This window comes from Gopherus flavomarginatus, chromosome 1, assembly GCF_025201925.1.
Source record: "Gopherus flavomarginatus isolate rGopFla2 chromosome 1, rGopFla2.mat.asm, whole genome shotgun sequence".
In the NCBI taxonomy this organism is placed as follows: domain Eukaryota; kingdom Metazoa; phylum Chordata; order Testudines; family Testudinidae; genus Gopherus; species Gopherus flavomarginatus.
The window spans coordinates 64,209,292-64,703,761 of record NC_066617.1 but is presented as its reverse complement, the minus strand read 5'-3'; the positions used below and the strand labels follow the sequence as shown (position 1 = coordinate 64,703,761).

Here is a 494,470-nt window from a genome sequence, read left to right as displayed (position 1 = left end):
CTCTTGAGGTTCCACCCAGCTCTCAGTGTTTTCAGCTGAGCTCTCAGTGGGGAAACCTCGCTGCTAGTGCAGACTGGGCCGTCTCTTCCACAGAAACACTGTCCCACAGCAGATTTAAGTACTTAGACCTGATTATCAGTGATTTCAACCTTAGTGATCACTTAACAAAACAAAAGACCATCTATGGAGCCTAATCAGCTCTGTCTTTAAACAGCAGAGGGTGGCAGGTCAAATAGTACCATCAAGCAAAACACCTGTCCCCACCCTCTCTCTTGATGCCTTCAATCAGCACAGGTATGTACAGTTCTACTACACTTTATTCATACAATAAGATTAACAACATTTCATTACCCCCCACATTAAAGTGGTTTGTAACCCAACTCCAGCCAAAATCTATCACTTGGGCAACGCAACTCTGTTTGCTGGATACCTAGGTAGATTAGGTGTAAATGTAAATACAATCTGGTCCTGAAGCCTTTTCCCCCAGCCCCCAGCTCATCACTAGCAGTAAGGGAGAGCTCATCTAGACTTTGCTTACAAATCATAAATTGAAATTATTAAATTGGCCAACATCACCGACATGAATGCACTGACATTGTCATAAAAAATAACAGCTGTATAAGAAAGCTAGTCTATGTTAATACTTTTCAAATCTATTGTACTTTTTCAGATAAACGTATTATATCATATAGTTTATATGCTATTAAAGTGTGTATTAATGTTTCAATTTCAATTCATATGTCCAAACAATCACTATATTGGCAACACTGCATGTAACTAGTTCACAAAACTGGAGGGAGTGTTGGAGAAATTCAGGGAGTGTGTAGGGAAATCTTGATCCACGGCTACCTTGGATAGCTTCCACAACTCCCCAAAGCCACCAGAATTGTAAAGAGCCCGGGAGGGCAAGACAATATCTTTTATTGGACCCATGTCTGTTGGTGAGAAAGACTAGCTTTTGGGCTACACAGAGCTCTTCTTCAGCTCTGGGAAAGTTACTCTAAGAGTCACGCTAAGGTCTGATCACCCAGGCCTGTGTGGCTTGAAAGCTTGTCTCTCTCACCAACAGAAGCTGGTCCAATAAAAGATATAACCTCGCCCACCTTGTCTATCTAATAGCCTGAGACTCAGATGGCTACAACAACACTGTGTACAACAAAGGAATTTTAAAGTTGGAAGAGATTTTCAATGGGACATGACAGTTGTGCTTCGGAGATGTATTGAAACAGGTAGCTGTTTCCCTGCTTGGTGTGCAAGTCAGATTGGCTCCAAAGCATGGGTGGCAGGTATCATAGGTCGTGGAGTCTGTGCCTCCCCAGACAGCCTGGGTGGCCCTGCCCATATTCCACCCCAGAAGGCCCTCTCCTGCAGTTCCCAGTGCTCTGTCCTGGCCCAGGTGGGGCTGGCAGGGCTACCATGGGGACTCGGGGCAGTTGGCGCTGGGACTGCACTGCCTGCCCAGAACTCGGCATGTGCCACCTGACACACTGTGGCCATGCTGCCTGGCTGCCTGGTGCTTGGGGAGTGCTCTGGGCTCCTGTGAAGGAGGGGAAGGGGGAGGATTGGGCCTCAGGCAGAAGGGGAGGGGCTGGGGGCTAGCCTCCTCTAATGGCTGTGTCACTGGCCACTCATGCTCCAAAGACGTGGATTTCCTAACGTGCTTCATAAATTAATTGCTGTGTTTTGAAGAAAAGAGATACATTAATTAGGCAGGACATGTGTTAGTTAATCATAGAATAGAATATCAGGGTTGGAAGGGACCTCAGGAGGTTACTCTAGTCCAACCCCCTGCTCAGAGCAGGACCAATCCCCAGACAGATTTTTGCCCTGGATCCCTAAATGGCCCCCTTAAGGATGGAGCTCACAACGCTGGGTTTAGCAGGCCAATGCTCAAACCACTGAGCTATCCTTCCCCCCTGTGAAAAGAATATGTTAAAAATTAGATTTTTAATTTTTTTTAGCTGTGGCTGCTCAAGGCATGTGAAATCTGAACACACTGTAAAAGCTAGGTTTTGGTAAATATAATTTGTGATTTTAGCTAAAAACGGGCTGGTACTCCATAAAGATCCTTAGTAAAGTGGAAAGTGATAATAGTAACCTCTAGGGAGTGGTCTGGTATAGACAGATAAGCTAGAGAAAGAAATAGGTTGTTGGACATACACACAGTATATATATTTAATGACCGATTTTATATATAAAATCGGTCATTAAATCAATATCTAATTTACATGCAGCATATGGAATTACATAAAGGTGTATTTTAGTACTGTATATAGTAGGCATATGGTCTTTGCTCTTGTATTATAAGCCTCACTTATAATTAAGTATTGTTGTTTAGCAGTGTAGAATCTATTAAAGACTTGTTCAAACCAGGAGAATGCAGATAATTGAATATACAAGAACATGCTGGTGTTGAGGAGAGAACTGCAAAAAATTCAAAGGAAAAACAGCAATGAACGTACAGAAAGGAAATATACATTTTTTTGGCCAACATATCAGAAGCCTAATGAAATTGAGATAAGAATAAGAAAGATATCGGAACTGTCTTGGTGGCTGCTATAGCCCTCCAAAATAACTAGAGTATGTTTTGGTGATCAGCTGTTTTTTAAATTATCTATTTAGTGGAATAAATTGGGAAAAGGTGGGGGAGCAACTGTTTCAACAAGATTGTCTTTGTACATAGGTTGTTGCTCAAGGCTATTCTGGAACTAATATAAATCACCAATTCAGCTGAAGTTGAGGAGCATGAGAGCAAGTAATTGTAGTGATGCTGCACAAAAGGGTTTTTTTGACTTCTTGTAATGGGATCAAGTTGACTTACACTAAGGAGAGCAATCTCCACGTTCCTACCTAGTGCAGTGTTGAACAGTTAGTCATGGTAGTGTTGAGGCAATTGATCTGCTAATGAGTGGATTTGGAACTGTCTCAGCTGAAAATTTACAGAAACTGAAAATGAAACTGTTTAATCTTTTGCTCCTAATACTAGAGAGAAGTTGGCTTTCTACAAGCCTGTTCTTCAACAGAGTTACTGAGGTAACTTTATTTAATACTTGTAATATAATGTTTTACATAAAGATGTCAATACTTAGTCCTTACAGAGTACTCTGTATCTTCAAAATGCTTTATGAATATGAAGTAATAACCATGTAAAGTAATAAACCTCAGGAATTTAAATCTAAGTAATTCTCTGCCATGAGAAAAATGATGTGATTGTATTATAGATTTAAGAAATAAGAAGGGATAATAGTGAAGGAAAAAATTCTGTAAAAGCAGCAAAGAGTCCTGTGGTACCTTATAGACTAACAGGCGTATTGGAGCATGAGCTTTTGTGGGTGAATACCTTTGTCGTTTGCTGCTTTTACAGATCCAGACTAACACGGCTACCCCCCTGATACTTGAAAAAGTTCTGATGAATCAAAAGAGCCTTCCTCCTGACGACTCACTAGCTAATAGATGTACAAGCTTACAAATAGGTGTAAAGCCCTTCCCAGCAGTCACCACTGGCTCTTCTCTCAGGTACTTGCATAAGTGGCAGACTCAGAGGGCCATGGCCCCAACTTCTTTTTGGCCTGCCTCAGCCCAACTTGAGTTCAGGTGGTCCAGTGGCACCAGGGCCAGGAAAGGGGTTGGCTGGGGCAGGTCATCATGAGGGAGACCTTCACCTGCACGCTGTGGTGAGAGCCAATGGGCGAGAGCAGGGTTAGCTCTATGGGATAGGAGCCACTGCAAACTGAGTGCTCTTCAATTGACAATCCCTAATGGCCTCCCATCCCTCAGAGACAGGACCTCAGTCTTCCTGCCAGCATGGTCCCCACACTTTAAATGGTGCTCTGCAGTCCTTGGGAGTTGGATGCCTGAATCCAGGAAGCCCTGCATGATCCTGTGTTACCACAGAGAAATGAGTCAGACTACTAGGTGAGGAGAGGAATAAAGTTTCCATGGTCTTGGATGGTGAAAATGGTAGGATTTGCAAGGAACATTTTTGGGGGGATGTCACACAGGGAGAGCACAGAAAAGAATATAGTCAGCCTTCTACTTAGCATTTGTGCTTGGGGAACCCCTCTCCATACTGGCTGGGCTGAGGTACAATGCTAAATAAAAGTACTTAATGTTACTCAGAGCAAATGTAAAGTACTTTGTTGTAATGCAGTTTGCTGGTTTTCTTATGTAAAGTACTTCAGTGAGCTCTGTGAGTGCTTGAATTAACTAATTTTAATTTAAAAAAAAAGAGAAAAAGAAAAACCCTTTCAGAGGCCAGGGGATCTTAATTATACTTTTTTTTTTTTTAATGTGAGCTGTCTGATTCTATAAAAAATTAGAATGCAGAGACTGCTAGTCAAGAGTACCAGTTTTAAAAACTGATGTCAATGCGCCTGGGTACTCAGGTCTGTCTTGCCACCTAAATGAGCAGATCTCTGTGATAAATGGCTCCTTACACCAAGAATCATAGCAATATTCAGGTTACTTTTGCTCCCAAAGGATCAGTCACCCCAGGTCAATTGTGCTTTGGGTCTCACTCCAATAATAATGCTTGCAGCCAATCCTATACTAAACTATATGCAGATTTATTAAGTAGGAAAAGGAAATTAGAGACTTGTATATAAGGTTAAAGCAAGAAAACAGACATGAATGAGTTACAGTCTTAGGTTAGAAACAGAAAGGAGCATAAACTTTGGCAAGTCGAATGTAAAAGGATAATTAGGCAGGCCAAAAAAGAATGTGAAGAGCAACTAGCAAAAGACACAAAAGCTAATAGCAATTTTTTAAAAAAAGAATCTCAGACGCAGGAACCCAGTTTGACTGAGATGTTAAAGGAGCATTCCTGGAAGCTGAGCCATTGCAGAGAAGCTAAATGACGTCTTTGCATCAGACTTCACTGCAGAGGATGTCAGGGAGATCCCAACACTTGAGCCACTCTTTTTAGGTGACAAATCTGAGGAGCTGTCACAGATTGAGGTGTCCATAGAAAAATTTTTGGAAGAAATTGATAAATTAAACAGTAATAAGTCACTAGTACCAGATTGTATTCACCCAAGGGTTCTGAGGGAACTTGAATATGAAATTGCAGAACAACTAACTGTAGTGTGTAAGCTAGCAGTCTCAAATTCAAATGACTGGAACATAGCTAATGTAATGCTGATTTTTAAAAAAGGCTCAAGAGGCAATCGTGGCAATTAGAGGCTGGTAAGCTTAACTTCAGTACCAGGCAAAGTGGTTGAAACTGTAGTAAAGAATAGAATTATCAGAAACGTAGATGAACATGATATATCGGGGAAGACTCAGTATGGTTTTGTAAAGGGAAATCATGCCTCGCCAGAATATTACAATTCTTTGAGGGAGTCAACAAGCACATGGGCAAGGGTGATCCAGTGGATATAGTGTGCTTGGACTCTCGTGAAGCCACTGATTGTAAGCCAGGTTTTCTAATCCTTTAATCATTCTTATGGCTCTTCTCTGAACCATCTCCAATTTTTCAATATTCTTTCTGAGTTGTAGACACCAGAGCTGAACACAGTATTCCAGCAGAGGTAAACTAACCTCTGGACTCCTATTCGAGAGTTCCCTGTTTATTCATCCAAAGATCGCATTTGTTCTTTTGGCCACAGCACTGCACAAAGTGCTCAGATTTAGCTGATTATTCACCATGACCACCAAATCTTTTTCAGAGTCACTGCTTCCCAGAATAAAGTGCCCCCATTCTATAAATATGGCCTACATTCTTTGTTCCTGGATGCATACATTTAGCTATGTTAAAACAGTCATTGTTTGCTTGTGTCCACTTTACCAAGCTAGCCAGATCACTCAGTAGTAGTGACCTGTCCTCTTCATTATTTAGCACTCTTCCCATTTTTGTGTCATATGCAGACTTTATCAGTCATGATTTTATATTTTCTGCCAGGTCATTCACAAAAACATTAAATAGTATAGGACCAAGAACTGATACCTGGGGGACCCCAGTAGAAACACACTCACTTGATGATTTTCCCTTTACAGTTACATTTTGAGACCTATCAGTTAGCCAGCTTTTAATCCATTTAATGGCAGGGCTCCTGTGTCGAAATTGTGGTGGAAGCCTAATATTGGGGGATCTGCATTATTGTGAATTAAGTGGGGCCTTAGTGATAAGACTACATCTTTTTTTTTAGATACATAACAGGGGAAGGATAGGTACAGTGACAATCTGCAGATACTATTTCAAATAACAATAGGCTCAGACTGGCTGAATAATTGAGATATTGATGTATGACAGGAATTAAACAAAAGCTTATTTTATATTGTATATTCACAGAATCGTTAACTTGTTATCAGTTTGTATCATTTGTACATTAGAGAGTGATGGAAGAGTTGTTTAAGGCAGTGGTGGTATTTTCTTTTATTCCATTGAAGGAGTTAGACAATATGGGCCTATTTTCAGAAATGTTAAGTACCCATCACTTCAGCTGGCATCAGTGGGAGTGGCAGGTGTTCAGAACCTCCGAAAATCAGACCCTGTGGAAAGTGTGTGTGTCTGTGGGCTTGATCTTTCAGTTCTTATTTAGGCATATCTCCAGTTTACTTAAATGGCATTACCTGTAGAAATGGAGATATCTATATTTTTTATAGATGATGATTAAGTCTTGTTTCACCTCATGTCTTCTCTTATTAGATCAGATTCCTGAGGACTGATAAGCAGCAAATGCTGATGTCAAAATGGCCTATTTGTAAGGCTGTGAGTTTGTCATGGAGGCCACAGATTCTGAGACTTTCCGGGACCTCTGTGATTTCTGCAGTGGCTACCCTGGTGCTTAAGGGCCATAATTATATGACAGGTGTGGATGGGGGTTCCACGGTGTTACTTTTTGGTACAGAGTGCCACAGCTGCATGCTGGGACTTGCTTTCCAGATGAGAAGATTCAAATGGAGGATGTGCATATGCCCATAGTGATCCTGGGAAACCCCACCTACCCCTTGCTCCCATGGCTCAGGAAGCCTTACACGGGGAACTTAGACAGCATCAAGAAGTACTTGAACAACAGGCTCAGCAGGTGCTGAATGACTATTGAACGTGCCTTTGGCTGATTAAAAGGTCACTGGCACTGTCTTTTTTGGCAAGTTAGAACTCAATGAAGAAAATATTCCAATGGTCATTGCAGCCTTCTGTACTCTGCATAACATTTGTGAAGCAAAGGAGGAAAAGCTTCCCTGGGGTGGAATGCTGAGGTAGATCAGCTGACTGCTGATTTTGAGCAGCCAGATACTAAGACAGTTAGAGGGGCTCAGCAGGAAGTATTCAAATTAAGGAGGCTTTGAAGGAGTATTTTGACAGCGATTCCCAGTAATGTGTCTTTATGTGATTCATTCGGTCAGGCAATGTTTGCTTGCCACCTTGAGTGACCCCTGTAGTGCTTGCTTCCTGAGAGTTAACTGTACTGACCAAATATTCCTGGGTTTGAATGTTAGTACCAACTAACATGTGTATGATACGGTTACCTCAAGGGGAATAAGGCAAGGCTTCAAAGGAAAACTTTAGAAATGGTAGGGGAGAAATAGGAAAGGAAAGCCACTTTTCTCAGAAGATGCAAACTCCTGTATCTATCACCAGTGGATTTAGCCTCCCTCCTTTTGTGGTATAAATAAAATAAAGAGGAGACAAGGTGATCTGGTGCAAACAAAGGTATGTGTATTCAAGGTAAAGGTACAGAAAACTGGGAGGAATAGGGGAAAATGCAAACTTAATTAATATAATGAAACAGTGACTGGATTTGGGAGCTTAAAGCTCAGACCCATAAACCCTTCCTTGGAAGCTAAACAACAATAAATGATACCCCAACACAGAAACCTTTTTCCTACTGTTTAGGTGCAGTGGATACCACATACAGGTGTGATGCCCAGGACCTTCCACTCTCCGGCTGATTTAGAGCCTTTGAGAAGGAGCACTGGGGAGTCCAGATGACTGTTGGATTTCGTCGCTCGCAAGGAGGCCCTCTGGGATGATGGACACCAGGAATGCAGGATGGCAGGAATGGTGATGATAGGCCTCCTTTTCCTCAATATCACAGCGGGACCGATAGTATTCTTCACTCTTCAGCTCTGGAGCACTGTGAAGACCCAACCGTGTACGTACTGTCGCTAGGGTGGACAGCCCTGCACAGGCACTGAACAAGTGCTTATATCACTTTTGTGGCAGGAAAAGTTCTGAGGAGATGAAATGCTGAGGGCTGGTTTTGGTGGGAAAAACATGGTTTTGACTGGTTTGCGCCTGTGTCTTAATGGTAAACAAGTCCACTCTCAGAGATGGAGTCCAAGGGTCAATAGCTCATATACTCCATATTGGATCTTATTTTAAAGCCAGTGATTTATTTAACATTACTTCATAAACACCTTATTAAACAACTAATTGAACATATTAAACAGTTTATACTTCTTACACCTAACAATACAAGTAAAGATTCATTTCATTTCAAAGACTAAAGTTTTATAATGAGACAAACCACATAATTTTTTTTCAAACAGGGGACATGGTAATGAGGAACAGTTTCTCAGTTATGGCTCTTACAGTTGTGTGTAACTCCAGCTTTCACTGTGAAACCAGAACCTAGAGATAGAGAGCACAGGGTACCGTGAGGAACATAAGAGGAATGTCGTGTGGGAGTTTGGGGAGGGCATGGCTGTATTGGCTGCAGAGGGAGCTGTGCATGGATGTGTTCAGAGTGCAATACAATGAGGCACTTCAACAACTCTGTTTGGCCCTCTAGAAGTCTTATCATCCACTCCTGCCCCTGTGTCCTTTCCAAGATATCCAGCCTCAATTTTTCATAATTGTGTCCCTCCATGTTCTTGTTTCACTATGTGCTGTATCCGTTGACTGCAGCACTTCATGAAACATATCCTTATTCCTCCTGGTTCGCTGCTTTATAGACTCATAGACTTTAAGGTCAGAAGGGACCATTATGATCATCTAGTCTGACCTCCTGCACAACACAGGCCACAGAATCTCACCAACCCACTCCTATAACAAACCCCTAACCTATGTCTGAGTTACTGAAGTCCTCAAATCGTGGTTTAAAGACTTCAAGGTGCAGAGAATCCTCCAGCAAGTGACCCGTGCCCCATGCTGCAGAGTAAGGCGAAAAACCTCCAAGGCCTCTGACAATCTGCCCTGGAGGAAAATTCCTTCCCAACCCCAAATATGGCGATCAGTTAAACCCTGAGCATGTGGGCAAGACTCACCAGCCAGCACCCAGGAAAGAATTCTGTGTAGTAACTCAGATCCCACCCCATCTAACATCCCATCACAGACCATTGGGCATATTTATCTGCTAATCATCAAAGATCAATTAATTGCCAAAATTAAGCTATCCCATCCCCTCCATAAATGTATCAAGCTTAGTCTTGAAGCCAGATATGTCTTTTGCCCCTACTACTCCCCTTGGAAGGCAGTTCCAGAACTTCACTACTCTAATGGTGAGAAACCTGCATCTAATTTCATCTTACTGAGACACTTTACTTGTTTCTAAGTAGTAGTCAGGATACTCCCACTTCATAGCTTGGCCCTCCAGCCAGGTCACTATAATTTAGTAATTGGAGATAAACCTATCTCCTAGCACTGGAAGGGACCTTGAAAGGTCATCAAGTCCAGCCCCCTGTCTTCACTAGCAGGACCAAGTACTGATTTTTGCCTCAAATGGCCCCCTCAAGGATTGAGCTCACAATTCTGAGTTTAGCAGGCCAATGCTCAAACCACTGAGCTATCCCATCCACACTTTTTTCACAACTGCTCTCAGGTGGGCCCTTTCTTTCAGGAACAGAATCTCAGGGCTTTTGCTCCTCTCTGGGTTTACTCCTATCCATCTCTTTGTGCCCAGAGAGTGAGTACAGACTCACTCCCTATAACCTCTTTTTGAGCTCACTGCTTGGCTTTATATCAGCCCTGCCTGCTTCAGCTCAGCTGGGCTTCATCCTCTATCACAGGTTGCTATTGAGCCTCACTCTCCCTCAAGTATAGTTTATCAGGTTATTTAACCCTTCTTGAGCCACATTAAACCTGTGCATTGAATACCCCATCACACACTGCTTTGAGATGTACTCACAAAAATGCTATGTAAGAGTTAGGTATTATTAGCATGACCTCCAACTCATAACTGAGAATTAGGGATTAATGTCTGACAGTTAATACCATCATAATCCCCAAATCATATATTTAGAATTTGAGGGTGTTCAAATACGTATTATTTGAAATCTCCTATATTATCATTTTCTTTATGTGAAAGGTGTTTTGAAAGAATTTTGAAGTAAGGTTATATGTCAAAGAACTATTGTGAAAGAGTTTGAAACACTACCTGAAGTCAAAGGAGCCAATTTCAGTTCACAGACACATGGGGGCAGCAGTATCTCAAATATTGTAAAGTAGGCTCTAGCCTACAAAAAAGTCTGACAGTAAAGGATTAACTCACAGTTGTCTAAGCAAACAAATGAAAGCAAAGAGTGAAAAAAAATCTGTGCCAAAATATGGTTGTCACATATGCTGTTGCTCACAGAAATTCTACCCCAACATAAGTTTACAACCCGTCAGCACAGGTTTTCAACTTTCACCTTAAGTTTCCATGCTCAATGTAGTTTAATAGCCCTTTAGTGCTTTGTATTATTTCACACACAAAACTAAATGTAAAGAGACAAAACTTCCTGTTTTAGAATTTATTTGCATATTTATGACCTAAATAAGAGAGATCATTATCACATATTTGCCAAAGAAAGTCAATGTGCTCTGCACTGTACAAGACTTAAATCAAGACACTCCCTTGCTAGAGAGCTGAGAACCTAGAAGCTGGGCACAGAAAAAAAAGCAGCTCTGGCAAACCCAAAGGGAGGAGTTACTTGATCTGATAATTCCTGCTTATTAGACATATGGGCCAGATGGAAGACATGGCTCTTTAGGAGGGACTATTTGACTGAAGAGAATATGAGGTCCAAGCTTATAGGGATTAGGAGGAGTTTGGGAGCAACAACAAGAGGAAAAGGCTGAGGTAATGTCTTCTGCTGTAAAGGTGCTGTCTGCTTTTCTTCACTCAGATTTGCAGCTTGGGCCTTTTGGTAAGATTCTTCTTTACCTCTGTACTTGTAAATAAAGTTATGACCTTCTTTCAGATATGGACCTCTTTGCCCCATTAACTATTCCTTTTATCACATCCAGATTGTATATTGCCAATTGGGGATGCACCTGAAGACATAAGAACATAAGAATGGCTATACTGGGTCAGACCAATGGTCAGTCTAGTCCAGTATCTTGTCTTCTGAAAGTGGCCAATATCAGATGCTTCCAAGGGAATGAATAGAACAGGGCAATCATCAAGTGATCCATCCTCTGTCATCCAGTCCCAGCATCTGGTAGTGAGAAGCTTACAGATACCCAAAGCATGGCACTGTGTCCATTGCTAGTAGCCTTTGATGTACCTATCCTCCATGAACTTATGTAATTCTTTTTTGAACTCTATTATAGTTTTGGCCTTTAGAACATCCCATAGCAATGAGTTCCACATGTTGGCTGGGCGTTGTGCGAAGAAATACTTCCTTTTGTTTTAAACTTGCTGCCTATTAATTTCATTGGGTGACACCCCACCATCCTTGGTGACACCCCTCATCCTGGTTTTATAACACTTCCTTATTCACTTTCTCCACACCATTCTTATGTTCTTATGTTATGTTATTCACAATTTTATAGACCTCTATCATAACCCCCCCAGTCTCTTTTCTAAAAGGATCAGTCCCAGTCTTCATAATCTCTTCTCATATGGAAGCTGTTCCATACCCCCTAATCATTTTTGTTGCCCTTCTCTCTGTTTTTCCCAATTATAACTTTTTTTGAGAAGGAGCAACCAGAACTGTAAGCTGTATTCAAGGTGTGAACATACCGTGGATTTATACAGGGGCATTATGATATTATCTGTCTTAATATCTATCCCTTTCCTACTGGTTCTCTAACATTGTTAGCTTTTTTTGACTGCTGCCTCACATTGAGTGGATGTTTTCAGAGAACTATCCATGATGACTCTAATATCTCTATCTTTAGTGGTAACAGCTAATTTAGACCCTTCATTTTGTATGTATAGTTGGGATTATGTTTTCCAACATGCATTACTTTGCATTTATGAACACTGAAATTCATCTGCCATTTTGTTGCTCAGTCACCCAGTTTTGTGCAGTTCCTTTGTATCTCCTCAGTCTGCTTTGGATTTAACTATCTTGAGTAATTTTATATTATCTACACACTTTGCCACCTCACTGTTTACCCCTTTTCCCAGATAATTTATGAATATGTTGGACAGCATTGGTCCCAGTATAGACCCCTAGGGGACACTGCTATTTACCTCGCTCCATTGTGAAAACTGACCATTTATTCCTACCCTTCATTTCCCGTCTTTTAACTAAGAAACCTTCCCTCTCATCCCATCACTGCTTGCTTTGCTAAAGAGACTTTGATGAGGGACCTGCCAAAGGCTTTCGGAAAGTCCAAGTACACTATATCCTCTGAATCACCCCTGTCCACCTGGTTGTTGACCCCCTCAAAGAATTCTAGTAGATTGGTGAGGCATGATTTCTCTTTTCTCTTCCCCATCAAATTATGTTCATCGATGTGTCAGATAATTCTGTTCTTCACTATAGTTTCAACCAGTTTGCCTGATACTGAAGTGAGGCTTATGGACTTGTAATTGCCAGGATCACCTCTGGAGCCTTTTAAAAATATTGCCACCACATTAGATCACTCGCACTTCCCCTGGTGCTAAATGTGGTTGCCTGCTACTTGAGTGATGTTTTTCCCAGCACATACATTGTGCCTGTACTTCAAAGGCCACACTGAATTCTAGGTAGTTTCTGCATGTACTTAACAGTGTTGGTTTTGATCTAGAAATTCTCTTTGGTTCTGGGTTCCCTGTAAATTAGAGAGCACTACATTCATGTGGTTACACATAGAGTATAGATAGAATGAGTTACTCAAATTTATTATACGGATACAAGGAAAAATATTTTGTCTGCTTGTTGATGCTTCTCTCTTGATAAAGTGAGTCCAAATTTGTTGGCCTTTAGAGTATTTTGGAAAAATCTATTTTTACAGTGTTTTCTTTTGAGGGATGATAGTGGCTGCATGAGGGAGGTTTGTTTTAGTGTTTAAGGGAATTCTAAATGTTGACATTACTCAATTTGAATTTTGTTAAGACTGTATTGCAGATGCATCTAGAGTCTTGGATAGGTACATTTAAATAAAAAACCCTTGAAATTTGTCTGTCTCCATTAAGTAAACATAATTAGGATGCATCAGATGAGGTATTTCCAGTAGAGAGAGGGAACTGTTAGTACCATAGTATAAGGCACTAGTGAGACCTCATCTGAAAAACTGTGTGAAATTCTGGTCTCCCATGTTTAAGAAAGATGAATTCAAACCAGAACAGGTGTAGAGAAAGGTTACTAGGATGATCTGAGAAATAGAAAACTTACCATATGAAAGGAGACTCAAGGAGCTTGACTTGTTTAGTTTAACGAAAAGGCGGCTTAGGAGAGAGATGATTGCGCTCCATAAATAGATCAGAGGGATAAATACCAGGGAGGGAGAGGAATTATTTAAGGTAAGTGCTAATGTTGACACTAGAACAAATGGATATAAAACTGTCCATCAATAAGTTTAGGCTTGAAATTAGACAATGATTTCTAACAATCAGAGGAGTGTAGTTCTGGAATAGCCTTCCAAGGAGAGTAATGGAGGCAAAAACAATCTAACTCACATCGAGACTGAGCTTGATAAGTTTATAGAGAGGATGATATGATGAGACTGCCTACAATGGCCTGTAGCCAATCTGCAACAGCTAGCAGCAAATATCTATAACAGCTGGTGATGGGATACTAGATTGGGAGTGGTCTGAGTTACTAGAGAGAATTCTTTCCCAGGTATTTGTCTGGTAGGTGTTGCTCACATGCTTTTGGTCTACCTGATCATCATATTTGTGGTCAGGAAGGAATTTTGCCCCAGGTCAGGTTGGCAGAGACCCTAGGGTTGCCTTCCTCTGAAGTACTGGGGCCTGGATAACTGGATATCTGGATGTACTAGATTTAAACTAGTATAAATGGTGGATTCTCTATAACTTGAAATCTTTAAATCATGATTTGAGGACTTCAGTAACTCAGCCAGAAATTAGGGGTCTATTACAGGAATGGGTGGTTGCGGTTCTGTGCTGGAGGTCAGACTAGATGATCATGAGGGTCAGTGGCTTCCTGTGAGAAAGTGATCAAATGTCATAGTGGACCAGGACAGGAAGGAATTAATTATTTGTCCTAAAAACAAGAGCTGAAACTGTCCTGCCCTAACACCACCGGCCAATAATATCAAGATTGGAGGGAAATAATCTTTAAACAGTGCTACTCTGACAAAGATCTTGGATTCCAGGCAGAGAAGACCTAATAGAGACGAGGTGAGTAACCCTAAGCTAATAACTCTAGAAGCAGCCAACCATGGGAGAAGGGTTAAAACAGCAACATAACTAAATCCAGTCTAACAAACAATATAAGTCAAACTCCAGGAAGAGGGTGACTGTGGTTTAGAGCAGGCAAGAAGTCAATACTTCTCATACCTGCTTTCATTAAGTCTGAATTTAGCTTGTAATGGTAATTGCATGCAATTTCCATGTACATCAATAGAAGTTCTGCCACAGAGTGAGGGCTGTATATGACCCATAATATTGACTGAGTAGATTGGTAATTACTGCTTGTTAGCAGCTATTGGAATGGCTCTGAATCCATGTGAGGAGGATGCTTTTTAAAATGTGAAACTGCTAAAATTTCATTAAGGCATGTCAATCATGTCAACGCCTGTTTAGATACATTTTTAGGTTTCAGATCATTGATTTAATACCATAAAAGTGGCTCCAAAGAAGTCATTATTGTAGATTGATTTGAGTCCATATAGGAACCATTCATATTGTATTTCAAATTCTGATTAATTTTTAAGTCTCTTGTTGTATTTTATGATGCCATATAATCCACGGTAAGGAAGGATAAGCAAGTATTGCAGTGCAACAAACAACTTGTCATCACTTGAGTTGCATTTCAGACTGAGGCTGTCAATCTGCATTCAGTTACCATGTTGATGGCATTGGTTGTGCTGAAGCATTTAACAAGCAAGACCCTGTGAAAGTTGCTCTCTTCCTCCTCAGACAATTTGTGATACAAAGAGATTAATTTAAAATGAGTATTTAAATAATGTACAGCTAATTAAACCAAGCTAACTACACTTACATATTTAAGGGCTAGACCAATCAAAGTTTAAAATGTGATGGGATAATAAGGCAAATTGGACAGTAATTTAACATAGTAAATATGCACAATCGAAATGAGCTACAACAGGCTGGAGTAAGAAAACAGCACTGAGGGCCTGATCCATTGCCCATTAATGCCCATGACTTCAGAGATTGGACCAATCTGTCCCCTCTTCCATTGCTTCACAGTGCTAGCAGTGCAGTTCTACTGTGCCAGGGGGATGTTGGAGACCAGTACAGGAGGTGCATGCCCTGCAGCCTGCTGCATGCAAGCCCCTGCATGGTAGGGGAAGGGATTAAGAAGAGGTGGAATATACGAAGGCAAACTAGGATTGGGCTGGAGTATCCAGTGTTGCAAGAATCTTCTTCTCTCTCCCCCACTTGTTGATTGCGTAAGTGCCTTGTAGCGGTTATTACAGGCATTGGGCTGAAAAATAATCTTTGTGGAGTGGCTTCATGGGTCTTGTGCCGCCTGTCGAGGAGGAGTGATCTTTCCATGTCCTGTTCACCAGCTCTTGAGCTGGAGTCTGGGGTCTAGATTGGGCCAAAAGTTGCTAGCATTGAAGGAGGCTAGTAAACGTGAGTTCTGTAAATGAAATAAGTCTGTGTACAAAACCTAGAGGGAGTCTACATACTAGTAGCTTGTGCAACATTTGGAACTGCTTGGCATCAGACAATGTTGTGGTGTATTCTGTATGAACTGTTGTTGGTCTACTCTGGAATGCTTCCTCTGTATTATGTAGCATTGTGCACCCTGACAGTGCTGTATAAGTAATTGTGTTTTACACTAATTCACTAAAATAGAAGCTCAAGAAAGGGAGGTCAAACTAAGTCTAAGTGGCCAACCAGGCATGTTCATAATAGACTTGCAAAATGAAAGAAACAAAAATAGTTAATGTGAACATTTAAATGCCAGTGCAAATTCAGGTCTAACTCAGGAAGTCTAACAGAGCTACTGTAAAGTAGGTTGTTAATTGTTAATCTGAGTCTGTACCAGATATTTTTTTAATTCAGTTGATCCAGCAACTTCTTAGTATACTTCAGATTCCAAATTAGATCACTCTAAGATATTTCATCTTAAACTTTGCAGGGTTCTAGATCAATGAATGCTTCTGGTTTTAGCTAAGCAAGTCTGACTAAGCAGGAACCAACCCCTGAGTAGGAGATGGAAAATTTTAATTCTTCTTTTTTGTAAGAGTTCACAGTGCATTATAGTATTGTAAATTCTATATTGTGTCCAATGGCATTTAGTGGCTGAATAGTCTAATTACAACATTGGCCTGAATTTTATAAAGGTGCTGAACACCCCCAATTCCCTTGGCTTCACTGACAGTTGTGGGTGCTTGACCCCTTTGAAATTCAGTTCACTGCTAGGAGCAGCTGTCATGCTGCGAAGTTTAGTGTATGAGTGAAACAATAACAAAGATTTACACAGCTACTGTGCTATGCTAGCAGTAGCAAAAATTCTCCACTGTCGATTGCTGAGTCCCACAATTCTTAATCTTCATCTTCCTAATATAGTTGACAGTTAAGAAATTAATTGATATGCCCATTTCATATATTCTTTAAGGAGCTTTCCTGTTCAAATCCAGCAGCTGTGGAACATCTTCCCTTTCAGTTTCCACAGACTCAGAACATGGATATTGGGGGCTCTAACTTCACTTTTCTAGGAGCTTGTCTTGAATTTTCTGTCCAGTTCTCTTTCAGTAGTGCTTTTTGCTTCTTTGAAGCAAAGTCTGTAGAATTTCCCTTTGTAAGCCAGGAGGCCTGTTCTTTACAATAATATTTCCACATTATCTATGTGCTATTTCCTGTTTCCAATATGAACAAAAGCTAATGAATGCTGTTTTTGCAGTGTGTGACTAGCGCTATTAAAATGTAGGGGCCAAAATCCCCCATAATAAAAAACTCATCCACAACCTATGACAATCCCAAATCAGTGACCCAATTCAGGTGCCAACAGAAATGGCAATCATACAAAAAAGAGAGTTTAGCTTAATTGCCACAGTTCACAATCCAAGCAGATGACCAGAGGCACAAAGGTTCAGTTTTTGCTTGTATTTGAAATATGGAACAAAATCTTGCAATGTTGCAAAATAGCTATCAGCCTTGCGGTCAGTACAAGAAAAGCTCACTGAGCTGCTGTAATGCAGGAGTATCTAAAGAGATTTCTCTCTGCATGAAGTGGAGGGGGCTGAAAGAGCAGGGTCCAAAGCCCTAGGAAGTGAGTTGGAGTCCTTCCACTGATTACAGTGGGCTTTAGATCAGGCCTTTAATGCACAGTACTGGCCTATGGCCACTCATGCTCAGGGTGATTTTCCTATCTAGGCTCAGCAGTCCCCTTTAAAATATTTTTGTACACAAAGTTTAGGCCCTTTTTTGGCTTTCAATTTATTTTCCCCACTCTTTTGGGAAAGAGGACAAATGGTTAATTTAATTTTTGCTTGAAATTTAAGTTTCTACTTGAAGCCAGTGTTTAATCCCATTATAATGTCACAAAAAAAGGTTTGCAATGGAAATATATGCAGAGCAGTAGCAGTGGCGATATTGCTTATATATTTTAGACAAAATTATATTTTATAGGAGGACTCTCTCTTCCTCATACTATTTCATCTATAATTTGCTTTATCAATACTGCAACAGCCATTCTCCTGCATGGATGTTTTTTATGGCTCTAATAACCACCATTAAACCTAAATAACAGTCCAACTAAGTAACTAGCAAATGTTGCCCTAGTCATTTTTCAGAATTGTGTCTGATTTCTGATAAAGGAAATATTGAAAATGGATTTTAAAGAGATAGTGTAGTTTTATTTGCACAATAGTTTAATTAAGAAGTGTATAATGGTGGAGTGAGGGGGACGAGAAATTTTTTTAAACAAGATTGGTACTTACATTTCCTCACCCACTCCCCTTTATCTGCCACATGACGTTGTCTCTGTATGCATTGTGGCTGAGCACAGTGATGTCTGATCAGAGATCGTGGTTATTTGATGGAAGAAATTCAAGTTTATTTTTTGAAGTTGTTCAGTCATCATTTCAGAAGTGGGTTTTATCTTGCATGGACTTATTGAGAAGGCTCAGAGGGCTTTTAATTGTGGTATATAGCCAACATATTTAACAGAGCTTGTATTCAAACTTACTGGGCTGAAAGTGCTAAAAGAGAAGGACTGAGCTCTGAGCTGAGAGACTATCGCCTGAGCTGTGAATAAGTTCAGGATTATTCAGTCCAGCACTTGAGCTCAGATTGCCTCCTTGCAGGGAAAGAGGAAGAGGGCCAGCAAGGCAGGAAAACTCAATGGTTCCCCTCAGAGTTCCCTGCCAAGCATTTTATGAAGGGGGAAGGGTTTGGGAGGCTACAGTATTCATTTGGGAGTGAGATTTCCCAACCCCAGAGATGCTAGGATTTGAGTGGGGTGCTTTTTTCCTATGCACTTATTCAGAAGAGAGACTCCTGCCTATGATTAGCAGTGGCCACATGTGTAATTTCACAGCAAGAGGCAGCTAGTTAGATTTTTCTAACTAGAGTCCCAAATTTATGGATTTGACATCTGCACTTATTAGCATTATGTGATACATGCGTGTAACGTCAAAGCTACTTTGTCCATTGTTATGAGACTTTGTGTTGCAATTATAATAGGCATTTTTAAATCTTGATGGTTACAAATGTTTATCTTCAGCAGGGCAAATCTGATTTGTGATGGTCTATTACCTTTTCTTTAAGGTTGGCTGAGTTTATTTTACCAGTTGAGTCTTTATCAATCTCTTAAAATCTTCAGCTGAGCATTTAAAGCTGATCACTTTTTTCCCCACTCTCAGGATGGTTTGACATTAGGACAGCATATGCTCACATTCTCTTCTCAGCTCTGGGACGACTATACAGTAGAACCTCAGAGTTATGAGCACCAGAGTTACGAACTGACTGGTCAACCACATACCTCATTTGGAACTAGAAATACACAGTTAGGCAGCAGTAGAGACAATAAAAACCAAACCGCAAATATAGTACAGTACTGTGTTAAATGTACACTACTAAACAAAATAAAGGGAAAGTTTAAAAAAGATTTGACAACATAAAACTTTTTGTGCTTGTTTCATTTAATTTAATTTAAAAGCAACATTTTCCTTCTGCATAGTGAAGTTTCAAAGCTGTATTAAGTCAATGTTCAGTTGTAAGTTTTTGAAAAAACAACCATAATGTTTTGTTCTGAGTTTATCATTATTGTTCTTCTGAAGTAGTTAGAGGTTGTTATAAACATTACTATATAGCTTACATTTGATGGTATATTGAACACAGTAGTTAGCCCTTTATGAATGTATGAGTCTAGTTCAGAAATAGGTTTTGTTTTTATTCTCTGAATTAAAGAGTAGAGGATTAAGAGTCAGAAAAAGATTTTAAAACAGAGTGGTATATAAATCACAACTACTATTTGTATTTTAGTGCACCACAGTGCTCTTATTTACTGGTCTAGCAATATGAGTGGTATTACTTGGAGGATTGTGTTGTAGCTATAGAACAATAGAAATATCTTTATACAAAAAAATAATCAACCTGTATTCCACGGGGACTCTCTTGCTGCAAACCACTCATCATACAAACACTTTAATTTGTCTCCCATCCTAATGGGCCTGAATTACCCAGTTAATAAATTTTGACACTTAAAAAAAATCTCCCAACAACTAGAATTTGTGATGCCTGTTTCTAAAGTGACACTTTACAGATTACAATATAGTACATCATGAAATAATAAATGGCACCATGAATCCTTAACGTGAAGTCTCATTTTTCTTGTTGATGAGTTCTCAAATAGTCTTTCAGGTTTTTGGAAAATGATCTTCAGAAATAACTAAAGAGGATTCTTTCCATGAGATCATCCTGATCTTTAGTTTTCTGCTTAGACTGTTTAAGATCTTGCTCTCACAAGATCTTATAGTCATTTAATTATACAGCTAATATTTCAATGCTAAAAGTAATTTAAAGCATCTACTTTCATATAATATTAAATAATCTCATTTGACAAGAATTTAAAGTTCTAAAATTTGCATTTTAACTGCTCACACCTAAGTTTTCCGAAGTAAGTTTAAAACTGTAAATCAGAAAGATTGATATTTTTGTAATAAATGTTGGCTAATATCTTTATCTTAAAAAGGAAAAAAAGTAATTCTGATTCTGAAGTGCTTCTTGGTAAGCACAACAGTGATGTGATATGGCTTGGTACACAGGAAAATAGGAATTGCCAAATTGTATCAGACCAGGAGAAATACATGCAAGTGCAGTACATTAATAAAATTAAAAAAAAAATCAGATGCCAATCCATCTTTAGATTACGTGTGTATGAACACTTCTCCTAGCAGCAGCATTTTAAATGCAAATATTAATGGTTTCAATTGCGATGTGTATTAGAATGTTAAAATGGTGCACAAACTTCTTGCTATGATAATCCTGCCTACTCCGATGTTCTAGACTGGTGGTCTTTACTTGGTCAAAACTTGTAGTGATTTCAGCTGGAATTCTGATGGAGGACTATAGTAAATTTCTGTTTTTCCATCTGGAGTACAGACTTACAGATCAGCTTTCAGGTCTTATCAGTTACCTCCTTTTAAATATTTTGTTTTTGTTTCTTGCACTGACTCCCACAGATGTTGGTAGAGGAATACTTTATAAAGAAAAGCTGTTATGGGTTACATCTTTTTTCTAGGTGTAGCTAAAGGCTCTTTTTAGCATGTGTATAATATTTATCAATCTTCCAATAAGAAAAATGTTTTGCTTTATCTTGCTGTAATTTACAGCTCTGCTGTGGCAATCCCATGAGTAGAGGCATAATGTACACTGTTGTTGTTTCAAAATGATGTTCACTATGACTAAGCCAAAGTGCTCCAGACTTTTTGTTCTTACACAGCATCTCCATATCCTCATGGTACAATTCCTTTCAAGGAACAAGCAGTTCCTTTGTGAGTAATTCTTTAAAAGGATTTGGAAGAATGTAAAGTCATCACCCCCTAGAAATATATTAAAGGCCTGTGCTCAGTCAGGACTACAATAATTCAAGTTTTCCCCTAATGTTCATGTTGTATTGCAAGGAGATAGGTGATCACTTCTTTGAGAGGCTGAACCAGACTACTGCTGTTTTTACTCCTACAGGCAACATTAGTACAGCTTATTTATTTATTTTCAGAAAAAAGTAGTATAAGAATTTCTGTGTGTTTATCATATGCAACCCAGTTCTATTTACATGGCTATTACAAATGTATTTCTCTCTCCCTCTTCCCTTATCTCATGGCTATTACAAATGTATTCCTCTCTCCCTCTTCCTCATCGGCCAAACTGGACAGTCACTACGGAAAAGGATAAATGGACACAAATCAGATATTAGGAATGGCAATATACAAAAACCTGTAGGAGAACACTTCAACCTCCCTGGCCACACTATAGCAGACCTTAAGGTGGCCATCCTGCAGCAAAAAAAACCTCAGGACCAGACTTCAAAGAGAAACTGCTGAGCTTCAGTTCATCTGCAAATTTGACACCATCAGCTCAGGATTAAACAAAGACTGTGAATGGCTTGCCGATTACAGAACCAGTTTCTCCTCCCTTGGTTTTCACACCTCAACTGCTAGAACAGGGCCTCATCCTCCCTGATTAAACTACCTCATTATCTCTAGCTTGCCTGCATATATATACCTGCCCCTGGAAATTTCCACTACATGCATCTGACAAAGTGGGTATTCACCCACGAAAGCTCATGCTCCAAAACGTCTGTTAGTCTATAAGGTGCCACAGGATTCTTTGCTGCTTTTACAGATCCAGACTAACACGGCTACCCCTCTGATACCCTCTTCCCTTAGACACTTATCTGGAGAGAGGTGTGAGACATTCAGCCAATTCACTGTCTCCTAAGCATTTGCCATTGAAAAGTAAAGTTATCTGCCTCTCTCCTCTCTTGCTGTCTCAAATCACAGTGTTTGAATTCTTTAGGCTTCTTTATTCAGAGGCAGATCAGAATGGCATCTCCTGGTCATCCTAAATTCTAAAGACTTTAGTGTTGATTCTAAGAATTAAAGTTTGAGAGAATATATAAAGGCCCCTCAGAACTATAGCTAATGGAAGAGAAAGACATCTACTACAGGTGAGACCACTGGACATTTCCATTCCTAAAAAAAATATTGGATTGGCCAAGTGCATTATGGTTTGTTTTTTTTCTTCATCGGAAAGATTAGCTCTGTGCTGATGCTGAAGGAAGGATGCCAAACTACATCTCTAATAGTAGGCAATTCCATTGTTCTTATGAGTGTAGACTTGGATGATATAAATATTCTATCTACTAATCTAATTTCTTTTTTCTTGTCTGGGGATAGGGAACAAATGTATGTAATATTAAATCTAGCAGAATCTAAGAGTGTATACAAATCTAGTTGCTTGGCAGTTGCAAAAATAGCAACTGTCATATCCAGATCTGAGAGTAGTCTATCATTTCTCTGACTGGCTCAGGTGAAACTTGGATATAAAGGTAAGAGGTGAATAATAGTTACTAGGAGGATGTTGCACCAATCCTAGGTGCACCAGAGTGATCTTAGAATAACATTGTGCATTGTCAAAACTCATTTTATCATAATGAATGGGCAGATGGAGCAAGGCAGATGGAGGAAGCAAGGAGAAGAAACAATTTCCTCTTGAGATTTAAGACAGTAACCCACAAAAGCTGAAAAAAAACTAAGTTAACAGGAAAAAAAAGTAAAGCTTCTACAAGTCATCCTTGCATATAAATATCCCATATAGGCTATTGTACCTCCAAGGAGGTGATCTTGAGTTCCAGGAACAGAGTACTCTGCATACCTTAACATCGCGTAGCAAGTACTACGTGTTTCAGATTTATGGAATGTCTGAGGAAGCCAAGACTAATCTTAACCCTTCTTAAGGAGACATGGGCCTGCAACTATACTGGAGGTGTGCACATTGGAGAAAAAAAAAAGTTTAATCCACTTTCCTCTTTCCATTTGGCATGGCAGAGTGATTGTATGAGTGCTAAGTAATGCATTTTTTAAAAAGGACTGCGTGTTGAGAAATCTCCACTCTAAGGTAGAGATCATTCATATTTTCGTTTAAACTGCATCCACACATAACCCATGTAGTAGGTAGTACTGGGTTCAAAAAATGAGGGAATCTCTGGTTTGCAGTCGTATTCTTTGTCTGCTAGACAAGGCTGATCATCTCTCATGCTCCTGCAGACTCCACCATATTCCAGCAGCCACAGAAGCTGCTTAAATGAGACCACTTGCTTGGACGAGGAGGAAAGGGGAAGTGGGAGACAGATTTTAGTAAAGCTTTTGACCCAGCCCCACATGACATTCTCATAAACAAAGTAGGGAAATGTGGTCTAGATGAAATTACTATAAGGTGGATACACAAGTGATTGTAAGACAATACTCAAAAAGTAGTTATTTGTGATTCATTGTCAAACGGAGAGTCTGATATTAGTCAATATTTTAATTAATGACTTGGATAATGGAGGGGAGAGTGGATTCTTATAAAATTTGCAGATGATGCCAAGCTGGGAGGGATTGCAAGCACTTTGGAGGACAGGATTAGAATTTAAAAATGACCTTGAGAAGTTGGTCTGAAATCAACAAGATGAAGTTTAATAAAGACATGTGGAAAGTACTACACTTAAGGAAAAACCCCAAATGGGGAATAACTGGCTAGGTGGTAGTAGTGCTGAAAATGATCTGGGGGTTATAGTGGAGCACAAATTGAATATGAGTCAACAATCTGATGGTGTTGCAAAAAAGGTTGTGATATACTGTACATCATTTGTATATGGTTGTGACATTTTGTACAAGGCAGGCTGTGTAAGGTATCATAAAAGCCATGATTTGCTGAAACCCATTGTTCTGCCAAAATATGTAGATCGTATGCAGAGTTGAGATTTTGCTATGTGTTACACGGAAATATGTTGAGAGTCTGGGAGATGTCCACAGCTGGCATATCGTGACAAAGGAGAAACTAATATCTCTAAGATTTATATCAGGACTAGCCAGCCACATGTGGATGGCCCATTAAGGAAAATCCACTCTCCCAACAGACACTTCCCAAATAACAGACTGAGGAGGCCCAGTGTCTCTGCAGGGCACGTAGCATGTGAGAATTCTGACTCCATGTTTGAGACAGTATCCTTCCCTGTACATGGATTGGGAGGGGGTATAAATTAGAGACTCTGACATTAGCTCCTGACCTCTCCCACCTATCCTAAAGGCAGCAAGAACGCTGGGAAGATAAATACTTTGAAATGGTGAGATTGGTCCCAGATTGAGAAAGGAATTCAGCCTGTGTATTAAGGACAATAACCTGCCTGCAACATCCATTTGGGTGAGAAAAGCTGTTTAATTCAAATCTTGCTTAGTTTGATAAAGTTAAGGAATAAAAAGTAAAAATTGCTGTCTCAATTCTAATGTAATCATCTCTGTCTTTTATGCCTATCACTTATAATCTTTCTGTAGTTAATAAGAATAAAACATTAAAATAAGTTTACCAGTGAGTCTGTCTGAAGTGCTTAGGGAATCTGTCAGATTATGAAGGCTGGCACATGTCCACTATCTTTTGATGAAGGGTTGAACTAATTAATGAGCTTGCATTGTTCAAGAAATGGTCTTGAGCAGTGTAACATGGCATATTTCTGGGGTGCAAAGCTGAGGGAGTGGGAAGGGGTGAAGAGGGAGATTTGCTGGTGTTTTCCTGTGTATGGTTCGTGAGGGCTTAGAAAGCATTCATGCAATTTAGCTGGTGTGGCCATGCCTGTTGTTGCCTGAGTGATCGCAGCCTCTGGAGGGGATGGCTGCTAGTCACTAGCACAGCATTTGAGAGACAAGTTAAGGAGGTGCAGTGCTTCCACAGTTCCAGGTTTTACCTGGGGATATGTCACAGTGTTATATTAAACAAGAGTGTTCTGTGTAAGGCCCAGGAGGTAGTTGTCCCTCTCTACCTGGCACTGGTGAGGCCTCAGCTAGAAAACTGTGTCCAATTCTCTTAAGGTTAAAAAAACTGGGCCTATGAGAAAAGATGACTTGTGGGAGGGGAGACCTGATAAGTCTTCAAATATGTTATGCTAGGGCTATTTACAGAAGATGTGATCAAGTGTTCTCCATATACATTCAAGGTAGGACAAAAAGTAATAGTTTTCATCCGCAGCAAGGGAGATTTAGAAAGAGTTTCCTGATATTGAACCTAACTGTTAGGAGTTAAGCTCTGGAACAGGCTTCCAGAGGTTGTGGAATCCCCATAATTGGAGGTTTAAGAACAGGTTGGACAAACATCTGTCAGGATGATCTAGGTTAACTTGGTCCTGCCTCAGTGCAGGCAGCTGGATTTGATGACTGAGGTCCCTTTCAGCCCTACATTTCTATGATTCTGTAGTGGAAATGCCTGAGCTGTTTGTTCTCAAGTGCAGCATCTAGCAGCATGAGTCTTGGAACTCTGCCTGCAGCCACCTGGAGCCCTGGGATTTTGCAGACACAAACTTAGCCTAGTGATGGACCAAGACATTTGAGTTGTACACGCACATTGCCATGCAGGATGACAACAATGGGAAAGTAAAACTGTTATTTCACCTTATTGGGGATGTCTGTCCAAGTCAGTCAATCTTGGAAGGAGGCCATTCCCTCTTGCTCTCAGGCCCCTGGCAAGAAAAGGGTTACTGGGGGATTAGCAGTCTATGAGATCCTGGCCCTCTAAGCAGGCCCAGGCAGCAAGTAGTCCAGGCCTCTGTCAGGACAGAGCGCCATATATTCTAGGGGCTCAGGCCCTCTGCTTCTGAGTGTGTGTGTGTGAGGGGGTGTAGATGGCAGTTCCTCCCTGTCAGTCTCAGGAGGCCGTGCCCCCTTGCTACACAGAAACAAGGCTGAGAGGTCTGCACCACCATCTCACAGCAGTCCTAGGAGCCCTGGTGGCCTCTTGTTCCCCAAAGCAGAATGAAACTTGAGTGACAGGTTTTTCTGCTACTAATCCAAAGTATGCGTTTGTGGGCAGGAGGAGGTGTGGGGGAATATAGTCCCCTGTATTACTGCTTTATGCACACTGGCAGCTACATGCAGTTTTAACAGACTCCCTAATTTAGGACAGAATAGCCTGTGGCCCTTGGCTTCACTTCCTGCTCTGGCAAGGTTATCTCACCCTACACGTAGGCTGTGCAGCAGAAGCCTCAGGAGAAAGGATGAAAGCTGCAGAACCCACAGCACCCCTCCAGAAGTAAATGCAGTAAAACAATAGCAAAGGAGAGCAGGGTTCTATACCCAAGTGAGAATAATTTACTGTGGGAGACAGTATGAGAAGTTTGCTGTACTAGGACAGCACTGCAAAGAATATGGCATGTTGAACCATTTTAGCAGTGTGTGCAAGAGCAGGTGGTCTCAAAAATTCAGAGACTTGTACAACATGGGGATGACATGACTCTTAAGTCTAAGAGAATATCAGGGTCAGACTGTTGGGACAGAAAAGCAACAAAGGACAGTACCAGACTCTGTGCTTGCAACAATGTCAATAGGGAAATGCCTTGTGAGCTTTCAGCTGGATGTGGTGGCTCCCACAATGTGACTCCTTAGTGTGAAATTTGAGGTCAAAGCTAATAATGTACAAGGAGAGCATAATGAAGTCCAGTGGTTACTATGAGGTCACATTTTCCTGTCTGAAAAACAGAGGGTACCAACTGAAGTTTGTAGTGGTGGAGGCAAGCACTGTCAACCCCTCTTGGGGAATACAGGCTACAGCCATAAAAGCTATGGATCTGGTCAGGAGACAACATCTGAATTTTATAGCTGTAGTGCAAGAAGCAAAAGGGGAAATCTCATGGACAATAGATGCCATTTTAAAAATAGATGGTGATGTTTCTAAAGGATGCCTTGAATGAAAGGTGTGACTGAAAGTAGACCCCACAGTATAACCTGTGTGCTTACCAAAGGAAAATTCTAGGGGCCCTACCTAATCCAGTATCCAAAGTACTCAAAAGTCTGCAGATCAGGGATCATACCATCTGTAGAGGCCAGTACAGCCTGGATTAGCACCATGGTGGTGGTAGTAAAGAAGTCATTAGGCAAATTATGCACCTGCCACTGAACCAAGTATTGAAAAGATGTCACTATCCAATTCTCACAATTGATGACATCTAGCTTGAAATCTGAAAATCCAGAACCTTAATGGTCTGTGATGTGAGGAATGGGTTTTGGTGCACAAGAGTTATTGCACTTCATAATGGTGATAAATTTTCTGTCCAAGTTCTGTCCACACCTGGCAGAAGTGGAACCCCTATGTTAACATCCTGTCTTGTGAGTTGAGTGGGACTGGGCAGATTCCCAATAGCAAGCATTTGGCATGGTGAAACAAATTATAATGTATACCCCTGTCCTGAAGTCTTAAGAGCAAGGAAAGCCAGTGACTCTCCAGGGCAGGAGTTCTCAAAGCTAGGGGTCAGGATCCTTCAGGAGGTTATATGGTTATTACATGGGGGGGGGGGAGAGTCACAAGCTGTCAGCCTCCACCCCAAACCCCACTTTTCCTCCAGCATTTATAATGGTATTAAATATATTTAAAAGTGTTTTGAATGTATGGGGGGGGGTGCACTCAGAGGCTTGCTGTGTGAAAGGGGTCACTAGTACAAAAGTTTGAGAACCACTGCTCCGGGGTGATCCCTCAGAGAAAGGTGCTCCTGAGCAAAGGCTATGCCAGTCTTATGCCAGCAGAGACTACACGGGGTTACCCACATAGAAAAAAGGGCTTCTTGCTGTGATATTTGGAGTGGAGCAATTCCATCAGTACACCCATGGCCACCCAATAGTAGTGTAATCAGACCACAACCCCCTAGAAACAATCATAGCAAAGTCCCTTCTTAGTGCTCCAAAGCAACTGCAGTGCATGTTAATGCACCTTCAGTGCTGCCTAACAGATCAGATCTTGTCCAGGATGATTACTGATGTTAGTTAACAGCCTGTGCATGGCATAAATACTCAGCATCAGCAAGTTGGGGAGAAAAGGGATCCATTAACATGCTGCACTGTCTCCCAGTGTCCATGGCAAAGCTGACGGAAATCAAAGAGGCGATGGAAAAAGACACCCAACTACAGGCAGTCAAGAGAGCAATACTAGCAGAGTGTCCAGAAGACAAAAGCCATGTACCAGTAAGAGCATAACGATATTTTCATATTAAATATGAGCTGAGCGTGCAGGATGGAATCCTATTTTTAAGGCAGAGAACTGTTGTTCCCACCTTGTTACACAGGATGTCATGCAAAAAATTGCATGCTTCACACCAGGGCATTGACAGCTGTCTTAGACTGGCTCAAGAATGTGTTTATTGCCTGGGAATGAATACACAACTCACATGCCATAATAGAGGGGTGTGACACCTGCCAGTTGTGTTAAAACTGTCAACAGAAAGACTATGTTACTACATGAGCTGCTCATTCAACCACAGGAAAAGGTGGTAACAGATGTATTACAGACTACTATTCAGGCTTTTTTGAGGGGAGGCAGGGAGAGGGAAGAGGGCAATGCACTGCCTGATACAAGTAGTAAGTCAGTTATTGGCAAACTGAAGGCCAACTTCACAAAATATGATATTCTGGACACTGTGTTCAACAATGGAGCCCAATTTGTCTCAGAAGAATTTAAAGATTTCTTTGCAAAAGGGACTTTGACTACAACACTTCCTCTACAGCATACCCATGGAATAAATTAATAAAAAATTAATGGAAATATACCTATCTCCTAGAACTGGAAGGGTCATTGAGTCCAGTCCCCTGCCTTCGCTAACAGGACCAAGTACTGATTTTACCCCAGATCCCTAAGTGATTGAACTCATAACCCTGGGTTTAGCAGGCCAATGCTCAAACCATTGAACTATCCCTCCCCCAGTCAGCTGTGAAAACAGCTAAGAGATTGTTAAACAAGGCTTTTTCCTTCTGGTGCAGCCTCCTTGTTAGCATTGTTAGCATTGGGCACCCAGGAATACCTCATCACTGTGATGCCAGAACAGTTCAGCAAAGGATCAAAATCCAGCTATAGGTGAGGAGAGATCTGTTGCAGCCAGAAAGATGGAGACACCACCAAGAGGAGATGACCAATAATCAGAGAAAGCAGGCACTAGAGTATGACTGGTCAATCAAGGACCTACCAGCCCTGGAGATAGGAATTCCTGTGAGGATCCATCCATTAGAGAGAAACCAGAAAGAGTAGACCAAAACAGTCATGAATGGAGCAATGGTACTCCCACTGCAGTTGCCTGTTGGAGTCCAAACTATCTGAAAACTATAATCAGCTTAGTCTGTGGAAAAGGAGAGACTCTAACTTGGGCCTGGTCTACACTGTGAGTTTATCTCGAATTTAGCAGCGTTAAACCGAATTAACTCTGCACCTGTCCACACAACGAAGCCCTTTATTTTGATATAAAGGGCTCTTAATATCAATATCTGTACTCCACCCCAACGAGGGGAGTAGCACTGAAATCGGTGTTGCCATTTCGAATTAGGGTTAGTGCAGCTTCAATTTGATGGTATTGGCCTCCGGGCGGTATCCCACAGTGCACCATTGTGACCTCTCTGGACAGCAATCTGAACTCGGATGCACTGGCCAGGTAACAGGAAAAGCCCTGTGAACTTTTGAATTTCATTTCCTGTTTGCCCAGAGTGGAGCGCTGATCAGCACAGGTGACCATGCAGTCCCAGAATCAAAAAAGAGCTCCAGCATGGACCATGTGGGAGATACTGAATCTGTATGGGGAGATGAATCTGTTCTATCAGAACTCCGTTCCAAAAGACGAAATATCAAAACGTTTGAAAAAATCTCCAAGGCTTTGATGGACAGAGGCCACAACAGCGACTCAACACATTGCTGCGTGAAACTTAAGGAGCTGAGACAAGCGTAACAAAAAGCCAAAGAATCAAATGGACGCTCACGGAGGGAAGGATGACTGACGACTGTAGCTATCCTATAGTTCCCGCACTCTTCGAAAACCATTTGAATTCTTGGCTGAGCACTCAAAGCCTGAAGGGTCAAAAACGTTGTCACGGGAGGTTCAGGGTATATATCATCAGTCCCCCGTTTCCCCCCCCCCCCCCCGTGAAAGCAAAGGGAAAAAAATTGTTTCTCACCTTTTTTCAGTGTCAGCATATGTCTACTGGATGCTGCTGGCAGACGCAGTGCTGCAGCGCTACACAGCAGCATCCTCTTCCCTTCCTTTGCCTTGCAGACGGCAGATGGTACAGTAGGACTGGTATCCGTCATCGTTGTCCCATGAGTGCTCCTGGCTCGCCTTGGTGAGGTCGGCCAGGAGCGCCTGGGCAAAATTGGGAATGACTCCAGGTCATTCTCTTCTTTAAACTTTGTCTAATGGAGATTCACTCCTGCCTGGAATATCATGGCAGCTGGAGGCTCCTCCCTTCCCCTCCTCTTTGATCTCTGCTTGTAGGGGCAATAAAGTCAGTGTTGTTTCTTATTCATGCATTCTTTATTACTTCATCACACAAATGGGGGGATAACTGCCACGGTAGCCCAGGAGGGGTGGGAGAGGAGGGAAGGAACGGGTGGGGTTTTTGCAGGGGCACCCTCTAGAATGGCATGCAGCTCATCATTTCTGCAGGATGTCTGGGGCTCTGACCTGGAGCAGCCATTTGCCTCTCTGGTTCTTTAGTAGGCTTGCCTGATATTCTAGGCAGGACTGACTCTCCATTAGACAAAATGTAAAGAAGAGAATGAACTGGGGAGTCATTCCCATTTTTGTCCATGCGCCTCCAAACCGAGGCTGGCCAGGAGCACCCATAACAGCAGCAGACAGTACAGTATGACTGGTAACCGTCTTTGCTAACTTGCAAAAGGCAAGGGGATGGTGCTGTGTAGCACTGCAGTACCGCATCCGTCAGCAGCATCCAGTAGACATACAGTGACAGTGAAAAAAGGCTGAACGGGCTCTATGGTTGCTGTGCTACGACATCTGCCCGGGCAATCCAAGGAAAAGGGTGCGAAATGATTGTCTGCCGTTGCTTTCACGGAGGGAGGATTGACTGACGACATTTACCCAGAATCATGCACAACACTGTTTTTGCCCCATCATGCATTGGGATCTCAACCCAGAATTCCAATGGGTGGGGGAGACTGCGGGAATTATGGGATAGCTATGGGATAGCTACTCACAGTGCAACGCTCCAGAAATCGAGGCTAGCCTTGGTACATGGAGGCACACTGTTGAATTAATGTGCTTAGTGTGACCGCGTGCACTCGACTTTATACAATCTGTTTCCAAAAATCGATTTCTGTAAAATCGGAATAATCCCATAGAGTAGACATATCTTTGGCTATGCACTAGCAACCTCTGGCCACAAGGACATTGTGTAGGAATCTGAGCATTAATTATATGTTTTAAACATTTAAATGTTTGTAAAATAGGGAAGATGTATCATGATCAGCAGAACTGGAGTCAGAGGGCCAATGTTTCCTGGAGCGACTGTTATTAGGGACTCACCAGGAAAACCAGCAACGTGAAGCGTTAGGTGGAAGCATCTCAGTGCCATGGACAAAGCAGTGCCTGGGGTTTAATACAATTCCATTTGTTCAGCTTAACCTGCATCCAGCTTCACTTTACTGATTTAAAAAATGACAGTATAGTATTTAAACTCAAGTATCAGAGAGGTAGCTGTGTTAGTCTGGATCTGTAAAAAGTAACAGAGTCCTGTGGCACCGCATAGACTAACAGATGTATTGGAGCATAAGCTTTCGAGGGTGAATACCCACTTCGTCAGACGCATGTGGTGGAAATTTCCAAAGGCAGGTATAAATATGCATATCTGTCTGTACTTGTGCAAGTTTCTTCATGAGGTTGATGGATTTCCACTCCATACAACTAAATGAGTGCCTTGCATAGTGTCAAGTATCAGAGGGGTAGCCGTTTTAGGCCTGGTCTACACTACGCGTTTAAACCGATTTTAGCAGCGTTAAACCGATTTAACACTGTACCCGTCCACACTATGAGGCCCTTTATATCGATATAAAGGGCTCTTTAAATTGGTTTCTGTACTCCTCCCCAACGAGAGAAGTAGCGCTAAAATCAGTATTACCATATCGGATTAGAGTTAGTGTGGCCACAAATCGACGGTATTGGCCTCTGGGCAGTATCCCACAGTGCACCACTGTGAGCACTCTGGACAGCAATCTCAGCTCGGATGCAGTGGCCAGGTAAACAGGAAAAGCCCCGCAAAATTTTGATTTTTATTTCCTGTTTGCCCAGCGTGGAGCTCTGATTAGCACGGGTGGCATGCAGTCCCAAATCCAAAAAGAGCTCCAGCATGAACCATACGGGAGATACTGGATCTGATCGCTGTATGGGGAAACAAATCTGTTCTATCAAAGCTCCGTTACAGAAGACGAAATGCCAAAGCATTTGAAAAAAAAATCTACAGGCTACACAGTGCTGTGTGACAAGCGTAACGGGAAGCCAGAGACTCAAATGGACGCTCATGGAGGGAGGGAGGGGGTACTGAGGACTCCAACTATCCCACAGTGCCCAGCAGTCTCCGAAAAGTATTTGCATTCTTGGCTGAGCTCCCAAGGCTTGTAGGTTCAAACACATTGTCCAGCGTGGTTCAGGGAATAGCTCATCAATTTATTCCCCCCTCCACGTGAAAGAAAAGGGAAAGAAATCGTTTCTTGACTTCTTTCAATGTCACCCTATGTCTACTGAATGCTGCTGGTAGACGCGATGCTGCGGCAGTAAAGAGCAGTACCCGCTCCTCTTCCCTCCCCGGTGGCAGACGGTGCAGTAGGACTGGTAGCCGTCCTTGTTATCAACCCGTGAGTTCTCCTAGCTGGCTTCAGGTGAGGCTGGCTGGGGGTGCCTGAGTGAAAATAGGAATGATTCTCGGTCATTCCCAGTAGATGGTACAGAACGGCTGGTAACCGTCCTCATCATAGCAACTGGGGGCTGAGCTCCATCAGCCCCCTCCCTTTCCTGTGTAAAGAAAAGATTCTGTCCTGCCTGGACTGTCATAGCAGCAGCATGCTGGGCTTCTCTCCCCTGCACCAGTCCTGCCTGGACTGTCATAGCACCGGGAGGCTGCCTCCCCCTCATTTTATCTCACTAACAAGTCACTGTTTATTATTCCTGCATTCTTTATAACTTCATGACACAAATGGGGGGGGGGAGACACTTCCACAGTAGCCCAGGAAGGTTGGGGGAGGAGGGAAGCAACAGGTGGGGTTGTTGCAGGGGAACCCCCCGTGAATGGCATGTAGCTCATCATTTCTGTGGGATCTGGCACGGAGCAGCTGTGCTCTCTGATACACTGGTTCTCTAGTACACTTGCCTCATATTCTAGGCAGGACTGACTCTATTTTTAGAAACCATAAAGGAGGGATTGACTCGGGGAGTCATTCCCAGTTTTGCCTTTGCACCCCCGGCCGATCTCAGCCAGGGGAATCCATGATAGCAGCAGACAGTACAGAAGGACAGATAACCGTCATCTCATTGCCAATTTACACCGGCAGCAGACGGTACAGAATGACTGATAACTGTCTCTGCTATCATGCAAAAGCAAATGAATGCTGCTGTGTAGCGCTGGAGTATCGCCTCTGTCCTCGGCATCCAGTACACATAAGGTGACTGTAAAAAAAAAACACTGAACGGGCTCCATGGTTGCCTTGCTATGGCGTCTGCCAGGGCAATCCAGGGAAAAAGGGAAATGATTGTCTGCCGTTGCTTTCCCGGAGGAAGGAATGACTGATGACATTTACCTAGAACCAACCGCGACAATGATTTTTGCCCCATCAGGCACTGGGCTCTCAACCCAGAATTCTAAGGGCAGGGGAGACTGCGGGAACTATGGGATAGCTACGGAATAGCTACCCACAGTGCAACGCTCTAGAAATCGACGCTAGCCTCGGACCATGGACGCACACCGCCGAATGAATGTGCTTAGTGTGGCCGCGTGCACTTGACTTAATACAATCTGTTTTATAAAACCGGTTTATGTAAAATCGGAATAATCCTGTAGTGTAGACATACCCTTAGTCTGGATCTGTAAAAAGTGACAAAGAGTCCTGGGACACCTTATAAACTAACATATTTATACCTGCCTCTGGAAATTTCCACTACATGCATCTGACGAAGTGGGTATTCACCCACAAAAACTTATCCTCCAATACTTCTGTTAGTCTATAAGGTGCCACAGGATTCTTTGTCGCTATTTAAACTCAGGAATTGGCCTGTTTCATTTTTAAAGATAAACTTTGCAAGAAAAAGGGCTGAGATTTTAAGATCAATTTTCTCTCTCCCTTTTTTTGTGCGTGGACATTTTGAGCTCCTCAAAATCATGCTGAGGAATGAGGACCACAGCTATGTTCTTCCTGTGTTTCACAGGCCAGCCCTGGTATCACCTGAAGTCTAAAGTCTAAGCTAATGGAGATGAGATGTTGTTATTGGAATTCACTCACTACACAAGCATGGGGCAGGGCAGTAGTTTCACACTTATTAGCATCAAGAATTATCTTCTGGGGCTTATGCACCCTGTTTGTTGTTTCTTCTTTATACTTGTCAATGCCAAAAGTTTCCACAGCTGGGGTGCTTCTTGACTTTTACTGTTGCTTTCTCCTCTCTTGCTTACCCATTTCTCATGTCTCCTCTTCCCTAGAATATGCAGAATGTAGGTACATTTGTGTGATGTTCAATAAATCTGTTATAGGGGCTTTGCCACAACAAGTGATGTATGGTTTCTGTGCCTTAATTTAATACATTGTAATCTATTTTTCAGCAGTACCAATGCAACACACTAGTACCATCCAGTTAAAATCCATCAGCAAGTAATACCAGGTACAAATTATGATAAAAATAGCAGAGAAGACGGCAGTGGCAGAGAAAACTTATCAAATTAAACTTTCAGTAAAGCTCATAAAAAGCTCTGTCAGGTTTCTGAAAAAAAAGCCAGTCTGATTGCTTTTGACTATAACACCATATCATGTACTACTCAGATCATACAATATATCATGCAGTTTTTTCCTATCTTCGACACTCACATAGTATGTTGTACTATTCTATGTATGCTAGATAGTCTATTAAAGTCATTGGTTTATAAATTACACAGTAAATGGTTCTTTATTACTTAATCTATGGTATGTGGCATGATATTAGAAAGTTTCTGGCACATATAGACCACTTAATTTTTCAGCCTAGTACCTAGCTAACTCATCCCATGAATGGCTCAGGCGCTGGTCCATTGCAGCCAGTGTTCACTACAGGCCACTATACAACTGAATTTTATACTTACTTAGTAAAATATAGCCACTCAATACCTGGTATCATTAAAAGCTCAAGGAGGGAAGAGAAGTTTATATTGAACTCTGACAAGGAAATAGTGGACCATTACAACCATGAAACAAATATACAAGAATGAAAAAAAAATTAAGGTGTCCCACTGAAGGGATTCACTCACTGCTCGAGCACCTCCTTGTGGTTGGGCATGGCAGCTCTCTCCCAATCTGGGGCTTTCTGCTAACCTTCACTGTGGTAGTTCTTCTCTCATAGCTCAGCCCTCCAGCTAGGTCATGATTTAGTCCACTCCTTCCAGAGTAAAAATCCAACAAAATAAAAGGTCAGTATCCTTATATCTGGTCTACAGCCTCAACTCTGGGCCTTATGGTCCTCATGTGCCTTTCTCAGGGCTCTCCGTTGTCCTTGTCCCCTTTCGTGACCTTATACCATCGTAACAGGGGCTGGTAGAGGAATCTGGGCTCACTCACTAAAAATGGTTACAGCCCAAGGACCTTCAGACCAACAGCTAAGGTCTGCAGAGTCCAACTCCTTGCTGTTGCTTACTTAGGCTTCCACCTACTGCAGCCTTTCACACGCCTTGTCCCTGGGAACCTCTTTAGATTTTCCTTTCTCTCAGGTTGGGACTCTCAGAGCCCTCCCCCTGGAATCTCCTCACAGAAATTCAAACTAATATCTAAATACTGTCCTTTTATGAGAGCTTACCACTGAAACCTGTTCTACTATCAGTGGCTGCTCTACTCTTCCCCTGAGTATTTGCCACCCTTCTCTAGCCAGGCAAGGATATAAGGGCTTACTGTCCCACTAGGTTTCCTCCTAGCTACCACTCTATTCCCAAAGAGTCACCACAGACTCTTTCACTACACCCACTTCTACTGCAAACTTCCTCTCACTATATTAATCAGTCTGCTCTGCTCGGCTTCACAATCAGTTAAGCCTGGTTCTCCCTCCAGCTGCTGCCTGGTCTGTTGATTGGCCTCTCAGGCCACATTAACCCACTTAGGGCCTGCGTGGGCTAACCACCCACATATCCAGGCTTGGTAGACTTTGATTTTTATTCTTTCATAATTTAGATGGATAATATCTGTGATGGGGTTCCCAGGGTGCAACCTGGACTGTGGAGCTGCTGATGTCCTCCAAACCCACCAACCAGGGCTGCCTCTCACACTGTGATGCTGATGTCAAGCTACAAACCTCAGATTGGCACTGTACTTTCACAGACATCCACTGGCAGAGACACATCCAACTGAGTTACATGAATGATCTCCTAGTTACTCATGAACCAACAATAGAGACATCCAACTGAGTTACATGAATGATCTCCTAGTTACTCATGAACCAACAATAGAGAGGCTCCAGCCAATTCCCTCCAGCTCCCCAGCCTACACCCCAGAACAATACCATCTTGCACTGCTCAGAAGCCTGACCAGTGTAAGTTCATTACTTAATTTGCCATTTCTTATAGGAAAGTGGACATGCATTAGCCTTTGTAACCTCAGTTGAAATTTCCCAAGCACTTTAGATAAACTCACTGCTAAGGATAAATATTAAAATAAATTTATTAAGTACAAAAAGATAGATTTTAAGTGATTATAAGGGGTAGGTATAAAGGGATACCAGAGATAGTTACCGTATGAAATAAAAATAGAAACACGCAATCTAAATTCTAAACTTTTAGTCTAAGCAAGAGTTGAATCAAAAAGCTTTTCTAACCCTGATAGATGGTGTAATGAATAAGCGAGGATAGCTCCCTTTGATAGACACCCAGCCAGCCAGCCAGTAAGCTATAAAATCCCTCTTGGTAGCTGTTCTTTACTTGCTTTACCTGTAAAGGGTTAAAAAGTCCCCCAAGTAAAGAAAAAAAGTGGGCACCTGACCAAAAAAGCCAATGGGAAGGTAGAAATTTTTTAAATTGAGAAAGAAACTTTCCCTTTGTTGCTCTCTAGGCTGAAGAGACGGGGCAGCAGGAATACTGTGTAAAGTTTGAACCAGATATAAAAATCATCAGATCATATCTAGAACTACCTTTAACAACCCAAAGGTGTAAGTGCAGTAACTCCTCACTTAACGTTGTAGTTATGTTCCTGAAAAATGCGAGTTTAAGCGAAATGATAGTAAGCGAATCTAATTTTCCCATAAGAATTAATGTAAATGAGGGGGTTAGGTTCCAGGGAAATTTTTTTCACCGAACAAAAGACTATATATATATTATATACACACACACAGTATAAGTTTTAAACAAACAGTTTAATACTGGTACACAGTGATGATGATTGTGAAGCTTGGTTGAGGTGGAGGAGTCAGAGGGTGGGATATTTCCCAGGGAGTGCCTTACTACTAAATGATGAACTAGCGATTGGATGAGCCCTCAAGGGATAACTCTCACACTCTACAAGGCAGCAGTAATGGAGGGAGGGGAGACAGCATGGCAGGCAGAGACAGAGACACACACCATGTGTGTGTGAGCGAGAGAGATGTGCATTCCCCCCTTACTCTTAAGCACACTGCCTTGTTAATTAGATCAGCTTGCTGAGAGCAGCGAGCTCCCTCCATCCTGAGCCCTGTTGTGTTTCCCCCCTGCTCTATGAAAGATGGGGTAAGTGGGGTGCAGGAGCAGGGGGGGACACCCTAACAGACCCCCTCTTCTCCCCTCCCCCCCGCACAGCAAGCAGGAGTTTTGGGGAGCAGCTCCAAGGCAGAGGGCAGGAACAGCACATGGCAGTGGGGGGAGAGACAGCTGAACTGCTGGCAATTGGTAGCCTGCTGGATGGCTGCCACATAGGGAACTTAGGGGAGCGGGGAACTGATGGAGGGCTGTTGGTTCACCCTGATTCCAAACCTCTTTATTTGCTTGTAACCTTTGAGCTGAATCCCCAAGAAAGCTATTTTGGGTGCTTGATTTTGGAATTGCTCTTTTAAAATTTAGCAAAAGCCTAAGTTCCAGATGTATTTTCTTTCTTTTTGTTTTTAGTAAAATTTACCTTTTTTAAGAATAGGATTGGATTTTTGGTGTCTTAAGAGGTTTGTGCATGTTGTTTGATTAGCTGGTAGCCACAGCTAATTTCCTTTGTTTTCTTTCTCAGCTCTTCCCTGGAGGAGATGAAAGGGCTTGAGGGTACTCCACAGGGAGGAATTCCCAAGTGCTCCTTGCTCGGTTCAAAGGGGTTTTTTTTTGCATTTGGGTGTGGCAGCATTTCCCAAGTCAAGGGCAGAGAAAAGCTGTAACCTTGGGAGTTTAATACAAGCCTGGAGTGACAAGCATTAATTTTTAAAGTCCTTGCAGGCCCCACTTCTGCACACGGAGTGACAGAGTGGGGATTCAACCTTGACAGATGGTACAAGCAGGTTACAGTTCTCAACGCACAGACTGGACCCTTTTCCAGCCTGGGACCAAATTCCCCAGTTTCAAAGTCTTTGTCTTCCAGATGCCCTCCAGGTGTTGAGATGGGGGAGGGAGAGAGGCCAAATGATGATGTCACTACCTCTCCTGAAGATCTTTGCTGTGATGTGTTAGTCTGTCCCCATGGCACATGTGCCTTCGCCGAGAAGTCTCTGGGATACTGGTTTGGGTGTTGATGAGCCATTAATCCTGTCTGGCTATTGATGGATGCTCCTTTGTTGTAACTGAAAGCTGTTTGTGGGTGTTTCAACCTTACAACATATTTCAGTAATACAACATCAATACTACGTCACTTCACGTATAATGATAACACACACAATCCAACAGGATATTAATGTTCATTGGATCTAGACTTTTAAACTGATACCTCACAAGGTATACTTTGTACAAAACACATTATAATTATAAAACAGCGGTGAATATGGGGGTTGTAGGGTGCTGCGTTGAGGTACAGAGTATCACAGTATCAATGTTTATTTTTAAGCATTTTTTATTTTTATCAATTTAAATTTTCACAGTTATAGGAAATTATGGGGAGGTCAGATGATAGAGAAGGTCAGAAAATTATTTAATGACAATACACATTGAGATAAAAGGGTTAAAGCTTACAACCATTAAAATACAAATTGTCATCATCACATGTCAAAATATACAAGTAATTATCACTTCAGAACTCATTAGAGTTTGATTTATGTAGCATTTTTCTTATGATGCCTATTTGCATATTTTGATTATTATCGATGGAAATTTTTTTTTGTTGGTTTGTGTGTGTACAATGAAATTAATCTTTAGTAGCACTTACTGATAAACATCTAATTCTTCCAGCCCCACACATAGATAAGGTTGTGGGTGTGGAAAAAACGATATGGCATTTGAGACATAATATGTGCTCACATAATTAAGGATTGTACCTTAATGTATCACAAGAGGGAAGCTTGCGCAATAACTTATAATTTGTAATTTCCTGTTGCTTTCTGAGCTGTAACATTTTCAAAACATAGGATTTTTGATATTTTGAATTAAAGAATTATCAGTGTTCCTATTTCTTACCAAACGTAAGTGAAACAGTTTAACTTCTGTGAAAACAATATCAACAATATTGTCTCCTTGACAAATAGATGCAGAGGACTTGGGTATCCTCTTTTTTAGGGTATGTCTATACTATTGAGACTATATTAGCATAACTCAATGGTGTTGATGCAGCCTGCACCAGCAGAATGGGTTTGTCTGTCAGTGTAGGGACACCACCTACCCAAACGAATGAAAGCCCTCTTCCATCAACATAGCAGCATTTACACTGGGGGTTGTGTAAGCATAACTACATCAGTCAGGGCTGTGTTTTTTCACACTTTTTAGTGTAGACCAGGCCTCAGTCCTGGACGGTGTCCTTTCTTCAGCTTCAACACCTGTGTGTGTTGCCATTGTACTTTGTGATCCATGTCACTTCAGAGCCTTGAATGCTTTAAGATCAGTGGTTGGAAATGGAAGAAAAGAGAAGAGAAGAAAAGCACATAACAGTTCTTTGAACTGCATGTTATATAACAGAAGCACTGTTGATTCTGTTATTTCTTTTCAGTGTCATGTGGAAGTTTTGGAAAAATCAGTGACGATTCCACCAGGCCCACCGAGAGAAATTTGGGAGCCCTGTACTTCATGTTCACCAGAGGCCTAGCCCCTCCCATTTCACTTTATTTACACAGATTAACAGACTTTTTTGGAGGAGGGGGGCCCTGAGCTCAGAGTTCCAGCATAAATATTTCCCTTTCCCCCTCTCTAGTCAGCACTGGATTCTACTATTCTAATTAAAAATTGTATTTCCTTTAGAATCCAATAACCATCGTGATTTTAAAAATTTCCTATGAGAGATTTGTTAAAGAGCTCCAGAAAAACTTTGCTCCATTGCCTTTTCACTTTCCTTCAGTTTTTAATGACCCTTTGTATTGATTAGCAACATGTTACTGAGCAAGAATTTGAATTGTCTGGAGGCTTTTAGTGAGCCATAAACCTAGCGGACCAGACTTTTGGCTACAGCTGAGCAGCACATGGCAGAATTATGTGGGTGCGTGTACAGGCATCATCATAAAGCTCACTTTTGTACTTTCTTAATGCTAGGGGTGCTGCATGTAGAATGGGTTCCCAGGCATAAATTATAGCAATGAAACAGTAACTGAGGATTGGTGCCAGTTGAAGGGAAGAGAGTGTTGTAGGAGCCTATAGCACCTGGTTGATCCTCCTGGGGCTGGGTATACTGCCATGTGTCCCAGCATATTCTGATATTTGAAGCTCAATTGTTTCTCTTTGTGAGGGACACTTTGTGAGGGACACTAAAAACTCAAGCATATAATCCTAATCTTTATAATCGCATGACATCAGGATTAATTGATTAGTATGTCATAAGCCCTCTTTAAAGGTGAACAAGTTAATATACAATGTATAGACTATTTCAACACTTTTGGATCAGGTTTGGACAATTTTAATTTTCATCTTGGTCATGGCACAGGCATATGTGCACAGAATGCAAAACTAAGGTCCCTGTCTCCCAAATGGTTCCATATGTCTGGACCTATATGTTCATGTAGAAATGCTCTGAAGTCAGGGGGGCTCTGTGTGGGCAGAGGAGGGGTCTGTCTGCCTGGAACAGCTTGCAGGAGCAGCACCTTATTGGGTGCAAAACTATTGCATAGGTGGTGGAACTAGGAGTGCTGGGGTTGCTGCTGCACCCCCTGAGTGAAGTTGTTTCCATTATATACAGGGTTTACAGTTTGATTCAGTGGCTGTCAGCACCCCCACTATAAAAATGGTTCCAGCACCCTTGTTAATAGGCTCATCAAATTTTAAGAGGCAAAATTTAATTAAGTCTACCAGGACCCAATAAGGGGCAGTTTTCCCTTTCATTCTGTTTAGCAACTAGGCTTGAGCAAGGAAGAGACTGAGAATGTTCATGGTTGTGCTACTACCACAGTTTGAGAAGACTTCTCTTATTTGTATCCCTCCCATGCCGTGCTCTTTAGAGGGACACTTCAACTTGAAATGTAGGAAGTTTAAAAAAAAAAAGAGTTAAATTAGTTTCAAATACTGCCCTCACTCCGAGTACTCCTGCCAACTTTTGTTTCCTTTTTTTTTTTTAAATTACACTGTTATATTTTTATTTAAATATTTTTCTTTCTTTTATTACTGTATGAAAGAACCCCACAAAAGGGGAAGGAATGACTTTATTCTCATCCTCCCTTCTCTTCTATTGTTTGTAGCTGTAGTTTGTCTTCCGTCAGATTGTGCTATAACCACTTCAGGGAAAGGACCCTGTCTTCCTATATGTCTCCACAGTTCCTACAGCAACTGGACACTAATCATGATTGGGGCCTATTTCATTTTATGGCCTTGCAAACCCACCACATTTGAGGCATTCAGATTGTATAATGATAGATACTGTATAAGAACTGAGACATGCCCTTGTAACCACGTCTTGGTTATTTTAATTCCTTGCTAGTAACATTTTCAGTGCTGCTTCCGCATTACTTTTAGTTTGTTTGGAATGCAGCAGCACATTTGCTCACTAGTTCAATTATCTTTTTGTGGCATCAGATGTATTCAAATTAATGAAGTAAAACCGCACTGTTTTAAAATCCAACAATCCTTTAATGCCTCCAGAGCCCTCACACAGCACAGCAGTGTCTGTTTTTGCTAGAATTGGTACACAAACAAGCATACTTTTTTACTTTCACTTTCCAGGCCAGCCTATTTCTTACTCCCCTGCAGTGCTGAATTAGTGAGGGTGGAGCAGTCATCATGAAGCTATCTGCAATCTTTTTTTTTTTTACTCTATTGATTTTTATGCCTCTGTATTATTTGAAAAAGTCACCAATGTTCTACTAATGTGGATTAAAAAAATCTGCTCTGCTGTTTTTCTCTGTTTACTTTCTTTCCCATACAGTTCACTGACTACCATCATACAGGGTTTGGTGTCAGTAAAGGGACTTGCAGAAGTTGTTTCTTGGACAATTTAATCTTATTATTGGTATGGGTGATTTTTTTAAACCTATCAATAATTGAATGATGAAATAGATCATGGACTCTTAATTCTGCACTGATTGACACGTATGTAAAACCTTTTGCAACCAGTAAAATAAATAGACATCCACACATCTAATTGAATTGTCTAGTTTATTAATACCTCTATCACGTTGGAGAGCTGTTTGTTAACTGGATAGGCAAAGCATAAAGAATATATGCCTTAAACTACCTCTCCTCTATTAAGCAAAAGTAATGACATAGGACGAGATTCTGCCACCTTTACTGGGGGTGAGGTGCAGGTGCTACTCAACAAAAGGTGGCAAGTTTGTCCCATAATAATTTCATTTGTAAACACAGCATGTGCTGTACAAGAATAAACCCATTCCAAAGCAAAGAAAGCACTATTAAGAATATCCTCCTAAATGCGCCTCTGTTCAGAGCTGATAAAAAGAGGGGTGAGAAGATGAAATGCATAAAAGGCCAATAACAAGCAGAATAATACATCGGAAGGGAGGCAGGGGTGTCTAAGAGTGGCCTCATGTTTTCAAAAGCCTTTCCCAAGAGCATGTTTTGAATTATGTGAACCAAGATCCTTGGGCTAAAGGATCAAATCACTAATGGCAAAAAATAAAATAAAATAAAAATGCAGCAACTAAGGGATCATTGCGCTGCTAAGGCCACAAAGAGAAATAAGGTAAGAATAAAAGTAAGACTGTGGTCCCATAGATAAGTGCCACACGCAGTAAACTGGAGTTGATTGTAACCTTACTAAATGACCTCTTGGAATGTCCATTCAAAAGCTACTCCCAGGAGCCCAATGTTTTGGTGTCCTTGGGATCAAAGATCCCTCCTTGTGTAGATTTCAAATCGGAGTTGCTGTTGTCAGTATATGTCTCTGAATCTCTTCTTCCTCTGGAGGGAGACACAGGCCAGCTTTTGGCTTTGGGTTGCCTCTGTCCCTCTTTCTGCTGCAGCCACCCGGCACGTTGCTTTTTCCTCGCAGCAGCGATACAGCTGCTTCTTCAGTGGCTGCTGGGGGTCGGGAGAGGCAGCCCAGCCCGATCCTATTCAATACCATTTTACTCTAAAGCTCACCCAGGAGCCCCAGCTTTTCCTGGCTATGAATGGGCTCTCTCCCGGTCTGAAGGGATTTCATTCATTCATGAATTGGTCACAATAAAGAAAGGAGGGGAAATCTCCCGAAAGAGATTGGTTTTAAAGGGGAAACCAGCTCCACGCTCATTTTTCTCCCCAGCTCTTGACGTTCTAGGGAGTTGCAAAACTGGGTCCGAGTGGATTTTTCGTTTCCTCTACTCATTTGTGTCTCTATTTATTTGTGTTAACCTGGCTGCTTTCCCCTGTCTTCGGAAGGGAAAGAAGGGAAAGAAACGACACATCTGCTTGGTGCTTGGACCCGCACCCTTTTCTCCCGGGTGGTGAGTGTGCGCGGGTGCTGGAGAAGAGAGAGAAGATCTAAGGCAGACATACAATTCAGCCCACGATGCGCATGGGGCTAGTTAGTGTCTCCGAAACTCTGACCGTAGGACTCCTGGAAGGGCTACCGGCAATACAGCGGCAGCAGCACCGTCACATTATCTATTAACCGGACTTTAGTTCGCAGCTTGGACACATCGGGGACTGCAAGAAGGATCGAGGAGCTGGGGCAGCAGTGGGAGGCAAGGACTATCTGCCGTCTCATCAGGACGTGCCTGGCTTGAATTTATTTAAAGCCCCACCAGCTGCCTCAGCTTGCCTAGAACAATCCCACCACAGCCAGCAATCTGGAGAAGTACGTGAGGGCTGATTTTTTCCCTGCAGGTGAATCTCTTACTCTCCAATTACCTTTCCCAAGAGGGAGAAGGAGCGAGGCGAGAGGGGGCAAAGTCTTGCTGTGTATTAAAAGCAGACCAATCAGAGGTGGAATAACACAGGGGGACTGCTGCAGGACGCGGTTAATTTTTCCTCCTTCTCTGCTTGCAAGGCTGAATCGGGACCTTCACTGATCTAGCAAAGGGGCGAAAGCTGCGCTGTCCTTTTTTAGCATATAAAACTTACATCTCTCCTTTATAAACAATCCTTTTAAATTGTGCACAAGAAACACCCTCCCCCCTCCAAAGCGCCCCCCCTCCCGCACCTGGTTGCCGGATCCCTGTTTTATTTCAAGATACAATCCTAGAGGAGGGGGGGAAAACCCTCAAACAGCAAATTTAAAACACCGCCCCGCCTCGAACAAATCAATGCCAGTGGATGCCGGAGAAGGATTGGGATTTTGTAAGCGATGCAAGGGCTATAAGGCTGGAGTTTCCCCCCGGAACCTGAAGGAGGATCGCTAGGCGTTTCCAAAAGGAAGCGGGGCTGCAGGTACGTGAGAAGGTGCTAGCTCTCTCCAGATGTGACAGGGCTCAGGCAGCTGTGGCTCCTGCTCCCGGCTCTCAGGCTCCCTAGCCAGCCCCCACCCACCCACCAGTTTTGTTGTTGTGTGAGTTTCGGGTGAGTGTAAAGGGAGATTTCTCCCCCCCCCCAGCTAAATCCTGGCGAGCTCCCGGCCCTTCACGTTTTGTCTTGTCGGGACCCTTGGTGAAGAGAGATGCGGGAAGTATCCAGTCAGTAATCTCCGATCAGAGCCGGGCGAGGAAAGAGGTAGAGGGGAGAAGTTCTAGTGAATACATGAGGGGTGGGGAAGAGACGAGAGTGAGGAAGGGTATTTATGTGAGTCAATTATTCCAAGCCCTCCTCTCCGTACAGAAAAGTTCAAGAAAAGCCTGTTTTGATTAAAGAACTGTTTTTAATTTCACTCCACTTTCCAGTTCAGTTCTGGTTTGTAAACTTACTGGACACCTGATAAATCGCCCAGCGGTGCACTAATATGGATCAATGAGATGTGTCAGGTCACTTCTTTGAATTCTCCACATTCTGTCCATTTTTGATTATTTAATTCTCCACATTTCTGCAAAACGGTGGACGTTTTAGTAAGATATCGGGTTCTCTAGGTAACTATTTTCATAACGAGCACGGCTGATAACTTCCAGAACCCCATCTATTGGGAGATTTATTTTGTTTGGAGACCGATCACTCTATTGGATGGCTTAAGGGAGCGGTTAAAGAATGAATCGTTTGAGGAATAGTTTAAAAATGGTCTATATAACGCATGGTTTATGACTTCAGTTCTTTCTCTATAAACGTTCCCCAAATCGTGGTATCTAACCTGGGTCATTTCTTGCCCATATGTTTTGCTCGTTTCTTCCCATTTCAATAAACTAGTTTAACGGCTCAATAGCGTTTTATCTGTATTCTATTTCATAGTGGGAAGAGTTTCCCCTCCCAGCCCCTCCACTCCATTGTACTTGTGCAAGACAAAGTTTTTTAAAAAAATATCTGCTTTATTTCCTGTAAAGCTAGCTGTGGGATTAGATGCACAGGCTGTATATGCAAAGCACAAAGAGCAGCATCTTTCAGTGCCCTGCTAGGAGCAGAGTTGCCATGCTTTTCTCTTTTTTTAGTCCTCATCCTTACCAGGAGGTTAAACAACAACTACGTGAAGAACTTTGAATTACTATATATGTGTAGTTACAATGGTCTCTCTCCACTCTTTGCTTGGCGAGTATTAATTTGTTTTTAAAAACAAACATATAACCCTCCACAATAATACATTTTGTCTTTGTAATTAAGAAATCTTGCTTTGACTCCTGAAAAACTGTTAATTTAAATAATAAACAAATGCAGCCTCATAAAACATCCAGGGTGTTAGTCTTCTGACAGCACTGTATAAATTTAAATGACTATTGACTACATGATGATTGTTATCTGGTTGCTCTTTCTTTCCACCTGCTTTTAGACATTAACATTCAGACTGGTACCAATTTAACATCTTAAAGCTACTTTATTAGGTGATACATTACTATTTTTAATTTGCTTGTAAGATTCCTTTATGGAGCATAACATAAAAACCTAAACAAACTAAATAGTCTTATCCCACCCAGAAATATGGCTTTAGGTAAACTTGAGAAACATGACCTACTTCTAAGATAATTGTTAAAAGGGGCGCAAAGGATTTATTTATTATACTTGTTATGTCGTAGTAACATTCCAGTCACTTTACACTGTGAATACACCTATGTATCTAATCTTAATAATTTCATAATTGTTACTTTACCACTGTTACTTGAATTCAGCTAAAACTCAGTTTTAGATATTACTTACACAGCTTTGATATTGTATTGGTGATGTTCACCTGAACATCAATTTTTTTTTCAGTTTATTACTGCCCTGATTTCCCAAGCTACAATACTGTTCTTACTGTAAATATAAACTATTTCAGTATCATGATTTTAGTGAAGAGGGGACTACAATGATCACTCATTTTGTATTAGATCAGTCTTGCTATTCACAGCATATTTATACTGAGTACCATATATTATCTGAGCAGGAGGCTTTTGAAAGAATGAATTTAGATATGCTGTCTAGTTGTTAGGTGATTTTGAAATAAAATCTTGATTCCTGTTATACTGTTTTAATCAGCGAATGAGGGCTAATCTAGCACCTTGTCATGTATTTGACATATAGTGTAACGTTTTTGCACGTCTCAAGAGCACCAAGGGATTTCACTTTACACCTAGGGATAAAGTCATGCAGTTGATATTGCTGGCGGGGAACCATAAGCAGAATTAGTGGAGTTGAGAATTGTAATGAGTATGTAGACAGATACTACTAGAGAGATTCAGTTACAATGGCAGATTGAAGATTCATTGTGCCTCATTTAGATTTATGTTCAAGCAATGTGGTGGCCTGTCTGCTTTAAGATTGCACAGCAGCATTTAGTAGCCATCAACTTTCATAACTTAATCAGTGGAGCTGATAGAATGACTCTGTTTTCAAGAATGAATACATAGGTTTTCCTTTTATCTATTAAGTGAAAGAGACTTCTGCTAAAGGAGCTCTTTGCTAACTGTCGGTGTACTTTCTGATAGACACAAAATACCTAGGCATTTTTCAAATATGAGTGTCACCACATTTATATGTAATATTTAATGGTGTAATCCTATTTTTCTTCTGGAATGTATTATTGCCTACTAGTAACTGTGTAAAGCATAATAGTCAACTAGAAGACGATTATGTAGCACTAATTATGTGTTAGCTTTGACTATGGGTAATTGACAAATGTCTAGTATTTTACTATCTCATGCACTCATCAGTGACTGTGGAAACTTTGAATAATTTACTATTCATATATAAAATGTGACCATTGTTTTGAAATTTTATTTTGAATGATAGTTCTATCAATGAGCAAACAGTTGTATGCCTCCCTTTTAAGTTGTGCTGTATTTTATTAGAAGTGCCTCATTAAGTCATATTATTTTGCAGCTGCTTGTCAGATAAGAACTGGGAACTTTATTCAGCACACTGTGTGTGTGTGTGTGTGTGTGTGTGTGTTTGCTTGCTTGCTTAATACTAAAAGTTGAAGAAGCGGGGGAGGGAAACCTTCCAAGATCACCATAATATGAACATCAAGCATACTCTTTTCTTGTGATCTATGGATGGCATTTAAAAATGCAATTCATCAGTGTATTTATTTAATCAAATATCATCAAAACAAAGAAAATAAATTAAAGCAAACTGACTGCATGCCACTGTGAAGGGCAAAGAAACTGAGGACTGCGAAAACCAATTAATTAATGTTGGTTCTTATATTTACAATCTATATTTAGTCATCATGTTTAAATGAAAGGCAGTACTGACATGTCCATTGTCTCATCGCCATTGATTTTGTAATGTTGTGTAATTCTGCTGGAAATGGCATTTCATTTGAAAATACAGGTACCCCACTCCATTTTCCCTTTGAAATAGGGTTCTTAAAGAATGGAAATAAATGTTGTTGTGCTCTGATTGAGGGCCCGTTTGTTATAGTCATCAGCTTCTTCTGGATATTAAAAAACACAACCCTATTCTTTGCATTTTCAAATAATGGGGCAGATTGTCAGCCAGTGTAAATTGTCATAGCTCCATTGGAAGCTAAGACAATTTATACCAATTGAGGATCTGTCCCATTATCTCTAGCTATAGAACATCATTAAATTTTCACTTTATTTCTGAGGATATCTTAGGTAACAAATGTAAATACAAACAGTTCAATTTTGGTTTTCTTAGTAGAGATGTAAGGAGACCTGTTTGTTGTTGTTGCTTACTGGCTGTACAATATGGAGTTCAATTTTTGGAGAGTTTAAACATTAAACTAACCTATGTGTAATACATTTTAAGCATAAACCTCTATATTCAAACTACAAACATCATTTAAAAAGAGAGGACTGCCCATGGAGCTGTGCCAGTTTACTCCAGCAGAGTATCTGGCCCAAGTATTTTGTTTTGCAAATCACAGAAATATGTTTGTATTTAAAAAACCAAGTTAGGTTTGCAAAACCCAGCTACATCCAATATGCAGACATAATGTCAGCTGGTAGCCACTTTGCAAATAAGACCGTAATTACTTGGGAATATGGTGAATGGTGACATCACCAATAACAATCATTTCATTTGGCTTGTAGCCATTTTCCTTGTGTTAGATAACGCACAGTAAAGCTGGGATTTCTATGCTCTAATTCTGCACCTGGCCATCTTTTTATCACTATGTACAGTCAGTTGTCTGTCAAAGGAAAACAACAAAATAATCATGTCAGCCGAAAGCACTCTTCCATAACAGCAACGCTTTCTCACTTCCACAGATATACAATTCAATTCATTTTTATATAGCTCCCTTCCTGAAATGTATTTCAGAAAACACTTTGGAGAGAGAAAATAATAATGTGATCATGCTTCACAGTAGTAATTATGGTGGGACACTGTACACTTAGATAAAATGGAGGCAAGTAGCCAAACACGCTTTCTTAGCTTTTTCTTCTTTTCTGGTACATCAGAATAGTTCTCTGCAGAATGCTTTGCAACTGTAGCTGGTGATGAATGTAAGATTTGTCATGCGGTTTATGGAAAATGTTTTCTATGGACTTGATCCTGCAGACCTTTATTCATGCTAGCAGACTGCTCACATGAGTAAGCAGTTGCAAGAACAGATCTTTTCTCTTAAGCAGTATGGAACCAGTCACCTATATAAATGCATGTGTGAGAACTGGGAAGAGGGTTAGTTAACCTCCTGTTATAAGGTTATCAAACCTCATATTGGCTATGTTAATAGTGTCTCTGGTAGCTGCAGTTGACATGTTATTTTTGACCCTCATAATATGAATCACGAATATGAGTCTGTTAACACCACTGTGCCATTGTTTATAGTCTTTTGTCTTATGAGAATCTTATTTAACAATGCTGAGGAAGGGACACACTATGAACTACAATGTGTGATAATACTGACAGCTTTTTGGAAAGGTGGACAATGAGTAAGTCTGTGCGTTTGTCAAGGAAGTCATGGATTTTGTGACTTTCTGGGACCTCCATGACTTCTGCAGAGGCAGGTGTAGCTTGCCTGGGACCACCTGAGCAGTTTGGGCAGCTCTCAGGCCAGCTGCACTGGTTGCTGCTGGGGCAGTCTTGGGCCATCGCACTTCCCCTCTGCCCCTGGCCCCCCAGCAGCAGCAGGAGTTTGTGTGTGGGAGGGGGCTCAGGGCTGGGGGTTGGGTGTAGGCAGGGGTGAGGGCTCGGGGCAGGCTCCCTGGATGCAGCAACATCCCTCAGTTCCTAGGCAGAGGTGTGGCCAGGCAGCTCTGTGCACTGTCTCCTCCTGCAGGCACCACCCCCGCAGCTCCCATTGGCTGTGGTTCCCGGCCAATGGGAGCTGTGGAGCTGGCACTCGGGCGGAGGCAGTGTGCAGGAAAGCCTGGCCACGCCTCTGCCTAGGAGCTAAGGGAGGGGGATGTCACTGCTTCTGGGGAGGCGTAGAGCCATGTAGGAAGCCTGCCAGCCCCACCAACTGCAGCCCCCACACCGAGCATCAATGCAGGTCCTGGGCTGTGCGCTGCCGCCCGCCCCCCAGCACCAGCATGGGTCCTGGACCATGTGGCACCCCCTGGGCCACCCTGCCACCCCCAAGACTTAGACAAGGGTATATAGTAAAAGTCACGGACAGGTCATAGGCCATGAATTTTTGTCTACTGCCTGTGACTTGTCCATGACTTTTACTAAAAATACCCTTGACTAAAATGTAGCCTTAGTGATGAGAATCTCCACCTATTTGCATTAATGACAGGGATGGCCATAGCAAATTGCTGAACTCCGCAAATTAGCAAGTGAACATACACAACAGAAAAAGAGTACTGGACATTTATATGAACAGCAAGAATTTCCATAGTTATAATAGTACATATTAAGATGTATGTTTTGTAAGAGAGTAATTCATGCTTTGAGGCATGAACCAATGTCTAACTTAGAGGAGTTTAGGAGGAAACTTTGCCTGGGGCAAATAATCCCATAACGACCTACTGCAGGGTTTCTTGCACCTTCTTCTGCAGCAGCTGGTCATGGCCATGGTTGGAGACAGATCATGGTCTGATCCAGCATGGCAATTTCTTTGTTACCAAAATGCAAGGAGAATGCATCACAGCTATGCTGTGTTCATTGACTTAGTAAAACTGAATAGCAATGGTCTAATATGTGATAAAAACTACATAGTACATTTATTTATGTCTTAGTAATATGCAGTCTCATAACAGCAAGTTTTGGGGAATCCAGGAGTAGTTTGTTCAAACTATGTTCTGTGGTTACCATCACAGCTGGGGCTTTTTAGGAATGTACCTCCGTGCAACCTAAGATCTCAGTTTGGCCCTTTGAGTTCTAAGCTGGACCATACTTCATAGCAAGATATTGTATTGTTACATGTAATAGTGTAAAATACAAGGGAATGGTGTCTTGATGGCTCAGAGGATAGATAATGTGATTCATTTAGGTCACTACCTGAAATTTGGACCAGGGCCAGTAATTACTGAAAGCGAATACAATTTGGAAGTTTTCTGGTGGCTTATGTGAGATGAACTGGTGGTCTCAGTCCAGTTCCTATTGATCTAATGTCCAGATCATAAAAAACACAAAAGCAATAGACAAAAATGGCATGCTTGCTGTTGATGTCCACAGAGAGGCCAAAGATTGAGGCCTTATCAACCAAAGCACTTAAACATGTGTTTTCCAAGTGAATAGTTCCCTTTTTGACTTCAGTGGGACTGCTTGCATTCTTAAAGTTAGGCATGCACTTAAATACTTTGCTGAATTGGGGCCTGGACATGTATGCAGACTACTCTTGCTGCTTAGTGATCAGGGTTGAGGCACATTCATAAACAGATGGTTAAGAGTTAATGCCTCTTTTTCCTGTAAAGGGTTAAAAAGTTCACTTAGCCTAGCTAACACCTGACTAGAGGAATCAATGAGGGAACAAGATGTTTCAAAAGGAAGGAGGGAAGTTTTTCCTCTGTTTAGAGTTTCAGTTTCAGCCGGAGTGAAAAAGATCAAGGAACCAGCCTCTTATCAGAGTAGTAAATTTTAGAAAGGAATAAATAGATTTATGTTTATTTCTTTGTAACCTGTCTTATGCAATTAGAGGTAGAATCAAATTGGGTATTTGGGTATTTTTTTTGTGTAACTAAATTTGTGCCCAGGGGAACATCCTCTGTGTTTTGAATCTGTTGTCCGTGAGAGTAGCTAGTATGCTAATCTCTCACAGAGGGTTTTCTTTTACCTTTCTTTTCTTTAATTAAAAGCCTTTTTCTTAATACCTGATATGATTTTTTTTCCCCTTGTTTTTTAGATCCAAGGGATTGGATCTGGATCCACCAGGAGTTGGTGGGAGAAAGGAGAGGGGATGGTTAATTTCTCCTTGTTTTAAGATCCAAGGGATTGGATCTGGACTCACCAGGGAATTGGTGAAGGAGTCTCTCAAGGCTACCCAGGGAGGGGAAGTTCTGGGGGGAAAGGGAGTGATCCAGACACTGAAAATTCTGGATGGTGGCAGCGATACCAGATCTAAGCTAGTAATTAAGCTTAGAAGTGTCCGTGCAGGTCCCCACATCTGTACCCTAAAGTTCAGAGTGGGGAAGGAACTTTGACAGCAGACTACTCTTGCTGCTTAGTGATCAGGTTGAGGCACATTGGTGGGATGTTATTCATAGATTCCAAGGCCAGAAGGGACCATTGCGATAATCTAGCCTTACCTCCAGATTTTAAAGACAGAGGGCCAATATCAATCTTTGTGAGGGGCTGTCCAGGATTTGAACCAGGGATCTTTCTTACCCTAAGAAAAAAATCATACCCTTAGACCAGCGGTTCTCAAACTTCATTGTACTGCAACTCCTTCTGACAACAAAAATTACTACACAACCCCAGGAGGGGGGACAGAAGTCTGAGCCCGTCTGACCCCACCACTCCAATCGGCAAAGCTTGAAGCCCAAGGGTTTCAGCCCCAGGCAGGGGGCCTGTAACCTGAGCCCTGTTGCCCAGGGCTGAAGCCAAAGCCTGAGCCCCGCTTTGGGTGGTGGGACTCGGGCTTCAGCTCTGGTCCAGGACCCCAGCAAGTCTGATACCAGCATGGGCAATCTCATTAAAACAGGGCCATGGCCCATTTTGGGATTCCAACCCACAGTTTAAGAACCTTTGCCTTAGACCAACAAGCCGTTGAGAATCTTGCACTGTTATCCAAACTTGGTGGATTAATGCACAACTTAAATTCTCCATAATCCATCAATGGCAAATATTACATACACTTACATTTAAAACAAAGATAGAAATTAAATCTAAGCAGGCTGTAATAGCAGATAGCTAATATAACCTTATAAAACTACCCAGGCATTTTAGTAGTACAAACTACAAATATAGTTGTCTTATTGTTCAAAAGTGATGTGACTTGTGTAGAAATAGAATAAAATGTCACTATCTGAGATGGTATACAAGATATTGATATTCTCACAAAAAATGAGGTCATATTTAGAATTTAGGAAAAAAATTGGTTACCATATTCCAACAAGAAAATATCAACATGACTGTATTCTGGTACTTGTTTTGAGACCCATTTAACTATGTATTGTAACATATAAGAGCCCAGCTGTGTATAAGTTAAGGCTGTTAGTTTTATCTTGTGGTCTGGTGATAGTAACAAATAAGTAAAGATATGGTCTTTTGTTTTATGATGTTACAAGAACCCAAGGAAAGACATATTGTTTATATGCACTAATGCAATATACAGTATATTCAATCTGGTTATTATAGGTAGAGCTGGTAGTGCTATTGATGGTTAAAGTTAAACAACATCTCCCATTTTTAAGATCCTGTTTTTGTGTAGATAAACTAGAATCCTAGGCTCTCTCTTCCCTCTGGATTTAGATAATATACCACCTTGTCAATGCTACAGTTATCTGGTCCTTGATGATTAAGAGGTGGCATGGTGGCCAGGGGAAGGACTATAAATTGGTTGTATGGGAGACAGAGAAATGATCTCCAAATGAGCATCTCCAAAATGAGCATCTCCAAAAGAATGCAGGGCTCTACACCCATTGGCTGATTTTTGACTGTGGTGGACCCCAAACTGGGGAAGTTTTTGTTATGTGCAGATATATACACACTCATGGCAACTTGCTTTTTATTTTCTGGTTTATAAAGCTTATCTTTCGATGGAAATACTCTTTCTGACGGTACCTGTGTTTTGATTCTGCCGAGTCATTTCACAGCTCAGACACCAGCCAACAAAAGGAAGGAATACAAAAGATTTCTGAAAATTCCACTTTTAGACAGTTGGCTCTCCATCTTTAAATCTGAACCTGGTCACTACTGCACATATTTCCCTTCATGCTCTTATATCCCTGTAATAGTTAGGTACAATTGCATAAGGAAAAACAAACAAGAAGGAAGCTGAAGCTTTACCTTTGCCATTCTTAGCTTCTTTCTGTTTGAGCATATGTGGTCTAATATTTTGGAGTTTATTCCCAGTATAATTAGAGACAATTTGGCTTTCTCAAGCATTTTGCTAGTATACATTTTAAAGCTCTTATAAGGTTTGTGTCTACTGTAAATACATATTTGAAATCCACTGAATACACTTTTAGGCTCTGATTTTTAAAAAGCGTATTATTTACATTACCTTTAGTGCAATAATGTCCCATTGGTTAATAGATATTTTGGTCTGCAGAGTAATCTTGAAACTGTCTATTTACCTGATAAATGGTAAAAGTTCTGGGGGAAAAAAAAAACTTTGTAAAGAAAGTGCTGACACAGCTATAACTAGAATGGCATGAATGTATGGTATGTCTTAAAAAAAATCCGGTCGGCCATGGTGAGGATATCTAAAACTTATCATACTAACACACACTTTCCTCTTTTCTCTATCACACCATCCAACCACCCATTATCTAATCTCTTCTGCTCTCCTTGCCCTTCCTTTCCTCCTCACTGTTGCATAAACTCACCTCATCTGCAATAGTGTCATATGATCTTTCTGAATGTCAAGTAAATACAGTCTGCAGTCAGCAATACCAGATTGCTTTCCTGCCAAAAAAGTCTCTTTTTTTCCCCCCATGACCCATTAGCTCAGAGCAAGCTGCAAATGATTCTCATTCCCAAATTTTCAATATATTTTTCTATTTAATGAGTGATGAAACATTATGCTCTTTTAATGCATTACTGAATAACTGCATTCTTCCTGATAATTATAACTTTAGAATAAAACAGTTAATTTGAAACGTACAACAGTAGTAGCATTATTTAGTTATCCTTTCTCCATATCCATCCTCTGGGGATTATCTAATTTGAATTTATTTGTATGCTGAAACTCTGAAGACCGTTGTCAGTACAACAGTCACAAGTTGTCATCAGTACTAAATAAAAGACTATTCCAGATGCTATTTTAACATCACCCAAAATGAAAATGTCTGTCTAAATTATTTTGGCCTTGAAAAAGTTAAAAGAATCTTCTTTTTTTTTTTTAGAGGAGAATATTTTTAATAACTTAAGATAAACACCATTACAAGTAAATGTATACAAAATAAACTGTGCAGATGCTACCATTTGTGTCAGTGTATAATTCTCATTTATTATTTCTCTGTTCATCATTTTAATAGAACAATTCCTCAAATTAAATAGATATCCAATTAAAAACTTAAGAAAATGTGTGGATGACTCAGTAGGGATAAGTGAATAAAACCATCACAGCTGATAGTTTTACTTTATATTACCTCTATGTATCTGTTCAATCAAAAAGATTCTATCAGTTAGGTCCAGATTGTGTAGCTCCATTATTGTGATAATTTATACCTATAACTCCATATAATTAAAATGCTGTGAATATATATGCATTCTGCAAACAGCATGATTTATAGTGAGTGCACCCATGACCCCACTAATTCTCATCTCTTTCTTGGTCTTTTGGTTTCTCCCATTGTTCTTGCCCCTCACAGCCTATTAGTAACATAAAACACTGGAATAGGGCACCTTTGTTCATGGCCCTTGATCAAGACTGAAGCGGGGGAATTGTAGGTTCCAGAGATTCTTTGCCCTTCAGTGCCTCTCCTTAGGGGGCATTGGGTTCTCTTTTCTTTGTGGACATCTGCAGTGAAGTTACACACACAATAGTAAGCTTAATAAAAACAAGATTTATATAAAACCCCAGAAATAATGGAATTAAAATAAAAATTATGTGATAAATGAAGACACCCAACCAGCCAGTTAGCTATAAAATCCCTCTTGTTAGCTGTTTTCTCCTTGCTTTACCTGTGAAGGGTTAACAAGCCCACAGGTAAAAGAAAAGGAGTGGGCACCTGACCAAAAGCGCCAATGGGCGGTCATGAACTTTTTAAAATGGGAAAGAAATTTACCCTTTGTCTGTTGTTCTCTGGAGAAGCAGGGGCAGAGCAGCAATGCTATAAGCAGGAATGCTGTGTAAGTTTTGCACCAGGTATGAAAAATTATCCTTCATACCTAGAAGGAATCATTTGGACAGGGAACGTTTAGATAGACGCGATCTGGTTTATTCTTTATTTTGGCTTCTGGATCTCTTCTGTGCTAACCTCAGATGCTTTTGTTTGCTTGTAATCTTTAAGCTGAACCCCCAAGAAAGCTATTTTGTGTGCTTAACTTTTGGAATTGTTCTTTTAAAATCTAGCAAAAGCCTAAGTTCCAGATGTATTTTATTTTTTTGTTTTTAATTAAAAAAAAAAAAAAGTAAATTTTAAGAACAGAATTGGATTTTTGGTATCCTAAGAGGTTTGTGCATGTTGTTTAATTAGCTGGTGGCCACCAGCTAATTAAACTTTCTTTTCTTTCTCAGCTCTTTCACAGAGGGGGGTGAACGGACTTGCGGGTACCCCACAGGGAGGAATTCCCAAGTGCTCCTTTCTGGGTTCAAAGGGTTTTGTGGTGTTTTTTTAATTTGGGTGGTGGCAGCGTTTACCAAGCAAAGGTCAGAGAAAAGCTATAACCTTGGGATAGCTCAGTGGTTTGAGCATTGGCCTGCTAAATCCAGGGTTGTGAGCCCAATCCTGGGGCCATTTAGAGATCTGGGGTGTGCAACAAAACCAAACAAGCAAACAAAAAACACTGTCAGGGACAGTACTTTGTCCTGCTAGTGAAGGCAGAGGACTGGACTTGATGACCTTTCAAGGTCCCTTCCAGTTCTGAGATAGGTATATCTCCATATATTAAGCCTGGAGTGGCAAGTATTTAATTTTTAGAATCCTTGCAAGCCCCCACTTTCTGCACTTGGAATGACAGAGTAGGGATTCAGCCTTGACAAATAGTTTGCATAACATTTACACATCTTATATATTAAACTAAATAAAGCATTTTCAGCTTAGTTACAGAGAGGAAAAAGAGAAAACTGAACAACTTGCATCTCCTGAAAGCAATCCCCCATCACACTGCCAGTCCCCTTTTCTGTCTAGATACCAGCTTTCCACTGTGTCTGGTGATCAATCTCACTGCTGTACTTGGACCTATTTATCAAGCTCTTGCCTCTGGATTAGCGGGCATGTCAGACATGAGTGCCTAGTCCAGCCCAACTGCCCTCCACCCCCACCCCCACCCACTTTCCAAACCAGTTTCTTCAAGATATCTACTCACACAATATAGTATGGGGACTGGCTGCATTCTCTAGGAGATTGGCCATTGAGGACACAAAGGCCATTAATTATAATTAATGGCACTCTGTCAAATGCTTAACTTCCAAACTCAGATCCCATTTCAGAGACTAGATTATCTGGTTCTGTTTGTGGTCAGGCCTCTTGTTAAACTTCTCCAAGCAAATATTTCTTTTGCCTCTCTCTCTCTCTAAAAATTATGGGCATATTCCCCAGACCCTCTGTCAAAGTAAATAACAGGAAGAATATTATTTTATTTTGTGCATGAATGAAGGTGGGATGATAAGTACACTACATAAAACAACAAAAGGAATTGGTACTTCATATAATGTATTCTGCCAGTATCCTGGTATTGCCAAAACCATTTGCTCAAATATCATGAATCACTTTTTTTTTTTAACTCAACTTTTTAAAAGACAATTTGTATGGTTTGGTTCTGTGTTGACTTGTGAACCCCTTTGCCCATCGCTAGTGTGTGCACATGTGATATTAGTGTTGCCAAATATGAGTGAGGTGATGTTTGTCCTGCTGCAGGAGCACTGGCTGGCTGGCTGACTGGTACTGAGCCTCTAACTTCTCCACAACATTCAAATTAATTCAGTGTCTCCCCCACCATCACATCTGCCCGTTTCCCAGTCCAGCAATTGACGTAGAGGCTGGGAGTGCCTCATCAGTTCTGACCCTGCATCTGCCTGTCCTCCCAGCCTCACCTCTGCTCCTACTGCTGGTGCAGCTTCAGGGGTTCTTCACCTCCATCTCCCTGAGAGCCCAGGGCTACGAGGGCCAGATACATACCCTGATCATGGGAGCCCTGGGCTCATGGGACCCCCACAATGAGCCAGTACTGAGTGTGCGGAGTCGGTCAATACTATGCCCAGCTAATGAGATAGCTTATGGTGTCTGACACCATCAAGCCGTCCAGAGACATTTATACGGAACACATCACAGGACACCATCAATACCACCCTGAGTAATCAAGACCACCGATCAGGGAAATAACCCACTTCCTTCTCTGATGAACCAAGGGATGCACCCCACCCATGTACTTATTATCTACACTGATACTGACTTGGACTCTTAATACATTCCATGAGTGGCATACCTGAGCCCATTTATCCACTGATGCTTTAAAACCTCCCACACCCCAAACTGGGTCTATGCTGGTTATGTGATATGTATGTATCTCTTCATCCTTGTAAGTGATACCTGTAATCCCTTATAACTCAGGTCTGACCCTAGATGTACCTTCCCTCTTAACTTGTGTATATTTAATTTTAAACATTAACTTAAATAAAATTTTCTTGGGTCCATGCCTTTGTGAGAGGACTGCCCCAATCGCCCTACTAGAGGCATCGGCTTCCACAGTGAAAGTTTGTGTCATGTTTGGGTGGGCCAGTACTGGAGTGGTGGTGAAGGCAAGGTTCAGCTGCTCGAATGCCTGCTGGGCCTCAGGTGACCAAGAGAACTGGGTGTTTTTCCAGGGTAGGGCAGTGAGGGGCTTAGCTTGTTTTGAAAAATTCAGAATGAACTCTGGTAAAAGTTTGTGAAGCCTAAACAATGTTGTAGGTCATGCACATTGCAGGGTGCTGCTCCGTCGCAGACAGCCTGATCCATCTTGTGGATCCCTCTTGTTTAGTTCTGGGGACAGGATGAAGCCCAGGAACTTGGTTGAGGTCTGAGAAAGTGCACACTTCTCAAGTTTAGTGTAGAGACTGTGCTGATGTAGTCTCTCCAGGACTGTGCAGATGTGAGTGGTGTGTTGGTCCTGATTATCTGAGAAGATCAATATATTAACTAAGTATACCACCACAAACTGTTCCAGGAAGTGTCGTAGCATATCATTAATGAAGTGCTGGAATGTCACAACTAAATATTAAGTGCAGAATTCTGATGAGAGAGTGACCTTTTCTCACCAGTGAATGATGAGATCATGAAAGGTCAGCCAGGAGATGGCAAAGATCAGGGGAAAATGCTTGGAATGGATCATGCTGAATTGTATTATGTCTCTGTTTTTCTGAATAATGGCCTCTAGGGTGACAGCTTCCTTCAGAATGGGACCTGAAGACAGTTGGTAGCTCTCGGTAGTTTCAATTGTCTCTTGCATGGCCTTACATAGCAGGAGAATCTGTAGGGCCCGAGCTGCAGCTGCATCAGTAAAATTGTCCTCTGCTTCCAAATCAATGAGAATCTGTTTGTTGGAAGGGAGTCTGTCAGGGTGGGAATCCCCCAGGATAAACACCTGCAAATGGAAAAGTCCTGTGGGGCTCAGGGTACATCTCAGTAAGGACTAGGGTACAGGAAAGTTCTCTTCTCACAAGGCTCAGGCTGGTTCCCCGAATATGCTTGGACTGGCTTGTTTCCCCAAGCTCCTCAGAGTTTGTACTAGGCAGGCCAAGATATCATGGAAACACAAGTAGTGTTGATGGTGGTGGTCTTTTTCTTTGGGTGTGAGTTGCTGACAAGCCAGATCAGCTTGTGGGTTCAGAAGGTGAAACAGAAGATGAGATCATAGTATGTGGGTCAGGGGCTGCAGAAAACCTCTTTCTCCTCCCTTTGTTGTCTCAGCTGATTGTTTGTTTATGTGGATGTAAAGATCCACAAGGGTGTCTAGCCCCATAGGCATCTTTGCACTTGACAGTTCATCTTTGACTTCTTCCTGCAAGCTCCATGAGAACTGGTACAGCTGTTCTGCTTCATTCCACACTATGTCTGCTGTGAGATGTTGGAAGTTGGCTGCACAGGAGGCCACTGTGCTTTGCCCCAGCCAGAGGCAGTCCTTGGCTGTTTGAGCTCGGTATAGGTCGTTGAAGATGGTTGACATTGGTTGGAGAAAGGTATCTCGGTCGACAGCACTGGGCTATAGCCTTCAGCAGGGGTGAGGCCCAATCTAATGTATCTCTTTTCAGGAAGCTGATTACCAAGGTCATCTTGGCCTGGTCAGAGGCATAGGTTTGGAGACACCAGAAACAGAAGGCAGCTTTTGGTTCATGAAACTCTGGAACTGCTGGCAGTTCCCATCAAACAGTTTGGGCAAGGGTATCAGAGGCCCCTGTTTGGGGTAAGGTGCTGCAGGCTGTGTTCGCAGTGTAGTATTCTCAACACTGAACTTCCTCACTTGCTCCTGCAGCCTCTGGTTGTCCAGGGTCAGCTGCGCAACTTGGGCTTATAGCATTTGATTATTTGTTTGGAGGCAGAAACCCATTTGGGTGAGTCTGATGCTTCTGGGTCTATCCTTCTCACACTCGTCTTGGTTCCATAAGATTATTGTGGTCTGAACAAGCTGTCATGGTTGGAGATGTGGTAGTTGGAGCCAGAATCCACAGTCATGAGACAGGAGTTAAGAGTCGGCTGGATCAGGCTACCCGTGAGTCAGAAGTAGGAGACAACTGGAGGTCAGGAGCCACGATTCAGATGCAAGAAGTTAAATCCGGTTGGGATGCCAGGAAATCCAGGAGCGGTAGGTGGAAGCACACAGTCTAGATCTCAGTTGTTCAGATAACTTCTTGTTCCTGCTGTTGGCTTAAATAGGGCCAGTGGGCCAGCTGCTTTGGGACTCCACCAATCAGACCTCAGGAGTGAAGCTTCACACTGGAGCTGAGCTTCATGGGCCTCGGATAAGCTGTTGTTAGCAGACTGCCAGATGGGGGCTTGGAATGTGGTAGCTCCCATGAACCCTGCAGGCCTGGGTTTGAGACTAATGTGTCATGACAATAATGATAATGCGCTTATTCCAGGTTACCAGAAAAATGGTGTAGTTGTATTGTAATTTTCTAAACGGCTGTGTGGTTTTCTTTGTATAACTGTCACAGCCTGATTTGCACCCTAGATCTCTGTTGAGTCCCTCTTAGGCTCTTGGGAGAGAGACCCCAGCTTCTCCTGTCTGACCCTCCTTAGCTTGTCTTCAGTCAGGTCAACACATGGATCTTCATCTCCAATGAAGGCTAGTAGTCCTTAATTTTAGATCTTGCAGTCTGCTTGTCTTTTGGTTACTTCCGTGGGGTCACCTGGTGCAGTGTTGTTGTTGTCTCCCCTTCCTTTTCTATCCTTTCTCCTTTTATAGCAAGCCTCATTTCCTCTATTGGTTGCTGCTTGGGTGCCTGTCTCCATGAGTGGCAGGTGTGGCAGTTTTGTAGGGGTGTAGTCAAGGGGTTTGCTTGTCAATCGGAGAGGTTCCTCTGCACCCTCTGTCTGAGCTCAATATGGGTGTGTAGATCCTATTACAACACCCTTCAGGTGACAGGCTTCACTTCCTTCATCTCTCTCAAGGGTGGAACCCCACAATTCAACCTGTCTTGGAGTGGATCTATGGACTACAACCCCCTATTTCCTGGCTGAGTTAACATGACAGGCCAAATTGTATTTGACATCTGTAAAAAATTTCCTTCTGGGCGCTTGTGATCAGCAGCTCATTAAAGTGACTCAAACCTGCTTTTTCAAAACAAACTTGCTGTTCATTCACCCAAAGGTACATACCCATCAGAGAAAAGGGTTAAAACAAATGTCTATACGCATCTGGTCTTACCTAAACATTATCCTTTCCTTGCAAGTTTAGGAAGGTTCTACTTCATTTAGATACCCCCGTGGCCGGGAGAGACAGACTGTCATCCTGATGTCTTCACATCCTTGGGTGTGTCTCTGATAGCATCTAACCTTGAGCAGCTGCTGACAACTCACCCCCTCCCTCTTTCTTTTTAGAGTTTTTAGCTGTTTACTATCTTTTTGATCTCCTAGGTTCTGGCCCTGGAAAATAGCTGTGTAACTCTTTTGGCTGGCACATGAAAAGAGCACCTTCTCAATGTCCCAGCCACTCTTACATAAGAACAGCTATACTGGGTCAGGTCTAGCCACTGTCTAGCCCAGTATCCTGTCTTCTAACAGTGGCCACTGTCAGGTGCTTCAAGGGGAATAAACAGAACAGGGCAATTATTGAGTGATCCATCCCCTGTTGTTCAGTCCCAGCATCTGGCAGTCAGAGGCTTAGTTATCTTGGCTAATAGCCATTGATGGATCTATACTCTATGAATTTATTTAATTCTTTTTGAACCCAGTTATAGTTTTGGTCTTCACAACATCCCCTGACAATGAGTTCCACAGGTTTACTGTGGATTGTATGAAGAAGTACTTCTTTTTGTTGGTTTTAAACCTGCTGCCTATTAATTCCATTCAGTGACCTCTGGTCCTGGTGAGATCTTCCCTTAGCTCCCTTGAAGTTGTTTACCTTGAGATGTTTTATCTCTGGCTATTGTTTCATATCTTGCCTGCAGTTCTTAATGCCTCTTATTACATTAGCACAATACATTGACACATTCCAATAACCCCAATATGTTCTGACTACCTTAATAGCTAGGTCACATTTTTCATAAAATTATTACAGATCAAACCCATATTCTCCACCATAGCATACAAAGGAATATATGTAATTTTATAATACTTGATATACTGAAGCTGGAGAGCATCTCTTATAATAAGCTCATATCATTGTGATGGTGCAATATAAGAACTCAGAAAGATAGGTGTTTCTCTGTTTTACAAAACTGTTAAACAGTAACTTGATTTGTTAATTAGATTAGGCCTTTTAATAATTGCTCTCTGACAGGTTGAGTCAGGTGTTTTAGAGGCATTCAGGGCTTAGATTGTAAGCTTTTAGGGGCAGGGACTGGCTGTTTTTTCTAGTTTTGTACAGTGTCTACAGCAATGGGGTCCTGGTCCAGAACTAGGGCTCCTAGCTGTTGTTTTTTTATTGTTCATATTAACATAAATTCTTGTTCTGATTTGTGCCTGGTTTCCTGTCAAATTAAAGGAATTCTGGAACTTGTATGCTAGAGCCCATGGAGTGTTAGTTCTGAGAGCAAGGCCAGCAGGGAAAGGAAGCAGCATTTTTTTTTCTGCATTGGGGAAGAGCTATATTGAGCAATAGCTGTTGGTGGGGCTCTCCAGTGACAATAGTCTGGGGCAAAGACCTATGGTGGGGTTCCCCAGTGAGAGGGAGCCAGGAAAGGAGCCTAGGAGCTGCTGTGCTATGAAGCCTTTGAAAGGGCTGGGGTCTAGGAGATAAGTAGGTCTAGGACATATATCTGAGGGAAGAGTGCCTGAACTTGGGGGTGAAGAGCTGTTTCATAGTTTCGTGCTGAAGCCCATGGTAGGTGGAGGGACTAGATTATAGAACACCACCTACCAAAGAATGCAGAGTCCAGCGTGTGCAATATATAACAGTATTTTTATTGTCCTAGATCACCAGTGCAGCTGAAACTAAGGCTATCACAAGTAAGAAATTGGTAAAGGGACATGCTTACTCTCTCACTGGAGCAGAAGAGGTAAGCTCATACATAATGGCTAAACCTATTAGGTTTCCTGTGTCATCAGATATCCATTGTCTAAACATTGGTTAGCTGGTCTTAGTTTTTTTGTCAAAGGGGGAGTTATTTACTTACTCTTATGGAGTCATGCATGTTGAGGAAGAGATTTTTTGGTTTGGCACCCATGTCTTTGGTTCTAGTTTCTGTTCTTTTCAAGTGTGATGAAGCTGTTTCATTTACAGTTCAAAAAGAGTCTATCTTCATCTGCTCTAGAAACTTCTAAGCATCCACAGGAGAAGGTCATGTGTGGCCTCTCACCAAATTCTCTCTGATACCCTGTATTCCAGGCCTAAATTTTCCATTCTTAACTATTATAAATACTTTCTCATCTTCTTTGATTATGATCTTTTTATTCTTTAGTGCTAGAATGATGAAAAATCAAGGACATTATTTCACTTAAAAGTATAACCTTTGTAGAACTAGGGCAGTTTTTATCATTGGTATATAATGGTTTCAGCATATTGTTTTATCCAATGTACAGTAATGACACACATATCTACTCTACAAGTAGAGGTGGGAGAGCATTTTAGATCTGTCAGCTTTCAACAGATGTGCTCCTGGAACAAGGGTCATTTACATTGAAAATGAAAGAATCTGCCACTATAATGAATTTTAAAGTCATCCAATCTTAGCACCTTTATAATTCATAACCCAGATCTTTGCTTTTCTATCTTCCCATGTTTAGGAACACTTATCCTGACATTTTTTATTCCGATCTACTTTTCACAGTCTTCCTTTATCAGTTACATTTCCTAATGCCCTTCTTGTGGTTGTAGGGCTAGCTGTACTCCTGTCCCTTTCCTTGGTCTCTCTAAGTGATACCCTCTCAGGTGACAGCCTTGTGCTTTTTATCCTTTCTGTGGTGGAATCACATGATTCTCTCACTCTTAGGGTATGTCTACACTATGGGATTATTCCGATTTTACAGAAACCAGTTTTTTAAAACAGATTGTATAAAGTCGAGTGCACATGGCCACACTAAGCACATTAATTAGGCGGTGTGCATCCATGTACCGAGGCTAGTGTCGATTTTCCGGAGCGTTGCACTGTGGGTAGCTATCCTATAGTTCCCGTAGTCTCCCCTGCCCCTTGGAATTCTGAGTTGAGATCCCAGTGCCTGATGGGGCAAAAAACCATTGTCGCGGGTGGTTCTGGGTACAGCCTCACCCCTCCCTTCGTGAAAGCAGCAGACAACCATTTCGTGCCTTTTTTCCTGGGTGAACTGTGCAAACGCCATAGCACAGCAAGCATGGACCCTGCTCAGCTCAAGACAGCAATCATGGACATTGTAAACAGCTCGCGCATTATCGTGCAGTCTATGCTGAACCAGGACCTGCAGAACCAGGTAAGGAGGAGGTGACTACGGCAGTGCGGTGATGAGGACATGGACACAGAATTCTCTCAAACCGTGGCCCCTGCGCTTTGGAGATCCTGATGGTAATGGGGCAGGTTGTAGCCATTGAACGCCGATTTTGGGCCCGGGAAACAAGCACAGACTGGTGGGACTGCATAGTGTTGCAGGTTTGGGACGATTTGCAGTGGCTGCGAAACTTTCACATGCGTAAGGGCACTTTCATGGAACTTTGTGACTTGCTTTTCCCTGCCCTGAAACACCACAATACCAAGATGAGAGCAGCCTTCACAGTTGAGAAGCGAGTTGCAATAGCCCTCTGGAAGCTTGCAACGCCAGACAGCTACCGGTCAGTCGGGAATCAATTTGGAGTGGGCAGATCTACTGTGGGGGCTGCTGTGATGCAAGTAGCCAAAGCAATCATTAAGCTGCTGCTACGAAAGGTAGTGACTCTGGGAAATGTGCAGATCATAGTGGATGGCTTTGCTGCAATGGGATTCCCTAACTGTGGTGGGGTGATAGATGGAACCCATATCCCTATCTTGGCACCGGAGCACCAGGGCACCCAGTACATAAACTGCAAGGGGTACTTTTCAATGGTGCTGCAAGCACTGGTGGATCACAAGAGACGTTTCACCAACATCCACGTGGGATGGCCCGGAAGGGTTCATGACGCTCATATCTTCAGGAACACTACTCTGTTTAAATGGCTCCAGCAAGGGAATTACTTCCCAGACCAGAAAATAACAGTTGGGGATATTAAAATGCCTGTAATTATCCTGGGGGACCCAGCCTACCCCTTGATGCCATGGTTCATGAAGCCATATACAGGCAGCCTGGACAGTAGTCAGGAGTTGTTCAACTACAGGCTGAGCAAGTGCAGGATGGTGGTAGAATGTGCATTTGGCCGTTTAAAGGCGCACTGCCGCACATTACTGACTCGCTCAGACCTCAGCCAAACCAATGTCCCCTTTGTTATTGCTGCTTGCTGTGTGCTCCACAATCTCTGTGAGAGTAAGGGGGAGACCTTTTATGGCTGGGAGGGAGGCTGAGGCAAATCACCTGGCCGCTGATTACACGCAGCCAGACACCAGGGCGATTAGAAGAGCACACCAGGAAACTGTGCGCATCAGAGAAGCTTTGAAAACCAGTTTCATCACAGGCCATGGTATGGTCTGACCAGTGTTTGTTTCCCCTTGATGAACCCCCCCCCCCTTGATTGACTCATTCCCTGTGAGCAACCCACCCTCCCGCTTTGATTACAGCTTGCTTAAGGAAATAAAGTCACTATCATTTAAAAATCATGTATTCTTTATTAAAAAGTCATTATAAAAAGAGGGAGAGAACTGACAAGGTAGCCTGAGTGTGGTTTGGGAGGAGGATAGGAGGGAAGGAAAAGGCCTCTCTAAAATTTCAAAGTAATGACAGCCTTTTGGTTGGGCTGTCCATGGGGGTGGAGTAGGTGGGTGCACGGAGCCTCTCCCCACGCGTTCTTACATGTCTGGGAGAGGAGGATATGGAACATGGTGAGGGTGGTTACACAGGGGCTGCAGCGGCACTTTGTGACCCAGCTGCTCTTCCTGAAGCTCCGCCAGATGCCGGAGCATGTCAGTTTGATCATGCAGCAGCCCCAGAGTTGCATCCTGCCACCGCTGATCTTCCTGCCTACACCTCTGATCTTCCTGCCGCCACCTCTCATCTCGAGTGTCCCTCCTGTCTTCACGTTCGTCCCTCCTATCCTCACGTTGGTCCCTCCTGTCCTCACATTCACTGGCATCTTTCCTGTACTGGGATAGAGTGACCTTCCACTCATTCAGATGAGCTCTTTCATTGTGGGTCACTTCCATGATTTCTGAGAACATTTCATCTCGCGTCTTTTTTTTTTCTGCTGCCTTATCTGAGAGAGCCTTCGGGATGGAGTAGGGAGGCTTGAGAAACTTGCAGCTGCATGAGGGAGGGGAAAAAAGGGAGAGAAGTATTTAAAAAGATACATTGTTCTGTAAAATGCTTATACTCTTTCACGGTGAACACTATTCACCTTACTTAGCACATGTGATTTCACTACAAGGTCACGTTTTGCACCTTAATATTGAGTGCCTGCGGCTCTGGTGTTAGATATCTCACAGACGCAGGTCCAGGCATCAGAATTCAGCTTGCATGCAGCCATGGTAAGCCATTGTCTTTCGGCTTCTGCAGCCTTCATATACACAGTGCCCTCCTTTCCCAAATACCAAGCAAATCCCGTTCAGTGCTGCTGCTTTCATGTTAACATGCAGCAGCAGAAACAAGCCCCCCCCCCCATCCAATTCTCTGGGATGATCGCTTTACCCCTCCCCCCACCGTGTGGCTGGTATCATGGAAGATCACTACTAGCAAAATGTGAAAAAGCTCAGCGCCAATTCCCCCGCCTCTGCTTGGCTACCTGCAAGGAAGGATTTCTTTTAAGCAACAGGCAAACAGCCCAGTAGGAATGGCCGTCTCTGTCCCCTTAATTAAATTCCTGAATTTCAACTAGGTTACCATGAACGATATCACTCTCCTGAGGATAACAGAGAGATAAAGAACGGATGTTGCTTGAATGCCAGCAAACACCGGGACCATACGCAGCTAGGCTTTGTCATACAATGATACCAGATTACTTGCTACATGCAAAGGCTTTTGGAGTACCTCCAGGAGAGCTTCATGGAGATGTCCTTGGAGGATTTCTGCTCCATCCCCAGATATGTTGACAGACTTTTCCAATAACTGTACTGGCCACGAATGCGTCCCAAGTCCTCAGGGCAAATTAATCATTAAATGCTTGCTTTTAAACCATGCTTTATATTTACAAAGGTCTACTCACCAGAGGTCCCTTCCATGGCTTCATTGTGTGGGATAGTGGCTTGGGAGGGCTGGGAGGGTAATTCTGTCGGGGTGAGAAAAAGCTCCTGGCTGTTGGGGAGAACGGAGTGCTGTGTGCTCTCTGCAAGCTCGTCCTCCTCTTCCTCCTCCTCCTCCTCCTCCTCCATCTTCCCCATCTGCAGAATCCTCAGCCATGGCTGAGATTACCACCCCCACCGTGGAATCTACAGACAGGGGTGGGGTACTGGTGGCAGACCCCCCTAGAATTGCATGCAGCTCAGCATAGAAGCGGCATGTTTTCGGCCCTGCCCCGACCTTCCGTTTGCCTCTTTGGTTTTCTGATAAGCTTGTCTGAGCAACTTGACTTTCACACAGCACTGTACGGAGTCCCTGGTGTGGCCTCTCTGCATCATGCCCTTGGAAATTTTTTCAAATGTTTTTTCATTTCATCTTTTGAAACGGAGTTCTGTTAGCACGGAATCCTCTCCCCATATAGCGATCAGATCCAGTACCTCCCGTGTGGTCCATGCTGGAGCTCTTTTTTGATTCTCAGGAGACTGCATTGTTACCTGTGCTGATAAGCTCTGTGTGGTCACCTGTGCTGGTGAGCTCTCCATGCTGGCCAAACAGGAAATGAAATTCAAAAAGTTTGCAGGGCTTTTCCTGTCTACCTGGCCAGTGCATCCAAGTTCAGATGGCTTTCCAGAGCGGTCACAATGGTGCACTGTGGGATACCGCCTGGAGGCCAGTACCATCGATTTGCGGCCACGCTAACCCTAATCCAACATGGCAATACCGATTTCAGCACTACTCCTCTCGTCGGGGAGGAGTACAGAAACCGGTTTCAAGAGCCCTTTATATCAATATAAAGGGCCTTGTTGTGTGGACGAGTGCAGGGTTAAATCGGTTTAACGCTGCTAAATTCAGTTTAAATGCATAGTGTAGACCAGGCTTTAGAATGGGCCCTCGGCTACAGTTCCCTGTATGTCCACTTTGCTTACAAATCTAACTGGGTTTGGTACCTGTGGTTCTTCCCTTCAGAGGCTGAATAGAGTGACCAGTGGTGAACAGAGTGACTGCCTTAAACCCAAGTATTGTTTTAATATCAATAGTAGGAACAAAGCATAATATACGGGGAGGGAAAACAAAGGATTTTAAAGCAACAAAGTGTCTACACACGTCTGCCTTACTGATAGGCCTACCACCCCCCTGAGTTTAGTCTATGAAGGCCTGACTTCTTCAGACATTCTAGTGCAGGAGTCAGCAACCTTTCAGATGTGGTGTGCCGAGTCTTCATTTATTCACTCTAATTTAAGGTTTCATGTGCCAGTAATGTGTGTTAACATTTTTAGAAGATCTCTTTCTATAAGTCTATAATATATAACTAAACTAAACTATTGTATGAAAAGTAAATAAGGTTTTTAAAGTGTTTAAAAAACTTCATTTAAAATTAAATTAAAATGCAGAGCCCCCCTAGACCAGTGGCTAGGACCTGGGCAGTGTGAGTGCTACTGAAAATCAGCTTGTGTGCTGCCTTCGGCACCTCTGCCATAGGTTGCCTACCTCCGTTCAAGTGTAACCCCTTTGGGGTTTAGAGAGCATGGCCCCTTTAAATCTTTTTCCTATGGGGGACGGGGAGAGTGAGGGGGGAAAAAAGGAGGGAAAGTCCAGGGGGCGGATCTGGAGCTCTAGGGGAGAGGGGGAGCAGCCCACAGGCCTGGAGAAAGGAAGCAAGAGAGAACATTCCTTAAGCCTGGGAAGGACAGGGATGATTGGGGACAGCCCAGGACAGGAGCCCGGAGCAGCACTGTGCCAGGGGAGAATTGCCCGAGAAGGACAGGCCGGAGCTGGACCCAGTATCATGGCTGCCCAGAGCTGCGTGGGGCTGTGAGTACTGGGGCTTGTGACTCTGCATTGGGGACAAAGAGGGAGACTGCTAGCTAGTTAAGTGGGGAGGTGGTTGCTCTGTGTGGCTTTGCACAGAGCGTCAGAAGAGGGCACCAGAGGGGTTTGTTGAGGAGAGTTCACTGGCACCGAAGACAACCAGCAGCCCCCAAGACTCACAACTGGACTGGAACTTTGCTCAGGCTTCCTGAACTGTGTGTGCAGACACATTGCTCAGTGTCTGCCCTTCCAGACTGTGCTACCACTGGGCCCGTGGGGCCTTGGCTTTGAGGTAACCCTGTTCTACTGCTCCACCTATATTTCCCCTTGTTGTTTTTCTCCTCTCATCCCTCTGTCAATAAATATCTCACTTTGTTATATCCATTGTAGTTTTCCTGTGGGTGGGTGTGTTCACTCTACAGGGTTTGGAACAAGTGCCCTGGGGGTGGAAGGGATTTCTCCTGCTGCATTCCTGTGCTCACCTTCTCTTGGCAAGAGCTGTGAGCAGAGCAGACTCCATCTTGGCCACAAGGGTGCTAAAGTTACACTGGCAGGTGCTTGTGTCAGTCTGAATTGTTTCCCAATAAGCACTCAGAGAAAATATGAAAGGGACAGACATTCAACTAGCTCTTCAACTGTGGCATATTGGTGACAGCGAGCCCTCCAACCATGACAGCCCTATTGTTAAAGTAGGATCATATACACTAATGGTTAACTCTGTCTTCATTTTGTCTCTTAGGCTTCTACCTTATAAAGCTTTGAAACTTAGTGCCAGATTGTTCCTCTTCGATTTCGGTCCCTATGGGAATGAAAGAAGCACAAAAATTGCTCATATGGCCTAAATCTGTCAGCGAAAAGGGAGTTGAGCATCAGCACGATCATTCCAGACTCCTTGGATGTCTCGCCATGTGAATTCTGGATGGTAAAAGCTCTGTGGGTCTGGACGATCTGATGCTGGTTGAAAAGCCTTATGAGGAGTCGTATTTAACCTTTTCAAAATAGCAAACTTTGTAGATATAGTTCACCACTTTACTGGTCTTCACAATTGTGCAAGCTGGAAACCAGACTGGCTCAGTCCTGTTTTATCATGATCTCCTCTAACGTAAGAGTTTAATATTTTAGTTAGTGGAATGGTCTGAAATGATTTGGTTTTGCAGTGACTGGGACTATCCATGTTTTTTAAAAGCTACTTGTGGTGGTGGTTTCTTTATATTGTTTCTTCCATAGTTCAAAATTATGGTGCTACAGTTGTATTTATGCAAGTCTTTTAACCCAGAAACCTTTCAGTTTTGCGACACAAAAATAAATTAAATTTCCCAACATTTCGTGAAGAGTAATAGGGCTGCATCACCAAATAAAATACCTGAAATACCATAAAGAATCTGAATCCAAACAATAAATTTAAACATCCCCTTCCCTCTGCTCTCAAAACGCAAGCAACAAAATGATGAAAAGTAAACATGCCTCTAGTTGTGATCCAATATAATTACCTCTGAGGGGATTCTGCGCCAAAAAAAGAAAAATTCTGCACACAATATTTTAAAATTCTGCAAATTTTATTTGTAAGTAAATAAATGTGGAGGCTCCTGCATGGCAGTGGGGCCAAAGGCCACTAGTTGTGTGGAGGTGGGAGATCACACTGCAGGCCTCCCTCCACCACCCAGGGGATAGGGACTCAGGTGGTGAGGCTGCACCTAACCTGGACACGGTGCAAGAGCTGGGCCTGCCCCAGAAATACCCCAGGGTCCTGCCCCTTTGCGCCAGGTGTGGGCAGGCAGGCTCAGCCCAGTAGGATCTAAGTGCAGAGGGGCTTAATATGGGGGGGGATCCAGATGATAAGAGAGTTTTCTCTGGGGGACAATCTTGGTGTGGTGCCTCAGTGGGGGATCTGGATGCCCAGGGGTTTGTTGGGGGTGGTTCTGGGTGCAGGGGCAATGCATCCTGGTGAAAGTGGTTGGGGCTCCAGGGGGAGGGGTCTGGGAGTGGGAGGATGGTGCTTGGATTGGAGGCGGTTCGGTGTGGGTGGCCATTGTTCGGGGGTCCAGGTGCTAAGGTGGTGGGGCTCAGTCAGGTGGGAATCTAGGGGCTGGGGGCTCAGTGGGATGATCCAGCTGCAGAGGAGGTGGGGCTCATCAGGGTGGGGGTTCGATGGGCCTGCTTAATGGGGGATCCTCAGTTGCAGCTTCAACTAAGGAGACACTGCATGGTGGGCTCCCACTTGCCCCCTGCTTCCCCTATCCACTTCTCTCCCTACTGTCCCTTGCTCCTATCTGCCTCCCCGCACTCCCACATCACCCCCTGCCCTATCCCACCACGAGCACCTGCTGTTATACCAAAAACAAAATGGCTTCAAGCACACAGAAGGGGAGCTCGACCATCCCTAGGACCCAGGAGGTGGTGTCCAACCACAGAGTCAGTGAGTAGCATCTTCCTTCAGCCAGGCAGCTCTGAGCTCACAGAAATGATGGGGAGCAGTGGCATGTGACCACGGGTGCCCCCCATGCCTCACCTCTGCTTGGGGAGGCAATGCCCCTCACAAACTACACCTGTGTTCATCCCTTGCCCCCCGCCTCCTGATTCAGTTTCTCTTTGCTTCCCCATCACTTTCTGCAGGGAAACAAAGAAATTTGCAGGGGACGTAAGTGTAGTTTGACTGCGTATGCCCATGCACTAGGTTTGCCAACTTTGTACAAAACTGAACACTCTTGCCGCTGCTCCACCCCTCCTGTGAGGCCCTGCCCCACCTCCCACCCACTCCATCTCCCCCCCCTCCCCTGCCACCCATTGCTCACTCTCCTTCCACTCACTCATTTTCACCAGGCTGGCTCAGAGGAGTGGGGTGTGGGAGGGGGTGAGGACTCTGGCTGAGGGTACAGGCTCCAGGTTTGGGCCAGAGAGGAGGGTTTGGGGTGCTGCTGGGGGCTCTGGGCTGGGGGAATGATGCAAAGGGGTTTGGCGTATGGGAGGGGGCTCTGGTCTGAAGTGGTTTCCAGCCAATGGGAGCTGCAGAGCTGGCGCTTGGGGCGGGGAGCTGGCTGTGCAGCTCCCATTGGCTGGGAACCACCTCAGCCCAGACAGAGGACATGCAACATGCAGGGGTCCTGCCTTAGCCCCACTGTGCCAGCGATCGGACTTTTAACGGCCTGGTCAGTGGTGCTGACCAGAGCCGTCAGTGTCACTTTTCAGCCGGGTGTTCCAGCTGGCAACCCTAATATGCACACACACGTGAACACTGAGCCAGTTCCCTTGGCTCACAGGCTCTCCCCCCCTGCCTGGAGTGGTACTTGGGTTGCCCGTGCGTGTGGGGATGGGCCGGCATAACAGGGGAGCTGCTGCTGTTGGTCGCTCCAGCACCTGCAATGTCTCTGCTCTGGTGATGCTGTGACCTCCGGCTGAGGTGATGCCACATACCAGGCTCCTGCTTCTCCTCCACCTATTCCTGTATCCCCTTCTCTTCCCCGTCTCCTGCCTCCTTTCTCTCCCCACTGTCCTCTGCCTCCTCCCATCCCCTTTTCTTCCACCTGCCTCCTCCCCAACCCTCTGCCCTTCCTACCCCCTTTCTCCTCTGCCTCTTTCCTGCAACCCCTTCCTTACGTGCCCTCCTCCCCGCACCCCCCTCCTTACCTGCCCTCCTCCCCCACTCACCGTTTACAGAAACAGTTGGGCACTGGGACCCAGGAGGTGGCATCCAGCACCAGAGGCAGTGACCCAGAGCGCAGGAGAACAGGTGCTCTGTCCTGCCTTCTCCAATTCCCTTGAGCCAAAATGTGCATGGGGAAAGGCGCATCATTGGAAGGACAGAGTACCCCATGGCAGACTGAGCCGCGCAAGACCTGCAGGACAGCTTGGTGCCTGAAGAAGTTGAGGGGTGGGGTGGGAAGTGGCACATGACCTCGCATAACCCCCCCCACCTCCCCTCTTTTTTTGGGGGGGGAATTCCCCCCTTCACGCTCCTAAACAACACCCATGGCGGGGGGACTTTATCTGCACATGCAGTGGCACAGAATTCCCCCAGGAGTAATGCAAATTTACGTTTAAAGAGTGAGTTTCCCAATTTAATATAAATAGAAACTCCTTTTGAGATCTAAATGATTTGTAAAGGAAAAGAGCCTGAGTTTATGTCCTACCTTGGCTTCCTTGTGATTAAAGAGAGACTCCTTTTTGAAATAAAAAGTTCTGCTTGTTATTTGATACTGACAATTCAATTTTAGCTTACCTTGGAAGACATTAGTCCACTGGAGGACTGTTAGGATTATAACATCATGGAGCGGAAACCTGATTAATTCAGATGGGAGGCAGTTTTCACTGAAAACTTATTTACAATTCTTTGTTTTGCTTACCTATGTAACTCAAAAACCTTATAAACAGACGAGTTGGTTGAAAAGATCTTTGCTCCAGCTTCAAAGCCTGCAAGTAAGAGCTGAAAAAATTCACAACAGAATTCTTAGTCCTTCAGCAAAACTAGGTTAGGCAGACTTGACATTCCTGATATTTGTTAGGTAAAAATAATCAGACAAAAACTGGTTCCTACCCAGATCTCCTCCACAACAATTCAGGCCTTCTTTATGCATCACAAAGAAGGAAGGAAAGGACATGAACCTAATTTGATCTTCCTTTTTCAGGTTACTGTTCAGTGCTGAGAGCATCACTTAGAAAGCAGTCAATTTCTGCCTGTTCGTCTATTGGGACCAAGGATAAAGAGAAAGTAAGAGACCTGGGCCTGGTCTACATTAGAGGGAGGTGTGAGTCGATGTAAGATACGCAACTTCAGCTACGGTATTCCCATAGCTGAAGTTGCATATCTTATTCTGACTTACCTCCCATCCTCACCGCACGGGATTGACGTCCGCGGCTCCTCATGTCGACTCCGTTACCACCACTCTCTCCGGTGGAGTTCCGGAGTCGACAGGAGCGCATGCGGGGATCGATATATCGCATCTCATCTAGATGCGATATATCGATCCCCCAAAAATTGATCGTTACCCGCCGATACGGCTGGTAGTCTGGACATACCGCAAGGGAGAGTTTTCATGTAGAAAAACAGGTTCTGATTGAGTATAAAGTCGCATTTATGGAGTTTCATGACATGAAAGAAACTTTCGAGTTTAAAAGTAGTATATTTACTATTTGTATTACAATAGCGTGCAGAGGCCAAGATCCGAATCTGGACCCTATTGTGTCGGGCACTGTAACAAAATAAAATAAAGAGTTTGCAATCATTTTTTTTGGTATGGCCAGATGAGATTTACCCTATCCCTACGTTTAGTTTAAAATAAGCCCTTATCTGAGTGTTCACTGTAGTACCAAGGAAAGCTCCACTATAAAACGAGCCAGAGTGCACTTTGAAGTATCAGAAGCCTACAAGAGATTCCTTCAATTCTAAGCCTGCATCACTGAAATCTGCCATTAGATCTAGAGTAGTAAATCACGGTGTCTTCACAGCTAGGGCTATGATTCACTCATGTGCCTTGACTTATAAAGAGAGTGAAATGCTTTATTTGTAATACATACCAGAATTTGATCAGCAGGAACAATCAGAATGTCAAAAATTTTCTAAACTGCTGTTTGGTGGTGGTTTTGATTTGCCCCTAAGTCACTTGACCAAGATTCACTAATTTTATATAATGACTAGTCTAGACTATTATTAAGGATACAGGGCCTCTCCTGTTCCCACTGAAGTTAGTCACAAAACTATCATGTCAGTGGGGCAGGATAGAGCCAACATGCAGAACTAGTCTTTTTAAAACATTTGAAAACCAAACACAAGTATCTCAACCTTTCTCTCCTATTTATATACAGCTGCTTTTGCACAGTTTGAGATATGAAATTCTTTCCTTTTAAAAATACTTACCTTGAAAATAAGAGTTTTAGTTTTTTCCCATCCATTTATCTTGAAGTGTTCTTGGGGGGCAAGAAGATTGTGGTTTCCTGAAGCATTTAGTTTTAGGACTCTGTGCTAGCAGGACATCACAAAGTGACTAGTTGTATGCTCAGTGCCTAGTGAGTATTGAACAATGCTTTTTTCCCCCTCACTTTCTGATTAATCTCAAGACACATGAAAACATTAATTATGGTTGGAAGAATTCCAACTACTACTTTGTGAGTGATGGTTTTATTAACTTTCTTACAACAAATGACAAGAGAAGTAGTCTTTGAGAATGGATTTTCTCATGCCACAGCCATACAGACAGAAAGCTCTTTATGGCAGGTAGAATTGTAAGCTTCTGCACAAATCTGAGGATTATTCCTTGCTCAGTGAATAAGCATCATCTTTCTTCTGTGGTTAGCTGCATCCTTTTATAACTAAAATAAAAGATGGACAGTAGAGGCGGGAGAGATTCCAGAAGACTGGAAAAGGGAAAATATAGTGCCCATCTATAAAAAGGAAAATAAAAACAACCCAGGAAACTACAGACCAGTTAGTGTAACTTACTTCTGTGCCAGGGAAGATAATGGAGCAAGTAATTAAGGAAATCATCTGCAAACACTTGGAAGGTGGTAAGGTGATAGGGAATAGCCAGCATGGATTTGTAAAGAACAAATCGTGCCAAACCAATCTGATAGCTTTCTTTGATAGGATAACGAGCCTTGTGGAGAAAGGAGAAGGAGTGGATGTGGTATACCTGGACTTTAGTAAGGCATTTGATACTGTCTCGCATGATATTCTTATCGATAAACTAGGCAAATACAATTTAGATGGGGCTACTATAAGGTGGGTGCATAACTGGCTGGATAACCGTGCTCAGAGAGTAGTTATTAATGGTTCCCAATCCTGCTGGAAAGGTGGGGTTCTGCAGGGGTCTGTTTTGGGACCGGCTTTGTTCAATATCTTCATCAACGACTTAGATATTGGCATAGAAAGTATGCTTATTAAGTTTGCAGACGATACCAAACTGGGAGGGATTGCAACTGCTTTGGAGGACAGGGTCATAATTCAAAATGATCTGGACAAATTGGAGAAATAGTCTGAGGTAAACAGGATGAAGTTTAACAGACAAATGCAAAGTGCTCCACTTAGGAAGGAAAAATCAGTTTCACACATACAAAATGGGAAGAGACTGTCTAGGAAGGAGTATGGCAGAAAGAGATCTAGGGGTTCTAGTGGACCACAAGCTAAATATGAGTCAATACTGTGATGCTGTTGCAAAAAAAGCAAACGTGATTCTGGGATGCATTAACACGTGTGTTGTGAGCAAGACATGAGAAGTCATTCTTTCGCTCTGCTCTGGTTAGGCCTCAACTGGAGTATTGTGTCCAGTTCTGGGCACCGCCTTTCAGGAGAAATTGGAGAGGGTCCAGAGAAGAGCAACAAGAATGATTAAAAGTCTTGAGAACATGACCTATGAAGGAAGGCTGAAAGAATTTAAAGGTTTGTTTAGTTTGGAAAAGAGAAGACTGAGAGGGGACATGATAGCAGTTTTCAGGAATCTAAAAGGATGTCATCAGGAGGAGGGAGAAAACTTGTTCACCTGAGCCTGTAAGGATAGAACAAGAAGCAATGGGCTTAAACTGCAGCAAGGGAAGTTTAGAATGGACATTAGGAAAAAGTTCCTAATTGTCAGGGTGGTTAAACACTGGAATAAATTGCCTGGGGAGGTTATGGAATCTCCATCTCTGGAGATATTTAAGAGTCGGTTAAATAAATGTCTATCAGGGATGGTCTAGACAGTATTTGGTCCTGCCAAGAGGGCAGGGGACTGGACTCGATGACCTCTCGAGGTCCCTTCCAGTCCTATAATCTATGAATCTATGGTTAGCACAAATTTTGCTTTTTAAATACCTGTAAAATGTGAAAGTATTTAAAATTACCAGTACTTTGTGTGAATATCCCAAAACTTTATTTTAACCATTAGTGGAGGTTTCATAACTAAGGACCGGAGCTGCCTTTAAATACTATAATAGGTCGATATGTTTAGACATGAGGGTGATGGATGCTGTAAAAAACACTTAAGCCCTATCTGTGCTGGAAATATTATCCATGTGTACAACTGAACTGGTGTGAACACTATTAAGGTGAAAGCATAGGAAAGGAACTCTGAACCCTATTTCATAAAAACCATGGTTAAACTCTGCCTAGCCAGTATTTCTGTCCAAGCCAAGGGCACATAGGCAACTATGGCCTGAGTGTTGTAGAAAGCTGTGGCAATAACTTAAAAAAAAACAATAGCAACACTTATGGGCAGTTGTAGGTGAGCCCGCCACCTACTTAGGGCCACGTTCTGAGGCACTCAGTAAAAACAGGGCAAAAATCTGCTGTGCAGCGGTTGCACGTGGTGGAAGATGACTACTCCTTTTTTGGTCCACCTGATAGCCCATTCCACAGGTTCCTGCAGTAAGTGCAACTGAATGGTGCTAATGGGTTGTAGTTCACATTTGTGTGCACACATGTGGCTCCCTGAACCAAAGTGTGCACCGACACAGTCCCCAGAACAAAATGTTCCTACACACTTTTTGAATAAATAGATTATGGCTGTTTGTCGGGCTGGTGTTAACCAGGACATGGGTTACATTTGCAGTGTATACATGTTGTGGGACCTTTCCCAGCAATTGCCAGACTTTGCTCCTAACTTGGATTTAAAATAATTTTGTAAGCTTTAATCTCATCTTTTGACAGTTTTTATTTAAAGGCGAGAGAAGGTGGGTGAGGCAATATCTTTTATTGGACCAACTTTTGTTGGTAAGAGAGACAAGCTTACACCGAGCTCCTCTTCAAGTCTCACCTGAAGCTTGAAAGCTTCTCTCTTTCTAATATCCTGGGACTGACATGGCTACATCAACACTGCTTATTTTAAAGGAATTATTTTGGTAATGCATCAAAGTTTAGCACTATAAGATAACCTTCCTCACCTGACCCTCCATTAAAAAAACAAGAACAAAAACAAACAAACAAAAACAACAAAACACATTGTTTTGGGTGAATGTGTGAATATGGGGCATTTTTAAGAAAGGAATTTTTTTTGTAGTACTTGGCCATTTGGTGCTTTTGGCACAAGAGAACAGTGATCTCATTAGGTCTCAGGTTAACCAGGGTCAGACATGCTTAATAACTGAATAAGAGACATCATTTAGGGAAAAAAACAGGATGCTTCAGGAAGGTGAGTTGGAAATTCATTAGGCAGCATTCTTCCCTCTGAGTCAGCTTTAAACCAGTGCTCCAACCTGGGGCTAAAATGCATGGGGTACTTTGGTGCTGGAGATTTTACTTTTTAGGTGGCGTGCACAAGAATGTTTTTGACCATTTCTAGTCATTTTCATTAATATTAATGGATTGATTTATGGTGCCTTCAACTGAAGGATCTCAAATTGTTTCTCAAACACATAAATAAGCCACATGCTATTCCTGTGAAGTAAATAAGTATTTTCTATTTCACAGACAGGGAAACAGTAAGGTTTAGTCCATACAGACCCCCTTAGAGATTCCATGGCACTTTCCACAAGAGTGGAAGCAGTATCTGCACCAATTACCTACATATCCTCTAATTTAGTTAGCCTAGTGTCAATCTCAGCCTGCTAAATCAAGGTATAAGGTTGTGGTTAAATTGGGGTTAGCTAATACCTCAACTAGAATAACATAGCCTCAACCTCTTTTCCTAATCTAGACAAACCTGTAATGGCAGGTGTGTTCTGTGCTAAGGGCCTAATCCAAACCCCACTGAAGTCAAGGACTCTTTCCATTGGCTTTAAATGAGTCTGTTGGCTGCACTATGGTAGCAAAGTTAAACTGGTTACTTTTGCTCATTTCCCTTGCATGAGCTAGGCAAGTGGGATTTCACCCCAATATACATCAGTTGGTTTACAATTGTGCCAAGTACTTTGAGGCTATTTAAATAATGAATGAAGAATAACATTATGGTCTGTATGATCTATATTTTCAGGAATAACTTGCAAATATTTATGCACAACAGTATATGTGAGCAATTATCAAAACTGCTTGTGCAAATTGAAAATGAGTACAAATGGGTATTTAGACTATGAAATACCCATGCTTCCACATATGCTTGATTTGAGCATGCAGCTGGGTGATTGCATTTACAAGATGTAGCTATGTAACTACATGCATTTTTTTTTTCATCCAGACCTCAGCCCTTACTTTTAGAATAAAATCTGTCCCCAAATAATTAATTTTGGAATGCTAATAAAAGGCCTAACTATAAGCCTGTGTCTTCCCCCAGCCCCACCTTTCCCACTCCATATACCTCTGCATAAAGTTGTTTATAATGTAAGTGTGTTTAAGTATTTAGGAACAAGTACAAGATTTCAAGTTCTGGAGAGAGTTGTTGAAAAACTAAGTGAAACTTTGGCTGCACTTCAAAAATTTCAAGTCCACAAAATCTTAAATCAATTAGGTTAGTTTGTAAAGAGACTTCTAAAAGAATATATTGTACATTAGGATCCATGGCCTCAGCACAGATGTTCTCTGAAAGAATACTTGTGAAAAACAAAGCAAATACTAGATGTCATGTTCTTCTCTCTTTAATTGCCTGGAATATAAGACTATTCATAAACAATTTCATATTTGTCTGTGTTTTCAAAAAATAAATTAGATTTCAGCTTTGATTACAGATGTTTGTGTTTGAATTGAGGTTTTTGTACTGTCCGTGAGAAGGAGTTCAAATGTGGCTTTTTCCATTTTTCTGGATACTTGTGGAATTTTTAATATACCTGTCAAAAGAAAAGTGACATGCTAATATAACTCATGTTTATTAGGTTATTGGTGATTAGCATTTTTTGCTTTGCCTGTTGAATAATATGGCCTTGGAGGATCTAGTTTGTTGTTAGAAGAGAAAAAACTTTACTTTTATTTTGAAAACAAATTGGGATATTTACCATATTTAGATAACGGCCTCTATCTAAAATCATCTGTTCTGGGAGGCAGATTTCCAAAATGGAAAAAAAGACAGTTGTGGGGGTTGTTTGGGTTTTTTTTTATTACTTATGTTTCAATAACCATTTTTTGAGAGCATATTTAAATAAGATTTATGTCTAGAATGTCTTGATCTTCTTAAATGTTCATACATCATTCTGTGAGCTGTCATTGGCAGTTCGAGGATGTAAACTCCGGCTGCAGACTCTTCTCACATTTGTCTCAAAAGATAAGAAGTGAAAAACAGAACAAGCAGGACAGTTCAGGTCATTTTAACCATCCTGTTGAGAACTGTTAATATTTGTGAAAGTTAATGAGATAATGTGTAGTTAGATAAGAAACAGATTGCAAAAGGCAATCTCAGTCTGTCCTTTTTTTTCCTGAGAATTTTTTAAATTCAAGTGGATAAAAAGTATTAATTAAACTTGTAAATGGATGGTGCCAGTATATCAACCTTCCTGGGCCAGTTTGAATATCAGTTGATGTGTTCTGGCAGTCCAGAGAGGCAGGTTGTTTTGACTCTGGTATTTGCTTCCTTTGTTGATCTAATGGAGCTCAAATTTGGGGGATGGTATAGAGCCCAGCAATTATAAATAGCTTTTCCCTATGGGGCTGATGATGGTTAGCTCTGCTTATAGTTGAGTTGGTTGTTGAATCTCTTGACTAAAAACAATTAACTTTGAATAGTTTGAACATATGATCCCAGAGACTTCCATGAAAGATGCATCTTAAATAAACTTAGTGCAGCTGTCAGAACTTGTAATGTCCTCCAACCCTGAATCTTACAAGTGCTGCAGATCTACTTCACATTACTTAGACTTCAAGACTTCTCATAGGCCCACCTTTTCAAAGTTCCATAATTAAAATACAACTCCCTTCAAATCAGAAAGAGAAAAAATCTACTACTTCTGCTCTGGGCAGAGATCCCACATGAGAAATTAAAGGCATAAATGAATACTTCAACAGAATGTTAAGGTTAATGGAAGGTTGTAAAAAATCAGGCTTATCACAAAAAAAGTCTTACAAGCTTAACAATTGTAGATGTGTTGCTGTACTTGAGGAAGAATGGATTGTGAATGTTTTCCGCAATATTAGTAAGTGCTTAATGGAAGTCAAGTATCGGGGGGGGGGGGGGTAGCCATGTTAATCTGTATCCACAAAAACAACAAGGAGTCTGGTGGCACCTTTTTTTACCCATGAAAGTTATGCTCAAATAAATCTGTTAGTCGTTAAGGTGCCACTGGACTCTCTGTTTTAATGGGAGTTGTGGCTGATTTTTAAAATGCATTATACCTCCATCCTCATTTAGACTATACTGTCTACAATTTAGGATGTACAGTAGATCTAAACCTAAATACAAGGTCACAGTTTAGCAATCTGATGAATCAATATTTAACCTAACACTAGGTAGTCAAACTATTTAAATGTATGTTTTGAATTTTCAAAAGTGACAAGGGAATTGAGCTGCATAATTCCTGTTGAAATTAATGAGAGTTGTGTGGCTTTATAGGAGTGACTGACACCTGACTGGGCTGAGGGTGGTCTAGCCTAATGGCTGGAGTGGGCAGCAGGCCTTGTGGCCTGGGTCAGAGCCATATTCAATCCTTGGGAACCAATCGGAAGGCAGAAATTGGGTACCAGACAAAGGGTTGAGCTGGAGTTCACAGTCAGGAGCTAGAGCCAAGGGTCAAAAATGGAGATCAGCAACTGGAGTGAGCATGGGCAGGACAGAGGCAAAGCTGGGTGCAAGGCAAGAGCATCAGGAACAAGGTAACATAGGAGCAGGCACAGTGGTGGGCATGAGTGTTGAGAAGCCTAGGTTGCATAGCTAATCAAGTAGCCTACTGCAGGCCAATTGCACTGATGAGGTTGCCTGGAGACTAGTTCTGATGCAGGCCCTGATTTCTGACAATGGCAAGAGAGTATATGTCCTTAAGCACTTCACTATGGGATCATTGGAATGGAAGCATTTTCCCCCTCTCTTTTCATCCTCAGGGTGCTAGTTTCTTGCTGTGGTAATGTTTTAGTAGGGATTTTTCTTCAGCTTTCTTCTGACTCTAGGGGAACACCCTCTGTTATGTGTTGTTGGTCTGTTCTGTCATCACATTTCTACCGAGGATCTCTTATAGGTGTTATCATGGGCATGTTGCTCGCCTATAGCGTTTTGTTATGTTCTGAAATATCCTTTAACGAGTCATCACATTTGCTTTTTCTTTCTTGCCACCAGTAGACAATCAAAGCACGAGAGAAAAATTCCACAGTGCACATTCAATGTGTTGTTTGCCTCTCCTCTCCTCTGTCCCTTTGGCATAGCCCTCCAAAAAAGGGAGCATCAATAGAAAAATGGGTTAGTTAACCATATGAGCTAATGTCATAAATATTTGGGGAACATAATTTTGCATATTATAACATTTTTCCTTTAAGCACTATAAAATGTATCTGTCTTTTTCCTGATCTACTGGGATTTGTGATATTCTGAGGAAAAGGTTCTCTTTCAAAATAAAGAAATGATTAAAGGAAAAATTTGAAAAGCATTCTGTCTCTCACTAACAATGTGCTGTAGGAAGCTAATTCTTAATGGAAAAAGTGACTCAGCAGAGGCTGAGTCATGAGTTTAAAGCCAGAAGGGACCACCAGATTATCTAGTCTGACCTCTTGTGCACTACAGGCCACTAATCATCACCCAGCACCTGCACACTAAATCCAACAACCAAAATTAGACCAAAGTATTACAGCCCACAGGAGACCAAACTGTTGTATGCCACAGGAAGAGAAGAGGAGGGATTGCTGTGCAACTGTTCCCAAGGCCACTGCAATGGCAGGGCACTGATTTGAGATGTCCTCAGATGATCCTGGCAAATCACCTGTGCCCCGTGCAGCAGAGAAAGAAGGAAAGACCCCAGTCTGACATGGGAGAAAATTACTTCCTGACTCCAAATATGCAGAGTGTAAGTCCAGTACTTTCAGGATAGTGTTAGCATAAAGAAACTAATTGATTTCAATATGTTACAATATCCATTTGGGATTTTTTGCATGTGGTTTTAGAACTCTCCTTTTTCTGAAAAATGGCTTCTCAGCCACTTTTTATTCTTACTCCTGTTCTTCTTTGAGTGCTTGCTCATATCGATTCTAATTAGGTGTGCGTGTGCTGCATGCATGTTCATCAGAAGATTTTTACCCTAGCAACACTCTGTGGGTCGGCTGGGTTACCCCCTGGAGTGGTGCCGTTATGGCGCTGGATATATACCCCTGCCGACCCAACGGCCCTTCAGTTCCTTCTTACCGCCTGTGTCGGTCATTGGAACAGTGGAGCGCGGCTTAGCTGATCTCCACTTCCTTAGCTACTCGTAGTTCTTTACTGATAGTTGTGTATATAGTTCAAGTTTTACAGTTTTAGTTAGTTTTAGTCGTTTGTATATATAGTTAGTGTATATAGTTGTGAGGGGATCGGGGATTAGCTCCTTCCCTCCACCCAGTACCGGGGCTAATGCCCGGGTCACCGGAATTCAAATTGTGCTCGGCTTGCCAAAAGCCAATGCCAACGGGAGATCCCCATGACTCCCTAAGTGCCTTAGGGAATCCCATCTTCCCGACAAGTGCCGTATCTGGAAGGCCTTTAAGCCAAGGACAAAGAAGGAGCGGGACTTTCATCTAAAACAGCTCCTGATAGAGGCAGCTCTTAGTCCAGCGCCCTTGGCACTGAGCGCTGAACAATCCACATCAAGGAAAAGCGCTCTTTCGGCTCCGGACCACCCCGGTACCGCAAACGCCCCCCGGCACCAACCGTCGCCGGCACCGATCTCGGCTCGGCATCGCTCCCTGTCCCCGCGGCCCAGGAAGCAACCGCAGGCTCCCGCTGCTTCTGTGCCATCTGCACCACAGTCAGAGCACCTGCCTAAGATGGATCGCCCGGCACTGACACCTGCTGCGGCACTGCTAGCAACGGAACCATCTATTCCGGTCCCGCAAGGGCTGTCGAGTCCAGTGCCTGAAAGCTCCCCGGCTCGCGCTGTGGTCGAGCTCACTATTCTGTCTACCCCGGAGACCTTTTCCACGGCGAGGGATTTGATCGAGATGATGGAGATCACACTGCCTCAGCCCCTGGCACCGGTCATTCAGTCTATTGGCAAGCCTGCCCTGCTGAGGCCACCCTGCGTCGGCACCTCTGACAGGCACTGATCAAGATCTCAGTCCCGCCGGCGTTCTCGGTTCCGATGCCACTTGCAGTCCCGGCACCGCTCTCCATCACGGTACTGGTCGCACCCGCTGCGCTACTTAGCTTCCCGTTTGCCTGCCCGGTGCTCCTGGTACCAATCTGGCTCCTGGCACCGCGCATCTAGGAGCCATTCTAGGCGAAAAGCTTTGAGATCCTGGTCGACGTCCCTGCACCGGTACGGTTGTAGGTCCCGGTCTCATTCATGGTACCATTACAGCTCCCGGTACCGCTCCCCGGTGCCGTCCCAAGAAAGACCAGCTCGAGATGTGGCTCCTTCTTAGGGTCCCTCAGCACCTCCTTGGCTGTCGAGACACATCTTGGTGTCATCTCATGCTGGCAGCGCTTCCTATGCACAGGACCGTGACTCGGACATGCCCAGCCGCGTGTTCCAGGAGAGCCAAGGCCTCGAGCAAGGCCCCCATCAGTGGTCTTTCTGGACACCTTAGGCATACCACCAAGCCCAAGGTGCTCCCCCAGATGCACCATGGTCTGTGCCATCGGAACACCGGGTGCCAGAGGCGACCGTAAGCCTCCCCCCCCCATGGGTACGGATGAGGTTTCCGTCCCCCCGGCAGACACACAGGCCCCACTGATCCCTCACAGAACCCTCTTGTCCCTGGCCTCTCCTCTTCGTCCTCACCAGATGAGGCTGTGGCGGGGACATCCTCCTCTGGCCCTCCCCCAATTGATCTGAGGGATCATCAAGACCTTCTGAGATGAGTGGCTCAGAACATGAATCCTCAGGTGGAGGAGGTCCCTGAAATAGAGGACTCAGTGGTGGACATCTTATCAGCTGACACCCCTACAAGAGTGGCCCTACCTTTTATTCGCACTATACAGGCGAATGCTGATACCATCTGGCAATCCCCAGCCTCTATCCCCCCCCCCCAGCCAGGGGAGTAGAGCAGAAGTACATGATACCCTCTGAAGGGTACGAATATCTGTACGTGCACCCTCCTCCCTGCTCCCTAGTAGTACAATCAGTCAATGAGAGGGAGTGCCATGGCCAGCAAGCTCCTGCTCCCAAGTCCAAGGAGGCTAGGCGCATGGACTTGTTGGGCTGCAAAGTATACTTTGCTGGGGGCTTCCAACTTAGAGTGGCAAACCAGCAAGCCCTACTCAGTCGCTACAATTACAACACCTGGGCGTCTATGGGGAAATTCACGGAGCTAGTCCCCCAAGACTCCCGCTAGGAGTTTGCGGCCCTCTTGGAAGAAGGAGGCAAGAACCTCTCTCCAAGCCTTATTGGACACAGCCGACTTGGCTTCAGGAGTGGCGATGAGGAGAATATCCTGGCTTCAGGTGTCAGGCCTTCCACCTGAATTACAGCAAACTATACAAGACTTGCCCTTTGAAGGCCAAGGGCTATTTTCTGAAAAGACTGACCCTAGGCTGCAAAGTCTAAAGGACAACAGAATAATCATGCGCTTGCTGGGAATACATGCTCCGGTGACCCAGCGCAGGTCCTTCCGTCTTCTGCATCACCGCACTTACCCACCACCTAGGTCATGACAGGACTTCGTCAGAAGACGTGGCCGGGGGAATCACAAAAGGCAGTCTGGGCCCCAAGGGGGTCAAAATCAGGCCCCCCCAAACCACCGGTGGGGCCCAAACCAAACTTTTGAAGAGACGCTTGAGGACAGAGCACCAGTTGTTTCCCAGGATCCTTTTCCATCCTTCTACAACCGCTTCTCCCATTTCCTCCCTGCGTGGTCCCAGCTAACATTGGATCGTTGGGTCCTATGCATGATGGAATTGGGATACAACCTTCAGTTTGTTTCGCCCCCACCTTCCCACCCCCCCTCTTTGTCCCTCTTCAGGGACCCCTCTCACGAACAATTCCTCTTACAAGAGGTATGGACGCTTCTAACCATGGGAGCTATAGAGGTACTTGAGGGGCAAGGGGTTTTATTTCCACTACTTCCTAATCCCCAAGGCAAAGGGAGGTCTAAGACCAATCCTAGACCTGCGAGGACTCAACAAGTTCATGATAAAGTTGAAGTTCCGCATGGTATCCCTGGGGACCGTTATCCTGACATTGGATCCTGGAGATTGGTATGCCGCCCTCGATATGAAGGACGCATATTTCCAGATCGCAGTTTACCCACCACACAGACGGTACCTCCGTTTTGTGGTCAACCATCAACATTTTCAATTTACGGTCCTTCCATTTGGCCTTTCTACGGCCCCACGAGTATTTACAAAATGCATGGCTGTAGTCGCCGCCTCCCTCCGTCGTTGTCAAGTGCACGTCTTTCCGTATCTCGACGATTGGCTCATTCGAGGGACCTCCGAGACACAAGTGAGTTGTCATGTGGGCATCGTCAAAGATCTCTTCAGGGGACTAGGCCTGATTGAGCAATATAGAGAAGTCCACTCTGGTTCCCACACAGAGAATAAACTTCACTGGGGCAATCCTGGACTCCAATCTCGCCAGAGCCTGCCTACCACAGCCTCTGTTTCAGGCGATGGTAACAATTATTCAAGGCCTCCAAAACTTCCCGACAACCTCGGCTCACACTTGTCTCGGCCTCCTAGGCCACATGGCTGCCTGCATCTTTGTGACCAAACACGCCAGACTATGCCTCCGTCCACTTCAAACTTGGCTCACCTCGGCATACCGTCCGGGCCAAGATAGCCTGGACACGATCCTCACGATTCCCACAAGCATCCTAGGCTCCCTGGCCTGGTGACTGACTCCCACCCTGGTCTGTGCAGGGATGCCATTCCACCCACCTCAACCTTTGATGGCCCTAACCACAGACGCGTCATCTCTGGGTTGAGGTGCCCACCTCGAGAATCTCTGTACTCGAGGCTTTTGGTCTGTTCAAGAACTAACCTTACACATCAATGTGCGGGAGCTGAGGGCGGTTCGCCTTGCGTGTCAGGTGTTTCGAGAGCGTCTCCAAGGCCGTTGTGTCTCAGTGTTCACGGACAACACAATGACCATGTTTTACATAAACAAGCAGGGTGGAGCACGCTTCTCCCTCCTTTGTCAGGAAGCCATTCAGCTCTGGGACTTTTGCATAGCCCACTCGATTGATCTGGTAGCATCCTTTCTCCCAGGAGTTCAGAACATTCTGGCGGATCACAGCAGATTCTTCCTGTCTCACGAGTGGTTGATTTTGTTCAGACGTCATCCATTCTGTTTTCCGGAAGTGGGGCTTTCCCAACATAGACCTCTTCGCCTCTCACGAGAATCAGAAGTGCCACATGTTCTGTTCCTTCCAGGGTCGCTCCCCGGGCTCCCTCTCAGACGCATTCCTGATACCGTGGATGAACCATCTACTCTACGCCTTTCCACCATTCCCGCTGGTCCACAGGGTCCTGCTCAAGCTCTGCAGAGACAGTGCCCACCTGATCATGATTTCTCCAGCGTGGCCGAGGCAGCACTGGTACACCATGTTGTTCGACCTGTCAGCGGCCAACCCAATTCCCCTACCACTCTGGCCGGATTTCATAACTCAGGACTACGGCAGACTTCACCACTCAGACCTACAGTCTCTTCACCTTGCAGCATGGTTGCTGCACGGTTAAGCCAGTCCAAGTTACGTTGCTCTGCCTCGGCACAACACATACTCTTGGGTAGTAGGAAACCTTCCACTAGGTTGACACATCTGGCCAAGTGGAAACATTTTTCCTGCTGGTGCGCTCAGCATAATGCTGTTCTCACACAGGTACCAGTTCCTACTGTCTTGGATTACCTATGGTCCCTGAAACAACACGGCCTACCGGTTTCATCAATAAAGGTGCATTTGGCGGCCATCTCTGCCATTCACCCAGGGGAGAGTGGCCGTTCGGTCTTCTCTCACCCCATGGTTTCGAGATTCCTCAAGGGCTTGGAACGTTTGTACCCGCAGGTCCGACATCTTGCCCTGACCTGGGACCTCCAATCTAGTTCTAGCCAAGCTTATGGGTGCTCCCTTCGAGTTGCTAGCCACCTGCTCGCTGCTGTACCTGTCCTGGAAGACAGCATTCCTTGTTGCCATTACATCAGCAAGACGAGTCTCTGAACTTCGGGCCCTCACTGTGGATTCCCCCGTATACAGTATTTCACAAGGGCAAGGTACAGCTGCGACCACACCCAGCCTTCCTCCCTAAAGTGGTATTGGCCTTCCATGTCAATCAAGACCTCTTCCTTCCGGTCATCTTCCCGAAGCCACACTCATCGTGCCGGGAACAGCAGTTGCATTCCCTAGACGTCCATAGGGCTCTCACCTTTTATATTGAATGAACAAAGCCCTTTCAAAAGACGCCCCAACTCTTCATTGCGGTGACAGATCGAATGAAGGGCCTACCTATCTCCTCCCAGAGGATTTCATCTTGGGTGACGTCGTGCGTCCGTACCTGCTCACCGCCCATTCTACCAGGGCTCAAGCTTCATCTGCCGCCTTCCTGGCCCATGTACCCATCCAGGAGATACGTCATGCAGCTACCTGGTCCTCGGTCCACACCTTTTGCATCACATTACGCATTGGTACAACAGTCCAGAGATGATGCGGCATTTGGATCAGCAGTTCTACATTCTGCGACATCTCACTCCAACCCCACCGCCTAGGTAAGGTTTGGGAGTCACCTAATTGGAATCGATAGGAGCAAGCACTCGAAGAAGAAAAGACGGTTACTCACCTTTGTAACTGTTGTTCTTCGAGATGTGTTGCTCATATCCATTCCAAACCCGCCCTCCTTCCCCTCTGTCGGAGTAGCCGGCAAGAAGGAACTGAAGGGCCGTTGGGTTGGCAGGGGTATATATCCGGCGCCACTCCAGGAGGTGACCCAGCTGACCCACTGAGTGTTGCTAGGGTAAAAATCTTCTGATGAACGTGCACGCGGCGCGCGCGCACACCTAATTGGAATGGATATGAGCAACACATCTCGAAGAACAACAGTTACAAAGGTGAGTAACCGTCTTTTTTGGAGCTGCTCCTCTCTGACTTGTTGTAATGCAACACAGTATTTCATAGAGTTCAAGGATGCTATTTTGAGTAATTGCAAAGGCTGCCCTAATTTATCCTGTTTTAAAAAACCTGATGTTCTGCACCTTGTATAAATTGCATGTAAATCTCTCTTGCTTTTTCAAATACGGATGCAACCATTTGATAAAATGGCACCTGAATGTTCTTTGTCTACTGTTTAAAAACAAACTCATTTGGAGTTGTAAAATTTTAATTGCTTAAAGCCATCCTCTTCTGGGAGCTGCTTAGTATGTGGCCAGCAGAGTGTAGGGCCAGCAGCAGCAGCAGAGGGAGGGGAAGAGAAGCTCTCCAAAAAAGATGGAAATCTGGTGTTTCAGGGTGGAAGGGGAAAGGAGCAGAGAATGCTCTTGGGGAACTTTGTTCTTTACTCCCTCCACTTACCCTGCAGAGTTGTAAGTAGTAGCCTCCTGCAGCCACAGCTATCTCCACAGTGGCCCATTAAACTCCAGTTGGAGTCACTTCCCTTCCACCTTCCCTGCTCTCAGACAGACAGCTTGTACGGAAAGGTTCCTTTCTAGTGACCAGCAGGAGGCCAGGCAGCCATACAGAGTGAGCGGTAGAAAGTTCAGGGACCAGTTTCATTGCGCATAGCACTCTCTTCTTCAGGAGCATCTCTAGTTCCTGCCTCCTGGTTTGGGTGCACCATAGATGCCCCATGTCATCTTAGGACTGTTGCTGTTGTGAGCTGCTGCTGAGAGTTGTCTGCAGGTAGCCACTGCTGGCGCCCCTGTCTCATATCTAAGGACTGGTCTACACTAGGGAGTGGGATAGATCTAAGATACGCAACTTCAGCTATGTGAATAGTGTAGCTGCAGTCTAAGTATCTTAGATCGATTTACCTCTCGTCCTCACGGCACGGGATTGACGTCCGCGGCTCCCCCTGTCGACTCCACTACCGCTGTTAGCGCTGATAGAATTCCGGAGTTGATGGGAGCACTTTCGGGGATCGCTATATCTCGTCTAGATGAGACGCGATATATCGATCCCTGAGAAATCGATCGCTACCCACCGATACAGCGGGTAGTCTAGTTGTACCCTTTATGAGCTAGGTATTGTTATTTTCCTAACATACAGTAATAAGCAACTGCCACTAAGGGACAAGGCTGCTTCCTAAGGAAAGGGTAAGTCAGGTGTGAATAGTTTCTATTCACCTCAGTGGTTGATTAGCTCAGAAACCTACTAATAATTTAAATGTCAATGCTTTTATCTATTTTCCCCACTGATTCTTTCAGCTGAAAGTAGCTTGAGCAGGTTTTTTTTGTGTATGTCTTTTTGTTACGTTTTGCTGGATAACCTGCCATTTTAGAGGAATGGATATCTACAAATGTATATTGTCAGATTTTGAGAAAAGGAGAATATTTTCTCTCACACTTTTTCTCGTTTTTACTTCCTAAAAGAAAATAAACTTAATCTACGTGGAATTCAGTAACTTAACATTAAATTCTGTTTTATAATTTGGTCAACTGTCCAGTTCATTGATGTGCTACATTGCCTCAACTCATTGACTGGTGTCATGGTATAAACCCCCACTCTGAACCCTAGTGTCCAAAAGATGGGGTACCAGCATGAATACCTCTAAGCTCAATTACCAGCTTAGTACTGTAGTGCTGCCACCAACCAGGAATTCCAGTGCCTGGTACACTCTGGTCCCCACAAAACCTTGCCCGGGGACCCCCAAGACTCAGTCCCTCTGGATCTTAACACAAGGAAAGTAAACCCTTTTCCTCACCGTTGCCTCTCCCAGGCTTCCCCTCCCTGGGTTACCCTGGAAGATCACTGTGATTCAAACTCCTTGAATCTTAGAAACAGAGAGGAAAATTCACCTTCCCCCTCCTTCTTTCTCCCCCTCCCAGACTCTCCCTGAGAGAGAAAGTAATCCTAACACAGAGAGGAAAATTAACCTTTCTCTCCCCCTTCCCTCCTTTCTCTCCACCAATTCCCTGGTGGATCCAGACCCAGTCCCCTGGGGTCTCACCAGAATAAAAAAACCAATCAGGTTCTTAAACAAGAAAAGCTTTTAATTAAAGAGAGAAAAACAGTAAAAATTATCTTTGTAAATTTAAGATGGAATATGTTACAGGGTCTTTCAGCTATAGACACTGGGAATACCCTCCCAGCCTAAGTATACAAATACAAAGTAAAATCCTCCCAGCCAAATACACATTTGAACTCCTTCCAGCCAAATACACATTTGCAAATAAAGAAAACAAACATAAGCCTAACTTGCCTTATCTACCTAGTACTCACTATTCTGGACATATAAGAGACTGTATCAAAGAGATTGGAGAGAAACTTGGTTGCATGTCTGGTCACTCTCAGAACCCAGAGAGAACAACAACCAAAAACTAACAGCACACACAAAACTTCCCTCCCTCAAGATTTGAAAGTATCCTGTCCCCTGATTGGTCCTCTGGTCAGGTGACAGCCAGGCTTACTGATTTTTTTAACCCTTTACAGGCAAAAGAGATATGAAGTACTTCTGTTCTATTAACTCTTACTTATCTGTTTATGACAACTGAATTCATAGATTGTAAGGCCAGAAGTGACCATTACGATCACCTAATCTGATCTCTCGCATAACACAGCCCATAGAATTTCACCAAATGATTCCTGAATTAGGCCCACACATAAGAACAGCCATGGGTCAGATCAAAGGTCCATCTAGCCCAATATCCTGTCTTCCGACAGTGGCCAATGCCAGGTTCCCTAGAGGGAATGAACAGAACAGTTAATCATCAAGTGATCCATTCCCTGTCTCCAGTTCCCAACTTCTGGCAAACAGAGGCTAGAGACACCATCCTTGCCCATCCTGGCTAATATCCATTGATGGACCTATTCTCCATGAATTTATCTAGTTCTTTTTTGAACCCTGTTATAGTCTTTGACTTTACAACATCCTCTGGCAAAGAGTTCCACAGGTTAATGGTGAGTTGTATGAGGAAAAACTTCCTTTTGTTTGTTTTTAAACTTGCTGCCTATTAATTTCATTTGGTGACCCCTAGTTCTTGTGCTATGAGAAGGAGTAAATACTACTCCCTTATTTACTTTGTCAACACCAGTCATGATTTTATAGACCTCTATCATATTCCGCCCCCCCATCCCCAGTCGTCTCTTTTCCAAGATGAAAAGTACCACATGTGGAAGCTGTTCCATAACCCTAATCATTTTTGTTGCCCTTTTCTGAACGTTTTCCAATTCCAATATATCTTTTTTGAGATGGGGCGACCACATCTGCATGCAGTATTCAAGATGTTGGCATACCATGGATTTATATAGAAGCGATATGATATTTTCTGTCTTATTATCTATCCCTTTCTTAATGATTCCCAGCATTCCATTTGCTTTTTTGACTGCCACTGCACTTTGAGTGGATGTTTTCAGAGAACTCTCCACAATGACTCCAAGATCTTTCTTGAGTGGTAACAGCTAATTTAGACCCCATCATTTTACAGGTATATTTGGAGTTTTTGTTTTCCAGTGTGCATAACTTTGTATTTCTCAACATTGAATTTCATCTGCCATTTTGTTGCCCAGTCACCCAGTTTTGAGATTCTTTTATAGCTCTTCACAGTCTGCTTGGGACTTAACTATCTTGAGTAGTTTTGTATTATCTGCAAATTTTGCCACCTCACTGTTTACCCCTTTTTTCCAGATCATTTATGAATATGTTGAACAGGACTAGTCCCACTACAGACCCCTGGGGGACACCACTATTAACCTCTCTCCATTCTGAAAACTGACCATTTATTCCTACCCTTTGTTTCCTGTCTTTTAACCAGTTACCAATCCATGAGAGGACCTTCCCTCTTATCCCATGACAGCTTACTTGTCTTAAGAGCCTTTGGTGAAGTAACTTGTCAGAGGCTTTCTGAAAATCTAAGTACACTATATCCACTGGATCCCCTTGTCCACATGCTTGTTTACCCCCTCAAAGAATTTTAGTAGATTGGTGAGGCATGATTTCCCTTTACAAAAAACATGTTGACTTTTCCCCCACAAATTACATTCATCTATGTGTCTGACAATTTTGTTCTCTACTGTCGTTTCAACCAGTTTGCCCGGTACTGAAGTCAGGCTTACTGGCCTGTAATTGCTGGGATCAACTCTGGAGCCCTTTTTAAAAATTGGTGTCACATTAGCTATCCTCCTGTCATTTGGTACAGAAGCTGATGTAAATGATATGTTACAGACCACAGTTAGTAGCTCTGCAATTTCATATTTGACTGCCTTCGGAACTCTTGGGTGAATACCATCTGGTCCTGGTGACTTATTGCTGTTTAGTTTATCAATTTGTTCCAAAACCTCCTCTAATGATACCTCAATCTGGGACGGTTCCTCAGATTTGTCACCTAAAAATGTGACTTCTAGTTACAGCATTATCTTTTAGAAAAGACATCCAATCTTTATTAAAAGAATTCAAGTGATGGAAAATCCATCATATGAATATGTAAGTTGTTTAAGTTGGCTGATTACCATCACTGTTAAAATATTGTGCCTTATTTCTAAATTGACTTATTGTAGCTTTAGCTTCATGTCACTGGATTTTAATATGCCTTTGTTTGATAGATTAAAAAACCATCTACTATCAGAAATCTTATCTCCGTGTAGATGCTGTGATGGGGCACCGCCAGATGCCTACAGTAAAGTACTGAGAAACAGGTATGTTAGCTCCAGGCTAAACAAATCCCTAGTACTCTGGTAACCAAATGGCAGTTGCTCCAGGTTAATCAGGCACCTGGGGCCAATTAAGATCTTTCTAGAAGGCAGCAGAGATAGCTACTTTAATTTGAACACCTGCAGCCAATCAAGGCAGGCTAATCAGGGCACCTGGGTTTAAAAAGGAGCTCACTCCAGTCAGGCAGGGAGGAGCCAGAGGAAAAGGAGCATGTGTGAGGAGCTGGGAGCAAGAAGGCAAGGAGCTGAGAGTGAGAGAGTGTACTACTGGAGGACTGAGGAGGACAAGCATTATCAGACACCAGGAGGAAGGTCCTGTGGTGAGGATAAAGAAGGTGTTTGGAGGAGGCCATGGGGAAGTAGCCCAGGGAGTTGTAGCTGTCATGCAGCTGGTACAGGAGGCACTATAGACAGCTGCGATCCATAGGGCCCTGGGCTGGAACCTGGAGTAGAGGGCGGGCCCGGGTTCCCCGCAAACCTCCCAACTCCTGATCAGACACCGGAGGAGCTGACCCAGACTGTGGGTTCCACAAGAGGGGAAGATCTCTGAGGTGAACAAATCCACCACTAAGCGCAGGACCCACTAAGGTAGAGGAGGAGCTTTGTCACAACTGGTGTCAGGGGTGGGACTCTTTGGTGTGCACAGCGCGGCGGGGAAGAAAAAAAAGAGGGTGATTTAAAAAAAAAAAAAAAGGAGAAGGTTTATTTTTTTTTTTCACCACAATGGATGACTTAGTGCGGGCACTGATACAAGCCACAGCAGCGCAGCATGAGGCTACCCGTGTCCAGGCAGCTGCCCAACAGGAGGCAGTGCGGCTGCAGCAAGAAACTAATCACCTGCTGATGGATCAGGTTTCTCAAGACCGAGCTATGTTTTGGGAACTGGTAAACCAGGTAAAGACCCTTACAGAGCTGAACCATGGCCATGATGGGATTCGGCTCATACGGGCCAGCCATTGGCTGCAGAAAATGACGTGGGAGGATGATGTAGAGGCATACCTTCTGGCCTTTGAGAGGACAGCCCTACGGGAGGCCTGGCCTAGAGATCAGTGGTCTGGCATCCTTGCCCCATTCCTGTGTGGGAAGGCCCAGAAGGCCTACCATGATCTGCCTGAAGAGGCTGCAGCAGACTACCCCCAGCTGAAAGCAGAGATTCTGGCCAGATCTGGGGTAACAACTGCAGTGTGGGCCCAGTGGTATCACGAGTGGAGGTATCAGGAAGACAAAACCCCGCGGTCCCAACTGTATTACCTCATCCATCTTGCACGAAAGTGGTTGCAAACAGAGTCCCGGAGTCCGGAAGAGATACTAGAGGTTCTGGTCATTGACCAGTATATGAGAGCACTTCCACCAGATCTCTGCAAATGGGTAGGCCAGAACGATCCGTCCACCTATGATGAGATGATCACGCTGGTAGAAACACGCATGACAGCCAGGAAATTGACCCGACTACCCAAGGAAAGCCCCTTTTGTAGCAAACACCCAACCCCAACCCTGGAAGGTGGGACAGCCAAACCCCTGGGGAGTCCTAGGTGGAGGAAGAGGGGGGCCAAAAACCAGCGGAGACCCCAGAAGGAAGGGATTGGCCTGAGTGGGGGAAACCCTGAGACTAAACCCCCTAACCCACATGATAGGGGAATGATTAGAAACAATTATAGATGTTATGCATGTGGGGAGTGGGGACACATAGCAGCACAGTGTCCCAGCACCGAGGAGCCTATGCAATAAAACTTGGGGGATTGGCAAGTCCCATGCTCCCTTATCCACCTTGTGGGCATCGCATTAGCCCTGCATAACTACACCAGGCTGGTGAAGATAAATGGAGTAGAGACTACAGCGCTTGTGGACTCGGGGAGTGCTATCACCCTTATATCGGGTAAGCTGGTAAAAAGTAGCCAGCTGCTACAAGCCAAACGCATAGCAGTGACATGCGTACATGGGGCCATGAGTCATTACCCCACCATCCCAGTGGAGATAGAGGTTCAGGGGAACCCCATTGAGGTGACAGTGGATGTAGTTCCTAAACTCCCATATCCTGTAGTCATTGGGAGGGACTATCCAGGGTTTGATAATTTACTCCCCCCAGAGAGGCTGGAGGGAGATTGGGACCCTGTTGGCAGCGACTCATCATTGGGGGAATGTCAACCCACAATGTTTTCAGAGTTTTCTCAGGATCTATTCTCAGCCCTCCAAAAGGCCCGGAAGACAAAAAAAGAAAGGAAGGCCGCGAAGGCCTTGGGAACCCGGATCCTGACCCAGGACCAGAAGACCGCGCTAGTAGGCAGATGGACACGAGCAGCCATCAGAGAAACTACCAACACGGATGGTGAGCCGAAGGCTGGCCCCAGCCATGATGGTGATGAGCCGTTGGAAGAAACAGAAGCTGACCCCTGGAAGCTCAGGCAGGTTAGTCCTGGGAGAAAGACTTTCGGGAGGGACCAGGCAGAGGACCCTAGATATGATAATGTCAGGAAAGAAGTGGCTGAGATAGATGGGACACCAGTGGAGGGGAAGGTCCGGGGTCCAGGACCCTACTTTATAGTGAAGAAAGATCTCCTGTACTGTGTAGTGCAAATGCAGGAGCAGGAGATACATCAACTTCTGGTGCCACAAAAACATCAAAAAGCCATATTGAGCCTCGCCCACAGTCACCTGTTTGGAGGACACCTGGGATAGAGAAAACCCAGGCCAGGATCCTGCGGAGGTTCTTCTGGCCAGGAGTACATGAAGATGTCAAGTGATACTGCACCTCTTGTCCAGAGTGTCAGCTACATAGCCCTCGCCCACACTTACGGGCCCCTTCGATACCTCTTCCAATAATAGAGGTACCATTTGAACACATAGCCATGTGTCTGATTGGGCCCCTAGAGAAGACAGCTCGGGGCCACCAACGTGTTCTGGTTGTACTAGACTATGCAACCCGGTACCCAGAAGCCGTTCCCCTACGCAACACAGCCTCCAAGGCAATAGCTAAGGAGCTACTACAGATCTTTTCCTGGGTTAGGCTACCCAAGGAGATACTGACTGATCAAGGGACACCTTTCGTGTCCAAGTTGATGGAAGATCTCTCTTCATTGCTCCATGTACAAGCCCTACGGACCTCTGTATACCACCCACAAACAGACGGCCTTGTGGAAAGTTTCAATAGGACCCTCAAGGCCATGATCGGGAAAGTGGTGAGCTGGGATGGGAAAGACTGGGATACCCTATTGCCTTATCTCATGTTTGCCATCCGGGAAGTAACACAAGCCTCCACAGGTTTCTCTCCATTTGGACTACTATATGGGCGCCATCCCTGGGGCATATTGGATATAGCTAGAGAAGCCTGGGAAGAGGAGCCAAATCCCAGAAGGAACATAGTCGAGCATGTACTACAGATGAGGGATCGGATAGCTCGAATTACACCCATTGTATAGGTACACTTGGAGAAAGCACAGGAGACCCAATGAACCCATTATAACCACCAAGCAAAGCTTCGACGGTTCCAACCAGGGGATCGAGTAATGGTCCTGGTGCCCACAGCAGAAAGCAAGCTGTTGGCCCAGTGGCAGGGACCCTACGAAGTGATTGAAGCCGTGGGAGAGGTAAACTATAAGGTGTGGCAACCAGGTCGCAGGAAACCTGAGCAAATTTACCACATCAATCTTCTAAAACCTTGGCATGATCGAGAGGCATGCTTTGTCACCCAGGAGACCCTTCCCCAGAAGGATAACTTACACGAGCAAATCTGACTTGACGCCAAATCAAAAGGTTGAGGCAACCGACATGATTAATCGCAATCAAGATGTGTTCTCTACAAAACCGGGGCAGATGACTGAGACCTATCACCATATCCGCACGATCCCCGGAGCCAAGGTAACACTGAGACCCTACCTAATCCCAGCAGCCAAAAGAGAGGAAATCAAGGCTGAAGTAAAGAAAATTGTTAGAATTAGGCGTTATTGAAGAATCCTACAGTCAGTGGTGCAGTCCAATAGTTCTAGTGCCTAAAACTGATGGTACCATGAGATTCTGTAATGACTTTTGCCGACTGAATGAAGTATCCCAATTCAATGCGTACCCCATACCACGCATCGATGAACTGGTTGACCAACTGGATAGTGCCCGATTCTTGACTACACTGGATCTGACAAAAGGGTATTGGCAGATTCCCCTGACCAAAGAAGCTAAAGAAAAGACAGCGTTCTCCACCCTGGATGGGCTATTCCAGTACACAGTCCTCCCTTTTGGGCTACATGGGGCCCCAGCTACATTCCAGCGCCTCATGGATAAGCTGCTGCGCCCCCATACTAGTTATGCAGCCGCATACCTAGATGATATCATCATTCATACTCCAGACTGGGGAACCCACTTGGAGAAAGTTGAGGCCGTACTACACACCTTAAGGCGGGCTGGCCTCACCGCTAATCCCGCTAAATGTGCCATAGGACTAGCAGAGGCAAAGTACCTGGGATATATTGTAGGACGGGTTATAGTGAAGCCCCAAACTAATAAGATAGAGGCGATTCAAAACTGGCCCTGGCCGACCCGAAAGAAGCAGGTCCGTGCGTTCCTGGGTGTGGTAGGCTACTACCGACATTCTATTCCCCACTTCTCCAGTAGGGCAAGTCCTCTAACGGACCTGGTGAAGGCCTGAGGTCCAGACATGATGAAGTGGACTGACGCAGCAGAGAGGGCATCCATAGACCTTCGGACAGCTTTCTGTAATGACCCCATCCTCATAGCCCCGGACTTTATCAAGGAATTTATTTTGCAAACAGATGCTTCCGAGGTGGGGTTGGGGGCGGTTCTGTCACAATTGATTGGAGAAGAAGAACAACCGATCCTCTACCTAAGCAGAAAGCTGTTCCCAAGAGAACAGAAGTATGCAGTAGTCGAGAGAGAATGCCTTGCTGTCAAATGGGCCATGGAGACACTGCGTTATTACCTCTTAGGCCGGCGATTTACTCTTGTGACAGACCATGCACCCCTTCAGTGGATGCAGAGAAATAAGGAAAAGAATGCAAGGGTCACCAGGTGGTTCTTATCCCTCCAACCATTCCAGTTCCGCATACGGCACAGGGCTGGATGCCACCACAGCAACGCTGATGGTCTTTCACGAGCACACTGCCTGGCGTCCCAAGTTGCCCAACCCTATGGTGTTGAGCTGGGGGGGGATATGTGATGGGGCACAGCCAGATGGCTACAGTAAAGTACTGAGAAACAGGTATGTTAGCTCCAGGCTAAACAAATCCCTAGTACCCTGGTAACCAAATGGCAGTTGCTCCAGGTTAATCAAGGCACTTGGGGCCAATTAAGATCTTTTTAGAAGGCAGCAGAGATAGCTACTTTAATTAGAACACCTGCAGCCAATCAAGGCAGGCTAATCAGGGCACCTGGGTTTATGAAGGAGCTCACTCCAGTCAGGCAGGGAGGAGCCAGAGGAGAAGGAGTGTGTGTGAGGAGCTGGGAGCAAGAAGGCAAGGAGCTGAGAGTGAGAGTGTGTGCTACTGGAGGATTGAGGAGGACAAGCGTTATCAGACACCAGGAGGAAGGTCCTGTGGTGAGGATAAAGAAGGTGTTTGGAGGAGGCCATGGGGAAGTAGCCCAGGGAGTTGTAGCTGTCATGCAGCTGGTACAGGAGGCACTATAGACAGCTGCATTCCATAGGGCCTGGCTGGAACCCGGAGTAGAGGGCGGACCCGGGTTCCCCGCAAACCTCCCAACTCCTGATCAGACACTGGAGGATCTGACCCAGACTGTGGGTTCCACAAGAGGGGAAGATCACTGAGGTGAACAAATCTGCCAATAAGCACAGGCCCCACTAAGGCAGAGGAGGAACTTTGTCACAATGCTTATAGACTATGATGAAGTCACCTCTTAATCTTCTCTTGGATAAACTAAATATATTGTGTTACTTTAGTCTTCGACCATAAGACAAGTTTTCCAGACCTTGAATAGTTCTTGTAGCTCTTTTCTGAACCCTTTCCAATTTGTCAACATTCTTTTTGAAGTGGGGACACCAGAACTGGATATACCATTCTAATAACGGTCTTACCACAGTGACATTAGCCAGGGCATAATCTGGACTGATGAACAACTGTCCCCTCAGTTCTCCAGCCTGGGGTGCCTTTTACGTTTCTTCACTGTGAAAGCAACCACTCCTGGTCTGCTCATGCACAGCCTCCAGCATATAAGTCACTCCCAGCTATACTGTGTGCTATAGCCAGCCACTCATGAATTACACCTGCAGGGCAACACCAGCGAACTCCCAGTCCCAGATTTACCCCCAGAAATGTGCATCTGATGCTGCCCAGCACCCTCCTGGCTAAGACAAATGAGACTTTATATGAGCTTATTAATAGAAAATGATGTGAACAAATCTTGTTATCCCAAATGGAGCTTCTTAAGCACTTCAATCCAAACACACTGGTTTAATTAAAACACCAAAACAAATTTATTCATTACAGAAGGATAGATTAAGTGACAACTAATGAAACATACAAATCAGAATTGCTTACAAAGAAATAAAAGGTAAAACACAACTAACACCTAACTTAACAAGCTAAGTGAATACAAAGCAAAGGTCTCTCTCATCACATATTCCAGCAGTCTTACTGGCTGAACCTCTTTCAGTCAGGATCTCTCCCTCAGTCTAGTGCTGCTTCCTTTGTTCTTCAGGTGTTGACGATGCTGTGGATAGAGAGCAAGAGAGAGGAGAGGGTAGATGCCCCAAGTCGTCTCTTATCGCCCTTTCTCTTGAACATAAATCACCTCCAACTGATGTTCAGGAGATAGTCTGTGTAGCCAGAAACCTTAAGCTACTCCTTTGTCAAAGTGTGTGTGTGTGTGTGTGTGTGTGTGTGTGTATAATATATATATTTTACCCACATCTTCTCTCCTGCTGAAGAGTGGCCACTTAATCAGGTGATCATTTGATCTCGTTGACACTTGGCTGAGGTGTTGGCTAGCCTTTTGTCTCTGGGGAACTTGTTTGTGACTGTCCTCCAGAACATGTTGGAATATGTCTTGGTAATATTATATAGTGGAATCTTATATCTTTACATACAATGTTGCCACACATTTCACCAGGACAATAACAGTCAGCAAATCACGAGTTTTCAAATGATACCTTTCACAGCATGCTTTGTACAAAATTTAACAGAGCCTTGTAAAGGGGGTGAGCATACAGTACTACATACAGTACTAATAGTACCTTCCTACTTCTGCTTGATATCCTATTTATGCATCCAAGGATCACATTTGTTCTCTTACATAACACTGGGAGCTCCTATTCAGTTAGTTATCCACCTAATCCCGAAGTCCCTTTCAGAGTCCCTGCTTTCCAAAATACAGTTCCACATCCTATGTGACCTACATTCCTTGATCCTAGATGTATGACTTTTCATTTGGCTGTATTAAAATGCTATTGTTCAAATGGGCAAGCCCAATTTGTCAAACCTTCCAGATCATTTTGTAGAACTAACCCATCTTCATGGCTGGTGTGTGAACTGCTGGCTTGTGGAGGCCAGCTCCCAGTCCCCACCAAGCACCCTCAGCTGAGAGTGCCGGGTGGGAAGGTGGTGTGGCTCCAGTGCCAGACCAGTGCCACAGCCCGAGCTGGGGCCACAACACAGGGAGCTGCAGGAGGGAGACTGGGGATAGAGCATGGGCAGGGCCACATGGAGCTGTCTGGAGAGGCTCAGCCTCTCTCAGCCTATTATATCTGCCACCCATGCCTGTCATTATTATTTATCACTGCTTCAATTTTTGCAAATGTTACCAGCAATGGTTTTACATATTCTTTGCATAACATTAATAAAAATACTAAGTAGCACTGGTCCAAAAACATATCCCTATAAGACTCCATGTCACTGGCTACTAACCACTAAGGTGCCTCCTCCTGGTTGCCCTGGAATTAATTCTTTTCAAGTCTCATGCTGCCTTCTGCTGCTCCTCCATGCACCTTGCTGCTCGCGCTCTCTCTCTCTCTCTCTGCAACTTGGGATGTTCTATCTTTCTGAATTGGCCATGACCATAATCCTCCCCTTCCAGGGCATCAGTCTTTCCTTCCAAATGGCCTCAAGCAGTCTTCTCACTCATAGCCCAGATGCTGCCATTTCCCCTGTGTCTGGTAGGGGAACCTGGGCCCACTACTCCGGGTTAAAGCTCAGGGACTCTCTAATCAGCTGCCAAGCTCTGCACCATCCTAAACCTTGCTGCCATTTTGCTGAATCTTTTCCTACATGCTCTCCACCTAGGTTTCATTCCTTCCCTCACTACTGTCCAGAAAGTGGCTATAGGCTCCTCACTACAGTCCCTTTCTGTCACCAGATTCCTGGCTTTAGAGGTAGTCTTGCCTGTTCCTCCTTAGCTGGTTCCATAATTATTCAGGGGTTATTTAGGACACCTAATTCCCCTCAACTGTGGCCTATCCAGTTAATTGTCCCTTTCCCAGGCTCATTAATTCTTAAACTAGTGTGTGTTGAACACCCTTTCATACCCCACTAGCAAGTCCCTCATTGGAACATCATTCCCTATTTATAATTACTTTTTCAGGTCTACTAATTAACCAGTTTTAAATCTATATAATATGTGCTATATTGCTTTTGCATAGTGCTATTTTTTCATCAGAATGTTGTGTGGTATTAACTCAAATACCTTATAGAAGACTGAGTGTATTATGTCATCATAGTTACTTTTATCAACTAGATGTGCCAGTCTTATTTAAAAATAAAACAAAACAAAAAAAACTATAAGTTTATATGAAAAGGCCTATTTTCCATAAAACCATGTTAATTGTGCTACCGTCCTTTAACTTTTAATTGATTGCATACTATATCAATGTTTCCATGATTTTGCTAATGATCAATGTCAAATTGGCTGATTTACAATTACCCAGGTCTTCCTATTTACCCATTTTAAATTAACACAACATTAGTTTATTCCCAAACTTTCCCAGAGCTCCAAGACTTGTTAAATGTTAACATCAAGGGTTCAGCACCTTGGCCAATTCTTTTAAAACTATCCGGTGCAAGTTATGTGGTCCACCAATATTTAAAAATGCTTAACTTCAGTAGTTGTTTCAGATCCAATTTCTCAGCACCTCAAAATGTTGGGCCTCAAGTTATTACTAAAAAAGTAAATCATTTCAACATTTTTTTTTTAGTATGATTACTTTGAAAGTAGCTACTATTCTTGTTTGGTTAATCCTTGACTATTTTTAAATGACTTTAAATTGTATACAATCAGATCATAACTAATTTATGCACTACAGGTGCCCAGACTTTGCTCAGCTGAGAGCTCTAATGGTAAGCAGCTAAAAGCCTACCAGCTGCCCCTTTGGTGATTTAAGACACAAGACTGTTGTAATTGACCTTATCTTTAATACAAAAGTAGAGCCCACAGAGACTTCCACTCAGAGAATGTATTGCTTCCTGTTGATCCAGGCCACTTGTATCAAGAAAGTGCATCCTATATGAGGAACCTGTGTGTCTGTGTGTGTGTATTTTTTTTTCTGTGAGATGCTCCTTCATTTTAATGATGGCTATAGGCCGTTGTGTAGTATTTCACAAGGTGTTCTTGGCCAACCCTGTATTATACATTTCAATACACGAGGGAAAGTGCTTCTGTCCCTTAATCTGGCTACCTTAGACTGAAGACATTATGGTAGCTTCTGAAATTTCCCAATATATCAATATCCTCTGGCTTTGAACATAGGAACTGCTAATTATATATCTTTCTGCTTAGGGCACACTTATGGATATACCTGTTGTCATAGTGAATTACCATGATACTTAGTTTTTCATGTGCAATTTCCCCCCCCCCCCTAAATCTGGGTTGGAGGAAAAACACATTTTAGAAAAGGTTTCTACTCTGATACTTAAATTTGCTTAGTGACAGAATAAGATGCCTGTGCAGAGGGGAGAAAGCAGATATATTCCTTTCTGAAAATTATTAGAGTTGACGGAAGAATCACTGAAGAGACAAAAAATGTCATATCTTGTATTAATTTAGATTTATATCTATCTGACCCATCTATATCTGTATTTGCATTAAAAGATTCATAACAACTGTGAAATTTTTGTTTTAACTAATCTCACTTTAAAGTTTTCTGATCTTTTGTTCTTCTAAACTTGGGGGCTTCTTTGAGTTTCCCTGAAATAACCCTAGAATTTTTGAAGGATATAAATCTGCTAATTATAGAGGCTTGGATTCAAATATTCACTCTGTCTAGCTGCTACCTGGAGGTACTATCAAAGCCTGAAGAAATGTGTTTGTAGTTCAGTAAGCGGAGGGGGAGAATATCTGGAAAAATTACTTTTCTTTTTTTCCAATGGCAGCTTAAATATTCTCATCAGGATTCAGCAACACTGTTATGGTAATGAAAGAGAATCTCCTTTTCCTTGAAACATCTGGCATGTAGATAAAAGCAAACCAGGCCAGAGAAAACATTTTAAACTCTTTGGAGACTGTCTGCATTTTATTTATGCTCACTTTCTGACCTACATCACAAATAAAATTTAGGGTAACCAGATGTCCCGATTTTATAGGGACAGTCCCGATTTTTGGGTCTTTTTCTTATATAGGATCCTATTACACCCCCGAGCCCCTGTCCTGAATTTTCACATTTGCTGTCTGGTCACCCTATATAAAATCTATATGCTACCACGAACCAGCTGTTGACCAGTCAAAACACAGGATTTTTCGAATGGCATCTTTATGTTTGCTACTTGAGTATCTTCTGATGCACAGTGTATGTTCCATCACTAATTTATCTGATGATAGTTTCAAATGCGGGTGGCGCAGAAGTTGTTAATTAAAATTTTAATTACATTTTATTAATAAGGGGCCTGCATAACAAAACTTACTATACTTTTCCAGGTCGCTTTTTCTCCCTATCCTTGACTTTTCTGTTTTAGAAACTATGTTCACTACATAATCTCCCATTTCACAAGAGTGTGGAAAGCAATTAGGGATGCTTTTAAAATAGATGGGCTCACACGAGCCTTCCCCTGGGACAATTCCTGCATGCTAAAAGCAGTCTCTGATTCCTGGCAGCAGAAAGAATTGAAACTTCTAAAAGGCAGACACCCTGTAAGCACCATTAAGCCATTGAACCAAGTGAAGGTTGAATTTAGCCGCTGAAATAAACAGTTCTTCCAGGTATATCAGTAGTGCACGGGCTCCCACATGTCAGCAACTTAGAGCTGGCGTGGCTAATTCACTGAGGGAAGGGGCAGATTCCATGAAGGGTCAATTATCACTTAATTATGGTTCATGGGCCAGGATATAAAGGGCTGCATAGTCTGCACAGTTAAGAATGGATATCCCACCAATATCCACGAGGGGATTGCACAGAGATGGGGGAGAATAAAGCCTTTGTAACTAAAACTAGTAGGTCATGTGCTTTATAGCTTGTATAGGCTAAGTTTATGACACATAACAGGGACTCCATGCCTCCCTCCATTTCTCCCTCCGCCATCTTCCCTACTCTCCATGAACCTTCTTTCTTTCTGGGAGAAAAATCATTCAGGTTGTTAAACTCTAGTGGGAGACTGAGCAGAGATGAGATGGGGTATTGTTATGCTGGAAGGCATTAATGAGTGCCATCAACATCATGTTTGATCTGTAGACAATGGCAGAGATCCTTGAGGCTGTAGCTGTATTAACCAGTTGGCAGCGGTTTAATGTGTCCCCCTTTTACCCCTTTTCAATTTTCCAATCTGCCCCCAAATCAATGGGGTCTGGCAATTGATGCCTAGAACTTTTCCTGAAATTTTAGAATGACTCAGTTACCATATTACATACAGAGAGATTGGAGGGGGGAGTGAGGCAATATCTTTTATTGGACCAACTTCTGGGATTGACGTGGCTACAACAACACTGCACACGTTGCATACAGAATGACGCATAGAGAAATGCCATTGAGCTGAGCATGAGGCCTTCACTAGCTCAGGAAGTTAAATTTTTCCCTCCCTGTATCATTCACTGAGAAAATCTGCTCTCCATCAGACTATGTCTACTTTTGCTTTTTGTTTCTCTTCCTCTTCTCTGTCCTCACTGTCTCCTCTGTTCTTCGTTCTGCGTTTCCTTCTCTGTTTCAACTCTCCATTCTCATGCCTCCATGGCTTCACTCCCACTCCCTTTCTTGTTTGACCTACTAAAATGATCAGCAATGAAATAATTAATGTTGACATTAAACTATCATCACAAGACTTCAGGGTTGGCACCCCAATGAGATTAATAGGTGACAGACCTTTCACCTCTGAGTCATTGTTTCAGATTGCCTGCAGACTCAGGCAATCATAACAACAGCTGAATACTGTTCACATTTGGAAGGTTGTTCTGCAGCCATGAGGACTAGAATCTTAATTTTTAAAAATATGAATGCTGAGATTCTGCACCATCTGACTATATTATGTGGGTTACATACTTATATTCAGATCTCCCTGTGGGATGTATGTTTGCTAAACCTGCCTTATATGTTACTCCCATTGAAATTTAAATGGTATTTACATCATTAACAAAACTCAGCTCATCTGCCTACAAGCCATAACAAGATGATCTTTTCCACATCACTGAATCTGCTTCAGTGGTTGTAGGAAGAATATTCAAATTATAAAATTAACTCAGAAATCCCCATTTTTCATTCACTGTCATGGAGTACACTCTTCCCTAAGCCCATACTAACTCACTTTTACCCTGTGGGTGACTTGTATTTAACCCTCCTCATGCTTCCAAAATAAACTCCAGCATTCAGGGAGTCTCACATTTTGTGGGACTGCTATAACCTGGAGAGGGTTCGGGAAGCTGTAACCTTCTGTTCATGGTACATAGAGCAACCCAGCAAAAATCTAAAAATAAGTTTGCTATACCCATACCACAGCAATGCCAGGGACAACATGTAGTGGGAGATGGTTACAATATTATTTCTCTGTCTTGAATAGATGACAGAGATTTTTGAAGATGGGGAGGGTAATCCAAATAGTTTTCAAGATTTCTAGTGTGAAAAAACCTGTGGCCCCAATAAAATTTTTCAGAACCCAGAAAGGGTCACACTGTTGAAGCAAATTAGCTGATTTTATTCAAAGGGATCTTTCCAAATTCTTTTTTGGAAGCAGGCCCTCCCCCCATTTTATTAGGGTATGTCTACCCAGCAAAGAAAAACCCGTAGCTGGCACGGCTGTCTAGTTGCTGTGTAGCCATACAGTTAGACGATTAATTCAGTTTGCCACATTTGACCCATGTGATCTGGCATGTTTCAGGTTTTAGTCATTTTTTGCAATGTGGGGAAGGTTTTTTCCTTAATTGAGAGAACTGCTTTTCCCTACTGTAGAGGGGAAAAATACAGGTCAAACTGATGACAAGACAAAATTCTACATCATACCAATTTGTGTACTAAATGTTCGTACAGCCAGAGTTTTGACTTAATATGTCCTTCAGAAATATGCACTCTTTGTTAATGAGTTGTTTGTGATGTACTAATGTTCCCACAAAGCCTTCGTAAGTAGAGACAATTGTCCCTTTTCATTAATCCACAATCCTAACTTTGAATTCTTTCATTTTATGTCAAATAGCTTTTCAGCTCTGCATCATCACTGTAATCAGTATTAATTGTTTTGTTAAACAAGTTGTTGCTGTTTTCCATTTGTCAGCTTTCTGGCTTGCTGATTCACTCTAGCCTCTAGGCTCCAGTCTGAAATCATTAACACTCTCCTAAAGGGATTGCTATTTAAATGTAACAGTTTACCTTTTTTTATGTTCTATTCTCACTTTAAAAAAAAAACCCCCAAAAACAAAAAAAAAACCTGTGTGTGCAAGTGGAGTCATGCAAACGGCATTGTTTTGGGACACTGTTCACTTAGCTGTCTTCTTAAGACCGAAAGCACAGATGATGGGCAGGGGCGGCTCTAGCTTTTTTGCCACCCCAAGCAGCGAAGAGGCGAGGGAAAAAAAGCCGCAATTGGCAGCACTTCGGGGGCTGCTCTCCCATGCCGCCCCCTTCCATGGGCTGTCCCAAGCACCAGCTCCCTGTGCTGGTGCCTGGAGCTGGCCCTGGTGATGGGTGAAGCTTCTCCTTGGGAGGCTAACTCCTAGCCCTGCCTCTTCTGCCCACATTCTATCCCCGCTGCACCCCAGGCTTCCCCCACTTAACCCCCTTCCCACTCACTGTATGTGTCCTTCCTCTCCTCCCCACCCTGGCTTGGTTCCCCTGCTGCTGTCTGCGTCCCTCCCTAGCTCCTCTCAGGCCTTCTCCTCTCCTCGACCCTTCTCCTGAGCTGAGCACTCCCCCTGCCTCTAGTGGAACTTGTTCAAGTAAAAAAACAAAACAAAACAAAACTTGAGGGGTATTTGCTGCTCCCAGGTACCCCTAATTGCCACCGGCTTCTGCTTACCTGGGTGGAGTGCTGGAGAGCAGCAGCCAGGCAGTGGTGGTCAGAGAACTCTGAACTTTTAGATGTGCCATGCAGGTTCCTGGGTGTCTGAAGAGGCAGTATCTGCTACTCAGCTTCCTGGGTTCGTCAGTAATCTCCCTGGGGAGTCTAAGGGACCAGGGAAGCTGAGTAGCAGATACTGCCTCCTCAGCCGCCTGGGAACCTGCATGGCACATAATAAATAAGCAAAAACTTCTGATGGAAACCCACTCCCAGCAGGGAGGGGAAGAAGCGGAGCCACCATGGTCCAGGTATCTGGTGGTGGGTTGGCGGTGGTGCCGGGGGAGGCTTAGCGTCCCTGGGCCTATTATACCCATCGCCCATGCCAAAAACTATACAGTTTGTATTTCTTCTTCCCTCAGTTTGGATTGAAAATAATTGCCAGTATGTTTTCAAACAGTTTCTGGTACTAACTCGTGTATTGGAGCTGAAATGTTCCCAGTCAGGCTACTTTCTTTCCAGATGTAGGGCTGGCACCATAATTACCCATAATGCCCACACCATGGAAACTCTCCCAGTGCTGATTCTTCAACATGTTCTATCACAATATCCTCAGCTGATATTGTATGGCCCTAATAGAGCAACACACTTAAGCAAGTGCTTAACTTAAAGCCCGTGAGCAGTCTCTGGTTTAAATGTAGCTATTGTATTCACCTAAACATAGGCTTAAATGCCTTGCTATACTGGGGCCTATGTTTTCCAGTAGCTGTAGGGAAGGGTCTGTTCCCTACCCATGCTGCTTTTGTGCTGTTTTTAGAAGAGAAAAAGCATAACAGAAAGTGTTAAAATAAATGTGAAGTGTAAAGAATATATTTAGCCAATATACTAGATATACTTTTACATGATATTAAGTATTTGCTTCCTGGGATGGGACACAGAAGGAAAAGGAACTGTGATGGGTCAGAGAGGCCCCATGCCAGCAGAGATGGAGTTAAGGAGAGCCCATGGACCCAGCTAGCCCTATCCTGCTATACTTGAAGTCAGGGCCAAGACTGGATGGGGAATAAAAGGAGAGAGCAGTCCCACACAACACAAACAGCCATCATTTCCAGATTGTGAGAGCAATTGCCCTGAATGCTGGGATTCATATCTGAAGTGTGATGAGGGTGAAATACAAGTCACTCACAGGGTAAAAGTGAGTAGTGTGGTTTTACAGGAGGGTGCATTCACTACTAGTCAATGAGACAATTTGGGTTTCTGAGTTCAGGGCTGGCCGGCCAGAAAGGAGGATGGAATTCTGCCTCTCGAGCTTCACTTGCACAGTTGCAGAGAGACAGGCCTCTGAGCCAGAGCAACCACTGGGGAGAAACAGTTAGACCTCGAGGAATGAGTAAGACATGAATCAGAGACTGTTTGGGAACCAAGCCTGAAGGACAGGGCGGGAATGTCCCACTGAAGATGGGGGATGGTCTAGTATTGAGTTAGGTTTGCTTTTTGTTGTAGAATGTTTCTGGGCTGAGTCCCCACCAACCAGGGCCGGCTCCAGGGGGTTGTCCGCCCCAAGCAGCCAAAACGAAAAACAAACAAAACAAAACAAGCCGCGATCGCGGTCTGTGGCAATTCAGCTGGCGGTCCTTTGCTCCGAGCGGGAGTGAGGGACCCTCTGCTGAATTGCTGCAGAATACGTGAAAGTGCCGCCCCTCTCCGGAGTTGCCCCCCCAAGCACCTGCCTGATAAGCTGGTGCCTGGAGCCGGCCCTGCCCCCAACCCCAGAAGGGGATAAAACCAAAGGGACAATTAGCTGATTGGTGTAGCCTGCCTCATTGAACACAAGAGAGAGAGACTTCTCCCCTCAGGGTGACCTGCGTCCATGTCAGGGTGCCTGGAAGGTCCATAAGGGGGTGCCTGGAAGGTCCAGCTGTGCCACTACAGGGACATTGTAAAGATTTCTGGCCATGCAAAAAAACAAGCAACAGTGGTCACTCCCTCAACTGCATGCAGGTGGCCTCAGGAATAGAATAGAGCTGACTGAATAATTAAACAATAATTTGTGAGTATTTTATTTGAAAGACTTTGTGAAATTCACATGCACTTGCAAATTATGAATCCTGCTGTATAATCCTGGAGAATAATGGAAAGAATTTGAGTATATTAAAAAATATTCAATTCTGCAATATTTTAAGTATTATTTAAACAGCATTGCTCATGATCTGATGCCTAAAAACACAAGTCTCCTCCAGCTGAGCTAAAGGGAAGGCCTCAATGTTTTTACCCTGTTTTCAGGACAGGCATGAGAGGAACAGAAACATTTTACCCAGAAGAGGGCAGTAATGTCCAGATACTGTACACAAACCTTTCAGCCAATACGTTACATCTTCCTCTTGTGGCCCAGAATTGGGAAATCTGTATTTTTACTCCTGTGGTTGGGCAATTTATTTATTCTGTGGCTCATTTATAAGAAAGGACACCAACATTTTCAGTCATTCACTGCGTGGGTCTCAAAATTGTTCTATTGTGTGAGCCACCAAGAAGGGTTGTATGGATTGCTTGTGATCCATAGGCCATCGGAAAGCGCTGTTTACTTAGCTAGGAGGAGGGAAGCAAATCTCCGAAATATAGTAAATAAATACAGATTTAACGCTGCCTTTATTTATAATATGAAGAGTAATATTTTGTCTTTTTTCCATTATTATTTTTACAGTTTCACACTTGTGGACATTTTAAACAACATAGTATTTTCCTTTAGCTGTTGTGCTGGTCTTTGCTTGAAAATGTGTTTATATAGATTTCTTATTTTATTCACCTGCAGACCCAATGGAAGATTTGGGACCTGTGTTTTATTAGCCATATTTGTGTTTTTCACATTAGCTATATTTGTTTTTTTACTTTGCTAGTAGTAGTATTTATTTGTATTGTAGTGATGCATAGGAGCTCCAGCCATGGACTACTGTGGTAGGTGCTGTACAAACAGAACAAAAGAAATTCCCAAAGAGCTTACATCCTATACTTAGGTGCTATTTAATACTTGGAAATAAGTAGCGATCAGTCAACTAGTGCATGTGCTTCCTAAACCTATCCACTCCCCGAAAATAAATTGTTCTGAAACTAGTTTGAGCACACTCTTATGTTAGACAGCATCGATTGACTGAATAAGTGGAATGATATATTATACAGACTTGCCCTATACCCATATTATAGCCCAAGAACAAGATGGAGCTCTTTGTATTTAAAAGACAATGAAAAGTTTTTGATTTGTTACAGCAGCATTTTATTTTAAATAGATTAAGATATAGAATATTTAAGGCTAGTTAAAAATATCTGAAAATATAGGTACACTGTGTACCTCGTGTATCCGTACCTGCTGTACACTGGACACTTTCAGGTTAGATTTCTAATTTTACACTGTAACCTATTCACATACTCTGATGAAATTTAAACAAAATTTAAGGGCTGGATTCTGAGTTTGTGTAAGTTAGCAGGGCTCCACTTATGCCAGCAGAGAATCTGGCCTTGAAAGTACAGTACAGAACAGAATAAAATAATATTTGGGCAAGTGCCACGCTAGCTGATGATAGCTCCTTAAGTAAAAAAGTTGCATTACACAATATTACTGACTAACTTGCAACACTGAAATAACCTTCTCGTAAAATGGGACATCATGAATATTTCAAGAGAACATGAGGACTATTGGAATTGTAAAAAGTTGTCATGGTTTTTCCTACTTTATTTTCATCTTCCTGCATTTTCTTCTGCACATTTCTTTCCTTTGGTTAGAAGTCCCTTCTTGTTTCATCTTGAACTCAGTAATGTTTCTTGCTTCAGTCACTTTCACAACAGTCTTTACAAATCTTTGTAATAACTTAAGCCAAATTCTCCTTTGGGTTACCAACTGCTGCTATTAGCTGAGGCATTTTCTTACCAACAGTGTCCAGATCTCAGTGGATGGGAACTGGTTGAATGGCTTTGCTCTGAGTGTAGAGGGTCCACTACTCTGGATTTGCTTCCACTGTTGGTGCAACAAAACTTGAGTTTGTTAACCTTCAGGACATACAGCTTTGAGGGTAGATGCCTACGCAGAGTATGCTGCTGCTTATGACAGTGTGTGTGTCTGTGTTTCCAACTAGTCACTTTTGTAATAATGGTAAAACAAAACAAAAACAAGCTTGTTTTGCCTTTGAGCAAAAACTACAATGGTTGTGTTTTAAACAATAAATAAGTAAATTTAAATAAATAAAATAGCATAGTAGCTGGATCATACTTTGTGATTAACATAATATATTAATCAGGACACTTTGATACAAGAGAAACAAGGTGGTGAAGTAATATCTTTTACTGGACCAACTTCAGTTGGTGGAAGGGACAAGATTTTGAGCTTCAAAAGCTTGTCCCTTTCATCAACAGAAGTTGGTCTAATAAAAGGTATATCCTCCTCACCTTGTCTTTCTCAGATCCTGGGATCAACATGGCTACAACAACGTGGCAAAGAACTTTGATTCAAGTCAGTTCTAACCAAGGACACTGCAGGAATATTATTGTTTTAAATTGTTGGAAAAACTTTTTTTCCCCTTCAAATTCTTGAATAAGAGAGAAAGCTGTTAGTGTTGTGTACTGTGTTAAAATGATAATAACCCAAGGTCTAATGACAGTAAGAGTTCATTAAGCTGTCTGTAGTAGGAAAGTAAATTACTTTTATATTAAAAGAAACCGTGGCATACTGTATCTTAGATATAACCAACACACTTTCTTTACAGATATCACCTTAAGCTATATGCTGGTACTCATTAGCATTAGGCTTTAAGTGACCTGCAAGTACTCTGAGGGAGGGGATAAGGAGAAATCCAGCAATTTCCAAATGATGTGCTGAATGCCCTAAATAGTTAGGGAAGGAAAGATCTTTGTAATATAACTGAGGGGGGAGAAACCGCCTTATCTCCCTTCTTTTTCCTGGTTTTGCAGATAAAATTATTAAGAAGGATAGCAAAAACTGCAGAGAGATGCTATTTTAGGGGAGAGCAACCTTATATTTGCTTGATTGCTTGTAGACAGATCAGCTCCAGCTGTGTTCCATGATTAATGTTGTGTCACTAGCATAGTGCTTGCTGAGGTGTCTCAGGAGGCAGGAGCCAGTGTGCATGGGCCTGAAGAGGAGTGGCTGTGGACTGACTGCCCCTCTTTCCCAGAGTCTTCAGCACATCATTATAAAGTGGCTGGCAATTTTTCAAGTGTTTGCAGGTCACCATTGTGTGTTTTGCTATTCTCAGGCATTTGACAAAACTGATCCAAATAATCCCTCTTTTTACTAATCGGATTGACTTATGGGCCTTAAATAGTTTCATGTAAGTACTTGCTGCTTCCTGTTGGACTCATAATTAACATTTGTTTTGTACTTTTTTGGTTGCTTTCTTTGCTGTTCTCTGTGAAAATAAGGTGTATTTTCCCTCTATTGCCTGTGGACTGTATACTGTATTCCCAATGTGAGTTTAGCTAGCAGAGTATTATAGCAATAATATCAACAGCTTTGATTTATATTCCTCCAGCAATACTACCTAGCTTGTTTTTCTTTTTTCACTACAACAGGATACTTAGCTAAAGGCTTTAAAGGATTTTTCTATAGTAACTTCCAATCTCTTTTTATGCTATTCAATATTTTTATTTAGCTGATATGCTATCATTTCGCTCCTTGTTCCTGGACTTGTAATTGTACATTCATCTGCATTTGCTTTCGGCAAGACCAGGTTCTTAAATGTTCAAATCTTTTCCCCTGGGATTCTAGGTTTCCATATTATATGTTGTGTCTTCTAAGCTAATATCACCCATCATTTTTGAAATATCATCATCCAAGTCACTTAAAAAAACCCAGAATTTTTTAAAAAGCAGGGATCTAATGCGGATGCTTGCAGCATCTTGTTAGTAGTGTTTTCTTGATTAAAAGGGTGATGACACTGTTAAGCTGTCCAAAATGTGACTAATCTTAAAATTGTTATAGACTGGACAAGAATAAGTTCTGCATCTAAATGTCTCATTTTGTTTGTTAAAACATCCACCATTTTACAGGGAATTTATCCAACCTTTCCTGTGCCCCAAGGAGCATACACCCTTTTTGAACGTGTTAGGAGTAAGATATAGTTGAATCTCTTGTAGTCCCGTAGGGCCCAATTCAGCAAAGCATCTAAGTGTGTTTTTAAGTCTATCCCTTCTGAGCAAAGTACTTAAACATGTGTTTAGGGCCTGTTGAATTCAATGGAACTTAATGTATTGGGTTAAAGCTGAGGATGTGCTTAAGTACTTTCCTGAACTGGGACCTTAGGACCTGATCTAAAGCCCATTAAGTCAGTGGAAAGACTCAGTCTGTGTGTAAAACCCTTCCGTTAATTCTGTAGTGCTTTTGTACTTGCTTTGTGCAGAGGTAAATGACTACCCAAAGTGGAAAGCAGCAGGGGGAGCAGGTGTGTTGTTTTATTGCTGCAGATCTTGTTGCTAGGATGAAAGAAGCCATGTTAATTTCTAGCTACTTAGAAACGTGAACTGTTAAAAAAAAAAAAGTTTGCTAAATGGAACAAGCAAACCAAAGGCAAGAAACATTATCTTCAGTCTCTAAGAAGGTGTACGAAACACTTCAGAACAAAAATGTATATAAACTCTAAAAGGACTCCAGTTTAAAAATGTTTCCATCTGAATTCTTTTAAATGCCTTTTGATTTCTACCCTTTAGTCTATTTCCAGTTCAGTGGATGTCCTACCAGTGCAGTACCTGGTAGCTTACACCTTACATTCTTTTATGGAACTTTTATCATCTACTTTTTCAAAATGAAACTTAACACTGAGATTTTTTTTTACTGCCTCCTCTTTTGCCTGTCATGACAATGATCTATTTTAACCATCCTGCCAAGTCAATGAGGCATAATCATAGAGTCGTAGGACTGGAAGGGACCTTGAGAGGTCATCTTGTCCAGTACCTAGTATGCATGGCAGGACTAAGTATTATCTAGGCCATCCCTGATGGCTGTTTGTCTAACCTGCTCTTAAAAATCTCCCGTGATTGGAGTGATGCTGGATACTTGGCCTCCTGGAGGGAAAAAAAACATGCGTAAGGAGATCTGGAGAGGTGGAAATAAGGCTCTAATTGAAATTGGCCTTCATAAATTATTCCTTAGGGCAGGGGTAGGCAACCTATGGCAGGTGTGCCGAAGGCGGAACGGAAGCTGATTTTCAGTAGCACTCACACTGCCCGGGTTCTGGCCACCGGTCTAGGGGGGCTCTGCGTTTTAATTTAATTTTAAATGAAGCTTCTTAAACATTTTAAAAACCTTATTTATTTTACTTAGAATCATAGTTTAGTTATATATTATAGACTTATAGAAAGAGACTTTCTAAAAATGTTAAAATGTGTTACTGGCACGCAAAACCTTAAATTAGAGTGAATAAATGAAGACTCGGCACACCACTTCTGAAAGGTTGCCGACCCCTGGATTAGGGGATGGGGAGGTGTTTGCTTAGGGAGGCATGTCCAATTTGGCCAGATGTGCGGCATCCTTGTGCCACTGGTTCAGGCCCCTTCCCCATGACCCCCTTCCTTGGGATTATTCCATTGGAGTCACATTACCAGGCCCTCTCCTTGATTATAGCAGCCGTCACGACAACTTGGTGGTGGTGGGTGAAGCGGGAGGCTGGATTATCTTTGGTTTTCTTTGCACATAATCCCCCTTCTGGCCTGGTAGAAATTATGCAATCTGCCTGTTTTGCCCTTTCCTTCACTGTCCAGTTCAGTCTCCACCCCTTCTCCAGTGTGGCCCTTGGATAACATAGAAAGGTGTCTACAGGATGGGGACGTGGGTGGGGAAAACAGTGCTACAAATTGGGAGATCTAGCTCTTGACTGGTGCTGTGAGCTGGCTAGGTCAGCTCATGGTATGCTCTCAAATATATCTGTCCAATTAATTTAAATCTACTGAGTCTGAGTTGTGAATGTCCTCTGCCATAAAGATAGACCCCTCCCCCAAGAGAATTTGAGATTTGCCTCTATCATGACAGGGGTTGTATTTTTAAAATGAACACACTGGCTCTCAGTAACTGGGTCATGTGTCTTACTGAGAATTAAAATGCTAGTAGGATTAACCATGCTCCTGCTCATTGCTGCCACACTTCGTGCAGTGGCTCAGTCGTGGTGCTTTGAAGAGCCGTCTTTCTACTAGCATGTTGCTCTTTCAATGGAGATGTGTAGACAGTACAGCTCTGTATGCATGTTTTGTCCAACCTTTTCATGTACTTCACAGTTGGGTGAGAAAATAGTAACATTCTCTCTCCCCAGGCACATGCTCCTCATTTCCCATTGGATGCCATAAATGCTCCAAGTCCATGTGTGAACATGAAAAATGTGATAGCTCTGTCACTTCCCTTTGCTGCACCCCATGTCCCTGCTCTGCAATTTCTGCTCCCATGGAGCTGGCTGCATCATAGCAGCTGGTTCTGACCCAGCATTGAGTGCTGCAAGTAAGTGGTTTGCTCAGCTTTGCATAAACTATCAGTGGCCTTCAGGACCCCTGGAGAAGTCAGCTTGATAAGGAAATCCCAGGGAATGGAAAACAATTTATTTTAGGGAGCACCAAGCAGCAGAAAGTTTCAGAGCTAGTGAGGAAGTGAAGAACTGGAGGGGGAGAGCAAATGAGCCCTTTTCTCATAGCCCATGTTACAAATAAATTTTTATAGAGGTGAGATTTATTCTAGTATCAAGATGTACAGATCGAGGGAGGGAAGATGAACTGAATATAGCCTGTCTAAAAAAATTTATCTTGCAGTTCTTAGAGCTTCACGCTCAGAGGGGCTTTTTACCTTTAGGGGCTATTTTGTCTTTTCATCCTGTTTTTTCACTGTTAGCCCCTTTCATGATGTTTTTTGTCTGACTGATCCTCTGCATCCTTTTTATAAAAGGGGGAGAGGGAGGCAAATGATTAACAAGCAAAGGCCCTTTTTTGCCAATCTCAGAAACAAATGGGTCAGTTAGCCAAGGAAGTCACCTGTCCCATAATATTTATTGCCTTTATAAAAGATTTGTCCTGGCTGAGGGTTGTCTGTCTGATCTTGAAATCAGCTGAAGAAAAGACCCCCTGGTATGCAGATGTCTGGTGTACCTCCTAAGCATGCACTCATACATACCTTCTGACAGCCTTGCCATGAGGCCTATGTCAGTCCAATTGGGGAGAGTCTGGGACTCCCTGGAGAGTGAGGCAGGGCAGAATGTATAACATGGCATACTATTGCTGTCAAACAGTGATTGGACATATCATTCTTAATAATCACGTTCTGCCCTGCAGCTGTGACACCCAGGAGCCTCAATGGCCCAGCAATTGTAGAGGCTATTTCTTACTGAGTCCATTGGGCTTGTCTACACTGGCAATTAACAGCACTGCAACTTTCTCGCTCAGGGGTGTGAAAAAACACCCCCCTGAGTGCAGCAAGTTGCAGCACTGTAAAACACCAATGTAAACAGTGCCCCAGGGCTGGGAGCCACGCTGCTGGTGGAGATAGTTTTTGAGAGAGCTGCACCACGACCACACAAGGCATGTTAAAGTGCTGCCACGGCAGTGATTTAGCATTGCCAATGTAGACTAGCCCTAAGGAGTTGCCAGTAAGCTGGGGGATATTGAAAAGGAAAGAAATCTAACGGTAGTCTTTGTGGAATGCTACCTATAACTAGAAGTGTGGTTTAAGAATTTCTTCTAACTGTTTGAGTTGTCTGTGTGTAGATTCTTGCAAACAAGAGGTGATTATATATTACATTTAATTAAATAAATTGATGGTAAATTCCTCTGTGTCAACCAACCATTCCCATGTTTTCTGTAACCTTGAGTCAGGTTAGTTACTTTTAATAAATCAGAAATTGCTGAATATTTTAAACCTAATACAGGGTTATGGAACATTGAAGCAACTGCTCAGTACATGTTGAAGTTATCCAGTAATTTCTTTTCCTGTGTGTTTATCTCTGACTTTCTGCAGAATATAGCTTTAGCTCGCTTCCAGAAGGTAACACCTTAGGTAAATGAACAGCTTAATATGAAAGATAAAGAAGCTGAAATAAAAATAGAAAGACGTGGCATTGTAAGGAGATTCCATTAGGGGACTGCTTTATTTCTTTAATAAAAGAATTGTTTTAAAAAGAATTCAGTTTAGTTAAGTAGAATGGGGAAAATAAACTTAGTTAAAATCATCATTCTGTGAAATAATTACAAAGAGAAAATTAAGAGGCAACATCCTGAACTATTAAAGTCTAAAAGAAGAACGGTTAGGAAATTTGGCACTACAATGATCTTTTAGATTAGCAATAAACGCGGAAATTAAATTATCAGGCTTAATCATGAGTTGAGAAGAAAAAGCTACTTCTGTTTTAATGTGTTTTCCAAAATTTTCTAGAACTACCCACAGAAGACAGCAGTGGCAGATCCTCAGCTAGTGTGAATCAGTATGGCTCCATTTGAAGTCAAGGAAGCTACACCCATTGGTTTTCTTAAATTTTTATAATGATTAAAATCTTCATTCCTGGTGCTGAAGACAGAATAACTGTTTTTCTCCAGAAAACCAAATACAGCTAGCACTAATCATATTAACAAAAGCAAAGTCATTACAATGTTAAAAGCTTGATTCCATGCCTGGCCAGGAGCAGCACTGATGCTGGGGTTGTGCATATTGCTACCGACAACAATGCTAATTAGTTAAATTGCAGCGGAGCCAAGGGTGGGTGCACATACCTTGACTTCAGTGTATCTGTTCAGAACTCTGATCTTGCCACATAAGGAGGAACTGATTTTCAAATATTTTGTTTCAAAGAATGGTTAACAAGTTTTTACATCAATACACATACTGTATTAATAGCTTGGACTCTTAGGGTAGATCTACACTGCAATTAAAAACCCGCACAGGCTCATGGGGCTCAGACTAAGGGGCTTGTGATGGTCCTTGCTTGTGGGGAGCATTGCCTAGTGGTCAGGGCTTAGGCACTTCAACCTGCAAAGGGGGTTTTTGTAGGGGAGCCCAGCCCTCCCACTCCACCGGGCTCCAGCCCAAAGCCCTGAGAGGGTGACAAGAGTGTGACTGCCAGGAACACCATCAGGCTGCCCTCCAATCCCTCAGACACAGATGAGCACCTACAAGATCTCTATCAAGCTTTCTTAAAACCACGATACCCACCTGCTGAAGTGAAAAAACAGATTGACAGAGCTAGAAGAGTATCCAGAAGTCACCTACTACAGGACAGGCCCAACAAAGAAAATAACAGAATGCCAGTAGCTGTCAACTTCAGCCCCCAATTAAAACCTCCCCAGCGTATCAAAGATCTGCAACCTATCCTGAAAGATGATCCCTCATTCTCACAGATCTTGGAAGACAGACCAGTCCTCGCTTACAGACAGCCCCCCAACCTGAAGCAAATACTCACCAGCAACCAAGCACCACAGAACAAAAACACTAACCCAGGAACCTATCCTTTCAACAAAGCCCAATGCCAACTCTGTCAACATATCTATTCAAGTGACATCATCATACAACCTAATCACAACAGCCATGCCATTGGGGGCTAGTTCACCTGCACATCTACCAATGTTGTATATGCCATCATGTGCCAGCAATGCTTCTCTGCCATGTACATTGGCCAAACCAGACAGTCTCTATGCAAAAGAATAAATGGACACACATCTGACATCAGGAATCATAACATTCAAAAACCAGTAGGAGAACACTTCAACCTCTCTGGTGACTCAGTAACAGACTTAAAGGTGGCAATCTTGCAACAGAAAAACTTCAAAAACAGACTCCAATGAGAAACTGCTGAACTTGAATTAGTATGCAAACTAGATACCATCAATTTAGGCTTGAATAGAGACTGGGAATGGCTGAGCCATTACACACATTGAATCTGTTTCCCCATGTTAAGTATCCTCACACTTTCTTGTCATTATCACTACAAAAGTTTTTTTTCTCCTGCTGATAATTGCTCATCTTAATTAATTAGCCTCTTAGAGTTGGTAGGGCAACTCCCACCTTTTCATGTTCTCTGTGTGTGTGTGTGTGTGTGTGTGTATATATCTCCTTACTATATGTTCCATTCTATACATCTGATGAAGTGGACTGTAGCCCATGAAAGCTTATGCTCAAATAAATTTGTTTAGTTTCTAAGGTGCCACAAGTACTCCTGTTCTTCTTACTACCCCTCAGTTGTCCATAGTTGGCAGTCTGTACAGGAAAGTATGAATGGGGGTGGGGGTTCGCTGACTGCATGGTATCTCTTCATGGCCAGGCATGGCATGGTATCTCTCTCCCTCTTGGAGCAGTGGCTGCCTCCTCTTGTGCCTTGGCCCTCCAGCCAGGTTAGTTCCAATTTTCTCCCCTTCAGGGGTAGTTCATAAAAAAACCAAGGGGAATTAACACAAATAAAGTGAGTTGAGATGGGGGAGTGCCTCCTTCTGAGTGCACCTGAAGCAAGTCCTCCCTTCCCTCAGTGAGAACAGTTGTAAAGAGATCCTGCCTTCCCTCACTCTTCTCTCAGACATTGCAGGCCTGTCCCCACAGTGAGTTGTTCTGCTCCCTTTTAACTCCTCCGCCAGCCTGTGCATCTTTTGCAGGTGTGGTAGGTGGGGCTGGCTGAGCCCAAAGCAGCTATTTAACCCCTTGTTGCCCAGTGTGGGGTTTGCATACCGCATCACAGAGCTGTTTAATTGTGATGTAGACATTTAGGCTTGGGCTGCAGCCCGAGCTCTGGGATCCTTCCAACTTGCAGGATCCTAGGTCCGGGGCTCTAGCTTGAGCCTGAATGTCTACAATGCAATTAAAGAGCCTGTGAGCCTGAGACGGCTGGCATGGGCCAGCTATGGGTTTTTAATTGCAGTATAGAGAAACCCTGCCAAAAAAGGTATCCTTTGCTGTTCACCTTTTAAGTCTTTTAAGAAATCACTTGTCTCCACATTCTACCCTCAGTCATTGTCACTGAATACTTAAATGGGAAAGAGATTTCTGATAGCAGATGGCTCTTTTTAGTGGCTTGGGCCAGCCCCATATCCCCGCCTGGTGTTGCTGATTGCCCGAGCCCTGCTGGCATGGGCCTGATGCCTGAGCTACCTGGCGTTACCACTCACCCAAGCCTATGTCCTGGACGTCATGACTGTGTTTTGCAAAACTGGGCATTTTCCCTGTTTGCTCTTTCCTGAACATTCCTTCGTGCCCCCATAGGGCAAGAGCAAACGGGGCAAATCCCAGTTTTGCGCAAAAAAAAAAAAGTCATGATGTCCAGGACAGAGCTTAAAAAGGGGACTGTCCTGGCCAAAATGGGACATATAGTCAACCTAGCACTGACTGTTCCTTTTAACACAGAGAAATGTTGCTTTACTGGATAATTCTCTCCTAACACCCCAAATATTAGCTGTCTTCAGTAGAGCCCGTGCTACTTCCAGGTGTTATATTCTCCCCTTCTTACACCAATGGCTTGTCTCAGTTCCCGTCCCTCCACATTTAGCACAGGCATTGGCTACAGCAGACAAGGTACCTCACATGGTCTGTCTGCTCTAACAGTATGTCTACACTGCAAACAAAGAAACCAACCAACCAACCAACCCAAACAAACATGCACTGCAATGGATCTCAGAGACTGGGTTTGTAAGGCTCGCACTATGGTGGTAAAAATATCAATGTAGACAATCCCGCTTGGGCTCTGAAACCCAGAGAGCAGGTAGGTCTCAAAGTCCAGGTTCCATCCCGAGTGGGTACGTCTGCATTGCTATGTTTAGTGCTGTGGTGTGAGTTCCACTAGCCTGAGGCTGAAGATTTTGGCTCTGCAGACTGCCATGGGATTTTATTTTCGGTGTAGACATATGCTAAGTAGCTTGCAGTCTTCTCAACACAGAAAGAAAATATTGAAGTAAAAGTATAATTTTGTAATGAATTAATGTGCTGTAGGTTCATTGCTATTTTTGCAGAAATTATTGTTGCTTCATTAGCTTGCTTTACCCTCCCCTCCATTTTTGAATCCGTTATTATGAAGCTAAACTAGATTAGTGCCAGCTTTGTCAATTTACATTATTAATAATTAGTTAATTCTCTCAATGAATCTATGTTTAGCCCAATAGTATTCTTTTTAAGCTATCAGTTTTCATTTTAAACATTTTTAGCACTTGCTTTTCAATTATGTTGTCATAACAGAGTACAAAACCTTAAACACATTGCCACTTACTTAAAGGGGACTTGTGGAACAGGAATGATTTATGTTTGTGACGTGCGAGGTCTAACACAGGGCATGATGTTGCACACTATATGTGATGCAATGCACAGGCAAAACAAAGTGAGAGTATGGATGGAGTTTCAATCCTAACTCTGACATATTTTCCCAGTGCAGGATCAGAAACAATAATATTCAGCTTAGAAAGCAGACTTTATATTTCAGTATTACTTGTGGATTAGCAATGTGAATACAAAATGTTTTTCTGGTGAGGAATGTGAATGTGGTCAAATTTTCCCTGCTCCATTCTGAGCCCATCATTTTCAAGTCTGAAGTTACAGTGCTTAGTGGTGTTTCTTTCCTCAACATTTTCAGGTATCAGCCTGAATCATATGAGCAAACAAGTGAGTATTGTTAGGTTAAATTGTTTTTTGAGGCATAGGTGTTAATTAATAGAAGGATTATAAAAGGAAGATAAAACTCTTTAAGGTATATGTAAGGAGATGGAAAGTATATAGAGGTGGGGAAAGGAGCAACATAATACCCCCCCAAATGACTGGATTAATATGGATTGGTGGGTGGGAGATGTAGAACCGAGGAGATGGGACAGTTGCTGAGCAGGATGTCCCTCATAATTGTCTTCAATTGATTGCATGGAATTGTAGATGCTTAAACAGTGTAATAACTGAATGGTTGCAATTATTTAATTGCTCTTCATGTGTATATTGTGACTATGAGCAAAGGCGATGTGAAGTCCTCTCCAGAGCTGAGTGTGAGAGCCAGATTTCTGAGGTGTACTGGAACTTGCATAAAGAGATGTAGGAATAAATTGAATATTTTGAGGGAGTATATATATCGCTGTCCCATGAGTATATATTCTTACAGATCTTCATGTCACACCCCAGAGGCAATGGGAATATTTCATATGTAACCCTCCTTTCCTTTCTGGGTTACTTGGGAGCAGGCAACACTCACCTGTGTGCCTGGAAGTCTGGTGGTGTTGACATTAAAGAAGAGCCTGAGTATCCCAGTAGTGCTGTTGTATAGATGGGAATCCTCTATTCACTCCTCTGCTGCAGTCCGTTTACTCCTTAATGAATGGGGGAGGCAGCTTAGTGACAGATGATGTGGAAAAATTTGAAGTGCTCAATGCTTTTTTCGCCTCAGTCTTCACAGACAAGGTCAGCTCCCACACTACAGTCCTGGGCAACATGGTATGGGGAGGAGATGAGCAGCCCTTCGTGGTGAAAGAACAGGTTAAGGACTATTTAGAAAAGCTGGACATGCACAGGTCTATGGGTCCAGATTGAATGCATCCAAGGATGTTGAGGGAATTGGCTGATGTGACTGCAGAGCCATTGGCCATTATCTTTGAAAACTTATGGTGATCGGGGGAGGTCCCGGATGATTGGAAAAAGGCAAATATAGTTCCCATCTTTAAAAAAGGGAAGAAAGAGAACCTGGGGAACTACAGACTGGTCAGCCTCACTTCAGTCCCCAGCAAAATCATGGAGCAGGTCCTCAAGGAAACCATTTTGAAGCACTTAGAGGAGAGGAAGGTGATCAGGAACAGTCAGCATGGATTCACCAAGGGCAAGTCATGCCTGACCAACCTGATCGCCTTCTATGATGAGATAGTTGGCTCTGTGGATATGGGGAAAGCAATGGACGTGATATATGTGGACTTTAGCAAAGCTTTTGATATGGTCTCTCACGGTATTCTTGCCAGCAAGTTAAAAAAGTATGGATTGGATAAATGGACTATAAGGTGCATAGAAAGCTGGCTAGATTGTCAGGCTCAACAGGTAGTGATCAATGCCTCAATGTCTAGTTGGCAGTCAGTATCAAGTGGAGTACTTCAGGGGTTGGTTCTGGGACTGGTTTTGTTCAACATCTTTATTAATGATCTGGATGATGGGATGGCTTGCACCCTCAGCAAGTTCGCAGATGACACTAAGGTGCAGGGGGGGGAAGAGGTAAATATGTTGGAGGGTAGGGATAGGATCCAGAGTGACTTAAACAAATTGGAGGATTGGGCCAAAAGAAATCTGATGAGGTTCAACAAGGTGTGACAAAGCTCCTCCTCTACCTTGGTGGGTCTTGCGCTTATTGGCAGATTTGCTTGCTTCAGAGAGCTTCTCTTCTGGTGGAACCCACAGTCTGGGTCAACTCCTCCTGTGTCTGATCAGGAGTTGGGAGGTTTGAGGGAACCAGGGCCCGCCCTCTACTCCGGGTTCCAGCCCAGGGCCTGTGGACTGCAGCTGTCTATTGTGCCTCCTGTAACAGCTGCATGACAGCTACAACTCCCTGGGCTACTTCCCCATGGCCTCATCCAAACACTCTTTTTATCCTCACCACAGGACCTTCCTCCTGGTGTCTGATAACACTGGCCTACAATTTTTGAGAAGTCATCTGCTTCAGAAATAAAATGTGATATTTATTATGTATTTTGATGTGCTGAATTCAAATATGACAATTAAAACAACTGATTGGCTACTGTTTCTAAGATATTTAAGTTTTTACATTTTATGTCTGTATATTGTGTAGATAGTAGAGTTTTAATCATAAATTGTAAACCTAGGTCTTTTCATGTGTTTATGGTTGCTTTACATGATAATATTTCACCTGTCCTGTTTATGTAACACTTTAAAAATCAGCAAAAGGGTTATATAAATAAAATGTATTATGAAAGAAAAGGCAAAAAACTATTATGTACATAGTTTAGTCCTATTCAGTGTCTACTCGGCGCTTCTTGGCTTGTCTCTTGTATTCATTAAATGGAGCATCTCTTGTCACTGTCCAGCAATAGTCTGCAAGCATTGATGGGCTCCATTTGCCCTGATAGCCTGCCAGGAGATTCCACTGCTGTAGTCTGGAGCCCAACAGCTCTGCCTTACTCTTGGGTAGTTCCAAATCCCTGACAAGATCATTCAGTTCACCTTGTGTTAGGAGGTGTGGTTCAGAGGAGGATGGGAGAAAATGTGGGTCCTGTGACATTAATGGTTCAGGACCAGAAGTTTCATCCTCTTCCTCATCTGACTCAAGTGAGAATGATTCTGGTGCATCAGGAACCGGCAGTCCTTCTCCGTGGGGTACTGGGCATAAAGCTGATGGAATGTTTGGATAATGCACAGTCCACTTTTTCTTCTTTGACACACATTCCTCAACTGGAGTTACCATGCAGAAGTAACAATTGCTGGTATGATCTGTTGGCTCTCTCCAAATCATTGGCACTGCAAAAGGCATAGATTTCCTTTTCCTGTTCAACCACTGGCGAAGATTTGTTGCACAAGTCTTGCAGCATATGTGTGGGGCCCACCTCTTGTCCTGCTCTCCAATTTTGCAGCCAAAATAAAGATGATAGGCTTTCTTAACCATAGTGGTTATACTGCGCTTTTGTGATGCAAAAGTCACTTCACCACAAACATAGCAGAAGTTCTCTGCACTGTTCACACAAGTATGAGGCATCTCTGCTCACTTTGGCTAAACTGAAATGTGTCCCTTTGCAAAATTAAACACTGACAAATAAGAGAGCAAGACACTGTATGATTTCTAGAGCTGATATAGGGCAATTTGTTCAGCAGAGTGATGTAAGCTTAGTTATGATTGCATCATCCATGACTTCTAGGAATAACATGATGCAATTCATATCATGTATGATGCAATACCAGTGTCAGATTGCATCATTCATTGTTTTGCCTGAAAAGCAAGTACTGTCCAAACCCAGTCATAGATTTATTCATAGATCCAGTCAAAGATGTATTTTAGTCATTTCTGGTTTAAATTGAGATCCCTTCCCTTTATAATTCACTTATCCTCCGCCATTCCCAAGTCAAGGGTCGTATATACTGACCCAGTAGCATATCTTGAAAACTAGAGCCAATCAACAATTTTAAGCATCATTTTTGTTCTCAGTGACCCAGAATTAGTAAAGTTGGACTACATTTATTTCAGAAGCATTTTGGCTGTAGAGCAGTGTAACTCTTGTACTCCTCAGTCCCCCAGCAGCACAGCCTCTCACTCTCAGCTCCTTTTGCCTCTTGCTCCCAGCTCCTTACACGCACACCACAAACTGAAATGAGCTCCTTTTTAAACCCAGGAGCCTTGATTGGCTGCAGGTGTTCTAATCAGCCTGTCTGTCTTAATTGGTTCTAGCAGGTTCCTGATTACTCTAGTGCAGCCCCTGCTCTGGTCACTCAGGGAACAGAAAACTACTCATCCAATGACCAGTATATTTGCCCTCTACCAGACTCCTGTACCCCACTGGTCTGGGTCTGTCACAAAGGACAAGTGCAGAGTCCCGCGCTTAGGACAGAAGAATCCCATGCACTGCTACAGACTGGGGACCGACTGGCTAAGCAATAGTTCTGCAGAAAAGGACCTGGGGATTACAGTGGATGAGAAGCTGGATATGAGTCAGCAGTGTGCCCTTGTTGCCAAGAAGGCTAACAGTATATTGGGCTGCATTAGTAGGAGCATTGCCAGTAGATTGAGGGAAGTGATTATTCCCCTCTGTTCGGCACTGGTGAGGCCACATCTGGAGTATTGTGTCCAGTTATGGGCCCCCCAATACAGAAAGGATGTGTACAAATTGGAGAGAATCTAGTGGAGGGCAACAACAGTGGTCAGGGGTCTGGGGCACATGTAACGATGCAGCCTTTGGTGGGACACTTCTGAGAGTACCAATTCAGGACAAATTGCTCAGAGCAGGGCAGTTACAGCCCAGGGCTGGGGTTTTTCCACCTTTAAGGCATACCAAACCAGCCAGACAGAGAGGACTTTGGTTTTACCCCACTGGCTAACCATAAGTCATACAAGCAATTCCCTTAGACACTTCACTTTCCCAGTATCCCCACCAGTGCCATTTGTTATGGAGATGAATGGTTATGAAAACCAATATCCTAGTAACAGAAAAAGGTTCTCCTGATCCCAGAGGACCAAGCCCCAAACCCAGGTCAATATACAAATCAGATCTTACCCACAAATCACGCTGTTGCCAATCCTTTAGAATCTAAAATCTAAAGGTTTATTCATAAAAGGAAAAAGATATAGATGAGAGCTAGAATTGGTTAAATGGAATCAATTACGTACAGTAATTGCAAAGTTCTTGGTTCAGGCTTGTAGCAGTGATGGAATAAATGCAGGTTCAAATCAAGTCTCTGGAGTACATCCACAGCTGGGATGGGTCATTCAGTCCTTTGTTCAGAACTTCAGTTTGTAGCAAAGTACCTCCAGCAGCAAGAAACAGGATTGAAGACAAAATTGAGGAGATGCAGCCGTCTTTTATAGGCTTTCTCTTGTGGGTGGAAACCCTTGGTTCTCCTGTGCAAGATCACAGCAAGATGGAGTTTGGAGTCACATGATCCATGCATGATTCAGTTCTTTACAGGCCGATGCCATTGTTTACATGTTAGTTTGAACATTCCCAGGAAAGCTCAGATGTGGATTGGCGTCTTCCAAAGTCCATTGTCAGTTAATTGGTTCTTGATTGGGCACTTACTGAGAATAACTCCTTCTCCAGAAGCTGACCAAATGCTTCTCTGAGGCTACTTAGAATCAAAACTCATTAAGATACAAGTACATAGCCAATATTCATAATTTCAACTACAAAAATGATACACATATACAGCTGGCATAATCATCAAATCATAACCTTTCCATAGACACCTTACACGACAACCTTTGTACAATGTTTGCTGCAAATATATAACAGTGGGTTGCAACAATGATCTATGTGGTTACAGGTTATGTCAGTAACATCATAGCACATAACTTACAAGGAGAGGCTGAGGGAACTGGGCTTATTTAATCTGCAGAAGAGAAGGGGGGGGATTGATAGTAGCCTTCAACTACCTGAAGGGGGTTTCCAAAGAGGACGGAGCTCAGCTGTTCTCTGTAGTGGCAGATGACAGAACAAGGAGCAGTGGTCTCAAGTTGCAGTAGGGGAGGGCTAGGTTGGATATGAGAAAACACTGTTTCACTAGGAGGGGGTGAAGCACTGGAATGGGTTACTGAGGGAGGTGATGGAATCTCCATCCCTAGAGGTTTTTAAGACCTGACTTGACAAACCTCTGGCTGGGATGATTTAGTTGGTGTTGGTCCTGATTTGAGCAGGGGATTGGACTAGGTGTCCTCCTGAGATGTCTTCCAACCCTGATATTCTTTGATTCTATAGGAATTTAAAATTGGTGATGCCTCCACCTGGCTGGCCCCTGGGATTGGTGTGCCTTGGGAACCTCCAGGAATAAACCTATTCCTATAATAAATAAAAATAATCTCTGGCATGGGTGTATCTCAAAAATACCAATTATAAATAATACACATCCAATATACTTAAGTAAAGGTGTGTTACCCTGATTTTTTAAGTTAATTTAGAGCTATAACAGTCTAAGATTATATGTCACTAATTTTAATCCACAGGGGGAAGTTGAATAAAATCAATTCACAAATATAATATACAGTAATAAATGAAACTTATCTTACTAGCATTTACACTGCCACCATTTACCCCACCCCGGAGTGTACACTCCTTTGGATTTCAGAGTCCTAGACGCTTGTATGGGCACGCTTGGAGATCTGCAGCTGGAGACAGCACTCTGTTGGTTCTGTCTATCAGTCCAGCCAAGGCAACAAACTGCACAACCTCTCTGACGATTGGAGCTGGCTCCACCAAATGTCAGCAGCCCTGGGTCCTGGTTCAGTGGGAAGATCACTCTGCCTCTCCTCAGACTCAGTTTCTCTGCTGTGCCCCTTCCCTTGCAAGTATTTTCCCAAACAAGACTGGGGTTTACTCACAGCTCCTTCACTGCAGGTCCACCTCAGTCAGTTCTAGGCACAGCAAAGTGTCTGCTCTGACTCCAGTGAAGCCACCAACTGCCTCTGAGGCTCCCTGCTCGATCAAAGCCCCTGCAGGCTCTGAGCAGCAGCTTCTGGCTTCCTAGCAGCAAATACTGTATTGCAGAGACTACGAAAGTTAATGGTTTAGAAATGTCTTCATCCACAGGGCCACTGAGCTATCTGAGACGGTTCTATATAGGCAGGGAGAGCTCTAGCTTTTTTTGCCACCCCAAGCAGCAAAGAAAAGAAAAACAACCCCAAATGAGCAGCCACTGAAGTGGAAGAGATGGAGTGAAGGACCTGCCGCCAATTGCCACCCAAGACTAAAGTGGAGCGCTTGAGCTGCCGCCAAAGAGGAAGTGAGGCACTGACGGACCCGCTGCCGAATTGCCATTGAAGACAACAATGCTGCCCCTTTCTATTGGCCGCCCCAGGCACCTGCTTTCTTCGCTGGTGCCTGGAGCCGGCCCTGTATATAGTCCTTTGGGTGCCTGTTCAGGCTTCTTTTCTAGTCTACCTACATAATGTGTTTGCTTCATGTTATAAGGTTTGTTAGGATCTTCTCATTTCTCCTTTGCCAAATTTCATGTTCACAACACCACCCTTTTGATACTCATGGTAGACTCCGGAATCTCACCAAACTACGATGTTGAGTACTGTGCTTTGTGTGTGTTAGTCTGGTGAGGAGTGGCATCATAAATGTTCTCTGTATGTATCATGAGGGCCTCTTCTCCATGATTTGATTTGATGTGCTGTTGATGTTTTTTTTCAATCTAAGCATAGATGATTTCTGTGGATGTGAGTGTCTTGGATGCACAAACCTAATCTACAGACTTCCTTTCTGTACTATAGCCCCAAATCCTTGCTTGATGTGTCTGAGATCTCCCGTGCATGTTTTTTCATCACTGCTATGTAGTTACACTTGACGGAATTCAATTGTTATTTTTTTTATAATTTTGACCAAAATACGAATGTTTGTTTATTTTTAAGTATTTTTTCTTTTTAAAATTTCAAAATTGCAAGAAATTATTGTGGGTACACAGTAAATATTTAATGATGGTATACATTGAGATTCAAAAAGTAAAGTTTATAACCATTAAAACATACATTGTCAACATCATGTGTCAAAATATACAAAATAAATATCATTAAATCAAACTTGAACAGGTTCTCAAGCAGTATTTTTCTAACTTTGACTATATGCAAATTTTGATTATTGATAAAAAATTATTTGTCAATTTGTGTGTGTATTGTGAAATTGGTATTTACTAGTAAAGATCTAATCCTGCCATGTTACATGTATTTCTATTTCTAATATACATCTATTTCATAGGGTCATCCACTTTGATAATGATCCCCAAGTTTGCTATTCTCAAATATCTTCAGCCAGTTGGTCTCACAGTGCAATTGAGATTTTCAGTGGCGCCCGCTACAGGATTTACAATAAAAAGAACGAGGAGTACTTGTGGCACCTTAGAGACTAACAAATTTATTTGGGTATAAGCTTTCATGAGCTAAAACCCACTTCATTGGATGCATGCAGTGGAAAATACGGTAGGAAGATTACACACACACACACACTATGAAAAAATGGATGTTGCCATACAAACTTTAACAAGACTAATCAATTAAGGTGGGCTATTATAAAGGAGAAAAAAAAACTTTTGTACTGATAATCAGGATGGCCCATTTAAAACAGTTGACAAGAAGGTGTGAGTAACGGTGTGTGTGTGTGTGTGTGTGTGTGAAAATTAGCATGGGAAAATAGTTTTTAGTTTGTGTAATGATCCATCCACTCCCAGTCTTCTTTCAAGCCTAATTTAATGGTGTCCAATTTGCAAATTAATTCCAGTTCTGCAGTTTCTCATTGGAGTCTGTTTTTGAAGTAGCGTCCAATTTAATTTTAAATTTCCCAATGTTCTGTTTTAATCCAGGACATATATCTGTGTATTCTTAAATTAGGTCATCAGTTTTAGATAATCTGGTGTTAAAACTGGAAGTGAGATGTCTTTCTCTTAATTATTTGGGCCACAATTTAATTAGGTATTTGAAATTAGATTTATTAACTGGTAAATTTCAGGGGTCGTTCGTTCCTTCTTTCTTTCTCTTTCTCACGTTTGGTATCATATTTGCATTTCCCCTTAACTACCTAATGTACTCTAAATTCATATTTTCTCAATGATAATTGTCAGCTGTTTAGTAGTTGCTAGTTCCTTCCCTTAAAACACAATATATATTATCTGAACTAGCTGAGTTTTCCCAAGTATTCCTTTATAATGCTTTTTTACCAATAGCTATTTTTACAAATTCATTATTACTACTTAACTGCACAGACACTTTTTTGTTTTGGAGGCCATTTAAAAAAAACAAAACTGTTTAGTAACTTGGCCAGTTTAGAGTCCCTATTGATTCCATCCCTCTCCTTTTAAAAGGGCCTTTTTTCGCTCTAGTCTTTGTTCTTTTCCCCGATTATATTTATGAAATCACTCTGATTCCCCACTGGCTAGCATTAACTCATTCTCTTTTTTCCCCTGTGTTTCCATTCCCTTTGCAAACCTTTCAGGATTCTACATATTGTTTGGATAGTCCCCATCTCCATTTTCAGTATAGGTTCCTTTTTACTCTCAAACCTCTGATCAGTTTGGCCAATTTTTTTGGGCAAGTTATTGTTTAAAATTCTGTCCCTGTTGAAATTATTGGGAGTTTTATCATTGATTGCAATGGGTCTGGGATTTCATCTATAGTTATAGTATATTGGTCATAATTATGATGCGTTTTAGGATTCTCCAACCTTCTTCCTGCTTCCTGGATTTTAATTACTTCCTAATGAGCACACTATTCACTAAATTTTTTAATTCCAGGCAGGTTTTTTTTTCCAAAATATATCTTCTTGCCCAGTGTTTGTCAGTGCACCGGAGAGAGTGTTTTATGAGAAGAATATAAAGACTGTTAAAGGACAGTTGTGATAGATATCTAGGCCTCAGTCCTGCAAGTAGTCCTGTGTGGACAGACCCCTGTGGACTTCGATGGGGCTCTGTGCGAAATCAGGACTCCACCTGCATTCATCTTAGTGAACATAGCTATTACACCACATCTTTGAGCACAGAATGGGAACCAGTTTAAGGATACAGAACCTTACAAACCTAGTGGCCTTGTGATAAGGAATATGCAAGATTTTCCCCCAAGGAAGATATAGTTGCAATAATGATTAATAATATTTGCATAATCAAAATAAGACAAAATTAAATTTGTAACCAGCTGCTGTTTATCATTAGGTCTGAGACAACAGCATGTTCATCGCAGCACTCCAGCACTGCTACTTGAAGTATTTATTAGTACTTTTTCTGTCCTTTTAAAGATGATCTAGAATCCACTGTCAGCTTCAGACATTTAAGGTTTTGCAAAATCAAATGGATTAAAAGCTCTGTAGACCAGTTTAAAATAAAAAATGTGATTAAACCTAAAATATTAAATCTGCTTCATATTTATCTGATTTTCATGTATCACCTGGATGGTCCTGAAATTGTAAACTAATACAGTCAATTAAAAAAAAAAAGGCAATTTAGAGCTCTTGATCAGCTAAGAATTGCAGGCAAGTTGCTATTTTTGTTACCATGCCAACCATCCCTATTTATCACATCCACCTGTTTTGTCTTTTACAATTAGTAAGTTCTTGGGGACAGGGACTTTTATTCTCTATATGTTTGTACAGCACATAGCACAATGAGGCATTACTAATTGGCCTCCAGATGCTACTTCAGTATAAGTGTTAAATAATAACAGGTATTGAGCATACTGGGTACTCAGGAAGTAGAAGGGCAATGTCTATAATATTTTGAGCATCACAGTTTGTACGCAGGGGTAATTATGGTATGGACATGGGCAGCTGGTGAAGTTCCCCCTTGAGGGGGCTATCTCCCTGCTTGACTCTTTCATCCAAGGACCTAGCCCCACCCATGGCCCTGAGACTGGAAAAGCTCTGTGCCCCTGACATGAGAGAGCTCCTCCAGTCCTGGGGCTGTGGCGGGGACTGACTTGGGCAGTGGGGAGACTGAGATCTCAGTTGGGGCCACAGGGAGGGGGCTCAGAGCTCAGTCCAAGTCAGGACCACATTGGAGCTCTTGGCCTTGGCTGAAGTGCCATGCCTGGACCCCTTTCCCCCATTCTGCCCCTTCTGCCTGTGGCCCCTTGCCCCACCCCATTCTATCCCTTTCCCCTAGTCCTGCTCCACCCACACTCTGCCTTTTCCCCCCGAGGTCCCACCCATCACTTGCTCCTCCCCGAGACTGGAAAAGCTCTGTGCCCCGACCTCGGCTCCGGAGACGTGGTGAGGAGTAACAGCTCCTCCAGCTCTGGGGCACGGGGGAGTTTTTTTAGAGGGCTGCAATCTGCCACACCCCTGCCTCCCTGTCGTGTGCGATTTAGGGAGGCTTAGCTTCCCCTGGTCTCCATTATGCGTCAGTTATGGGTATGGATTAGGACTAGACATTAAGGGAGATATTCTGGATAATAGATAAGATAGACTGACTTCAAAATGTTTCAAGTTCTGGTCAGGATAAGCACCCAGATGTTTGGATGTTTAGCTAAAGCCAGTACAAATCACTTTAGACTGCAAAAGGGAGCTAGATCAGTAGTGGGCCACCTGTGGTCCATGGGCTGCATGTGACCCATCAGGGTAATCCACTGGCAGGCCCCAGACACTTCGTTTACATTTGCACAGCTGCCCACAGTGCCCAGTAGGTGTGATTTGCCATTCCTGGCCAATGGGAGCTGTGGCAAGCGGTGGCCAGGCCCGCACCGCTTCCTGCAGCTCCCATTGGCCAGGAATGGCAAATCACACCTACTGGGAACTGTGGGCAGCTGTGCAAATGTAAACGAAGTGTCTGGGGCCTGCCAGTGGATTACTCTGATGGGCCACACTGAACAAGATGTTTCTTGAAGAAAGGTTTCATGTGAGGTTTCCAGTAGTGGTGAAATAACCAGATAGCACCAAACCTATTTTTTAGTTTGAACTAACAATTTGATAACAAAGGTAAAGTGTTTGGCTTTGTTGTGGGCAGAGAAATAGTAGTTTCTTATTTTCACGGCTTACTTCTCCTTATTTAATTCAATTTTAGACATAACTAATATCTTTCTTTTTTTCCTCTTCACGGCATTCAGATTTTCACAGTCTAAAGCCAAACCTCAATCACTTTGCCTAACTACATTAGTTGACTTAAAAGCAACACTATTCTCAGATTTCAGCTTTCTCCTTGCAGTCTCTTCTTTTTTTGCTGGATAACACAAGCTGAATGCTCTGCTTCAGAGCCCTTCCACAGATGCAGCCACAATAATCTCATAAAAATTGTAAATACTGCTACTTCTGACACTCCAGTAAAACTGTTTCTCTTTCTGCTGGCTTTGGTGACTTAGTCTTTTCCTCCTATTTCCCTTTCCTCAATCCCCCTAAGCAAAATCACTTAGTTTGTGCCCGTTTGCAGGAGCTGGCTAGACTCAGGCAGAAGGAGTCCAAAGATGATATTACCATAATGACTGATGTGAGAACTGGGAGTGTGGCAGTTGCTGCTGCTGCTCTATGGAGATCAAAGATCAGTAAAGCTATAGAGGGAGTAATGCTGCCATTGATGTTACTTCTTCGGCACTGGATTTTGTGTGGACAGAGATTTTCGAAAAGAAGCTCCTTTTGGTGAATGTTAGAATAAGTTTTGAAACACTTATGTTGAACTAATGTTTTATCCCTCACACTCTCAGGACATTTGGCCTTCAGCAGGATGAGAGCAGCTAATTAAGAAGATAAGATTCAATGGGCGAATGTGTGTCAATGTATTAAGAACTTACATTTGATTTTCATCACTTCTCTTTGCCATGGTGCACAAGTTCCATTTTCACAAGTGAAAAGCAGTGTCTTCTACAAAAGCTGCTTTTATCTTTTGGCATAAAACATGCAAGTTTACAGAGAAAAAAATTAAAATTCACGTGTTCACTTTGAATGTGATGCTCTTTGCACTGCTCTGTTTAGCATAATTCCTCATCTAGCTTTTCTTTTAATGATGCTGAGAATTAAGGTGTTCATAAAACAAAAACTCAGTTTGTATAGCTCGGTTTGTATGTTTTAATAACAACACTATCAATTAACTTTTTAAGTTTTAAAGATATAATTACAAGAGGTCCTTGGATCACAACAAACTGTTTCTTTATGCCTGGAAATGAATTGCATTTTTTAGGGAAAAAATGTGAGGAGATAAGAAAGGATGTAGAGAAACTGTACTAGTTGCCGAATGGATTTGTCTCAGTTTCCATATGTAAGTATTCAAGACTGACTTTCCAAAAGATTACTCTGTATTCATATCTGAACTATAACTCGTACCTATTGGTGCTTCACTGTGAATGCTGCCAGATGTGCTTGTGTGCCTCCTAATGGCACAGCCTCTAATCCCAATTCGCATGGACTGACCAGTCAAAGGAAGCAGATTTTAGAGGAGTAGTGTTAATGATCTTGTGGTTGGGGTGGAGGCCCCAATTTCAGCATTCACTGCCCTATCTGATCCCAGGCCAGGCCTGAATGCGGAGAATAGTTAGAGCTTCCCTAATCATATTATTAGTTTTTCATAGGAAAAAAAGCATCAGTAAAAAGTTTCTCACTCCATAGCTGATGCATCAAAAATAGTGTATGATCGTAGAAAGCAATGATCTCAGGAAGCTGAAAAGTCTCCTCCTGCCACGTTTTTTTTTACCCATGGGAAGGGAAGGGAGGGGAGGCTGCTACTTCTATCTGGATCTGGTGTGGCAGCACAAAGGACCGGAAGACCCTAACTTACGCTCTGTGCACTGAACAGTAGCTAGTGCTGGCTTTGGGGAAGAACCTCTGAAGTTATGAAGATTTCCTTCAATTTCCTCTGCAATCTCCTCCTGGAAACTGCTGCTGCTGGTAGAGTAGGAAAGCCTTGGTTCTGGGGGAATATGAGTGGTCTGGAAATCCCTGGCTCTTTCCCAGCACACTGAGCAGGTGTTGATTGCTAGTGGTGTTTGCTTTGGAGAAGAAGCCCAGAGGACAAGATTTCCATGGTCCACCCCACAAGCTTATTCTGGATGTGGCTGCTGTTCCCCATATTAAATGAAGGAAGAGGCTAATGCATCCATTGGCCACATGTTCATAGATTAGTATCCACTTTCTTATAGATCAGTATATGGAATTAAAAAAAATTGCATTTTGTATGGCGCCTGCTGTGGTGGAAATTTACTCACCATGGTGGTGACTTCTGCTGGCTGCCTTGGGGATTAGGTTCACCTGTCAGTACGCCCTTTCCCGATGGAGCCTTACCCACTGTCAGATCTACTCTCTGACACACCTCATTCCAGGGACCATGGCATCCTCTTCATGACACGTCCCTCTGGCTGAGTCATCATCTGTGCTCCCCTCTTCCGGGGTTTAGTACAGCAGTCTGAATGTCCAGTCACTTCCTCAGTGATGAATGGGGTAAGACCCAGGACTGCCCACTCCTCCAGGGACCCTCTGAACCACAGTCACTTACTGCATTCCTTTGCCTTTACTACCTCTGCATTTCCCTGGGCCACTTCCCTGAAGCCACTGCACCCTACTCAGTCCCTGCAGCCACTCTGAAGCTCCTTCTCTACTCCCTTGGTCCCTGCCTGCATTGCTCTGTCCAAGGTGCTACAGAGTTTCAGCCTACTAGGGAGACAGTCTTCTCTCCTCGAGCTTCTGGCACCCATTCTCCCTGCTGTGCTCTGCGGCTTTTCATATATGGACCTGCTGGGCCTGGATTGGCTGCTTCTCACAGACTTTCTCCTACTGGACGCATCTTGTACAGGCTTTCTAGGGCTCTGTTAACCCCTCACATGCCGGTGTGGGGCCGAGATCCCATCACACCTTCCATCTGAGGATTTCAAAGTGCTTTACAAACTAATTGTTACAACACTCCTAAGATTGGAAAATATTATTATCCACATATTACAAAGAGAGAACCTGCATTATAGAGAGCAAAAGTGACTAGCCCAAAGTCATACGTGAACAGAACCTGGATAAACTGACTGCTAATCCTGTGCTTTAAACTCAGCACCATCTTTCCTGACGAGAAACCATCCATCTTCATCATCAGTATTAGCCATTGGAGGTTGAAAGCTGTCTGAATTTTTCAGCAGTGCAGTTTCTTTTGAGCAACTAATACTATCAGCTCTTTCATACTTTTGCTACATCTCCAAATCCATGTATAGTAATGAGCAGCCTTTTTGTTCGTAATGTCAGCACTCTGGGATATTTGCCATACTGACCAGTTTTTTTTATTTTGTACTTTCCCCCCCCTGTGAAGTGTGTGGCTCACTGCACTGGATTCTGCTTTGAGAAATGTATCTCAAGGAAATGAATTAGAAAACAATTTTGTGGAAAGAACTTTCTTGTAGTCAACCCATCTTCCTGCCCTGGATAAGTCAGCACATTACTACACATGTACAATTGTATGAGGCCATCTAGCCTCTTGTTTTTGTTATGCTCAAGAAATTTCTGCATTGCATAGAAGTGGAATGAAATCTTAAAAGAAAGCTGTCCTCATTTTGTTTGGTGCAGTGTTTTGAAGGTTTACATTGTGGGAAGTATGTCTTTCTATATATAAACTGAAAAAGAGGCTTTGAATGAAAAATGGCAATTCTAAAACTCTGGCTGGTGGTGACCACCTTCGTAAAATGATGTTTCATTAAGAGCTGTGTAGTAGCGAGTAAACACTAAACATTTTGTGGGAATATTAAGCAAAATGTAACTTGCATTTATCAAGTTAGCAACAAAGCAAAAAAAAAAGGGTGATGCCATCTGCCACTGAGCTCCCATGTTGCTGGAATCACAAACAAGAGCCCTTCCCAAAAATCTGGCTGTTTCCAACCTTTGCCATGCCTAGAAAATACCAGTCATGGTGAAAAACTTCGGGCAAAACACTGTCAGATCCACATGACTGACCTCACCTGATATTCTGGTCTCCCATAGGGAGCACCACATGTGCAGGAGAAGCAGCACTTCAGATGTGAGATCTGCTGTGTTGGCTCTGAGAGCAGAATTATTCTCCTTTATTTTGAAGTAAATTTCCCAGTTTGAACACAGAAGGACATCCATCACGTTAAAAGCAATACATTATGGCATTTGTCAATATTCTTTTTAGGTGTTTTCATGCCCTGTGTTCTTATTGCTTCTTCTGATCTTGTCATGCTTGTTAGTTTCTTGCTGTTCCCTGGCAAGAAATAGACAGTAGTCCATGCAAAACTGACAACAGGAAATGTGGACTTTTGGGATAGTACAAAATGTTAACAATCCTATAACTCTTACCTGTGTGTAAATCTATAACTTTGAGGTAGTTCTCTGTGTTGTATCCACATTTACAATGTGTTAAATATAAAATACCAGTGATTTGCCTAGATCAATTTTTATGATCCTCCTTTTCCATGTATATGGCATACACTGTATACAAGAACACTATTTATCATTTGCATGACGGTAGCATCTGGGAGCCCCAGTCATAGACCAGGACCCCATTGTGCTAGGTGTTGTACAAACACACAGAAGAAAAAGATGGTTCCTTGTACAGAGAGCTTATTATCTAATAGAGCTAAAGAAAAATGTGGTCTTTGGAGATTAAATGAAATATATCTGCATTGACTTACAAGATGCTGAATTTAAATTTCTTCATCTTTGGATCCAGGAATTCAGACTGCTGTATTGGACTCCTTATTGGTTTTGTCTATATTAGACATTTTTATCTCAAATAAATTGATTGGTAATTAACTTTGTGATAGTAAACTCATTTGTAAAGGCTAGTGTGGATACTCCCTAAATGTTTGTTCCAGGACACAAATGTTTTTGTTTTACCCAGGAGTAATAGGCGGAAGGGTGGGTGGGGTGACAGTAAAATTTATGATTTTTGGTAGCTTTTGTCTCAAATTTTGTGGTTTGTTTTTTTTTTAAATACCTTCCAATAAATTAAAGTGACCAGCTGTGACATGCAAAACTGGACAGGTTAACTAATAGTTAATTTGTTATCCAGCCTAACACACAGTTAAGTTGCTATTTTTTTATAATGACCTCCACATTTTTTCAGATAAGTATGAACTTGGTTACAACTATATTTGGAAAATGCCTGTAATTTTTTTACAATTTTGTAAATATTAGTGATTCTGGTCAGCTAGGACCAAATCCTGTAAGGTCCAGGACTCTCAACTCTTTTTTATTTATAAGTGCCTTTTGACGGGGAGTATAAATCCTGCACTAGAACTGAAGGCTTAAAGAGCAACTCTGGGCCCAGATGACCCCACCAAGCCACACCTGTAGACCACGTTCCAGATGGAGGTGGAGCTTAAAGGGAAGCCTGAGAGCTCAGAAGGGGCCTGACAAGGCAGTGATAAGGACATACCCCAGAAGCTCCTGAGTAGAAATGCTGCAGTATCCTCTGCTGGAAAAGAGGAGCCTACTGGCTGGGCCCAGGCAGCCCGAAAGTGGAGTAGTTAGTATCTTTTCCTGTTACCTTTTTGCTACAGACTGCAAAACATGGACAATAGAGTGGGTGGTAGGAAATGGACCAGGAAAGACAGCCTCAAGGCATTACTGTGTGTTAAACCTTCGGTAACCCTAACAGGGCCCTGGCTGGAGTCTGGTGGAATGGGAGATCCTGGGCTCCCCTACCAACCCTCTGCTGCACTAAGAAGGGACTGGCCCCCTAACCATTAAGTGATGCTTCCAACAAGTGCCAACCATCACAGGTCTAAACCTGGAAGGTTCTGAGCATCTGTTGTTGGGCCCTGAGTCACTTCTGCTGCTACTGAAGCCAATCTAAATAGGGCAGTTAAAATATAAGGACATAAGAATGATGTTATAGGTTTCACCCCCACTCTGCACTTTAGAGTACAGATATGAGGACCTGCATGTGAACTCCTAAACTGAATTACCAGCTTAGATCTGGTTCTGCTGCCACCACTCCCAAGAACTAATTCCCTTCCCTGGGTAGTCTTGAGAGACTTCTTCACCAATTTCCTGGTGAACACCAATCCAACACTTTGGATCTTAACACAAGGAGAATTTAACCATCCCCCTTCCTTTCCCCCACCAGTTCCTGGTGAGTCCAGATCCAATCCCCTTGGATCTTAACACAAGGAAAAATCAATCAGGTTCTTAAAAATAAGACTTTTAATTAAATAAAAGAAAAGTAAAAGAAAAAAACCTCTGGGAGAGATTAGCATACTAGCTACTCTCAGGGACAACAGATTCAAAACACAGAGGATGTTCCCCTGGGCAAAACTTAGTATACAAAAGAATTCTCAATTTGATTATTCCTCTAACTGCACAAAGACAAAGTCACAAAGGAAAATAAACATAAACCTATTTATTCTTTTCTAAAACTTACTACTTTGATAAGAGGCTGGTTCCTTGATTTTTTCCACTCCATCTGAAACTGAAAACTGACCTAAACAAAGGAAACTTCCCTCCTTCCTTTTGAAACATCTTGTCCCCCCATTGGTTCCTCTGGTCAGGTGTCAGCTAGGCTAGGTGAACTTCTTAACCCTTTACAGGTAAAAGATGCATTAACCCTTAACTATCTATTTATAACAAATGGCCATACTGGGTCAGACCAATGGGCATAGGTGCTGGAACTAGGGGTGCTGAGGTGGCTACCACATCCTCTGACGTGAAATAGTTTCCATTATTTACAGGGTTTACAGTTTGGCTAATTCACTCTCAGCACCCGCACTATAAAAATTGTTCCAGCACTCCTGCCAATGAGCCATGTAGCCCAGTATCCTGTCTTCCAACTGTGGCCAATATCAGATGCTTCCAAGGGAATGAACAGAACAGGGCAATTACTTAGTGACCCATTCTCTGTTGTTCTGTCCCAGCATCTGGCAGCCGGAGGCTAGGGACACCCAGAGCATGGGGTTGTATCGCTGAACATCTTGGCTAATAAACGTTGATGGACCTAGTCAGTCTTGATGTCAGTCCTGATGGTAGTCAAATGTGTTATATTAATTGAGGAAAGTGTCTTTACATTGCTGACTTTAATTAGAGGTCCAATTTAAACTGAAGTCTACCCTCCCCAAGTCCATTTTTGAATCGGTTGATTCAGTATGTTACCAAGTTTTCAGGTCATTTTGAAAGTTACTAAATGTATTTTTAATTATGTTTTCTTTTACCACCATTTGATTCATTTGGAAAAATTCAGTCCCCATTGTATGCTTTGTGGGCTAGAAACTGTATTACTGAAAATTTAAATCAATAATTTAATTGCATAGGCTTTCCCCTTCTCTTAGTTTTTTGGACTTTTCTGCATCATTTGACACAGCTGGTCACAGTGTGTTACACAGCCCTTAGATTTATTATATGACAAGTATTTTTAATTTGTTGTAAAGGCTTCTTTTTGTCGTCTTTGTACCATTGTCAGGCTGAGACCTATGATCAGCAGTAAAGAGAGGGAGATGCTGATTAACACTTTTGACATCTCCGGGGTTGATTACTATAATTCACTCTTACAGGGACTTTCAGCTCACACTGTTAGTAAACTGCTGCAGACAAAAAAGTTGCTGCAAGATTTTTCCTTACAATGAGATTATTTGAACACATTATGCCACTTTTTAAATTTCTGACTGGATTAGTGGTGAAAGTCAATATTCATTACAAAATATGGTTCTTGTTCTATCAGATCATTGTTAGTGTAGATTGTCCCAGTCGTCCCTCAAGATCCACTTGTTAGGTTGCCCTGATGAGGGCTGTTAATATTATGCATGTTGTCTGTGAAGGAAATTACTGACTGATATTCCCAAAGCTGACTCTGACTCTGATTCGTAATCAAGATTAAAATACTTCATGTTTACTGGTGTTTCTAATATTATTTGAATTGTAATATTCCATGAGACTGTGTGTGTGAGGGCTGATATATAAATGGACAGTATTGACCTGGATGTTTTCTGTGATCTCTTTCATTCTATGAACAGATAATAAACTCAGGAAGGTGATGGTCTGGACCATTATTTATAGACCTGGTTGAATTATTTTTTGAATTTAGAAACATTTCAAATTTTGAAAAAAATTCTCAGACCCTTCACTTTCTTTTTCTTTCTTTCTTTCTTTTCTTTGTTTTAAAAACCATCTCTAATTATGTACTGTTGCATGTATAAGAGAAATCCTGGCAGTGACTGGGCTGAAAACAATCATGTAATTGGTCAGTAATGCAGAGGCGTGGACCCAGTGTTAACCAGTTAGATTATATAAGTGAATGGGCACATCCGAACTGGCTACCTCAAGTTAGGTGAAATCTATTAAACATCTTGCAGAAGCAAATTCTGGACCTCAAGTCCCTCTAAAAGGACTTGAAAAGCTTTGTTTCAAAATAAAACCAGTACTGATACTTTCTATTGTAATAATTAGATGGAATTCTAGAATACTTGCATGTGAATGATTTAATAAATAAATGTATGTAGCAATACATATTCTTTTGAAAGGCCCACAAAATCTAACCTGCTGACATGATGAAGACAAAAAAACCTCTCAGAAAATAAATCAATCTCCCAAACAAATGAAAATGTAACTTTCTAAGTTGACACCTTCTCCTTGATCTCTTGGTCCAAAACTTATTGAAGTCAATGAAAAGTTTCCCTTTCACTTTGGATTGGGCACTGAGTACATTAGGTCTAATCTGTATCCATCTTTTTGACCTATGCTCCTCAGGGCAGAGACTATTTTAATTTATATGTTGTACAGAATTGAGCACCTTCTTGAGGTTTAATTAATAGTGGTATTTGGGGCAAGTCTTCCAGTCATTGGGCAAGACTCCCATTAACATAAGTGGGAATTTGGCCTGAACAAAGGCTGCAGAATTCGGCCCTGTCACGGGGTCCACTCACTGTAGTGGTGCCTCCTGCTGGCTGTCTTGAGGATTAGCTTTGCCAGTTGGTGCGCCCTCTTCAGGTGGGCCTCTCCCTTCATCCTCTCACCCTGCATACTTGCCTCACTCTAGGAACCACAGCATCCTCTTCATGACTTGGCCCTCTGGCCAGGTCACCACCTGTGTTTTCCCCTTCTGGGGTTACTCTAAAAGCCTTCTATGGAAACAGTTCCACGTAGTCTACTGTGCTGCTCTGATGGTGCCACTTCCCCAGTGATCTGTAGGGAAACTTGGGCCCACCTACTACTTTGGGTTCCAGTCCAGGGACCTTCAGCTCAGTAGTTCTGGAGTCTACCCTATCAGTCATTACTGCTCTTTCCCTGGACTGCTTCCTACTCTTCCTGGTTCCCCCCCTTCTCTGGGAGTACCACCTCCTTCTGCCCAGCTGAGCCTCCTTTAATCAACTCTCAGCTCCCTGGCTCTTCCTCCAGGTGCAACCATGGCAGTTAATTGGCCCACCTGGCCACCTTAACCCCTTCTAATCCTTTGTGGGGTGGACACACCATCACAGGCCCACTGACCTCTTGTTTTAATGAACATCAAGATTTATTATCCCTCATGAAAAATATAAATATTGGCCTCTGATCCACCTCAGTCACTAGCTGTCTTTTGGGTCAAAATATTTTGATATTCATCTCGAAGGATCAACTTTTGATAATGTTATTTAATAGCTTTTCTGAAGCTTCACAACATAGTAAGGATATAATGCATGAATTTCGATATCATCCTTTATGGAATATGCTCCGTTTTTCTCTTGGTGGCCATAGTTCAGAAGAGCAAGATTAAAAGTTCAAGGAATTGCATTGCAAAGTAAGAGGATATACAAAGAAAAACCCATGCTCATGTTTTCAGCAATCCTATGAAAATTGAATAAATTTTTAATCATTAAGTTAATAAATTGAATGAATGTTTAGATCATTCGGGTTCATATTCCAGCAAAATTCCTGGGTACAATTTTGGATGTTAAATATCTGGTACAATCCTCTGTATTTATTACAAAACAGTTCTTTGTATTCTTCATTTACACTATGATCATAAGGCAAGAAAGGATACCATGTTAGCTTAACTGACATATGCAGTGTATGCATAAAGCTGAAACCCCCCCAAAATGTAAAACACAAAAATTAGAGCATGACTGACTCAAAAGGAATTTAGAAGCACTTGCCTTATAAATTTGTAGTATGTTGTCTTACACTGGCTAGTAGTATTTGTTTTCTTCATTCAGTAGTTTTCAATCATTTTAAAATTTTTGTAGGCAAGGAAGTAAAAAGGACGGCTGTACCAGATTTACTGGCCACTTCCTTTGCTCAGGATGGGATCCAGTAGTGACAGAGGAGTTATAGTATTAGTAGAAACATTTCTGTCTAAATAGACAATATATCGAGCTATACAGTAAACTATTACCGTGATCATGTCTTCCCCAAGTGGCTCTTCAGCTCATGTGATACTGGTGTGCACATTTGGTGATGAAGGCCCTACATTCTGTCCCTACTGATGCATGTAGTATGTCTATACATGGAGCCACAGTTTCTTATAGAACTTAATCAGGCTGTGGGAGGAAGGAGCAGATGATTGTAGCTGTTAACTTTTCTTTTATTATTTCAGCTTAAAAAAATAGACTTCTGCAGTAGTAGTTTATAGCGGTGAGCTGGTGAGATGAGACTTTATTGTGATATTTTGTATCTTGCTACTGTGACTAGTGAAAAAGAAAACATGTCAAGAATTGTAATGACAATAGGATATGTTGGTAGCTTGTGAAGTAGTGAAATGAAATTCCTGTTAAATGTGCCCACCCAATACAAATGGTGTTAAGAAATCAGCTATCTATTGACAGAGGTGATGTTTGTAAGTTGGGGAACTATCTAGAAGAGTTACTGTAGCAGATTTTATCAGTTCTCTTAATTGTGCATCTGCTGTGTGCTACTTGAGTTCACAATTTGGGGGTCTGGTTAGACTGGTTGTTTTTGGTGGTAAAGTTGCAACTGTGTCCAGGACAGCGCGCGCTCTCTCTCTCTCTCTCACTTTTGTCTGGCCAGAAAATCTTGCTGCAGTCTTCTTGAAGCTTTGATATTAGATTATTATAATATACTCAACGTTGCGATCGGTATTAAATCCACTCAGAAGTTTAGAAAGATGTAGAATGAAGTAGCCTGCTTATTGAGCAGGGCATCTCCTTCAGAGCATATTATGCAAATACTCCATGATCTGTGTGGCTCTGTGGTTTCCAGGTTGAATTTGAGGTGTTGTTAGAAGGTCTGGGACATGTCTATCCGAAAGACTATTTTTATTCTTATAGGATACTCATGCCATTGTGAGCAGTGGAAGCGAACAAGCTGAAGCTCCCTCTATTAAAACTGGAGAAAGCTATTGGAAGGGCTTTTTTCATCAATGACCCCTCAATTTGTAAAATTCATTCCTCATAGTTGGTCTGAAATAGCCTGAATTTGCTGAGCTTTGGAGCACCCTGTAAAGCATATCTGTTGTACAGGCATTCAGGAAGTGTGAAGGAGGCATGGGACTATGAAGAATAATGGGGATTTATTTGGTTTGTTTCTGTGACTGGATGATTTGATTTTTGTCATGTGACTGGACTGACCTTTTGCATTTTCAGTTGATGTGCATATGCTTATCTTATTGGCAGTAAACTGAGTTTATATTAATCTTGTCTTCCTAATGCCACCTAAATATTACTACATCATGTAACCACACCTGTTAAGGATTCCTCACTCTAGACTCAGTTACTTATATTCCACAGAAACTGGGCGTCACTTCACTTTTATTGTTGAGAAGTATTTATATTAGAAATAAAGAGTCATGAAACTGAGGCTATAGGAAGTTACTTACTCTAAAGAAGGAATTCCTCAGCATGTTAAGTTTCCTGAACAAATGTATTTTTGTATCTCTGTGATGAGATATAAACCCCACACAGGATAGGAAGGGGTTAAAGAGCTGCTCAGGGCGCTAGTAACTCCACCCTGTTACACATGCATAGTTTGCATGGGCTGGAGGAGGAGCTTAAAAGAGCGGCAGAGTAGCTCAGTACCTGACACAATGAGGTGAGTCGACCTACACTCTGAGCTCCTGGGAGGAATTGTTGCAAGAGCTCTTGCTGCCTGAAATGTGGCCAAGCCAACGAAGAAGGGACATGTGAATCTCTGAAGGTTAGAGACTGTATCTTTGTGCTCAGATCTTTGAGATCTTTACTTTACCTGTTGGGAAGTGGTAGGAAGTGATCCAGGGAGACAGCTGCATAGCATTCTAAGGTGCAGGATATATCTGCTTATCACTGGGCTCTGCTGAAGACTGTGGGCCAATTACAGAAGCCCTAGTGTGTGGAATCTAGTTGAGGGAAGGTCCTGAAGATAGAAGTCTCCAGACCATGACCCCCTGACCTAAGTAGAAGCTTGGGGTCCTTTGCCTAACCCAGAAGGCTACGCTGTTGTTGGGATCTTTACATAAACCTGGAAAGGCTTGGACTCAAACGTGTGACCTGGACAGAGGCAAATCTTTGCAGTTCCTAGAAAGAGAAAAACCTGCCATGCTCCTGCCTGACCAATGGGCTGTACTGGCAGTGAATGTTCCTCTTCACAGGTCTTTATTTTGAATACTTGTTACATATTACAACCCACATTTGGGCCTTGGCTGAAAGTATGAATGTAACCAAGCACTACAGGTGGGACAATGGAATTGGGAAGCTTGGATTTATCTCAAGGATTTCCTGACAATATGAAAAGGTGAATAACCTGTCAGACAAAATAGGTGGTGCTGTTTTGGTTCAGACATGCTTTTTCAGTCCTTGGAAAAGAGTCCTCTAGAGAAGTTCATTACTAATTAATGAATTGCACTTGTTTTATGCACTGAGAATTCCAGAGCACAGCTCTCAAAAAATAGAAAGCACTCAGTAATGTAAACCTTATGTGGTTAGTTGGAGTAGCAAACCATTGTGTAACTTTTTGGAGCTGATGTACCAGGTAGCCAGTATATTGAAATGAAGAAAAATTAAGTGAATAGTAATATTCAAGGTTTCCTTCTGAGTGCACACAGACTGCAGACTTGGCATTTTGGCTCCACTAAGCTTTGATCTTCAATACATACCAGGGCATCTGAAGAGAGGAATGTGAGACCTTTTCTGTTATGTCTTCATCTAACCATGTTTAAAGTGTATTCTAGGAGATGTGGGAGGGACAGCATCCTCAGGAAACTTCTTGGAGAAAAGGAGTGGTGAGTGCTAAGCCTGTATATTGGACATGTTGTCATAGCAGCTTGTTCAGTTTTCTTTCTGGCTTTGACATTTAGTGAAAGTAAAACATTGATCTGTATATTCATTACTCAGTTTCTTTATCTTTAATAAACTACTCTGGAAACATAACCAATAGCCCTTTTTGGACTGGCTAGTGCTGCCCTGGTAAAGGTGAGTACTATTTTGGCAAAGTCAGCCTCACGGTTTGAACAATGTTGCTGGAGACAAATACCCAATATACAGCTCTGAGTATTTGGTGAGGTGTGTGTGACTTCTCAAAGATGATAATGAAAACATTAAGCATCTTTAGGTTCCCCTTTGAACACTAGACAAATTAAAAATGTTAGGGGAATGTAGGGCTCAGTATTGATAATAAATCTTTTAACCTCCACGTCACCAGCCTAAATCCAGGCTGGATCAGAAGTGACAAAAGCTGCACAATCTGAAAGGTGTTTGATGGACTCCCAGGTCCTAAAAGAAGCATCTAGCTCACCAAAACCACCATAGACTCATAGACTCATAGACTCTAGGACTGGAAGGGACCTCGAGAGGTCATCGAGTCCAGTCCTCTGCCCTCATGGCAGGACCAAATACTGTCTAGACCATCCCTAATAGACATTTATCTAACCTACTCTTAAATATCTCCAGAGATGGAGATTCCACAACTTCCCTAGGCAATCTATTCCAGTGTTTAACTACCCTGACAGTTAGGAACTTTTTCCTAATGTCCAACCTAAATCTCCCTTGCTGCAGTTTAAGCCCATTGCTTCTTGTTCTATCATTGGAGGCTAAGGTGAACAAGTTTTCTCCCTCCTCCTGATGACACCCTTTTAGATACCTGAAAACTGCTATCATGTCCCCTCTCAGTCTTCTCTTTTCCAAACTAAACAAACCCAATTCCTTCAGCCTTCCTTCATAGGTCATGTTCTTAAGACCTTTAATCAGTCTTGTTGCTCTTCTCTGGACCCTCTCCAATTTCTCCACATCTTTCTTGAAATGCTGTGCCCAGAACTGGACACAATACTCCAGTTGAGGCCTAACCAGCGCAGAGTAAAGCAGAAGAATGACTTCTCGTATCTTGTTTACAACACACCTGTTAATGCATCCCAGAATCACGTTTGCTTTTTTTGCAACAGTATCACACTGTTGACTCATATTAAGCTTGTGGTCCACTATGACCCCTAGATCTCTTTCTGCCATACTCCTTCCTAGACAGTCTTTCCCCATTCTGTATGTGTGAAACTGATTGTTCCTTCCTAAGTGGAGCACTTTGCATTTATCTTTATTGAACTTCATCCTGTTTACCTCAGACCATTTCTCCAATTTGTTCAGATCATTTTGAATTTTGACCCTGTCCTCGAAAGCAGTTGCAATCCCTCCCAGTTTGGTATGGTCCGCAAACTTAATAAGCGTACTTTCTATGCCAACATCTAAATCTTTGATGAAGATATTGAACAGAGCTGGTCCCAAAACAGACCCCTGCGGAACCCCGCTTGTTATACCTTTCCAGCAGGATTGGGAGCCATTAATAACTACTCTCTGAGTACGGTTATCCAGCCAGTTATGCACTCACCTTATAGTAGCCCCATCTAAATTGTACTTTCCTAGTTTATCTATAAGAATATCATGCGAGACCGTATCAAATGCCTTACTAAAGTCTAGGTATATCACATCCACCGCTTCTCCCTTATCCACAAGGCTTGTTATCCTATCAAAGAATGCTATCAGATTAGTTTGACACGATTTGTTCTTTACAAATCCATGCTGGCTATTCCCTATCACCTTACCACCTTCCAAGTGTTAGCAGATGATTTCTTTAATTACTTGCTCCATTATCTTCCCTGGCACAGAAGTTAAACTAACTGGTCTGTAGTTTCCTGGGTTGTTTTTATTTCCCTTTTTATAGATGGGCACTATATTTGCCCTTTTCCAGTCTTCTGGAATCTCCCTCATCTCCCATGATTTCCCAAAGATAATAGCTAGAGGCTCAGATACCTCCTCTATTAACTCCTTGAGTATTCCAGGATGCATTTCATCAGGCCCTGGTGACTTGCAGGCGTCTAACTTTTCCAAGTGATTTTTTACTTGCTCTTTTTTTATTTTATCTTCTAAACCTACCCTCTTCCCGTAAGCATTCACTATATTGGACATTCCTTCAGACGTCTCAGTGAAGACCGAAACAAAGAAGTCATTAAGCATTTCTGCCATTTCCAAGTCTCCTGTTACTGTTTCCCCCTCCTCACTGAGCAGTGGGCCTACCCTGTCCTTGGTTTTCCTCTTGCTTCTAATGTATTGATAAAAAGTCTTCTTGTTTCCCTTTATTCCCATAGCTGGTTTGAGCTCATTTTGTGCCTTTGCCTTTCTAATCTTGCCTCTGCATTCCTGTATTATTTGCCTATATTCATCCTTTGTAATCTGACCTAGTTTCCATTTTTTATATGACGCCTTTTTATTTTGTAGGTCACGCAAGATCTCGTGGTTAAGCCAAGGTGGTCTTTTGCCACATTTTCTATCTTTCCTAACCATCAGAATAGCTTGCTTTTGGGCCCTTAATAGCGTCCCTTTGAAAAACTGCCAACTCTTCTCAGTTGTTTTTCCCCTCAGTCTTGGTTCCCATGGGACCTTACCTATCAGCTCTCTGAGCTTACCAAAATCCGCCTTCCTGAAATCCATTGCCTCTATTTTGCTGTACTCCCTTCTACCCTTCCTTAGAATTGCAAACTCTATGATTTCATGATCACTTTCACCCAAGCTTCCTTCTACTTTCAAACTCTCAATGAGTTCCTCCCTATTTGTTAAAATCAAGTCTAGAACAGCTTCCCCCAGTAGCTTTTTCAACTTTCTGAAATAAAAAGTTGTCTGCAATGCAGTCCAGGAACTTATTGGATAGTCTGTGCCCCACGGTGTTATTTTCCCAACATATATCTGGATAGTTGAAGTCCTCCATCACCACCAAATCTTGGGCTTTGGATGATTTTGTTAGTTGTTTGAAAAAAGCCTCATCCACCTCTTCCACCTGATTTGGTGGCCTGTAGTAGACTCCCAGCACGACATCACCTGTGTTTTTTACCCCTTTTAGCCTAACCCAGAGACTCTCAACACTTCCATCTCCTATGTCCATCTCCACCTCAGCCCAAGTGTGTACATTTTTAATATATAAGGCAACACCTCCTCCCTTTTTCCCCTGTCTATCCTTCCTGAGCAAACTATACCCATCCACACCAACATTCCAGTCGTGTGTATTATCCTACCAAGTTTCAGTAATGCCAACAATGTCATAGTTGTATTTATTTATTAGCACTTCCTCTCATAGCCCCAGCAAAGAGGACAGGATTGAATTAGGGGTGGTCCCCTCTACTTTGGAGTCTGGAGCTCTGGAAGCCAAGGGTGAGGAGGTTTACCATTGTTGTTTCCCAAGCCATAACTTGTTTTGTATAGAGAGGACTTAATTGTGCAGGGCTTTCAAGTGACATTTAGGCTCCTAAATCAGTTAAGCATTGCAACTTTGTGCTCAGCAATGCCTAACTACCTTTAAAGATCTGGCCTAGGTTCATTTGAAAAAAATAAAAAGCATCAGATTAAATCTATGCTTATGTAATCACAATAGCCAATTAAGCTTTTTTTCCTCCATGCTGTGTGACTTCTTCTTTCCTAGTAAGAACTAAATTGAAATGACTGACAGACTTCCACACAGAAACAAGGACCAAACCTCATTCTGCAGTTCTTGCTTGTGGAAAATTACCGCTGAAGTCAATGAAACCTCAATGAGAGTTTGGCCTCAGGAATGACTGCAGGATCAGGCACACAAAAAGTGGTGCATGTGAATAACCCTTTTGGTATTTAATGAAGCAGAGATGTCAACCATTGCTTACTTAGGTTCACTGCACAAGCTACCAAATTTGTCTGTAGAATGTGCTGAAGGAAAAAATCTGGCATACCTTTGTGCCTCAGGTTTTAAAGCTTGTTCAGCCGATCACAGTGATTCTCAAACTGTAGGTCAGGAACCCCAAAGTGGGTCACAACCTCTTTTTAATGAGGTCACAAGGGCTGGCGTTAGATTTGCCGGAGTCTGGGGCTGAAGCCAAAGCCTGAGCCACACTGACTAGGGCCAAAGCCTGAGTCACACCACCCAGGGCTGAAGCCTAAGGGTGGCAGGGCTCAGATTACAGGCCTCCCACCTGGGGCTGAAGCCCTTGAGCTTCGGCTTTGGGGAGGCCAAAGCTCAGGCCTGCTCAGGTTTTGATCCTCCTTCCTAGGGTCATATAGTAATTTTTGTTTTCAGAAGCGGGTGGCAGTGCATTGAAGTTTAAGACACCCTGGCCTATCATTAGCAAATAGGCATATACAGATGCTCCCCAACTTACGCAAGTGTTCCATTCTGGAATGCATTGCGTAAGTCGAATTTTGCGTAAGTCGGGAACGTATACCCTACAATTATGTGCAAAAAAAAAAAAAAAGCTTATGGAACTTAAGAAACTTTTTCCATAAGTGTGGATTTCCATAAGTCGGGTTTGCGTAACCCGGGGAGAGTCTGTACAGTAATTCACCCTGGGACCATTACATATGTGTCTTTAAAAAATGAAATGAGTTGGGTGATATAATATCTTTTATTGGACTAACTTCTGTCAGTGAGAGAGATAAGCTTTTGAGCTACAAAGAACTCTTCTTCAGGTCTGGAAAAGATACCTGGAGTGCCACAGCTCAATACAAGGTGGAAAAGGTAGTTTGGCATAAGTAGCTAATGCATACTCTAATGGACCATTCAAGCTGAAGTGACTTATAAACGTCCCTGAAGTTATGGGATTAAAAAAGGGGTTTAGTGGGTCACAGATTGTTGTAATAAGCAATAAATCCAGTATCTTTCATAACTTTGCTAGACATTAAAAATTATGGCCTAAAGAATTTAAGCACCCAGGCACTCCCCTATCAGCATCAACTTCCAGGACACATCCATTAGCTTCAAGAATGGAACTCTACAGACAACTCTAAAAAAGAAACCCCTGGATCACCCACATCTACCTTCTCAGATTCAGGAATCACCCCAAACACACCAAGAAATCAGTTATCTACAGCCAGGCCCTCAGACACCACAGAATAGGCTCTGAGGAGAAAGTACAGGTTACACACCTTAATACACTTAAAACTGCCTTCACCAAACAAGGACACTCCAACAGAGAAGTAGATTGCATCATGGAATGGGCCACTCAACTACCTTAAAAGAACCCACTTCAGTACAGAAAAATCCTCCCCTACAACTGCACACTTCTAGTTGTCATCTCCACACTGGAAACCATATGGGGCATCACTAAACAGTTACAACCCATACTTGATGGGGACCACATCCAGAAATAAATGTTTTCCAGGCTCCTCTGCCCCGTGGCCTTCAAACAATCCTCACAACTCACGAAGCTCATCAGAAGCATCCCCACAGACCAGGACCCACCAAGTCAAAGTGCCACCAGACACTGCCAGAACAACAGATGCAAAACCTGCAGGCATATCTCCAGTGCTACAATGACCAATACCCCCCCACAACACACCTTTCAAGATCTATGGGTCCTACACATGCCCATCACAACATGTGATGTATCTCATTCAGTGCTCTAAATGCCCTAATAACAACTATGGGTGTTAACCAAGACAATTACTACACTCAAATGAACTCTCGGAGAAAAAATGATAAAACACAAAAGCACCCATGGGTGAACACTTTTCACAGAATGATCACTCTCAGTCCTCATTCTCAAAAGAAATCTGCACAACACCTTCAAAAGATGAGCCTCGGAACTTAAGTTCATAACTTTGTTGGACACTAAAAATCATGGTCTAAATAAAGAAACTGGATTTATGCCTCATTACAACACTCTGTAACCCCCTAACCCCATTCCTCTTTTTTTTTTGTCCTACAACTGCAGAGGTGTTAATGGGACACCTCACTACGCAAGGAGGAAGAGGAAGACCAAGGATAGGGCAGGCCCATTACTCAGTGAGGGGAGAAAAATAATAATAGAAAATGTGGAAATGGCAGAAGTGCTAAATGATTTTTGGTTTCAGTTTTCACCAGAAAGTTTTGTAGTGATTAGATGTCTAACATAGTGAATGCCAGTGAAAATGAGGTAGGATAAGAGGCTAAAATAGAGAAAGAACAAGTTAAAATTTACTTAGACAAGTTAGATGTCTTCAGGTCTCCAGGGCCTGATGAAATACATCCTAGAATACTCAAGGAACTGACTGAGGAGATATCTGAGCCAATAGCGATTATCTTTGAAAAGTCATGGAAGATGGGAGAAATTCCAGAGGACTAGAAGATGGGAAATCTAATGCTTGTCTATAAAAAGGGGGATAAGGACAACCTGGGGAATAAAGTTAACCCAGTCATCTTAATTACCGTACCTGGAAAGATAACGCAGCAAATAATCAAGCAATCAGTTTGGAAATACCTAGAAGATAATACGATGATAAATAACAGCGTGGATTTGTCAAGAACAAATTGTGTCAAATCAGTCTAATAGCTTTCTTTGACAAGGTAACAATCTTTGTGGATGGGGGGGAGTGGTAGATGCGGTATATCTTGACATTAGTAAGGCTTTTGAGATTGTCTTGCATAACTGTCTCATAAACAAACTAGGGAAATACAACCTAGTTGGAGCTACTATAAGGTGAGTGCATAACTGGGTGGCAAACTGTTACCAGAGAGTAGTTATCAGTGGGTCACAGTCAACCTGGAAGGGCACATCATGTAGGTCCTGCAGGGATCAGTCCTAGATATGGTTCTGTTCAATATCTTCATCAATGATTTAGATAATGGCATAGAGAGTACACTTATAAAGTTTGTGGATGATATCAAGTTAAGAGAGGTTGCAAGTGCTTTGGAGGATAGGATTAAAATTCAAAATAATCTGGACAAACTGGAGAAATGGTCTGAAGTAAATAGAATGAAATTTAGTAAAGACAAATGCAAAGTACTCCACAATCAATTGCACATGTACAAAATGGGAAATGACTGCCTAGGAAGGAGTACTGCAGAAAGGGATCTGAAGGTCATAGTTGGATCACAAGATAAATATGAATCAACAGTGTAATACTGTTGCAAAAAAAGCAAGCATCATTCTGGGCTATATTAGCAGGAGTATTGTATGCAAGACATGAGAAGTAATTCTTTCCCTCTACTCCATTCTGATTAGGCCTCAACTGGAGTATTGTGTCCAGTTCTGGGTGCCACATTTCAGGAAGGATGTGGACAAATTGGAGAAAGTCCAGAGAAGAACAACAAAAATGATTAAAGGTCTAGAAAGCATGACCTATGAGGAAAGATTGAAAAAATTGGGTTTGTTTAGTTTAGAGAAGAGAAAACTGAGAGGGGACTTGATAACAGTTTTCAAATACAGAAAAGGTTTTTCTAAGGAGAAGGGAGAAAAATTGCTCTGGTTAACCTATTAGAATAGAACAAAAAGCAATGGGCTTAATTTGCAGAAAGGGAGGTTTAGGCTGGACATTGGGAAAAACTTCGGTTAAGCACTGGAATAAATTGCCTAGGGAAGTTGTGGAATCTCCATCATTGGAGATTTTTAAGAGCAAGTTAGACAAACACCTGTCAAGGATGGTCAAGATAATAGGTGGTCCTGCCGTGAGAGCAGGAGATTGGACTAGATGACCTCTTGAGGTCACTTTCAGTTCTACAATACCATAATTCTATGATCCACCTTGAATGCTCCCTTAGAATAGGCATTAGCTACTTATGCTAAACAATCTATTCCACCTTGTATTTAGCTGTGACACTCCAAATACCTTTCCCAGACCTGAAGAAGAGCTCTGTGTAGTTTCAAAGCTTCTCTCTCTCACCAACAGAAGTTGGACCAATAAGAGCTATTACCTCACCCACTTGTCTGTCTGATATCATGGGACCAACATGATTTCTACAACATCTTTAAAAGAATAGTTGGTAGCAGTAGAGACAGTTTTTGGGTAGACCAACGTGTCACTTTTGCATTTCAGGCCAGATCCAAAACCTCTTGAAATCAATACAAGTCTTTCCATAATATTCAGTGGACTTTATATCAGACCCATTAGGTTCCTCTCTTGCTGCCATTGAAATCAGTTTTCTTCTTGACTTCAATGGGATTCGGAGCAGGCCGTTAATCCGTATCTATCCACTTTATTTTATTTCATAACAGTTTCAGCATGGCAAATGTTACAGTAAATAATGTACACTGTCATAGTGGATTTCCTTAAATATCTATTGCTTTGAAGCAGAGTCTAATGTATCAGAAATGCTGTGCTATCAAAAACATTTGGTGGAATAGAATCCACTAGAATGACTATCCTGAAAATATTTACTGATAGTTGGAATTTATGAAGCTGTCAGGTTTTATAATCCAAGAGAAAAAGGGTGTTCTTCCCCCCCCAACACTAATTGACTTTTTAAGTGAGTGTATTAATTTTAAAACAATTTATATGAATTAGGAACAAACATTGTACAAGAACAAAGCTGTGGATTGCTATTTAATTGTTCCACCTCACTAATGTGCTCATGTATCTCCTTGTACATTTGTGCTTTCCTTTCAGTGAGAGTTTAATTCTGCGTATAAAACTGAGATCCTTTATTTTTGTCATTAATCTTATAAATATGATGCTCAAGTGAAGCAATTTGTGATTTGTCACTATACCAGTCTTTTAAAAGTGGGACATGACCCACTCCATTTTAAAAGAATCAATCTCTTTTGCACAACCCACAGCAAATACTAGGTCACTTAAAGATTTTGTAGTCTCTTGTATAGTGCTAACTGCACTAGACCAGTAGGAGCATTGCAAAGCATTGAGACTAAGGAAAGAACAGTGTCTGCAATTGTGGCTGGGCCCTGTGCACTTGGTGGGGCACAGCAGGGTCACTTCAGTTTTCATTAGGGCTCTCTGAAGACACTTGTTGGTGGACACCTTCCTCGGGCACTGCCCCTCCAGTCTTATTATTCAGAATTAGTTGAACTTCTAAAACTCCTACTCCCAAGTCCTCAGTGCCTCACAGTCTCATCTGTTCATACATGCACAGTCTCAGGCATGTGTGTGCGCACACTTACACAGAGCCAAGCACCCAGCATTTTACTTTCTCCCCAACTTCTTCCAATGAGGAAAGAAGTATGACTGAGTGAGTGAATGAGTTTTCCCCCCACTTTCAGTTATTAACCTTTTTTCTCACCGGAAAAAAGAAAAGGGTGGGGGTAGTTTAGTAGTAAAATCAGAGATGGTGGGATTTTTTTAATTAGAAAATGAGAGGTTTTTGACAAAACATTTTTTTGCCAACAAAAAGTTGAATTTTCCCACAGAAAACAAACATTTTTTGTGAAAAATGAACACCCAGAATATTTGGAAATGCTGCCATGATGCCTTATGGGAGTTGTTGTTCAGGTATGTCATGTCCCAAACTCCCATGAGACACTGTGGCAGCATTTCCCAATCAAAATGTTTGGTTTTTAGTAAAATATATATTTAATTATTCCGCTTCCCTTCCCTCTCCCACTCCGAAAAGGATAAATTTTCTGGGTCATGGTTGTGGGGAACCCATTTTCTAATCTGCTCAGTTTCCCCCTTAAAAAACCTTTGCTCTCCACAGTTTTTTCAGAAAACATTACTTTCTTCTGAGGTCCCATTTTTTGTTTTTTTTTAAAAAGATCTCCAGTATAAAATCTTTGACTATCCTATGCCCACACTGTGCCCAAACACCTGTCTCAGCTGGCATAAATCTCCATGGCTCAACTGCCTTCACTAATTGAAGGGCTGGTCCATAATCATCCTCTCATCCATGCACTCAGTCTCACCCAGCCTCTCTGGCACTCATTGTTCACTCACTGGACAGATTTCTGTATCTACGGGCTGGGATTTTTTTCGTTATCTCATCACATGCTGCAACAGTGCATCATCATCATCAGAATCAGCAGAGAATCTTTCCTTGCTGTGTGTGGGTAGCTGAGTAGGTGGGTTCCCTCTAGTTAAAAAATAAAATAAAAAATAATCTATTGCAGGAGCTGGGGCTTTAAGATAAACACAGAATAGTGTGACATATGCAATTAAAAATCACTAAATAAAATTACAGTGCTGTGATGGCGACTCTGTTTATGGGTCAGTGTGTTGATCTGCTCACACTCCTGGTTAAAGTGTGTGAAGGTGAAGTAGAGAAGGAAAGTAGAGAAGGACTCTTTGCCATGCAGTGGGGCCCAATTTGAGGCCCCCTGGTACTGTAGATATGGCAGCCTTCCAGAACCCTTCCCTCTGGCAGTTGAAGGGAAGGATATTTGCATGCTGTCTCCCTCTGATGGAACTGTTCAAGAGCCAACCACAGCATGGTCCATTGTAATTAGCAGTTACTTCCTGTATATAATCCCAACACAATCTGTAGTTTGTATTTCTGTTTGATTTTCACCACCCCCCGGCCTTTCAAACAAGACTTTTACTGACCCTTAGCTGACATTTTGTGTTCAGTTTCTTAGTGGATGTAAAGTGCTCACCTTCATAAGCTTTTCTCCACTAAAATAAATAGGTTTGATACCTGAAAGCAATTTCATGAAAAACTTGTTATGAAAATAACTGGGAAATGTCTGCACTCTGACTTGTGCTTATATCTGCAACTGAATTCCCTAGAGGGAGAACTAGGCTGCTTGACTTGCTAATCTTCTGGGAACACTGTTAGGCAGATAAAGGTGAGAAATGGGGGATAAATTCCCTAAAGGAATTTGGTGTTCTGTAGGAACTTGTGAGAAACCTCTTTGGAATACATACATACAAGACCTCATACTGTCACAGCTGACATGATAAAACCAGCATTAAGTGCTCTCCAAAGAATGACAATGATTGAGGGTGTTCTCAGAGGAATAGCACTGTTTTCAATGAGCTCACCAGCAGCCACCCATCAAGGGTACATAAGTAGTGCATTACTGCAAGCCTAATTGTTATATTTGAATGAGAGTTTCTTTGAAGTATCCCCAGAATTCAGTGCTGCAGATTTAAAGTATGAATCTGCAGAATTGAACGTGTAGAGACAGATTTTTTCTCATTTCAATGCATATTCCTTAAGGAATTCTCCCTCTGGTTTTTTATTTTGATTTTTTTTTCCTATCCCCAAATCTTGCTCATAAGTCTGGCTGGGTAGGATAGGGCTGGGAAAACTGCAAGGGTTCATCTACACATGGAGTTAATCTGGATCAGCTATTCCTGAATAACGTCATGTGTGGACACTCTTGTTCCAGAATGGGAGTGCCTTATTTCTGTTTAGGTTAACACACGTATCTGAGCATCCCACAAGTTTTTAAAGGTATGCATCTGCAAAACGCTTCTGTGAGGGATTGTCCCATATTATAGATGGGGAAATTCTGAAAGAAAGAAACTAAGTGACTTTTCCAAACTCTCACAGAAAGCCTATGGCAGAGCAGGGAATTGAATAGAGAACTTATACATTCTAGTCTAGTGCCTTAACCCCTGGGCTAAGTAAGCTTCCTCTCTATTTGATATGGCTTTTTGTTCTGGATACAATGCAGAACATAATGGCCTAGGCGTTGCAAACCAGGACTGTAGTGCATTGGCATTACTTTGTGGGGAAGTTCACATAATACTGGACTCAGGCTATGTCTATCAACCCCTCATGTTCATTAGGCTTCAAATCTTCCTGTTTTTTTTTAAAACCAGTTAAACCAAGCACCAACTCTCCAAAATACAAATAAGAAAATGTTTCTTTTATTAACATACAAAAAAATACCTTTTCAAAATGTGTGTATGAAGGACACATTGTTTGAAAAGGGACCATTTTCAAGAAGGCAATGCAGTAGATAGAGATGATTAAAAGTGGCAATGCTCCTTCTTAGAGAATGAAGTTACAATACTGAGCAGTACTGAGAATTCTTTCAAAGGCTCAGGTTGGATTTATGTTAGGGATAGTGATTGCTAGGGGTCATGGCAAAGACACAATGTCCTTGAAAAGATAATTTCACTGAAAGGATGGAGAGAATGTGAAAAGGTGTGTGAAAGAGAGATAAGAATACATGCAGTAGTACTCAGCATTAAAACATTACAACTATTAAATATTTCACCTTCCAAGTATGAGCTTCAATTATTTAATAAATATTTAAAAGAAACATATTGCTCTTCATTCTTTCTGAAACAATCACCAAACAAAATAGTAACTGAATTATACACATCTGCAGTGACAGATGACAGAAGCAGTGCAGATGTAGTGAAGGCCCACTGCTATCACCAAGAGACCAAGTTAATTGATCTGTGGGCTGGTTATTTCAGCTCAGAGGGGGAACCACATCAGAATAATAACACTTATCATTTCTACAATGCTTTAAATTTTCAAAGTGTTCTACAAAACATTAACTAATCCTTCCAAACAATTCTGTTGTAACACCTTTGTGTGGTAAGTAGTGTAAGTAAGCCCCCTGTGCCCCCCCCCTTTCTGGGTACCCCAGTTTGTTTGCATCCCTCTGTTCAGGGCATTTAGGGGCCAACATGACACTGAGCAGTCATAATCATTGCTATTGAGAATTTACTGGACATGCAATATACAAATATTTTTTTTTTTTTTAAAGAGAACAGTTCCTTTAAATGGAGGATTCTGATAAGTGATAAATCCTTTTCTTTGTATGTAATGGAAAGTAAATAGTTTGTACTGGCTGCAGTTCCAAACAGCTAGGAGGCTAACAAGGGTAGGGGCGAGTGCCAAAGTTTGCTCTGATGTACTTTCATTGCCTGTGCAATTTGTTCAATCCCCGTATGTGATATTTAAAAGGGATTATGCTGTTGAAAAATAGCAGGCGCATGGACTAGTCTATAGCATGGATCTGCTACGCTGTCTGATTTGCATATCCCACAGACAGCAGAGTCTTTATGACCAATAGGTGCAGAGTCAGTGTTAAGCATGCCATATTCCACCCCTAGTATGATTCCAGTCACACATATATGTTCCCACTGTGCAATGTGAATGAAACAATGAAAGAGGAGGTTTGTCAAAATACCTGATATTTATACATGTTAGCGCCTACAGCAGAGGAAAGGAGTCAATGTTTATATGGCTCTGTAAAGTTTTCTGGCATTAAACTAAGAATGGGTGATTGGAATGGGGGCATAGTGGCAGTGGAGGAGGGGCAAAGATCAACAGTTCAGGTCTGTTGGATGTTGGCTAATTTTTGCCCTTAAAGAATTATGCTCTTTTAAGAACCCTCTATCCTTTTGGGGGTAGCTGCTCCTTGAACTGGTGGATGAGGCCTTCGATCTCTGTTTTCCTGTGGTTTGATTGTACCATTCCCTCTGAGGGTTGTCAAAGCATAAGCTCTCCTGCTGCTGAAAAGAATGCTCCTGCTACTCTTTTAAGGATAACAAGTATGTGAGAACTAGTTTATTTTGACAGTGTGAAGAAAAAAGGTTCACAAAAAAGAGAAAAGAGAAGAGAAAGTTATAAATGATTTAAAATGCACAGTATTTCATTTTCATTACTGTTTTTGAACTCAGTGAATGTAGCTCTCCAGAGAGGCACACATTCAAATACAGATGTCTCCAGAGATCTGCGCTCAGAACACGTGTGGCAGTCTGCAACTGAAGTTAACAAGTGCGAGTTTTAACTTGCTGGTTGCCACTCTTGCTTCTTTGTTTCCCCAATCAGATGTCCTCCTTAGCTCTGGCTTTCAGCAGGATGTTAGGACAGTTCTTTTCAAAAGAGCATCTAAAATCTGTAATCATATGACTACATAAATTTACGAAAATAGTGTGTGTGTGTGTGTGTGTGTGTGTAGAAGACTTAAAGGGGTTTACAGTTTAACCGATTGTGCTAGAAAATATTTTTCTGTCTGAGTGCTGGTTGCCAAGGTAACTCACAAGGTGCACATGCTAGAATTTTTCCTGAGGAGAAAAAGAAACCAGTTAAGGTTATCAGGATGACTCTGCTTTGCAAGTTCGAGGCTCATCTGGTGAGTAAACCTGAACCATTAATTTACAATTATATCCATCTTTCAAGACAGAGGCTAGGAATTTAGCTTGATTTTACGTAAATAATAACTTGTCTTTATCAGGTCAACACAATTTTAATTTGTGATTCTTGGATATATTTAAGCATTGTTTGTGTAATCACTTGTGGTGGTGTCTGCTTTGACTGGTTCAAATTTCCTTTTTTATTTTTGTACATAGCCCTTTACTAGTGCACAATGCATATGACACTTTACCTCGTAAATACGTTTGGGCTTTTGATGTGTTTTGACCAAAGTGTGGAGACTGATTTATTTTCAGATAACTAGGGCTGCCAACTTTCTAATGGCACAAAATGAACACTCTAGCCCCGCCCCTTCACAGAGGCCCTGCCCCCTTACCAGCCCCTTCTTTGAGGCCCTGCCCCTGTTCACTACATTCCCCCTCTCTTGGTGGGCTCTCTCGCACCTTCACTCACTTTCACTGGACTGGGGCAGGGGGTTGGAGTGTGGGAGGGCTGAGGGCTCTAACTGGGTGTGTGAGTTCTGGGGAGGCAGAAATGAGGGGTTCAGGGTGTGAGAGGGGGCTCCAAGCTGGGGCAGGGAGTTGAGGTGTGGGAGGGGGTGAGGGCTCGGAGCTGGGGTTGTGGGCTCTGGGCTGGGGGTTTTGGGGTACAGTAGGGGGCTCTGGGTTTGGGGAGGGCTCAGGGCTGGGGCAGGGGGTTGGGGATAAGTGTTGTGCCACGGACTTACCTCTGGCAGCTTCTGGTCAGCAGCACAGCGGGGGCACTAAGGCAGGCTTCCTGCCTGTCCTAGCACCGCGGACCACGCTGTGCCCCAGAAGCGGCCAGCAGTAGTCCGGCTCCTAGGCAGAGATGCACAGATGGCTCTGCGCACTGTTATCACCAAGCAAATGGGAGTGTGGAGTCCATGCTAGGGGCAGGGGCATCATGCAGAGCCCTGTGGCCCCCCCGCCTAGGAGCCAGACCTGCTACTGGCCTCTTCTAGCGCGCAGTGTGGTGCCAGGACGGGTAGGGACTAGCCTTCTTTAGCCCGGCATCACTGCCGGCCAGACTTTTAACGGCCTGGTTGGCGGTGCTGACTGGAGCTGCCAGGGTCCCTTTTCAACCGGGTGTTCTGGTCGAAAACCGAACGCCTGTTCACCCTATGGATAACACTAGTGATATTCAGAAAGGACGACTAGAGTCTAGGAGGGAGATGATTCTTATCCTTAGGAAATTTAAATACTTAAAGTTAAAAGTAAATTGGTAGCAGCAAGAGTCTAATCCATAAAATTGAAAAGACTCACAAAACTGAACTGTCTGGCCAGCTGGTCAGTTAGAATCAGAGTCACAGTATGTTTTACTTATTGTTTCCCTCCATGAATAGGCATATGATTTCTGGGTGTGTACTGCATAGTCAGAATCTTTACCATGTACTCAGGTTTAATTCCTAATCATAACATGATAGAATGTTGAGTTCTATTCTGTCTTGTGTACCCTATGTGAGGAGAACCCTTTGAATCTGCTGTCTTTAAAGAGTGGTTCAGAATTGCCCCACTACAGGGCATGATTTGGGCCAAGAGTCTATTCATGTTACTATATATAAAAGGCCTTAAGGTAATGAGCTGGCTGTAACAATGCATATAGTATATCTGCTCACAGTTTCATATACATCTTGAATGCTGAACAATAGAGGATATTCCTCTACAATGAAATTGAAATACAAAGGCCCAATGAAAAACGGACTAAATCCAAATGATCTGATTACTTGGTTTACTAAGAATCTTCTCTTTAATGGTTTTTAAAATTTTTTTTCATTGTTAAAAAATAATATGTAGAGATATTTTAATTAGAGGGTTATCCTGAGTACCCATGCTTCTCTGTATAGGTACATTTCATATGTAAAACGCAGATCTATACATGAAGAACCTACATATTTAATCTGTGTACTCTTTAGTAGAATAGAATTTGTGTTTTTTAAAAATAAAAATGTTATAAATATTTTGGCTAAAAAGTTAAGATTGAGCCTTTTGCCGGTCATAGGACCTTAAAACCTGTTTGGATAATATGTATGTGGGTGTTAACACTTTTATTACTCTCATATTTAATATGCTAATATAGAAAGTATTTTTTAAAATAAAGGGTCAGATTCGCAACTGGGATAAATTGGTGTAGGGCATGGAATTACACTGATTTATATAAGATGAGTATCTGGCCTATGTTTTCTTCTGTTGTTTGCCCATAACACATAAAAAGGCAATAATTAAATCAGAGATAAGGTGTACATGACATGAGATTTATTCTAATAACAAAGCATTAAGTGATAAAAGGCAGTACCATTCGTGTTTCTCTATGTTTAAGGGTGTTATTGCACACTGACCATCTAAATAAAATTCATTGCTGGGAACATATTAATCTAAAATGTAATATATCCTGCAGTGTTTGGCCCATGCCATAAGGAGGAAAATGATAGCCTGGAGACCTCACTGGTTGAAAGTTATATGCTTTAACAATTTTGATTTGGGTGTCAATGAACTCAATAAACTCTGTTGTTGAAACTGTTATGGTACCACCAACAATTTGTCTGTGTTTCTGGATATTAGATTTTGGAAAAAATAGTATAGGAACTTTCAAATGCCTGGGTTATGACTGACTCTGCTTTGAAGGAAAAAAAGACATTAACCTTGAGATTTTCAAAGTGTCTTTTCTCTGTCACATTTTGCTCCTACTCAAGCTTTCTGTAGTAAATATCAACTGTGGGTTAAATGCTTATGTGAACTTGGCAAGATTAACATATTTCAGCTGCTGTTTACAAAGTCAGAATAAACTGTGTTTTACCTGTTTAATGAAGTTGCTGGAATTCCTGATCTAAAGCTTTATTTAAGAAAAAAGATTATTTCCAGTGCTACTTAACATCAAGAATTTGTTAGCAACTCACCATCCACTATCAAAGTTCAGTTTATTAACTTTGCATATCATAATACTTACAATGATCAGTTCACTTACAGCTGTAAGAATCTGCCAGTATGGGAACTATGCCACTGACAAGCAAAACATTTTAACCTACATCCTGTAGAAAGACTCACTTCTGAGATTTTCACATAGTCACATGACTCCAGGAGCAGCAGCTTTATGAAACACACCAAATTTTGAGACTCATGGTTTAAAAAAATATAATTGTAAGAGCTGTCAATGCTGCATAGACCATGTGAGACCTGTGAAAGCACAAAACAACTGCAGCTTTTGTCAGGGCTTGTTTTCACTACAAAGTGTTTCAAAAAGCATCATGCATCCTACAAAGTGGGTATTCACCCACGAAAGCTCATGCTCCAAAACTTCTGTTAATCTATAAGGTGCCACAGGACTCTTTGCTGCTTTTACAGATCCAGACTAACACGGCTGCCCCTCTGATACTCAAAAAGTTTAACACTGCTTGAAGAATCAAATGAGTTCACATAATGCTTTCTGTGACCAATGTTAAACAGGACAAATTGTACTCAGTATTGTGTCATGCGACGGTATAATCATGGTACAGTCCTGAATAGGGTTTGTTTTGGACTATGGTGACCACAAGTTCATTGTCAGTTTTGAATCAGCTAACTTGATTCTTCACAACCTTGTTTAAATATAACTTTCTGTAGTGTAGGCAAGCTCTCAGAAGACCAAGAGGTACAAGATGGGACTCTGTATTTAAATGAATCCAAAACTTAAAGAGGGTTTGAGTTAGTTGGGGGATGGATGTTTTGGGCTGGGTGCTGGTTTGGGTGGTGTACAAGAATAAGCATGGAGCGAGAGTTGGGAATTCCTGTAATCCCAGTTCTCCAACTGATTTGCTGTGTGGCCTTGGGCAGAATCACTTAACCACTCTAGGCTGTAGTGTCCCAATCTGTGGGAAAATACTTCCTTGCAGGGTTATTGTGAGGATTAATTGATTAGTTACCATCTGTACAGCACCTTGAAGATAATAAGGCCAAACTAAACTCTCAGTTGTCTCTGTGTAAATCCAGAGTAACTTTATTTACTGTAAGGAAGGTACTCTGGATTTACACAGGTGTTACTGAGAATAGAATTTGGCTTATAAAGTGCTATATAAATTCTATTCATTGTTTTGTATTTTTTTTCCTGAAGTGGTTTGGTTACCTCTGCTCATATAGTTAGGGACATTAGCTTCATGGTTCAAAATAATGTCAGTTTCACCACTTGTAAATGGAATAACACTGGGTGGCCATGATGTGGATTGTTAGATAACAGCGTTACTTGTGTGCTTGAGGCACCCAGTGTATAACCCTGTCTCGTATTATTCCTTACACATTACTATGAATTGTCACATGTAATATCATCTTAATTTTAGTCTAGGTAATATATTTGTAGGGAAAAAGGAAACAAAAAGTCAGTGGTTTTGCTTAATCAGCTGGCAGTAAAATTCTGTCTTGGAGTAAATCAGAAGTTTTAAGAATGAGATTAAAATGCATCTCCAGTGGGGAACACGTGAGTTTGGCATTTGGAAACTGGCATGCAAAGGGGCAAGGGCTTATCAGCTGGGAATGTTCTGCATGTCCTGATGAAAGCTAAAATGCTGAAGTGCATGACTTGGTTTCTTTTTCTTTTTCTTTCACTGTATCTGAAATAAAGAAGATTAAAAAAATGCAATGTGAGTTAGTATGAGGGGAAAGATGTCATTAATTTTCTAAGTGGTATGCAGATAGTATTTTACAGTAATACTAATGGAATGGTGATTTGACCTGCCAACAAGCTATGTGATTTGCATACAATTTGCATATGTTTGCATATTAGTACATGTTAATCACTAGAATTATATAATGCTAGAGTGTTTGATTAAAAAAAAGCAACTGTAGTAGAACTTGTTAGCTTGCTCTCACAGTTCCTAACAGTGATTATCCTTTACAAAGTTTCTTATTTTTCTACCATTTTCTAAAATACTTAATATGAAGTTTTATTATTTTATTTATTTTTTTTGTTGGTAGCAAATGTTATAATGTTACAAAATAGTGTCAATAATAGTCCATTGTGTTTTTATAGTCATAACTTTATGGAAAATTTATCTGGTGAGATGAAATTATCCATGCTTTGTCTGTAGTCAAAGATGTGCATTTTAAAAAGGCTAAGCAAAATCCCTTTGAGTACAATTTGTACAATTTCCCTATTTTTATATATATATATATATAAAATACCACGGCCCCCACCCCCACAACACATTTTAAAAGTTGTAATTTGGCATGAAATTAAATGGCTGGATTTGAATAGTTGAGAATGAATTTTAAAAGTTTATTATTCATGTGTAGTAGAAAACGTTAGTAAACCTGCTGACTTGAGTTGGGAACTGGCATAACATAGAGTGCAGGACCTCCAAGATAAAGAATATGTCTGATGTGGGCGTTTGTGGCAGTGTGAAGTGCCATAACTTCCACCCAGACAGGGAAATCCATGGAAGTTGGGGGAGGCACCACAAGTGGTTGGTTAGTGCCTGGCAGGGAGGGAGATATGGCCAGGACACCTGAAGAAAACATGGATCAATCATGTTCCCTATGCACTTTCTCCTGGTAGGGTTCCCATGGAAAAAAATGTTTAAAAACCAGCCACCACCATTAGGTTAACCTGAAACCTAGAAAGGGCTTTTGATATTTAACTTGTGACTCCTGCAGAATTACCTTCCAGAGGTCCAATCTTGAATCAACAATGTTGATGAAATTTTTTTACCATTGACTTAAATGGCGGCAAGCTTCATGTCCCAGCAGTGCAGTTTCTTGCTCTGCCACATTTCCAGACAGTCATTTTCTTAGATATATTTAGTTAGGCACTGTCTTGAAAATCCATGTGCTGGATACTTCCTCCTACTCAAATGCTTGTCAAAAATATTACTTTGAATGCTTATCTTTTCCTAATTTTAAAGAAATCATGTGTAACACAGTGAGTTTGGATTCTAGAGACCCTGAGCTATGCCAGGTCAGCTTCAAAGGATTTCTATGCTGAAGATATTGTCTGTGAAGTATTTTATTTCTTTTCACTTAAAGGCTTACATACCTTTGTATTGATATAGCAGGTCGTAAGACATTAATGCCAGGGCTGTTACAATGTCAGTGAACTTTTTTCTGTATTTATTTATATATTCCAGAAGAGCCATTACAATTCTCAATAGAGCCATCTCAGAGAGTTTCAATGACACCAAAATTGTTATGTTGTTAATGAAGCATCTTCATGGCTAGGCTTTGCCATCATAACTCCAGAGGAGCCTTTTAGTTTCCATTGGAAGCAGTATGATTATTTTTCAAATGTTTAATTTTCTTTAAAAAATTGTTTTAACTATTAAAAAAACCTAAATGTAAAGACACATCTAAAAATACCATTAATCAGGCAATGTATCTGTGATGTTCTATCTTGGAAGGAGTTTGTTGTGTGACACTTGTTTTGTAGTGGGTGGTAGCAGGATTTTACTGCATGAAGTGATATGTATGGATGGCAGTTTTGGCTGGGCAGTACGGGAAAGCTTGTGCTACTGCTGCCCAGGCTTTAACTATTCTGTGACTAGCTACAAGATATCAGTACTTACAGTTGTCAATTTGATACCTTCCATGACCATTAATGATCACAAGAAGAATTCTGAAGAGTAAAAATAATGGTGATTCAGGCCCAATAGGTATCCCTGTATAGATGAAATATCCATTGGCAAATCTTAAGTGACAAAATGTTGCATGACAAAGTATTTCTCAACAAGATCTCACCAGGACCATAAATCCATGACACAGATCTGAGGCAAGATGACACATACCTGCATAACTACCAATTTGGCAAATGAAAAATATCTGTGTGTTATCCACGTGATAAATCTGTTTCTGTGTAACCTGAGAATCCTCAGTACAATTGGGAAATAAGAGAAGAGGATGGTGGAAATTCAAGATAAAATGATGACGTTAATCCTAAAATTCTCTATTTTCTGTGGTTAGTCTTGCTCCTTAATATTGTTTTAACCTTAGCAATTTTTTTAATGCGTGGTTCTCCTTAAGTCATATGTTCAGATGTGAAAAGATTAAGGAAAGCTGCCTGATCATCTGTTTGAAAGTGAAGGAGATCCTCAAACTCTAATGCTCCATGAGATACACAACATGAGGAGTGAGAAAACATAACGTACCACTGAATGTAGGTACTGTTATAGTGGCAAATGCTTCCAACTTGTAGCCCTCTACCCCCAGTAATAGTTTAAGATATTTTAAATTGACAGTAATTTGATAAATCATAGAACCATAAGGTTAGAAGGGACTGCAAACATATAGGATTTGCCAAGGTATAGGATTTGTTGTATCTAAACCATCCAGCCTCTCTTTAAAAACCTCCAGTGAAGGAGCTGCTGCTACTTCCCTAAGCAATTTGTTCCATTGCCGTACTGTTCTTACAGTTAGGAAATTTTTCCTGAGATTTAATCTAAGTCTTCTGTGCTCTACTTTGAACCCATTGCCTCTTGTCCTGCTGGTCTGTGGCGAGAGAGAACATTTTTTTCTCCATTTTTATGGCAGCTTTTCAAAGATTTGAAGACTGCTATCGTGTCTCCCTTTAATCTTCTCTTTTCCAAACTAAACATATCCAGTTTCTTCAGCCCTTTGCTCATATGGCTTGCATTCCGTCCCTTTGATCATCTTTGCTGTTTGCCTCTGGATCCTTTCCAGTTTCTCTACAACCTTTCTATAAAGTGATGACTAAAACTGAACACAGCTGAAGCCCAACCAGCGCTGAGTAGAGTGGTACTATCACCTCCCGTGACTTACATGCTATGCCTCTGTTAATGCAACCCAAAATGGCATTTGCTTTTTTTGCAACAGCATCGCATTGTTGACTCATAAATCTGAGGGTGCAGTGCGAGGTTGAGCAGTCCAGGGCCGCCCAGAGGATTCAGGGGGCCTGAGGCAAAGCAATTTCAGGGGCCCCTTCCATAAAAAATAGTTGCAATACTATACAATATTATATTCTCGTGGGGGCCCCTGCGGGGCTCGGCACAAATTGCCCCACTTGCAAATTGCCCCATGGGCGACCCTGGGAAAAATAAACCTTCTGCATCTCGGCACAAACCCAGTTTTGAGAAAACTTCCTTACAAGGTATCACTGGTTCTCAGCATCAGCTAGTGCTAAAAGGCACTAAAGCTCATTAAAAGGGTTGGACAAATATTTTCTGTCAAAACTTTTTCTGGATCGAAAACTAGGGGTTTTTAAAAAGCAGAAAAAAAATCACGGACAATGTCTGCTTTCCTTCAAAATTTGTTGTGGTTTTTTAATTGAAAAACTGAAATTAGTCTGCCAAAACCTGAACATGGTTTGGGGTTTCAGAAGTGTGTGGCCAAATATTTGTTGCTTGCTGTGTTTGATTGTTTAAAGAAACACTAAAAAAATCTGCTTAAAAAAAATCCAAAACTTTTGAAGCACCTTAGCTTGTGAACCAAACGCCTGAGCCCATCCATTCAATTTTTCCAGGTTTCTGATACTTTGCTGGCTTCCTTGACTCATATCTGTCTCCATAACTTTGGGTTCATTTAGGTTAGAACATAAGAACAGTCATACTTTGTCAAACCAAAGGTCCATCCAGCCCAGCATCCTGTCTACCAACAATGGCCAATGCCAAGTGCCCCAGAGGGAGTAAACCTAACGGGTAATGATCAAATGATCTCTCTCCTGCCATCCTTCTCCACCCTCTGATAAACAGAGACCAGGGACACCATTTCTTACCCACCCTGGCTAATAGCCATTAATGGACTTAATCATCATGCATTTATCTGTTTCCTAGAGACTGGCTCCATGGGGTCCCTCACAAACTGGAGACGGTTACTGTGGGTTTGTCTTTAGTACAGCTTATGTACATACTCCACGAACTGAGCATTTGAGTTTGTTCCAGAATCAGGAATGAGCCTATGTTGTGAAAACTGAAATGCTCAAAATAGCACATGCATGTGAATGGACACAGGGTGCTAAAATTAAATTAACCCGGGGTTCTCAAACTGGGGGTCAGGACCCCTCAGGGGGTCACGAGGTTATTACTGGGGGTCACTGTCAGCCTCCACCTCAAACCCCGCTTTGCACCCAGCATTTATAATTGTGTTCAATATATAAAAAAGTGTTTTTAATTTATGGGGGGGGTCACACTCAGAGGTTTGCTATGTGAAAGGAGTCATCAGTATCAAAGTTTGAGAACCACTGAATTAACCCCTCTGGAGCCTCAGGGAATGCAGGGGAGGGGAGGTGTCCCTTGGTAGGATTGGGAAGGATATTGCTCTTCTCATGCGATCCCTCCCCCAATGGCTAATTTTAAATGAAGCTACCCTCCCCTGACATGAATCTCCCTATGGCACTGAAATTAAATGTAGACTATAATTTGGCATTTGAGAAGTGAAAGGGATGGTAGCCCTAATGGAAAAGCTAACAGCTTGGCTCTTCTGCAAGCCTCAAACTGCTGAATGAGCTTTAGGGTAGGGAAGGCTGGGCCTCACAAACAGCCTGGCCCTGCCCCTTATCTGACCCCCACCCACTTCCTGCCCCCAGACTGCCTGCCCCACTCAGAATCCCCTACCCATCCTACTCATTGTCCTCTCACCGTGCCCCAGAGACCCCCCCTCAACCAGCACCCCGGGACCCTACCCCTGCTTCCTGTCCCCTGACTGCCCCGACCCCTATCCACCCCCACCCCTCTGCTGAGTCCTGACAGACCCCTGGAACGCCCACGATCCAACCACCCTGTTCCCTGTCCCCTGACTGCCCCCTCAACCTCTGCCCCCTCCCTGTACCTGACTGTCCCTGGGACTTCCTGCCCCTCAGTCAACCCCCCCAGCCCTGGCCCCTCCCCCCGGTTCCCCCCTCACCTGGAGCCTCAGCGCATCCAGGATCTTCCCTTGACAGCTGCAGCATGGCTCCGGTGGGGCCTGAGCCCCTCCCCAACCAGAGTCGCATGGTAAGGGGGTGGGGCTGTGAGCTCCATGCCGAGAGGAGGCAGCTGAGCTCAGCCTGGAGCTCTCAGCCCTGCCCCCTTACCACATGACCTGAGCGGGGCGGGGCTCAGGGGCCTCGCTGGAGCCACGCTGCACCGCTGTTCTGGGACGCTCCTGGATGCGCTGAGGCTCCGGGAGAGAGGGGATCTGGGGTCAGGCCTAGGAGGGAGCCTCAGCCTTTCTCGTGAAAGCTCCTGCGGAGCCCGGGGCCTGGGGCAAATTGCCCCACTTGTCCCCCCCCCCCCCGGGGCGGCCCTGGAGCAATCATATTACAAGAAAGAGCCAAACACTGGCAGGTTGGCAGTGTTCTCATTTATGACTTCCAAGTTGGCATACATAGAACTTTGGAAGAATTCTGACCCTGTTTTTGGTTACAAATAAGATAAGCAATAAGATGCACATAACGTTAGCAGTACAGAATAAGTTTTAAAGCTCACATTGTTTCCCTAATATCTACTCCACGCAATGTGTGTGTGAAACCAGCAAGCTCAAAATGTAATGAAATAGCCTCTTATTATTGTTTGAAGAAAAAATATTAGGTTGCCTAGGAAGTGGTATACAGGGGATGAGGAATCTACTACATTACCAGAGTTTTTCAGAATTTTCTATAGAAGTGTGTCAAGGTTTTTTCCCCCACTTTGAACTTTATAGTACAAATGTGGGGGACCTGCATGGACCCTTCTAAGCTTAATTCTTAGCTTAGATCTGGTAACGCTGCCACCAGCCAGAATATAGTGTCTGGCACACTTTCTGTTCCCCTAAAACCTTCCCTGGGGAACACAAATCCAAACCCCTTGGGTCTTAAAACAAGGAGAAATTAACTATCCCCCTCCTTTTTCCACCAGATTCTCCCCTCCCTGGGTTGCCTTGAGAGGCTTACACAGATCCAAACTCCTTGGATCTTAAAACAAGGAGGAATTAACCATCCCCCCTCCTTTCCCCTCACCAATCCCTGGTGAGTTCAGACTCAATTCCTTGGATTTTAAAACAAGAAAAAATCAATCAGGTTCTTAAAAAGAAAGCTTTTAATTAAAAAAAGAAAAGGTAAAAATTATCTCTGTAAAATCAGGATGGAAAATTCTTTACAGGGTATTCAGATTCATATAGACCAGAGGGACTCCCCCCTCAGCCTTAGATTCAATGTTACAGCAAACAGAGGTAAAAATCCTTCCAGCAAAAAGACACATTTACAAATTAAGAAAACAAACATAAGACTAATCCGCCTTGCCTGGCTATTACTTACAATCTTGAAACATGAAAGACTGATTCAGAAAGACTTGGAGAACCTGGAATGATGTCCCGTCCCCTCTCAGTCCCGAGAGTGAACAATGAACAACACAAAAAGCACAAACAAAGACTTCCCTCCACCAAGATTTGAAAATGTCTTGTCCCCTTTTGGTCCTCTGGTCTGGTGTCAACCAGGTTCACTAAGCTTCTTAACCATTTACAAGTAAAAGAGACATTAACCCTTAACTAACTGTTTATGACAAAGTGTAAAATATTCATGATGAGATACAAAATCATTTGAAATTGAAGATTTTTTTGCTTTTCTTTACAAATGCAAAAATGGGTCAAGTTTCATGGAAAATTTTGATATGGCATGTGATGTCTTAGTGCAAAAATAAGCCAGTTCTTTGGTGGAAATATACTTGTTTGCAAGAAAAGCTTGGGTGACAACGGACTCTTCTTTGAAAGATGTTTTTCCTGGAAAACATGTTGAAAATGCATAGTTCAAAAACAGCCATTTTGCCAAAATTGCAAATAGAGTTAAAATTGCAACATACAAAATGACACAAATCTTCACTTAGAATTCTTCAGAGTTAAAACTGGATTTTACACAGCCCTGATTAGCAGTAGTAATAATCTTTTTTCCCCAGTTCCAGCATTAATAGACCCAAAAGTTATTAACAAGGGTTCTTTAGATCATACATGCTAACTTCTTAAAAAATGCTGCATTTATTTTAACTAAACACAGGAGCCTCTTTTCTTAGGGCTGGTCTACACTATGGGGGAAAATTGATCTTAGATATGCAACTTCAGCTACTTGAATAATGTAGCTGAAGTTGAAGTATCTAAGATCGAATTACTCACCGTCCTCACGTCGTGGGATCGATGTCCGCGGCTCCCCCTGTCGATTCCGCAACTCCATTTGGGTTGGTGGAGTTACGGAATCGATATAAGCGCGTTTGGGGATCGATATATCGTGTCTAGATGAGACGCGATATATCGATCCCCGAGCAATCGATTGCTACCCACCGATACGGCAGGTAGAGAAGACGTACCCTTAGATGTTTCATTTGCTTTCAGTTAACTCTGTTTTATGGCACAAATCAGAAATAGGCTATATATGGTCACTTTGTGATTCCACAGTTAGCATGACAAGTGATTTGCTTTGTTTTTGTTAATGCAGTAGCTTTGCATCCTCAAATATTGTATCTCATTTTATTAAGGCACCTTCACTGCTGATATTCAAGAATAGTCTAGATAAGCTATCAATGGGAATGCAATAATGAGTAATCCTGCAAAATGTCATATTGTATGTTCCAATCTGTGGTTTGGCTGTATATGATTGTATGGAAGACGAGCAGGGGTGAAGAGAACTCTGCATTGTAAAGAACAAAATGGAGTGCTGAGATTACTACATAATTTACTATTTTCTGTGGCAATTAAAACACACTGTATTGTTAATTTTTTTTCCTGATTTTGGATAGTATCTGCTGCTAATAAGATGCTGGAAGTTGCTATGCAGCCAAATTCTGTCCTGTGATCCATATACACAACTCCCTCAGAAGCTAAAGGCTACTAAGGCTTGAAGTTAAATGTGAGCATAAGTGTTTGTATCAACGGAGCTTCTGTTACTAGATATTATAGTGATAAGTGTGTTACAAGTCTTCAACAGAAGGTACTGACCTCTGTATTTCCCTTCAAAGCAAAGCACAGACCTGAGAAGGGTGACATGCAGGCTGTTTAGACATGCCTCCTGCTAGTCTGTTTCAAAGTGCAAAAAGTGATAACTGCATATTTTTAAATGTGATGACCTGTGCATGCAGGGGGTACATGTACCACTCTCAATGCTTTTGTGTCTCTGAAGTACTCATATTATTACCTGCTAAAAATCACTAGTTTTTATTAAAAAGAAACATATTACTATTTTTTAAGGCAAAAATAAGCAGAGTCATGATGTGATTTGAGCTAATGTCAATCTTTCTCGGTTAAGACTATACAGTAGACATGGAAGGAGAATTAAGCAGAACAATGAACTTCCCTTCACTCTGCAATAGGCTAATGGATCCTGGCTTTTTCTCCACTTGGTCAGAGGTTTATTTGAAGTTCATGCTGCACAGATGGGAAATAGTTTGAAAGCACAGATGGAATGCATGGAACAGAAAGTTCATTGGCATATTTGCTGTGTTTGAGTGGGGGAGAAGAATAAAAGAACAGAAAGCTCAGGACAAAATATTGATATCCAACTGGTTATTATACAAAATATCACAGCCTCTTCTTCTGTAGGAGCTGAGGATAAACAACAAATATTTAAAAAGTTAATCCAGAACTGGCAGCTTCACTGCCATTATATTAGATCAGAAATGCTTTCAAATCTGATTTAAAATGCAAATATCATTTTAGTGCCATGATATTTTCTTAGTTTTGTTTTTACTTTTGTTTTTCTTATTTTTATTTTGGTTGGACTTTTGTTGTGGGGGGGCACAGTTGACATTAAAAAGGAAGAAGAAATGAAAAAGGGGTAGAGAAGGAGCACAGAGGGCAGATGGAAGTTTAAGCAGAGAGACTGAGGTGTGTGTGGGAGCAAACAACCAGTCAGCAGAGGGAAAGACTGTCCAGAGTGAAAACTAAAAAAAAACCCAGGCTGACAAGCTCATCAGACTCTGCAAGTCCCTGATGAAGCTTCTTGTCTCTGTTCCAGCTGGCTGAGTTACTGGCTGGCTCCTTCCAACAATTTCTTCCTCAGACTCTTGTGGTTGGTGGACAGGGTGTGGCTTCATGGGCCCTACTGCCCCTAGAGCTGGGGTGGGTAAACTGTGGCCTTCAAGCTGTTTTAAGCTGGCATGACGCAGCTCAGCCTGCTCCGGCTGGGGCGCTGGTTCGGGGGCTGGACCACGTGGCTTGGCCCTGCTCCGGCGCTCCAGCCAGGGCACAGGGTTGGGGGCCACACCATTCAGCTCCCGGAAGATGCAGAATGGCCCTGCTCTGGCTTCTATGTGCTCCAATGGGAGCTGCAGTGGTGGTGCCTGCGGATGGGTCAGCATGCAGAGTCACCTGGCCACGCCTCCGCATAGGAGCTGGAGAAGGGACATGACACTGCTTCCGGGAGCCGCTTGAGGTAAGCACCTCTCAGAGCCAGCATCCCCGAGCCTCTCCCCCTGTCCCAGCCCTGATCCCCTCCCGCTCTCCAAACCCCTCAATCCGAGCCTGGAACACCCTCTAGCACCTCAATCATCTTATCCCCAGCCCCACCCCAGAGCCCGCTCCCCCAGCTGAAACCTGCACCCCTTCCCTCACCCCTACCCCAGCCCTGATCCCCCTTCTGCTCTCTGAACCCTTTGGTCCCAGACCAGAGTGCCCTCTTACACCCCAAACTCCTCATCCTCAGTCCCACACCAGAGCCCGCACCCCCTTCTGCCCCAACCCCAATTTTGTGAGCATTCATGGCCCACCATATAATTTCTATTCCCTAGTGGGGCCTTCGGGCAAAAAAGTTTGCCCACCCCTGCCCTAGAGTGACAATCTGCAGGATTCTGGGCAGGGGTGTGAAAGGGGGAGGAGTGGCCTTCAGTGGGTCTCAGCTGCTGCCTCCCACTCTGAGGTACAGCATATCTGCTTTATCTTCATTTCTCTGCAGCTTTTATGTTTGGCTTTTATGCTACCCACTTATCACCCACATAAAATGTGTGCCTGAAGTGGCTTTAATGTCAGGTCACTGCTGTATAGTTCTTACCTCTCTGTGCTAAATATGACTCTGGCAGCTGTGGGTGAGGGTGTGCTTGTGTGTGTTTCCTATTCCCACACCTTCAAAACTTAGCCCAAGAGTAAGACCTCTTTTTTAATAACCACTTTACTTAGGACCCTTCTGATACAGGCATTGTTTTGAAGGATATGCCTGAAGGAACTGCACTACTTGTTTATTTCTTATCCTGTAATGGCAAAAGAAATATTCACTCAATACACAAAATCTGTTTTAAAAGTGTGTAGTCCTGTCTAAGAAAAATATATTGTGTTTGAGTGTTTACATATTTTACATTCTTCTTCTTTCTGTTCACTGATTTTTTCTGATGTTACAATTGTAAGTACATGGTAAATGTTGTTTAGCTAAATTTTAAAATAAGGAATAGAATCATAGTCATAGAAATGTAGAGCTGGAAGGGACCTCAAAGGTCATCAAATCCAGCCCCCTCCACTGAGGCAGGACCAAATGAACCTAGACCACCCCTGACAGACATTTGTCCAACTTGTTCTTAAAAACCTCCAATGATAGGGATTCCATAATCTCCCTTGGAAGCCTATTCCAGAGTTTAGCTACCTTTATAGTGTGATATAGCATGGCCAGAGGGTAGCAGGGAGCCTTATTCCCTGCAAGGGCAGGAAGGTTTGCTGTAGATTAACTAGAGCACCTGAAGCCAATCAGAGCACCAACAGTCAGTCATGTGATAAAAACCCCCTGCTTTAGTCTGACAGTTGGAGCAGGAAGGTTTGGCTGGAGCTGAGAGCAGTTTTGAAGAGAGACCAAAAGGAAAGTTTGGAGGAGTGCTGTGGAGGGCTGAGAAATCCAAAAAACCCTAGGTAAGGGGCACCTGGCTTATGTAGAAGGAGGGCAAGAAGCCCCTTCACAAGCTGAAGGGCAGGAGAGGGAAGTAGCCCTGGGGAAATAACTGCTAGTTCAAGTGGTTCACCACAAACCTCAGGGCCCCTGAGTTGGGACCTGGAGAAGAGGGTGGGCCCAGGTCCCTCCCTCTCCACTCCCCTCCTCAAGGATAATAGTGGGGTAATTAAAATACTGATTCTATCCCCAAAGAAGAGAGCGCATGAGACCCAGCATAACAGTACTGGCAATTTGCCACAATAGTTAGAAAGATTTTACTAATATCTAACTTAAATCTCCCTTGCTGCAGATTAAGACCATTACTTCTTCCCCTACCTTCAGTGCACATAGATAACAATTGATCACAGTCCTCTTTATAAAAGTCCTTAACATATTTGAAGACTGTTATCAGGTTCCCCTGTGTTTCTTTGCTCAAGACTAAATGTCCATTTTTTTTAACCTTTCCTCATCGGTCAGGTTTTCCAAGCCTTTTATAATTTTTGTTGCTCTCCTCTGGACACTCTCCAGTTTGTCCATATCTTTCCTAAAGGGTAGCACTCTGACACAATACTCTCAGCTGAAGTCTCACCAGTACCAAGTAGAATGGGACAATTACCCTCCTGTCTTGTATACAACACTTCTGCTAACAACTCTCCAAAATGGCATTACCTGTTTTTTTGCAACTGTATCACACTGAATAATTCTTGTAGAAATACTGAATTTCATATATATGTAATTCCAAGAACAGTATGTGACCCATTATCCAGAGAAAGGAAGGGATTCAGAGAGATATTAATTCCTTCAAGCACTGATTTAAAAGGTAAGACCCTACAATTATATAATCAGATGAGTTAAGGCTATAATTTTTGCTGTGCTCTGATTTATCTCCAGCTGTAAGACTTTGCCTCATAAGTAAAGTCAGCACAGTCCAGTATTTAAATACAAATTTATGTCTAAATGTTTTTAATTTTCTTCAAAGTTTTATATTTTTATGACCTAAATTTTATTTAAGAAAATTAAAAGAACTGGAGACACTTAAAGCTGCTTTGAGGTTTATTTGTTGAGTATAATTTAATTTTATATGGACATTTTCATAGCAAAGATAGATAATGAGCTTAGAATCCAAAATATTTAATTCTGAATTGTAATGTAAGAGTGGTCTAGTTAAAATGATTGATTTCCTTCATGAAAATATCTGCAGATCTCCACTGTAAGAGTCGTATGTGTTGCCTCATGAACAGGAGAAACATTCAAAATAGTAAAGTCAGTTAGGGCTTGTGTGCATGTTTCTTGGATCTTATGTTCTGGAAGTAATATAAAAGACACCCCCATCCATTTCTCAGTTTCTCTCTTATGTCAGCTGGACCAGTTGCTGGCTCCTGGCACAGGGTTAGCTAGAGTAAGTTTAATTTTGTTAAGATTGTAACATAGTTCTCTTGCGGTTTTAAAAAAAATGTGTAGGCCTTTCTCTGTGATGGGCGGAGACAGAGAAAATGGCAAATTTTAAAAAAATGTGCTTCTTGTTTTAAAATATCTCTATTTGAAGGGTTTGGGCAAAGACATAGTACCATGACTGGAAGGCTTTGTGTTACAAATAAAGATGGCAAAGGCTCCAAGATCTTCCTTTTGGAATGGTTCTTGATGGTAACTGAATCAGAGAAAAGCTCCCTTTGAGAGATGCACAGCATCTGAAGTCCCTTCCAGTTAAGGGTTCTTCTCAGGCCTGAAAGCACAAGATCCAAGAGTTTTGTAGCTGAGTTCTGTAGATTGGTTTTTGGACAGAAAATGATTGTGTTGCCTCAGTCCCCTGAATATGGGGACTCCGCTGTGGCTTTATCATGGGGTCTAAAATGAGAAAGAAGTACCAGAGGCTTTGAGGAGATGGCTAAGAAACCATTATCCTCCCTGGTTAGCATGTCATTGTCTCTGAGAGTTAATTCTGCTTGGTCAGGCCACTTCCTTAGATACTAGGGTATCTGAAGAGGAAAGAGCTTAGCTCTGAGGTACCTTAGGCACTTACAGCAGCATGTAGAGTGCAGACACTGCATACCTAACCAGCACAGGTATAAAGAGCAGTGTTGAGGGTGAGGCACAGCTTAGGCAAGAGGAGCAGAGTGCCCTACATGCCTGAACCCCAAGGTATGTACCATGCATGGATCTCTAAATGGCCACACAATGCCATCCACATCTGCAAAGCTATTTTTAGTAGTGTAGTGTTCCGCTGCTGGAGCCGTTCCCTGCCATACTAAAAGGCTCTGGCAGTGAGAACTGTGGATGCAGACTGCTTTTCACTGTGGCATGTAACTACATGTGTAGTGCCTGTGTTCTGCATGCCACTGTAAGTGTTGATATAGCCTTTGATTCCTTGCTCACCTTGGTGGGGCCTGCAGACACCTACATGACCCCTGTAGAGTGGATCATTGGTAGAACTGGATCTTTCCTCTGTTCTGAATCCTGACCAGAGGATCTGTAGGAAGAAGCCAAGCAGAAAGAGGGAGAAATTAGCTGATGCCAATTAGGATGATGCTATTTTCCTTATTCTAGTAAAATTCCTTGTACATTGCTGAAAGAAAGACTGTATGTGATTCTTTATTATTGTCACATGACAAGGAGTTGGCACTGACTTATTTTAAACCAGCATAAATTAGAAGAAAAATACATGCCAAAGTTCAACCCTCTGCAAGACTTACTGTTTGTTCTGTGCAAGGAATGGCCTGAGTCAGGAGCACCAGAAGCTCCTACAAATGGGGAGCCATCAGCACTCAAACCGTGGCCTCACCCCCCACTCTGCCCTCCCCCCTCAAGGCTCCACCCTCACTCTGCCTTTTCCCCTCCCAAGGTCCCACCTCAACCTTAAGGCAGATAATAAGTGATGGGGCCATGGCCCCCTGGCTCCCCCTGTTCCAGTACCCTGGCCTGAGTGGAAGGAACACCAGATTCCTAACCACAGAGAAGCTTAATGCAGAGAGTGGTGAAATACAGGTCAGCTCATTCATTTATCCAGTGGGAACAAAACTGAAAATATTTTCAAGTCATTTATGTTCACTCAGGAAAGAGATAAGAATAACTATCACTCTCAAGAAGTTTCAGTATATGCCAGCAGCTCTGATCTCATGGGGGCACTATACTAGTTACATAGAAAAGATTGGGGGCATGTACCACCATCACATGCGTCTGACGAAGTGGGTATTCACCCATGAAAGCTTATGCTCCAATACATCTGTTAGCCTTTAAGATGCCACAGGACTCTTTGTTGTATGTACCACATTATTCCAGATGGCTTGTGGAACTTAAGGCCAGACATACTCCAATGCAGAGAGAAAGTTTTGGTGAGCGTAAGGGTATTCAAGAAGTGCACAAGTTAACTGCATTGCCTTGATAATGTCAAACAAATGACGCAAGCCACTCATATAATTCATAAACAATAAAGGCTACACAAGCTGCCCTTTAAATGACAGAGATTGCTCGTGTGTTCGAAGACAATTAAGCCTATTGCACTACACCTAATGGGGCTGCAAGACCTAGGAGCTCTTAATGAGACTTACCATCAATGGGAAAATATGAGCTAGGGACAAAGTGTGAGAACATCCAAGGATCTCTATGGTCTATAGAACCAGGGAGGAGGAGGAGTAAAATAGGAGTAGAAAAGGTTGCCTATCAATAGCTGCTGTTCTCCTAATTTGTTTCCTCTATAGATGAACACTGTTGTCTTTTTTGCATCTATTCAGGAACTTTGATAACCATTCCTCAGTTCCTCTATACTACCAGGAAATTAAGGTATGGGGTCTTCTGTACCCTCCGTTCCAGGAAAGTGAATTTGAGGAGCATGCACAGGCACCTCCTAATAGCTTTGCTGTTAGAATGGTTCTGCAAAACAAGGCATAGAAGTCCTACAGTGCAAATCTAAAGAGACCATATATTTAGAGAACAGATACTGGCAAGAACCCCCCTTTAGTGGAAATTGACTAATCTCATTTCTCCCAGAATTTGTCATTAATAGTATTAGACAGAACCACCATGCTTTGGTGCTAATAAGGAAATATCTAAGTAATATCTTAGGGAGGGAACAGATTCACTGACTTGGTCACTACCAGTATAGTGCACATGGGTGCTCTTACTCCTCTTCATAATTGGAAGTTTGGCAAACGATGATCTCCATTTATAGCTGGCTCCTTCTTGCCAGCCAATCCACACACCCTTCTTTGTCTCCCCAGTAGTTCTTCTTCCTTGCAGAAGAGCAGCTCTGCATCAGCAATTTCTCCCATTCTTAGCTTTTCACTGCAGATTTCCCTTTCTCCAGTTTCTCTTACTTTTCTTTTGTAAAATGAGGATCAGTGGCAAAGGGGTTCCCCTGAAAGGAACAGAAGCAGTATATAAGGTGCAGGTCTCCAATGTGGGACTCTTTCTGTTCCCACTGTGACACTGCCACAGGCTGGGAAACTTTTGGAGACCCAGCAAAGTACCAGGCTGCTTATCCATCACTACCAGCCAGCGCAGCCTTAGAGATGCCAGTAGTCTAAGGCAAAACCTCCTCCAGTCCTGAACTTCCACCTTCTGATCTGTCTTTTGTCCAGGAAAGTACTGTTTGAAAGACTAGATGTTAATTCAGGTAAAGGGACAATGGGGAAAACTATTAATAGATGGTTGTGATGGGATCCCAGGGTGCAGCCTGGGACTGTGGAACTGCTGTGCCCCCTGAACTCTCTCCAGCCTGGGCTGTCTCTCACAGTGCCTTGCTAGTGGCAAGCAGCAAACCACTTGGGGTGCTGTGATCACTCAGCACAACAGCATATGGAGTCCCCACACCCAGCTAGATTGCATGAATGCTCCCAGAGCCACACATGAATCACACAGGGAAAGGCACCAAAGCCAAATCCCCTCAGCTCCCAGCACTGTACCTCAGGAATATACTGTCTTTCACAGCTCATGTTGAGCTGTGCAAACTTATTAATTGGTTCACCACTTCATCAGTGGAAAGTGGATATACACCCACCTTTGCAAAACCTGAGCAGATTTGCCAAACACGTCATACAAACTCACTGGTAAAGATAAACACATTTATTGACTACAAAAGATTGATTTTAAGTGATATTAAGAGTCAGGCAAAAAGTCAGAGTTAGTTACCAAAAGAGAGATAATTTAAGCATGCAGTCTAAACTCTCAACCCTATTAGACTGGGCAACATCTAGATTAAGCAGTTTTTCTCACCCCACTGGATATTGCAGTTCATAGTACACAGATTTCACCATTGAAATCTGGGCAAGTCCCCTCAGTTGGAGTCTTCAGCATGTCCTTGTTGCTTGCAGTGTAGGTGGGTGAAGGAGAAAGGCCCAGCATGTGGCCATAGTGTCTGGTTTTTATACCCTCAGTCCAGGTGCTTAGAAAACACAAAACACACATTGCTGAGTCTCCAGGCAAGGTTAAGCAATTCCCCCGGTGTGGCCTCATACAGGTGAGTCATTGCATTGGACAATGGTTATTGATGAGTTGATTGACACCTCTCCTGGGTGTAGGTTACTTTCCTTGCTGTTGCTTTTGTGGAGCTAATATCTGGCTGATTCCCCAACTTATAGCATGTTTTAGTGACAACCATACAACACAATTCTTATATCATAAATGCATATTTATACATATATGAATAGAGAAATGGCTTTCAACAGATCATAACCTTTCCCCAATACCTTACAGAGCATGCTTTATATGTAAGATCATGATTATATAAAAATGAGGACTATCGGGGTTCCAGGACATTCCCCTAAGGTATAGAATATCATAATGGTCTTGACACAGGTTCAATAGGAAGATAAAAATCTTCTTGAGGAGATACGGGGAACCCTTGGAAGTAGGTCAGGATGTGGTGTCGATTCCATAGAAGTTTAGCTTCATTTGTCTTATTACTTGTCTTCTGTTGCTGAAGAGCCCTAAAAATATTGGTCAGGAGAGTGTGAAAAGGTCGTTTGATTTCCATAAATTGTCATAGGAGGTCTTGGTTTGCCAAGCTCCTTTACCTGCCACTGGGCTGCACAATGACTGCTCATTCACAGAGAGTTGTTTAATAACATCCATGTGTCCATCAGAATTTGGAACAGCTCAGTCTATCAGCCTGGCTTATGGATGGAGCGAGAAAGCATCATCACAAATTCCTTGCTTTTTTTTCAACCCTCTAAAAGTCAGGCTGATAGACTGTGAAATTAAAGAACCTCAATAGTCTATTGCAAGGAGCAGACAGTTCACTGATGTGATCATTTAGAAATGCATAAGAAACACAGTTACTAGCAATTCTATATTTTTTACAGGAGGGATTTGATATCTCTTTCCTATAGTTCCCTGAAGGTCCATGATTCTCTTCTTTTAGCTTTAAAAAGGAAGGTTCCTCGGTTGGCTTGCACTCTGTCTTCTAAAACATTTTTCTTAGACTAGCTTGGAGATCCCCTGTACTTCATGGAGTCTCAATGTGCTTCTGAGTGCCTTATGTTCTTTTTGATCCGTTTTCTTTTCTCTCCTTTTTTCTCTTTGTCCTGGAAAGTAACCTTCCTCCTGCTTCTGCTAAAAGGCAGAGGGAGTTAGACACATTGTTCTGTCTCTCCCATGTTCTGATAATTCATCAGGATAAAGGATACTGCTCTTCTGTCCCAGTTTCATCCCTGAAGTCCTGCCCCCTTTTCTTTTTGAGTCAGGATGTAGTCTTTTCCCAGCTTCTCTCTTGATCCTAAGACAGAAAAAGAAAAGCATTGCATGGGCTTGAGGTGCCCTTAAACCTCCTTATTTGGAGCAACATAGTTTAAAAATCATAATCCTAATTAATTCTCTTTGGGGATAAGCAGCAAAGGCCCTGGCTTCTTATTTGTGATAGCTTAAATGAATAAAACTATGTATAACAGAAGCATACAAACTAGTTGGCCTTCCTTGCCCTGTTAATGTAAAAAGCCATTTCAACTACATGGACTTCAGCCTCTTGGGCTGAAAAAGGGAGAGGCTTCAGCTGAAGAACCACGCAAAACTTCCATTTGGGAGCTTTAAACACTGTTATTTCAGTGTGCTTTCCTCTGCTAACATACCCTCTGAGTAGTATGTCCCCCAAGCGGTATGTTCACGAGTTCCCCATACCTTCAGGGGCCTTTGCCCTTTCTTCCTATGTCTGTCAAAGGATACGTAAAATAAAGCACGCTGTATTTTCTTGCATCAAGCCATCTTTATTTATTTTGAGGTCTGCTTAGCCTGCTGCTCTTGCTTTTTCTCACCCACTAGTTTTCTTCTCTGAGGAACATTGTGGATTCCATTTGACCTATACTGGTGGCAGTCTGGGCACAGCTTTGGAACATTTTTTTTAACCTGGTTAACACCTTTCTGTACCCTCGTTTCTCCTGTATAAACACCTGCCCTTTAGTGAGTCAGATTATTGGAATAATTTATGTTGTGTTTGGTGGTTTTACTCATGCACAATTAAATTTCCATTCTGGAAGTCCTTGAAGTGCAGTGACAAAAGAGGGGGGCTGGTGAGGGTGACGAGGGATCCCAAACTGGAAATTGTCCTTTATTGCTGATCTTTGCATCAATAAGAGAATGAGGGCTGCCATTTGTCTAGTACTGGTGGAAATGGGACACGGAATTATCGAGTCAGAAATTCTCCTTTTAACTACTTGGAACGTTGAAACAAATTTCCTTTCTTGAAGAGAACAAGGAATTGGTAAAAGTATTACTCAAATATGTGCAGCCTATTAATAAGATCAGATGTCAGTGGAGTAATTATTTTAAAACAATTAACCCCCCCATTTTTCTTCATAAACAAAAAGCACAGAGAACTTTTCTCTGAAGGTCACATTCAATAAAATCTCTGCCTGTGTTTAGCACTGCGCAAGCCCTGAAAAATTGATTTTTCTGTCTGTTTCTAATATACGCAGCTAAGGCTTGTGCTGTCTTCTGTGGCAAGGAAATGGCTGGAGTTTTTACTCGACACTGTCAGACACACTGTACATACCCTAAACTGTCACAAAATGTCTTTATTTCTGGCCTTATTCTCAAAAGGGACAATAGATAGACAGATTTAGGATTTTTTTTAAATTTTACTTAGTAAATGGCTTTCCCACTAATTCTGTAATTACAATACTCTCAAATATGAATAAATTCTATAGAGAATTACTCATTTTTCATATGCATCAAAAATCAGAATTTCTGAAACATCAAATTGTAATACCAACTTATATATCTGTATAACTTAATTTATGTTATGTTATATTTCCATATATGATGATTGTAGATAGGATGGTCAGACAAACAGTGTTCAGAGTCAGACTCTTTTAGTCCAGCTCCAAAACATATCTGGTATGGGTCTGAAATTTTCTGGTTGTATGAAAATTGACATTTGCAAAGTGAAATCTAGAACTGCTTTGAGTTGGGGGTTGGACTAGATGGCCTTCTGAGGTCTCTTCCAACCCTAATCTTCTACGATTCTATGAACTCAGTTAACAAAACTGTAATTTTATAATAATAATAATTTATTTTATTACTGCTATTCATTATTTGTATTACAAGAGCACCAACAGATCTTAACCAAGCTGGGGCCCCATTAGGCTAAGGGCCGTACAGACATAGAGAACAAGATAGTTCTTGTCCAAAAGAGTTTACAATCTCAGTTTAAGACCGATCATATCAGATGGGTGAAACGGAGTGAGGAAGGCAACATGGAGTAATAATATGAGCATCTAAATAGCTTTATATGAGTAAAATACATAAATGTTGGGAGGCAGCATGGGCTAGTGGTTAGGGCATTGGGTGGGCATTCCTGTCTCTGCCATTCACTTGCCACATGACCTTGAACAACTCACTTCCTCTGCCTCTGTTTTTGCCTTCCCTCATTTTTTTTCTCTGTCTTGATTATTTAGCTCATGAGCTCCTTGGGAGAGGAACTGTCTCACTACGTGAATGTACAGTGCCTAACACAATGAGGCCCTGATCTCAGTTGAGCCCTGAAGGTGTGACTGTAATACAAATAATATCAATTGTCATTAATACCTACTGTCTGATCACAGGACATGAATAATGGCATATCAGTATGTGTACAATACTCACCAGCTTGATCTTCTTGAGGCACCTTGGGACAGCAAGAGAACACCGTGCTTTCCTTAAGATGGCCTAGAAGCTTCTCTCCTTTTATTTTTCTCTCTGTTGGTTGCTCTTAAACGATGTTTTTACAGATGCATTTGTGCAATAATCCACCTCATGAAAACTGAAAAGAATTAAAATACAAAATGCTGTGGTTGCTTGAGTGTATAATTTTCATTTTTGGAACCTGAAGAGGTGGGTGCCATGCAAAATGTAAAGAAAAAGATACATTCACTTTGAGGCATTCTTATGCTTTTGAATATAAGCAAATGTTTTATTGCTGTTGCATTGCTTGGTTGGCTGCTGGAATGAAGAGGATTCCTCCTGTGTTCTTCCACTTGTGATAGTTGTAAATGCTTAAAGGAAACCTAGACCATTAAATTATTAATGCTGTACACATAAATCAAACACAAGCTTTGCAATAATTTTTTCTTCCTATATTAAAAAAAAGAATTAATGAAATGTGGTGTTTTGAATTCAGCCAGATCTTTTTAAGGTATGTATCATTTTCAGTACATTTAGTTGCAAACGTAAGTATAGACGACAAACACTGTAATATTTTTTGTTTCATGTCTCTGTGATGGGGTGTATCCACTAGGCAAGCAGAGGTTAACTAGTCACTTTGGGTCCAAGAGGCCATGCCTCTCTCCTCTGTTGCGCATGCTCCAGGTGGAGGAAGCAGATAAAAGGAAGCTGGTCAACTCAGTCTGGGCTGGCTGAGCAGGATGATGGATATGTGCTGCTAGCTCCTGCTGAAGAATGGTCAGCCCTTCAGACTGCTGAGGTGGGTGTCCCCGACTACTCTATGGAGAACCCACCAGCTGTGGAGATTGACAGGGATGCCAAGCCACTGCCTGGAGAAGACAGGCCTGGGTGGATTTAAGTATAGGAAATGATCCAGGAAATGTATTGGGAGTTGATACTTGAATCCTGAACAGGGAGGTTGTTGGCTCCACAGGGCCCTGGTTGGAACACCATGGAGTAGGGTGGTACCGGGTTCCTATACTTTCTTCCCCGTGCTGGCAGGTGGGCATTTATTGGTGGAGACCCTAGCTATAGATTGTTTGCTCTGCCCTGCTCAGGGGACTGAAACCTGTTTGCTATTGTTTACCCCACCCAGGAGATGGGTGACTACAGACTGTTTGTTGACTCTGACCTGCCCAGAGGGCCGGAGTACCTGATTGCATTTGTCTGGCCCAGCTGGGAGCCTTGACAACTATGTGACAGGGTGTATAAACCCTGCACTGGGCAAGTGGGGCGCCCCTCTCCCTGTCCCACCCTGGAACGCACAGAACCTTGTGACAGTCTCTTTCCCCTTAATTCAATGTTGTAGGATGAAAAGACAGGTAGTATTGTGGTGTCACTGTATGGAATACAAGGAGGTAAAGAATTCTGAAACCTCTGCCTCTGAATTATATCAGCCTCACCCAAACTTCTCCCTCCAGGTTTCTTTGCTTCTTCACCTTGGGAAGCATGGAAGCTTTGCTTCAGGTCTCAGACTCCCTCCCTCATCCTATCTCTGTGTCTTGCAGGGATACCAAAGGAAAAAAGGAGATCAAGGACATAAATAAAAAGCCTAAGGACTGTACTTCAGGCCAGAGGGAGAATGTGGAAAGCAGAGATCCTAGATCCTCCAAATGTCTTTGTCTTTGTGCTGCATTTGCCCTCTCACAGTCAAGGGATCTCTGCAATGCTGTCTGTGGCGTACTGACCACAGCACTCCTCTGTTAGCTTCTGTGTCTGTGGTCTCTATTACTGCAGCTCCCTTATTTCTAGGAGGTTTCTCTCTGATGCCATTCAGTGCCTTCTAACTGCCTGCTGAACCAGCCTTAAAGAGAGAAGACTGTCCTAGCTCACTCCTGCACAAACAAGATATGCAATTTCACAGGAGAATGTCTGTCTGCCCTCCAGGTGGTCAATTCTTACAGGCAAGCATAGAGCATTTGTCAGCTAGCTGTTTTTATCTGTGGTATGTCCTCTGCTAGCTCTGGGAAAGTCCAGGTAATAAATTTTTGCAGTGTCAATGCAACTTGTATATTTCAGAGAACTTTGCAATAAGCTAGCCCTTAAACACAATGGTGAGGCAGCAAAGTCTTGTTCACTTTTGCCAGAGAAGGAGGCTGAGGTGCTGGGAGGTGATGTAACCCTAGAACCCGCTTTGTAAGGGAGAAATTTGGCCTGCAATTTTATTCTTGTGCTCAAGAATTCAGAAGGATTTCAGCATCTTTGTTTTGTGGTTATTAAACCCAGCATATTTGCAGTGGGGATTGCAGATGGAAACACCCAGTTCTTCTTAGGGTGCTGGCCCCATATATGCATTCCACATATAAGTATGCATGCATGCCATGTGCCTGAGTCTGGAAATTCTAACAAGCAATGTCCACTGGCCCGAGGATATAAGAGGCAGTGCGGGCCAGTGCCTCCCCAGATTCTTCTTACTGCTGTATGGAGTTGGAATCCCTGTGTCAGATTTCTCCCGCTTTTTCTCTTATATAGCCTGCGAATAGATATTGTTGTTAATTTCACATTAGTGTAGTTAGAGGTTTTTATAGTATAATTTGTTCTTTTCCCCCATAGTGGGGAGTCCCACCCATGGCCAAGAGACCTGGTGTTCAAGAACTGAATCTCTTGCCCTCACTCCTCTGTGAGTAATGAACACTGATGCTGTGTCTATTGTTAAAGTGACATGCAAGTCTCTGGAAAGTCCAGCATCTGTCACTCATTTCCTCCTTGAACATACACAGCTCATGAGCTTTAATTTAGGAAACCCCTTATGGAGATGACTGAGGTCTCACTGAGCCAGGGAGACTTCCCTATATATTGGCTCCAACAGACAAGCAGCTCTCCTCAGAGTATGAACTTGGGAGTGGAGCCTACAGCTGCTAAGAACAAGGACTTTTCATGCAAGGCTTCCCATGAGAGTAGGGTGCACTATTGTGGTCACAAGGATAGATGCCCATCTAGATGTGCTCATAAAAGATGAGATCCATCCCCAATGCTGTCCAGCTTGGAGGAGCCTTCGTGTGTGGATCCTAAGAGCTCAGGACCACTGAAAGCCCCCAGGCAGGAGGGTAAAGTATGAAATAAAAAGGATCCATTGGTCCCATCAGTGGCTCCAACTCCAAAGCACAAGGATCAACACCTGATGGCTCCATCCAAGAGTGCAGGACCTGACTCTTCAGCAGTACCAATCCCTGCTTAGAAGGTCTGCCTGATTGTTCCAATGTGCCCCAAGAGGTTGCAATCAGTCCTGATCACTGGCATACTCTGAGCAGGGGAATGTACAGCCACTTACACTTCTCTGGAGGATATCTTCCTTACCCTCAGCTGCCTCTCTTCTCTGACCTGGTCCTCTTGAGGGACTTTGCCAGATTGGAAGATGAAAGTTCTTTGGTGACACAGGAACCATCTTCTCTTTGACCTTCAAGGAGGAGGGTCCACCTGTTGATGCTGATGGCCCTACCAGTGGTGAGAAAGCAACTTTCAGGCTCAGATGAGATGTACGCTCCAGATGGTCCCTCACCTCTTCATAGAGAGTTGAGCTCTGACACACAGTTGAGGAGATCTGGATGCTTTTGTCCCTGTTATGGTTTTCCCAGGGACTGCTGGTACCCGATTCTGTGCGGTCCCCGTCAGCCAGTTGATTCCTTCTTTTGGCCTTACTGGGGCCCGTTGGACCCCTTTGGCAGATATGTCCATGAGTCTTACCAGACCTCTCCTACTCGGCATTTGTCGGATCCACTGGAGGATAAAAAGGAGGATGTTGATCTGAATACACAGTCACTGACCGAAATCTCATCATCTCTGGATGAAGCAGTTAAATCATGCAGGGCTTTTCTCTCACTCATACATTGTCTGTCATTACTTGGACATGGAGAGAATGTCAGCACAATCTTTTATATAAAGTAACGAGGTGGAACAAGACCCCTTCTTCTCTGCCTAGAAGCAGTCAGGCTTTGGAATTGGTGTGTTGGAAACCACGTTGCTATCCAAGCCACGTACCTTCCAGGTGTTCAAAATTCCCTAGCAGGCAACCTGAGTAGACACTTCTCTTCAGGCCATGAGTGGGAAATACAGAGCTCTGTCCTGAGTAAGACATTCACTGAGTGGGGAACGCCTCCGTGGGATCTCTCCTGTTCATTTGGGGCATGAAAACTTTCCCTGTACTGCTCCAGAGCAGCTGTGGGCCATGACTCTCAGGACAAAGTCTCATGAACATACCAAGTCAGATATGCTTTTCTGCCCATTTCACTGCTATCACATGTCTTGGAAAGATCCATCACAACAGAGCCAGAGTCATTCTCCTGGCACCCAACTGGCCCAGGTAGTTTTGGTTCTCAGAACTCCTTAGAATGTCATTCCAGCCTCTTGTCTGGATCTTTCCCTTCCCAGATCCCCTAATTTAGGAAGGAAGTAAAATAAGATGCCCCAATCCAGACCTTCTTTACCTCATGACCTGGTGTATTGATGGACAACAGACCTAGATGCTGTTGTTCAGCAGATGTCCAAGCTATTCTTAGTCAGAGTAGGAAAGATTAAACTAGGAGCTAAATGGAGACATTTCTCTACCTGGGCAAAGCATTATCAGTCATCTTCAGACTCTGCAGATATTTCAGTCATTTTAGATTCTCTCCTATCATTAAAAAAACTCAGATATTTCCATTAGTTTACTGTGGGTTCATCTCACAGCAACTAGTGCCTTCCTAGTGCCAGTACATGGGTGCTCCATGAATCTGTTTGGCAAGCGGAAATGAAGGGCCTAGTCAGGACCTTTCCGCCAGTGCTCAAGCCTACACGTCAGTGGGACCTCAATCTCGTCTTGTCAATACTCACCAGATCACCATTTGAACACTTGGCAATATGATCTATCTCACCTGTCCATGCAGCTGCATTTTTAGTTGTGACTTTGGCCGAAAAGGTGAGCAAGATGGGAACTCTCCTGGCAGACCCACTATAGACCATTTTTCACAAGGAAAAGATCTCCCTTTGCCTTCATCCTAAATTCCTCTGCAAGGTAAATTCTGAATTTCAAATCAATCAAATTTATTCATTTACCTGTTTTCTTCCTGAAACCCCTTACTTTTGTTGAAGAGAGAGGACTTCTTTCCCTCTGTGTCAGATGTGCACTGGCATTCTACCTGCAAAGGATCAAACCAATCAATCAGAAAATCACCAAGACTATTTCTTGCTGTAGCAGAAATCTCTACATGGATTTCTGGATGCATCATCACGAGCTACCAATTAGTGTGTATCCCTCCATGGGATGGGATAAAGGCACACTCCAGGAGAGCACAAACTGCTTCTACAGCATTCCTACATGAGGCATTTATATTGGAAATATGCAGAACAGCTAGTTGGAGTTCCATTCGCTTGTTCAGAAAACATTACACACTGATTCAGGCCCCTGCTGCAGATTCTTCTGGAGGTGAAACTTGCAGGAACTTGAACAAAACCCCACCTTCTACCTGAAGGGCTAGTGTCTATAGGACTGTGTGAACATTCTTGCAATGTGGTTTGGGAAAATGGAGCCTTGATGCTATTTGCCAGAGACTAGGGTTGGCTTATCTTAGTGGTAACAAGCTTCTTGGATCCTGTCAAGCTTAACCCTCCTTTTGTAGTGTTTCACATGAAGCCAATTCCACCCGAATGAGCCTACTGTTCTTCCTCTCTGTACAAACCCTGCATTCTTCTCCACCCCTTGACAAGATGCTGCATCTGTTGAATATTAAAATGGGAGATTGTTTCTTTTGTGAAGGGACACACCATCATTCTAGTAGAGAGGAACTAACGAGCTCTTCTGGGCTCAGCCAGCATTAATCAGATACATTTGTAAGGCTTGCTCTGCCTGGAGTGAGGGGGAAGTTAAAAGGGAGAGCCTGCCACAGGATGGGGTGGTAAACAGGAAGACTGCTGTACCTCAGACTGCTGACTGCAGAGACAGCAATCGGGTAAGAAGGAGACTGTTGCAGGCCTCACAGCCCTGAGACTTCATGGACCAGGTACAAAGTGGAGTGACACAAGAGAAAGGGCTGGAGACAGACTGTAAGTAAGAACACTAAACTAGCATCAAAGGGACAGCCCCAAAAGATTGCCTAAAAGACAGACCACCTTTGCCTTTCTCTTCGTTTTTGCTGATTCCCCTCTCTGTAAAGGGAAAGAGAGAAAATGATCTTTTTGTTTTTCTTTTGCTTGGAGATGCCCTGGTGTGCTACAAACAGGGAAGGACATTGCAAACAACTTGATTTGTCATCTGGTGGGCACTCAGGGGAGTTCCAACCTTTTCTCTTCTCAGGAGTTTGAAAGTCAAAGCAACTGTGTGTCTGTTATGAGCATTACACCAAGGGTACCTAATTTTACAGGCTGCTAAACTTTATCCTGAGCTTGTCAGATGCAATATACCTAGAGAAGTTTCTGCTTCATGGGCAATGAGTGCCAAGGAATATGTTTCCAATGTGTGAAAGAGAACAATCTGATCATGTATGAGGAACAAATATTTAATAATGGACTCTTCAAGCTAACAGAGAAGAGTATAATGTGATCCAAAGGCTGGAAACTGAAGTTAGATAAATTCAGACTAGATATAAGCTATACGTTTGTAACAGTGAGAATAATTAACCACTGAAACAATTTACCAAGGGTCATGGAAGATTCTCCATCACTGACCATTTTAAAATCAAGGTTGGAGGTTTTTCTGAAAGATATACTCTAGGAATTATTTAGGGGCAGTTCTATTGTCTGTGTTATAAAGGATGCCAGACTAGATGATCAAAGTGGTCCCTTCTGGCTTTGGACTCTGATTCTCCTCACTCCTTGTGTATGTCAATATCAATGTGTCTCTATGCTCTTCAAGATCTGCCCTTTGGCCATGAGGCTCCGATAGCAATACACCATGGTAGTTTCGCCTACTGGGGTTGCTGCTTACTATGTCTGCTTGTCTGCCTCATAATCCTTCGTTGTAGAATCTTAGAAGAGAGACATGAAAAGGGGAATTTATTTATTAGTAAGTCAGTCTGTTACAGTGTCTGCACCCATCCTACATGACCCCCTTTGCCCTGCAGGGTGTGACATTGGTGATTGTTTCTTAATTTATTTTGTACACTGTTTCTGATTCTCTGGCTCTGGAAGTTTCTCTAACTGAAAAGAGAGCCAGGGCATGGTGAGTTATGCTGGGGCTGTATATTGTATGTACTTTTGGGACTATGCTGAGGAATTTTGGACTGTGGTTGTGGGACTTTTATTATGACATATGTGAGGGGACGTTTGTAATAAATTAACCCCACCAGGCCTCTTTGCCCTCAGAAAGAGTCTGTGGACTATTTATGGGGAATCAAGAGGGAAACTGAGGTGAGGGGCCATTTGCAGGGCTGCCCGGAGGCAATGAGAGGATGTTTGGAAGGAGGAGACCATATGTTTACAACCCTGCCTCAACTCAATAAGCACTTCACAAGATCTATTGAGTTGTGTAGAAATGTTACAGCATCTTCTAGTAAAACAGTTATTAGCCTGTGTAGTGAGGCGGTGGGATGCCCACTGAGGGATGAGCCTCCCCTAGCACCAACGTGGGCAGAGCCAGTGGATCCTGCGCCCGCCCCCCAGAGGTCACGGCACAGGACAGGAAGTAGAAAAGCCCTACTGCAAAGCTCAGTTAAAAGCAAGCCGCTGGAAAGGCCAGATGCCTGTGGCCTAGCTCCGGGTTAGGGGACATGGGCAGGCTGCGGCCAACCTGACGACTGGCCTGGCCAGCCGAGCCTATCCCTCGCCAGCTACCCTGAGGAGCAGCCGAGCCTACCCTTCACTAGTTACCCAGAGGAACCAATGGTGCTGGGAACTGCTGGGGACGCCGGCCAAACCCAGGTACCTTACGAGGGGGAGTCCAGAAGTAGCCTGGGGGAAGCCGACCCTGGTCTGGCTGCAGCTCAGCCAGAACCCATGTCAGTGTTTTGTGGTCAAGATCCCCACTGATGCAGCAGCGAGTCTTCTGTCACTGCTAGGGCCCCGGGGTGGGACACAATGGAGTGGGTGGGCCTGTGTCCCCACTGCCACCCGACTCACAGGTGGCAGTCTCCTCCTCGCACCAGACACTGAGGTCTGAGCTCCTGACTGCGTGTTTGCTGCCCCGCCCTGACCTAGGGCCAGGGCTCCTATTGGACTATTGGCTCAGCCCCTGCCTAAGGGCCCTGAGCCCCTGATGGTTTGTTTACTGTACTTGGTAAGAACAATGTGTGGGTTTTAATAATGTGAGTATAATTATGTTTGCATTTTAAGATAGATTGTGTCCTTAACTTTATTTCTTTGCTTTTATTGTGTGGAGTTTTTGTAGGTGATGTAAATAAGAACATTATTGTCACTTAGCAACTTTACTCTTTAGTTCTAAATTACTGGTTTTGTTATATTGGAAAGGGGTCCTTTGAATAGTAAATGGGATTTTATAATCTATAATTTCTTATTTTGATCTTTGTGTGTGTACATATATATAGTATGTAATTATTGAGAGAGAGAGAGAATTACACTCATACATACATTTTAATCTTGCAAAATCAAGAATAAAGAAATACCAGAATTAAGGTTGCCTGTGCAACCTTAATTCAGCCTCTTTGTGTTTATGAATTATGATGGGATGAATTCTTCTGTTGATCTAGCTAACACAGGTGATGACTTTTTTGTTTTTGCTGGTGGATACTTTTGAAGAGGTGTATGCGTTTGAGGTGGGGAGGGCTCTGCCAGTTATACGGGGGGCGGGGAAGGAGAGGCCATTTTCAGCATATTTATACACTTATTTCATATTCTAGTTATTGAATGTGTCTATCATTGGTATCTTAACAATTTAATCATCATTATTAAAATAGTAATGACATTACAGTATATTAAAATCATTGCATTCATCTACAAGCTGTCTTCACTAATGCCCCAGTTTCAAAACATTACATCTCATGGTAGCTTTCTGGATGAACAGAGCAACACTGTGGCTCGTGGGTACTCAGTACCAGGTTTACAATGGTGCCATGGCACCAGACCCACGCGCAGAAGGGGCCCTGGCACCCGGACCATGGCTGTGCCCCCCCACTCCACATGCCCTCTGCCGTGAGGCCCTGCCTCAATCAGCCCCTTCTCCCTGAGGCCCCAGTTGCTGCTCACTCCTTCCCACTCCCACCCCTTTCCCCCCCTACTCACTCCTCTCAGACCCCTCTCCCACTGTGAGTGGCAGGCTGGGCCTCAGGGCAAAGAGGACGAGTGGAGGCAGGGCCTTGGGGTGGAGTACTGGCAGAGTGTGTATGGGGGTCCACAGTCTTGGTGCCAGGGCCTACAAAAGATCAATCCAGCCCCCTATTTTTTTTTTTTGGTGGGTACTTGAGCCCCAAAGCATCCATGGAGTGGATAGCCTACGCTAGGTACTGCCTCTCAGGGAGTTGGGTTAACTACAGCAATAGGAGAACCCTTCTCATTGCTGTAGTGAGGTTCTACACTGAAGCACTATGGTGGTGCACCTGCAGGATGCAGCCGTGCCGCTGTAGAAGTTTTAAGTGTTAACTTTAACCACCCTCATTTAATCTGTTATTTTAAGAGACCAAAATATTAAGTTCCTTCTAATTTAATAGTTATAACATTAAAAATAATATTTGTACTATTTGGATGTGATGGACAAGTTACAGAGATGCCAGCACCACTACTGGACTTTGGAAGTAAGTGGCCTGGATTTTTAAAAATTCAGCTTCCATTTATACACCTAAATGAAATAACCAGACTTTTAAGTGCTCCATATCCAGCTGCTCCAATTGTTCTCATTCATTCTGAGCGCTTTTGAAAATCTGGCCATTGCATTTATGGAACCTGGACTTTTTTACAATGTCCTTGACTAGAATTTATACTATGAAGAGGTAATCTGAATATATTGAGAATTCTCTGACTTGGATGGGAGGCATTGTTAGCATGTGATGATTACCATTTTACTGCCAAAACCCTGTTACAAATGTTCCTGTAAGTTTTTTTTGCTTATACAAATTGCATGTTCACAGCAGAAAAATCATAATGCTTCATATCTCCTCCTGGTAAGGCAAGCTTGGTGTCCTGTTCAAAAACAACTTGGAAATGGGCAAATGAGTGGTATTCGGGCATATACAAATTGTAAATATTTTTGGCAATAACTTCATTGTTATGGTTAATTTTAGGTGACATGGAGTGAATGAATACATCAGAAATGTGAGAGACAATTACTGATTAGCTTGCTGCTGTCAGTCTGGAGAACATGTGAACCATTTATTTCTGGAACTACTATATGCAGAATATTTGAGAAATGTGGACATGTTCTTCCTGTTGCTGAGGAATGTGAATGCTAATGATCTGGAGATATGCTAGCCCCTGCTGGCAAACTGTTCTCTCATCAGGATAATATTTTCATGCCAGAAGACTGAAAGTTATGAATGAAATAGTTTAGTCTTTGTTTGGAGACACTTTTTTTGTTCCAAACACACACTTTAAAACTGGAGTAAGAAATAAAGCTACTTTTGATTAGAAAATCTACATTTTTGACTGTAGCTAAATTTGTATACAAGAATGATTTTTAATCATAAATAACGAAGTTCGCAGAGACTGTTTCAGAACATTATTTCAGCTTACTGTTTGTTAAACAAACACATTTTGGATGTAGAGTACTTTAAAAGGATTCACCAAAAAACTTCACATGGAACTTGTCTGTGTAATTTAAAATTGGGGTAAAAAAATAATGTGCAGTTTAGAACTTGATGGAGTACTGAGAAAAACACATGATGTTTAGCTACTTCTGTTTACTATAGAAAGTGTTCAAAGTACTTGTGGGTACACTGGATACCTAGAGTTGGCGTGAAAACTCGTGTGATTCTTGTAAGTGCTGCACACTCTATCTAGTCTGGAGGTATCAGGATGTACAATATTTTTTAGGAAAATACTTTTGTAGGGAATGTCTTTTTAAAATGGTGCATCCAACTGGCTTAGAGAATGGGGAAAGTACTATTCACATGTTTGTGCATACACAGTACTTAAAAGAACATTGTTTGCAAATTAGAAAATGCCGGAATGAAAGTTGTTTATGCAACCTTAATTCAGCCACCTTGGGCATATGCTTTATGATAGCAATCAGACTATTTTTTTCCATAGGGTCCTGGCTCACTGAGTGCATAGAATGGATGGTACTCAGTTAAAGAGCAACTATTCAATATTTTGTTTTATCCTCATTGTTCAATGTGTGGCCTCAGGCCTTATTTAGTAGACACTAGTCAAACCTTGCTCTGAAGACAGAATTATTAATTTTCTCTTAGACTTTTCTATGGTGCTCAACACTATAGTATGTGAGTGCTTCACATACCTTAAATAATCTTTTCAATGCCGCTTTGAGGTGAGGGGGAGGTATTATTCCCATTTTACAGATAAGGAACTGAGGCACAACAGAGAGGTTAAGATCAAACCTTAATTTTGGGTGCTGAATTAAGATGCCCAGGGCTTGACTTTTCTGAGTACTTACCATTGTATAGCACTCTATATGTTCAAAGCACAATTTTCATTGGCTTAATTAGCACATGTGAAGTGCTGAGCACTTCACAAATAGACCCTGGAGTCTCAAACTTGGCAACCAGAAAATGAGGAACCTTTGGCCACCTGTGAAAAGTTTTGGTTTGACTATCATCAGATAGGAACTCGGTGGCAGAGGCAGGGATAAAATCTAATCCTGCACAGCAGCATTCATCTGCCTTCTCCATGGGTCTATCCTTTCTTTTCCTGATGTCCCATGCCTGCTCATTCACTACACAACTTCTGATTTCTGCAACAAATGAAGCAGGCTCCTACAGCCCAGTGGTTCTCAACCCTTTTTCCTTTGCAGAACCCTCAAATATTTTGAACAAAGGTGTGGAACCCTTTAGAAATCTTAGACATAGTCTGTGGACCTCGGGGTCCCTGGACCATAGGCTGAAAACCACTGTTCTGTGGTAATGACAACCTTTTGTGGACCCCTTAGACATAGTCTGCAGACCCTCAGTGGTTCACGGACCACCACTACAGACAATAGTGTCCTTCAGCATAAAGCCCTTATTCATTCCCAGATCAGTTCCAACCTATGCACTTAATGAAGCAGGGGTCTTATGGAAAAAATGTCAAAAACCTGACTTCACCTTTTGAAAATGCCAGTATACATCTGCTGTATATTTAGGTCTCTAAGTACCATTAAAAATCTAGCCCTAAGTTTTTTGAAAATCAAACTTTGGCTCCCAAGTCACACAGATGCTTTTCAAATTTTACCTATAATTTGCCCTGAAGATGAATATACTAGAAAAATCACCAGTATTGAGGTATAAAGGTCTTGGCTGCCTTCAGGAAGGTGCCTGACTACTTAACTTAAAATATGAGAGAAATTACAATAGAACTAGTCTTGTTTGTACTGAAATCTGTCTGACTTTAAGAAATAGAATTCAAATGTGCGTTGCCCTTGTAATGATTTGAGGAATCTGTCAATGTACAGTTTATGAATTCTGGATTATATCACGCAACTGCCGTATCATTGAATGTTTCAATGTATAGGCGAGTTGCATCATACGCACATTTAACTTACGTGAATTCAACTATACGTGCTCGACAAAAAAAAGAAAAACAAGATATCTGTAAATAGTGCCCAATGAGCATATGCCCTGGAGTGAGTGTGAGGTGGGAGACATGAATCTGCTGTTCCCTCAGTCGATCTCAGTTCCTGCATGCCTCTCATAGTGTGAGCATCTCGCTGCGCTGAGTGTGATTCTAGTGTTTTAAAGATACATGTTTTTTCTACAACATGGCCCTTAAACGCAAGCCAACTACTTCGCTGTTTCTTCGGTTGAGCACCAGATGATCTGTTCCAATGTTGGAGGAAAAAACTGGCTGTGTTAGACTTATTGAGAGACAGTATGTCGGTCTCCAACGTGGTGTGTAAATATGGCTGCAACGAATCTAGCATCCGTGCCATCAAGATTCGAGAGAAATTCGTCAAGCCATGGCATCAAGTGCTCCAATAACTGCTAAGGTGACAAACCAGGTGCATGATAAGACTTTAGTGAAGACTGAAAAGGCATTAAACTTATGGCTGGAAGACGTGTGCCTATTGATGGCAATACATTGCGAGAAAAGGCTCTTAGCCTCTGCACACTGTTCAAACCTCCTGTTGAAGAGGGACAGCCTTCTGATTAGAAGGAATTCAAAGCCAGCCAAGGTTGACTTAACAGTTTTAGGAACCACTTCAACCTCAGAAATGTGCAGACTACTGGTGAAGCTGCATCTGTCAATGAAGAGGCAGCAAAAGCTACCCCGGACAATTAAAGAAAATCATGGAAGAAAAGAGCTATCTTCCGGAACAAGTTTTTAATGCTGATGAGACCGGGCTCTTCTGGAAAAGTGCCTAATCGCACTTATTTTGAAATCAGAAAGACAAGCCCCTGCTTCAAAGCAGCTAAAGACTGCGTGACTGTGTTTTGTGGCAATACAGCTGGGCGTTTAATAAAGCTGGGCTTGCTTTATAGGGCTGCAAATCCCTGTGACCTAAAAGGCAAGAACAAAAATCTCCTGCCTGTGTTCTGGCAATCGGATAAAAAGGCTTGGGTGATGGCAGCATTATTTCTGGATTGCTTCCACAAGTGTTTCATTCCGGAGGTCAAGCGGTAGCTCAAAGAGAAAGGACTTGACTTTAAAGTGTTGCTGATCGTAGATAATGCTCTTGGCCACCCTGCGATGCTCCGGTTTGCACATAACACTGAAGTCGTCTTTCTTCCCTCCAGTACCACCTCCATCCTCCAACCTCTCGACCAAGGCATGATTAGCTGTTTCAAGGCCACGTATACGAGGCATACATTCTCACGGATACCTAGTGCTGTGGATGCTGATCCCAATCTTAATGTGATGGAGTGTTAGAAGTCCTTCAACATTGCCAATTGCATTCCTTATATTAAACAGGCAAGGGATGCAATCAAGCCTGAAACACTCAATGCATGTTTGCAAAACCTATGGAAAGAGTGTGTGTATGATTTTTAAGGGTTTCCCAACTATTGACAAATAAGTGAAACACATTGTTCAGGTGGCCAGGCGAGTGGGTGGTGATGGCTTCATCGACATCCTAGAGGAAGAAATTGAAGAATTAATTGAGAGCCATAGAGAAACATTGACTAACAAAGAGTTAGAGGAACTGATAAAATCATCTACAGAAGACGAAGATGACGACAACACACAGAAAGAGCCAGCAAGTTGGAATCTTAAATTTGCTGAAGTGTTCCAAGCAGCGAAACATTTGAGTGATTTTAATTTCTGAATATGATCCCTCTGTGGAACGAAGCCTCAAAATCACACGTAGTATTCCAGACGATTTGAGACCGTATCAAGAAATGTTTGAGCAGCTCAAGAGACAACAGCGACAGTTGCCGATCACCATGTTTTTCAAGGAAAAACAACCAGCAGCAGATGAGTCTACGCAATCAACTTCTCGAGCTGAGCCAGAGCCAACCACTTTGTCTATGACTCACTCTCCATCACCCAAGTTCTCCATCACCTCTGTTTCCTGGATTGACATCAAGCCTTGACAACCCCTGTAATTAAAAATTCAGTACTTTAAAATTATATTTTGCATATGTACTCTTTATTATATACTGTACATTACTGTATACATTATACATATTAGTGTACAGGGTTGTATATACAAAACCATGTACAGTATATTGTATTTTATAGGCAATTTAAGGGATTTTTCAAGGGTAATTTTGACTGTACGTGATTTTTGCCTTTTGACCCTAATCCGCACATAAGATGCGACTCCACTGTATGTGGAATCCACCATCTACTATTAGGGCCCTGTCACCCAGCTTCATGAGGAGGAACAACAGAGGATCATTAAATCTTGATGACTCCCATTCAAGTGAGAGTTCTTTGGAACAATGAGATGGTTGAAGCCTAGGGAAACCAACTCAGATTCCACCTCATCTAACATCCCATCACAGGCCATTGGGCATATTTACTGTCAATAGTCAAAGACCAATTAATTGCCAAAATTAGGCTAGCCCATCATATCTTCTCCATAAACTTATCAAGCTTAGTCTTGAAGCCAGATATGTATTTTGTCCCTACTGCTCCCCTTAGAAGGATGTTCCAGAACTTCACTCCTCTGATTGTTAGAAACCATCTAATTTCAAGTCTAAACTTCCTGATAGCCAGTTTATATCCAATTGTTGTTCTTAGATGGAAGAGCAAACTGCTTCCAGAGATAGAACCTTGGCACAGTGACTTGGCTGACCTGGCAGCTACAGAGTGGGTAATGTTTCAGCAATGAGGGACCTCAGACAAATCTGAAAAGATTTGGACTAACTTTTTAAAAAATCGTTGATTATTTCCTAGTAGACAGAAATTGAGAATTCGTTTTCCTTTCCCTTGCCTGCCCCCTTCCTTTTCCTCTTTCCTATTCCTTTATTACATTTTTTCCTGTTCTCCCCTTATTTAAATATTAAATCAGCAGCCTGGTGAGTATCCAGCAGAGGAAGCTTTGCCAGGGCTGCATGACAGACCCAAAGAGGTTTGTGAAATGAGCGCTCATGGAAGAAGACTTAAATGAAGAAAAAAATGTCATCGGCCTCATGATTATTGAGAATATCCTATGTCAGAATGGGAAGAGAATAAGATTTGAGCTGAAAGCAGTTTTTCAAAGAGGTCCAACTGATCATTGAAGATAAATGAGTTTCACCTAATTTTCAGTTAGTAGATTGTCTATGAACAAATTGTGTAAATTTTGAATAATGAATTTCACACTTCTTAAGTGAATAATTCTTGGTCTGCACATCATTCGTGAAGCATTCATTGTTGATATTTGAACATTTATATTAGCACTTTGCATTTGTGTTGGTTAGTTAAATAACTTGCATGGTATTGTTTGTTCTCTGCTTGAATGACACATTTAACCAACCAAGAGTATGAATTTCAAATAGTAACTTTCAGTGTATAATTAATGTTGAATTCATATGGTTGTTCATTGGTTATGTAATTCAAAAATTGCTTTTGACAAATCAAGAATTGCACATTGAATTCACGACTTGTGAATATCCATGCTAGTAAACATTGTTTTCTGCAATAATGGTAAAACATGAACACGCAGTGAGTATGGACACAATCAATTACATTCTTTTACAAATATAAACAAAATACTTGCTGAAAATTTTAGCTCTATTCATTCAACTCTACCTGCCATACATGGTTTTTGTTGAACTTTGTGTCTTGCATGCCCATTATTTAAAGCAGAGATTAATGACAATTGGTAGGTGCTGCCCTTGTGCAGCAGTTTCACATATAACTATGACAATATTGGCCTGGAATAACCCTATTTTGTCCAGCACTGAGTCTCTATTGAACGGTCTTCTCCATTGCTACAAATTGATAGGTTTTTTCTGAAGCTCAGAAACTTCCTTTGGATTAGTCAGATGAGAACACTAAAGCTCATTTTCAGTTATGATTTGAGCCCAGGTCCCAGTAGTGACAGGTTCATGCATTTAACCCACAGAGCCATCTAGCTTCTCACAAACAACTTTCCTGCAAGGAATATGAGCAAGGCACTTAATTTCATGCTTCAAAAAATACCCCAGGTTGAAACGAACATAATTCTGAAGTGTTAGCCAGCCAGGTAATGCTCATTAAGTATTTGCTGCATATATATAATCTTCTCGCACAAACCCCAATAGCAAGGGGGCTGTACCCCAAGAGAAGACACCCCTTTTGGGCCCCCATGGGGTCCACAACAGGGTTTTGCATTGTTGACTTCTCTGGCAGCAGGAAGGAAGGGGCTGGGGATGTGACCCTAGCAACCCTCCTCCTTCAACCAATGGGAGGAGAGGAGACAACAGTAGCTAATTATTGGCAGAAGACAGCCAGGCAGACTGCAAGCATTCTCTGACTCTGTGCAGAGCCTAGATGCCAGCGAAAGCAGGCCTCCCTTTGGATGGCACAGATTGGCCAGGAAGTGGAGGGGAGAGATGGTCTCCTGAGCTTGCCAGGACAGCATTTCCAGGCCCAGCAGCTTGCCTGTCTGTAACCTCAGCATGCAGAAAAGCCTCAGGAAGGAACAATCCACTCTTCCTGCCATCAGCATGCCAGCAATAAGAAGAGACAGCCCATCTCTCCTGGCACTGCCTGTAGCCTGCTTGCCCTGAAGGCAGCCTATGCCAGATTAGAGTTGTCAGGTGTCTGGTTTTCGATTGGAACACCTGGTCAGAAAGGGACCCTGGCAGCTCCGGTCAGCACTGCTGACCAGGCTGTGAAAAGTCTGATTTGGTGGCGCAGTGGGGTAAGGCAGGCTCCCTGCCTGCCTTAGCTCCACGCAGCTCCTGGAAGCAGTGGCATGTCCCCCCTCCAGCTTCTAGTTGTGGGGGCAGCCAGGGGGCTCCAGCCAATGGGAGCTGCAGGATGGTACCTGCAGATGGGGCAGCACACAGAGCCACCTGGCCATGCCTCTGTGTAGGAGCTGGAGAGGGGACATACTGCCGCTTCCAGGAGCCGTCTGAGGTAAGCGCCACCTGCAGCCTGCATTCTCCCTCCCATACCCCAACCCCCACCCGTAAGCCCCCTCCTGAACCACAAACCCCTCATCCCCAGACCCACACCAGAGCCTGCACCCGCAGCTGGAGCCCTCACCCCCCTGCACCCCTACCCCCAGCCTCAGCCTGGAGCCCCCTCCTGCACTCTGAACTCCTCATTTCTGGACCCATCCCAGAGCCCACCCTCACAGATGGAACCCTCGCCCCCTCCCTCATGCCAACCCCTTGCCCCAGCCCAGAGCCCCCTCCTGCACACCAGAGCCTGTACTCTCTCAGCTGGAGACCTCACCCTCTCCCACACCCCAATCCCCTGCCCCAGTCCAGTGAAAATGAGTGAGGGTGGGGGAGAGTGAGTTACCGAGGTAGGGAGGATGGAGTGAGTGGGGGACGGGGCCTCAGAGAGGGGAGAGGTAAAGGTGGGGCATAGTGTTGGAACGGGGGCGGGGCAAAGTTGTTCTATTTTCTGCAATCAGAAAGTTGGCAACCCTATACCAGATATGGGATTTTGGATCCAGAGACCTGACCTGCTTACAGGTGAACCTGCAGGTTACAAGCTTTAAAGGCTGTCAGTACCATTCCAGAACAGAAGGGAGGGGGACAGTTAATTTCTCTCCAGTGATCCCCAGAGAGGACCTGTTTGCCTGCATCAGTCTCCTGTCCACTCAGCCAGAAAAGAAACCTGAGTGAGATAGGTAGATAGGGTTTAATTTTGCACCTTTAAGGCAGGTTGCATCTGTGAAAGAGCTTTCATCTACCTGGATCATCAAGACCCGCACTGTATAGTAAAGTGAGTTTCTAACAGCATCTCCTTACAGGCCTGCCACATGTCTCCATGTAGACCACCTGGGTATCTGAGATGGGGGATAGAACTGATGGCAGACACTTTTGTTTAGGAACACTGGGGGAGTACCTAGTATGCTTGCTGGTATAAACGTTAGTAATTAAAAAGCTTGATATCTCCATCATTTTTAATCATTTAATGTTTTTACTGATTGTGTATTTCTCTCTAATCAAATGCTTTCATGAAGTTTATAGTTATTTATTTTTAATTTCTTAGCTTGTGTGAGTTTAAATTCAAGTGTGGTTAATCCCTTGTCTCACTGGAGGCACTGCCAAGTAGTTTTTTTATTTAGCATATTAGGAGGAGGTGTCAGGCACCTATCAGCAGCACCACAAAATGAGCCCAGGCAATAGTCTTTGGAACTGTCCAGAGACTTTGAGGAATCCCTCTTGTGTGTACATCATACAGGTACTAAGCCAGGGTTGATAGGGGGATTATGAATGTATTTAGTTATTTATTTCCTTCTTGCAAAAATTGTCCCTGTGATTTCAGACAGTATTGTAATATTAATGGTGAAAATCTACAACAGGAATGCTCTGATGTTTAGAAAGTACCTATTGCATTGTGGAAGTGATCCAAAACAAATAATAACGATATCAAATTCGCCTTTGTACAAAACCCAGTTTGAACATATTTTGTGGGAATCTAATTAGCATAGTTGATAACAGTAACTGTTTGTTGCACATTCTAAGTGAACCTGTATAATTTAATTTAGTGGACCATATCGATTATTAAGGAGAACTCTCCATTGATTTCTTTGTAAAAATCTGTTTAAAAATTGGTGTGATATGGCATGGTATTATTAGCACTAGGATAAAACTGAATCTCAGAGGTTTTTTTTTTTTTTTTTTTTTTTTTTTGTTTTTTTAAGACTGGAAAGTTTAACAGACTACATGCTCTTCTTGGTCTAGGGATGAAGTTTCTGTAGATAAATGTCAGGTTACAATACTTGCCCTGGAAATTAGAAACCTGACTTTTACTCTGTTAACTTTAGTGTTGATGTACTTTAGACCTTCAATGGTAGACATTCAACAATGAGAACTTCCTTTCCTTTCCATCTCCCCATGTATTTATTAAGCTAATTTATTAAAAAAAATTTTTAATAAGGAAGCTGTTTTCTCTTCCCCCTCCCCAGAAAGCAGAGCTTTAAATATATTATACGTTAGAGATGTGTGGGTGGATGGGTATTGATTTTCACCGCATATCCTGAAAATACTTCAACTATATAAACTAGATTAAATTTGACTTAATCCCATATTTTCTCAAATTATAATCCTGTTTAACTAACTGTTCTATCATTTTCATTGCTGTTTGTAGCAGTTGATATTTTTCTGATGATAAAATGCAAACATTCAGTAATAGACTTCATTCACCTGACAGTCTTTAGATAATCTAAACCTTTCTCTTCTAAACATGCATAACGTTCACTATAGGGCCATGAATGTCTCTTGGGCAAGAAATTAATATCTGACGTAATAAAAAATGCGTGTGAAGGGTATGCAGCTCTTTTGTTAACTAGGCAAATTTCACTGCAGTGTTTGTCTGCAGCACGAGTGTACTTACAAGTCAATTCTGCAGCTGAACTACAATCTTCTCTTCAGAGTGTAGATTTAAGGGATTATTTTCAGGCTTGCAGTATTTGTTGAACAGGAACTTTTAAAAATATTTTTCTAAGGCAAAATCTGAGGTTGTTACTCAGCTTTTGCTCAAACCTTAATTGGATGAACTCGAGTCTTCTCTGGGGAGTTTTCACTGAAAAAGATTGAAAAAAGGGCCTGATACAAAGCGCACTGAAGTCAATGGGCATCTTAACGATGGGGTCTGGATCAGTCTCAAAGTGAATAAAGATTAGAGGTTCTGGCTCCTAGTGAGGTTTATTAGAGTATTTGAACAATGTTTTGGAGAAAACAATACACTGTTTATGGGTTACTGGGATGGTGAAATCTGTAGTGATCAGTTTGAGAGACTTCTTTGCTATTATATGCTGTAAAGTATACTAAAGAACAAGGTATTCATTAAAGGCGTGAGATGCTATAGCCGCAGTATTATGTAAACCAATTTCTTCCTTATATAAAGCTTGTCTGCATTTCTGGGGTTTAGAAACTAATATGAACTGACTGAAATTAAAGTAATTCTGAGTTGTTTATAAATATAGAACATGGAGAGTATTTTGATATTCCTATTCACCCACAAGTAAAAGCCATTACCTTTTATGCCAGGGACCATGAGTCAGAGATGAGATGGGATAGTTTGTGAATATTAAATGATATTTATGAACCCTTTTTTGATCTTGGTACTTGGGCGTGTGAATCAGACCTTTTTCCTCTGAACATGTTACTCAGTGGAATCAGTGTAGTGGTTTTCAAGCTGATCTGTGGATCCCTGGAGGTCCACAGACCATGTCTAAGATTTCCAAAGGAATCCGCACTTCCATTTGAAATTTTTTTAGAGGTCTGCAAAGGAGAAAAGGTTGAAAACCACTGAATTAGTATAATATTGGCTATATATCTAGGAAAAAATGTCCAAAATATATTCAGTGGAGCTATGCCAATTCATACCGGATGAAATGTGGCTTAATATGTGACCCAAAAAACATACTGGCTAAGCTTAACTGATCTTTTGTCACAGTCTCTCTTCTTTCATGTAAAGGAACTTCACAGGTTTTAGTATTTTCAATATTCAGCAACTATGAGGCAGCCTTCATTAGGTAGCCTTAGCATGCATGCATGAGAATATGATACAGTGGAACCTCAGTTTTGAACACCTTCGGAATGGAGGTTTTTTGTAACACTGAAATGTTCGTAACTCTGAACAAAACATTATGGCTGTTCTTTCAAAAGTCTACCACTGAACATTGAATTAATACAGATCCGAAACCTTACTATGAAGAAGAAAAATGCTTCTTTCTCTTTATTTTCCCTTTAGTCCCGTTATTATTTTTAACACAGTACTGTACTTGGTGGTTTGGTTTTTTTTGGTCTCTGCTGCTGCTTGATTATGTACTTTCGGTTCCAAGTGATGTGTGTAGTTGACTGGTCAATTTGTAACTCTGAGGTTCTACAGCACAGTGTGGGATTCCTGCCTGATTGCTCTGCTCATGTTAATGTTCTGGCTCCTGATTAAAATTAAGCACATGCTAATACTTTGATATTAAGTTTTATAGGTGATTTTTAAAAAAAAAACCTTCCCCAGTTTCTTTCAGTTCTTGACAATTATTGTTTAAGCATGTAAGTGAGAATCTAGGGCAAAATCCTCAGCTGCTGTAAATCACCTGATGGAACTACACCAATTCACACTAGCAGAGGATCAGGATCATAATGTGAAAATTATCAGAATTTACCCAATGTAGTTAATCAAATTTTGTTACATACTTTAAATTTCACATATTGATATCTTCCATCTCATACAACAAGAGGCCTGAAAAATATTGGCAGTGAAAATGATAGAATCAGTTTTTTTAAAAACATCTGCAGTCATTTTTCTTTTGTGTGATTATAAAGCATTTGGATGGCCATCCGCACTAAAAGATATGAGATGTTCATATCAGTCACTTAACAAAATTCTGAATTAGTTAATGTGCAGTTCCACAAGAGCATATGGAATTCACAAATTTCAAAGTTCTTCTTTGAGTATTGCTCTCTATAGAACACGATTTGTGTTTTGTGTTTGAATGACAGCTTTCTGGAGTGGGGTGGCTGCGTGCCCAGAGCTTCCGCCCCAGGTTCTTGGGCATCTGAGTGAGGAGGATATGGAATTTGGAGAAGAGGGCAGGTGGTTATACAGTGGATGCAGGGGGGATCTGTGCTATTTTGGGATTTTGTGGATGCCGAAGAGAAGAAATGGATACAGGAGGTTCCATCTCTGTAGTTATTCACTGTAGGATACATGAGTGCTCTGTTCATGTGGGACTGGAAATTCTTCAATAGCAGTGTCTATTGGTTTGCTCTAGTGCCTCCATCCAAAGGCATAAAGGGTGACATGGACTGATGACCCTGTAGTTACTTTTCTACCACTTGCAATCTGGGATGGAACCTGCAGCTCCACCCATTAGCCTCAGCATAGCTTCTTGCCTCTGCTCATCATGCTCACTTAATGCTTTCCTGACCTCTGCCACTGAATGCCTCCATTCATTCAGCTATGCCCTATCAGTGCGGGAGGACTGCATGAGCCTGGAAAACATGTCACTGCGAGTGCATTCTTTTCACATTCTAATCTGTGATAACCTTAGGTACAGAGATGATAGAAACATTTGCACCTGTGGGGGGGGGGGATAAAAAGGAAGAGTAAAACTTAAGATACATTTCTGAGAACAAAAGGGAGATTCTTTCACAGTGAATCAAGCTATTCACAGCAGACAGCACATGTGCTTTAGTTACAAGGTCGCATTTTGGCTTTTATATTGAGCGCTGGGCAACATAATTCAGTTTCCAGGCAGCTATGGTAAGCGAATGGGTATGCGGGGTTGGTTTCTTATGCCTTCATAACATGTGGGAATGGTTTCAAACTGCAGCGTCTTCCTTTCCCATAGCAAGCAATGCCGTTTGGGTTTCACATTTAAAAGGAAGGGCTGTGATTTTTGGGTGGATGTGCAGCACACACCTCCTCCCACCCCTCTGTGTGGCTATTCTCTGGGATGATCCCTTCATCCCTTCCCCCACTGTGTGGCTGTTCTCCAGGATGATCTCCTTTAGCCAAATGGAAACAGTCCAGCATGAACAGAGTCCTTTTACTATTCCCTTACAAAATTTCCCCTATTTCAACCAGGTGACCATGGAATGATATCACTCTCCTGAGGCTAACACAGAAGGATATAGACTGAATGTTATTTGAATGCGACCAAAACCCAGGACCAGTCACTGCCATGCTTTGCGCTGCAATCATTCTAGACTACTTGCTACTGGCTTGGCATGGTAAAGTGTCCTACCATGGAGGACAAAATAAGGAAGCCCTCCCCATAAACCTTCTGCAAAGGCTTTCAGAGTACCTCCAGGAGAGCTTCATGGTGATGTCCCTGGAGGATTCCCGCTCCATCCCCGAAACATTAACAGACTTTTCCAGTAACTGTACTGGCCGCAAATGCATCCCAATTTTCAGGGAAATTAAACACATTGCTTTTAAACCCTGTACTGTAGTTATAAATATGCACTCACCAGAGGTGCCTTCTCTGCCTTGAAAATCCCACCTGGGAGGATATTGGCTCCGGGGTGATTAAAAAATCCTGGCTGCCGGGGAGAAGGGATTCACCACTTGCCTGCTGCACGTTCTCCTCCTCCTCCTCCTCTTCCTCAGCCACAAAATCCTCCTCCGCATGGAAGACAGACAAAGGCACTGGTCCTATTAGGTGACTAAAAACACTTGCCATTAACATATCATCTTTGCATCATGCTAAGAACAAGGCTATGTGGAAAACAATTTCTGGACTGACAGCAGCTGTGTTTGTCCTCTCTTGCTAGACTTATATTTGACCATTTTGACCATGTCAGCAAATGTTTTGATACCAGATTTCTTGATTGGGCTGAAGAAGCTACATGTTCCATCAGAGTCAAGTCCACCTCTTGTAAATCTCTCTGTTTGTTCTTCACTAACTTCTGCTATTTTCAGGAAAGACTCTTGTTCATCTGCCATTACATGCAATCTGGTAGATATGTTGATAAGCATTATTCTGGATCAAATGGGTTTGTCATATTGTTAATGACTTTGTTGGTAAGAGCAGTAACATGCTTTTCATCCCTCTTCTTCAGTGTGGAGGCAAGGATTTGTTTATAGACTTTGTCTTCACTACTTCTTGTTAGGCCATATCTTGCTCTCATAGCTTTTGCATATTCATAATATGAAGCTGTGTATTGTCACTCTAACACTAATACTGACCTGTGCATAAGTGTCACTATATTAAAAAGCTAGTTTCTGTAATATTTCAAAGGCTAGTACATTGCATGCATAGGCAATTACAAATTAAAATATCTACCAGACAGACTATATGGTACATTTTAAGTACAAAAGCTTACAATTGGAGAAGCATTACATTAGAAATTCACATACGTTTATATCTACCCATTATGCATACAAACTATGGACACACCATCTACTGTTACTCGTGCACAACTTTCAGTATGAAACTGATCTGGTTAGTAAATTGTGACCTTCCAGCATTTCTCAAAGTATGGAAGACATTTCTGCCAATCATTCAGACCACACATGTCCAGGTCATGTTAGACAGTATGACCACTATTTATTATATTAAAACATGGAGGGGAGAGATCCACTCCACCATGCAGAAAGATTTTCCCCCTCTGGAACTGTACATCAAGCATCTGATTACCCTCTTAGCCATATGCATCCCTTTGGTAGTGAATTCATTAGCAGACAGCCTCAGTAAGCATTTCCACACAGACCATGAGTACAAACTCTGTCCATCAATAGCACAGCACATCTTCTAGCAATGGGGTATCCCATATTGGTGGTAATTTTCAACTCAGCACAACAAAAAGTGCCTGGCTTACTGTTCCTGGCCTGCTCCTGAGAGGACTCCTTCCTGGTGCAGTGGTCAGAATCACTGATGTATGCCTTTCTTCTCCTCCCTCTTGTTCCTTGTATGCTCAGGAAGGTCAAATTTGACAGAGTGACAGTAATCCTTATAGCACCTGCAGTTCTGGTTCACCATCCTACTACAGTAGCCTCTTGCCTACGTATCCACCTGCAACCATTCCGGGGCCTACTGTCTCAGAACAAGGGAAGGTGAACCATCCCCATCCCATACGTCAGGCAAGCAAGACTTTTGGATGGATAATGAGCATAGAGAGAGACTTCCCTCAGGGAGTTGAAGCCACCCTCCAGAACAGCAGGAGATCCACTATATGGAAATGCTACTCCACTAAATGGAAACAATTGTCCCGTTTGGTGACTTTACCTATTGTGGCATCAGGTATCCCTTTCATACTGGAGTATCTTGTCTCTCTAATAATGTCTAGCTTTCAGTCAGCTACCTGTGGTACATTTAGCAACTATTTATGCTTTCCACATACCTCCTTCACCTGGTGGAAGGCTGATCTGTTTTTACTCATCCCACTACTACAGAATTCCAGAAGAGCATCATAAGCACATTCCCTGCAGTTTTGAAACCTGTCCCTGCCTCACGCTTTCTGCCCTTGTGTAATCACCTTTTGAACTTTTAGCCTGTTGTTCACTTCTGCACGTCTTTGAGTCACCTTTCTGACAGCTGTTACTTCTGTTAGAAGGATAGGGGGACGTCAGAGCCCTTACAGCAGACTTGCCTTACACCATTTTTCACGAGGCCAAAATTTCTATACACCTACACCCTAAGTTTATACCCCAGATGCCATCTGAGTTTTACCTTAACAAATCCATACACCTGCCAGTGTTTTTATCCTAAACCTCAGCAAAGCATGGAGGAGACTCCCTTCCCTAGATGTGTATGGGGCATCTTATTTCTGTACAGAACAGTACCCTTTCAGAAGTCTCCAAAGTTGTTTGTTACTATTGCCAAGAGAATGAATGGAGAGGCTATCTAGGTGGATATTTTCTTGTATCTGACTTGATGTTATGAAAGCCCCTCCTCCTCAAACTCTCTCAAGGCCCATTCTACCAGAGCTCAAGCAGTGGCAGTAGCTCCTATATAGGAAATTCCCCTCTGTGATTTGCAGAGCAGCTGCTTGGGGCTCCGCACACACAATTTCACCAGGTATTATGTTCTGATTCAAGCTTTGGCCATGAATGCCTCCTTTGTCTCAGTGACCCACCAGTCTGTGGCATAGCATACTTCCTCACACTCTTCTCCTCAATGAGCACTGCTTCGGAGTCACCCCTGGTGAATATACATAGAGATCAACATTCAAAGAAGAAAGGAAGGCTACTTACCTTACAGTAATTGGAGTTCTTTGCCATGAGTCATCCCTATGGGTATTCACAACCTACCCTCCTTGTGTTGTGCTTGGGTCAACCTGATTTGTGGTAGCGTTGAAATTGAGGAGTGGTTGGTCTGCGCCGCCCTTTATACCCTCAGATGGAAGCACAAGGAGGCACAGGGCTGTAGAATGGACGAATAGTTCCTGCTATTGAAGAATTTCTGGTCCCGTTTGTGCATCATCACATATGTGGATACCCATAGGGATCACACATCCTGAACTCCAGCTATTATAAGGTAGGTAACCTTCTTTTTCATAACTGCAAACTTTATCAGTTTCTTTTTTTGCTGATGTGCCTAAATTCTTGTTTTAAGAAATTATCACTTTCTAACCTGACCAAGAAAATGTCACTATGCATTAGAAATATTTCCACAGTCACATTTGACAGGAAGTGTGATAATGGAAGGCTAGTATTCACTAGCACACACTGATTTGAAATCCACTTATTTCCTCTTGGGCTTTTCTGCTGTCTTTTCATTTTAAATGTATTCTCCTGTCACAAGCTTAATTGATTATGTTCTAAATATTCTAAGGGGGTTATTTAACCTGTTAACTCCATCCTTCCCTGCTGCTACTGATATGTCTCTATGCTGTATTAAAATCTTTGGAAGAAAATAGAACTGTGTAGCCTCTGAACACATACTAAGCCAAATGGTGCTCTCATTTATGCTAGTCTCAATCCAGAGTAATACTGGAGGCACAATATCCTAGATTAACACTAATGTATAATCAGAATTTCATCACTGACTTCAGTGGAAAAAGTAACTTTTAATTATTTTTTATTTCTGTTAGCATTGTAGAGCCAGTATGGCCATGGGAGAGGTGAGCTAGAGCAGGGGGTTGGACTAGATGACCTCCTGAGATCTCTTCCAACTATAATCTTCTATGATTCTGGATCAGACATCATCGACAGAATTGCTAACTAAACTTCAGCTGCAGTATCTTTAACTTTTTGCTTGCCCGTCATCACAATTCATAACTTGGCCTTAAGATTTCACATGGAGTTTTCAGGGCTACCAGCTTGAAATGCTCTCTCATTATTTGTAAACTGACCACATTTGATAAAGAAATCCATTGAGAGACAATAAGCATCAGGAGTGTGTGCAAGAGGGGACAAGGAGGGGCACAGGGTCCCCCAATCAGTGAGGGCACAGAATTCCCCTGGGGCTGGGGCAGGGAGAGCGAGATCTTTTGGTCTTGTGGGTTTGGGGGGAAGCCAGCTCCACTGGCCCTGGGGCTGCAGTGGAGAGAGCCTTCTCCTCCAGCTGCAGGGGGCACAAAGTGTCCCTCCAAAAGCAGCCACATTTTTATTCCTGTGCACATCTCTGAGTAAGCATGGAAATGTCATTTCTCTTCCCAGATCTCTGAAGTTGTCTTTGATTCTGTTGTCTTCCTCTTTTCTAGTGTTTTCCATATGGACCACAGTAACTGAAAAAGTGTCCCAATAAGTCATTGGTTTTCTTTTTCTTAACTTGAAACTTCTGTTCTCTTGGAACCATTTGCAATAATGAGAATGTTAGGTTTCTGAAGAGAGCCAAATATATTAAGGACAGAAGTACTAAATACCGATTGCAAAAACAATACTGCTTAAAATTCAATTTAAAAACACTCTTTGCAGACTCAAAAACAGTTGTGTTTTTGTGAAACACTTTGTGAAGGAACACAAGTCTTCAAGCAAAATTAGCTTCATTTTCAATTGAAAATGTCTTTTGCATGAAAAATATGAAAATGGTGGGTTTTTAAAATGTTTTTTCATTGTAAGCATAGCCATTTGTTGGCTTGCTTTGTTAAAGCAAAACTTAGGGAGTAGGAGTGTCTTTCGTCTTTCTAGTGGAATGTCAAAAATGATGAGGCAAAATTCCATGAAATAAAAATGGTGATTTTTGCCCAATCTGTGCTAGTATACAGGTTTATAAAGATGGAGGATGGCATAGTCTTTGGTAGTGGGATTTTTGGATAATTTATGTAATCTTTAAGCTATAACGCTTTATGTAGCAAGTAATTCATATTATATTGGGGAATGAGCTACTTACAGCAGTGAGTGCTACAATATACTTCGTATCCTGGTGCAATGATGAATACAGCTCTCACCTTCCAAAGCTCATAGTAAGAACAGGTCCAGTCTGAACAAAGCTGAGATTTTTATAGCTGCCATTAATTTTAGTGTACTCCCTTTGCTGTTGGATAGCCAGTGCTGTCGTGGGTATCCAGACTTGCAGATACTCTTAATAGGCTGACTATTGAGAGAGACAACATTTGAAAATGTCGTCTTCTAATCTGCATTGTATGATTCGTATGGTCCTTATTACTCCCAACGGTCCTGGAGGTGGGAGACTTTGTGGTTTAGGAAACTAGGTAAGGGAATTTGAAGATTTGAACTTTAGTTTATGTGAAATGAGATAGTTAAGTTCTTAGTGGACAACAAAAATTACTGAACAACCCTGGGAAGTGGGGGGCTGAAGCCTGAGACCCACTGCCCTGAGGAGGAGGGGGCAAAGCTTGAGGGCTTCAGTCTTGGGCAGGGGGGCTGTAACCTGAGCCCCACTGCCCAGGACTGAATCCCTCTGGCTTCAACTTCCACCCTGGGCGGTGGGGCTTGGTCTTTGACTTCAGTTCCAGGCCCTAGTAATTCTAATGCCAGCCCCGGGGTCGCAACCTACGCTGGAGTCCAGACCCACAGTTTGAGAACTGCTGGTCTAGAAGACTGAAGGCTAATGTGCTATAGAATATATCTATCTAGATTTATTCCAGGGAGTCTCAAGCTGGTTGCAGTGTAAGAAGACAAAATGCAGGAGAGCCTAGGAATTAGGGAGGACTACTAGACTGTAGATACTTGGGAACTTCTAATCTTACACTTTGTGTATGCTTGTTATAGGGAAATAGTCTTTTTATACTACATGCTCTCGAAGGCTAGTGATCTCTTACAGATGACAGTTCTGGGGCAAAATACTCACCCGTGCTCAGCACAATGAGTCTTGAATATTCCGATCTTGTTCTTCATGATGAAATTCTATTGACATCAGTGGCATACTACATATGGAATGAGGACAGAATATGCAATAGTGATCCACACTACAGATTGGAGAGGAAAACATGCATGAAAAATGCATAATTGATCATATTTATTTGTTATATATGTTACTGATTTCTGAGTCACCTTATGTAGTAGCAGCTATGCTGTATATACATGTCTATATATTTTTCTATAGCCTGAGTTTCCAAAGAGTTGTAGTATAAATTGTAGGAAATAATCTATGCTAATGATTGATTGTTTGACATTAATTGCCTGTTCTCACATTTGAATATCTTTCTTGAATCTTTCTTTCTTGCTGCATGTTGCAAAATTGCCTAATTTTTTATGGAAGCCCACACAAACCTCATTTACAATAGCTAGTTTTGTTGAGATAATAAAATTAAAGACATTAAGTGATTACTGCGGCTGCAGGGAGTTGCATACTCCATCATGCCTGAAAGCTTTAGCTAGTGAGATCTTTGCCATTAGCACGATGGAGTGGCACTACAGTAAGCAAGTTTAAGACCATGTTTGGCTTTGTGAGATAGGAAAAGCAGAAGCTGTAGTTTTGTAGAAGTAGTGTTAGGGTATGTCTACATCTACAATTTTGCAGCGCTGGTTGTTACAGCTGTATTAGTACAGCTGTATAGGGCCAGCGCTGCAGAGTGGCCACACTTACAGCAACCAGCGCTGCAAGTGGTGTTAGATGTGGCCACACTGCAGCGCTGTTGGGAGTGGTGCATTGTGGGCGGCTATCCCACAGAGCACCTCGTCCCATATCGGCGTTGTGGCTTGTGGGAAGGGGAAGAAAGTGTGATTGTCTTGCCGCTTCCTGTTCCTGTTCCAACGCCCCGTGGTGCTTTGCTACACATTCGGAGCAGTGTGGCAGCATTGTGATTGTACAGCGCTTTTTCTGCGATTTTTTTTTTTTTTTTTTTTTTTTTTTTTTTTTAATAAATGGATCCTGAGCAGCTGACGACCTTATTGATGAATGTTGCCAGCACATCGCGCTTGGCAGTGGAGCTATTCCTTCAGCTGCAAAATGAGAGTGACAGTGATAGTGAGGAGTCAGACGATGATATTGAATCGCCTCACTGTGAAGACCGTACATTGCTTGTGGCAGTAACAGACGTGCTCAGCTCCGTGGACTGGCGCGTTTGGGCTCTGCAAACCAGCACTCAGTGGTGGGATCAAATCGTCCTGCAATCCTGGGATGATGAGCAGTGGCTGCAGAACTTTCGGATGAGAAAAGCCACTTTCATGGGACTGTGTGCTGAGCTCGCCCCTACCCTGCGGCGCAGGGACACGAGATTGAGAGCTGCCCTGCCTGTTGAGAAGCGGGTGGCTATTGCAATCTGGCAACTCCAGACTGCTTCAGATCGGTGGCGAACCAGTTTGGAGTGGGAAAGTCTACCGTTGGAATGGTGCTGATGCAAGTTTGCAGGGCCATTAATCGCACCCTGCTAAGAAGAACCGTGACCCTTGGGAACGTGCAGGACATTGTAGATGGCTTTGCAGAAATGGGGTTCCCTAACTGTGGAGGGGCAATAGATGGGACACACATTCCTATTCTGTCACCACCCCACCTGCCATCAGAGTACGTTAATCGCAAGGGGTATTTCTCCGTGGTTCTGCAAGCGCTTGTGGATCACCGTGGGCGTTTCACTGACATTTACTCAGGATGGCCTGGAAAGGTGCACGATGCACGCATATTTCGGAACAGTGCCCTGTTCAGGAGGCTGAGGGCCGGGACTTTTTTCCCAGACCGCAAGATCACAGTAGGGGATGTGGAAATGCCCACTGTGATCCTTGGAGACCCCGCTTACCCCTTAATGCCATGGCTCATGAAACCATATACAGGGAAGCTTGACAGGAGCAAGGACCGGTTCAGCTACAGGCTGAGCTGGTGCAGGATGACTGTGGAGTGTGCTTTTGGCCGTTTGAAAGCTCGCTGGCGCTGTCTTTATGGGAAGCTAGATTTGATGGAAAGCAGCATCACCGCAGTTATATCCGCATGCTGCACCCTCCATAATATTTGTGAAGGGAAGGGTGAAAGATTCATTGAGGAATGGACCTCCGAGGTTCGACGCCTGGAGGATGAGTTTGCTCAGCCAGAGAGCAGGGCTAATAGGGAGGCCCAGGAAAGGGCTTCAAGGATTAGGGATGCTTTAAGGGAGCAATTTGATGCTGAGAGCCAACAGTAATGTTTGATGAATTTGATGTGCTTTGCTTTACCTTGCTGTGTAATATTTCCCACTTCCAGCAACAATAAAACGTAGTGAAAGAAATAGAAAGAAAAAACTTTATTCAACAAACAGTACATAACAGGCAAGGGGGTAGGGGTGGTGGACTGTACATTTACAGGTTTTAATATGTCCTATTTTGATCAATATTCCCTGTCTGCTGCACTTCAGCATTACTATGCTGCAGAACAGTGGGGGTGGAGTGAACAGGGTAAGAATTATAGTTATCAGGGCTGGTAGGTGATCTTATAGGTGTTGGGGGCAGCTGGGGATAATATGGAACTGGCTGCTGGAGAAAGCTGTTTTGTGGAAAGACTGGGAAACAAGGAAGAGGTCTTTGGGAAGGCTGTGGGTTACCACGGTACATATTTGTCTGCATGGCTACAAGAGACTCGAAAGACTCAGTTTGGCGAGACAGGAGGCTTATCTGCTTTGTGGTTTTTTTGGCAGACAATTCCTTTCTCCTGCTTTCTGTTTGCCTCCATTCATGTACACTCTTTCTCCAGTCCTGTACACTGCTTCTCCATTCATACGTCTTCTCTCTCCATTCCTCTGTATTCCTACTTTCTCTGTTGTAGTGGCTCATAACAGACTTGATCAATTCCTCTTTTGATTTCCTAGGATTCCGTCTCAAGTTCTGCAACCTACGTGAGGCCGGTGATATGGCTGCAGTAGTCAAGGTCCCTAGAAAACAGAGAGAGAACCATGTAATACACAGAGGCATCATTGTTTATTATCACAGTTTGAAGGACTTTTGAGACTTTTAGTAGCATCCTTCTCACATAGCTTGCCTGCCCTGTCTGTGTTAAGTCATGGCGAGAAATGGGGTGAGTGGTTTTGCCCCGATTTCCCCTTGGGAGTGGGAATTGACCACTGGGTCACTGGGGTTTATCAGCAATGGGTACAGGGGGTAGCTGGTGTCCTGAAGAAGGGACAGTAGTGAACAGGAAGGTGGTGAGCTAGCTGCTTGGAGGGGGGGTTCTTTGGTCCGTGTTCACGCCGTCCTGACGGTGAGGGGGGGGGTGGAAACGCGGTGCTGGATGCCTGCTTGGATGGGGGTCGGGGAACACCAGAGCACACCGCGGGACTGGGTGCCTGCTTGGATGGGGGTCGGGGAACAGCAGAGCACAACGCGGGGCTGGGTGCCTGCTTGGATGGGGGTCGGGGAACATCAGAGCCCAACGCGGGGAAGGATACCTGCTTGGAGGGGGGTCGGGGAACACCAAAGCACACCGCAGGGCTGGGTGCCTGCTTGGATGGGGGTCGGGGAACACCAGAGCACACCGCGGGGCTGGGTGCCTGCTTGGATGGGGGTCAGGGAACACCAGAGCACAACGCGGGGAAGAATACCTGCTTGGAGGGGAGTCGGGGAACAGCAGAGCACACCGTGGGGCTGGGTGCCTGCTTGGATGGGGGTCGGGAACACCAGAGCACACCGCGGGGCTGGGTGCCTGCTTGGATGGGGGTCGGGGAACAGCAGACACAACGCGGGGAAGGATACCTGCTTGGAGGGGGGGTCGGGGAACACCAGAGCACACCGCGTGGCTGCCTACGTGCTGGGAGGCGGGGTGGGAAACACGAGAGCACACCGCGGGGCTGCCTACGTGCTGGGAGGGGGGGTGGGAAACACGGGAGCACACCGCGGGGCTGCCTACGTGCTGGGAAGGGAGTGGGGGGGAAAACAGAGCGCCATGGGCTGGGGAACCGTGGATCTGGCGCCCTGCACTCAATTACCCCTAAACTCTCAACAGGGTTTCCTACTGCCAGACATATCACTGCTGCATGTTACCTGGGAAGAGAGGGAGGGTCTTCTACAGGAATGTGGATACCGCCCTGGCCCCTATGCAGCTTGCCTGTGTGCAGCCATGGTCCCCCCCACCCCTCGCTGCACAGTGGATCGGACGAGTTAGCCTGACCGGGACAGGGACCACGGTAGCTCTCCCGATCAATTTGAGAAAGCAAATTGCAAACGCTCTTGCAGAAACATTTCAAGAGATTACCGAGGCAGATTACAGAGACGTGATAGATCAAATCAATGGGCTATTCCACGTTTAGGCATGCATGCAGGCAGCCATAACCAAAATCCTCCTCTCCCAAAACATAGAAATCTACTTACCCCGAGCACGATCCTCAGCTTCCTCCTCAACATCAGCTTCCAGCTGCTGCGACTGGCTAGCCTCCTCCGGGCTTGAGAAGAGATCCTGGCTGCATGTGTCCTGGGACTCCGGGGTGTCTCCCTCCACGCCAGTAGCCTCACTGTCTCCGTCCTCTACAATATCCCCCACTGCTCCCTGCTCTGAACTCTCCATCGTGCTCCTAGGATTCGCAGTGGGGTCACACCCAAGTATGGCATCCAGCTCCTTGTAAAAGCAGCTGGTTGTGGGGGCAGCTCCTGAGCGGCGATTTCCCTCACGGGCTTTGCAGTACGCACTCCTCAGCTCTTTAATTTTTACCCTGCACTGCAAGGCGTCCCATTCATGGCCCCTTCTCATCAAGGACTGCGATATCTGCCCATACGTATCATCATTTCTCCTTCTGGAGCGCAGCTGTGTTTGCACAGCCTCCTCTCCCCAAACACTAATGAGGTCCTGCAGCTCTGCATTGGTCCATTCTGGGGCTCGTTTGGTGCGTGGAGGCATGGTCGCTGAGTGATTGATAGATTAATTGCACTCCACACCTGGCTGAGCAAACAGGAAGGAGATTTTTAAATTTCCCGGGGCATTTAAAGGAGGGGTCAGGTGAGCACAGGGCAGTGGAGTTTGCTTGATTACCAGAAAGGCATCTTCAGGTATGCTGGGATACCTGCTTATGCCACGGAGGTCAACAAAAACGCTGGTGAGTGTCTACACCTGATGACCAGCGCTGGTGATCCAGCGCTGGTCCCTCTACACCCAAGGCTCGACCGGGTGTACGGCCAGTGCTGCAAACAGGGAATTGCAGTGCTGGTAAATGCCCTGCAGGTGTGTACACATCCTAAGTTGCAGCGCTGTAACCCCCTCACCAGCGCTGCAACTCTGTAGTGTAGACAAGCCCTTATTGATAAAGTATGTGAAAACAAATGGCCAGCAGGGTTGGCTTTTGTGATTGGTGTCGCTTCTGGTTTTGCTTTCTTTCCTGATTTTAGGGAATTTTCTGGGTGTATAAACACACCATGGATTTCCTTTGCATTGGGCCTCAAGTGTTGTACATTGGTTCTACTATTCTTTTGGTGATATGCTTTCATGGGAAGTGGGAATTCTCAAACCTTTTTAAACAAGTTATATTGCTTAAGAAGTGTCTCATCTGGAAGAGGCATTATATGGATTGACAGACATAAATGTTTACATGTCTTGATATCAGCCCCGCAAATCTTCCTAAAAGTGAAACTGACCTTAAAACAAACAAATGGGGAAGGTCTCATTTGTCAGATGATAGAGGAGACCATGTTTTCTCTAGTACACACTGCAGTGTAGAAGATAGAGGGGCCAGAGCTGGTATTGCTGAGGCTAGTGAAGTTGGGTTGCTGCACTAGCAAAGCCGACAGGGTGGGACAGCTGGGATTGGTGAACTGTAAGTGGATCATTTTAGGGCAGCCTTGTTGGCTAGCCCTCCATGTAGAGTTTATTGAGTAAGGGCTATTTACTTTCAGGCAGAGAAAATTACTTTGGCCAACAGTGTGTGCTGAGAGAGGTAGTTGGCTTCAGGATATAGATGGGATTGGTACCATTGCAGGATGTGGCATATATATTTGAGGTCTCTCTCTGATACAATGAGGGTTGAAGGAAGCTGAGCTCAGAAAGTAACATCAAGGAGTTTGCAGTGGGCAATTGATATAATGCGGGTTAGAAGTCCTCATGATTTATTTGAGCTTTTTCCAGTGATGCTTTAGCATTATATTGTAGAAGATAACAAACAGGAGTTCAAAGGCGGCACTTGTTAGGACTCCCTCATATTGGGTGTCCATTACTGTCACTGGAGCATTTGATGGCCTGCAGGCATTCACTGGTGAGCTTAGGGTGAGTTGTTTCAATCCTCAACCTTGTAGGAGATATCAGAGCCTCTGCAGCTGTGACAATCTCAGTGGATTATTCTGCACTAGAAGGTGATATGTGAAAATTAGAGTTATCTAGTTAAGTAATTGAAGGTGCCAGAGAGCAGAGGCTATTGTATCACTGTAGAAAATCTTTTGGGGAGGGGAGAAAGCTGTCCAGGGAGACTAGAGTAATGTAGTAGCCCATATCCCTAAGTGGAGAGTGTCCTTCTATCACGGTCCTCAAAACGGAGACCATTGCTAGCCAGTTTGGGTGTGAAGATGATGTGCAGAGTCAGTGTCAGGCTCCAAGGCAGCATGATCATTTGCATTTCTAGGAAATGAATGGCCAATGTACAAAAAACAACTGACCACCCTACAGTATTTTATTTGTGGGACAGAAATCAGACATTTGTATCATGGTGTCTGACTCTTTCCATGCTTATTGCTTTAAAACATTTTTACAAGATCAAATGCTTCTCAGTAATTCCTTTAATGGTTGTTGGTTATGGGAAATTAAAGACCAAAGAGTGGCTGTCTTTTAGAGTACAGATGACCCCCTACTTACTGCTGTCAGAGAACAAAAACAATACACCCAGAGTGGGCTCTGGTTTTGGCTTCTCAGAGAAGCAAAGTAAGAAAGCGGAGCAAGTAAATGACTGCCTTGGAGTAGGAGGGGCACCTAAAGCTGTGTCACAGAAGTTACCAACTTCAGTATTGTGAAGAATTTAAGCTGCTTTTATAGGGAAACATGACTGCAAATTTTTAGAATCCCCATGAAACCTCAGCTGCTGTCATGTAAAGTGCATGATGAACAACCCAGAGACTGAAAAACATGTTATTGTCTGAAGTATGAAACCTCATTGCTATGGCTGGATCTGCAGCCTTTCTGTTCTGATAACAGAAGAAGAACCCATCAGTGACAAATGGCTGTCTTGAAATTCAGAAAACCAATTAACAGGTAAGAATTTCTAGCTGAGTTTATTGTAATTTGTTTCTCTCCAGGAAAGGCAGCTTATTCCATCACCTGGACTGCACTTGCTGGGTGAGAATATACTTAATCGTATTCCCATCTAGTAACCTGCAGAAGACAGTTCTTCACTGCAGTCTCTAACCAAGATAATCTGCATTCTGAACTGTGTGTGTGTGTGTGTGTGAGGGGGAAGTATAATAGTGAGGTCGCACCATGAATTTGGTGGAATAATAGAGCCCCACACAAGAAATCAATGCACTTGTTCAGTGATGGGCTGACCAACAGCACTTACCCTTTTGTCCCATTCTGTGATACACCAATGGCATAAAAAGCAGCCAGCAATCTCAGCGTTTCCAAAATAAGCCACCTGTGCTCGTGACAGGTTTCAGAGTGGTACCATGTTAGTCTGTATCAGCAAAAACAACAAGGAGTCCTCGTGGCACCTTAGAGAATAGCAAATGTATTTGGGCATAAGCTTTTGTGGAAACCTCCCTACTGTATTTTCCACCCCATGCACCTGATGAAGTGGGTTTTATCCCATGAAAACTTATGCCCAAATAAATTTGTTAGTCTCTAAGGCACCACAAGGACTCCTCGTTATTTTTCCACCTGCACTAGTATTCCAAATTTCTTTTTAATACATGTAAAAGAACGGAACAAACATGCATTCAGATGCATTATGAATGAATGCTACTGGTATAGTGCATTTATACTTTTTTCAACTACTGTACTTACATTTCCTGTATTTTCATAAAAAAATCACATTCTGTAAATTTCATTATAGGTTATATTTTATAAAAGCTTTCAATTAATGAAGATAATTTGTCTAGTTCTCTATTTTGATGTAAGCCATCTTTCATCATATAAAAATAACAAAAATATTGTCATCTTAATAAAAACTCATTTTTTCTTCAGATTAAATATCCGTTTAAAGCCTGAATGGAATGGCTTCTTGCTTTGTCAGGAATATTCCTTTTATTTTTATTTAGTGATATCAATGTGTCTGGCACTTCATAGAGAGGAGTGTGTACATGCGTATGTAATTTTGTGGGGGTAATATGTGAGTGTGTACACGTGGCGTGTGTGCACGTAAACACACAGAGTGCCTAAAAGAACTTAGTTTTAGGGCCTGATCCTGAATGGTGTTCAGAACCCTCAATAAATACAGTGCAGAAGGTTCTCAGCAGGATTAGAATATAAAACAAAAACAACTAGAAGAGATTATGCACAACTGTTTGTTTTAATTTATGGTTCAATCCTGCAAGTTGCCAATCACCACTTGTGAGGCAATGAGCAAACGTAAAGAATGGGGAAAAAATAAAGGAGGGTAGGATTGCACAGATTCTCCGTATTTAAGAAAAATAGAGCACAGTGCATCCAATATTAGCTATAAAGCATATCCATAACTGATCTCTTTGGTAGATGGCCTTATCCTGAAGCATGGATAAATGATGTGGGTAGATGCTTGTCCTTAAATGAGGATCCCCTTGGGCAGGATAATAATCTTAGCTTCACATTGTGTCACTAAAAAGCAAAGAAAATAAGCTTTTGCATGTGCTTTTATGCATAGTGAAGTGCAGCTCTTCGTTTCAAAGAGATGTGATATACATTGTGCTCATCACATTCAGCTGTAGCTCTGTTTTAATTTATCTTTGGTTTGGGGAGGGTGAGTGATTTTAAAATATTTGATTTGTACATGTCTGTAAAACTTTACTGTGTTTTACATAACAAAGATTTTGTAACAACCAGCTAGCTCACCCCCACAATCCAGCTATCATAAACAAATATAAATATACCTTCACCTGTTGTTTCCATATATGTAAATTAATTGTATTCAAGTTGGCAGGGCCTGATGAATTTCACCCTAAAGCAATCTCAAACCATTAGCAATCATCTCTGAGGACTCCTGATGGACAGGTGAGGTTCCAGAAGAGTGGAGAAAGCTGCTACTTGCCTCTAAAAAGTGGAGCAAAGCAGATCTAGGGAATTAGACCTGTCAGCGTAACTTCAAGGCCTGGAAAGATATTGGAACAAATTATTAAACAATCAATTTTTGAGCACCTAGAAGATCATAGGGTGAAAAGTTATAGCCAACATGGATATATCAAGAACAAATAATGCCAGACCACTCTAATTTACTTCTTTGACAGGGATATTGGCTTAGTGGTAAACTTGACATGATTTGATTTTTTAGTAAAGCTTTTAACACAGACCTATATGTCATTCTCATAAGCAAAGTAGGGACTACAAACTTGCTCCCATCATATCATCTGGAGGAGATGATATGATGGGAGCAAGTTTGTCTGCATGGGATTGGAAGTTATACTGTGGGTACATAGCTAGTTGAAAGATCATACTGAAAAAGTGGTTATCAATGGTTCCCTGTCACACTTGGAGGACATATCTAGTGGCATCCCACAGCAGTCTATCCTGGGTCCAGTACTTAGTCAATATTTTTATCGATGACTTGGATAATGAAGTGGAGGGTATGCTTAGAAAACTTTCATATGGCACCAAGCTGACAGGGGGGTTGCAAGCACTTCAGAGGATAGGATTAGAATTCAAGAAGACCTTGGAAGACTGAAGAATTGGTCTCAAATCAACAAGATGAAATTCAGTAAAGACAAGTGCAAAGTTCTACATTTAAGAATGAAAAATGAAATGCACAGCTACAAAATGGAGAATAACTGGGTAGGCAACAGTACTGCCAAAAAGGACCTTGGATTTAGAGTGGATCACAAATTATATGAGTCAACAATGTGATGCACTTGCAAAAAAGACTCCAGTTACTACATCCCAAATATTAGTGTCTTATGTAAGACATGGCAGGTAATTGACATACTCAACTTGATAGTGGAGAGGCCTCAGTTGGAGTGCTGTGTCCAGTGTTAGATGCCATGCTTTAGGAAAGATGTGGAGAAATTGCAGAGGGTCCAGAGGAGAGCAACAAAAATGACAAAAGGTTTAGAAAACCTGACCCATGAGGAAAAGTTAAAAAATTAGGTATCTTTAGTCTTGAGAAAAGATGACTGGGGGTGAGAGGGAGATGTTAAGGTCTGTTACAGAGAGGACCGATCAATTGTTCTCCATGTGCACCGAAGGAGGGACAAGAAGTAATGGGCTTAATCTGCAGTGTGGGAGTTTAGGCTAAATATTAGAAAGCTTTTCTTAACTATGGGATAGTTCAGTATTGGAATAGGCTTCCAAGGGAGGTTGTGGATTCCTGGTCATTGGAAGTTTTTTTAAGAACAGGATAGAGAAACACCTGTTGGAGATGGCATAGATATACTCGGGCCTGCCTCAGCTTGCGGAGTTGGACTAGGTGTCTTCTAGCCCTACGTATCTAAGGGGTTTGTGTGTGTGCACGTGGGCGTGTAAAGACCAAGATACAAATATAAAATTTTTATTAAAGCTAATGTTAAAAAAATTACATAATACATAGGTTGAGAAAAGTATCCGTACATCTGAGTATAGTGCTTAGATTATCCAGAAATACAAAGTTTGTTTTTAAAAGTCATATGATACATAGTCATATGATACATAGAGTACATCAGCAATAACCCAGATTTAGGTGAATAGATTTAACAACACAGTTTAGATATTAGAATCCTAATACTCGGGTACATCATTCAGGAAAAGTTGTACAGAGATTTGGTTGTGGAAAGCAAAATATATCAATGAGTGGAGATTGTCCCTCAGTAATGGAGAATTAGGTTGCTTGTCCATTTAGAAAATACAATCCATGAGGAAAGTATTTCAGTTACTTTCCTGACTGCGCTTCTCATCGGCACTCCAGTTCATCACTCCTGGTATTGCCGATGTCTGGTGATGTGTTCTATGTAGATGTCCCTTGACCACCTGATGGCATCCGACACCATGAGTTGCCGCATCAGCCGAACGTAGTGTTGACCTATTCCGCATTCTCTCAGCACTCTCTCATTGCTGGGGTCCCAGGCACCCAAGGCTCCGACGATCAGTGGACATGTCTTAACCTGGTAACCCTTAGCTCTCAAGGTTTTAATAAACCAAAAACTCACCTATAATGTTCAGTATCCCAGAGGAACAAAAGGAAAAGGAGCAAAAATCAATAATTCTGAGGGCTCAATTGTGTCTAAGTCACTGCATGTGGTGAAAAGCTGCAAACCAGGGCTGCTCCTAGAGGCATTGCACTTTAGGCAAAAAGTCTTCAGGAGAGCGTATCTGTGCACAGCACACACAGCAATTGCTACACCTTTTAATGAGGTGCAGTACCACCTTCCTCTGCCCCACCAATGGCTATTGTACAAGCTGGTTGGAGCCATTGCCCACTCCTGCCTACTCATTATAGAATTTCTCGTGCCACTATCAGCACTGGAGTCCTCTGAGGCCTTCTGCTCTTGAACGCTGTACAGGGGAGAGGAAGCTCCATGCACCCCCTGTCCCACTTTATTCACTGGTGTAAGACAGGACACATTTTAACCTTGGTCAGAAGTCTAATGTAGAACTTTCAATTCTGAATGAAGTGTTTTGTACCTGAGTACTAACAACACTCTTCTCCATCTATTTAATATCACCTGACTACTATTACTATTTAGATCTGCATTTGGGTTTCAGGAGAATTAATGAATGGAGTCAAAAAGTGAAAAATGGTTCTTCTATTCTTTTGGTGATATGCTTTCATGGGAAGTGGGCATTCTCAAGCATTTTTAAACAAGTTATATTGCTTAAGAAGTATTTCTTCTGGAAAAGGCATTACATGGATTGACTTGCATCAATTTTTGTGTCTTGATACCAGCCCCTAAATCGTCCTAAAAGTGAAACTGACATTAAAACAAACAAATGTCAAATTTCTCCACTAAAAAATCTTCAGAGAGAATTCTTGTTTAAGTGATGTACATTATCTGAATGAATAATTGATAGGGCAAAGAGGATAAAAAGTAAAGCATATACTGTAGTAAATTCAGCCTTAAGACAGCATATTACTATTCACGCTAACTTCAAGAGAAAAACCCTTTCTGCTTTAGGATACACAGAGCTGAAAGTATTTTACTCTGAACATTTTCATGTTTTGGACTAAAACTAGAGAAAATTCATTAGAGGTTTTTAAGGTCAGGCTTGACAAAGCCCTGGCTGGGATGATGAAGTTGGGGGATTGGACCTGCTTTGAGCAGGGGGTTGAAGTAGATGACCTCCTGAGGTCCCTGCCAACCCTGATATTCTATGATTATAAAGAGAAAATAGTCGTAAATTGCACTATGTGGGCTAATAAGGGGAACTAATGATTATAACAACTTGTAGGTTAATTTGCTTTGTTCCATTGACCTAGTCTTTGGAGGTAAAGCAGATTAGCCTTTGATTAAGGGTGGGTGAACAATTCAGTACATAATTTGGAACTAATTTATGATAATTTATACTTTTCATGAATGTGTTCATTTCTTACATTTGTTCAGATCTTCTGAGTTGAACAATTTTCATTTTATAGATTGTTCAGACTGGTTGATGTGAATATTCCTGTTGGGTGACTGTTTGGCAAATTTGCATGGTATTGCTGGTTTCCTGATTGGGCAACCTAACTCATTAAGGGCTCAATCTTTCAAAGTGCTGAGGTGCCTGGACCTGATCCAGCAGAGCATTTAAGCATATGCTCAACTTCCAGCATATGAGCAGGCCCAGTGACTTCAGTGGAACTATTCACATGCTTAAAGTTTAGCTCAAAGAGCTTCCAGTGCAAATACTTTGGTGAATATCTACTCTCTCTAGGATTCATTATGGAGCTTCTGCTTTCACTGAACATTCTTACTGGAAAAACCTCCCTTACCTGAACCTTTGTGTGTAAGCAAATGAAAGTGGCTGCAAATACTGTTGAAGTGAGTTGGTAGGTTTCATTCACAAAAAAATGCTCATGAATCCTTCCTTTGCTATATTCACCCAACCCTGCTGCCGTTCAGTTTGATTCAAGCAAATATTTTCAAGAGGCTGTATTACAGAGCCTTTATGTCAGTATTCAGGGAGAAATAAAAGATGTCTAATGAACACAAGATTTTTAACTAAACATACGGGAGAAGATTAGCATTAAATTGGCACTAATTAACAGTCAGTAAAACTAAAACAAGATTATTTAATCCTATTATGGATTGTTTTTTATATCATAATGCAAGATTGGGAAAGGTGCAAGGAGGTACATTCGGAGTTAGCAAAGCAAGAAATAGATAAACAGAAGTCTTAACACTTAAATGATTTAGCTAAGTTACCATCTCTGTTTTCTTTTTTTGTTACGCTCCGCACCATCCTTGGAACTGATCAATCAAAAATCACTGGGGTGAGACTGAAACAAAGTTAAATAAGCATAAACATGTGATCTGTTTTTACAAATGTACAGAAGACTCTTCTGGGATATACTTCATTAAATGGAAAGAAGTACTGGTCAATTCATGCTATGAGGAATAGGTTGAAACAGTGGATTCGCAGCATTCACAGGCATATCTTGCCACTTAAGCTAGTCAAGTACCTTTTCAGTTAGGCTGTTTACTGCATTTTCCATGATTGTTGTTAATTTGTTTTACAGCAGAGTGTGTTACATGCTTGAAAGAAACACAGGAAAAAATCCTGGACCTTACCCCAACAGTGTATAATCTTCCTGCACATACAAACCCCAGTTCTTTGCAGTCTCTTGTATTTAGCCAGAGCTTGTCTTCAAGCCCACCATAGGGGGTTACAAATTGATTTCTTCACAACTGTCAAATGTGACTCACCTACTTACAGGTGTGGACTCCACTGGTATATGTTTGTAAGATCTACTCTTAAACAGTGTGCATCATGTCAGACATTATCAGTTAAACAGGATTCAAACTTTACTGAAGACACAGAGAACAAGAACAACCTCTGACTCCTGCACAAGCCGCAGCTGATTCCCGATTCCAGCAAACTCATTTTTGCCATCCAAGTAAAGTGGCCCTAGCGGTTCCAACGTCCTATGTTCATTACCATTTAAATACCTCTTAGGCAGAAAAATAAAATAGTTAAAGGGCATCACTTAAGTTCGTATCTTCCAGCACATAGCCCACATCTAGCCCTGGTCTACACTACAGGGTTAGGTCGAATTTAGCTGCATTAGGTCAATTTTATAATGAATGCATCTGCACGAGCAACCCGTTCCGTTGACCTAAAGGGCTCTTAAAATTGACTTTGTACTCCTCACCGGCAAGGGGAGTAGTGTTAAAATCAATCTTGCTAGGTTATATTTGGGGTAGCGTGGACACAAATTGACGTTATTAGCCTCCAGGAGCTATCCCCGAGTGCTCCAATGTGAGCACTCCAGACAGCACTTTCAGCTCCGATGCACTAGCCAGGTACACTGTTTGGTCAGCATGGCATGCTCAGCAGCACAGGTGAACTTGCAGTCCACCCAGAATTGCAAACAAGCTCGAGCATGGAGTGAACGGGAGACTTTGGATCTGATTGCTCTATGGGGAGAAGAATCTGTGCTGGCAGGACTCCGATCAAAAAGAAGAAATGCTAATATATATGCCAAAATCGCATGATGGACAGAGGCTACACCAGGGGCACACAGCAGTGCCGCATGAAAGTCAAGGATCTCAGGCAAGCCTACCAAAAGACAAAGGAGGCAAACGGTCACTCTGGGTCAGAGACCCATACATGTCGCTTCTATGATCAGCTGCATGGCATTCTAGGGGGGAACCCTATCATTACCCCGCCACTGTCTGTGGACACCTGCAAGGGGGAGTCTCACACAACAGAGAGGAGGATTTTGTGGATGAAGAAGAGGAGGAGGAGGAGAATGCGCAGCAGGTAAGTGGTGAATCCTTTCCCTCTGGCAGCCTGGAGCCAATACCCTCCCAAGGCAGGATCCCCGACCCTGAAGGTGGAGAAGGCACCTCTGGTAAGTGCACATTTGTAGCTACAGTATAGAATTTAAAAGCAATAGTGTTTTAATATTTGATTTGCCCTGCAGACTTGGGTTGCATTCGTGGCCAGTACAGCTACTGGAAAAGTCTGTTAACATGTCTGAGGATGGAGCGGTAATCCTCCAGGGACATCACCATGAAGCTCTCCTGGAGGTACTCTGAAAACCTTTGCAGAAGGTTTCTGGGGAGGCCTGCCTTATTTCGTTCTCCATGGTAGGACACTTTACTATGCCAAGCCAGTAGCAAGTAGTCTGGAATGATTGCAGCACAAAGCATGGCAGCGAATGGTCCTGGGTTTTGGTTGCATTTAAGCAACTGTCGGTCTATATTCTTCTTTGTTAGCCTCAGGAGAGTGATATCATTCATGGTCACCTGGTTGAAATAGGGGAATTTTTGTAAGGGAACAGTAAAAGAGCCCTGTTCATGTTGGGCTGTTTGCGCTAGGCTAAAAGGGATCATTCCTGAGAATAGCCATGTGTCAGGGGGAGGGGTGAAGGGATCATCCCAGATAATAGCCACGTGGAGGGAGATGTGTGCTGCACATCCACCTGAAAACTGCAGCCTCTCCTTTTAAATGTGAAACCCAATCAGCATTGCTTGCTATGGGAAAGGAAGGTGTTGTAGTTTGGAAACATTTCCACATGTTTAGGAGGACGTTAGAAGCCAAACCTGCTTACCCTTTGGCTTACCATGGCTGCCTGGAAACCGAATTATGTTGCCCAGCTGTGTGTGATGTGTCACCATACTGGCAGGCTCTCAATATAAAAGGCAAAATATGACCTTATACCTAAAGCACATGTGCTGTCTGCTGTGAATTGCTTGATTCACTGTGAAAGAATCTCCTTTTTTTTTTTCTCAGAAATATATCATCTTAAAGTTTACTCTCCCTTTTTATGGGAGGTGCAAATGTTTCTATGCTCCCTCTATCATCTCCATCCCTGAGGTTATCGCAGAATAGAAGGTGAAAAATACGCACTGTCGATGACATGTTTTCTGAGCTCATGCAGTCCTCCCACACTGATAGGATAGATAGCTGAATGCATGGAAGCATTCAGTGGCAGAGTCCAGGAAAGCATTAAGTGAGCAAGATGAGCAGAGGTGGGATGCAATGCTGAGGCTAATGAGAGAGCAAACGGACATGCTCAGGCATCTGGTGGAGCTGCAGGAAAGTCAACAAGTGCACAGACCGCTGCTGCATCCGCTGTACAACCACCTGCCCTCCTCCCCAAGTTCCATATCCTCCTCACCCAGATGCCCAAGAATGTGATGGGGAGGAAGGCTCCGGGCACCCAGCCACTCCACTCCAGAGGATGTCCCAAGCACTCCAGAGGAAGGCTGTCATTCAAACAGTTTTGATTTGTAGTGTGGCTACAATAAGCAATGTGGCCTTGTCCTCCACTCCTCCCCCACCCCACAAGGGCTACCCTATCTGTTATCTCCATTTTTTTTAAGTAATAAAGAAAGAATGCATGGTTTCAAAACAATAGTGACTTTATTTCCTTTGCCAGCTGTGATCGAAGGGGAGAGGGTGGTTGGCTTACAGACAATTAAAATCAACAAAGGGGGTGGGTTTGCATCAAGGAGAAAAACACACAACTATCACACCAAAGCCTGGCCAGTCATGAAACTGGTTTTCAAAGCTTCTCTGATGTGCAGCACACCTACCTGTGCTCTTCTAATCACTCTGGTGTCTGGCTGATCAAAATTGGCAACGAGGCAATTTGCTTCAACCTCCCACCCCACCATAAATGTCTCCCCCTTACTCTCACAGATATTATGGAGCACACAGCAAGCAGTAATAACAATGAGAATATTGGTAGCGCTGAGGTCTAACCTAGTCAGCAAACAGCGCCAGCATGCTTTTAAAAGTTCAAAGGCACATTCTACTACCATTCTGCACTTGTTCAGCCTATAGTTGAACTGCTCCTTACTACTGTCCAGGCTGTCTGCGTATAGCTTCATGAGCCATGGGAGCAAGGGTTAGGATGGGTCTCCAAGGATAACTATTGGCATTTCAAATATCCCCAACAGTAATTTTGTGGTCTGGGAACTAAGTCCCTTCTTGCAGCTGCTCAAACATCCCGGAGTTCCTAAAGATGCAAGCGTCATACACCTTTCCCGGCCATCCCACATTGATGTTGGTGAAACGTCCCTTGTGATCCATCAGTGCTTGCAGCACCATTGAGAAGTACCCCTTGCAGTTTACATACTGGTTGGCAAGGTGGTTTGGTGCTAAGAAAGGGATATGCATTCCGTCTATCACCCCACTACAATTAGAGAAACCCATTGCAGTAAAACCATCCACTATGACCTGCACATTTCCCAGAATCACTACCCTTGATAGCAGAATGTCAGTAATTGCATTGACCACTTGAATCACAGCAACCCCCACAGTAGATTTTCCCACTCCAAATTGATTCCCGACTGTCAGTAGCTGTCTGGCATTGCAAGCTTCCACAGGGCTATTGCCACTCGCTTCTCAACTGTCAGGGCAGCTCTCATCTTGATATTCCTGTGCTTCAGGGCGGGAGAAAGCAACTCACAAAGTTCAAGGAAAGTGGCCTTATGCATGTGAAAGTTTCGCAGCCACTGGAAATCATCCCATACCCGCAACACTATGCAGTCCCACCAGTCTGGGCTTGTTTGCCGGGCCCAGAATCAGTGTTCCGTTCTATCAGCCAGCCTCACTGCCACCATGATGTCCCAGTTGCCACATCTCGTGCTTTCAGGAATATCTGTCCTCCTCATGTCCATGTCCTCCTCATAATTGTCCTCATGCTGGCTTCTTAGCCAGGTTCTGCACATACTGCAGTATAATGTGCTAGGTGTTTACAATGCTTGCAACAGCAGTGATGAGGTGAGCAGGCTCCATGCTTGCTGTGCTATCCGTCTGCACAGGTAACCCAGGAAAGAAGGCACAAAATGATTGTCTGCAGTTGCTTTCACGGAGGGAGGGAGGGGAGACTGATGACATGTACCCAGAACCACCCACAACAATGTTTTTGCCCCATCAGGCATTGGGAACTTAACCCAGAATTCCAGTGGGCAGCAACTGAGTGATTGAGAGAATGAGTTGATGCTAGCCATGGTAGCAAGGATGCACTTTGCCGACTTAATTCGCTTAGTGGGGACATACACAATCGACTGTATAAAATTGGTTTCTAAAAATTGACTTCTATAAAATCTATCTAATTTCATAGTGTAGACATTACCCATAAGTGTTGTGGCTGATGTGCCTGAGACATGGAGCGCTGATTGTATCACTATTATTTCCATACATTTTTAATGTCTGGTTTCTGATTCTGTGGATGGACTCACTTATCAGTTTGATGTCCCTTGTGGGGCCAGTGTCTTAGTCCTGGACACCAAGCTCAAAGTGAATTCCAGCTCCTTTATCCTTATTTCTGTATACTGTGATGGTGTCATGACCTCTGCAGTGAGCTTGCAGTGTTAGTGAAGTAGGCTAATTCAGCCACACAATGGGTCCATTTGTTGGACTGGTAGTGGTGGTCAGATTAGACTTCCTGACCCAGATTATAACTGTCTCTGCTTAGGGCAGCTCGGAGATGGGAAGCAAAGGTGGTTTTAAGCTACACTCAATCTTGGGCTGACTAGCTGAGACATTCTGATCCTGGTGTGAAGGACTCTGGTGCAAAGCTTTGGATCTTTGACACATAGAGTCCAGATCCTTTTTCTTCCACATGACTTCTGTTCTGGGGTAAGGAAAGAGATGATGTAAGAGTTTTTATGGCAGCCCACGACCACCTGAGAATTTCCCTTTCCCTCTCAACATCCTCAGTTTTGATCTGTAGTGACACCACAAGGAAACTAGGAAACAGTATCATGTGACATGACTCAGGTGGCCACTTGTGAGATCAAGATGGGGCAGCAGCGCTGGATTTGTTCAAGTTATGTGATAGGCTTCAGTACAGGGATTATCTTGACTATGATGATTATATTATAGTGATGTCATGTTCTCGAAGGGGAAGCATTCCTCTGACCAATCTACCCCTAGGGGTTGATGTGCTAGTGAGTCATGTTAGAGGCTAATGAGGGCCATTGCTTGCAAGGCACAATCTAGCAACATACGCTTTATTATATGTTCTGGGCTTTCCAGGAAACATCAAGTATGGCTGTTTTGCCACCCTTTCAGAGCATACAGCCATACACAGAGCTGTGAAAGCTTCTCTTTCACCAATAAAAATTGGTCCAATCAAACATTACTTCACCCACCTTGTGTCTCTAGTATCGTGGAACCAAGCCAGCTACCACAGTGCAAACAACTTTTAACTACCGTAAATTCAAAGCATAAATATAAATTAAATTACCACTATACATATTATAAAGAGGACATAGTAACCTTCATTTGGTATAAACAGGAGCAACCAAAGTTCGACAGCAGGGCTTTTTAAATGTACTTTTTTAGATTTTCATTTAAGGAAACATTTTACTACGTAGCAACATTAAACAAAAAGAGGGAAAAATATAACCTAGACAACAGATCTATAGAATTGTTTGTATACATATAGCATATGTAAGACTCCAATACTTGACAGTTTTAAAATTGTATCAGGGAATGATCACTTGCTGAAAGAATAAGTGAACCAGTTACAGCACGAGCCCTGCCCCCATGTTTAACTTGTCTTGGAAAAGTTAATTTTAAAGCTTCGAAATAGACCGAACAACTATATATGCTGTCAACCCTGTCATTGCATTGAAATGCAATGTAATTCTTTCTATCAATGAAATGTAATTCTTTCAGTGGTGGCAAGTTCACAAACCCAGAGTATGAATGTCTAATATTCATTGTTGAATGACAGGTTTCAGCCTTCTTAGTCTGTATCCACAAAAAGAACAGGAGTACTTGTGACACCTTAGAGACTAACAAATTTATTTCAGCATAAGCTTTCGTGGGCTACAGCTCACTTCTTCAGATGCATAGAATGGAACATGTCTATATGGTCAGGTTTTTGACGACGGATCTTACAGAAAAGAGTTATTTTCCTGTGTGTTATTGAATTCACATGACCCAAGATAAATCAATATGGATTTGGGATAAGTTTGCTTTTATTGTGGATAATCAGAAATGCAGAACTGTTCTCTGTAACCTGAATGTATGTTCCTTCATCATGAATTTAATTCTAATCAAAGATCATCACAACTACAGAGAGTCCGGTCCTCAACAGCCTTGCATCATGTGCAGTCAGTCACACTTGTGACAAGTGGATGTAAAATGCTGCCACTCTGATTTTCTAATTTTTCATCTACTTGACACAGGGGTAATTGATGACAGAAGTTGCAAGGTAGTGGAGAATCAGGCCCAGAATCTTGCTTCAATACTTATAGTGTGGTGCAAATATTTTTAGTGACCCTGTTTGCTCTTCAGCACAATTTCATCCTAACCAATAACATCTGACAGCATGTCATAGATTCAGATTGGGCATCTGCTTAGGAATTTCACTCCAGCTAATAGAGTGTATATAAGACAATATTTTATTCCACCTTTCAGAAATATCGTGTAGATATTGTTTACTTATAGGGTAATGGCTGACTACTTACAGTAACAAGGCAGGGTAATTAAGCTGAAAGTACAATGTAATTACCCAGGCCTAGATCTCTCTTTCCTACAGAGAAAGAGATAGACGAGAGATTCTGGAAAACTTCAGAGTCCCAGTTGTGGAGTTTCCTACAAAGCAGCATCTTTACAATATTTGGGATGTTGTGTAGTTATCAAGGGACATGGCCTTTCAACTCTGTAGGTCCAGGAGGCCTCTGTGATGGGATATCTAGCTCCAGAGAGGCAAGAGAGACCATATATCCCTCCTTCTCAGCAGACATGCTTCAGTTGGAGTTAGGCTGTCGTTGAACTGTCTTTAAACTAAAAAAAACTCCAGCCAGTTATCCACTGGAAATATGTGCAGCCTAAACAGAATGCTGCTGTAGCTTATGGACAGTTTTAGGAGTAGGTTTGTTTAGCTAAATCTTGCGTTCTTTAAGGCACATCTGCTCCCAAAATTTTGGAGTCTTGACCTCATGGAGTCCCAGCCTATGTTTAAACTTGGAGTGCAATGCCCAGTTCAAGTAGACATACTTGGATTCGTTTCATCGAGCTAGTGCATTAAAAATAGTAATGGAGCCCCGATAATATGGGCAGTTGCAAGTGGACTAGCTGGCCCAAGTACATACCCATGGTGGCTGGGTGGTTTTGAGATTGCTAGCCCTCCGTTCCAAGTGCAGACGTAGTCCCGGTGGAAGGACATCTGCTATACAGATACTAGGGAAAGGAGGTGAGGGTGGTAGGATGATGGGAGATGCACTTGCAGAGGGAATGTTTCAGACAACAATTACTGCATGGGTTTTTTCTCTGTCCACAGTTGTCCAAATATTGCTCTATTTTGTGCAAGATTTACACTGAAATCTAGAGGTACTCCTAAGTAGGGAGATTTGTACCATGATTTGGTTGAGTGCAGGTTGCATGGTAATCATTTGTGCATGATACTAGATTGTTGTAATTCCTATGATTCTTTTTTATGCCCCCCGCGCCCATTATTTTCACTCCATGAATTTAGAGTTCAATTGGTCAACACAAACATACACATGCATGAGAGAAGATACTTAAAATCATTAAGGAGCCCCAAGTGCAATGAAGATTTCAACTGCATATCAGCATTGTGGGTCATATAAAAAGGACTGAAAACAGGACTGATTTCCGCCCAGCTGCTGTTTTGCATTGATTCTTTCTGAGTGAGAGGGGAAGTGAATGAATTGACTTTATGTTCTTGTAGAGTCAAGTTGAACCTATCCTAGATAAAAACTGATATTTTAAAGCTTAATGTTATCTGGTCTCCAAACTGCAAAAGACATTTTAATGTGTTTTTCTTCTTCTCAGAGGCCAAGTACAGTGTTTTACTCCTAGAAAGGAATGATTCAGTTTACAGGAGCCTGCTGACAATGACATCTCACTCTTTGAATTTAGCCAGGTTAGTTTCAGTGGTGTTTGTTAATTCAGTGAATAGTTTTAATTTTACTATATTGAATAGTAAAATGTGTGTTTAATATCTGTTTAACACTCTGTTGAATGTGTATGAAATGAAAAAAAAATCAACCCTCCAAAAATGACATAATGAACCTATGTCACTAAGTTAGGGGTTTATAGTCAGTGAACTGAAGATCACTTGTGGCTCTTAAGTCCTTAAATTCTGGTTCTCCAGAAGTTCTATGAGATGAAATTGTAATTTTTAAATGAAAGTGTTCGAAATAGGACTCTTGCACCAGAAGGATAATAGAGGTCACTACAGCCCAGTGAAATAAATAGGATTCAAGCACCTAAATACCTGACAGGATCTGGGCCAAACAGCCTTCCAGAGCTACTCTATACTCCCAGAAGAAGTGGCATTGAGTGAAACTGATTATGAAATGATAGATTTAATGATTCTAAGCAAAGGAAGGAGTAAGAACAGCAGAACAAGGAAAATGGATTTCAAAAAAGGAGACTAACAAACTCAGAAAACTGTAGGTAAGGTCGCATGGGGAAAAAAATCAAAGGGAAAAAGGAGTATAGGGGAGCTGGCAGTTTCTCAAGGAAACAATATTAAAGGCCCAACTGCAAGTCTTCTGATATGAAGGAAAGGTAGGAAGAATAGTAAGAGGCCAATATGGCTCCATTAGGAATCCTATAAAAAGTGGAAACATGGACAAATTTCTGAGGAGGAGTACAAAAGACTAATACAAGCATGTAGGAACAAAATCAGAAAGGCTGAGGCACAAAATGAGTTACACCGAGCAAGGGACATAAAAGGCAAGAAGAAGAGGTTCTTTAAATACTTTTAGGAGCAAGAGAAAGATGAAGAAAGTGTAGGCCCTCTACTTAGTGGGGAAGGAGAGTTAATAACTGATGGACATCAAGAAAGTCAAGGTGTTTAATGCCTATTTGCTTCAGTGTTCACTAAATAGGGTAATGGTGACCAGATACTCAACATAGTTAACAACAAGGAGGAAGGAGTCCAAGTCAAAATAGGGAAAGAACAGGTTAAAGAATATTTAGGTAAGTTAGAAATTTTCAAATCAGCAGTGCATGATGAAATTCATCCTAGGGTACTTAAGGACTTAGCTGAAGCAATCTTGGAACCATTAGCAATTATGTTTCAGAACTCTGGAGGATGGGTCAGGTCCCAGAGAAGTGGGAAAGGGCAAACATAGTATTCAAGGGGACCAAGAGGACCTGGGAAATTATGGACAACTCAGCCTAACTTCAATACTTGGAAAGATACTGGAACAAATTATTAAACAATCAATTTGTAAGCACCTAGAGGGTAATAGGGTTATAAGGAATAGTCAGCATGGATTTGTGAAGACTAGAACATCCAGACCAACCTAAATTTCTTCTTTGACAGGGTTATTGGTCTGGTGGATAGTGAGGAAGCAATAGATGTGATTTCTTAATTTTTAGGAAGGCTTTTGACACACTTCCTCATGACATTCTTATGAGCAAAGTAGGGAAATGTGATCAAGATGAAATTATTATAAGGTGGGTGTACAACTAATTGAAAGATCATACTCAAAGAGTAGTTATCAGTGTTATGCCCTATCAGTGTGAGAGCGAATCTAGTGGGGTTCGGTGGTGGTGCAAACATATGGAGGACAGAATTAGAATTCAAAACAACCTTGACAAATTGGAGAACTGGCCTAAATTCAACAAGATTAAATTAAATAAAGACAAGGGCAAAGTACTTCATTTAGGATTGAACAATCAAGTGCGAAAATACCAAATGGGGAATAACTGGATAGGCAGTAGTACTGCTGAAAAGAATCTGCAGGTTATAGTGGATCACAGATTGAATGAGTCAACGATGTGCTACAGATGTGAAAAAAGGGTACTATTATTCTGGGGATATTAACAGGAATGGTGTATGTAGGACATAGGAGATAACTGTACTGCTCTACTCAGCCCTGGTGAGGCCTCAGTTGGAGTACTTTGTCCAGTGTTAGCTGTCGCATTTTAGAAAAGATGTGGACAAATTGGAGGGAGTCCAGAGGAGAGCAACAAAAATAGGTTAGACTTTCTGACCTTTTATTCTAGGGAAAAGTTTGGAAAAAAGTGCATGGTTAGTTTTGAGAAAAGAAGGCTGGAGATTGGGGAAGACCTGACAAAGTCTTCAAATATATTAAGGGCTGTTCTAAAGAGGGTGATGATCAATTGCTCTCGATGAGCGCTGAAGATAAGACAAGTAGTAATGGGCTTAATCTGCAGCAAGGGAAATTTAGATTAGATATTAGGAAAAAACTTTCTAACTGTAAGGGTAGGGAAGCTTTGGAATAGGCTTCCAAGGGAGGCTGAGGAATAGGAGGTTTTAAAAAACTGGTTGGAAAACATCACTCAGGTGTCTACTTGGTTCTGCCACAGCACAGGGGGCTGGACTTGATAACTGCGAGGTCCCTTCCAGCCCTACATTTCTATGATTCCAAAAGAGTTCTGGCTGCTCCACTGAGGGAGTGCAGGAATAGAAGGTTGTCTAACTTTGCCTGAACCTTGGGAAATCATTGAAGTATTGACTGTGATCCCTTGACTTTTTCCAAATAATGCGTTTTGCCTGTCAGACAGAAAAGGTTGGGCAGCATGGCCCTACGGATTCCGTATTATGGGCCAGATTCTGTTCACATTTACACTAGAGTAAATCCCATGTAACTCAAGTGACATCTATGTAGTTGCATCAGATTTTTACCAGTGTAACTTAGATCAGAATTTGGCTTTATGAGCCTAATTTACTTTCAAATGTGTCCCCAAAACTGAGAGTTATAATTCAAACTGATGTCTGACACAATAGACCAAATTCTATTCTGAGTCACATCCCGAGCAACCCAATTGAAGTAACTTTTGTTGCATAGGATATCAGTCAGATTACAATTTATCTCTGTCCCTAGCTCAGGCAAGTGAAGGGAGGAAAAGCATTCCACATCTTGAATTTAGGTTGGTGTATCAGCCTAAACTTAATTCCTTTGTTTTTGTCAATAGAAGATGGATGTTTGATTTTTCTTAGTCCTATTATTGCTATTTCAGCCCCTAGATATTACAGCAATTGGTATTTCCTTATAACACATTGAAGGTATTGCTTTCCAATATTTAGTTTAAAACTGGAAGCAGATTTATAGCAGTGAATTCAAGTAGGCATTAAAACCAAGCAAACTTGTGGGTTTTACATTTAACTGTACTTTTTTTTTCAAAACCTTTTATTTTAAAATTTCCTTGCCAGCTGAAATTTTGTATGCCAAACAAGTCCAAAGAGAAATTGTAGGTGTTTATAATGGGAATAATAACAGATCTTTACCTAGTCTTTCTGTGCTACTTATATAGTAATGCTACATAAGTATAGATTAAGGGCTTGATTCTGCAAAGACTTAAGCACATGCTTAACTTTAGGCATTGTGAGTCATTCCACTGAATTCACTAGGAACTGGATATTCAGATTTCGTAGGCACATTTGAAAGTCCCAGCTACCATGCCTAGAATGTGGGGTAAAACATACCATTACTGCTCTGCGTGCTGACATTTCAAGGCATTCTGTCAGGTTGTAACTGGGCAGCCCTTCACCTAGCATGAGAATCATTATGTAGCCTGTTCTTGTGGTCTCCTAGCCACGGACACGCAGAAGCTGTGCATTTAATCTTCAGGGTGAAAGCATAACAGAACATACCACAGGTGTAAAGGAGAGGGAGACTTCCACATAGTTTCCTTTCCTCTCCCAGGCTCACCCTCTGAGTTCACTCTGAGCTTCCCCTGTATTACCTGTTCTTCCCACATACCCTCTCCATTACTGAACCAATTGTCATTTTAGCCAAGCAATTGCCACCCAAGTGTCAGCAATCCCCACAAGAAGCTGGCTAATTGACTTCAGTTAAGCCTGCAGTCTTCCCCCCTCCTGCAGCAACCTCAGTGACCAGGGTGCTACAGATAGCGCCCTGCCTCACGTGTTTTACTGCCCCCCTGTGGTAGGAATGAGTAGTGAAGATGTGGAATGATTCATACTACTTAGATGACAGTTTGGTTTTGCAAATAATGGGCTTGTAGTGTTCTTTGGCTAACAGGCAGGTGAAAGTATACATCATATCACGTGAACCTGAATTCATACCTGACAGTTTGAAGGTTGCAAACCTTTTCCTAGCAAATTAATTTTGATATCCAGTCCAGTTCCTGCTGGATGTTGGCGTATAAGACTTGCTTTAGCTGAGATAGCATTCTTCCACTGAAATGTAAATTATGGCCATAATCTGGCATTAATTGGTTCTTCCTACAGGTTTATGCACAGTGATTTACAATTACAGGAGCTAATGCATTCTGAAAACTTAATTGGCTGCATAGATGTTTAACTTTTTTTTTTTAAAGTATACAGCTGTCTGTTTGACAGCGTATTGCTACTGTAACTGCTAGTAAAACTAACTGGTAGTAACTGATGCCATTACCAGGCAGTTAATTTGCAAAAAGCCAAGAATTAACAATTTGCTATTTATGTGGCACGCTACTTTTTCTGCAAAAGGAAATCTGCATTGATGAATAATTTAAATCCCAGTTTCCCTGCAAGTCTATAATCACGTGCCCTATAGAGATTGGACTACATTCTACTGTGAGTATTGCTTAAAAGATTAGTAACTCCTTGGTGGCAATGCTGCTATAACAGTGTGAATTGCCCTTTTAATTTGTCTTCCCTTCTGACAGAGCATCTAATTATACTTTACAAAATCTATTTTAAATTATACTTTTTAAATCCTTAGTTGAAAGATATTTACATAAAAAAGGTAAAGATTAAATAAATTGTTTTAAGTCATATCAGCAAATCATTTTAATGAGCTCATCCTTTTTTCTGCATTTGAAACAGAATGTGTATTTTATTCCCACTATAGTTTAATTCCAATCAGTCAAACCAGCAATGACTAGATGCAATTTTTTACAATACATTTAGATGTGAAATGTGTGATAACCCCTGCTTTGTATTATAACATTATACAAGCGCTCTTATAACTAACTTGTTAGCTATCTCAGGATCGAAAAGCATTTATATAAAAAGTCTTATGTAAGACCAAAACTTATTCTTTTGCCAGTAGCACTGAGCAGAAAATTAGTATTTTGATTAATCAGATTAAGTCATGAAGGAGTAAAATGAACATATATTAAATGACAATGTTACATTTCTCTCACTCTCTCTTTGCCCTAGTGTCTCTCTCTGTCTCTTAACTACATTACTGAAATTTAGGAAACATAATAGCTGATCTACTTAATGGTGCATAACATAGTATGTTTTATTCATGTTCTCCCAGTCTGTGTATGACTGTGTAAGGGTTCATACTTTTATTACAGAAATGTGGAATATTTTCCAGATACTCAATAATCCTGATTAATATTAGCAAACTGTTAACTGCTTACTCAATGGCTGGTTGGATTTTATGTTACTGAGATAGTATTATTATTTATTACGATGGCAGTGGCACCCCTTGACCTCCATTCAAGGCTGTGCTAGGCACTGTACAAACGTTTAGGTAGACTAAGTTCTGGCTCCAAAGGGTTTGCAAGTGTGTGTAACAAGCAACGGGCAATTGATACAAGACTTCTACGGGATCAGAGTTAAATTTCTGTGAAAAAAAATAATTAATACTTACTGTTATATATGCACCAGATCCTTTGGAGCAAGCTGGGATCAGAGGGGTTGTGGCCACAGCACTTTGCCTCCAGCAATCCTTGTCAGTCAGAACATGGCCTAGTAGACCGTTACTGCTGGTGTAACTTAAGACAAATCCTGAGAGTGCTTTATTGGAAGTTGCAGCAGCTTCAAGTTTTGGTGAGGGCAGAGCCCCAAGATCAGGACAGATAGGTGACTTTGAGTTGTCATCCCCTTTCCACACAGGCTGTGCACTCTTTGCCAAGATCCAAGGATTCGTATTTTTGAAAGTAATGCTTACTATAAGAATATTACAATTAATGATGTTCAGACTGAGTCTGAGCTTCACCAGGCCTCAGGGAGAGCTGTAATTTTGGTTTGCATGTATCTCTAATCCCTATAGAAATATCATACTTTCTATTTCCCAAACAAGTACTGTCATTCTACATTAGGGCTTATTTTGAGAGCTTAAGCAGTGCTTGGGCTTTGGCCTGGCTTTCAGCAAAGTGCTTGAATCTGAGTCTGCATGAAAACATGAATAAAGTTGGTCAACATTTTTATTTAGATCTTTTTATTATGGTAGATGGCCTTACCCCAAATTGCAGGCATTGATGAAGTTTTGGCTTTTCAAAATATTCTGTTTTTTGTTAAATAAATAAATAAATAAATAAATAAAATAAAAATTTAAATTTCAAAATTTCAAATTTTTGAAATTGAGTTTATTTTTATATTTTTTTCTTCCTCCTTTTCCCCCCGCTCGTCCCCTAACCACTGGCCAATCAAGTCTCTCCCTCTCTCTGGGGAAAAAAAGTTTTCCAATGACGGTTCATGTGTTCTATACACAGTGGAACAGCTTCAACACCCCTCCCCCAATAACTCTGTAACCTGTGTTCAAATCCCTTCTTGACATCATCCTGGGGGGGAATTGAACCTAAATCTCCTCAACTGCAGATGAGTGCCCAAACGGTGGGCTATTAGGCATTCGGTGTGGAGCTCTCAATTCCTCCTGCTGAAGTTGTTCTGGTTTGTATCAATAATTGGTCACTGGAGTAAGGACTTGAATCTGCATCTTTCATATCCCAGGTGAGTGCCCTAACTATTGGGATAAAAGTTATTGAGAAGTCACCCGGTGCACCTTCTCTAGGTGTTTTGTGATTCTAGACTATCATTTCCTTTCCTTTTTGTTTACGTTTAAAATGCCCTGAAACAAAATGAAACATATTTTGTTCCGTCCAAAATGAAAGTTTTGTTCCTTTGCTGAAACGTTTGGGGTTTGTATTCAAGTTGAGTTGAACAGAATTTTTTTCAGTTAAAAATATTTGTGTGTGTGTGTGTGTGTGTGTGTAACTGCCAGCTAACTGAAAAATCATTAGGAATGTGAGTAGTCCCAATGGGGAAATCTGGGCTAGAGCACTCAGCACCTTGCAGATTTGGGACTTATTTCCATGTATAGGCACATTCCCGTATTCTGTTATGCATCTATACTGAACAGAGACCAGACCCCAGAAAGCTGTGAAAGTATACTGGAACGAGTCTCACTACTCTTTTTAAAAACAACTTTCACCATCTGCTTGGGGAGGCATTGTGACTTTTCTATGAACTTAGCAATTAAATGTGCTAAAATATAGTAGTAGCAGTATAAAATGGCTGTCACACCTATTCAAACCAAAAACTAAAACCCAACAAATAACAGAACCTCCAACAAAAGCTGCCATCTGCTTATTAATGAAAAAAAAAACTTAGTCCTAAAAACCTCATCAAAATAGATTTTCAGTATGGAAGTTTGAAGTAAGAGAGTCAACTTTTCAGTAAACTGATTGTATCTCAATTCATTAAATAGCTGTAAATAATCAGAATTTGATCTATTTTATTAACATGATTTTTTTTTCTTCCTCGACGCAGCAGGCCAATTGACTCTGGTTCGCAGGGTTGGTCCTATGAACTAAGAATAGCAGTGTAGACGTTCCTGCTCGGGCTGGAGCCTGGGCTCTGAGACCCACCCCCTCTCCAGGTTTCAGAATCTGGGTGCAGGAACATATACAGTGCTATTTTTAGCCCGGAAGCTTGCCCCTGAGTTCTTTCACCCAGGTTCCGAGACTTGGTGCTGTGAGGATTTTTTCTGCTGTGTATATGTCCCCATAAGAACTATAGGGCTGTGCCTGGGGACCTGGCTCCTGGAGTCTGTGATTAGTTTGAATCACCGCTTTCATTTTAAAAATAAAAGGTTTCTACCCTCACGGTGGTAAAGAAATGCTGAAAAATATGAACTGACCACTAACTATATGGTGACATCTGCCTGGCTCTTCAGACAGTCTGGGACAATAGCTGAGGGCTTGTTACACTACAAAATTAAGTCGATTTAATCTAATTTGACCTCGAGACCACGAATTAATGAATTTGATTGTGCATGGCCACACTATGCTTATTGTCTCATTGCAGTGTCCTTACTAGTAGGACCTGCTTCGATGCACAGAGCACTGCATTGTGGGTAGCTATCCCAGAGTGCAACTTGCCGCATTGTGTGTTGGGAAGTTTGTGCAATGCCTCATGGGACCAAAACAATGTGGCAGAGGAGAATGGAAACATTGAATCGGCATCCTATGATGCACTGTGCTCCCTCCCTCACATCAATGGCAAACAACCCAGTGGTTTACAGGCCTTAAAACTGCCACACATACGCCATAATCCTAGAAGCATGGAGCCTGCTCAGTTGTGCACTCTGAGCATCTCAAACACCTCTGACCTTCTCCTGCAGTATTTCCAGAGCTGAAGTAGGGCCTGCTGAGCGGAACATAGCTGCAATGAGCCCTGTTGCAAGCCATTGAATAAAACAATTCACAGTTGCTGCTGGCAGTCACAGAGCAGCTGCACTCTGAGTGCTGTTTCTGGTCCCGTGAAACAAGCACTGACTGGTGGGACCGCATCGTTTTGCAGGTATGGGATGACGAGCAGTGGCTGCAGAACTTTCGAATGCAGAAGGCCACCTTCCAGGAACTTTATGCAGAGCTTTCCCCTGCCTTGCGGTTCAGCAACACAAAAATGAGAGCTGCTCTGACAGTGGAGAAGCAAGTGACTATTGCTCTTCGGAAGCTTGCAACCAGACAGTTACCGGTCAGTGGGGAATCAATTTGGAGTAGGTAAATTAAGCGTGGGAGCTGCTGTACTCCAATGTACAGGGCCATTAATCAACTTCGGCTACAAAGGGTAGTGAGTCTGGGAAATGTGCGGAACATAGTGGATGGTTTTGCTGCGATGGGGTTCCCTAATTGCGGTGTGGAAATAGATAGCATGCATATCCCCATCTTAGCACCAGACCATGTTGCCAAAGAGAATATAAACCAAAAGGGATGCTTTTCAATGGTGGTGCAAGTGCTGGTGGATCACTGGGGGCGCTTCACCGACATCAGTGTGGGATGGTTGGGAAAGGTTCATGATGTTCAACATCTTTAGGAACTTGGGTCTGTTAAAAAAAGCTGCAATCTGAGACTTTCTTTCCAGACCACATAATTAACATTGATGACATTGAGATGCCTATAGTTACCCTGGGGGACCCAGCCTACCCCTTGCTCCAACGGCTAGTGAAGCCATACACTGGCCATCTGAACAGCAGTAAGGAATGGTTCAGCTATAGGCTCAGCAAGTGCAGAATGATGGCTGAATGTGCCTTTGGTTATCTGAAAGGGCACTGGAGAAATCTACTAACAAGGTTGGACCTTAGTGAGGAGAACATCCCCATGGTTATAGCTGCCTGCTGTGTGATCGATAATATCTGAGAAAAAGGAGGAAAGTTTTCTGCAGGGGTGGGCAGTTGAAACAGATCTCATGGCAGTCATTTTTGAGCAGCCAGACACTAGGGCAATAAGAAGAGCACCGCAAGAAGTGCTGCATATCCGCTAGGCTTTGAAAAAAACATTTCAATAATTAGTCACAGTAAAGTAAGCTGCTTGTCTGCACTGTGCTTTCCCAAACCTTCACCTGCCTTGTATCACTATCCTGTAAAGCCAACCCCCTGCCCAAGCCAACTGCTTCTACTCAATAGAGAACATTTATTTCTCAAACCCATTTACGTTATTTAACAAATATAAGTAAAGAGGATGAACAGAAAGAAATGGTAACCTTGGGGAAAAGGGATTGTAAAGTTGGAATGGCAGAAATATTTTCAACTGTGTAACATAACATTGCATTCCAGATCATCAAAGGTTTGTGAATGGGTGCCTTTTGTTCCTTGTAGCCCCCTTTCCCGAGTTAAGTGAAAGGGATAATGGACTTTTTTGCACATGCCTCATGGAACACTTCGGGGAGGGTGATTCTGCGTAAGGTGATGCTGGCTGGCTATCCACCAGGGTCTGCGGAGGGACTCTACTCTCCTGCTTCTGTTCCTGCAGTTCAACCAGATGCCTCAACATGTCTGATTGGTCCCTCATAAACCAAAGCATCTCATCCTGCACCTCATGTTCTTGCTCATTGGAAGCCTTCCTGCTCTCCATGTCCATGTCTAACTTCTCAGACAGTGAAATCCTCCATGCTCTCAGCTCTGTGTCAGTAGTCCCAGAGGCATTCATTATCTTGGTGACCATGTCCTCCTGTATTCTCTTTTTCCTCCTCCTAATCACCGAAAGTCTTCTTTCAGGTGTTGATGACACACTGAAGGACACATTTCCAGCTGTCTGTCAGGGGAAAAAATAAAGGAGCCATTATACATTAATAGAATGTTTCCATAGCAAGGCCGTTTTCATACCACTCCCCCCCCTTAACTCAAGGTGAAAGCCATAACATAATCAGAATCTGTGATCATTCACTGTGCCATTTTGCTGTTCCGGCCATGGGTGACTGCATTTTTAATGACATTTATGGCAGGCTCATGTCGGGAGCACAGGTAGCTAGTCAAACAATGTCCCTTCCCCATAGCACCACAGGAAGCTGTTGACGAACAGGGGAGGGGGGAAGGGAGGGTTTTAACTCCCAAATTGTAGTATCTCACATGTGGGGCCCCAGTCCCCTATCAGCCACTTAAACTACTTGCCGACCCATGCTGAGCACAGTAAAGGCACATTAGCCGCTATGGGGTTTGGCAATCTGGAAAGGGGTGGGGCGGGGTAGGTCTACATGCCCTTTTTTTCCATGTAAAAGCACTTTAATGAGAACATCCCCCATTTCCCCTAGATGACCCTATGTGATATCAGTCTCCTGAGAGTAACAGGTGGAAAGGAAGGAGATACTGCAAGCGTCCGGGTATAGACCTGGTCCTTATGCTTCTATGCTGTGTACTGCAATGATGCCAGTAGAATTAATTCAGGAGTTGCACAGGAAAGTGTCCTACCATGGTGGAAGAAATAAAACAGCCCTGCTCAGAAACCTTCTGCAAAAGATTGCAGAATACCTCCATGAAAGTTTCCTAGAGAGATCCATGGGCAATTGCTGGGCTATCCCAATCCACATAAACAGTCTTTTCTGGGGCCAACCATCTGTGTAGCTGGAGTGGCATCTTGTAAGCAGAGAACCACAGCACCTTGCTTTTTCTTCACAGCAAACATGCAATGCCACCGAATGTGTGTGCCTACTAAAGTTTAACTGGACTTTTATTGTAGCTACAGACTCACCAGAGGTGCTTTTCCCAGCATCACGGTCAGCCTCCGTGAAGTCCTGTGACCAACAGGGCACCAGGGTTAAAAATATTTCCTAGCTCTCGGTGAGAATGGATCCACTGCTTGCCTGTCTCCCATTCTCCGCCTCCTCCTCTTCCTCATTCACCATATCCTCCTCTCTGTTGTCTCTAGACTCACACCTATGAGGTGTCCATGTTGCTTGTGGGGATGCTGGTAGTGTCACCCTCCAAGAATCGCATGCAGCTCATTGTAGAACTGGCATGTGTGGGGTTCAGCACCAGAATGACTGTTCGCCTTCCTTGCATTCTGGTATGATTGACAAAGTTCTTTTATTTTCACATGGCCCTGCTATGTGTCCCTTGTGTAGCCCTTCTCCCCCATTCCACAAGCGATCTTTGCATAGATGTTAGGATTTCTTCTGCTGGATTGGAACTCAGCCTGCATAGACTCTTCTCCCCACACAGCAGTGAGATCCACCAAGTCCTGTGCAAACGAGGCTGGAGCGCGTTTGGGGCTTATAGTCTCCATGATCAGCTGTGCAAAAGCTGCCATGCTCCCAAAGCTGATCGATCAAAGGAAATGGGAAATCAAAAGTTCTGGGGACTTTAGTAGGGGAGGGGCTGTTTCCTGTGTACCTGGCTGTAGTGCAGCAGAGTTGAGAATTATCTCCAGAGTGGTCACAGATGGTGGGACACCACCCAGAGGCCAATTAAGTCAAAGTATACAATGCTGCATCCAGAGCTGGTGCAAGGTTTCGCGCCCTAGGCGAAACTGCCACCTTGCTCCCCACCCCCCCAGCCCTGCAGCAGCTCCCCGCCCCCTCCTGCCCTGAAGTGTGCCGCCCGCCCCCATGGCCTCTCCCCACCCCGTGGCCTGAGGAGCCCTGCAGTACCTCCCCACCCCAGCTCACCTCTGCTCCGCATCCTTTCCAAGCAGGACTGCGCAGTGGAACCCCTGGGCTGGCGGCTGCTGGCAATGGCGTGCTGACCCAGGGGACCTCCCTGGGTTGCCAGTGGTGTGCCAGGGCAACCCAGAGGATTCCGGGGGCCTGGGGTCTTCGGCGGCGGGGGGGCCTTCTGCTCTGGGACCTGCCGCCGAAGTGCCCTGGAGACCCGCCTCGGGGACCCCCCACCGCTGAATTGCCGCCGAAGCGGGACCAGCTGCCGAAGTGCAGCTGGGTCTTCAGCGGTAATTCTCTGGCGGAGGGCCCCTGCCACGGGTCTCCAGAGCACTTCGGCGACTGGTTCCAGAGCGGAAGGGCCCCCCGCCGCTGAATTTCTGCGGAAGACTGGGCTGCATGTCGGCAGCGGGTCCCGCTTTGGCGGTAATTCACCGGCGGAGGATCCTTCCGCCCCGGAGTGGAAGGACCCCCTGCCAGCGAGGACTGGGAGCAGAAGAAGCTCCAGGGGCCTGGGCCCCGCGAGAGTTTTCCGGGGCTCCCGGAGTGAGTGAAGGACCCCGCTCCAGGGGCCTCGAAAAACTCTCATGGGGGCCCCTGCAGGGTCTGGGGCAAATTGCCCCTCTTGCCCCCCTCTCTGGGCGGCCCTGCTGGTGCGCTGACCCAGAGGAAGCCCTGGGCTGCCGGCAACGGCGCCCTGGCCTGGGGGACCCCCTGGGCTGCCGTGGCGGTGCCCTGGCCCGGGGGACCCCCTGGGCTGCCGGCTGCCGCGTTGACGCCCTGACTCGGGGGACCCCTTGGGCTGCTGGCTGCCGCCGGCAGCTCAGACTCCCTCTCTGTCCCAGCTGTAGCGGCAGCTCAACCATTTAAAAAAAATGTGGGGGTGCTTTTTGGTGCCCCAAATCTCGGCGCCCTAGGCAACTGCGTAGTCCGCCTAAATAGTTGCACTGGCCCTGGCTGCATCTGAACTATCTCTCAGTCAGCTCATGAAAATCAAACTAAGTGCTATGCCTCTCACAGATGTGGATTACAGAGGTCGACATAAGAGGTGACTTAGGTCAATGTAAAGGACTCAGTAGTGTAGACACAAACATTAACAGGTTGACTTAAGGCGGCTTCCTTCGACCTGACTCTGTAGTGTAGACCAGGCCTGAGAGCTGTGAATCTCAATGAGGTGTTAACTTCTAGACCCACTACTTCAGGGTGCTCCTCCAACATCATCCCAACAAATGACTGTGTGTGACAGAAGGAGAAGACTGCAGGGAGCCTGGATCACCCCTCAAGCAGATACCCCAGCAACGAGAGTATAAGTAAGGTGGCTTTCCTTGCTGCTGTTCCTCATGGAAAGGAACAAATCCCATATGTTTCATGTACTATGTGCTGGGTAATAACATGAGAAGACTCCATGTTTCTAAACCTAAACTGGCTCTTTAGTAGGAGAACTGTTTAGAGATGTTGCATTTTCAGCCAGCATTACAGCCATGTGCACACAGACTGGTTTCCTCATGCCTCTGCCAAATTCTTCTCTCCTACAACCTGGGTTTTAACCTCCAAGTTTCATGCAGGTTGCTACACCACGCTGCTACTCCTGACTCTCAGGGAAGGGGCAAGGACTCTGCCGCCTTCACACACGCAATGAGGAAAAGTTGAGGGGGCCATAGTTATTGGGGGGGGAAATGTGTGCCTAGGCCCCCAGATTATCTTAAGCTAGTCCTGACCCTATGATTCCTATCTAGGGAATGGTTAGAGCCTGTCACGGTCCTAGGGTTGCTGATGGGCACCTCCTACCATCTTAGGGTGCATCCATCTGCCTGAAGGAGGAGTCTCCATGGTAAAAAATTGGGTTAAACAATCCCAACTGTGTTTGAGGTGGGTGGGGCTTTTGGCTGCCACCCCTGGTCCCTTTAACATAGTCCCAGAATCCCTAATTCTGAAAGGGGTAGAGAGATAGCAGTACCAACCACCTAATGGCTCACTGTAAGGCTTGCCAAATCTATTTTACCCAGCCAGTATACAAGAGTCTGTTGTCTCTTTGAAAGCGTGAGGGGGATTGGTCAATCTGCCCTCTCTCAGAGCTGCTCAGCACAGTCTTTTATCTGCTTTTAAGCATTTGTTCCTCCTGTATATGATTGGCAGATCCAGGGGGGTCAGGGCCAACTTTGCCAACAGCAACTCTTTAACCCCTTCATCACCACTGCAGGGTTTACGTGCTCTATTTCAGATCCTCAAAACCAATCCAGACAATCCAGAGAGGTGCTGAGCATTTGCAACTGTCATTAGAACATATATACAAATTTCTTCTGAATAATTTAACTGCTTTCTTGCTCTATTTTACAAGAGACAGTTTTACACAAGAGAGCGGTATGCTTGTATGTAAGACAGTGGTATGATTGCTCAGAGCTCCAGTATGAAACTGGAGAAAAGCCTGATGAGAGTCTTTGAGTTAAGTTTAGAGGCGAGAGCTACAAGGGTGATGTCATGGTGGGCGTGTACTATAGACCACTGGATCAGAAGGATGAGGTAGATGAGGCTTTCTTTGGACAACTAACTGAAATTTCCAGATCACAGGCTCTGGTTCTAATGGGAGACTTCAATCACCCTGACATCTGCTGGGAGTAGGGTGACCAGATGTCTGGATTTTATAGGGACAGTCCTGATATTTGGGGCTTTGTCTTTTGTAGGGGCCTGTTACCCCCCACCTCCTGTCCTGATTTTTTCACACTTGCTGTCTGGTCACCCTAGCTGGGAGAGCAATACAGCAATGCAAAGACAATCCAGGAAGTTTTTGGAGAGTGTTGGGGACAACTTTCTGGTGCTGAAGGAACTAACTAGGGGCCGTGCTCCTCTTGACCTGCTGCTTACAAACAGGAAAGAACTGGTAGGGGAAGTAGAAGCAGGAGGCAACCTAGGCAGCAGTGACCATGAGATGGTTGAGTTCAGGAGCCTGACAAAAGGAAGAAAGGAGAGTACCAAATACTCCAGGAGACCCTGGACTTCAGAAAAGCAGACTTTGACTCCCTTAGGGAACTGATGGGCAGGATCCCCTGGGAGGCTAATATGAGGGAGAAAGGAGTCCAAGAAAGCTGGCAGTATTTTAAAGAAGCCTTACTGAGGGATCAGGAACAAACCATCCCAATGTGCAGAAAGAATAGCAAATATGGTAGGTGACCAGCTTGACTTAACAATGAAATCTTTGGTGATCAAAAAGGAAGCTTAGAAGTGGAAATTTGGACATGACGAGGGAGGAGTATAAAAATATTGCTAGAGCATGCAGGGGTGTAATCAGGAAGGCCAAGGCATAATTGGAGTTGTAGCTAGCAAGAGATGTGAAGGGTAACAAGAAGGGTTTTTACAGGTATGTTAGCAACAAGAAGAAGGTCATGGAAAGTGTGGGACGCTTACTGAATGGGAGCGGCAACCTAGTGACACTTGATGTGGAAAAAGCTGAAGTACTCAATGCTTTTTTTGCTGTGGTCTTCACAGACAAGGTCAGTTCCCAGACTGCTGCACTGGGCAATGCAGTATGGGAAGGAGGTGAGCAGCACTCAGTGGTGAAAGAACAGGTTATGAACTATTTAGAAAAGCTGGACATGCACAAGTCCATGGGTCCAGATCTAATGCATCCAAAAGTGCTGAGGGAGTTGACTGATGTGATTGCAGAGCTGTTGGCCATTATCTCTGAAAATTCGTGGGGATTGGCGGAGGTCCAGGACATTTGTAAAAAGGCAAATATAGTGCCCATATTTAAAAAAGGGAAGAAAGAGAACCCAGGGAACTACAGACTGGTCAATATCACTTCAGTCCCCATCAAAATCATGGAGTAGGTCCTCAAGGAATCCATTTTGAAGCACTTAGAGGAGAGGAAGGTAATCAGGAACAGTCAATATGGATTCACCAGGGGCAAGTCATGCCTGACCAACCTGATTGCCTTCTATGATTAGATAACTGGCTCTGTGGATATGATATATCTTGACTTTAGTAAAGCTTTTGATATGGTCTCCCACAGTATTCTTGCCAGCAAGTTAAAGAAGTATGGATTGGATGAATGGACTATAAAGTGGATGGAAAGCTGGCTAGATCATCGGGCTCAATGGCTAGTGATCAACAGCTTGATGTCTAGTTGGCAGCTGGTCTCAAGTGGAGTGCCCCAGGGGTAGGTCCTGGGTCCAGTTTTGTTCAACATCTTTATTAATGATCTGGATGATAGGATTAATTGCACCCTCAGCAAGTTTGCAGTTGACACTAAGCTGTGGGAAGAGGTAGATACGCTGGAGGGTAGGGATAGGGAAGGAAGAATTCCCTGCACTGCTACAGGCTGGGAACCGACTGGCTTGGCTAAGCGGCAGTTCTGCAGAAAAGGACCTGGGGATTACAATGGACAAGAAGCTAGATCTGAGTTAGCAGTGTGCTCTTGTTGCCAAGAAGACCAATGGCATATTGGGCTGTATTAGTAGGAGCATTACCAGTAGATTGAGGGAAGTGATTATTCCCCTCTATTCAGCACTGGTGAGGCAACACCTGGAGTATTGCGTCCAGTTTTGGTCCCCCCACTACAGAAGGGATGTGGAAAAATTGGAGAGTGTCCAGCGGAGGGCAACTAAAATGATTAGGGGGCTGGTGCACATGACTTACGAGGAGAGGCTGGGGGAACTAGGCTTACTTAGTCTGCAAAAGAGAAGACTAAGGGTGGATTTGATAGCAGCCTTCAACTACCCAAAGGGGGGTTCCAAAGAGGATGGAGCTCGGCTGTTCAATGGTGGAAGATGACAGAACAAGAAGCAATGGTTTCAAGTTGCAATGTGGGAGGTCTAGTTTGGATATTAGGAAACACTATTTCACTAGGAGTGTGATGAAACATTAGAATGGGTTACCTAGGGAGGTGGTGGAATCTCCATCCTTAGAGGTTTTTAAGGCTGGCTTGACAAAGCCCTGGCTGCGATAATTTAGTTGGTGTTGGTCCTGCTTTGAGCAGGGGATTGGACTAGATGACTTCCTGAGGTCTCTTCCAACCCTAATATTAGACATGTACAGATCTAAATTTAAAAGAATAAAAAAAGTCCTAGTGTTGAAATAAAAGTTTAGTGGGATTTTTTTTTTGGCAGAGTAGACAACACTTATGTGCTGTTATGGAAAAAATAAGGAGAATGCAGTTATTTTGGAAGCAATAAAATATTCTGTTTCTATTTTCTATTACATTGGTTGTTATACAGTGTCCTAGCCTGGTTTACTGCCTGCAAAAACACTAACAACTGTTCTTTTCTGAAGTTTGTGCAGTTTTAGTCTGTTATGTTAAAATCAAACATAGCTTGCCAGCCAAAGGGTGTACAGTTAAAACTTAAATCTGAAGGATGCTAGAAACTTGCATGGTATGGTCATCAGGGATGGGCACCAGAACTCTGCTGGTTTGAACAGATGTTTTGAATCACAGGGAACCTGTAAGTACATGAAAATGCTCAGTCTTACTACGTTCCACTGGTTGCAGTAGTACCACCTCACTATTAGATATCTTTAGTCAAAGCAGAATCAAGGTTGTGGTAATTATCCATTGTGCTGCATATGGGAACTGTCATACTGTATGTAGTACTGGGGCTATATAAGTACCTGGTATGATGGGGCAAGGCCAGATGGCTACAGTAAAGTACTGAGGAACAGGTATGTTAGCCCCAGGCTAAACAAATCCCTAGTACCATGGTAACCAAATGGCAGTTGCTCCAGGTTAATCAAGGCACCTGGAGCCAATTAAGATCTTTCTAGAAGGCAGTGCAGCTGCAGCAAGAGACTAATCGCCTGCTGATGGACCAAGCTGCTCAAGACCGAGCTATGTTGCGGGAACTGGTAAACTAGGTAAAGTCCCTCACAGAGCTGAACCGTGGCCATGATGGGACGCGGCTCATATGGGCTAGCCATTGGCTGCAGAAAATGACATGGGAGGATGATGTAAAGGCATACCTTCTAGCCTTTGAGAGGACAGCCCTACTGGAGGCCTGGCCTCGAGATCAGTGGTCTGGCATTCTTATCCATTCCTGTGTGGGGAGGCCCAGAAGGCCTACCATGATCTGCCTGAAGAAGCTGCAGCAGACTACTCGCAGTTCAAGGCAGAGATCCTGGCCAGATCTGGGGTAATGACCACAGTGCAGGCCCAGCGGTATCATGAGTGGAGGTATCAGGAAGACAAAACCCCATAGTCCCAATTGTATGACCTCATCCATCTTGCGTGAAAGTGGTTGCAAACAGAGTCCCGGAGTCCGGAAGAGGTACTAGAGGTTCTAGTCTTCGACCAGTACATGAGGGCACTGCCACCAGATCTCTGCAAATGGGTAGGCCAGAACGATCCATCCACCTATGATGAGATGATCACGCTGGTAGAAAGACGCTGTCATGGAATTGACCCAACTACCCAAGGAAAGCCCCTTTCGTAGCAAACACCCAACCCCAACCCCTGGGGAGTCTTAGGTGGAGGAAGAGGGGGGCTGAAAACCAGCAGAGACTCCAGAAGAAAGGGATTGGCCTGAGTGGGGGGAACCGTGGGACTAAGCCCCCTAGTCCACATGATAGGAGAATAATTAGAAACAATTATAGATGTTATGCATGTGGGGAATGGGGACACATAGCAGCACAGTGTCCCAGCACCGAGAAGCCTATGCAATGCAACTTGGGGGGATTGGGAGGTCCCATGAGCCCTTATCCACCTTGCGGGCGTTGCATTAGCCCCGCATAACTACACCAGGCCGGTGAAGATAAATGGAGCAGCAACTACAGCACTTGTGGACTCGGGAAGTGCTATCACCCTTATATCAGGTAAGCTGGTAAAAAGTAGCCAGCTGCTGCAAGCCAAACGTGTAGCAGTGACGTGTGTGCATGGGGCCATGAGCCATTACCCCACCATCCCAGTGGAGAGAGAGGTTCAGGGGAACCCCATTAAGGTCACAGTGGGCGTAGTTCCTAAACCCCCATATCCTGTAGTCGTTGGGAGGGACTATCCAGGGTTTGATAAGTTACTCCCCCCGGAGAGGCTGGAGGGTGGTGGAGACCCTGTTGGTAGTGACTCATCATTGGGGGAATGTCAACCCCCAATGTTTTCTGAGTTTTCTCAGGATCTATTCTCAGCCCCCCAGAAGGCCCGGAAGACAAAAAAAAAAGAAAGGAAGGCTGCGAAGGCTTTGGGAACCCGGATCCTGACCCAGGGCCAGAAGACCGCGCTAGTAGGCAGATGGACACGAGCAGCCATCAGAGAAACCAGCAAAACGGAAGGTGAGCCGGAGGCTGGCCCGAGCCATGTTGGCGACGAGCCATTGGAAGAAGCAGCAGACGGCCTCTGGGAGCTCAGGCAGGTTAGTCCTGGGAGAGAGACTTTAGGATGGGACCAGGCAGAGGACCCTAGATATGATAACATCAGGAAAGAGGTGGCTGAGAAAGATGGGATACCAGTGGAGGGGAAGGTCTGGGGTCCAGGACCCTACTTTATAGTGAAGAAAGATCTCTTGTACCGTGTGGTGCAAATGCAGGAGCAGGAGATACATCAACTTCTGGTGCCACAAAAACATCAAAAAGCCATATTGAGCTTCGCCCACAGTCACCTGTTTGGAGGACACTTAGGGGTAGAGAAAACCCAGGCCAGGATCCTGCAGAGGTTCTTCTGGCCAGGAGTACATGAAGATGTCAGGCGATACTGCACCTCTTGTCCAGAGTGTCAGCTACATAGCCCTCGCCCACACTTACGGGCCCCTTTGATACCTCTTCCAATAATAAAGGTACCATTTGAATGCATAGCCATGGATCTGATTGGGCCCTTAGACAAGACAGCTCGGGGCCACCAACATGTGCTGGTTGTATTAGACTATGCAACCCGATACCCGGAAGCCATCCCCTTACGCAACACAGCTTCCAAGACAATAGCTAATGAGCTACTACAGATCTTTTCCCAGGTTGGGCTACCCAAGGAGATACTGACTGATCAAGGGACACCTTTCGTATCCAAGTTGATGAAATATCTCTGTTCATTGCTCCATGTACAAGCCCTACGGACCTCTGTATACCACCCACAAACAGACGGTCTTGTAGAAAGTTTCAGTAGGACCCTCAAGGCCATGATCAGGAATGTGGTGAGCTGGGATGGGAAAGACTGGGATACCCTATTGCCTTACCTCATGTTTGCCATCCGGGAAGTTCCACAAGCCTCTACAGGTTTCTCTCCATTTGAACTACTATATGGGCGCCACCCCCGAGGCATCTTGGATATAGCCTGAGTTACACCCATTGTAAGAGAAAGCACAAGAGACCCAACAGACTCATTATAACCACCAAGCAAAGTTTCGACGGTTCCAACCAGGGGATCGAGTAATGGTCCTGGTGCCCACAGCAGAAAGCAAGCTGTTGGCCCAGTGGCAGGGACCCTATGAAGTGATTGAAGCCATGGGAAAGGTAAACTATAAGGTGCGGCAGCCAGGCCGCAGGAAACCAGAGCAAATTTACCACATCAATCTTCTAAAACATTGGCATGATCGAGAGGCATGCTAAGTCACCCAGGAGACCCTTCCCCAGGAGGATAACTTACAGGAGCAAGTGAAGATATCCTGACTTGAAGCCAATCCAAAAACTCGAGGCAGCTGACATGATTAATTGCCACCGAGATGTGTTCTCTACAGAACTGGGGCGGACGACTGAGACCTATCACCATATCCACACAGTCCCTGGAGCCAAGGCAACACTGAGACCCTACCGAATCCCAGCAGCCAAAAGAGAAGAAATCAAGGCCGAAGTAAAGAAAATGTTAGAATTAGGTGTTGTGTTATTGAAGAATCCTACAGTCAGTGGTGCAGTCCAATCGTTCTAGTGCCCAAACCTGATGGTACCACGAGATTCTGTAATGACTTTCACCGACTGAATGAAGTATCCCAATTTGATGCATACCCCATACCACACATCGACGAACTGGTTGACCGACTGGGTAGTGCCCAATTCTTGACTACACTGGATCTGACAAAAGGGTATTGGCAGATTCCCCTGACCAAAGAAGCTAAAGAAAAGACAGTGTTCTCCACCCCAGATGGGCTATTCCAGTACACTGTCCTGCCTTTTGGGTTACATGGGGCCCCAGCCACATTCCAGCGCCTCATGGATAAGCTGCTGTGCCCCAATACTAGTTATGCAGCTGCATACCTAGATGATGTCATCATCCATACGCCAGACTGGGGAACCCACTTGGAGAAAGTTGAGGCAGTACTATGCACCTTAAGGCTGGTTGGCCTCACCGCTAATCCTGCTAAATGTGCCCTAGGACTAGCAGAGGCTAGGTACCTGGGATATATTGTAGGACGGGTTATAGTGAAGCCCCATACTAATAAGCGAGAGGTGATTCAAAACTGGCCCCAGCCAACCTGAAAGAAGCAGGTCCGTGCGTTCCTAGGCGTGGAAGGCTACTATCGACATTTTATTCCCCACTTCTCCAGTTGGGCAAGTCCTCTAATGGACCTGGTGAAGGCCTGAGGTCCAGACATGGTGAAGTGGACCGACGCAGCAGAGGGGGCATTTTTAGACCTTCGGACAGCCCTCTGTAATGACCCCGTACTCATAGCCCTTTACCAAGGAATTTATTTTACAGACAGATGCTTCTGAGGTGAGGTTGGGGGCAGTTCTGTCACAAATGATTGGAGAAGAAGAACACCCGATCCTCTACCTAAGCTACCTAAGCAGAAAGCTGCTCCCAAGAGAACAGAAGTATGCAGTAGTCGAGAGAAAATGCCTTGCTGTCAAATGGGCCATGGAGACACTGCGTTATTACCTCTCAGGTCGGCGATTTACTCTTGTGATGGACCATGCACCCCTTCAGTGGATGCAGAGAAATAAGGAAAAGAATGCAAGGATCACAAGGTGGTTCTTATCTCTCCAACCATTCCAGTTCCGCATACGGCACAGGGCTGGATGCCACCACGGCAACGCTGATGGTCTTTCACGAGCACACTGCCTGGTGTCCCAAGTTGCCCAACCCTATGGTGTTGAGCAGAGGGAGGGGATATGTGATGGAGCAAGGCCAGATGGCTACAGTAAAGTACTGAGGAACAGATATGTTAGCCCGAGGCTAAACAAATCCCTAGTACCATGGTAACCAAATGGCAGTTGTTCCAGGTTAATAAAGGCACCTGGGGCCAATTAAGATCTTTCTAGAAGGCAGTGGAGATAGCTACATTGATTAGAACACCTGCAGCCAATCAAGGCAGGCTAATCAGGGCACCTGGGTTTATGAAGGAGCTCACTCCAGTCAGGCGGGGAGGAGCCAGAGGAGAGGAAGCATGTGTGAGAAGCTGGGAGCAAGAGGCGCAACGAGTTGAGACTGAGAGGGTGTGCTGCTGGAGGATTGAGGAATTATCAGACAACAGGAGGAAGGTCCTATGGTGAGGATAAAGAAGGCGTTTGGAGGAGGCCATGGGGAAGTAGCCCAGGGAGTTGTAGCTGTCATGCAGCTGTTACAGGAGGCACTATAGACAGCTGCAATCCACAGGGCCCTGGGCTGGAACCCGGAGTAGAGGGTGGGCCCGGGTTTCCCCCAAACCTCTCATCTCCTGATCAGACACAGGAGGAGTTGACCCAGACTGTGGGTTCCACCAGAGGGGAAGATTACTGAGGTGAGCAAATCTGCCAATAAGCGCAGAACCTACCAAGGTGAAGGAGACACTTTGTCACTCTAGATAGATAAGTACATCTCAAAATTATTTTCATTGATTCTGATCACTTGATGTCTTCTCACCTTTCCATAATCATGTTTATAAAGAAGATTTATTTTAAAAAATTATTGTAGTTCGCTACTGCTGTGCACCTGAAAAATTCTGTTTGGGAACCTTACAAGGAGTTGAGTAACTTTTCATTTTTTTTTTTAAAGAAAGGTTTTTTATAAGTTACATACTTTGTATAATAACAGTGAGCAATTTTCAAGAATCAGAGTTGCAGACACATTGGATTGATTTTAAAATTCCTGTAGCACACAGTAAATCAGCTGTTTGGTAAAGCATTCATAATATCATAAATAGGTAGATGAATTATTTCCTTGATTCTTGGATTATAGTGGCATTTCAGTCTGGTGATTTTTTGATGAATTTATAACTTGGTGAGTTTTCTTTCTGATGGACTATAGGCAGTTGCTTTTTCATGAATTTCTATCAGTAGAAAAAGTGTATTTTTGGGAATGGCATTTTGAAACACTATTCATTCTCATCCTTGGATTTCTTGGCATGCATTATTAAACAGCTAGTTCGGGGTGCAATTTTTTTCACACACGATTTTTTTCTTCAAAAAATAAAGAAGTAAAGCCCAGTACTTTTGGTATTTGAAATTTGCTCTGCATTGATTGTTAATTTATTGTTAAGTCTCTGAAGTTTACCTTGGGAATGGATGGCCTCTTTCCTTTATTTATAAAGGTCACGTAGAATTTAGCAGAAATAAGGAAAATGCCCACAGAATTTAACAAATATTCTTTTAAAAAGTAAAAAATGAACTCATGTGACATTCTCATGGTTTTTAATCTACGGTATTGGCTCTGATGCTGTGTGATTATCATGCTTTAAGTCTTTTAGGAATTAAAATAAGTGGCCCATCATACAATCCCGGTGTACAACAAAGCAGCCCTGTAAATCAGCCTGTCAGCCTTCTTATTTCTTTGTACTGTACTTAAGGTCCTGTTGTTTAAGAGGTACAATCCTGCAGTGCTCCACCTCATGAAAACCTCTTATCTTTTAAATGAAGGACAGGACAGTTTTCTTTCTCTGGCTATGATCTTTTAGCCCTCCTCCCCAAACACAACAGCAGCTCTTGAGGTTCAGTGACGATTTAGCTCAGACGTGTTGCCTTGCAGATCTCTGTTAAAAACACTAATCCCCTTTTATGATCAGTGTGTTCTAGAGAAGTCAAATTACTCTGGAAGACTGTAGTACTATCTCTTTATATGTAAATACACAGCGTTTCGTTAATTCTCAGTTTACATTTGTAAGGATCTGCAAGTCTGAGTCTGCTGGCTCCTCGGCAGCTGTTGTGTCCACACCTCCACCCAATAGCTCTGAACTGGAGAACTGCAGCTGATGACCCCTAAGGTCTTGAGCATCACTGGGTGTTCCACTCATAAAGGACCTGAGGGTGGTGAATATCACTTCTCTTGATTGGCCCAGGCATGGAATTTAAGGTCTAGAGTAAACACCATAGGCTATCTGTGCAGCTGACTTGCTGCTGCAACACACCCTGATGTGCACTCCTGATACCTTGCCTTATGCCTGGTCCTGGTTTCTGGCTCCCTTCTCTGCTCTTGATATGTTGCTCTGCCTCTCTTCCATTCACTCTGCCTGGGCTGACCTACTTCGCTCTGACCCAGAGTGGCTCACTGACCTAGGCTCCAATTTGATCCTATGGCATGACACAAGTATGGACTGCTGCTTCTGGCCTTGACCCTCTTGACTGAACTCAGGCCTTGTTGTTGTGTCACCCCCCACTATGGTGACCAGATGTCCCGTTTTTAAAGGGACAGTCCTGTTTTGGGGGATTTTTTCTTATATAGGCACCTATTACCCCTCACTCCCATCCTGTTTTTTCACAGTCACCCTACCCTCCATCCCCCTCCAACCTAGGCTTGGGCCTTGATCCACACTTCATATCTAGGATCCTGCCAACATCCATTTTTCTTACTTCCTTCCAAATCAGCGTATTTTCTACAGTTTCTACTTGGGAGAGGGAGTGAGAACTCTCCTCTTCACCTTACTAATAGCCATAGATAGCAAAGAGTATAATAAGAAGGAGTTATGCTAATTTTTCCTTCTCTCACACTTGAATGTTACTATTTGTAAAATTATTGTTATGGTAGGCATCTTTAGACAGTGCTGTTACACAAGGCCTTACAAGTTAACTTTTTTAAAACATGCAAGCAAGGTAAAATCTTCTCAAAAATGCTATTTTGTTCTTTTTTGTCTGCGCTTGTGATGTTGATCGGGGAGCTGTTACAAATAGCAAGATAACTTGTTCTGTGTCTTACTCTCTCTAAGTACAGTCAATTCTTGGCACAAAGTGATTTCCTGTAGACAGGGTATTGGTGTTTAGGGTAAGATCTTGAAAGGAGGAGATTGACAGCATGCTGCTGTTTGCAACCATCTTTGTTCAAGGCCTGGAATAGTATTCTCAAGTGCAAACCAGAAGATTTGATGTGCCTTATCCTGAAGATCTATAAAGGTTGAGGTTGTATGGACCATAAGGTATGTATGCAACTCTTTGAGTATCATTATTGTTACCTTAAATATGCAAAGCTATAATTATTTATGCTCTTCTAACCTTAAATATAATTCATCTCTTGCCTATGGACCAGATATTCATCTTGCAGAAAGCACTAGTCTCTTTAGGTATTTAGATATCTATATTAAGGACGTCTCTATAGTTCAAGTGGGGGGTGTGAGTCCCAGCTTGAAGAGAGATACTCACCCTAGCTTTCATCAAACTAGTGCTCTAAAAGTAGTGTTGCTAGGGAGGCACAAACAGTGGTAGGGGCTAGCTGCTCAGAGTTACTTGTCCGACAGTGCTGTACAGTCTGTCAAAGGCAAGTACTAGAGGCAGCCAGCCCTTTGCTCTGTCACAGTGATACTGTTTTTAGAGTGCTAGTTCTATGAGAATTAGCGTGAATCACACACCCAACTCCAACTCCATACTGTCAGTAAAACCTGCCTCTGATCAGCATGACGAGTTCATTAGGGTCCCAGCTCAAATAATTTATTTCTTTGAATTTAATTTAAAAGAATTGTTGAAAGTTAAGGCTAGTTGGACTAGATCAGGAAAAAAAGAGGCAATTTTTGAAACCTCAGAGAAAATTCCAAACTTGAATACAGAGCTTCCAAGATTAAAATAAGTATCCCATTCCTCTCCCCAACCATCTAACTAACCTCTGACTCCTACCTTTGCTGAAATGTAAATATAAACATATACATCTAGGAACAAAGAATGCAGGCCATATTTACATGATGGGGGATTCTGTCCTGGGAATCATAGAAGGTTAGGATTGGAAGAGACCTAAGGAGGTTATTTAGTCCAACCTCCTGCTCAAAGCAGGACCAACCCCAACTAAATTATCCCAGCCAGGGCTTTGTCAAGCCAGGCCTTAAAAACCTCTAAGGATGGAGATTCCACCACCTCCCTAGGTAACTCATTCCAGTGCTTTACCACCCTTCTAGTGAAATAGTTTTTCCTAATATCCAACCTAGACCTTCCCCACTGCAACTTGAGACCACTGCTTCTTGTTCTGTCATCTTCCACCACTGAGAACAGCCTAGCTCCATCCTCTTTGGAACCCCCTTTCAGGTAGTTGAAGGCTGCTCTCAAATCCCCCCTCAGTCTTCTCTTCTGCAGACTAAATAAGCCCAGTTCCCTCAACTATGACTCTGAAAAAGCAGTGACCCTGAAAAAGATTTGGAGGTCATGATAGATAATCAGCTGAACATGAGATCCCAATGAGGTGTTGTGGCCAAAGGAGCTAATGTGATCCTGGGATGCATAAAGAGGGAATCTCGAGTAGGAATAGAGAGGTTTTTTTATCTTGATATTTGGCACTGGTGTAACCACTTCTCTAATACTCAGTCCAGTTCTGGTGCTCACATTTCAAGAAGAAAATTGATAAATCGGAGAAGGTTCAGAAAAGAGTCATGAGAATGATTAATGGATTAGAAAACTTGCCTTATAGTGATAGACTCAAAGAGCTCAATCTATTTAGCTTAACCAAGAGAATGTTACGGAGTGACTTGATTACAGTCTATAAGTGTCTATATGGAGAACAAATATTTAATAATCATCTCTTCAGTATAGCCGAGAAGGGTATAACATAATCCAATGGCTGGAAGTTGTAGCTAGACAAATTCAGACTAGATGATTACAATGGTCTCCTCTGAACCTGGAATCTGTTGCAGGTTAAAGTGAGAAACTGAGTCCCAAATCCAACCAATTTGGGCCTTGATAGTTGCTTTTAATAGTACCTCTAACAAGCCTATGAATCTATGAAAATCCCTCTGAGGACCTCTGCCATCAGGTAATGATGTTGAGCCAGATCCTATTTCTAAACCTGGTTAGTTCCTAGGCTTCCTGAAGTCCAGCAAGGGAACCATATGTACTCTGGGCTAACTGATCCAGCACAATCCTAGAAGATGTGATGTATGAAAACAGAAGAGGATTACATTCCATCTGAAAGAATGCCAGATAATCTTTCCACCAGCTCCCTCCCCACCCCCACCCCCAGGAAAAACACCAAAAATAAGTGGTCTGCCATGTGGGAGTTGGCAAAAAGGAAATGTTCAAAGCTAAGGAAGATCATTTGGGTACTCAGAGAGTCCTTCTATTAATTTAAATACAGTTTATCTCCACCCCAATATTTACTACTTATCCTTTTGAGGAATCTGACCAAATATATACTGATGCTCAGCTGTATTTACCTCAAGGACAAAATTCCCATCCTGTGGGATCTGCAGATCTCTGCTGTATATTCTGAACATATTCCATGGATGGGAATTGTGGTTGGTATTTTGGTAACTTAAAGACCACTTGGGTTTAAATGCAAACAAGGGCAAACTTTATTCCAGGGGTCTTACTGGCACCTCCTCTAGGTTCCTCTTCCTCATGACCCCTACCAGGCCCCCTCCTCTTGGCTCCACTTTCTGGTTCCTTAAAGGAGCTATGCCTCTTAAACAGCCATTCCCAAATACTACATTTTCCCTCTCCAAGCATTTTATTGGTACAATCTTATGTTAACAGATTATACAATGTAAACCTTCAAAATAATTTCTTTGGATGTTACACCACAAAGTCCTTTAGCCAACATGGGGATTCTCAGAGGTATAAAAGGATGTATGCATCACCTGGGAATGGTGAACCGCAGCCACTGGGAGCTGTGGACAGTCAACATAGGCAAAATGTCTCACGGCCCACAATTGGATTACCATGATGGGCCACAGGTTGCCCACCACTGCTCTAGAGAACCCCGAAATCCCTGTGCATTTGCACCCCAGCAGAAAAGCGGAAGGCATTCCATCCTCATCAGTCCCAGTGTTTTCAGGAGTTTGCCCCTTGAGCCCAAGACCTGCCAAACAGAAGGAGCAGAGGTTACAAAAGAAGATCACCATATTTAAATGAAGATAGTGTTTTTAGTAGCCATTACGGTGGCAGGGGAGTTGAGGGCATTAGTATCACATCCCCAATATACAGTTTTTTTTATGCAGATAAAGTCTACCTTTGTCCCCAGCAAAGTTTTCTTATGCAGGTTGTATCCACTTTTTGTATCACTCAAGAAATATCCTTACTGTCCTTCCTCTGAAAGCCTCGTAGTAATGAAGGATTATACACTCCAGATGTTAGAAAAGCTTTAGTGTTTTATCTGGAACAGACTAAACCTTTCAGGTGTTTGTCTCAATTGTTCATTGCATTTGAGGACAGAATGAAGGGCAATCCTGTTTCCACACAAAAGATTTCATTGTGGATATCCATTTGTTTTGCCTGTGTTATAAATTTGCTAATGTGAAGCCCCTGGATAGAGTATTGGAACATTCAACTAGACCCCAAGCAATCTCTGTGGCATTTCTGGCTAACATATCCAGATGTTAAACATTTGCAAAGTGGCAACCTGGTCATCATATCACATTTGACCCTTGCTAAACTATCCCTCAGCAATCTAGAGATGATACTAAATTTGGACAAGTGGTCCTCTAGTCCATGTTCAAATAGACTCTGAACTCACCTTAAGCTGAGACTGATTGTGAGTCATCTGCAGTGGAATGGACAGGTGCAATCACTTGAAGAAAAAGCTGTTACTAACCTTTCCATAACTGTTGTTCTTTGAGATGTGTTGCACGTGTCCAATCCAAGATGCACCTTCCTTCCCCTCTCTTTCGGAGTCTTGGGGTGCGGGGGTCAGGGCAGCTTGGCCCTTCATGCCTATGTGAGGCAGCAGAGGGTGCTCATGATGCCCCAACAGTTACTGCTAAGGGAAACTGACTGACAACAATACAGTAGAGAGAACAAACACCTACAGTGGAATGGACATGTGAAGAACGACAGTTATGGTATTTAGGGGGTTTTTTGGTGTAGCGTTACAAAACAGCCAGGAATTACCCTCGAATATCTGTCACCCCCAAATATCTGTCAATTCACAGTTGAAGAAGAATATTAAGTACTGAATGTTGAATACATTTTAAATTTTCAGGCACATTTTTGATAAAAAAAAAAAATAGTCTACTCTATTCACCGACCCTCCCTAATTTTCTTTTCCCAGTGTAGATACTTTGTGCTGAATTGACTATATAATTTCAATATGCATTTTAAAACAATGAACCCTTGCAATTTTTGAAAACTGCTTCAATTCAGGAATGGACTGAGACCTGCAGCTAACACAAAGTAAAATTGTACCTTCTTATTTCTGAAATTTACCTAATGTTTTTCACAGAGTAGAAACAGTATTCTGTAGTTTGCCTAGTGTTTCACAAAAGATTCCCAGCTAGCTGCAGTAAAAGCACAGCATCTGCATTCAATAGTTTGTCTAAATTGATTTCATGCATATATATATATAAGATATATTTTTTACAAATTACTTTAAAGGGTGCCTAGTCACTTCACATGTACTGATAAATGTTACTTTTTCACAGGGTACAAGATTCAGCACTGTGTATACTTGACCCAATTTTCTGATTGACAGTACTCTGCAATAGTTGCACTGAAAAATGTTTTTAGGTATCAGATACAATTAAGTACCTCAAATTTCTGATTAAACATTAAAAAACAAGTTACCTTAGGGCTCAAAGCAAGGATTAATTATGGGTGCTCAGAGCAATCAGAGACCAAGAGAATCAACATTTGTAAGTAATCCTGCAGTATGAAAAAAATTCTGAATTTATGGTATTCAGAGCATGCAGCAAGGAAGTTTTTAGCTATAAATATTTACAATTAATTGATTACAAGGTTGTTGATAATACATTTTCTGTAGCTGGGATAGCATACAGAAGAATATGAAACTTACCCTGGAGAATGGGAGAATTGTAAGCTTCTTTCATCAAAATGTTGGAGTTAATTGGCTTTGGCCATGTAGTTGAGAGGAGGAGGCCTGATTTAAAACCCCTAGAATTCTTATCACATGAGAAATTGATATTTTTGTTTCTTTTTTGTCCCAAATTGGGATAAAAATGCAAAATATCAGACTACTTATAGAATGAAAAGATCTGAAAAAAATCATTTTTGGAATGTCTGTTTTGGGTTGACATTAGTCTCTCAATTGTCCTGAGCTACCACAGTACCTCATGGTGTTCTGGGTCCCTCGTGTCTCTGTTCTCTCCTATCACCTGGATTATATCTTCCATGATGTACTGTGGTCTTTCCTGTGGCCAAGCTGCTGTGTGCGCATTTGGAGTTCCATGTCTGATTACTGAGTCCCACAGTGCACTGCAGCTGCTCAGCCACAGGAAAGAGAATCCAGCTGGGAAAAGAAGGGGGGCAAAAGGGACGTAGAACTACAACTCCCATTAGACATTGTGGCATGTTAGGAGGTCACAAATTCATGTTGACATAAAATGAGGTGTTGTTTTTAGATTTTCCTTCAAGAAAATTCTGCTGAATTCTCTCTATTCTTGTGGAAAATTTCAATTTAGATGAAACTCCATTTTCCAAAGGAAAATGTTTCACTTGAAATTTTTGACCAGCCCCAGCCGACAGGTATGCCACACCTAAACATAACAACAATTAAATGCATTTCATACGTGGAAAGTCTATCTACACAGTAGTTGCAAATCTAGGTACCACTTTATAATATAGTATAATATAGAACTTGTTGCATACTTCCTTTGAATCAGGATCTGAGCATTTGCTTATACTGGCTCATGCTATGGATTGACCTGAGGACGTGATAGAATAGTAACATTAATACACAGGAAATGTCAATTATTAAGGAAGACTAACAACACCTTTCCAACGAATTGATCGTAAAAATGAATAAACAGGCTTATGCAGACCTGATAGCTTTTAATCAACCTTTCTTGTAGAGATAGCCCTACTCACAAAGTTTTTATTTGGATCTGAACTTCCCCAAGGTTTGTGGGTTTCTGATCTGAAGTTTTGGAATGGACATATCTCTGATTTCTAGGTTCTATATCTAAAAGTCACACCCACCTGTGCATATGTACCTCAGTCCTTGTTTCAACTTTAACTAGAACATAAGAATGATGACAATAGTTAATAAAATGTCACATTTGTACAGCACTCTACATCTCCAAAACATTTTTCAGACAGTAGTTAAGCCTTACAGAAACCCTGTGAAGTAGAAAAAACCTATTCTGAGGCCCATAGAGTTAGAGGAAATTGTCCAATACCCTATATGATCCAACTTCGCCTATTCCTCACAAAAAGAGTGTTTCTGAAACAAAACAAACATGGGAAGTATCTTATTTATCTCTTGTCTCTCAAGAAAAGTCATTAGAGCTGAGCAAAGAATTACTATTTGATGAGCTTATTATCCCTTCCTGCTTGCAAAATAACCAAGAACACATACATTTCCTTAAATCTATTAACAGATCATTGCTTTGACTATTTGCCTCTTTCCCCCACTTCTACTCAGATCTTGGCCATTATAAGATTAATTATTTCTGAGAAGATCCAATTAAAATGCAAGATTTGAAGATGTTATTAGTCCCATTTTATGTGCTTTTCAAGTAGATCTGTGTTCATGCCCATCTATTTTTACAACTTGAATTGACATCACCTAAAATTTTATCTTGACTTGAGTGCACAATGGCAGCCAAAATACCACTGAAAAATTTATACCAGAAGAAAATGACTTCATGATTTCATGGCTATTGTATTATTTTAGAGAATTACTCCTAGAATTGTGTCCCTGGGAGTTCACCATTATAGCTGCCAGTCAGACACAACTGCAGATTTCTCTTAATACCTTTTGTTTGTGGCAGTGAAAACAGTATAGTGTGAATATATCTTTCTATGATTACAATGGAGGAGCCACAACAATGAAAGTGATCATCTAGTCTCCTATAAAAATCTTATTTAATCAGTAAGGGTAAACTACTAACCTATTTCAGGGAACCCATTCTGCACTAGTGCATTGTGCAGAGAATTGGCTGTACCATTCACATTATGATTAAAAACTGCTCAAAATTCATGTCTGTGCTCTTTTCAGACATGTCTTTATTATAGAGACTCTTTAATATTGTCTATTCCATTTATCTTAACAGGTTTTCATTTAAAGTATAAATTTCCTGTAATAAGTACTACTTGTATTTCATGCTGCAGTTTCAAACTCACTTGTTGGCTAACTTATCTTGACCTTGAAAGTTCAATTTGGGAAAAATCCCACTTCTCTCTCCTTCCTTCAACATGTGTCATTCTCACTTGCCTTGTGCAAATCCTTACTATACCCAGTTGGGCATTTAGGTTAATTAGACATGAACGACAATGATGTGAGTGAATTTATCATCGTTAATATCACTATTAAGAATACATTTCCTTGCAGCATCGGTACATAATTTGGATAAGGAAGTACAAAACTTAAAATATTAACTTTATTATTTTAAAGCAAACATTGGAAAAAAATTATTAACTTGCATTTTTATCTGCAGTTCTCTCAATAATCTTGACTACACATTGAATCAACTAAATAAATTTAGTTATGATGCATGGACTTCTTCATCAGAGATCTTAAGAATTAAAACATGGAGAAGAAATTCAAGGTATAAAAATGGACATGGAAATCAGGAGACGGGAAGTGGAGAAGTCAATAAGAGATCATGTAACTTTTGTGGACGAAAGGCTGGAAAACATAGCATGGAGAAGGCCATTAAATAAAAGGTCCTAAAAGACTTGGTGAAGTCAATAAAGTGGAGTCTAATTGACAGCTCACTTATTCATATGTTCAGTGTAAAAGTGACAGAAAGAGTAACAAGTTTCAGCCACTTACTGGTTATAGTAAACAACAAAAAGGTGAATATAGACCATCATTCAACAAGGTACAAGTGCCTAATTTTAAGCACTTGAGTAGTCCCAGTGCTGAATCAGGGTCATATTGCATAGCCCAATGGAGATATTTATCAAAATATTGATCTGTTGAAAGATAAATTAGATATTGTATTTGTCGTCTACTCTTTGGGGCCTGTGGCAGTATCCCAGGCAGAGGGTTTATTTCAGGGATTCTTTAAAAACAAACAGAAAAGTTCTTTGAACATTTATATTATATCTTCCCCCCCCCACCCCGCACCCACCTTCCCAGTCAAACTGAACCACAACTTCCAGCTGGCAGTGGCTTCCAGTGGCTGCAGTAGAAGTATCGCCAGCCACAAGAGTTCAAAAATTGTGATTCAAAATCACAAGCTTATCTGAAAAAAACATGAGATTTTAAAATAATGAACACTGGAATTTTTTTATTTGCCTCTTGGTGTTTGAGCCTTGAGTGTCCATATTTTCAAGCTTTTCTCTGAAACCAAGAGGAAAAATTAAAACTGTGATTGTCACATAGCCACTAGAGTCCAAAGGAGCTTTAAGAAAAACACCAAATATTGCAAGACTTGAGAAAATCGCAGGAATTGACGATGTTGGAGTAGGTAAGTGAAATTGAGGCACTGCTAGTGAAGAGTCATAATAGCAAATTACACAAGGAGCAATAGATGAGTAGCAAGCATCTTTTGTTGCCTCAACAGGATTAAAGACTCTTGTCTCCTGTGCCTCTCTGACAATGAAATGTAGAATCGCTCATCTGAACCATGCTTCTTGAAGCTGGAAACTGAATAATGTTGGATTAAAATTACACTTAAGCCTAGTGGATCAACTGACATAAGAGGAAAGTTATATCATTTTGGTTTAGTTTGTGCAGATTCTGTGTTCCTCTCAAATTGTTCCTTCCTTCAATTTTTGAGGATTACAATGATCTTGCACTATTATACGAATGTGTAATGAACTGCTGGTGGCAGTATCATATCTAAACAATTTAATAATACTCTGGCAAACACAGTAATTTCTTCTGGTGATTAGTGGCAGTGCAATATCTACATCATCTCAGAGTGTTTTGTGACTGCAAAGGTGTGAAAATATCATAGCAGTTTCTCTTATTAGATGATGCATACAGTATTATCCGTGTCTACCTTCTACTACATTGAAATCCTCTCTTATTAAATTTAAATCTTGATTTAAAAATAAACAATATTGTGAACATTTCTATCTTACTGGCTATCTTCAGAAGCATTGGAAATTTACTGTTATTTCAATTTTGGCTCTTCTTATATCATATTCGCTAATTATCACTATTATTGCAATGCACTCTCTAAGTCTTGCACATTTGAAAATTAATGCTCTCTTTTGGTATACGAGAAACAACGTATATTTTAGGACAGCAGTAGAAGGATTCTATTAAACTCTAGAACTCTCATATGCTGCCAAATTAGATGCTGTGATACTTACAGAAAGCAAAATAGACATTACTTGGCTTAGTTCCTAGACTGCACCAAATAATTGTTATAAAATGAAAAATTGAAAAATCAAAAATAATCCTCTCTAATCTCTAGTATAACAGACACTGGATACAATCGACTTTGCCTGAAACAAAATACATAGAATCCTAGACAGCCTTGTGTCTAATGTCAGTGATAATGTGATTGATAAAAAAAAAAAACCTATACTAAAATAAGCCTGTTTAATAAACAAATAAAATGAATGTAAATAAGATTTTTGTTCCATTGAGCTTCAATAAAAATGCAAATATGAAGATTATTAGAAGCAGTTAATTCTATGTAAATGTGGTAACATCTGAGAATTTTCTCAGCTGAAGATTTATTAAGGAACACACCCAAATTTTGGGCAAGATCAGGGCCCGTGCAAGGAATTTTTGCGCCCTAGGCGAAATATCCACCTTGCCCCCCCTCCCCCAGCCCTGCAGCAGCTCCCCGGACCCCCCCTCCACCCTTAGGCACCCCCCCCATGGCAGCTTCCCCACCCCACAGGAGCTATGCAGCACCTCCCCACCCCAGTTCACCTCTGCTCCGTGTCCTCCCCAAGCACGGCACCCCTGCTCTAATTCTCCTCCCCTCCCAGGCTTGCAGATAGTTTTTTCCCTTTCCCTCAAAAGGTTCTTATGAGTATTAATTAATGTAGACAATGTATTTATAAGGTTCCCTGATCAAAAGACTCTAGAAATGCACTTTTTGTCCTGATCAGTTAGTAAAAAATTGGGGTTCTGTGGGCTGTTTCCATTAAGAGGAGGAATTGATGATGGATGGAGCCAGATATCTTTGATGCAATCCTGTTTGTTTACCAAAATAAAAAAAAAAGCCCAAAGTTCTGTTTTCCTGAGCACAGGAGGAATCACACAACAGAAGATAGTTTCTTAGTTCAGAGTCCCAAGCATCTTTCAGCCAGCACTCTGCCTAAAAAGCTCTCTCTGGATTTTTCTCAGAGCCACACTTTCAGTGCTTGTTCAGGGTGTTTCCTTGATGCTGCTCCTCCTCTGTGTCCTCTGTGTTTCTGTGGTGTTTCTCACTGCTTCTCTCTTTCATACATGTCCCTCAACTAAAATTATACCCAGTGAAACACCTCTGCCCACATATGCCTTGTATGCACCTGTGTTTTGGGCAATAACATGAGCCTATGTTTTGGGTGGAGACTGCTACCTGTTTCAGCTACCTGGTTCCATAAAGGAGCATAATCATTTTTTACATTTTTCTAAATGAAGACTTGAACTCTCAGAGACCATTGACTGGCTCAAGACTATTTAGCTGTCTCCAAATGTAGCCTTACTAGTCTTGCACATGCTCAATTGCTGTATATAATGAAGGGTGCCTGTTCTACCCACCTGTTTCAATAAAATATAACCCAGCCCATAGTAATAATTAATACATATATTGTGGCAGCTCCACAACAGGGAAATGCTATTTTACAGACAGTTCTTTCCCATGCAAACCATGAGCTCCTTTTTGCATGGGATCTCTTAAGTTTTTCTCATCCCAAGTCAGGAAAGAGAGAGCCATGTATGGTCTTTAGGAAGTATAAGGTAGAATTGATTAAAAAAAATGTGCTTATGCTCCTTCAGAGTTGATATCAGTAGGGAGCTTTGCAGCTAAATCAGAGAGCCAAGTGTAACATACAGTAAGTAGTAAGTGTGACACTCCCTGGAGGACTTTGGATCCAGCAGTCAATAAGGATGAGGACAAATACAAATTGAGAATGGCACAGATATTTTTCTATTTGTAGAGTTAAGAGCTTGAATCACTCACTTTTTGGTGGTATTTATAATTTTCAGAGAACTCATTCTCTCTACTCACCAGTTCCCAGAGCTCTGCTTTCCTCAGACAAACACTTTTTAAACCTATTAAGGGACCCCAGCACAGCTTTCTGCCCTTTGGCTTGGGTCCCAATGCCACAACTTTCAAATCTCATGATTGCTAGGGTGTGCGCTGTGACAGAGCCCTAGATGAAAGTTAGGGTACCAGAGCCGCTAATTAACTTCCAGGGCTGCGGCCATTCCTGAAAAAAAGGAGTTACAGGTAGAGGAGCTGTTAGAAAATTCAGTGACCTTACAAGGAAGAAGAAGGATGGGTTTCAGTCTGACACCTTAACCACCCCACTCATGCAAACCCTGACTGTCAGGATCTGTCCCTGTTCCTAGAAATTCAGTGCATGGATTACTCCGATCCTTTCATGCAGTCTTTTCTATTGCATCTGATTATTAATATATATTCATAACTGTTTCAGAATGCTGTAGGAGGGGACACAAGACAGAAGATTGCAGAATCTTGTGGCATATAGCACAATTCTCAGGAAACTGTTGTATTACATTCTGTGTCAGAGGTGAGGTACTATGCACAGACAAAAAATGTGTAATAATGCCTTTCACTTCATTGACAGCCCTACCAGAACATGCTGCAATACTGCTGTATCGATAACTCTGCTGTATAGTTATACTGTTGATATGCTGTTCATTGTGTGAATTATACACACACAAATATGTTAAAAAATTATTCCAGTTACAAAGTCAAACACTCAAAAGTTAGGAAATGCCAATTTTAAGACTGTCTGTTCAACCATGATTCCCCCGAAGGTCCCCTTTAAGTGTGCATTCTGAGCTCTGAAAGAGGGAGGGGTCTTGTATGAAAAATAGCACATGATCACGAATTAAAGACTGTATTATTATGATGAACACGCACCAGGTCCTGAATTATGGTTTCAAGGGCAACAGAAAATCTGGTATATCCTAACTTTTTGAGTGATTGGTTTTGCAACCTAAATAACATTCTTTTAACAAAGGCTTTTTGTGTGTAATTTCCTAATTTTGTTTTTTGTTTTTAAAGAAAAAGGTAAAACCAAATCCTGTTATGTGCAGCTGTAACAAACAACCTGCTCTGCATCACAAATCTCCAGGATGGTTGAATCCTGACCTTGCAGCACTGCAGTACAGGCTGCTACTACTTGAGTTTATAGGAGTTGACAATTTTAGCTGGCAGCAGGAGAAGGCTGTTTACCAAGGAGCAGTGTGTTTCTGGGTCTAGCTACTGGGTGCATCTTATGGTCAGAAGGAAGCCCCATTTGGCCTGGCTTTGTTTGTCCCTTTCCCCCAAAACTGGAGGAACTCCGACCCCACATGTTGTCCCTGGAGCCTGCAGATTAGCTGTTGACACCTTCTGGTGGATATATGGGGTAGCTCGGAGAGTCTGGGCCATCTTTCTCTTTCTTCCTCCACCCCCATTAGAGTTGGGAGAGCTTCCACTCAATTCAGTCCCCCTGGAGAAGTGATAAATGGTCCACAAGGGCCATGTGCTGGGTCTAGATGGAGCAGCCTGACCTTGTTGTTGTCTGACATCCTCTGCTCTAGCAGATACCAATGTAATGTGTGTTGCTACAGCTACTTTTGTTGCCACATGAGACCAGTTTTGGAATGTTCAGTCATTTTGCCTTACCGCCATTTGCTATTGAAAAACATACTCCTAATTGAAAGTGTGACCAAAAAGTCATGGGAGTCATGTATGAAAACAGATGAGTTCAACAACGATTGCATTTGGCAAAAATGTACACTTCTGTTGACAGATCTAATCCTCATGAAAAGGAGAGCAGAATTGAATAGAAGTTCTTCTGCTGCCTGATTTACAAACAGAGACCTACCAAAATGTTGCTATGATGGACAAAGATCTTCAGAAGAGCAGAATTTAATCTTTAGTCAGGAAAAATCATTTAGCAGAATTATAGTCACACATGTAGCTTTATCATCACTAATTGAAAAGGTGTGAAAGTATAAAAATTGCTTCCCTAATGTGGTGTGAAAGAGATTATGGATGGGAACAGAGCCGTCTGAATTTAAATCTATGAGAGCTCACTCAGTACCTTTATTTCAAACTTAAATCCTATTGTTCTTTCTGGTCTTATCTTAAAAAAATTTAATTAATTTCTGCAAGTAAAGAGCTTGTGTTTTCTATGGGTGGCCTCTTTAGGAAAACAACATTCCTGCTCATCTTGTTGTTTGTGTGTGTTTCCACTGCTTTCTGGGTGCTGTGTTTCCATGACGTCATTGCTCGCAAGGGGCAAAAAAAAATCCTTAGTGAGAATAGAAAGATTTTCAATTTGAAACAAGAGTGATAGAAAAGGGAGTGAGTTATAAACAAACTGAGAGAGTGTTAATCACGGAATAACCACTCACATTCAACTGCATTGCTCTAATTCAGCAAAGAAAGGTACAAAGCTATCTTAGTAATGAATGATCCCACAGACACAAGATAATTATCTCTTGGAGTCATCTTAAACATTACAGAATGGGAATTGGAGGCATATTTTAAAGAAATGAAAGGATAAGAGAAAGCATAGTTGCCCCGATCAATTAGCTCTAAGCAAAAATGATAGCTGGCTGACTGGCTTTTTCAGTGATATCTTATAACTGTCAAGGTATTATTCCCACTTTGAACTTTAGCATCCAGAAAGTGGGGACCTGCATGTACCCTTCTAAGCTTAATTCCTAGCTTAGATCTGATAGCGCTGCCACCAACCAGAAATTCCAGTATCTGGTACACTCCCTGTCTCCTTAAAATCTTCCCTGGTGGACCCAAACCCCTTGGGTCTTAAAACAAAGGGAAATAAAGCATTCCCCCTCCCAGACTTTCCCTGAGAGGTATACTGATCCAAACTCCTTGGATCCTAAAACAGAAAGGAATTAACCTTTCCCCCCCCCACTCCCTAGTGAGTTCAGACCCAATCCTGTTGAGTTTTACACAAGGGAAAAATCAATCAGGTTCTGAAAAAAAGAAAGCTTTTAATTAAAGAAAGAAAAAATAAAAATTATCTCTGTAAAATCAAGATGGAAAATGCTTACTGGGTCTTCAGCTTATATAGACTAGAGGGATTCCCTCCCCCCTGAGCCTAAGATACAAGTTACAGCAAACAGAGGTAAAATATCCTTCCAGCAAAATACACATTTGCAAATAAAGAAAACAAACATAAAGACTACTCCGCCTTCTATCTAGTACATACTATTTTGAACATGAGAGACTGTTTCGGAAAGATTGGAGAAAGATCTGGTTGCACGTCTGGCCCCTCTTAGCTCCAAGAGAGAACAAAGAACAAAAACAAACAACACAAACAAAGACTTCCCTCCACACAGATTTGAAAGTATCTTGTCTCCCGATTGGTCCTTTGGTCAGGTGTCATCCAGGTTCACTGAGCTTGTTAACCCTTTACAGGTAAAAGAGACATTAACCCTTATGACAATAACAAACAAGGTCTTAGCTGATTTTCTGTACTTATGGTTTTTAATGTTGTCTTTTGTTAAATTGGAATGATAAATTTGACTTGCTTAAACAGAGAATTTAGATGCTAGAATCATAGCTCAGGTTGGTAGAGTTCTGTCACTATATTACCACCATGTTGATATTTGAATGTTGTTTGGTTTTAAGATTTCCTTCTTAACGTGTCCTGCTCAAAACATAGGGATTCTTGAATGGTTGTTAGTTTTGAGCATCCTGAAATGTGTGAGGTATTTCACAGAAACCAGTGTAGATACAGTACCTGCCCCGAAAAGTTCTCAGTTTAAAATCAGACATGATACTGCAGCTAAAAATAATAAAAGGCCAGGAAGGGGAGAGGCAGGACACTAGTACCATAATAAAGGCATGTGATTACTTGGTTCAGGCATACACACGTCTTGATGGTTCTGAAATATATGTAATTTTAATATCTAAATGTATTAACTAGAATTGGTTGGGGAATTTTCAGCAAAAGAGTTTGTCATCAGAAAATGTTTTTTCATTGAACTATTTCACGGGCATGTGTCAATTTTGATTTGAATTGAAATAGGGTATTTTGTTTTGACTTTCTTGCTTGTTTCAGTCTGACTTTCAGTTTGCTTTGGTTTGACTCTTATTTTTTAACTTTTAAAAAACTTTTCATTAATGTTGATCTTACATTAAACATCTGTGTGTATTATAATATTTCAACATTATCAAAATGTCTCGGGTCCAAAGAAAATTTCAAAATGTCAGAATTTCCTATGGGACCAGCTCTAATATTAACTCATTTGTGGGTGAGATTACAGAAATGAGCATTTAGGGAATTTTGAAGAGGCAAGGAAGATGACGTGTTGAACAGGTTTGAAAGTGTTTCCATTATAAGGGGCAGCATGGGAGGCAGATGGGGAGTGGGAGAACGAAATAGAGAGGGCATTGAGATTGGTTTTATTGGTGAAGCAACGAAGGATCATGAAATAAGACAAGGTTTTAGCTATTAGAGCTGTGAGAATAATGGGGCTTGTTTTGGTTCTCTGGGAATTCCAGATTAAAAAAAAAAATCATTGTGTTGAACTGAAAAAAGGATTTTTGCAAAATGTCATTTACAATCCTTCTGGAATGAATGACATGGAAGAAAACATTTCATTTTGATTCCAGCATTTTTTATATTAAAAATAAAATTAAATGGAATTTTGAAATGAAAATTTATTTTGAATTGAAAAAAAACAAGACATTTTGATTTTTTCATTTTTTAAAGTTGGTTTTCAACCTAAAAAATTCAGGAAAATCTAAACAAATTCACAAAATGTTTCAGTATCACCAAAGCTGCATTTTACACTGAAAGAATGTTCCAATCAAAAAAAGTTTGCCCAACTGTGGTAGCTGTGTGAATGATGTGGTAAGACAAGCATTAAAAGGTAATAGTTCTAGTTGGAGTCACCAAAACAATACCTGAAAGTACTCAAATTGTCAAGTAAAACTAGTGTGTGACATTATTTTTGTATAATTTCAAAGGAACCTAACATTGTGGTGTGTACATATCAGGTTATTAGTGAGGAGACCATCTGTCCTTTTTCTTCTTGTAAGATATCCCACAGAAATATGTAGGTATTTTTTGTAATGAAGGTGAAATGACCTGAAAGTAACCAGTATCATCACAGATCTGTTCATAGTTTATCTGTTTATGGTTTATGGTTTACGAACAAATCAGAATCTGACTTGTTGAGCTAACATACAAAAGGGAAACATATTAAGAATGTCAAGTATCAGAGGGGTAGCCATGTTAGTCTGGATTTGTAAAAAGCGACAGAGTCCTGTGGCACCTTATAGATAAGTGGTCTCCAAAGTGGGGTGCGCAAGAGGATCCTTTGGGGTGCTCGGCAGGAGGAGCGCCGCTGGAGTAGCACTGCTTTTTTTTTTTTCCCCCTTTGGCAGTTCGGCTGGGAGTCTGAGCGGCTTTCCCCCCCTCCTCCCTCCCTTCTTCAGCAGTTCAGCCGGGAGTCCAAGCGGCGCTTTTTTTATTTATTAATTTTTTGCTTCAACAGTTCAGCCGGGAGCAGGGGGTGCATGCTCAAAAATTTTTTACTGATGGGGTTTGCGATCAAAAAGGTTTGGATACCACTGTTATAGACTAACAGACGTATTGGAGCATAAGCTTTTGTGAGTGAATACCCACTTCATCAGACACATTTGACTGATGAAGTGGGTATTCACCCACAAAAGCTTATGCTCCAATATGTTTGTTAGTCTATAAGGTGCCACAGGACTCTTTGTTGCATATTGAGAATGATGAAGACATTAACATCTCCTCTGAAAGCTTATCTCTGCCTCTGCTGTGGCCTTTCTGAAATCACAATAGACTTAGAGTTTCAAGTCACAATGAGACATGTTGTTCAAAGCCCAGTGAGCCATTTTCCTTTTTCTCCAGTTCATCCTTCGAAGGTTTAGTGAGATATGAATAAAGAAAATTTAAACAACCATCTGCAAAAGGATCAAGTGTAAGATATAAGCAAATACTGCTGCAGTGATGATTAAGTGAATAGTACCCCCTACAACCTAAAATCCCTAAAGCACAGAAATTGAGAGAGAAAAAGTTTAAAATGGCATAATAATACCAGAGAAAATTATATGAATTGGAGCCTAAGCACTTTCTAATGCTGAATGCTTAACTGTGAGAGCTTATTATAAAAGAGTCTGGAAAATCAATGGCCAAATTAAACATGTTGAGTACTGTAGATATGTAAATATTTCGTAATGCCTTATGTTAGATACTTATAAGTACAATATAATAAGAGCTTGGATGTACTATGAGGCTAGAACCAGTAGCATTAATTTTATTCTTTGATTTTTTTAACTTATAAGGGTACAGAATGAATATACTACCTGCCCCCACAAGCCTCTCCATATATATGACTAGAGCTCTGTTGTCTGGATGTTCTGTAATGAAACATCATTGCTATGTCAGATGAAACATTACTTTGCATGGCTTGCTGAACTGGTACGGAAAAGAGAGATTACTTACACAATTAAATTTGTGTTGTCTGAGTTGCAGCTGGCTGGAAGGACAGTATACTTTTTGTTTACTCCTCTCTTTTTGATTTTGGTTAGGTGTCATGTCTGAAAATTTATGAGATTGAAAATTACAATCGGTCATGTCCACAAAGAACTGGTGTTAATTTGGAAGCACTGGAGAGGATTGTTGATAGTGGTCAAGAAAGAAGGCTGTTCATCAGTATCATATCAGTTGTAAAGGCAGTATCAGCACAACTCGAAATATCTTGTTTGGAAAAAAAAATACTTCCCCATAACTTTCTGTGTATCACCAGGAGGTTTTAGCTATGAGATTCCTGTTAAAGTTGTAGAGAGGCAGGTGTATAAAGTGAATTTCTTTGGAAAATTTAAAGGACCATGTTTATCAGCTTTTCAGTACAGTACTATAAAAGTAAATAGCACATCCAAGCAGTCTGAGGTACTATGGGCACAGATCATTACTTGTATTTACTCATATCTCTTGTATACTCTAGTTATTGGGCAATTAATTGAACTATATACTAAGAGAGTTGTTTTAGAAGTTGCATGTTTTCACATTTGATTTCTTCAATATTTGGAATTTCTGCGTTTTCTGTGTGAACATACCGGCTTGTTCCCACTAGTGCTTACTCTCTTATGCTCTAATTCAGGAAAGCGTTTAAGCACATGCTTAAATCAATCTCTGTTGTGGGCAGCACTTGCTGAACATTAAATATTTGCGGAAGACCCATTGTCCCGATATGATGTAAGTACCTCCTTACAGTTAAGCACCTACTTAAATGCTGTCTTGAAAAGGGTTGTTGTCATGTATCCGGCTCTTAATAGCATGATAATTTTTTTCATGTTTTTTTTATGGAAGTGTCTCTAAAAGTTCTGTGTTGCTGTCACTTGTGCAGCTAGACTGATGGTAACCATGTTCACAGAGCTTATGCAGATCAGCCAGCAGGGTTTAAACCATTTCTGAATAAGATATTTCTGAATGGCAGCGCACTAAACACCCTACAGGTACTTGTTCTTTCTACTATAAAAGTATCCCTCTGCTAAAGGATCACTTTGCAAAAACAATACCTTTGCTTTGTATATTGAGATTTCCTCTGTGACTCCCGTGCTATGTTTCCTAGTTTTACCAAGCTAAGTGCCCATTTTCTTTCTTTTCTTACGCATCTAGATCAAACAAAGTAGCTTACGAGAATAGACCTGTATTTTTTCCAACTTATTTCAAAATCAGAATGCACTTTGTGTCTATTATAGGCTGTGATGTATGAAGCAGAAAGAAGATTGATTTTCACAAGCTACCTTGTACCTGAAGTAATGAGAGTGGCAAATTATTTGTTCACTGAGCAAACATGACAGGAATGGCATAGAGGGAATTTATATATATTCAAACACATAGGGGTCACACAGGTGTTACTTTTACAAAGTGACCTTAGCTACCAGAGGGACACTTTTAAATCTGCATTAGTTTACAGAAGAGAGGCTGAATAAAGCTGCACTGCTAATAAATAATGTAAGATTCAACATAATGCAGAACATAATTTAAACTGCTGCATTGTTTGTGTACAAGGACTTCAGCCCCCGGGCCATTCCTACTGTGTGCAGTTCTGGTCTCCCATGGTTAAGAAGGATGAATTCAAACTGGAACAGGTTCAGAGAAGGGCTACTTGGATGATCTGAGGAATGGAAAATCTGTCATATGAAAGGAGACTCAAAAAGCTTGTCTTGTTTAGCCTAACCAAAAGAAGGCTGAGGGGAGATATGATTGCTCTCTCTAAATATATCAGAGGGATAAATACCAGGGAGGGAGAGGAATTATTTAAGCTCAGTACCAATGTGGACACAAGAACAAATGGATATAAACTGACTATCAGGAAGTTTAGACTTGAAATTAGATGAAGACTTCTAACCATCAGAGAAGTGAAGTTCTGGAACAGCCTTCCAAGGGGAGTAGTGGAGGTAAAAGACATATCTGGCCTCGAGATTAAGCTTGATAAGTTTATGGAGGGGATAGCCTAATTTTGGCAATTAATTCGTCTTTGACTACTAGCGGTAAATATTCCCAGTGGTCTGTGATGGGATGTTAGATGGGGTGGGATCTGAGTTAATACAGAGAATTCTTTCCTGGGTGTCTGGCTGGTGTGTCTTGCTCAGGGTTTAAGCTGATTGCCATATTTGGGGTTGGGAAGGAATTTTCCTCCAGGGCAGATTGGCAGAAGCCCTGGAGGTTTTTCGCCTTCCTCTGCAGCGTGGGGCATGGGTCACTTGCTGGAAGATTCTCTGCACCTTTAAGTCTTTAAACCTTGATTTGGGGACTTCAGTGGCTTAGACACAGGTTTGATACAGGAGTGTATGGGTGAGATTCTGTGGCCTGCATTGTGCAGAAGGTTGGACTAGATGATCATAATGGACCCTTCTGACCTTAAAGTCTATGCTTCTACTGGTCATCTAGGACTTTTTAGAAATAGCAAATAAAATAGTGAGTGTAAAAGAAAAAATAAGAGAATTCTGGTCTGTAATATGCTATCAGTGAAAGATTTTAATTCTTTAACATTAAATCAGCGTTTAATGGGGAAGCAGCCACATTTCTTATATTCTTTTGCTGCAGTAAGGATTTCATATGGTTGCACTTTACTTACAATAGGAAATGCAGGACAGTTGAATACTGGCCTACATGGCTAGAAGATGCTGTAATTTCCAGGTGATTGTCCTTTACTTGTGAGGTGTTAGAAGGGTTCTTGATCCTGAATTCACCAGTATGGGCTGAGCAAAAGGAAAACTTGTGAGCTTGTGAATGCTAGAAAGGAGCTGAAGACACCAATTATTCACCCAGGTATTAGGAGCATTTCCCGGGCACCCACACACGTTTGCCACATCCATCTTCTGATGGGCCCCATCAGGTTATGAAGCAGTGGAGAAGGCCGCCGACTCTTTCTACACAAGTTTGTATGTTCTCATGACAGCTTCTGAGCTGTGGAGACCAACCTCAGAGATTTCTAGAGTCAACACCATGTTCTCGAGTTTCCCTGTGCAGTCTCAGCTCGATTTGCACCCTGAGAAAAAGACATGCAGCAGCTAAGATACTTTGAGCACAATTACTTAAGATGTTCTAGGATTAGGCCATAATGTGGTGTGTTAGTGTGCTACTGGTGTACATATTAGTGGAAATATTTATTCTAAACCAAGTGTGGAAAATTAATACCAGTAGTCATTAGATAATGGTGTTAGTGAAGAACTGGTAACAATGCAATCATCTCCCACCCTTCCACTGTCAAAGAGGGTTATGTTGTTGATGTTTCTTTTTTGTTTCAGTTGGGTATGTGCCTGGAGTCTAGGGACAGCCCATGCTTCCCTTCCCCTGCCTACTGATGCTCTGAAAAATAAACTCAAAAGGGCCATTCTTACTATTCATTTTCTGGGTTGACATGTTGAAACTGCATTGTTTCTAATAAAAAATGTTGAAAATGTTCCTGTCAGCAGCTTTCAATTAGAAACAATCAATACTTTGTTTCACATGGAATTTTGAAATTTCATTCCATTTCAGAATTAAATTGATCTTGAAATTCCAAGTTTTCCTGTAAACTTGATTTTCTGGTTTTTGAATTTGTAGCTGATATAACACAACATCACTGGAGTCTGGCAGTAGATGATACCATGATTTCTGAAAGGGGTCTCAGAAAAAGAATAAAGGAGGAGAGTTCCTAAGAGGAAAATCTGTTCTGGTTAATAGCTGCAGTTTGTTTATGTAGTTCTGCATCTTCCCTCATGAAGTTTGCAAGTAACTTTTTCAGACCTCATTTATTCTATTGACATAGCCTATTATGTTAGTATATAACAACAGTGTAACACATAGAAGTATTGGTAATGGACTGATTTTTACTTCTTGGACCCAATCACCTGACTTGGTCAGAGTTACAAAAAGGTTAACAGCCCTGTTTCAAGGCTGCGGTCAATATTTTATGGCTCCACTGGCTACTTGATGTTGCACCTTAGCCTGTTTTGGAAAACAAATGAAAATAAAATGTATTAACCAAAAGTAAGCATCACAGACTAATACAGCCAGATGATGATGATAAAAAAAACTGCACACAGACATACCTAGGTTGGGTTCAAGATGTCTAAGTTATTAAATAACCTCTCAAGATTGTCTGAATAGGTGATCACCTTTTCTCAGAGCCATCCCTTTCACAATAGCCTGTTAGGCTGCTGAGAAGAACCCTCTAGCTCAAACCAGTGTTTGCTTCTCTGGTCTGTTGTTCTTGGCAGTGTCTAGGTGGGTACATGTTATTTCTGTAAGCACATGAATACTGCCAGTAGCATGCTGGCTGTCCTCAAAAAATAGAGAGCCAGTGTTCTTGTAGCAGATTATATCTCTCTGGCACACTTGTGGAAAAAGGGTGGGTGCTGCTCTTGTCTCAGAATCCAAAGCACGGTTAGATATCTGTGGGGGTACTTTATGGGGGTGGGTGGGTGTAAAAGTAGTCCAAACAAAAAGTCAGTATACTTCCACAGCCCACAGAAGGTGAAGTCCAAGGCCTTTGGAAGGCAAAGGAGAAAAGAAAAACAGAAAATAATGTGCTCTTCTCCTTTCTGAGAGGACTTGGTCAGCCAAGGCTCTCAGGCTGTTTCCCCAGTCAGCAGCTCCTGCTTCCAGGTTCAGGTATGTCCATGACCCCGGCAGAGCTGCAGATCAAGCCGAGCAACAGAGCTACCAGGCCAAGAACCTTTCTGCTGTCTTGCAGTGCACCAGGCTCCAAAGACTCCCAGCTTGCTTCTGCTCCATAGTGTCCTTGCCCTGCACTAGCCTTGCTCCAGCCTCGTCATTGTTAGCATGACAGGGGAGCTGCCACTTAGTTAATATGTCAAAGCTGAAAACTCTTATTTTTGTGTGTGCAAGATGGCCCTTTTTGGGGATTGGCAGGTCAATGGGGCTGCCAATTTCTAGGTCATCACAGTCCCACGTGCAAGGCTAGCAGCAGGAAAGGCATGTGTCTTTTTAACCTTCTCCTGTTACCTGCCATGAGGGGCTCCTGTTTACAGGCAGACTGGTTGTCCCCCTCCTCTTTGCCTCTCTCCCTTGCTATTTTCTCATGTCCTAGCTCTTTCTGCAGCCTGTCTCACTGCAGAGCAAGTGGAGAGGATCTAGCAACATCAGGGAGTGCAGGAAGAGGGGGATAGCATTAGACCTCGCTTGGCTTAATGGTGCAAATCCCCTTAGAGTGAGGGTTGGTGTGGATGGTAGGTAGACTTCAATTTAATGGAATTTTGATTGGCACTAGCATCACAACAGGTGCAGTGGAGGACTGGGATTGAAAGAATTAATTTCTCTACTGTTCACATAGATGGTTATAAATCAACATTGTGAACCTATATCTCTGTTTACATATTTTAATTCTTTTTTAGAATGACAAATAATGAATTTCCCTTCAGTTCTGGGCACTTCAGAAACCTGTAGCCGACGGCAAATAAACAAGTAGCATTCCAAAAGAACAGGAACATCAGTGCAAAAGAGGAGCAAACTGATGTCAGAAATGCAGTGTGGTTCATAGCCTACTGTGATTGCTACTTAGATTATTAATCAGTTAGACATTCAGGTGCACAAGCTAATAGCTATTAACTGGATATTGCACTGCCCTAGCTCTGTGTTACTCCCCTACACAACCCCGGAGGAACACATCTTATATAGTAAATGTGTTACTTCTGTTAAAGAGCATTTAATTCTTTGGTTGTTCTGAATTCAGGTGTTAAAGGGCTTTGATACACGTTAATTTAATTAGATTAAAATCTTCTCACTGGTCTGTTAATTTGAATCATATGTTTTCTACAGGTGACTCAGTTTGAAATCTTACCTATGTGTAATAAGATCATACCTGTCTCTCCAAAGGAAATTTAAATCTGGGGGTCTGCCATCTGCAACACTAATGTGCAGGGTCCTGGTATGGAGAGACGTGCAGAAGTATGGAGAAACCGAAGAAATTGGGATTGCTCTTAAGAGGAAGTAGATATGGAACTTAACAGTCTAATGCTTAATTCTGACTGACAGCATAGACTGCTTTTTCATGGCACTTGTGGTTGTCAGGATAGTGCTGTGCATGAACAGAGTGAGAGAAAGAGGTTAGAGTCTTTTTAATATTGGCTTCTTATGAATGCAGTAGGGGAGAACTGTAGAAATTGCACAACAGTACTGAAGCAGTACAGATTTTTCTGCTCTGCAGAAAAAGGCATCCTAGCACCAGGCATTGTGAAATAGTAATAATTTTGTTAAAATGGTCAAGTTTGCAGCTTTTTCAATGTGAATGATATGGAATAGGCATCATTGTCTTCTTGACCTATCAGCAGAAATATGGCCATCCTGCAGAAATGTTTCTTACCCAGCTCTTTAGGGGTCTTCCATGGAGAGCAAAAAGCGAGAGCAGGTTTCATTATAATACATCTCATCACCCTCTGCAGAACTTTAATTCTCTAGCCCTAGAGCCAGAGCTACTATGCTTGTTCTTTGGCAGCTGGCGACCTACTTTGCATGGAGTTGCACTGATATAATCAATGCTTAACCTTGCATTTCATCATCGTGTCTCAGTGCCATGAAGTACTGCTGTAAAGTTGCAATGAACACATCACAATGCAACATCAGTATCTCATGTTTCAATTACTTTGTGACTTCCTGCAACTTTCTTTAACATAGTATCTCCTGTCTATTCTTGTGCATTGGCATACACAAGGAATGATATTGATGAATCCAATGTGTTTGGCTAAGCCCTTCAGCTACTGCCTCATGTGTATCAAGCACCATGGGGACTTCTCATGTGGTGGGGGTGCTGCATTTGCTGGTACTCGGATCAAATCCATCATCATGACTTGTATGCAGGGCTTCAAAGAGTTGCAGGTGGCCTTAAAGCCATACATGAAATATCATTGCAGTAGAATCAGAGGGCCAAATCAACTTTGGCAAGACCTGCTGCATCCCAGCATGAATTCAAACCGGGAGAATTGGCTTGGTTTCTATTGATGCCTTCCCTTGGGAGGCTTCTCTGTTGGAGGGGCTCCAATGATGTCCATCTTGTACAGGGCTCAAATATTCTCTGAGTCCTATAGATGGTCCTTCTGTATCAGGAAGGGGAAATGTTGGCAAGGAAGGGAGGGGAAGATTACATTGATGCAGTCCATGCTGAGCCTTTTCTATGGCTCAAAAGGATTTCAGACTTCAGTGTTGTCAATCAAGCACCTTTTACAAGCATCAAATTCAGTTTACAATGGTAAAAAGAAAAACATGTTTCATTTAAACACTTATTTTTATCTTTATTTTCAGGATGAATAAGAGATACTTACAGAAAGCAACAAAAGGAAAACTGCTAATAATAATATTTGTTGTAACACTCTGGGGGAAATTAGCATCTGGGGCAAACCACCACAAAGGTAAGAAATTCTGCTCTATTTGAGTTTATTGTAGAACATGTAGCCTCCATCAAAAGACTCAGAATTGTCCAGCTTATTGGCCCCATATCACTTTTTCTATGCTGATTAGCTTCTCAAGGTAGCTAGTCCACAAATCAGTGTAGAGAGAAGTTTTCAATGAGCAGAGATATTTTAATTTCTTGAGGATTACTCCCATGTGAATTTAAGTATTCTTATTCAATTGTTGTGAAATGTCTGACTTTAGCAACTATTCTGTCGTTTTGTTATCTAAGATGGTAAATTTGAAAAATTGTCTAAACACAGAAAGAAGCTTCCTTCATAAAAATAGATACATCAGACAGACCGTGTAAGTGCTGTAGATGAGTTCTTGAAATTAACCTCATAAAAAACAATCTTCAGTACCATGTATTCTGCTATTGCATGCAAACTATCTGATGAGCAACTTCCTAGAGAGTGTGCACTGAACATTGTCTATTTCCTCAATAAAAAAAAAATTAATGCAGGGGGAGACTCCTGTTTTCCAGTTTCCCACTCTCCCTGTGCCATGCTAGCACTTGGACACTGGTGTTGTAACAGCATTTCTAGTAACTTTGGCTATATCAGCCTCCTTTCCTCCTGGCAGTTCTAGCCTCTAATTTATATATAGATAAGGCTTGACAGTTCCTGGCAGCTTATAAATATCTGTTCTTTTTTATTCCTTTTTTATGGCTGGGGCCCCAATCCAAGGAATGATTTCCCTTGACTTATGAATTAATGTGAGACAACCTCCTGTTCTTTCCATAATCAAATACAACTTCAGAAGCCAACTGCAGGCTTTGCAGTACAATATGATATTGAAGTTCACATCTCCCTCTGCAGTGTCTGCACATTGGCAATTTGTCTTCTGATTCCAGTTCAGAATACATTAGGAAGGCGTGAGTAAACTAGATGTGGGAGATGAGTGTCACAGAGTTATGGAGTTAAGTAGTAGGGAGTGACATAATAAAGAAAATCATTACATCTCTGTATTAAAGTTTATTTTATAATGATTTTTGTGTGAAGAGGATTCTGTGAGAAAGTATTACCTATATCTAGCAGACAGATTTTTTTTTTTTTTTTTTGCTCTGTGGATATATTTTCCTTCATAATTGATTGAATATTTTAGGATGCAAAATATTTTAGGATTTTCCACCCAATCTCTTTAGTTTTAAATTTAGTTGTGGCCAAAATAGATTCTGATGTGGTTCAGCAGACTATTGAAGCTGGGGTCATGCCTTGTTGGAGCCATGTTCAAAACTTCATATGGTTGTGTTAGCTCCTGATTCAGCCAAAATCCAGTTTAAACTGTGCTGGAATGTGGTTGTTACTGTTGCTGAAAGATCCTTGTATTAAGTGTCTGTCTTACTTATAAATCAGTTTTATGTTTTATAAAAAAACTTTTTCAAAGACCACTTTGGGAATTACTGCTGTGTAATTGAGAGGAAATGCTGGCCCACTAAGTTCAACTTTCCAGATGTATGCCTACAAATGAGATCGTTACAGGGGCTATTTCTTTTCCGGGCCACACCTGGTATTCTGAATCCCAGACTTAGAGCAGAGAGAACTGGAAAAAAATGGATTTTGATATTTTTAGTTTACAAATGTAGGGGGAAGGGGAAAGCCAGGTTATTCTGTGTTCATGTAGCCTAACAAAAGCTTTCTTTTTTTTACAACTGTAACTTTACAGGCCTTTAGCAAATAATGTGAAGGAGAGGTTTTGAGCTTGTGGGGAAAAATAAAAAGAAGAAACATGACTGAGGTATTTCATCTAGCAAATTGTCTACTTTGCATGAAGATTTTTTGGTTGTGGATTTAGTACTCAGAGAAGCTACATTGCTTATATATGGGGAGATTTCAAAGGTACAGATAAGAATCAGATGCTCAAGTCCCATTGACTTTCAGTAGAAATTGTTTTCCTAACTTCTCTTTGAAAATTGCCCCCCGTTGTCTATACTTGGGAGGAGCTTAAGGAGTAGGACTTTTTAGTTCTTATGTTCTGATGATACCATTCACTTTAGAATACAGTTTCCAAATATGGATTAATACAATGGTTACTTCAGTCATGATTGCCTATTGTATCATTAATCTTCATTTAAAGAAGTTATTAATAACATATTGACATGCCAGACCTTAATTACTTTGAAAGAGCCTCTGCAGTCTATTAGATCAATACAATACATTTTCAAAAAAACATTTCTATTGCCTTAGTCATATTAAGGTCCAGTACTTAAACTCATTCCCCCTCCCCCCCGAAAGCTACTGTAAAACAAAGAAAACATTAATTCACACAAGATGGTTTAAAAAATATTTTGCGGTAAACGCTGAGTACAGTGGAGTTGTGAACAGCTGATTCTGAGAACTCAACAGTTAGCCTTCTTGCACCTAAGAATTTAAGGGGTATGGCAGACACGTGAAACTCTAATTCAGTACCAAGACAAGGGCACAGGGCAGGGTATCCATGGCCAATTTCTTAGGCCCAACTGGCAACCATGTTTCTTGAGCCTGCAGCAGCCAAGGTTAGAACCCAGAATTTCAGACTCCTACCGTTCAGTGCAAGATCAATGATGTTCTATGACCTGCACTCTGTCAAGATGTCCAACTTGACCTGCATTACTGTCTTGAAGACACTGCTGTACCAGTGTTGCCTCAGCTAGTTATTAAAGGGTACTTAGCACACTATCCCCTGAGTGAATAAGTTAGAACATGGAGTTATTATGCCCTATGCATCAGACCTCAAGTACAAGACAGGCTCAATTGCAAAAACAAAAGCCACCCCAAACACCCCGCCCTGCTTGTGTGCCTCCATCAATTGGGTGAATCTAGAGATGACCCCAATATTGACACTCTTCTTATCTACAAACCACCTAACAGGAGTGGGTAGAGTATTACTTCTGTTATGATCTTTCCTTTCAGAGGGCTGTGGTGCATAGTTTCATCTGGCTAGGTCTTGCCTCTGGAAACCTTTACACTTAGTCCTATCCATCATGTTATTCAACATATTTGTAAGCCCTGTGACAAAGCTCTGAGCCAGTATTGGCGGGTCCCGCGCTTCCTGGTGGATACAGTGGCCTCAGAAGCTTGCTAAGGCCCTCAATATGACCTCCCTTTCCCAGTATGGTGGCAAAGGTTACAGCTTATTGAGCTATTTTCATCACAGGCCGGTATGGGAGATGGGAAGGTGGAATACCCACAGTCTCTGCTGCTCCTTAGAGCTCCGTAGGCACTGTCTGGTCTCCTGCCTGGACCAAAGTCTGTTTCCCCTTTCAAAGGGATCTTTGTAGATCGTCTGGGGAGGGGGGAACCCGGGCCCGCTCTCTACTCCGGCTTCCAGCCCAGGGACCCTAATGATAGCAGCTGTTAGTGGCTTCCCTCCTCCACTGATGCTGCTTTGATTCCCTGGGCCACTTCCCTGTGGTCCCCTTTTTCCAAGCTTCACCCTTATCTCAGGGCTCAGTAATGCTTCCTCTCCTCCAGCTCCTTTCACCTGGGCTCTTCCAAAGAGAACTGGAAAGGAGAGCTTTCAAAGCAGTATAAGTGGGACCTTAATTGGTTCCAGCTGTCTCCATTAGCCTAACAGCCTTAACTGACCCTTTCTCAGTTAATTGAGGTCAGGTGTTGGTATTAGCTTAACGGCCTTAACTGGTTAAATTGGCGTCAGGTGGCTTGATTGGCCTGGAGTAGTCCTTGTTTGACTATCCAGGGAACAGGGACCTGCTCATTCTGAGGCTGATATCCCTGCCTTCCACTACCCTCTTATATCCTTCAGGTTTGAGTCTGTCACAGCCCCTGTGGGTGATCATGAGCTTTAGTGCCTGCAGTAGAAAACAATACCGAGCTCTGAATGCCTAATAATCTGACTGTGTTCAGAACTAAAGGTGAAGCTCGCTTTTTGACTTAGCTTTCTCTCACTAAGCTTGTGCTCTCCCCCTCACACATTCTACCCATTGGGAAGAAAGCTCCTGTGTGTTGGAACCAGGAATATTATTTCCTTTTAAATACTAGGGAGATGTTCATACTATGGGGATGAGTGCCTTATCAGAACCTAGACCCACAGGGGGCTGTGAATCAGTACACAGAATTAGATACCCTTTGTGTTGCAAGAGCTACACATGAGAAGGCAAGTAAATAATGGAGTATCAATCTTAAAAGGACACTGGCAAGGTTACTAGCCTAAAAACTGATATACCTGGAGAGTAGCTCTAACAGGAAGATTTTTATCTAGAGAAATCTGTAAAGGTATTTTATTTTTAAACTGGTACTGATTCTCCTTCCCCTCAGCCCCTGCAGAACAAACAAATGTGCAAATATATAGAGCTCACCGATAGAAATGGCAGGCAGACATCAGTTCAGCATCAGTGGCTGCCTGCTATCTCTATCAGAAGAAACATGCACTGATGTGCTGAACATCAAATCACATCCCATTTTTAAGGTTTCAAGCAAGAGGAATGATCATCTTGGAAAAGTATATTGACATGCCTTTGTAGATACTCCTTTTTTAGATAAGACCACTGCTGAAGTACAACCATTTCTAAGCCTAAGATCTAGGCAGAGTCCCCAAAACTAGAATTTCTTTGGGAGTTTGTTTATTTGTGCCATATCCTTAACATTACTCAAGTTTTTGTGTGTGTTGATAAAATATAAATGCCCCAAAGTAATTTCACTAAAGAAATAAAACGTACTTTTGAGATCTGAGTGTAATCTAATGAACCTCCAAGTACAAAAACCAAACTTTCTATTGCATTTTAAATTCTTGGACAAAATGAACAGTTATCCAAAAGCATCACTACTAATAAATGTCTCCACCTGCAGAAGAAATTTGTTACTGAATCAAAAATTACTCAAGATAGATAATGAAGTAATTGAGTCTCTTTGGACTTACTAGATGAATCTGAAGTGTTCAATGACTGAGAGACTATTTTATTTGAAAAAAATAAATGAAATTACTCAGCTCACGCCTATATATTGGACAAAATACAAACATGTTTTTAATTGATATTTTTTTAAAATATAATCATGCTCCTGATTAACTTGCCCTGTTGTACTAAGATTTAAAGGGAACTTAAATCAGTGTGACAGGTTTCAGAATGGTAGCTGTGTTAGTCTGTATCAGCAAAAACAATGAGGAGTCCCTGTGGCACCTTAGAGATTAACAAATTTATTTGGGCATAAGCTTTCATGGGCTAAAACCAACTTCATCGGATACATGCAGTGGAAAATACAGTAGGAATATATATATACACAGAGAACATGAAAAATGGGTGTTACCATACCAACTTTAACAAGACTAATCAATTAAGGTGGGCTATTATCAGCAGGAGGAAAAAAAACTTTTGTAGTGATAATCAGGATGGCCCATTTCCAACAATTGACAAGAATGCTGTGGAAATAGTAGGGGAAAAATAGCCTGTGGAAATAGTTTTACTTCGTGTAATGACCCATCCACTTCCAGTCTTTATTCAAGCCTAATTTAATGGTGTCCAGTTTGCAAATTAATTCCAATTCTGCAGTTTCTCGTTGGAGTCTGTTTTTGAAGTTTTTTTGTTGGAGTATTGTGACTTTTAGGTCTGTAATCAAGTGACCAGAGAGGTAGAAATGTTCTCCAACTGGTTTTTTAATGTTATAATTCTTGATGTCTGTTTCATGTCCATTTATTCTTTTGTGTAGAGACTGTTCAGTTTGGCCAGTGTACATGGCAGAGGGGCGTTGCTGGCACATGATGGCATATATCACATTGGTAGGTGTGCAGGTGAATGAGCCTCTGATGATGCGGCTGATGTGGTTAGGTCCTAAGATGGTGTCCCTTGAATAGATATGTGGACAGTTGGCAACGGGCTTTGTTGCAAGAATAGGTTCCTGGGCTAGTGTTTTTTGTTGTGTGGTGTGGGGTTGCTGGTGAGTATTTGCTTTAGGTTGGGGGGGGGGCTATCTGTAAGCAAGGACTGGACTGTTTCCCAAGATCTGTGAGAGTGAGGGATCATCACCTTCAGTTCCCAACTAAAACCTCTCCAGAGCATCATCAAGGATCTACAACCTATCCTGAAGTGCTGCAGAGTTATTTCCTGAAACAACCATGCTTGTGAGACTAAACCTCAGAAGGTCTCAGAGACGGCTAGTGTTGGTGTATGTCCCTTGTCGACATTATCTGGCCAGCATGATTTGCATAGGTAATTGTGTCCTCTCTAGACTGGTGGACAGACCCGCAGAATGTTTATCTTTTTGTTTTTCTGTAACCAATGCTCATGAGGATCACGGATGCCTTGCCCCTGGGTTTCAGGGCACACATCAGAACCCTGAAAACTCAAGGGTTGTGGCCCTTGCAGGATCCAAGGACTCATCTAAATATCAGGGAGCTCCATGCTCTCCATTTAGACTGTCAGCCTTCTGTTCACATACTGTGGGAAAACAGTCCTTCAGACCTCTTAGGTCCAGGGTTTTCCTGCTAGTACTCCATGAGGCCACAGGGGAACTCAGTCTCTGCCTCTAGCCCAGGGACCCTTGCAGCAAGTGGTTATAGGTCTCTGTGATCTTCTCTGGGCTACTTCCTACATTGACTCACCTTCTTCTCCGGGGACTCATTCTCAGCAGGGGTCTTCCCTGGGCTCAAGCCCCTCACCTGAGTCCTTAAGAGAACAAAGGAAAAGAAACTAAAGTAACAGAAATAAAGAGCAGCACAAGCTTCTCTATCTTACTGCTCTGTTCTCACAGGCAGCCAAAGGTGTATCTTGGGGTCTCTCCTGTGGTCCTCTGTGGGAGTTGAGGGTGAAAGGTCCATTCACCTCCCCACACAGAGGCCTTCTGAACTGAGCTTCACCCTGTTTAATGCTCCTTCTCTGAGATTGTCATGCCTCAGAGGTGCAGCAAGGAGAGGCTTTCTGGGCCTAAAGCTGCTCATTAGCTCCTTCTCGCCTGGTGCGGGATTTGTATTCCCCATCACAAATGGATTATAAACTGCTATTTGCCCTGAAACAACTTATAAGTAATGTACAGAGTATTTTGTTTGCTTTTTTGGACAGTTGGGCTAAAAGGCTGCAGATTCTGTTGGAGGCATGATATAATTTAATCAGATGTAGTTTGGGGACTGTATTAATTTATTTTGAGCACTCTAACTTTTTAATGATAAATCTCTTTACAATCAAAGAATTTTAAAGCAGATACAAGAGGCCAATATGGACTAGATTGTGCCTAGTCCTGTAGGAAGAACTGGAGACACCTTTAGCCCTACCTTGTGGAGAGGCTAGATACAATCTTCCAGCATTCCACAGGAGAACTTTAGTGCCTACAGTGGCACTAAAACCCCACTGGATCAGGGAAGGGCAGGCCCATGATTCAACCAGACCCTGCAACCCTTCCCTAGGAAGCAGAAATGAGTTGTCATGGGGAGAGTCAATACTCTACCTTGTTAAAAGTGTAACAACGGCTATAGCTGCGTGCACTGCCCCGTGCCATCCTTGCATTGTGCCTATCAAATTCACTGATATACTCTGGCTACTTTGAGCTGCTCCAGTGATTCAAAGCTGCTGTTAATATGGCTTAAGTGGTGGGTTATGCCAAGTTTATGGATGCTTTACATCACCAGAGCAATATAAAGCAGTTGAAGTGTGCAAGTGAATCTGGCACAGTGCCTCTAGCAGTTGTCACTGATGTGGATTGTGTCTTAGGGCTGGTCTACACTGTGTGTGTGTGTGTGTGTGTGTGTGTGGGGTTTCGAACTAAAACATGCAACTTCAGCTATGCTATTTGCGTAGCTGAAGTTGAAGTATCTTAGTTCGACTTACTTGGCTGTCCTCACGGTGGTGAGTCGACTGCCACGGCGCCCCCGTCAACTGCACTTACTCCTCCTGCCAAGGTGGAGTACGGGCGTCGATTAGCGGATCGATTTATCCCTTCCACACAAGACCTGATAAATCGATCCCCGATACATCGAACACTACCCGCCGATGCGGCGGGTCATATAGACATATCCTTAGAGTTTAGCCCTTCATTGTTGCAGCAGCCTTTTCCCCGGGCAAGATTTCTATTTTTAGGTCAGGTCTACACTACAGACCTATATCAGTATAACTATGTCACTCGGGTGTGTGAAAAACACACATCCCTGATCACAGGCATTGATTTTCCAAAGTGCCGGTGGGTGCTCGACACCCAGCTCTGTACCAGGCCCTGCCCCCACTCCCCCTCTTCCCACCTCTGCTCTGCCCCCATCCCGCCTCTTCCTGCCCAGTTCCAACCCCTCCCCGAGTGCACCGCATCCTCACTCCTCTCCATTCCCTCCCAGCCTCCTGCATGCTGTTCAAGGCGGGTAGAAGGGAGGGAAAGGGAGGGGGAGGTGATGATCTGCGGGGCCCGCTGGCTGGTGGGGGGTGCTAGGAAGGATGAGGGGGCAGGTAAAGAGGGGCTGCCAGTGAGTTCTTAGCACCCACCATTTTTTCCCTGTCGGTGCTCCAGCCCCAGAGCACCCATAGAGTTGGCAACTATGCCCCTGAGCGACACTTATACTGACCACCACTCCCCTCCATGTTGACAGTGCTGTGTCGATGGGAGAGCATCTTCCAGCAACATAGCTAATGCCTCTCAAAAAGATGGATTTACTATGCCAACAGTGTAGGAGTGCAGCATTTTAAGTGTAGACCTGCCCTTAAGAACTCTTCGGCTATGAGTCATCTAGTCCTGTGTGTTAAGTTTACTACTGTAAACTTCAACACAGACTTAAGTATTGAACACACATAACTGAATTGCACTGTCACTAAGGGTATGTCTACACTGCAATAAAAGACTTGCAGCACTGAGTCTCACACCCTGGGTCAATTGACTCCAGCTCGGGCTGTGGGGCCCAAAAGAGCAGTGTAGACATTTGGACTGGGACTGGACTCTTGGCTCTGAACATCTGTGACGGGAGGAGGATCTTAGAGCCCGGGCTCCAGCTTGAGCCTGAATGTCTACACTGCTATTTTTATCCCTGCAGTCCTTGTTCCCTGAGCTTGAGTCAGTTGAACCAGGCTCTGAGACTCAGAGCTGTGGGTCTTTTATTGCAGTGTAGACGTATTCTCTAAAGTTCTCATTAATCTTTCGTGTGAGTACCATTGCATAATACTGACCTAGTTAAACACACATTAACAGTTTATAACAAGAATACACATTGCAGATATTTCTAGAAACTGATAAATGATTCTGGTAATTTGGTTAACTGGCTTGCTATTGACCATATTGTAGGTCCAAGGAAATTTAAATTTTAAAAGTAAAACTTTAATAAAAAATACTTTAGTTGTACGCATACTTTATATAAAATAGAAAGTTGCAAAGGGAGTGTAACCTGCCCCAAGGGAAATCTTGTTTGCACTTTACACGTAAAACCCAGTTACATAAGAACATAAGAATGGCCATACTGGATCAGACCAAAGGTCAATCTAGCTCAGTATCCTGTCTTCCGACAGTGGCCAATGCCAGGTGCTCCAGAGATAATAGCAGAACAAGAAATCATCAAGTGATCCATCCCCTGTTGCCCATTCCCAGCTTCTAACAAACAGAGGCTCAGGTTCCCATAAAGAACTAGGTAAATTCATGGAGGATAGGTCCATCAATCCTCCATGAATTTATCTAGTTCTTTATGGGACCCTGAGCCTCTGTTTGCCAGAAGCTGGGAATGGGCAACAGGGGATGGATCACTTCATGATTACCTGTTCCTGTTCATTATCGGTAGGGCACCTGGCATTGGCCACTGTCAGAAGACAGGATACTGGGCTATATGGACCTTTGGTCTGACCCCTGTTCTTATGTTCTTATTGTAAAAGGCTATGTGGAGTAAGAATTTGGGGGTTTCATTGTAGATGTGAATGTTGCACTGATTATGGTGCGAAAGCCTTAAGGTAGGAAGGTTTTGAAGAGTTTGGTAAAGGTGGTCAGATGGGATTAATCTATTTTACTTTGGAAGTTTATTTCACAGCTGGATCTATTGTATTAATTTAGATGGAGTATATGGGCCCAAAGAGTTTAAAGTATTAACACAACCTTGACACTGTTCAGCATTAAAAAAAGTTTCTGGATTTGGTATACAGAGACCCCATGCTTATTACCATGGCAAACACACATTAAACATTCTGATAACCTTTTAAATATTTTTCCTTCTTTTTCTGTATCTTTAATAAAACATTTGAAATGTGAAGTATTAAGTAAGGCTTTCAGAATCTCTTGTTCCCTCTGCCTTTAGCTGGAGACAGTCTTTAGAAGGAAAAACCCCCTTGTTTGACAGTCTTTTAGATAGCATCAAAATGATAACTGTCCTTTTGGGAGAAAAGCAAAGAAGTTAGTTGACATGGGCTGGAGCTATTGTAACTGTTGTTAGCGTCTGATCCCATTTCCTAAAAAACAAAACAAGACACACACAAGAGGAGACAAAAGAACAGCAAAGATAGAAAATGCAGTTTCTGTCTTTGTTGATTTTCACTTGCAGTCTCATTGCTGGGAAAACACAGGCCCAGCACAGGGTCTTAATAGCCACTCCAAGACCTGGCAAACTTGTACTAGCATCAGGCTGTTTAGGGCATTGCTTTTACTTGCCTTTCTGGTTTCAGGTTCACAGCAGTATTGCAAAATGTTTTGTCTTGGCCAGCTGAGACAGAATCTTATTAGACAGAAGGAAAAGGAGAGAGATAGGAAAGAGAAGAAATCAGGTGGGGAAGGAAAAGGATGCATGGAGGGGACAAAGGTAGACAAAGGGCTTGGCTACGCTTGCAAGTTAGAGTGCATTAAATCAGCCCCGGGCACCCTAACTCCTGAGGTGTCCACACTGGCAAGGCACTTAGAGCGCCTGGACTCTGCAGCTGGAACATTCCTTGTAATCCACCTCCATGAGAAGCATAAAGCTTGCTGTGCCCTGGCTGAAATGCCCGGATGTCAGTGTGGATGACGTGTTGCATTACTGTGCTGTGATTGGCCTCTGGAAATGTCACATAATCCCCTGAAGTCAAGTGGCCACTCTTGTCATTGTTTTGAACTCAGCTGCAGGCATGTGGATATCCCCTTTCAAAGCTCTGTTTTTGACAGCCGGCATGCTTATCTGCTCTAGGACAAAGCAAACCATTACTGTGGAATTCTGCTGCTGCTGAGGCAGGCGTCTGTGCGTGTGTGTGTGTGTGTGTGTGTGTGTGTGTGCGACAGAGAGAGGCTGGGAAGGGGGGTGTCTGCTGCTTTCTGAACTTACAAGACAGCATGCTGAGACACTGTCTGCCCCCTGCAACACACTATCCCCCCCTGCATACACACAACACACTCCCTGTCACAGTCCACCCAATTCCCATTTGAAAAGCATCCTGCAGCTACTTGCACCCTGGGAAAGCTACCACAATGCACTGCTCTCTGTGGCATTGCAAGAACTGCTAATGTGGCCAAGCCACTGTGCTTGCAGCTGACAGTGTAAACATATGGCAGTGTTTTCCCTGCTGCAGTCTCCGAAGGCTGGTTTAACACCCAGCGCTCTACATCTGCAAGTGTAGCCAAGCCCTAAGTCTCACATCCCATGTGGCAGTTGGGATTCAGTAGGAGCAGGGGAAGGTATTAATGTCATCTGGATCCCTCTCTTTGGCCTGGTCTGGTCAGGACATCTCTTGGGATTAGGACAATGAAGGCTTGGTAGCATTACATTAGGTTCCAGGGTTCCAGGAAGGGCTAGTGGTGGCAACATTGATTTGGTAAAGCTCAGTTCTTTCTGTTTTCCAGTCTCTCAGTCATAGAGTTTAGGGCTTGAAGGGACCACCAGATCATCTAGTCTGACCTAGTATATCACAGGCCACCAACATGACCCAATACCTGTGCAAAGGAAGGTAAATCCCCACCCCCCACCTTCTCCAGGTCACTGTCAGTCTGACCTGGGGAAAATTCCTTCCTGATGCCCCATATGGCGGTCAGTTAGACCCAGAGCATGTGAGCAAAAACCAGTCAACCAAACATGAGAGAGAGAATGGTCAGTGCCACCTCAGAGCCCTGGCCCACCCCAGTCAGTGTCTCATCTCCACCATAGCTATCTCTGATGCTCCAAAGGAAGGAGACCAACCATCCCTCAAGATTACACTGGAGAGAAAAGTCCCTTCCTGATCTCCTATAGGTGACTGACTGAAGCCATGAAGCATGATCTTTCGGAACTTAAAACATAAACTGGAATGGACCCCCAGGGCTGCTGAGCCCTGGCCCTCACCATCACAAACAATCCTCATACATGTGTCCATCTCTCTCTTAAAACTAATTAGTTTTTGCTTACAACCCCTTTTGAGAGGCAGTTCCAGAACCTCACTCTTTTGATGGTTAGATCCTTTCTTCTAGTTTCCAGCTTGAATTTTCTCAAAGTTATTTTCTCAAAGAAAGGAATCAGGTTAGTCTGGCAAAACTCATGTTGCATTACATTCCCTTTTCCATTTACTTGCATTAATTTAATTAGTCTTTTCTTCATAATTTGTTCCAAAGTTTTGCATATGACTCAGGTTAGACTAAACATCTGTAATTGCTCAGATCACTTCCTCCCCTTTCTTAAATATAGGAATGATGTTAGCTATTCTCCAGTCAGATGGTACTACTCCCAAATAAATAGATTTATTAAAAATCCTTCTTATTGGACTAGCAAGCTCACATTCCAGTTCTTTCCATCTGAGATGGAAATGATCCAGTTCCCCCAACTCAGTCAGCATCTGCTAATTTTCCACCTAAAAGTCTAGAACCTGACTCAAAGGTCACCATTTACTTGAGGAATAGACCAGAAGATAATCAATCAAACAGTTTACTATCAATATCTGTTATTGAAGTCTAGGACTTTAATATAATATCTGTTAGAATTTAGAGCTCGTTAGATAATAACTAAAGACATCAAAATTTACTGGATTTCTACTACTACACAAAAGAGAAGAAGAAATTACATTCATTCCTACAGCTATGCCCAAATAACTACAATAGGTTACTGAGATTTATGTACAAAGAATCAAGACAAAACCAGAGTTATGTTGTCTTCTCTTGCTTATTGCCTATGCTGTTGACTCCATAGTAGTTAATAGCTGCCATGAAAAATGTTTTTCCTTAGAGCGATAATTTAAAGAAAATATGAATTTGTGATTATTAGTTATGACTTTGGCTCCTTAATGTTTTTCAAAGATAAGTATGAAGAAGAGTAACAACCTGAAAATTATTCAGTTTGGTCTGCTCATGTAATTTTTATATAAAACTCCCATGCGGTTTTCCATGAGTAGGAGTGCCAGATCTGTGCTTAAATACATACAAATATGCAGTGAGAGTAGCAATAAAATTATTACACCAAAGATTGTCATATTTTATAGTTATACATTTAATCATAATTTCCAGAAATAGCGGATTTCTTAATATTTTCAGGCTTTTCCTCTATTTGTAATGTTATCTTCTCTAGAATGGCTCGATCACACAGGCATATATACCAATCAACCATTTTAATTTCTATAGCTGATTTCCATTTTGGAAGATTAACTTTCCCCTTACTCTTTGTTACTAACAGATTATAAAGATGTTAGGATTTAAAAACCCAATATTGTACTAACCCTGCTGTTACTTTTTCCTATAATAAGTAAACATATGGATGTTTCCATAATTATAGGAATAAAATCTCCTTTTCCAGTTTCATAACTCCCGCATTTATAATTTGTGCTGATGATATCTGCATTCTTTATGAGTCAGAGTCCAATACATTCTAAATAATATATTCTGCAGGATTCCTCTGAAGTTTGTATCTAGAGATGGCAAGCAGGTTATGCTCAGATACAGGGATAAGTCATTTTATAAAAACAAATTAAAAGCATCCTCTACCTATATAGACTTATTCAATTAATCCTGTTGTCTTAAAGCTAAAAATTCCTATCACCTTGCTCAAGAGCACAGACCATTTTTTTAACTCCTTAGGATGTCCAGTTTACATTCCATTAATACAGAAAATATTTGTATATATCTGTAATTCATTTTTTAATTTTTTATTTATAAGTACTTTAGAATAAAAAAAATCAGTTTTACACAATCACATTCCAAATTTGTCATCTGCCTAAATATAAATCTTAATCTTTCCTTTATTCTAGAAAAGGAAAGAAATATATTCAAATGTGGTGAGCAGCTTTAAAAATATCAATAATCTGCCTTGATTGCAATACCATGGACTCTCCAATTCCACATAAAGAGAGAAAACATGGTATTGCAATCAAGGCAGATTATTGATATTTTTAAAGCTGCTCACCACATTTGAATATATTTCTTTCCTTTTCTAGGTAAGGAAGTGATTTCAAAATTGTTAATGATACCCACGTACATAATACCATGGTACATCGTAACGTTAGTACAATATAATTTTTTGTTAACGTTAATATAGGTTTATCTGATAAACTTGCCTTCTTATAAATATGTGAGGTTAAAGTATGTCTCTTGAATAAAGGTTGCCCCAACTTTTAGCACATGCCTATTTTTCTCACATTCTTTATAGTAAACAGATCATCTGTGATTCTGCTGATGATAATGGCAGCTGACTTCAAGAAATAGAAATGGGCTCTAAAATAGTCTTCATATTTTGCCTGTTCTGCTGTCACTTTTCACCTTTTTACTATAGTGGAAAATCTTAATGGTTACAGCTCTTTAGATCTAGCACTCTGAATCCTCCTTTTCCTGCCATCTTTTGGTATTATGGCTAGAGCCTTACCAAATTCACGGTCATTTTGGTCATTTTCACAGTCATAGGATCTTAAAAACAGTCAATTTCAGGGTTTCAGATCGGTGGTAAAGCACTGGCAGGCCGCAAAACAGTTTGTTTACATTGACTGTTCACAGGCATGGCCACCCGCAGCTCCCAGTGTTGTCCACCATGGTTTCGGATGTTCACATCTGATCAAATAGGTTCTGATCCTACACTGTTAAGATCAATGAATTTATCTCTCGAACTCAATGGGGGATGGAGTCAGGGGCAGCACTATGTATTTTGCTGCCCCAAGCAAGGCAGTCAGGCGGCTTTCGGCAGCATGCCTGTGGGAGGTCTGCTGGTAATGCGGATTTGGCAGCATGCCTGCAGGAGGTCCGCTGGTAACGCAGATTTGGTGGCGTGCCTGCAGGAGGTCTGCTGGTCCCACACCTTTGGTATACCCGCCGCTAAATTGCCGCTGAAACTGCGGGACCGACGGACCTCCTGCAGGCATGCCGCCAAACGCAGCCTGACTGCTGCCCTCATGGCAACCAGCAGGCTGCACCCCCATGGCTTGCCATGCCAGGCATGTGCTTGGTGAGCTGGTGCCTGGAGTCACCCCTGGGTGGAGAGGGTGATAGGACCAGCCATATTCTATTGCATCAAAGGTCAGTGTAGACTTTTTCAGGGGGATCACAGGTCAAGTGAAAGCTGCAAAAAAACAAATTTAATCATAGGTTATGTTTTCTAGACCTTTAATCATTTCTGTTCCTCTTCTCTGGACTTTCTTCAATTTGTCCATATCTTTCCTGAAATGTGGCGTGCAGAATCGAACTCAATACTCCAGTTGCAGCCTAATCAGTGCAGAGTAGAGCAGAAGAATTATTTTTCCCTAGCACTTCTCTCTACTTCACAATTATTTCTCCTAGCCCAAACAACAGATGACAGAAAATATTAAAAGTAAAAAACAAAACCAACTTTTTACAAGGAAATGTTGTTTAAAACTTTGCTAATTTTGTTATAGTGTGCAAAGTGACCTCTAAAGGGGCTGTGTTTGGTAGTGGAAAATCCTTCCTCTAATATATGTCAGATTGACTTCGGAAATTTCATGAAATGGAAACCAGAAGATGTGCTAAATGCTATACACAATAGAGTGAAAGTGGGTGCGTGTGTGTGTGCAGTTTCCAGTGAGTGAATATTGAGAAAATTAGGCATCTGGAAGAAATGGAAATTTTGGATTCTTAATTGGATCATTCACCTCAGAACATCTGCCAGAGATGTTATGAGCAAAGATAACAGTATCCAAGAGAAGATATAAGATGAAATAAGCAGGGGAGAACAATAACATTGTGCTATATTGCTGTAGCATCTTGCACTGTCCATATTAAGACTAAGGCTGTGCAATCTTTCCCCAGTTTTGGTTCAAATCCGTTTTAGTGACATGAAATGGCAACTTGCCATCATACGGTTTCAGAAGCCATTGACTGCAATTTGAATTTGATTTATGTAAAATGGAAACATTAAAATGAAAACTAGGCTGAAACTGTGCTATCCTAACCTAGCAAATCATCTTATTTTTATCCCTCACCATAACTGGACATGTTGTAAAGAGTCAGGAGACAAAGTATATCCTGATATTCAAACACTGGAGGCAGCTGAGGTACCTCAAGGAACCATTGTCACCCTTGGAGCCAATTCTACTCTTTCCCTGTCACCAGCATGGATTAGGGCATCATAAGGGTTGCTTTAAACTATGCTGGGTGGCTATGGCCCCAAGAGGCTGCTGTGTTATTCAGGGATTTCTGGAAAGAAGTGAAGCCACACCCCTTTCTTCCTAGCCACACCTCCAACTCTCCCCTCTACATTAAGGTTTGGGAAGCTGGATGGTGGAGAGGTAGCTACAGAGATATGATCTACTTCCCCTCTTTCGTGCCAAGAGAATACCCATGTGGTCATTTATGCCAGCTTCTTGGCCACTCTGCACAGCCAGAAGGACTGGTGCAGGTCAAAGGATCTGCCCCATAGTGTCACATCATTACACGCCTTTCTTCCCTTGTGCTTTAAAGTCAACAGACAGTGACCACCTTTTACACATACTATATTAACATAGTTAAATTTCCTAGCTTTTACATTGAAAAACATCTTGTGGAAATGTGGAATAAAAGGGAAAGGATTACGAGAGAACTGTCCATTTCATCAGAAAGATGTGATAGCTATATTATTACAACAGTAGGGCACGCACTATGATAAAAATCCAAATAAAATCTATTTTTGAGCAAAATAGATTTTTTAAAATCTTGTGTCCCTTTTAATTTGCTTTTTAAAAATAAATACCAAAAGAACCAGTGAACATTGTTGCCTGTGAAGTGTCATATTTTAAAACAGCTGTTGTTTAGTTATACAGGTGCCAAAGAACAGTTCAAAATCAGTCAGCTATTTTTGGAAATACAAAACAAAAATGATTTTAATAATTCTGAGCTCTGACTCTCATTTATAGTGTTTCATCCCAGAGCAAATAAGTTCACATTATAAATGTGTACAAATTGAGTTTATAGCAGAAGGTCTCATACAAACTTAATGAGAATAGTTCAAAGGGCATTGCTGTAATAGATGGAAATGATATTTATTAAACCATAGCCTATACATTTTAGTTGGTTGTCCAGTTTGTTTCTTAGGTAATGTGATTTATTTTATGATGGGCCAGATTCTACCCACTTTACTTGTGATGAATAGTACTTTACTCCTTGAGTAGCCCTATTGAATTCAATGGTACTAATCAAAAAGGGAGTAGGAATGGCAGAATCTTGCTCTTTCTGAACATTCTAAAAATCATGATGTCATTTAAAGAAAATATCTTTCTCAGTTCAAATCCTTGCTTCTGTTCTAGATGAGTGTATTCAGACCTAGATATATCGTTATCATCACTATCATAGCTTGTTGCTCCAAAACCACAGCCAAGACATAATGTTATTACCTCCCTTGAATAGTACAGGTTGTTGACAAGGGGGACTTCATCAGGCATGTTCAAGTGTTTACTTAAGCTCTCCACATTCACATTTGGGGTCATTCCGCAGCTTCCACTTGGTCATATTGTCACCAGTCTTGGCTTCCCCAGCTCTCCCTCTATTTAGAGTGCACAGAATGTTTCTGGTTGACATCAGTGCCTGGAAGATATTGCTCTGAAGAAATCAGGTTCTCCTAGAATATTGACATTTCACCCCATTCTGTTATTCTGTAGTCTTCCACAGTAGTATTTTAAGGTAAGGGATTTTCAGAGGCAAATCTCTTTCTGAACTTCATCCTTTTGACTGGTGGAATGTGTGCATACAAAGGATGACCATATTGAGACACAGAACTCTGCGGATGAATAACTCAGGGTGAGACGGGTTGCTTGGATTGTTTTGGGATCAGCTTCCCAATTTGTATTGGCCAGTTTCTGGAGTACACAATTCTTTTTTATTTTCTTGATGTACTCCTTGAATGTCAGTATTCAATCTAATGTGACCCCAAGGTACCCCAGATGTTTGTGGTGCTAAAGGATTATATCATCCTATTATATCTGGAGTTTTTGCTTTGCCTGATGGTATTTCAAGTGGAAAGTGTATACTTGAGTCTTACTAGGATTGGCATTCAGAAACCATGTGTGATAGTATTTTCCAATTACACTTGGAAACCAGTTAGAATGTACTCACTGTCCTCAAATCTTTCCAGTTGGGAGATAATGCAAAGATCATCTGGATAAATTAATCTTTGCATGTTGGGAGATTCTGGTTGGTCATTTTTGTAGATGTTAAACCAGAAGGGTGATAGCACTGAACCTTGGGGCAATCCACTGAGTATGACGTTGGCTTTTCTGACTATCCATCATAAAATAAAAATAATAATAAAAAAACCAGTTGATTGTTGAGGAGGGAGAAGGTGATCTGGACCATTTTGCTATTTCTCAAAATTCTTTCCAGTTTCAGTAGACATGCACAATGGTTCACAGTGTTGTAAAAAGCTAACAGATCAATAAACACAGTCCCTGTAATTTTGCAGGTTTCAAAACCATCTTTCATGTATTGAGATTGACTTACAACTCTAGCCCACAGCATTAATATCCTTGATTATCAGTTAGCCCTCCTTCCACTGTTGGTACTATTCTAACCATTACCACTTGTTCACTTAGCTTGTCCTTGCAGAGTAAGGATATTGGGTGGTAACTCTTTACAAAGTTAGGGTCTTTGTGTGGAATGAGTAATGCAATCACTTTGGTCTGTCTCCGTAGCCTGGGTATCTGGTGTGCTCCAGAAAAGCGACATATGGTCCTATGGGTGTGTGTAGGTGGAGAAATTTCTAGTGTCATTTATGGAACCAAGTTAGGCACTGCAGAAATCTGGACTTTGCACATACATCATATGTAAGGGTTTGTTTGTTTAACCTATTCTTGGCCTTCTGAAAGAGTTAACTATTGATTTAATTTTCTAATTTCCAAGTTATTTATAGGTCCAAAGTCTTAAAAATAAAATGGAGATTATAAACTGATTCTGGTCTGAGTTTTGAGGTCTGAACATTGCCCTTTTCACTAAAAACCCTGTGTCCTTAGATTGCAGAGTTCTAAAGGCCAATTTTTTAGCCACAGACACAGCAAAAATGCTTGCTGCAAAAATGGTGCACATCATATTCAAAACCTTTCAAGGTGTGCACAAATGGACATTACTTGTACAATTTGAGAAACCGTGTGCCTAAATGCTTGTTTGCATGTGAAATAAACTGATCCAAAAATTATTCATTGGTGTATACATGCTCATTGTGCCTATGCATGAAAATTTGGCCATTAAAATTTTCTCTGTTCATTACATTTGCAATACTTCTCAACCACTGCACTGCAAAGAAAATGATTTTAGATGTACTGAGATTGTTTGTTTGAATCTTTCTTTGCTGTCTCTGCTGTACTTATCGATCTCTGCTATACTTGTAAGAGCAATTTACTGTCCACACATTTTATCTGTTGGGCTGAGAGAGACTGTGTTCTAGGTTTTTTTATTTAACCTGGAATGCTAATATCAAGAACCTCTGCATCTTATTGGCACCATCATACTCTGTGTATTTGGATATGGCTGGTGGCCTAGAACCACAAGCATATGGCTTGTTATAAGGAATGACTGTGTCCAAAAGGAGCCTTGACCTGGCCTGGTCTCTTGAGTCCTTCTCACCTTGGATGGGTGGTAACTGCAGTGTATGGGCCTCTATTGAGACAGTGATTAAAACAGGAAAGATTCACTTATGAGGGTTCTGAAAAAGAAGAGAAGATGCCGTCACTTCCAAAAAAGCAATCTACATATGAGGTGGCATTATTTATACCTTATATTTTAATATGCATTTTTATGTGTGGTACATTTGAGAGGCTATCACTACCCCACAATTTTAATAAATCACATTTGTACAATCCTGGTGATGCATATAATGTTTTCAGCTTCTGACTATCAGAAGTATTGTTTCTAGCAAATTCTTCTATTAATTGGGGTTCCTTGTCAAAACGAGTGTCCTGTCTGGGAAGCCTGCTTTAAACACTTTAAAAGAAACCTGATCTGTAGGAGGAGACATCTGAAAATATTATCATTTGGAAATCCCCAAGCCAAATAATCCGTGTTGGCATTGCCCCGTATGCTTCCCCTCTGCAAGGTTGAACTGTGTGTGTGTGTGTGTGTGTGTGTGTGTGTTCCACGAATAGCCAGCTTGTTTCCTGTCCATTCAGGTTCATTTCTTAGACTCTGTCTAGATACTTATTGATTCATCATGCCCATGGCTTAGACACTTGCTATTTATATGGAATCAATAATGTAGAGGGAAGATTGTAGCAGGTAACATCATTCTAAAAGAGAGGATTTCACTGGACTAGACATGTGCCTTGTTAGCTATTTTTTCTAAAGGCTTTAGTAAAGTTCCTCCCCTGACTCTGCACTTCAAAGAGTTTGCCTCAGGCTCTACAGAAAGAAGCTGAAACTCAAAATAAAGATCTTTCTTTCAGTGGGTGAGCTGAGTCTTGGGACATTCTACAAAGTTTCTCCTGAGCATGAGAGATAATGCTGGTGGAGTCTGAAGTACTGTAGAGGATTCTTTAAAAGAGGAGGGTAGGGGGTGAGAGGGTAAAACATGTGTTGTGGTTTTCATTAAAGCAGGTATGCTTATACATGCTTGTGTTTTGTGAGAGGTATACTTAGAGTCAAAGATAATCCCTGATATTCTAGTTTAGTTGACAGATTACAGAAAGAGAAAATGCATTACAGAGCTGTGAAATGGAATGTAAAAATGCACTGTAAAAGTAGAGACTCTTGTAAAACATTAGTTCAGGTAAACAGTTCTGCTGATATATTTAAAAAAAAACAAAAACCCACACCACAACAAAGAAGTGAGTTGAAAGATTGAAAATGTAGAATTTGAGGGATTCAATAGTGGGAACGTAGGTTATATTTTATCATATATACATGCACTGAAGGCAAAATTCTCCTTTCAAAGAACTCTCATTCTGTGTACGTGAGGGGAGCATAGTATCAAAGAACCATTTTGCAGCCTTAGAACAAAATTTTATAAGAATCATCTGAAATATGGCGCTTGAAGGTAGTAGTATTTTCACAAGTTCAATAAGACCTTATTAAGCGAATTATGTAGGTCATTAATAAAGCACAAAAGTTTTTCTGATAGCACACGCTCCATAAAATGGATTCAAGTTAAATCAGCTTAGTGGTGCCTTATTAAAGTTTTCAGCGGTTCAAGCAAGCAATGTTCAGGTCCATCCTTAAAAACCAAAATCATAATCATGAAACGATGACCTTGAGAATTATCACCCTCTCTTTACTCTTCCTCTTTGAGGGGAAGATATTGAGAAAGTTGTGATGAGACATCTTTGGTGTCATGTAGAATTTTCAGGTTCCTTGATTCCTTTCAGTCTTGCTCTAGTTCTGCATGTGTCTGCACTAGTTACATTAGTTGAGTATCTTCTAGTAAAGAAGAAAGTTAAGGTGTCAATATTGGTTCTTTCAGTTCTGTCAGCAATATTTGATTCCATTGATCACAACGTTTTCTTGACCTATCTGTAGACCCTAGCTGAGATAAACAGTATGTGTGATTCTCTTCTGTCCTATCAAAAAGTTCCCAGAGAACTTTTTGGGGGTAATTACTTATCTACCCTTAGTGAATTCTTGTGTGGTGTTATTTAAATAAGGTCTGTAAGCATCACCATGCCTGTTTTACAGGCAGGGTAATTGAAACATAGGAACACTAAGTGCCTTTCTTGCAGTCACAGAGTGAGTTAATGACACAGCTGGGAATAAAGCATAGGTCTGGTGATCCCAACTATGTCAACACACCACAGCTTGCCTTTACTAGATTTCAATTACTCTTACCATTGTGGCACATGATATCTGCTGAGCTGCTTGACTCTGTACATGTAACCATGTACTGGAGGCAGGATGCTCTAAGTAGATCTTGATTCTGAAATTTGCCTCACCATCTGGTTCAGCAGCACTTGAGTCTGTTAGCATATAGTGGTGCAGTATAAGGCTCTTTTTCTCCAGCTTTTATTTGAGGTAGAGCTGGGTGCAGAATGGGCATTCCTTTTTAAGGGGAAGGAAAGTGGAGGAAGATCTTTTTGCTGACTCACAATTCAGAATTGTGTATTTTTGTCACATGCCCTACACAGTACAGGTCACATTTATGAAATAAAAGAATAATAATAAAAAGTGTATCAGTATGGAATTTTCATATTTCCCATAAATTGGGTAGACTGTCATAGAAACCAGCAGTTACCTGCTGTAGTACAGAAGACAAGATTTTTTTTTAACCCTGTCAAATCCCGAAGGCTGCTCTGAGACATGTGCCCCTGCTTCTTTCTGAGTTGAGATTTCTGGCACATGACCCATCAAGTGAGAGAGAGGAAGAGAATAAAAAGTCTTTATGCCAAGTGTTCCTTTCAGTGCCTGAGAACTGGACCGGTTCTTTCCCCCAGTGAAATTATATAATTAGTAATCTTGAACCTCTATCTGTTGGAATATCTGTTAATTTGCAGAATGTCTGCACACTTTATTGTATCATTAGCTGAAGAAGTTTGATAACATCGTAGGAAAGAATGGACATTCTGCTTCCTGTAGTATTCACAAACTGCTCACATTATGTGCTCAGTTGTGCCTGTTCTGCACAGCCCATTCTTGTGAGTGATGTCAAGCTACAGTCCAGGGTTTCTCAAACTGGGGGTCACGATGCCTCAGACGGTCACAAACTGTTAACCCTGTGCATGATGATGCTTGGGCTGTGGCTGTCGGCCCCACGCATGGTTGACAGCTGGAGCCCCGCCATGTGCAGGGCTGTGATCTTGATCCCTGCCATGCGTGAGGCTGACAGCCTGAGTCCCTCCAGCCCAACTCCATCCCCACCCCACTCTGTCTCTAGTCCCACTCCATCTCCAAAGAAAGGGTGCTAAAATAGAAATTTGCCCAGGGCGCCATTTTCCCTAAGGAGGGTCCTGAGACTGAGACAACATTAGTGGGCTTTGTTGTTCAGTAGCTGAGGAGCTACATTAAACTGCAGACCAATCAGATAACTGAGATCAGCCAAAAAAAAAATAATTTAACAGTCTGACACACAGGCAGGGGCAGCACTGGGGGGGTTGGGGGGCCTACAGATACCCCAAAATTTGCCGTAGCCCCCCTGTAACCAACCTCCCAGCGCAAAGGTCAAACATTATGCAGAAGTAAGAGTGGCATGGTATGGTATTGCCACCCTTACCTCTACAGTTCTGTGCCACTGCTGGTGGCAGCACTGCCTTCAGAGCTGGGCACCTGGCCAGCAACTGCTGCTCTTTAGCCACCCAGCTCTGAAGGCAGCATCTGCTGGCAAGGGGGCATTCGTAAGTCAGCTGTGAAAAGTGATATTTGTATGTTTGTTAATATCACTTTTCACTGCCTCCCAGCTAGCTAGAAAGTCTGCTGTGGAGTCTGCACTTGTAAATCTCCTGTGAAAACATATTGAGAGTTTCTTTATGCCCCCCCAATATTAAACAGTAACTATTAAAAAAACCCTTTTCTGCTTATAACAAGAATTTGATAAATGTATAATGTATTTTAGTCTTAATTTAAAAGCTGTGAGAAAAGGTAAATTAATTTTAAATAAGAGGGTTATAAATTTAGCATTTAAAATAGTGCTAAATATAAAAAAATGTGTTTTTAATGTATAAGCGGGGGGTCGCACTCAGAGGGTTGCTCTGAAAAAGGGGTCGCCAATACAAAAAGTTTAAGAGCCGCTGGGCTACACCAGCCGAGTGGATGTGCAGGAGACATTCTGCCTACCAGAAGCAAAATATCACATTAAGCTCAGCTCCACTCTTGATACGCAGGAGAGCACGCAAACTGCTACATGCTTTTAAAGGGTGCAATGCCGGCCTCACATTGTTGATCAGCTCTGCTGGCTAGCCCCAGTGGAGGAACAGCATCATGGTTCCACCTGTTCCCACCCCAAATCTTCTTTGGGACATTTCTGCCATTCTTGGCTGCAACTGATTAGCAGTCCTGAATTCTCCCAAGCTCAGCAGAGGCAATTCTAGCTGGTCTTCAGAGCTGGGCAAATGTAGAAATGTTCCTTCCTCTCTTCCTGCTCCTGTGTGTGCCTCTGATAAGACTAAATTATCACTAACACTCTTCCCCAAAACCCTCGTCCCAAAGCTGTATGCAGTTTCATGGGCCCAGCCAACATGAGAGACTGATTCAGAAAGATTGGGAGAGCCTGGGTGTACGTCTGGTCCCTCTTAGACCCAAGAGTGAACAACGAGCAAAACAAAAAAGCACAAACAAAGACTTCACTCCACCAAGATTTGAAAGTATCTTGTCCCCCTGTTGGTCCTCTGGTCAGGTGTCAGCCAAGTTTACTGAGCTTCTTAACCCTTTACAGGTAAAAAAGACATTAACCCTTAACCATCTGTTTATGACACGCCCCCCAAATCTCAGACAGTGTGGAACCACACTGGTGGTGATTTCTTCCTAGAACTTTAGAATAAACAGATTAATAAAACACATGCACCTTTACATATACTACTAATTATGTAAAACTACAAGACTTTTCACATTTTAAGGACAATTTTTAACCAGTTGATTTTGGGAAACTTTCATGGGAGAGTGCATCAGCTTCTTTGTTAGAAGCCCCTGAAATATGTTAAATTTTAAAATCAAAATCTTGGAGAGCTAAACTCCATCGAAGCAGTTTTTTGTTGTTTCCTCTGAAAGTATGAAGCCACTTTAGCATAGCATGGTCAGTTTGTAGCTGGAAACGCTGTCACCAAACATATGGGCGTAGGTTTTCCAGGGCATACACAATGGTGTAGCATTCTTTTTCACTGATTGACCAGTGGCTTTCCTCTCAGACAGTTTCTTGCTGAGAAACACAACAGGATGAAATTCTTGATCTGGTCCTTCCTGCATTAAAACTGCTCATACACCACGTTCAGACGCATCTGTGGTTATTAGGAATGGTTTGTCAAAGTCTGGGGCCCTTAGCACAGGGTCAGACATGAGTGTCACTTTAAGCTGGGTAAAGGCCTTCTAACACTTATTAGTCCACTTAACTGCATTTGGCTGTGTCTTTTTGGTCAGGTCTGTTAGTGGGGCAGCGATTTGGCTGTAGTGGGGTACAAATGGCCTGTAATATCCGGCCAAGCCTAAGAAGAATTGGACCTGTTTCTTTAACTTTGGGACAGGCCACTTTTGGATAGCATCCACCTTGGACTGTAGGGGGTTTATGGTTCCTTGACCCACCTGGTGTCCAAGGTAAGTCACTCTGTTTTGGCCTATTTGACACTTTTTAGCCTTAACAGTTAGTCCTGCCTGCCTGATGCACTCAAAGATTTTTTCCAGGTGTTCTGCCCATGAATCAGAAAAAATGGCCACATCATCGAGGTAGGCAACTGCATATTCTCCCAATCCTGCTAGGAGACCATCTACAAGTCTTTGGAGACCATCTACAAGTCATCTACAAGTCTTTTGGCGGGTGCATTTCGCAGCCCGAAAGGAAGCACATTAAATTCATACACCCCGGCATGGGTGATGAAGGCTGACCTTTCTTTGGCAGGTTTTATCTAGTGGTACTTGCCAGTACCCCTTGGTTAAATCTAATGTAGAGATGAACTGGGCACATCCCAATTTCTCCAATAGCTCATTGGTGCATGGCATTGGATAGTTGTCGGGACGAGTTACAGCATTTAGCTTACGGTAGTCCATGCAAAAGCGTATTTCCCCATCTGGTTTGGGTACTAGAACCACTGGAGATGCCTATGCACTGGTAGAGGGGTGGATTATACCCATCTGTAGCCTGTTTTGGATCTCCCGTTCTAGAGCAGCTTGGGCATGAGGAGACACCCAGTAGGGTAGGGTTCTAATTGGGTGAGCATTACCTGTGTCAATGGAGTGGTATGCCCATTCAGTCCATCCTGGGGTGGCTGAGAACAATGGGGCAAAGCTAGTGTACAGCTCCTTGATCTGTTGCCACTGCAGAAGTTCCAGCCAGAATTTAGTGTCTGGCACACTTTCTGTTCCCCCAAAACCTTCCCTGGGGAACACAGATCCAAACCCCTTAGATCTTAAAACAAGGAAAAATTAACCATCCCCCCTCCTTTCCCTCTAGACTTTCCCCTCCCTGGGTTGCCTTGAGAGGCTTCACACTGATCCAAACTCCTTGGATCTTAAAACAAGGAGGAGTTAACCATCCCCTCTTCTTTCCCCTCACCAATCCCTGGTGAGTTCAGACCCAATCCCCTTGGATCTTAAAACAAGGAAAATCAATCAGATTCTTAAAAAGAAAACTTTTAATTAAAGAAAGAAAAGGTAAAAATTATCTCTGTAAAATCAGGATGGAAAATGCTTTACAGAGTACTCAGATTCATATAGACCAGAGGAAACCCCCTCTACCTCAGGTTTAGAGTTACAGCAAACAGAGGTAAAAATCCTTCCAGCAAAAAGAAACATTTACAAGTTGAGAAAACAAACATAAGACTAATCTGCCTTGCCTGGCTATTACTTACAATTTTGAAACATGAGAGACTGATTCAGAAAGATTGGGAGAGCCTGGGTGTACGTCTGGTCCCTCTTAGTCCCAAGAGTGAACAACGAGCAAAACAAAAAGCACAAACAAAGACTTCACTCCACCAAGATTTGGAAGTAACTTGTCCCCCTATTGGTCCTCTGGTCAGGTGTCAGCCAAGTTTACTGAGCGTCTTAACCCTTTACAGGTAAAAGAGACATTAACCCTTAACCATCTGTTTATGACACCTGTATATGCAATTATAGCTTTGCTAGTGAATCCTCATCTGTGACACAGCTATAAAAATGCATTGACTTTTGGGAGAGAGAAGATTGGCTCAGCAATGCCAAAGGACTGACTGAATAAAATTAGCCTCAATAAGTCTAGGAGGATAAAGTCAGATGGCTCAGAACTCGCCGCGTCTAAGAGATTCTGCATGAAGTACTCCATCTGTGGATTTATGTTAGATAAAGATTATGTGCCCAGCTGGGGCCAAGCCAGTTTGCTGTGTTCTTCCAGTAAGTCTTTTTCTCAGTCAACTGAGAATGTAATCCTGCTTTCCATTTCAGAACCCAGCCTGGTGCCTTGGGAATATCTGGGGCTTGATTTCACTGGGTTATCAGTGAGTTGATTTCAAGAGAATGCTTACATCATAGTTTTTTTGATGTTTTTCCCAAGGGGGCAAAAGTCTTCCCACACAGATGGCTATAACTGGTGGCTGGCAGACAACCGATGGATGAAATTTTCCTCTGGCACCATGCAGTAAAGCATGCTTGGCAATATGATTATGGCAAACCATTCTTTAGCTTTGTTTTTAAAAGGCTACCAGGGATGCTGTCAGCACAGTGTCATGTGAACCTCTGCTTACCATTCTTCATCTAACTGGACTAAGTAGGTTAATTGCATGGTAGAGGTAGCTCGCCAAGTGTAGCTGGGTTAATATCTATAGGATAAACACTTACCAAGAATTATTCATTTGAGTTTTCGAATGGCTTTCTGTGGAAGCACTATGCTTCATCCAAGAAGCCTAGTAGGGTTGCTGTTTGAGATATGCAGGGTCTAATGTGTACAAATTACCTGCTTTTGCTGTTGGGTGGCAATAAAACAAACCCTATCTGAATAGTCAAACAAATATCTGCTCCTTTATTTGTTTTAAAGATTCAAGTGAATAAACTCATTAGTTCAAAACCTGTCCTATAATGTTAGACCATACAAGAAAAAAGGGATCCTAGAGGAAACTTAAAAACAGTGCTGTACATTTAAGCCAGTTAAAAGGAAGTGTTTCTTTACACAACATATTCTACTTTGCGTGTGCACGGACTTTGCTGCTGTGTGAAGTTTTTGAGACAAATAGTGTTGCAGGACTTGAAAACTGCCTTTCCATAACCCTTGCACCTATATAAGTTTAGGATAATGTTAAATGTATAATAAGTAGACTTGGCAGGCTGGTCAGTTTACCAGTCAGATAATGTCAACTGAACGCCTATTTGACCATGGTCAAATGCCAAATATTCTAGCAAGAATGCTCTGATGTAAGTGGTACCTACCTTTTTTGTTGAATCATGGTGTCATTCTTCCTTTCATTTTTTAGAACTTAATTTAATCACCTTTCACATTTTTCTGAGTAAAAACAACTCAATTCAGTAACTTATTTATAATTGGGTATACACATCTGTCAAAGGTGAAGCCTGTTGGAGATGATAAAGTCTTACCCTTTGTTACTGTTCTAATAAATTAGTACTTTGAAATATTTGACAATTTTTGACATTATTTGACCAATATTTGACAGGCAAAATGACAAGTTGTTTTTGGACTGGTCAAATGTCCAACCCTAGAATAAGCTCTCATATGCCAGAGAGTGAGATGAGTTTATAAGGGGACTGAGTGTATATGAACAGAAAGGAATTTCCCACATCATGCATTTAGAGTTTTTTTTTAATCATAATCTTATATACGGAGTGGCACATCGAGCTACAGTGGACCATTCTGATTTGGTATAGCAATTTTTCTCTTCCACTTCTTACAGAATATTTTAGAATGCGCCTCTTTATAGCTATTGATTTATGAACCTGATGCATAAACCTTTCCAGTGTAAGCTTTTTCCTTGCTAGTCAGTGTAGATTTCTTAGCCTATTGCTTCTTGGTGGCATGATCTTGTTAGAAAAAAGTTTTGCTAACGCTTACATTAACATTCTTTCTTTCTCCCCTTCCTTGCTTATTTTTCCTTCCAGATGTTCATTAATAATAATGGGCTCAATCATCAGCTATGTGAGAATGACACTCTGCACAAATAAAGGAAGAGGAAAAATTCGAGATGACTGTTGGGCTTCTTTATACCATCTTCTCCCCAATACTGGGACTGCCCAAGGGCCATTTTTCCCCCCTCCAGTCTAACTTAGAGCTGCCTCAGTTATGCCAGCTTGTAATGAACCCCTAGTGGCCGCGACACTAGCCAGGGCTTACCAAAGTGCAGTGCAGTCCTGCCATACCCCCATTTGCTTTCTTCCCATCACTGGTATTCTCCCTACACTTGCCAAGGGGAGATATTTCGCTGCACTTTGTGAACATTACCCCACAGTCACAAAATAGTGCATGGGAGAATGGGACTATGTCCATGACCCTCTCCACCAGACACAAAACTTGACTAGCCTCCCTCATTATGTTCATAAGGGAGCAGCTCTCCAATTTGTGGTTGCTCGCTGTGTGATTTCCAGGGCTGGGATGGGCTCCCCGGTCCCTCTCTGTCTTCTGGCATTTCCATGCAAGGCTACTATAACTTGGCACAAGGTATATTCTAGATACTTGGAAAATAAATGATCAAGATACTAGACTCTGAAAAGGTGGAAGAAGGTTACTTCACAGGAGAAATATACATGTACATTTTCATACACACGTCTTGTAGCTATGAATTACCTGGATATGCTGAATTCCTGTATATGACATAAATGAAGGCCTCTGAAGGAGGGATTCTAGTCTACAGAGTGAATAACACATCTGTGGGAAACATATCTAAAGAGCTGTTTAAGTGGTAGTATGGAAGAGTGCAAAGGGCAGGATGAAATTATTTGTTATATGGCAGATTCCATTGTGCTACTCCTTGTGACATCTGGAAAATGATGCAGCATGAGTACTTTAACTGTTGCCTGTCATGAGACACAGCGCTACCATGATATGCCTCACTGTCACCACTGAGAACATGGGAATCCCAAGGTTGCCTCACATGGGTATAAAACATAAACTGAGGCTGAATATGGCCCAGCTTTTGCAGTCATCTCTCCTAGACACTGAAATCATCTAATGTCCCTGGTATGTGCAGTTGTGAGAGAGATTGTCCCAGTGGTAATCTAAGCTCCACAGTTGTCCATAGCAATATAATTGGCTAACTCTGTCCTTAGGGGTTTGTAGAGGTGCGGACTCACCGCTGCGGTGCCTCCTGCTGGTGACTTCCGGGAATTAGCTCATTCCAGCTCCGGAGTGCCCTCTGCAGGCCAGTAATCTGTCTGTCCTCTGGCCCCCATGTCCCTCCCTAGACCCCAGTGCCCTTTTACCTGGGGTGCTGCCCCCTGGCAGTAACCCCTCACTCCTAGGATCTCCCCTCCTCGGGGAACCCCCAGCCACTATTCCCACCTCGCCTCAGTATAAGGCTACTGCCAGTCATCATCTAGCCCCATGCCCTGGGGCAGACTGCAGTATCAGCCTACTCATCACTGGCAAGGTTGGGTTTGGACCTGCTGCCTTGGCCTATCCCTGGGCTGCCCTCTGCAACCCCCAGTACCCCTTGGCCTTCTGCTAGGCTGCAGCCTGGGGCTTTCAAGGCTGGAGCTCCCCAGCTCCTCAGCCTGTCCCCAGCCCTGCTCCACTCAGGTACCCGGTCTCTAGCTCCCTGCAGCCAGGCCCTTCTCTCTCTGTGTGTCTGCCCCTGGCTTCCCTGCATTTATAGGGCCAGCTGAGGCCTGATTAGGGTGTGGCCCAGCTGCAGCTGCTTCCCCAATCAGCCTAGTTGCTTTCCCCTGCCACAGCCCTCTCCCAGGGCTGTTTTTAAACCCTTCCAGGCAGGAGTGGGGGCCACCCCGCTACAGACCTGATTCAAAACACAGTGACACAAATGAGAGACTTTCCATTGATTTCGGGGGCTTTGGATCAGGCCCTTAATGGGTTATCTTCATTAAAGCTGACTTTAATATAAGTAAACCATTGCTTATAGAGTTTTCATTAATCAAACAAAACTCGCCTTTGCTATATTGGGTAAACATAACACAAAGATGTTGAAATTAACCACATAAAATAATCATTCTGTATTTTTCTTTTTTGCAAATCTTTATTTGGCCTTCAACAGAAAAAGCTAATTTGGAAAGCCTGTCTCAGCCACAGATTTATATTTCATTTTACAGTATACTCTTGCAGCTACTAGCATTTGTTAAGATAGCCTTTAAAAACTATGCAACCGGGACTTTCCTCCCTAATTTTGCAGAGGTATTCGTATCCTTCCCATCTAGAGTGACACAGTGAGACTGACATGACATATTGAAATTGCTGAAGTGTAGAGGAAAGATAACCTACATTTGCTTTCCATGTCAATCAGCATGAACAAAGCAAACATTCTCCATGTAAAAAACACCAGTGCTTTCTCTGGTCACTTAATAATATGCTGATTTAGGGCTAGAACTGGAAGACATTATAGTCAAACTACTAATTTTGTTTTATATTTTCTTCTATCAATAAAAAATCAGACTTCTTTAGACATTACCAGGGCAGAATTTTGAATAATCACTCGTAACCCATGTAAGAATGTGGCAGAGTGGCAACCAGCTGAATTTAGTATGGGACTGCTTTCACTGTTGTCCCATTTTAGTCCTTACTGTAACTACTCCTGTGGATAAGGGATATTTGCATGAATAAAGACTGCTCGCATGAGTAAAGGTTTGAAGGACAGGACCACTACATTTATTTTGTATAAGATGTCTTGTCCATTATGCCAGAGAAGACTGGGAGGCCCATACTAGCAGACTCAACTTCTGAATTAAACTTGAATTCACTGGAATTAAACTTCATGGAAAAACAAAGCTTTTACCCTTCCCTCTCCCTTTGTTCGTGTCACCCATTTGTTGCTGCTTCTTTCAGCTAAGGGTCTGATTCTGCAATGAGCCTGTAAAAAAATATATACCTCAATAGGACTACTCACAGTGCATTGAGTTAAGCGTGCATGTAATTCTTTGCCAGATGTGGGTTTAAGATTAAGTCTTTGAGACAGGGATTAAGATTTTAAGGTCTATTACTCTGTGTTTGTACAGCATGTAGCAGAATGGGGCCCAGACTTCATTGGGATCTTTAGATACTACTGTAGTACAAAGTAATACAAAGAATATTGAAGAATGGAGTTTACATGAGCCCCACTCTCATGCACAATTTTAGTGACTTGCATATAATATATTCATGTCTGTTAAAGCAAAGTATTAATCTCATGCATCAAAACACCCAAAAAAGCTAAACAAATTTTGCTACCAGATGCATGTGTGCAAATCCCATTGAAATCATATTAATCTGAGGGTAGAGTCTAACACTTGGGACTAAATATATTTTTAAACTAAATAACTGGCTTCAATGTATAAGATGGAATGTATAGCATATATAGATTAGAGAGCTTTTCTTGTTGAATTTAAAAGCATTCTTTAATATTATAGATATTAAGGGATAATAACTACCTAGTCTTAATTTCTTCATTAGCATAAATGGTAACACATTAAATTTCAGGGTACAAATACTGTGTAAATACTCCTTTATATGATAACTGCAGACCATTTAACTCCATGAAAACTACCATAAAGTGGCAGATTAATTACAGCTCATGCCATTACAGGGTAATGACATGATTATTTCTCTTTTCTAAATGCACTCTAAGGTTGCATATCTTCTGGAACTATTATGTGTAATTATTAATAGCACTTTGTTGTATGTACACAAATACTTTCAGGCCTGATTCAGCAAACCTTACTCACATGTGTAGTCTCACTGATTTTAATAGAACTAGACATGTGAATAGGGTGACCAGATAGCAAGTGTGAAAAATCGGGATGGGAGTGGGCGGTAATACGTTTCTTTACAAGAAAAAGCCCCCAAAATCGGGACTGTCCTTATAAAATCAGAACATCTGGTCACCCTACATGTGAATAAGGATTGCTTATTTTAAACGTTGCAGGATTGAGTCCATAAGGTGTATTTTTGAATAATTAATTTCTGTAGAATTCCAGAAAGGACATTGTTTCATAAATATTTTCGGTAAAGCAAGCCAGACACTTTGAAGAAGAAACAAACCAAAAATGTGACTCTCATAAACTACTATCTCAGTTTGGAATGGTTCAATGGTTTAATGAGGTTAATTTGTATTAGGTTGAGGGAAATGCTTTATCTACTGTATGGAGGCTTTCGTTTCACATGAATGTGACAGATATTGTACTTACTGCACTGGAACTTAATTATTTGATAGCACAAGGAACAGAAATTCCCCCATTTCCTCTCTAGGAACATTCATGGTATACTTTAGATGGTAAATAGAAACTAGAGGATAGTTGCCCTAGATTTTTAATGTGTTGAAGAGACAGAGTAGCCTTTTCTGGAAGGTTTTATTTTTCTACCTCCAAAAATGGAAACAGTTTTACTAAAGGGTCTCTGAAATGCTATAATTGTCATTTGGTTATTTTTTGCTCTAATCTAGTCTTCACATCTCACAGCATCTTTTGACATGCTTTTCTTTGCTATTCACAAACGTAAATGATCGTTTCATTTAATTAGATTACTTTGGCATAAAAGCCTTGGAAAATGCTCCATTTTCTCTCTAATGACTACAAAGTAAAAAATTAGCTGTCTTGAAAAGTTTTTGTTTCATCAGTTATTTTTGTCCTCAAAGCATTATACAACAACCCAAATCCACTAACTAGCTTGCATTTAAGATAACTATTTGTGCATGTAGGTGATGTTTTATTTCTGCTTAGAAGGTGTAATATGGAATCTCAAGAGAGCCAGTCAAGGCGTATAAAACTGTTAAGTAGGAGAGCATAGAGGCAAACAAAATTTCAGAATCAATGAGACAAATCAGAATACAAATAAGGACTGAAATCTAATAGAGAGAAAAATAAGCAGGAACAAATTCACAATCTGACAATAAATTTACTTTCTTTTATAGCTTCAGTGTCAGGTTTGTTATATGAATCTGATGTCACCTCAGTTAATTGAATTTGTGTTAGTGTGTGTGGGTTTGAAATGCATAATTGCCCATTATAATAAAAATGAATGTAACTTTTCAGAACAGGTATGTGTATCTGTTCTATCTTCATGCTACATATTATATATAAGAAATATAGTGTATAAGTAATTTATTTTACTTTATATGTTTTATAGAAAACAGAGCATCTTTACTTGTAAAGTAAAGATGCTCTGTTTTCTATAAAACATATAAACGATTAGTTGAGAAAAATGTATATAATTCTTTGAGTCAACATGTTAACATGCAATGTTAACCCATGCAAAATAATTTTCACTGTGGTTACTTTGTACCAATGGGCCTAAAAATATCTGCTTAAAAAAATCTCATGGGTATTGGGATAACATGCCCCACTAACTTCCTACAAAAGTTCAAGTAGATAGCATGAGCAGCATTCCTCTTTCTCAATTTTATTAGCAATAGTTAAAGCTTTTAAAACATAGAAAAACATTTACTCATGTTCGATTTTTCAAAAAGTGGAACCTTTTTTGAATTTCTCACCTGATATGTCACCTTCCATAATCTGTGAGGCTGTGGTTTGATCAGTCACATTGTGCTATATCATTTCAGCTGTCACACTGTACAACCTGACACTGTACAATGTGATGCTAAAACTGAAATGTGTAGTGAGTAATTACAATAATCACAAGCTATTTGACTGGCTTTGTTCTAATGAAAAATATGTCATAGCTTGAATATAATGTTCTAAGCAGTAGCTTCCATTTTGGTAACTAAGAGCCAGATTGTGGGCTACCCCTCTATGGCTGTGCATGGACAAGGGTGGCAATTAAGTGGTTGCACAGTTTACAATAGCTGTCCTTGCACTCTTGGGAGGAGAGGAATTTACTTGTTCCTGCTCCCTGTTCTTTCAAGAAGAAAGACTCTGAAAAGGGGTCAAAGAAGAAGTATGGTTACAGATCTGCTTTTGCTTCTCTCCACCATTGCTCCAGAGAGTGGAGTCGGCTCACTGAGGAGAGCATCTGCTTTGTCTTTATGGGTAGTACAATCTCTTTAGTGTTCATCTTGGGTTACTGTGGCTTGGCAATGGCCCTAAGTTAAGGGTGGAAGCTTAAATTCATAGTCTAGTTTTAAGAATATAGGCTGCTGGCCAGAGAGGGCAGTGTGCTTTAGAACGGTGATAGGTTCCCCATACACTGTAGCATGCAAAGAAAAAGCAAAATCAAAGCTGCTTGTAAAAGGGCCCAGTCCTACATGGCAAGTCTCCCATTAGAGCCCCAAGTTTTGTATTTGTTTGCTTTGCCAATTCAGGTCACCTTCTGCCAACATACCAACTTTTGGAATTTGGGTAGGAAGGGGATGACAGAGTCCGTATTCTTGATAAAATTGCATAAAATATTTTGCATTTGCTACCTCTCCAGTGCCCCCTCCATGTGATTCAAATAGAGCTATCCATGGCTGGGGCAGTGTAGACCTGAGAAAAGGAATATTTTCTAGCAGTCTCCTCAAGGTAACATCTCACAATCTCATTTGGGTACAATATAAGTCCTGTGTATAGACAGTGACTCTCTGGTGCTTTCCAAGTGGTTTTACGATCTGTCTGTGATCTGCCCTACAATTTCTAGCAGCCACTGGTTCAGCTTGCAGTCTCAGCAAGCTATGATGAAATGAAAATGATGCAATAATTAGTTACTATACCTTAAATTGTTAACCTTTCCCCCAGGCAGATCTTCTCCTGGGACTGCTCTAGCCTCAGAGCTGAAGTAGTTCCTGTGTCTGGTTAGCTGATCCTGAAATGAGAGAATGGATAGTGTGTCCAAGTAGTCATTGATCCACTGCTTCCCAACCCTGCTTTGCACTGCGAAGCAGAGAGCTCCATGACATGATGGAGGATCATAATTCCATCCATAGGGTTCCCAAATCCTGCCACATCTTCTTAGTGGAGCTGTGCCAGTTGACTAATGAAATGAAAAAAACAAACAAACAAAGAAAAACCAGGACATTTCAAGTGTCTTAAAGGAAGATCCTGGGATGTCATATAAAAAACTGGATCTGTCTGGGGACATGTGGTCATCTTACATTTATAATGTATGCATTCTAAAATATATATTCATGCGGCTATTTTAATATTGAAGCACTTTCTTTTCTGAATGTCACCCTAAGAAAATATATTATATTATTAGGTTTATATGGAGATGCAGGTGCTATGCTATTCTGAAAAATATATATTTATTTTCTATGATGACTTTTCAGTGCCTCCACATTTTGTTCCACTGAAATGGTGCAATGTGCATTCTTCTCCAGTTGTTCTTATTTCCTGTCTGAGACAGTTATGCTATGTTTAGAAAAGAAATCAGCTTTGCACTACAGAGTTGGTGTTATTCTAACTGTGTTTTGCAGATCCCGTCATAGAGCTAAATGTAACATATTTTTAATGAAAACAAATGCTGTACCATGCTACCGAGCAATGTTATCACCATCATCACCTTCTTCTTTTTTTTTGCACAGCTCACCATGTTAAAACTGGAACCTGTGAGGTGGTGGCTCTTCACAGATGTTGTAATAAGAACAAGATAGAAGAAAGGTCACAGACAGTCAAGTGCTCCTGCTTTCCTGGGCAGGTAGCAGGTACCACCCGAGCAGCTCCTTCTTGTGTTGATGGTGCGACGACTTCTCTTACTTCATTTTCTTGTATTTTTGCTAGTGGGTTCTGTAACGTTTAGTGTCAAAACTAGGAATCTTTCTTTTAAACCGAGCAGTGTTTAAAAGTGTTAGAAAGGATTCTGAGGTTTGAAGGGCGGCTCCAAGATAAATAGGAGAGGATAAGAAAAATGAATTATTTGCTATTACTTTATGGAAACACTATGTGAAATCATTAGATGACAGTGAAACAGACCTCTTGAGAATCAAAATGTGATCTAAATAATAGAGTGCTCTTAGTGTTGTATCAAGTTAATTTAATTAAAAGTGTTTATGCATAAGTTACATCAGCATATTATTTTCATATGCTGCAGTCTCATACTTTATTTATCTGTTACTTTGCCACAAATCAAGGAAAAACGAACAAGCAGAGAATAGTTTGCTTGTTTTTAGGGTTTTTAGACCAATGTTGTTTTTGCTATCCATAGTGCGATCTTAATATTGCAAACAAAACTGGCATAAAATAGGTTTTATTTGGGAAAATATTGGCTCAATTTGCACAACTCTGTCTCTGAAAAAGGATAAAGTTGTTTCACCCTTTACATGAATTATCTTTTCTGTGTTTGCTGTCATAGAAGCTGTAAGTATGTTATCTTCCGGGAATACATTTAATTTTACCTTGAATGTGCAGAACTTCAAACACAATACATTAACTCAAAAGAAGAGATTATGCCAAAAACTTAGACATCTGACCAGGAAAAAAGAATTGGTGATTGAAAAGGATTGCTGTGAAATTTGTTCTTGAAGCAAGATAAATTTAAACAAATGTAACAAACGTAAAAACAAAATAGTAATAACTAATAATTAAGAAGAGATGCTGGTGCCAAATTCATGCAGTGCCCTTGACAAATAGAGTCTTATTTATTTAGGAAGATTCTGACTTGCAGTGTAGCTGTTGGTGAATATACTTTTTTCTAAAAATGTTGTGGAGAATAAAATTGATGCTACCATATAATGGGGATGTAAAGTGGCCATTTACTGAATGTGTAAATGTGTATGTTTTCTCCTCTCATAGCTTCAATAGTGGAACAGAAATGGTGGTGCCACATGCAACCATGTCTTGAAGGGGAGGAATGTAAAGTTCTTCCAGATCGGAAAGGATGGAGCTGTTCCTCTGGAAATAAAGTGAAAACAACTAGGGTAGGTATAGTACCAGCATCACTTGTTATCAACAGAAAACTAACACACAGGCCCTAAGTAAACACTCAAAAGAAAAGAGCATAAAAGAGTAATGAGCTGTGGGTAGGGAGTTTTACTGAGGTTGGATTTCCTGACTCTGTACACTTCTATAAGCATACTTTGCAGTTGATGGATCATAGCGTGCACTGTTCCTGTCATTTTCAGGTCTGGGCATTGCAGGGAAGAGAATAACCCCCTTTTTCAGCTGCTGCTGCTAATAATTTATATTTTATTTGATCTGTTTGTCATTCTATGACTGGTTGCAAAAAAAAAGCCAGCACACCCTGCTAATCGCCTTGCAGTGTTCCAAATCGGTGTTCCAAATCCTATTGATTTATAAGGTATAAAATAAATGCACTTTTGTCAATTGCTTGGAATTATCATATTTCTACACAGAAACTATTGAATATGGTAAGCATTTATTGTGTCATTAAAGAATAATCTTCTGGTTATTGATGTCTTCTAAAAATGAGAATTACTACAAAATTTTGACAGTGGTGCAATATGTTCCCTTTCCCATTGGACACTTATGTTATTTGTTCAAAATTGCAGGAATTGTTCAAAATTAGTAGGAATCCATCTAATATTTTGTTTTACACGATTCTTTGAAAACAAAGTAAACCTGCGCTTTCTAATTGCTTACAGAAGCAAAAGAACAACAAATTACCGAAGATAATACTAAGCATTATATGCTCAGACTTCTAGAAACCATAGCTTCAAATCCCTGCGGATTCAATTCAACTTTTCATTCCTGTGAGGCAACTTAAGGATCCAGCCTGCAAACGCACACACAAGTAAATCTTATGTGAATAGCAATGGTTAAAGTTAGTCACATGAATAATTGTTTGCAGGATTGATTCATAACTGGCTACAATGAACTTTACTCTGTGTATGTGTCTCCTTGAGCCTGTGACACAGAATAAAATATTTCCCCTCCCTTCACTGTACTGTAGTGTCCTATGTATCAACTGGCTATCTCTTGTCTATCCCAGAGGTGGCTGAATGGTGTCTGTATGTCTGAGTTTGTAAAGGCACTTTGACATTCTTTGGATGAAAGGTACTTCGTTAGTGTAAGTTATTCCATTCTTCCTTCTTAAATCCTTTTTCAATACACTAATCTCTGCTTGAGTACTGCCCCCAGCTAAATGTGTGTATGTATATATGTAAGGTGTGCGCACACACTCACTCTAGATAAGAATTATGTATGTTGTGTATGTATGTGAGATATATCTAGTTAGAGGAAGATGATTTAACAACAGTAACTAACTGCAAATGGAAAAGAAATTGGGAAAAATGTGACTAGTCCATGTCCTTCTCTCCTCTTCTTTTGGCATTTGGCTTCTTCCCCCTACCCTCCTACCATGTTGTTTTGCTCTATTTACATGTGAATTGTCTACATTAGATAAGATTTCTGGGTAGGGATTTTTCTCCTTATATATTGGTAAAGTACTATGCACTATATTGTCCAAATACTGCAGTGTTAGGTATAAATGTTGTTGTTGTTTGTACAATAATGCCATTTGGCAATAATTTTAGTAATATAAGCTCATTGTTAGCACTTAACAAACAGTAAGTAATAGGGGGCTGGATCATATTCTCCCGCTTTCCTGCCCCCAGGGGTAGGCCCCCGAGACTTTTAAACTACTCTAGAGGTCCCAGGCTCTATTCATTATCATGCTAAGATCTACAGGTCCATTGCAATGGATGCTTCAGCCTCATTTCAACTTGAGGGCAGAACCAGACCTGTTAGTCTGTGGCAGCAGGGGATTTCCTGCCTCTTGAAGTTCCCTCCAGTTTTACCTGCTTAACCAGTGGCTCAACCAACCCCCGCTCCCCTTCTGCAGAGCTTTTCTGAGGGAAATCTCACACTTTATTTCAAGTTTGCAACTAACAATTGGCTATCTGGGCTCTGAAGGGTTAATCCTGCCTCTCTATGAACATCAAATTGAATCTTCAGTATCCTTGATTTTGAGAAGCCCTGGAATACCTATGCTGCTATTAAGAGGCTGACTGTCTTCTTTGTCTTAAGAAAGTACCTTGTTAACAACAGTGAGTACTCATCCCTAATGTATGGAGGCTGCAGTGTGTATGTAGCTCTTGTCTATAGTAAAAGATTCTAAGGGTACGTCTACACTACGGGATAATTCCGATTTTACATAAACCGGTTTTATAAAACAGATTGTATAAAGTCGAGTGCACACGGCCACACTAAGCACATTCATTCGGCAGTGTGCATCCATGGTCCGAGGCTAGCTTCGATTTCCGGAGCGTTGCACTGTGGGTAGCTATTCCGTAGCTATCCCATAGTTCCCGCAGTCTCCCCCGCCCCTTAGAATTCTGGGTTGAGAGCCCAGTGGCTGATGGGGCAAAAATCATGGTCGCGGGTGGTTCTGGGTAAATGTCATCAGTCATTCCTTCCTCTGGGAAAGCAACGGCAGACAATCATTTTGTGCCGTTTTTCCCTGGATTGCCCTGGCAGACGCCATAGAATGGCAACTATGGAGCCCGTTCAGCGTTTTTTTTTACAGTCACCGTATGTGTACTGGATGCCGCGGACAGAGGCGATACTCCAGTGCTACACAGCAGCATTCATTTGCTTTTGCATGATAGCAGAGACGGTTACCAGTTGTTGTGTACCATCTGCTGCCAGTGTAATTTGGCAATGAGATGACGCTTATCTGTCCTTCTGTGCTGTCTGCTGCTATCATCGGTGCCCCTGGCTGAGATTGGCCGGGGGCGCAAAAGCAAAACTGGGAATGACTCCCCAAGTCAATCCCTCCTTTATGGTTTCTAAAAATAGTCAGTCCTGCCTAGAATATGGGGCAAATGTACTAGAGAAGCAGTGTATCAGAGAGCACAGCTGCTCCGTGTCAGATCTCGCAGAAATGTTGAGCTACATGCCATTCACGGGGTGTGCCCCTGCAACAACCCCACCCGTTGCTTCCCTCCTCCCCCAACCTTCCTGGGCTACTGTGGCAGTGTCCCCCCCATTTGTGTCATGAAGTTATAAAGAATGCAGGAATAAGAAACAGTGACTTGTTAGTGAGATAAAATGAGGGGGAGGCAGCCTCCCCGTGCTATGACAGTCCAGGCAGGACATTAAGCGGTGCGGGGGAGAGGAGCCCAGCATGCCGCTGCTATGATAGTCCAGGCAGGACAAAATCTTTTCTTTACACAGGAAAGGGAGGGGGCTGATGGAGCTCAGCCCCCAGTGGCTATGATGAAGATGGTTACCAGCCGTTCTGTCCAATCTACTAGGAATGACCAGGAATCATTTCTATTTTTACCCAGGTGCCCCTGGGGCCAGCCAGGGGTATTCAGCAGTTATCAAGCATGTTGTACCGTCTGCCACCGGGGAGGGAAGAGGAGCGGATACTGCTCTTTACTGCTGCAGCATCGCGTCTACCAGCAGCATTCAGTAGACATAGGTGACATTAAAAAAAGTCAAGAAATGATTTTTTTCCGTTTTCTTTCACGTGGTGGGGGGGGAGGGGGTACATTGATGAGCTATTCCCTGAACCATGCTGGACAATGTGTTTAAACCTACAGGCATTGGGAGCTCAGCCAAGAATGCAAATACTTTTCAGAGACTGCTGGGGACTGTGGGATAGCTGGAGTCCTCAGTACCCCCTCCCTCCCTCCATGAGCGTCCATTTGAGTCTCTGGCTTCCCATTACGCTTGTGACGCAGCACTGTGTAGCCTGTAGATTTTTTTTTCAAACGCTTTGGCATTTCGTCCTCTGTAACGGAGCTCTGATAGAATAGATTTGTTTCCCCATACAGTGATCAGATCCAATATCTCCCGTACGGTCCATGCTGGAGCTTTTTTTGGATTTGGGACTGCATTGCCACCTGTGCTGATCAGAACTCCATGCTGGGCAAACAGGAAATGAAAATCAAAATTTCTCAGGGCTTTTCCTGTTTACCTGGCCAGTGCATCCGAGTTGAGATTGCTGTCCAGAGTGGTCACAGTGGTGCACTGAGGGATACCGCCTGGAGGCCAATACTGTCGATTTGCGGCCACACTAACCCTAATCCGATATGGTAATACCGATTTTAGCGCTACTCCTCTCATCGGGGAGGAGTACAGAAACCAATTTAAAGAGCCCTTTATATCGATATAAAGGGCCTTGTAGTGGAGACAGGTACAGCGTTAAATCGGTTTAACGCTGCTAAAATCGGTTTAAACGCATAGTGTAGACCAGGCCTAAGTGAAAGGAAAAATTCTGAAGCATCTGAACCAGTAAAGTCCATATTCACAGAAAAATAATAAAGAGACAGCAAATAATCAGTATTAAGAGAACAAGTATAATAAGCTTTTATTATTGTCAAATGAAGTAGCCCATATGTGATTGTCATGTATAACATAAAAGCAGCAGGAGCCAAAGGGAGCTAGCAAGTTTGTGTGATTATACACACAGCAACTTCTGTGGAAGCCTTGCCAAAAGCAATATAATGCATTAAGACTCAATTCACCTCTAAACACTGGGTTAAATTTTCCTATTCAATAATACATGTGAAAATCGTAGGTAGATTGTAGCCTCAGATGCAAAGCAACCCTCTTCCACAAAGGTATTTGATTTCAAAACAGCACCTGGATTTCCAGACCCCAGGATGGCAGTAATGGAGTATTATGTTAGAGAATGGAGGCAGCCTCTGGAGGGAGGTGGGTTTTTTGCCCAATTCAGGTAACACAGATGGTTGTGGTATTTGTCACTAAGGAAAGGATGCTCGTGAATAATGGGAGAAGACTAATTGATTTTTCTATAATGTGACTTGGTTGAAGTGTTGTATGTTGTTCAGAGATGCAGATATCTAAGAAGAATATGCATGAATAATGAATTAGAAATAGCACAAATATTCTGGTACTTAGAATTCAAATCTTAAGGATATTCAGGTAGATATTATTTACACTAAGAATACAGAAATAGGTATTATGGAATTATGTTGTAATGGAATCACAGTCCCTACAATGCCAGGGTAAGACTAACAGATGAGAGGGCTAATGGGTTAATAAGGATTAATCAGAGAGAAGCAGTACATGTGGAGAGGAAGAGTTTAGGGGTCTGAACTTACCTCTGATTAACATTTTTTACTCTGTTGGAGTTTATATTTGGAAGGGTGGAATTTCTGCCTTTATATTTAGAGAGGTCTGAGGAGAAAATTGTTATTCTGGCTAAAATAATGATTTATTTTTAGGCAGAGATATTGTAGTGTATGCCTGCCTAGGCAATGCACTGGAACTGGACAGGGTGTTTAGAAATAGATTATTAAGGCTATGAAATAAAGATAGCTCAGAGATTTTCCAGAGATGACATAGGGTCCAGGATGCAGTTCTAGGTACAGATGGTTGACATTTTTTTACATGAAGTTTTCATTTTATTTGTTTTCACTTTTTTCCTATTTGTTGACAAAAAAGAGAGAGTTTTTTTCAAAATAATAAACATTTGCATTTCATTTTGAAATATTTTGTTTATAATTTTTTGTCTCCCTTTCCTTTTTCTCAACTTTTTAATTTTTTTTCACTGGAAAGGAAGAAAAAAACAAAACAAGGAAAGCAACACTTCCTGTCACCTTTCCACACTTTAAAAAAAAAAAGCCCTCCCCCCCACAGTGGGGGGAAGGAAGGGGAGAGAGAGACGTGAAAAAATGAGAGGGTGAGAATTTCCCCTCTAGTCAGAAAACCAAAAAATGTATTTGAATAATTTTTTTTGGTGAAAATGTTTCATTTTCAATGAAACTCCATTTTCCAAGACAAAAGCATTAGCTGAAAAAAACTTTGACTAGCTTTAGTCAGTTAATCTGACAAAGAAAATCAGCGAGAGGCAAGATTGTTGTCTTACAGTTGGAGAGAGGTGTCTTTGAATTGATTTTGAGTGCTTGGACTTAAAAAAAGAGAGAGCTTCTAAGAAGGACCAGGGGACTTCTAGTGTTCATGAGACTTACAGAGATTTGGCAGGGGACAACCTCATCAAATATGTGAGCACAGGGGTAGAACTACTAGAAGAGTCATTGTTAGCCTGAGGCACACTTAATATGGTATAATTATGTTAGAGTGAGTTTGTTTCCTCTGTCACTCAGAAAGTATTAAGGACACATTTGTGTTCACTATTATTTCTTGTGTTTTCTGATGTATCATGTTGTTCCTTATTTTATTTCAAAAGTAGTCTTTGGATTTTCCTCCCTCTCCATTTCTTTCCTTCTTCCTTAGATTTTGCTCTGAGTGTATATAATTAAATTCCTCTTTTGTTTCATCCAATTATTGTGACCTATTCCATTTGGCTAGAAGTGAGTAAAAAGTTATTGAACAATAAGGGAGATCAAGATGTTTCCATTCTGCCATAAAGAAATTGAAACGGAAAAGACTACATGTGGTACCATCAGGTATTTTTCTAAGGAACTGCATTGGGAAAGATGGTTTCTACTACCAAGATGTCCCTGACAAACTAAGGTTATCAATAACTTTTCATTATCTTGCAAAGATATACCTAATTTTAAAAAGGGAAATATGAATGTACAGATGCATGCTGATGCACAATTGCACAGAGAATGAGATGCACGTGCATTCTTGTACACATCTGAAGATATTTTTATTAGATCTGGGTCAGAATTAAAACCATGGATCTGGACACCTAGAACTTCAGGGGGATTTGAATTCTGTATCAGAACCCTTGTACTATAGGATGTTCCAGGTCTCTATCTGGGTGCAAATTATGCATTTGCACTGTGCTGTGGCTTTTTGATGTGTGTATTTTTTCAGCATGTAAAAATAAGTGAAGATTGGGAAGAAATTCAAAATAGTCACATAGAATCATAGAACTAGAAGGGACATTGAGAGGTCATCTTGTCCAGTCCCCAGCACTCATGGCAGAACTAAGTATTATCTAGACTATTCCTAGGTGTTTGTCTAACCTGCTCTTAAAAATCTCCAATGATGGAGATTCCGCAACCTCCCTAGGCAATTTATTCCAGTGCTTAACCACCCTGACAGGAAGTTTTTCCTAATGTCTAAACCTCTTTCGCTGCAATTTAAGCCCATTGCTTCTTGTCCTATCCTCAGAGGTTAACAAGAATAATTCTTCTCCTTCCTTCTTGTAATAACCTTTTATGTACTTGAAAACTGTTATCATGTCCCCTCTCAGTCTTCTCTTTTCTAGACTAAACAAACTCGGTTTTTTCAATCTTCCCTCATAGGTCATGTTTTTTAGACCTTTAATCATTTTTGTTGCTCTTCTCTGGACTTTTTCCAATTTGTCCACATCCTTCCTGAAATGTGGCACCCAAAACTGGACACAGTACTCCAGCTGAGGCCTAATCAGCGTGAAGTAGAGCTGAAGAATTACCATACTTCTTGTGTCTTGCTTACAACACTCCTGTTAAATCATCCCAGAATGATCACTTTTTTTGCAACTGCTGACTCATATTTAGCTTGTGATCCACTATGACTCCCCAGATCCTTTTCCGCCATACTCCTTCCTAGGCAGTCATTTCCCATTTTGTATTTGTAAACTGATTGTTCCTTCCTAAGTGGAATATTTTGCATTTGTCCTTATTGAATTTCATTCTATTTACTTCAGACCATTTCTGCAGTTTGTCCAGATCATTTTGAATTTTAATGCTATCTTCCAGAACAAAATTCCAAGAATACCATCCAACAGTAACTTCCAACCACTGTATGTCATTTTGAAAGTGATTTGTAGGTGTGAAATTATGTTGTTTTAAATTTGAAAAGTATCTAAATTCTTTTGTTAAGGCCATATTCTCTGCTGATGTACCTTGATTAACACCTGCGGAAGATAACCACAATGCTGACATATAATTAGGCTTATTTAATTTGCAAAGTGACTAAAAATAGAGACCCCAGAGTTCAAACCACTATTGACAAGACATATTTGTATATGTAAATCATTTTATTGAAGGAACAAGCATCTGAAATCTGATATTGCATAACAGGAAATGCTCACTCATTCTTAGACAATCATCAAATAAGAGAAGTGAGCAATAAAGTACAGTCATGTATTATTCTCTCGATAAAATATGTAAATGAAGCAATATTTGTATATATGTAGAAGTGCATGTATATTAGGTGCAAACTTTTGTAAGTGCATGGTCCAATTTTCAGAAGTGCTGAGTGCCCATATCTTATCTTGCAGTGGCAACTGTGAGTGCTTAGCACTCTTAAAATTGAGCTAGTATTCTTTAATAATGTGTAGGGAAAACATACTTCAGGTCACAGAGAAATCAGTATTGAGTATATTACTACATAACTATATTCAAAATCAATATCAGAAATCGACTACTGTAAAAATCATAAATATTGCAGGGACATAAAGAAAGAACAGTATTACAGGGGGAGAGAGAAATCCATATTGAGCATGTTTATCTACATTCCAAAACAATATTAGAGAGAGCCTGAAGTCAGATATTCATAATTTTCCATGTAATTTAATTTTGCTTCATGGCATCCAAAGTTTAGAAGAAAAAAAAATCAAACAACATGTTTGTGGAAGAAGAGAAGACATGGTGTCCAAACTCACCAACTGGCTATGCATAAAGCCAAAGGGTGGTCAACAGAACCAAACTACTAAACTAAATAAACACACTTTAGTTGCTGAGTATTTAGTGGTGCTGATATTTTTATCTCTGTCTCCCTCTCTCTCACATACAGATGTTGAAATGTTTCTAAATTCATTACAGCAGCTGCTAGAGGCTTGTCAAGGTTTTTTTCCCCCACTTTGAACTTTAGGGTGCAAAAAGTGGGGACCTGCATGAACACTTTTAAGCTTAATTACTAGCTTAAATCTGGTATGCTGCCACCAGCCAGAATTTAGTGTCTGGCACACTTTCTGTTCCCCCAAAACCTTCCCTGGGGAACCCAGACCCAAACCCCTTAGGTCTTAAAACAAGGAGAAATTAACCATCCCCCTCCTTTTCCCCCCAGACTTTCCCCTCCCTGGGTTTCCTTGAGAGGCTTCACACCGATCCAAACTCCTTGGATCTTAAAACAAGGAGGAATTAACCATCCCTCCTCCTTTCCTCCCACCAATCCCTGGTGAGTTCAGACTCAATCCCTTGGATTTTAAAACAAGGAAAAATCACTCAGATTCTTAATAAGAAAGCTTTTAATTAAAGAAAGAAAAAAAGTAAAAGTTATCTCTGTAAAATCAGGATGGAAAATGCTTTACAGAGTACTCAGATTCATATAGACTAGAGACACCCCCCCGCCCAGCCTTAGATTCAAAGTTACAGCAAACAGAGGTAAAAATCCTTCCAGCAAAAAACACATTTACAAGTTAAGAAAACAAACATAAGACTAATCCGCCTTGCCTGGCTATTACTTACAATTTTGAAACATGAAAAACTGATTCAGAAAGATTGGGAAAGCCTGGAATCATGTCCCGTCCCTCTCAGTCCCAAGAGTGAACAACCCCCAAAACAAAAAGCACAAACAAAGACTTCCCTCCACCAAGATTTGAAAGTATCTTGTCCCCCTATTGGTCCTCTGGTCAGGTGTCAGCTAGGTTTACTGAGCTTCTTAACCTTTTACAGGTAAAAGAGACATTAACCCTTAACCATCTGTTTATGACAAGGCTGCATTAATTTTATTTGTATTTTAATTTATAAAATAATTATCTTTAATAATAAAGCTGATCACAAACTCCCTTAGCACATGGAATAAAAAATACATCAGCTGGATGACTTTACATGTGGACACAACGTTGGCAATGAAAGGAACAGACTCCTCCATCAAAAAAGGAAGCATCACGATTTTCCTAACCCCTCGTGTAACACCTCCAAGAATAGTTGAATCCTGCAGTTAGCCCTGTAGTTTGGTAGGTTTGAGGTCTGTTCACTCAGTGGAGGAAGTTGGTTTCAGGATCTAGGGCACCTCTCTGCTGTCAGCCACTTCCAGTTAAACCTTAACTTAAAGCGACTTGGGCAAACCACACTGCATGGAGAGAGACTGTTTATAAGTAGCAAGGACCCAGATAATCATAGAGCTTATAGGACAAAACCACAATCTTCAATTGCATCTGGAAAATAGTTTGAAGCCCATGCATATTATAACACATATATTGCCACACGTCTCTTGAGAGAAGCTCTACCAGGGGAGTGGACAAACATATTCTTTGCTCTTTGATGTGTGGAGCCTTAAGTAAAAGATGGGATAATAATCTAATACTGAGGAGACAGGACAGAGAGAACTCTGGTGAGGTCCTCATTTAGAAGGAAAGTTACAGACTCTTAGTCAGAGTTAGGTGGAAAAAAGCACCCTTGCCCACTGCTGCTTCATGATTAAGTCAGCTGGAGATCTACAGGTCCCTGGGACTGTAAACTTTACTAACAACAGTAGAGCAAATACTATCTGTTACAAAGACCTCTAAGAGCTCCATCATCTCCTTTGGATGTTTATCCCTGCCAGTCAGCATTTTCTCTGTTTGACGTGGATTGAGCTTCAGCCAAAATCTTTCCTCCACTCCCCAGTCTTAACTACTAATGGGCAAGCTGAAAAACACCCCTACTAGATCTAATGAAAAACAGATGTATTTGAATATCACTGCAGCTGAAAGCATCTCTCTTTCCCCTAGTGATTAGAACAGGAAAAGTGACTCGGCTGAATCTCATGACACTTCACGCCAGGAAACCTTTGGGGCAGAAAAACTATCACCCAACACTTCTCTTTGGGTCCTCTTGGAGATAAAAGAATGGAGCTACTCTAGTCCTACTTCCCCTGTTACTGGCAGGGTCCAAAGCTTTATCCACATTATAATCAATAAATTCAAATCAGCAGATAGATCTAGGAGAATTAGTTGGGTACCTTGACTTTGTCCAGTATTAGGGGATGATAATCCGATAATGAGACCAGAGCTATGTTGGTACCAAAATCTGGTCAAGTACCACACTGAGTGGTGTCCATGAAATCTGAGGACTCCAGTTATTGCCAAAGGTGCCTTGCCACAAACTTCTCAAGCATCCTAAAAAATGAAGGCCAGAGCCATGATGATGATTACACATCAGGAAGTAGCATTAATAGTTCCACAGCTATTACTGCCACAGTCACAACCTCCTTCTTTGCTGCTATCGCCCCCTCTACTATCCTCAGATCCTGGAAGGGAAGAATGATAATGAATAAAAAGAAGCAGTGTGAGAAAGTTGAGAATGAGTCCCCAGATCTGGTAAGAAAAGGAAATTTATCTTGAAACCAAGCCTGATGATAGTGATAGTGAAGCAGCTATGTTAGCTGATGATTTGTCTTCCTGAATCATAACAGATGCATAGGCACTTTAGGCAGCAGCTGAGGGGAAAAAAAGCAAAACAAGTATTGCTGTTTGTGCTGCTGTTAAGGTTGAAAAAAAAAGCATTGCCCTCCTGCTAGACTATCCTTTCTTTTCCCCCCTCCTCTTCCTTCTTCCAAGTTTTATGGTGGGTTCTAGCTAGAACCCACCATATTTGTGATTAAATGGCTTTGAGTTTGAAAAATGGTACATACTGTATACTGTAGTTTAACTGATAGACTACATACTAATGGGATAGATGTGGTTAATATGGGGACACATATCTCACACTGATTTCCTTTGCCTTTTGCTGTTGTCATTGTTAAATTTGAAATATGTCCAACTACTGACGTTGTAAGTCAATAGAGCTTAAAAATGACTCTGTTGTCTGTCATGTAAAATAATTTTAGAAGTTGCTTTCTTCTAAAACTGAACAAGGGGCTTTATTAGAAAAAAGAAAATAGTGTTATCCCTAAAGCTACTCTATCTCTCTGCTTCACTGCAGAGCTCCTACCTAGAATCTTCTCTTTCTGATTATAGAAACAGTACACATATCTTCAGTGTCTAGCAATACTTTGTGGTTCATAGAAAGGATGTGATCAAAACACAATTATGTGCATATACTGTAGCAAAATATTAGACACAGAAAAGAGTGATTACTCTTTATTATAGTATTATTGTCAGAGAGTTTCTTTCAGAGCCTATGGGCAATCCATTTTTTTTAAAGAATTTTTTTTTTGTCACCTGAGAACATGCTTAACAGAGCTGCTCCCGGCACCCCAGTATCTCTTAGTTAAAACTGCAGTATACACCAGGTACAGTTTTTCAAGATTAAATATATTTCATGAAAAATATATAAATCCTCATGTTGTAAACTGCCAGTAATGGAGATAGGGTGGAACGTTCCCTGTGTGCAGGTTAGATTCTGGTACTAGCCATTGTCAGTGACAGAATGTTGGATTGATCTGCTATAACACTTTCTTTGTGGCAAAGAAAACTGAGCCCGTCGTACAACAGGAAGCACTAGGAAGTTGGCTGCAAGAGAGACTGTTTTCTTACACACATTGCCTACCCCACTCTCGTATTAAGTACAGCCCCTACTATGGAGCCACCAGCCTTCACTGGCTATCGAAGTAACTGAAAACCCTTAAAATAGATTCTGTGCACATTGTTGTATGTAATGCAGGGATCGACAACTTTTTGCACACGGCCCGTAAGGAAAATCCACTGGCGGGCTGGGATGGTTTGTTTACCTGCAGCTGTAGGTTCGGCGATGACAGCTCCCATTGGCCGCCGTTTGCCGTTCCAGGCCAATGGGGGCTTCGGGAAGCAGCATGGGCTGAGGGACGTGCTAGCCACTGCTTCCGGCAACCCCATTGGCCTGGAACGGCGAATCGCGGCCAATGGGAGCAGCGATCGGCTGAACCTGCAGATGCTGCAGGTAAACAAACCATCCTGGCCTGCCTGCGGATTTCCCTGATGGGCCGCATGCCAAAGGTTGCCAATCCCTGATGTAATGGATGGTATTTAAGTTACTATGCATTGGGTGTATCCACTTCCCCCTTAATTATAATACTTAATTTATTTCAGGCCAATTTGGGCCTAGAGCTGGTTGTTATTTATCTATTTATATAGCACCAATTGTATACAAAGCTTAGAAAAAAAATAATTGCCCCACAGAGCTTACAATATAAGTTTAGCCAAAGCAAGACAAATGATAATCACAGACACAGGTAGGACAAGATAAAGGGGAAGCAGGCAGTGGGGTTGCTTGTTTTAATCTATTTTCTTATCTAGTTGGTTCTGTTGGCTTTTGTTCTTTGTTTGTTTGTCTTAATACTTGCTTATATGGTGTTTTTTGGAATTGGCTGGCTTGAGGGCATGCAGAGATGCACACTTCATTACAGAGTGTGGACTGAGCATTCACACTAGCACTTTGGCTCTGCACTTCTTTCAGCAGGACTGAGTCCATAGGCAGCCCATCTTCATTACTAAAATGTGCAACATCTAGAATCTAAATCATGTACATAATTAAATGCAAAACCCTTTGTTGATACAACTGAATACCAAAACTACAGAAATGCAAAATGTAAGGTTCCATTGGCTACATTGGTTCAGCCACATTGCACATACTGGGTCTGATTTCCAACCTGGCCTTAAATTCCGTTTCACATCTGTTTTGTACATCAGTTATTTAGGTCACTTTAGACATTTACTTGATCTTTAGGTGGAACAAGTACATAGGGTCTGATCTTCAGTCCAGTGAAATCAATGGAACAATTCCCAGGGACTTCAATGTGCTTTGGATCAGGCTAGGGTTGCAAGGCATCCCTTTTCAACCAGAATACCTGGCAGCTCCAGTCAGCATAGCTGATCGGGTCGTTAAAAGTCTGGTTGGCCACTCGCAGTGGGGAAGGCAAGGTGCCTGCCTGGCACTGGGCGGATCCCATGAAGCAACTGGCATCTCCCTCCGGCTCATAGGTGTAGGGGTGGCCACAAATGCTCCGTATGCTGCCCGTGTCCTGAGTCCTGGCTCCACAGCTCCCACTGGCTGGGAACCGTGGCCAATGGGAGCTGCAGGGGCAGACACACTTGTCCGTGCCTCTGCCTAGGAATCAGAGGGAGATGCCAGCCATTTCCCGGGAGCTGCCTGAGGTAAATGCCGCCAGGCCGGAGCCCGCACCCCGGACTCCTCCCATGCCCCAACCCCCTGCTTCAGGCCTGAGCCCTTTCCTGAACTCAAACTGCCTCCTGGAGCCTCATCCCACAACCCCTTTGCCCCAGCCCGGAGCCCCCTCTGGCACCCCAAACCCCTTATCCCTGTCCCTAGCCCAGAGCCCCCTCCTGCATCCTGAACGCCTCATTTATGGCCCCACCCTGGAGCCTGCACCCCCAGCCCAGAACCTGTACCTTCTCTCACACCCCAACCCTCTGCCCCAGCCTGGAGTCCCCTCCTGCACCCTGAATCCCTCATTTCTGGCCCCACCCCGGAGCCCATATCCCCAGCCAAAACCCTCACCCCTCCTGCATTCCAACTCCCTACCCCAGCCTGGAGCCCCCTCCCACACTCCAAACCCCTTGGCTCCAATTCCCAGAGATGCCACCTGCACCCAAATCCCTAATCTCCAGTCCCACCCCAGAGCCCATATCCCCAGCTGGAGCCCTCACCCTCACCTCTCCCACACCCCAACCACTTGCCCCAGCCTGATGAAAATGAGCGAGTGAGTGGAGTGTGGGGAAAAGTGAACCATGAAGGGATGGAGGATGTAGTGAGCAGGGGGCAGGGCCTTGGAGAAGGGACAGGGCAGGGATGGGGCCTCAGGGCAGAGGTGGGGTAGGAAGGGGTAAGGGTGTTTGGTTTCCTGCAAACAAATAGTTGGCAACCCTAGATCAGGCACGCACATAACTGTTTCTAAACACAAGTAAGTTTGAATGTCAGAGCTGCACACACCAAATCTCAATATTGGATCCCATGGATATTTCAAGTTGTGAAATAGAGTAACTCCTCACTTAATGTTTTAGTTATGGTCCTGAAAAATGCGACTTTAAGCAAAATGATGTTAAGCGAATCCAATTTCCACATAAGAATTAATGTAAATAGGGGAGATTAGATTCCAGGGATTTTTTTTTTGCCATACAAAAGGTATTATTTACATTTTAAACAATTTTAAACACGCAATTTAATACAGGTATTAAACAGGCTGGCAGCCCCCCTATCCGCTCCCCTATCCACCCCCAGCAGCGCTTCCTGCCTGTCAGCGGACCCTGAGGATCAGCACCTTCCCTCTGCTCCCCCGGCCTCTTGCCTGCGGCAATCAGCTGGTTTGCGGCATTCGGGAGTTAGGAGAAGGAGGGGGGAGGCTGTGCGCCGTATCCTCCCCCCAGCCTCCTGAATGCTGCAAGACAGCTGATTGCTGCGGGCAGAAGGCGGAGGGAGCAGGGGGAGGAGCTGATCCCCGGGGTCCACCGGTGGGCGGGAGGCGGTGGGGGGGAACTGATGGGGGCTGCCAGCCATGGACAAAGCAGGTGACCAAACAATGTTATAGCGGCGCATTGCACAACGTTAAACTAGCATGTTCTGTAACAGAACAGAGACGTAAGATCGAAACAATGTTAAGTGAAAGGACGTTAAGTGGGGAGTTACTGTAGTGTAGCCTTAGCCAGATTTCCACAAAGGGCAGGAAAGCTTGTTTGAGAAGTAAAGACCACTACAGAAATGTTCTAAAAAGTCCACACAAACGCAGATTACCAATTTCAAATGGATTTCAAAGTTCCCCTAGGTGTTGAGGTTACTGAGAGAAATGATGAGGAGATAGAACAGCATTAAATGCTTTTTGATGACAAGGAACATAACCATTGTCAACATAACCCTTGAAAGAAGAGGGCTTCTGAACACAGACTGTAGTTATTTTTTGTGAGTGGCTGTTTGGGAGCTGGTTGCTCTGTCTCTTTGTGTTCTGTCCTGTTTGATTTTTGTCCCCAGCTGCTTGTCCTGGGATGTGTTCCTTTGGCTACTTGCCTTCAAACTTTTTTTTGAGGTGCTTCAATTCATTTTTGTGTGAGCAGAGATACTACAGAAACCGTAAGAGGTTAAATCCTTTCTGAATTATGGATCCAATCACATTTAAAGCAATATTATATTATTAGTAACAATACATCAGTATCATATTTAAATGCATTTTGGAGAGAGGGAAGCCTCAGCTCAGTTAAGGTTGCAACCATTATACATGGCTATTTTAGCATCTGTGGAGCTTAAAAATTGCCAGACTTACTCTGAAAACAAAGGAGACTGTGCAGAAAAAATATCAAATGGTATTTGAATTATAGGTCATTAATTAGGTCATTTTGTCAAACGTTTCTGGCTTCCACATAGTGACGCACCAGTTCTTTAGCCCAGTACAGAAGGGTTTTCTGCCTTTGTCTCACAAGATTCCTCTTGTGATTTTTTTTTTCAGTTGCTTGACAGCTCCCCTCTCTGGCATGTTTGAAATACTGTACTCACGTTTGCAGAGCAATCTTCTGCTTCTGTGGTGAAAAACAGAGATGCTTCCTGAAGGCTGGGTCCAGATAGGTTTTGGTTCATTCACTGAAGCGTTAATGGAAAGCCAGGGATTTCCATAGACTACTGGTTTTCTCCAGTACTTCTCTATAGAATGGGTTTAGTGCTAAGCTAAAGATGTCTCAGCTCCCATTTTCAGTTCCACATACTTGCATCCTCTCTCCACTTGTTGCAGCAATGCTAGGCAGACCCTTTGTGATGTTTGGTAGCCTTTTATAGTGGAGGAATTGGCTCTTTAGGATCTCACTGCCAGCTTCTCCTACCTCTTGAGTTACCCAGTAGTGAAATGTCAGCCAGGTGCCAAGATCAGGTCAGTTGGAGGGGAAGAAAATGCTTGAAGTGTTGGGACTTATATAGCAGCAGGCTTTTTCTGCCCCTACTATCCAGGTAGTGTTCCTAGTTTGTACAGTAGACCCAAACTGTGCTTTCCATCATTCAGCATTGGTGTTACATCAGTTTTATCCTATTTAACTGAAATGACATCAGTATAATACTGACGTAATGAAGTGGAGAATTGGGCCCCATATGTCCAAGATGCATGACTTTCCATGGTCCTGAGTCCTAGAGTTCTCACTAGACTGCTCTCTATCCTCTAGCACTATTTACAGAAAACCTCAAGAGTACCACCCTCCCTCATTTCTGTTAGACTTCTCCCCTGGAAATCGATAATAGTTACTAAGAAAAGAAAATCTCAGCCTGTGTCATACTCAGAGGAGTTATTCAGTTCCCCTAAGTCCAGAAGAGGGAGGAGAACTCTCCTGCTCTGACTTGGACCAGTCTGAATCTGATGATTCAGGTGCCTTTTCTTGCAGGACAAACAAGATGAGTTGGTGGATCTTGTTCATTAAAAATAATTAACCCCGCCATGCAACTCCCTTCAGTCCAAGATCCCTTCAGGATGAAGCAAAAAAAAAAAAAAAGCAGGTTACAGTGCCTTTTATGCATCAGAACGGATGGAAGAGATAGTGGACTTTGAATAGGCCAACCTGGAAAAGAAGAGGTCCATCATCAGTGTCACCCAAAAATGATACCAAATTCAATTGCGTAAGACCATCAAATCTGTTTTGGTTCCCAAGGCTGATGACTCCTCTTTCCACCTCAGTCAAGGCAGGTTTCATCATAGGGAAGGCTCAGTTCCTGTGGATGGAACTAGAATTCCAAAGGAAGTTTGAGCTCTCTAAAATGGGCTTTGAATCCTCCTGCATTGCAATATAAGCATCTTGCAGTCTCAGCTTGCACAGCCTTATCCATCACTCACACTCCACTAGACTTACAGAGTAAGAGATCGTCTAAAGGAAGAATCTAGATAAAGGTAAGAGCTACTGAACTCATCCTGAGTTTTCTGTACTATGCAGCCTGTAACGTTACCAGGTTCTTTGCCAGATCCATCCTCTAACTCCTCAAGGCAACAGAATGATTGTCTCAGGTTTGTAGAGATGTATGTAATCTCCAGGACCAACGTTATCAAGACAGTCTTCAATGGGGTGAAACTTTTGAGAGAATTGTTTGAGAAAATGATTAAGGATTCTTTAGACCTGGACAAGATCACACCAAATCAATCCTTTTCAAGAGACTCCAGAGTGAGTGGTAAATCCTTGTACCACAGCTTTTAAGTTTCAGCCATCCAAAACCATTTTTCTTTTTGTCACTCTTGCTCCATCAATGCCAGAAAATATTTTCCAAACCACAACCAGAGAGGGCCCTTGCATGCTGCTTTTCCTGTATGAATGAAGCCTGTTGGCTCAGGGGCTCATCCTTGTAAGAGGAAGATGGAAGAACTTATTTGACCTTGAGCCAATACTTCTTCAGCTAGATGGGCTCTTGAAATAGTTGCAGTAGGACTCCTCAATATTCCACTCCTCTCTCTGTCCTGTCATCTCCTTCCCCAGGGCCTCAAAAAATGACAAGTATCAGAGGGTAGCTGTGTTAGTGTGTATCCACAAAAACAATGAGGAGTCCAGTGGCACCTTAAAGACTAATAGATTTATTTGGGCAAAAGCTTCTGTGAGTAAAAAACCCACTTCTTCAGATACAAAATGACAGGCATCTCTGGACAACGCAGCAAAACTCATCACCTTAGAGGCCATCATTACTACGCCAGTATTCAAGAAATTTTTTGGTTTCTAGTCAAGATCTTTCACAGCGCAAAAAGAGAACAGAAGGTGTTTTTTTCCCCCAGCCTGGATCTTATCAAGAATGAACCTAGTAGTTTGCAAATCCCAATTCTGGTTGGACACCATCACTAAAGAAGTTGCCTCTCCCAGATTTTCTTTGTTCCATTGATTTCAAATAGGCCTATTGTCTTATATGTGTACATCACCAATGCTACCTGCCCTTTGCAATTAGATGACAACATCCAATTTCAGGCAGTGCCTTTTGGCCACTTCTCCTCTCATCAAGACTTTAGAAAATATAGTTATGTTGATTAGCTTGTCTCAGTCAGGAAGGCATCCATATTTACCATTGTTTGGATCATCTAGGGTCAGAGTGCAGTCATAAGAGGTAGCTGCTTTTTGTACCAGCCAGCAAGATTATCCAGATACTCAAGAACCACAGATTCATAGTCAGTTACAAGAAGAACTCCTTATTTCAGTTTTTGGAACTCATTCACTTCTTCTGGACAAACCTTAGACTGGCCCGTATGCCCACAAGATTGAAAATCTTATCAAGATGTGTGCCGAACATCAGAAGTCAGCTCACCAGTGCCTTTCATTACTGGTGTCCTCTGTAGATACCAGGCCATCTCTCCTTCTGCAGAATTTTCTCATTGATGGTTGAATTATGAGAACAGAAGTAAGATCATCCGCACACTCTTCCTTTTGCACTAGAATTGTCGCTTCCCTGATGGATATCCCCTCAACACTTATGTAAGAGTATTTCTCTGACCAGTCCTTGATCAATGAGATGGCAACTTGTCAGGGTGGGGCGCTCAGATGGGCTCCCACATTATTTAGGACAAATGATCATTCCAGGAATGACATCAGAGCTCTATTTCCAGGAGTTAAGTTGTAAAAGAATGTGATATTTAACTACCAGAAACTAAGATAATCCTTTTGGGAAGCAGTAACAAAACATGACAGAAAGACAGTGAGATTTTCTGTCTGGTTCACATCCTTAAACATGGTGGGTGGCTATGCTATCTTTTTTTTTTTACATGGGCAATACTGACATGTTTTTTTCCTCACTCCCCTGAAATGGCTCAGATGACTAGGAATATCAGGCAGGAATAAGCAACAGTAATCTTAATAACTCTACTTGCTCAGAAATCCATTGTGTGTAAACCAACTGTGGGTCCTGCTGGTCTTTCACATTCTCAGTTACCAGGGCCCCGTAGTGCATGCATACACATGTGCGCACACACTGAACTTTCCATTCTCTGAGACTTGGAACCTGCTTGGAATCAGAGCCATATTACATCTCATAGATCTTGCTTCAGAATTACAGGAGGAATGGAATTTTCTAGGAAGTTTCCAAGTAAGAGGAACATGAGGGAATATGGAGAAATTTGTATTTGTGGTGTATGTGTGGAATAATGCCAATCCCATCTCTAGATCTTGGATCAGCTACGTGGTCTGATACAGTTTTCAGGTGGAAAGTTCTTCCATCTTCCTTTGGTCCTCTTCCGTAAGGACCTGAAGGGCAGGGACAGGGTGACATTTTTTTTTGTTCACCTTCGTGTTCTGCTACCTTTTGCTGCTTCCTATCAATATTAGACTGATGGAGTGATGGATACCCATGCAGGAGAAAAGTGAAATTAGCTTCGTTTAATGTAATTTTATTTTTTCTAAATGAGTATCTGCCACTCTGTCAGAACCCACTAGTCTTGACTGAGTCTGAAATTTTCCTTCTAGCATGGGAAGCTCTTTTTTCCATATGTAAGTAGAGCTCTGGAAGGAAAGACAGACGAAAACTATTAAAGCATTTCAAGTTGATACTTTTGGTTTTGTTTTAATTTCTTCCTGGAAATTTCTCTGTTGTTTTCTAACTTGTTCTCTAGTTCTCATATTCCCTCAGCTATGGCAGTATTCCCAGGAGCCAAATATGAGTGCAATACCTCAAAATGCCAGCCAGGGGAGCTGGCAAACAAGTTGGGGGGGAAATCACAAAAAGAATCTTTGCCTCTGAAGCTTGGGGCAAAGGCAGAAAACACATCATACTGCACTGACAGACCAGCAGGTACACACACAGAGAAGCTAAAATCACAGGTAAGGACATCATTTTTATTTTTGTCTGCCTCTAGCTCATGTAGCTTGTTAGAGCCCTTTCAAACTTCCCATTGAAACTTACTTTCAAAATTGTGATGCCATCTATATTTGAAGAAAATAAGTTGTGATTAAGTCCAGCAAATTCAGGATTTTTACTGGGGATAATCTGAGGCACGGTCCTGCTGCCATGATTTCAGCTGAAGTTATGGACTTAGTCTTGTCCCATTAAAACCAAAAACAACAATAAAATGGATTTATTTTAAAAAGGAGTTAATAAGCATACTAAGTGACTCTCAACTGGTTTTGAAACTTTTTTTTCCCTTTAGAATAATAGATTTCCTCAACCTCATGTTATATATTTTTCCTGTAATTATAATGTTTTTATAGGTTTGAGCAAGAGATTAGGCATTAGGAAACAAGTTCTGATCCCTTTGGTTTGCTATTTGATCATGGATAGATCAGTGTGAGACCTCTCAGTACTTCTATGAGACCGCTTTTTCCCCAGTGTTCCTATGTGCAAAAAACAAAAAACACTTTGCCACCTTTGTCTTCAGTTTGAGATACTCAGATGGAAAGCGCTATAGAAGTGAAAACTATTATTAGTATTTAATTAACTGTTTTACAGACCAGTTATACAATGCTATAAATCTACTTTAGGGTTCTGATTGCAGCATAAGCCACATATGTTCTTGTGTTGCACTGTTGCATTTTTATCTGTTACACAAAAAAATAGAAGGTTCTATTTGAAAAATTGATTTTTATTTACAGTTATGTCATCCAAAAAGGTGCTCTTAGTACTAATATGTCATAACAATTCTGCTATGAGACTTTCATTTGTATGCTGTGCTCTAGGAACATACAGAATACGTAGGCATTATGAGTGTGTGCACAAGCGCACTCCCACAAAGCATATACATTCTAATGGAGTTACTTTTTGGAAGAAGATGGAGATGAGTTACACTGAAAACATTAATGGGCTAGATCCTTGATGTGACGCCACTGTCTTCAGAGAACATACCTGAAGGATGTTTATCTCTGTGAATTGTACGAGCTAAGGTGATTTTGTAAATGATCCAATTCAAGCAAATATACAAATCAGAGACAAAACAAAACACTTCTCTCCCCCACTCCCCCCACCCTTATATTTGTTTGCTTTTATTTTAAAATTTAGGGACATAATTAAAACACCAAAATGTTGAGTTTATAAGTCAAATCTTAGATCTCATTGCAAACTTCTTCAGTGACAGGCTGTATGACCTTGATTCTTAATACCAAAAAATATCAGGCAGTATATTAGGCAGTACCGAAATAAAATGGCCTGAGTTTTAGAGGTGCTGAGCATGTTCAGTGTATCTGAAAATCAATCCACAGACCACTTATTTAGATATCTAAATGTGGATCTAGATGCCTAACTTTGGGCATTCTATTTTGAAAAGTTTGGCCTAATACTTTATAGACCTATAAAGGTATATGTATAAAGCTTAGGGTTTCCTATAGCATACGCCACAATAACATCGAGAGTAAGGAAAGTTCTCTTCTGACTATTCGTCTATTCAAAATTCCCAAACTGGTCTATACTTTTTTTTTTTTAAACTACATATGGGAAGAACACACATCTTTCAGAAAAAATAATTCTTACAATTATGTCTCTTCCTTCTACATCACAGGTCTTACTAATTACTTATTTTCAAAGGCCTTTCCAGTATTTGGCTTATCAGAATTAAGAACTGTTGATGTACTTGTATGAAATGAATGTTAGTGATCCATTTCTGTTGCTTTTGCTGACAAATAGAATATTTAGCTAAATTTAAGTATGTTTAAATCTTTCCCCCTGATATTACTGTGATTGGTTTTTCTTATTCTTTGATATTATGGCATTTTTGATATGGGAAGTTATCTTTTCTCAAAAATTTTTTTTGGTCATTCTGTATATTCCATTAATCCCAGTTTTGTTTGATGTAATTAATTCCATAACAATATAGTACCTGACATATGTTTGTTTCTTAGGCAAACGTGTAAAACTCTTCAAATCCGAATGGAGAAGTAGAAAAAGGAGGTTTCTGCTGTGCCTGATGACAATTTTTGATTTTTCCACACACACAAAATATCCTGGCTCCACGCTGGAGCATTAGTTGTGATGAATCCTAGGCTTGGTCGGATTCTAAGGAAGGGCCAGAAGGTTCGTTGAGGAATAAAGAGTCAAAACCACTCCAGAAATGTGTTCCAGCCCTGGTTTATTACTCACACAGCAGCAGGTGTGTACAAATACTGGTTTCCACAGTCTTAACAGGGTTTGCTGTACCTTATTCTTTATTGTAGTTACTTATAGTGCTCCACATGCCCATGAACCTTGGGTTACTGATAGGAAGAATAATTGGGTGTATCTTCAGGAAGGATGATGTACTCTGCTCCTAAACAGTGTAGAGGTGTCAGCCAACTGTCATCTAGGGTCTTTCCTCTGCCTTTAATGATCTTTCCTCTCTAATCCTGCTCTCAGAGGTAGAACAACCTCATTGAATATGGGTTGGTCAAGAATATACCAAGAACATTTACCAATACTCTACTGGAAGGGACTCAGACACTCTGGAGACGAGAGCAGTATGAGAACTTATATAGAACAGAATAGAAGAATGTACTTGACATTCTCAGCTAGGCATTTTATATTTTCATAGGAAATAGCTCTTCATCCTGCACTGGATCACTCAAAACTCCAGAAAAAGTTCAGCATAAGGCAAAGCAGGGGCTTCTACTATATTTCCAAAGACTGGTAGATGTTGACTACTTTTGTTTAAGAACAGTATTTTAGCTAAAATACTATGGAGACCTGTGCAGTTTCCTGAAAAATATGCAGTGCTCTAAAATGAATAGTGATTTGTCTATAGTTCCAGCTTTAACGATGGTTTGGTACATACTAAGTAGGGATGGACTGAGTGGCAAAGTTCAGGTTAGGTGCCAAACTTTCCCAAAATTCTGACTCTTTTATTTTTATCTGGGGTTTTGATTTGGATCAAGTTTGCCAGAAGCTGAGAATGAGTGACAGGGGATGGTTCACTTGATGATGACCTGTTCTGTTCGTTCCCTCTGGGGCACATGGCACTGGCCACTGTTGGAAGACAGGATACTGGGCTAGATGGAACTTTGGTCTGACCCAGTAGGGCCATTCATATGTTCTAAGTTTTAAAGCCAAGAGCCCAATTCTGCATTCCCTGCACATCAAACTTTTCCCATTGACTTCTCTGGGTGCACATGTAAAAGTAGAACTATGCCCTAAAATGTCATGTTCGCCCCAGTGTGCGCTCAGTCTACAATACATCTATTTTCTTCATAATGGAAGGCCCTAAAGAAAGGAGTGGTGCAAATCTAATCCCTGACTAATCCCAACTAGAAATAGTTTATTAAAGACAGGAAAGGTTTGATGTTTGGTGTCTTCAAAGACACTGGGAACTTTAGGGCCATTTGGATGTATTGGGAAATGTTCTGTTTCGTATTCAGAATAAGCTTTATCTACTAGTTCAAGCACAGAATAGAGCATCAGGAGACCTAGATTTCTCTTATACTGACTTACTGTGGGATTCTTGGGAAACTGCTTAGACTAAAATTTTCAAATTTAGGTGGCTAAAATTTTGCGACGTTCCTAAGTGACTTAGGCACCAAGGAGCCTAAGTCTCATTAAAAATTAATGATCCTATGTTACTGCCAGCATCTCAGGAAACAGCCTGATTTTCAGAGATGCTGAGCATGTAGAAATGTAACTGAAGTCACTCAAGTTTGAAAATTTTGGTCTATGTGACTTGCCTAAGCCAAATATCAAGTCTCTGGCAGGCCAGGACAACAACCTGACTCTTAGCTCTCTCCTTTACCTAGTAGATCATGTGTACGCTATGGAAAGTATGGTTGAATGGTGTTAAAGTTTCCAGAGCCTTTGAAACAGTTTCTTGAGCTCCTAGAGACTTGGTTGCCTACAGCTGGGCACATGTAAATCCCCATATACCTACTGTGTAGTCAGGGGCAGTTCCAGGCACCAGCACGCCAAGCATGTGCTTGAGGCGGCAAACCGCAGGGGGCGCTCTGCCGGTTGCCGCGAGGGTGGCAGGCAGGCTGCCTTCAGCAGCATGCCTGCGCTGGTCCCGCGGCTTCGGCGGACCTCCCGCAGGCTACCACAGAATCTGCGGGACCGGGGACCTCCCTCAGGCAAGCCACCGAAGGCAGCCTGCCTGCCATGCTTGGGGCGGCAAAATGCCTAGAGCCGCCTCTGTGTGTAGTACATCTGGATTTATGTGCCTAACTGTAGATACCCATGTTTGAAACTTTTGTCCTTAACATCTCTGTGTTTTAGTTTTTTCACTTCTAAAAGGGAATAATAAAATACTTATCTCACATGGGTGTTACGAAGCTTATTTAGTTAACCTTTATAAAAAACATTAAGATTCTCAGATGCAAGGCATTATAGAAATGCATAGTAGTACAATTATATCAGCAAGTGCCTGCCAATCTTATAAGCTGATCTTTTTCAGAGTAGATGAACATGCACAAGTGGCAATACAAACTGTCATCTGCTTTCATGAATTGCATATGAATGATAGTTTATGGCAAACACACTGTATGGATTTCAGAGTTCCAAGAAATAGTGCATGCCCATCTGTTCAAAAGATTTGTTTCTAGTCTAGATCTTCATTTGCAGAGTACAGGAAACTAAAAACCATTGACAGATGTTTCTGGTTGTGCGGGCCCACATTGATTCTGAATTCTAATACTACTATTAGGCTTTTAAAAGAAAAACATGGTTATTCCCATAGAAATGTGTAACTAGCATAAGCCAGTTGGGTCTATTCCATGTTAGGAAAAGTTCACAAATGAATTGTTTTTCTGAGTCTCTTTTATTAATGTTTTTTTGGAAATGTTAATGCTTTACTATGAACAAGAATTTGGAAGCAGAAAAGGAAGGAAGTGTCCTGTGTCCACATAAGAGAGGTCCTTCTTGTTGCATGATTACAGAACTCTGCTTCCATTCCCAACTATTACAAATATAAGGCATAATTCTGTAAAACTTTATTCACATGAATAAGGATTGGCATCAGAGGGTCCAATAGACAAGCATGTATGAGTGTTATCATATGTAGAAATAGGTTAATTTAGCATATTTACCTTATTGTTGTGTCTTGGAGAATAACATGAAACTCAGTACATAGCCAGGAATTTCTGTGAAAGGTCTTGTCCCTTATTTATTTAGTTTAAGGGGAAGCTCGTAGAAATTCCTGTATTTAGGTTGCCTAATGTTATCCGTTATATGAGATTCTTGCAATTTTTTCTGTTAAGAAGGTCTCATCATTCCATTGTTGGCAGCAGGCCTTAGAGATCCCCCCTTTTCTTTGTCCCATGAAATTCCAATTAGATTAGAGTGAGAAATATAGTATTAAAAATCATTAGTTCCCTCCTTTCGCTTGTGTTTCTCAGAAAACTGTTGACGGCCTGCCAAAATCACTGAATGTTCCCAGGCCCAGAGCAAGAGCATTACCACACACTCCTTTGGGAACACAAGAGGGTTGGCAAAGGAGCTGTAGCAGGGTTGGAGAGAAGAGAGCTGTGCTGGGTCCTCCAGATCCAGAAATGGCCTTTTCCACTATTTCATTAGCCTTCGCCCAGGGAGTAGCATGTGGCACAGAATCTCCACCAACTCCTGAGGGATGGGAGAGAGAGAGATACACAGCTTTAATTCCATTCCCTTGTGTATATGCATTATAATATAGTCTTTAAACTACATTATAACATACTGTTTTGTCCCCACAGAACATCTGCTTCATTCAATGCACAGGATAGTCGCACAGGGGATAGCTTTAAAGGTGCATAGGCAATCATAAATCTGGAAATTCCTAACTTTTGAGTGCTTGACTTTGCAACCTAAATGACATACTTTTAATGTAATTGTTGTGTGTATAATATGTATTAAAATCAAAAGAACTGTCTGTCAATAAGCTGAAGATGTTCAAAGTATTGTAAAAAAAAGCTAATGAACACAGAATGGTCCAGTACACACTGATTTCAAAATATTGTGCACTGTTGTCTGGCTACTTATCTTCTAAAATTATTAAACTATTAAGTGAGAATAATTAGATGTCCCAGTTAATCCTATAAACCAGTCTATGGTTAGCAAGTACATATAGATGTATTTACCACTCTTAATTAATAGGTATTTATATCAACATACACTGTATCACATATGGACTGGATCCTTCAACTCTTACACACAAAGGAATAAATGATCTTAATGCAAATTGTCTCATTGGATAAAGAGGAACTAATCATGTGAATAAAGGTTGCATTTATGGGCTTGATCTTACCGCCACAGGTGTAGAGAAGTGTAAGCCTTGGTCCTTGGCTAGCAGGAGCTGTTATAATGGGGGTTCATACTCAGGGGAGGGAAGATGCTGTTTGCACTATACCACAGTCCTGGGAATTTCACAAGTGGAAGGCCACTTTAATTTGCATTCAGGGTTCCAGGGCTGGAATCTGCCCAGAGTCTACCCAATCACCTGGTTCTGCCCCCTCCTGGCTTTGGGCTACACAGGCTAAGTCTGAAGATCAGCTTCATGACATCTTCTGAGGCCTGGTCTATACTACACAATTAGGTCGACGTAAGCTGCCTTGCGTCGACTTAGCTGTGGAGGTGTCGTCACTTAAATTTGGCTCCTGCAGATGTAAGTGCCCCTCTGTCAACTTAGTAATACCACCTTTTTATAGGATGTCTTTTGAGTTTGAGATCATTGAAGATCTCCTGGTTAAAGCCAGGGTGGTCTCTTGGCATATTGCCTATCTTTCCATGCAGAGGTTACGGATGATGTAATTAGGTTGACGGTGTTAGTGTAGACACCATGTTGCTTATGTTGACTATTACTGGCCTTCAGGAGCCATCCCACAATGCCTTACACTGGCTATACAATTGATACAAATGCTTCTGGGAGGATGTGCACTGCCGACACAAAATGCCAAATGTGCACGCACCAAGCGATTTAATAACTTTGGTGGCTGTATGCTGATGGAAGTTAGGTTGATATAATTTTGTAGTGCAGACATGGCCCCAGTTATGCTGGCAAGAGATAGTGTAGCGTAGGGCTGAATCTAAACATTTACTCACCCACGTGAAGAAATGTGTTAAGGTTCAGTTGTATTAAATTATATAGTGTTGTTTTAAAATAACGCAAGTGTGTTCACATACAATTACAGCCAACTTACAGCAGCCACTCACCAATTTAAATTAAAAAGTCTGCAACTGCAGAGTAATTATACTATAATTGCTCATTTAGAACATAGAAATGAAGTAAGTCTAATTCGTTGTATTCATAATATAACAACCGTGTGAAAAAAGATATTAGCATAAAGGGAGCAATTATGTTCCAAGTATGAACAAATTAATTCAAATACATATTTAGGATGTTAAAGGTGTTATGTCCTTTTTTCCACTAAGCACCAGAAAAGTTAATTTTCAGATTTATTATTAAATGAAAAGTTGGTTGGAATTTATTTGTGCCCATTTGGAGTGTTACTGTTCTCTTAGGATTTTAAAGATTGAGTATATACTGCTGTCAAACCTTGTTTTTCCATAAAAAAAATATATTGGCACAATACCTTGCCTTCCAGCTGCTCAAATGAAAAGCTATCCAAAACCAAACACTTCTGTAAATAACACAGATAGATATTAGCTAAAATTTAACTGACTATTTAGGAAATTGACTTCAGCATCCAAGGGATCTATTCTCCCCTTAATGTGTGTGCATGTATAACTGCCATTAACATTAATGGATGATGTGTGCTTACTCATAACAAGAGTTGCATACTACATAAAGGCAAGTACAGACCACTATAAAAAAGAACAGGAGTACTTGTGGCACCTTAGAGACTAACAAATTTTTTTCAGCATGAGCTTTCATGGTTTATAGCTCACTTCTTCAGATGCATAGAAAGTGAGTCACTCAAATTAACTGGATGTGACCTGTAAATTAAAAGAAAAAAGGACAGGTGGAGCAACATCAGTTTTGGCACAGGAAAGCAGTTAAAAATGCCAATGAAATAATAGTAATGAAAAACAAACTAAAATATAAAGTCAGTGAGGCTTGATTTCATCTTCCGTATAAACATGATTGACATCCAATGCAATAGTGTTTTGCCGTACTGTACAACTGATTGTCAGAAAGATTTATTATAGCACTGTCTATCCCGGTATCATAATGCTAGTGGGTGCTACCCAGATGAAGTGCTAGATTTTTTTAAAAGTCTGATGCCTGCCATTATACAATTGTGTGCCCTATTACAGCAATTGTACATCTGCTGTGAAAACAGCCATGTAGATATGTAACTGACCATTTCGGGGTGCAAATGCTCATTTTGCTTTAACATGTATACCTGTTTGTCCATGCAGTGCCATAAACACCTTTGGTGTTACAAAAATAATAACTAGAGTTTGCATATACATTGCTACACCCATTCAAAGGCTTCTGACTTGGAAATCTGACTATAACATCAGTATATCTGTAGATCAACTCATATAATATATGTGTATTGGAGTAGTACATGTGATAATTTGTAGAGCCATATGATAAAGTGAATATTATTGTATACCTTTTACCATCTCAAAGGTGTAAAGCATGACCCTGCTACTGTCCAACAGCAAGTAGTGTTAAACAAGGTTCAGGATTTGGTACACAGGGACCTTAGTCTACTTAGTCGCATGGCAAATCACTAGGAAAATCATGCCAGTGGTTGGAAATCTGTTGACTGAAACACACAAAGGAAAAAATCAAAACCAAGTAAAAAGCACTGAAAAGGAAATTGAGTGACTGAGCAAAACAAACTTAATTAAAATATATAAAAGCCTCTTTTTTAGAAAGGGTGAATATTGGTTAGCGTCTCTTATTCTGTCAAACAGTCCAGTTTGGTGGGGAAGAAAAGATTCGTTCTGTTGTTCAATTTCGAGCTGGGAATGATAATCACTGTCCTGCTTTTGACAGAAGACAAACACAGAAGGGAGAGAAGACACAGGATAATAAAGATGGGGGGGTGGAAATATGATTTTTGTTGATGTCCTTAGGATACAGATCAGCTGGTCAGTCATGGATGGATACTCTGTGCTGGCAAGTCAGCTACAACAGTTGTTGCTATGTACCCTGGCTTGCCTTGTTGGACAGGAACATCATATGGTTGATCTGATCAGGTTCCTCTTTCACTGGTCCTTCTTGGGCCAAGCATTGCTGAATGGGCATCTCATCTCCCTGTGCTGGTGCCATGCAGTATAGTTGATTTCAGGATCAGCGGAGAAGCTGAGAGAGAGAGAGAGAGAGAATGGACAGGAGAAAGGTAATGGGGGATGAAAAGCGATAGATGAGAGAGAGGGAAACAGTGGAATCTCAGAAGTATCAGGCTGGGCTCCTTGCTGGTGCGGCAGTGATGGCTGAGCCCCCTCACTGGAGTATCAAGGTCTGGGTGTTTGTAGCAAAAATCCTTCCACCACAGCCACAGTGGTGATAGAAGTCTTTTTTTTTCTTTCTTTCCACAAGCCTCTTTTTAGGGCCCCAGAAACAGGTCATGGGTGGAATGGTCCCATCCACTTAGTATTTTGTCCACCTAATTAGGCCTAATTTTCAAAGCATCTATTTTGGTCCATTAATTTCCAATCCCCTACTCCTCTTGTTTACCTGTCATAATTTTAACCCAATCTTTGGGTGGTATCAGTTTAAATTAAGCCAGTCTTTCTGTCTCTTCCTTAAATTTTTTTTTAAACAATTTTGTATAGCAGGCCACTGTAACAATTCATGAACCCTTTACTCACTTTCCACTAGTGTGTTTGCTAAGCAGATTGAGGTCTCTGTACATCAAATCCCCAGCCTTGTTTAACATTTTACCCAATAATCTCCCTCCTGGGGATTCATCCTAGCATTCCAAACCTCTGAGCAGTTTCAAAGGGCTGCTATCTAGGGGGAGGGGAGAATGCTACAGAAATGTTTCCTTCTCTTCCTATATCTCCCATTCCATCTAATATGGAATTCTTCTCTCAGATAACACTGGTCTGAGTATACAATATTTCAACTTGGATCAGCAACAGATTTAAAGACTCCTCTTTGGTGAATTTCAGGGCTAAAAATATGCTTCAGACAGACTTGTATAACTGCAAATCTGGGAACTTGTCTTTTCAGTAGTATAAGGTTTTCTCAGTGCTGAGAAAGCCAGAACAGAATACGCATCAGAGGGATTATTCCTTCATGGGGTGCATTGTGATCATGACAGTCCTCCCACTTATCTTGCATTTGCCATGGTGCACAAGGTGTAAACAGCCATGGCCATTCAGTACCCACCCTCTTTGGGGAATCTAGCATTGCTAGTAGGGTTTTGAATCTCCCAGGCACTCCATTTTACCATTGACTACAAGAGAATAGGCCTGTTTAATTCACTACAATTGCCTATATATTTTTCAAATTAAAATAGCATAAATCTTCCTGGGGAATGGATCTGGAGTAGGTATGCTGTGTTGGCCATTTTATTTTTTGAATGCATAACAATAATATGTAGCCTGACTTTTGTATTATTTCTTGATTATTTTTTTCAGACAATTGTGCAGAATAGAAATAGTCATATGAGGCTGCTTCAGCCAGTGAAAACTCGGTAAAATAGGAGCAGTGTAATAAACATATATCATAGCAATCACAGAGCACAATTTTATTACTGCTTTTTACAGTGCAAATTCTAGAAATTTCCCAATGTTGAAGGCAAAAGTAAGTAATGAAACTCCTAAATCAATCCTTTTAAAATTCTGTTCAATGTTTCTGCTCTGCAGAGCTGACAAGAGCTGTATGCAAATGATTTTGCTGAGGGCAAAGGAATGCTTCATCATTAACAAGCATGACCCTTCTCTCTGTGATCAAAATGTAAAACATATGGCCCTTGGTGTTATAGACTGTGATTGTGACCAATCCAATGCATTGCTCCTGAAGAGTAGGGATAGTGTCTCTTGACACAATTTTATATTAAAAAGTCACATGATCATTAATTGTATCCACTGACACAGCAGAAATATTCCTGAAATTAATATTTCTTTAATATAACAGAGGTTGTTTTTTGTTTCATGTTTAAAATACAAATCAGACATAGGGAAAATCCAATTACTGTGAAATATTTTGTCTCCGACTTGCTTTCCCTGTGGTCCTTCTGGTTTATGTTAGCTTGGGTGAAACTGCTCAAGTGAAATTTTTGATAGTTATTGTATAAGCAGTGAATAATAGGGTAAACTTAACTCTTGCTTATTTTATATGGGCTTTTCTTCTAAAACGCTCCCTTCCCCCCACTAAATTATTATTGCTTGCTAAAATGTAGTTAGTCATTAACAGGATAATACATCTTAATATAGTATGAAAATATGAAGAAATAAGAATCAAGTCTCCAAATCACCCTTTCTGTTCAAGGCCAGCCAATAAAAGTGTTGTGAAAGCAGAGTTGTTACAACAGACATCCTCTTATGTTGGAGCTGATGGACAGGGCCGGCTCCAGGCACCAGCATCCTGAGCAGATGCTTGGGGTGGCAATCTGAAAGGGGCGGCAGTCCATGTGTTTTTGCCCCCAAGCAGTACGCCGAATTGCCGCCACTGACGGCGGGGGCAGTCCGTGTGATGTTAGGGCAGCACAGGCGTTTCCGCGGAGGTGGCAATTCAGCAGCAGCTTCAGCTGTTGAAGACAGAAGCTGCCTCTGAATTGCCACCACTGTGGAAATGGGCGTGCCGCCCTAACGGCACACAGACTGCCCCTGCCTTCTGCGGCGGCAATTGGGTGCGCTTCTTGGGGCAGCAAAAACAGTAGAGCCGGCCCTGCTGATGGAGGTAGCACAGAAAGCTCCTATAAAAATTAATACTTCTGACTGTGTGGGGCCTGATATTTTGTGGCCTATGGAATTTTTTCAAAACAGAAAACCTCACATTTTTAAGCACAGTCACAGTTAAGATAACAGCTTCCTTCAGGCCCCATGAGGCAAAGGACTGAAGTACATGTGTCACTTAATCAATGAATAACCCCATTTTCATGTCAGTGGGACTAATAATTTGCTGATAATCATGCCCACATATAAGTACTCTTCTACACTGTGGTTTCATAAACTCATTTCCACTACATAATACCAGATGCTCTATCTAAAGTTTTGATATTCTTGAATTTTCATTTTCTTTACAGGTAACCCGATAGCTAAAGACAACTCAAGTCTGTCTCAAGGCTGATAATGCTAACAGAACAGGAATTTCATACCTCCCTCCAGGCAATCCTTGAAGTGAGTTTACACTGCTGGGGTGCATTGGCTTGTAATCAGCAACAGCTTGAGATCAAAACTACTGGAAAGTCATTGTGAACTTTTCTGTCACAGATTTCAACTGATTGAACTATGTACACTTACAAAATTGCACTTGCTGAGGAATTTATGGCTGCAATCTAAAGCGCTGATGCTCAGAGGGTGTAGAAGAGGCAGCAATCTTTTGGGTTCTCCATTCCAGACTGACGGCTTTTCATCTTTACAAAAGCAGTCTTCGAAATGTAGTGGTTCTTTCACTCTGAAGTGTTCCGTGGTTCTATGTACAAATTGCTGGTGGGACTGCACGCTACTTTAATCAAATTTATGTTGCAGAACTTGTCCTTTGGCATAGCGCAGTTTTAGACATTTTTATTTGTATTTCTAATCTTGGATCTCTGAAAGGCTACATGTTTCAACATCTTGAAGTTGCTTTTGTTATAGGAATGGAAATATATATCCATTGTTAATAATTATTGTTGACAAGTAATAGTTATCGGAATACATCAATCATATAAGAATGTATAGCCAGCCTGACATGTTTCCCTAAGGCTAACCAACTACTGTAGCTCTTTGCCAGTTTCATTGTAAGTATTTTATACCTTTAAAAATATACATTTCCATTTAGTTTGAAGATGATGGGTCTTTCTGGTATGTCCTTTACTTTCTTAACTTTAAGTCCTTTCAAGTTGACTGTAAGCGGTAAATGACATTAGTTAGTCCCTTTTTGTAAAGGTAGACAGGGATGCATGCAAGTTTTACAATTCTGAGATTGGATGTCATTCATTCAGAGTTTCTTTTAGCTATTTATTTTTTTAAACTATCTCTTGCTTGAACACAAGTACTATCTGGATGCTCATGTAGATGTCTGCTCAGTTTGTTAATAGAGGAAAAAAATCTTTTGCCCCCAAATCTGAAGTCCAGGTGTTCTGGGGCCTTTCCATAGTCATTTCCCCAAATTAACATTTATTTTCCTATTTTCTGTTTCCGTAGCAAATTTTTGTGATGTACTGTTCTATGAAACCCTTAATATTTAAAGGCCTTAAACATATATGAATTTTGTTTCTAAGTTATTACAGAATGTATAATTTAATACTCCATTTAATATATTCAGTACCACTGTTGATACTAAGATAAAGGAACCCTGATAATTCATTGTTGTACTGTATTGATGCTGCATAAGCATGCTGACTGGAGAGAGAGAGTGAGAGTTATATAGTATGCTTTATTGTCTAAATAGAGACAAAGACCACAGCAACTTAGACCTAGTGAAAATATTTGTTTGGGCAGTCCCATTCAAACAGCCTGCATGGTTACCGGTATTTTTAAAAAAGCGAGGGGAAGTCCTTTTATAGTTACAATCCATTGACATGGCTAATTAGATATAAATTGGGTTCCATGATAGATGAACTCACTGGAGTGTTCGGGTTAGTCACAGTATCCTAGGCTCTTCCAAGAATATTTCATTAAATCTCCCGTGTTATTGCACAAGAGAGCTAAAAATTAATGATTGTTGGGAATAATTTGAGATGTACATTTCATCATTCTGCTGAGAAATAATCAAAAATATTGGCAGGGAAAGATATTCTTTTCTGATTAAAATTTAATTTGGATAAACTGTAGCACCACTAGCTATCTCAGTTTTTTCAAATGCATTAATATTGTATGGATTTGTGCTAAAAGAGCATCTTAAGGAGAAAGTAATTCCTTTGTTTGGAACAGTACAAATTATAAATGTGTTATTTTGTAGAATATTAGTTTGGCCTTAATTTGGTCAAAATACTGTATCATGCTTCTCAAGATTTGTTTCCTTTGACTTTGTTCTCTGAATCAACACTGAAAATACTGTATTATATACAAGTGTAACACATGCTTATCAATAGGTGAAAATAAATGGATTTTCAAATATACTGAATAGATTATCTGCAGTAGATTAATGTTGTGACTATTCATAACAAGTGAATAAAATTGTGATATCAAATTGACTCCCCTGTATGGATATGCACTTAGAAGATCGGTTCTGTTTACCCATAGAGCAAAAGTTTTTATACCCAGTGGAAAAGAAGATCATGAACTATATTAATTTCATGTTTCCTTAGAAAAACTTGGAGCAAATTCTACCTTTTTCAATTTTCAGAAGGAAGGAGTTTGAAGAGATATTTTAGCTTTGTTTTCTAGGACACATATTGTTATGTTTCAAACGATAAATATTAGAGTTGAACAAAATTCAGAATTACCATCCTGTGCAAAACTTTGACATACAAGCATTTGGTTTTGGGACAAAATATTAAAAATTTTTCACAGAAAAGACATTCTGAAAAAAAAATGATTTGGACATTTTTGACCAAAACAAAGCATTTAGCCATTACCAAAAAGAAAATATTTTTGTTTTGTTCTGTTGTACTGACCTGAAACATTTTGTTAGGAGTCAGTTAAACACTAAACTTCATTTTCTTATTGTGGTGCATTGCCTCATGGGAGTTGTAGTTCAGGAGCCTGATGCCCCCATTTTCCTTTATGGACCAGGCTACCTGGTTGGTCCATATCTCCAGAATCATGTGACTCCCACAATGCATCATGCAGCTCAGTCAGAGGGAAATCTAAATTGCATTATGGAAGATGGAGTCATCCAAAGAGCCCAGCCATATGAAAGAATTGGGACCCAAACTATAACTCCCATAAGGCAACATTCTGATAGGAAAATGCAGCTTAATGGTTGGTTGAACTGATTCAAAACAAAATATTTTGCATCTGTTTGACAAAATTAAATATTCCAATTTGTGTCAAACTAATCTGAAATTAAATATTTCATTTCTTTTTTCCAGATAGAAAATGTAAATTTTCAGGAAAATGTAATTTTTCCTGCATCAACTGTATTTTTCTGTCTGAAAATCATTTCAACAGAAAATTCCCAGCCATCTGTAATAAATGTGAAATAACACTTAAAAATATTGCAAGCATATGTCTTGTTAATGTGTTGAATATTGATCAGTAAGTCAAATATTGCTACTGCTGCTACTGCCATTTTTAATAGCACTGTAACCATTTGTTTCAATATTCTAGACCAAGCAGCGACTCTGATTGAGACTCAAGGCAGTAAAGATCCATCCACAACAATTTTATTTCTGTTTCGATGTTTCAACACTTCATTGTGACACCACACTTAATTCAGTGCAACTTTTTCTGAATATTATCTTTCACATAATCTCAAAATGCTTTACATCATTACACAAGATGCATAGAACAATTTTGTTTTGAAACTAAAGTATATTATAATATATATTATTTTGTAAGTGATCTGTCAAGCATTTGCATAATCATAAATGCATATGGATTTTGTTAACAGGTAGTGATTATATAGTTATCATTTAACATACTGACATCTACAGGAATACAGATGGAAAACAAAAACTATGGTTGACACCTATTCTGTGAATTTACTGCCTTATTCCTCAGCCTGAAATTATTGCACATCAGCTGCTAGCCAAGATACTGGCAAGTGGAACATGGTTTTGATTTGCAATGCTAATATCATCTTAATCTCTTTTGTTTTCTTGCTAATAGTTGAATCTCTTGAGCTCTGCATCAAAAATGTCACAAGTAAACAATCTGATGGAATTAAATTGTTTTTCATAATTTCAGTGCTATTAAATGGCACTATGAACATTACCTAATCACGGCTGTCAGGTTTCACAGTTCAGTTCTTCTCCTGGAAAACACTTAATGTTTGTTCTTTCATGGTATTAGAAAATGTTCCCAAATTACATCTTTAAAGTCATTTATGAGATTACAAAAGCTGTCTGCTGCCACTTCACATTCAGTTGATCTAAATATTTTAGTGAAAATGTCCTCCTTGGCTTTCTGTCGTACAACTTCTATGTTTGCTTGAACCACTTATGTGCTGATTACAAGATGTGATACACGAAAGATCTGAATTTTCTGTTTCATCATTCTGACAGCCAATGACACATGTTGCCAACATCTCTCCATGCAAAGAGAAGCTTAAGATTGTCTGACAAGAAAACTATTTCCAGTGACATATAAAATGTTATTTGTATGTTCTCTCTCTCTGTCTTTGTCCCTCAGATCTCTGTGAAATGGGCTCCCAGGGGCAGCAGTAGCCAGAGGAAGCCCTGGTAGTTCAGCTTCACCACTAGAGCTGCTAGGGACATAGGACTAGTATGGCACTGTAAGAGATCTCCACTAATCCCAACCTCCCACTTATAAGCAAGGTCTGTATGGAACTGTGTGGTTCGGAGGGTGGATCCCGTTGTGAGGTGGTGGGGAATTTTGCTCCACTTCCCAAAGGAACAATGTGCATTTGGGGTCTGATCCAAACCCCACTGAAGTCAATGGAAAGACCCCCACTGACTGCTGTGGGATCTGGGTGAGATCTTCAGTGGGAGCTGAGGGTGGCCAGCTTCTTGCAGGATAAGGCCTATATGGCCTATTTCAGCAAGGTGATTAAGGACATGCTTAACTAAAAGCATGTGACTAGTCAGTGAAGTGCCATGTGAACTTTTGGGCTGGTGTGCTATGGAAAACTGGTCAATTCCTTTTCAAGTTATTTTCCATTTCTTCCTATTCTCCCTACATCACACACTGAAATGTTTTCTGGTAGTGTGGATAGAATCAAAATAGAAGTCATCATATTTGTTTATTGATTGTCATTAATATTTGCAGATAAAACATCATTCATCAGATCAACCTCAGCAGTGATCTAAGGACTTGCAGCCAGAATCAGGTGCATTTCTTCACTACATAGTATTAGGAACTATTCCACGTAATATCAATACATTTATAAGGCATTTTCATACTTTCAAAACTTTACTTAAAAAACAAATAGGCCTTTGCTGTTACATCAATGGAGGTAACAAATCATCTGTTCTGCTTTTATGGATGGAGACCCAATAGATATGGCTCATAGGCCAGGAGGGGTAGAAGGAAGGGAGTGCCATTTTGATAGCTTAATCTCATTATTTCTCTTTCTCTCAGATCAGATGGACCTCAACATTAGGGATCTACATTTAGGAAAGGGGCAGGCCCAGTGGAATTTGCATCATCCCACCACCAACTCCTACAGGAATCCTCACAAAAGTTAATATGGAGCCACAGTTAAGTTGTTTATTGTTACAGCCACCTATCCCTTCATTCAGGCAATACCCCTTAGGGTCAGTTCTGGGAAAGGACCTGGCTAGAAAGTCCCTGTCAAGCTAATACAGTTGGATCTGCTTTGCTCAGGAGGGGTCTGGTGGTATCATGGGCCATGCAGAGGCATAAAGCCTCTATGTGTGAAAAGCCCTGAGCTCTGATGGTGAATCCTTGAAAATCTGCAGGATGTAGGGGCTAAACTCCCTGCATATTTGATGGATTGGGGAGAGGCAAACCCTGACCTTTCAGTACAGAGAGGGAATTCTGCAAGTGAATCTCCCTGAGCTTCCAAAAACCTACATTGTTTTGTCTAATGTAGCATCATCACTGATATCTTTTCTAGTTTAGACACCATTTTCTCTGTGGGACTATGGCTTCTGATGCCTGACTTCTTGATACTTGCAGTTCAGTAAATGTGATGAAAATACTTGACTTTTGCTGTTCTGATGGAGCATTTTTCTGGATTTAACTTGATTTTTTTTCCATCTCTAGATCCCTGGAGCATGGTAGGTAGAGAGGCATCATGTTCTTCCATTATTATTCAAAAAATATCAATATAACATCTTCACTGTCTTAAATCTGTGAAGCTCAGTGTTGGTTTTGTACACTATCTCTTGAAAAACACTTGGGATGAATGAATATCAAATGGTAACCCAGAGAACTAGTTTATCCCTTGTGAAATATTAAAATATGGGAAGCATTGAACTTCCTTAGTCCAGATTTATCCACAATGGCCCTGATGTGGTATCTAGAGCACCAAAGAAGTGCATACCAGCTGATTTTCTGATACATCATCAGAGAGAGGTATCAGATAATCTTTTCTCTTCCTGTTTTGATAGGCTCTGGCAGCATTATCTGTTTACAGGGACGTGCCAGTGTCTGGAACTAAGACATATAACTCCCGTGCCTCTTTACTGATGTGGAGTTCAATTTTTTTCCCCTTTATTCCTTATTTTTTTGTCTCCGTTTCTTTTTTTCTTGTGCTGGGATCCATCCAGTTCTGACAAAATGGCTCATTGTGTGCAGGCAGGAACTAGGATCATGGAGAAATCAGAGAGGTAAGTACTTTATTAGCAGTGGCCTGGAAGTGACATAGAAAGATTTGCAGCACTTCTAGGAGTAGTGAGACCTACCTACATTATCATTTCCTAAACTGGTATCCAGCACAGGCCGTTCTGTGGGCATTTAAACATTTTTGCCTAAATGTAAATGATTTGTACTTCAATATGCTCACTGCTCATAAAGCTGATGGGATGGTCCTCTTTGTAATGGCAGATGATCTCAGTAGAATTTACAAACAGATGCAAATTATTTTGCTAATGTCCATGGGCCAGATAGGCAGAATTTGGTCCCAGATGCTCTGCCTAATGTTCATGGTAAAAGGGACTTGAAAACAATGCCTCCATATGCCATAATTGCTGGAATTATTTCTTAGACATATTCCCTTGTCATCCTTCATATGTAGAGCTCATTAGATTCCTAGTGGAAGAACATATGGATGGGGAAGATGATGGAAAACATTGTAAAACAGATTGTATATTTACATTTATATTATAAAAGACCTCTGTGCTCACAGCAACATGATGGGGAAAGTTTGGACTCATCCTTCCCACTTCATAATAGGATAAACATTTATACTGCTATAATTTCAGTGCTTTTAGAAGACACATAAACATACTGGGTGAAATGCTGGCCCCACTGGCATCAGTGAAAGTTTTGCTGTTGACATCAGTTTTGTCAGGGTTTTGTCCACCTTTTCTAAAGTCATAATCAAGTCATGCTCCTGCAGAGTGTTTTGTGTGGAATCCTACTGGCTTCAGTGAGTTCTGTGTGAAGACAGGGGCCCATTCACAAAGCACAGCTTGCAGGAGTGGACCAAAGACCCTTCCTCCTACTTGCAGGAGTAGGCCATAGGTTTGTTACGGCCATGATTTCTGTGACAAAACCAGGGTTTTTTGTCATAAGTTACAGGTTTTTTCACCCAGCTCAGCTGGTGAACAGGATTCCTCCATGAAGTTTTACTAATATTCACTGTGGAGGGATATACCTTTTTTAAAAAAAGGTAAACTATTAATAATTAATTATTTTGCTTTTCTCGTGATTTCCCATGACAAAAATACAATCCTACTTTAAAATATTGTGTGCAATGACTTTTCCTATTTTTAAAATGAAAATGAATTATTCATGTTGTTTCCATGACAAAACCTATACTTTTCCTATCTTTTGCCAAATATTCAGGCTGTATGTGGTTGGAGAGTATCTCTCTCTCTCTCTGCCTTCCCCCGACCCCCAACAGCGAAGAGCTACTGCAGTTTAGTGACCTAGTGAATGTGAAAATAATTCCAACAATGGTGATTCTTTATCAAGAATTGACCAGAGTTAGTGCCATTTCACTGTGCTTTGACAATTGAGCACAATGACACTCCATAATGTGAATGGGTTTCAGAATTTTAGGAAATCAAGAGCACTGACTATCAGGAGAGGAAGCAATGATAGGTTGTTCTTAAAATGAAAACCACATGGTATGCTACATGAGCAAACAGTGCCACTAGTAATGTTTTATGTAGTGTTCTTCCTCAGACAAAATGACTGCTTTCACAAGTTATGTCATAGCTCAGTATGATAATATGGAAACAGAAAAAATAGATAAGTTTTTTCAAGAAGCACTAAGTATAATCATTGGCTGTATTATGCTATCTTGACATAAATGACCATTTAATGAGATGATTCCAATAGTTAAGGGGTAAATAGCTATGATCTGATGCCGATGTTTGTTTGTATTTTTACTATCTGTGTGCGCTGTAATTGAGTGGTATATTTATATTAAAATACTAGTGACTTTTTTCAATGTTCTTATTAGTATGCACCTTTCTTCATTGTATTATAGCTGAATCACTCTTTACGTTATATCGGTTCCTTTCTCTTTATCAGCTACCAGTTGGAAGCAGGCAGTGCCCGTCTATGCACCCAAGAGAAATTAGTAAAGAAAAACACTTTTAAAGATGTTAATTCTGTAAAGTACCATGTGGTTGTCCACTCCCTCAGTGCTAGGATAAGAAACTAGAAGAGCAAGTGGTGAGATAGCCCTGGAGGTTACCCTGAATTACTCGCAGGCATGCAGCTTCATCCTGCTCACTGAAGGCAGTTACTTACTACTCACATGAGTAAACCAAGGAGGATATAGTCCATCATCTATAACATTAAATCTGATTGTTTAAGATCCTATATGTCCCTTCAAGGGGTAGTAGTGTATAGAGTATCGTAGTGTATCAAGCAGTAATAGCACCTTGCTGGATAGACCCATATGTACTAATGTGGGGCCTGGTTGTCAGAAGTGCCGAGCACCCTAAGCTCCCAGAGGAAGTAGCTGGAGTTCTGGGTACTCAGTACTCAAAGTCAGGGATGTACTTTAATGATGGGGGCAGGGCAATAACAGACATATGCATATTTAGGCTGTAGGAGGAATTTAGGCTGGATCTCCATATATTGATCTCTCTCTGTCTTTGTTAAAGGTGACTCCAGAAGTTTGGGAGCTGAACTCATTAATTAACTGGAGTGTAGTCAGCTGTGGCTAAATAACTCTGTGTTTATCTTCTACTAAATGGCCTTGATAAAACTTTGAATTTAGTTAAGGCTGGGGACCTTATGTTGGTCAAGTGCCTTTGGCTATTTGGAAAAGAAATACACAAGTAACTAAAAGCAGCAAAGAGTCCTGTGGCACCTTATAGACTAACAGACGTATTGGAGCATGAGCTTTCATGGGTGAATACCCACTTCATCAGATGCATGTAGTGGAAATTTCCAGAGACAGGTATATATATGCAAGCAAGAATCAGGCTAGAGATATCAAAGTTAGTTCAATCAGGGAGGATGAGGCCCTCTTCTAGCAGCTGAGGTGTGAAAACCAAGGGAGGAGAAACTGGTTTTGTAGTTGGCTAGCCATTCACAGTCTTTGTTTAATCCTGAGCTGATGGTGTCAAATTTGCAGATGAACTGAAGCTCAGCGGTTTCTCTTTGAAGTCTGGTCCTGAAGTTTTTTTGCTGTAGGATGGCTACCTTTAAATTTGCTATTGTGTGTCCAGGGAGATTGAAGTGTTCTCCTACAGGTTTTTGTATATTGCCATTCCTAATGTCTGATTTGTGTCCATTTATCCTTTTACGTAGGGACTGTCCAGTTTGACTAATGTACATAGCAGAGGGGCATTGCTGGCATATGATGGCATATATTACATTGGTGGATGTGCAGGTGAATGAACCGGTGATGGTGTGGCTGTTCTGGTTAGGTCCTGTAATGGTGTCGCTGGTGTAGATATGTGGGCAGAATTAATTCCTGGGTGATTCTGTTCTCTTTAGTGAAATTATTTCAGGGATGAATCTGGCCTTAAATGACTATGTTATGTCATTTAGAATCTTGGGTTTCAGTCCATTTCAATATATATATGCAACAATTATGTGAGACTGAAACAGCGTCTGACTAAGATACCAGCAATATGCAGATTACAAAGAGCTCTGATCCTTCTCTACAAACAGCACTATGCCCAGTCACTGAAGAACTTGATACCATGATGATCACAGATCACATTTCCTTCAGAGCTCCTGTGACTTAGTCTTTCACAGTAAAATCACATGTAAAAGAAGCCCCATCACGTGTACTTGGGGTAAAATTCACACCCGTGCTGCATTTCACTCCCATGTACACCTGAAAATAGGGCTGCAGCAGTACCTAGGTGTTACATGGATCTGTGATACTCCTCTGCACAAGTTTGAAATTCATCCTCACTGTTCATTTCCAACAGCCAAATTTTCTCAAGAATTTAACTATCCTCCAGCTCCAAATATTAGTCTGTCTGGTCAAAAATCTGTGTTTTAAAATGTCTCCATATTTATATGTGATCCTGTGCAATGATTCCAAAAGGGCTTTTCTTACATTGTATCACACCTTTAAGATTATTTAAATATCTCAAATGGGCATAAACTTAGCCAGCTCATTCACAATAAAAATCCATGGTGCCTTAAGCTGCTTTTTATCAGTTACAAGAGTGTCAAGGTGACCTTTCCTGCTGTTTCAATTACAGAGCAATGTCGCCATTTAACTGTTAAAATGATGGAGAGCATGCACTTTGCTATTTGAGAGGCAACATTTCTAGAGAGGGAGCACTCAGAGAGTGGGTCTAAGAGGGGATATATATATATATATATAGGGTTATATATGTGTCACATTAAGAAGTTGAGGAAGACTATACTTAGTGGAACAGTCTAGTCCTGAAATCTAAAAATTCTTTTGGAAAGCTTTCTGGAATCACAATCTCTTTTACTGATGCTGAATCATTAATAATGATTATTTTGTCCTTGATATCTTCTACCACTGTAGCTATTTGTTGTAAACGTTCAGGTTGCTTCCTGGTTTTTGTTTCAGGGAAATTTTCACATGACCATGAAGATATGAAAATAATGGAACCTTTTAGAACTTCTTTTTTTATGTAGTTTAAGTTCAAAATGGGTTGATATGTTTTATTCAACACACTTTCTAAGCTTCATTACCATGTTCCCTAACATACTTCAGCTCTGATGTTTTGACCATCAGTCAGTACTGAAACATATAGGAAAACACAATCACTATAATGTTGTTAAAATGTACATATTAACATAAAATTCAAGTAATAAAGAGCAGAGGAACTAGAATTGCAAAGATGCGATATATATATTATATATAGTAATAGCTAAACTCTAGGAATGATTAAAATATACTGTAATTATTTTTAAAAAGCTCTTTGAACAGCTATTTTAATTCCTTTGCCTTCAAGTTTGAGAAAAATAATTTCTACACATATCAGAATGCAAGCTACATTTTAAAATAACTTACTTAGAGCTGGACAAATATTGGAAACATTTTATTTGCAAATAAAGAATGAAGAAGAAGACATCAAACTTTGCATGAATAGTATTTAGAAAGGTTACTCTAAATTATGCTCGTTTCAGAAGTCCCATTGGATCTGCTGTGTTCATCCAGATCGGTAGTGTGCCATGTGCTCCAGTCTTGCCGTCCCTGCCAATGACATGCCTACTATGAAAATTGTGTAGAGCCAATTACGCTGGCTCCATGCCACCTCAAGATTCCCTGTATCCTTGGCTGTGCCTTTAGGGCAGGTATATGTCTGCTTTGTACTGATAAGGCAGTTTGAACTAGTATGAAGTTGGGTCAGATTCTCATCCCCATAATTTTTTGTGGGGTGGAAAGAAAGAAAATAGAGTTAAGGTTTCCCATGCAAAAATGTAATTTTAAGAAAATCATAGTTCATATTTTTAAAGTAAAATGAATAGAAAAGACTGGATGTAATTTTGGTGTCTATGCAAGTGCAGCAAATTACACGTAGTTGCCATCTAGAAAATTATTAGATTTGAAGTTTCTGAAAATAGTTCTGAGCCTGCTGATTACCATGTAAAAGAAGGAATAACTGCTTCATGATAGTAAGATTAAATACATTCCCTTTTTCTAGTGTAAACAGCAAGGCTTCATGCTATGTGTTTGTAGTAAGCAAAATCATTAGAAAGACTTAGCCGGTGGCAAACCTTTTGTCTCTTTAGGACTATAGGACTAGTGAAATTTTAGAATGGTGCATAGTAGACTGTGGAAGCATTGCAGACAAACAGAATATATGGAGACTTTGCAAGGTCTTTCTCTCCATCAGTGCTCAGATGATTTGTGCACATGTCTCTTATTAGCACTAATGGGAGTTACCTGCATAAATCTTTATGGACCTAATCCAAACCTCACTGAAGTCAATGGCAGTCTTCCCATTATCTTCAGCGAGCTGTGGATCAAGCACTAAGTGTGTAGATGTGTCAGTTTGAAATATTGTACCTTACAATTCCAGTATACTCGATCCACATCTACAACTATAAATGCTCTGTGCATACTTAAGTATACTTTTAGAATGTGAGCCAAAGGCTTGGGTAAGGAATGCACTGCTGCAGAGGATGCTAATCTGTGCACTCACTGTCATGTGACTGGTTCAGCACTGTGCAAACTTTGATGCCATGTGAGATAAATTATGCATCTGAGGGCTTGATGCAGATGACTAAAGAGAGATATGATAAAGCAGTGGCTCTCAGCCTTTTCAGACTATTGTACCCCTTTCAGGAAACTGATTTGTTTTGTGTACTCCCAAGTTTTACTTCACTTGAAAAGTACTTGCTTACAAAATCAGACATAAAAATACAAACATATCACAGCACACTATTACTGACAAATTGCTTACTTTCTCATTTTTACCAAGGAATAATAATATTGTACTTACATTTCAGTGTACAGTATATCTTCATTGGTGATCCCTCGAGGTTGAGGATGATCTCTGTCACAGGTTTTATTTTTCATGGGTCCTTTGGCAGGGCCGGCTCTAGCAATTTCGCCGCCCCAAGCATGGCGGCACGCCGAGGGAAGTGCTCTGCCGGTCACCCGTCCCGCGGCTCCGGTGGACCTCTCGCAGGTGTTTCTGCTGACGGTTAGCTGGTCCCGTTGACCTGCCGCAGGTGTTTCTGAGGAGGGTCCGATGGTCCCGTGGGTCCGGTGGAGCTGCTGCAGGCGTGTCTGCGGGGGGTCCACCGGAGCTGCGGGACCAGCGGGCCCTCTGCAGCCACGCCTGCGGCAGCTCCACCAGAGCCACCTACCGTCCTCCCAGCAACTGGCAGAGTGCCCTCTGCGGCGTGCCGCCCCAAGCACACGTTTGGCACCCTGTGGCCTGGAGCCGGCCCTGTCCTTTGGTGACTGAGGAGTCCTACAGGCTCATTTACAGGTGGTGTTGAAAGACAGTGGTGGGCCAGGATTGCATGACTGTTGTCTTTCCTTTCTTTTCTGGTGTTTGTCTGTGACTAAGGCAATGCAATTTTCCTCAAATCTCTATCCTGGGCTGCTGTCTCCCGGTGTGTGGTATCGATGCCACTTCTCTTGATGTTTATCCTGAGGATTTTTTAAAGCATTTTTTTTGGCTTCCTTGTTTCCTTTCTTCTTTGGTGAGTTGGGCGAACAGCTAGTATATAGTATATAGAGCAGTATAAACAAGCCATTGTCCATATGAAATTTTAGTTTGTACTGACTTCACTAGTGCTTTTTATGTAGCCTATTATAAAAGAAGGGAAATGTCTAGATGAGTTTATGACCTCCAGGAAGACGTCTACATATCCCCAGAACCACTGTGATGGAGGTCTATAAATTCATGAATGGCGTGGAGAAAGTGAATAATTTAGTTATTTACTCCTTCACATAACAGGAACCAGGGGTTACCCAATGTAATTAATAGGCAGCAGCTTTAAAACAAACATAAGGAAGTACTTCTTCATACAGTGCACAGTCATCTTGTGAAATTGGTTGCCAGGGGTTGTTGTGAAGGCCAAAAGTATAGCTGGGTTCAAAAGAGAATTAGGTAAGTTCATGGAGGATAGGTCCATCAATAGCTATTAGACAAGATGGTCATGCAATCGCATGCTTTGGTTGTCCCTAAACCTCTGACTGCCAAAATCTGGGACTGGACAACAGGGGTGGATCACTCAAATTGCCCTGTTCTATTCATTCCCTCTGAAGTATCTGGCACTGGCCACTGTTGGAAGACATGATACTGGGCTAGATGTACCCCGTGTGACCATTCTTATGAAAATTTACCTGAAGTACTGTTTATAACTCTTTGGCAGTGAAAGTGTACATGTAATTTCTCCCTACCTCAAGGCCCCTGGAAACTCCCAGAGTGATGAAATGGTCCTTTAGTATAGATAAGTATCAGTCCCTAAATCATTAAAATAAATATGTGGATCAATTTCATCTGAGCTTTTTTAGATGGCTGAATCTGACTTGTCAACCTCCGGATCCTGTTGCATGGGATATGTGAGTTACTGACCACTGAAAGGTGGACACACCTTTCCTTCAAGGTCAGCTTCTCTGATGCTCTCTATCACTGACATATTTCCCTCATGTTTCATAAACCTCCAGGAGCTCTTCCCATCTCCTTTTCCTCTTGTGACTGCAGCCAGGAAGCATTGCTTCTCTCACTGCCAAAACTGCCTCTTCCTACTGCTCATCTGGAAAGTGCTCCATGTATTTGCTGAAGTACTTATGGAGGGTGAGGAATGGAACACTGTTCAGGGGAGCTTCCTGACTCTTTTCTTGCTGCATACACTGGTCTGTTACTCTAACTCTTAACTCTGTGTGTGAAATAAAGAGAGGAGCAGGAAAGAAGTGTATATTGAGGAACCTACATGCAGGATCCAACTCCAAAATGTTAGTAAACAGGCTATGTTGCCCAAGGCTTTGTATCAATTTTCCAGTGCCATGTGTAGTGCTAAGTGCATAATGACTGCATTTGCCTACACAGTCACTGCACTATCAGGGTAGGGTTGCCATATTTCAGGTTCCCAAAAAGAGGATAATGCTGGGGGTGGTTTATAGTTGGGGGGGTACTGCAGGAGGTATTTGGGGGGTGATGGAGGGGTGTGTGCATTGGGAGGGAGTTTCTGGGCAGTGCTGGAGCAGGTTCCTGTAGTCTCACGTTCAAGGTGGGGTTCATTGTCTTTCCATGTGAGAGTGGCAGAAGGCTGGAGATCCTGATTGGGCTGGCACAGGTCTGGAACACAGCTCCAGGCCATCAGTTGGAGTCTCCATGGGGGGGCTCTCTCCCTCCTCAGGGCTGGGAGCCAGGGCGTGAGTGGGTGGGATCCAGTGGCTGTAGCTGCAGGGGAGGGACCAGTCGGGGCATGGAGACAACTGTTTCTGAGCTGTAACATCTGCTTTGCGAAAATCCCAGACATTGCTTCTTATTTGAAAAATCTCCTGGGTGGAGGGTGAAGGATCAAAGAAGAAGGCATGCCTGGGAAAACCAAGGCATATTATAATCCTGTATCAGGTTGAACCCCTGGATCCACTGAAGTGAATGGCAAAAATCCTACTGAAGTCAGTAGGGCCAGGTTTTCAGCATCAGTGTCACAACCAGGACATGGGCGGTCTGACCTAGTGGTCACAGCAGGAGCTAGGAACCAGGCCAGGTCAGATACCAGGGGGATAGAGTCCAGAGGGCAAATCCTGAGTCAGGTGTCAGGAAGCAGGTTACCAGGAGATCAGAGTCTGAGACAGTTCAGAGGGCAAACCAGGAGTCAGATGGCCAGCGTGTCAGGTTATCAGGCAATCAACAGCAGATATTGCAAGGAAAACACTCCAAAGCAGGGAAATCCCAGCTACATGGACAACGTCCTGTTCCAGTGCTGGGTTTATATAGAAGCTGTATACCAATCAGTACCCCTAGCCTTCTGCCAATCAGAGTCCAGGACTGGAGTCCTCTGTTAAGGTTCAGCTTCTAGTCTAGGAGCTACTAGCAAGCCACTGAGTGGCTGGCTAGCACTTACCACATCCTAAGTGCCCTGCACACGAGGGTTCAAGACCTGTGGTCTCTGAGGCTCTGTATAACTCTTTACTTGCAGACCGATGTTCTTCTCAACTTACTGGGGCAGAAGGGAGCCAATAAGTGTGGGAGGCTGAGGAGGAGGAAAGGAAGACCAGACTGGCAAGGGCCATGTTGGGGTGGGATGAGCATGAATGTTCTGTGCAGCATGCTATCCAAACCAAGCTGATTTCCAATTGGAGTTAATGCTGTTCAAAGCATTCATTCCTAAACTCTGCCCCCAAAACACTTCATATCCTTTCGATATTTAAAAACTAGGCTCTTAAAATATATATTGACATTTGTCCCTGTACTGTGATAACTGCTGGCTTCTGTAATATAAGATGTATGCCTTTGCCAATATAAGATGTATCTCTCCTCTAATGACTGGCAGATGGAGAATAGCCCTAATATGGCCATGACTAATAGAGTCCTTCTCATTTTTGTCCAAAGTACTGGGCACAGTATTTTTGGAGCAGAAGGTCTTAAGTTCTATTTTGCTGAAACTGTGATGTTTATGCAGTCAGGAGGTTAAAGAATTGTTGCAAAAGCCATACATCTTTATATTACAGAGGCCAGCAGTTATCACAGCACGGGGGCTGGGTTTGATGACTTTTCAAGATCCTTTCCAGCCGTACATTTGTATGATTCTATGAAAAGCATGTAACTGTGGCATTGGCTTCAAGAAGAACTTGTGTACTGGAGTTGAGCCACTTAGATGGAGGAAAAAGCTACTATAGTGCTAATAATTAGAAAGCTGAATACATCTGGGATGTTCAGGAGTTCAGTAATGGCATATTGAGCTCCTTGTGTCTAGGTCTTTGCTTCAAGTGTGGTCTAGGTCAATAGAATAGGAAAGTTAATCAGTTCATTCTTCATTTAGTTTCTAGTGGACTGTATCCATGTTACAAAACTATCACTAATGGCTAGAGCTGGTCAAATAACTGATTTTTCAGTTTGCAGTCAGTTCTGAAAAAACAAAAAGAAAATTTCAGTTCAGGTGAAACTGAATCTGAAAATTCTGAAAATATTTGGCAAAGTAGAAAAAGTCCATTTTGGGGGTTAATAAAACATGTTGCTTCTGGGCATTTTGAAAGGGTTAGATTCACAAAATAACTAAAGGAGATGGTACCCACCTTGCAACTTTTAGCCCAGTGGTTAGGGGACCCAGCTGGGATGTTGGAGACCATGCTCTGTAGCAGGGATTTGAATCCTTGTCTCCTCCCTCCATGTAAGCTCCCTCAATACAAGGCTGAAGAATCATTCTCTGTCTCTCTGGCCCAATGACTATTCAAGTAGTTCATATAAAGCGGAATAGCTTCAACAGGGAAGATGGAGAAATACTCACTCCAGATACGTTATGGCCTAGTGATTATGGCTCTGATCGGGGGCAGAGGGCAGGGCAAAATAGGTTCAAACCCCACCCTCAGAGCAGGAATTTGAACCTGAGTCTTCCACATCCCAAGGGAGTGTCCTTACCACTGGACTAAAAGTAATAAAATGGGCTCCTATTACTCTTCTGCTGCCACCACCACTGTATTGTGACTAGTATCAGAGGGGTAGCCGTGATAGTCTGGATCTGTAAAAGCAACAAAGAGTCCTGTGGCACCTTATAGACTAACAGATGTTTTGGAGCATGAGCTTTCGTGGGTGAATACCCACTTCGTCTGGTGCTCGCCGACCTGATTTAGAGAACTTTAAACTAGAAATTTGGGGGAGATGGTTGGGAGATGTTCGGGAGATCTCCATGCCGGAATTTAACCTTGAGAGGGAAGTAAACAACGTAAGAGGGGATACAGCCATGGACAGAAGAATTGGCATAAGGAGGAAGCGTAGTGTAGATAACAGACTAACAGGTGATGGTGGTGGTAGAATGTCTGTGCCTAACAGGGTACAGAATGGGAGTGAAGCCAAACGGCAAAAATTAAAATGTCTGTACACTAATGCGAGGAGCCTAGGGAACAAAATGGAGGAACTAGAGCTACTGGTGCAGGAAGTGAAACCGGATATTATAGGGATAACAGAAACGTGGTGGAATAGTAGTCATGACTGGAGTACGGGTATTGAAGGCTATGTGCTGTTTAGGAAAGATAGAAATAAAGGCAAAGGTGGTGGAGTAGCATTGTACGTCAATGAGGAAGTTAACTGTAAAGAAATAAGAAGTGATGAAATGGACAAGACAGAGTCTGTCTGGGCAAAAATCATACTGGGAACGAAAGCTACTAGAGCATCCCCTGAGATAGTGCTTGGGGTGTGCTACAGACCGCCAGGATCTGATCTGGAGATGGATATAGACCTCTTTAATGTTTTTAAGGAAGTAAACACTAATGGGAAATGTGTGATCATGGGAGACTTTAACTTCCCAGATATAGACTGGAGGACATGTGCTAGCAAGAATAGGAGGGCTCAGATTTTTCTGGATGTGATAGCTGATGGATTCCTTCACCAAGTAGTTGAAGAACCAACAAGAGGGGATGCCATTTTAGATTTGGTTTTGGTGAGCAGTGAGGACCTCATAGAAGAAATGGCTGTAGGGGACAATCTTGGTTCGAGTGATCATTACATCTGTAGTATGTAAGGTCTTGGAAAAAATTTTGAAGGAGAAAGTAGTTAAGGACATTGAGGTCAATGATAATTGGGACAAAGTACAACGTGGCTTTACTAAAGGTAGATCATGCCAAACCAACTTGATCTCCTTCTTTGAGAAGGTGACAGACTATTTAGACAAAGGAAATGCGGTAGACCTAATTTACCTCGATTTCAGTAAGGCATTTGACATGGTTCCACATGCGGAATTATTAGTCAAATTGGAAAAGATGGGGATCAATATGAAAACTGAGAGGTAGATAAGGAACTGGTTAAAGGGGAGACTACAACGGGTCGTACTGAAGGGTGGACTGTCAGGCTGGAAGGAGGTTACTAGTGGAGTTCCTCAAGGATCGGTTCTGGGACCAATCTTATTTAACCTTTTTATTACTGACCTTGGCACAAAAAGCGGGAATGTGCTAATAAAGATTGCGGATGACACAAAGCTGGGGGGTATTGCTAACATGGAGAAGGACCGGGATATCATACAGGAAGATCTGGATGACCTTTTAAACTGGAGTAATAGTAATATAATGAAATTTAATAGCGAAAAGTGCAAGGTCATGCATTTAGGGATTAATAATAAGAACTTTAGATATAGATTGGGGACGCATCAGTTGGAAGCAACAGAGGAGGAGAAGGACCTTGGGGTATTGGTAGATCACAGGATGACTATGAGCCGCCAATGTGATATGGCCGTTAAAAAAGCTAATGCGGTTTTAGGATGCATCAGGCGAGGTATTTCCAGCAAAGATAAGGAGGTGTTAGTACCGTTATATACCCCGGACCCCACCTGGAATACTGTGTGCAGTTCTGGTCTCCCATGTTTAAGAAGGATGAATTCAAACTGGAACAGGTTCAGAGATGGGCTACTAGGATGATCCGAGGAATGGAAAACCTGCCTTATGAAAGGAGACTCAAAGAGCTTGGCTTGTTTAGCCTAGCCAAAAGAAGGCTGAGGGGGGATATGCTTGCTCTTTATAAATATATCAGAGGGATTAATATTAGAGAGGGAGAGGAATTATTTAAGCTTAGTACCAATGTAGATACAAGAACGAATGGGTATAAACTGGACACTAGGAAGTTTAGACTTGAAATTAGACGAAGGTTTCTAATCATTAGAGGAGTGAAGTTCTGGAACAGCCTTCCAAGGGGAGTAGTGGGGGCAAAAGACATATCTGGCTTTAAGATTAAGCTTGATAAGTTTATGGAAGGGATGGTATGACAGGAGAGCCTAATTTTGGCAACTGATTTTTGATTATCGCCAGATAAGTATGCCCAGTGGTTGATGATGGGATGTTGGATGGGATGGGATCTGAGTTACTACAGAGAATTCTTTTCTGAGTGCTGGCTGGTGAGTCTTGCCCACATGCTCAGGGTTTAGCTGATCGCCATATTTGGGGTCGGGAGGGAATTTTCCTCCGGGGCAGATTGGCAGAGGCCCTGGAGGTTTTTCGCCTTCCCCTGCAGCGTGGGGCATGGGTCACTTGCTGGTGGATTCTCTGCAGCTTGAGGTCTTCAAACCACAATTTGAAGACTTCAGTAACTCAGGTATAGGTTAGGGGTTTGTTATAGAAGTGGATGGGTAGGGTTCTATGGCCTGCTTTGTGCAGAGGGTCGGACTAGATGATCACATTGGTCCCTTCTGACCCTAGCATCTATGAATCTATGAAAGCTCATGCTCCAAAATGTCTGTTAGTGTATAAGGTGCCACAGGACTTTTTGCTGCTTGTATTGTGACTCTAGCTCTAAAAAAATGGTGTCAAATTTGTGGATACCCAAACTGCATATTTTGGCAAGTAAACTAGTTGTCTGAAAAATTTTGCCTGGCTCTGGAATCCTTTTTACTAGTCTTTTGTTTGAAGGGCAAAGGTTGGAATGGGCAGGGAATCATAAGTTCTGAAAGTTGAGACAATCCGCCTAGGTCAGGGCAGAGGCATATAAGTGGGACACTGGGAAATTTACACTGCCACTAAGCATGATATACCTCCTTTGTGGATAAATGGAAAATTTCAATCCACTGGTCCATCAGTAATTAATCATGCATTAGAGAATATTTATTGTTAATTACTAAGAAAGAGAAATGTATTACCTCTCAAAATGTTCAGCAAAATAAAGGATTTTTTCTCTTTTACATCATTACTACAAATTACCTTGCTTTCCTTCATGGAGTCATAAGAAATGAGGCTTCCAAGAGACCCCAATTAAGGCACAATGGGCCCAACAATGATTAATTTCTGCAGTCCCTAGGTGAAGTGAACTGATATAGTCTAATACATGCTAATGGAAAATACTGTGTGAAGATAGTAACAATTATCACATTTGAGCAACAAATGAATCCATGACATTCTTTGATCCACTCACATGTAATATAAATTTGACACTATCCAAGAAAAAAAAATTAGCCTCAAGGAAACTGTGAAATTGTTTGATTTGACAGGATTTAAAACACACGCAGAAGAGTCTGATTGGGAGGTTTACACAGAAAGTCTATGATACAGTGTGGAAGACAGACATATGACAGGTAGACACACAGGCACTGAAATAGAGCAACGGATACACAACAGACAAAATACATTTTGATATTTTCATTGTGATGTGTCGGTGTTCTGTGTCTGCTTTGACGCACTCCTAGTAAAATATTCTTGATTAGGAAGTTTTAATTTGGTTGGGGGATGAAATTCGAAAATGTACAGTTGTGAGGGTTCTTTGGTTGCCAGGACTGTGAGTCGACTTGTTACCGCCCTACCTCCAGTGAAAAGGAGACGTGCTTGAGCTTAACTGGGTGCCAGCTCCATGACGCTACCAGCCTATTAGCCACCCAGACAATCTCCTCAGGGCTCTTCCAGCCCTTACTTTTCCATGCAAGTTAACAATAGGTGTAACCACAGTCCCTGAGTCCCTTTGAAGGAACCCCTTGTAGTATCCAGCCCCTTAGCCACTGAATACTCACAGCCCCAGGGGACAGAGTGCACACCAGCTTGAATGATTCAGTTCAGGATCAGCTCCTCGTACACCACCACAGCACTGAGATATGTTTATAGTGAAAACAAGAATAAATTTATTATCAAAGGATGAAGATTCAAGAGCTAGTGAGAAAGGATAAATGGAAACAAAAGGGTTACATATAAACCAAAATCACAACAGGATTTCTAGAGACAAAACTTAACTGAACAGGCTAACCTTCTGTCTGTAATCACACTGCCCAATTCCTTCCTAGCTTCTTTGCCTTCTCCTTATATCCCCTCAAATTCACTATCTGTACTGCAGGGTCAGGATGATCCCGCACACACTGTAGTTTATGCTCCAGTGTGTGGCTTCCCTGCTGACTTCAAGCCCCCTGTTGACTTTGTATGTAAATGACTCCCCAGACTGTTAACTTACAATGCTTCATTTACATGTGAACTGAGATAGGTGACTAAACATTCTCTGTGTGTCTGAAAACCTGTTTGTCAACTATGCCTATGTTTAGGAACATTTAGGAACATATATTCAGCATACGTACAGCATATGTACAGAACTCCATATATAATATTTGTACATACATTTCATAATATCAGTGACCAGTGTGATCCTGGCTTTTATTTAAGACCTCATATGATATTCTTTGGTGAACCAGAATGTACATATCAGGATCAGAATATTCTTGTAAGACCATTGTCATTGAGAGCTCCTTAGGGTCATAATAATCAACTATAAAACAAGGTGAAAGTTTGTACTATTGTAGTCTTCATTCCATTGCCCATATTAGGTGGAGGAGGGATGGGGAGGAAAGATGGAAGATCTATATAACTTTCACATGTCCTTGCAAGCAAACTCAGAGAAATATATCATTTATCCTTCCTCAGTTCATATGCTTATCATTAATAGTTGCTTGGTCAACCCATTCATCACTCTTAATTAGCATGATCACAATCTAAATGGAAAGGATAGCCCTACTCTCTGCACAACTTCATAACCGCCTCAAAACTTCCCCCCTCAAGCTTTACATTAGATAATTTTCATATATTTACTCTTCAAATGCTTCATGTCCTTACAGAGAAACCATGGCATTTCCACATCCTGACAGCCTTTGTGTGTGCATCAGAGAATGAATTTTTTTCCCCCTGTGTTATGGATGTCTGGTTTTAAAGGGCATCTCTTTTTCACCTGAATGGGAAGCAGCACCCTTGTGAACAGTACAGCTTTCTTCTTTCCTTGTTGATGAATATAATATCATAACACTTATGAAAAAAGTGATTTGCTAGTGATTATTTAAATTGATCCTAATTTTTCCAATAACTGTGGCAGAAGATCTCCTGAACTGAGAGAGCCACACACATTCGCTTGCCACTTTTGTATTAATTTAAATTAGGGCTGGTGAATGCTTGTGCAATGATTTGGGAATCCATCTGTACAAACTTATGAATTCTTTTGATATTATGAAATTATAATGAAGTGTCATTATAGATTTACAGATTCCAAGAACATAAGCACGGCCATACTGGGTCAAACCAAAGGTCCATCTAGCCCAGCATCCTGTATTCCGACAATGGCCAATGCCAGGTGTCCCAGAGGGAATGAACAGAACAGGTCATCATTAAGTGATCGGTCCCCTGGTGCCTATTCCTAGCTTCTAGCACTGTGACCATTGTGATAATCTAGTCTGACCTCCAACATAATACAGGCCATAGAATCTCCCCAAAATAATTTCTTGAGCAGATCTTTTAAAAAATCTTTGAAAACTGCTGTGCCATAAATGCCTTTTTGTACATATCTTTACCCAACTCTATTTTGAATGTGCAGTCCTTTAGCTTCTTTATTGCCAGTTTGCTTGTATGTTAGACGCAAATTCCAAAGGCTCAGGGCAAAAGAGGAACAAAAGAGAATGGTTTAAGTTAAAATGCTCCACCACTGAAATGTAATCACTCTAGATAATAAGATATCTCCCAACCAGGAGAACTGGTTTAACAGGGGAGCAGTCACCTTGAAAATGAAATGACTTGGCAGGGGTTTGTGATCACTTGGGTAAGATGGTGGGGGGCAGGGAGGGGTCACCAGACAAAATGGGAATAAAAGTTATAGGAAGAGTGGTGCTGATCTATCTGGGTCTGTGACCTTTTTCTCCAGCTCAAGAGGAGAAAGAAGTAACCCAGTATGCAGGGCTCTGAGTCTGCTGGCTTTCTTGAACCCAGAAATTCCCCCCAAGGACTCTGCAGGGGCTAGTGAGGAGCACTGTGGTTAGGATGTTTATTGTTTTCTAAATGATCTGTATTCTCTTGTGCTTTATCTGTAAAGTATAAAAGAGAAATTGTGAGATACTCTGGGCAAAAGTGTCTTTGTGTGCTATGTGCGTCACACTTACCACATGCATCCCGAGGGAGTTAAACACTAAACCAGAAGGCTCATAACTTTTGGTGGGATTCTCTGTTTGGTAGGGGAGTCTGAAGTGACAGCACTGTGCCCCGGGCTAGGCAACCAGCCAGCAGCATTCCAGCTCTTGGGATCGGATGCTAGACAAAGGGTCTGTGCCCTGAGAGTGTCTCTAGGGACCCCAAGGTTGGGGCAGTGGATGGACTCCCTTGTGGCTCCAGAGGCTTGAAGTATCTGTGGATCTACAGGCGTGAATTCTGCTTACTGCAACCTGGTGGGTGACCAGCAGAGGGCACCCAATCAGAGCTGTGATAGCTTACAAAGAAAAATATAAATCGTTGGGAGCCAGCTGGAGGGAACCAGCCATATAAAAAACAAACAGTGAGGCAGCTTCTCATCTGAATCTGAGCTTCTCTCAGGCACTGTGAGAGGGAATTGCAGTTTCGTATGCCATGCTTTGCTACCTCCAGCCATTTGCTGCTAGTGGAGGGGTCTTCTGCACAGGGCAATTTACCACTGGCTGTCTCTGGCCAGTTTACCTCCATCCTTTGCTGCCTGAGTTGTGGAAAGTGGATTTAGTAGACTGCAAAATCAAGCTCCAAAGGTTCAAGCTTGAGTTGAAAAAATATCATGAGAAGTAAAATATCTGCTTTATAAGAACCGTATTTTGCAGTGAGAACCCAGAAAATCATGTACTTTACAAGCCAGTTCCCAGGGCATGGGTGGTAGGACAGGCTATTCTGGGGTCAGGCTCCTAAAGTGCTGTCCAAGATCCCATCTTTAGAACTTGGAGAGGGCTGGCTGATTGTCTTTGTTCTCTCCTGCCATCCACACTCTCCCTGCAGTGCAGTCTGTCTTGCGCTGAGATCATGAAGTGGTGACATTTGTATTGTGACACTGTGTCACAAGAACATCACATAAATGTCATTTTGTTGCCAAACTGTTTGGTTTCAGGCTCATTGGACTTTGTGGATAGAACCATCCCTAATCTTTGTGTTATGGACCTATCCACCCTCATAAATGATGGTTTCCTGAAAATGGCATTCACCACTATGAACTGTTTGCAGGTTCAGATGAGACTGCATGCTTGTTTGGCTGTCTGTATGTGTGCAGCTGAACATTTTGACAAGTAGAGTTTTTAAAAAAAGCTTTCCTGTGGTATTTTTATATGAAGTTTAATTAGAAAAAGTGATGTTATTATATCTTTACATGGAAAAGCTTTCTGTAGAAAAAAGATTTCTGACAAAATGGACTTGACATGTTTTCCCCCTCCTATTGCTCAAAATGTCCATTTCTATTACTGTTTCTTTTTGTTCATCTTCCTCTGGTGGAGGATTTTCTTCCATTACAGGGAAAATCCTGTAAAGGATCATGACATGTGGTATGCATAAACTGGCAAACATCTGGCAGAATTTCCATGGTGCTAGCTGTAGGGCACCTCCAGTGCTGTATTAACATCTGGATCTTATTTTCTTAGAATCCCAACGTTCTTTTCAATCATTGGTTGAGCTTTATTTTTAATGGGCCATTTGATATCTCCTGACTAATTTTTAGGCTGGGAAAGTGGAGTAATTCAATCGAGTAGCCATTCTCACGCATCTTATGGATGTTTTAGTGTCAAATTTGTTTCAATAGAGAGACTGTGTCATGGACACTTCTCTTTCCATTCACTGTTGTACAATGTTCCTGTGGAGCTATAACAACTGCTTACATGGCAGGGTAATAGTAGGAAAGTATTTAACTGTTTGTATCTCTACTCAATGTGATAGATGTTTAGTCTTTATTGAAAAAGACTAACCAATCCTCCACTACTTCTGTTTTTGCATTTCATTAAAGAAATTCCTCTCATCTTTATTATCTTAACCTCCCTGTATATGTTCCTTTATCTCCTGGTCGTCTTCTTCTCCACAACTCTATACATGCTTCACTGCTGCCTGGTCTTCTTCTCTCCTTCCCCTGTACCTGGCCACCAACCCTTCCTCTTTCACCCTTCCCATGGATAGTCCCCTTCCTCCAGCCGCTGTGGTTCCACTGACAACTCCTGATTTCTCTCCTGTTGTATGCAGTGTTGTAGCTATATCTGTCCCAGGTCTCCTGCTGACAGCTCCAGTGCCATGGTTTTGGTTCCTGAAGGCTCCAACTGTTTTCTTCTCTAATTTTTGAAATTCCCATTCCCATTTGATGGTTACTCATTTTGTATCTAAGAAGAGGAGGATCCCTGACATCAGAAATGAAACTCTCTCATTTTGAGGTGTCTGTAACTCCCTCTCTCTTGTCCCCACCACACACCCACAACAGTCACCTGTCAGGACCATACCAGCTACTGGCCTGCTCCCTTGCTAACTGCACAGCTAGGCAACTAATAGGCTCAGCTGTCTTATACTGAAGGTGCATGGTTAATCATAACAGCTGATTGGCTGCAGGATCAGCAGCATGATTTATCAGCCCCGCAGGAACAGCAGAGCACTGACTGTTCAGCACATTTGCCTGTGGACTTTCTGCCTTCCTGTGCTCCCCTCACTCTAGCCATGCTCCAGCCTTGCTTCTGTCCTACTCTAGTCTAGACCGTGCCCTCAACCTGGCCTCATTCCACTTCTGTCCCAGACTTGCTTCTGCCTCAGAATCAACCCTATTCCTGACTTCTGTGACTCCAGATAACCTGGTGGTGACACCCAGCTCTGATTCCTGGCTTTGACTCCATCTTGACCCTTGGCTCTGGCATTTGTACTCTGGCTCCAGTTATGACCTCCTGCTCCAACCACTAGACAAGACCACCTATGAACTGGTCTCCTGAGATCACTTCATTATTTATGTCTTAAAGAGTCCATTTCATTCTGGATGAGGCCTTGGGCTGTTGTGGCAGGAATGAGCAAAAAGAGGAAAAACACAACAAAAGCCAACACTATCACTTTAATGCACATATGAGCTTTTAAATGAAGAACATCTCTGCTCTGGCCAGCTCTCAGAGACTTAGGGACAAGGCTTATCCTAGCTTGGGTCCAACAGGAAGAATCCACTGCCAAATACAGGCAGACTCACTTGGGAAACCAAAATGAAGGTGAAATAAACAGTCTTAAGTTAGAGTTTTTGGCAGGAAGTAGAATCTTCTGTCAAACCAGCTGGTTCTCCAGGCCTCCTGGGTGGGGCTTGGTTTGTGAATATCTCCTCTATTGCTTCCCTATGTTCTGTACAGCATGATTGGTGAAGTGAATGTTCCTTTGACCATTTTTTCAACTGAAATAGATGAAAATGCAATAATATGAAGTGGCCATGCCTCAGTTGTCCATGTGGCAAAGTACTATTCCTCTGTCCCCATCTTTCTTTTAATTGGACTATGTTCAGAGGTGATTCTGTTGTAAATTGAAGTTTCCCATAGCTCCCTTTCTCAGCAAGTCAATAATAAATGAGGATCACTGCCCACATCAAGGCTCTTTAAGGATCTTTATTATGCTCCAGCTCTACGTAAGAGGCTGTAATACTGGGTTTTTCTGTATGGGGTACAGAATAGCTGCATTACAAGACTGCTGTGGGAGCAGCAGATGATATAGAAACAACAACTTCAAAGTAGCAGACAGCTGATTAGAAGTAGAATAATTCCATTGGAAATTATTTTGGTGCTCATTCTTCTTTTGGAATGACCCCTTGAGAGAGTGGGGTATTTTTTTTCTTAATTCTTTGTATAATGAATAGGACTTCTTAGGATTATGCATACAGTCTTGCACCTTGGCCTAAAAATGACAGATCTATTTATCATCATGAATGTCACCGTTAATAAAATGTGCGCTAAACTAAACTACATCCAGATGGAGATATGCTTTTTCAAAGCCTCTACGTAGCATACACTCTCAAAGCCATTGAAAACCGAATGGAAAATGAGGAATTAGGCCTGGTATTACAAGAACAAGCCCCAGTGCAATCCTCATCTTTTACATGTGAATGGTTTATTGTGCTGAAAGTGGGCTGAGTCTCGTCAGATAATGGTTTGATGCTTACAGCGATGCTATACCGGCATCATGGCAGGAATTATGTTCTAGCAGCTACTGCTTCAGATACAGGACTCAAAAGACTGGGTTGGTCTGGTCAACTAATGAATTCTGCGGATGGTGTACGCTTTTACATACCGTGACACAATTTGGTAGATTGTACTGTGTTTTGCTAGATTATAATATTATTCTTCATACATACCACATTGCATGCATGCATAAATCGTATCTTCTGTTCATGATCGTATTGGATATAACTCATGAAAGTTTATGTTGGGAAAAGATGTTTTGGAATCACTGAGAGCTGCCTGATGTTTCCCCTACATAAATATCAGACCCTTTTTCTTCTTTAAAAAATTGTGAAAGCTATAGCTGCAGTAGCTACAGTTTTGAAAAAGCTAGAGTGTTTTTCTCAGTGCTCCTGCTGGGGCATCATGCTACTGAACAGGATTAAACTGCCATGTTAGATAACTGGTGATACTGAACATAATGAGAGGGAAAGAGGATATTCTACATTGTGACAATCAGCTAAAAAGCATTACTATCCTTAGAAGAGCAGTTCTGAGAAGGGAATAATACTAATAAATACCTTCCATTTATGTAGCACCTTTCATTGCGTATATATTGAGAGAGCTATTTCACCCAGCACTGAAATATAACTATTGTAGAGTTGAAGATGACAATTTTTAAATAGCACACAGCATAACAACATGACAATTCAGCAAAGAATGTGAAGAATATCTCATGTGATTGAAATGGCTAGGAGAATTATGTGGGCAGAAAAGAATATTTAATTGGAAAATTATGTTTTTAAATTAACACATCTCAAATGAATGGGCTAAAAATTCAACACATACTTCTTTTGAAGAAGGATATATTACATATTAATACATCACATTTGAACACAGGTACTGTAATTTAAATTAGCCTTTCTATTCAGTAAGACGTTCTGCTAATCTGACCTGTCTGTTAAATTGATCTAGTGAGGCTGGTGGATAGAGCATTGTACAGACTCAGGACATAAAGATTCTATTCTTGACTGTATTACTAATGTGCTATTTAGCCTTGGGCTAGTCACTTAACATTTCTATTCCTCAATTTCTCCATTTGTAAAATGGGGATAATGATCCTATACTCTCTATTGTACAGTAATTAAATATCCTTGGAAGAAAAGTGCTTTGTAAGTTCTAATATTTTCAAATAAGGCACCTACAGCCACATGTAGACAACTTAATTAAGTGGTCTGATTTTCTGAGGTGCTAATATAACCTGCCTATTTCAAATGCAACCATTTTTTGCATTAGACACCAACAAAATTATTGGAACGCACTGAGATACAGCATGCATTGCACCTGACTGATTTTATTGGGTAGTTCTGAAACACGTATAATAATAAAGTATGTCCATTGAAAAACTTTGTCATACTGTACTAATTTATCAGGAGTAATGGAACTACAAATTGTGGTATGTGCTGTAATATTTTTTGTGGTAGCTGTAAAGTGCATTTTATCTAAACTTCCAGTAAAGAGAGGATGAGAAACCCTTTAGCTTCATCTATTGTAGTTAACTCTTCTCATTTTTTCCTTTGCTCATGAAACTAGTTACAGCAGCCAAGAGTCAGATGGGGACTATTATGTTTGCTGATACATACGTTTCTTCTTGAGTATTTCTTATATTTGTAATTGGTACCAATTAAATAATCTACAGTCATGGTACTCATTGGACTGGAAACGAAAAAGGGGACTCATTTTATTCATTTTAAAAGTATGATTAGCAACCACTAGAAATATAGTTACTTATTGGCTGTAAGCTTAGCTGTCTCTCTGATCTTACTGTACCAAGTTAGATTTCTGTTTTATATGTTTCAGTGTCTACTATTAGTTATGTCAGTCTCTCATTATATCAATAACTCTACAGCTTCTAAGTGACCAGCATTTGACCTATAGGAAATAATTTTGCTTGGTGTGGAGTACGGGCCGGTACAGCAATGTGCCAATCTTTAATTAAGCAGGCAACCTACAAAAGGCACATAGGAACATTTAAACAAATGTCTGAAATCAGACATAAGAAACTGTATCTGTTATTGTTTTATGCCTCTGTCTCCCCCGGCTCCCTCGGATTATGGAGGTGGTACTGCCAGCTCATTAAAAGAGAAAAGCTTCGCTTTTAATTTCACACTGCTAGTTTGTTAAAAGGAAGGGTTCAACTTGTGTTCTTGCACTAGTGTTTAATGAGCTGGTATGACTATGAGCGGAGGAGGGAAAGGTACCAAATGTACCTGTAAAGTTATATTAGTGAGTTATTAGCCATTTGGAACTGCTGCTCACAGCACATTGGAGTGGAATCAATGGCATGACACATACTTAGCAATAGGGCATTTATATGGAAAGCAATCCTGAAATGTAATTGGTAATAAAAGCTCTATTAATGTCTTAAAATATGTTAACAGGTTCATGACACTAAGCTGGTGAATAATATAAGTCAGAGATAATAATTAAGAAGTAAGAAATTTAAATGGTACTGGAAACCATATGCACAGAGGTAGTAGTACTCCCCCTAATGAGATCACAAAGCCTGACTGACTGCAGCATACCTCGACATGCTTAACTTGGCTACAATGCACCTAATTTGTCATGTCACTTGAACATCTTTAGGGATATTATCTGATTACGCTTTTATTTTTCAATTATAACAGCATATTATGTGGTTTAAGAGTTTCCCACCAGCTTGTCAATATCTTCCAAAAACTGTAGTTGCTCTTTGGCTTTCCCTTCTATCTTGACCTTTCCAGAGCCCATTCAGAAGCAGGATCCATGCACTGTGCAGTGTTGTGGATGGGGCAGGCTGAAGCTGTCCATTGTATCAGAAATTTGCAAAAGTATAGATTTTATGAGTTAAATACAATTAGATCAAACGCCAGCGAGTCAAATCCTGGAAACAGCAGTCTGTTCTGCACGGGACTTCTCTGCTGAGAGTAGGGGAAAGGAATTCACACTGCCTAGCTGCTACTGCAGTTTTTTGGCCTTGATGACTACTACCTTCTCCTTCTGAGGAATGGCCTGTCGAGGCCCATAATCATCTGCTGATGTCAGTAGATCTTTCTGCACAAGGACAGAATAAAGAGTAGTAAGATAGTGTGTATCACTGTACAGTAGATCCTGCTTGCTGTCAATCCATTTGTTAAAGCAGCTTTCGTGTGCCCCATTAGACCCCCAAATACCAAACCCCATTAGAGAAATGACAGTAAACCCTGAACTTTCTGAGCAGCCATTCTGTACCCATTCATGGGTTTCTAATGGCTCACATATTAATATACCATTAAAGTAGTTCTCCCAGGGAGTGTAATGTAATGATTGTTCAATATATGTCTATCATTTGTTTGAGGTTATTCCTTTGTGTGTGTCAACACTTTTATTTGATCACTTAAGTACAAAGTCAAGTGCTCCATTTTTGCTGCTTTAAGCCATATCAGGCACAATTACTGTTTTTACTGCATTAAATGGGAAAGAAAGAAACTTCTTGTTAGACTTTATTGCTTAAGCTTTGTTCAATGCAAGAAACTAGTTCATACTACACATTCCTGTCTCCAAAATATGTAATAGAAGGCTATTGTGATATGTGTCTGATGCCACTCTAGTAGGTACCAATCTGGTAACTTGGATGAATTAAAACCAGGGAAGAATTCTATAGCTATTAATAGTAATAGAATAGAAACACACAGATGACACTAACAATGTACATGGAAAATATTAACACATTAAGTGAAAGCAATTTGGCCTTATGGCATTATTGGACATTTTCATCTTTTTTATTAGTTTTCTGGAAACAAAACAAATATCACTTGTTATACAATTTTATATGCATGCACCTGTGAAACTAATGATGTTAGGAAAAACAGATTACAAATTAGTGACTCTCTTCTAAAAGAGAAAAAAAATAGTTAATGCTTAAAGACAACCTTAATTAAATTTTCCAGATTGCTGATTTTTAGTTACATTCATAATGGCCAGGCTATTATAAGTTATTTAACAGAGAATCTGCATGTGAAATATATTCTTCATCCAATGTTTAATGAATGTATGACAACTTTAATTAGAAGGAGCTTTGGTATGTGTGCATAAAACTTATATCTTCTGGTCACTTTCCTTTCAGACTAATTATCTATTTTTTGTCACAGCAAATCAATACAGTAAAAAGATGTCCTGTGCAGTTTGGCCTACGGATTTGTGCTAGCATATATATGTATATTTTGATTGTTAGATATTTTATTTGTCTTCTGAAACAATTTGATTGGCTTTTAGAGCAGCCATTTATTATGTGGGATTTAACCAGGGCCGCCTAAAGGGGGAGGCCAAGTGGAGCAATTTGCCCCAGGCTCCTTAGGGGCCCCCACGAGAATGGCTGAGGCTCCCGCCTCAGCCCCAGCCCGACCCGACCCCGTCTCCTACCCTCTCCCGGAGCGTCAGCCCATCCAGGAGCGTCCCCGGAAGCGGTGCACCCGTGGCTCTCGCTGGGTCCCTGAGCTCCGCCCCGCTCAGAGCCGCGTGTTAAGGGGGTGGGGCAGGGGAGCTCTGGGCTGAGCGGCTCCTCCCCTTACCACGCGGCTCTGAGCAAGGAGGAGCTCAGGCCCCGCCAGAGCCATGCTGCCGCTGTCGAGGGAAGCTCCTGGAAGCTCTGAGGATCTGGGTGAGGAGGGAGCTGGGGGGGAGGGGCCGGAGTTGCAGGGGTTGGCTGAGGGGCAGGAAGTCCCAAGGACAGACAGGCCACAGGGAGGGAGCAGAGATTGGGGGGGTCAGGGGACAGGGAATGGGGGTGTTGCATTGTGGGCATTCTGGGAGTCTGTCAGGACTCGGGGGGGGTGAATAGGGGTCGGGGCAGTCAGACATAGAGCAGGGGTGGGGTCCCGGGGTGCTGGTTGGGGGGTTTCTGGGGGACGGTGAGGGGACAAGGAGCAGGATGGGTAGGGGATTCTGAGTGGGGCAGGCAGTCTGGGGGCAGGAAGTGGGTGGGGGTCGGATAGGGGGTAGGACCAGGCTGTTTGGGAGGCCTAGCCTTCCCTACCCTAAAGCTCATTGAGCAGTTTGAGGCTTGCAGAAGAGCCAAGCTGTTAGCTTTTCCGTTAGAGCTACTGTCATAAACAGATAGCTAAGGGTTAATGTCTCTTTCACCTGAAGCACCTGACCAGAGGACCAATCAGGAAACTGGATTTTTTCAACTCTGGGTGGGGGGAATTTTGTGTCTGAGGTCTTTGTCTGTCTGCCTGCTTTCTCTGAGCTTTGGAGAAGTAGTTTCTGCTTTCTAATCTTCTGTTTCTAAGTGTAAGGACAAAGAGATCAGATAGTAAGTTATATGGTTTCTTTTCTTTGGTATTTGCATGAATATAAGTGCTGGAGTGCTTTGATTTGTATTCTTTTTGAATAAGGCTGTTTATTCATATTTCTTTTAAGCAATTAACCCTGTATTTTGTCACCTTAATACAGAGAGACCATTTGTATGTATTTTTCTTTCTTTTTTATATAAAGCTTTCTTTTTAAAACCTGTTAAAGTTTTCTTTACTGGGAAATTTCAGGGAAATTGAGTCTGTACTCACCAGGGAATTGGTGGGAGGAAGAAATCAGGGGGAGATCTGTGTGTGTTGGATTTGCTAGCCTGATTTTGCATTCCCTCTGGGTGAAGAGGAAAGTGCTTTTGTTTCCAGGACTGGGAACGGAGAGGGGGAGTCACTCTGTTTGGATTCACAGAGCTTGTGTCGGTGTATCTCTCCAGGAGCCCCTGGAGGGGGGAAGGGAAAAAGGATTATTTCCCTTTGTTGTGAGACTCAAGGGATTTGGGTCTTGGGGTCCCCAGGGAAGGTTTTTCAGGGGGACCAGAGTGCCCCAAAACACTCTAATTTTTTGGGTGGTGGCAGCAAGTACCAGGTCCAAGCTGGTAACTAAGCTTGGAGGTTTTCATGCTAACCCCCATATTTTGGACGCTAAGGTCCAAATCTGGGACTAAAGGTATGATATGAGTGGCAGCGGTTACGGGATAGACAAAATCCAGAAGCCAGTAGGAATATTATATTTTTCTTTTCTCTGCTAGGGACTTTTTAGCAGAGAGGGTTTGGTTTTCAAAGAAACCAGAGAGAATTTTTTTTCTGCTCTCTCTGGCAGTTTGTGGCTTGCATAATAAGCAAGAGACCATTAAGCTGTGACAAAGACTCTTTTGTGACAATAGCACTCCCATTGAGAGTCATTACCAGCACTATATACATGCAAATAAAGTGGTTTTTCAGGTTTACTTAACATTGAATATTAGCTAAAGGCACTGTTGCTAGGCAGACTCTGAGGCAACAGAGCCTGCAGTGCAGAAGATAAACACCGGAGGGCACCCCAACCCAAGAAAACAGGAACCATGACTTCTAAGGCAAAAATTGAGGCCGAAGAACAAATCAAAGAAGCTGAACACAGGCGACAACTGGAAATAAAACAAAAAGAGATGGAGATGAAAGAAAGAGAAGAACAAATCAAACAGGCAGCACACAAAAGAAAACTAGAAGAAGAAGAGTTGGCCCACCAAAGGAAACAAGCAGAAGATGAGTTGGCCCACAGAAGGAAGCAAGAAGAAGAAGAGGCGGCCCACCGCCGAGACATGGAAAAACAACAAAAAGAGAATGAAGAGAAGGAAAAACAGAGAAAACATGAACTGGACTTGGCGCACGCTGGGCTGCATGTGCCAGCCAACCCTAACAACCCGGCGCCAATTATTGCTCCACAGCACAGGAAATTTCCCACCTACAAGGCAGGTGATGACACCGAGGCCTTCTTGGAAAATTTTGAAAGAGCCTGTCTTGGGTACAGCATCCCTGAAGACCAGTACATGGTAGAATTGAGGTCACAGCTCAGTGGACCGTTAGCAGAGGTGGCAGCTGAAATGCCTAAGCAGCAAATGAATGACTATAAACTTTTTCAAACCAAGGCCAGATACAGAATGGGGATAACCCCAGATCATGCCCGTCGGCGCTTCAGAACCCAAAAGTGGAAACCAGATGTGTCATTTCCCAAACACGCCTACTACGTTGCAAAAAATTATGAGGCCTGGATATCAGGACACAATGTTAAAACCTTGGAAGAACTGCACCTCCTCATACAAATGGAGCAGTTCTTGGATGGTGTTCCTGAAGACATCACACGGTACATACAAGATGGAAAACCCAAAGATCTCGCTGAGGCGGGGGAGATTGGAGCCAAATGGATGGAAGTGGCAGAAAGCAAGAACGCTACTGTCAAGGGGAACGATTACCCCAGGGGGCACACCGACCATAAACCCTACAACCGAGGACAGCCAAAGACCCCACATACCACCCAAGTAAAGCCACAGACACCCTACTCTTCCACCTCACCAGTCTCCAGTAACTCACCTCGGCCCAGTGACCCATCAGATGGAAGATGCTTTAAGTGTAATGAACTGGGACATATCAAGGCCAACTGTCCAAAGAACACCATGCGAGTGCAATTCATTACACCACCATCACACCAAAGATCCCCAGGCCCAGATGCCTCTCAAATACCCTTGGAGCGAAGGGAAAATTTGAGAGTAGGCGGAAAGAAGGTTACTGCGTGGAGAGACACGGGGGCACAAGTGTCAGCTATCCACCAATCCTTCGTAGACCCCAAATTCATCAACCCAAAGGCCAAAGTGACAATTTACCCCTTCATGTCACAAGCTGTAGACTTGCCTACAGCTGAACTTCCTGTCCAGTACAAAGGCTGGTCAGGAATGTGGACTTTTGCAGTCTATGACAATTATCCTATCCCCATGCTACTGGGAGAAGACTTGGCCAACCAGGTGAAGCGGGCCAAGCGAGTGGGAATGGTTACACGTAGCCAAACCAGGCAAGCTTCCAGACCCATTCCTGTTCCTGAACCGTGCACAGACGCCCCGTCTGGGTTACCAGAGACCCAGACAGAGATAGTGGACCCGGATTCCATGCCAACCACTGAAACAGCCACAACACCTCCAGTCCCAGGCCCGGAACTGGAACAGCAACCAGCACCAGCAAGTGCAACCACATCTTCAAACTCAAAGCCAGAGGGCGCCAGCGAGCCAAAACTGGCAAAAGCAACAGACAGCCATGCCCAAAAGGCTCAGCCAGAGCCTGAAATAACCTCAGGTGCACCAGCGGAGAGCGGTTCACCAGCAACGGAAACAACCCCATCACCTACATTGCTTCCAGAGGGACCAAGCCCAAGTCCACAGTCTGAGGAAGAACTGGTGACCCCAGCCTCAAGGGAACAGTTCCAGACTGAGCAGGAAGCAGATGACAGCCTTCAGAAAGCATGGGCGGCGGCACGGAGCACCCCACCACCTCTCAGCTCTTCTAATCAATCCCGGTTTGTTATAGACCAAGGACTTTTATACAAGGAGATTCTTTCTGGTGGACACCGGGAAGAATGGCAGCCGCAAAAACAGTTGGTGGTTCCAACTAAGTACCGGGGGAAGCTCTTAAGCTTAGCCCATGATCATCCCAGTGGCCATGCTGGGGTGAACAGAACCAAGGACCGGTTGGGGAAGTCCTTCCACTGGGAGGGGATGGGCAAGGACGTTGCCAAGTATGTCCGGTCTTGTGAGGTATGCCAAAGAGTGGGAAAGCCTCGAGACCAGGTCAAGGCCCCTCTCCAGCCACTCCCCATAATTGAGGTCCCATTTCAGCGAGTAGCTGTGGATATTCTGGGTCCTTTCCCAAAAAAGACACCCAGAGGAAAGCAGTACGTACTGACTTTAGTGGACTTTGCTACCCGATGGCCGGAAGCAGTAGCTCTAGGCAACACCAGGGCTAACACTGTGTGCCTGGCCCTAACAGACATCTTTGCCAGGGTAGGTTGGCCCTCCGACATCCTTACAGATTCAGGATCTAATTTCCTGGCAGGGACCATGCAAAAACTGTGGGAAACTCATGGAGTGAATCACTTGGTTGCCACCCCGTACCACCATCAAACCAATGGCCTGGTGGAAAGGTTTAATGGAACTTTGGGGGCCATGATACGAAAATTCATCAACGAATTCTCCAATAATTGGGACCTAGTGTTGCAGCAGTTGCTGTTTGCCTACAGGGCTGTACCACATCCCAGTTTAGGGTTTTCACCATTTGAACTTGTGTATGGTCACGAGGTTAGGGGACCATTACAGTTGGTGAAGCAGCAATGGGAGGGGTTTACGCCTTCTCCAGGAACTAACATTCTGGACTTTGTAAGCACCCTACAAAGCACCCTCCGACACTCTTTAGCCCTTGCTAGAGAGAACCTAAAGGATGCTCAGGAAGAGCAAAAGGCCTGGTATGACAGACATGTCAGAGAACGTTCCTTCAAGGTAGGAGACCAGGTTATGGTCTTGAAGGCGCAACAGGCCCATAAGATGGAAGCATCCTGGGAAGGGCCATTCACGGTCCAAGAGCGCCTGGGAACTGTGAATTACCTCATAGCATTTCCCAATTCCTCACTAAAACCTAGAGTTTACCATGTTAATTCTCTCAAGCCTTTCTATTCCAGAGACTTACAGGTTTTTCAGTTTACAGTCCAGGAAGATGATGCTGAGTGGCCTGACGGTGTCTACTACGACGGGAAAAAAGACGGTGGCGTGGAAGAGGTGAACCTCTCAACCACCCTGGAACGTCTGCAGCGGCGACAAATCAAGGAGCTGTGCACTAGCTTCGCCCCATTGTTCTCAGCCACCCCAGGACGGACTGAACGGGCATACCACTCCATTGACACAGGTAATGCTCACCCAATCAGAACCCCACCCTACCGGGTGTCTCCTCATGCCCAAGCTGCTATAGAATGGGAGATCCAGAACATGCTACAGATGGGTATAATCCACTCATCTACTAGTGCATGGGCATCTCCAGTGGTTCTGGTACCCAAACCAGATGGGGAAATACGCTTTTGCGTGGACTACCGTAAGCTAAATGCGGTAACTCGTCCGGACAACTATCCAATGCCACGCACCGATGAGCTATTGGAGAAGTTGGGACGTGCCCAGTTCATCTCTACAATAGACTTAACCAAGGGGTACTGGCAAGTACCGCTAGATGAACCTGCCAAGGAGAGCTCAGCATTCGTCACCCATGCGGTGGTGTATGAATTCAATGTCCTTCCTTTCGGCCTTCGAAATGCACCCGCCACCTTCCAGAGGCTGGTAGATGGTCTACTAGCAGGACTGGGAGAATTCGCAGTTGCCTACCTCGATGATGTGGCCATTTTTTCAGACTCCTGGCCCGAACACCTACTACACCTGGAAAAGGTCTTTGAGCGCATCAGGCAGGCCGGACTAACTGTTAAGGCCAAAAAGTGTCAAATAGGCCAAAACAGAGTGACTTACCTGGGGCACCAGGTGGGTCGAGGAACCATAAACCCCCTACAGGCCAAGGTGGATGCTATCCAAAAGTGGCCTGTCCCACAGTCCAAGAAGCAGGTCCAATCCTTCTTAGGCTTGGCCGGATACTACAGGCGATTTGTACCACACTACAGCCAAATCGCTGCCCTATTGACCGACCTGACCAAAAAGACCCAGCCAAATGCCGTTAAGTGGACTGATGAGTGTCAAAAGGCCTTTACCCAACTTAAGGCAACGCTCATGTCTGACCCTGTACTCAGGGCCCCGGACTTTGACAAGCCATTCCTAGTAACCACGGATGCATCTGAGCGTGGTATAGGAGCAGTGCTCATGCAGGAAGCAACAGATCACAACTTCCATCCTGTCGTGTTTCTCAGCAAGAAACTGTCTGAGAGGGAAAGTCACTGGTCAGTCAGTGAAAAGGAATGCTATGCCATTGTGTACGCCCTGGAAAAGCTACGCCCATATGTTTGGGGACGGCGGTTCCAACTACAAACTGACCATGCTGCACTAAAGTGGCTTCATACTGCCAAGGGGAACAACAAGAAACTTCTTCGTTGGAGTTTAGCTCTCCAAGATTTTGATTTTGAAATTCAACACATCACAGGAGCTTCTAACAAAGTTGCTGATGCACTCTCCTGAGAGAGTTTCCCAGAATTCAGTAGTTAAAAAGTGTTTTTAAAATGTAGAAGTCTGTTAGTTATATACTTAGTAGTATATGTAAAGGTGCATGTGTTGTAGTAATCTGTTTATTTTAAAGTTCTAGAAGGAAATCGCCGCCAGTGAGCTTCCTCACTGTCTGCAATTTGGGGGGCGTGTCATAAACAGATAATGTCTCTTTCACCTGAAGCACCTGACCAGAGGACCAATCAGGAAACTGGATTTTTTCAACTCTGGGTGGGGGGAATTTTGTGTCTGAGGTCTTTGTCTGTCTGCCTGCTTTCTCTGAGCTTTGGAGAAGTAGTTTCTGCTTTCTAATCTTCTGTTTCTAAGTGTAAGGACAAAGAGATCAGATAGTAAGTTATATGGTTTCTTTTCTTTGGTATTTGCATGAATATAAGTGCTGGAGTGCTTTGATTTGTATTCTTTTTGAATAAGGCTGTTTATTCATATTTCTTTTAAGCAATTAACCCTGTATTTTGTCACCTTAATACAGAGAGACCATTTGTATGTATTTTTCTTTCTTTTTTATATAAAGCTTTCTTTTTAAAACCTGTTAAAGTTTTCTTTACTGGGAAATTTCAGGGAAATTGAGTCTGTACTCACCAGGGAATTGGTGGGAGGAAGAAATCAGGGGGAGATCTGTGTGTGTTGGATTTGCTAGCCTGATTTTGCATTCCCTCTGGGTGAAGAGGAAAGTGCTTTTGTTTCCAGGACTGGGAACGGAGAGGGGGAGTCACTCTGTTTGGATTCACAGAGCTTGTGTCGGTGTATCTCTCCAGGAGCCCCTGGAGGGGGGAAGGGAAAAAGGATTATTTCCCTTTGTTGTGAGATTCAAGGGATTTGGGTCTTGGGGTCCCCAGGGAAGGTTTTTCAGGGGGACCAGAGTGCCCCAAAACACTCTAATTTTTTGGGTGGTGGCAGCAAGTACCAGGTCCAAGCTGGTAACTAAGCTTGGAGGTTTTCATTCTAACCCCCATATTTTGGATGCTAAGGTCCAAATCTGGGACTAAAGGTATGATAGCTACCATCCCTTTCACTTCTCAAATGCCAAATTATAGTCTACATTTAATTTCAGTGCCATAGGGAGATTCATGTCAGGGGAGGGTAGCTTCATTTAAAATTAGCCACTGGGGGAGGGATCACATGAGAAGAGCAATATCCTTCCCAACCCTACCAAGGGAGACCCCGCCTCCTGTGCATTCCCTGAGGCTCCAAAGGGGTTAATTCAGTGGTTCTCAAACTTTTATACTGGTGACTCCTTTCACATGACAAACCTCTGAGCGTCACCCCCCCCCCTTATAAATTAAAAACAGTTTTTTATATATTTAACACTATTATAAATGCTGGAGGCAAAGTGGGTTTGAGGTGGAGTCTGACAGCTAGCGACCCCTAGTAATAGCCTTGTGACTCCCTGAGGGGTCCTGATCCCCAGTTTGAGAATCCCTGGGTTAATTTAATTTTAGCACCCTGTGTCCATTCACATGCATGTGCTATTTTGAGCATTTCAGTTTCACAACATAGGCTCATCCCTGATTCTGGAACAAGCTCAATTCATGGAGTATGTACATAAGCTATTCTAAAGACAAACCCACAGTAACCGTCCCCAGTTTGTGAGGGACCCCATGGAGCCAGTCTCTAGGAAACAGATAAATGCATGGAGGTTAAGTCCATCAATGGCTATTGGCCAGAATGGGTAAGGAATGGTGTCCCTAGCCTCTGTTTGTCAGAGGCTGGAGATGGCTGGCAGGAGAGAGATCACTTGATCATTACCTGTTAGGTTTACTCCCTCTGGGACACTTGGCATTGGTCATTGTCAGTAGACAGGCTACTGGGCTGGATGGACCTTTGGTCTGACCCAGTATGGCTGTTCTTATGTTCTAACCTAAATGAACCCAAAGTTATGGAGACAAATATGAGTCAAGGAAGCCAGCAGAGTATCAGAAACCTGGAAAAATCTCTGAGTGGATGGGCTCACAAGCTGAGGTGGTTCAAAAGTTTTGGATTTTTTTTAAGCAGAATTTTTTTATTGTTTCTTTAAACTATCAAACACAGCAAGCAGCAAATATTTGGCCACACACTTTGGAAACCCCATACCATGTTCAGGTTTTGGCAGACTAATTTCAGTTTTTCAATTAAAAAAACCACAACAAATTTTGAAGGAAAGCAGACTTTGTCTGTGATTTTTTTCTGCTTTTTTAAAGCCCCTAGTTTTCAATCCAGAAAATGTTTTGATGGAAAATATTTATCCAACCCTTTTAATGAGCTTTAATGCCTTTTAGCACTAGCTGATGCTGAGAGCCAGTGATACTTTGTAAAGAAGTTTTCTCAAAACTGGGTTTGTACCGAGATGCAGAAGGTTTATTTTTCCCAGGGCCGCCCATGGTGGGGGGAAGGAGGGAGCAAGTGGGTCAATTTGTGCCGGGCCCCACAGGGGCCCCCATGAGAATATAGTATTGTATAGTATTGCAATTTTTTTTATGGAAGGGGCCTCTCAAATTGCTTTGCCGCAGGTCCCCTGAATCCTCTGGGCAGCCCTGGATTTAGCTTTTACTCACTTGCCCTAAATCATAGCCAGAGTCTATCTTACACACTCATATCACAATACGGGAACTCCCCACCATCCATGTGAGGTTGGGGAAGAAAGAAAAACTGCTGGGAGGGGCCACCCAGACACTTAGCTGGCAAGAGTAGACACACACAATTGCAGCACGAGGGGCCTAGAGGAGCTGAGACCCAGTGTGGCCCAGCTGTGCAGACCCAAAACTGTGTAGGGGACAGCCTGGGCCCATTTGGCTCCACCCATCATTCCAGCCATGTGAGAGCCAGGAAGATGACAATTGGTGGGAGAGGCCATGCAGAAAGTGATCCTTCAGGAACAGGGACAGACAGTTGCTTCAGGGACCTTTGAACAGTGATGAGGTGATTAGGGTCTGATGGATCTTTATGGTTTTTACTCTGGGCATCCTCTACCCCCTCTTCACTTCAGCCTCATCCCACCTACCCACCTTTTCCCCACTCTTCTGCTGTCTCCTATCCCCCGATCTCCCTCCCTCAATGTCCCTCCTCCCTTCCTTATTTTAGCTAATTACATCCCACCACAACTCAAAAGAATTGTTTAAAGAAACAAACCAACAAAGAAAATGGAATTAACGTGATATTTGAAGACCATCATATAATTCACACTGCTTGTGTGTATTATTTCTTCCACCTCCAAACCATTGTCTGTCTCCTGTGTTTATATTGTAAACTGTTCAGGAAAGGAACTGCCTCTGATTTTATATTTGTACAAGCCTAGAACAATGGGGAACTTATTAGGGTTTAAGTTCCTGGCATTAGGCTACCATGATACAAATAATAAATAATAAAGTAGTCTATGAACTTGAATAAAACAGAAAATAGAATATATGGTTCTGATAAGCCTTCAAATTACCTCAGCATTCCTTGTTTCCTAATTAATTGTTTTTGTCTTTTGAATGGAAAATTAAAAAGCAATATTAAAAGTTGATATTCAAGTTTGTCATCCACTCTATAGCACTGGGGTAGGCAACCTATGGCATGCATGCCAAAGGCGGCACACTAGCTGATTTTCAGTGGCACTCACACACCCGGGTCGTGGCCACTGGTCCAGGGGGCTCTGCATTTTAATTTAATTCTAAATGAAGCTTCTTAAACATTTTAAAAACCTTATTTACTTAATATACAACAATAGTTTTGTTATATATTATAGACTTATAGAAAGAGACCTTCTAAAAATGTTAAAATGTATTACTGGCATGCAAAACCTTAAATCTAAGTGAATAAATGAAGATTTGGCACACCGGTTCTGAAATGTTGCTGACCTCTGCTATAGTATCTGGTGATATGGAATGAATCAAGGCTGTTTCTCTGGAGTAGAGTCTTAAGAGGGCAGCAGTTCACTAGTGGTTGGATGTCTTCTCCACAATTCCGTGGTTTGGAGGTCTTCTCCACATTCACAGATCAAACTACTCTTCATTTTCCATTTGCCTGGTAGGTAATTACAAAGACCATATGCGGTTCTGATGCAGTTCACTGTGATCCGTAAGTTACATAACATGGTGAAGCCTGGTGGGTGGTTTGCAGTATCTGTAAAAAAAAAAATTCTTGACTCCACTGTTTTCCCACAGCCTCTGCCACTCGTTCTTCGGTGATAGTCCTGAGGTTTTGAGAACTTTGTCTGCCAACTTAAAAGGGTTCCTGGACTTAAGGCGGCATAACAGGAGGGAGATTGGAGATCTTCATAGAGGGCAAGTCTGGCTTATTATTACGTGGTCGTATTCCTGTATTATTGCTACTTCTCTTTGGAGAGGTGGTGCACAAAGATGGGAAAGATGGGAAGCTAGACTTCAGTGCCAATTTTAGCACTCTGACTAACTTGCATAGCAGGGTTCAATTACACACCCATAATTTTTGTATATATGCTACTCACCCATACTGGCACACAGTATTGAGCTGTTGTGAAGATGTGGCCCATGGTGGCTGTCCACAGGTGTGAGCATTTGCTCTTCAGCTGGTCTCAGCTAAAGTGTGGATTATATCCTTCCTAGTATTTATCTTCTTAGCAGTTTTCCTCTAATGTTGGCAGTATATGAGGCTGCAAGCCAGAACTACTCCAATACATTTCAGGAAATCCTTGTGCCTGGTTTTGAGGTCACAGATGGTGACATACAGTTGCTTCTTTGCATGGTGGTCACTCAGCTGAAATGCAGACACAGCTGTTTTTTGAGGGCTTGGTTGGATTCCCCCTGACCAGTAGTACTCCTCCAGATTTTTCAAATCTTCTGAGAGGGTGCATTCCTCTTGAGTAAAAGTATTCACTTGCATGGTGAGTGCAAGATCATCTTCATATCCAAACTTCTGTGACTGGGTGGAGGGCATGTGGCTGATATAAATATTAAAGAACACTGGTGCCAAGATGAGTCCTTGCGGGGGCCCAATGTTCAGTAAACAAGGTCTGTTGGTCTGTTCCATTGGCTGTACACAAAATTTGTGGCTGTTGAGCATAACTGTCAGTAGGCACAGTGTTGTTTTGCAAAGCACTATTTTTGACACTGTCAGAAGCAGGGCATGTCAGAAACAGATAGCTAAGGGTTAATGTCTCTTTCACCTGGAAAGAAGTAACCTGAAACACCTGACCAGAGGACCAATCAGGAAACAAGACTTTTTCAAATCTGAGTGGAGGGCAGTTTGTGTCTGAGTCCTTTGTCTTGTATCTGTCCCTCTTGGCTATGGGAAGGATTTTTCTATTTCCTGCTTTCTAATCTTCTGTTTCCCAGTTGTAAGTACAAAAAGATAGGTTTGTTTTTTTGTAGTTACATGTGTGTAGTTGCTGGAGTGCTTTGGATTGTATTCTTTTTGAATAAGGCTGCTTATTCATATTTCTTTTAAGCAATTGACCCTGTATTTGTCACCTTAATACAAAGAGACCATTTTAATGTACTTTTTCTTTCTTTTTATATAAAGCTTTCTTTTAAAGACCTGTTGGAGTTTTTCTTTAGTGGGGAACTCCAGGGAATTGAGTCTGTGCTCACCAGGGAATTGGTGGGAGGAAGAAGTCAGGGGCAAATCTGTGTGTGTTAGATTTACTAGCCTGACTTTGCATACCCTCTGGGTGAAGAGGGAAGTACTTCTGTTTCCAGGACTGGAAACAGAGAGGGTGGAATCTCTCTGTTTAGATTCACGGAGCTTGTCTGTGTATCTCTCCAGGAACACCTGGAGGGGGGAAGGGAAAAGGTTTATTTCCCTTTGTTGTGAGACTCAAGGGATTTGGGTCTTGGGGTCCCCAGGGAAGGTTTTTTGGGGGACCAGAGTGCCCCAAAACACTCTAATTTTTTGGGTGGTGGCAGCTTTACCAGGTCCAAGCTGGTAACTAAGCTTGGAGGTTTTCATGCTAACCCCCATATTTTGGACGCTAAGGTCCAAATCTGGGACTAGGTTATGACATGGTGGCAGCGTTTGTGGGAAAGATAGAATCCAGAAGCCAGTAGGAATATTATATTTTTCTTTTTTCTGATAGGGGCTTTTAAGCAGAGAGAAACAGTTTGTTTTGAAAGGGAACCAGAGAGAAATTTTTTTTTCTGCTCTCTCTGGCAGTTGTGGCTTGCATATTAAGCAAGGAACCATTAAGGAGCTATTACGGGTCTTTTGTCAGACAATAGCACTCCCATTAGGGGGCAATTACCAGCACAATACACATGCAAATAAAGTGGTTTTTCTGGTTTACTTTACATTGAAAAGATTAGCTAGAGGAAGAAAGGGAAAAAGGCACTGTTACTAGGCAGACCCCAGGAGGCAACAGAGAACCTGCAGTTCAGAAGATAAACACCGGAGGGCACCCCAACACAAGAAAACAGGAACCATGCCTACCAAGACAAAAATGAAGGCCGAAGAACAAATCAAAGACACCGAGCACAGGCGAGAGATGGAAAAAAACAACAACCTAGAAGTAAAACAAAAAGAGATGGAGATGAAAGAAAGAGAAGAACAGATCAAACAGGCAGCCCATAAAAGAGAACAAGAAGCCAAAAATGCAGCCCACCACAGAAAACTACAAGAAGAAGAGGTGGCCCACAAAATGAAACAAGCAGAAGAAGAGGTGGCCCACCGCCGAGAAATGGAAAAACAACAAAAAGAAAGTGAAGAGAAGGAAAAACAGAGAAAACAAGAACTGGACTTAGTGCAAGCTGGGCTGCATGCGCCAGCCAATCCTAACAACCCTTCTCCAATTATGGTTCCACATCACAGGAAATTTCCCACCTACAAGGCAGGTGATGACACTGAGGCCTTCTTGGAAAATTTTGAAAGAGCCTGTCTTGGGTACCGCATCTCTGAAGACCAGTACATGGTAGAATTGAGGTCACAGCTCAGTGGACCTTTAGCAGAGGTGGCAGCTGAAATGCCTAAGGAGCAAATGAACGACTATAAACTTTTTCAAACCAAGGTCAGATACAGAATGGGGATAACCCCGGATCATTCCCGTCGGCGTTTCAGAACCCAAAAGTGGAAACCAGATGTGTCATTTCCCAAACACGCCTACTACGTTGGGAAAAATTATGAGGCCTGGATATCAGGACACAATGTTAAATCCTTGGAAGAACTGCACCTCCTCATACAAATGGAGCAGTTCTTGGATGGTGTTCCAGAGGACATAACACGGTACATACAAGATGGAAAACCCAAATATCTCACCGAGGCGGGGGAGATTGGAGCCAGATGGATGGAAGTGGCAGAAAGCAAGAACGCTACTGTCAAGGGGAATGAATACCCCAGAGGGCACACCGACCATAAACCCTACAACCGAGGGCAGCCAAAAACAGCACCTACAGCCCAAGTAAAGCCACAGACACACTATTCTTCCACCTCACCAGTCTCCAGTAACTCACCTCGACCCAGTGACCCATCAGATGGAAGATGCTTTAAGTGTAATGAACTGGGACATATCAAGGCCAACTGCCCAAAGATCGCCAACCGAGTGCAGTTCATTACACCACCATCACCCAAAAGATCCCCAGGCCCAGATGCCTCTCAAATACCCTTGGAGCGAAGGGAAAATTTGAGAGTGGGCGGAAAGAAGGTTACTGCGTGGAGAGACACGGGGGCACAAGTGTCAGCTATCCACCAATCCTTCGTCGACCCCAAATTCATCAACCCAAAGGCCAAAGTGACAATTTACCCCTTCATGTCACAAGCTGTAGACTTGCCTACAGCTGAACTTCCTGTCCAGTACAAAGCCTGGTCAGGAATGTGGACTTTTGCAGTTTATGACAACTATCCCATCCCCATGCTACTGGGGGAAGACTTGGCCAACCAGGTGAAGCGGGCCAAGAGAGTGGGAATGATTACACGTAGCCAAACCAAGCAAGCTTCCAGACCCATTCCTGTTCCTGAGCCATCCACAGACGCCCCGTCTGGGTTACCAGAGACCCAGATAGAGGTAGTGGACCCAGATTCCATGCCAACCACTGAAACAGCCACAGCACCTCCAGTCCTAGGCCCGGAACTGGAACAGCAACCAGCACCAGCAATTGCAACCACATCTTCAAACTCAACGCCAGTGGGCGCCAGTGAGCCAGAACTGGCAGAAGAAACAGACAGCCATACCCAAAAGGCTCAGCCAGAGCCGGAAATACCCTCAGGTGCACCAGCGGAGAGCGGTTCACCAGCAACGGAAACAACCCCATCACCTACATTGCTTCCAGAGGGACCAAGCCGAAGTCCATAGTCTGAGGAAGAACTGGTGACCCCAGCCTCAAGGGAACAGTTCCAGACTGAGCAGGAAGCAGATGACAGCCTTCAGAAAGCTTGGGTGGCGGCACGGAGCACCCCGTCGCCTCTCAGCTCTTCTAATCGATCCCGGTTTGTTATAGACCAAGGACTTTTATACAAGGAGATTCTTTCTGGTGGACACCGGGAAGAATGGCAGCCACAAAAACAGTTGGTGGTTCCAACTAAGTACCGGGGGAAGCTCTTAAGCTTAGCCCATGATCATCCCAGTGGCCATGCTGGGGTGAACAGAACCAAGGACCGGTTGAGGAAGTCCTTCCACTGGGAGGGGATGGGCAAGGACGTTGCCAAGTATGTCCGGTCTTGTGAGGTATGCCAAAGAGTGGGAAAACCCCAAGACCAGGTCAAGGCCCCTCTCCAGCCACTCCCCATAATTGAGGTCCCATTTCAGCGAGTAGCTGTGGATATTCTGGGCCCTTTCCCAAAAAAGACGCCCAGAGGAAAGCAGTACGTACTGACTTTCGTGGACTTTGCTACCCGATGGCTGGAAGCTGTAGCTCTAGGCAACACCAGGGCTAACACTGTGTGCCTGGCCCTAACAGACATTTTGGCCAGGGTAGGTTGGCCCTCCGACATCCTTACAGATTCAGGATCTAATTTCCTGGCAGGGACCATGCAAAAACTGTGGGAAACTCATGGGGTGAACCACTTGGTTGCCACCCCGTACCACCATCAAACCAATGGCCTGGTGGAAAGGTTTAATGGAACTTTGGGAGCCATGATACGTAAATTCGTCAATGAATACTCCAAAATTGGGACCTAGTGTTGCAGCAGTTGCTGTTTGTCTACAGGGCTGTACCACATCCCAGTTTAGGGTTTTGACCGTTTGAACTTGTGTATGGTCACGAGGTTAAGGGGCCATTACAGTTGGTGAAGCAGCAATGGGAGGGGTTTATGCCTTCTCCAGGAACTAACATTCTGGACTTTGTAAGCAACCTACAAAGCACCCTCCGACACTCTTTAGCCCTTGCTAGAGAAAACCTAAAGGATGCTCAGGAAGAGCAAAAGGCCTGGTATGACAAACATACCAGAGAACGTTCCTTCAAGGTAGGAGACCAGGTTATGATCTTGAAGGTGCAACAGGCCCATAAAATGGAAGCATCCTGGGAAGGGCCATTCACGGTCCAAGAGCGCCTGGGAACTGTGAACTACCTCATAGCATTTCCCAATTCCTCACTAAAGCCTAGAGTGTACCATGTTAATTCTTTCAAGCCTTTCTATTCCAGAGACTTACAAGTTTGTCAGTTTACAGTCCAGGGAGATGATGCTGAGTGGCCTGACGGTGTCTACTATTAAGGAAAAAAGACGGTGGCGTGGAAGAGGTGAACCTCTCAACCACCCTGGAACGTCTGCAGCGATGACAAATCAAGGAGCTGTGCACTAGCTTCGCCCCATTGTTCTCAGCCACCCCAGGACGGACTGAACGGGCATACCACTCCATTGACACAGGTAATGCTCACCCAATCAGAACCCCACCCTACCGGGTGTCTCCTCATGCCCAAGCTGCTATAGAACGGGAGATCCAGAACATGCTACAGATGGGTATAATCCACTCATCTACCAGTGCATGGGCATCTCCAGTGGTTCTGGTACCCAAACCAGATGGGGAAATACGCTTTTGCGTGGACTACCGTAAGCTAAATGCGGTAACTCGTCCGGACAACTATCCAATGCCACGCACCGATGAGCTATTGGAGAAGTTGGGACGTGCCCAGTTCATCTCTACAATAGACTTAACCAAGGGGTACTGGCAAGTACCGCTAGATGAACCTGCCAAGGAGAGCTCAGCATTTGTCACCCATGCGGGGGTGTATGAATTTAATGTCCTTCCTTTCGGCCTTCAAAATGCACCCGCCACCTTCCAGAGGCTGGTAGATGGTCTACTTGCAGGACTGGGAGAATACGCAGTTGCCTACCTCGATGATGTGGCCATTTTTTCAGACTCCTGGCCCGAACACCTACTACACCTGGAAAAGGTCTTTGAGCGCATCAGGCAGGCCGGACTAACTGTTAAGGCCAAAAAGTGTCAAATAGGCCAAAACAGAGTGACTTACCTGGGGCACCAGGTGGGTCGAGGAACCATAAACTTCCTACAGGCCAAGGTGGATGCTATCCAAAAGTGGCCTGTCCCAAGGTCAAAGAAACAGGTCCAATCCTTCTTAGGCTTGGCCGGGTACTACAGGCGATTAGTACCACACTACAGCTAAATCGCTGCTCCACTGACTGACCTGACCAAAAAGACCCAGCCAAATGCAGTTAAGTGGACTGATGAGTGTCAAAAGGCCTTTACCCAGCTTAAGGCGACGCTCATGTCTGACCCTGTGCTCAGGGCCCCGGACTTTGACAAGCCATTCCTAGTAACCACGGATGCATCTGAGTGTGGTATAGGAGCAGTTCTCATGCAGGAAGCAACAGATCACAACTTCCATCCTGTCGTGTTTCTCAGCAAGAAACTGTCTGAGAGGGAAAGTTACTGGTCAGTCAGTGAAAAGGAATGCTACGCCATTGTGTACGCCCTGGAAAAGCTACGCCCATATGTTTGGGGACGGCGGTTCCAGCTACAAACTGACCATGCTGCACTAAAGTGGCTTCATACTGCCAAGGGGAACAACAAGAAACTTCTTCGTTGGAGTTTAGCTCTCCAAGATTTTGATTTTGAAATTCAGCACATCTCAGGAGTTTCTAACAAAGTAGCTGATGCACTCTCCCGTGAGAGTTTCCCAGAATCCAGTAGTTAATAAGTGTTCTTAAAATGTAGAAGTCTGTTAGTTATATACTTAGTAGTATATGTAAAGGTGCATGTGTTGTATTAATCTGTTTATTTTAAAGTTCTAGGAGGAAATCGCCGCCAGTGAGCTTCCCCACTGTCTGAAATTTGAGGGGCGTGTCATAAACAGATAGCTAAGGGTTAATGTCTCTTTCACCTGGAAAGAAGTAACCTGAAACACCTGACCAGAGGACCAATCAGGAAACAAAACTTTTTCAAATCTGGCTGGATGGAAGTTTGTGTCTGAGTCCTTTGTCTTGTATCTGTCCCTCTCGGCTATGGGAAGGATTTTTCTATTTCCTGCTTTCTAATCTTCTGTTTCCCAGTTGTAAGTACAAAAAGATAGGTTTGTTTTTTTGTAGTTACATGTGTGTAGTTGCTGGAGTGCTTTGGATTGTATTCTTTTTGAATAAGGCTGTTTATTCATATTTCTGTTAAGCAATTGACCCTGTATTTGTTACCTTAATACAGAGAGACCATTTTTATGTACTTTTTCTTTCTTTTTATATAAAGCTTTCTTTTTAAGACCTGTTGGAGTTTTTCTTTAGTGGGGAACTCCAGGGAATTGAGTCTGTGCTCACCAGGGAATTGGTGGGAGGAAGAAGTCAGGGGCAAATCTGTGTGTGTTAGATTTACTAGCCTGACTTTGCATACCCTCTGGGTGAAGAGGAAAGTACTTCTGTTTCCAGGACTGGAAATGGAGAGGGTGGAATCCCTCTGTTTAGATTCACGGAGCTTGCTTCTGTGTATCTCTCCAGGAACACCTGGAGGGGGGAAGGGAAAAGGTTTATTTCCCTTTGTTGTGAGACTCAAGGGATTTGGGTCTTGGGGTTCCCAGGGAAGGTTTTTGGGGGGACCAGAGTGCCCCAAAACACTCTAATTTTTTGGGTGGTGGCAGCTTTACCAGGTCCAAGCTGGTAACTAAGCTTGGAGGTTTTCATGCTAACCCCCATATTTTGGACGCTAAGGTCCAAATCTGGGACTAGGTTATGACAGGGCATCCTGCCAAACTATGTCATGTGCCAAGCACAGGTCCACAAAGGCTGTTGCTGTTTTGAGTCCATGTTGATAGCTGGCTTTGATGCAGGTCATCTGTGTGATAATTTGATCGCAGGTACTTCATCCTGGTATAAAACCAGAGTGCTCTTAAGGGTCCTCAAAGATGAGTGTAAGTCTCTGGAGTAGCATCCTTTCCAAGAGCTTGCAAATTATGCATAGTAATGATATTGGCCAATAGTTTTTTAGGATCATTGGCTGCTTTCTCCAGTTTCAGGAAGGCAGTGACCTTTGCCTGTTGTCATACCTTGGACGTTTAGCCAAGGGCATGTACATTGGAAAGGAAGTGTGTCAGTCAGTTGCAGCCATGCTGAGCTAGGTTTTTCAAAAATTTTGGGAAGATGCCATGCAGCCTTGCCAAGTTTGGCAAGTGTTATGGCCTTCCCAATTCTTTTAATAGCTTTGATAATGCTGGGCAGTTGGATAAGGACTGGTAAATTTCTCTTTTCACTTTCCTTTTGTGATGACAATCCATTTGAGCCTTAGAATTCAGGATCTTATAGATGGTGATTGCATTGACTGTGACATGTGGATCTCTGATTTAGGGAGGATTAGCACTGCCAAGATTATGGAGAAGACTCCAGGCTTTCCATCTTGAGTGGGAGAAATCTAGATTCTGTATAGTTTTTGCCCATCTCTCTTGTCTAGCGGAGATTAGTGATTGCAGAAGCATAGTTGCCGATGCAGGGTTACCTATTGTCCTGTAATCCTTTAGGAGTGCCTCGCTGACTACCAACCAGCAAGAATTGCAAGTTTTCCTGTAGCTGCAAGGGATGTTACTTCTCATGCCCACTTTAAGGAGGTTGATGAACCTGTTGTAGTCCTCTTCTTTTGCAGGTATTCAGTACACCACTTTTTCTATGGTTTCTGTGTAGCTATTCCAATCAGCCTTGTTAAAATATAGATATTCAGGCCTGTCTGTAAAGGCCTATACTTTAAGACTTAGTGTATTTTTATAACTTAGCTAATTATAGATATATAAAACAAAGAATCAAAATCACAGTCTGCCTGTGCACAGACCTTCTTTCACTAGAATGTTGTTTGGCTAAGCAGCAGGGCAGCCATAAGCTGGTAAGCATAGAGTCACATCCTCACATTCCAAGCCAGTCACATTGAAATGAGGTGGTATTGGGCTGTTAGGAATACAATCCTGTCCTGATAATGCTTATCACCACTAGATAAAGGAACAGATCTTAAGATAGCATCCTGTCTGGCAAGAAATCACTTCTCAATAGTTGTAGTTGTGAAACTCTCATTTCTGTATTGTTTTATCTTTGTGGCCTCCACTTTTCTATTGTTAATCTGTCTGGTTCTCTAATTGTTTCCGTCTGCTGTAAAATTAATGTTGCTCGGTGTAAGTTAATTAGGGTAGTGGGATATAATTGGTTAGAGAATTATGTTACAATATGTTAGGATCGATTAGTTAAATTGCAGCAAAATGACTGATTAAGGTATAGCTGAGAATATTACTATATAAGCTGATGTCAAACAGGAAGTGGAAGGGGAAATTGAAATCATGCTTGCTAAGAGGGGTGGGGAACAGGAATAGGGAACGGGGAACAGGGACACAGGCAAGGCTCTGTGGCATCAGAGCTGGGAAGGGGGACGTGGGGTAAATGCTCTGCGGCATCAGATCTGAGAACAGAACACTGGGGAGCAGACTATCGGCATATAGAGATAAGCCCGACTGGTGTGAATGTCTTCGGAATATGCTTGCTTGGAAACTAACCCCAATAAACATTGTATTGTCTGCACTTTGGACTTCTGGTCTTTTGTTGCTTGCTGTCTGTGTGACAAGAACCAGGGAAGTGGAAGGGTGGAGGGAAAGCCCTCTAACAGGCCTTCCTAAACTTCCAACATGGCTTTGGTAGTGATGTAATTAGGGTAACTCAGAGACCAACAAGTATGATGACAGTATGCTGTTGGTTATGAGGAAAATCATCAATGTCCATTCATTCTACTATGCGTACATTCTGGTCACAGGACACAAAGCACAGGTCCAGTGAGTAGGCTTTTCTTCATCTTGCAAAATGGAAGGTTCCTGGCTGCTTGAGATTAAACAGTAGATGTTATCTTGATTTGAAGCCCATTCAATAATTTGTTTGCTTGTGGTATTATTGTTGTCATAACCTCAGGATGTATGATGGCAATTGAAGTCTTTGACATATAATTAAAGGTGGCTGTGATTTGGTAGAACCGGTGAGGACTAGACAATATTTGATGACTTGTAGAGGTTGGTGACCATAAACACAATAATTCTCATTGTAATGGTGTATGATGTTGAACAGTTCAAGTCCACACAGCAGATGTTCCAGAGCTCTTGTCTCATGAATGTTGCCTGTCTGTGTTTTGGGTGGTGGTGGCTTGCTGCTAAGTAGTATCCTGGAATGCAGGATTAAGATGCTTTTTTGTTATTGAATAAGTGAATCTCTTATAGCACAAGGCTATTGATCTTCTGTTTGCATAGCAGCTTAGTCAAATATTTGTATTTTGCAAGAAGGAAGGTCTCCTGTGTTGAGTTGGCATACATGTTGGTCCGAGACTGTGTTTTGATGTTTGTCCTGAAAAGGGCCATTTTGCCTGAGATCATTGCTTGAGTTGCTTTTTAGACCATGATGCCACTGATTGGCATTGCATCGCCACATCGATGGCATTGGTCAAGCCAAAGCACTTAACAGGGAGGATCACATGAAGGTTTCAATCTTCCTCCCCATTACAAAACAACAAGCCACAAAGCAGTCATGGTGTCATCATTTATGGGAACCTTTTAGATAAATTCCCAAATCATTTCAATCAGTTGGAGTTAAACGGGCAGGGTGTGTATGTATGTGTGTGTGTGTAGTGTTAGAAGTCTGAGAATTGTTTATTTTGCAGTGTTCATCAAACTCCCCTTGTGGCAAGCTGGAGCTAAATTCTCCATCCAGGCCTTTGAATTCTGTCCCACATCAATGTAACAGGCTAGGAATTCTGCATCAGCTTCATTAACATTTTAAAATGAAAGCTTTTATTGAATTAAACATGAACATGCATAATCCAACCAGTAGAGTAGCCTTTGAGGTTTTTCCATTTTTACAGTGAATTCAATTTAGATTGTAGATTTCAGTTTTCGATGCACCATGTATTTTTGTACTGATAATGGTAACTGTACTGTAAAAGTTGTTAGTGAAGAAGCTGGAGGTTTGGCAGCTGGGTAGGGGTTAGCTGAGAATTTCAGAACATGAGAAAGTGTGGCATAAGCACATTAGCTAGATATTTCTGCTTCCCGTGTAATCCTGGGGCTAAGAGAACTAATGAAATCCTTGCATGTGTAAGCAGGGAAATACTGAGTAATGTGACAAGGTCAGGCCAGATGGCTACAAGAGAGTGGTCGAAGGTGGATACATTAGTTCCAAGTTAAGCAGGTCCCTTTTCCCTAGGTAAGATAACAAGGACTATTCCAGAACACTCAGGAACTTTCTAGAAGTAATTAAGGCTAATCAGGACACCTGGTATAACAAGACTCTCACTCTAGTTAGTGAGGTGTGCATAAGGAGCTGGGAGTGAGAGGACATGCTGCTGGACGACAGAGGAGTACAAGCCTTAACAGACATCAGGAGGAAGGTCCTGTGGTGAGGACAAAGAAGGTGTTGGGAGGAGGCCATGGGGAAATAGCTCAGGGAATTGTAGATGTCATGCAGCTGTTCCAGAAGGCTCTCTAGACAGCTGCAGTCCACAGGGCCCTGAGCTGGAACCTGGGGTAGAGGGCAGGCCTGAGTTCCCCCCAAACCTCCCAACTCCTGATCCAACACAGGAAGGTCTCTGGGCTATTCCCCAACCCACATGGTGGATCAGCAGAAACTGCGAGGGTTGTTCTTACTCTTTTCCCCCATACTGGCCATTGATGAGGTTATCTGAGTGAACAGCAGATTTGAGCTACGAAAGTGGCCAAACTGAGAGCTACTGTCAATCTCTGAGGTGAGCAAAATCCGCCAATAAGAGCAGGACCCACCAAGGTAGAGGAGGAATTTTATCACAGTAAAAATAAGGAAGTGATATTGCCACTGTATGTGACAGTAATGAAACAGTTGGTGGAATACGGTGTCCAGTTTGGGTGTCCACATTGCAAAAAGGATGTCAAAAATATCACAAAAATAGTTGAAAGAATCATTTGACCTCTGGAAAACCCATCTTACAGTGAGAAACTTCAGAAGTTCAATCTATTTAAGGAAAGGGTAAGAGGTGACTTGATAGCAGTCTATAAATGATTACACAGGGAGAAGATTTCTGTTAGTAGAGGGCTGTTTAATCTAGCAGAAATGGGCCCAATAGCTGGAAGATGAAGGTAGAATGGAAATATTGGAATGGGGGAATCTTTCTGCCTCTGCACATCAGTCCTGGTAAACTGCACACATGCTGGAGAGGGGAGTGGAAGAAGCAAGATTGGGACCCAGAGGGGCTGGAGCAATGCCCAAGATCCCAAAGTTACACTCAACCTGAGCCTCTGGAGTCCTGACTGGTCCCCAGCCTTTATTTAACCTAAGCATAGGAACAGGAAGTTGTCCATGCAGGTGGGTTCTCCCCTGAAAACCTGCTCCTACAGTCTGCTGCTGATCTTCTGGTAATCTAATCCTGCCTGCCTCCTGACACCTGGGGTTTGCCTGACCCTGCTCACTAGGTCAGATCACTGACATCGCGGACATGAAAGCTTGCATGGACCATTTAGGTCACAGGAGTGGCCCTAGTGCCAGCAGAAGAGACCTAGCTAACCCTTTGGGAGCACTGGGCATGTTTGAATGGGCTGCACACCTTTGGGCAGACAACTAAGCTCTGCAGGCCCAGGGGATCCAGCTAACCTCAGAGAATCAGCTCAACCCTGTTCCCTGGTATCACTGCTGAGTTTGAAGTAACTGCTTGTGATTCTGGGGTTTTATAAACCCAGTACCACCTCCTGTTCATGATGCATCCACAGTCCTATAATAGTCAATGCATGAGTGAGCTTGGTCATCAGCCTTCTACTGGGCTTCCCCCATGGAGTGTGACAGCCAGGGCTATCAAACTGGGAGGTCTTTCTCCAAGACATGTTGGTACTATTTGACAATCCACACCAAACTTGAATGGTGGAGGCTGCCCTAAGGAAGCTCCAACAGGGGCAGGGCCTCCTATGCTGTGCAATTCCTCTGCCTCACAGCAGATACAAGAATGAGGCACCACAGCCGTGCCAATTCTGGTGGGGCCTGCAAGAAGAAATTAAAAATGAATTAGCCTGTGTAGAGATTCCTGCCTCTCTGGATACCTTCGTCGATCTCTCCATCTATACAGACAATTGGTTACAGGAATGAAGGGAGGAAAAAACAGGGGTCTTGCAACCCACCAATGCAGGTACTGTGATCTTTTCACCACCACCACTCGCCAAGCCATTACCAGAGATGTGGGACATCAGCAGCTCAACCCCATAGAAAAGGAACAATGACTTATTATTCCGGGAAGCTCACTTCTGCAGAACTACTTGATGCTACTTGACTACAAAATATTTGATAAGGAACTCCTGGTAATAACAGCCAGCTTTGTAGAATGGCAGCACTACCTGGAAGGAGCTTGCCACCTGGTCCAGGTATTCACTGATCATAAAAATCTGGAATATCTATGTAGGGCAAAAGCCTTAAATCAATGGCCTCTCTGGTGGGACCTATTTGTCTCATAATTTGATTTAACTATCACATCAGTTCTGTCTGATGAGTAAGCTATTTTCCACAAGTAATTACGTGACATGAGGGACTATGTTTATATTCTACTGGACCTGCAAGAGTTGCAGTTCTGTAACTATGCCATGATTTTTCCCTAGTAGGACACTTAGGGCACTTCAAGTCCCAACAAATAATGTCCTGCCCCTTTTGGTGGCCCCAGATAGGACTGACAAGGCAATCATTCATTACTTCCTGCGATATTTGTGCCAAGAAAACTACACCACAATCCCTGTGGCTTTCTTCAGCCCTTGAACACCTCATCTCGACGCTGGGTGGCAACAAATTTGCAATAATTTTGATGCTACTGGACCACTTTACTAAAATGGCCCACTTCTTCCCTTGTACAGGCCTCTCCTTCTGTGGAAGAGACAGCCCAGCTTTGGATTAGTCAGGTAGTCTGCCTCCAGGGCCTTCTGGAATACATCACCTCTGATTGAGGATCTCATTTCACAGGCCCGGTTCTGGTGCGAGGCCCTGCACCTACTTGGGGTCTGCAATGTCTTTCCTCGGCTTAACATCCTCAGTCTACCAAACAGACAGAAAAGACCAATAAAAATCTTGAGCAGTATCTGCAATGCTACATCCGTCATCGCCAGGATGATTGGTCTTCACATCTCCCTTTTGCAGAGTTTGCATACCACAATGTAGACCATACATTTACAGGTCAAAGCTCCCACCCCCATCTCCTTTTTAAACCAGCTATGGATACCAGCTGCAATTCCACCCACAACTGCCCCCAGCCTCTCCCAAGCCGGCCACTTCAGACCTAGTGCAGCAGATTTGTCAGGCCCAGTAAGAAGCATCTGGGAAAAGCAAGGGCAGACTATACGCAGCATTTGGACCAGCATTGACACAAGGTCCCACCTACTCAGTCGAACAAGAGGTATGGCTCCTTCATGGAGCATTTCAATACTGAGAGAACTGCTTGCAAGCTGGACTCTTGGTTGCTTGGCCCTTTTAAGATCCTGCAACAGGTTAACCCAGTCATGTTGAATGTCAGCTACCATGCTCTCTGAAGAGTCACCTGGTATTTCATGTATTGCTTTTGAAAGCCTATACAGAAAACCCTGTCCCTCACAGGCCCCAGCCACCTCCTTCACCAGTCCAGGTCCAACTCCATGAGGAATACGTGGTTCATTAAATCCTGGACACTAAATATAAACATAGCAGGCTGTGGTATCTTATTGACTGGGTGGGATATGGTCCTGAGGAGTGCACTTGGGAGCTGGTGGAAAATGTATAAGCTCCCACATGTGTGCAAGCATTCCATACGAATCGCCCCCAAAAGCTTGGTACCCCATCACCCTAAGGGTACACCTGACATTTGGTTTGCCCTCTGCCCTGATCTTCTCATATCTGACCGGGCTGACTCACAACTCTTTCTCTGACACTAGGTCAGACCTTCCACATCCTGGTCATGATAGCATCTGCTTAGAAAAATGCTGATTGCACCCCTGAAGGAGTCAGACAATCATACATCAGTAGAGGACAATTTCAAAGATAGGCATCCCCTACTTGTAGAAATTTGACAATGAAATAGTGTGGATCATTACATCAACGTTTTTCATTCCTGTACCATGGCATCAATTTATCTGATCAGGGAGAAAATGAGAAAAACATGAGCTGCTCAGTTATGAGGTATCTCCTCTCCTACCATGATCCTGAATGGAGTGCTTCCTCCATCTGCAGTGCAGCTCCACATTTTAACTGTGCTACAGATATTAAGGCTCAGTTCAGCTGATTCTTCATGGAAAAGAAGAGTAAGTTACATTTCAACTGTAATTTTCACTATCCTCACAGCTTGTTAGCATCAATTGTTATTTTTTTTAGGCATGGCCAAAGGAACTTTGCTTAATTTTGAACAGCATCAGATATCACGAGTGTGAAATTTGGTCACTAACATTATCAAGTTCTCATTCCATATGAGAGAAACTGTGAAAATAAGAGCAGAGAGGAAAAATAAATACAGAGAAACTGTGAGAAAGACTCATAGACTCATAGACTCATAGACTCATAGGTCAGAAGGGACCAATCTGATCATCTAGTCTGACCTCCTGCCCAAGGCAGGCCACAGAACCCCACCCATCCAATTTTATACAACCCCTATCCCAGGATTGAGTTTTTGAAATCCTCAAAAATGGTTTGAAGACCTCAAGCTGCAGAGACACCACCAGCAAGCGACCCGTGCCCCACGCTGCAGGGGAAGGCGAAAAACCTCCAGGGCACCTGCCAATCCGCCCTGGAGGAAAATTCCTTCCCGACCCCAAATATGGCGATCAGCTAAACCCTGAGCATGTGGGCAAGAGTCACCAGCCAGCACCCAAGAAGGAGTTCTCCGCAGCAACTCAGTACCCATCGCATGCAACATCTCCCCGCAGACCATTGAGCAGACCTGTCTGGTGGTAATTCAAGATCAATTGCCCAAATTAACGATCCTATCATAACATCCCCTCCATATACTTATCAAGCTTTGTCTTAAAGCCAGGAAAGTCTTTTGCCCCTAGAACATAGGTTAATTGAATCTCCCTTGAAAAATCAAACATTGGTTTAAATTATAAGATTAAAAAGTTTTGCAAACTCAAAAGGGATTGTAGCATCCTAAAATAGTGTGAGGTTTGCAAACCCTGAGCCAGTGCTAAATTCCCCCATTATTATTAAGTTTATTTCTAACCGCTCCAGAAAGTGTATTAAATACCTTGTAATACAAATAAGACTTTGTCCTTGCCTCAGACACCTTGTCCACACAGAGAATTGTACTGTTTGTACTGAACCAGTTTAAGACAAAGAGCTAAATACACAAAGGAATTACTTGGCCATTGCAAGATGTGATCTTTCTGTATGTGCAGCCCAAAATTTATTGGCTTTTTTTGGTTGCAACATCAAATTGTATATTCCTATCTTATCTGTTGTCTGCTCTCACGCTAAATATCTGTTTCAGTTGCTGTTTCTACAGGCATGCTAGTTGTATTTTTCTCAAGCTGCATTTTGTTATTTCCAGTGTGTATATATCTAACTTTTCTAAGTTCCGTGTATATTCTCTCTCTTTATTGAAAAAGGATATTTGCTACATCTCCCAATTTATTATCATCCACTAATTTAATTACATGCTGTCTAACCTCATCTTTCTGATCATTAATGAAGATGGATCTCCTAGGTCTTTTCCATCTCTAACTTTGAGGATCAAACATTAAAGTTTGTATCTACACCGCGACATGTTCCAAAACACCTCCTGAACTCCATTCATTGCTATATATCACTCTTTTTACTGTGTTTTCCTTTAGCCAGTTTTCAGTACTCATTTCCAGGATCATTTGATTGAATTTTGCAAGATGCATTGAGACATTATCGAATGCTTCCTATAAATCAAAATTTACTCAATCTACTTCTTCCTCTCCTTCCCCCATTAATTTTGTGTTTCTGTCCCTCCAAAAGTTTGTCCAGCAAAATCTGGTCTTTATAAACCCAGGATGCTCATAGTTCCATTATATAGTGATTTTTATACCTTAATATTTGTTCAGTTCATTTAATAGGGACTGAAGTCAAGTTTTCTGGACAATAATTGACAGGATCATTTATTTTCTTCTTTGAAAACTGGTACCATATTAGCTTTTTTCCAAATCCTCCAGCACCTCGAGAGTTCTGAATGGCTGCTCCAAAATAGTTTTCAGTAGATTATGTTCACGTGCTAATTGCATTAGCACCTTAGGATGCATGCATATATTGATTTGCTAATTTGTCTACATTCATGTTTTCCAATATTCACTGTGCTTATATCCTAATTGCCTTTAATAATTCTCTGTTTAGTTTCCTTATGTTCAAGACAGATTTAAAAAGTAGAATTATAGAAATGTAGGGTTGTAAGGACCCTGAGAGGTCATCTAGTCCAGTCCCCCTCGCTGAGGCACAACCAAGTCAGGGATGGTCTAGGTTGTCTTACCTGTTCTTAAAACTTCCTATGGTGGGGACTCCACAACCTCCCTTGAGAACCTATTCCACTGCTTAACTTGCTTTAGAGTTAGAAAGCTTTTCCTAGTATCTAAACTTAATTTCCCTTGCTGCAGATAAAGCCAATTACTTTTTGTCTTACCATCAGTTGACATGGAGAACAGTTGATTACAGTCCTTTTTATAGTTTCCCTTAACATATTTGAAGACTAATCAGGCTCCTCTTCAGACTTATTTTCTCAAGACTAAACAAGAGACTTTAACCTTTCCTCATGGGTCAGGTTATCTAAACTTTTTATCATTATTGTTGCTTTCCTGCAGACACTCTCCAATTTGTCCACATCTTTCCTAAATGTTAGCACCCAGGATTTGACACACTACTCCAGTTGAGGCCTCACCAGTGGTGAGTGAGTACAACAGTTACCTCCCATGTCTTACATAAGACATGTCTGTTAACACACTTTTAATGGGATTCACTATCACAAAAGCCTTCTGGTCAGGTGTGGCTTGGTGGCTTTCTTTCCTTATTGCACCCCATGCTGATGGTCACACCATCACTGCAGTGGTCTCTTCCTGACATTCCAAATGCTCCCTCTTTATGACTCAAACTTCCTGCTTAGTCACTATATCATCCCTCCCCACCCCTGCTAACTTTTGGAGTATGGAAGTCTTGCTGGACCAGCTGTTCAGATGGTACCTGCACCATAGGTGCCAACTTCTCCTCTTTCCCTGTGGGTGCTCGACCCCCGCTCTGCCCTCAGCCCTGCCCCCACTCCATCCCTTCCATGAGGCCCCGTCCCTGCGCCGCCTCTTGCCATACCCATTCCAACCCCTTCCCCAAAGTCCACGCCCCCTCTCTGCCAATATTCCAATTTCTTCCCCAAATCCCCACCCCAGCCCTGCCTCCTCCCCTGAGCATGCCTCGTTCCCATTCCTCCTCCTCCCTCCCTCAGCATGCTAACTCTGCCAAACAGCTTTTTGGTGGCGGCCGGGCAATGCTGGGAGGGAGGCTTAGGAGCAGGGATGCGGCATGCTCAGGAGGAGGAGGAGGTGGGGTGGGGTGAGAGGAGCTTGGCTTCCAGTGGGTGCTCTAGCCCCGGAGAACCCATAGAGTTGGTGTCTATGTCTCCAACAGCCCTACACCATTTCTCAGTGGCTGGTAGGGGAACCCAGGCCCTTTTTCTAGACTAGGTTCCTGTCCAGGGACCCTATAATCAGCAACCAAGTCCTACATAGTTCACTTCCTTGCTGCTGTTTTCTGGGGCTGCTTCCTGCCCTGTCTTCTCAGGCTTTTTTCCTTCACAACTCCTCTGGGATTGTCTCTTCTTCCAAGGCTTATTTTCCCCACTGGGTTTCCTCTTCCTCTCCATTCTGCATCAGAAATGAAGGGATTAAGTTTTTATCACAAAAAATCCAGTATCTTTAAAGATACACTCAGAAACCCTGGTTTAATCAAATATCACATTGACACTGATCATCTTGGTGTCCAAATGCCTTTCTAGGAAAAAATGTTTATAGAGGATCAATGGAATGAAATGTTAAAAGAAAGCATTATCTCTTTTATGTGTAGTTCATGGTTGTCTCCATTTGTATTCCTTTCCTCTGATGAATGGTTTTATATAGACTGTAAGATATTAAACAATGTCACTGAAGAATATCAATATCTGTTGCCTGGGGTTGATGACTCACTAGATATTTCTTAGTCAGACTAGATTCATTAGCACCTCAGATGCATCTAAGAATGGCTGTCAAGGGACTTCAGATGTTGAGAGTAGATTGAAAACTGCCTTTGCAAGGTACAAGGAACCCTATCATGTTCTTTAATTCACCTGCAGTATTGCAGAGATTAATGAGTCATGTTATCTTTAACTTACAAAATGTATGTTTTCTATTTAGGTGTTTTAACAGAAGCATTGCCTATTTTGAAGGAGCAGCAACTTTTGCAAGATTTAGAAACATTTAATAGAACATGAAAAGCAGGGATTGCCTTTACATTAGAAAAATGCCCATTACACTTCCTCTGACCAGAATAGTAGTTAAAGATTAATTAGCAGACTTTCATAAATGCTTAAGTGGTAGCAAGCATACAATCTCAGTCAATTAAAAGACATTAGGTTATTTTTGGGGGAAACCATTAAGTGTCACTGAAATGGTATGCTTAACTGCCATGTTAAAACTTCCTCTTCAATCCATTTACAAGATGTGTCTTTTTTTAAGATGCTAATATGCTAACAATTTGTTTGTTAGCAGAGTCAAAAATATTTGTCAGCTCTTTTTATAATATCCACTTCTGAACACATTCAAATTGCCTTTGGATGTTTTAGCCATAAAGGTTTTGTAACAAAGCTTTTCCACAAAGGATCATAAAGTATAGTACTTTAGCTTCCCCTTTATTTGATAAAGGAATAAAACAACATGGAAAAAGGCAGTTCAGCATTAATTTGTCCTGTTGAATGTTTTCTCCCATAGAATTTGTTACTCCACTGTGCTAGAGGACCACAACTTTTTATAGCCTTTGGTATTTCACCAGGATCGAACTATGCAGATATGTGAAAGTAGAGATAGTGGCATTTCAGATTACTGATGATCAGGTAAATATAGAAATGGAAAATAACTTTTTTATACAGTGAATACTGCAATATGTAACCCGCAGAAGTGCAAAAATCTAAGGGGGACTATTTTGAAGCCAATAAATTACTGTTATCATATTATAGAAACTAGAGCTGGAAAAAAAATGTTACAACACTTAATCTGTTCCCCTGCCAGCCCAGGATCGACCACTGTAGTACACTGTCTAGTGATTTGTCAGTCTAGTTTTAAATTCTCTACACAATATGGTTTCTGCAACCATTTTATTCAGGAAATTGGTTCCATGCCAACATATCTCACTGGCAAGGATACTTCAACTAAATTTTTGACTACAAAATTGGAGGTCAGATTAAGGCTAGTATAAAAATTGAGTCTCATGTCGACTACAGAAATCATGTGAACTGCAACACAATGGGAACCCTTATTTGTGGAAAACAAGTTCAGTTTAAAAGGAGTTTGCCTTGGCATGGAAATGTTAGGGGCCAAAGCATGTGTAGATTTGGTGGACATTGATTTTTATAATTTTGATGTATAATCTCAATGTTTATTTCAGCATTATCTTGGCATATTTTAGATTTTTATTGATTTATATTTTCACAGTTGCACAATTATGATTAAGCAATATTCAGTTTTTATCAGTTTAAATTTTCACAGTTGCAGGAAATTATGGGAGGTGGTATACACAATTATTTAATGACAGATGTTGAGATTTAAAAAGTTAAAGACTTATAAACTGTTAATGCAACTTACCAACCTAGACAAAATAAATACCCTTAAATCAACATCATGCCTCTTCTTGCTGTTCATTTGCAATTCCATTTGTAACATGCCTAATTCAAGTGCCTGAATCACTGGATTTTTACTCTAAATTCCCATGCAACATTGTTCTTGCTTTGCCTAGCTGTAAAGTTCAATTATTATTAATAGGAATATTCTCATCAGTCTGTTTGCATGTAAGGTGAAATCAACATTACTGACATTTACAGACTACACAAATCAAATCTTTCTAATCCTAAACATGTGCTGTGCTGCCTGTGCAGCCAGACTCTGGCCACTGCTACAGGATTTGGAGAGAATCGTAACTGGCTGCTACCTGTCTATGGGGTTTTGGCCCAGCTGGTTGCTCTCCCCATTGGCAACTCACAGTCCACCCCCTTTTCACAGGTTGTTTCAGAGAACGACAGTAGACAACTGAGTGATGTTCTTTGGTGTTCCTCACTACACGGGGTGGCAGGTTTGTATAATTTTTGGTGGTGCTCAGAATGGGTCAAAGTCCGGCCCCCACCCCACACCTGTCTTGTAAGCCGATATATATATTTTTTAAATAATGTAAAAATGTGAGGGCTCTGGAGTGGGGCTGAGGATGAGGGGTTTGGGGTGTGAGAGGGGCTTTGGGAGAGGGTTGGAGTGCAGGGGTAAGGGCTGCGGGGTGGGGCCAGGGATGAGGGGTTCACGGTGCAGGGGGGGCTCAAGGCTGGGGAAGAGGGTTGGGGTGTGGGGAGAGGGTTAGGGTGGTGCAGGCTCTGGGGTAGGACAGGGCCAGTGATGAGGATTTTGGGGTGCAGGCAGTTGCTCTCAGCTGAGGCCAGAGAGGAAGGCTCCCTCCAGCCCTCTCGCCCCTGGCAGTACACTCCCCTCGTACCACTGTCACTGCACATGCTCCTAGGGCCCCTCTCAGGTTCAGGAAGCCCCCTTGCCTACCCTGTCGTGGGTGCGGGGGGAGAGTGAGAGTGGGAGGCTGTCATCCTGTGTGTGCCTCCTTCCCTGCTGCTGCCCCTCACTGTAGCCTCACTGGGCATGCGGGATGGGTCTGCCCCTTGCCCAGCATGGGGCAGGAGCAGTGACTGTGGGTGCGGGGACTCCTCTGTACTGGTGGAGGGCTGACCCCCCATACTAGTGGAGGGCCCTGCCAGAAAAGAGAAGGGTCCATCTGTCCTAGGTGGAAGGCTAGGGTCAGGGTCCGCATGCCCTGGCACTAGTGGTTGGGGGGTGTGCTAGGACCCTGCGATGGCAGTTGATGCTGGGAGCTGGCAGCGTGGAACGCAGCATGGAGCTGTAGGGGGGCCCAGGGCTCAGGCAAGGATGCTCGGGGGAGGTTTGTGGGGGCAGCAGGCAGGGCTGAGGGGAGGGACCCAGCCCTGAACATTGGTGGAGCTGGGCCCCCATGCTCTGAATATTGGTGGAGTATGGGCACCACAGGCCCGTATAACTCACCGACCCTGCTGTACAGGGTTTCAGCTGCTTCCAGCCCCTGCATAGCCAACCTACAGCTTTTAACTGCTTTTGGGCTTTTGGGTAGTGCATAAGATACCAAGATTTGGCTCTTAGTGTGAGGTCTATATAAAAGAGTGTAGCTAAAGGTGATCTAGATGTAATGGGCCAGATCCTCCATTGGTTTAAATGGTTATAACCCCATTCACTTCAACTTTAGCTGATGATCTGGCCCAGTGTGATTCATATAACATTAGAAGTATAACATAATTAGGGACTCTGAACAAATTAAGCATGTCTGGTACTAGATTATAAAGCAAGTGTTTATCTTGGAGTATAACACGGTAATTTACCTAATTCAACATTTATCTTTTTTTTTTAAATAAGTCTCAGATCTAGACACTCCCCATATTTGGGAAAGTGGGGAACTCTATTAAGAGGTGACATTTATGGATATCATCTATAATGGGTCAAACCAAAAACCAGTATGAGAACAAACTTGAACTTTAAGAAAGTGTTGTATCATCTAGGTGAGGTACTAACAAACTTCAACAGGACTTTATTTTTAAAGTGGAAACCTCTTTACCAAGCTGCTGCTGCACCCTCTGCAACTCTCACTCTGCCTCCTCAACTCCTCCCCCCCTCCCTGTTTCCTGTCCTTTCAGACTCCCAACAGCCAGTGTTCCCAGTTCTAATAATTACAAGCAACATCTAAACATCACAGAAGGTTTGGATTTAATCTTTATCCAAACTCGGTGGCTCAGGCCTCTCTGAAAACATTGATATTTTAAATCCAATAAATGTAGCAATATTTCCAATGGCAGTAAAACCAGTCATAAAAAAATATACATTATAGGCTGGTGAGCCTGATTGCTGGCCAGGCCAAAGACAATTAGCCACTCCCAGCTTCAAGACTGTAGTCCTTTCTTCAGGGCTTTATTCTTTAACACACAAAAAGAAAATAACAACAGCAAGAGTCCTATTCTTCAGTTAAGATTGTGGGGCCCTTAGGCCTCCAATAACTTACTGTGCTGGACTTTCCTCCGGTCTAGGGTTTCCACAAAGCTTTCCTGCTCTCTCACAGCCTTCTGCTGCATCTACAAAACAGGAACTCCCCACCTTGTTAGGGAGCTGGGGCTCTCCTTGATATCCCTTGGCTGGGAATCATCAGCCCCAATCGATAAATGCTGCCCAGCTAGGTCACCTGTCTTCTGGCCTCCCTTCCAGAACAGGGCCAGCTGCTCCCTGGTCCCCGGGTTCTAAAGAGGCAGGCTGCCCTCTTACAAATATATTTTATGAAAGTATCTGTTGTGTACCAACAGAACATTTTTAATATGGTTTTTAAACAGTCCACCATCTCAGGCACTGGTATTGGACAGATGTTAAGAGCTATCAAGGTCTTTAGTCATTTAATTTGCAGTTCTGGAATTCACCCAGTAGACCATAGAGACTATAAAATGAGCTGGCTGAATGGTAAGTAAATTACAGCATAAGAATCAGAAATAATCTATGTGCTATGATAGCCAAATGCAGTGGGGTAAATTAAGGCCTAAATTTCTGTCATTAGTTTGAATGCCTTGAATAGTGGATGTCAGTTTGGTCACTACTGTTACTATGATGTAGTGTAGTATTTTTTTTTTAAAGTGGCTAATACCTTATGAGCTAGGCAATAATAAATTAAGGGCAAGTCCTTCTCCATGTTGGGGGAAAACAGCGCAGACATTCCCTTTTACCTCCAACACCCTCATACAGGAAGCAGCAGTAAAATGAAAATGTCATTTCTTGAGTCCAACAGGGGGTTGCTAGTGGAGCTGGCATTTCTAAATACCCCAAAGGGGGCGTGACCAAAATGTACCAAGGGCCATCAATGAACACCCCTCACCCACTCCGCATTAGTAGCCCTGGCAGCATTATACTATCTCACTCTTAATGTCTCCAGCCAGTATCAGCCAGGTCATGCACCTCCCCTCCAGCAACACAAGGCTCTGGTTCTGAGAATCAGAATTGGTTTCTCTATGTTTAGTGAGCTACGTTAAAGTCTATCTATGTGAGAATTCAGATACTTCTATTTCATTGATAAGTCACTGATAACAAGAATAACCAAAGAATCTCAAAGCAATACTGTTGAGAAGGACAGTTCTTATTAGATTCAGTAGTGGTGGTATGCTCAGTGGGAAAACCAATGTGGCTTTCATTGTTATGCTGTAGCTAATTGACATTGACCAAGTGTAATACATTTTCATGGCAGGTATGTAACATTATGGCATGCGCAGGGTTGAAGAGAATGTTGCTTTGCAGTGGTCTGAGGAAGAATTATATGGATCGAGGGGAGTCACTGACTTGTTTTGTCTCAGAATAATTGATGTGGAAGGATACCGCTGCTGAAGTGTGGCGGGAGACTGGCTGATATGGATGATGGAAGAGCACTAAAGAGATCTCTAGCTGCAGAGACCTGGATGATCAAAGTTCAAATTCACGTACTTAAGAGCTAGCAAATGTAGGCTGGTTGTGTCCTAAAGCCTGTAGCCAGCACCTTTAGTAATTCAGTTCTTACAAAAAGTCACCGCTGGTCTTTGTGAGCCAGTGAAGACGACAGAGCAGGCCTCCACCCCGCTCAATTGAGGGACCTAGATATGTAGAGAGAGAAAGCTCAGCTTGCATTTTACACCACCACTGCCAAAAGTAATTCCCTAGCCCTCCAACATGTAAATATAACCTGGAAAATGCAGATTGGTGCCACGCAATCATTAGAGTTGAAAACTTGTCACTGAACTTTCCCAAGGATTATCCATTACTTGCAGTCCCCTCACAGCCAGCAAGGGCCAGGCTTTGGGGTTCATAGCCTTAGGTCACTTGATTTTAGGGGAGATTCAGGATCAGTTCACAGTTGTAGGCCTGTGCCACCCTAGCTACTGCTGAAGATACTAAAGCCACAATAAGCCTGTATTAGCTGCTGCCTGCCTGTGGCTGATCCAGCTCCTCTGCTGAGAAGCCAGCCTGATCACAAACCGGGAGCAGCTCAATAGTGTGAGAGGCATCAGGGGCTAGTAGAATAAGCAAAGGACTAAGAGCAAGGGACCAATTCCAGATATAACACCGATTCCCACTGCAGTTTTTGTCAAGTAACAGAATCAAAAATGATTAAACTGGAGCATCTGAAGTTAGGTGACTAAATATATTAATGATGGGCACCCAGAGAGCTCATTAGCTAGGAGTCACCAGCTCCCAGTCAACAACAGCTGCAAACTGAGCCAGGGATCAGTGTGGTGTTGGGGCATTCTAGCCACAGACCCTGTATTGTTCGGAAATTGCGTGGTATTCCTTTAAATAATTTGTGAGTCATCTAGTGGCCACTCACTGTCATTTCAGAAGGCACTACAGCAGCATATACATGTGAACAGGCCTTGTGTGTTGTATATTATTAGTAAACATGGTTACTTGGCCCCCATTGTGCCAATGTGGTAAATTCATATTATATATGTTGTGCAAAGACTAAAAGCACACAGCTTCTACTCTAGCCACAGCCCTTTCCTCTGCTACTCAAGTAGGGGTGTGTGTGTGTGTGTGTGTGTGTGGTGTCAGAGCCTCTACATTGGCTCTACACCACCACCAAGTCATCCTCTTCCTTGGACTAACTAAGACAGATTTAGGTTGGAATCTTATCAGTTTAAATGGCTGGCACCCCTGGGACTAGGATCTAAAAAACTCAAAGGTGAGGCTAGTAGGATCCCTTGATAAAGGGATGGGGCTAATTCGGGGAGAACAGCGGTTTAAAAAATCAAATGGAAGCAAGCAGAAGCAGGAATTTTGCAAGGAAGTTCTCCAGGTGAAGGAGGAATGACTGTGACCCTGGGGATGCGTGCGTCTGTCTGTCTGTCTCTGCATGTATGCTTGCTTCTCATGTCTCTCTGTGATTGAAGTTTATGGTGTGGTCTCTTTGGGGGGTTGTGTGCTGACCCCAGTGGCCTGCTAGGCAAGGCTAAGAGCTTCCTAATGAGTCCTGCCATCATTTGATCCCTAATCTCTTGACAAGGGAGTGGGGTTAACTCAGGGAGAACAGAGGTTTTAAAAGCCAGCTCATAACTGACCTAAGGAGCTAGCAAATAGGAGTAGCAAATGGGGTAGGGCTTTTTGAGGGAGTGTGAGAGTCAAATATACCTAATAAACTTAGGCCAATAACACTCCCCGCCCCCCAAGAACAAATAAAACCCCTCAGGAAGAGAAAAATAATGCAGGCCGAAGTCTAGCAGCAGAGTGGAGGCTATCCAGTCTATTGCAATGAATGCAGGCAGTATGATTACCTGCCTTGTGGGCTGGTGGCATATGTGTGTATTCGATGCAAGCAGGTCATGGCCCTCAGAGACCAAGCATAGGCTTTTGACACTGGAGTGGCTGAACTGGAGGAGCTAAGAGAGACAGAGGTGTACATATATGAGTCTTTCTGGGACACAGTAGAGCAGTCCCACGCCCAATCTGACAGCCTCCGTGCTGTTGAGGAGGTTGAATGTCTCAGGAAAGGAGAATGTCAAGCTGGAATGAAGGGAAACAATCCCATAGTTGGGACACTCCTTCCAGATGTCATGGTTTCCTGTTGCACTGAGGATACCCCTCAGGGAGAGAGCTTCTTGTTATTAGGAAGAGACAGGTAATTGTAATGGGTGATTTGATTATTAAAAATATAGATAATTAGGTTTGTAGTGACCAGGAGAACCGCACCTTGTCTGCTTGTGGAGATTGAAGACCTCTCAAAACATCGAGAGACTTATTTGTGGTACTGGTGCATGTCATTGTACAGGTATCAATGACATAGGGAAAGGTAGGAGATAAGTGGTTAGATAAAGGATTAATGTGCAGGACCTCCATGGTACCATTCTCTGAAGTGCTTCCAGTTCCACGCACAAGGCCAGTTAGACAGGCAGAACTGCTGGATCTCAATGCATGGATGAGACAATGGTGTTTGGAGGATGGATTTAGTTTTATTAGGAACTGAGGAACTTCAAGAGAAAGGAGGAGCCTATACAGGAAGGAGGGGCTCCACCTAAACCAAAATGGAACTACACTGCTGGCATGTAAAATGAAAAATGTTGTAGAGGAATTTTTAAACTAAGAGGTGGGTGAATGCTGAATAATAAGAGTATAACAGTAGGAATATGCTACCAATCACCTGACCCGGAGGGTGATGGTGACTGTGAAATGCTCAGGGAGATTAGAGAGGCTACAAAAACAGAAAACTCAGTAATAATAGGGGATTTCAACTATCTCCTCACTGATCGGGAATAAGTCACATAAGAAGATAAAGTTTCTAGACACTATTAATGACTGCTTCTTGGAGCAGCTAGTTCTGAAATCCACAAGGGGAGAGGCAACTATTGTTTTACTTGTTAAGAGGTACACAGGATCTGGTTTAAGAGGCAAATATAGCTGAACCGTTTGGTAGTAACAATCCTAATGTAATTAAATTTAACATCCTTGTAAGGATGAAAATACCAAAGAAACCCACTACAGTAACGTTTAATTTAAAAAAGGGGAAATACACAAAATGAGGAAGCAAATTAAATGGAAATTAAAAGGCACAATTACAGGAGTGAAATGCATGCAAGCTACATGGAAACTATATAAGTACAACATAACAGAGGTTCAAACTAAATGTACATCCCAAATAATAAAATTAAAAAGTCAGAGGACCAAAATATGCCACCATGGCTAAACAGAGTAAAAGAAGTGATTCGAGGTAAAATTATTCCTTTAAAAATTGGAAGTGAAATCCAACCAAGGGCAGTAGAAGGGAGCATAAACTGGCAAGTCAAGTGTGTAAGTATAATTAGGCTGGCCAAAAAGGAACTTGAAGGGCAACTACCAAAAGACCCCAAAACTACATTTTTAAAAGATACATCAGAAGCAGGAAGCCTGTCAAACAATCAGCTGGGGCCACTGGATGATCAAGTTGCTGAAGGAGGACTCAAAGAAAATAAGGCCATTATGGAGAAACTAAATTAATTCTTTGCATTTGTCTTTGCTACAGAAAATGTGAGGGAGATTCCCATACCTGAGGCATTCTTTTTAGGTTACAAATCTGAGGATCTGTCACAGGTCATGGAACAAATTGATAAATGAAACAGTAGTAAGTCACCAGGACCAGATGGCATTCACACAAGAGTTGTGAAGGAACTCAGATATGAAATTGCAGAACTACCAGGGACACGAGGTTGGCTGATGGGGACTTCTGTGACTGTGGGGCTTGTTTCTGATCCTTAGTCCGTTCATGCATCCAGGCAGAGTTCCTCTGGGCGGCGTCCACTGGCTTCCTTGATGCCTTCGAGGAGCAGTGGGTGCTGTCTGGGGCCCCCATCAGGCTCCCTTCTTATGACCCTCTGACCGCACTCTGTCCCTGTTCTTTTATTAGTTGTCTCCCGAAATCAGTTGGGTTCTGAGGTCCTGTAGATCCTCCTCTTAGGCTGGGTGGGGGGATCTGTTAGCAGTGGGCGGGCTTCTGCCCGCCCAGTTCCCAGAAACCCAATACGTACTAACTGTGGTATGTAACCTATTGTTTAAATTAGCCTCTGTACCAGATGACTGTCGGATAGCTAATGTAACACTGAGTTTTAAAAAATGCTCCAGAGACAATCTTGGCAATTACATCCCAGGAAGCTTAACTTCAGTACCAGGTAAATTGGCTGAAACTACAGTAAAGAACAGAATTATCAGACACATAGCTGGACATGATTTGTTGAGGAAGAGTTAACACGGCTTTTGTAAAAGGAAATCACACTTCATCAATCTACTAGAATTCTTTGTGGGGGTCAGCAAACACAGTGATCCATTGGTTGTAGTGTACTTGAACTTTCAAAAAGTCTTTGATAAGGTCCCTCACCAAAGGCTCTTAAGTAGAATAAACGATCCTGGGATAAGAGAGAAGGTCTTCTCATGGATCAATAACTAGTTAAAAGTTAGGAAACAAAGGGTAGAAATAAATGGTCTATTTTCACAGTGAAGAGATAAATAGTGGGGTGTCCTATGGATTTAGTGAGACCACTGTTGTTCACCATATTCATAGATTATCTGGAAAAGGTAAACAGTGAGGAAGCAAAGTTTGCAGGTGATACAAAGTTACTCAGGATAGTGAAGTCCAAAGCTGACTGTGAAGAGCTACAAAGGGATCTCACTAAACTGAGTGACTGGGCAACAAAATGGAAGATGAAATTCAATGTTGTTAACTGCAAAGTAATGCACACTGAAAACATAATCCAAACTGTATATACAAAATGACAGGGTCTAAATTAGTTGATACCTCTCAAGAAAAAGAGGTTGGAGTCATACTGGATAGGTCTCTGAAAATATCTGCTCAACGTGAAGCGGCAGTTAAAAAACCCTAACAGAATGTTAGGAACCATTAGGAAAGGGATAGATAGTAAGGCAGAAAATATCAAAATGCTGCTATATAAATCAGTGCATCCACACCTTGAATTCTGCATGAAGTTCTGGTCTCCTCATCTCAAAAAAGGTATTAGAATTGGAAAAGGTACAGAAAAGGGCAACAAAAATGATTAGGGCTATGTAACAGCTTCCCTATGAAGACAGATGAAAAAGACGGGGACTGGTCAGCTGGGAAAAGAGATGACAAAGGGGATAGAGATGTATAAAATCCATGAATGGTGTGGGAAAAGTGGATGAGGAAGTGTTATTTACACTGAGAGCTGGGGGGTCACTCAATGGAATTAATAGACAGTAGGTCTAAAACAAACATAAGGAAGTACTTCTTCACACCGAGCACAGTCAATCTATGGAACTGGTTGCCAGGGGATGTTGTAAAGGCCAAAAGTATTAACTGGGTTAAAAAAATAATTAGACAAGTTTATGGAGCATAGGTCCATCAATGGCTATTAGTCAAGAAAATGGGTGTCCCTAAACCTCTGACTGCCAGAAGCTTGATAAATTGTCCTGTTTTATTCATTTCCTCTGAGGCATTTGGCACCAGCCCCTGTTGGAAGACCTAGTCTGGCCTTGTATGAGCATTCTTATGTTTTCATGCCCTAAAGGTAGCAAGGTTTGATTTTAGTTTGATCTCCAGCGGTAGTGAATTCCATGTCTATGTGCTCAAACAAATTGATGCAGCAATATATAGTATGTGACTAGATGAACAATTTCCAACTCATGCATGTTACTAGCATAACCATGAAGCAGTCAGATCACTTGATTTGATCAGTCTATTTTATTTACTTGTATGTATTTAGGAACATTTATTGGAATAAACATCATTTAAATGCTATGCAATATTTTCAGTATTATTTGCAAATGTCTTGGCTCCCAGCCTTTACCTGCCCTTTCTCCACAGTATGGATTTAACTGGAGATGATTTATATGAACCCTTACAAGCTTATTTAAAATTGTACTTTATTGATTAAGAATGACAAAGGCAAGGGGAAAATTACAGCTCATCCAAAGAGGGATTCCAGTCCGGAAGCTTTTCCATGCTTATGACACAATCTCTTATCCAAGGAAAAAGCAATATAAACTAACCAACTGGATATGTTATCACTTTGTGTTAAAGTAAGTGCAAAGAAAGAAAAGATAGAAGAGCTGTAAATTATACTTGTAGGAAACTTTTTTTTTTTATTTGATCATAAAGCACATGCCCAAGTGTAATGCTTCACTGTTCTGAGACTGCTGGCAGAGTTATTTACAGAGATCTTTTGGATGAGAATTTTGTTTGTTTTTGCAGTCTTTTGGAGTTTCATATTTAGACTTCTGGAGATGGATCTTTCATGTCAAGTAGTGGGCACCAGAAATTCAGGTGTGTTGTTTTTTTTCAAATTCATCACTCGTTTTAATTAATAGATTCATTCACACTTTCCATTAAAACATGGATATGTTATTCTCAATTGGGTTTTTTCGTGTGAATTTATTTAATTAGTTCCAAAGGCTGAGATTAGCTGTGCAGGTGCATACAGCTGGAGCTGCTTGTAAACCACTGCGGAAACAGGTAAAGTGGTAAAATGCTTTCAAGCCCACTCTCTCTGTCTCTTGGGTGAGATTCTGATACGCTTACTCACCTTGAATAGTACTTTGCTTTTTACTTTAAATCAATTTGCTCACTTGAGGAGTAGGTTACTATTCAGTGTGAGTAAGGGTATCCCTCTGTGTTAGAGGTGTATATGTTTGGGGACCATTGTCTAGTATTTGTGCTTCATGGCTCTTGTAACGCAATATGTTGTGTATTTAAAAGCTCTATACAAGTGATTATTTTCTCCCCGTTTTAAGGCTAGATTTTGGCTAGCCCTCCAGGGTGGGGGGTATATTACAGTGCCTGTAAACATCTGGTTGCAGCTCCACTAGTCACCCCAAAAGGGACAGAGGGCGATGGAATGAGAATCCCTTTCCACACCAGACAGCAAAGCTCAAAGGGCGAGCACACACTACAGTTTCTCTCTTGGTATTGGCGCTGCCCATCCTTGCCTGTATTCCAAGAGTTCATGCAGTAATTCTGACTGAGTTTGCCATGCTCGTCCCGGAGAGTTCCTACAACCGCTTGGCATCCCACCCCTGCATGGATTCTTGTGAGAAACCACAGTCTAGCCCTTAATTATGACCATCAAAGTGTTAACTTTAGGACAAAAATGGCTACACATTTGTATTAAATTATTTTCACTCTCCTGGCAAATCTTTTCAGGTGAGTGTTGCTACTTGCTAGAAATAATGGCTGTCAATTAATTTTAGCTGAGTTGTTTTTCTCCTGGCAAAACCCAAGCACAAGTCTAGGAGTGTGAGAGAAGGCGTGTGAGGATGTACAAGTGTGGAAGATTGTCTTGCAACCCCAGAATAAACATTTTACTGTATGTTGTTATTTTTCAATAGCTTAATAGACTAACTGTTGAAACATTAATTTATGGTAAAGTCTTGGTGTTTCTGTCAGGAAAGTGTACCGGGTATGCAAGACCCAGATATTGTCTTCAATTTGGTCCGTCCATTGACTTGGCTCCTGGACACATCAGTGCTCCTGTTGTCAAGTATGCTAAACACTGAAATAGAGTCCCCCTTATAAACAGAAACAGAAAATGGAATCTGTATTAAGACAAACCGTGTACTCTCTTCAGTTTAAAATGAATTTTTTGTTATCCTTTTTGCTGCTTTCATAATCTTTGTGTGGCTGCTCCCAGAAGAGTGAATTAAGAGCTCTAGCCTACATTTTCAAAAATGTCTAGTAATTTAGGTGTCTCAGATTTTCAGTGCCCATCCTGAGGCACTTTGAAGAAGCCTCATTTGCAGAAGGTTGATGTTAAGCCCTCTCCATAATGTGCAACACAATATGTCCTTTACCTTTTTCAAACATTCAGAGAAAGACAGGCAGTCACTGGATTTTCAGGCCATCTCTGCTCTGTCTCTATTACTCCAGCAGCAGAAAGGGAGTGGAAGGCAGCCTTGATTTTCCAGCATTAGGGGAATCTCCAGACAGTGTAGAGCCAGCATAGGTAGTCCTACTGTACTCTCAGTGCAGGGCCGCCCTGGGGCAAAGCGGTGGAGCTGTGGCGCTTGTACTCACAGGGCTGCGGTCCGGGTCTTTGGCAGCATTTTGGTGGCAGGGGGCCCTTCAGTTGCTCCATGCCGCCAAAGACCCAGACCGCAGCCCTGTGAGTACAAGCGCCACAGCTCCACTGCTTTGTCCCAGGCCCCCTGAGTCCTCTGGGCGGCCCTGTCTCAGCGTAAACTCCTGGTTAGGAGTGCAATAGGGCATATAAGGATTGAAGCTGGAGTACTCTGCATTGTGACTATCCCAGCTTGGGGAGGGTCCCTGGGCTGGGGCTGAACCCAACATAGGATTAGCCCCAGAAACAGGGAGCCATAGCCAGCACCTTTGCAACCTTTCCTCTTAGCTGATTCACATATTTAAAACAACCTTTCTAATACAAATAAAGAATACAAGGTGAGCTAGGTAGAGGTGCGCATGGCTCATGCTACTTTTTCAGGCTTAACAGAATAAAGTTATAACCCATCGTCTAGAAAAATCTTCCAGAAGAAAGCCATTGTTCAAATCAAGTTCTCTCAAGTGCCTAGCAAAAATGTCATCAATTACTCTCCTTGCATTCAAATCTAAGAGACTGACAACAAAAATGTCATGGGACAACAGTTTAAGGAAAGGAAGGTGTGGTGAAATGGTGGTAAACAAAATGAGGTAGGGAGGATTTCTACAAGATCAGGGTTTTAAGGGAGGGATTTGAAGAGGAGTGTGAGCTAAACATGAAATATGACAGTTCAGAGAGATTGGAGTTCAAAGTGGGGCAGGCAGTCAGCAATTAAACATGCCAGTTCCTTTGTGATTGTCAGGATGAGCATACAGTGCCAAATATTTTTAAAAGCAGTGAAGTTATAGTGCTGCACATAGGCACCTTTGCTAATGTTTCAGCGTTATGTCCTTTTTGTGCTACTCGGGTTTTCAGTATTTGCAAATTCTGCAATATTTTTTCTAATTATTTAAAATAGAAACTGAAATCCTCAAGCTCTCTAAAAACAAGACAAAAGAAGGGAACAGGCAGAGGAGGCCAGGATGAGCACAGGGGATCAAGAAAGAACTGTTTTTCAGCTTGCATATGGTATGGATTACATAGAGTACACAGCAGGTTATTTAAAATAGAAAAATATAGGCAGTAAAGGGTTACATCAGGTCCCAACACTTTCAGAAAATAGGTTAGGTAGATTATGTGTAAAAAGGCTTTATGTCTTTCATCTTAGAAGAGCCTCGGCAGTCCCCTCATCTTTGGCCTTTTGAGGATTTTGTACCAGTGCACCTGCCAGGAAAATGAAAAGTGAATTCTTGGCTGACTAAAACATGCCCTGTTGTGTATTCATGCTACGTTTTGAAATGGATTTAAGCACTGGAAGTTGCCACAAATGGAGCTGTCTTCTAAATTGTCAGTGATGCCAGGAATACCCAGACTCAGTTCTTGATTTCTATGCATAAATTCCACTTCAAGCCAACAAGAAATCCATGTGGTGGGGGAACCACTGCACCCCATTGTGGCAAACTTTTGGAGCTTGGCTGTGCGCAACCATTCTTCCCCAAACGCTAACCCTTTTAGTAATGAGGGAGAATGACAAGGCGACAGCTGTTAGAAACCCTTGGCACCCCACACAAACAGCAGCTTCCTCCTCACTATTTGCAAAACAATGTAAAATTATGCTTTGGCATGTCGCACTATAATATTAATGTGCCTGTGTGAGAACTCAGAGACTATTATGTGCCACAGACAGGGACTAGAAGGGACCACAGTGCACCGGTGCCCTCACAATGGGAGGGAAATGTTCTTGGTACCTGACCTTGGTTGGGCCTCCAGGTGCTTCTGTAGTAGAAATAGAAAATAACTGAAGCACAATGTTTCAAGGAGCTCTACTAAGATACTCTCCACACTGCCACCTACCCCCCCATGGGTTCTTTGGAAGTGCCATTAAGTAAAGGCAATAGAGTGCTCTCACAATTTCTCAGAACAAAGAAAACATTATTAGACTAAGGATGTATACTGAGCTCTACGATTAGTGATGCTCTGTAGAGAGTTGTACCAGAGAGGAAATTATACCCTCGATTGACCCTTAAGTTAGACAAATCTTAAAGCACAGTACTCTGCTATGCTAAAATTGATCTAGAACATTACACTAAGTCATGACTGCAGGTCCACCAATGTGTCACAAGAAGGAAGATCGTCAGCTGATGTAAATGCTCAGAACCCCATTGATGTCAAAGGAACTATGATAACGTATGCAAACTTTGGCTTTGCTCTCATATCTGCTTGGTCCAATCTCCACAGCTCAGCACACCTCCCCACAATTTGTGATTCCAAAGACCCCATAATCAATAGAGAAATGAAGCTGCTCTATATCCTTTGCCATGAAGAATATCTGCCTTTTGTGTCTTCACTCCTCAATGTATTCCTTATAGTATCCATTCACATTCCCCTGTTCTTCCTCCCACCTGTTAGAGACCCAGGGGAAGTTCTATTACTGCACTAATGTAGCTAATCCAATTCAACTCATTAAAAGAGAGACACTACCAATTCAAAACAGGGCATTCACTGGTACAATTTACCCCTGTAACTTACTATGCTAAGCTGCTCTGGTGAAAATCCCATCTTGCAGTGGTGGATCCCCACTCGTGTAGCTACACCCAATGCAAAAACAGTCCAGTCCAGGCTAAGAGACCTTATCTTCTTGAAAGTATTGACCAGTTTTAGTATTAACATATTCATTAGGCACTTGAGACTTAGAACTGGCCTCTCTGCAGCTTCTTCTGGCCTCTTACTGATCATCTAGGCTTGTGTTGCTTGAGGTGTATGTGTGTGTGTCCCCTGCCAGGGAGGGACTCAGTCCCCTACCAGGGAGAAATGTCTATAAGGAGATAGTGAGATTTCCTCTGCATTATCCCCATTCCACTCATTTCCCTGCAGAGAGGTTAATCAGTCCTACTGTTACTTAATGCATGTGCCTCTTTAGACTTAGGATAATGGAGACACAGCCAAAAGCTAGGCATTTTATATCTTGAAAAGTGGTGTGATGCCTGCCCCTCGGCTTGGGTGTTCTGGTGGATGTATTCCAGGAGGTTGGAGACATTTTGTTGCAGGAATTATTGTATAAAATGGGTAATTTAAAGATTATGTTTTAAATATTGTTTTTAGTTGCCTCATGAGTTGCATTACATGTTCATTAACTAGCTGGGTGAGGTAACTGTAGTAAGATGAGGCCCTGAAACATAAACTCATGTGTCAGAGGCCTAGTCTGAGGCCTGAAGCCTGAACCAAAGTACTTCCAGGCATTGCTAAGCAAAAGCTGGGCTGTGAGCCAGAGGCAGGCCTCACTCACAGAACTGGCAAGAAGAGGAACTTGTGCCAAGATGACATCAGGACACTCCGCGGACATAACAAGGAACAGACAGGTGCATCTTAAAGACAGGACAGCATGATGGATAGATCTGTTTGTCTGGAACAACATGGTCAAAGGGGAGACAGCACCCTAATGAGCCAAGAGGCTGTATCTAATACGTCAGTAGGGATGAGTAATCTGTCCTGTAACTGTATAAAAGTAGGTCCTAGAGTATGCATCTTTGTCCAGCCTAGGGGGCAGTGAAAAGTCCTGCCGCTGACTGAGCTGTGTCCATTGCCAGGGGGCACATATTTGTAGTATGTCATGTAGAGTCTATAGGAAACTATTACTGTGCTTCGTTTGACAACAAAACTGGCTTGGGTTCCTTTGTACCTTACTAGAGTCTGTGGTCTTTGGGGGTTCTCTTGGGGTCTGCTGTGTCAGCGATCTGCGCAGAGCTGGGACAGCACACAGAGGAAACATGCACACAGCCGACTGTTATCATAACACTGATCTACAATTTTTGAGAAGTCATCTGCTTCAGAGATAAAATGTGCTATTTATTATGTATTTTGATGTGCTGAATTCAAATATGACAATTAAAACAACTGATTGGCTACTGTTTCTAAGATATTTAAGTTTTTACATTTTATGTCTATGTATATTGTGTCGATAGTAGAGTTTTAATCATAAATTGTAAACCTAGGTCTTTTCATGTGTTTATGGTTGCTTTACCTGATAATATTTCACCTGTCCTGTTTATGTAACACTTTAAAAATCAACAAAAGGGTTATATAAATAAAATGTATTATGAAACAAAAGGCAAAAAACTATTATGTACATAGTTTAGTTCTATTCAGTGTCTACTCGGCGCTTCTTGGCTTGTCTCTTGTATTCATTAAATGGAGCATCTCTTGTCACTGTCCAGCAATAGTCTGCAAGCATTGATGGGCTCCATTTGCCCTGATAGCCTGCCAGGAGATTCCACTGCTGTAGTCTGGAGCCCAACAGCTCTGCCTTACTCTTGGGTGGTTCCAAATCCCTGACAAGGTCATTCAGTTCCCCTTGTGTTAGGAGGTGTGGTTCAGAGGAGGGGGATGGGAGAAAATGTGGGTCCTGTGACATTGATGGTTCAGGACCAGAAGTTTCATCCTCTTCCTCTTCCTCGTCTGACTCAAGTGAGAATAATTCTGATGCATCAGGAACCGGCAGTCCTTCTCCGTGGGGTACTGGGCGTATAGCTGATGGAATGTTTGGATAATGCACAGTCCACTTTTTCTTCTTTGACACACCTTTCCCAACTGGAGGCACCATGCAGAAGTAACAATTGCTGGTATGATCTGTTGGCTCTCTCCAAATCATTGGCACTGCAAAAGGCATAGATTTCCTTTTCCTGTTCAACCACTGGCGAAGATTTGTTGCACAAGTCTTGCAGCATATGTGTGGGGCCCACCTCTTGTCCTGATCTCCAATTTTGCAGCCAAAATAAAGGTGATAGGCTTTCTTAACTATAATGGTTATACTGCGCTTTTGTGATGCAAAGTCACTTCACCACAAACATAGCAGAAGTTATCTGCACTGTTCACACAAGTACGAGGCATCTCTGCTCACTTTGGTTAAACAGAAATGTGCCCCTTTGCAAAATCAAGCACTGACAAATAAGAGAGCATGACACTGTATGATTTCTAGAGCTGATATAGGGCAATTTGTTCAGCAGAGTGAAGTAAGCTTCGTTATGATTGCATCATCCATGACTTCTAGGAATAACATGATGCAATTCATATCATGTATGACGCAATACCAGCTTCAGATTGCATCATTCATTGTTTTGCCTAAAAAGCAAGTATTGTCCAAACCCAGTCATGGATTTATTCATAGATCCAGTCAAAGATGTATTTTAGTCATTTCTGGTTTAAATTGAGATCCCTTCCCTTTATAACTCACTTATTCTCTGCCATTCCCAAGTCAAGGGTCGTATATACTGACCCAACAGCATATCTTGAAAACTAGAGCCAATCAACAATTTTAAGCATCATTTTCGTTCTCAGTGACCCAGAATTAGTAAAGTTGGACTACATTTATTTCAGAAGCATTTTGGCTGTAGAGCAGTGATAAATCAAACAAGAACAGAGCATGACACCGGTATCTACTGACAACAGTAACATCTTTCATCTGACTTTCTGTTGGTGAGAGAGATGAGCTTTTGAGCTTAAACAGAACTCCTCTTCAGGTCTTATCTCTCTCACCAACAGAAGTTGGTCCAATAAAAGATGTTACCTCAGCCACCTTGTCTCTTTAATATTCTGTGACCAACATGGCTACAGCAACACTGCAAACATGTTCATTAACTATTCACTTCAGCTTGAAAGAAAACTTTTAATTCTTTTATATGGGCAATCTCCTCTGATAAAGAAAGTTGAAATGTATGAAAGGGGACCATAGATTAATAGGCAGATGCCTGGTTCAGTAATGATATGAAGCTATCAGGTCTCCTGCTACCAATCTCTCACAAATAGGTTCTGTCTGAGTGGCACATGAATCTTATTTCCCTTCAACTTGGAATGGAATTTCTCAAGAAATCATGCTATTGAGAAAAATCATTTTACAATATCTTCAGGCTGGCCTTAACTAGGCCTCCATTTTTGTGGGTCTAACTAGGTGTGGGTGCAAATAGTGCCTGCAATTATTTTTACAGAAAATGTGGAGGCTAGAGTCTGAGAAACTGGTCCTTAATCTCTTCACATTCAAATTTTGATTATCATTATTTTTGATGTTATATTTTTCTCAAATTAGCATTTTAATATAATATAGCTGCTTTTAACTCTCCAGCCATCTGTAACTAATTTCCTTTTCTTAAAAAATTGGTAGCAACTGTTTAAATGCAATTACTATTGCAGACATGTAGACTTTTACCTCAAACTTGATATCCAGTTTAAAAACTTGGAGCTTTGAATTATACTAAAGTCAAGCTATAATTTAAAATGCTTAGACTAGGGTTGAAAATGGTTTAATTCTTAAAGCGATACTATCAACTCGTTTTAGGACCAAAATGTTCAAGTATGTAAGAGTATATGTGTGTATATCGTCTAGATGCATTTATCATATGTACATTATATTTTAAAAGGATTTTTCAAAACCTAATTGAAGACCTGCTTTACCACTGTGGTACTCCAGTTTAATTTCAGTGCAATTACACTGATGTAAAATAGAAAAACACAGTGGTAAATAAAGGGATAAAATGTGTCTTTTAATTCAATAAAAACAGTTCATATTTTGGATTTGAAATATTTCCCTTACAGTCCAGAGAGCTTAAAAACAATGGCAACACTCTGCTAGTGCATCAAAATCAGAAACTGAAACCGGACCATCTGTTCTTACTGTCCAAGCTGAGCAAAATGCAAAAAGTCACTGAATGTCTTAAATGGTGACAAGCAAATGAGACGCTTTTTAATTCTTTCAGTTTAAATAATCTAAAGTGTTATCACAGAGCTAAGGAATTCTTTAAAAATGAATTGAAATTTGACAGTGCCCCTTTAAATCAATATTCAAATAAGTTTATGTATTGAAGTTCTACTCCAAGCAATCTGCAGTCTCAAGTGTCAAAGCTTCCATTTCAAAGCTCTATCAAAAACCAGGAAGCTTTATGACTCAACCAGCTAGTGACACTGCGTTAAAGCGGCAGATTTGACTTTACAGGCTACTGACTTGATGGATTAAAACGACCTTTAAATATATACCTCCAAAGCTACCAGTTTAAAATAATCCTAAACATACACCATTTTCTTATGTGCACAGTTATAAATATAGCTTTGTTTCACATCTAATTTATACTCAACATATTTAAAAAGTGACAACATTTTAAAAAATGGCTATTTAATTCTTATATACTTACTAGCCATGAAAAAGAGGGAGAAATGTTTTTTCCAAGGGTATGAAACAGGAACAAAGAGATAAGGTTTGATATGAACCTAGGCATTTTATTTTGCACTGAATGTGTATTGTTAATAAACAACAGTTGTTTATTGTATTATTATATAATGGGTGGGATCCTGCAATCATTAACTCCCACTAACTTCAGTGGATGTGCCCAAGTGAGTAGGTGACTAAAATGTGATCTTGAGCATTATGAAGATGATAATTGTGTGCCTATAATTAGAACTTCAATTAACACCCCTAGTTGTTGGAGTTTGTCTGCCATATGTTTTTAGGTTTCTTAATCTGAGGGGCTTGGTCCCCTGCTGCTTCTGGATATACAGAGAACAGCAGTTGCCAAGAATTCTTCTTGTCATCTGTGCTTAGCAAGATGATTGTGTCCTCTTCTTTTTTTTTTTTTTTTGTGGTGGACCTCATGTCAATTGTTCATGTCTTTGTCAGATCAAGTTTGGATAATGGTAATGGGGCAACATCTTCAAGCATCTGGAAATTGCAGCTAATGCAGAACGTATATGAAGAGGTGTTCAACACAGATAGCGTATTATACTCGATCTAGTTATATTTAATCTAGTTGGTATTACTGAAACCTGGTGGGACAATTTGCATGACTGGAATATTAAAATCAGTGATTATAACATATTGAGGAAGGATTGGGTGGGCAAAAGGCAAGTGGGAGTGGCATTGCCTGTTTCCTAGTCACTAATAACTCTGAATTAAATATGTTTGAATGTTTATGGATCAATGTTCTAATGAGGGCCGTCAAGTGATTAAAAACATTAATTGCAATTAATCACACTGTTAAATAATAATAGCATAAAATTTATTTAAATATTTTGGATGTTTTCTACATTTTTCAAATTACAACACACAATACAAAGTGTCCAGTGCTCACTTGGTATTTATTTTTGATTACAAGTATTTGCACTGTAAAAAAACAAATGAAATAGTATTTTTCAATTCACTTAATACAAGTACTGTAGTGCGATCTCTTTATCATGAAAGTTGAATTTACAAATGTAGAATTATGTACCAAAAAAACTGCATTCAGAAATAGAACGTAAAATTTTAGAGCCTGTAAGTCCACTTAGTCCTACTTCTTGTTCAGCTAATCAAGTTTGTTTACATTTGCAGGAGATAATGCTGGCCGCTTCTTGTTTAAAATGTCACCTGAAAGTGAGAACAGGTGTTCTCTTGGCACTGTTGTAGCCAGCGTCGCAAGATATTTACATGCCAGCTGCACTAAAAATTCCTATGTCCCTTCATGCTTCAACCACCATTCCAGAGGACATGTCCATGCTGATGATGGGTTCATTTTAATTATCTGTGTCAGATGCCACCAACAGATGGCTGATTTTCTTTTTTTGGTGGTTTGAGTTTTGTAGTTTCCGCACTCAAGATTGGAGCATTGCTCTTTTAAGGGTTCTGAAAGCATGCTCTGCTCCTGGTCCCTCTCAGATTTTGGAAGGCACTTCAGATGCTTAAACCTTGGGTTGAGTGCTGTAGCTATCTTTAGAAGTCTCACATTGGTACCTGCTTTGCATTTTGTGAAATCTGCAGTGAAAGTGTTCTTAAAATGGACAACAGGTGCTGGGTCATCATCCAAGACAGCTATAACATGAAATATATGGCAGAATGTGCGTAAAACAGAGAAGGCGACATACAATTCCCCTCCAAGGTGTTCAGTCACAAATTTAATTAACACATAATATTTTTTAACAGGCATCATCAGCGTGGAAGTATGTCTTCTTGAATGGTAATTGAAGCATGAAAGGTCATATGAATGTTTAGCATATCTGGTACGTAAATACCTTGCAATGCTGGCTACAATGCCTGTTCTCAATTTCTGGTGACATTGTAAATGGGAAGTGGGCAGCATTATCTCCTGTGAATGTAAACAAACTTGTTTGTCTTAGCAGTTGGCTGGACAAGAAGTAGGACTAAGTGGACTTGTAGGCTCTGAAGTTTTACATTGTTTTGTTTTTGAGTGTAGTTATGTAACAAAAAAAAATCTTCATTTGTTATTGCATTTTCAGGAAAAAGAGATTGCACTACAGTACTTGTATGAGATGAATTGAAAAATACTATTTCTTTTGTTTATCATTTTTACAGTGCAAATATTTATAATAAAAATAATACACACTTTGATTTCAGTTACAACACAGAATAGAATATATATGAAAGTGTAGAAGAACATTCAAAATATTTAATAAATTTCAATTAGTATTCTATTGTTTAACAGTATGATTAACTGCGATTAATTGACAGCCCTAATCATAACAGATAAAGGACAAGATGGCATATTAGTTGGTTTCTGGTACAGACCAGCAAATCAAACTAGGGAACAGAATGACTGGTTCCTTTCACACCTATTTATAATGTGTAAGCAAAAAAGCTGTGAGATCATGGAGGACTTCACTCTGAGTGACAGAAGGAATGCTGGAGGTCTCATGCTGCCAGTACTAAAACACTTGGAATTTCTAAATATTATAGATGACAATTTCCTAGCTCAAAAAGTATTGCCTCCAACATGGGGGACTTCTATAGTAGACCTTGCCGTGACAGATAAAGAGGAACTGATTGTAGAACTAAAAATTTATGGTAGTTTTGATACAAGTGATCATAAGTATCAGAGGGGTAGCCGTGTTAGTCTGGATCTGTAAAAGCAGCAAAGAATCCTGTGGCACCTTATAGACTAACAGACGTTTTGGAGCATGAGCTTTCGTGGGTGAATACCCACATGCATCTGAAGAAGTGGGTATTCACCCACGAAAGCTCATGCTCCAAAATGTCTGTTAGTCTATAAGGTGCCACAGGATTCTTTGCTGCTTTTAAGTGATCATAAGTTGATCATATTCATAACGTGCAAAGAAAATAAAGTTCAAACCAGTAATAAATATATTTGGTGCTTTAAAAGGGCCAGTTTCACAAAGCTGAAAATAATTGAGCCAAATCAGCTGAGTGGAAAAATTTAATCAGAAAAACGTAAATGATGATTGAAATTGTTTAAGAAAACTTTACTAGAGGCCCAAAACCCACAATCCCACAATCAAGGAATTAGGCCATATTGATTAAAAAAAATCAACCTGGTTTAGAAGAGAAGTGAAGGCAGCTGTGATATATTATAGCTACCTTCAACAGCTTCATAACAAATAGAGGAAAGGGGAAGTTGATAGTAATAAATATAAATCAGAAGCTAGGAATTGTAGAAAATTGATAAGGGAATCAAAGAAACAGTGAAAACTCTACAGAAAGCAGAATTAACGACAATAAGAAGGAGCATTTAAAGTATATTAGGAATAAAAATAAGTGTGACTATAATATTGGTCCATTACTAGGTTGAAATGGTAGACTTATCAATAATAATATAGAATGGCAAGTGGGTTCAATAAATATCTCTATTCTGTATTTGGGAAAAAAACAGATGGTATAGTCATATCATATCATGATAACACTCTTTCCAGTCTGCTAGTATCATAGGTGGATGTTAAACAGCAGCTGCTAAAATCAGACATTTGAAAATCAGCTGGTCCAAATAACTTGCATCCAAAAGTTTTAAAAGAGCTATATGAGGAGCTCACTGGGCCACTAATGCTGATTTTTTCAATAAATCTTAGAACATCAGTGAAGTTCCAGAAGACTAGAAGAAAGCTAATGTTGTGTGAATAGTTAAAAAGGTTAAATGGGATGACCTAGATAATTATAGGCTTGTCAGTCTGACATCAGTCTCAGGCAGATTGGAGGATAATATAATTAATGCCAATCATCAACATGGATTTATGGAAAATAGATTCTGTCAAATTAACATGAAATCTTATTTTTTAATGAGATTACAAGTTTGGCAATATACTAGTGTTGATATAATAGACTTAGACTTCTGTAAGACATCTGGCTTGGCACCACGCAACATTTTCATTAAAATACTAGAATGAAATAAAATTAATATAGCACACATTAAATTGATTAAGACCTGTCTAGTTGATAGGTCTCAAAATGTAACTATAAATGGGAAATCATCATTAAGGGATTGTGTTTCTAGTGGGGTCTGTTCTTGGCCCTAGACTATTTAAGATTTTATCAATAATCTGGAAGAAAATATAAAATCATCACTGACAAAGTTTGCAGATGATCAGGGGAGTGGTAAGTAATGAAGAGGGCAATCACTAATAAAGAGTGATCTGGATGCTTGATAAACTAGATTCAAGCAAACAATGTCATTTAATATGGCCACATGTAAATATGTCATGTAATGTGATTACATGTCTAGAAACAAAAATGCAGGCCCAACTTACAAGCGGGAGGACTCTATCCTGGGAAGAAGTGACTCTGAAAAAGATCTAGGGGTCATTGTGAATAATCAGCTGAACATGACCTACTAGTGCAATGCTGTGGCCAAAAAGGCTAATGCAATTCTTGGATTGCATAAACGGGAAACTTAAGTTGGAGTAGAGAGGTTATTTTACCTCTGTACTTGGCACTGCTGTGACCACTGCTGGAATGCAGTGTCCAGTTCTGGTGTCAGCAATTCAAGAAGGATGTCTATAAATTAGAGGGGGTTTAGAGAAGAGCCACGAGGATGCTTAAAGGATTAGAAAACCTGCCATAAAGTGATAAATTCAAGTTGCTCAGTCTACCTAGTTAAACAGAGATAAGGTTAAAGGGTGACTTATTGCAGTCTATAAGTATGTATCTGGTGAACCAATATTTAATAATGGGCTTTTCAATCTAGAAGAGAAAGATAAAACATGATCAAATGACTGGAAATTGAAGCTAGACAAAATCAGAGTGGAAATAAGGAGTACATTTTAAACATTAAGAGTAATTAACCATTGGAACTATTTACCAAGGGTCATGGTGGATTCTCCATCACTGACAATTTGTAAATCAAGATTTCTACCCCCCTCAAAGATATGCTCTGGGAATTATTGTGGGGCAGTTCTATGGCCTGTGTTATGCAGTAGGTCAGTCTAGATGTTCACAATGGTCACTTCTGGCCTTTGAATCTATGAATATATACGTATGCAGGGATCTGCACTGAATATTTGATTTCTAGGAAAATTTTAAAGTGGGGCCTCCTGAACTCCCTCTGATTTTAGCTGCCTGGCTTCTGCTGGAGCTATGTTGCTCAGGGAAGGAGATATGCTCCGAATGGCTGTCCCACTAGCTACCAACCTAGGACCTCCTTTCAGAGAGACCCCTAAGGGGATCCCTCATTCACCTGGGATCCTAAGCTAGAAAGAAGTTGGGTCAGCACTGATTTCAGAAAACCTGTAAGTTGATGGGAGGGATAATGTGGTGAATGGTAGTTCCTTTGGACTGTGATCACTCTCCCTCCCATCCTTGTCCAATATTTTGTCCAATATCTGGGAACCCAAGTCCCACAGAGGAGATTTTACAGAGGAGAGGGAGGGGAACAGCAGGACAGCGGTAGAACTCTTCTGCCCCTTGCTCCCACTTTGATCCACCAATCCCACTCTTCTTCCTGTTCAAGTGCATTGAGTACAATGTGACCCATAGTTACTTACTTTTTCATAAACAAAGTTTAGGTTTTTTATCTTAATTTTAAAATGTAGTGGGCACTCTATCATATAACACTGCTCTACAGCCGAAATGCTTCTGAAATAAATGTAGTCCAACTTTACTAATTCTGGGTCACTGAGAACGAAAATGATGCTTAAAATTGTTGATTGGCTCTAGTTTTCAAGATATGCTATTGGGTCAGTATATACGACCCTTGACTTGGGAATGGAAGAGGATAAGTGAGTTATAAAGGGAAGGGATCTCAGTTTAAACCAGAAATGACTAAAATACATCTTTGACTGGATCTATGAATAAATGTATGACTGGGTTTGGACAGTACTTGCTTTTGAGGCAAAACAATGAATGATGCAATCTGAAGCTGGTATTGCGTCATACATGATATGAATTGCATCATGTTATTCCTAGAAGTCATGGATTATGCAATCATAACGAAGCTTACATCACTCTGCTGAACAAATTGCCCTATATCAGCTCTAGAAATCATACAGTGTCGTGGTCTCTTATTTGTCAGTGTTTGATTTTGCAAAGGGACACATTTCTGTTTAGCCAAAGTGAGCAGAGATGCTCGTACTTGTGTGAACGGTGCAGATAACTTTTGCTATGTGTGCGGTGAAGTGACTTTGCATCACAAAAGCGCAGTATAACCACTATGGTTAAGAAAGCCTATCACCTTTATTTTGGCTGTAAACTTGGAGATCAGGACAAGAGGTGGGCCCCACACATATGCTGCAAGACTTGTGCAACAAATCTTCGCCAGTGGTTGAACAGGAAAAGGAAATCTATGCCTTTTGCAGTGCCAATGATTTGGAGAGAGCCAACAGATCATACCAGCAATTGTTACTTCTGCATGGTGCCTCCAGTTGGGAAAGGTGTGTCAAAGAAGAAAAAGTGGACTGTGCATTATCCAAACATTCCATCAGCTATATGCCCAGTACCCCCCGGAGAAGGACTGCCGGTTCCTGATGCATCAGAATTATTCTCACTTGAGTCAGATGAGGAAGAGGAAGAGGATGAAACTTCTGGTCCTGAACCATCAATGTCACAGGACCCACATTTTCTCCCATCCTCCTCCTCTGAACCACACCTCCTAACACAAGGTGAACTGAATGACCTTGTCAGGGATTTGGAACCACCCAAGAGTAAGGCAGAGCTGTTGGGCTCCAGACTACAGCAGTGGAATCTCCTGGCAGGTGATGTTAGGGTTTCCATGTTCCGTGACCGTCAAAAGGATCTTGTCCCATTCTTCTTCATGGAAGGTGATCTTGTAGCTTGCAACAACATCGATGGTGTGATGGCAGCCCTCAACATCGTTCACGATCCAGATGAGTGGAGACTGTTCATTGATTCATCAAAGACGAGTCTTAAAGCTGTTTTGCTGCATAATGGCAATGTTTTGCCATCAATTCCAGTTGGTCATGCAGTCCATATGAAGGAAACTTATGACAGCATGAAACAACTTTTGAGGTGCATAAACTATGACCAACATCAGTGGCAGCTTTGTGGCGATTTGAAGGTTGTTGCTCTCTTGCTTGATCTGCAGACTGGATACACAAAGTACTGTTGTTTTCTCTGCGAATGGGATAGTCGTGCAAGAGATTCCCACTACATCAAGAAAGATTGGCCACTCCGACAGGGTGTGGAGGAAAAGTGTTCAGCATCCACCACTTGTTGAATCAAGGAAGATTTTGTTACCACCCTTACACATCAAGCTGGGTCTGATGAAGAACTTTGTCAAGGCCATTGACAAAACACAAGCAGCTTTCAAGTACCTCCCTGGAAAATTTCCAAGGTTAAGTGAAGCTAAGATAAAGGAAGGTGTCTTTGTTGGTCCTCAGATTTGTGAACTTCTTCAAGATGATGCATTTGACCATGCACTGCGTGGCAAGGAAAAGACGGCATGGAAAGCCTACTAGTTAGTGGCAATAAATTTTCTCGGAAACAACAAGGAAGACAACTACAGGTTGTTGGTGGAAAACCTCCTCAAGGCATACCAAAGCCTTGGTTGCAACATTTCACTAAAGATACATTTTTTGCACTCTCATCTAGATTTTTTTCCACCGAACTGCGGAGCAGTGAGTGACGAGCACGGCGAGCGATTTCTCCAGGACACTGCAACAATGGAGAAATGCTATCAGGGCAAATGGAGCCCATCAATGCTTGCAGACTATTGCTGGACAGTGACAAGAGATGCTCCATTTAATGAATACAAGAGACAAGCCAAGAAGCGCCGAGTAGACACTGAATAGGACTAAACTATGTACATAATAGTTTTTTGCCTTTTGTTTCCTAATAAATTTTATTTATAGAAACCTTTTGCTGATTTTTAAAGTGTTACATAAACAGGACAGGTGAAATATTATCATGTAAAGCAACCATAAACACATGAAAAGACCTAGGTTTGCAATTTATGATTAAAACTCTACTATCTACACAGTATACATAGACATAAAATGTAAAAACTTGAATATCTTAGAAACAGTAGCCAATCAGTTGTTTTAATTGTCATATTTGAATTCAGCACATCAAAATACATAATAAATAGCACATTTTATCTCTGAAGCAGACGACTTCTCAAAAATTGTAGACCAGTGTAATCTTTCCAATCTACCTATTGGCCAAGAGCTGGACAGTATGTGAAATTACACCATAATCATACCTGTGAAATCACCAATACATTATGTCTCTTAACTGTTTAAATAAATATTATTATAATAAAAATCATTCTTTTGAGACATCATATATGTTCTAATTCACATAATTAGTCTTCTGTTTTTGCCTTTGCTATTCATTTATTCATTCAGAGCTGAGCTTTAAGTAGTTAATTTACTAGGGATCATTAATACATTTATATACTATATTTGGTCTTCAATGCTGTAATTGGATTCCATTTTTTAAAAAAAGTTGTTACTGCCTAGAGTATGAGAATAGTCAAGCTGTTTGTGGGTGGCACATATAGTATATTTAGATATGACAACATGGATTTTTCGTTTTATTGGGCTCATTTATTAAAAAGACAAGAAGCTATTTTCAAATGTATCTAGTGTTCTACAGATACAAAGTTTACATATTACATGACTTGACTTTTTAGGTCTCTCTTACTATTATCAGTAGAGCCCTGCAAATCCGTGAATATCCACCTTATATCCATGGATGCAGTTGTATTGTTTACCATCTTGGTGGATCATGGATTTAATGTGGATATAATTATTCAGATTCAGCTAATACCAGTGAAAGTTCACCTTATCAGTTCATCAGCGTGAATTGAAATAATCACTGCATCACCTCTCTGCACTTTCTTGCAGGTTTCCTCCAGAAAAGATTCCAAACTCTGTATTCGAAATGTCATTGGAGAAAAAAAAATCAAAAGAAATTAAGTTAGAAGGGAAATGAGAGAGGCAAATCACCAATTTGGAATATATTCAGATTTCTTATTGATGAAAATGGAGATACTTAGAGCCCTGCAAATCCATGGATGTGGTTGTATATTTTACCATCTTTGCAAATCGGATACAAGTTAATTATCGTGGATACAGATCCAAATTTTTGTATCCATGCAGAGCTCAAATTATCAGGTATGCTTTGTCTTCCTGTGGAGGAGTCATCAGTAGTTGTCCATTGGTAATGTTATTCTGTAATATTAGTAGCTTTTTTCTTAGTGGATTTCAAAGAAGACACTGCTGTGTTTCTGAGCTTTTTTACTGGACAGCTCCTCAGTGACTCTAGCCATGTGTAACAGTCACAATAGCAGCAGAGATGTTATGTCCTGCTATCTTACTTTTTGCCTAATATTAAAATCGGCAAAACCTGTGGGATTAGGACTCCTCATAAAGGCAATGAATAGTTGTCTATTTTGTTATTGTCCCTTTATTATGAATAAATCTCTCACTCAAATCACTAAACTTTGGACTAGATTCACATTCAAGTTTTTCTCTTCTGCTGTGTCCCTGATCACTCACAGTCAGATTGCATACTTAATAAACCTTGAAAGAAAAGAGAAAAAAAAAACCTAACCCAATTCCTTCAGTGTCTGACACTTAGCATTTAATCTTAACTGTGCTGATTAGGAGTTTTTCTCTTAATCCCTCTTTGGGATGTTTTTTTAGAAAAGCACCTATATGCAAAAATGCTGTTTTGGATTATTCTCTCTCTCTCTCTTAGTCTCTCTAGTGCTTTTAACCAAAATAAAAGACAATTTGAATTTACAAGTGCTGATTTGGGATTTTTGCCTCTTTAGTTTTTTCAGTCCTAGATGATTCCCCACCATTCCTATACCATTCAGTACTAGAGCTACCTGAAATATTTTTGTTTACATGAAACCTACTCTAATTTATGCTGGTGGCTAAAATGGCCACAAAGCCACATACCTCTTATGGTTCCACCATTTCAATGACCAGCACCCATTTTGTCCTAAAGTTACCTATACAACACACACATCTGGTGTCTCCTCACTTTTACTGTGAAAAAGTATTTGCATCAGAAATAAAAATGTTGAAACCAAGATTATCAAAAGATTTACTCCAAAGGATTGAATTCCACAGCAAATAAGTTTCCTGCACGATTCTGTTCCTGTGTTCCCCACATTTATCACACATTGTGGTCCACATCTGGGCCTTGGTAGTTTAAGTGTTATATTCCTAGTACGCCTATCCAAATCTGATAGGCATTCTAAAATCTAACATGAATTTGTATATAATCTGCTAACACAATTCTAGTACCAGTTTTACAGGTAGGGAGAATACAGGAACCAGATAAATATTTTTGCAATACTTCTTAAGGCAATAGCCTACAAAAGGAAATTGCAGAGAATTTAGGAACTGACTGTGTAGTGAAACTCTGTGTAATGGGAAATGAGCATTAAGCCAACCCTTTACTTTAAATCAAAGCTGTTCAGTCCTAAAAACTTCGGCTTTCTTCAACCACTAAAACTGCTGTTCTATGTGGAACTTCAGTACAATATTTTCTATACAAAAATAAAACTATAAGAAAAAGGCCCCAATTCAGCAAAGCACTTAAGCACATACAATGATTAAAAGTAAAGCATATGCTTAAATGCTTTGCTGAATCATTGGGGCCTTAGAAATAAATAAGCTTCCATGAACTAGCACTGTCCACTTCTCAACGCGGTTCTTCTTCAGACTTAACTGGACTTGGGTTCAAACTAGAATATGAGTAGCAACCGTGGGTACATGCCCATTCACAACCAGTTAGTGCTGGTAAGCACTAGCTGGTTCCTATTCCATGAGCTCCTGAACAGCCAGTCAAATTTTGGCTGCCTCCTGTGCGGGTATATGGGGGTGGGCTGGGAAGCAGCTCTGCACCCTCATCCCTTTTTAATGAACTGATGCAGGACTGGCTACAATTTGGCCCAGTTGATTTAGTGAGGTGCCAGGTTTCTCTCTTAAATGAGGAGGTTTTGTCTTCATACACGTGAGGAAGAATTTCTCTTGTATATGAACATATAGCTATACACATACCCACATCAGCTACATGCATATAATGATGTGAGTGAATCTTTTGTTTCTGTTTCTCTGACATCTATAATCAGCCTCTCTTCCTGTGAAATGGTGAATGTTTTGTGCTATCTGTGTAACTCTTTGTTCTCTTCTCTGATATTTGTGCACCTTCTTACTCTCTTTCCCTCTGTTATATATTGCGGAGGAGACATTGTCCATTAAGACATCCTTGACCAATTTGAAAGCAGTTATTTACACTCCCAGTTCCATTAGTACTTACATCAGTTAAAGTGCCTAGAAGATCAAGATGAACTGTAAACCAAAACCCTTACTCTCTTGTTTGAAAAACAACCATGTGTAAACTTTCGTTTTTTTCTAAGGGTAATTTTAGGAAGAGGATCAAATAAATAAGAGGACTGAGACAGAAGGGTGAGAGAAGCGGCTGCATTGTGCTGTGCTGTTTAGGCAGATCTATAGAAGAACCTGTCTCAGAAACCTATTTGCCTCTCCTGTGATGAACAAGTCTGTGAGTTATACTATTTTTCAGAGAGGTGTGAGTGCAGACAGAATAAATGGGATTCAAATATTCTGAAAAGGATTGTGCATGTACGTGGAAATGCGATTACTTTGTGTGAATGTGACAAGAGGCATCTGAATGTAAAGTATGCTGTACAAAGCCAATATAACTAATTTCCATTGAGTTGTACATTTTTTAATAAATCTCCAACAATCTGGAAGAAACCCAGGGTTTTTTTAGGTCTGGGATCCATATACCTCTCCAAAATATAATACTTTTTCTTGAGGAAAAGAAAGACAAAGTTGAAAATATCTAATTAAATCCCTAGGCCTGCTATCTCTTCCTACCTGCAACACTTCCATCCTCTGCCTCAGAGAATCAAAGTCCCAATGAGTTGTTGAGGCACACATCCTGATTAGAAACATACAACAAGGAAAGAAGACAATACCAGGTGGCCAACTATGACCAATTGCACAGCCCGAAAGTGAATTCCAGCTATCAAATACTCCAAGCAATCTTCTCAACCAAGAGTTCGTAAGCAATCCATAGGCTGAAATTTCTCCAGAGAATATTGTTGAACACATTTGAACAATGAACAAATATATTAAAATTATGATTGGCTCACAAGCAATTTAGATATTTGTGAGGATCGGTGGAGATTTTCAAAAGTGCTCAGCATTGGCCTAACTCATCTCCCCATTGAAGTAAATGGCAAAACTGTCATTGATTTCAATAAGAGCAGTATCAGACCAACAAACCTTGGCGTGGTTTGTGCCACAGTTCTGCTTTATCAAAGCACACCTCTCTATATTATATATTCCAAGAAAGTGCCTCAGCTCTACAAGGGTGATAAATGTGCACACTATGCTGTTTATGGTTGTGAAGTTTTTAAGATGAATTTTTAAAAAAAATGAGGTCCTTTCTGCTTGGAATAGACTCAGAGGGCTTGTGTATATGAACACTTAGATTGTGGCAAGCTGGAGTGTAAATCTACCCCACACTAGCATGTTGTGCGCTACATGTCCATGTAGACCCTGCTGCTATGCACTAACAGATCCCTAATGTTCTTTGCTCTACCCTACAAGAGGGCACGGTTAATGCATGGCAGGCTAGTGTAAGATAGATTTATACCCCAGTTTGCCATAAACTAAATGTTTGTTTAGACAGATCCAAATATTTCATTGCATTTTCAGAAGAGGAGGGTTTTCATCCAGTGTATCTGGCCAAAATATCTCCCCACCTCATTTGTTGCACAGTGAGTTGCACTCCACTTTGTAGATACCCTGAGCCCCAGAGGTAGCTGCATTTCAGGGGTGAAGTAACTATACATTTGTAAAGTTTTTTGGAATGTTCTCTGTTGAAAGGAGATTCATAAATGTAAAGTAATAATCTCTCTCTCTCTATGTGCATTTACCCATGTACACATGCATTTTAAAAAAATTCTAGACATCTACACTTTTGTGTTCCTATTTAATGAGAAATATTGTGCTACTTTCATTCAGCACCTGGTCTTAACTGTGAGTATTGATAACATCACACTGGCTGTCATAAATGACTCCAGATAGATATACTCTAGTGGGTTATGAAAATGTGAAATGTCCTCAGAATATTTGGTTCCTGCTCACATCACTGGGCTGTCTTTTTAAGTTAGTAATATCCTGTGACTGAAGACCTGGCAGGCATTAGGCTTGCTGATCCATGTACTGGGGACAGACATCAAATTATTCCCTTGAATTTCTCTCACAGTTGAACTCTGGATTAGGAATATGTATTAGATGTTGTCAAGGTTCCTCCCCCACTCTGAATTTTAGAGTACAGATGTGGGGACTTGCATAAACACTTCTAAGCTTAACTACCAGCTTAGATCTGGTTTCGCTGCCACCATCCAGATTCCTCAGTGTCTGGAACACCCCCTTTCTCCACAAAACCTTCCCCTCCCTGGGTAGCCTTGAGAGACTTTTTCACCAAGTTCCTGGTGAACACCGATCCAACCCCTTCGATGTAAAACACAAGAAGAATTTAACCATCCCCCCTCCTTTCCCCCACCAATTCCTGGTGAGTCCAGATCCAATCCCCTTGGATCTTAAAACAAGGAAAAATCAATCAGGTTCTTAAAAAGAAAGCTTTTAATTAAAGAAAGAAAGGTAAAAATCATCTGTGTAAAATCAGGATGGAAAATACTTTACAGAGTAATCAGATTCATATAGCCCAGAGGAACCCACTCAGGCCTTAGGTTCAAAGTTACAGCAAACAGAGGTAAAATCCTCTCAGCAAAAAGGAACATTTACAAGTTGAGAAAACAAAAATAAAACTAACACGCCTTGCCTGGCTGTTACTTACGAGTTTGAAACATGAGAGACTGGTTCAGAATGATTTGGAGGGCCTGGATTGATGTCTGGTCCCTCTTAGTCTCAAGAGCGAACAACCCCCAAAACAAAAAGCACACACAACAGACTTCCCCCCACCAAGATTTGAAAGTATCTTGTCCCCTTATTGGTCCTTTGGGTCAGGTGTCAGCCAGGTTTCCTGAACTTTTTAACCCTTCACAGGTAAAAGGATTTTGGTGTCTCTGGCCATGAGGGATTTTATAGTATTGTACACAGGAGGGCTGTTCCCTTCCCTTTATAGTTATGACAGATGTTAAATAATTACTTGGACCAATCCTACTGAAATCTAACTTCCCATTGTAAGAATGCATTACCCACTGGCATGAAAAAAAATTGCATTGGATGTTTGACATGCAGTAGATCAGCAACTAGAATGATTTACTGTGCTATCACCTGATACATATGTATTGCAGTTGTACCAGGTGGGTCACAGGTATTAGAACAGAACAGTCCCATTAAGAGGTAAATTTCACCCTCAGTATATATGCATATATCTAACTACTATTAGTGTGACTTACGTGCACACAACAAGAGACAGTACATCTATTACTTTCCTGAAGGGGGAAGTAAGTAGTGCTGACAGGGAGCTGGAGTGAGCTTCACTATATTATTAATGCTGTGGTGCTTCCAGGACTGATAGTAAATTCCAATATTCTAGTTTGTTTCTAACAGGAATGAATATAATTATGAACTCTCTTTCTGGCACTGTCTGTTGTAGAGATAGTTCCCTGCCTGTATGGTGCATATGTGTTTGCATTTTGAATATTCTTTACACAGCTTTTTTGCAAAATAAAATATTTAACAAAATCAATTCATTTTAGTTCAGATATGCCAGTCAGAAAGGATGCAGATATAATCAACGTTTTCCCCCTCCGTCCCTGAACAGTGGTAATATGCTGTAGTCATCTTCAGCTAGGGCATAGCTCGTTGGTGTCTGACCATTTAAGAATGTAAGAATCTATCTTGTCTGATTCAGTACTTTTCTGAGCACTGAAACGGAACCAGACCACCACAGTTTTATTACTCTCTTCTCAGAATTACCCAGTGTTCAAGCATTATGCAATATATTGTTATGATATTGGAGCTTCAATTGAGGAAATCAAATGTATATAGCAATTTCATAGGAAACAGAGGTGTTTAAAAATGCTGAAATAGGTCTATTCAGACATGGCTTAGAGTAGAATGAAATGGTAGCAGTTTTCAAAATGGGATTCTCACTCTATTAAAATGCAAATAAACAATGTTTTTTTCTTCAGATACCCCTGTCTATGTATAAAATAATAACAGTAGGAAAAAACCTGTGTATTGTCATCTCTGACATTTTTGTATATACTTAATTTGTTCATGAATTAGAACATCCTACCATTGCTGTTACATGTGTGAGGCGAATCAGATATTGCTTATAAAATATACTTTTAAAAGAATTAAGAAATCTGGCAGACATTCAGTGGAATATAAAAGAAAAGAAATGTGTGAGGAGAGTATCATTTCATTAATGCGTGGGTGTGCATGTATTTACATATGTATATAGAGAGACTTAAGTGATATAGCACTAGAACAGGTTGAAATGTTTTGAAATACATTTTTTGAGGAAATTTCATATTTAAACAAAAACTAGATTTTTTTCACATAAATTTCCCCTTCCCCCCCGTCTCTATAGATCACATTCATGTTTTGAGCATATATTTGTAGTTACACATGCATGTGCTGATCCTAATTAAATTTTTATAAAGGGCGCAATTTACCCATGGTGCAGAGTGGCCATTCACAAAAGCCTCTGCACCCCTGTGTGCTAGAAAAGAGGCCTTGAACAAGCTGATATGAAGGGTACCTTTCAGATCCTGAGGTCCCTTTAACCCTGATAGTCTATGATTCTATGAATTCCATGGATCAAACACCCCTAACACCCTGCACACTGAGTATGAAAATACTACTGCACCCAGGGTAGCTGCTATGAAAGGGATGTCTTCTAGAGCAGCTGCTGGCATAGGAGTTGAGGGACAAATTTGGTTTCACTTCCTCCTGTTTAGTGTCACACACAGAGACCTTTTGTATGGGAAGGCAGGTGGATTGGCAGCCTGAAAGTCTGAAATTCAATATTTAGCCATAGAAGCGGTATAGCATTGGTAATGGCAGTATAAGCTTTTCCAACACTGCCCTGTCAATATGCTTCAACCCTCATCTGTGTGAAGCTCAACTCTTCTGTCAAGATTTCCAACAGGGCTAACAATTAGTGTCAATGGTCATAGGAACTGGGTAGTACCCCTTTAAATAATTTGGGCTTCCTTGTCTTCTGCTGTTGCAGCCACTGTAGGTACATCTACACTGCAGCTGGGAATGTGCTTCCCAGCTCAGGAAGCCAGATGGATTAACTCTGCTCTTGCTAGCATTCTAACAAAAGCCGTGTAGCTGGGGGTGGTAAGAAAGAGGGTCAGGCTTGCCATCTAAGTAGAAATCCACCTAGACTCCCTGCGTACATAACTGGGTGGCTAGCTTAAGTCGCCACTCATGCCACCACTGACTATACTGGTATTTAGTGTGCTAGCTCAAGCAGAGCTGTTTTCCCAAGCTGGGAAGCATTCTCCCAGTTTAAGTATATACCATAGATATACCTTACAACCCTGCAGGATACATATGTAGCTAGGCCTGTATATTTGTATATAGTTAGTAAACACTATTATTTAGAACCCAACAGTGTCTGTTTGGTTTCTGATCGTTATTAATGTGCAGAAAGCAATAACACAACAATGGAGATTGTATTTTTTATGGATGCTTGCTCACTAGGTAATTAGAAACTGAACTGATACGTCAAACTCCTTTCACTGAGATCAAGAAACCCATCATTTATTTTTAATAAATCAGGGCCTTTCATCAGTGTAATCATAATGAAAATAACTTCTTTGAAACTCCAAGAAGCAAAGAGCAAATTACATTTACGTGTGTGTATACATGGGCAGCTGGTGACTCAGCTGTTGGGGGAGGCTAGGCCCTGGCTCCTCCCTTTCTGCCAGAGGCCCCTCCTCTTCCCCTGTGGCACCTCACCCCCACAGGATCCCAGAGCACGCAGCCTCAGCTCTGGTGTGCTGGGCAGCCTGGTGGTATGGCTGCAGTGTCCCTAGCCCTGGAGCAGCAGGTGGTCAGGTGGTGTGGTCTAAACGCTGGACGGGCAGCGAGGCTGTAGCGGCAGCCAGGGCAGGGCAGGGCATAGCATCAGGAACTGCAGGTGGGGGCCTCCTGGGGATGGAGCATGGGTGGGGCATAGCCTCCCCTGGCCTATGATACCTCAAGATAGGGCTTATGCGGTGCATGGGCCTTTTTGCCATCCTTCTGCACAGAGGGGAATTTCACCCCTCTACACAGAATGGAGTTGTGTTCCATGGGTCTCTATCAGCAATACTGTAAATGGCATTTGGGGAGGCTGCCCAGGAGAAAGGGGTATAGTGACTCAGTGACACTAGCCAAACATCCATGTGGATGAGGCTGTGCAGTGGCTCACAGAGGCTAATGAGTCAAATTCATTGTCTGTAGTAACAAGCACAGAGTTACTCTGCTAGGGCTCCTCAGCCTGGAGACCAGCCTCGGGCCCAGTTGAGAATCATTGCACTGAGTCTGCTTACTCTGGCTTTCCACAGGGAAGGTGGATTTAGCTGTCAGTTACTATCTGTGGCCTTAACTGTTTTGATCTTTCTTACCTTGCCATAGAATGGACATATTAATACACTTTGACATATCCTCAACTTCACCCTTATCACGTGAGCACCATTTTAGACCATACTCTGTACTCTGCCCTGCAGCAGGGAGGAATTGGTTTGTTCAAACTGAAGAAGAGCAACTTTAAGCATAGTTTTGATGCTCGTCTGTGGACAAATGTACTAGTCTGAGTCAATGTAAAGGCCAAATTCAATACCGAAGGTATGAATGAACTATTGATTTAAAGATTCTGAGAAATTACATTGGCACGATGAACCTAAATGCATCTCCTGACCTTTTGATGTTTGAGACATGGAAGATCCAGATAAGATTTTTATTTTCTTTACATGAAAGCAGGTTTAGACTAATAGTATTGACACCAAGCCTGAAATCTTAATAAAACATTTAAACTCTGCAGGTGAAATCTTGGATCCAGTGAAATCAAAGGGACTTTGCCATTGAATTCAAATGGACTAGGATTTCTCTCTGTGTTCCAGCCTAGGTAATAAAAATTTAGCAGCCACATTCTGACTGGAATTCTGACTGGGTGTCCATCTCTCTAGCTCCATCAATAGCTTCAAAATATAATTTTGGATTTTTCAGTGTGGGCATAATTGTCTATACTTCATACCTATGCTCCATTTAAAATGTGGGCAGGATTCTTTTCTCAGATCTGAACAGCGGTGCTTGAATCCAATATTTTGTTCTCCATTGGGAAATCTGTTCAATGTTGAGACCCACCAGATGGATCTGAGAAACAAATTTTACCATGCACATTTTTAGCTCTGGTTTCAGAGTAGCAGCCATGTTAGTCTGTATCCGCAAAAAGAACAGGAGTACTTGTGGCACCTTAGAGACTAACAAATTTTTAGCTCTATAAAACTTGGGTATTGGGTATAAATCTCTCTCAGTATTATTATAACTAAGCCTTAAAATGCCATTTACAAACTACGTATTAATTGGAGTGCTTAGGAAGATGTATATATCTTCAGTCTCCAGAATATAGATTAATTTAGTAAGATACAAGCTTGGTTCAAGATGGTTCCTCACTTATATTCAGTTTTCAGAGACTTCAACCCTCCCTCTCATATCCCTTTGTTGAAAAATCTGTCTTTCTCACCTTGAAAGAGCTCTGTTCCCTTCTCTGCATAGTGATGGAGGCCAAAGATGGTTTCTATCTTGCCTTCTATCTTCCAAAGTTCAATGACTTTGTTTCAAGAGGCAGGATGACCTTGTGCTGTTCTTCTTATCCCCCTGTATGTAACTGGGACTTCTATTGTTTTTGGTCACAACTTTCTTAATTTACATAGGAGACAGGTAAATAGCTGCTTTCTCTTCTGTCTGGGAGGGAACCTATTTCTCCATGTTTGGCCACAGACTTTAAAACATAGTACAATTAAATATCCATATTTCCTCATTTAGTGTTAATACAAGCATTTCACAATGATATTAATCACCAGTGTGTCATTAGATTTCAGAAACGATCTCACTTGATATACCTTTATAATACACTAATATTGTACTAATATCTGTTGATTCAATTAGTTATCACTTAAGGTTCAGAATCTCTTGTCTTCGCATACCAGTAAATGTTTGAAAAGGCAAAGTTTATTCAAACTGTGAGGAAGATGACATGGAGTCTGGTTGTGAAGAAAACTCCATGCTCTTTCTTCTCTCATTTGTTAGTTTAAATGCAAATTGTTATGTTTCCTGACATCTCTTCCTACTGCTGTCTTGATAGCCCTTTTTACTGCTTACAGGCAAATATGGGTCTTCATTGTCTTTGCCTGAAGGTGGGGCTGGCCAGAGAATCAAATACACATTTCTTTGTCTAAGGCAGATGTGTTTACCACTCCATAAGAACGGCCATATTGGATCAGACCAAAGGTCCATCTAGCTCAGTATACCTGTCTAGCTCAGTCTTCTGACACTGGCCAATTCCAAGTGCCCCAGAAGGAATGAACAGAACAGGTAATCATAACTGATCCATCCCCTGTCGCCCATTCTCATCTTCTGGCAAACAGAGGTTAGGGACACCATCCCTGCCCATCCTGGCTAATAGTCATTGATAACCCTATCCTCCATTAATTTATCTAGTTCTATTTTGAACCCTGTTATAGTCTTTGGTATTCACAACATCCTCTGTCAAGGAGTTCCACAAGTTGACTGTGCATTGTGTGAAAAAATACTTCCTTTTGTTTAAACATACTTTAGTCATAATTCTAGTATATATCCATAACTATTAATATCCACTGTGTATATACATCACACAAGAATGTTAATGATTAGTTATTAGTTTTCAAATGTTACATTACAAGGCATATTTTGTACAAAGATTATTATAGTAGTGTGTAAGGTGTGAATATCAGGCTATTTAGTGTCACATTGTCCTCATCCATAACAATTTTATATTCTACATCAAACTTTTTGTCTGAATCATGGGAACAGGATGGCTCCATAATATCCCAACCTCTTCATGGGCCACAAAACTGATGATATTTTTATATCCTCTAGACAGATGACCTAAACTCCCTCATAAATTTGCACCACAACAACCATCACCCACCCATTAAATTCTAGAAGACTCCCATACTAGCAGCTTCATCAGTGGAACCCTACAAATGACTACGTACACGAAACCAATGGATAAAATCACATCTACCTTCACAGATCCTATAACTATGCCAAACACACAGGGAAATTTGTCATCTACAGCCAGGTACTCAGATACCACAGAATATGCTCTCAGGAGAAATCTGGACACTCCACCAGAGAATCAGATTGTACCATGGAACAGGCCATGCAACTACCCCAAAAGAACCTGCTTCAATAGTAAAACAATGAGGAATCCTTGTAGCACCTTAGAGACCAACAAATTTATTTGGGCATAAGATTTTGTGAGCTAAAATCCACTTCATCTGATGCATGGAGTGAAAAATACAGTAGGCAGGTATATATATTCCAACACATGAAAAGCACATATTTTCATGGGCTGTAATATATATACCTGCCTATTGTATTTTTCACTTCATGCATCTGATGAAGTGGATTTTAGCCCACGAAAGCTTATGCCCAAATAAATTTGTTAGTGTCTAAGGTGCCACAAGGATTCCTCGTTGTTTTTGCTGATACAGACTAACATGGCTACCCCTCTGAAACCTGCTTCAATACTGATACAGAAATAAAACTGCCTCTGACCACACAACACTAGTTGTCACCTACTACCCCACACAGGGTATCATTAAACAATTACAACCCATACTCAGGACCACATTCTGAAAAAAAACTTTCCTGAAACCCTCTTCTGGCCCCCATCCCAATTTCACCAAGTTCATCATCAGAAGCAAGCTCCCCATAGACTAGGACACATCAACTTAGGGTAAGTCTATACTACCCGCTGGATCGGCAGGTAGTGTTTGATGTATCGGGGATTGATTTATCGCGTCTCGTCTGGACGCAATAAATCGATCCGCTAATCGACACCTGTACTCCACTTCAGCAGGAGGAGTAAGCGGAGTTGACAGGGTAGCTGCAGCAGTTGACTCGCTGCTGTGAGGACTGACAGGTAAGTCGAACTAAGATACTTTGACTTCAGCTACGCGAATAGTGTAGCTTAAGTTGTGTATCTTAATTCGAACCCGCCTCCCCCCCCCCGGCTAGTGTAGCCCAGGCCTAAGTGGCACCAGACCCTGCCAGAACAACAGATGCAAAACCTGCAAATGTACCTCCACTGCTACAATGATGAACACCCCCCACTTGACACCTTTCATGATGCATGATACTACAGGTGCCTATCACCACCTGTGGTGTAATACATCCACTGCACTAAATGCTCCAACAATTATATTGGTGAAAGGAGACAATCAATATGCTCTCCAATGAACTCACACAGAAAAATGATAAAAGACAAAAACACTGTTATCACCTGTGGGTGAACACTTTTCACAAAGCAATCACTCTATATCTAACCTATCAGTCCTTGTCCTCAAGGGAAACTTGCCCAAGACCTTCAAAAGACAAGCTTGGAATCTTAAATTCATAACTCTGCTAGACACTAAAAATCATTGACTGAACAGAGACACTGGATTTATGGCTCATTACAACAATCTATAACCTACTGACCCCCATACATGCTTTTTTCTCTCTCTTCTTTCCCCCCATTATTGGAGAGGTGTTAACTGGCCACTTCAATTTGAATGGTCCCTTGAAATATGAGCTAACGACTTATGCTTAACAGTCTCCCTCTACCTTGCATTTAGCTGTGCCACTCTAAGGGCAGGTCTACACTGCAAAATTAAGTCAACTTAAGTTCCGTTGACGTTCAGCCACTGCAGTAATTAAATTGGTTTCTGCATGCCCATATTAGTTCCTTCTGTTGGTAGTGCGTGTGCTTACCAGGAGCTCTTGAATGAATTTAACTGTGGGGCACTGACAGCCAGAGCCTTACTGCCTGTGACTCATAGTCTGAGCCCCACTGGACTGACCTGTGGCTGACAGCCAGAGTCCTGCAGGGATGACAGCTGGAACTCCGCTGCCTGGGGTGACAGCAAATTTCCCTGGCCTATAGAAGAGCTCTGTGAAAGCTTGTCTCTCTCACAACCCTCCCAGCTCGAGGGATCCCAGAACTTGAGCCTGAACATCTACACTCCAATCTGATAGCCCTGCAGCCTGAACTGTGCAAGCCCAGGTCAGTTGACACAGATTAGACATGTATGTTTTATTGCAGTGTAGATGTACTCCTATAAAAAGTTTAGGCCGTGATTCAGGAAAGCACTGAAGAATGTGTTTAACTATAAGCCGGGGTGAAAGTAACTTAGGCCACTTACCAGTACAGGCCGAGGAGGGGGCTCCAGCCCCTGGAAGGGGCAGGGCCTTAGGCAGAAGGAGCGAGGCTGGGGGTAAGCATCCCCCAACCAGCCCTTTCAGGCCACCCAAGGCTCCTGTGTTAATTTAAAGGTCCCAGGGCTCCGGATGCCGTGGCAGCAGCATCCGGCACCCCGGGCCCTTTGAAATCGCCGGCCCCAGGGCAAGTGCTCCCTTTGCCCTGCCCTCCACCCGTCGGAGGCTGTGGGGGTGGGGGGTCAACGGGGCACGGACATTAAAACACTGCAGGGCCCTTTGCCGTGGCAGCGGTTTAATGTTGCTGCGCCCCCCGCTGACCAGGGGCGGAGGGATGGGCAGTGACGTTAAAAGTGCTGCCGAGGCAAAGAACCATCCTCAAAGCGCTGCCGTGGCAGTGCTTTAATGTCCCTGCCCCTTTTGCCTCCCCTGTCGAGGTCCCTGCCAGTACCGGCCCTACCGGCAGGGCCGCTGACGGGGGCAAGGGGCAGCAACATTAAAGTGCTGCCGCGGCAGCACTTTAAGGATGGTCCTTTGCCTCGGCAGCGCTTTAATGTCAGTGCCCATCTCCCCCTTTCCCCCAGCAGCCCTGGGACCCTGACAGGGGAGGCAAAAGGGGCAGGGACATTAAAGCACTGCTGGGTATGGGTCGGTGCGGGTTCTTACCGGTACGGAATAGCGGCCTGTACCGGCTCACTTTCACCCCAACTATGAGTATGTGCTTTAGACCCAATAGGACTTATGCACATGCTTAAAGTTAAGCACATGCTTCAATGCTGTCCAAAATATGGATGTTTTCCTAAATCAGAGCCTTAATTGTTATGAGCATGCCCACATGTTCTATTTCTCTTTTTTTCCTGCTACCTCTCATTCACTCTCATAATCCATTCCAACTCTTCTCTGAATTTACTTTCACTCACCAGAAACACAATTCTAAGAGTTAAATGAATCCAGTTAGGGAAGTGAAGGATACCATGTGTCCAATTAAAACTAACATGTCAGTTAGAACATCAGCCATCAAATACTCTTAACGTACTGGCTGCAATCAATCTACAGGCCAAGAATTATTTGGTGAAATTATTTTGAGTAATTAATAAACCTAAGGAAATCCTGATTTTCTGGCAGATTTTTTTCTTTTTTTTGCAAAGAGAAAATAGGGTGAACTTTGTTGGATAAATTATTCAGTGTATTTTATTAATTCAAATCCATTCTCCACAGGCTTTGAAATAAGTACGAGTACAGCTTTTCCTTCTCTGAGTTAAAAGAAGTAAAATTTCCAAAGATTTGGTGCCTCCATCTTCTCCGTCACTATAAACTTCTTAAAAAAAACATATTGTGACAGCTTCTTCATGTTGCTTTTCAACTGGGCACAGTTCTGTCTCTTTTTTTTTCAGACACCTCTTCAATAGAGCACACAAAGAACATCTTTCACTTGAGGATCTCAGAACGTTTCTCAAACATCTATTTATCTTCATTATATCCTTGTGAGATAGGTAAGTGCATACACAGCAGCTAGTGTGAAGAAGGAACCTATGATACATGTATCACCAACCACCAATTACAATTTAAATGGTACTGAGATTCTCCTGTGAGGAGCCATAATTATATGTCTGCATCTTTTACACATTAGAAAAGATAACACCAGTGTCCATGACAATCACGGTGCCTGTGACACAGCTTAAGTGTTGGTATCACAATGCTTAGCCACAGCACCCCTGACTTCCCACAGAAACATGCCATCATGCATGTCTGTCAGTCCTCCCACCTGTGCTTTCTGGGGATATCCCCTCTGGTCTCCTGTCTAAGACTTTGGAACTTCTGAAGAATTCCCAACAAAGAATTAATTCTCAGCTTTCACACTGAACTCAGTACACTCTATGGGGGAAGTCCTGGCTCCATTGACTTCAATGACAAAACTTCCATTGAGTTTCTGGAGGCCAGGAGTTCAGGATTCTCATTCTCTGCCACTGATCTTACATAATCATTTATGCTTTTGGAAAAGTGGATGTAAAGCACTACATTTCTAACAGTAGCCTTTTAAGGTTGTGTAAACAACTACACAAGGAACAATACTGTATGAATTGTCATACGTAATAATATAGTATAGTCTTGATTGACAGAGCTCTTATCTTATTATTTCCCTACGGTGTCACAGCATTTTGATGTAAGGAATTCCTCTGTAACCTGAGACACAGGACTGCCCTCCATATTAGCTGTGCTGGGATGGTTAGGACTAGCAAGTGCTCTTTGGTACCAGTGCTTGGGATTACTGCTGCACCTTAAGATAAGGAACAGGAGGGAGTTTGAACTCCATGTAGCAGTGGTGCCAATTACAGGAAACTTAGGGGGGAGGAAGGTAAATGCCCCCTCCAAGGTTTTTGGAGCCAGGGTGTGTATATGGGGGGCATTACTCTGGTGGCATTATCACAATGCCACTGAAATGTGACATGGCCGCCCTTTGGTACACGTGAACCAGCATTAGAGCAAAATTTCAGTGAGTGCTGTTGTGACCTGGTGTATGGGGTTGTAACATCATGCAAATTTGGCCCACCTGCCCCTCTGTCCATATGGAGGAGTGGAGAGACTTAATGGTATTGCGACCAGGCAAACGGGGAATCTCTTCCTGTACAGTGGACCACAGGAGAACTCGACACCTGGTGGCACCAGCTCATGCACTATGTGGATAAGAAAGCAGGGGAGACTCCCCAGACAAGGAGAGGGAGGGTTGGGAAGAAAAACAGGGACTAGATGGCGTCCCTATTGGGGATGGGGACTCCAAAAAATACCTGAATTGGTGCCTTTGGGTTCAACCTCTTAAATGAAAATAAATGAGAGGTTGTTTACTATGTATTTCATTGGTTACTTGCACTTTTGATTTGATTAAAAACCACAGGATATTAAATGGAGGGGCAGAAAGGGGAAAGCTATCTGCTATCACATCTTGCCTTTGTGTAAATATATCAAACAAACACAAGGAAAGAAAAAAATTGAAAAGCTACCATTAAACTAAAAAAGTAAATAATCCCTATTAATTTAACTCTTGATCAAATTCTATACTATTCTATATAAAAGAAAAATACTTGGCAATCATGTAGGGCCTTTCACTGAGGATATAAATGCACGTTATAAACATTCATTAAGACCCACAATATCTCTTATATTATTTTCCTCATTGTACAGATGTGGAAGTGGAGGCACAGAGAGGCCAAAAGTCACATAAGCTGAAAACAGACAACCCTTTATCTCTAGCCAGTGCTCAAACTACTATACCATGGTCTTTCCCCAGTACTACTGCTGTACTATTCTTAGCATTGCCTGTCCAGAGCTCTTGCTAACCTTGTGCCTCTAGTGGATGTGGGGAATAACAGTTTTGTAAGTAGTTGCAGTGGCTAGGAGTTCATCACTCAAGCACCATGATGTTTATGTTTTATTCTACTTCATGATTAATATCTCATGCAGCTTTACAGACACACGTTGAACACTTGTATAATGACAAATACAATGTTAATGATCATTTCCTAATTCCAGCTGGCTATAGGCTGCCAGCTTCCCTACAAATTCAAGACTAAGACCCTAATGCTACAAAGGAGTGGCCATGCAGCAAGTAAATATTATCCTGCCAGAACATTACATAGTTTAGTAAAGAAAACAAACATGGATTATAGTGGAGGTATGCAACACACAGGACAAGCATCTTCACCAGAAGCACCTTCCTTGATAACTGCCTGTTCCTTGTAAGCCTTCTTTACTACAGATTATCTGCTTTATACAAATTTTGTAACACAGACATTTTGGGGGCTGGCCCTTTAAATTTGGCAAAGAAGAGCAGCTGCAGCTCTAGAGTAGCCATTTTACAACTGACTGTTGCTTGCTAGATATTCTCTTTCAGTCAGTAAGAAATACTTATTATATTTCCCCTTTGTTTTCCCAGTATTATTCCTGAGGGCATGGCCCTTTCTCTCAGTATGGAAAGTCTGCAGTTAAATAGGGTTTTTATCTACAATCTACAAAACTGAGGGGCAGCTCAACTATGGTATGTGTGAAAATCTATTGAGTGTAAGTCATATAAATATAGTGTTTGCTTGTGATTATTATTATTACTGCTGAAAAATATGGGGGAAGGAAATGATAGAGATAAGTCAGAGTTTCATACACATATGGGCTCCCAGCAATAAACAAAACTTGAAAAAAAAAAGTGTGCATAGGGTAGTGGATCAACATTTTTCCAGCATTCAGTCACATTGTTTCAGTTAATATTCTCTGCTTCTTTCCCAGTGCTTTTATATGAAATGCTGTAAGTGAAACTAATGTGGACAATGGCCTGTTTGTTTTGATGCGTTCCTTGTTGGTATGTCCTGCGGAGGTGAATTATTTTCCTGTATGTCTTGTTACCCTCCTTGTCTTATATTTGTATTGACTGTGCTAATATTCTTTTGCTATAGTTTTCTTTCTATTAGTGTATTATTTTACTTTATAAGAAAGAAATGAAAAGTACCTAACTGTGGCTCTAGGTGATTTAAATATATTTTTGTATGGTAATTTACAACTCCATCCATTTACCAGAGCACTGTGACCAACAATGGCTAGGGAAGAAAAGACCACAACACTCACTGCTTTCATTATTTTCTCCTTTTATAAATGACATAAATTAGAATAATATCACACAAGTGATTCCACCTGAGCAGAAGTTGCTCTAATTGAGAAGTTAATGGGAATACCTGTCATAAACAGATAGTTAAGGGTTAATGTCTCTTTTACCTGTAAAGGGTTACAAGCAGTGAACCTGGAACATCTGACCAGAGGACCAATCAGAAGACAAGATACTTTCAAATCTCGGTAGGGGGAAGTCTTTGTTTTGTGTTGTTTGTTTGTCTGTTCTCACTGGGCTCTGAGAGTGACCAGAAGTACCTACAGGCTCTCTAATTTTCTGTTCAAGTAGTAAGTACAAGTAGAAAGGCGGTTTAGTCTTTTTGATTGTTTTCTTTATTTGCAAATGTGTATTTAGCTGGAAGGATTTTAATTTGTATTTGTGCTGGGGGGAAGGCTTCTCTCTAGTGTCTATAAGCTGAAAGACCCTGTAACGTTTACCATCTTGATTACAGAGACAACTTTTACTTTTTTCTTTCTTTTATTAAAAGCTTTTCTTTTTTAAGACCTGATTGATTTTTAGCCCTTGTTGAGGCTCAAGGGAATTGAGTCTGTACTTAACAGGGAATTAGTGGGAGAAATGGAAAGAGAAGGGAGGGGGGGAAGGTGGAATTCCTCTGTTTTAAATTCACGGAGCTTAAATCTGTATTACCTCTTGGGGAGGGGAAAAGAGGAGGGGGGAAGGTGAATTTTCCTCTCTGTTTTAAGATTCAAGGAGTTTGAATCACAGTGATCTTCCAGGGTAACCCAGGGAGGGAAAGCCTGGGAGAGGCAACGGTGAGGGAAAGGGTTTACTTTCCTTGTGTAAGATCCAGGGGGTCTGGGTCTTAGGGTCCTCTGGGAAGGTTTTGGGGGGACCAGAGTGTACCAGGCACTGCAAGTCCTAGTTGGTGGCAGCCCTACAAGATCTAAGTTGGAAATTAAGCTTAGGGGGATTCATGCTGGTACTCCATCTTTTGGATGCTAAGGTTCAGAGTGGGGGTTATACCATGGCATGATATAAATTAGAATAATATCACACAAGTGATTCCACCTGAGAAGAAGTTGCTCTATTTGAGAAGTTAATGGGAGTACCCATGTAACTAAGGGTTTTATAGGATCAGACTTGTCTTTGGATAAGCAGCCTTTGGAATTCACACCTAAAAACTGAGTTTGTCACCTCCCTAATATGCAAGTGCAAAGGCAGTTTGCATGACAAATCTGGCTGTTTGTATATGCAAAACCTTAAAAATGAAAACTTGTAGAAGCACAATTTTGAATGTGAAGTTTTAGAGATTGCATTTGACTAAATGACAGATAGATTTAACAGAATAGAAAAAGTGTGCATACAAAAGTCACTGTTTAAACTCCACTACCATAAGTTCCCTCTATTTGTTCACATATCCATCCCTGTTTTATTTCCCTGAAAAACAGAAACAGTTGGAAACACCTGGGTGAAATTATCTGTACATTATCAGTTTCCTGATCTTTATTTCTGTCACTGGGGCTGCCATATCACTTGGTCTTTCTGAGTGACACTTCCCTTTTGTCACTGTCAGCATTGGTACTGGTGCCAGAACCTCTAATGCAGTGCAGCGAAGGAGTGGCATTGCGGTTCAGATAAGAAACTTTTAAATCCTGAGCTGTCAAGTACATCTTGTTTTCCTTCTCTATAGTTTCACTCCCTATGAAATATAATGTTTAGTTCCTTGGCATGTACCAAGAATCACTGACACCAATTCAGTTCACTGTAAAAACACAAGAAATAAATCAGTGCAATTCATCTTATTATAAACACAAAATAAGTGTTCCCTAACTTTTTGCTTCCTGACTCTAACACTTTCTACTTCTTAGTCTTCCACTTCTCTCATTCCTAACATTTCTGTTTTTGTTATTCATTCTAGTATCCATCTTTTTCTAGGCTTCCCTTCATCTTTTTAACATTCTATTTCTCTCTTGTACATTAACTTACATTAGTCTGTTCTTTGCTTGTATACTGCATTCTGAATTTGCCCAATTTTCCCTTGTTAATATTGTTCTCCAGTGAGCAAAATTAATTAATACTCATTGTAAATTGACAAGAAAAAAAACAACAAACAAATGAGGTCTCTTTTATGAGCAGGGAAATAGCTTTCCTTATGTGGCTGCTCACAACCTGTTCTTAGATGCTATCAACTCAGAGTCTTTTGGAAGCACTGTAAGTTAAACAAAATGGGTATAAGTGGCGATATACCAAAAATGAATTGAAATGCAAATTTATTTTAGTGCATGATAAAAATTTAATAAACAGACATAAACATGAAAAAGACATATTTTTATGCTATTACAGTAGGAATGGTATTTAACATACACCAAGAGGAAGATTTTGCTATCGATTTATCAGTTATAGCCTTTCTGTTTAACTTTACTTTTCCTTTTTCTGTTTTTCATTATTTTACCTCTCACATTATCTGATTCCTATTTTTTGTTTAATTTGCTCTCTATCGCTTTCTCTGGCCTTTTTGTTCATTCATTTCTCCATTGCTTCTCTGTTCTTTCTGTTTGTCTGGTGTCTGGTCTGGTCTCAAACTATGCATACTTGATCTATGCAAAGCTCCTGTTGCCTTCAATGGCAGTTTTGTGTGAGTAAGAGGAGCAGGAGTTGCCATGGTAGTTGTTCAATTTCTTATTTCAGGAACATAACGGCATGCTTATTTTAACTTAACAAGCTAGGGGGAAATAAAAGTAAGGAGATCCTGATTTTAATCAGAATTGTGCCCTTGCCCCTAGTTTATGATACAGACACATTTGTGATGAGAACAAGGTGACTTCTTCCATTTCTGAGAGGATTAATGTTTCAGAAGGACGTATGGCTCCCAAGTAGCCATAGATATTAAATTTCCATAACTCCACCTTGATGCTTATATCTGGAGATCTGAGAGTATAGAATACATTTTCTATGTATATTCAGAGGCCTATGACAGCCAGTCTGGCTGGTACATAAATCTGAGCCCAGTGAAGGGCCCACATCCATGTTTCTAGGTGCCCTTCATTCCAGGAAGGGACCCGCATTTTTGGTTACTGCAAACTCTCCTCACTTGTGTATGCCCTTAATCTAGTCAGCAATGACTCTCAATGACATTTTAGGTGGAGCACAATAAATGATATATATGCTCATTGATGGCATGATCCTGTGAAGTGCTATGCACCCTCAGCTACAGCTAAAGTCAATGCAAGTTGAAATCATCCACTGACTTGCAGGATTATACCCTATGCAGGGCACTTGTTCATAACTGTCAATGCATCTTGCATGACATACTAGCAGCCATTTATCTAGTGTTTCCAGCCCTTGTGATTTTATTGTGAGAATCATGATATTCAATGGTTTTCTCTGGAAGTCAAATGGTTTTATGACTCAGCATTCCTTCCTAAAAAAAGCAGATTTCTAGCAAGCATGGCTGTGGAGAAAAACTTGATTAATGTGACTTGGTAGAACCTTGAAAGCTCAGAAACCAGCAGCTAAATAAAAAGAACCTATAATTGATTATTTTTATAAAATCTCATAGAGTTTTAAGACGATCTCCTGATTTGGATTTCTGAATGGTTGGGGTTGGCAATGCTGCCTATCGCACCTCCTGTCTGGATTCTCATGCAGCTAATGGAGCTGCAGGGAAACTTTGCCCACAGAGTTGCCTCTCAGCCATCAGGGGCTGCTATGATGGGAACTCTAGGAAAGCACAGTCTACCTCTGCTCTTACAGTACTGACAAGTGCAAACTGGAGAGAGCTGGAGGTCGTAGGAGACCAGGGGTCAGCAATGTGTCCATACATGGACACAAGTCTCCGTGGTAAAAATTTTGAGTTCCGTGGTCATTTTTCAAAAAACACTGAATGACTGAATGACATCCTCCCCGCCCCAAGGCCTGTCACTAACTACGGTACTTTTGTCAAGTGTCAGTCACGCAACATGGTGGTGCCGATTCCTGTGGGAGACAGTCAGCTGCCCCTGAGCCCTATTTCCCTGATGAGGGGAGAGAGATTGGCCTGAGATAGTACTGGGAAATGAAAAGGACAGGCAGGGGTAGCGAGTTATATGGGCCTGTGGTGCCCAGGCTCCATATTCAGGGCCCGGCAGCCCAGCTCCACCAATGTTTGGGGCCAGGTCTCTCCTAGAGGCCCTAGGAGCATATGCAGTGACAGTGGTGTGAGGTGAGTGTGCTGCTGGGGGGGGGACCCCTCCCACACAGCTCATTGCTGCCGGTGGGGATAGGGCTGGGGGGAGTCCTCCTTTCTGGCCCCAGCCCCAGGGCAGCCTGCCTGCATCCCCAAACTCCTCATCCCCAGCCCCACCCCAGAGCCCACACCCCCCGCATCTCAACCCTCTGCCCTAGTCCTGAGCCTCTCCCATACCCCAAACCTTTCATCCCCAGCCAGATCCCTCATCTCCCCCCACCCTAACCCCCTACCCTAGCCCTGAGCCCTCTCCTGCATCGTGAACCCCCCACCCCACAGCCCTCACCCCAACCCTCTGCCTGAGCCCCTCCCACACCCCAAATCCCTCATCACCAGCCACACCCCAGAGACCTCACATTTTTACATTATTTAAAAATATATATATCGGCTTACAAGGCAGGTGCCCAAAACAGGACTTGGACCTGTTCTGGGCACCACCAAAAATTACACAAACCTGTCAGCCTTGGGGACAGGAACTGAAGGAGGAGAAAAGCTAAGGGCTCTCCTCAAGGCTTCTACATATAAGTCCCTACCTCAGGGCCCTCTAGTAACTTTCCCACATTAGTCCCTACTACTTACCCCCTCAAGCTTCTTGGTGTTCCAGGGCTTCCTTACTCCCTCTACCTTCTTTTAACAGTGCAGACTAAAAGCCTTCTCTCTCCCCTCCCCCCACCCCGCCCTACTAGCTGGTTCCCATTGTATGAGGGACACTGAAGCACTGGCAAGAAATGCAACATTCAGAGCTGCACCAACCAGAGCAGTTATGCTTCTGAAAGTATCTCTTAGCCTTTGCTGAGACTGCCATGTCAGTGCTGATGCAGGTTTGGAACTCCCTGGTGAGATATGGATGAAACAATTTGGAGACCTTGTGTTTAGGACCAATTCAGCCCTGGTATAAGAAGTCACATCACAATAGAACTGTTTGGGAAATTATGATTATACAAACCAGAAATTTAATCTAAAGCAATTATTTGTTTTCATTGTTTTGTCTTAATTTGGTGGCATTTGTTGGAAAATTGGAATAAAAACCTAGCAAAAACAAAATATTTCTTTTTAAAATCAGCAAAACGTCCTAGTAAAAAGTTGAACCATGAGATGACAAGAAAAACAACTAAAACCCTGTAACCCATAAAAATAAACAAGCAGCGAAGAACCAGAGCAAACAAATTAGTTTAGCTTGTCTTATAATAGCAATAATATTAATAGCATCGAGTGTACTTGCAATTAACAGCTTTTGTAATTCATCAAAAGCCTCAGCTTTGCGCTGGCATTTAACGAAATCAAAGAGCCATTTACTGCTATGTATGCTTTAATACCATGAGCATTATCCCTTACATAATTCTTTTATTAAATCTAAATGGGTATCTGGGAAACTGAATTTAAAGCATTAATGAAAAAGATATTACATTTTTGCTACACAAGTACTTAATTTAATGGGTCTGTAGATTATACTCAGTGGGTTATCTACACTACTTAATAGAGATGTTCCATGGGTATATTAATAAATAACTAGGTGCTGTGTTGTTCTGCCTTAGACACTGGCAAGATCCCCCATCCCATCCTGCAGAGAGGACTGATGGGGTGAGTCATGGGGAAATTCGATGACATTCCTCCTTGTGAAGTTTTTCTAGGATCAATCTTGTTGAGGGTGTTGAGCTTGCATCCACACTTGGAAACTTGAAAGGTAGGGCCTTGAAACACGTGACACTTCTGAGCCCCACACAGGTCTTGGGATCTATACTTCAGGGCTGCCCCTTGGGCACCGACTCCTCCACTTCATCAGCAATGTACTTCCAAAAAGATGCTGGTGCCAGGGACTCGTTCACCCTTTGATGTCTCTGGAAAACCTCTCTATAACGATGGAAGGATCCATGGTAAAGAATAAGATGGGTTCTATGCAAAAGTGGAATGGCACTACTATCCCAAAAGGCACTGGAAGTAATGGAGTGAGGATGGACCCATCACTCCATTTCTGCTCTTACAAGGAATGCTGGCTGAGAGCAGGGTAGAGTGTGGGAGAGCTGCCACTGTAGCATGTGCTGTCTCATTGCCCCAAGAGCTCAGTCAGCAAATGGATTTACTCTTTTGGCCCTTGTTACATCATGGACTCTCTATGCACCTATTAACCCTCCAAATACAGCACTGTGCCTTTAAGACACAATTTAGCCCCATTATAATTAATTCTTTCCCTCTCATGCACCTTTGTATATGTCCTTCTGTTTGTAATCTATGTCCTTGGTCCTTTTTACCACTGAGGCAGTAAGGAGTGTCATTATTGCTCTTGTCGGAGGGGAGGACAAGTTCTGGTGCAGAGCTCCTGTAATTTTAGTCTGTTTACACACCATGTAAATACCTTATAAATAAAACTCCTGTAATACATAGTATTTATTAATACCAACAGAAAATAGTGAAAACATTCTGGCTCATTGGAGTTCATATTAATTGCTTAATATAATAATCCAAGTTCACTTGAAAAAAACTCCTACTCTATTCTATAGCATTTTGGGTCTAAGACTGTGGGACGCCTCATTCAAGAATTCTACAGAATGTGTTAGTGCCATTTATTTTGTCTGAAGGTCCGATTACTCGGTGGTGCTACTTAGTCACTTAAACTGACAGACTCTTAATACTTTTTTCTGAAACTAGCTTAAAAACTGTGGGAAACTAATAATGCATTGCAGTCAAATTTCATTCTGTAAATGGTGGGACATAAAGCTTTTCTCCCCTTTTGATTATAGTTACATCTAAAAAATGAAATTGAATGAGCATTGTAACTAAAAATGATTTTTTTGGATGGGTTTATTGTTATAGACACATTTTTCAAAGGACCTTAATGAACCAATGTCTGCACACACAAAATATCATCAGTGAAATGTCACCCAGGAATAATGTGTGAACTAAAAGGATTATGATTGAACTATACCTGTGCTGTTCAGATTGCTGAATTTAAGGTTGTGTCACCATTTCTATTATAAATTTCCATTTTCAGACATTTTAAACTGAGGTGTAAAGAATTCTCTGGCTATAATGTAACATACAGTGTTTAAGCCAAGAGTAGTTTATCTTTGTGATTTAAGAATTTTCTAAACTGGTTTTACAGGGAACCTGTAATGACAGCTTTCTCTTCTATCATTACCACTAAGCCTCTGCTCTGTACTTAATTATTGTTTATGTTGACTGGAGTTGAGCTTGAGTCTCCGAGTTCATAACAAGATCTGAATTTCAATATGAAATTTCCCAATGTTCGGATTCCAAATTCTGGTACAGTTCATAATAAAACTGCAAACCAGATGCAAAAGGCTCAGTCCTGCAAAAACTTGCTTTTGAACACAGTGCTTACTGCAGTCTTTGCCCAACAGTAAGTATTTTCAGGATTAGGCCCAAAGTTTGTATCTGTATCCACATGTGAACTTTCCCAGGGGAATCAGGATCATGGATTTCGATTGACATTAATCTCTAATCTAATCTATTGCAAACCCAAATTGTTTCCCTACTGTAGTCTATCAGCTATGCTGTTATCAAGATAATCTCTTCTCCTGCCACTCTGACCATATCTTTTTCCTTTTTAAAATCACTTCATTGCCTTCCAATTTCTTTCCACAACATGTTCAATGTTGTGCTCTCTCTCCATCTTCTCTTTTTGTTGCCTAACCTTCTTGTCTATCTCATACCGAAATTTAAGGCTTACCATAGCTATCACTGTAGACTCTAAATGTTGCTTGGGTAAGTACAATCTGAATAATGAGGACCCTAATGTACTTTATTAAGTCCCTTACCTGGTTATAGGATGTTATACTTGGATTATATAAATATTGTGTTTGTTTCTATATAAATACTACATACACACCATTTCAGTTAGGTTGCAAAACCTCTTTCAAAGAGGAGGAAGTTGCAGCATGGTCTAAAAGGGATACTATTCTGGATTAGGTAAATCTCTTCATCATTCCATATCTGAAATTCCTTGATAGAGAATTATTTATCACTGACATTCATTAATTACTTGCTACATTTTTGTAAACTGCATTGTCTTAGAATCAGGCAGCTGTCTTGGTGGAAGATGGATGAAAATGTGGTCCTTGGGATAGTAAGAGTATGACCTGATAAAGGCTTTAACATCAGGGCTATGTGAAACCCATAGTTTCCTTGTGGGAAAAGAGATCAGATGCTAACACATCTCTTCATGGTCTATGTAGAAGTTGAAATTGAAAAGAAAGATAAATTGGGGGATTTTGATAGTAAGCAGGGCAGGTGGTCCATTAGTTGTTCAAGGATATCAGCACGATCTTCATTTGGAGGTCTGCACACCTCAGGACTCCCTGATTATTCTTGTTTTCCTCAAAGGAACTGTGATCATGTGTAGTTGTGAGACTAGTTTTATGGTGTATTCTTGGGGGATGTCTTCTCATATCATGCAAAACTGGGTTTTGAGAGAGTCATCAATGTCTGAGTCCTGAGTTTCTTGAAGAGGATGGGTTTCCAGTTCTCCAAATGCCAAGCATCCGGCTTTCATCCAAAGAGTCTGCCTGGCTTTCATGGAAAGGGCAGAGTTGTTGTAGGAAAGTGCTGAATAATTGTGGTGTGGGGGCAGAGGCATGTGTATGTGTTTGCACACAGGCACTAAGAATCAATCATTTGTTTTCATTTTTCCATATGGAGATGGGAAGTAGGAGGCAACCTTCTACCTTTCTATCCATGGTTCTGGGGTATGGACGGTAGTCACTGGTGATAGCATTTACCACTCTGTGAATGCTCAACTGCCCTAGTTTGGTTGTGGGTAAGAATCTCTTGGGGAAGATATATTCCTTTGATCTCCTTTGTTTACCCTACTTTCATGCTTTCTTTTCATTCCATCTCTCATGCTTTTAAAGTTTGGAGAGTTAGGTACTGTATGTAACTGAAAGGGCATGCCATTCTGCTTTCTGTACACTGCACCTTAAAGAACAGCTGCCATTCTGAGATTCAGTTCAGGGCAGAATGTTACAAAGTGAGTCACTGTGCCTTCTCTCATGAAGGCCTCCTACTTTGATTTTCTTTATTTACTGTTTTCCTTAATCTCAAAAGTCATCTAATCTGTAAATATGTTTTGATATTTGTGTATGGGAAAGTGTAACAAAGCTCTTTCCTCAGATCCTGAAAAACTCGCTGTACTGTGAAGCTTTCTAGCTGTGAGATCACACCTGCTGTGTGTTGCTCTGTATTGTACTCAACTGTTTTACCCATTTGTGTTTTTAGACTGTGAACTCTTTAGGGCATAAAATCATATCCGCTCATAGTACAGCTCTATGTACATTTTTGGTGCTATTGATGTATGAATAAATGATAATAGGATGATTGTTTCCTCAGCAAACAATTGAAGCTCATTTGTAATGAGTTGGTTGAAGTGCAAAGATGAAAATAATATATTTTGTTTAAAATATAAAGATATTCTCTCAAGGATTCTTGGCTATGAAATTACTTTACAAATGCAACATCTTCTATGACATGAGGCAGTGTAAAGTTTCCAGGGAGTAGATGCTGCCTGAGTAAATGGTATGGACACTAAGAAGCATTTAAAGAATTGACCAGAATGATTCCTTTCTGTTCCATTATTTTACATTGAGTCAATAACTACATACCGGTAGTTACATGGTAGCACATCTGGAGTAATGATTATGGTTATTTAGGTCAATAATTAGTGTTTTAAAAAGTCATTAAATAATTATTTATGTGATAGATGGTAATGGATCCCTTGGAGCAGTAACATGTTATTTCTTATATATAATAAGTATTACAATAATGGGAAAAAACACTACTTAAATATTATCACAATATTTAAGAGCACTGTTCTGTGTGGCTTGATAGAAAATTAAGTATGTTTAAGGTGTGGATCTGAAATCACTACCCAAATTTTTCACCTAATCCCATTATTGTCATCCTGGATGGCTGGCTGCTTGCATGGAGCTCATGTATTTGAATTTTTTAAAGTTTGTTCTTTGGTTGTGCTGAACTATATGCTATTAGTTCACTGAAGTAGTATTTGCTGGGGATTTTTTTAGGGCTGTCAATTAACTGTGGTTAACTCACGCGATTAACTTAAAATTAATGACGATTTAAAAAATGAATCATGATTAATCACAGTTTTAATTTCACTGTTAAATAATAGAATACCAATTGAAATTTATTAAATATTTTGGATGTTTTTCTACATTTTCATATATTCTGTGTTGTAATTGAAATCAAAGTGTATATTATTTTATTACAAATATTTGCGCTGTAAAAATGATAAACAGAGTATTTTTCAATTCACTTTATACAAGTACTGTAGTGCAACCTATGTCATGAAAGTGCAACTTACAAATACAGATTTTTTTTTTGTGTTACAGAACTGCACTTAAAAGCAAAACAATGTAAAACTTCAGAGCCTATAAGTCCACTCAGTCCTACTTCTAGTCCAGCCAATCACTATGACAAACAAGTTTGGTGTCATTTAGAGGAGATAATGCTGCCTTATTTACAATGTCACCAGAAAGTGAGAACAGGTATTTGTGTGGCACTTTTGTAGCTGGCATTGCAAAGTATTTACGTATCAGATATGGTAAACATTTGTATGCCCGTTCATGCTTTGGCCACCATTCTGGAGGCCATGCTTCCATGCTGATGGCACTCACTACAAAAAATAAGATGTTAATTACATTTGTGAATGAACTCCCTGGGGGAGAATTGTATGTCCCCTGTTCTGTTTTACCCACATTCTGCCATGTATTTCATGTTATAGCAGTCTCAGATGATGACTGCCACATGTTCATTTTAAGAACACTTTCACTGCAGATTTCACAAAATGCAAAGAAGGTGCCTATGTGAGATTTCTAAAGATAGATACATCATTTGACCCAACGTTTAAGACTCTGACATGCCTTTCAAAATCTGAGAGCAATGAGGTGTGGAACATGCTCTCAGAAGTCTTAAAAGAGCAACACTCCAATGTGGAAACTACAGAACCTGAACCACCAAAAAAGAAAATCAGCCTTCTGCTGGTGGCATCTGACTCGGATAATTAAAATGAACATGTGTTGATCTGCACTGCTTTGGATTGTGATCGAGCAGGACCTGTTGTCAAGATGGATGTATGTCCCCTGGTATGCTGGTTGAAGCATGAAGGTACATATGAATCTTTAGTGCATCTGGCATGTAAATACCTTGCGATGCCAGCTTCAACAGTGCCATGAGAACGCCTATTCTCACTTTCAGGTGACATTGTAAACAAGAGGCAGGCAGCATTATCTCCTGCAAATGTAAACAAACTTGTTTGTCTGAGCAATTGGCTGAACAAGAAGTAGGACTGAGTGGATATGCAGGATCTAAAATTTTACATTTTTATTTTTGAATGCAGTTTTTGTATATAATTCTTCATTTGTAAGTTCAACTTTCATGATAAAGAGATTGCACTACAGTACTTATATTAGGTGAATTGAAAAATACTATTTCTTTTGTCTTTTTTATGGTGTAAATACTTGTAATCAAAAATAAAAAAGTGAGCACTGTACACTTTATATTCTGTGTTGTAACTGAAATCAATATATTTCAAAATGTAGAAAACATCAAAAATATTTAAATAAATGGTATTCTATTAATGTTTAATAGTGCAATTAATCATGATTCATTTTTTTAATCTCTTGACAGTCCTAGTTTTTTCAAGTAATAGTAATTTATTAAGTTCCTGACTGAAACTAAGAGATGCAAGAGAACTCAAAGTTAAGGCTAACACTGCATCTCATAGATTCATAGACTCTAGGACTGGAAGGGACCTCGAGAGGTCATTGGGTCCAGTCTCCTGCCCTCATGGCAGGACCAAATACTGTCTAGACCCTCCCTGATAGACATTTATCTAACCTACTCTTAAATATCTCCAGAGATGAAGATTCCACAACCTCCCTACGCAATTTATTCCAGTGTTTAACCACCCTGACAGTTAGGAACTTTTTCCTAATGTCCAAACTAAACCTCCCTTGCTGCAGTTTAAGCCCATTGCTTCTTGCTCTATCCTTAGAGGCTAAGGTGAACAAGTTTTCTCCCTCCTCCTGATGTTTTTTCCTAATGTCCAAACTAAACCTCCCTTGCTGCAGTTTAAGCCCATTGCTTCTTGCTCTATCCTTAGAGGCTAAAGTGAACAAGTTTTCTCCCTCCTCCTGATGTGACACCCTTTTAGATACCTGAAAACTGCTATCATATCCCCTCTCAGTCTTCTCTTTTCCAAACTAAACAAACCCAATTCTTTCAGCTTTCCTTCATAGGTCATGATCTCAAGACCTTTAATCATTCTTGTTGCTCTTCTCTGGACCCTCTCCAATTTCTCCTCATCTTTCTTGAAATGCGGAGCCCAGAACTAGACACAATACTCCAGTTGAGGCCTAACCAGAGCAGAGTAGAGTGGAAGAATGACTTCTCGTGTCTTGCTCACAACACACCTGTTAATGCATCCCAGAATCATGTTTTGCTTTTTTTGCAACAGTATCACACTGTTGACTCATATTTAGCTTTTGGTCCACTATAACCCCTAGATCCTTTCTGCCATACTCCTTCCTAGACAGTCTCTTCCCATTCTGTATGTGTGAAACTGATTGTTCCTTCCTAAGTGGAGCACTTCGCATTTGTCTTTATTAAACTTCATCCGATTTACCTCAGACCATTTCTCCAATTTGTCCAGATCATTTTAATTATGACCCGGTCCTCCAAAGCAGTTGCAATCCCTCCCAGTTTGGTATCATCTGCAAACTTAATAAGCGTACTTTCTATGCCAGCATCTAAGTCATTGATGAAGATATTGAACAGAGCCGGTCCCAAAACAGACCCCTGAGGAACCCCACTTGTTATACCTTTCCAGCAGGATTGGGAACCATTAATAACTACTCTCTGAGTATGGTTATCCAGCCAGTTATGCATCCACCTTATAGTAGCCCCATCTAAATTGTATTTGCCTAGTTTATCGATAAGAATATCATGCGAGACCATATCAAATGCCTTACTAAAGTCTAGGAATACCACATCCACTGCTTCTCCCTTATCCACAAGATTCGTTATCCTATCAAAGAAAGCTATCAGATTTTTTTGACATGATTTGTTCTTTACAAATCCATGCTGGCTATTCCCTATCACCTTGCCACCTTCCAAGTGTTTGCAGATGATTTCCTTAATTACTTGCTCCATTATCTTCGCTGGCACAGAAGTTAAACTAACTGGTCTGTAGTTTCCTGGGTTGTTTTTATTTCCCTTTTTATAGATGGGCACTATATTTGCCCTTTTCCAGTCTTCTGGAATCTCTCTCATCTCCCATGATTTTCCAAAGATAATAGCTAGAAGCTCAGATACTTCCTCTATTAGCTCCTTCAGTATTCTAGGATGCATTTCATCAGGCCCTGGTTACTTGCAGGCATCTAACTTTTCTAAGTGATTTTTAACTTGTTCTTTTTTTATTTTATCTTCTAAACCTATTCCCTTCCCATTAGCGTTCACTATGTTAGACATTCCTTCAGACTTCTCAGTGAAGACCGAAACAAAGAAGTCATTAAGCATCTCTGCCATTTCCAAGTTTCCTGTTACTGTTTCTCACTCCTCACTGAGCAGTGGGCCTACCCTATCCTTGGTCTTCCTCTTGCTCCTAATGTATTGATAAAAAGTCTTCTTGTTTGCCTTTATTCCCATAGCTAGTTTGAGCTCATTTTGTGCCTTTGCCTTTCTAATCTTGCTCCTGCATTCCTGTGTTGTTTGCTTATATTCATCCTTTGTAATCTGTCCTAGTTTTCATTTTTTATATGACTCCTCTTTATTTTTTAGATCATGCAAGATCTCGTGGTTAAGCCAAGGTGGTCTTTTGCCACATTTTCTATCTTTCCTACCCATCTTGTTTTAAGACTTGAAGTAATCACAGATCAATGTGAGGAGTTTGCATTTGTGGGTCTAAACTGCTGTTGCAAAGCTGTGCATGCAATTATTTTCAGTGACAAGAAAAATGAAGCCTAGTTTATGATAGGGATAAATATTTTATCCTTAAAAAAAAAACCAAGTGATTCTAACTAACCAAATGTGTCAACTATGATGCCAATGAATATCAGTGGTTCATTTATTTAGATACATTACCAGTAGATGAGTAATAATAAAGGTATTGAGATGAGATAATTGATAATTAGTATAATTGCTGGATTTTATTTTTGTAACAAGATTGTTGCTTTTCAGCCCAGAGTTTTTCAGAAAGTTATTAAAGGCCTGCGTTGTTGCTAGGTATAGTATATAATGTAGTAAAGACTTAAGTAGGTTGCAGTTTCTATTATATATTCCTTTTGTCATCAGGACTTTGTGACTATCAACATTTTTATGAGTAGAAACTTTGTATACAAGGTTTCACTGATTAAACACTTTTTTTAAAATTTTCAGAACACTGATTTTTTTTTTTAAAACCATAAAGTTATGCCCAGTGGATAATATTGCCTACATTAAACCTCCAGTTATGCAGGCAGAAATTATACATTCTGAGAACATTCTTAAATGTTGTAGTTACAGATTATGGTATCTGAAACTTTTGACTCAGATATTACAAGAGCTGCTGGCTTGTCTGCAGAATACTTAAACCTCATGGGACCAAACATGAATAATTCTGCCTGTGAACTCACTGGAGGATCTTATACCCTTAATAGAATCTGAAACACAAGAATTGGGGAAAACTACAATGTAACTTGCATTAGAGCTGTTGCATCAACAGTTTATAAGGTGTACAGGCATCGAAGTCTAGGCCACTCCAACGTGTTAAATCTTGGCCATAAAGGTTCTGTAATAGTCAGATTGTGGGCATTTTAAAGCCTCTGATCCTTGTAAATGGCCAGAGTAGTAGACACCGATTACAGATCAGTAGGATGAGTCTGCAGGTTTGATATTGGATGGTTTGTACCTGCAGACTTTGAGCTTCATAGGAATCACTGCAGACATTAAACAGTGATAGATCTACAGACTGTGGTGCTGAATCTTCACGAAGTCTGTCGTAACTTCACTGAAGTCAATGGAGGTACACCAATGTAAATTAGGAAAGACAGACTGTCATAAACAGATAGTTAAGGGTTAATAGAACAGGAGTATTTCATGTCTCTTTTGCCTGTAAAGGGTTAACAAGTTCAGTGAGTCTGGCTGTCACCTGAGCAGAGGACCAATCAGGGGACAGGATACTTTCAAATCTTGAGGGAAGGAAGGCTTTGTGTGTGCTGTCAGTTTTTGGTGGTTGTTCTCTCTGGGTTCTGAGAGTGACCAGACATTCAACCAGGTTTCTCTCCAATCTCTCTGATACAGGCTCTTATAAGTTCAGAATAGTAAGTATTAGGTAGATAAGGAGAGCTAGGCTCATGTTTGTTTTCTGTATTTGCAAATGTGTATTTGGCTGGAAGGAGTTCAAATTTGTATTTTGCTGAAAGGATTTTAATTTGTACTTATATACTTAGGCTGGGAGGGTATTCCCAGTGTCTATAGCTGAAAGACCCTGTAACATATTCCATCTTAAATGTACAAAGATAATTTTTACTGTTTTTTCTTTCTTTAATTAAAAGTTTTTCTTGTTTAAGAACCTGATTGTGTTTTTATTCTGGTGAGACCCCAGGGGACTGGGTCTGGATCCACCAGGGAATTGGTGGGGAAAAAGGAGGGAAGAGGGAGAGAGAGGTTAATTTTCTCTCTGTGTTAGGATTACTTTCTCTCTCAGGGAGAGTCTGGGAGGGGAAAGAGAGAAGGAGGGGAGAAGGTGGATTTGCCTCTCTGTTTCAAGATTCAAGGAGTTTGAATCACAGTAATCTTCCAGGGTAACCCCGGGAGGGGAAGCCTGGGAGAGGCAACGGTGAGGGAAAGGGTTTACTTTTCTTGTGTTAAGATCCAAAGGGACTGGGTCTTGGGGGTCCCCGGGCAAGGTTTTAGGAGTGTACCAGGCACTGGAATTCCTGGTTGGTGGCAACGCTACAAGTACTAAGCTGGTAATTGAACTTAGAGGAATTCATGCTGGTACCCTATCTTTTGGACGCTAAGGTTCAGAGTGGGGAATTATACCATGACATGGTGGCAGAGGTGGGATAGATAGCTAGCAGGGAGAGAAATAAAAACCTCATTGGCTTTTTGAATTCTATCTATCTGCAGGAAGACTGAGGTTTGGGTTTAGAAGCAAAAGCCAGTAGGATTTTTTCTTTCTCTTTCCCTGCTAGCTGTGTGTAAACAGGCTAGAGGAGATTGTTTTAAAAGCAAAGGTCTGCAAGGTTTTTTTTGGTCTCTCCCTTCTGAGTACTCTGAAGGCAAAGGCATTAGGGTTTAACAAGGATCTTTGTTAAACAAAGGGACTCCAGTTGTGAGTCACCATACACCAGCAAAACACATTTGCTAATGAATGGTTTTTTTTTCTTTCTAACTCTGTCGGGAATAGCTAGGTAGAAGGAGTTAAAAAAAGACTCTGTTGCTAAGCAACCCTAAGGAGGTAACAAAGAAGCAGAATTTCAGGCAGTAAACAGCAGAGGGCACCCCTGTCATAAACAGATAGCTAAGAATTAATGTCTCTTTCACCTGGAAAGGAGTAACCTGAAACATCTGACCAGAGGACCAATCAGGAAACAAGACTTTTTCAAATCTGGGTGGAGGGAAGTTTGGGTGTGAATTCTTTGTTCTTTGTCTTGTGTCTGTGCCCTCTTGGCTATGAGAGTGATTTTTCTATCTCCTGGCTTTCTAATCTTCTGTTTCCAAGTTGTAAGTACAAGGGTAGTAAGACAATAAGTTTATATTGTTGTTTTTGTATTTACATGTGTGTAGTTGCTGGAATGTTTAAACTGTATTCTTTTTGGATAAGGCTGGTTATTCATTTTTTTCTTTTAAGCAAATGACCCTGTATTTGTCATCTTAATACAGAGAGACCATTTTTATGTCCTTTTCTTTCTTTTTATATAAAGCTTTCTTTTTAAGACCTGTTGGAGTTTTTCTTTAGTGGGGACTCCAGGGAATTGAGTCTGCAGCTCACCAGGGAATTGGTGGGAGGAAGAAGTCAGGGGGAAAATCTCTTTGTGTTAGATTTACTAGCCTGACTTTGCATGCCCTCTGGGTGAAGAGGGGGGAAGAGAGATTAGACCTCTTGGTACTTGTGTTTTCCAGGACTGGAAACAGGGAGGGTGGAGTCCCTCTGTTTAGATTCACGGAGCTTGCTTCTGTATATCTCTCCAGGAACCCAGGGAGGGAACACCTGGAGGGGAGGAGGGGGAAGGGAAATGGTTTATTCCCCTTTGTTGTGAGACTCAAAGAATCTGAGTCTGGGGGTCCCCCAGGGAAGGTTTTGGGGAGACCACAGTGCGCCAGGCACTGTATAGATTCCTGGCTGGTGGCAGCTTTACCAGGTCCAAGCTGGTAACTAAGCTTAGAAGTTTTCATGCTAACACCCATATTTTGGACGCTAAGGTCCAGATCTGGGAAAAATGTTATGACAACCCCAACACAAGAAAGCAGAAACCATGACTACCAAGGACACCCTGAAACAGGAATGGACTAAACTGGAGGCAGAGGAACAAATCAAAGATGTAGACCACAAGCGAGACATGGAAAAGAAACAAAAAGAACTAGAAATAAAACAAAAACAGATGGAACTGAGAAAAAAAGAAATGGAGCTGAGAGAAAGAGAAAGAGAGGCGGCCCACAAAAGAGAACAAGAAGACAAAGAGGCTGCCCACAGGAGAGAGCTGGAGATAAAAGAAGAAGAGAGGGAAAAAGAGAGAAAGCATGAACTGGAATTAACACAGGCTAAGCAGAAGAACACAGCTGATCCTAGCAACCCTTCGCCAGTTATTGTTCCACATCCCAAGAAATTTCCCACCTATAAGGCAGGTGATGACACTGAGGCCTTCCTAGAAAATTTTGAAAGGACCTGCCATGGGTACAGCATCACTGAAGACGAGTACATGATAGAGCTGAAGCCACTGCTCAGTGGACCCGTAGCAGAGGTGGCAGCTGAAATGCCTAAGGAGAACATGAATGATTATGAACTTTTTCAAACCAAGGCCAGAATCAGAATGGGGCTAACACCTGAGCATGCCCATCGGAGGTTCAGAGCCGTAAGGTGGAAACCAGATGTGTCATTCACCCAACACGCCTACCACATTGGAAAGAATTATAATGCCTGGATATCAGAAGCCAATGTTAAATCTCTGGATGACATGCACCTCCTAATACAATTGGAACATTTCTTAGAGGGTGTTCCTGAGGAAATAGATGGGAAACCAAAAACTGTCACCGAGGTGGGGGAGATTGGAGCCAGATGGGTGGAAGTGGCAGAAAAGAAAAAAGCTACTATCAAGGGGAGCGAATATCATAGGGGTCACACAGACAATAAACCCTATACCCGAGGGCAACCCAAGACCCCACCTACAACCCAAGGAAAGCCGCCGACGCCCTATTCTCTCACCTCACCAATCTCCAGTAACCCACCTCGGCCCAGTGACCAGTCAGCTGGGAGATGCTTTAAGTGTAATGAACTGGGACATATAAAGGCCAACTGCCCCAAGAACCCCAACCGAGTGCAGTTCATTACATCACCATCACACCAAAGATCCCCAGGCCCAGATGCCTCTCAAATACCCTGGGAGCGAAGGGAAATTTTGAGAGTGGGCGGAAAGAAGTTTATCGCATGAAAAGACATGGGGGCACAAGTGTCAGCTATCCACCAATCCTTAGTGGACCCCAAATTCATCAACTCAAAGGTCCAAGTAACAATTTACCCCTTCATGTCACAAGCTGTAGACTTGCCTACAGCTGAACTGCCTGTCCAGTACAAAGGCTGGTCAGGAATGTGGACTTTTGCAGTCTATGACAATTATTCCATCCCCATGCTACTGGGGGAAGACTTGGCCAACCAGGTAAAGCGGGCCAAGAGCGTGGGAATGATTACATGCAGCCAAGCCAGGCAAGCCTCCAGACCCATCCCTGTTCCTGAACCGTCCACAGGGGCCCCGTCTGTGTTAGCAGAGACTGAGACAGAGGTAGTGGACCCGGATCCCCTGCCTACAACTGCAACAGCCACAGTATCTCCAGTCCCAGACCTGGACCTGGAAACGCAACCAGCACCAGAACCATTGCCAGCACTGACGCCAGCGCTTGCAAATGCATCTTCAACCCCAACGCCAAAGGGTACCAGCGATCCTGAACTGGCAGAAGCAGCAGATAACCATACCCAAGAGGCTCAGCCAGAGCCTGAAATACTACCTGGTGCACCAGCGGAGAGCAGTTCACCAGCCATGAAAACAACCCCATCACCTACATCACTTCCAGAGGGACCAAGCCCAAGTCCACAGTCTAAGGAAGAACTGGTGTCTCCAGCCTCCAGGAAACAGTTTCAGACTTAGCAGGAAGCAGATGACAGCCTTCAGAAAGCTTGGGCGGCAGCACAGAGCACCCCACCGCCTCTCAGCTCTTCTAATCGATCCCGGTTTGTTATAGAACAAGGGTTTTTATATAAGAAGACTCTTTCTGGTGGACACCGGGAAGACTGGCATCCACAAAAACAATTGGTGGTTCCAACTAAGTACCGGGGGAAGCTCTTAAGCTTAGCCCATGATCATCCCAGTGGCCATGTTGGGATGAACAGAACCAAAGACCGGTTGGGAAAGTCCTTTCACTGGGAGGGGATGGGCAAGGATGTTGCCAAGTATGTCCGGTCTTGTGAAGTGTGCCAAAAAGTGGGAAAGCCCCAAGACCAGGTCAAGGCCCCTCTCCAGCCACTCCCCATAATTGAGGTCCCATTTCAGCAAGTAGCTATGGATATTCTGGGTCCTTTCCCAAAAAAGACACCCAGAGGAAAGCAGTACATACTGACTTTCGTGGACTTTGCTACTCGATGGTCAGAAGCAGTAGCTCTAGGCAACACTAAGTCTAAAACTGTTTGCCAGGCCCTAACAGACATTTTTGATAGGGTAGATTGGCCCTCCGATATCCTTACGGATTCAGGGACTAATTTCCTGGCCGGGACCATGAAAGAACTGTGGGAGACTCATGAGGTGAATCCCTTAGTTGCCACCCCGTACCACCATCAAACCAATGGCCTGGTGGAAAGGTTTAATGGAACTTTGGGGGCCATGATACGTAAATTCGTGAATGAACACTCCAATGACTGGGACTTAGTGTTGCAGCAGTTGCTGTTTGCCTACAGGGCTGTACCACATCCCAGTTTAGGGTTTTCACCATTTGAGCTTGTGTATGGCCACGAGGTTAAGGGGCCATTACAGTTGGTGAAGCAGCAATGGGAGAGGTTTACACCCTCTCCAGGAACTAACATTCTGGACTTTGTAAGCAACCTACAAAACACCCTCCGACACTCTTTAGCCCTTGCTAAAGAAAACCTAGGGGATGCTCAGAAAGAGCACAAGGCCTGGTATGATAGACATGCCAGAGAGCGTTCCTTCAAGGTAGGAGACCAGGTTATGGTCTTGATGGTGCAACAGGTCCATAAAATGGAAGCATCATGGGAAGGGCCATTCACGGTCCAAGAGCGCCTGGGAGCTGTTAACAACCTCATAGCATTTCCCAATTCCTCCCTAAAGCCCAACGTGTACCACGTTAATTCTCTCAAGCCCTTTTATTCCAAAGACTTACAGGTTTGTCAGTTTACAGCCCAGGGAGGAGAAAATGCTGAGTGGCCTGTCAGTGTCTACGATAAAGGGGAAAGTGACGGCGGCGTGGAAGAGGTGAACCTCTCCACAACCCTGGAACGTCTGCAGCGGTAACAGATCAAGAAGTTGATGCACTCTCCCGTGAAAGTTTCCCAAAATCAACTGGTTAAAAATTGTCCTTACAATGTAAAGAATCTTGTAGTTTTACATAGTTAGTAGTATATATAAAGGTGTATGTGTTATTAATCTGTTTATTCTAAAGTTCTAGGGAGAAATCACCACCAGTGAGGTTCCACACTGTCAGCGATTTGGGGGGGCTTGTCATAAACAGATAGTTAAGGGTTAATAGAACAGGAGTACTTCATGTCTCTTTTGCCTGTAAAGGGTTAACAAGTTCAGTGAGCCTGGCTGTCACCTGAGGAGAGGACCAATCAGGGGACAGGATACTTTCAAATCTTGAGGGAAGGAAGGCTTTGTGTGTGCTGTTAGTTTTTGGTGGTTGTTCTTTCTGGGTTCTGAGAGTGACCAGACGTTCAACCAGGTTTCTCTCCAATCTCTCTGATACAGGCTCTTATAAGTTTAGAATAGTAAGTATTAGGTAGATAAGGCGAACTAGGCTCACGTTTGTTTTCTTTATTTGCAAATGTGTATTTGGCTGGAAGGAGTTCAAATTTGTATTTTACTGAAAGGATTTTAATTTGTACTTGTATACTTAGGCTGGGAGGGTATTCCCAGTGTCTATAGCTGAAAGACCCTGTAACATATTCCATCTTAAATGTACAAAGATAATTTTTACTGTTTTTTCTTTCTTTAATTAAAAGCTTTTCTTGTTTAAGAACCTGATTGTTTTTTTATTCTGGTGAGACCCCAGGGGACTAGGTCTGGATCCACCAGGGAATTGGTGGGGAAAAAGGAGGGAAGAGGGAGAGAGAGGTTAATTTTCTCTCTGTGTTAGGATTACTTTCTCTCTCAGGGAGAGTCTGGGAGGGGGAAGAGAGAAGGAGGGGGGAAGGTGGATTTTCCTCTCTGTTTCAAGATTCAAGGAGTTTAAATCACAGTAATCTTCCAGGGTAATCCCGGGAAGGGAAGCCTGGGAGAGGCAACGGTGAGGGAAAGGGTTTACTTTTCTTGTGTTAAGATCCAGAGGGACTGGGTCTTGGGGGTCCCCGGGCAAGGTTTTGGGGGGACCAGAGTGTACCAGGCACTGGAATTCCTGGTTGGTGGCAGCGCTACAAGTACTAAGCTGGTAATTGAACTTAGAGGAATTCATGCTGGTACCCCATCTTTTGGATGCTAAGGTTCAGAGTGGGGAATTATACCATGACACAGATGCTGCATCTGCATACCTTGTTCTATAGCCAGTGCCTGTATTGCCTTCTAATTACATCACAATTTACAAAAAGCTATAATGCTTTTTTTTTAAATGGATTTTTTTGACAGATAGTGCTCACAAATCCTTCCCATTGTGTCTGCAAAACAGATAAGTTCCTTGAATAAGACTATTTACAGATGACGAATATGCTGCAGAGTTTGTGATCTTCTTGAACCAAAGATGTTCAGGGTATGGATGTTAGATACATACACCAGGTGTCTACAAAGCTTTTAAACATCCTGATCAGGACTATTTGGTTTGCAGAGCAGATAATACAGCAATGCCTGGGAAGTTTGTAATCTTTTTTAATCAAAGCTGTTCATCTCAAAGAATCACAAGGATACCCTGAATGAGTCTGCAAAAATTTGTTACTTGAACCATGTACCTTGGACTTTGATTTATACATCTTAAAATCACTGCTCTCTACAAAACGCCAACATCCAGTAAATGGAGAATTTTCCATAAAGCATTAATAAAAATGTTCCACTGTACTAGCTGTCATTGAAAAATAAAGTATATAACAAATTAAGCTTTCAGATTAAGCCAGTTTTAAGATGTACTTAGACAAAAGAAGTTAGATTTTTCAGAAAGTGACAAATTACCAATTGTCCAGCTATACCAAAACAAGGACAGGAGACACCTGATATGGTTTTAATCAAGCTTCAACTTTATTATTAGATGTCTGGGACTAACAGGAGATAAAATTGTACAGTGCAGGTAACTCCATGTCCATGTAACAACTACTTAGAGGCCACTCTCTTTCCATCCATTTCCCCCAGTCAACCCATTACTGGGACCTTAGTCTCCCCCCACCCTTGAATGAGGGTTAAGGTGGGCTATAAAAATGGGAGTTGGCTGCTTGCCATATCATCAAACCCTGCATCCTCTGTATTCTGCTCCTTAAACCAACACCTCCTTTTTAAGTCCTATACCAAGCCATTTATCCAGTTTCTGTATCCCTTCCCTGTGGAATACCTACATTGGACATCCACCCCACACTTATGTAATGAGTTGCCACATCATAGCCTAACACCTTTTCCTACTCACGATAATAAGCCCTCCTACTCCAAACATAATGTGAGGAAGGCAGAGAAAACTCCAGTCCACCTGGCCAATCTGGTGGTAAGGGAAAAATTCCTTCCTGGACCCTGTAGAAAGGAGTGGATAGCGTGATGCCCACAGCGGGACCTGACCAAACCTGGTATTTTGCCATCTCCAGAGGGAGGATGAGTGCTGCTTCACCTGATCTGGGGAAAAGGTACCATGTTTGCCTCTTTTGAACTCCTCAGCCCTTCCGGTCCCTGGTGTAGTCCGATCTCTAGATTTTTTTTCTATATATATAGGGCTGTCGATTCATCACAGTTAACTCACATGATTTACTCAAAAAAATTAATCGTGAATAATCAGTTTTAATCACACTGTTAAACAAGAGACTACTAATTGAAATTTATTAAATATTTTGGATGTCTCTCTACGTTTTCATATATATCTTGTATTCTGTGTTGTAATTGAAATCAAGGTATATTTTGATTACAAATATTTGAACTGTATTTTTCAGTTCACCTCATACAAGTACTGTAGTGCAATCTCTTTATCCTGAAAGTGCAAAATACAAATGTAGATTTTTTTTAATGTGTTATATAACTGCACTCAAAAGCAAAACAATGTAAAACTTCTGTGGCTACAAATCACAAGATATTCATGTGCCAGATGTGAATGCTTCAAATATCATTCCAGGGGACATGCAGAATGTTGGTAAAACAGAGCAGGGGACGTACAATTCATCTCCCAGGGAGTTCAATCACTAATTTTAATTAACACATTTTTTTAATGAGCGTCATCAGCATGGAAGCATGTCCTCTGGAATGGTAGCCAAATCACGAAGGGGCATACGAATGTTTAGCATATCTGGCATATAAATACCTTGCAATGCTGGCTACAAAAGGACCATGCAAATGCCTGTTCTCACTTTCTGGTGACATTGTAAATAAGAAGAGGGCAGCATTATCTCCTGTAAATGCAAACAAACTTATTTGTCTTAGCAATTGGCTGAACAAGAAGTAGGATTGAGTGGACTTGCAAGCTCTAAAATTTTACATTGTTTTATTTATGAATGCAGTATTTTTATATATAATTCTATATTTGTAAGTTCTACTTTCATGATAAAGAGATTGCACTACAGTACTTGTATTATGTTAATTGAAAATACTATTTCTTTTGTCTTTTTACAGTGCAAACACTTGTATAATG

The 494,470-nt window shown here is 42.0% G+C and overlaps 2 protein-coding genes across 4 annotated transcripts; one reads left to right on the top strand and one right to left on the bottom strand.

Annotated features, from left to right (window-relative positions):
- The first annotated feature begins 44,662 nt into the window (after positions 1-44,662).
- Positions 44,663-361,967, top strand: TAFA2 (TAFA chemokine like family member 2). Of its 3 annotated transcripts, none has more exons than XR_007769512.1 (6): positions 44,663-45,346; positions 289,284-289,390; positions 325,834-325,986; positions 327,041-327,165; positions 349,752-349,999; positions 359,949-361,967. XR_007769512.1 is itself a non-coding variant. In XM_050924226.1 (5 exons), exons 2-5 carry the CDS (start codon positions 289,285-289,287, stop codon positions 359,958-359,960), a joined length of 396 nt encoding a protein of 131 aa, XP_050780183.1. In that variant the 5' UTR covers positions 44,663-45,346; position 289,284; the 3' UTR covers positions 359,961-361,967. The 3 variants fall into 3 exon arrangements, 1 of the variants encoding a protein (XP_050780183.1); XR_007769513.1 differs by lacking the exon at positions 44,663-45,346 and adding an exon at positions 45,370-45,625; XM_050924226.1 differs by lacking the exon at positions 349,752-349,999.
- Positions 211,393-221,980, bottom strand: LOC127040683 (zinc finger and SCAN domain-containing protein 29-like). Its single transcript, XM_050935208.1, has 3 exons — positions 221,290-221,980; positions 219,498-219,857; positions 211,393-211,613 (listed from the first exon to the last, which is right to left on the bottom strand). Exons 1-3 carry the CDS (start codon positions 221,810-221,812, stop codon positions 211,393-211,395), a joined length of 1,104 nt encoding a protein of 367 aa, XP_050791165.1. The 5' UTR covers positions 221,813-221,980.
- Positions 361,968-494,470: the final 132,503 nt, after the last annotated feature.

Bases quoted from the DNA above. Each gene is read 5' to 3' on its own strand.
- LOC127040683 (XM_050935208.1), bottom strand. From the start codon at position 221,812: ATGCCTCCACGCACCAAACGAGCCCCAGAATGGACCAATGCAGAGCTG. The intron at 219,858-221,289 runs GTAAGTAGATTT...TCTGTTTTCTAG, and splicing joins AGCTGAGGATCGTGCTCGGG to GGACCTTGACTACTGCAGCC. The intron at 211,614-219,497 runs GTTTCCCAGTCT...ATGTAATGGCAG, and splicing joins TTCCCAAAGACCTCTTCCTT to ATGAACAAGAGTCTTTCCTG.
- TAFA2 (XM_050924226.1), top strand. From the start codon at position 289,285: ATGAATAAGAGATACTTACAGAAAGCAACAAAAGGAAAACTGCTAATA. The intron at 289,391-325,833 runs GTAAGAAATTCT...TTTTTTGCACAG, and splicing joins TGGGGCAAACCACCACAAAG to CTCACCATGTTAAAACTGGA. The intron at 325,987-327,040 runs GTGCGACGACTT...CTCCTCTCATAG, and splicing joins AGCTCCTTCTTGTGTTGATG to CTTCAATAGTGGAACAGAAA.